This window comes from Eurosta solidaginis, chromosome 3 (assembly GCF_040869045.1).
Source record: "Eurosta solidaginis isolate ZX-2024a chromosome 3, ASM4086904v1, whole genome shotgun sequence".
Lineage (NCBI taxonomy): Eukaryota > Metazoa > Arthropoda > Insecta > Diptera > Tephritidae > Eurosta > Eurosta solidaginis.
In genome coordinates, this window is record NC_090321.1 from 279130233 (window position 1) to 279684298 (window position 554066).

Below are 554066 nucleotides of genomic sequence, written 5' to 3' on the forward strand. Positions count from 1 at the left end.
TATGATATTTTTTATTGATAAGCAGGTTGTTTAATTAAACACCAAGCAATTACACGGAAGTATATCCGCACCACCTGAAAATATGAGTGCCACTGCGTATACGTAACATTTTATTGTTACGTATAAACAAATAAAAAAATTGCAATAAAATAATATTGCAACTATAAACTGAGATATAACCTTCCCTATCTTTCAAGTTAGATCAAACTACACACGGGGTGCAAAACAAATTCAAAATCGGTTCAGTAGTTTAGGAGTCCATCGCGGCCAAAAATTGTGTAACACGTGTTTTTTATATATTAAGATGTCTCTGCATTTAATTGATATTTTCCTTTTTTAAAATTTGTTAGGAAATGGTTTCTTAATTTTGGGTAGATATTTGTTTTTTTCTGAGTGTAGAAAAGCCGAAAAAGCCTTTTTCGAGGTCATATTTATTTATCTTCGATAAGGGAGAACAATGAATGATTTTATTTCCACAGCGTACATATATTAAACCTTTTGTACGAAGTAAAAGCAAAAAATCTAACCACTTTAAATTTTTGGTTCATGTTGGACCTTCTTTGGGACTCGCCCATATACAGGTGGAAGGTTTGAAGTCGTTGTAGAAGTGATGGGTGTCTTTGCACTTATTCAAAGTAATATGAAAAGAATAACGCTTAGAACTCAATGCTGCATATAGTGGAAGAAAAATCTGACAACAGCGAATCGACATTATTGACATTCATAACTGCGATAAGCAAATGATTTTGAGTATACGTATGTGGTTTCTAGTTTCTACAGTCTAACGTTGAAATGAACTCAATGAAATACGCGGCATATATCAAAGGCCCGGTTTATTTTTATTAACAAACGTTTTCTTATCAATTACGTTGAATATGGATGTTTTAAAGTGCAAAAACATACTTTGAATTAACATCAAACCCTTTAAACTTTTTATTATTATAAGAACAGAAGATTTGCTGGTGCATCTGAAAACTTATTGAACCTGTCTGTTGAATCTGAAAATCGCTATTGAACTTTGCATTGGATTAGGTACGGGCTCTCCTTTCTATAGCGGCAACCTAGTCGTTGGTGTCAGGGCTTAGCCGAACGCGCTGCTGTGGCAGATGGTGTTTCAAACTTTTTATCCTGTCTTATCGGTCTTATAAGCAACGATTTCTGGATTTCGTTGTTTGAAAAAGTAATATACCAAAGAGCTAGACGGAGTATACAGATCATCGATCATAAGCATTACGAGAGCCTTTATAACTATTGCTACAGCAACATTGCGTGCAATTATGCACATCCCGCTTGCAGACCTAATTGCGAAGAATATTATGATTCCAACTGCAAAAAGAAATAAGGCGTTGAGGCAGTTTGAGTAAAGGGCGGATGACCATAGCAGTTTAGCGTCATTTTATATGGGGCGAAGAGATTGTGTAGTCCCGTGCCTAACCTTCGAGTCTTGGTCTTGGAGTTACAATTGAGATAGAAGGCTTGCGCAAGAGTGTAGAATTGGCAGAATATTCGATTCAAGTGTATAATGATAGTTCGAAATAATATGTAGAGTCGGGCCTGCTGTTTGCTGCGTCTGTCCGGAAATAAGTAGATCCTAAAATCTGTTACGTCACTGTACTGCCCTTCAGGCGGAAATTGTAGCTGTGACTATAACGGTAGAAAATCTGGAGAAAGCTTGCTTAAGCTGCAGTTAATTTATATATCTATAGTCTGGCGGCAATTAAGTCAATAATCTTACGTAACATTTCATCAAGAAATGCCCTGTATGCAAACAAGCATTAGGGGAGACTTCGCTCAGGCCGAGCCGTACATCTGTATTGGGTTCCCGGTGATAAAGGGATCGAATATGACACAAAATGCCGATGAGTTGGTAAAGCAGGATACAGCAGTGGATGGATATACGGTAGACATCCCAATTAGCTTGGGAAAAATTAAGGAGGCAAGTGTTGCATATGATCAGCCAAGTAGGAAAGGCGTGGATTGAAAAGCGGCGCTACAAAACTTCTATGATCATGTGCACCCCTTACTATACAAAACTCACAAGGTTGATCAGTTTGCTTTAAGAGAGAAAACTTAAGGCTCCTAATGACGCTGCCTTCTGATGTCACATACCTTTAAATTAGGTCTCTTCAGCCACAGGAGGGGAAGAAACGGTCGTATCCCGCGTTCACAAGTTTAAGGCTAGAGCTTCTAAAAGTGGCAGAGTTGCAAGGCTTCGAGGCATCAATAAAGCTAGATCGGAGGAAACTTCTAGTATTGAGTTATAGGACAGATTTATTTTATTACATAAGTCCTGATACCAAATTGGGGGTTTTCCGTTGGTTCCAACACATTTATGGTAACACTACAGACATTTTCTGTCTATGCGACTTCTTTACTGAGCAACCAGCTCAAAATCTAGCGCACTACCCCCATCTCTGATAGAGACAAATATTTGTACAGGATAAAAGTACATCTCGATAGAGACAAATATTTATACAGAATAAAAGTACCTAAATAAATTGAGTATACCTTTGATTTTTGATGACATTCAATCCAAAACAAAACATATTTTACATGCATTATTTGAGGATAATTTGTATTTACTTAACAAAGACACAATGCTCATTCTTGCGTACTTATGGTTGGACTCGTTTATTTGCCTTATATTTTGGTCTAAAATGAGCAACCAACAATTATCGTCATACAACTGTGAAACCACTTAATCTATTTGCTTTTCCTTTGCGATGAGTTTTATTGCGTTTGTTTACCCATACAACCTCAATTTGAAACGCTTAAGTATCATCTCACTTAGCCTCAACTGTTGCAGTATAAATTCATTTCATTAAGTAATTATTTCAGTCAAGTGTTGAATAAACTTTAAAACGTTTTTCGAGCTGCCAACTTAATCAAGGTAATAATCAAATCAAAGTAAATCGTTGGCTTCCACTTCAATAGAGATTTGCGAGCCGGTTCAGAATGAGCCATAAATATAATTGGCATCCAATGACCAGTCGAAAATCACAAAAAAAAAAAAAAAAAAAACAACAACCCACAACGAATATGCGTTTGATGTGACCTGTTTTGGTTGAAATGCAGTTTGTTTTCTTTTGAGCCAATGCACTGAGGGAAATCTATGTCGAGATCATCCACAACTTAAATTAAATGAAAATTGATAGTTCATTAATACATATTCGTGTTAAAATGATGGTATAAAATCTTTGTAAGATATACATTTGTTGTGGATAAATAAGTCTTGCGTTACAAAAAAAACCTGAAGCATTTTCATGGGTTACGCAGGGTGCGAATTATGTGCCTCTGTCTATAAGCACAGTGATCTACCGCTAAAATGTTTGGGAAATTTGCAATTATATGGAATTCAACAAATTTAACAAAGTGCTATATTGGTACTACGTCCAAATTTTGAGTCCTATATAAATAAAAACTGACTTTTTATTGACAAAAATTAAATATGATAACATGCTCTTTTCAAACGGATATTGTATGAAATACGTCGGTGTCAATAGCGAAATTGACGCAGGAACCAAAAAATTTCCCTCAGTGTACAAAAAAATATTTAAGAGTTTAAAAAAATAACAAAAAAGTCTAGGAATTAAGCGGTACGTTATCTATTTGGGCATGACTTCAAAAAAGCATATAAACATATTGCACCAAACATAATATGCAATCTATCTACGTATATGAAGGAGTATATCCAGCTCCTATCTCCTTTTGATTTCTCTCAAACGCATTTATCGAGTGCTACGCACACCTTTACCAACTTATTGGCCCTATCGTTACCTTATATCTTTTATGGCCGGCAACCCAGTATAGATGTATGATTTGCATTCCACCTCACTTCTCGATGAAGTACTGGATGCCTGATCATCAATATATATATATATTGACGCGACTGCAGCTTGAGCACCTAAACTGGAGCACCCTTCGTGCAGAATTTCTGTTGTTATATTACGCCAACCCTCCGGATCTATTGTACAAAATCTCCTTTGAAACTCAGGTACATAATCATGTAGTCCGTTCACCTCATACTAGATGGCGGTGTACTGCTATAGCCATGCGCCTACACTCAAGATGCCCCGATACCTTAAACCTTGTCGCAGTTTCTCTATTTTTGGCCATTAGATCTGCAAGCGGGATGTGCAAAATGGCATGCAATGCTGCTGTTTGGAAAGTTTTTAGAGCTCCTGGGAGGATGGCCTCGAAGGTTCACTGTGGTCATATTATATCGTTCCCAAGATGGTCGGGCTAGTACCTTACTTTTACTTGATGCCAGAAAGTTCCGGATCTATAACCCGCAAAATCTTCGGGGAGTGTCCTTATCGCTACAACAACAACAACATCCTAGTATCCTCTTGTACGTATACAGTGACGCGGAGGTTTTTTTTTCGATCCCGACAGATTCCACCTGGAATTTCCACGGAAAATAACCATCTAGTATAATCCCGAAGCGCTTTGCCAATTAGAGAGCTGATTGTTGGAACACATTTGTCGTTGATGAGGATTGAAACATCATCTGCATGCACCGTGTGTTTGACTGGTCCTCTGTCGAACCGCCTAAGCAATTGGGTGATGACCAGCGTCCACAACATAATGAGAGATAAGACCCCACTCTGCGGTGTTCATCTGGGAGCTGATAAAATTTGTTAAGTCTGGGTGAACTTCAGTCGAGCTGGGACTGTCCATTGCTAGTTTCGAGACACTAGTAAAAGCCCGGGCAATGCCCAGAAAAACACAGTGGATTTTATTCAGGTGTTGCAGTATCGACTGAGTTGCCTTTGGTGAAAGCATGTTGTCTTAAGCATATTTGATTTTATATGTCAAGCATTCAATGGAATATCGTAAATTTTTCCTGCAATAAGAACCAACCTTAGTTTCCTTAGCTACCATTTTTTTATTCCTGCATATTATGTAGATGAAAAAGTTCAAGATGTTGATTTCTGGAAATATAAAAAGTCTGTACTTGGAATATTTAAATTTTCTATGTAGAATGTGAGAAAATCTAAATTTTAAAACTGAATTTCGTGGTGTCCCGTACAAAGAATTTAATTTTTACACAAAATTTTTTTAACAAGAGCTTACGATTTCTTCTCGAACACATGCGAGAATTTCGAGACCCGAGAAACCGAGAGCTCGGCTTCTCGCAAGATTCTCGAAATTCTTGTAAACTTGCGAGCTTCTGACATTCTATTCAGTCGCGGTATTGACAGTATTTATGCTCTTTGTTCTTTTTTTACTTGTAGTTTTTTTGTTCATAATATTGCCTCGCCAATGAAAATTCGCTAAAAAAAATTTAAGTATGCATGTTACTTTGTTCATAATATTCTTATTTTTCATCGAGAAATCAAGAACTTGGCTCGATTCTCGAATTTCGAAACACACTTGGGTCTCGCGAGATTCTCGACTTTCAATTAAGTTGTATTCCATATATTCCGGTGTCATTTATTTGTAGTTTTGTGGAAATTTTCGCTTGTTTTCTAGAAGAAGTCGTAAGCTCTATATAAACTGCCAGTGCAGCGCTGAAATTGAATTTCGAGAAAGTAGCGAGCTTTAAGAATGTTACGTGATTCGAGAATCTCGCAAGAGGCCAAAACTCACGAGAAATTTTTTCTAGAACAAATTCGTAAGCTTCTTAACAATCTTTGATTAGATGTAGTTTTTTTTTTAAATACTATTAGCATAGCTGGAATTTCGCCTGACTAACTCTAATTACAAAACAAGTAAGGACGGGACTGGCTTCGGCTGTGCCGAAGACTTCATACCTTTCATGAATGGGGCTGAACAATAAATAATCTTATCCCGTTCGTAATCTCCAAATAATTGGGTGTTACACCTACCATATTAAGTAGAAGAAAATGAAAAAGTTCTGCAGGGCGAAATCAAAAGTCCTTGGAATCTTGCCAGGAATGCTTTTCGTGGTATGACATATATAAATAAATTAGCGGTACAAGCCAGATGATGTTCTGGGTCACCCCGGCCCACATTTGGGTCGATATCTCGAAAACGCCTTCACATATACAACCGAGGGCCACTCCCTTTTAAAACCATCATTAATACCTTTAATTTGATACCCATATCGTAAAAACACATTCTAGAGTCACCCCTGGTCCACCATTATTGCGATATCTCGAAAAGGCGTCCACTTATAGAACTAAGGCCTACACCCTTTTAAAATATTCATTAACATCTTTCATTTGATACCCATATCCTGAAATTGCGTCCACCTATAGAACTATGGCGCACTCCATTTTAAAATACTCTTTAACACCTTCCATCTTAAACCCTAGGTTCATTTTGCTAAATGGTGATTTTCCCTTATTTTGTCTCCAAAGCTCTCAGCTGAGTATGTAATGTTCGGTTACACCCGAACTTAACCTTCCTTACTTGTTGATAATAAATTCTTATGCTAACAATATTTTCTTCACATCTCCTGGGAAACGTTTTCAGCTTTTTCTGAAAGGTCGTCTATAATGTATTAAGCACCTTCTTCGCCGCTTGGAACTTCCTGTAACAAATTTTTTTTCTTTTCAAGCTATTATTCTTGCAGTCAGCTAAAAAGTTGGCTTAAAAATGTCGGTGATTTTTCTTTGTGATTGCGCACTGATCACAAAATCGTCAACAAAAAAGCAAAAATAGATAATAATGATTATTACTTGTAGGTTGTTTTACTGTTGTTGTTTTTATTTACCGGTTAGTTTTCGATAAGATTTCGATTTACTTTAACGCTGATTACTGTTGACTTAAAATTACCTTTATTTGCGTAGCTATTGTGTTCACCTGTTTAGCGGCGCTGTCGAGAAGTTGATAAAGTTGAATAATTAGAAATTTCAAATGCTATATTACTTTTCGATTTTATTTAGGTAAGTAAATATTGAAATGTTTATGTGTACATTTGCGCATATTTACAGAGTTGTACATACATACGAATGCACTTAAACAGAATGCAATTAGAATCAGCTAGAGATAAAAAATTTCCAATTTGACGATGATAAGTGTTGGCCAACAAAATATGATAATGAACATTCGCTGATCTTGTGATATTACGATAAGCTTTATTTAATTAGGTGCTAATAATTTTTGAAGTTAAACAATTAGATATTATTATTGAAATGCCTCTTTGTGTCTCTCTCAATCCCTAGCCTTTCTCTCCCCTCTTCCCCCTTTTTTTTAACTTTCCGAAAACTGAGCTGATGTTAGTGGTCAAAGTCATTTTGCACAGCCGTATGATTTTATATAAGTAGCTCTTTTTCAACAACTTTTCAGCAACTTCTGCTTTCAGGAGGACACCATCATTACCAATCCCATAAAAGGAACGGATATTACAGGTGTATGCCTTTTGATTATGAGCCTTTAAACACTTGTCAGGGTGTTCAAACGTAAAGCGTGGAAGCATGGTTATTACGATGCACGTTTGTATAGCAAGCTGCCCGATGAAAAACAGATCACAGCTTGTAGGCGCAACTTATGGTGGTTAGACACTACTGCTGAAATCTGCCAGGCAAACCCCAAATCTACTTTGTTGGCATAACCTGGTTGTTGCCACCTCACATAAGCTCTTCAATAATCAGATAGTAAGTGGTTATCCTGAAAATACTTGGCCGCAAGCCAGAGTGAAAGTAGTGAACTGCTGGAACCACATGCATAAAAATCGTCCTGGTCACTCCCTAGAGAATGACTGTCAGAAGCGTGTACTTCTACAAACGGCTCCAACCTCCTTTTACAAACAATTTATTATTATTAGCTCTCGTTGTAGAATTGCCTATATTGTTATTGAAAAAAATATCGGTACTCGAATTTATTCCATTTTCAAATTTGCTCTACTCCCGTAATTTGTGTATGATTTCGACGTTTTCGCGAAAAATTTGTTTATATGTATGTATGTATTTAGGTATCAATTCAAGTAGAGAAAGTAAGATAAATTCAGCGCAAGCGCTCTCAAGTACATGGACACGGTTTCTTTCTTTTTGTCTCAACATCATATATTCCGAATGTTGCCCAACGCAACCCACCGGCAGTCAGCTACGACCAACTGGAAGGACATTACACCAACTAGAAAGCTATGTAGACAATGAATGTATTCATGAATTAAGCACACAAAAGCTGTCACTGCCAAACTATGGAACACAAATACACGGGACATTCCGAGCTAAATCAGACACCGTCTGGCATTGTATCTTTAGAAGGTAGATTCTTAATTTTTAAATGGAAATAATATATCAATTATATTAAGGTTTTCAGGATGCAAAATAAATGGATTAATCATGCTGATTGTCAATCACTGGGGCCATATGTTTAATTTGTTTCAAAGGAAGATATCAAAAATTAAAACTTTATTCCAATGGTAAATCTAAAACTTATTTGAAACCTAGCTGACTTCCGTGCCTTAGCTAATTTCTTACTTCGGTTAGCTCTAAGTAGTCGCAGCCAGGAAACTCTAGAGGTGTTGATGGCGGAAGACTTTCCGTAATGGGCAGATGTGGGGTATGTTTGTATGCCAGAGGGTCCCTCTTTTCCACAAAACGACGTCACAAAGATCGTGGATCAGGATGAAATACTATCATATATTTCGAACAATAGTTTCGCGGCTGCAGATGGAGCTATACCGGCGATGCCGCAAGCAGCTAGCGACAAGTTGATAGCCCATTTTCATGGATTCTTTCAAGATGCCTACCAGATGGTTAGGTTCTGGAAGTTAAGACAAAATTAAGGGTGGTCTTCAGTCCTTCATCCTAAAAACATTGGACAGACTTATATATAGACTTTCCCTCAAGGAAAATGCGAACCCCCGCCGCTCAACGTGTCAACCGGAAAGGAAAAGCAGTTGAAAGCCCCTATATTGAGGCTGCCTTCGATAACCTTACAACGGGGATATTATGTATATTGGTAGTAAATGATATCTTGGAAACCTTCAGAGCAAAGTGGACGAATGTAGTCGCATAATCGGATGACTACCTGCTCACATGTAAATTCCTTTCAACAACTAGTTATCTCATGAGAAACACTGTCATCTCGTGAAGGGCGCAGCAAATCAGGCTAACGGTAAGTACCACAAAAACTGAGCTCGCAATAGTAGGGATAATATAATCTACACAAACGACAATGATTCTTCAGGCCTTAACGGCAATAGAGTCCAAATTGATAAAACCGAACATCGTGCGGAAAAGTTGAGCCTCACTGGCGCTCAGATCATATCTCATTATGCTCCTCTGCTGGGTCCCAGGACACAGCAATATTGAAGGCAATGAATTTGCTGATGAGATGGCCAGGCAAGGTTCCAAAAGGGATATAAATGAGGCAGATACCTCAGTACGACCAAAACTTGGCTATCTTGTGAAGGCAACGAACATGTTGCGAAGAAACCGGGTTAATTGTGAAGTATCAAAGTCTTTATAGCCATGTTTTGATAAAAAGGGAAACAGCTTCCTCCTCAAACTTAATAAATCCTCAGTGAGTGAACTTACGGCCATCTTCACAGGTCACTGTGCTATTGCGCTGATGGCTGAGTAGGACGAGGAGTAACCTCACAACTTTCCCTATCTGTGCCAAATACTGCAAACAAGACGACTCAGCGCACGGTTTTAGACAGTCCAGGCGAGTTGGTTTTTTTTCTTCAAACAAGATTCAGGAGGAAAAGCAAGTGGTTCATAGATAATTAGCTAAGAAGTATTTGTTTGGTTGCTTGCGCCCCCGGCGGACGGATGCGTTTATGATACACAAAATGTCTCCGAGTGGAGGAAGTATGGCAAATTTCCCATGCACGGTCTCTCGACCTAACCAAAAATTTGAAAGGAAAACAAGGCTGTTCCAGCAGAACCTGACCTTTAAACCAAACATTTTAAGATTGCACTTCACAAATTTAACGCTAAGCTTGACTTAAATCTCCTGGAAGGTACCTACATAGTCCCATTTATTTTTCTTAATCAAGACTAAAATTGTATGGCTCTCTGGTTTGGTACTCTGCACTCACAGCATCTACGTATAGCTACAGAAAGTCCGAAAAGCTTCGTAGTTTTACATAAGCGAAGGTTTTGCCTTTAATCTGAAAGGTCGATTACTGTTTCAGCTTTATATGATTACCCACACACAGATATTTTGAAGGCAATTGCAGAACTGCGAGCTGGCAAGAAGAATACGACTGCCCAATTTCTCCCAGGGGTACGAGTATACCCGCGCTATAGTCCCGTCCCGCCAATTTGAAGGGAAAATTAAAAGCACGGCGTTAATTGGAGGAGAAGCTAGGCCTAAATCTTCTCAGCGGTAAATCACGCCAAATATTTTTTTATTTTTATTTTTTAAGGTCTTTCCATCTGCGAAACATCAGGCTGGTTTGGTTTGTCTATGAAAAAGGGGGAGCAAATGCCTTTTGATCCTGAATAAGTTGACGATATCTTATCCGATAAAGGTTCTGTTTGGACACTGTTTACCAGGCACTCATGGAATGGCGATGCATCTTATATTTAATGTCGCAGATGTAGATGTACTTAGGAGGGTGAAGTTGTTTAGCACCTGCTACGACAATGTCCAATAGCTAAATATACTGAATCCGGGAAGTAGTACAATTTATTGAAGCGGCAACAGTATAGGAAAGCGCCCATAAAGAATCAAGGTACCGGGGTGAAAATGAATTTTCTGCCAACACTTTTTACAAAGCACAACCAAAACTATGTAAATATTTATTTTGCCGATATTCCGATTAAGACTTTTTTGGTTGCGCAGGGTAGATAGAGTTCGAATAATAGGATGTATTGAGTTCTACTTAGAGAACGTATTGAGCTTATACTAGTAATAACGCAACTTTGCATTTTTTTGTTGGACTTCGTGGAAGGGGAAAAGCTATAGGCACTGACAGGGGTATTTAAATGTGAGACTTTCTGAGTGTAGAACTCCCTTCCTCCTTTGGAGGTCCACTCACTAAAATCTAATCACCCGCGAATCGTGCTATTCCCCGTACTTGGGAACGTATTTAGCAATACTTGGGGTATGCGAGCGCGCTACGTGAGCTTCATGGCTACACTCCCTTTAGTGGGCTGCTGACCGTATCCGAGCTGTTACTTCCGCAGATCAATTTATTGATGGCACTGCCCGGTGATAGGTCACCAAGTGTCTTTTCTACTCTCCTTCATTGTTGGGCAATCGAAAAAGGTGTGACGCACATACGTAAAAACAGTTCGGGTTTTCAAATTTTTTTTTATAATGTGAAGGTATTTACCGAAGTAAACGTGTCGATCTCTCCGTGTGATCGCTTCAAGCACCCGTTCAGTTCGAGAATTTGTTCCCTGTTGCACTTTTCTGAAATACTCCTGCTCCACTCTTGTTGGCGGCGTAGGACCGATTCTTCTCGCGCATGCGCGGTAGCAACATCTCTACTCGCTTCTGTTCCTTTGTCGTATATGGTTTTCTCTTCTCATAGCGCAGGTTTCTCGGTATGGTTTACGCAACGACCAGGACAAGGTGTGCGGAGACTCTGCGTTGAGCCGAGATGAGGGCGATTCGGTGCTTCCTGTATTTCATTGATTCTGCACAAATTTCATACCTATAAAATAATAAAGAATCCTGGTAGTGGGAATCTGTACTTTCATGATGATAATGATCTCCGTTTTTGCTGTTACAAGCTGGAGACCGCGATGAACCATCCATTTATTTACACTGCACAAGACCTGGTTTAGTTTAAGCTGTACCAGGTACCACATCGTCGCCGAAAGCAAAGAGGAATGTGCTTCGAAGTAATATACCGCAGTTTGGGCCAAGTACCGAACTCGGGGCTGCTCGGCCTGTTATATTTAACTTTCTGTGATCGTGGAACATTTTATACGTTAGATACCGGTCTCCACAGTTAGTACCTCAGAATTTCTAGCAGGTATTGAGGTACCCTGAAATGCCTCATGCATGTCGTCCCATCTGGCTGAGTTAAAAGCTTCTTGACGAACAGAGTGACCAGTAAGATTACCTGTCTTGCTCTCCCACATTGATGAATTCTTCTGCTGGGCAGGATTGTATGCTAATCTCCATCAAGTATATCTCCACTTGATGGCTTTATTGATAGTGTTGAAATATAAGTATGTATTGAATTTTTCAACTATTGTCGAGCCTTATTGACCAAATCATAAAACAGAGACCACATTTTCATTAAAAGTTTCACCACCAAAAATTTAACTGTTTCACAGACACTTTAAGATACTGAACACAACGCTTTAGAACCAAACCGGAGACATCAACTTGACATTTTCGAACGGATGTAAGACAATCGCTGCTCATCACTACAGCTTGGACGGGATAAAATACGTTGCGGCGTCAATGCTTCTTTATATAAGTATCCCAAATGCTCCGTTTGTATGCATTATGCCGTTATGCAGCTAATCAACAACGAAGATCAGAAATCAAAAACTTAGTGAATGCTCTTTTGTATTTTTCAAGTATATACTTGAATGTGTCAGGATGTATTATGCACTTTATGTTATGACGACGCTGGAGGTTGGATCACTTGGTTACCGTTATCATGGGTGCTAAAGACAGCATTGAATTCGATAATATTAAATGACAGAAATCATAATGAGGGCAGAAAAGTTATGTTTGAACATATTGAGGTGAATATCCATTGCGGCACTTTGCGCATCCTGTGCGAAAACCACGTAATTTGAAGGCGAAAAATTTTAAATTGTGAAATAACAATTGAAAGTGAAGATAGTAAAGGAATTTCTAGGTTGTTTGCAGAGTATGGAAAAATTCCAAATTATTTTTAAACTTTAATGAAATTATCGATTTTTTCTTTCTACTATTTTTTTTTTTTGATGTCAGACCGCCGCTGCGTGCTGAGTATTTATTAGAAAACAGATGGAAGGTGACTGACATTGAGCTGACGTTGATGTCGCGTCATATTGGCGAATAAAAAGAATACTCCCACAGGAAAGTAAGGGGAGAATTTGAAATGAAACGGGTTTGTCGATATTTTAAACTAATATTTTTGTGTATGTATGCATGTACGTGTTGGTGTTGCTGTTTGAATATACAAAAGTTTTTGGTCCACCACATCGCTGAATTCAGGAGAATGCATACACTCACAGAAAAAAATATTTTCACAAAGACTTTTGCAGCTTGACCTGATTTTATAAAAATAAATAACTATCGCAGACCTGGCAGGGGTTTTTCCGCCCTATCTTTAGTCCAGCTGTATAACTTTTAAGAATTTAGTACCTCTTACTTTCTCCCCCTTTTTTGTATTTTTATATTCAGTCCTCCGTCTTCCTTTCTCTCTCTCTGCGTCTCTTTCTCCCTTTCTTTTCCACCCCGCTCCATCTAGCCCTATTTTCTAACTCTACGGAAACTGCATGAAGCCTTCCTGCAAATACTTTTCTCCGTGAGTGTGTGTCCAAACAAATGCTGATCCTTTCTTTAAAACTTATTCAAATTTTATTTATACTTTAAACATTATCCTTTCCTTATTCATAAATTCCTACCAGTGATTGAAAATACTATATTCCTCAATAGATTTGACTTTGTGTACTTTCCTCTGGGATGTAGTGTTTTAACCGCTTGTTTGGACAAAAGGGCAGTAGGTAATATTATTTATATGTGCTGAATCAATAATATTTTTTAAGTAATACGCTTTAAGCTAAAAAAGGTTATTTGGATGGTTATCACTGCGTTTATAGAATAAAATCTAAAGGTGGTAATACCAAGGACAAATATATGGGGTATTCCATCCCATTTCGACCAATTTTGAACCCGACCCCTTTTAGAATTGGATGAAAGTTTTTCTTCTTTTTCTAGCTTACGAAAGACGTTTTTCAGTAGTTTTTCAAATTTTTTCATCCAACTCAAAAAAAGTTATGAATTTAAAAAAAACACCGTTTTTGTTTTCAAAATGCTATAACTTTTTCAAATATTTACCGTTTGGGATCTTTTTTTTACAAAATTTGTTTTTAAATGTACTTTCGGAAAAAATTCAAAAAAATTTTTAAAGTTTTTTTTTTTTTGATTTTTAAGTTTTTCGAGATTTTTCAAATATCGCCCTTTTTTTCTCATAAAAAACTTCATCCCGGAGTGGGCCGAGAATTTTTTTTTTTTTTTTTATATATTTGAAAAAAAAAAATTAAAAATTTTTTTTTGTATTTTTTTCGAAAAGTACATTTTATATTTAAAAAAAAAAAAAAAATGATCCCAAACGGTAAATTTTTGAGAAAGTTATAGCACGGTTATAAAACGGTGTTTTTTTCAAAATATTTAAAACTTATTTTGAGTTGGAAAACGGTGTTTTTTTCAAAATGCTATAACTTTTTCAAAAATTAACCGTTTGGGATCAGTTTTTTTTTTTGAAAATATTTTTTTAATGTACTTTTCGGAAAAAATACAAAAAAAATAAAAAAAATTTTTTTTTCAATTAAATAAAAAAAAAAAAATTCTCGGCCCACTCCGGGATTAGTGGGGATGATTGCAGAATTGATTAAAGTTTTTTAGAAAAAAAAATGGCAAAATTCGAAAAATCTCGAAAAACTGAAAAATTACAAAAAAAAAAAACTTTAAAAATTTTTTTAAATTTTTTCCGAAAAGTACATTTAAAAACAAATTTAAAAAAAAAGATCCCAAACGGTCAATTTTTGAAAAAGTTATAGCATTTTGAAAACAAAAACGGTGTGTTTTTAAAAATTCATAACTATTTTTGAGTTGGATGAAAAAATTTGAAAAACTACTGAAAAACGTCTTTCGTAAGCTAGAAAAAGAAGAAAAACTTTCAGCCAATTCTAAAGGGGTCGGGTTCAAAATTGGTCGAAATGGGATGGAATACCCCATATATAAATTTCTATGTTCGGGTTTTCAGTCAAAATAATTGGAAAAACGCCTTTACTATTTAATTGCCGACGTTTCGACCGTTTATTGTGGTCTTCTTCAGGGCTTAAAAATCTCTGCGTTCTTCTTCGTCAGGTTTTGCTTTATATATACGTGTTTATAAATAAAACCTAGTCACTCTAACACTTAATTGAGAGTACGGAAATTATTTTACAATTTAAAATTACTATTTTCAATAGACCACCAACAATTTATATTTCAAACTTGACATACAAAGTTGAGTCATCATATAACACCTTACTCTTTTTAATGTCTGCTCTGCGGCTGCGAGACTTATCCGGCCGGACAGACAATGCGAATGGCCACGCCGCCATCCTTAAGAATCTGTATTCATCTTCGTCGGACTGTTGCACTCCGACTGTCTTTTTCGATATGAAGTACGAGGTTGTTATCCCGGACAGGGATTACTGGTTGTAGGAGTCGCCAGACCTGAGCGATAGGCTGCAGATATATACTGACGGCTCAATACTGGGTAATAAGGTGGGTAGCGGTGACTTTGCACCCCAACTAGGGTGGAATCTATCCTTTAGCCTACCCGATCATTGCAGCGTCTCTCAGGCGAAGGTGGCTGCTATTAACGAGGCCGTTGATCAACTGAGAAAGGCGGTTAACGACTATAACAAAATTTGGATTTACTGAAACATCCAGGCTGCACTAAAAGCGCTTGGGTCGTTCGTGTAAGTCCAGGGCAGTAGAGAAATGCCGCACATCTCTTAACGAGATCGTTGAGCGAACTTCCCTAAGTTTGGCATGAGCGTCTGGACATCCCGATATATCGGGCAATGAGAAGGCTGACGCACTTGCAAGAGGAGGCACATCCGTTCCGCTTTCGTCATCCTGGAAGGCATTGAGCACGCCGCTCGTTACGTTTAAGCTCACTTTGAAAGGCGTTTTCTTTAGGGAAGCGGGTTTGAGATGGAGCAATCTTGAATCCTGCTACCATAGTAAGCTCGTGTGGCCTGAATGGGAAGAGACGCACGAGGAGTCTCTGGGATCTCCCTTCTTTGACGATCTTTGTGATCTGGCTAAGATGGAACCTAAGAAATTCCTGACGTTTGCTGAATCGACCTGTTGGTTTTGAGAAGGGGAGAGGTACACGTGGTATCACAACGGGGCCTTTATGGGCCTAACTGCACTGGTGCTCGCGCCAGTAGCCACTCTAACCTAACCTAACACCTTACTGAATTTAAATTTTCTAGCATGAATACTTCCAGAGTTATGCAGTATCAAAGATTCCATTTATATGGGAGGTGCCACGGCCCTTTCCTGTATCGAAATTATTTTAACCTATGACAATCCCTAAAAGGTTTCTAGTGAGTGTTTTAAATTTGGTTGTGACCGGTCAATCCGTTTAAGACGCACACCCATCCATACCTACAACTAAACATGTAACATATCTGCACAAACATCGACAGTGGCTTCTCAACTGGAATAGCAAGAGACACCTTTAACATCCAAGATGGAAGAATAGGAGGCACGTATTTCAGAAATGTCATCGAAAATGTCATCTCAACTGGAATCGCAAAAGACAGATATATCATCTCAACTGGCATCTCAACTGGAAGAACAAAAGTTAGTATAGCATCCCAACTGGAATCACAGGAGACACGTATAACATCTAAGAAGGAAACACAGTTAGGAGAACAGAAGACATATATGGCTGAGCAGAGTATCATCAAAACTGTAAGCGCAGGATGCAAAAATCGCTCAATTTCAGGCAGAAGTCGATGATTTGAAAGGTCGTATGGAGCAGTTACAACTAAATCGCCCAGCTGTTTCAGCAAGCAATCCGAAGGTAAAGACACCATCCTTTGACGGTTCTGTTCCTTTCCAGGTCTTCAAGCTACAGTTTGAGAAGACCGCGGCAGTGAACAACTGGAATGCGGAAGATAAAGTTGCTGCACTGTTCGTGGCATTGAAGGGGCCAGCAGCCGAAATCCTACAGACGATTCCCGAAGGAGAGCGGAACAACTATGAAGCATTGATGGCTGCTGTAGAACGACGTTATGGAAGCAAGCATAGAAAACAGATATTCCAAATTGAGTTGCAAAACCGCTACCAAAAAGCAAATGAGGTATTGCAGGCGTTTGCTTCAGATATTGAAAGATTGGCTCATCTTGCAAATGCGGACGCACCCGTGGAATACACTGAAAGGGTAAAAATCTAGAGTTTCATAAATGGCATACGAGATGTGGAAACGAAACGGGCTACATATGCGAGTCCAAAACTAACATCTGCTGAAACTGTAGCACATGTACTGACTCAGGAAACAGCCTCACTTTTGAGTAAGCCAGGGTACAAAGCTCATCGCGTGGAAGTGGAAAGGCCAGAGTGGGTAGACGCAATATTGGGGGCGCTGAAAGGATCGCAAAAGCGTAGTGAGAGAGTTATCAAATGCTTCAAATGCGGGAAGCGCGGTCACATTGCACGTCATTGCGATCTTGATCCTAGTGGTTGCAACAGCATGAGTGGTCTTAATAACAAAGCTGGAGGGGATGAGCAAGAGCGAGTAAGATGTAGAAATCGAGAGCTAGATCCAGCTATTGAATGCCCTGTGATATCTGTGTCGCAAATTGGTAGAAAATCGAGCAGTCTTACGGTCAGAGGGAATGTGGATAGCAAAGAACGTGTACTGACTTTAGATACGGGCGCATCTCATTCCTTGATTCGATCTGATTTGGTCTACAGGAGAGTAAAGTCATTACCTGGAGCAAGGTTGCGTACGGTCACTGGCGAGTATAACCAAGTCCGGGGAGAAGTGATCTGTGAAGTCTTAATTGGGAAGGTCATGGTTCTACACAAATTCATTGTGGCAGAGATCATTGATGAAGTCATATTGGGAGTGGACTTCTTAGTTGACCATAACATCAGGATCGATATGCCAAGAAAGATTATGCGCTATGAGCACCAGAATGTGCCACTTAACTTCAGTTTGGAAGAAGGGTTCAGCAGTAATCGAGTGCTGGAGAGATTCGACAAAAACCGCAAAAGTCAAAGGCAGCAGACCGGGCAAGGGTTGATGGAACGAATGGGCCAAAAAAATCAAAACCCAAGGTACCTGTAAGAGAAACACTGGCACTGAAAAGCCCTAACGGACGTACTAAAACGAAGGAAAAATTTCGCAGAAAGAATGCAAGGGTGGTTTCAAGCCAGGGCACACTACTGTTGTTAAGCGTCGGAACGATACTGATTATGCAAAGCAAATCCGTTCAGCGCAAGCTCTACTAAGTAGTTCGTTGGCCAAACAGCAGAGTGTGAAGGAACGAACCAGGGTATTGAGTAGTACGACGAAACACAGGTACGATGAGAACAATAATTCGAAAGGTTTCTGGGCGGGAGATTTGGTACTGTTATACAACCCTCACCGGCGGAAAGGTGTTCCATCAAAATTTCGGCGCAGTTGAGAAGGCCCGTACAAAGTTGTGAAGAAGATCAGTGACACCATCTACCGTATACAAACCATTGGGGAAACACGAAGTAGAACGGTGGTTCATTTGGCGATGCTAGCAGCGTTTAGATCGAGAGATTTGTCTGATCGGGACGATCAGACTTAGGTGGAGGGCAGTGTTATACTGTTTTCACACAGACGGCTTATTGAATAATAAAGGCAGTTTTCTACATTAAGACGCTTATTGAGCTCAATCTTCCCTACAAAATTCGAATCTATAATTATTTCATTAGTAGCTAATCGAATGCCTAATGAAGTCAAAAGCACAATGCAACTCTGTTGGCAGCGTTCCGCTTCCGTTTCCGCTTCTTAGTTTTTGGTGTGTTCAGTGCTTTGTCAAAGTAAATGTCATTGTCTACATGGTGGAACGATACAAGGTGGCCGCATCGAACAGCTGATTATAACTTTTTTATTTGATTTGATACATCAACTACCGGCGCAGTACGATTTTGACATTTGTCCATCAAATTTACAAGTACATGGAATTTTTTTATGTTTGTAGGTATGTCACCATGCTGCCACCTGTATCGTTCCGCCATGATTGCCTGTCATATAGCATTGTCATTTTATTCGCTTGACATTTCATCCTTCATACTAATCGAGCAGTTACTTCTGTGTGAAAGCAAAAATTTACGATTTCATTAGAAGTTGAAATGAGATCATTAAGTATCTGTGTGAAAACAGTATTAAGAATGTTAGCAACACTAAGGGGTACTGCCATCTCTATGCCGATGCTAAGCAGTGACGTGAATGCACATCAATAATTTAATCATTTTGTCTACACCTATGTACGTACACACAGCGGAGAAGAGATGCACAAACACATGCAGATATCTTGTATGAAATGCTCCTAATGGTATGCAATTGTAATTGTGGAAGTGTCGCTCACACATACAAGCGCATGGGGTATGAGAGAAGTTATAAAAATTATACATCTGTAGTTGTAGCTGAGAAGTTTATAACTAAGTAGTAAGTTCTGGAATTAGGAAAGCCTAGAAATATGCAACGAGGAAATCTTACAGTATAAAAAGGCGACAACAGTAGAGGCGAGAATTCAGTTTCATTTAAGCTATCAGTCAGTTTGGTTATTAAGCAAGCTAGTTGAAAAGTATAAGGTTATTGTGAAGTACTTTAATAAAGACCATTTTTCCATTACTCAATATTGGAGTTATTTATTCAACACTTTAGCGATACGAACGTTGGTAGAAGATTGCAAATAAGGGGAACTGCAGTAAATTCGTTACAATACAAAGGAACCTAACTATTTATACCGAAGGCTTTAGTTCCTACAATCATCAAGGTCAGTTCAGCTTGTTTACACTAGGCACAGAACTTTGACATCTGAACGTCAATTTTTTATTAATGCGGTACGTCTTTGGAGCTCACTCCCAGTTTGTTTCAAACTTCTCTCTAATACACTGCAATTTAAAAACAAGTAATGAAGGCTAAGTTCAGGTGTTACCGAGCATTACATACTCAGCTGAGAGCTTTGGATACAAAATAGGGGAAAATCACCATTTAGCACAATGAACCTAGGGTAACCCTGGAATGTGTTTGTATGACATGGGTTTCAAATGGAAGGTTCTAAAGAGTATTTTAAAGGCGAGTGCGCCATAGTTCTATATGTGGATGCAATTTCAGGATATCGCCATAAAGGTGGACCAGGGGTGACTCTAGAATGTGTTTGTACGATATGGGTATCAACTGAGAGGTTTTAATGATTATTTAAAACGTAGTGGGCCTTAGTTCTATAGGTGGACGCCTTTTCGAGATATCGCAATAAGGGTGGACCAGAGGTGACTCCAGAATGTGTTTGTACATTATGGGTATCAAATTAAAAGTACTAATGATGATTTTAAAGGGGAGTAGCCCTTAGTTGTATATGTGAAGGCGTTTTCGAGATATCAACCAAAATTTGGACCAGGGTGACGTAGAACATCATCTTTCGGGTACCGCTAATTTATTTATATATGTCATACCACGAACAGTATTCCTGCCAAGATTCCAAGGGATTTTGATTTCGCCCTGCAGTACTCTTTCATTTTCTTCTACTTAATATGGTAGGTGTCACACCCATTTTACCAAGTTTTTTCTAAAGTTATATTTTGCGTCAATAAACCAATACAATTACCATGCTTCGTCGCTTGTTTCATATTTGGTACAGAATTATGGCATTTTTTTTCATTTTTCGTAATTTTCGATATCGATAAAGTGGGCGTGGTCATAGCCGAATTTCGGCCATTTTTTATACCAAGATAAAGTGAGTTCAGATAAGTACGTGCACTAACTTTAGTAAAGATATATCGATTTTTGTTGAAGTTATCGTGTGCTATCGACCGAGCGGAAAGACAGACGGTCGACTGTGTATAAAAACTGGGCGTGGCTTCAACCGATTTCGCCCTTTTTCACAGAAAACAGTTATCATCATAGAATCGGGGCACCAAATTTCACAAGGATTGGTAAATTTTTGTTCGACTTATGGCCTTAAAAGTATTCTAGACGAATTAAATGAAAAAGGGCGGAGCCATGCCCATTTTGAAATTTTCTTTTATTTTTGTATTTTGTTGCACCATATCATTACTGGAGTTGAATGTTGACATAATTTACTTATATACTGTAAAGATATTAAATTTTTTGTTAAAATTTTACTTAAAAATTTTTTTTTTAAGTGGGCGTGGTCGTTCTCCGATTTTGTTAATTTTATTAAGCATACATATAGTAATAGCAGTAACATGCCTGTCAAATTTCATCATGATATCTTCAACGACTGCGAAATTACAGCTTGCAAAACTTTTAAATTACCTTCTTTTAAAAGTGGGCGGTGCCACGCCCATTGTCCAAAATTTTACTAATTTTCTATTTTGCATCGGTCAACGCACCTACCAAGTTTCATCGCTTTGTCCGTCTTTGGTAATGAATTATCGCACTTTTTCGGTATCGATATCGAAAAAGTGGATGTGGTTGTGGTCCGATTTCGTTCATTTTAAAAACCGATCTGAGATGAGCGCCCAGGAGCCTACATACCAAATTTCATCAAGATACCTCAAAATTTACTCAAGTTATCGTGTTTACGGACGGACGGACGGGCGGACATGGCTAAATGAATTTCTTTTTTCGCCTAGATCATTTTGATATATAGAAGTCTATATCTATCTCGATTAGTTTATGCCGTTACGGATTACCGTTATGTGAACAAAGTTAGTATACTCTGTGAGCTCTGTTCATCTGAGTATAATAAGGTGACTAGTTTTTTTAATACTCGTTAATCACTACAGCTCTCCTAGTTATATATACTTTTCTCGAACCTGCCACGACTTGTTTATTAGTGTTCTCATATTGTTGTTATTATTATTATTAAATATTGTACTCTACTCTCCCTTGTACTCCCTCTTACCATTGTTACATTCCTCTGTTTCCTTTTCCCATCTCTTTCCTTGCTAATACTATATTAACTACTTATAAATTTAAGGAAATGTATTTATGTTATAAGCGAGTGACACTGTAAAATAAAGTTAGCTTAATGTTAAAATATGCTAAGTCACTTTTTTTGAAAAATTGTATTTAAATGCAGTTTTAAAAATGAATTCAAAATACATCGATCACAAAAAAAATATTTTTATACTCAGTTGAGCAGAGCTCACAGAGCATATTAACTTTGATTGGATAACGGTTGGTTGTACAGGTATAAAGGAATCGAGATAGATATAGACTTCCATATATCAAAATCATCAGGATCGAAAAAAAATTTGATTGAGCCATGTCCATCCGTCCGTCCGTCTGCCCGTTAATACGATAACTTGAGTAAATTTTGAGGTACTCATCTCAGATCGCTATTTAAAATGAACGATATCGGACTATAACCACGCCCACTTTTTCGATATCGAAAATTTCGAAAAACCGAAAAAATGCGATAATTCATTGCCAAAGGCTGTTAAAGCAATAAAACTTGGTAGGTGGGTTGACGTTGTGAAGCAGAATAGAAAATTAGTAAGATTTTGGCCAATGGGCGTGGCTCCGCCCACTTTTACAAGAAGGTAATTTAAAAGTTTTGCAAGCTGTAATTTGGCAGTCGTTGAAGATATCATGATGAAATTTGGCAGGAACGTTACCACTATTACTATATATGTGCTAAATAAAAATTAGCAAAATTGGATGAAGAACACGCCCACTTTTTAAAAAAAAATTTTTTTAATTCAAATTTAACAAAAAATTTAATATCTTTACTGTATATAAGTAAATTAAGTCAAAATTCAACTCCAGTAATGATTTGATGCAACAAAATACAAAAATAAAAGAAAATTTCAAAATGGGCGTGGCTCCGCCCATTTTCATTTAGTTTGTCTAGAATACTTTTAATGCCATAAGTCGAACAAAAATTTACCAATCCTTCTCAAATTTGATAGGGGCATAGATTCTATGACGATACTGTTCTCTGTGAAAATGGGCGAAATCGGTGGAAGCCACGCCCAGTTTTTATACACAGTCCACCGTCTGTCCTTCCGCTCGGCCGTTAACACAATAACTTGAGCAAAAACCGATATATCTTTACTAAACTTAGCGCACGTACTTATATGAACTCACTTTATCTTGGTATAAAAAATGGCCGAAATCCGACCATAACCACGCCCACTTTATCGATATCGAAAATTACGAAAAATGAAAAAAATGCCATAATTCTATTCCAAATACGAAAAAAGTGATGAAACATTGTAACTGGATTGGTTTATTGACGCAAAATATAACTTTGGAAAAAACTTTGTAAAATGGGTGTGACACCTACCATATTAAGTAGTAGAAAATGAAAAAGTTTTACAAGGCGAAATCAACAGCCTTTGGAATCTTGGCAGGAATACTGTTAGTGGTATTGCATATATAAATAAATTAGCAGTACCCGACAGATGTTTTTTGGATCACCTGGTCCACATTTTGGTCGATATCGCGAGAACGCCTTCACATATATATCTAAGGGTCACTCGATTTTAAAACCCTCATTAATACCTTTACTTTGATATCCATATCGTACAAACACATTCTAGAGTCACCCCTGGCCCACCCTAATGGCGATATCTCGAAAAGGCGTCCACCTATAGACCTAATGCCCACTCCCTCTTAAAATGCTCAGTAACACCTTTCGTTTGATACCCATATCGTACAAACATTCTAGAGTCACCCCTGGCCCACCCTAATGGCGATATCTCGAAAAGGCGTCCACCTATAGACCTAATGCCCACTCCCTCTTAAAATGCTCAGTAACACCTTTCGTTTGATACCCATATCGTACAAACATTCTAGAGTCACCCCTGGCCCACCCTAATGGCGATATTTCGAAAAGGCGTCCACCTATAGACCTAATGCCCACTCCCTCTTAAAATGCTCAGTAACACCTTTCGTTTGATACCCATATCGTACAAACATTCTAGAGTCACCCTTGGTCCACCTTTATGCCGATATCTCGAAAAGGCGTCCACGTATAGAACTAAGGATTACTCCCTTTTAAAATACTCATTACCACCTTTCATTTGATACCCGTATCGTACAAACACCTTCTAGAGTCACCCTGGCCCACCCTAATGGCGATATCTCGAAAAGGCGTCCACCTATAGACCTAATGCCCACTCCCTCTTAAAATGCTCAGTAACACTTTTCGTTTGATACCCATATCGTACAAACATTCTAATTCACCATTGGTCCACCTTTATGGCGATATCTCGAAAAGGCGTCCACTTATAGAACTAAGGATTACTTACTCCCTTTTAAAATACTCATTACCACCTTTCATTTGATACCCATATCGTACAAACACATTCTAGAGTCACCTCTGGCCCACCCTAATGGCGATATCTCGAAAAGGCGTCCACCTATAGACCTAATGCCCACTCCCTCTTAAAATGCTCAGTAACACCTTTCGTTTGATACCCATATCGTACAAACATTCAAGAGTCACCCCTGGCCCACCCTAATGGCGATATCTCGAAAAGGCGTCCACCTATAGACCTAATGCCCATTCCTCTTAAAATGCTCAGTAACACCTTTCGTTTGATACCCATATAGTACAAACACATTCTACAGTCACCCCTGGCCCACCCTAATGACGATATCTCGAAAAGGCGTCCACCTATAGACCTCATGCCCACTCCCTCTTAAAATGCTCAGTAACACCTTTCGTTTGATACCCATATCGTACAAACATTCTAGAGTTACCCTTGGTCCACCTTTATGGCGATATCTCGAAAAGGCGTCCACCTATAGAACTAAGGATTACTCCCTTTTAAAATACTCATTACCATCTTTCATTTGATACCCATATCATACAAACACATTCTAGAGTCACCCCTGGCCCACCCTAATGGCGACATTTCGAAAAGGCGTCCACCTATAGACCTAATGCCCACTCCCTCTTAAAATGCTCAGTAACACCTTTCATTTGATTCCCATATCGTACAAACACATTCTAGAGACACGCCTGGTCCACCTTTATGGCGATATCCCTAAATGGCGTCCATCCATAGAACTATGGCCTACTATCTTAAAATTCTCTTTAATACCTTCCATTTGATACACATGTCATACAACCACATTCCAGGGTTACCCTAGGTTCATTTTCCTACATGGTGATTTTCCTTATTTTGTCTCCATAGCTCTCAACTGAGTATGTAATGTTCGGTTACACCCGAACTTAGCCTTCCTTACTTGTTATTTTTCATTTTTACGTGCTGTGGGTAAAGATGTGTAAATGTGCTAAGTCGTCAACTGTTCAAAAAAAATGTGCTAAGTCAACCAGTCAATAATATCAATCTGAATTACTAGTCAATTCTTTGTGCGCCCATGCTTTGTTGTTGTTGTACTAACGATAAAGACACTACCCGAAGGCTTTGGGGAGAGTTACCGATGTTGATGGTCATTTGCCGGATATACATAGCTCCGGAACGTTCCGGTAACAAAGCACTATTAAGGTACTAGCCCGACCATATCGGGAACGATTTATATGAACACATTAAACCTTCTAGGCCATTCCGACCTCCCCACCCCTAGTTTTATGAGGAACTTGGGGTCGCCAGAGCCTCGGCTGTCAATGAAACAGGATTCGCCACGGTTAGGTGAGGTTGACAATTGGGTTGGAGAAACTATATATTGCGCTGGAAACCCCTTGAGAGGGTTGCGAACACAACCCCTTGCAATTGGTTTACCCAATTGAGACTTGCCTTTGGTGTTGGATAAATGCTTTGCGCTGACCATAATCTACTTCAATTCTTACATGTCGACAACTACACGCTTTCTTACAGACTAGTTAAAAATAGAAAACAAGTCAAGCTTAAACTTATATAAGCAGTGGAATATATGGAATGTACAAATTAGATAAATCAGAGCAATTCGTGCTAAAGTTTATTACATTATTGGCAAGCATGAGTGAGTTAAAAGTTCTTCTGTCATGCAAAGCCTGAATACCAAGAAATTTGTGCCTGCTGTTATATGATGGGAAGCCGTATTGCCAGTAAAGCAATTTTTGTAAAAAAATTTTGAACTTTCTCAATTTTATAGGGGTTAGATTCATAGAAAGATTCCACAGTATTAAGCAATATTCAAGACCACTTCTGACAAAGGATATATAAAGTGCCTTCAACGTCATAGGGTCCTTAAAATCACTGGTGTTACGTCTAGTGAACCCAACCACTGCAATAAATTTTGAAACAGCGAAGTCAATGGTACCAGAAAAAGAGAGTTTGGAGTTATAAATTACACTCAAGTCTTTACTATCTTGACAACGATTAAGAGATTTAGCATTTAGTTTGTAGATAAAGTATGTGGCAGTTGTCTTTATGGAATAAGACAAAACACAGCATTTATTTGAATTTAAAAGTAAATTATTGTCTGCGCATCAGCCAGCAAAAGGGTCCAGATCAGACCCGTTAGAAATAGTTTGACAATTAAATAGTATTTTTTGTGAAATATATATTTTTAATATGTTTGTTTAATGGTGTGTTCAGTTTATACTTATATTTAAGAATTCATGAGCTTAACACCGGCTTATAATAATTAATTAAATATAAGTATAAACTGAACACACCATTAAACAAACATACATAAATAAGTAAAACTGAGCCCGAGTTTACAAAGCTTCTCATTCACAACGAAGAAGAACTTTACAAAAACAAATCTACATGGCACACAAATTAATTGTGTTGTCAGTGTAGAAATGAGAAAAACTGAATTAAGCATGAAAACAAATACCAGCAGGATGCCCTTGTGGTTAAAGGCTACTGCAGTTTCACCATGTGATTCACGGTTCGAATCCCGGTGAAACCTTTGATAACATTACAAAATTGCCTGATGATGATTACGTTGGCGGTTTTCGAAATGGATCCATCGCAATATGCCAGTAAATATTTCTTTCTTTCAGTTTCTCTCAGAAAACATAATAATTGAAATTAAATTATTATAAGCCGGTGTTAAGCTCATGAATTCTTAAATATTTTTTAGTGTTATATTTCAATCATTAAAGGGGAGGAGTGATGGGGAAACATATTGAGTAAAAAGTGCTAAGTCAGGAGAAAAAATTTGTTTTGAGTGCGGAAATTGTGCTAAGTCATAAAATAGCTGCCGGGTTAGCATACATGATTTTTATTTATCTTTTTCAAAGCTTCTACACTCAAAAGTATTGCAACTAAGTTATCATAATTCACAGTTTTGAAAAAAAGGTTATTTCAGAAATTATTCATTTTTTTCGTCTCCTGTAAAATGCGTAAAAAGTGACTTAGCACATTTTCACATTAAGCTAACGATAATTTTTGTTAAATTGTTGTGCCAGGATAACCATTTTAATAAAATTAAAAATTGCAAAATGGGCGTCACACCGCCCACTTGTGAACAAATCCATTTTAAAAATATTATTAATAATCAAAAACGGTTTAACCTATCATAACAAAACACTGCAAAGAAGTTGCTTTTACTAAAAGGAATGCTTCGAAGAAAATTTTTATATAAAACACTTTAAAAAGGGGCGTGGACGTATAAAATTAGCTATATCAATGATATTTCTTGTCCCATGTGGAATGATACCAAGAAAGAGGAAAAAAACTAAAAATTTTGAGGATGGGCGTGGCACCGGCCCTTTTACTACTAAGAAATTGTATATGTTTCGGGAGCCATAACTCGAAGAAAAATAAGAGTATCCTAATAAAAGTTACATTTGTAGCAAATTTGGAAAAAATTCAAATAAAATAAAGTCGATTAAGTGCATAAAGTTATTTGAACTGTTATTTTCCTGATCCCTGCAGGCCATTCTAAAAAAAAAACACCATCTCTTATCCGGCAGTCTATTTGTAGAGATTATATAATATAATAATATGTATGGAGAGTTTCACCATAATGCTCCCTTCAATTTGTAGAAACACGATTTTTTAATTTGTTGTTATTACTACCTCACTCAAGGCGTTCACTATGCACATTGTCGAAGGTGCGATGGTTTAGCCGAACTCAATAGCTCCCGACTATGTGTCTGAGAGCTTACGGGCATCCCGTCTACGCCGTTCTGTCTATAAGGAGGGCGGCGGGATTTTGGTGCCCAAGAACTGTGGCTATTGGATGATTTGCAGGCAGAAGGTATATCCGGCTATATTTCATCGCAATCTTTCCGGTACCTTGTGTTGATAACAAGAAGTAGAGATGGAGAATAGAGGCATAAGCAAAAGTAGACATAAAACTATTAAAAAACTGTCAAGCGCCTAGGAGCAGTGCTCGACGCAACAAACCTGGAAAGTGAGCGCTTGGAATGGGTCGGAGAGGCGGTTAAAGTAGGCCGAACGCAGTTCAAGGGTGTTGCCGCCAGAAATCTTCGGTATAGCAACCAGTATGAGTAGGAAAAAGCTTCACGCGGTAGGATGTAACTAGCACGTATAACTATCGTAATGCCGCTAAAACGATCTTTTTTTTGCTACGTATGAAGCTGCCTGCTGTTTAAGATAATTCCGGCCTTCGGGCGCCTTTATGAAGATGAGAAATAAAATTAATGCTAAATAGCCAAAGTGGCAAGATTAAACTAACCTCACTTTTACCTTTACTTTAAACTTTCACTGGAAAAACTGGAATTAAAATTAACAAGTAAGGAAGTCTAAGTTCGGGTGAAACTGAACATTACATACCCAGCTGTACAATTAAAATGCTGTTGTTGTTTGTTTTGTGTGCTTAATAGTGTTACAAGGCTGCGCAATAATACATATACCTATGTTTCTATTCTGAACTAATTTTTCTTCGAGTTATGGCTCCCGAAACCAAAAAAAATTGCTTAGTCATAAAAGTGGCGGTGCCACGCCCGTTTTTTAAAATTTGAAGTTTTTCCTATTTATTGTTTTAAATCTAATTGGAAACGAAATACTATTGATATAAAGCTCTTTTTTTTCATAGATATAGCTTATTTTATTCGTCTACGACCCTTTTAAAAATCTTTTATGTAAAAGTGGGCGTAGTCCTTAACCGATTTCGCTAATTTTTCTTCAAGGCATTCCTTATAGTAAAGGCGACCTCTCTGTCGAATTCTGTTACGATAGGTTTAACAATTTTTGATTTATGAGTAATAATATTTGTAAAATTGATTTTATTAAAAGTGGGCGGTGCCACGCCCATTAACAAAAATTTTCAAATTTTTATCAAGAATCTCAATATCAGTCCACACGTCAAAATTCAACATGCTAGGTGTATTATTTACTGAATAATCCGGTTTTTTGTGTTTTCAAAAATGTTATATATATAAAAAGTGGGCGTGGTTATCATCCGATTTCGCTCGTTTCCAATACCAATCTATTATGGGTTCAGATAAGCTCGTGTACCATATCTCAATATTTACTCAAGTTATCGTGTTAACGGACAGACGGACGGACATCGCTCAATCAAATTTTTTTCGATACCGATGATTTTGATATATGGAAGTCTATATCTATCTCGATTCCTTTATACCTGTACAACCAACCGTTATCCAATCAAAGTTAATATACTCTGTGTGCAAAGCACGCTGAGTATAAAAAACGGGCGTTGGAATGCCTTCAACAGCCGCTCGTATCTTTTAAAAAAGATTTGCATTGACTTCGAGGGCGCTGAAGTTATAGTGATGCAATTGATTATCCATCTTCCCTTTTAAAAAAAGATTTGACTTGTGCAGGGCGTATATTTAGTAACACTTTTTCATCATATAATTTGTATGAAAGAAAAATGTACATTTCAAAACTCACACTTACTCAATACAGCTCAGGAGTCACAAAATCGGTTGATTCTGTATAAAAATAAAAGATACACATACAGGCCACACACAAAAATTCGCGATCCGTAGGTCTCCTGATTTTTTCCCATAAATCGGACTATGAAAAAATGGGTATACCGTTCATAAAAATAAATAAACCCAAGAATTCAATATATTAATTAATGGATTGAGGGCAATCAACTTGCCCGAAATATTGCTTTATCCAGCTCAAAGTTTAAGCAATACAAGATCCGTAACCGTTGTCACCCGACCCAAAAATACAGCAAAATTCGCCGAAAAACGCAGGGTTTAAAGTAGGGTTTCCAGACCGAAAATGTCGAAAGGGGGACAGATAATAACAAATTGGGGGATTTGGGGGTACAACAGATAGGAAAAAGGGGTATCTTTCGGAGGACTAATAAAACTAATTATATTGAACATTATCATTAATTTATTTACTCATACAACATAAACAGAAACATTAAACATTAAAAAGATTAAATAAATTATAAAATTAAAAAAATTGCTTGAAATAAATGTTTCCATACATTTAAAGCAATAACGGCAATCCCCGATTAACTCATACGAACAGACAACATTTGGTTAGTTCGTTGCAGTTCTATAAATAGAACAAAAATAGCAACAATACCAAGTTTCTCTGAAACCGCCTTACAAACATGCATAACTTCAACACATAATTTACATACGAAATATGTGATGTGTAGAAGAATATATGCAAAAGAAGGCAATTGGGAAAAATTTTACAACAACTATGCATGACGTAGCTGAATGCATTTGTAACCATTTCAACTATCGTAATAGTGCGGGTTCGACTCCCACTCCCGGGAGAAAAGGCTTTGAAGAGATTTACAAGGTATAATCGAAAGAGCTGTCGCCTTGTCCGTCCTGATGTCACGTTGTTTAATTTTTTCCCAAATTATTAAATAAAAACAAAAACAATTCATAAATAAAATTCCATTAGATCAAACAAAGTTACACTCTTTATACATAAAAACACATATGTTTATATTCAGCCTTTAATATAGCACAAAAATATTTTCATATCAAAATCCTATTTCATTTCCCCAAAAAATGTACGTACATTCAAACATGTATGTAGGTATTTAATCTTATTTTTCATTCTTTCTTAAGTTTATCAGAATATTCTTACCAATCTCATCATTATTTAAAAAATACTGAAAGTCAATACATTTTAAGTATAAAATTGGTTTTTATCATTATCTCGCTTTCAACACTTTTTATATCTAAACGATCTCTCTCTTTGCACCATATTTTACCCATTAAACTGAATACACGCTCACGACCTACGCCACCTTCCGTAGCAAGGGTGACAAAGTCAAAATGGGGGATACCACCCCCCTAAAAAAGTCCAACTTACGCATTATCAAGAACCACCTGCCCGGTGTAATACCCAATGAAGCCTGCTGCATAGACATATGGCCGACACATTTAAACTTCCATTACATGTAAAATATACGTGTATTTCGCACAGTCACCTTTTGCAGATGATCTCAAATCTAACGTACAGGTCGTATGAGGAAAGGGCGTATCCTGTGCGTGAAGAATAGTGAAGAGGCCTGCTGTGCCGTTATGCTTCTGATTTTAGACTTCGTTAAACAAAACTAGCAATTACGAGAATAATCTTACTAAAGATATAATTTTAAAGAGTTAGTGAACTCCTGTCGTATAGCAGTGAATAAAGAACACCCCTTGCGCTGGCACATTTGCATCTTTGACCGGAAGCAGCAGATGTACTATTCTCAGTCGGCGTATACTTGGATATCTGCAGAAATCTTGCTGCATGTTGGAGGTGCTCCAAGGGCATTATTTTTACTCAAAAATGAGACTTGTGCTACGTTCTAATGTTTTTCAGACAATTTGAAAATTTTAAACTACGATTAAAACTTTTACCATACTTAAGTACCTACGCCAAAGTAAAATATTTAAATTTAATGCGCCACTTAATGCTGGTACTTAACGTTCACCACATCACCATTTCACTACGCACCATTTTATTCTTCGAAAACGCTATCGTTTCCGAGTATTTTCCGCTGGTTAAGCGTCAAATGGAAAATGCAATACCAAAAGCCTTTCCACGATAATGAATCGCTTGGGTTTTAAGAACGTCACAAATAAAATGAGAAAATACATAAAAGCTGGTAATGAAGAAACCAAGTAAAAGCACAGCTTAAAAACGGTACTAAAAAGCTGATGATGCTGTGCAACGCGAGCAATGGCGGCTTGGGTGAATAACTGAAAGAAAGTGAGAGAGAGGACGGGGGAGTTTAATGAATAAAGAACTAGAAAATAAAAGAAGAAAACACAAACCGCCAACATTGCTAACAACATATAAAATTATCACAAAAACCACTTAAGATAAACGAAATAAATTGCAAAATAAATGGAAAGCAAGCAAAAGATTGAAGAGCCGAGAGAGGATTCACTGAAATTGGGAAGCTCAACCATTGATGGCGGTGCCAAAACATTGCGAGGGTGTAATGTACAAAAAATAGATACATATGTATTAGAGAGGGTCAAAATTTTTGCCCATCAGGAGTATAGCAAAAACGTAATCTACTGATGATTCTAAGAAAAATTGCTGAAGACACCATAGCGCTGAGTCCGATTTCGAGTCCCCACTTTTGCAAAATAAATATTTTGCATTTGAACAAAGGGTTTGGCCAAACATCTTCATAGCTTCTGATAGAATTATAGGAAAAATAGCATATTGGGCTTACTTTAAAGGTATTTTACGTACATTGCAGAATCTGTATTAATATCTATAGTGTTTTTGAATTTTAGTAGAGATATTAGGCTTAAATTATGAGAAATTAGCCTAAAATAAACTTTTTACTACTATATTAGCCGTGTTTCTTTTACAAGCGTATACGTTTACGTTTGCGCGTAAAAAAAACGCTTATTCTCGCTTAGATAATGCTTAGGAGACCCATCTAGCGGCAGTGGTTAAATAACTAGCTACAGAACAGGGTGTACCTTAAATCGGAAACACAATCCTCTGGTGGCCATAATGTATAACATATAGCTGAATCAGTTGCGATGAATAGTGGATACACACTATTTTTAGAGGTGATACATAGAATTATTGCTGAGTTGAAATAAAGACACATATTTCAGTTACATCTGAGTATAATTGGAAATTTAGTAGTACACATTTTATGCGCAGCAATTTTAGAGGTGTATTTAAAGTGTGACGCTTAGCAGTCCATATAAAGTTTAAGCGTAAATGTCTATAGATGTAAAAAAAAACACAGCTATTATCAGTTTTACCAAATTTCTTATGAAATTTTTTTTTTCTGTAGAGCTAAAATAAGTTGAGAATATTTCCAACAACTTTCATTCAGACAGTTTTTTTTTTTCGAATTCCTTTTAGTAAAAAAAAATTTCAAAAAACCTTTGTTTTCAAGTAATAAGCAAAAATTGTTTTCTACTAAAACGAATTCGAAAAAAGAAAAACTGTCTGAATGAAAGTTGTTGGAAATGTTCTGAACTTATTTTACCTGTAAAGAAAAAAAAATTTTTCCATAAGAACTTTGTTAAAAATGATCATATAAGTAGTTAAAGTTCACCCTGTGGGAAAATCAACAAAACAAAATAAGTCAGTTAAAAGTTCATTTTAGCCTAATTTCTCATAATTTAAGCCTGATATCTCTACTAAAATTCAAGAACACTGTAGATATTAATACAGATTCTGAAATTTATGTAAAATACCTTTAAAATAAGCCCAATATGATATTTTTCCTATAATTCTATCAGAAGCTATGAAAATTTTTTGGCCAAACCCTACATTCAAATGCAAAATATCTATTTTGCAAAAGTGGGGACCTCGAAATCGGACTTAGAGCTATGGTGCCTTCAGCAATTTTTCTTAGAATCATCTGTAGATTACGTTTTTGCTATACTCCTAATGGAAAAAAATCCATCCATACAAATTGACCCTCTCTAATATGTATGTATGTATGTATATATATTGCCAAGTTCTATAAAAGAAAACAGTAGGTAACCGCAATAGCAGCACTGAACTGCAATGCCGAATAGTAAAACCAAAAGAGCGAAATCAGAAACGTGAGTGGGAGTGTAACAGCGAGGTGCATGTATATTAATCAGGGTTCGAAACAATAATATTTACATATGTGCACTCTTGAAAAAACGCTTACCTAAAACAAGAAAAATATATCATTAAAGTAAACAATTCTTTAAATTTAGGGAAAATTTCTATTAAATGAGTAAGTATTTCTACAAAATACAGCTACACAATTTAATTTTGTTAATTTTCGATATGTGAACATCTTTGCTCACTATATTGGGGAGTCCTAAATGTAAGCGTAAGGTGTTAGTGAAAGCGTAGTAGTAGTTGTATGTGGAATTTTATATGGGGAATATATGTAGAATGCAAATGCAGACCTAGTGTGTAGCATTGATTTATTTACTGTATGGAGTACTAGAGAATGTATACACGTAGGCGTAGTGTGTTGTATTGGTATGCTGTATGGAGTAATAAGGAATGAGAGCGTATTAATAGCCGCTACACTGTAGCGTGGTGTGATGTTAACGTGCTGCGCCTACCACACCGAAGATCCTGGGATCACACCCCGGGCAAAGCAACATCAAAATTTTTGAAAAAAGTTTTTTCAGAAGAAAATTCCTCTAGGCGGGGTCGCCCTAGTTTTTGGCATGCACTCCGAGTATATTCCTGCCATGAAAAGCTTCTCAGTGAAAACTCATCTGCCTTGCAGATGCTGTGCGGAGTCGGCATAAAACAAGTAGGTTGCGTCCCGCCAATTCGTAGGAAAAAATTAAAGGAGCACGACGCAAATTAAAAGAGAAGCGCGGCTTAAAATCTCTTTGGAGGTTATCGTGCCTTACATTTATTTATTTATTTAAATAAAATTAAATAAGATTGTTAAGAATTAATGAGCTTAACACCAATAAATGATAATTGTTATTCAATTATTATTTTTTGTTTTATTGGGAAAAACTGAAAAGAAGGAAATATTTACCATTTTTATGCCGATATTGGGATGGTACCATTTCGAAAACCGCCACGTCATCATCGTCAGGATTTCTTAATGTTTATTTATTTCAATAGGTTTTAACGGCAATCGAAAAGAGGTCAAACTGCTGAAATTACAATCGCCTAACCATCGGGCTATTGCGTGGTATTTGCTTTCTTGGCTGAGTTTAATCCCATTTTCACGCTCTCGCACAATTTCAGACATTCTGCTTTCGAAATGCTACCATCGCAATATGCCAGGAAATGTTTCCTTCTTTTCAGTTTTTCCCAATAAAACCAAAAATAATAATTGAATAACAATTATCATTTATCGGTGTTAAGCTCATTGATTCTTAAAAATCTTAAGTAAAATTGAACATAAAATTAAACATACAAACATATAAAATTAAATAGTAAAAAAGAATATAATAAAATAAAATAAAATAAAATGAAATAAAATAAAACAAAATAAGCCAAAACAAAATAAAATAAAATGAAAATGTAAAATAAAAAAAAAAAAAATAAAAATTAAATAAAAAAAATGAAATAAAATAAAATGAAATGAAATGAAATAAAATAAAATAAACTAAAAAAAAACAAAGTAAAAATATAAAAAAATTTAATTACACCAAAATTAAATAATATAATACTAAAATTAATTAAACTGGATTAACTTAAATTAATTAAAATAAAGTTAATTTAAATAAAATTAAGTTAATGTTTGCTGGGTTGGAGCTGTTTTGGTCGATATGTATAAAGAAAAAACCAAGAGTTTTTACTTTTCTCTTCTATGCATTTCGACGCATCCGCGTCATCATCAGGAAGTCTATTTATTTTCAAACAAACAACATGAAAATACAAAAGTAATCATTATTTTCAATAAACTTTACAAATTCAACATTAAAACAATAACTCACAATAATTTAATTGGTTGTACAAACACAATAATATCACAGGACAATCGACACATTCATTTTTCTTATTTTCTATTTTTGTTTTTATCATTTTTTATTATTGCTGTATAAGCGCTATTTGTATTGTCAATGTCTTCTTTAAAATTCATGACATTCGTCATATGTTGTTGGATGCGGAGACTTTCCAGTGTCATCCTCCTTTTGCATCTTCTCTCAACATCTAAAATTTTTGCGTTCCCAAAATCAGCTGTATGGTCATGTTGTTTGTTTGAAAATAAATAGACTTCCTCATGATGACGCGGATGCGTCGAAATGCATAGAAGAGAAAAGTAAAAACTCTTGGTTTTTTCTTTATACATATCGACCAAAACAGCTCCAACCCAGCAAACATTTTCATAAAGAATTTGGTCCAATCAACATATAAAAATTAAGTTAAATTACATCGAATATCGAAAATTTTTAGAGTTATCAATTTCATATTGTCATATTTTCTATATATTATCGGATTGTTACTAATTTCCTATCGAAAAGTTATCGATATGTTACCAAAGGGTTATCGATTCCTTAACGAAAAATCACCGATATATTATAAGAAGGATACCAATTTGTTTTAGGAAACTTTTAAAATTTGTTATCGGATTGTTACCAATTTGCTATTGGTGTGTTATGGAAAAGTTATCGATTTCGTTATCAAAGATGTATCGATATGAAATCGAAAAGTTATCGATTTCTTATCATAGTGTTCCCTGTTAATTATCGGCATTTTGTTGTTTTGTTAGGGACGACTAATCGGTTTGTTAAGAAACAGGTACCTTTAAAACTTTAATATAAAATCCATGACAAATGTGTAACCCTTCTATGACAAGCCGAATAGTTAGAAACCAATAACATCCGATAAGGAGACGATATTTATTCGTGATCGATAATAAGACGCTTATAAAACCAAATGGGTTGTTATTAATAAGAAGCCAACGAAGTTTTTCTCAAAAATCCCAAAACTATTTGATTCTGCTAAAGTTACCTCGTTTGTGGGTTAACTTTAAACTCGGGCGAACTCCAGCTAACTAAAAAACATTAGTTTCCTAAAACGAACACCTGTATGAGCTTCAAGAGTACTTGGTACTCACGCCTTTTTATATACAATTTCCCAATTTTTATAAACTATAACCAATGAAAATATATGTTTTTTTAAGAAATTTACTTGCCCAGATTTAGGGAAGGATTTCTATGGCGAAATATCATATACCATTTTTCTTCATTTCATTAGACGCTTTTTTGTGAGCGTATTAACTAGTTTAATTAAGTTTTAAGCCGTAAATCAATAATATCATGAAAAAATGCCGCGAAGAAAAATCCCGCCCACATTTTGAAGATGAAAATTTAAAAGTTTTGCAAGCCATAAATTAAAATCCAGTAAAGATATCATGTTGAACTTTGACGTGGAGGTTCTTATTAAATATATATAATCTTTGTGTTAATTAAGAAAATCGATGGCCTACCAAGCAAATTAAAAAAAAAAAAAAGATTTATTTTTTGTAAGTCGTATGGTTTGAAAATTTACGTAGCACCGTCGAACAAAAATCGACCAATATTAACGAAATTTGGTATAAGAACTGTTTCTTGTAAAAATGGGTGACATCGATTCTATGCCATGACCGAATTGTATACCCAACCGCACATCTGCGTTGAACCGCCCTCATTTGCGTTAACGAGCAGCAACAACATTGATTGCAAGCATGAGTTTTTTAAGGGCAAATATAACATAACCATAGCAAATCATGTTTCGAATTTATTCAAAGAAAAACTTCACACCGACACTAGACAGGTATGTTACTCTTTACTTGTATAAAAACTCGACATGATTGGCTTTCTACCTAGTCTCACTCGTGGGATTTGGCTCTCATTGGCATAAAACAAAGAGTAATATTTAAACTACATCCAACTTAGTCGTCAAAAATGTTAGTTTATGTGTTTTTCGGGTAGAAATTTATAACCAGCTTCTTCCAAAATTATCAACCAAAACCCTGAAAGTGTAAGTATTTGTGTCCACTTAGAAATTACAATGGACTGTAAACATAGTTTCTTTTTGAATAAAAAAATAAACCTTTAAGCCTGATTTTTGTTCTGAGAAATGCTTTGATATCTGTGCGAGCAATATTTTGCTAAAACTTCTAAAACGTTTGCTATCTACGAACAGCTAATTTCGACCTTCTGTAAAAACCGGAAGTGTTTAAGGTTTCGTAATCTCCCACACAGATTGTATTCTGCTAATACTACATCATTTTGTTCATTTAAGTGGTCCAACAATGGTCAAAAAGCCCTATACTTGATTTTGTATGGAATCATAATCCGCAACCTTTTCTGCGTTCATTGTCAAAAGCGCATAACTAGCATACTTCTATAATTCAAGTGTTGTTTCGAAACAGTAGTTCAACTTAAGAATCATAGCGTTCTCAGCAACAAAGGGGAATTTTTCATAAAGTGAAAAATGTTGTTACTAAGGATGAAAAAAATTCAGAACTGAAGAAATGTGCTGAATATTCATTGGGAACTATAAAGTTTTTAAAATCTATCAAAGTTTGGAGAAAAGTTTGAGAATGGCGTTGAAAATCAACTCAACTATGGACATAACGAAATTTCTCAAAGATTGGATAGGGATTGGAGAATGGTGTTGCAAATCAACTTGGGAATTTTCTGGTCTAAGAATAACTAGAGAATGATGTTGGGTTTCAACTATATATACATATGTATAGGTACATATTTCTCTAAAGGTGTAGAAGTACTCTTTCCATGTTTGTTGGGTAAACAAAATCCAGCTGTTGCTGTATCTACAAATCTGCCCCAAAAGGCGATCTTAAGCAGTGACTGAAAAAGTGGTATCTAGTTCAACTTGAGTTTAAATTTCACCTGAGTTTAAGCGAACTTAGTTTAAGCTTAGCTTAACAATCTACTGAAAAACCAGGCCATAGTGCAATTGGAAAAAATTAAAATTTTCAGGTACCTACAGAGATTTTAACGTCAAGGCGATTTCCAGAGTTTAAGAATGATTTATTATTTCGATCTAGTTTGCCAATATTTCAACATCGATGTTCTATACACAAATGCTGCATGTTTCGTTCCTACTTTTTCTCGTTAAAAGTCTGTGGTGCAATAATTCAGCTTTACGTCTTCGAATATCATTGCCATTGCATCTCTTCATGAGGAAAAAAAAAAACACATATATGTATGCCATTTATTATTGCCCAACCAGGCCTGATTTACTAGTTTTTCAAACGGTTTCAAAATACTAATTATGTATATTATTAGACACCTTCTCTGGCGGAGTATGTGTGTATGTCGCGCTCTTATATTTTGGTAATGGTAGTCACAATGTTTGTGTTTGCCACACAGTGCTATTTACGCTCCCTGGTTTTTATATACGCATGTATGTATTAAGCTGCGGGGCGTTAAAATTTTGGCACCGAAATATTGGGGAAAATCCTGCGATGGTACGGTACAAGTAGGTGCAGATAAACTCTGCTCACACTTCCCGACCACGCTGATATGCATATGTACAAATAACAAAAACAGCAATGAGATAACAACTACATATTATGTATATACAATAGCAACAAACACAATGAGCAGTAAATATAAACGATGGAAAACAAAAGCAATAACAAAATAAACGATGAGATAAAATTGAGCTAAGCCAATCAGCTCGCAGCGAGGGCGGAGTCATGGCAAACAGGTTTTTCTGGATTTTTTCCCACCACTATTGCTATTGTTGTTGTTGAACATGTATCAACACAACAGCAGTAGAGTGATGTTATATTATTTTTGGACTTTTATTCATTTTTTTGTTTGTTTGTGCTGCATGACAATTCAACGATTCAGCACGATTTTGTTGTTGCTATTTAGTTTAAGCTTGTTTTGGGGCAGGGTGGTTTATCGCATTTAGCTCTCACTCTGTCACGCCTAAAGGAAATCGGCTCCATCTAGGGTATTGGCTTTAGCTCTGCTGCGGATTTCAGTTGTAGCTGCAGTAGTCGAGGTGTTAAACAGGCGCTCTCTTATTGCCGATGAAATACAGCTGGTTCATTTTCATTTTTGGGGGGCTAATATGTATATGTAAATAGCACACGCACACACACAAAATGTGCTTACAACAGGTTTGTTGTATGTGTGGCAGTTAGTGTGTGCGTATAAATAGCTTTTTAGCAGCGGAGGTGGGTAACGCAAGCAAAAGGCATGTGAATAAAAAATAAAAAGCTAACGATATGCGCGATAATCTGCGCCAATGCAGTATATATGTACCCTGCAAAGTAACAACAACAAACACAGCCGATGAAAAAACACACAAAGAGAGGCTTAAATCAACGAATGAGGGAACAGCTCGTAATGCACACAAACAAAAGTTTATTCACGAGCAATAGCATGTGCTTCTTCCTATAATATGTGTAAGGTTGAAGAGGAGGTGTTGAATTTATTAGGTTTATATTATAGTATGCATATAATGTTGGCTTTAATTTATTGGAGGAGCGGCACGCACATGGCTTAACGAATTTATGTACAAACACTTTGCAGAGATGGGAATGGCGTAAGCCTTGATTTCTCATTTCATTTTCAGAAATTTAACGGAGAATCCAATCTTGACCAAAAGTTGTACTTTGTATGCAATTGAAAATATGTAATTGAGTATACTGCCGTTAGAGCTTACCTCAGATTCTGAGCCGGCTAAACGTCCAAAATTTGGGTGGGTAGTTCGGATCAGCGATAAAAGTGGTAGTTATTAGGGATAGTATTATTTTACAAATTAGGTATGATCAGTAATCAATCGACAAGTTATAATGCTATGAAGTTTTTATTGTAATTTTTATCGATTATACGATAATCTTTTACAATTCCAGGATGCGTACATTCCCACGCCTTTCTCCGGCCCTGCCTCAGAACCCCATAACAATGCACAAAGAGAGAACAAATTTTTCGCAAGGTGCCACAGACGTAGTCTTTTAAACAAGTAAGTAAATTCCCCGTAGCCCAGATACATATGTACCTCAAATTTTGAACACAGCTTAGGGCGCTCTTATTTTGCAATATTTACGAGGACATTTTTTTTCTGAATAGGGCATGGATGGAAATATTTGAAGATATTTAGGAAGTCCATTTTGTACATTTGGAATATTGCGATCGTTTTCAAAAGCTTTTATTTAGCTTGACTTGACAGGGTGGACGGCCGGCCGGCACTAATTTAGGTAACTTCCCGATAAGCTGGAAGCTTTAAACTTGGAATATAGTTCAGAACCCGATGCAATAATAATGCAATGCAATAATAAGAAAAAAAACTGCGATAGGTGACGCATGAACCATGGAACACGCATGGAACACATTATACATACATGAATAGAAAGCGACCTATGCAACAAAATAGACGCGAGGTGGCGCAAGGATCGAGATATTCAAAAAAATCGCATTTGTGGTCCGATTTGGCTCATATTTGGAACACATAATACATACCTACAAGAATAGAAAGCGACCTATGCAACAAAATCGCCGCGAGGTGGCGCAAGGATCAAGATATTGAAAAAAAATCGTATTTGTGGTCCGATTTGGAACACATTTGGAAGACATAATACATACATGAATAGGAAGCGACCTATGATGTCCGATTTGGCTCGTATTTGGAACAAATATTACATACAGTTCGGTAGAAGTGACATCAAAATATTATGGAGTTCGGACAAGCATACGTGGCGCAGAGTCGAGTAAAGTCTTTGGAGGGACTTAGATTGTAACAAATTGTCAGGAAAGAGCCCGTGTAATAATGAGTCACTAAATGAACTAAATAGAATGAGAAATAATAGGCAATTAAACATAGACTAAAAACTTGAAAATAAAATAATTAAAGAAAAATGTTTAAAATTTATTTAATAATTTGGGAAAATTTTGAACAACGTGATATCAGGACGGACAAGGCGACAGCTGTTTCGATTATACGTAGTAAATCTCTTCAAAGCCTTTTCTCCCGGGAGTGGGATTTGAACCCGCACTCCTGCGATGGTCGAAGTGTTACAAACGCATTCAGCCACGTCATGTCTTAGTTGTTGTAAACCTTACCCCAATTGCATTCTTTGCATATTTCCTTTGTTTATAGTCCATACTTCGTATGGCATCATATGGTAAAGTTATGCGTTGGTAAGGTGGTTTTCTAAGAAACTTGGTTTTGTTCTTTTATTTAATTGTCTGATCTACGCCCCAGATTGATGAGGAGTGTGATGACTAGTACCTAAGACCTACCTAAGTATTTTCTAGCATTTAGTATTATTATTACTTCATGTAAATATTGTTTTCAATAAAACCGTTTAACTTAAAAATCTTTTTTTTAATTATTTTATTTAAGAATATTTCGGGGCACCTTGCCAATGGAGCAGAAATAAAAAAATTAGTTAGGTGGCGCGCTAACTAAAAACTTTATGCGAGATTTTGAATCTTTAGATTGTGACAGTTAATTGTTAATTTTTCTATTACAATTCGGCATAAATCTATTACAAATTGTCAGAAATTAAGATACGAAACCGAACGTATGTACAACATAACACCAATATTGACATGCGTACTGTTAATCACTTAATTTTTTTTCGTACGATTGCCGTTTCGATCACGGAATACGTAATTCGAGCCCAGGTTCATAGTTGGCATGCTTATAACATCTAAGCTGCATATTACAAAACGCATATGGAACTAAACTCGAAGAAAAATGTCTGTCCCTACTCCTCTTCCCTAAAAAAAAGTATCTCAAATATCAACTTATGCTAAAAGTACTAACGAACAAAATTTCAGGCAAATCGCATCACAAGTAAGATTCAGTAAATCAGAATAACTCGATCCCTAGTCCACTTCCCGGAAAGGAAAGAAATTAAAATTTTAACCTATTTGAAAGTTGTCCTAAGATTGGTTATCTGTAGGCAAATCGCATTATCCAAAAAAAACGTTTCTCCCATGTCAGTCCATTTCTTGAAACAGATGATACATCATAATTGGATCAAGGGAGCAATATCTAATTTTAAATAAATCGGTTAACTGGCTTTGTTCTGATCATGAATTTTATCGAGAAGATATGATATTGAAGATTTGGTAGTGCGCTTCGCCTACCACATTGAAAATCCTGTGTTAACGCCTCGGGCAAAGGTAGGTATGTAGGTAGGTATGCCATGAATTGTCCGGTGAATCCTGTACTCAAAGAACAATACCCTAAACTTGCAGAAGAGGAACGCACACTCCCTAGGGAAACGCGAGTCACTCTAGCTCAACATCGATCTAGATACTGTAACAGGTTAAACTCTTACCTATCCAGAATCAACCCAGACATGCAAAACATATGTCCTGCTTGTAACGTGTCCCCACATGACACCAACCATCTCTTCAATTGTATTGTGGAACCAACGCCTCTAACACTCCTCTCATTATGGTCCACCCCTGTTGAAACAGCAAGTTTCCTTGGACTCCCGTTAGAGGATACTGATGACAATTTGTGATCGGTCGCACCTATTGGATGGGGCGAAGCACTGCTATAACAACAATAACAGGTAAGTTTCGTCCCGTCAATTTGTAAGAAAATAAAAAAAGAGAACGTCGCAAATTGCAAGACAAGCTCGGCCTTAAATCTCTTCGGAGGTTATCGGGCCTTGCATTTCATGTATTTTGAAGATTTGGATCGTATGGAAGTTTTCATGTCCCTTACCATAAAATAGTTTTACTATGCACATAAACATCCACGAACTACTTGCAATATGTTGACGAAGTTTTTTTTGCCAAGGAGTTTTTTAAGCGAGATCATTGTTGTTCTAGTTATGGCGACTGCCTAGAAGGTTCAATGTGATCATATTAAATGGTTCCAGAGATGGTTGGGCTTGTACTTGAATTGTGCTTGTTACCAGAACGTATATCCGACAAAGGTCAATCAATGCCAATAACACTCCCGATTTTAAGCGGGTTCTCCAATGGCAGTGATTTGGTAAAAATTACGAACGTAAATTGTTAGTGAAAACTTATCTCTGCTTTGCAGATGGTGTTCGGAGTCGACGTAAAATATGTCCAAGCTCCGGCCAGCCAATTTGAAGGAAAATTAATGGAAGGCGACGCAAATCGGAAGAGAAGCTCTTCCTCAATCTCTTGGCAGGTATGTATATCGCGCCTTGTTGTTACTTTATTATGAAATAAACAGATCCTACAGGCTGCCGGATTACTGTAGCGTTTTCCAAGCGGAAATAGTAGCCGTAACCAAAGCAGTAGAGACCCTGGAAGAAAATAGCCCAAGCAGCAATCGTTTTAACTTTTATATTGACAGTCAAGCAGCAATTAAGGCAATAATCTGGCATACCACATCATCTAAATGCCCGTTAGAGTGTAAGCAGTCCCTGGAGAGAATCGGAACAGGGAGAATCATACACCTATATTGGGTCCCAGGGCATATGGGAATAGATGGGAATGAAAAAGCGATGAATTAGACGTCCCAATTAGACTGGGCGAAATTAAGCGAAGGGTGCACATGAAGGGCGAGGGGTGCACATGATCAACCAAGCAGGAAAGGCGTGGGTTCAAGCGCGGAGCTGTAAAGTGTCGAAGATTATGTGTAGGTCTTATAACCTTAGACTAACAAAGTTGCTTTTATCATTAAAAAGAGAGGACTGTAGACGCATGACGGGTTTTCTGACTGGACACTGCCTTCTGGCTTCGCATGCCTTCAAATTAGGCTTGGTCAGTGATAGCAGATGTAGGAAGTGCGGGCTGGAGGAGGAAAGGATCGAGCACGTTCTGTGCTCTGCCCTGCGCTTGCCAGGCTAAGATTCCAGATATTATGAGTGATACAGCTGTCAAATCTAGAAGCAGCAAGTGGCTTAAATCATAGGAAGCTTCTAGTATTTGCCAAGAGGACGGATTTTTTTTTTATAACATAAGTCCTGGTTTTTTATAGGGGTTTTCAGTTTGATCGTTAAAACAAACTTCTGGTAACACTTCGGACTTATTCAGTCTATGTGAGATCCTCATGGACCGGCCAGTTCAACCTAACCGAACCTACGTTTTTATTTAAATACATTTCGTTTGATATGCACATGCCAAAAAATCAGCCAAGGATATCCCTGGTTTTCACTTTGTCTATATCCCGGTAACGGATTGTGATATCGCTTTCAAACCTACGCTGTATTACAACTCTCATAAACAGCTTTCATTTAATACCTGCATTGTACAAACACATCTTAGGGTTACCTGGATCAACGTTTATATCTCCAGACCATAGTCACCCACCAGTATGAAATATGTTAAATCACTTTTTCGTCCTACAAAATAAACCTACTTAAAACATGATATAACCTTCTTATAACTTTTATAAGATACCCATATTGGAGAATCACAGAGCGCCCATAGTCCACATTTATGTGAATATATCTGAAATTGATAAGTTAAAATAAATTAAGAGAGATTAAACTTTTGTAAACCAGTTCCTTTAATTTGATATTCATATCACAAAAACTCAGCCAGGGCCACTTCTTATGCCCATTTATTCCCATATCTTGGAAATGGTTTGAAATATCGTAATCAAAATTACTCTGTATTAACCCCTTAACATAATATTGTGACACAATATTTTTATATATTAAATAGCATATCTATTTACCATATGTTTACATACACATATTCGCTCACAAAAGTACATATCTACAATAAAATGCCCTATATATTGTACAGGCTTTGTATTTGGTTGGCTAAATCCTTCGTGTGGCACCTAATCGCATGTAATGCGCGCGCATTATCTGCTCTCTTAACTACAAAAATGATATCAAAGTTAAAGGAAAGGAAAAAGCACAAGACGTATTGCCGTTAAACCTTACATTTGTACATACAACACAATAACAATATGCTTACATGCAAACCTACCGCACTCCAGAAAAAACGAAACAAGAAATGTTATGAGGGAGTGGGTGTTGCTTTAATTTGTTTATGTATTGGTTATCATGCTTACAACACACACGTGCAGCTAAGCGGTGCAAAGAAATTTCGCAAACGTTAAAGCCAACAACAAATAGCCACCTCCACCGACACCATTGACAATGCCACTTTCACAAACTGCCGAATAATGTATATCCGTTGACTCTTTCGCACTCGCATAATCATATACGTTAGCTGGTTGGGTTAGGGTGGTTGAAACCGGAATCCCAAAATCCACCCATCCATTCATCCACTAGTAAACTAGCGCAATAGCGGACTCTTTCGTCGACGGCGCGCAAATCCAATCGAATAAGCAGCTGCTGCGAGAGTAAAGTAGTATGTAAATGCGTACATACATACAGACATAAAAACATACATATGTGTATGCAAAATAGCCGAAGAGGTGCAGTTTTATACAAAGTTGAGAGCACCGTTTCTAGAGTTGGCTCATCATATCTACAAAAATACAAATGTGCATTAATTTAAAAGTATTTACGTACTTTCTCAATTGTTCCAACAACATAAATAGAAACAGAAACATTACTTGTCCACCTTGTAAACATAATAAAACAATTATTTAGTTATTATTGTTCAAATAGAGACTTTTTTAATATTTCATTTTAGCAAACATTTTTACGCTCAGGGAAGCATTTAATTTTTTTGTTACTCATACGCTCCGTATTCCCTTATCAATTTGTGTAGAACTCAGCGCTCTCTTGTCAAAGTGATACGCCATTGTCGCTCAATTGTTTCGTAGGGTGTGTAAATTTTGTTTATTAATTTATCTCACTCACACACGTACAAAGTGGAGAGTAGAGAAAAATGCCGGTCTCTAATTAGTATAAAAAATAATAATATTTACTCTCCTCATGTTTGTGAGAACGGATTAACGTACAGCTACCTTTTGAATCTTTTATGAATTTTAGTTGGCTATTAGATATTTTCACCAAAGATCTTGGATTCAAGCCGAGGGAAAAGCGTAAATTCATATGCCATTGGTAGTGCATAAAACATGTGCATAGGGCCCATCCCACCAATTTGTAGGAAAACAAAAATTGGCACGACGCAAATTTGAAGAGAAGCTTGGCCGATCTATTCTAAAAAAATATATCGTGTGATTTCGTCGAAACTTGGTACAGTGCTAGGTAGGGTAAGTTAGAACTGGACAGTCAATAAAGACCTCAAATAGACTGATTGTGTCCATGGTGTTACCAGAATTTGTTTGACGACCAAACATTAGAAACCCAAACTAGGTATCAGGAATTATGTTAGAAAATATCTCCGTCCTTTTGGCGTATACTTAAAGTTTTCTAGGACCTAGCTTAATAGCTGACTCGAGATCTGGCAACTCTGCCGCTCGGCTTCTCATCCTCCAGCTCACAAGAGTGAGAGGTTTAACTTCCTAAGGTGATGTTGTAGACTAAAGTGCAATTTGGTAGTTTCGCTGCAATAGAATCCTGCTTGCCTTGGTAGTCTTATTGTTCATTTACCTTCATTCGCTGATGCCCGGCAACCCAACCTAACGAAAGCTTGTTTTTGGCACCCTGATCATTTATGACTGATGTACGTTCATCTAATAGCTTAGAAGTAACCGTGTAAGACTGCAATGCATGCAAGCCTGTCTGACATAATGAGAATACTCCTCGGGGATAAGCTCCTTCGTAGATATTATCTACCGAAAACTTCTATAACATGGATTTCTGACTCAAAAATAGTTGGGAAGCATCCCATTGATATCGATTCCTTGAAGCTCAGTCTGTAGATACCAGCTACTGTTTTTCTGCCATGAATTTCCGATTCGCCCGTGTACAAGACTTCCGAGTAAGGTCAGTCTTTCCCAAAGACTTCTGTCAACAATGAAAACCTCAAAATCTCGTAAGATTCTCAGCGTAGGTGCCATTACAAGACGTAGTTGCAATAACGGATTACTTATAGATTTTCTTATTACTTTTATATGCCCTGCCATATTTTCGCTGTTAAGCTCAGAGATATTTTGAAGTCTTAGTGCAGCCAGTGTTTCCTCTTTCTCTATTATAATAGGGAAGGAAGGTTTTCCCAATAAGGCACTAAGTCCATCAGCAGGACGCTTTCTCATCACGCCCGTTAAGCCAATACAAACAAGTCGATGCAGTTTGCTTAGTTTTGATATTGTTGTTCTTTGCGTGGTCTTGGGCCACCTTTGGTATCACACCACCTTTCCAGGATTCCAAATGCTTTTTGCATGCAATGTCCAATTATTTCCCGTGCATCCCTTTGATGCAAATTACTTAATTGTTCAGCAACTGAAGGAGGTCATCCATGACAAGCGTTCACAAAAAATGTGCAGAATACATCACCTTGAGGGCATCCTCTAGTAGTCATAATTGACAAAACTGATTTTGCTCTCTTTAGCACAATTTCAGAAATCTGAGCCTACATTTTAATTTTCTACTAAATTTGAAACCTCTGAAGGTACTACTGTGTTTCATAATTGAGGAGTTGAGTGCATTGGAGAGATTATTTATGAAATATACTATATATTAAGAAAATGCTAACAAAAAACTACAGCAACAAAAATGCTATCAGCTCAAATATTTAAACCCCGAAAATCTCAAGACGAAATTTTCAATCAAGATCCCATTTTGCACTCCTCATTTGATCGACTTCAATTAAACACTTATTTTAACAATAAGTTTAAAATAAAATCAAAAAATATTTCAAAAATCCAAAAAATAGAAACTCGTATACACGTCTGGTTTTAAAGCAAACCCCAAGAGTCTAAACTTGGTGCCGAAAATTTAAAAACAAAAAATTTCATTTGTAAAAAGGGCGACAAGTCGTAGATTCTATTTCGTAAAATATTGTTTTACATACAAGGTGTTACGATGTAATTTCTTACACAGATGTGATGGTTCAATTGGAAGAGCAAGCTGCTGGAATCCCAATAGTTTTTTTTTTATAACTATAAGTGTAGACTTCTCTAGTTTCAAATTAAAACCCACATATCTGCACTCATTTTCAGTAAGACCTTTATAATCTATATTTGAAACCAAATTTGATTTAGCCATATATGTATGTAGTACAAACAAGTTTCAGATTTAGGCTCAAATTGTTAACCGTGTAGCTTGTGATTGCTTGATGTGTTGTTATCTAAAGCCCCTGAGATGTCAATAAAAGCGAGAGGGAGTTTGTTTGGGTTGACCTTCCTTATGTTCAATGCTGCTGAAATTTTTTTATGTTGAAGTGCAAATCACAATACGTGTACAAAATTGTATGTACACATTTGAAAAAATTCAAAGTAATGTTTTATATATTTAAAATATTTCGGCTCCGTGATTCGTTCGCTAGGTAATTTTCATTATGAATCAATTTTCATTTAACATTTTTTTCAGTGCCATAATATTTTTGAAAAATATTTAGTTGTCAATTTGTTTTTCATACCCAAGTGCTTCACATGGAAGTGCTTCAAACAAATTTTCTTTACACTTTCATAAGAAACTCAGGCACCTTCAAATGAATCGTTATTATATGTGAGTGCATATGGGAGTTTTTTTTTTATATTTGAAGTGTAGATTTGTAGCTGTTTCTATGTTTCAGGGCAAAACAAAAACAAAAGTGCTACAAGAATAAAGGAGTTGAGCATCTCTGCTTATGTTAGTTAAAACTTAAAAATGGTATTATAGGCAAGGAAGCCAAAGTAAAAACACGATACACATTAGAGAGCTTACGGTGTTTTCAAAACAGAGATAAAACGGTGAACAAGAAAGAGGACACAGACGGTGTTGCGGCTAGCTACCTATTATGCTTATGAGTTTTAATATTACTTAGTTAGTTTTAGTATGACAAGTGTACCACATTTGATGGTATCGTTTTTAATTGTAAAAATCAGTTTTTTAGTTTAATGACAAAAATCAATGTCTAAATTCCTATTTTAGCTTCAATGTATAAATATCAATGTAAGTGAATGGTTTTCAATTTATTGGTGTATGAAACTATGTTTTGCTAGGGATTATTTTAAATCATTAACTGTTGTTGTTTGGTATGTTTTATTGTCAAAAATATAGATCCGCCCCTGAAGATGCCAAGGAAAGTTGGCGAAACGTTGGGCCGTTAGGTGAAATAACTCGTTTTATTTGCACTCAACCCATTTAGATTGAACGAGCTTAAAATTTTTTATTTGTTGAATGTTATAAATAAAAAAATAGTTTTTTATGTTCAGCAAGATGAACAATAAATAATTAGAAACGTTATCAAACAATAGCAATTCCTACCATAAGTGAGGAAGTAAACAAGTGGAGAGTTAACGGGAGAATTTTTGAGGACCAAGTGCATAGGTATTTGTGTAGTGATTACACCACTACAAAGCTATGAAAATTTGTTAGAGCACATTTCGACATCACTACTAACGCAATATGACTCACACATGTATAATCGTACACTTGTATATAACCAAAACACAACACATGCATAAAGATAAATTTAAGGTAAAATATTGAGAGCGCGAAGCAGAATCAGTTGTGTGGCAACTTACAGTGGAGATAGATGTGATGTTGCTCGATTTTCATACAAAATATGTATGTATGTATAAACCAATTGTAAATTTTAATAAACAAAACAATCGAGCGAACAATAAAATACGTGAAGTGTGCGTTTGCATATGAAAAATTTAACTGCACATATCGAATGTGCTTGTAGTTACAATAAATATAAAATACCTAGATAAATAAAATAAATTGGACAAATTGTGATTGTATACAATTAAATGATATTAATAAATGTCTGAAAGGGTTTGAAGAGAAGGGGATGCCTCAATCGCATCAGCAACCACACCGAAATGGCGATAGATGGATGAATTGACGCGGTATTAGAAATCAAATGCTATTAGCAACAATTACAGATACAATAACAAAAACAAAAATTTAAGAGAAGGAGCTTTGGAAAAACATCATCAAGAATTAGGCTACAAGGTTATATACGAGTGGGCGGGGGAGCTGGCAGGCAAGTGCTTGATTATGGTGACGGTAGCTATGGGGAAGCTCAAGTGGCGTAACATAGCTTATCATTGAAGCAATTGACATTGCATGTTGACAGTCAGTCATCGAATGGCGGCCGATCAAGTGTGAAGTGTGCGTGCCGATAAACGGACGGACTGTAAAGTGTTATAATACAAATAGCAATATAACGAAAAGTTAATGTGCTATGCATTGAATCAATAAAACTAAAAAAAGAAAACAACAAAAGTGAAAAGTGTGCACATTAGTGAATTTGTGAAGGATATTCAAGTATATAGTAAAAGAAAAACCCTTTTGAACTTAATAAAAAAAACCACTAAAATATGAGCTCACAAATGCAACGTATGCGCTCCTTTTTTGTAAATGTTCTCCAGTTTCTTTAAAAAAAAGAAGCATTAAAAATCACGTGAGTTCATTTGCGGTGTATTTCAACCTACCACAAAGTATTTGCACGGATTTACACAAGCAGACCCTAAAAAACATAAATAAAAACAAGCAAACTATTTCGCAATCAGCGCAAACTTTATCAGCGGGCATAGTTTTCAATGCTCCAACGCTTTTAACTCGTTAGGCGCATTAGTTACGCTTCTGTCATGGAGTTTTGCAGTCGCGTGTTGGGCATTCAAATTTCGAATTGATTTCTATTACTGCACCCATAAGCAAATTTAAGCAAACATTAAAAGTGTACGCCCGTTAAGCTTACTGCACAAATACGCACGCATATATGTACATACATACCTTTTTATGAAAATCACATACAATATTCTGCGCAGCCGGTTTATATTTATTTACCGTGAGCTGTTAATTGTGTCGCGTCAACACCATTACCAATAATCAATCAAGCGCAATAAACTTGCAACAACTACCTACATAGTTATAACAATAATAATAATTACTGCATTATTTGCCGCGGAATTTAAGCAATATGAACAAACGAAGAGTTAGACCCGCTCCCATGAGATTGCAGGTGGTCAAGTGGCAATGAAAATTTTCGTGTTTAATAAACATTCCTAAATGCCAATATCCAATATGTATTGTCGATAAATGTATGTGTGTATCTAATTTGTAGTGTTAGACAAGTGAAATAATAATATCTGAAAATCTTGAGGAAGAGCAGAACATTTCAAAACTTCATAAACATTTATAAACGCTTTTAGACGAAATGGACTTTCAAAGCGCAATGGAAACATTTGCAGAGGCCTGGGTAGCAGCAAATGCTGGTCCACAGGTGAGTTGAAAATTTAAACTAAATTTTATTTTATAAAAGCTTGCAAACACTCACCAAAAAAAACTTATTACACAAACCAAATAAAATAAATTAATCATGATTCAATCACAAGAGGTTTGCTCGACTGACACATTTTTTGACAATTGCAGCCATTTTGCTCCCAAATCGAATTGACATCCGTTAACCGTGTTGTTTCTTTGCGAATTTTCGAAAAATATTAGTAGTAGAAATTGGAAGCAATCAGTTTACAAATACCGGATAAGTACTGGACTGCATAATTCCTTAGAACATTTTTTTTTTTTTTTTTTTTTAATTTTATGGTGAATTTATTAACTATGCCTCGATGCATTAATATGGCTGAACATTGAACATAGGTAATTTTATGAAAAGTGAGGACACCAAGGAATCGTGCACTTTCGTAAACCTATGAATATACGAAACCTAAACCAATTCAAAATTCATCGCTCAACGTCAAAACCTCGACTATTAAATCGATTCACGTAAAATTGTCATTAGTAAATAATGGAGATGCCATAACGAAATGTACTCACTGAGCATGTTAACTTATTCAAGTAAAAGTCTAGAACTGGAGTCTACTGCTAATACGCGTCCAAAAATATCGAGAGAGCTGACCGCGACAACAATAATCCTAAGGAGGAAAAGAAAAATTGTATTTCTGTCCGGAGATATTTGCAGTTGAAGTTGGTAATTTTCATGTGATTGTTGTAATGCTTTTGTGCACTGAAAAAGATTTTGTGTACAAAGGGATTTTGCACGCTTTTAATTTTGATCCCGGCCAGGGTAATTTTTTATAAGCTCGGCTGAAGGCCGCCAACGCAACCCGGGTCATTTTTCGGGTTTTCGCCAATATCTTTTGAACGAGCTAAAATTTTTATTTCCGCCTTCGAATTATTGTTACCGAGGTCAATACGCGTCTTTTGACACTTCTCTCAATATTTTTGGGCACGTATTAAAAGTCGACCTTCTGTTCTATTAATTCCGTATGTTCGGAACATTCGTCTCCATTTAAGAATTTATGGAATCGGTTTATATTTGGAATATTTTGTATATACTTATTTGATTTATTCGGATCTCGTGAAGTAGTATCAAATGAACGTATTCCGAATATTCTAAATTAACGGTCTATCCCTAACGCTTCCATGAATATTTAAACGGAAAAGACCTTCCGGAAATTTCAGAAAGTTGAAAATCGTGCTATTTCAAAATATTTTTCAAAAATTTCCGAATTCAGGATTTGTCACAAAACCGCCCTATAATAGAGTTAGATTGAAGAACGCTTCATCTTAGAATGCTTTTCATTAACTTCGTCTTATGACAAAATGCATTGAACTTATGCTCATATAGGGAGTTTTTGAAACAAATTTTGAAATAGTGCATTTTTGAATAAAATTCGAACGTACGGCATTCTTCAAAAAATTTCTGAAAGAATGACCAAACCAACATAACTTTATCAATTCATGAAATATTTGGGAGAAAATTAATTATTTCCCCAAAAACTTTTGGCATCTACAAATTTATTATCACTACTAATATACTACCAAAGCTATTTTTCTACTACAATTTTCACTGAAGGGGATTGAATTATACCCCATTTTCATTACTTCGTAAAAGCAACCCGTCCAGATTTTTCAATTTGGGAGTATCAAAGATTTGTCATCATTGGAGAACAAACCTCTAGTAATTGAATCATGTAAATTAATATAGTTTATTCGTTACCGAAAACTAAAAGATTTTCGTCGATGCCGCACAGTGGTTCCGATTGTACTGACAAGCGAAAAAACTGAATATCAAAGCTTATCTTAAGTATATTTGTACTGAAGTGAAAACTAAGTGGTCTTCGAGGTAGCTGATTACGTATGTGTTTGAAATCCGTTTTAAAAATTTCAAAATGGTGGACGAGTTTTCTTAAAAATAACCTGACTTAAGCGAAATTCAGTATGTGGCCAGTTTAATGGTCGCTCAACACGAATCAAAAGTAATTTTTAAAAAGTCCAGACACCGAATAAAATTTATATATTTTTCTATTTAAGATGAACGCGTTAAAAGAAAAATCGGATCACAGGAATTAAAAAAAATAATAATTTAAAAATCAACACTAATTTTAGGCCAAAAAAACTTATACTCTATCATAATAGCATTGAATGCACTATTAACATGCATAGTACAAAATCTTCTCAATCGTTCGGTTGAAAACTTGTTATTTTGTTCAAAAATTTCTGAGGACTGATAGGGCTATATGTATGCAGCAGAACTAGGTTATATAACAACTATTCGCAGCTTATTTTATTACTATTTGCAAAAAGTATAAGTAATACTAAAATTTTTTGTAGGGCCTTTAAAACCCAATTTAAGGTAAATTTTTATTTTGAGCTCTATTAATCAAGCGTTATTTGGAGCATGATAAGAAGCAAATTTTGCATTCTCTTCAAGGTCCAATTTATGTATAGTAAATTGAGAAATCATAAAATACTGTTAAATGATTCGCTCAAATTGAAATTATATAGAAATATTTACTCTCAGAAATATATACAAATTCTCCGATTTCTCCTGAAGACTGTATACCCAACAGTGAAATTGCAGTAACTTGTCGAAATGCTGATTCAACAACGTAATCGAAAAAAAAACTGGTTCTGAAACTCTTATACCTAACCTTTTTTTGGCTTCTGAACCACTGTGCGCCGTGGTAAAATCTGCTTACTACATCCAATAAAATTTTACAGTAGAAGAAATATCTCAAATGAATGAAAACTTCACACAACTTTCTCATTTTCAAAAGGTATTGAAGTTTACAGTTTTTCATAATTTTTTGGAAGTAGCAGCTTTTATTTATAGCAATTTTAACCCTTTGTGGCCATTTTAAATACACTTTTTGAAACTATACGCAGAAATCGAGTGTGTTACGAAATGTCAAACAAATTGGAAAAGCGAAAGTTCCGAAAAATAAAAATGGGAAAACGAAAAATATTGAACAAAAAATATCGTAACAATATTATTAATGGTTTGTGAAATTCGCGCGAATTAATTGCATAGTTTTGATTGTTGTCCTTATATGGTGATACGCTTTAATGGATAAGTTCTGACTGCCGACGGAACTTTGAAACTAGCTATCCGATAAGGCACTCTTTAACAGAGTTTTGACTTGAACAGCTTATTCTCATTCCTCGTTACAAAGTAGATACCAAAATACCAAAGAGCAAGCATAAGTTTTATAACAAAAATTACTTTTAGAATAACTTTTATTCTTCATGACTGTGCCTTTTCTAAATTTTTTGTTATCATTGGTATAGTTTGAAATAAAGATGAAATTTTAGATTGAACTTGCCATGCTGAATCAATAAAAACAATGGTTTATGCTATAACAAGTTGTATTGCTTTGATACATAATTTTCATCGGGCGACAGCGATTTAAATTGTAAATTTTAGTATTGAAACACTGTGAGCCGAAACCAGAATAAAAGTAATATAGCTGGCCTCACATTGTATCCTTATAAAATCGGAGTTCGAATCTAACTTCGAGTTTCTACTCAAAACATAGGAATACACTAGAAATTACCGTAATTTCGCTGGAAGATTTTTTAGGGTGTATTGGCGAATATATTTTTGGAAATTCGGAATTAGCGTACCGAACTAGTCCCATATATATGTACAGACCACATTTATTGTTTTTTTTTGCCGGTGTTATCAAACGAAAAAAAGTATTATTATAAAAATTGTAAGTCAAAGTTTATTTTTACGTTGCTTAACAATTATTATGAAATATAAAATTTTGTATCCGTTGGCAATAGAAGTAGTTAGGCAATTCACAAGATCTGCCATTTATCATATGTGCTATGATCTTAAAATCGTGATAAATGCTTTGATGTTGTTTCTTGTTTTAAAGTGTTAGTAAAAAATACAATTAAAACAACCTACGTATATATGTATATCATCTAATTTACTTTTAAGTTTCAAAACTATTTTCCAAAAAATGCGAAATAACCATTAAAAAGTGGTAAATATATATTAAGACATTCGCGGTATTTAATGTAGGTAATTAAACACAACATACAACTCACAAGAGTCGTATTTTAAAAAATAGCACATAGGCCAATAAGGGTCAGATTATGTAAAATGCAACGAGTCACTTTTGCTAGTATGAACCAAACATCTTATAATATAAAAGCCTTCACCCACTTCAGTAAGTGACCTTTGTGAACTATTTGGTGATTTATACGAGTAAGTGTGAATTTTATTGAACGGAGAAGAAAGCGTCACGGCGCGCTACATAATAAGGCCTTATGCGTGTAAATTGCATAAATAATTTGATTTTTTTGGATATTAATAGTATTGCTCGATAGGGGTGTTGGTAGGAATCAATATTTTGTAAGATCTGAACATACTGAGTTTGGTTAGCGTGATTGCTTTTCTTATGTAATGGCAAAGTACGAAACGCAAGTTAATGCACGCTTTTACCCAACTTTGCACACAGAGTATATTAACTTTGATTGGATAACGGTTGGTTGTACAGGTATAAAGGAATCGAGATAGATATAGACTTCAATATATCAAAATCATCAGTGTCGAAAAAAAATTTGATTGAGCGATGTCCGTCCGTCTGTCCGTTAACACGATAACTTGAGTAAATATTGAGATATCTTCACCAAATTTGGTACAGCTTATCTGGACCCAGAATAGATTGGTATTGAAAATTTATATATATAACATATTGGAAAACAAAAAACCTGATTATTTAGTAAATAATACACCTAGAATTTTGAAATTTGACGTGTGGACTGATATTGAGAGTCTTGATAAAAATTTGAAAAAATTTTGTAAAATGGGTGTGGCACCGCCCACTTGTGATAAAATCAATTTTACAAATATTATTAATTATAATTCAAAAATTTCTAAACCTATCGTAACAAAATTCGGCATAGAGGAAATCGGTTAAAGACCACGCCCACTTTTATATAAAAGATTTTTATAAGGGTCGTGGATGAATAAAATAAGCTATATCTTTGCAAAAAGAGCTTTATATCAATGGTATTTCATTTCCCAAGTGGATTTATAACAATAAATAGGAAAACCTTAAAATGAAAAAAAATGGGCGTGGCACCGCTCCTTTTATAACTAAGCAATTTTCTATGTTTCAGGAGCTATAACTTGAAGAAAAATTAACGGATCGTAATAAAATTGGGTACACAGATTTTCCCTATAGCAGGAAATATTTCTAGAAAAAATGGACGAGATAGGTTGAAGACCACGCTCACTTTTATATAAAAGATTTTTAAGAGGTCGTAGACTAGAATAATAAGCTATAACTTAGCAAAAAATAGTTTTGAATCAATGATATTTCACTTATCAAGTTTTATTTTAAGTGGAAATGGGGAGAAATTTTTTTTAAACGGCGGTGCCACGTATTATGTAGAAAATGAAATGTGCAACTAAAGCTCACGCTGAGTATATAATGTTCGGTTACACCCGAACTTCGACGCCTTTACCTTTTATCTCTATGTTTAAACAGATTGCCGAATAGTGTGTAATTTTTAGGCTATTTGTGCTATTTTTCAACCAGAATATTACAATTTTTAGTTCTTTATATAGTCTGATGGTATGATCCGTCATATGGAATTGGCGAGTCGTGCTCATAGCGCTTGCTGTTAAGCAGTGCGAAAAAGTGTTATCTCCGTAACTTAAGCATACTCAGCTCATCGGCATTGAAACCTTCCGTCATGCACCAAATTTTCTCATTGTATTTGCGTTCATTGTTACGGTCAGCATCCCAATCAAGCTCCTCTTTCTCTCCGTCATCTTTTCGAGGCGGTGCAAAATTCCTGACGGAACAGCTACAGCATCCGCCCGAAGAGGACAAGTGTGCAAATGGAGCTGATAACATACCAGCTGCCCGGTACTGTATGCATGCAAGAGGATGCTAGGATACACGTGGGGTCTATCGCCCACACTCACTCATTGGATATTTACGGCAATTGTAAAGCCAATACTTTACTATGGGTTACTAGTTTGTTCGACAGCCATACAAAAAAGTACGTATACCAACAAACTTGAGGAGATATGTAGATTATGAATGATTTGCATAACGGGAGCCTGAAAACTATCCCGACAGCAGCATCGCATGCCATTTTGCACATTGCACCTGCGGACCTGTTAGCAAAAAAATATAGCGCAGCAGTTGAAACAAGGTTTCAGGTCTCGGGGCAGATTTAGTTCAGGCCGTATGACCATAGCGTCAGTAAATAAAGGACGAACATGATCACGTGCCTGAGCTTCAAAAGATAGCTTGGGGCCAAAATAGAACCGGAGGGTTGCCTCGACGGTGCGGAAGTGGCAGAGCATACTAAAACGTGTCTACGTGTGGCTCCAAATTATCGGAAGGGGTCAGGTCTGCTCTTTACTGTGTCGATTCAGAAATAAGTACAGGCTGCCCGATGACTGCAGCGTCTTCCAAGCGGAAATTGTAGCCGTTAAGAAAGCAGCAGTCGCGTGAATTTCATACTGATATAGTCGGGCGGCGTCCTGGAATGCAAGTACCAACGCTCCAAAGTTTGTGGAAAATTTTAAAAGAGGCATAATTTGAGTCACAATTGAGGTCCAAAATACAGAGTATTTTTTATATTTAGTGTGTCGGCATAATTGTTTGCGGTCCCTGGCCTAAACATAGTCTCACACACTTGAGCACGCAAACACGTGTAAATATACAAATAGTATAAAAAAACGGATGTTTGCCTTTATATGTATATATCACATATACATATACATACACATATTATAGCTCACGCACTGAACAATCAGTAAATGACGCGCCGTACATTTCACTGCTGCTAAATTTAAGTGTACGAATGCGTATTTTTGCAGTTGTTTTAGGTTTTATCAAATAAGTAAACAAAGGTGTAAAAGAAAGTGACAGTACTTTTATGTAGTAAGTATGTAAACACTAGGGCATTCAGTCCCGTGAGCTCTCATCTCGAAGCTGAGCCCCACGATCCCGATATTTTTAGTGTACGTTTTGTATACCGGCTGGTCTCGTTTCCAAACTGAAAGTTTCAGGATCGATAACCAAGAACAATGTTTATGGTAGTTCTCATTTACATATGCAAGCTTCGTAAAATTGGTGCCTAAATTTGATGGGTGGTCCGCCCTCTATCAAGTTTTATAATTGGGTAACATTAAATATAATCCTTGATGTTTGTGGTGATGTTTCTAGACCGACTAGCTTAAAACATTCCATGTTGCGTATTCTAGAGACAGAGTTTATGCTGGTTTTACTTTGACTCACGCTATTTTAGATACGAATTTTTATACCCAGCTGTACTTGTACACAGGGTATTATAACTTTGGTTAGATAACGGTTGGTTGTACAGGTATAAAGGAAAAGAGATAGATAAAGACTTCCATATTGCAAAATCATCAGTATCGAATGAAATTTGATTGAGCTATGGCCGTCCGTCCGTCCGTCCTTTAACAAGATAACTTGAGTAAGTATTGAGATATTTTAACCAAATTTGGTACACGAGCTTTTATATGGCGGCCACCGTGGTGTGATGGTAGCGTGCTCCGCCTACCACACCGAATGCCCTGGGTTCACACCCCGGGCAAAGCAACATCAAAATTTAAAAAATAAGGTTTTTCAATTAAAGAACAATTTTCTAAACGGGGTCGCCCCTCGGCAGTGGTTGGCAAGCGCTCCGGGTGTATTTCTGCCATGAAAAGCTCTCTGTGAAAATTAATCTGCCTTGCAGATGCCGTTCGGAGTCGGCATAAAACATGTAGGTCCGGTCCGGCCAATTTGTAGGGAAAATCAAGAGGAGCACGATGCAAATTGGAAGAGAAGCTCGGCCTTAGATCTCTTCGGAGGTTATCGCGCATTACATTTATTTTTATAGCTTATATGGACCCAGAATATATTGGTATTGAAAATGAGCGAAATCGGAAGATAACCACGCCCACTTTTTCTATATATAACATTTAGAAAACACAAAAAAATTTATTATTTAGTAAATAATACGCATAGAATGTTGAAATTTGACATTTGGACTGATATTGAGACTCTTGATAAAAATTTGAAAAAATTATTTAAAATGGGCGTGACACCGCCCACTTGTGATAAAATCAATTTTACAAATATTGTTAATCATAAATCAAAAATATATATAGTAACAAATTGCTTTTACTATAGGGAATGCTTTGTAGAAATATTAACGAAATCGGTTAAAGAACACGCCCACTTTTATATAAAAGATTTTTAAAAGGGTCGGGGACGAATAAAATAAGCTATATCTTTGAAAAAAGAGCTTTATATCAATGGTATTTCATTTCCCAAGTGGATTTATAACAATAAATAGGAAAAACTTAAAATTTTAAAAAATGGGCGTAGCACCGCCCATTTTATGACTAAGCAATTTCCTATGTTTCGGGAGCCCTAACTCGAAGAAAAATTAGTTCAGAAGAGAACCATATGTACCTATATGTATTATTGCGCAGCCTTGTAACACTATTAAGCACACAAAACAAACAACAACAGCATTTCAAGTGTACAGCTGGGTTTGTAATTTTCGGTTTCACCCGAACTTAGACTTCCTTACATGTTTATCTGAAAATTAAAAGGATAGAACTCACCTCTGATTTTTAGTTAAACAAATAAAAGTGGAGTATTATCATATATATCAGCGACTTTATCCTATTGAACTAAATAAGTCACACGCTTAGAAACGTGATCGTAGGGTGTGCCGTTGTGTGGTATTATGGTGCCTATGCGTGTAACTCCTCCCCCTTGAAAGATCTGCGTCTCGTAGATCAAATGTCGAAAAGCGTGAGGGGGAGAAATTTTGTAAGAAGTGATTGCGACCTTCTGGTGATGATTTAGTACTGACGCTTGTGACTGGCAGGCTAGGATCTGAGCGATAAAATTCAGGTGCAGATTTGCCTTTGGGGATCCTAGTTGTGCTAATGTTTCCCGACCAATGCGTAGGAATTTGAACCGGTGGAAGGTCTAGTTTCTTTGTGTAACATCTCCACAGCGTTCCTGCAATAAGGGCTATTGCGCAAATCGAGATAGCCTCTGTAACGATAGAAAAATTGATTTTTTCATTGACATAGCCTAGATACTTGACATTCTCCATTGTGATGTCGTGGATGTACTCCAAGTTGACTTTCATGGTATGGTTTTTTATGCTAGAAAGTACGGCTGGGAGGGCGTGTGCGATAACAGCTTCGTTGCAGGAAAATTCCTGATCGCCAATCTTGATTGTCTCTTTGTTGAATTGAATTACGTATGTGCCATTAATAGTATTTGTGGCATTGTTGTTCCTTATTATGACCTGGTGGTTTGAAATGAAAATGGTGTTTTCGTTTACCAGCTCTATATGGGATACGTTTCGTCTAATAAATTGACAACTAGCAGCCCCACCTTTTAAGAGTCGTGGCAGGTAGCTGTTTTCTTCCAGCGCAATCAAGGACTCGGAGCTGCATACTGTGGATGAGCCGATAACCATGCAAACCTTCGTCAACCCGTATGTCTCCTCTTGATTGACCAGCATTCTGTCGAATGGTAGGTGCACTTGTTTACCAGCGTAGATTCCAGCGCGGGTAATCAGAAGATTGTATTTACTGGCCGTCAATTTCGGCATCGATAGGACATAGAGTAGAAGTATCCCGTTTGTGAGGACCGATGGTTGGCCATATTCGATTGCCTCAATTACATTCTGGTGTGGGAGGGTTTCTGTTTTGGATAGGATTTGGTTCACCTCGTCTATGTCTAACAAGTTGGTATTAACAATTCCTCGCTTTGCCAATTGACATGCTCGCACAAATTCATTGACCTCTTCGCGAACGAGGACGATGTTTCGAAGTGCGCTTTGCTCGAATTCGATTCCTTCTGTTTCCTTTACTACGTAGTTGGTGCGGTTTACCACTTCTTCAATTCGTTTCAATACTTCTTCGGTGGTTGTCAATAGCTTTCTATTGACCTTATATTGATGGTTGTTGTTCGCTATTATCTGGTTTTGGCTGTGGAGGATGTTATTCCAATCTGTTTCGTCAGGCGATCCTGCCAGCCATTTCCATGCTGACCCAATCCAGTCAATGGATCGGGTGACCCTAGTCTTGCTTGTGCATCCCATCAACTCTCCGAGTCGTTCGAGTGTTTGGTTGATGTAGTGCTGGGCTAAAAGTTGTTCATCGGTTCGTTTGATTAGATGACTTCCTAATTTATCCATTTGAGTCACCATCGTGGTATAGTTTTGTAGGCCGATGACGTGTATGAATTTGAATGAGCCCCCTATGATCCACCCATCTCCGCTCTGGATGGCTATTATTGGGGCCTTGTAGTTAAATATGTGTAGTGCGCTGATGGCTGATGCCAGCAGTGGGAATCTGCAACGCAAGATGTTAATTCTAATTTAATGTAGTTAGTAGTTGTTATGTTCTAAGTAAGTTACGGTTATCTATTTAATAAAAAAGAAAAATGTTATTGATAGTAGGAAGGTACTATTAGTAAGCGGAATCCTTAAGTTTAGATTGGTTATCATTAAACCAGCGTTACTGTTTTAGTTTAGGATTTTCGCCTTTCTAGCGATGTTAATTTGTTAATGTGTCAGTGGTTTACAAATTATGATTAGTGGGGAAGATTAAAATAAAATTTTCAAAATTTTACTTTATGCTGTTATTACAAAAGGTTTCAAAAATAAAAAAGGAATACAAAATTTGGAAAACTAAAAAGGTGAAAAATTTTGGTTTTCTTTTTTTTTCTTTTTTATTGTTAACGATTTTTTCGTTTTTCTTCTTTTCTTTGGATTAATATTTTAATTTTATTTTTATTGTTTTTTTATTTTTTATTTTTTTTTGTTAAACAATTTTTTGTTTTATTTTTGCTTAGCGGATTAGGCGCACAAGCTCAGCTTTTTCTTTTTTCTCATGGACCAGAGGTGTTAACATTTCTCGAACCAGCTATGGGGAGATCGCCAGAATCCCGTTTGGAAGTAGTGTAGCCCTTTGTCAAATTCTATGGCACTACGAGCCTACTAAGGCACGATTTGTCCCACTTACAAGCCCGCTCTTGTTAGATAAACTCCCTCTTGGTGCCAGATCTTTTATAATTTCTTTTCATGTTTTTTGTATGTTTGTTTGTTTTATTGTGTGGGGGTATTTTGTCCCCTTCTTTTTATATTTTTAATGTGGAGTTTATGAATTTTTTCCAACTAATTGTGGTGACTGAAACTTTATTGTCTTTTGAAATAATTTCTTTTTTGTATAGAGGTTTTTGCTTCCCCTTTATTTGCTTATCCTTCACGTACATGACGTCATTTTCGTCTTTTTATCTGAGCCATTTGCTTTTCCCTCAATAGTGCTTTAATTTGGGTATTCATTTTTCTGCTCTGGTCAAGGAGTTCTTGGAAGTTGGAAGCTTGTGAGCGATTAAAAAAATGTCTGTTGGACTTTTGTTCACTACCGAGTGAACTGAATTATTATAGCAATCTACAGCTATGATAACAAGTTCCTTGGTCCTGAGGGCTTCATTCTCCGCCTTTAGGCATCTAAAAATTTCAAGTAAAGTAGAGTGAGATCTCTCATTTTGGCCGTTCACCTCACTCCTCTGAGTTGGGGTGCAGTAAAGCTGAATTCCTAGAGATTCTAACAAGCTTTATATAACAGGGCTATTCTATCCGTGTTCGTTATCAGTGACTAAAATTCTAGGGGTGGTGAAATAGTGCAGAAGTTTCACTATTTTTTGCCTAAGGCAGGGTTCCTTTGTTTCTTATGTGGAAAAGCTTTGCGAATTTAGAAAATTTATCGATGCAACTCAAAATCTCGCATGGTCGCGATGGGATTGGTGTGGCCTGTAATTCTGGGCCTGTCGTACTTACTGAGTTTACACGGCTCACAAGCCAGTACATATTTCCTAATTTGACTGCTCATCTTGCGAAAATAGCAACGCTCAAGAAGTTGTTTCCTATTCTCCGTGGCATTACGGTGAGCCCTCTTGTGCTCCTTTGTTATTGCCTCACACACACTATCTGGATTTCTTAAGTCCTCTACAAGGGTTTGCGCTTTTCGTACCTTATAGTTGGTAAAATGGTCTAAATAAACTCTCTGTAATAGGCCTAACTGATCTTCCGGTATTTTGATACAATTGATGACATTTGGTCTCAGCTTTTCTTTCAAAATGCTAATTAGTTCGTTTTCACTAATGTTTTCTATCCCTACGTTGTGGTGTGAGTGTCCAGGGTGCGGTTCTTCGTAGATTTGAAGTCTGCCCCCGAACACAATTTGGTTTCTGAAAACATTTAGTGGTACTTCCGCGATGTGGATCAGGTCTGTGTTATCCTGTGTCCATGGTTACATTCTGACTACCGACCTCGGATGTGGGCGGCATTGAATCCGTCAGTTGGTTTACTTGGCGAAGGCATCAGCCACGACGTTAGATTTTCCGGGTTTGTAGATGAGTTCATAATTGTACTCTTCGATCAGGGCTTTCCATCGCTTCAGCTTAGCATTGTAGTTGCGATTGCTGAGGGAGAAAGTTAGTGGTTGGTAGTCGGTGAATATACGTATTTTCTTGGCACCATACAAGTAATTTCGCAGATTGTCTAACGCCCAAACGATGGCAAACATCTCTCCTTCCTCTGTGGTTGGTAATCTTCTCGATATAAACGCAATTGGCTTGTTTTTACCATCATAGTCCTGCGACAATACCGCGCCAATAGCGTAGTCTGAGGCGTCTGTTGTTAAGTTAAAGGTTTTTTCGAAGTTGGGAAGTGTTAAGACTTCTGAGTTTGTCAACATTTCCTTAAGGTCATCGAATGCCCTAAGGGCGTCCCTATTTAGTGATATTGGCACCTTTTTGGACTGCGTAGCCTTAACTTGTGCGTGTTCGCCCCTTGTGAGGTTAGTGAGTGGTTTCGCAATTTCGCCGTAGTCCCGAATGTGTTTCCTATAGTAAGAAGTTAAACCTAAAAAACTTTTGAGCTCTTTTAGATTTGAGAGTGGCAAAAGATTTCTTATCGAATTTATTTTCTTAGGATCTGACAGGATTCCTTCGGAGGTTACAATATAACCCAGAAATTCAACGCTTCTTTTTAAAAACTGTGTTTTTTGAGGTTAACTTTGAGTCCCGCGTCTAGTAGTCTAAAAGAATTGTTTCGACGTCCTCCAAATAGGTGGCCTCGTCCTTGCTGAAGATAATTATATCGTCGATATATACAAAACAAATTCGACCTATAAATTCTTTGAGGACATCGTCTATCATTCTTTGGAAGATAGAGGGCGCATTCCATAGCCCGAAAGGAAGTCCAGGAATTCATATTTTCCATTCATGGCGGAAAATGCCGTTTTAGGGATGTCACACTTTTTCATTGGGATTTGATGGTTAAGTGTGGTAAAATATTTGGCTTCGCCAAAGCTGGCAATAGTCCCGTTGATGTCCGGGATGGGATATGTATCGGGAATCGTTACGGCGTTTAACCTTTTAAAATCAATGACCATCCGGTATTTCTTTTCTTCATCCGAGCCGGATTTCTTTGGGACAATCCATAGGGGGGAGTTATAGGGACTCTTTGACGGACGGATTATGCCTTGTGAAAGCAGTTCCTGAATTTGTCTTTCGACCTCTCCACGCATATTGACGGGGTAGGGATACCTTTTGGTGTAAATGGGGTTTTCGGTTTCTGTTTTTATCTCAGCCTGGAGGTTGGTTTGAATTTCCGTGGATTGGTCGACTGGACAGAATAAAGTTTCGTACTTTTCTAGTATCCCATATAGCTTGCTTTTCGTACGTTCGGCGACATAGTTGTCAAGGGGGATGTCTATATTAATGGAGTTAACCTGTTGCGCAGTCTTTCGCTTAAGAAGCAGGATGATGTCTGGTTTAAGGATGAGGGTATTGAGCTCCCTATCTAACACCGCTTTAATTCCTGAGAGAGTATCATCCCCTATTATCCCGTCAAATGATTCTTGACCGGGAAGGACAAAGAATGTAGTCGGCAGATCCCTACCAACAAACTGAAACAAGTTTCTGCAAACTTTCTAGTCGATTTTGATTCTTCCCCCCGCCGAGATTACGTGGAATGGTCTTTCCACTGGGGTAGTGTTTAAAGCTACGCGCTTGTTAATGTAGTTTATGTTTGCGCCGGTGTCAACTAAGAACTCTAATATACCTTGACCCTGACTGACGTACTCTAAATATGGTACGCCGGACACGAGGCTCCCATTGTAAAATGTAGTTGGTCAACTGTTGAATCTTTTTGTTCACTGTAGGCATCTTCTCCCTCCGCTTCGTCTACGGCCACTAGATGAAACAATTTTTGTTTCTTGTTTGTTTCGTTGTTTGAAAATTTTATTGGAAACTGACTATTCCTTGGCCCGTCGTACCTAGAGAACCTGGAATTTCCTGTCTGGCGGGTTTTAGAGGATGCACCGGCATCCACTCTTAAAGCCGTGGGGGGTCGCTGTTGTTGTGCCAGCTCTGCGCAGATTGGTGGCTATTCCTGGTTTGCCATGACCTAGCGTATGGGGAGTTGAATCCCCTCTGATTTTGATGTCGGTCTGCAAAGCTCCCATTGGAGTGGGTTGCATTATTGTACCTTGAATGGTTCGGGCTGGATTCTGCGGTGTGCCAGAGTAGTCTGTGCTGCCGCGAGGAAAATATCACTGTGATGAAGTTTGGTATGAATATCCGAACATTCGGCCACTTCTGTTTAATGCCTGTGGGGGGGCGGTAAATAGCGTTTCGCCGATCCACGTTCATGAACGTGAGGCATGACGAATATGCCTCAGGTAAGGATTTTGGCTTCTGCATAAGAAGCAAGTTCGGCAAGTCGCCGTTTAGCCCCCTGATGAAGATATCCAAGGCTCTTCGTCTATGTGCCTCGGCCAATGCCTTCACCGTTTCTGTGTGCACATATTTATCATGAGTGACAATTGCTTGTTTATTTGGGCATAGAATTCGGACAACTTTTGTCGCCCCTGGGTCATGACGATATCCCTAACATCCGCATAATGAAAGGAGAGAATCTCTTTGATTTTCTTCCAATCCGAATCTAGAATATTGTGAGACACCAAGGCAGCATCTGCCGCTCCCCTAATCTTGCATCCTATGTGCCTTAAAATTACCCTATATATTGGCTTTTGCCGAACGGGCTTATAATCTCTTAAGACTTGTTCTACACTATGGATCCAGGAGGTATAGTGTTCCGAAAGATCTATCAAACACTTGAAGTTCTTTCACGCAATTTGGTAACCTCGCTATTTCTTTGAGATCCTCCTCCGTCTGAGGAGTCACAAGAGGCTCTTCTACTGGTGTTGCCTTGCTATCGACAGATTGCCGACAAATCTCTTCTACTCTACTTTCTAGTCTCTCTAGTGTTTGGCCTTGTATGGACTCGTCAGCGTTTGTCGATTCTACGCGTTTGAGGCGTTCCTTGAATTTCCTCAGCTGAGCGAGGATGGCGTTCACGGCGCCATTCATTTCAGTCAGCGACTTCTTCATTTCGTCAGCGTTCATGATTAGGTATGCTGAAAAGATAAGAATTGTAAGAAAATATACGTGTGACCTACACAATCCAATGTCTCATTTGAGGATTCTTTTCGCGTTTATATTGGAGAATTTTCAATTTTCTGTCTTTCTCTTTCACTTTTCCCTGTTAGATTGGGGAATTTTCTCTATTTTTCTTGCACTTTTCACTTAACACACGCGACGCGAACCCTGCACTCCGAAGCTCGGGCGCCAGTTATCTCCCATCTCGGGGGAGATGTAAAAAATTTAAAGGTGCGGAGGAACTCACTGTCCTCCGATACTTGTGCATTGAAACAAGGAACGATTTCAGATTAAACGTCACAACTTCTTTATTCGTGCCACTTGCACGCTAATTAACTACTGCCCTAAACATACGCTGCAACTTACTTAAATAACTTCATAGCCTAACTAAAATGTTTACATTGCAGTTCCCATGCTTTACCCAGAACTGCTCGCGCGTGTAGACATGAATTGCTTAGCGTGCGATTCCCATAACTAACGTAAGGTGACCTGATCGATAGTTGCGCGTGTGCCGCGTCAGCGACTTTATCCTATTGAACTAAATAAGTCACATGCTTAGAAACGTGATCGTAGGGTGTGCCGTTGTGTGGTATTATGGTGCCTATGCGTGTAACTTGTATGTAAATAGCAGCATCTCATAATTTTGTTGGAGTGAACACGTTTTATATGTAGTATTCTTTTCGGTTCTGGACATTAAAACACATTTTTCCTTTATCATGATATCGTCTCCCAATCCATCATTAAAAAAAAATCGATGTGAGTGCAGCTTCAAGCGCGCAGTCGACGATGTTTATCATTTTAGTGAAAATGGATTTCGAAATTTTTCCGATTTTTCAAAAAAGTTAAAAAATAAAAGTTATTTGAATTGAATCAAACATAACTTGCAGACATCACTTCGCCATATTCGAATATCAAATGAAATACAGTTAACATCTAACTCTTTAACTTGAAATTGTCGTTATCACTCTGATAAGACGGTTTCGTGTTTTTTCTTTGTTTTTATAACTCGAAATCACGGGGAGAAAAAATCGGGGTTGAGTGCCGTAATAAATACCTGTTTCTGCTGGCTAATAATAACATCCCATGTTACTTATACATAAGCATTTGTAAACGTATCTATGTCTATATGTAAACGCGTCTATTAGCACAGATTATGATAATCCTTATCAGTATCTCTACTGTACAAATTAAAGCTAAAAATTTAAGCAAACCAGAAAAAATGTATTGAAGTTTGTCAGCGTCCTGGATAAGTATTGCGATCCGTTGATATTTTATTTAATGAAATATTGACCGTGTTTTTTTACACGCGTATACGTTTACGTTTGCTCGCAAAAAATGCTTATCCTCGCTTAGATAATGCTTAGGAGACCCATCTAGTGGCAGTGGTTAAACAACTAGCTACAACACAGTGTGTACCGAAAAGCGGAGACACAACCCTCTGATGGCCATAGTGTATAACATATAGCTGAATCAGTTGGGATGAATTGTGGACGCGCACCATTTTAAGAGGTGATACATAGACACATATTTCAGCTACATCTGAGTATAATTTGAAATTTAGTAGGACAAATTTTATGCGCAGCAATTTCAGAGGTGTATTTAAAGTTTGACGCTTAGCAGTCCATATAAAGTCTAAGCGTAAACGTCTATAGATGTAAAAAAAAACACAGCTATTACAGATGTATGTACCTACTAAGGTAATTGACCAGGTTCATTCGAACCGGTTTTAAACCGGTTTTTCCATAATTTTTGGCGGGTTTTTAGCTTCAGTTAACAGGTCTTTCACAAGGACTATAAAGGCATTTGAAAATTTATCGAAAAACGGCAAAATGTTAACTAATTACATTGTCAACTTGTTTTATATAGCAGCAACGAAAAACAGCTGTTTTTCGTATGTTTATTGGAAAGCGAAGTAGTGAAAGCAAAGTATTTCAGTCGCATCGCAGCTCGGAAGCAGGGGAAGGAGAGACCTCCACTGAATTGGTAGAGGCAGGTGAGGGAAGACTTGACTCCCTTTGGTGCTTCAAATTGGAGTCAGTTATCGCGAAATAGGGATAGCTTGCGTGACTTGTTACAATAAATATAGTTTAAAACAAGTAAGGAAAGTTAAGTTCGGGTGTAACCGAACATTACATACTAGTTGAGAGCTATGGTGACAACATAAGGGAAAATAACCATGTGGGAAAATGAACCGAAGGAAACCCTGGAATGTGTTTGTATGACATGTGTATCAAATGAAAGGCATTAAAGAGTATTTTATGAGGGAGTGGGCCATAGTTCTATAGGTGGACGCCATTTAGGGATATCGCCATAAAGGTGGATCAGGGTTGACTCTAGAATTTGTTTGTACGATATGGGTATCAAATGAAAGGTGTTAATGAGTATTTTAAAAGGGAGTAATCCTTAGTTCCATAGGTGATCGCCTTTTCGAGATATCGCCATAAAGGTGGACCAGGGGTGACTCTAGAATATGTTTGTACGATATGGGTATCAAATGAAAGGTGTTAATGAGTATTTTAAAAGGGCGTGGGGCTTAGTTCTATAGGTGGACGCCTTTTCGAGATATCGCCATAAAGGTGGACCAGGGGTGTATCTAGAATGTGTTACGATATTGGTATCAAATTAAAGGTATTAATGAGAGTTTTAAAAGGGAGTGGTGGTAGTTGTATATGTGAAGGCGTTTTCCAGATATCGACCAAAATGTGGACCAGGGTGACCCAGAACATCATATGTTGGATACCGCTAATTTATTTATATATGTAATACCTGCCAAGATTTTAATGGTTTTTTATTTCGCCCTGCAGAACTTTTTCATTTTCTTCTACTTAATATGGTAGGTGTCACAACCATTTTACAATGAACCAATCCAATTACCATGTTTCATCCCTTTTTTCGTATTTGGTATAGAATTATGGCATTTTTTTTAATTTTTCGTAATTTTCGATATCGAAAAAGTGGGCGTGGTCATAGTCGGATTTCGTTAATTTTTTATACCAAGATAAAGTGCGTTCAGATAAGTACGTGAACTAAGTACAGTAAAGATATGTCGATTTTTGCTCAAGTTATCGTATTAACAGCCATGCGGAAGGACAGACGGACGACTGTATATAAAAACTGGGCGTGGCTTCAACCGATTTCGCCCATTTTCACAGAAAATAGTTAACATCATAAAATCTATGCCCCTACCAAATTTCAAAAGGATTGGTTAATTTTTGTTCGACTTATGGCGTTAAAAGTATTCTAGACAAATTAAATGAAAAAGGGCGGAGCCACGCGCATTTTGAAATTTTCTTTTATTTTTGTATTTTGTTGCACCATATCATTACTGGAGTTGAATGTTGACATAATTTACTTATATACTGTAAAGATATTAAATTTTTTGTAAAAATTTTACTTAAAAAACATTTTTTTTTAAAAGTGGGCGTGGTCCTTCTCCGATTTTGGTAATTTTTATTAAGCGTACATATATAGGAGTAACGTTCCTGCCAAATTTCATCATGATATCTTCAACGGCTGCTAAATTACAGCTTGCAAAATTTTAATATAACCTTCTTTTAAAAGTGGGCGGTGCCACGTTCGTTGTCCAAAATTGTACTAATTTTCTATTCTGCGTCATAAGTTCATCACACCTACCAAATTTCATCGCTTTATCTGTCTTTGGTAATGAATTATTGCACTTTTTGGGTTTTTCGAAATTTTCGATATCGAAAACGTGGGCGTGGTTATAGTCCGATATCGTTCATTTTAAATAGCGATCTGAGATGAGTGCTCAGGAACCAACATACCAAATTTCATCAAGATACCTCAAAATGTACTCAAGTTATCGTGTTAACGGACGGACGGACATGGCTCAATCAAATTTTTTTTCGATCCTGATTATTTTGATATTTGGAAGTCTATATCTATCTTGATTCCTTTATACCTGTACAACCAACCGTTATCCAATCAAACTTAATATACTCTGTGAGCTCTGCTCAACTGAGTATAAAAACTAAAAAACACGCCTTAGCACAGAGGGTCGTGTCTCCGCTATTAAGCACAACTCTTTTTGTAGCGAATTATTTAACCCTGCCGCGAGTTTTCAGTAATTGCCGTTAGATGGGTCTAACTCTCCTTTGCGCACCTAGCCTAGAGAGTTACAAATAAGCATACATACAAGTGAAGATAATATAAGCATTGTTTACTATATAGTTTGGCAGCTTAAATTGAGGCTATGTTGCGAATAGAATGGAAGGCAGTAAAAGAAGGCAGTCGAATGGAGTGGAATGAAGAACAGTAGGATGAGCAGAGTGGCATTGCATCAATATACCTTCAATCTTTGTATCAATTTTGAAGATAAATGTAGAAAAAATAACTAAATAGTTGAATATAAACAAAAATTTCTCTTAATTACTGAAGATAAGGTGTCCTGAATGCTATATATTCTAAAACTGTCATGGTTTATGTCTATTTAAAAGTTTAGCTTGCATTTCCTTAAAGATTTTCGTAATATGGCCATTAGCTTACATTTCCTTAAAGATTTTTGGTAATATGGCAATTAGTGTGATAATTTTGCGCTATTTGGCATGGTTTACAATGAATATAAGCCTGTTACAGAGGCCAAAATCGCTTAGGCCGTAAAGCGCTAATTAGTGATGATGGTAAGCCTTATTTATATATAACGTTATATATATAAATAAGAAAGAATTATAAGGAATACGGAATACAATTAATATTCCTTGACATAAGCCTTATATAAAGAACATTTTTTTGGTGGATGGTCAAACTTTATCTATGTGTTACACTCACACTGAAAACCTGGGCGGTAGGCTGATGTACCTGACCGCATAGTATATTGTCTATTTGTGCACATTTTCGGCAAAAAAAAAAAGCTCACAATGATAATCGGGCATTTGACTCACATCTGCGGCATTCTGCATTGATAAATAAAATACATACATATATTCATATATACACGCCTTTCAATTCTTATATATACATGGGGCTTTCCACGGTTGCCATAACTTTACAAAAATAAATATTTTCAAGCTATAGGCAGATTAGCTTATCACCAGCGCCATCTAACAAAAGTAGCCAGCTTTTGTTGTAAGCAAAGCATTAGAAGAAGAATTCAACATTGTTTTGGCTATGAATGCTCTCACACTTTGCAAATGTAATTATTTTTCCAAATGGTTGGTACTTTTCTAACATTTTACACAATTAAAAATTTCAAATGATTAAGAGACAAAATATGTATGTTAGTAAAAATTTTTCTTGTATAGCAAAAAAATCATGAACATGAGAAAATTCAGTGTGACGCGGCCATTAGAATTTTAAAGATTCTCATTAGGAATGCGTTTGTACGGGACAGATAAAATACAATAATACTAAAAAAATACCTTTGGTAGCACTCTAAAAAAAATTGAGTTGTTTGTACGAAATACGTATGTACATATGTATATAATATGTATGTAGCTCAGTTTTTATATTTTGATTTTTTCATTTCCTATACGGAAATTTTGATCCTGTGGTTATCTAAAACATTGTTTACGCAAGAAAATTCCATATTCTCGCTACAGGTTTGGTCTGTTCCAAGAAAAGGACGTTTTTTTAGATATTATTATAATGTCTGCCAAAGAAGCTAAGGGTTGTGTTAATGTTGTCACATGTTTTTTCATACCAATCTTTTTTTTATGATATTTTTTTTCAATATCATATTAACTTTAATTTCTTCTTAACCTGCACATTAATTCATGATATAATTTAAATTTATTGACAATAAAAACTACTAACAAGAGCAATTAGAAAATCGTCCAATATTTTAAATTTTACATGGAATACTCGACATACGTTCTGTATACATGGATGAACATCCACACAAGCACGCTTATCATTCGCCCCTCATTGCCGCAGCAGTTTTAGCGGGCTTTTAGCCGCTGTGGAGATAAGATAATCCTGTTGACCCAATAAACAAATGCGCATAAGCGTGAGCGTTATGGCGCAATATAAAAGGGTTAGTCAAAACAAACAAACAAACAAACACGTTTCTTCCTATCACATGAACCATCGAGCGTCATAACCTAAATATGTATGTATGATTATACGTGAAGATAAGTACATACATACATGTGTGTACTTATTTATGTACCTTAGGCAAAGCGTAGTAGTTAATCCAAAAATATCTGATAAAAATAAAACGAATTGAATTTTAATTATAAGATTGCGCGTGCAAATGTTTATGATAGTGTATATTTATGTACGTATGTATGCACATTAGACTGATCCGTTTGAAAAATGGTGTAACATTCCTTTTTTGTCTAAAAATATTTGTTAAGATCCAACAAATTACCCTATGAAGTTAAATACATACATGATTACAGAATAAATACTTATTTTATATACCACGGTCGGCGTGGTGTGGTGGTAACATACTCCGACTACCACACCGAAGGTCATGTGTTCAGATTCCGGGCAGAGCAACAACAAACATTTTGAGAATTTTATATTTTTTCAATTACAAAAAGTTTTTCTTAGCGAGGTCACCGCTCGTCAGCAGCTGAGTTTGAAGTCAGCATAAAACAACTTGTAGGAAAAATTTAAAAGGGCACGACGAAAATTGGAAGAGTTCCTCGGAAAATCTAGCCAAGTATTTATTTCTTTTTTATGTATAAAAAATATAAAGTGATTAAGCTCCACTTTTTTTGTTCTTTATACGTAACGTTATATTAGGGTGGCCACCGAAAAACAAATTTCATGTTTTCCATCGGAATTATATGGGAAAATCCAACAAATCTGTAACTTTTTCATCCCTCGAATTTTCCTAGTTTGACTCGTTTAAAGTTCAAATTCTAATTGTATGAGATTCCCTAATAAAAAAAAAAAAAACATAAATGTAAGGCGCGATAACCTTCGTAGAGATCTGAGGCCGAGTTTCTCTGCAATTTGCGTCGTGCTCCTCTTGAGTTTCCCAACAAATTGGCCGAAGATTCCCTAATGCGTTGTTATAATTTCAATATTATTAGTAAAGAAGTGTTAATATGTAACGCAAACTTCACTTAAGTTATATATATGCGTTCTTTTGGCTTTGTCTTTGTTATTGACATATAAAGCGAGCTACACTAATATATAAAACTCCGAAGTTTATAAGAAGGCTTCCAATAATCAAAAAAAAAATTTTTTTCCAAAAACACAAAGGTGTGGAGGATTTAGTCATATCACTTTTTATTAATTTAGACCAGTTCCTCAAAGAGTCGAAATAGACGTATTTTATTTATTTATTTTTTCGAATAGTTACCTCAAACAATGGGTTTGTATTCACGATTTATTTCCCAAAAACAAAAAAATTGTGTTGAACAATTTCTATTTTATAATAATTATCTTCCGAAAAAAACCAAATGCAGCATTAAAAACCTTATAAGGTATACATTCAGCGTCAATTTAATCTTAAATATTAAACAATTGTACGATTTGTTTGAAAAATAAATTTAAGAAGTACTTTCGTTTATAAAGTAGGCATTTTATGCAGGTGTTTTCAAGTAAGTCTGGCTCACGTAAAGCACAAAATGTGCTGGAAGTATCTTGGCCGAGATCTTAAAATATATTTCATAATTCCAATTCAATCGTTATCGACTTTAATAATTTAACTACAAAATATAGCTTTAATAGAACAGGATAATATCTGTTAAGCTAAACTAAATTTTATTACAGGGCGAGCCAGGACAATAGTGATTAAGGTAGATAAGGAATTGATGTTATATGCGATGGATTAATATAATTTTTTCCCAGGAAAAATAGTTAAGAAAACATATTTTCTTGTAGTGGTTAGGCCAACACTCATGGTGTCTTGCTTTCATAAAAACCTTCTCTATGAAAATTCATACAACTTGCAGATGTCGTTCGGAGTCGGCATAAAACATGTTCCGCCAATTGATATTATTTTGATATTTATCAGACAGACATGCCGTAATGGAATTTTTTTATAAGACTGTCTTGTAGAATACGAATCAGAAAGGAACAGAAATTGCTTCATACAAATTTATCCTCCCTAATGTGCAACTAAGTAAATTAAAGCCTTATTGTATGGTTGTGCGTTTACTTCTTGTCTGCAGCGCATTTGGTGAGACATCTGTTGCTTGTTTTTGTTTTGCCGCAATATAATTGATTATGTTGTGAGTGTGTAATTATATTATCTGTAGGTGTACTTTCATATTTTTTGATAAATTCTGATTTACGGAAAAATGTTTTATACGATTTTGTTGCTCGGCTTATCGCAATACAGGGACACTCCGTAGACATACACCAATGCAAAAGTGGCATAAAAATGTGTAAAACTTGCATACATACATATACATATATACATATGTATGTATGTATACAGCAGCGAACGCAAAAATAGCACTGGTAACTTTTATCAAATTTCGTCCACTAAATTCTTAGATTTTTATTTTCCATAATTACAAAAAAAACACTACAATGAATTTTGTAACTGAAACTATGTACTCCTAGAGCCGCACCATCAGATTTTGTCATGGTCCATGCTTGTGCACCATATAGCAGGACGGGAAGGATAAGTGTCTTGTAAAATATGATTTTCGTTTGCCGAGGGAGAACTTTTTTTCATGGCCTTCCTAGTCCAATGTAACATTTATTGACAAGAGTGGCTCACTCTCAAGCACACTTGCTTATAAAAGTCTGTTTAGAACGCATTTTGTAAGTAGTGAATGTTGGTTTTGTTTTGCGAACATATTTTTTGAATCTATAGTTCTCATTCTATGATCGATTTGGAATTGATTTGTGAACCTTTTATGGTGATTGGTTTAAGACTACAGTGAGGCTTTGTGTATTGTATATAAAATAGCATAGAAGAAAAATTCCTGCAGGGATTTCTCATGGTTATGATAAAAAAGTGTAGGGGATAAGTTTTTAAAAGAATAAGTTGAAATGAGGATGAAATAAATAGATATTGCTAAAAGAAAAGCTAAATTTTTGGTTATATTTAACAAGAGAATTAAGAATCTGGTTCTTAACTACACAAAGGGGAGGAGTGGGACGCGCAATCGACTATAGAAATTCAACAAGTGTGAATTTAAAAAAATCGCTGACTTATTTTCTTATGCTGATATGCATAGGTACATACATATATCGGAAATGTTTAACTTAAACCATCGGATAGCATCGCTCTTATTTCATGTTCTGATTGAGGTGAGATCAGCGTACCATGAAACCACTTACGACAAAAGAGTTATATTTAAAAAAGTTCTATTTTATATTAATATTTGCCTTAATGAATTTAAAATCGAATCTTCAAAGGTTCTGGGTTGAAGTCACGGGAAAAGCAACACCAAAATACTTAGAAAAGGTTTTTCGAAGATTGGTCGACCCTCGGTAGTGCTCCGTCAAACACTTCGGGCGTACTTATTGCCATTGAAATGTTGTAAGCGAAATTCATCTGCTTTGGAGATTCTGTTCGGATTGGGCATAAGGCATGCGCAAACGAATTAATGAAAAGTCCCGAGCGTAATGGACGGTACAGTGGGTTCCGCTTTCAGTGGTGGTTTGGCAAGCTCGCCGGGTCTAATTTGGCTACAAGAGGTGATCATTGTAAAGCAGGAAAATTTATCTGCTCTAGAAGATGCCGGTCGGATTCAATATTAAACATGTCGATCGTCATTTTATTAAATCATCCATATGCATTCTTAACCTTTGATGCATTCTTAACCTTATGTCAAGCTTAGATTAACTGAAAATACATACATATATCCAAACATGCCTATAAATATACTCCCGTAGTTAAATAACGTTAGCGAATGCTGGCTTTTTTCATTATTTGATATAATTCAACATGTATGTATGGGACGCATAACCAAAGCAAGTGTGCTCGCACAGTTCACAGCGAAGAAACATACGCACTGAATTTTTGGAAAAAAGGTTGCTTTTCCTTAAACAATTTTGCTCATATTACAAAGGAATCAAAAATTGTTTTTGATGCAGAGCGAAGGTAAATATTTCACTGCATATTACTGCAAAGAAAAAATATTCCTATAATATATACCTTCAAAGGAAAATGACCATCCCACGTAGCTATGCTCTGAAATACAAAAAACAATTTTAAAATTGAAGCATTATGTGTGAAGTGAAGGGCGTTCAACGGCGTTTAGCAACTTTATTTGATAAGATTTATAAAAGATTATGTAACGTTTTCAATTAGTTCAGTGCTATTTTGGAGCTCTGACCAAAATACATCTGTACATAAATACTTTTTTATACATACATATACTTAAATAAGAATGTATGAGTGTGCTTACGCTTATATAAATCGGTTTTACGAAAATTGTTGATTCCTTCGGATTTTAATAAATTAGTGTTTTTATGCGGGGATTAAGGTATTTATATCGCTCTTCCAATATGACGCAAAGGGGGATTTACTGTACAACATCGGCATATAGTAATATGTTTATTTTGTAAGAGTCCCGGTATTTACTTGGCTTATGACAGGCTTATTTAAAAGAAAATACAAATATACATATGTATGTATATGCTTACAGATAAGTTGATATTTTATATGCATAAAAAAAGCTAAATCTATATAATAAATAAATCGCGGTATTAAGTCTTTTGCTGATGTCATTGGAATGCCGTAAATGTGTAGGAATTAGTTGCCGTTACATGCGACATTGATTTTGTCATTAGATATTTTTAATTCTTACTCTAAAAATCTACTTTGAAATTAATAAGTTGAGCATTGACAGTTTGATAATACCGAAACTTCACGTGCTTTTTCAACTACATATCCCACACCTCGATCAAATCAGTAATCACTATGCGCCAATGCAAGTTCAAATTTTTAAAAAGTCTTCTCTGTGATTAGGGGAGGTGCTAATAAATCAGGTATACAGTTCGGTAGGTATTGAGCTTGGAAGTCCGGAGATACTCATAGCTTCGAAATTTCAGACTTCTGAGTTGAATCCCTATTGATCTTGGTGTGCGATATATTCATAAACATTATACTCGTTTAGATATTTACGTACCCTCATATATATGTGTGGCTCCCAAGTTATATCAGTTTTTGTTATATCTGCAACTGTTTACCTCATGACTTATTCATCGTCAGCGTAATGTCACCGCCATCACAAATAAAAGTTATTTTAATCCAACATTGACAGTTTATATTGAAAAAATAATAATATAGAAAGGAGCTTACTTGTTGCTGCTGTGTTACGCATAACGGTTAAGATAATAAATGTGACTATAGATTGGTAACTGTAAACAGAATAATAAATAATATAAATTAGTTGTATAGAAAATTATCAATATCGTGGGATCAACTCATTCATAACACCAGTAAGACCATGTAGATATATCTAAATACACGACTAAACATGCTTTTTCATAATTATAATAATAAAGATAATTATGGGTGCTTTCAGCAAACACAATTGTTGGCAAACACAATATATATATTATGTTTTTGTTGTGGCAGTGCTTCGTCCCTCCCTACCAGTTTTCTATCCGACGCTTTTAGTGGATATCTCTGATGGCCTTTTTGTGCTCTTTTTTTCATACGGTTAAGTTCTCAGGTAAAGTATTTCTACGAAATGCTTCCGGAGATGACTTCTTAAGTCCCTGGGAGGCGGCGCCGCTTTTATCAGGTACCTGTCGGGATACCCAGGTTTCTGGATATTCAGCAGAAACTGTTTGTTCAGCATTTCATTTATTTCCCCTAAGGGGAGTACTATCGCCTCACTGGGTATGTTCTGTGGACATATGAAGTCAACCCGTTGCAGTTCCGAAAGCGGTGTTTTGACAGGTCTGTATTTTCTTGCAGTGAATAACCCATAAGCTCGGCGACCATATCGGTGACGCACAACATGCTAGCTGGCCGCCAATTACTTTGTAAGTGGAAATAAGCATTTCTTTATCTTAACCCCAAGTGGTGCCAGCAAGACATTTGATGATTTATTACGGCTCTGGATTTTATGTACATATGTATAATTTTTCTTTTTGCGTGTCAGTTTAATCAATGCCCCTTTTAAAATCTGTATCTTTCGCAGACTTGTGTTGTTATCAGTACCACTTCTATTTCAATTTTTATACGGTCTTTCGATTAAACCCTCGAAAATCACTTTTTGTATTTCTGTTAATTATAAAGCGTTTAATTTTATAGATGCGATAAGTTTTTACTTCTAGCAATATATAGACTAACTGTTAATTTTTTTTTAAGCACTTGTTTTTTTGTTCAACGCAATATCCGATTGACAGATATGCACACATCCACATTTTTTTCTAGCAGATAAAGCTTCACGAGCTTATAACGACTTTACTTACCCACCAAAAAATTTGAACCTTGTATGAGGCTTATTTTATGTGGTCAAGAGGCTTATGGAATCAGACATTAATTCTATTAGGGATATAAGTTGTTAGCGTATTCTTTTTAATACTCCATATTTTTCTGTACTTATGTCATCAGGCGTAAGGTTTATCCATACATTATGTATGATGGTTATAGTTCATATAAAAAAAAGCTTACATAAGCAATTATTATAAGCCATTAGGGAGAATAAAACAACCTTATTATAAGGGTTATAATCCAAATAAAATAAAGTTTACATAACGCCTTATTATAAGACATTACTTGCTGTATTAGACTCTTTTATATAAGATCTATAACTTCCTCAAAATCAGGCTTACAGTAGAACGTCTGATGTTCTAATAAGATAATACATTGAGTACAATATGTAAAAAATATACCATATCGCTTATAAGTCAAGTAAAATAAGGAAAATTATATGCTATATTATAACCTTGTTATAAGTCTTACTGCGCATATAAAATTAGGCTTCCATGGGACTTATTATAAGACATTTTAAATTCCTCTGTTCATATTTATAGTCTACTATTTCAAAAGTTTTTATACTCAGCGCGCTTTGCACACAGAGTATATTAACTTTGATTGGTTAGCGGTTTGTTGTACAGGTATAAAGGAATCGAGATAGATATGGACTTCCATATATCAAAATCATCAGTATCGAAAACAAGTTTGATTGCACCATGTCCGTCCGTCCGTCCGTCTGTCCGTTGAAATGATAACTTGAGTAAATGTTGAGATATCTTCACCAACACGAGCTTATTTGGACCCAGAGTAGATAGGTATTAAAAATGAGCGAAATATGACGATAACCACGCCAACTTTTTAATAAATAATACAGCTAAAAATAAGAAATGTAAGGCGCGATAACCTCCGAAGAGATCTAAGGCCGAGCTTCTCTTCCAATTTGCGTCGTGCTCCTATTGATTTGCCCTACAAATCGGCCGGACGGGACCTACATGTTTTATGCCGACTGCGAACGGCATCTGCAAGGCAGATGAGTTTTCACTGAGTGTGTGGTAGGCGGAGCACGCTACCATCACACCACGGTAGCCGACCTCTTGATAAAAATTTTTTGAAATAGGTGTGGAACCGCCCACTTGTGATAAAATCAGTTTTACAAATATTATTAATCATAAATCAAAACTCGTTCAACCTACCGTAACAAAATTCGGCAGGGAGGTTGCCTTTACTATAAGGAATACTTTGAAGAAAAATTAACGAAATGGGTTAGGGACCACGCCCACTTTTATATAAAAGTGGACGAATAAAATAAGATATATCTTTGCAGAAAAGAGCTTTATATCAATGGTATTTCATTTCCCAAGTGGATTTATAACAATAAATAGGAAAAAATTCAAATTTTAAAAAATGGGCGTGGCACCACCCCTTTATGACTAAGCAATTTCGGGAGCCATAACTCGAAGAAAAATTTATATATCGTAACAAAATTGGGTACACATATTTTTCTTATAGCAGGAAATATTTCTAGAAAAAATGGACGAGACCACGCCCACTTTTATATAAAAGATTTTTAAAGGGATCGCAGAGAAAGTAGCAAGCAAAAAATAGCTTTGTATCAATAGAATTTTACTTTTTAAATGGAATTATAACATTAAATTTATGAAAATGGGTGTGGCACCGCCCTTTTTATGAATAAGCAATTTTCTCTTAGTGAAAACTCATCTGCCTTGCAGATGCCGTTCGGAGTCGGCATAAAACATGAAGATCCCGTCCGGCCAATTTGTAGGGAAAATCAAGAGGAGCACGACGCAAATTGGAAGAGAAGCTTGGTCTTAGATCCCTTCGGTGGTTATCGCGCCTTACATTTATTTATTTTTAATTTTCTATGTTTCGGGGGGCATAACTCGAAGAAAAATTAATGGATCGTAATAAAATTGGGTACACAAACTTTCCCTATAGTAGAAAATATTTCTAGTAAAAATGGACGGGATCGGTTAAAGACCACGGAAACTTGAATACAAAACAAATTTAAAAGGGTAGTAGACTAGAATAATAAGCTATAACTTAGCAAAAAATAGTTTCGAATCAATGATATTTCACTTATCAAGTTTTACTGCAAGAGAAAATGGGGAGCCATTTTTCTTTTAAACGGTAGGTGCCACGTGTTTGTGGAAAAGTAACTTATCTGAAATGGAATGTACAATTGAAGCTCACGCTGAGTATATAATGTTCGGTTACACCCGAACTTCGACACCTTTACTTTCAATGTTTATTTTTTTTATTAAACTTAGAGATAGGCTTATTTGTGGCGTAAATAAACCCAAAATAAGGTATTATTACTTTATTCTAGGGTTTATCTGTTAGGAGTGAAACCAGTATTTTTTATTGCTTACAACAGCTTATGCCAGTTTTTTCTGGGTATATCTAAAACGTACAAGAATAAATACATATTCCCTTTAGAGTGGCACATATATCTGAAATTTTCAGAGAGAGCCTAAGTTTGTATAGAAATGGTCTAATAATTTCCTATATTCAATATTTTTCCATATATTTCAAAAATTTTACTATCATGACTCTTTTGCAACTCTTCGTGAGTGTTCCGTCCAAGGCGAATCCATACCAGGTGGTGATAAAGCGAATTCGACCAATTCGTCGTGTAGAAGAATGTCAAGTCAAATGAAAATTTTCATTGATTTCGATTAACTGACGTATTGTTGTACAAGGCGTTGTATGGAAAATAATCAAGAAAAAGCAATCAGCTGTTCGTATAACAACACTTGGTACTGAATTCGCCTTGGTTACGTCATAAAATCCCGTATGCCAGATGTGGTAGTTTTTGGCATTCAAAACATTTCTAGGTGGAATATATTTGTGTTTAACTTGTCAAACTTATTAAGAATACAACGTTGATACGTATTTGAAAAAATTTTATATATATCCCCTTCTCTAAATACATAAAATTACACACAATTAGTTGCCATTTTAATGTACGCGTTTTAAATGAGTTCAATATAAAATCGTTTAGCCACTTAATAAATTGTATGGCTTAATCTCTTAATTATTGGTAACTTGCATTCAGCTTTATATCCGTGTTTGGTGATATTGGCGTTTTTTTCTATATAATTAGTTTATTTAGAGTTTGTGTAGATAAATAGAGAACCATTTCGAATGTGTTTCGAGCATTCCATGGAAAATCTTAAAATTTTCGGCGAATTCCCAATTGCTATCCTTATTAATTTTTAATGCCAATATACTTTAAATATATCACACATAAAAGTGCCGAGGAAGAAGAATTTAAAAAAGTATCATCTTATGAAAGAAATTTTGCAAAAAAATAGTAATAAAATAAGCACCGAAGTAACGAAAAAGTATTGTAATCCTCTGGAGCTGCAAATAAAGGAATAATTATTCCAAATAGAATGCATTCCTTAACAATTCTGGTATTTTTTAATTTCGTTTCCAATTTTATTTTATTTTTTTCAAAAAAATATTTCTTTGAAGTAAAAAAAAATGTTTATAACTTACCTTATTACTTGCTTCGCATACCTTGTTCCATAAACAATTTACATCGATATGTTCTAATACAAAATACAAAAGATATTGGAAAGCGGTATCTTTGAAGTTGAAAATTATCAGCATGTACCACTATGTACTTGCATGTGTTTATGTAAGAAGTTGTTGTACTAGTTCATGTACTTAACCCATTTTTAACTGTTATGAATTTGAGGCACGGTTATATGGCGTAGAACGATTTTTTTTCTAAGTGTACCTAATTAGCTTAAAGCATTTTTCACGTACGATAAATAGTTTTAGATTTGAGCCCTTTATTTTGAAAATGGTATAAGTCATTTCAAACTCATGGTCTTAAACGCATTGTTATTTCTGAACGAACGCATATATAGATGGTTCTACAATTATATACTAATAATAAGAATTGCATCTTTTGGCTATTGGACTCTAACAAACAGGAGGCGAGGAGAGATACCAACAAATTACCCCTGAACTTAAAGAACATGAAATGACTTATACCACTTTCAAAATAAAGGGCTCATTTATCTATATGGTTATTACTACAAATAAAGTTTATTTTAGCAAATAAAATGGTTTAAAAATCTAAGTGATTGCTTTTCCATTATATATTTTATGCTTATATTTAAAACTTGACTCATTCTGTGATGAATTATCTAAACGAAGTTTGTATGCTTTTGAGCTTTGCCAAATGTCGTAAAATTGTATACGACCCGAGGGGAAAATATTTATCCTGTCCCTTCAATATACTAATTTAAATGATTTTTTAGTTACTTATTTTTAATATAACCAATCTTCATTGTAGGCGGACTGTATATGATGCCTTAACACGAAATAAGAAGGTTTTGCATTTTTTTATACAAATTTTAAATTGACATAACATTAACGAAGGATTCACCATTACTACGTTATGGAAATATCTATATATAGATAGGCAATTTGAAAAAAATTCGAGACTCTTTTAAGTTCAAATTATAGTTCTAAGGTATGCACTATTATATATATATCGATAGCTCTTCTTAAGGAGCACTTGAGGCAAATGAAACATTTAATTAAAATTGAATATCAATTTAAAAATTACACCACTACAAATACCAAACACCTCTTTAAACTATCAGACTGTAGAAACGCACACTACGGATCCTACATGAGTTTCATGTTGTTGTGTTGAGAAAACTAACAGGTCGCATGGAAACGAACTCAGATTTGATCTCGTGAGCAAAGGAACAAAGAGTATGTACATAGTTGTTTTCTTGGAAGTATAGCGCGAGAGTTAGAAAATATGAGTAAATGTGTAACATTCTTTGCTGATATTGAAAGTGTTCACAAAAACAAACGAAAATATTGAAGTTGGAGTATTTATTTTTGTTCCAAATTGTTACATACTTAATTGGCGCTTAACCGTTTAAACGGTTATGGCCGTCCAACAAGGCACGCCAGTCGCTTCTTCGCTCTGACAATTGGTCACAACAAGGGAGTTTAATAACATAAAGCAAGATAAAGCAAAATTTAAATAAAATAAAAAATAAAGAAAATGGGGAAAAAAGGAAAAAAAAAATAAAAATAAAGTAAAATCCAATAAAATAAATTAAAAAGTAAAATAAAATAAAATCAAACAAAATAAAATAATTTGAAATAAAAAAATATATCATCTGTATTTAATTAGCGAGACATGCTTATATTAAAAAATAAATAAATGTAAGGCGCGATAACCTCCGAAGAGGTCTAAGGCCGAGCTTCTCTTCCAATTTGCGTCGTGCTCCTCTTGATTTTCACTACAAATTGGCCGGACGGGACCTACATGTTTTATGCCGACTCCGAACGGCATCTGCAAGGCAGATGAATTTTCACTGAGAGCTTTTCATGGCAGAAATATACCCGGAGCGCTTGCCAAACACTGCCGAGGGGCGACCCCGCTTAGAAAAATTTTCTTCTAATTTAAAAACCTTATTTCTAAAATTTTGATGTTGCTTTGCACGGGGTGCGAACCCAGGGCATACGGTGTGGTAGGCGGAGCACGCCACCATCACACCACGGTGGCCGCTTATATTGCTTTATACAATTATTTTTGTTATTGTTATTAGAGAAAAATTAAATGATTTACAAACAGCGATGGAAACATGGCTTATAAAGCAATGTTACTAAGCTCTTGTGAGCGCGCCTATAAGTATTCCAGACAATTAGGATGAATTAGTATGTATCTAATGGTGTGTAAGAGAATACCAACAAAAAGACAATACTTAGAGACGAATTGCAAGGGGAGCAGCGGCATCTGCCTTTACACTAGTATGAAGTATGAATGTTGGATATTTTGAGTTCAATACTCACCTCCCGAGAAGCTGGTTGATGAAGCAGAAGCGAATTTTAGAAACATGGCCTAGCTTGCATAATTTCTGTGAGCATCAATGTCAAGGGAACTGGCATTATTTTTATGTTTGTACAACTGATACTGCGTCTGACGTTTGACCGTCACCTGGTAAAGGAATTGGTTGCGAGCAGATATAGTGATCTCCTCTTTTCGCTGTTGGATATTTTTAATATCAGAGGGGATGCCAAAAACATCAGCGTAAATTAAAGGCGGCCGTACCTTTCCATCTAGCATTCGTGAAATTTCTATTCGATTTGTTAAAAGCTGTTTTGAAATCGACAAAGTTGATGCGTGCCGATTTATTTACTTTGAGGTGGGGCTATACTGTATTTAAAATATCTGCTATGTGTCAAGATATAAAAGCTAAATAGATACATATATTTGTATATGTTAGTTCATAATAAAATGATGGTAATCCAAATAAGTGAGTCTACGATGAATTATAATTTGAACTTAAAATCAAATCTTTATGCGTTAAACATTCCGAAATATTTTCATAGGTACATTTACATACATTTGTATGTGTTTAAGCAGAAGAAATGTTGACTATGCATACAAATTTATAAGGCTAAATATTAACATACTTATGGTGGTGTGATGGTAGCGTGCTCCGTATGCCCTGGGTTCAACTCCCGGGCAAAGCAACATCAAAATTTTAGAAATAAGATTTTTCAATTAGAAGAAAATTTTTCTAAGCGGGGTCGCCCCTCGGCAGTGTTTGGCAAGCACTCCGGGTGTATTTCTGCCATGAAAAGCTCTCAGTGAAAAATCATCTGCTTTGCAGATGCCGTTCGGAGTCGGCATAAAACATGTAGGTCCCGTCCGGCCAATTTGTAGGGAAAATCAAGAGGAGCACGACGCAAATTGGAAGAGAAGCTCGGCCTTAGATCTCTTCGGAGGTTATCGCGCCTTACATTTATTTTTTTTTTTTTTTTATATCTTCTTCTTTATTATTTTTTTAATTCTTCTTTAGATCCATGTGTATCCGGCAGTTCGCCACCACTGCCACCAGTATGAAATTGGTCAAATTGAATTCCAGTAGCTAAATGGTCATTCATAAGTGTCAAGACTTCTTCTCTTGATACAGGGTTATTGCTTCAATTGGCTTTATGTATGTATACATGTAGATACATACAAGCGTATGTTTTTATTTACATATATCTACTAAATTCTGCATTAAACCCGTCTAGGAAAACTAAAACCGTTATGTACTTAGTGATCGAAATTCTACAATGAAAAGCAAAGCGAATCCCGAAAGATCGTATTCCTGTATACATTATCCAGATCCTAATAATCTGCTGACTGAATTTCGTTACAATACCTTATATGATTTTTAAGTTATGATATGACGCTGGAAATTTTAATGGAATTAATTGGGTTTATGCATACAAATTAGCATTGAATTCGAGTTTCTGAGTAAAAGGAAGGTATTTTGTTTGTATAGCAAAAACAAACAAGCCACCTTTTACTCAAAGGTCGAGTCTGAGTAAATGCTTGCTTTTTATGCATAGCGACCATGGGACCAAGTTCTGGCCGGTTATTTCCGTTTTTAACTTCTCTATATTATTTTCGTTTGATATTTTTCGCGTGTTTCATGTTGTTGTGTTGAGAAACAACTTTCATACAAAATTGGAGGATCTTGAAATGAATTTTTGAGTAACTTCCGAGAGATCTAGATATTTGAAGCTTGTAACACACATCGGAAACCCGATATCAATTTAACTCTTCACGTCCAGGTGATATTTGGTCCAGGAATCGTGCAAATTCTAAAAATGTCCGAACTTGGAATCTTTGATTTCGAATTTTAAGGAACACAGAGGCCTGAACCTTTGAACGAAGATTTGGGCTTCATTAGATTGTAATATTTGGTATAAAAGAGTTTTTTTAAGATAGGACAGGGATCGAGATAATTCGACATACTTACAAAGTTCGTTTACAAAATGTGGAATCTCGCGACTGCTATTTGAGTAACTTCCCGAAGAGATAGGTTCTTTAATGTTAGAGCTTATAAAGCAAAGGTGAAGTGCAATAAATAGACATTCAGTATAATTTTTACCTAAGTCCGACAATGTGCGCTCCACCTTTATACCTTTGTTTTTCATAAAAATTTTTAAAGTGGTTATGTTAAAATTTGAATATCAAAGTTCAACAATTTTATATCTTTATTCAAATATACCTATTTTTGTTTCTTTTGGTCCATTTATAAAAAGGAGGTACTTAAAATTTTTTTATCTTCAGTTTATCTTATTTAAACTTAAGGCTTCTCTATGAAGACTTAAAAGATCAAAATTTGACTTTTTGTTTTTTTGTATCATATATAAATTTGTCACCCTAATGTACACTCAATCATAGAAAAGTATCAACATTCCAGTTTCAAAAAAAATTTTTAAATTTCTTGTTATTGTAACTCAGTTGTCTCTGCTTGGACAGGCGAAGATCTAACAACGATCAAACTAACTTTTTTTGCATTGTAGTCTTAGATCTAAACATAATATTTTGCCGAACAACAGCGACCTAAATTTTTAAATATAAGTGATTGTAACCAATTTATGGACGACTGAGCTTTTATCTTATTTTGTCACGGGTTTTTGCACTTTGGTTTAGATTAAACTGTTTACGCTGTTTTTATGGTTTAGTCAAATTCTTATAGTTTATAATAATTAAACAAGTAAGGACGGGGCTGTCTTTTCATACCTTTCTTGAATAGATCTGTGCAATAATCTGATAAAATATCAAAAAATCGTAATATCTGCATAATATTCTGTATAAGATAAACGATATATAGAGGGCAGATATGTATAAGCGACATTTCTGATAAATCTCAATTAAATAATTATTTGGTAATACTCACACAAAGTTTCACGATTCTTGTTGTCTTCAAGAGATAGCTTTAGCGATTCACTTCTCATTTAAACAAACGGTTGTATGAAATATATTTTATATCTACGACCGATCTTGACCAATGTATATTTTTGCTATATACAAGGGCTTCCGGCGAAATTTAAAGTTGCTAGCTGTTAAAATAAGCAAAAAAAGACAAAAAGCATTTTCCTCAATTTATGAAATATTAGCTTCAAATTTCACCAGATTCTTTCGTATGTGGCACGTAGTGTTATCGAAAAACTCTTAGTGATTTGTCCTATATATAATGTTTATAATGTATATAAAATTTCACAGGCTCGAAAATTATTTTTTTGGGTATGCCTGGTGGAACTTTTTTCCTGAGTCCAAATCCTATCGAAAAATCGATGGCGCGATATCGGTTCATTTTCGCCCATACAAATCGACCAGGGTTAATGCACACGCATTATATTTTTATTGTATTTATGGTTAACAAGTAAGGAAGGCTAAGTTCGGGTGCATCCGAACATTACATACTCAGCTGAGAGCTATGGAGACAAAATAAGGGAAAATCACCATGTAGGAAAATGAACCTAGGGTAAACCTGGAATGTGTTTGTATGACATGTGCATCAAATGGAAGGTATAAAATAGTATTTTAAGAGGTAGTGGGCCATAGTTCTATAGGTGGACGCCATTTAGGGATATCGGCATAAAGGTGGACCAGGGCTGACTCTAGAATTTGTTTGTACGATATAGGTATCAAATGAAAGGTGTTAATGAGTAATTTAAAAGGGAGTGGGCCTTAGCTCTATAGGTGAACGCCTTTTTTTTGGGCGTGGTCATAGTCGGATTTCGGCCGTTTTTTATACCAATACAAAGTGAGTTCTGATAAATACGTGAACTGAGTTTAGTAAAGATAAATCGATTTTTGCTCAAGTTATCATGTTAACGGCCGAGCGGAAGGACAGACGGTCGACTGTGTATAAAAACTGTGCGTGGCTTCAACCGATTTCGCCCTTTTTCACACAAAACAGTTACCATCCTAGAGTCTAAGCCCATGCCAAATTTCACAAGGATTGGTAAAATTTTGTTCGACTTATGGCATTAAAAGTATCCTAGACAAATTAAATGAAAAAGGGTGGAGCCAGGCCCATTTTGAAATTTTATTTTATTTTGTTGCATCATATCGTTACTGAAATTGAATGTTGACAAAATTTACTTATATACTGTAAAGATATTAAATTTTTTGTTAAAATTTGACTTTAAAAAATTAGAATTTTTAAAAGTGGGCGCGATCGTTCTCCGATTGTGCAAATTTTTATTAAGCATACATATAGTAATAAGGGTAACGTTCCTGCCAAACTTCATCAAGATATCTTCAACAACTGCCAAATCACAGCTTGTAAAACTTTTAAATTACCTTCTTTTAAGAGTGGGCGGCGCCACGCCCATTGTCCAAAAGTTTACTAATTTTCTATTCTGTGCCATAAGTTCAACTCACCTACCAAGTTTCATCGCTTTACCCGTCTTTGGTAATGAATTATCGCACTTTTTCGGTTTTTCGAAATTTTCGATATCGAAAAAGTGGGCGTGGTTATAGTCCGATATTGTTCATTTTAAAAAGCGATCTGAGATGAGTGCTCAGGAGTCTACATACCAAATTTCATCAAGATACCTCAAATATAATCAAGTTATCGTGTTAACGGACGGACGGACGGACGGACGGACATGGCTCAATAAAATTTTTTTTCGATACTGATGATTTTGATATATGGAAGTCTATATCTATCTCGATTCCTTTATACCTGTACAACCAACCGTTATCCAATCAAAGTTAATATACTCTGTGAGCTCTGCTCAACTGAGTATAAAAAGAAAACGGCTACTATCTACTAATGAAGCAAGCGGCCCGGTGTGAAAAGGAAAACTTAATTACTTCATTAAATAAAATTGTGATTCGATTAAGTTTATGTGTGAAATTGGTATTAGCTTGTGAAGTTACAATGGTAATGATTGAGACAGCATATACTTAGCTTAAAATGGTCTATTACTCTATGTACGAAAAACTTTCGAATATAAATAAGAGATTTTTCTGAAACTCCCATTGCAAAATCGATCTCGAATACTTACATTCACATATCGCTCATTTACTTCAATAGTGTCATAACTCAAAAAACACAATTTTCCAGGAGAGCCATTTAAAGACAGTTATGTTGTTCATATAAAGGCACATTTTCATTTTTATAGCACGTGGTAAATTTTTAACTGGTCACAAAAATTTTTTTTATGGAACATATATCATGATATTGGGTACGTTTATATGTTATTAACTCAAAAGTCGTATTTTTTAGTTATGACACTATTGAAGTAAATGAGCGATATGTACATTTATATGGCTTATTCCACGGTAACGGCTTAGAGGCATATTTAAATAAAACGAGTTTTCTAAATATTCCAAGTTTAAATTATAAAAACACAATACGCCAATTTACATTTCAGAATATCGATTGCTAAAATGAACATCACACTTTTGTTCAGGAGAGTGATTTGCTAATTAGCTTGTTGAATGGGGTTTTCGAAAAATTTATTCCGATTTCACTGTTTGCTTTCAGCAAATCGGAGAAGTTGTGTTAACTGCTGGTAGTAAGTATTTCTTAATAATTTTAAATAAAATTTGTTTAATAAATTCACACATTGAGCGAATATTTTAACAGTATTATGAATAATAAGACTTTGCACGTAGAGTATATTAACTTTGGTAACATAGTGGTTTCTTGAACAGGTATAAAGGAATCGAGATAGATATATACTTCCATATGACTAAGCCATGTCCCTCCGTTAACACGATAACTGGAGCAAATATTGAAGTGGTGAAGATAGAATAGATTGGTATTGGAAATAATTGAAATCGGATGATAATCACGCCCATTTTTTATATATACAACATTTTGGAATACACAAAAAACCTGATTATTTAGTAAATAATAAAACTAAAATGTTGAAATTTGATGTGTGGACTGATATTGAGGCTCTCTTTTCGTGCTCCTTATTGCATATCGAGTGCTGGGTTGAATATCTTCCCATCTGGGCTGGTAGCCCGATTTTGTCCCATCTCAGAATATTTTTGAAAAGCGCTCTATCTAACATCTAAATGTATTGCATTTATGCTCATATAGAGCATTTTGGAAACAAATTCGGCAATATACTATGTATTTGCGAGACAAAAATGTTTTATCGCATAAACGTTGCTTCATAATAAATTTTTAATGAAAATTTAAAAAATGTTGTTGAACAAGAATTATTTGGCAACGCTTATTTTTCCGGTGGCATAAAAGTTAAAATTGGAATAGATTTTAGTCATGTTTCCTAAATAATATAATATATACATACATATGTCTTGCTTAATAAATTTTAGTCTTAAACGCTAGTAGGGAGCAAGTCGGCAATGTCTTCCTAGCAATAGCTAACGCATTAATTGTAAAACCAAACGACAACCATGTTCGTAAATGCTCCGCGTAGCACGCCAAAAGTCCTGGATTCAAGTCCCGGGAAAAGCAACAACAAAAGTTGAGAAAAAAATAAAAAATACAGTTTTTTAAATTAGAAAAAAGTTCACGCCACCCTCTGACTTGCTAGAGCGACGCACTCGCAGAGACTGTAAACCAGCATTTCATCCTCAAACTCACAAAAGCGTAGATTTGTATATCCAAAAGATTTAATTTGCTTAGATATGTAATATCGTTGATTACAGTATTCCGTACACTACCCAGTGAGAGTTCATAGATTCTGCTGGAATAATAGTCTTGCCAGATAATTTACAGCAATTCTGCAGAATTCGCACGTATATTTCCATTTCCTTCGACACCGTTTACTGTGGAACGTGCCATATCTACACGTTTGGCACATAAAGATAAAAAACATGTGTGTACAAATTTACTGCTGCTATGAGATCATTCGGATTTTTAAGCGGATTAACTTTAATCCGTAGATTGACTTCAGAATAATAAAGGGTTTTTTTTTTTTCATTGCATGTTTAGATTAAAACAGTTTAACTGACTTGATTTAAACGAAGCTAACTCAAATATTTAACATTTTGCAAGATTCTACACTTTTTTATATATTCGACGTAAAAGCTAAAATTCTTTTAATATGCATGGGAGGGGTAGTATATTTTTTGGGATTTTGAAAAAAGTAGTATTTCAGTAGAGCGATACATTAGGGTGGCTTAAAAAAACGTAAGTCCTGATTAAGTTGGGTGCTGCAAAAATTTAAGGGCATCAAAAACGATAGTGCTACTTAAACTTAAAGATAAAGTCAGTGCTAGTTTAAAGATTTCTAGCCCGAAATTTGTCATATGGGCAATGTAAAAGAGGAGAGCTCCAAAAAAGCTGGTTTTACGCAAAATGGAGTTACCCTTCAATTGCCTATAACCTCTTTTTTCGAATGTATTTCACATTCAGCAGTTCAGGGGAGGAAAATAGAAATGTTGCTGAGCGCTCAGGTTCATAAGTATTACGAATTTCTCAAAGAGCTTTTGCGATAATGTGCGCGTGTGTATGGATGATTCAGTAGAGTCGTCGCTCCTCGGTAGTGATTTGTCAAACACTCCGAGTATATTTCTACGATGAAAACCTTATCAGTGAAAATTTATCTGCCTTGCAGATACCGTGCAGAGTCGGCATAAAACATCTATCTCCCGTCCCGTCAATTTGTAGGAAAAATAAAATTAAAAGGAGCACGACTCAAATTGGATTATAAGCAATATTTTTTAACACCTTTCATAAAAATTAAATGGTATATTAAATTTGGTCCGAATCTCGAAATTGTAAATACCTAAAGGAAAAGACGTAGACCCACCAATAAGTATACCGATGAGGAGCAGAGTTGATTTAGCCAAGTCCATCTGTCTGCTTGAATGCAAACTAATCCCTAAATTTTTGAGATGTCTGAAAGGACATTGTCAGCAGCAGACAGATCGGACCAATATGTCACGAATTTCCCATAAAAACAAGTTTTTTGATGAGGGGGTTTTTTTCATATGTTTTAATTTTAAAAGCAAAAATCTTCAACTTTTACCAGAAGACCTCGTATGTGGCACACATGGAGGCCTGAACAAATCGTCAAGATCGGTGGTATTATAATTCATATCCGGGGCTACCGATTATTCTGGTAAGATATGACAAAAGAACCTATTTTCTGAAAAATCTGTTGTATGGATTATGTACGGACATGGCTAAATCATACCAGATTTTCAACCTTATCAATTCGGAATGCTTATATGTAGATCAATTTCTTTTCCTTAAGGACTTACAATTTTGAGGGTCGTGGCAAACATAATATACCATTTAATTTTCATGAAAGGTATACAAAAACTTCAGCTAATAAATGCCTTAGATTGCATAGATCAGGTAATGCATTAAACGTAACTCATACGCCGTCACTAGTAAAGAGACAGGTGTATAGATAGCTAAATACTGACTTCCCTATAGGGTATGTTTGGTTGCACAATTGCATGAATCTCTCATTGACTTTGTTTCTGTCGCCTCTCAGTTAGCTGTCATTTAACAATGTCATTAAATGTTTTCGTTCGTTAAATCATGTTTTCAATATTCCACACTTTCCTCCTTAATTCTTTAAATGTTGCGCATTTTATCTACACGCACGTATGCATGTGCGGCACTGCGGTATATCCACAAATCATCTAATCTTTCACGCAGCTAATAAGCCCAATGAAATGTCTGTCTGACCGATTTATTACATACCCAAGTATGCTTATTAATATATATTTCTTTACCAGCTAGGCATAAGGTGTTTCAGACTTATGTGTATATGCTTGAATTTGGTCGATTTCCATTCATTACAAATCCGACCCGATCGTTGCGTTTACGGCAAGCATGATTACGAAATGATTATGCGTGTTAATTAATTTTTTCAACACTTCTTAGTTTTATTTTTATTCTACTTTTCGTGATGTGGATAATGCCAAAGCTTTTTACATTTACGTTGTTTTGTGTTTCGATATTGTTGCTGCATGTAATTGCTGTCTCTTTGTATTAAATTTTTCATCTCATTTTTAAATTTGCTTTATGAATCTTCATTTTATTTTTCTTTTTCCAAAACTATTTTTGTTTGGACTTAGATCGGTGTATCAATGCTTTTAATTGTGATTTCATTTAATATGCCAAACAGTTTTGTTGGGAATAATATAGAGTTTAATAACTTTGATTGGATAACGGTTCGTTGTACAGGTATAAAGGAATCGAGATAGATATAGACTTCCATATATCAAAATCATCAGTATCGAAAAAAAATGTATTTAACCATGTCCGTCCGTCTGCCCGTTAACACGATAACTTGAGTAAATTTTGAGGTGTCTTGATGAAATTTGGTATGTAGGTTCCTGGGCACTCATCTCAGATCGCTATTTATCGATGAACGATATCGGACAATAACCACGCCCACTTTTTCGATATCGAAAATTTCGAAAAACACAAAAAGTGCGATAATTCATACCAAAGACGGATAAAGCGATGAAACTTGGAAGGTGAGTTGAACTTATGACGCAAAATAGAAAATTAGTAAAATTTTGGATAATGGGCGTGGCACCGCCCACTTTTAAAAGAAAGTAATTTAAAAGTTTTGCAAGCTGTAATTTGGCAGTGGTTGAAGATATCATGATGAAATTTGGCAGGAACGTTACCCCTATTACTATATGTATTCTTAATAAAAATTTGCAAAATCGGAGAACGACCACCACCAAAAAATTTAATATCTTAACAGTATATAAGTAAATTATGTCAACATTCAACTCCAGTAATGATATGGTGCAACAAAATACAAAAATAAAAGAAAATTTCAAAATGGACGTGGCTCCGTCCTTTTTCATTTAATTTGTCTAGGGTACATTTAATGCCATAAGTCGAACAAAAATTCACCAATCCTTGTGAAATTTGGTAGGGGCTTAGATTCTAGGTCGATAACTGTTTTCTGTGAAAAAGGGCGGAATCGGTTGAAGCCACGCCCAGGTTTTATACACAGTCGACCGTCTGTCCTTCCGCTCGGCCGTTAACACGATAACTTGAGCAAAAATCGAAATATCTTTACTAAACTCAGTTCACGTACTTATCTGAACTCACTTTATCATGGTGTTAAAAATGGGCGAAATCCGACTATGACCACGCCGACTTTTTCGATTTCGAAAATTACGACAAATTAAAAAGATGTCATAATTCTATACCAAATACGAAAAAAGGGATTAAACATGTAATTTGATTGGTTTATTGACGCAAAATATAACTTTAGAAAAAAACTTTGTAAAATGGGTGTGACACCTACCATATTAAGTAGAAGAAAATAAAAAAGTTCTGCAGGGTGAAATCAAAAGCCCTTGGAATCATGGCAGGAATACTGTTCGTGGTATTACATATATAAATAAATTAGCGGTACCCGACAGATGATGTTCTGGGTCACCCTGGTCCACATTTTTGTCGATATCTCTAAAACGCCTTCACATATACAACTACCACCACTCCCTTTTAAAACCCTCATTAATACCTTTAATTTGATGCCCATATCGTACAAACGTATTCTAGAGTCAACCCTGGTCCACCTTTATAACGATATCTCGAAAAGGCGTCCACCTATAGAATTAAGGCCCACTCCCTTTTAAAATACTCATTAACACCTTTAATTTGACACCCATATCGTACAAACCAATTCTAGAGTCAGCCCTGGTCCACCTTTATGGCGATATCTCTAAATGGCGTCCACCTATAGAATTATGGGCCACTCCCTCTTAAAATACTCTTTAGTACCTTCCATTTGATACACATGTCATACAAACACATTCCAGGGTTACCCTAGGTTCATTTTACTACGAGGTGATTTTCCCTTATTTTGTCTCCATAGCTCTCAGCTGAGTATGTAATGTTCGGTTACACCCGAACTTAGCCTTCCTTACTTGTTCTAGTTTCCTTCGGCTAAAATTTTACACTTACTTGAAAAATAAGTTTACGATCTCAAAATGCGACAATATAAAATTGATACACCTTAAAATTGTTTAAAAAAATATATTTATACTACGATCGTAGCAACTGATGAAGATATTCAGCCCAATTCTAAACGAAAATTCCGTGCGAGTTTTTTCCCTTCTCCCATTCCTCATATTCTAAATAAAAATTCCTTGTGAGTTTTTTCACTTCTCCCTTTCCTCCTATTCTGAACAATGTTCGAAAAAGCGGAAACCGGTTATGGGAGAAAAGTAGGTATTATGAATGTGAGGGAGAGCGAGATTTCTCTACCATTTCATAGGAGTTTTTTCACTAGTTAAATTAAAGGGAATGCATCAAAATAGTTAAAGGAAATTGGTTCTTTTAAGAAAGAACACTTATTTGTACAAACTTGTGCTAAAATATGTATTTACATTCTACCCCAATATTCTCACTGTTAATACAACAACAACAACAACCACAATATTTATTTTAAGTCGAAAAGTATATCATAAGCAACGGTAGAGCTCTTGGTATACATATTTCATGCAGCCATCCAGAAATTGTGCAAGGATTTTTTAATAAGGCTTAAATAGATTTTGGCATATGAAGAAGTAGGAATTCAACTCAACTTGGCCGCCAAAAAATTGCTTTGCTGAACGAAAGCAGGCAACTCCGGCAGATTTGTGTTATGCGGCCGTCTTCTTCTTATGTTCCGCTGTTGATGTTGCTGTTTCGCCAATTCATTACTAATTTCAGTGAATACCACATGAAATGCAATTAATACTGTGCATTGTTTATATTTTATTTCTTAATTTCCAACAAATTTGCAACAATAATTAAACTTTTCAATCTTTTAAACAAAATAAGAAATGTGCAACGAAATTTCAATTGACAAAACAGCTGACTTCGAAAATTCGAAATTCCTGTTCCCCAATTATTGTTCTCCCTAGGAGAACAGAATTGGAGGAATTTTTCCGCGGGAATAAAAAAATCCGCGAGAACAAAATTCCGCGAGAATATTTAGAATTGGTCTGATTAGGTATATGTCGAAACAATTGTTTTGCTTTTTTATTTTAATAAAGACAAAAACAATAAATATATTGTTTAAACGACTTTAAGGTGTGTCAATTTTATATTGTCGTGTGTGTGAGTCATTTACTAACTATTTAGTGATCTCAAAATGATTTTAAAACCAAAACAAACCAGTTTAATAAATCTAAAAATATAAACCTGTATACTTTTCTTGATTTGAAACGATACCTTAAAGTTTAAAAAAATTTTTAATTAATAGTTTTTTTTAAATACAAATGTAGACTTCTCTCTTTTCAAGTTGAAACATAGTTCCTCAAATTGTGTAGTGCAAAAATTTTCAGACTCATGATCGGACTTAAAACCGTGTTCTTTTTAGTGTACACGACCCAAGAACCTATGTTTTCGCCTCCCACCTCTTCTTATGTAAAAATCTGAAGGGCTTAGGCGGCTTTATCTCTTGAAAAATAGTCGAAGCCTGAGTCTAGTTTCAACATTTTAATAATCTTGTTGCAAACAAATGTTGCGATTGTGGAACTTTGTCCGGGTATTTATAAAATACTCCTTATTTATGTGTACCATACTGAGCTTATAAATAATTTATATTTACCCCGTGCAAAAGAGAGGAGATCACGCCATAATAACAGCAGCATGTAGATCAAATATGGGGAAATTTTTTCACTGCTTTAAAGCTTTAGTTGAGATATGATCGTGTAAATTATCGGTGAATTCAATATACTTCCATATGAATTTTAATATCAGAAGAGCCATTTGTACGTAGCAGATGGGCGGGTATATTTTTTATGTATGTACAAATGTATAGTAGATATGTGCCCAACAAAATATTGTGTAAGCGTTTATAAGGCTTAAGAGACATGTATAATGAATATAGTAGTAGTTTATAATCTAATATCTAATATATATTATAAATGGGAAAGTTTGGATGTTAAGATGTTTGGATGTTTGGATGTTTGGATGTTTAGATGTTTGGATGTTTGGATGTTTGGATGTTTGGATGTTTGGATGTTTGGATGTTTGTCCAGACGTTTGTCTTTGTGACTCAATAACGCAAGAACGGCTGGACCGATTTGGATGAAATTTTGCACACATATAGCCAATAGTCTAGAAGGATCTACTAGCTATATATTTTTCAAAAGGGGCGTGGTCTCCGCCCCCTAGGAACAGTTATAATTTAATTATTATATTTTTTCGTCTTTGCGACTGAATCACGCCAGAATGGCTACACGGATTTAGATGAAATTTGGGACACAGACAGTAGTCTACTAGCGAAATTTTTTTCGAACATGGAAAGAGGGGTGGGGGTCCCACGACCCTTCGAGAAATCATTTTTCAGAATTTTTACACATTATAACTTTACGTATACTGGCCTTCACCAATATCACAGACTCAAGGGGTCAAATAAGTCGAGGGCTTACAAAGTAAGCAGTGACACCCTCCGCCCGCCCCCCTTTATCTCCACCTCTGGTGTAAAATCCATAAATTGTTATAACTCTATCTAAATTTTCTCCTAAATCAATAGTTTTTGGTATCTGGTACATACAGAACGAGATCTAGACAATTTTGGAGGAACGATCAGTGGTCCTCTCCTCTACTCCCGCCATCCGCCCTCCATCAATTGTTTTTATTAGCACGCTTTTATTAGCTTTACCTGTATGTTTCTATCTAACTTTTTATTCGCTCCAATGCGCCTGCTGCCTTATTAACATGGTTTTATAATTAGCTTCACCTTATTTGTAATCCCGTAAGAGTCATATCGAGACCCTTCCGGGATCATTTCTGGATGGTTTTCGGGATCGGTCCGGGATTACGCCGGGGTAATTTCGGGACATTTTCGGGACTATTTCGGGATCATTTTGGGACCCTTCCGGGATCATTTCTGTATAGTTTACGGGATCCGACCGGGATCCCGTCGGGGTTATTTTGGAATATTTTCGGGACTATTCCGGAATCATTTCGGGACTATTTCGTGATCATTTGGGGACCCTTCCGGCATCATTTCTGGATGGTTTTCGGGATCCGTGCGGGATCTCGTTGGGGTCATATGGGGACTTTTTCGGGATCATTTGAGGGCTCTTCCGGCATCATTTCTGGATGGTTTTCGGGATCCGTCCAGGATATCGTCGGGGTCATTTGGGGACTTTTTCGGGATCATTTGGGGGCTCTTCCGGCATCATTTCTGGATGGTTTTCGGGATCCGTCCGGGATCTCGTCGGGGTCATTTGGGGACTTTTTCGGGATTATTTTGGGGCTCATCCGGCATCATTTCTAGATGGTTTTCGGGATCCGTCCGGGATCCCGTCGGGGTCATTTCGGGACTTTTTCGCGACTAATACGGGATCATTTGGGAACCCTTTCGGCATCATTTCTGGATGGTTTTCGGGATCCGTCCGGGATCCCGTCGGGGTCATTTCGGGACTTTTTCGCGACTAATACGGGATCATTTGGGAACCCTTTCGGCATCATTTCTGGATGGTTTTCGGGATCCGTCCGAGATCCCATTAGGGTAATTTCGGGACTATTAGGGGATCATTTGGGAACCTTTCCGGCATCATTTCTGGATAATTTTCGGGATCCGTCCGGGATTCCGACGAGGTCATTTCGGGAGGGGCTCTTCCGGCATCATTTCTGGATGGTTTTCGGGATCCGTCGGGGATCCCATCAGGGTAATTTCGGGACTATTAGGGGATCATTTGTGGACCTTTCCGGCATCATTTCTGGATAATTATCGGTATCCTTCCGGGGGGGGGGTTTGGGGATTATTTCGGGATCATTTGGGATACCTACCGGCATCATTTCTGGATGGTTTTTGGGATTCGTCCGGGATCCCGTCGGGGTCATTTCGGGACTTTTTCTCGACTAATACGGGATCATTTGCGGACCCTTTCGGCATAATTTCTGGATAGTTGTCGGGATCCGTTCGGGATCCTGTCACGGTCATTTCGGAACTATTAGGGGATCATTTGAGGACCTTTCCGGCATCATTTCTGGATAGTATTTGGAATCCTTTCGGGATCCCGTCAGGGTCATTTCGGGGCTTTTTCGGGATCATTTAAGGATGGCTTTCAGGATTCGTCCCGGAACCCGTCAGGGTAATTTCTGGACTTTTCCGAGACTATTTCGGGATCATTTTGGGACCTTCCCAAGATCATTTCTGGATGGATTTCGCGATTTGTCCGGGATGCCCTCAGGGTCATTTTGGGACTATTACGTAAGCATTTGAGGACCGTTCCGGCCTCACTTCTGGATGGTTTTCGGTATCCGTTCAGATTCCCGTCGGAATAATTGCGGGACTTTTTCGGGATCATTGGGGTCCCTTCCAAAATCATTTCTGGATGGTTTTTGGGATTCGTCCGGCATCCCGTCGGGGTCATTTCGGGACTTTTTCTCGACTAATACGGGATCATTTGCGGGCCCTTTCGGTATCATTTCTGGATAGTTGTCGGGATCCGTTCGGGATCCCGTCAGGGTCTTTTCGGAACTATTGGGAGATCATTTGAGGACCTTTCCGGCATCATTTCTGGTTAGTTTTCGGGATCCTTTCCGGGTCCCATCAGGGTCATTTCGGGACTTTTTCGGCATCATTTAAGATTGGTTTTCAGGATTCGTCCGGTATCCGTCAGGGTAATTTCTGGACTTTTCCCAGACTATTTCGGGATAATTTTGGGACCCTCCCAAGATCATTTCTGGATGGATTTCGGGATCTGTCCGGGATGCCGTCAGGGTCATTTTGGGACTATTAGGTGATCATTTGAGGACCTTTTCGGCATCACTTCTGGATGGTTTTCGGTATACGCTCAGGATCCCGTCGGAATTATTGCGGGACTTTTTCGGGATCATTTGGTGTCAGTTCCGGCATCATTTCTGGCTGGTTTTTGGGATTCGTCCGGCATCCCGTCGGGTTCATTTCGGGACTTTTTCTCGACTAATACGGGATCATTTGCGGGCCCTTTCGGCATCATTTCTAGATAGTTGTCGGGATCCGTTCGGGATCCCGTCAGGGTCTTTTCGGAACTATTAAGTGATCATTTGAGGACATTTCCGGCATCATTTCTGGATAGTTTTCGGGATCCTTTCGGGGTCCAGTCAGGGTCATTTCGGGACTTTTTCGGGATCATTTAGAGATGGCTTTCAGGATTCGTCCGGGAACCCGTCAGGGTAATTTCTGAACTTTTCCGAGACTATTTCGGGATAATTTTGGGACCTTCCCAAGATCATTTCTGGATGGATTTTGGGATCAGTCCAGGATGCCGTCAGGGTCATTTTGGTATTAGGTGATCATTTGAGGACCTTTCCGGCATCACTTCTGGATGGTTATCGGTATCCGATCAGGATCCCCTCGGAATCATTGCGGGACTTTTTCGGGATCATTTGGGGTCCCTTCCAAGATCATTTCTGGATGGATTTCGGGATCTGTCCGGGATCCCGTCAGGGTCATTTAGGGGTGCGTTCGAGATCCCGTCAGGGTCATTTCGGGACTTCTTCGGGAATATATCGGGATCATTTCTGGATGGTTTATGGGATCCATCCATGACCCCTTAAGGGTCATTTCGGGTCTATTAGGTAATCATTTGAGGACCTTTCCGGCATCACTTCTGGATGATTTTCGGTATCCGTTCGGGATCCCGTCGGAATCAATGCGGGACTTTTACGGAATCATTTGGGATTCCTTCCGGCATCATTTCTGGATGGTTTTCGGGATTTGTCCGGGATCCCGTCGGGGTTATTTCGGGACCTTTTCGGGGCTAATACGGGATCATTTGGGGATCCTCTAGGGGTCGTTTCGTGACTTTTTCTGTATTATTTCGGGATCATTTTGGGACCCTTTCGGTATAATTTCTTGATGGTTTGCCGGATCCATCAGGGTCATTTCGGGACCATTTTGGGATCATTTGGGGACCCTTCCGAGATCATTTCTGGATCCGTCCGGGATGCCGTAGGAGCCATTTCGGGATTTTTTGTTACTTTTCCGGGATAGTTTTGCACCCTTCCGGGATCATTTCTGGATCTGTGCGGGATCCCATCTGGGTCAATTCCGGACTATTTCGGGATCATTTTGGAATCCTTCCGGAATCATTTCTGTATGGTTTTCGCGATCCATCGTGGATCCCCTAGGAGCCATTTCGGAACTTTTTCTGGAGTTAGTCGGGATAATTTAGGGACCCTTCCTAGATATTTTCTGGATGGTTTCTGAGATCCGTCCGGGAGCCCGTCAGGGTAATTTCGGAACTTTTTCGGGATCAATTTGGTACCCTTCAGGCATCATTTCTGTGTGGTTCTCTGGATAAGTCTAGAATCGTGTCGTTGTCATTTCGGGTTTTTTTGGGACTACTTCGGGAACTTTTGGAAACATTTCCGGGGCGTTTCTGGATGGTATTCGGGATCCGTCCGCGATAGCGTCGGGGTCATTTCGTGGCTTTTTCTGGATAATTTCGTTATCATTTTGGGATCCTATCAGGTTATCAGCTCATAAAGTTCTTTTTGTTACTCAATTACAAGAATAAAATGAATTAGGCAGAAACAAAATTTTAAACAGATAACTTTATAAGCAGGCTAACGTGAATAGCCCACATATTTCATTTTCTCCTTGCGGACGGGGACGCGGGTAAAGGCTAGTACTCCTATAAATACATTATGTTAAAGTCAATTAGATCTTTGATGGATCGGGCACTTCGGCATATACCTTCCTGGGCATCTAATGTCTGGTTGACCGCCAACGCGTTGAAAACGGGTGAGGTATTGTTTGTTAAGAGGTAAAGGTTCCCAAGCCCAGGCCAATTCCCAGGCCTAAGCGCGGAGAGCTGACCCTCCAGGAGAAATCTTTCGCAAAATATCTGGGAATCATTCTAGACAGTAAGTTGTCATGGAAGCTCAACTTGGAAGAGAGAGTGGAGACGGCCTCGAGGGCGCTCTATGCATGTAAAAGAATGCTGGGTTGTACGTGAAGCTTATAGCGCTCTCCTACAATTGGTCTTTACAACCATTTTAAAGCTCATCCTATACTGTAGAAACCTTGTTTGGTGCATAGCCAAACAAAAAAGAACCTACCTGAAAAAATTAGACGGGGTATGCAGGCTATCAGTGCTTAGTATTGCTGCACTCTATGCCATTCTGTACATTCCATTCAGGTAGATAGCGTTAACAACTTCAACGAGGCTCAGTGCCTCAGGGCAGCTTGAGCGCAGATAGTACACCATATTTGTAATAGCCTTATCAATTACAGGACGAAAAGACTACCTGATTTCGTATCTGCGCTTCAAAGCGGCTCTTAGAGCCACAATAGGGGTGTATGATTGGCGCTGCAGTATACTGTGCTTATCCGGAAATTAACAGATCTTACAAGCTGCCTGATCACTGTAACGTTTTTCAGGTGGATGTAGTAGCCGTGGCCAAAGCCGCGTCAACTTTTATGTTGACAGCCAAACAGCCACTAAGGCGATAATCTCGCTGAGAACATCATCTAAAAGTGTGTTGAAATGTAAGCAATACATGTAAAGAATCAGGATAGGGAAAAGAATGCATGTTGTGGTTGTTGTTGTTGTAGCGATAAGGTTGCTCCCCGATGGCTTTGGGGAATGTCATCGATGTGATGGTCCTTTGCCGGATACAAATCCGGTACGCTCCGGTACCATGGCACCATTAAGGTGCTAGCCCGACCATCTCGGGAACGATTTTAAACGATTGAAAACGCGGATGGACTAGCTAAAAATGGTGCATCCCTCAAAGCTTGCTTCGTAGGAGTCCCCATTAGATTGGGCGACATTAAGAGAAGGCAAGAGTTATACTGATGGAACAAACGGGAGAGGCGTGGACTCACGCCTGTTAAGTGTCGAATATCATACTTGTGTCTTACAACCTTAGACTAGCGAATTTATGTCTGTCATTAAAAAGAGAGAACAGTAGACTCACGGCGGGTATTTTGACTGGACACTGCCTTCTGGCGTCACATGCTTTAATTTAGGCTGGGTCAGTGATAGCTGATGTAATACTCCGAACTCAATTGGACAATATGAGGTCCTCTCGGACCGGCCAGTTCAAACTAATCTTACCTAATGCTTTATGTAAACCTTCCATAATCTAAGTATTGGAAGAATACAATAGTTTTCATAATAGCCAAACAGCCCTGAATGTAGACTGATGGCATCCATTCATTTGCTTGCTAATGTCTAGCCACATGTTGGGAGTTTGTGTTCAATAGTGATAAGATTCATATGAGACTAGCAGATCCGTCAGACGTTACTTCCCTCAATGAGAGGATCTTTCTCCGTCTTTATCTTTGTCACAATCTCTCTCTCCACCTCCTTTTTCCTCCCCCGAAGATAGAGGCACTTTCTTCTAACTCTATATCTTCTTCTGTCTCTCTCTTTCTCCTTCCTCCGTTTTACAGCAAACCGCAATATATGCAGTTGCATCCTAAATATAATTTTTCAGAATTGATCAATCCCTCGTATACCTCCCGGAAAAAAACTCAGCTGGAACTTTCGCGCTGTGTCTACGTATCTATTTTGCAAATTTTTACAAAATCGGCTGAGTGGAGTCAAAGGACATATACAACATTTTGTCTTTATAAATCACCATAAATATTAGCAGGGAATAGCTTGGAGCATGCAGCCTTCCCTAGTATACAGAAGTATATATATCGAAGCTCCCAATGAAAACTAGCACGTTTCAGGCAGGTTTTTTTCACCATTTGATATAATTCAGCATGAAATCATGTGTTGGACTGCTTTTGCTGAGTGCCCGGTTGCATGTTTGGTTCACAGCAAACAAACAAATTGCAATTTTTAATAAAGTCGTTTTGTTAACAACTTATGTTATGTTGAAAAGCAGTCAACTATTTTATCTATGCAATATGAAAGTAAATATTATGGCAAACTGCGATAACCCTTGTTAGAAATGTTTCATACTATAATAAAAATAACCATCCCACATACATAACTAGCTTATCTTTTAACTGCAAAAAAAATTTACGCATCGGAGTTTTCTGTGAGAAGCTGTATTGTTTATAGCGTGTTTAGCGACTTTATTTCATAGAATTTATAGCTGATTATTTTTTAGCGGGAATAGAAGCACGTATATAGGTTCTTAGATACTACTTAGCTATATAAACGTGAACATCAACAGCAAACGTAAACAAAGATCAGCTTAAGTATAAGACGCTCAACTTGGCTTAGTTTGTTGGCTGCCGAGTGAACGATTGGCGTTTAGTGGTTGGTGATTCAGCTGGCGGCGTGGTATACAGAGCTAATGAGCAGTGCTTAGTTCACCTATCTATGAATGTAGCAAGTAAGGAGGTATAAGTTAGCATAACACCAAATCTTCAATACCCACCTTCACTTTCATAAATTCTCGTTTAATTTAAAACAATTTAGTGTGACAATACTTCCCGCTCTACAAAATATATCGCTGCCTTCTGTCATGGTTCACTAAGTTATATTTATGTATTTATTATGCTGCTGTTGTAGCGGTAAAGACATCCCCCGAAGGTTTTGGGGAGTACTATCGATGTTCATGTTCCTTTGACGGATCCAGTACGTTTCGTTAATAAGCACCACTCGGCCATCTCGCGGACAATTTATTATGGGCACATTGAACTTTCTGGCGTATGCTAACGACCTGGAAAATGCAGGGGACTGGAAGCGGAAAGGTAGGGTTGGATGGTGAATGAGGACAAAACGAAATACATGCTGTCATAAAGTAAAAACTGTCACTGTTGGCCACCATTGAAATAGTAAAGAACCTCGTTTATTTGAGAACCAGCATTAACACAAACAACAACCCCAGTCTTGAAATCCACCGAATTATCACTCTTTCCAACAAATGCTACTTTCAACTGAGTAGGCAATTGAAAAGTCGAGTCTCCTCCCGGCAAACGAACATCATAGTCTATAATTCAATTAACGTACCCGTCCTGCTATATGGTGCAGAGTCATGGATCACGGCAACATCGGATCAGGCGGCTCTGGGAGTGCTCGAGAGAAAAGTTCTTGAAGTTCCTTGGCTTTAAGAACACCGTGCGGGTGAAGGTAAGGTACTCGCCTACCACGCCGAATGTCCTTGGTTTAAGTCCCGGGAAATAACATCAAAGTACTCTATAAAAAGTTCTTCTAAATGTGATCGCTCCGAGAAGTAGTTTGGCAAACACTCGGGGTGTATTTCTGCCAAGAAAGCTTCTCAGCTAAAATTCATCTCATTCGCAGATGCCGTACGGAGTCGACATAAAACATGCCGATATAACTGACTGGTTCGTGAACAAATTTATAGTATTGCACTTCTAGTACATCGAGGTATAAAAGCTCGATGTTCGTATATTCATGCATGTAGATACATAGATAAGCATATATGTAAGTATTTCCCTTGACGTTTGGGTGTAACAGGTGATCATAGTGGCATAAGAGGTGATCATGCCAGCATATACAAAAGAGATTAAGTTTTATAAACTAAGAAAATGAATGGCTGCGAATGGGATGACTCAAATGAAAACTAAGGCAAATGATCAAGTAGAAAACTTATGGCAAGCGGCATACAAAGCTGGTATTATATACCTATGTACATACATGCATGCCTAAATATGTATGTATGTATATATGAAGTTCATGGAGATCGTCATGTAATATGAGCAAGATCGTGCATCTATACATTTTAAAAACATACATAGGTACAAGTGTACATATGTACATATAATCATGATCTAAAGGAGGAAGTGCTTTAATGTTTGGCGCAAAGTTGAGCTGCTTAACTAAATCCGGCTTAAAATCCGACACAAAATTAATGTCGTTGAGAAAAGAAGCCACCAGCAATAATGTCAGCAAACGTGTTGCTGCGTTAAAGAGTTATTTGTTGGACGTAAAAAGGGCCTTTGGTAGCCATAACAACAGTCACACATTAGCAACATAAGCAAGAACTGGAAAGGAAAAAAACTTTAAATAGAAAAGCCAACAACAACTGAAATGTGTAGTTGTGGAATGGCCAGGTGCATTTCTATGGAGATAGCGTACAGCACAGCTGAGCGGAAAGGTGAAGCAGCCTAGGAGAGCATTTAGCCCAGTAATCATTCCATTGAAACCCGTAAATTTTTAGCAATTTTCGAGTTGCTCTGCTTACTTATTATCAATGCCAATTAATTTTGAATATATCACACCTCAACCTACCGAGGAAAAAGAATTTAACCCTAGCGGGCTTAGCGGCAGGTATGCCTGAGGTAAAAGGCGACTAAAATATCTAAATAATTCTGGGGGCTGTGCAGCACAACCTTTTCAAGGAGTAGACATCGCATTTATAGCTTCCCAAACTCAATTATCAACCTCACCTACCCTTGGTGAATCCTCTTTATTCAGCTCTCGAGGCTCTGGCGACCGCAAGCTCCGTGAAACTACGGGGTGGTTGGAAGGAAGCCTAGAAATTTGAATGTGGTCATATCCAATCGTTCTCGAGATGGCCTGGCTTATATCTTAAGGGTGCTTGTTACCGGAACGTAGCGGATCTATATCCGGCAAAAGACCATCAACATCGATAAAACTCCCCAAAACCTTCGTGGAGTGGCTTTGTCGCTACAATTTCGAAAAATGTGAATTGAATTGAAAGTTACACCGAATGAGGTGTTCTGGGTTTACTCCTAATACTCGTTGTCGACACAATTCCTTTAAACCATTTGTGACTCCTTGCTCGTCACGCACAAAGATGACTTACGGTTGCTATTAATGGAATTTTATTACTCATGAGTTTCGTCGCACCACCAGTTGCTACAACGCCTCCTGGCTCTCATATCTTCGTCGACGTCACTTTTCTAGAAGCTTTAAGTGCAACTCCGAAGACTTTCTAAAGTTTTATTTTGTCGCGCTATACTGCCGAGCACTACCAGAGAAACACCTTGAAACTTTAGGGAGTAACTATTCGGCCAAGGATGCTGCCCTCGAAATAATAAGCAGTCCTAGTAGATATTATTGCGTAACTCATGGGTGAAAATAGTATAACCCTCACTGAAAGGAAAAGACTGGTAAAATCAACCGAAATAAGGGTCAATTCAACCGAAATTTCTGTCAATTTTTATCCATCGCAACAAGATGTTGAATCAACTGCGCACAAATCGTTGATTCGTAATTGCCCGTGTTATGCGGCAGTTACTCACGAACGTACGTACCAAAAACGTGTCAGCTGACACGACCTATCTTATGAGTGTGCAATCTAAACGAAAACTCACCGACGTGCAACGCCCGTACATACGTAGCCCGGAACGTAGAAATCAAAACAATTTTGATTTTTTCCGTAAGAACGTGTCAGCTGATCGCTCTCTCACTAGACAGAGTTGACTAGTAAACTCTTGTGCGCTAATTTTTGACCGTTTGCAGTTTTATGCAAAAACACCTAATTAAAGTTTGAAAAATTGTGAAAATAATTCGAAATAAGCGGCAATTACCCACCGACGTGTGCCGTACGTGCGGACGTTTGTCGTACGAAACACGTTCGACCGAACCCTCAAGCCCGTAGGAATCAATGTGTGCGTCTGTGTACATGTACATAACATATTTGTGTGTGTATTGTTCACAGATAAGCACTGTTGCCATTGACCATTTTGCATGCATACTTATGGAAACATGAACTTTTTCCAATTTAATGTTTGATGTTGTAAAAGGCTGGAATTAATATTAAATAAATATAAATAGATTACATATTTATAATCTGCACTTTTACATAATTGTTTCGAATTATTTTCACAATTTTTCAAACTTTAATTAGGTGTTTTTGCATAAAACTGCAAACGGTTAAAAATTAGCGCACAAAATTCTACTAGGCAACTCTGTCTTTAGATTTAAATGCTTGAACGGTGAACACGTGTCACACGCACTCTTTGTAACTCTGTTTTAAGCGCGCGTGCAGCACTTCCTCACCTTCACGACCATCGAGATCAAACTAAAGGAGCTGTCGTTGATTTTGGCGAAGTAGCCATTGTGCTCTCGCTTATCGTATACATATATGTTCGCTTAGCAGGTGCTAAGCTCACGCCCACCCCGGATCATATACAATAGAGATATACGCCGCCGTGCGGAAAACGACAAAAATCGGTGGCGGGGGCGTTCAGCGCCTTACTATATTTTCTACTCGTTTAAGACTGTCTAGGACATTTATTGTTCATGTCGAAAATTGGACCGATATGGTCGAAAGGGGTACCAACGGGTGCGCATCACTGCCAGTTATAAGAATCCAATTGCGAAATTTAACTCTTCCTACCGTTCAAAAGCTATTTAAAAAAGAGGTGCTTTCAATGCCAGCGTAACATAACAGGCTCGAAAATATTTTTTTTTTGGGTATGCGTAGTGGAACTTTTTTTAGTGAGTCCGTGTACGTACATATGTATGTACAGTCCGCGGCAAAACTTTAGCACGGTGCATGGTGCCAAATCGAAATAATTCTAAGTCAGATAAAATTATTCGTCAAACAACATCTTGATATAAAGTTTTTATATTTTGGAATTTAGAATTTTCTTCTACATTAAAAGAAAATACTACCAATACATAAATATTTTCTCTCCTTCGCCCAGATCTGGTGTCGTGCATACCGAATAAGAACAGCCTGTTAGTCGGTTGTTGGCTTTTAGCAAAACAGTTACACACAAAGTTAGCAATAGCCTAACGTATACATATTTCGACAAACATTTTTGGACTGGCATTTACTTGCCGTTCTGCAGAAATAACCCCCTCTGACTACTTTGCGACCATATCCATGCAAAACTATCTAGCGTTTTTCAAAAAAATAAGCAGATAAAAGTGTACGGTGGTTCATTGGAAACCAAATTGTAGTGACTCCGTTGTTGTTGTTGCTGTTGTAACAGTGCTTCGCTCCATCCAATAGGTGCGCTCACTCACAAATTGTCATCGAAATTCTATAGCGGTGGTTCCAGGAAATTTTTCAGTTTTAAGAGGGTTGGACCAAAGACATATTGGTGTAATTGGCATTGGTTCCACATTGCAATTGAAAACATGGTTGGTGGGGACACGTTACAAGTGGGAAATATAATGGCTATGTCGGGGTTGATTCTGGATATATAAGACTTTAAGCTCTTACAGTATCCAGTTCGAAGTTAAGTCAGAGTTACGCGCGTCTGCCTGGAAAGATTGCTTTCCTTTACTGTGAGCTCAGGGTATTTGTCTTTAAGAACGGGGTTCACCGGGCAATCCCTGGGACAGCGATTCAGTTTAGCACCCCAAGTACGGGGTGGAACTTGATATCATATGAATGACGGAGTTCTCCCGATCACAAGTATATGTATTTTAAAGTGCGCAAGCTTATGGTTTAAAAGTTGTTTGTTGTTAAAGTATGCAAATTTTGCAAACTTCTGTACCACTTTCACATACAATTTGCACATCTTTTAATACTTTTATCCACATACATATCCATATAATTTGGCAACGATACACTTAAACTGCATTTTTGTATATTTAAAATGTTATTGTACCTTTCATGAAGATGGAATGGTATACTAACTTTGGTCCGATGTTTTTAGAGTTGAGAAATATAGAAGATAGACTCACCATTCGTCCGTCTGTCTGTTTGAACGCAAACTAGTCCCTCAAATTTTGAGATATCTGAATGAAATTTGGCACAGGGATGTATTTTTGTATTATATTAGACATTTGTCGGATCCGGTAGGATCGGACCACTATAACATATATCTCCCATACAACCGATCGTTCAGATAAGACGAATTTGGTCATTCCTGCCGTATAATAAACGTATAACGTGAAAATCGGTGATATATATTCTAATATATGAGAGAAGTTATCCTGAAAAAATCACTTTGATCGGAGCTATATATAATTATATCCCATACAACCGATCGTTCAGATAGAACATTTTTTGCAATTTCTCCCTTAATTTCCAATATAAAAACGTTAAATTTGGTGAAATTTATTCTAATACATCGTAGAAGATTTCCTGAAAAGTCACTTTGATCGGAGCTATATGTATATAATATATACCTATCCCATACAACCGATCGTTCAGATAGAAAGATTTTTGACCATTTCTCCCTTAGTTTCCAATATAAAAACTGGAAACTTGGTGATATATATTCTAATATATCATAGAAAATTTCCTGTAAAAATCACTTTGATCGGAGCTATATATAGTTATATCCCATATAACCGATCGTTCAGATAGAAAGATTTTTGGCAATTTCTCCCTTAAGTTCCAATATAAAAATGTTAAACTTGGTGATATTTATTCTAATATACCATAGAAGATTTCATGAAAAAATCATTACGATCGGAGCTATATATAATATATATCCCATACAACCGATCGTTCAGATAGAAAGATTTTTGGCCATTTCTCCCTTCGTTTCCAATATAAAAACGTGAAACTTGGTGATATATATTCTAATATATCTTAGAAGATTTCCTGTAAAAATCATTTCGATCGGGGCTCTATAAAATGTATATCCCATACAACCGATCGTTCAGATAAGGGGGTTTTTTGCCATTTTTATACTCAGTTGAGCAGAGCTCACAGAGTATATTAAGTTTGATTGGATAACGGTTGGTTGTACATATATAAAGGAATCGAGATAGATATAGACTTCCATATATCAAAATAATCAGGATCGAAAAAAAATTTGATTGAGCCATGTCCGTCCATCTGTCCGTCCGTCCGTTAACACGATAACTTGAGTAAATTTTGAGATATCTTGATGAAATTTGGTATGTAGGTTCCTGAGCACTCATCTCAGATCGCTATTTAAAATGAACGATATCGGACTATAACCACGCCCACTTTTTCGATATCGAAAATTTCGAAAAACCGAAAAAATGCGATAATTCATTGCCAAAGGCGGTTAAAGCGATGAAACTTGGTAGATGGGTTGACGTTATGACGCAGAATAGAAAATTAGTAAGATTTTGGACAATGGGCGTGGCACCGCCCACTTTTACAAGAAGGTAATTTAAAAGTTTTGCAAGCTGTAATTTGGCAGTCGTTGAAGATATCATTATGAAATTTGGCAGGAACGTTACTACTATTACTATATATGTGCTAAATAAAAATCAGCAAAATTGAATGAAGAACACGCCCACTTTTTAAAAAAAATTTTTTTTAATTCAAATTTTAACAAAAAATTTAATATCTTTACAGTATATAAGTAAATTAAGTCAAAATTCAACTCCAGTAATGATATGATGCAACAAAATACAAAAATAAAAGAAAATTTCAAAATGGGCGTGGCTCCGCCCATTTTCATTTAGTTTGTCTAGAATACTTTTAATGCCATAAGTCGAACAAAAATTTACCAATCCTTCTCAAATTTGGTAGGAGCATAGATTCTGTAACGGTAACTGTTCTCTGTGAAAATGGGCGAAATCGGTGGAAGCCACGCCCAGTTTTTATACACAGTCCACCGTTTGTCCTTCCGCTCGGCCGTTAACACAATAACTTGAGCAAAATCCGATATATCTTTACTAAACTTAGCCCACGTACTTACCTGGACTCACTTTATCTTGGTGTAAAAAATGGCCGAAATCCGACCTTAACCACGCCCACTTTATCGATATCGAAAGTTACGTAAAATTAAAAAAATGCCTTAATTCTATACCAACTACGAAAAAAGGGATGCAATATGGTAACTGGATTGGTTTATTGACGCAAAATATAACTTTGGAAAAAACTTTGTAAAATGGGTGTGACACCTACCATATTAAGTAGAAGAAAATGAAAAAGTTCTACAAGGCGAAATCAACAGCCCTTCGAATCTTGGCAGGAATACTGTTAGTGGTATTGCATATATAAATAAATTAGCAGTACCCGACAGATGATTTTCTGGATCAGCTGGTCCACATTTTGGTCGATATCGCGAGAACGCCTTCACATATACATCTAAGGGCCACTCGCTTTTAAAACCCTCATTAATACTTTTAATTTGATATCCATATCGTACAAACACATTCTAGAGTCACCCTGGCCCACCCTAATGGCGATATCTCGAAAACGTGTCCACCTATAGACCTAATGCCCACTCCCTCTTAAAATGCTCAGTAACACCTTTCGTTTGATACCCATATCGTACAAACATTCTAGAGTCACCCCTGGCCCACCCTAATGGCGATATCTCGAAAAGGCGTCCACCTATATACCTAATGTCCACTCCCTCTTAAAATGCTCAGTAACACCTTTCGTTTGATACCCATATCGTACAAACATTCTAGAGTCACCCCTTGCCCACCCTAATGGCGATATCTCGAAAAGGCGTCCACCTATAGTCCTAATGCCCACTCCCTCTCAAAATACTCAGTAACACCTTTCGTTTGATACCCATATCGTTCAAACATTCTAGAGTCACCCCTGGCCCACCCTAATGGCGATATCTCGAAAAGGCGTCCACCTATAGACCTAATGCCCACTCCCTCTTAAAAGGCTCAGTAACACCTTTCGTTTGATACCCATATCGTACAAACATTCTAGAGTCACCCTTGGTCCACCTTTATGGCGATATATCGAAAAGGCGTCCACCTATAGAACTAAGGATTACTCCCTTTTAAAATACTCATTACCACCTTTCATTTGATACCCATATCGTACAAACACATTCTAGAGTCACCCTGGCCCACCCTAATGGCGATATCTCGAAAAGGCGTCCACCTATAGACCTAATACCCACTCCCTCTTAAAATGATCAGTAACACCTTTCGTTTGATACCCATATCGTACAAACATTCAAGAGTCACCCCTGGCCCACCCTAATGGCGATATCTCGAAAAGGCGTCCACCTATAGACCTAATGCCCACTCCCTCTTAAAATGCTCAGTAACACCTTTCGTTTGATACCCATATCGTACAAACATTATAGAGTCACCCTTGGTCCACCTTTATGGCGATATCTCGAAAAGGCGTCCACCTACAGAACTAAGGATTACTCCCTTTTAAAATACTCATTACCACCTTTAATTTGATACCCATATCGTACAAAAACATTCTAGAGTCACCCCTGGCCCACCCTAATGGCGATATCTCGAAAAGGCGTCCACCTATAGACCTAATGCCCACTCCCTCTTAAAATGCTCAGTAACACCTTTCGTTTGATACCCATATCGTACAAACATATTCTAGAGTCACCCCTGGTCCACCTTTATGGCGATTTCTCGAAAAGGCGTTCACCTATAGAACTAAAGCCCATTCCCTTTTAAAATACTCATTATCACCTTTCATTTGATACCCATATCGTACAAACACATTCTAGAGTCAGCCCTGGTCCACCTTTATGGCGATATCCCTAAATGGCGTCCATCCATAGAACTATGGCCTACTCTCTCTTAAAATACTCTTTAATACCTTCCATTTGATACACATGCCATACAACCACATTCCAGGGTTACCCTAGGTTCATTTTCTACATGGTGATTTTCCTTATTTTGTCTCCATAGCTCTCAACTGAGTATGTAATGTTCGGTTACACCCGAACTTAGCCTTCCTTACTTGTTTATTTTATATTTATCTTAAAAATCGTTTAGGTATGTACATCTGTTTACTATGTATTTCTTATCTTATACATCCGATTATTTGGAGATTACGAACGGGATAAGGCTATTGTTCAGCTCCATTCATGAAAGGTATGAGGCACAGCCGAAGACAGTCCCATCCTTATTTTCTTTCCATTGTTTTTACTTAAGTATTATTAAATCAATCGCGCTTTTGTACTAACGTGCACATTTATAGCTAGCATATTTTCCTGCTGGGCAAGAATCGTAAAATATTCTTCAATTGCAAAGCGATAATGCTGATCCTAGAATAATTTAGATCGATAAAATAAGTTATTATTTAATACCGACATCGTTATACTTATCACCTCGCTTTTATGCATAGCGTTGGCGAATATGATTAAAAAAGTGAGTGAATTTCATAACTGGATGTGCTATAGTTTTGACGCGGACTGTATGTGCATAAGACTATGTGTGTCTTCTGGCTACGTGGAGATTAGGAAGCCTAATAAGATTAAAACTTGTCATATGCTTAACGGATATTTGTATAGAAATGTACATATATGTACGTATAAGAGAGTATGTTAAGCATGTAATATGTGAAGAAAAGAGAGGAAGTCATCGTTAAGGAATACAGAAGAAAGGAAGTGATGTAGGCTCTACGTCAAGTCTGAGTGTTTCTGAAAAGAAAAATATCAATGAACCTCCCTGAAATGATCAAGGACATAATTCAAACATTGATAATCTAAAAAAAAAAATTCTTCGATATGCGCTGCAAGTGATTGATTTAAGAAATGTTTGAAGAACAACTTAGTGGGGAATAAAATTTCCCTTCCCATTAGGTAAGCCTTATATTTTATGATACATACTATAGTGGTCGGTTCGGAAAAATGTGTAATAGGACACCAAATTTTACCTACCGACCAAATTTCATCAAGGTATGGCAAAAGTGTCCTTTATTAGTTTGCGTTACAACAGACAGACGGACAGAACAACATGCTAAATCGATTCAAATCGTTATCCTGATCATTTCAGTGTACTTATTCCTACTCCTGAAGGTTCGTGCGCCAAGATAAACAAATTGTAGCTTATTTATTTACATATTTGTTGTAGAATTTAAAAGTTGCTTTGACTTCTTCTTCCTACTTTTTGTATATTTTATAGGACGTAAGCATATTTTCGAAGTAAATTCGAGAACTAACAATTTAATAAATAAAAAAAAAAAAAAATAAATTTAAGGCGCGATAACCTCCGAAGAGATCTAAGGCCGAGCTTCTCTTCCAATTTGCGTCGTGCTCCTCTTGATTTTCCCTACAAATTGGCCGGACGGGACCTACATGTTTTATGCCGACTCCGAACGGCATCTGCTAGGCAGATGAGTTTTCAGTGAGAGCTTTGCATGGCAGAAATACATCCGGAGCGCTAGCCAAACACTGCCGAGGGGCGACCCCGCTTAGAAAATTCTTCTTCTAATTTAAAAACCTTATTTCTAAAATTTTGATGTTGCTTTGCCCGGGGTGCGAACCCAGGGCATACGGTGTGATAGGCGAAGCACGTACCATCACACCACGGTGGCCTACAACAACAATTTAATACTGTTCTTTAATTTTTTTTGTTTCTAATTTCCAACTTGTTTGAACAATAAGTACAATCTCAAACTGGAAAAATTAGTTAACAAAACCAAAAAATATTCACCAATTTAAAAGTAGAAATTTATAGACTCTTTTGGGCTTAAAACAAAACCTATTAGTTTAAACTTGTGGCTGTTTGACATTAAGTAAGAGACGTAAAGGCCGCACGAAAATGATAGAAAATATCATTGCTAGACGAAATCTTTTGGAGACGAATCTCTCCTTCTGTGCTATCGTTCGCAATACAGAAAGAAGCCCTAAAATACTTCCATAAAAAAAAAAAAAAATAATTGAATGAAACGATTATTAGTGCTGCTTTTCGCATTAACTATATTTCTTTGTGTAGTCCGCATTAGCAAGTCAGCCTTTAATTTCGCTGGAAGCACTAAGCGCTCACTATGTAATATGCGAGGTGGGTCTTAACCTCGATGCGTGGACAACAGAATAAACAAGTAAGGAAGGCTAAGTTCGGGTGTAACCGAACATTACATACTCAGTTGAGAGCTATGGAGACAAAATAAGGAAAATCACCATGTAGAAAAATGAACCTGGGTAACCCTGGAATGTTGTTGTATGACATGTGTATCAAATGGAAGGTATTAAAGAGTATTTTAAGAGAGAGTAGGCCATAGTTCTATGGATGGACGCCATTTAGGGATATCGTCAAAAGGTGGACCAGGGCTGACTCTAGAATGTGTTTGTACGATATGGGTATCAAATGAAAGGTGATAATGAGTATTTTAAAAGGGAATGGGCTTTAGTTCTATAGGTGAACGCCTTTTCGAGAAATCGCCATAAAGGTGGACCAGGGGTGACTCTAGAATATGTTTGTACGATATGGGTATCAAATAAAAGCTGTTAATGAGTATTTTGAAAAGGAGTGATCCTTAGTTCCCTAGGTGGACGCCGTTTCGAGATGTCGCCATAAAGGTGGACCAGGGGTGTCTCTAGTTGTACGATATGGGAATCAAATGAAAGGTGTTACTGAGCATTTTAAGAGGGAGTGGGCATTAGGTCTATAGGTGGACGCTTTTCGAAATGTCGCCATTAGGGTGGGCCAGGGGTGACTCTAGAATGTGTTTGTATGATATGGGTATCAAATGAAAGATGGTAATGAGTATTTTAAAAGGGAGTAATCCTTAGTTCTATAGGTGAACGCCTTTTCGAGATATCGCCATAAAGGTGGACCAAGGGTGACTCTAGAATGTTTGTACGATATGGGTATCAAAAGAAAGGTGTTACTGAGCATTTTAAGAGGGAGTGGGCATGAGGTCTATAGGTGGACGCCTTTTCGAGATATCGTCATTAGGGTGGGCCAGGGGTGACTCTAGAATGTGTTTGTACGATATGGGTATCAAACGAAAGGTGTTACTGAGCATTTTAAGAGGGAGTGGGCATTAGGTCTATAGGTGGACGCCTTTTCGAGATATCGCCATTAGGGTGGGCCAGGGGTGACTCTAGAATGTGTTTGTACGATATGGGTATCAAATGAAAGGTGGTAATGAGTATTTTAAAAGGGAGTAATCCTTAGTTCTATAGGTGGACGCCTTTTCGAGATATCGCCATAAAGGTGGACCAGGGGTGATTCTAGAATGTGTTTGTACGATATGTGTATCAAATTAAAAGTATTAATGAGGGTTTTAAAAGCGAGTGGCCCTTAGATGTATATGTGAAGGCGTTCTCGCGATATCGACCAAAATGTGGACCAGGTGATCCAGAAAATCATCTATCGGGTACTGCTAATTTATTTATATATGCAATATCACTAACAGTATTCCTGCCAAGATTCCAAGGGCTGTTGATTTCGCCTTGTAGAACTTTTTCATTTTCTTCTACTTAATATGGTAGGTGTCACACCCATTTTACAAAGTTTTTTCCAAAGTTATATTTTGCGTCAATAAACCAATCCTTTTTTCGTATTTGGTATAGAATTATGGCATTTTTTTCATTTTTCGTAATTTTCGATATCGATAAAGTGGGCGTGGTTATGGTCGGATTTCGGCCATTTTTTATACCAAGATAAAGTGAGTTCAGATAAGTACGTGGGCTAAGTTTAGTAAAGATATATCGGTTTTTGCTCAAGTTATTGTGTTAACGGCCGAGCGGAAGGACAGACGGTGGACTGTGTATAAAAACTGGGCGTGTCTTCAACCGATTTCGCCCATTTTCACAGAGAACAGTTACCGTCATAGAATCTATGCTCCTACCAAATTTGAGATGGATTGGTAAATTTTTGTTCGACTTATGGCATTAAAAGTATTCTAGACAAACTAAATGAAAATGGGCGGAGCCACGCCCATTTTGAAATTTTCTTTTATTTTTGTATTTTGTTGCATCATGTCATTACTGGAGTTGAATTTTGACTTAATTTACTTATATACAGTAAAGATATTAAATTTTTTGTTAAAATTTGAATTAAAAAAATTTTTTTTTTAAAAAGTGGGCGTGTTCTTCATCCAATTTCTCTAATTTTTATTTAGCACATATAGAGTAATAGTAGTAACGTTCCTGCAAAATTTCATCATGATATCTTCAATGACTGCCAAATTACAGCTTGCAAAACTTTTAAATTACCTTCTTGTAAAAGTGGGCGGTGCCACGCCCATTGTCCAAAATCTTACTAATTTTCTATTTTGCGTCATAAGTTCAACCCATCTACCAAGTTTCATCGCTTTAACCGCCTTTGACAATGAATTATCGCATTTTTTCGGTTTTTCGAAATTTTCGATATCGAAAAAGTGGGCGTGGTTATAGTCCGATATCGTTCATTTTAAATAGCGATCTGAGATGAGTGCTCAGGAACCTACATACCAAATGTCATCAAGATACCTCAAAATTTACTCAAGTTATCGTGTTAACGGACGGACGGACGGACGGACGGACATGGCTCAATCAAATTTTTTTTGGATCCTGATTATTTTGATATATGGAAGTCTATATCTATCTCGATTCCTTTATATATGTACAACCAACCGTTATCCAATCAAACTTAATATACTCTGTGAGCTCTGCTCAACTGAGTATAAAAAGTAAAAAAGGGGAGGGAATGGTGTCTTACTGCATAAGATTTTATGCATTCTATTTCATTGTAAAATAATCATTATCAACGTACCAGAGTCAATAGTGGAGAGGGGGTTATTACAATGATTTTCTAAAAGTTTTAGCTTCAGTAGCAACCTCTAAAAACCTTAAAAACGAAAAACATATACGCCATAATTCGTATTTTTTATACTCAGTTGAGCAGAGCTCACAGAGTATATTAAGTTTGATTGGATAACGGTTGGTTGTACATATATAAAGGAATCGAGATAGATATAGACTTCCATATATCAAAATAATCAGGATCGAAAAAAAATTTGATTGAGCCATGTCCGTCCGTCCGTCCGTCCGTCCGTCCGTCCGTTAACACGATAACTTGAGTAAATTTTGAGGTAACTTGATGAAATTTGGTACGTAGGTTCCTGAGCACTCATCTCAGATCGCTATTTAAAATGAACGATATCGGACTATAACCACGCCCACTTTTTCGATATCGAAAATTTCGTAAAACCGAAAAAGTGCGATAATTCATTACCAAAGACAGATAAAGCGACGAAACTTGGTAGATGAGTTGAATTTATGACGCAAAATAGAAAATTAGTAAAATTTTGGACAATGGGCGTGGCACCGCCCACTTTTAAAAGAAGATAATTAAAAAAAAAAAAAATTGGATTGGTTTATTGACACGAAATATAACTTTAGAAAAAACTTTATAAAATGGTTGTGACACCTACCATATTAAGTAGAATAAAATGAAAAAGTTCCGCAGGGCGAAATAAAAAACCCTTAAAATCTTGGCAGGTATTACATATATAAATAAATTAGCGGTATCCAACAGACGATGTTCTGTGTCACCCTGGTCCACATTTTGGTCGCGATCTGGAAAACGCCTTCACATATACAACTACCACCACTCCCTTTTAAAACTCTCATTAATACCTTTAATTTGATACCCATATCGTACAAACACATTCTAGAGTCACCCTGGTCCACCTTTATGGCGATATTTCGAAACGGCGTCCACCTATAGAGCTAAGGCCCACTCCCTTTTAAAATACTCATTAACACCTTTCTTTTGATGCCGATATTGTACAAACAAATTCTAGGGTCACCCCTGGTCCACCTTTATGGCGATATCTCGAAACGGCGTCCACCTATGGAACTAGGGATTACTCCCTTTTAAAATACTCATTAACACCTTTCTTTTGATACCCATATTGTACAAACAAATTCTAGGGTCACCCCTGGTCCACCTTTATGGCGGTATCTCGAAACGGCGTCCACCTATACAACAACCACCACTCCCTTTTAAAACCCTCATTAATACCTTTAATTTGATACCCATATCGTACAAACACATTCTAGAGTCACCCTGGTCCACCTTTATGGCGATATTTCGAAACGGCGTCCACCTATAGAGCTAAGGCCCACTCCCTTTTAAAATACTCATTAACACCTTTCTTTTGATGCCGATATTGTACAAACAAATTCTAGGGTCACCCCTGGTCCACCTTTATGGCGATATCTCGAAACGGCGTCCACCTATGGAACTAAGGATTACTCCCTTTTAAAATACTCATTAACACCTTTCTTTTGATACCCATATTGTACAAACAAATTCTAGGGTCACCCCTGGTCCACCTTTGTGGCGATATCTCGAAAAGGCGTCCACCTATGGAACTAAGGATTACTCCCTTTTAAAATACTCATTAACACCTTTCTTTTGATGCCGATATTGTACAAACAAATTCTAGGGTCACCCCTGGTCCACCTTTATGGCGATATCTCGAAACGGCGTCCACCTATGGAACTAAGGATTACTCCCTTTTAAAATACTCATTAACACCTTTCTTTTGATACCCATATTGTACAAACAAATTCTAGGGTCACCCCTGGTCCACCTTTATGGCGGTATCTCGAAAAGGCGACCACCTATACAACAACCACCACTCCCTTTTAAAACCCTCATTAATACCTTTAATTTGATACCCATATCGTACAAACACATTCTAGAGTCACCCATGGTCCACCTTTATGGCGATATTTCGAAACGGCGTCCACCTATAGAACTAAGGCCCACTCCCTTTTAAAATACTCATTAACACCATTCGTTTGATGCCCATATTGTACAAACAAATTCTAGGGTCACCCCTGGTCCACCTTTGTGGCGATATCTCGAAACGGCGTCCACCTATGGAACTAAGGATTACTCCCTTTTAAAATACTCATTAACACCTTTCTTTTGATACCCATATTGTACAAACAAATTCTAGGGTCACCCCTGGTCCACCTTTATGGCGATATCTCGAAACGGCGTGCACCTATGGAACTAAGGATTACTCCCTTTTAAAATACCCATTAACATCTTTCGTTTGATACCCATATTTTACAAACGCATTCTAGGGTCACACCTGGTCCACCTTTATGGCGATATCTCGAAACAGCGTCAACCTGTGGAACTAAGCATCACTCCCTTTTAAAATACTCATTAACACCTTTCTTTTGATACCAATATTGTACAAAGAAATTCTAGGGTCACCCCTGGTCCACCTTTATGGCGATATCTCGAAACGGCGTCCACCTATGGAACTAAGGATTACTCCCTTTTAAAATACTCATTAACATCTTTCGTTTGATACCCATATTTTAGAAACGCATTCTAGGGTCACCCCTGGTCCACCTTTATGGCGATATCTCGAAAAGGCGACCACCTATACAACTACCACCACTCCCTTTTAAACCCCTCCTTAATACCTTTAATTTGATACCCATATCGTACAAACAAATTCTAGGGTCACCCCTGGTCCACCTTTATGGCGATATCTCGAAACGGCGTGCACCTATGGAACTAAGGATTACTCCCTTTTAAAATACTCATTAACATCTTTCGTTTGATACCCATATCGTACAAACGCATTCTAGGGTCACCCCTGGTCCACCTTTATGGCGATATCTCGAAACGGCGTCCACCTATGGAACTAAGGGTTACTCCCTTTTAAAATACTCATTAACACCTTTCATTTGATACCCATATCGTACAAACGCATTCTAGAGTCAACCTGATCCACCTTTATGGCTATATCTCTAAATGGCGTCCACCTATAGAACTATGGCCCACTCCCTCATAAAATACTCTTTAATGCCTTTCATTTGATACACATGTCATACAAACACATTCCAGGGTTTCCCTCGGTTCATTTTCCTACATGGTTATTTTCCCTTATGTTGTCACCATAGCTCTCAACTGCGTATGTAATGTTCGGTTACACCCGAACTTAACCTTCCTTACTTGTTTTAGTAAGAAATGGTTTTACCGGGCGCCTCGATAATTTTTTAAAAGTCAAAAAATAAGGACCTTCCTAATGTACATACAGTCATTTACGATTTGATTATATTAAATTCTCAAATAATTTATCACACATTGATAAATTAGCAGGGAGTAGTAGGCGATGATAAATATTGTTTATGAAAAAAAAAATATATATATATATAAGCATAATCACAAAACTCTATCCGTAATTCTTGTGCAAATATTTACGCTCGGAGCTACATCAGCTGACAGTTAACTAGGTTTATTTCGCAGGATCCTAAAATAATAAAATTAAAGTCTCAGTTCCTCAGTACCGCTAAAACAGAAAGATAATACCAATAATACTCTTAGTGACCGTTCCATCTTTGGACAATTTAACTTAATAGGATACAAGTTATAAAGCATCAGTTATATCGTGTTCTTTTTTATAAAAAACCATTATTGTTATGGTCCCTGTTATTTATAGAATTATTACTTAATTATTTTACTAGCTTGGATAAAGCACTCAGTCATTTGTCTTAACCTAAGTACAGACAAATTTATGTACCTATGTTTAAACAAATATACATATACATCATTGCGGCTCCAGGGGGAGGGGGAACTTTTTTTGTATTGACTATATTGAAGTATATAATACAAATCTACATAGTAATTTCTTATCACACAACGGATTTTTACTCATTTTTAATGTTCCTTGCTTTTTTACGTTCTGATTATATATATTTAAAAAAAAAGTCCCCCCCCCCCCCCCCCCCCCCCCCCCCCAAGAACGTAAAAAAGCAAGAAAAATTTAAAATTTGTAAAAATCCCGTTTTGTGATAAGAAACTACTACAGTCAATACAAAAAAAAAGTCCCCCCCCCCCCCCCCTGGAACAGCGCATGTATCCATACATATTTTATCGGCTAAGCGATAAGTTTGTAGCTGTCATGTTACTAAAAATTGATTAGATTTGTGTTATATCCAAAATAAAAGTGTCGAGGTTTTCCAATATATCGTTTGCTGTTGTCTGTTGATAAAATGGAAAGAACCTGTATGAAATAGCATGAATATATGATATACTAGCTGCTACGGCAGATGTTGTTCTGCCCTAACATTAGTCTATCTACATAAGTTTTAAAATTTTTTTACCTTTTACTCTCCCTTCCCTTTTTCCTTGTCCTTTTATTCACTCGACCCTCTGCCTTTCTCTTTTTATGCGTATCTTTCTTTCTCCCTCTCCGCCTTTTCCATCACTACTTTTTTGTCCTACCATCCCTATCTCTCTAACTTTGTCCAACTCGATCTCTTTCTCAGTATTTTTCCTCTTCCCTCTTTTCTCTTCTTTTTAGTTTTTATTCTTCTCCATCCCTTATTCCCAGTCCCAGTTCCAGTTAGAGTCCAAGCCCAAAAGTCCCACTCCCAGTCCCAGTCCCAATCCCAGTTCAAGTCCCAGTCCCCGTCAACGACCCAGTCTCATTCCCAGTTCCACTATTTCCCTGTGTCAGTGTATACTAATCTAGGCAAAGGGCTACCTATATACCAAATTTCAGGCAAATCGAACCATGAGTAGAATTTGTTCGAAAAGGTCGCTCCCTGGCCCACTTCCCGAAAAAAAAAAATCCAAGCAAAGGGCATGCCAATTCAGGCAAATCGAGCTGTGATTAGAATCGATAGCTTAGACTTTTTAACGAAAGAGTGTTTTCAAGAGTTGTATGCGTTCTTAACCATTTATGTTGCATTAACTTGGCAACACTCATAAATATGTACATACATATGTATGTCAAGCTGTTGTGAAATGAAATTACATATATACATCCATACATACCTATAAATGTACTCGTGAAGTTAAATAACGCTAGCGAATGCTTCTTTTTTTCACTATTCGATATAATTCAAAATGTATGTATGTGACACATAATGTGATGTTAGTGTCCTACTCAAAGCAAGTTTGCTCGCACAGATCACAGCGAACACACACACACACACTGCATTTTTTAGAAAAAAATGTTACCTTTTTTTTAAGTTTTGCTCATATTAGACACAAATCAAGTATTTTTGATGCAGAACGGAGGTAAATATTTCAAAGTTTTACTGGAAGGAAGAAATATTCAAATCGATCCATATGATTTGAATTATAGCTGTGTAAACAAAAATTGTATGATTTGTTGTCAATTTACCACGCCCCTGTAATACATACCTTCAAATTATATGAGAAATGTTCACATCAAGTAGCTTAGCTTTCAAATGCAAAAATACCCTTTTAAAATCGAAGCACTCTGTGTGCAGTGATGGACGACTTTATTCCTTAAGATTTATAGATATAGATTAGAATGATAGAGAATACTTTAAGAAAAGCTCCTTATTTTAGCATTATTTGCGGTAAAAAAGCCTCATACCTAAGTTAATATTAAAAATTAGGTTAAAATTTTGCATACTGCTTCTTAAACCTTATCGTAAAACTGATGTTTTATGGGTTACAAAACTTATACAAAAGGTTCTAATACCGCAATCAGTATCTTAGGGCTTATTGCCCTAATGTTTTTCTTATGTTTGGTTTATGAGCCTTATAATAGGGTTGTTTTATTATTTCTAATGGCTTATAATAATTCATTATGTAAGCCTTATTTTATGTAGCCTATAAGCTTTATACCTTTCTTTCAGATATATAATATAGCTGATGAGTACAGGAAAATAAGGAGGGCTATAAAGAATACGTCATACAACTCATATTCCTTATAGAATTAAGGCTTAATGCCACAAGCCTTTTTGCCATATGAAATAAGCCTTATTTAAGGTTCAATGTTTTTGCTGAGTTTATACATATATGTTTGTTGGTTGGTGTTACACGAATTTTATAAGTAAACACGCAATTTTTATCGCTGATTTGCGTGTTATCCATATAAATATCTAGAATTTACCAATGAATTTGTACATTTACACCAGATGACAAGTTTTTACTCTGTACATATTCTTTACTGCCGCTATATTTGCTAGCGCATACATTAGATTGCTTCACCAAGAAGTTTCATTGATTTCATCTTTATTATAAAATTAACAAGTAAGGAAGGCTAAGTTTGGATGTAACCGAACATTACATACTCAGTTGAGAGCTATGGAGACAAAATAATGGAAAATGACCATGTAGGAAAATGAACCTAGGGTAACCCTGGAATGTGTTTATATGACATGGGTATCAAATGGAAGGTATTAAAGAGTATTTTAGAAGGGCCTGGGCATTAGTTCTATAGGTGGACGCCTTTTCGAGATGTCGCCATAAAGGTGGGCCAGGGGTGACTGTAGAATTTGTTTGTACAATATGGGTATGAAATGAATGGTGTTAATGATTATTTTAAACGGGAGTGGGCCTTAGTTCTATATGCGGACGCCTTTTCAAGATATCGCCATAAAGGTGGACCAGGGCTGACTCTATAATGTGTTTGTATGCTATGGGTATCAAATTAAAGGCACTAATTAGGGTTTTAAAAGGGAGTGGCTCTTAGTTGTATATGTGAAGGCGTTTTCGAGATATCGACCAAAATGTGGACCAGGGTGACCCAGAACATCATCTGTCGGGTACCTCTAATTTATGTATATATGTAATACCACGAACAGTATTCCTGCAAAGACTCCAAGGGCTTTTGGTTTCGCCTTGCAGAACTTTTTCATTTTCTTCTACTTAATATGGTAGGTGTCACACTCATTTTACAAAGTTTTTTCTAAAGTTATATTTTGCATCAATAAACGAACCAAATTATAATTATATATAATAATTATTTGGCATAGAATTATGCCATTTTTTCATTATTCGTACTTTTCGATATCGAAAAAGTGGGCGTGGTTATAGTCGGATTTCGGCCATTTTTTATACCAAGATAAAGTGAGTTTAGATCAGGGATGCACCTTAACGTTAAGCTAATCGTTTATCAAAAAATTTCCACCGTTTCCGTTGAAACACTTCGAAATATTATCGATAAAGAAATTATCAAGATAAATTGTATCTCGTTTTTAACCGAAACGAAAAGCTTTCGTTAACGTTAAAAACGCTAACAAAAACGTGATACTTTATGTTTGAATTGTGCTGGCAATGCTATAGCCATGGTGAAGCCGTAAGGTGGTAACAACGAGCGCACATACACACACAAACTCCATGTAATTTGTTTGTGTAATTCGTTGGTGGTAATGTCAAAAATACTCTGAGAAATGTTCGTACTGTCAAAATTCATGAGAAAAGTTGCAATCAGCTTGGATAATGCTTTCACCTTTAATGACTCCGCCATCAATCAGCTTTGCCAGCATAGTTTGAAATTAATAGTCAACATAAACGATTTGATTTCGTTTTGATATGGCAGAAAACAAAACGAAATCATTTTGTTAATTTGACGTTCTTAACGTTAATAAACGAAACGAAATGACTTTGTTTCGTTTATTAACGTTAATTATCGTAACGAAATGATATCGGTTCGTTGGTTAAGCATGCCTGCTTTAGATAAGTACGTGGACTAAGTTTAGTAAAGATATATCGGTTTTTGCTCAAGTTATTGTGTTAACGGCCGAGCGGAAGGACAGACGGTCGACTGTGTATAAAAACAGGGCGTGGCTTCAACCGATTTCGCCCATTTTCACAGAAAACAGTTACCGTCATAGAATCCATGCCCCTACCAAATTTCAGAAGGATTGGTAAATGTTTGTTCGACTTATGGCATTAAAAGTATTCTAGACAAATCAAATGAAAAGGGCGGAGCCACGCCCATTTTGAAATTTTCTTTTGTTTTTGTATTTTGTTGCACCATATCATTACTGGAGTTGAATGTTGTAATAATTTACTTATATACTGTAAAGATATTAAATTTTTTGTAAAAATTTCACTTTAAAAAAATTTTTTTCTTTAAAGAGGGCGTGGTCGTTCTCCGATTTTGCTAGTTTTTATTAAGCATACATATAGTAATACAAGTAACGTTCCTGCCAAATTTCATCAAGATATCTTCAACGACTGCCAAATTACAGCTTGCAAAACTGCTAAATTACCTTCTTTTATAAGTGGGCGGTGCCACGCCCATTATCCAAAATTTTACTTATTTTCTATTCTGCGTCATAAGCTCAACCCACCTACCAAGTTTCATTGCTTTATTCGTCTTTGGTAATGAATTATCGCACTTTTTCGAAATTTTCGATATCGAAAAAGTGGGCGTGGTTATAGTCCGATATCGCTAATTTTAAATATCGATCTGAGATGAGTGCCCAGGAACCTACATACTAAATTTCGTCAAGATACCTCAAAATTTACCAAGTTATCGTGTTAACGGACGGACGGACATGGCTCAATCAAATTTTTTTTCGATACTGATGATTTTGAATTAAAACGCAGCGGCTGCGCTGGCTAGGCCATGTTATGCGAATGAAAGATGATGCTCCGGCCAAGAAAGTGTTTCTATCGGAACCCGCCTATGGAAGCAGAGGTAGAGGGCGGCCCCCACTCCGTTGGAAGGACCAGGTGGAAAACGATTTAAACTCCCTTGGTGTGACCAATTGGCGCCGGTTGGCGGAGCGAAGGAGCGACTGGCGCGCCTTGTTGGACGGCCATAACCGTTTAGATGGTTAAGCGCCAATTAAGTAAGTAAGTAAGATGATTTTGATATATGGAAGTCTATATCTATCTCGATTCCTTTATACCTATACAACCAACCGTTATCTAATCAAAGTTAATATACTCTGTGAGCTCTGCTCAACTAAGTATAAATATAAATTATTTAGAGTATGTATAATATTACAAACAAATAGTGTTTTTGTGCGATCACTCACAAATTGTCACCAATATCCTTTCACGGAAGTCGGAGGAACCTAGCAGTTTCAACAGGGTTGGATCAAAGATACATGAGTGTTAGAGGCGTTGGTTCCACAATATAATTGCCGGGTTGATTCTGATTAAATAAGAGTTTAATCTATACAGTATCCTGATCCAAGTTTTGCCAGAATGAGGCACGTCTCTCTGGGTACGTTGCATTTCTAACTGCGAGTTTCGGGCATTAAACACTGAATACGGAATTCGCCGGGTATTTATAGGCATACGACTTTGCCTATTTTTGTAGATGATTCTGAGGGCCTTTCTATGCTCTGTTCGATCAAACGGCTGACTTCTTGGGTGCCAAATTTCTTCATAATGCTTACGGAGATGGCTTAATAAGATTATATCGGTTAGGATGCCCAGGTTTCTGAGTATTAAATAGAAACTGTTTCCTCAGCATTTCGTTTCTCCCTCTTATGAGGAGTATTCTAGCTTCAACGTGTAGGGGTTGTTCCGGATGATCGTCGCAGTGCAGATCGCGGTGTTTTAATAGGTCTGCAGTTTACTCCAGCTTGATTCTTTTAAGATTGATGACCATAACGTAGACGCGTAGCATACAAGTGGCTGCTAATTTCTTTATAGGTAGCTGTGAGCGTTTCTTTGCCTTTGCCCCGCTGGAAAATTTTGGCCGCATTTCCGTAATTCTTCCAGCGGAAGAGTTGGAAAAAACCCGTGAAAGAAAAATGTATCTTTCCTCTTGTTCTCAACTGATGGCAATTCACGCAGTGAAAGGATGACTTTGTGATTTATCGCAGAAGGTCAAAATCGTCAGAGCCAAATAGTGAATGCATGAAGGAAAGAAATAATAAATATTATTTTCGTGTGGATTTTGTAGGATTCGAATGTATTACATAAAAATATGTACATATATGCTAGCAACTCACTCATAGGCTTGGCCTTGATAAGATAAAAGTCATTCATTAGAATAAACCACCAGACAGCCAACAAATATTTGGGCTTGAGTCCCCTCTGAGCTCATGTTGATAACTAGCATACTTCACAAATCTCAAGCGTTGTTTTTCAACAATGGCTCTATTAGAAAATCATAGCGTTCTCAAAAAAAAAAAAAAAAAAAAACTTGCATTTTTTATACGGCAAAAAATTATGTTTCTTAATTTGAGAATAAGGTAGTTTTTTAATTGAACTCGAATGTAAGATTCCGATAATGCAGTATTTTTATAAAAATAAATTAAAATCTTACTAATCACTTGTTTATTTCTGCGCAATAAACAGCTGTTGGCCTTGGTAATGACGCAATGGAGAACATTTTTATTTTCAATTTCACCTCAACTCGATTTCCAATATGGGGTGTGAACTTGGCAGTTAACATTTCTCTAAAGTTTGATAGTAGTTTGAGAATAATATTGGAGATCAACTTGAGAACGATAAATTTCTCAAAATTTCTCTAAAGTTGGAGAATAATTAGAGCATAATGCTGGATATCAACTTTAGTAGTGTAAACTGCAGGCTGGATAAATATTTTGCCGATATTTGTGGGGAACCCCTTGAATAGTTTTAGGTACCCACATAAATACGTGCACATGTACGTACATATGTTCCTACAACTTATGTATATATTATACGTATATAAATATGTAGGTATTTGCTCAACTGTGACTTTGTTGACTCTGTGAAGTGATCGCATGTGATTTGAGCTTATCACCTTCTGCTAGCGTCGTCACATTTATAAATCGAAAAGTGTCGGAGGAAAAACTAAACAAAAACAGACGCTAATCATCCTTCAGACACCCCCGACTGCAAATTGCATGTTATCTTTACTTAATCCATTTCCGTTTTTGCTGTTCTAACTGCTAATTTTATCGTTTTTGTTTTTGCTGCTGCTAATTCTTTGCCCTTCTCTCATCTCTTGAGTTCACTTTTTACTATTTGTGTCATTAGTGAAAAATTTTACAATATTTTAACACGATTTTACTACCTGATTTACATTTTGTTTTTGTATTCAAAGAATTTGCTTTTCGAGGTATATTCATGGAAATACTAAGCTTTTGTTTGGGTTTAAATTTGTATGTTTCTATGTTTTTCGTTAATTATTTTTTAATGGGGGCGTTTTAAAATGAGTTGTTAATAGCTATGTTGGTGTATATGTATGTTCGGGTGGGTCAAATTGTATGGGAAAAAAACTTCAGGTGCACATCCAGTTTCTGAATCTATGGGTCATACTTTGTAATTTTGTATATGGGACCATAGATCGGAAATGAATTCGAGCCTCCCTAATTTTGTTAGCAAATTTTATATTCCAATCCGAATCCGAATTTAACATTTATTTTCATGTATTTTATTTGTGAGAGCCGCTATTCGGATTGGGATATAAAATTTTCTAACAAAATTTGGGAGGCTCGAAATTCATTTCAGACCTATGGTCCCATGGACAATATTACTCAGTATGACCCATAGATTCAGAAACTGGATGTGCACCTGAAGTTTTTTCCCAATACAATTTGACCCGCCCTAATGTATGTATTTTTGTAGTAGAACACTCATCGGGACTTATCTCGTTTATATTCAGCTTATCTAAATGTTGGCAGTCCCCAGAATAATGGGCTATGGACTTCATATTCTTTAGATATAGCTCTGCTTTAAATTAAACAAGTAAGGACGGGACTGTCTTCGGCTGTGCCGAAGACTTCATACCTTTCATGAATGGGGCTGAACAATAATCTTATCCCATTCGTAATCTCCAAATAGTGTATAAGATAAGAAATATATAGTGAACAGATGTACATACCTAAACGATTTTAAGATAAATATAAACAAGTAAGGAAAGTTAAGTTCGGGTGTAACCGAACATTACATACTCAGCTGAGAGCTTTGGAGAGAAAATAAGGGAAAACCACCATATAGGAAAATGAACCTAGGGTAACCCTGGAATGTGTTTGTATGACATGGGTATCAAAGGAAGGTATTAAAGAGTATTTTAAAAGGCAGTGGGCCATAGATCTATAGGTGGACGCCATTTAGGGATATCGCCATAAAGGTGAACCAGGGTTGACTCTAGAATGTGTTTGTACGAAGTGGGTATCAAACTAAGGGTATTAATGAAGGTTTTGAAAGGGAGTGGCCCTTAGTTGTATATATGAAGGCGTCAATAAAGCAATCCAATCAACATGTTTCATCCCTTTTTTCGTATTTGGTATAGAGTTATGACATTTTTTTAATTTTTGGAAATTTTCGATATCGAAAACGTGGGCCTGGTCACAGTCGGATTTCACCCACTTTTAACACCAAGATAAATTGAGTTCAGATAAGTACGTGAACTTAGTTTAGTAAAGATATATCGATTTTTGCTCAAGTTATCGTGTTAACGGCCGAGCGGAAGGTCAGACGGTCGATTGTGTATAAAAACTGGGCGTGGCTTCAACCGATTTCTCCCATTTTCACAGATAACTGTTATCGTCATAGAAGCTTTGCCCTTACCGAATTTCATAAGAATTGGTAAATTTTTGTTCGACTTATGGTATTAAATGTATTCTAGACAAATTAAATGAAAAAGGGCGGAGCCAAGCCTATTTTGAAATTTTCTTTTAATAATAATAATAATAATACCCAACGGATTAAACCCTCCAAAGCCCGCCCGACCGGCGCGAGGGGCGCATCCGCATGACGCACGGATTTGTTATTGCCGAGTTGTTGATAGGCGGAGGTTTGTTAAGCGTCGAGATCTAAAACTGCTCAGCTACAGAATAAAAATCATCAGCTGAGTACTATACATAACAGTTAGAAATTATATAGAAATTATACATATATATACTACATTGTTAAATAAGTGAACATTTTTAATTTATTTGATTTTTTTTTTTTTGTTAAGAGTTAAGATAGGATAAGACAGTTTTCTTTATGGTAAAAAGTGAATCCGTTATATCAAATGAATTAGAATGAGTGTTAAAATCATGACACAAACACCGAAAAGATTCATTTAATTCGAAATTAGTTCTACACTGCCTCAAAAGAAGAGGTTTGTAATGTCTTGACACCCGTGATGGGACGTTGAAATTTACTTCGTTCAAAAGAATTGCACTAGAAATCAGTCCATTCAGGAGTTTAGCCATAAATATAATGCCTAGCATTTCTCTACGACTTGCAAGAGTTGGAAGATTGATAAGCTTTAACCGACTAGTATAAGGTGGAAGATTATACGCAGAGTCCCACTGAAAATTCCTTAAAGAGAAAAGTAGAAATTGCTTTTGTATTGATTCAAGTCTATCTGCATGAACTCGATATTGTGGATTCCAGACTATTGATCCGTATTCTAGTATCGGTCTAACTAAGGTGATGAAAAGGGCTTTAGTTACATAAGGGTCACTAAATTCTTTGGACCACCGTTTCACGTATGAAAGAACACCTCTAGCCTTATTGACAGTAGCATTAATATGAAGGTTGAAACTAAGTTTAGCATCCATCGTGACTCCCAAGTCCTCAAAATAGTTTACTGATAGAAGACAAAAATTATTAATTACGTAAGAGGCTGCTGGTAAAGATCTTCGAGATAGGCACATGAATTTGCATTTATTGAGGTTCAGCGACATTGAATTTACGTTGCACCAAGTAACTAGGCAGTTTAAATCCCCTTGAAGCAAGGGACGTTCTTCGATAGACGCATAAGACCTAAAAAGTTTTACATCATCAGCATACATTAAGATTTTGGAACATTTTATAGTGGTACAGATATCATTAATAAATAGCAAGAACAGAATTGGACCAAGGTATTACGTATTTTGTTGCACTATATCATTACTGGAGTTGAATGTTGACATAATTTACTTATATACTGTAAAGATAGTGAATTTTTTCATAAAATTTGACTTTTAAAAAATTTTTTTTTTAAAAGTGGGCGTGTTCTTCATCCGATTGTGCTAATTTTTATTAAGCACACATATAGTAATAGGAGTAATGTTCCTGCCAAATTTCATCTTGATATCTTCAACGACTGCCAAATTACAGCTTGCAAAACTTTGAAATTACCTTCTTTTAAAAGTGGGCGGTGCACGCTCATTGTCCAAAATTTTACTAATTTTCTATTTTGCGTCATATGTTCAACCCACCTACCAAGTTATCCGACATTGGTAATGAATTATCGAGCTTTTTCGATTTTTCGAAATTTTCGATATCCAAAAAGTGGGCGTGGTTATAGTCCGATATCGTTCATTTTAAATAGCGATCTGAGATGAGTGCCCAGGAACCTACATACCAAATTTCATCAAGATATCTCAAAATTTACTCAAGTTATCGTGTTAACGGACGGACGGACGGACGGACGGACATGGCTCAATCAAATTTTTTTTCGATCCTGATTATTTTGATATATGGAAGTCTATATCTATCTCGATTCCTTTATATATGTACAACCAACCGTTATCCAATCAAACTTAATATACTATGTGACCTCTGCTCAACTGAGTATAAAAATGGCAAAAAACCCCCTTATCTGAACGATCGGTTGTATGGGATATATATTATATATAGCTCCGATCGAAATGATTTTTCTGGAAATCTTCTATGATGTATTAGAATATATATCACCAAGTTTCACGTTTTTATATTGGAAACTAAGGGAGAAATGACCAAAAATCTTTCTATCTGAACGATCGGTTGTATGGAATATATACAATATATAGCTCCGATCAAAGTGATTTTTTTAGAAAATCTTTTATGATATATTAAAATATATCACCGAGTTTCACGTTTATACTTTCTAAATTAAGGGAGAAATGGCCAAATATCTTTCTATCTGAACGATCGGTTGTATGGGATATAACTATATATAGCTCCGAACAAAGTGATTTTTTCAGGATATCTTCGGTGATATATTAGAATGTCTATTACCTATCACCACGTTAATACTTTCTAAATTGCGGCAGGAATGACCAAAATCGTCTTATCTGAACGATCGGTTGTATGGGAGATATATGTTATAGTGGTCCGATCCTACCGGATCCGACAAATGTCTAATATAATACAAAAATACATCCTTGTGCCAAATTTCATTGAGATATCTCAAAATTTTAGGGAATAGTTTGCGTTCAAGCAGACAGACGGGCGGACAGACGGACATGGCTATATCAACTCAGTTCGTCGCACTGATAAATTTGGTATACTTAATCGTGAGTCTATCTTCTATATTTCCCAACTTTACAAACATCGGATCAAAGTTAATATAGCATTTCATGTTCATGAAAGGTACAAAAATGGTAAAAATTGTTAAGTGAACCCAAAAACGACATATTGTAGATCAGGTTCAATTTTAAATGTTGTTGTTATTGAGTTAAAGGTGCTTCGCCCCATTCAATGGGCATAACCACTCACAAGTTGTCATCAAAGTGCTCTAACGTTAGTGCAAAGAATCTGGCAGTTTCAACAGGGCGGACCTTAGGGAGATTGGTGTTAGAGCCAGGTCCCGTTGCCATAATCGTGCAGTCGTCAGCATAAGAAGTTAATGTAACTCCTTCTGGGGGAAGCAGTTTTGATATGTAGAAACTAAACAGAAGCGGGGATAGAACAACACCCTGGGATTACCCATGTTAATTTTCCTAGATTTTGAGATTTTGTGCGATTTCAGCCATGTTGGTGGGTGGCTAGGCAAAGATTTGCCGGGATATATGGGAGCAAGACGGTTTCCAAAGTCTTCGTTAGTGACAAAAGTAGTGATATCGTTCGATATGACTCGCCTTCACTAGCTGGTTTACCAGACTTTAGTTTTGGAATTATCCTTGCCATTTTCCATTGTTCGGGAATGACAAAGGACTTCAGCGACAGGTTGAAAACGTGCATTAGGTAGTTTATTTCCTCAGTCCCAAGGTGTTTTAGCATTGGCATGGCTATTCCGTGTGGGTCTATTGATTTAGAGGGCTTGCCATTGCGGATGGCTTCCTCAACCTCCGTGGGGGTAATGGTAATGGATGGGGCTTCGTGTTTGTGATTATTTAACAGTCTGTTTGCACGATGTCCGGCCTTGTCTATTGAAGAATGCATTATAAATTGTCGGCAAAAGTCACTATCCCAATGGATTGTATATGTTACGACTATGCTAAATTACGTTGAAGAATCAGTTCTGATCGGTAGGGACCACTAAGAGGTTGTAAGAGCCAATCGAAGAGACTTACAAAAAAACAAGAAAGTCGCTGTGCGTATTTCCATTTGCTCAAACAGACAGTGAGGGCTAGAAACTGAGTAGGGGAACTCGCTTTGTCTTGCAAGGTGCACGGATTGTTTCTATACTCAAAAACATATATACGTATATCCGCCTAGTATGTTTGGAGCTTAAATTTTGGTTTAATTCAAGTCTAACTAAGCCCGTAAGCTCGTTGGTCGAATGTGCAAATTTTTAGAAATTAAAAAAATTTACAAAATTATTAGTGTCAAAATAAGAATAATATCTTGTAAGAAAATAACAAGAAAGGCACAAAGAAATAGACAAATTACTAGAAAAATAACGGACTTGAAATTATTCAACTACCACGGACCAAACATCTATTAAGCAGATTCACCTGTTCCTAGTGTATTTAAACAAACATATGTCTGCTGATAGTGCGACTAGAACAATAACCGTAATGCCGCCGATGATGTTTAGATTGATAGTTGGTAGTGGTGGTGTTCACAAATACAACCGGGCTTATTTGTGTTAAATGTTTTGTAGAACACGCGCTAAGGAATAGGGGGAGGAAAGCAACTGTCATGTAAAACTAAAAACAGGAAAACAAAAAGGGAGGGTGCTACAGCGAAAATGGAGATTATATCTGATAGATAAAAAAACGCAATGTGTGCCTAAAACAACGTCTGAATTGTTAAGCTATAAAAATAGTGACAGCTAGCAGTAAAGCAGCTCGTAAACGTCAAATTGTATGTTATTGTAAATTATACCAAAAACGATGCACTGTTGTTCAACCTTGAAGATTAAAGACGAGGGAGTTATGCATTTGCTGTTGGGTTAGGTCAGCAGCCATATGTTCTGAAGTCAGCTAACCCTTTACAAAAAAAAAAAAACTCCATTATACTTTTTTTAGAAAAAAACTTATCAAACAGCCAATAAAACTTGTCAATGTCTCTCTAAAGTCTGAACGTTGTATACCATTTATCTGGATTGATTGGACAATGTAACTGTTAAATTTTGGTGAAGCACATGATTCCACGTCGCAAATACTTATTTAGAGCCTCCTGATTAAATTAAAAAAAAGCAAATTCTATATGCAACATACTTGGTTGTTACCAGATCAAAGAACACGAAATAAAGTAGATCACTTTGCGAACGATGGCAGGCATAGCACCACTGTCCTCGTCATACGCACGTGCACTATTTAACGAGGAAATTGCGTGTTGTGATATTAGCGTCGAAATCTGTTCTCCTCAGACATCGATGATGAAATCGGATATCACATTTGCTCACTTGGAGCAATGTACGGCCTTACGATGAAGTGGAAGCAAATTTCTCACACATAATGCAACGTCGCTGCAGATATCAGAGATATCAAGTGAGCTCAGAGAAACAATAGGAACATAATATAAAATATCTTCACACCTCGTAAAAGACTGCTGCTATTTATAGAGCCACGGAGCAACGTGCTAGAAGTGTTACCGTGATTTAAAGCGGGCAGATAAATGGTGCCCTGTGTGAGAAGTTTAAGATGCTCGATGAAGGGAGTAATGCCTGAAAGTTTTGCTGAAGGTTTAAATACCAGAGCATATTTGTGCAGGAATAATTATGGCGCCCTGAAAACTGCCTAAAAGATAATGATTAGGTACTGAAGGGAATACTTTGTCTCGCCGCAATCTCTGACGATGGAATACGTTCCGCCACCCTATGACGATGTGAGGTTTTCAGGCCAACCCCTTCAAGCAAGGAGGAAAGTAGTTGTTAAAGAGCATACATAAACCCATATGGCTTGACAAGCAAATGGCTCCATATTGGAGTTGAGGTGTGTTCTGACCAATCTCTAAGAGAGGCAATCACGGAAACAACGCCAAACACCGTGGAATTAGCATTATTAATATCGCATATCAAGCTTTAGAGGACGAAATGACTGTATCTTATCAATGCGTCTTTAAATCTAGTAAAACCATTATCGAAGAATTCTTAAGCAGACACACGAAAAGAGAATCAATGTCTACTATCTCTTTGTTCACTTCAAAGCAGCTTCGCTGGTAAGGTATGTTTTAAGACTTGATGAAGACCCTCCGTTGCTTTTATAAGAGCGTGAAAGAGATGAAGTATGCTGATGGTACTGATAATGTTGACAATAATAAGAGCGTCGTAGATTCAGTCTTCTCCGGTCTATATAAACGCGAAAAAGTGGTACTTGCTGTGAACGAGGACAAGACGAAGTACTTGGACTATTCGAGAGAAAAGTTTTTTGGAAATAAAGTTTAATGATTAGAACCCGACATTTACACGGATAAGAACACAGTTCAACACATAAAATACTAAAGGATTTGCTCTTGGCAGTCTGTTGTGCGAATAGATGAATGAGTGTTGGCTCAGAAAGTATTGCTATCGATACCCAGAAAAAGAGGGGGATCCACTGAGTTGGTAAATGGAGGTCGAGAAAAACTTGACCTTGCTTTACGCTAGGCCTCAGTTATAGCGAAGCACAAAATACTGGCGTAATTTCCCACGCGACGGCCTAATGATCTAGGCGGTTAAGAGCGAATTAATGACGTTAACGATGATGAGAGTATGTCAAATTGCCCTCAAAGTGACTTCACTGCTCTATCCACAGTTTAGTGACCACTTGCCATTATTGTTCAGTGTTTAGTTTGTGCTTGAGTATTTTGAAACGGGGATGTGGCGCTTTTGCATAACTGGGCATTTTTGTTATTTTCTTAGGTACAGAAGCTCCGATTGAATTTACCTGCAGCCTTACGATTTTGTTTGCAGTTACATTTCCCTAAGCAAACCTTATAGACTTTTCTTTCGTCACTCTTTCTTTGGTGGCGTCTCACCTTTGGTTTACAACGAACTCGGAACTCTAACTATTTTTGATAGGAACTTCTGCAAACAATAAGCTTAACATATCTATAGAACTAGCTGACGAAGCAGCAGAAATACTTAGCCACAGCAGCAATATAAATAAAACAAACATTCGTGCTCTTTCCTCTTTTTTCATTCATTGGTCCCATATACCTTATTTGTACCTACCTTTATTTGTTTGTGCGCATGTGTTTCTTCTCGCGTTCTTCCGGTTTCTTGTTATCACCTTTTTTCCCTTCATTCTCATTTTATGTTCCTAGTAGCGTCTGCCTACAGTTTTTTTTTATTCATTATGTATATTTTCACTTTTTGTTGTAATATCCTGTTTATTACATTCGAATGACACAATTTTGTTTTGTCATTCAGTCATATGTCGGTACAGCTGCCCTCATGGGACCCGTAGCACTTTACACACATTATACCTAGTACGCCTATTATTAATGTTTGTTAGTCGGTGTGTATGCCCGGTAGCTAATTTCATTCATTCCCTCACTTGCCGTCTAATGATTGATCTTAGTTCTCTTGTTTCTTTACTTTTTTCCATTTTAAGAAATTACCTTAATTCCATTATTGTTGTTGCTATTGTTGTAGCATAGAGTGACTTGGCATTGCTGCAAAATTGCATTACTCTTGTATGTGTGAGCTAACGGTGTAGTCAAATCCTTGAAAGATCGTTTATTTGAGATCATCATAAATTATGGGATAATCTGACATGAGCTCATTTTCGGTAACAGCAATTGCATTCAAGATGAGGTCAGCATATGCATTATATGTATGTATGTAGGCATTCCTTTGTGTTGTTTTAAATATATTTTTAAAAATGTGTGAACACATTCATAACTAATGTTTGTGATCACGTCGCACAGTGTAACGCAAGCGATCAAAAATAATACAAATCAATCGACAGCGAATACCCTGGTTAAGATATAATGCCTGATTACATCGAATACAGCAGCTACAGATCACAACAATTATTAAGCAAAGCTTGTCGATGGTTGTAGTCAAATATTGGCTACCTGATTACATTGAAAGCAGCAGCCACAAATACAAATATAAAAAAAAAATATTTTTTTTTAATCCTTGATGTTACTTTGCGTGGGACTTGAATATAGGACTTTCGGTGGCTCCTGAAAACTCCCAGCATTTTCGGAAATTTCGCTTGAATGGAATTCTGAAATTTTAGTGGCCTAGTCAAAGGGGCAGTAGAAGATATTATTATATTATTTTTAAGTTTTTTTCATGACCTACTAAAAAAATTTTATGGATACCATGTCTATTTTTTTCCAAAAACTGTCATCGACAACGTTTTCAGCGGACATTATTGGGTCAGACAGGGTATACATATGAAAATTATTTTGGTAGGTCATGAAAAAAACCTTGAAAATCAAAAACCAAAAAAAAAAAAAATGTCGCAGGCTCGAAAATTATATTTTTGGGTATGCGTAGTGGGACTTTTTTTTCTGAGCCCAAATCCTATCGAAAAATCGATGGCGCGATATCGGTTAACTTTCGTCCATACAAATTGAAGCCGACTCCTTTAGAATTGGCTGAAAGTTTTTCTTCTTTTTCTAGCTTACGAAAGACGTTTTTCAGAATTTTTTCAAATTTTTTCATCCAACTCAAAAAAAGTTATGAATTTAAAAAAAACACCGTTTTTGTTTTCAAAATGCTATAACTCTTTCAAAAATTGACCGTTCACGGAATTACCTGAACTGACTTTGTATTGGTATAAAAAATGGCCGAAATCCGACTATGACCACGCCCACTTTTTCGATATCGAAAATTACGAAAAATGAAAAAATGCCATAATTCAATACCAAATACGAAAAAAGGTATGAAACATGGTAATTGAATTGGTTTATTGACGTAAAATATAACTTTAGAAAAAAACTTTGTAAAATGTGTGTGACACCTACCATATTAAGTAGAAGAAAATCAAAAAGTTTTGCAGGGCGAAATCAAAAGCCTTTGGAATCTTGGTAGGGATACTGTTCGTGGTATTACATATATTAATAAATTAGCGGTACCCCACAGATGATGTTCTGGGTCACCCTGGACAACATTTTAGTCGATATCTCGAAAACGCCTTCACATACATAACTACCACCACTCCCTTTTAAAACCCTGTATTAATTTATTTGATACCCATATCGTACAAACAAATTCTAGAGTCATCCCTGGTCAACCTATATGGCGATATCCCTAAATGGCTTCCACCTATAGAACTATGGCCCACTTCTTCTTAAAATACTCTTTAATACCTTCCATTTGATACACATGTCATACAAACACATTCCAGGGTTACCCTAGGTTCATTTTCCTACATGGTGATTTTTCCTTATTTTGTCTCCATAGCTCTCAGCTGAGTATGTAACGTTCGGTTACTCCCGAACTTAGCCTTCCTTACTTGATTAACTCTTATTTTTCGTTCAATACCATTCACGTAAATCTCAAACTTGTTATGAAATATTTTAAATATATATTCAGATTGCGTCATCAAATAAGAAATATTTCTCTCATCGAGAAATCTATAAAAAAATGCATATTATGCGTTTTTTCAAACCATTTTGGCATTTAATAATAGTTTTTTGTTTTTAATGTTTCTTATTAATAACAAAAAAATTATTTATTAATAAAATATAAATAAATAAATGGGTAATAATCAAAAAATTATCTTCCTCCCACCAATGTTCAAGCACAACCCGTTCTTAAATTGAGACCGAAAACTGTTGAATCGACCACAAATCGTTCTCGAAGCGTTAGAACGAAAAATCTTAAATCAAGCCCGAGTAGTGTTTGAAATGAGCACAGAAGGTTCACAAATAAATTCCAAAGTGGTCGTAAAATACGAACGGTGTGCTTGGAACAACTGTTCTTAAAACAAGCCCATCGGTCTCGAGTTAAGAAAAATCGTACTTAACAGACTTTTGTCAACGATTTTTTCTCTGAGTGTTTATGATGATTTCTGTCATAGTACTTGATTGCGTCTCTAAATTCATTGCATTCAGATTAATTGTTAACGGAGTGCATGCAATCAATTTTAACAATCACAAATAAGAAATAAAATGTGATTGTAGATTGTAAATTTCACAAAAACAAATAATCAATCAGATTAGAATCAAATAAGCAGGGCAATCGTTGTGTGTAGTTTATAGCTTTATTTCTCGGGAAAAGAACTTAAAAGAATATTTGAATTTAACACTTTCTTCCATGAAATATTTAGAGCCCAAACAATTTTTCTTGAATGCATAAAAATAAGTAAAATCTTTCGTTTAAATAGAGTAATAAGCGTTTGACTGAAAACATGTGAATGTCTAACACTCAAAATTAAAAATACATTTTGGACAAATATACTTAAAAAAGTCAATGGCACACACACTTGCACTTTCATATAAGTGCATGGTGCAATATTCGGCGAAGAACGAATATAAATATATACAAAAGTGTTCTCTCTAATTTTCTATTGCGATTCTGTTGACAATTTGCTGTTGTAAACACATAAAAATTACTTAGTTGTCTTTAGTGCGAAAATGATGCAAAGAACGGAACCATGCGGCAGCAGGAATAGCAACTCCTCGCCGTAAGTGGGCGTCAACAGGAGGAATTATAGCTGTGGCGGTGCAGGTTAACAAACGTTTAATAGTTTCAATATGTCAAAAATCGGCAAAAACTTGTAATAATCACATAAAACTGGCGACAAGTTGGCAACTAAATGTTTCGTTCTTTCTATGTCTTGTATCTACATTTACCACATCTGTTGCATGCATCATGTCAGCACTATGACACAGGAAGGGCGCACAAAAGCCCCATGCGAGTATACAAAAATCAGAAAGCAGCGCCAACACAAGCAGCAATAGTCGCAAAGTACTATGCAATAATTGGACAATAAAATTAATTCACGCCAAATGAATAGTTTTAATTTGCAACAGCAAACCATTTTGATAGGCGCATGGAAATAAAATGAATGTGCGAAAGCAGATACAAATAGCTTATGTAGAAATCATTTGGTTTGCCCTATTATACCATTCATGAACTTGAACCGAAAAGTGTAAGTGGGTACAAAAAGCAAATGATAAAGTCCTGCCCATAAACTTGCTACTCAATTTGTTTGTTTATATTCGGTCTCCGCGAGTATCAAACAGAGAATTACTCTTACCAAGAGGTCTTTCTTTGGATTGGGTAGGCAATTGCAAAGTAAAGTTCTTTCTCGACGAACGAGAAACACGCTCTGAAAGTCGCTTTCCATAGCTTAACTGATTCTTTGCTTGAAATCATGGACGGTGTCGAGAGAAGAAAAGGTGGCCGCTACAATGTTCGGAAGAGAAGTTCTCCGCAAAATGTATGGCTCGATCCATGATGCATACGACAAGTTTAAAGGAAGTTGTAATGATGAGCTGTATAAGATCTACGTAGATATGCACAGTGCAACGATTAAAATCCCAAAGGCTTCCCTGTATAGGTCATGTTCAACGAATGGACGAAGACCATCACCAAGATAGTATACCGTGTGACATCAGTATTCGGAACTAGAGGAATTAGGAAATTTTAACTGAGTTTGGAGAGACAAAGGGAGGAAAACTTGAGCTTCCTTGGTACTCCCAATTGGCTTCAGTTATCGCAGAAATGGAAAAGCTTGCGTGACTTGTTACGCAACAGAGAAAATCGCTCTGACGTTTATGCGTCAATTAATTACGAATGATAGTGAAGCTTATTGGAGCATGAGTACAATATCCCATCGCCCTGCCTTCAATATTTATGGTCTTAAGCTCAGTCCCATTAATGAGCAAACATCTCTGAAATATTCCACTAAAGCTCAGTTACATTCATGAAAGGTATAAGATCTTCGACGCAATCGATGCCACCCCTGTTCTTATTTCTTTTCAGCTTGATTTGAAGGTGTGAGACAGTAGCGAATACCACGATGTGCACATACATGTAATACGAAAAGATATCACGACGTGCTACATGCGACGGTATGTGATGATCGCTTTTATTACACCTTGCGCGCACCTTTCCTGACGCCAGTAAAAACTGTGCGCATTCGATTGCAACATCGTTCAACGAGAGTCAATATCTAGTGCAGGCAGCAGCTGGCTGTAGACAATATCTGAGCATTTAATATGCTCTTCGTACATTAACTTTGTGGCTATTTGCAATGTTGCCAGATGCATCTAAAAGATCGGCTGTTTGGTTACGTATTGAAATACGCAAGTAAGAGACTCTCAGTAGGATAATACCGGATATTACATACTCAGTTTTGTGCTCTCATATATCTATATAAGACAATTTAAAGAGAAATATCACAAACGTTAAATCAAAGCTGACTTTTACTTTCACCTCAACTTTCCAAGGGAGACTGATTTAAAATTAGTATCAGCTTAAGAACAAAAAAACTTTTGCAAAAAAAAAATATATATATAGAAAAAAATAAAAATAATAATTTAAAAAATCTACCTACATAGATTTTCCTAAATTTTACCAAAATTTATGTTTTTCGTTATAAGGTCAATCCATATATCAAATCTTATCAGATGCTTGGTAACGAGAACATAAATCCCATTTTTCGAAATTTTCGATATCGGAAAAGTGAACGTCGTCACATATGTATATACTAAATTTTATAAAGATATCTTAGTTTTTGCTCAAGCTATAGTGTTAACGGCCGGATGGACTGGTGAAAATGGCTCGATCAGAATTTTTTTCGATACTGATAGTTTCGATTTAAGAAAGTCTTTATGTACACTAAAAAAAAAAGATTCCTAAAAACGAGGAAAATATCTATTAAATAATAAAGGCGGTTTTTTCGAAAGCTGTAAAAAATTTTCTGCTCGCTTGGAAAAAAGTTTCAATTGGAAAACAAAAATAAATCAAGTGGGTTGTTTAATTTGTTTTTGCTTTTCAATTGAAATTTTTTCCAAGCGAGCAGTAAAAATTTTAAAGCTGTAGAAAAAAACACGCAATAAAGGGCATATGATAATTCGTGATGGAAGCCGTTCCCTAATTAATTTTTTCCTTTGTTGTAGAAATAATTTTCTTAAAAATGGAGAAAATTGTATAAACAAAAAAATATTTATTATGTAACTGTGAACTTCACACTGAGCTATCTCGTACATTCAAAAGTTGTCAGAAATATTCAATCAATTATCCGTGATTGTAAAAACTGAAGAGAAATGTTGCCTCAAATTTATAAAAAGTTTTACACAAAAGTTAGAAATTCTTATTCATAAATTGAAATTTTCCTCATTTTAGGTGTTTTTTCTGAGTGTATCTTGATTCCTTAATGCCATTATGTTCAACCGTTATCCAACCAAAAACCCTCCCCGCAGTTTTTCTTTAATATTTTTTTTTTGTATATTTACTCAACTATTTATGTGAAATATACTTCGGGGAATAAAGATTACACTTTATTGAAAAACCATTTTTCATGCCTTACTTTATTCTAGTTTAACGAATTTGAGTCCTCTGTAAATTGCGAAAAGGAAATATATTAATTTCATATCTATTTTGCGGAAATCTTATTTTTTACACGCTTTTATTAGCTTCAATTTTATGTTTGTAACTCTTTTATACAAATAATAAAAAAAATTACGCGTATGCAGCGGTAATCGTACTTTCAGGGGGAACGGATACGTATGTTTTCCTTTACCATCTTTGAATACCTTATTAGCATAAGTCTTTGTTAACCAAATTTTTAGCTTAGGACCAGTAAAGGTGAGATTTACAAATTATCTGGCAACCCTGCGCGTTTGCGATATTTGTGAACCATGTTGCAGCAACATTTGAGAGCTCATACGCATAATTAGATGTCGGCTTTAATGACTGCGTTCCAATGTTTGATCCTCATATGGTTACTTGAAAACTTTGCAGCTATTAGCTATATGGCCATATGTATGCTACCAACGCAATGCTTTTGTGTAATTGTAAGTGAAAATGAAATCCACTAAAATTCAAACAAAAAAAAAAAAACAAGTAAGGAAGGCTAAGTTCGGGTGTAATCGAACATTACATACTCAGCTGAGATCTTTGGAGACATGTGTATCAAATGAAAGGTGTTACTGATTATTTAAAACATAGTGGGCCTTAGTTCTATAGGTGGACGCCTTTTCGAGATATCGCAATAAGGGTGGACCAGGGGTGACTCTAGAATGTGTTTGTACGATATGGGTATCAAATTAAAAGTATTAATGAGGGTTTTAAAAGGGAGTAGCTTAATTGTATATGTGAAGGCGTTTTCGAGATATCGACCATAATGTGGACCAGGGTGACCCAGAACATCTTTCGGGTACCGCTAATTTATTTATATATGTCATACCACGAACAGTATTCCTGCCAAGATTCCAAGGGCTTTTGATTTCGCACTGCAGAACTTTTTCGTTTTCTTCTACTTAATATGGTGGGTATCACACCCATTTTACAAAGTTTTTTCTAAAGTTATATTTTGCGTCAATAAACCAATCCAATTACCATGTTTCATCCCTTTTTTCGTATTTGGTATAGAATTGTGGCGTTTTTTTCATTTTTCGCAATTTTCGATATCGGAAAAGTGGACGTGGTCATAGTCCGATTTCGGCCATATTTTATACCAAGATAAAGTGACTTCAGGTAAGTACGTGAACAAAGTTTAGTAAAGATATGTCGATTTTTGCGCAAGTTATCGTGTTAACGGCCGAGGGGAAGGGCAGACGGTCGACTGTGTACAAAAACTGGGCGTGACTTCAACCGATTTCGCCCATTTTCACAAAAAACAGTTATCGACATAGAATCTATGTCCATACCAAATTTCACTAGGATTGGTTCGACTTATGGCATTAAAAGTATTCTAGACGAATTAAATGAAAAAGGGCGGAGTTACGCCCATTTTGAAATTTTCTTTTATCTTTGTATTTTGTTGCACCATATCATTACTGGAGTCGAATGTTGCCCTAATTTACTTTTATACTGTAAAGATATTAAATTTTTTGTTAAAATTTGACTTAAGAAAAAAAAAATTTTTTTAAAGTGGGCGTGTTCGTCTTCCGATTTCGCAAATTTTTATTTAGCACACATATAGTAACAAGAGTAACGTGCCTACCAAATTTCATCATGATATCTTCAACGACTGCCAAATTACAGCTTGCAAAACTTTTGAATTACCTTCTTTTAAAAGTGGGCGGTGCCACGCCCCTTGTCCAAAATTTTTCAAATTTTCTATTTTGCGTCATAAGGTCAACGCACCTACCAAGTTTCATCGCTGTATCCGTCTTTGGTATTGAATTATCGCACTTTTTCGGTTTTTCGAAATTTTCGATATCGAAAAAGTGGGCGTGGTTGTAGTCCGATTTCGTTCATTTTAAATAGCGATCTGAGATGAGGATGAGGATGAGGAACCTACATACGAAATTTCATCAAGATACCTCAAAATTTACTCAAGTTATCGTGTTTACAGGCGGACGGACAGATGGACGGACGGACGGACATGGCTAAATGAATTTCTTTTTTCACCCAGATCATTTTGATATATAGAAGTCTATATCTATCTCGATTAGTTTATGCCGTTACGGATTACCGTTATGCGAACAATGTTAATATACTCTGTGAGCTCTGCTCAGCTGAGTATAAAAATTAAATTAAATACCACAAACATGTGGTAGCAAATACTTCTCCAGCAACAACTTTGTCATTATGTCATGTTAGTGTGACGTTTAGCTACGCCTGACAATTTATTGTTTCTCTAGCTGCCAAGCAGGTGAACAGTCAGCCATCGCACAATCAAACTATCCAGCTATCCGGTAAGCGCTTTGACAACAATTCGCAATGACAATCGCGTGCCATAATCATAAACGTTGCTTAAATGCGATTAAACAGCAATGAAAAATATGTTGCTGACACTACCCGCCATTGCTACTGCTGATATCGCAGTTTGTGCCGCTGCTGTTGCTGCTCTCACAGCTCAACGATCTGTCATCGGGCGTATTTTTCCTCACGACATGTCGTGCTTATGACTTACATATATTTGTTTCCTCTTATTTTGTGGAGCTTGTGTTGATTTGCGTTTCATCATAATCATGATCATACCTTTAGCGATCGTTGGCGACTTTTAACGCACATTACTCGTTTCTGTTCATTTGTATCGTACTCTTCATATATGTACGTTGTTGAGGAATTATGTATCTATGGTATTTCACTCATTTTGCTTTGATTCGACAAATTCCCTCATATTTATGGTTCCTTATGATCGAGTTTTGCTTGCGCCCATAAATGCGTATATTAAAATAGTTTTAATTACTAATTTTATGTGCAGTTCCATTCATAAATTTTTCTTTATTACTTGTGATAACGATGGAGGAGCCAATCCCGTTTTTTTAGCGTTCATACTCACAAGTTTTTTTTATAATTAGAACTTCAAAATGTTGTCTGTAAAATATCCAGTTAGTCTGAGTTCGATTTGGGACGATTCGCATAGGAGCATACGATCATACCCAGCTTTGATTTCTTTATACGGATCAACTGATCCTATGTCTACTGAGACACTTGTTTATGCCTGAGCGGCTTTTATTTTTATAGGAGAGCCCATCTTTGTACCCCTACGGGGAGTGTTCGATAGTTGATTTTTGCACTCCTAGGGATACGGCCTAACAGTCCTCTTTAAGCGGGAGTCATTGGTGCCGTATTAAGTATCGCTGTAGTCTTATCCCTAACGTAATCAGCTGTTTATCGTTACGACGGTAAACCAAAAACCAATTGGTTGGCTACGATACGGTTACGACCTTAGCTGCGCCAATAATCGATTGCATTGATTCCCATAAGGTTGGTCGAATCAGCTGTTATAAGGTTACCGATACGGTTACCGATAAAGCACCAATGCCTGCAGTTTTATTCGCATATAGGTACCGTAGAACATTTACTCGCTTTTTCCTACGGGAATATTTACCGATTTTATAGTTTGGGCACTTTAATTTACCAGCTGACAAAATAACGACATGTCATCACAATTTTCAGATCCAGCTTAGAACAAAAGAGCCTAATTATTCTAAGTTGAGCAGAGCTCACAGAGTATATTAACTTTGATTGGATAACGGTTGGTTGTACAGGTATAAATGAATCGATATAGATATAGACTTCCATATATCAAAATCATCAGTATTGAAAAAAAATTTGATTAAGCCATGTCCGTCCGTCCGTCTGTCCGTTAACACGATAACTTGATTAAATTTTGAGATATCTTGATGAAATTCGCTGTTTAAAATGAACGATATCGGACTATAACCACGCCCACTTTTTCGATATCGAAAATTTCGAAAAATCGAAAAATTGCGATAATTCATTACCAAAGAGGGATAAAGCGATGAAACTTGGTAGGTGTGATGAACTTATGACGCAGAATAGAAAATAAGTAAAATTTTGGACAATGGGCGTGGCACCGCCCACTTTTAAAAGAAGGTAATTTAGAAGTTTTGCAAGCTGTAATTTCGCAGTCGTTGAAGATATCATGATGAAATTTGGCAGGAACGTTACTCCTATTACTATATGTATGCTTAATAAAAACTAGCAAAATCGGAGAACGACCACGCCCACTTTTAAAAAAAAATTTTTTTTAAATTGAAATTTTTCCAAAAAATTTAATATCTTTACAGTATATAAGTAAATTATGTTAACATTCAACTCCAGTAATGATATGGTGCAACAAAATACAAAAATAAAAGAAAATTTCAAAATGGGAGTGGCTCCGCCCTTTTTCATTTGATTTGTCTAGGATACATTTAATGCCATAAGTCTAACAAAAATTTACCAATCCTTTTGAAAATTGGTAGGGGCATAGATTTTATGACGCTAACTGTTTTATGTGAAAATGGGCAAAATTGGTTGAAGCCACGCCCAGTTTTTATACACAGTCGTCCGTCTGTTCTTCCGCATGGCGGTTAACACGATAACTTGAGCAAAAATCGACATATCTTTACTGAACTTAGTTCACGTACTTATCTGAACTCACTTTCTATTGGTATAAAAAACGGCCGAAATCTGACTATAACCACGCCCACTTTTTCGATATCGAAAATTACGAAAAATGAAAAAAGTGCCATAATTCTATACCAAATACGAAAAAAGGGTTGAAACATGGTAATTGGATTGGTTTATTGACGCAAAATATAACTTTAGAAAAAAACTTTGAAAATAGGTGTGACACCTACCATATTAAGTAAAAGAAAATGAAAAAGTTCTGCAGGGCGAAATCAAAAGCCCTTGGAATCATGGCAGGAATACTGCTCGTGGTATTACATATATAAATAAATTAGCGGTACCCGACAGATGATGTTCTGGGTCACCCTGGTCCACATTTTGGTCGACATCTCGAAAACGCCTTCACATATACAACTACCACCACTCCCTTTTAAAATTCTTATTAATACCTTTAATTTGACACCCATATTGTACAAACACATTATAGAGTCACCCCTGGTCCACCTTTATGGCGATATATCGAAAAGGCGTCCACCTATAGAACTAAGGCCCCCTCCCTTTTAAAATACTCATTACCACCTTTCGTTTGATACCCATATCGTAAAAAAATTCTAAAGTCACCCCTGGTCCACCTTTATGGCGATATCTCGAAAAGGCGTCCACCTATAGAACTAAGGCCCACTCCCTTTCAAAATACTCATTAACACCTTTCATTTGATACCCATATTGTACAAACAAATTCTGGGGTCCCCCCTGGTCCACCTTTATGGCGATATCTCGAAAAGGCGTCCGCCCATAGAACTAAAGCCCACCCACTTTTAAAATACTCATTGACAACATTCATTTGATACCCATATCGTAAAAAAATTCTAAAGTCACCCCTGGTCCACCTTTATGGCGATATCTCGAAAAGGCGTCCACCTATAGAACTAAGGCCCACTCCCTTTCAAAATACTCATTAACACCTTTCGTTTGATACCCATATCGTAAAAAAATTCTAGAGTCATCCCTGGTACACCTTTACGGCGATATCTCGAAAAGGCGTCCGCCCATAGAACTAAGGCCCACCCACTTTTAAAATACTCATTAACACCTTTCATTTGATACCCATATCGTACAAACAAATTCTGGAGTCATCCCTGGTCCACCTTTATAGCGATATATCGAAAAGGCGTCCGCCCATAAAACTAAGGCCCACCCACTTTTAAAATACTCATTGACACCTTTCATTTGATACCCATATCGTACAAATTAATTCTAGAGTCACCCCTGGTTCACCTTTATGGCAATATCTCGAAAAGGCGTCCACCCATAGAACAAAGGCCCACTCCCTTTTAAAATACTCATTAACACCTTTTATTTGGTACCCATATTGTACAAACAAATTCTGGGGTCACCCCTGGTCCACCTTTATGGCGATATCCCGAAAAGGCGTCCACCTATAGAACTAAGGCCCACTCCCTTTTAAAATACTCATTAACACCTTTCATTTGATACCCATATTGTACAAACAAATTCTGGGGTCACCCCTGGTCCACCTTTATGGCGATATCTCGAAACGGCGTCCACCTATGGAACTAAGGATTACTCCCTTTTAAAATACTCATTAACACCTTTCATTTGATACCCATATCGTGCAAAGAAATTCTAGAGTCAACCCTGATCCACCTTTATGGCGATATCCCCAAATGGCGTCCACCTATAGAACTATGGCCCACTCCCTCATAAAATACTCTTTAGTGCCTTTCATTTGATAGACATGTCATACAAGCATAAAGGCCCCGACACATAAGCAGTTGATGAGATATATATAGATGAGTTTAACACAAGCTTATGCATTATGAGTGGATTGCACGTATTTTATGGAGAACGACACTGGCTCCATCTGATATTGAGAAGTAGCCAACTCCCAAATTTTGTTGCAAACAAATCATAAGAAGAAGAGTTTGACATTTGCTTTGGCTAAGGGTGCTGGCACACTTTGCAAGTGAAATTATTTTTCCCACTGGTTGGTAAATTTTCTAACATTTTTCGCGATTAAAAACTGCAATATAACAATATGACACAAAATATGTTAGCAAGTATTTTTATTGTATAGGGAGAATGTTTATAACAGTGCTTCGCTAAATTTTGTATGTGAATGGGCAAGGCGTAATAAACTTCAACTGCCAAGTCTGAAGTTCCTTCATATTTACAAACGCAACATCTTGGCTGATTGTGACGATGTTATTGGAATGCATAAGTTTGTGTTAAACGCATCTATATGAAAAATGTCATTGTGCCGCGGCTTTAAGAAATTATTAAGTTTCGCGCCCAGGAAAGAAAAAGCGAAGATACGACATTAAATTTCAGAGTCATGGTTTTTTTTGGAAATTCATATTTTTTGGAAGTAGATGTAGAGATATGTATATACATATTTGTAAGCTGTCAAACTTAAAAAAAAAAATCCCCTTCAAACGGAGTGTTTTTTTAACACTTTCAATTTTAACGCCATGCCGTACAAAATTGCAACAGTAATATCAATATTGACCCGATCTCCGCCTTACATCGATAACCGTGTTACGCATAAAAAATATTTAGGCCACACAAAATTTAAATAAACATATCAAAATAACTCGAAATTCCATAGGAGTTTTCGAGACAGGACAACTGTTGTACAGTAAGTAATAACTTAACAAACGACCCTTACAATAAAATAGAACAACAGTTAGCTTACAAATAATCTGATATCGGCTTCGATAGTGAAAAAATAATAAGGTAAATGTGCGAATTCGGAAAGTTCATATACTATATGCATATATGAGTAAAATAACAATAACAAGAAAATTGCTTACCCGCGCCTATTAATTCTTGCGTGCCAATTTTATTGTTTTCCATAAACAGAAGTCAAGTTTAATTTTTATTTTGTTTCTTTTTTTTTTTTTTTTTTTTTGTATATCTCTTTTATATCAGTACAAACATACTTAGATATGTTCATATATGTATATATATATTTGTATGTTTTTCGTTTTGTTATGCCGCCACTGACAAACCAACAATGCAAATTGGTCGTTTCGAGCACTTCCGGTAAAAAAAAAACGATGAAAGTGAAGTTGACTCACAAACTCACCTAGCCACGCAGAGTTGAGGTGTTCTGTTCTAAGTATGTGTGTGTCTGCGATTGTTAAAAAAATGAACCAAAATGTGCACGTTGCATATACGGCTACATACATACATACATACCACACTATTCGGTTTTATATAAAAAAAACGGCATTTATCTGTTGCCAGTGATCTGCGCCTAAGGGTTTTCTTCTCATTCTTCTTCCTTACATTTGTATTTCCTTTTCTTCCATTAATCTATTCAAGTGATCGTTAGGGTAGTTTCGCGAGAAAACAATTAAGGGCAACACTGTTTTCATCTACGCATTTCCACACTTATTTTTGGTAACTCAGCTGGAAAATAGTCTAGGAAAATTGATATATAATGGACCCTATGCCCCTTGGTAGAAAACACTATCTAGGATGTCTGTGAAGTTGCCATACGCAATAACGCATTACAAACAAGTAAGAACGGGACTGTCTTCGGCTGTGCCGCAGACTTCATACCTTTCATGAATGGGGCTGAACAATAATCTTATCCCGTTCGTAATCTCCGTATAATCGGATGTATAAGATAAGAAATATATAGTGAACAGATCTACATACCTAAACGATTTTTAAGATAAATATACAATAAAAAACAGGTAGGTACTTTGTGTGAGGATGCAAAGTTTCAGGTTTTTTGTGGTCTGTGTGTAAAAACTATGACTACGAATCACGTATTTCAAAAATATATGACGTAAACGTAATTATTTGATGAAACTTGATGAATTTTGAAGCTAAAAAAGGGGCAAAAATATATATACCACCGATCTCTATGTTTTTTTCAGACAACAATATATGCTATACATGTAAGCATTTGGTGAAATTTGAAGCTTCAATCTGTTAAATTGAGTAAGATATGACAAAAATCCTCATTTTCTGAAAAATCGGTTGTATGGAGGTTATATGCTATAGTGGTCCGATCCGGCCGGTTCCGACAAATGTTTAATCGGACACCCAAATACACCCACTCACCAAATTTTATCAAGATATCTCAAAAATTGAGGGACTAGTTTGCATACAAACAGACAGACGGACAGACGGACATGGCTAAATCAACTCAGCTCTTCATCGTGTTTATTTCGGTATACTTAATGGTGGATCCATCTATTTTCCTTTAAGGACTTACAATTTTGGGTTTCGTGACGAAATTAATATACCATTTCATTTTCATGAAAGGTATACAAATAAAAGCTGTTCTTAGTAAGTTTCAATAGTTGGAGAATTCATGAAAGAGAAAAAAAGTTCTGGCTATCTAGTTCCCTACCTGCGCTTCGACTGGTATCTTAAAGCCACAATAGAGTTAACAAATGGTTACAAAATAATGGAAGAAGTAGGATCTGCGATATACTGCGCCGATCCGGAAATAAACAGATCCTACATCACTGTAAGGTTTTTCAGGCTTAATAGTAGCCGTAAATAAAGCAGTAGATACACTGGAGGAAAATAGCTTAAACTGCAGCAGCATCAATTTTTAAATCAAATAATTAAAGCAATAATCTCTCAAAGCACAGAATTTAAAATCGTGTTAGAATGTAGGCAATCCCAATCGGGTTGGGAAGAAATATTCATCTCAATGTATTGGATCCCTGTGCATATGGGAATCGATGGAAATAAAAAATGACATAAGCTAGCTAAATAGAGCGCATCGGCTTCTAGCGTCACATTCTCTTAAATTAAGCCCTGTCAGTGATAGCAAATGTAAGAAGTGCGATGGAGCAGCAAACGATCGAGCACGTTTTGCGTTCGTGCCCTGTGCTCGCAAGCTAAAACTTCAGCTATTAATAGTGGCACAGCTATGAGATCTAGAAGCAGAAATAGTATTTGTTAGGAGGATGGTCTTATTTTATAACATATGTTTCTGATAGGGTTTCTTAGTTTGGTCGTTGAGCTAACTTATGGTAACTCTGAAGCTTCTGGACTCGTTCACTCTATGTGAGTATCTCATGGAGCCTGGTCAACCTTACCTAGATAAAAATAAATATGTTTTGAAATTTTTTATGTCAATTTTACAAATTAAAAACAGTTAATGCAAAAGCAGAAAACAAATAACGCCAAATAATAAAATTTTTCTGAGTAGCTTTTCAAAAGTTCTTGAGTTCCTGAAAAGAAGTTAAAAAGCTCTCGCAAATTATGTCAAATATTTAAATTTGTCTAAAACTCGTATAATTTTTAAAACTTAAAAAAAAAAATTGTTTTCAGACCTTTTATGGATGGAGCTGAACAATAATCTGATGAAATTACAAAAATTCATAAAATCTGAACAGTCGGTTGAATGATATATGTATATATCGATGGGTCAGTACAGCTACTCATACAGCTACTCAAATGTGGTGGAAATTTATGTAGGTTTAATGGTAGACATATGCTATTGTAGTCCGATCCAATCGGTTCCGAAAAATTAACAATCACATACCAAAATAAACCCACTAACTATATTGGATCCAAATATCTCACTGACAGACAGACCGGCATGGCTAAATTCACCCAGCTCATCATGCTGATCGTTTTAGTAGACTTATTGTTGCGTCTACCTCTTCTTATTTAAGGTTTTAAAATTTTTGAGATTCGGACCAAACTAAATCATTTTCATGAAAGGTATACAAAGTTAATAATGTTCTCAGTAGTTTTTCAAAATTTTAAGTAGGTTGTAAATCCTTGAAAGGTTTGTAAAATATCCCATAAAGAATTTCAGGCATTAATGTGTAACCCGATGGCTGATACAGGAATAGACATCAGGAATCATAGTCCCCAAAAATTTTCTGAGCTCTAAATTGGAAACAGAATACGAGTTTTTTATGCAATACAAGGGTTTCTGACTAAAACCTGGGTGCTTTGTTTCTCTAACAAAAACTTAACAAAACACCCTTTACGTCATAAATTGGGTCTGAGCAAATGTTCCCCTTTTATGCAAGAGGTCCAAGAAATATATAGGGATATAGTAAGTGCTCGATCCTTCACAAATTTAATAATATTTGGGACTTGTTAGATCGACAGCGGATATTTGTGGCGTAATCCACTCAGCTCAACATTCTTTGTTTATGAGTTTTTAAGCGGGGATTACCCTTATTGCTTTAAATATATGAAAACCTTTATTTGAATCAATTTTTAATTTATAATTTATTTAATAATTTGGGAAAAATTTAAACAACGTGGCATCTTTTTTTATATTTACATTAGGGCGGGTCGATTTAAAAATCGCTCATTGCTCTGTGAATATCGTATTCTAGGGATCAAACTAAGAAACTTTGCCGAAGGAACCATACCTCTAAAACGAATTCTGATGTACCCCCCTCCCCCCCCTTTGGATCGAACTTTTGGGTAGGGGCAATTTCAATTCTACCTGCTGTGTCTTGTGGTGGCTTAAAAAAAACAACACAAGCAATTTTACGACATGCAAATGCATCACAGTGATGCCTTGGTTTTAAAAGGGGGTTGTAAAAACGCTCATTTTTAATAATTTTTTTAAATTTCTTTTCTACTACTAAGTTAAATACATTTTTTCATTTACATATGTTCTGACTAAATAAATTTCTAAAGAGAAAAATAAACTCCAAAAAGAAAAAACATAGGCATTTCAAAGTGGGATTTTTCAAAATTTGCTCCTACGACCCAAAGGAGGGGACATCAGAATTCGTTTTAGAGGTATGGTTCCTTCGGCAAAGTTTCTTATTTGGATCCCTAGAATAGGATTTTCACAGAGCAAGGGTGATTTTTTTGCCTCCCGACAAATCGACCCGGCCTAATTTACATGCTTATCATAACGTATGTATTTCTCTTCTTCTTCTCAAATTTATAAACATATAAACAAAGTTTCATGCTCGTGAAAGGTATAAAAAGAAAAATGCAGCAATGATCTCAAAAGTTGTTGCCGTATTTACGCATTCCTACACATACAACGCTTTATACATATATAATTACATACAAACATACATATGTATATGCTGTGGGCAAATAAGCTCAAAACATTTTTTGAAAAGTGAAATTAAAAGGCCTACAAAATTCCAGCCGTAAATGCGGCTTATTTGTTTGCTATTTATGTATTTATTTGTAGGCTCGCAACCTTATAGTCGTACATATTAACATAAACTATTTTTTTCGAATTCTCCCAGAGTTAACTTATGTTCATAGATATGGACGTAAATACATTAACACATAATACATATTTATAGAGTGTGGGGTAGGTCATGTTTAATGCTTGAGATGTAAACTGAGCGGCGTATTACAGAAAAATTGCAATAATTGTAATTATTTTAATTGGATCACTCGTAGGGGATATTTCAACTATTTTATATCATTTGTCGTAAAATGCAGATGGCTACACAAAAAAAAAAAAAGCAGTCCGTCCGTGCCTTCGAATGAAACAAAGCGTTACAATGCATACCATTGGCAATAATTCAAGTCCATAAATTTGATGAAATACTAAAAAATAACGAATGCAGAAGAAGCAATGCTAATTCGTCCCTACTTCCTCTTATATTCATATATTTGCCAATTTGCCAATATTTCTCTCTACGACAGAGCTTTTCTTAACCTCGCTGTTTCTCCAAATCATTCGATGCTCGCGCAACATATTCTATGCAAGTTAATTGTGATGGTGATCAGCAAGAAAGGGAGTTTTTTTAAGCAAGTTCTTATTTAAGTTGAAAAAAAGATAGTTCCCAAATTGCACTCAAGTATGGTTTTCTTATTGGACTCAACTGTAAAATTCTAGTGCTGCAATAGTTTCACGAAAATAAAATGAAACATAATTTATTTCTTTATTTATAGCGCTTCATTACTGTTACCAACCAAGTGCTTGTTTCCTACACATCCCACCTTTAATTCAATGTAGCATATAAATTTGAGAACTGAATATTTCTCAAAATTTCTCAAAGGTTGGAGAATAATTTGAGAGTGACGTTAGAGATCAACTCGGGAACTAACAACTCTACAAAATTTATGAAAGGTTGGATAGTGATTTTAGAATGGTGTAGTATATCAACTTAAGAACTAGATATATATTTCTCTAAGGCTGAAGAAATATTTTTTCCTTGTTTGTTGGGTAAACAAAATTCAGCAGTTGCTGTATCTGCAAATTATCTAGATAATAAAAAAAATGTTGCTGTACAAAAAGGCCTATCCCAAAGGCGGCCTAAAACTGTGACTTAAAAACTGCTATGTAGTTTAAATTTGACTAGAGTTTTAGCAAACTTCTTTTAAGATTAGCTTAAACAAAAACTGAAAAACTGGACTCAGCACCGGTTAATAATAACTTTTCGAATGATTTTTTGTTTGTTTTTTGTATAACTCTTTTTATTTCAGAAGACAATTTTTTTGTTGTACTGTATGTAATTTTGAGTAAAATTGAATACACCATAAAACATATACATAAACAGAAATACTTTATAAAGGGGGCACAACAATAAACAAAAAAATTACTTTCAATATCACACTAGTCTCTTTACGTATTAAACTTTAACCTTAAACTTAGTTCTCTTGCTGGCCACAATATGAGTTAACTACAAAGCCAACTTATAAACTAATTTGCGTAGTCCGCGCAAAAGCCAGACAGCCGGTGCTTTTTAAAAAAGTAAATACAACTATAAAACAAAATACAAACATACGAAACTTTGAAACGGCCTTCACATATGTTGCTCATGAAATACGCTTATCTCCTTGTTTCTAATTTTATTGCGGCTTTTTTTATTCAATTCACGTGTCCTTTTGGGACATCATTAGAATTTTAGAAGCATTAAATGGTTTATTGTTTTTTGTTGTTTTTGCATTTGTTTATGCTTATGCCAATTTTAACCCGGCACTAAATTGAGTTAACTTCCTGTCTGGCTGCGTGTCCAGAGTCTGTCCTGCTTGTCTGCCAGTAGAGCGGTGTACAATTAACGAATACTTCCGGTTTAGGTAGCTTCTAATAGTTTTCTAATTTACGTTAGCTTTGTTTTTTTTATTCTCCTCGCTTATGTATGTATGCATAGACAATTTGTGTGTATATATGTATGTATTAACATGTCTAGGGTCGTAAACAAAATGTTTGATACGATGATCAATCGAGTGGAGGTTCAATTCAGGGCCAATATCGTAAAAGTAAAATGTTGTTAGTTTATTTATCTTAACATTGGAACAGATTCGTTGTAGATAGCCTAATTTTCAATAGAAAATTATTTCGAGGCAGGACATCGTATGGAAGTAAACAAATACATATATAAACTTGTCAGCTGTTAGAAAAATTAACTTTAAGTATATAGAAAGCTATTTTGCGCGTAAGTCGTACGCTGATAAGATATCAGAAAACACATCGAACCAAGCAATACTTACAGATATTCTCCATAGAAACGGGTGGGAAATTTTGGCTCGTTAATGCTAAACTCGAGGAAAGGACTTCTCCGAAGTTTCAAACAGGGTGATCACGTATCGTGCGATGTCTTTGATTTGATGCTTTAGATAATAATACAAGCTGCAGAACTTAACCGCTCTGGAATAATATTCTATAAAAGCGTGCAATTACTAGCGTATGCTGACGACAATGAGATCATCGGCCTGAACATACGCGCCGTAAGTTCTGCATACTCCAAACTGGTAAAAGAAACGGAAAGATTAGACTCAATTGTGAATGAAGATAAAACGAAGTACCTGCTGTCATCAAGCAAAGAGAGAGCTCATATGCGTATTGACAATCATGCCACTGCTAAGAGTCATATTTTCGAAATAGTAAAAGACTTCGTTCATTTGGGTACCATCAACAACAACGCTAGCCTTGAAATAAGTGATTGAAAAGTAAAGTTCTCTTTCGCCAAAATAAAATCGTGCCCCACAAGTCTCTTATCGTACCCGTTCTGATATATGGTACATAAGTATGGACTGTGGCAACGTCAGATTAGGCGGCTCTGGAAGTGTTCAAGAGAAAAAGTTCTCGTCAAGATTTATGAACCACTACGAGTCGGCGACGGCAAGTACCGAAGAAGATTTAAAGATGAACTGTAAAAGTTTTATGCAGCTTTCACATTAATCCAGCTATTTAAAAAACAGCGGAAATGCGCCGTCCAAGAAGGTATTCTTTTCATGGAAAGAAGTTCACATCCACTGAAATCTTGCTGCAAAGATTCCTATATAAAGTAGATGAATTTGTGAGTCAGCTTAGTACATACACCAATGGATAACACATATTTATAATGAAATAAATAATAGTTTAAAAAAACTAAAAAACACGCTTTTATAGCTCACCGAACTAAAAAATAGAAAATAATCTTCAGTTAAAAAAGTTTGTATAACAGTAGTAGAAGGTCAAACAATCATTTATAGTTAATCACCTCAAAATAAAATTATAATAAAATTTAAGTTATTAACAAAATAATTTAATTCAGATTAAAAAGCGTCGGGTGCATTTGACTACATTTCATATCTTTCCTCTCAGATAGTTGCCAATAGAATGATTGTAACATTCAATATCAAGCACCCCACGCTTTCTACTGTGAATTAAATTATTCTGTTAATAACTTAAATTTTATTATAATTTTATTTTGAGGTGATTAACTATAAACGATTGTTTAACCTTCTACTACTGTTATATAAACTTTTATTAATTGAAGATTATTTTCTATTTTTTAGTTCGGTGAGCTATAAAAGCGTGTTTTTTTAGTTTTTTTTAAACTATTATTTATTTTTAATATTTCAGTTCAAGTAATTTTAAAAGTTTTAGTCGAGAGTGATGAAACCTCGAAACGCCAGCGGTCCATGGATGAATCCAAACCCACGGCACCGAAAAGGGCCAAGACGCAGGGAGGCTGGACGCGGTCTTTCGCGGAAATTGCCAAGGGTCAGCAGATTATTGGCATTATAGATGAGAGCAGCGAAGATGGCAGGATACCGAAACAACAGTGGAAGTGGATCGAGGCCGAGCTCTTTACGGTGGCCGTTGAGATTAAGAAAGACAACCCTGGTCCACCGCCATCTTACACCGATTCAGGGTGGTTCCAGGGCAATGTCAAGCTAATTACCTGTGACGACGCCAGGTTGGTAAACCTCTATAGGGCCGCCGTCACATTGATAGGGGTGGTATATCCGGGCGCGCGCCTCAAGGTAGTGGAAGCTATTATGGAGTGACCATATAGTGAATCGATCCAAGAAGTCAGCAGCAGATTGGCACCTCATGGGGATTCTTCCCTAAGGTGACCTACTGGATTTACACAGCCATTTTGCGCCCGATTCTTCTTTATGGTGCCTTGGTCTGGTGGCCTGCACTAGCTAAAAGTACCTATCTTAAAATTCTTCAAAAGGTGCAACGGAGTTCGGAGCTCTGCATTACCGGGGCTCTCGGCTCCTCTCTAGATTCCATTACATACATACATGTATACATAGATACATAGATGGATACAGCCCAAGCTAATAAAAGCGTGTTAAAAAGGGCTCTTTCGTCGATGTGCCATGCATCCACTTCTATCATTAATAAAGGAATGCGTTTTTCGCATTATGTGCAAGGTTTTAAATCTATGGCCATGTGGGGTGGTCACAAGTTCAATTGGCCTTATGTCCGTTAACCTTATGTCACCCCACCATGACATTATTGCATTTTCATCGAGCCTTGATACGTGTGAAAAGTTTCAATCAAACTTATGGCCATTCAAAGTGGTAATAAGGCCAATTGAACTTATGGCCGTTGACCTTATGTCTCCACACCATGACATTAATGCATTGTTATCGAGCCTTGATACGTGTGCAAAGTTTCAATCAAACTTGTGGTCATTCAAAATGGTAATACGGCCAATTGACCTTATGGCCGTTTATCTTATGTCACCGCGCCATCACATTAATGTATTGTCATCGAGCCTTGATACGTGTGCTAAGTTTCAATCATACTTATGGCCATTCAAAGTGGTAATAACGCCAATTGAACGTATGGCCGTTGACCTTATGTCACCACACCATCACATTAATGCATTGTCATCGAGCCTTGATACGTGTGCAAAGTTTCAATCAAACTTATGGCCGTTCAAAGTTATAATAACGCCAATTGAACTTATGGCCGTTGACCTTATGTCACCGCACAATCACATTAATGCATTGCCATCGTGCCTTGATACGTGTGCAAAGTTTCAATCAAACTTATGGCCATTCAAAGTGGTAATAACGCCAGTTGACATTATGGCCGTTGACCTTATGTCACCACACCATCACATTAACGTATTGTCATCGAGCCTTGATACGTGTGCAAAGTTTCAATCAAACTTATGGCCGTTCAAAGTTGTAATAACGCCAATTGACATTATTGCCGTTGACCTTATGTCACCGCACAATCACATTAATGCATTGCCATCGAGCCTTGATACGTGTGCAAAGTTTCAATCAAACTTATGGCCATTCAAAGTGGTAATAACGCCAGTTGACCTTATGACCGTTTATCTTATGTCACCGCACCATCACATTAATGTATTGTCATCGAGCCTTGATACGTGTGCTAAGTTTCAATCATACTTATGGCCATTCAAAGTGGTAATAACGCCAATTGAACGTATGGCCGTTGACCTTATGTCACCACACCATCACATTGATGCATTATCATCGAGCCTTGATACGTATGCAAAGTTTCAAATTAATCAGACTTCTATAAACCGGTGAAAATTAAGCTCAAAGATTCCGTTACATACAAGTCAAGCTAATAAAAGCGTGTAAAAAATGCTTTAAACAAATCAGTACATAATATTATATTTTATTAGATACAGTTGATTATGTACGCCCATAAAAATACATTTAATAAATTTAATAAATAATTAGTTATTAAGTAGAACTAAATAGCATTAAGTAAAATATTGAAGCCAATTTAATCAAGTTTATTTTATTAAAATAATAGTAGGCAAACATACTAACACAAATACAAAAAAACGTATTTATCGTTTTATCATAAACATTTACTTATTAATATACAATTAAATAGAATATTTTGAATGCGCTCCTAATGTAGTGGCTAATTTTATTATTACCAGTGCCAGTTTAATGCATTTAATGGAAAATATTTGTTTTTTTGTTTACTACGCTACATCACTTGCAACTTTAGCAAATGAGCCCTGCGGTAAAACTACAAGTTAGCCAAATAAATTACTACCCTGCAAATTAAAATTTGTTCACTGGTATCATTACTAGTCTGAAAAAGATCAAAATTTGTTCCAATTGAAAATCCAAAGTTTATGACCTCTGAAATGTTAGATGCATTATTCTTAAACTACATCAGGCGATATTCAAACTAGCTGTACATTGTTTTTAGTTATCTGCTAATTACAAAACCGTTTGAAATTAAACTTTTCTCACAGAAATGTCAAAACTCTGGAAACTGGTGAAAAAAGATCATAAGAAAATTTTCCAAAATAATATCACAATTATAAGCTGTTAATGCTCCTCACGCATTTAGAATTTTTGCCTCATTGTAGCATTTGGCCCAAAATCTGACATTCTATCTCGCATTTTCCAATCATCTTTCGCCATAAAAGTTTGACTTTATCTGGCTGCCCTTATTGCTCATATTCGTAGCCATTGTGAATGATGACAAAGTGTGATCTCTTCTGCATAGACGTCAAAATTCCAAAGTGATTGGATCACCTGATTCGTATTTGACTATCGCTATCTCATTCTGTATCTCTTTCTATCACCCGCTGAAGATAGGCGCCGCCATATTGAACAGCCTGTCAAAACGCTGAAAAGTAGCCATATTGAATAGCCTGTCAGGCAGTTAACAGATAAGAGATCACACTTTGTCATCATTCACAATGTTCGTAGCCATATAAATGTAGCCAGAAAACAGAACTCGGACGAGAAGTGGACAGTTGCTTTTCGTTCAATCAATTTGAGAGTTCTCTCCGCGTGGTTGTTCACCAGCATTTAGAGTATCGTTACTTACTACATCAATATTGCTATTGCGTATCATACATACATAAATTCTATAGTTTGTCTACCTAACTAACACCATTTTTGCGCACTTGAAGAGCTCGGCGGCCGGTTTCTCATTTTCCGTTGCTGTCTTGTTTTTGAGAAGAAATATAACTACTATTGCTTCCTGATAGCGAGGTGATGGGACGCAGATTTTGTTGTCATCGATTAGAGTTTCAGCTGCTATCATCTTTTGCGATATTTGGCTACGAAGAAAACTCTTTCCCTTACCAGTGGTGCTGGAAGCTGGCCAGGTCTTGGAGCTGTTTTTTTTTTTGCTCTGCACCATTCCTCTTCGCCCACAATCTTCTCTTTTTCTTTAATATTGTTTGCATATTAGTATTCTTGATTAAAATTGTCAATCGCCGTCCTTTCATACATACCGACGTTAAAACTACATATCGATTGTGGTTTTCGCAAACTTAGTTTTAGCATGGTTAACGAAGTGACCATCGCACTTATTTTCTATGATTTAGCGACAACAACTAAAGTTTAATGAATATCGATAAAAGTGGTTACTGAATACCAAAATCGTTATAGTTATCGATAAGCCAATATATCGATCACGAAAACTTAAAGCAAAAGCGCATAGCTGCTTAGTTAAAGTTGGAATTCATACAAACTGCGATATATTTTACAATCTCTTAGTTGGCTTGCCTGCAGGGTTCATATGTAAAATCCAATGAGGTATGTATGCGTTTGTGTGAATTGACAACAGACGGCTGACAGGCCTTTTCTTTATGACCACATTTATGTATAGACTTCGGTCTACATGGTTAATTATGGTCAGATATTGGTTGAGTGCGAATGGCAGAGTCAGTCAAGGTGGTTGCTAAGGTTAAAAGTTGAGGGGGTGTAGTTAAAGAACTGACAATCGCCAACAGTACATTAAAAATAGTAATGTAAAAATTCTCATACAATTAAGTTGCCGAGTCTGAAAGGATACACAATTTTTTAAATACAGAAATAGTTTAAACAGCGATATATTGAAGTTACTCTATAATCTATCGTTACTGCCAAATATGTATCGATATTTTCTAAATCATCTAATCAAAAACTATTAAATTATATATTTTTCTTTCGCACTTTTGCTAATTAATATGTTATTGTAGTGAAGCGTTTAACTATTAGAGGAACATGCAAGATTTTATCTTAAATATGCTACTAATAATTATACTCATATGCACTTAGACACAGTTGGTGCTTTGCTTTCATCAGGGGTCTCCAAACATGTAAGTTTTAGGCAAATAAAGATTTTTGCAATATGCTATAACCAATGGAGGTAAAAGAACGTCAGTTATTATTAAAGAATTGGTTGAACTTCTAAAAAATATTTCTTTAACATAATCCTGCAGAAAATATTTCAAGGGTCATATTCAAGGTACGATGGATCAATCTATTACAAAAGAGTACAGATTCTGCCTTCTCTTAGTTGAAAGAAGGCAAAAAAACCTTGATAACCATACATAGCTAGGAGTCATGGATGGTTAGGGAGAAAAGCTATCTGTATGATTTATTGTCTTTTAAGTGATACCAAAGGTGTGTATGGAAGGAGGTTTAATGATTATATGAACAAATGACAAGAAAGCGCTCACAAGAAAGTATTCCTATAGACATAAGTATTTGGAAATAAAGCAAGAGGCGACCAACATTGAGTTGGAAGTATGGGTTGGGAAAGAATTGATTTCCTTGGTACTCGCAATGGTCGTCACTTATAGTGAACAGGTAAGCTGGCTTCAGTTGTCACGCAAAGGCTTAAATCTTCTAGGCGGTTCATTTAAATTTCCTGCTAGTTATGTATATGCTTAAGCCAGACATGTTGTGATCGAAATTAGCCTGCGGGCTGTAATTTTGAGACCGCTGGCTAAGATGATTGTGTTTGCTTGCAACACCGTTGCGTCTAACAAATAACAGCCAGACATTTGCTATGCAAATTCACTATAAGTAAGAAACATTTTGCAACAACAAAAAATAATGAAAATGTTGTGTATGTGTATTAGATATGTGTTGTAAGACAGATCTTTTGACACCTACATACATGAACCTCTGGCATGCACTTGACGGAGTGTTGCAAGAGGCCTAACGTGCAACGCACTCATTAAACGAAAACAGATGCAACAAAATTTGACATGCACACTTAAACTCCTATGTAGGTACTACACGCGAAGATTTGAACCAAGGTTTTTAGATCAAGCCTTTTGCATACAATTTATGTACACACTTTAGAAACGCTGTAGACGCTTGAGTAGCAGCATTGTCAGACAATCGCCAAAATAATAACTAAGTACCTAGATTGCAGAATAAGAGCTTAACCAGTGGCTGTTCTAGATATCGAGGCAAAAATAGGTTTACTGTTTGGTATAATATCGGTGGATACTACGCGGAAAAATTATTGGTAAATTTTAGCGGATCCATCTATCGACATGTATTTCCACGTGCCAAATCCAATTTTTTTTTTAAATCTTGTTATAATCAGACACACCAAGAAAGTCGGGGCGCGTATGTTTAGCGACATCATAAATGAGACATTTTCAGCTCAAATCCTATCGTACCAACAATTATATAGCTTTCTTGAAAAATGTATTGTTTTGAGTAGCAAGGCAACATTGGCAGTTTCAGCACATGCTGATGGCATTGCGGTCCTTAATCTGTACCGAGATGCGAAAGGAAATATGTTTCTAAAGCTGTGAAATAACACAAATGTTTATACAAATATGAAAGTGATTTGTTTCGTATCGCAATATAGAGTTAGGGCCCTGAAGTTGTGGTTGCTGGATCGTTCTATTAAGCACAGGAGCCATGCACCGACATAATTAAAAAAAAAAACATATATAGTTCTTCCAATTGCACTCATCTGTTTTTTCACTTTTGAAGATGCCCTCTATCATTTTCCGGTTCTTTAATAATTCATTTATGTTGGTACAAGCGTTCATGCTAATCGATCCCAAGATTGGACAAAAGAGATTGCAATTGAATATTTTTCGACACCAAGGTTTCATTTTGGATTTTATCTTACAAAATTTGCAGCAACCAAATTTAATCAAAAACGAAACATAACACCTTGGACTCATTCAGTGTATGTGAGTTCCTCACGGAGTAGCCAGCGCAATCTTTTTTTTTTTGTTGCAAAGTTGTTCACCTTTAATTATTGCAAAGCCTTGTACAATGCTCACAGGGAACCTCTCAATCTTTCATTCCTTATTAAGTCCTAACCATGAAATTGCCGAACTACGTGAAATACCATACAACTGGAAGGTATGATAGAACAAAAATTATTCACTTTGTTTTGTTGATTTTCATACAGGGTGGATAATTAATATACATTGGAACGCTTATTATGTGTCCAATTTGGAAACAAACAAATTGCGGCGTTGGGATTTTTGTCCGGAGGTGATTTTCATTAATCAGTTTGTTGGGCAGGTAGAAGTCAGTTATTTGTGTCGTTGAACCTATTTTGTTCGTTTGTTTTTTATGTTAACTTGGCGATGCATGTTTGTTTGTTGTACCTGCGTGATGATTTGTATTTTGTTTGTGGTTTTGTAAACAATTTAGTTTCAAACGTCCAAAGATTGTATTAGAAAGTTTAAAATACTCGTATGGTTAATCTACCATCGAACGTTTTTTGTAATAAAAGATTAGCAGCGACATTCAACATAGTTATGGGCGACAAGTAAGAATGAGGTTCAGAGAACACGTTACAGATTAAAACCACAATTATATCAAAGTCCAAACTTTATTTATTTATTTATTTAATTTCGTCAATGAACAAAAGTTTCTTACTGACTACGTATATAGTTACACTAAATACTTATACAATTAAATAGCAGAAAATTGTTTAATGTAGTTTAAGTCAACATTTCTTAATACTGAACCCAGAAGTGAAAGATACAAATCAATCATTTGGTTAATATGATTAATTTATCTAATGGCTCGCCCAATTAGTGCATTCATAGCATAATTCGATCTTGCAGGGGTCAAGTAAAATAAATCAGAGCACCTCAAATGTCTAAATGGAATATTGAACGGTATTATCCGAAGAATATCAGGGTAATCTACCACGCTGGTAAGGACGTTCAGAATGAAAGAGCAAGATAAAATAATCTCCTATCCACTAGTAGATCTAAGTTTAAAAGCAAACAACGTTACTTATAGGATTGCATAAGTTCGCTGAAGTTGAGAAATCTTAGTGCAGACTTAATAAATTTATATTGCAGATGCTCAATTCTATTTATGTGGGTATTATAAAAACGTCGCCAAATAATCGCAGCATATTCAAGACGGGACCTAACAAAGGCCGTATAACTTGCCAATCGCTTTTTAAAAAAGAAGTATTCTAGGGCAAACATCAATATAACAGTGAAGGCTCTTCATGTACAATCAAAAGGCCTACGTATGAAAAAAGTACTCGATAGCATGGATATCTAGAAACAAAAAAACTTCGAAAAGTATAATAATAAACGAACAGCCAAACACTATTTCTGATACAATATTTAAATTTTTTAAACCGGTTAAAAAAAATCACCATACAAACATATATTCCTGCAAATTTTACACACGTACGTTTTCTGGTTGTTGCCACTTTGACAACACTTACAAACTGTAAGAAGCTAGGCATTTTATGCTAACGCAAAACTCCATACCATTTCTAGTCACATTTTAGCACATTACATACTGCATCAACAAAATGCACTTACAGGAAATGCGCCCGTCCCCCTTTACCTTTTACTTTCCAACTATTCGCTGATAACCCTTCTTTGTCATTACACAAAATTTTTTTCTGTCATATGCTCTCGCGGCAATTGACGTTGTACACGAGCAAAGGAATTTTGTTTGTACAAAAGAAGTATGAAACTTAAAAACAGTTGTAAGGTGGGGTGTCTCCGATAACCGAGAGCCCTACTTAGATAATAATTGGTGTTTTTTTTTTACATCAAGTGTGTATGTCATGCCCATATGTTGCAAGTTACAATCGAGCAAGTGACAGCAAAGTGCATGTGCAACATTTAATTTTAGTTGTTGTTGCACCTTCGCATTTCCACCACTATACATTTGAATAGCTGTGCATTGGAATATCCGCTTTATGCGTAAATGAAGGTGGTGTTTTCGTTTTTTTGTGTCTAATGGATATACAATATATACTGGCATTTAGTTAACTGGGTCAAGGATAACAAAAATTTTGGGAATTTTATGTAACGAGAAATGTTAGAACTTATTTAGAAGTGTGGTAGTTTTAAGAATAATTGGGGGTTCCTGTTCATATATTTATAAACATACGAATTGGGATTCCTTGAACGATAGCGCAAAGTGATTGCATGAAAAGTTCTTGCAATATATATACCGAGGTAGTGAAGTCATCGAATAGGCGCTGTTTAGACTAATTTCAATTGAATTTCAAGACGTGTAATCATTTGCAGGCATAAACTTCATGAACATCGATATTATGTTCTTATATCCCAACTATACAACATTTTTTATAGCACTACACTTTTTCCAAAGGTGTTTGAGGGGCGGGCAAATATGTTTGAGAAAGGAGTAACTTTTTTTGAAAAGGACTAATCTAATTTAGGAAATGGGCAAATGTATTTCAGAAATGGCAAAATTAAAAATTCGATTTCAAAACAAATCAAGAAGGTTAATCAAATACTGTTCTTAAATACATTTGCACATTTCTCAAATACATTTACACATTTCTCAAATACGTTTGTCCATTTCTCGAATACATTTGTCCATTTCTCATATACATTTGCCAAATTTATCGAAAATATTGAGCTTTTTAAACGGTTTTATTTAGCTTGAGTTGACAGGCCGCATGGCCGCATGCACGGCTGCACGGCCGTTGTGAACGACTCTTGTAATTGAAATTTAAGTAACTTCCCGATAAGCTACAAGCATGAAACTTGGAATATAGTTCAGAACCCGATGACATTGCAATAATAAGGAAAAAATCGTCGCTAGGTGGCGCATGGATCATATTTGGAACACTTAATACATACAAGAATAGAAATCGACCTGTGAAAAAAAATCGCCGCTAGGTGCCGCATGGATCGAGATATTCGCAAAAATCCTATTTGTGGTCCGATTTGGCTCATATTTGGAACACTTAATACATACAAGAATTAAAAGCGACCTATCAAAAAAAAATCGCCGCTAGGTGGCGGAAGGATCGAGATATTCACAAAAATCATATCTGTGGTCCGATTTTGCCCATATTTGGAACACATAATACATAGATACATGAATAGAATGCGACCTATGATGCCCGATTTGGCTCATATTTGGAACAAATATTGCATACAGTCCGGTAGAAGTGACATCAAAATATTTTGGAGTTAGAGGAGGGACAAGCATACGTGGCGCAGAGTCGAGTAAAGTCTTTGGAAGGATTATGTATTGAGGACTTAGGTTGTAACAAATTGTCAGGAAAGAGTCCTTGTAATAATGAGTCACTAAATGAACTAAATAGAATGAGAAATAATAGGCAATTAAATAAAGACTAAAAACTTGAAAATAAAATAATTAAAAAAAATGTTTAGTTAAACGGTTTTATTGAAAACAATACATGAAGTAATAATAATACGAAAAGCTAGAAAATAATTAGGTAGGTCCTAGGTACTAGTCATCACACTCCTTATCAATCTACGGCGTTGATCAGACAATTAAATAAAAGCGTTGGGCGCGTGAAATTCTAAAAATGTGACTGATTAAGGTTCAGTTAGTTTTACTTATGACTATCAGTAGAAATATGACGCGTCCAACGCTTGTATTAAATTGTATGATCAACGCCATAGATTGATAAGGAGTGTGATGACTAGTACCTAGGACCTACCTAATTATTTTCTAGCTTTTCGTATTATTATTACTTCATGTAAGTATTGTTTTCAATAAAACCGTTTAACTTAAAAATTTTTTTTAAATTATTTTATTTTAAACAAGTTCCCTCGTTTTTCAAAAACATTTGCCCGTTTCTCAAACGGATATACCTTTTTCTCAAATACAGTTGGAAAAGGTGTGGTTTTAGATGTTCTCAATAACAATTTTCGAATGAGTGTGAGAGATAACTATGACGAAATGCTTCAACGATTGCAGATGTATTGCTTTCAGTTGATCGTTGTTAGCTTATAGTGATTTTTTTCTATAGACAATTAAACTCAACCGATATTAGCATTGCTTCATCGGTCCATCCGTCAGCCTGTCCGTCCGAGGAGTCATCCTTTAATATTTTTTTGCTATTACTTTCAATCAAAGAAATATATTGGGATGAAATTCAATATACTATACATCTTCTGACCATGCCGAAAACTCCTGCTAAAAATGGGCATTAAAGGTATGCAGCAACTCCCACTTTTTATATATCAAATATTATTTCAAAATAATATATTTTTCTGTGATAATTTAATATTGTTTAACTTGGAAAAAAGTGAAATATAAAAGAAAGTTCAAAAAAACCAGGGTCCCTGGTTTAAAGAAGCTTCCCAGTAAGTTTTTCTGTGTCGATTAAGTGCATAAAATTATGACCTACTTAAGAAAACAGCATCTCTCAGACGGTAGTCTTCCTTTGTCGACAACGTATAAAATTATGGAAAATTGCATCATAATGTTGTCTTCTATTTGTTGAAACATGATTTTTTCATTTGTGGTTACTACTAGCTTACTCAAGGCGTTCATTAGGCACATTTTCGATGGTGTGATGACTTAGCCGAGCTCAACTATGTGTCTGAGAGCTTACGGGCATCACATCTACGCCGTTATGCCTACAAGGAGACCGGCGGGATTTCGGTAACCAAGAACTGTGGGTATTTAACGCTATCCAATATCTATTGTTGATAACAAGTAGTGGAGAGGAGAATAGAGGCATAATCGAGAGCAAACAAAAGCCTTACAAACACTGGTCCAACTCTGAGCAAAATTAACAGAAAACCAATGAGGTCCGTTATGGAACGCCAGGTGAATCCTATCTGAGAAGAAGAGTGGAGAAGAGTATGGATCAGAGGAATAATCGAGAGCAAACAAAAGCCTTACAAACCAAACATTGGTCCAACTCTGAGCAAAATTAACAGAAAACCAATCAGGTCCGTTATGGAACGCCAGGTGAATCCTATCTGAGAAGAAGAGTGGAGAAGAGTATGGATCAGAGTAATCAACAGAGCCCCTCCACAGTACGGTGCAGCATTAAAAATTCTCAAGCGCTTAGCGGCGGATAAATTGGGCCAAACGCAGTTTCAATTCTAAATATAAATATTTATAACCAATTCGTGTGACATTGCTTTTATAGCAATTAAAATAGTTAAACCGTTGCTACTTGTCTAATAGCATTTCGATAACAATGGGAAGCATTTTATCCAACATAGAAAAAAGGAAAAAACAATCGAATTAAAACAGGAAAAACTCATCAAACTGCCAAACACGCATTCCTCCTAAATTGTCTCATGAACAACTGGTGTTTTAGGTGGACATTGCATGCACATCGTATGCATTAAGCGAATTCCACCGATGGTAAGGTAATCCTTCCCGCTGAATAGTTGATATAGCGCGGCGGATGGCTAAGCACTTCAAAAACAAGTAGGAGGGTAATAAATTTTGCTCACTGCTCACTTATGCATGACAATGTGTCCCCTATGCAACCGCCTTTAAGCCATAGGCAAAAAAAAAAAAAATATTATAATGAAAAGAAACAACAACAAAAACACAACGTCAAACATTTAAAGCCAGGAATAACCTATTTAATTGACTTATAATTGGACAGCAGTAACGTGCGCTCATCTTGCAACCAAAACGAGCATATGTGCACCTAATAATTTGTATAACCAACCACGTAGTAATATACATACAGACAAACATGCATATGTTGGTATGTTTTTATATAATAATAACAATATAGGTAATAATAATGTGGAAGTCTAGATACGGGCAGAACTGAATATTTTATACCCAGATGATGATTTAAACAACACCTCACTTAGTTGCTACGAAAGAAGGCTTTAGATCAGTTTTGAAGTAGTTAGAACTGAATTACTTCCAGCAGTATGTTGCCATTGTTGATATCATCACCCGATCAAAACAATCTTTACCGGCAACACAGTCAATGTAGTCACACACAAATATAGTATTTTGTGGTCCAGTGAATCTTTTTTCAAGTCAAACTAAGCTTTTTCAAATGAAATGAAACCTTTTTATTTCATATTAAACTTTTTTCATATCAAATGATTCTTTTTTCAAAGTAAATTAAACTATTTATTGCAAACTAAACAGTTTTTTGAAGTCTAGAGATTTTGAACCTTGCTTTAACATCTAACCACCGTTCCTCAGCTGACGAGTCAAAAACGCCCTATCTCAGAAAATGTTTGAAAAACATCCTGATTCAAATTTTTTTCGAAGAAATTTAATTCAAAAAATCGCTATTTCAAAATATCTAGGTTTATTATATTTCGGTGTGAGATTACGCTTTTTTTTTTTTTTAAATGATATGAGTAAGGGCGTTTTCAAACTGCCAGCTGAGGTAGTCGATATGCAACTGTATAAGGGTGGGTCAATTAAAAAGATCATTTTTGACATAGTGAGAATATTGTTTACAGCATCGAAGTGGATTTTCGATATTTGTAAGAAATACACCTCTCATTTGAATAATAGTATCACAATAACGAACAATATTAATTCTAATAGTTTCCTATTGAAGTATCTATAGTCAGCTCAGCAAGTGTTGGGCTACACCACCTCTTGCAGGGTAGCACGACCCTTCTGGCCGGTAGTGGATGGCATTAGGTCTACCGAAATGATTGGGTTTACTTAGGCTCATCCATCAATAGTCGAGTCACATTATGCTTGACTGCCCAGCTTTTGTCAGTATTACTGATAATTTGAGTATAGCAACCCTCGAAATGGAGTCATGGCTGTTGATTACAAAATTTTCTTTCTTTAAAATTTTCCTCAAGCAAGAAAAAATATAGCACACCAGTAATATGTAATGACAAACAATTTTTGTTAAGGCCTTGAGCTCATTTCGAACCAATGATCATAAGAAACAAAAACTTCATCCCAAATATGAATGGTAATGCAATGACTTCTTGCAGATAACCGTTATTATTGCACTCTTTAAATTCAGCAAATATCATATTTAGCGCTACACATAATATTCAATGCTAAGCTGAAAAATTACAAAAATATTGTGATGTATTCCATAGGTTAGTTTATATGAATAATTTTTATTGGCGCTTACAAAGATTTTCGCGATTACCATTTATATGAGGTTTTTTGCTTTTTTTTGATTTGCGCAAAAGTTGAAAGACGAGTATATCTAAGAAATACTATTCACAGCCAAAAATAGTTTAAATTAAAATAAAAAAAGTTTCGTTTGATTTGGAAAAGGTTTCATTTGAAAAAAATTTTATCTGATTTACAAAAGTATTTTTTTACTTGAAAAAAATTTTATTTGTCTTGAAAATGTTTTCGCCAATGATGCCAAGCTTGCCGGAAAGTAGGGTGGACAATCTTTCAAAGGATTGGGGTTGAAATATTCAAGGATGTAGCGTACCTACTTCATGTGGAAGCGCTCGACCTTCAAGTAACCCTAAATCATATAATCACAGCCAGACAGGCACCATCATATCTCGACAACACGAAATCTATCCATAAATGCTGCGAATCTCTTAACCAAACCTGGTTAGAAAAATAATTAAAGGAAAATGTAACGCAGGCTCCAGTAGGAGGATAAACCTCAGTTAAAGATACTGATGCCGCACAACTGGGTATATAACATTGCAATTGATCTGAATTTAAGTTTCTGCACATACTATCTTTGTTATTTTCGCTCTACTTTTACGTGAGAAAGTAAGGGTGTATTGATACTCACACAACTACAAATATTATTATGTAGGAATGCAATGACAAAATTCGCGAGTCATTCTGCTACAACTCGACTGAGGGTTCTGCAGGACCTTATAGTTATGAACATATGTACAAAGTAATTTAACTGTGTAGGTATCTTTAAACGTTTTTGAATGTTATTACTCAAAGCTGGGGAAATGTGGGCGTGCAACTGATAGAAAAAAAACCGTATACGCCTTGCGTCAAATAGAGGGAAACGTGCACGTGAACTTGAAATCGAAATTGGCAAAGGCACCTACATACATTCATTTACAATCATTTTGATAAATGTACATACCTCCCTATATACATATATTATATATGTATCCCAGTGTGTGTTTTACTATTGGTGAAAGTAACTTAACATTTGTTGGTAATATGTATGTATAGTACATGCCAGCTGCAGATTTGAAGTATTTCATTATATATATAACCCAGCGGGTTAGGGGGTTAGCATATACCCACAGGAGGGATGCCTGTCGTAAGAGGTAACTAAAATACCAAATTTATTCAAAGGGTGGGGTAGCGCAACGCTTTCACGGAGTTGCTAAGGCAACCACAATTGTCAACCTACCTACCCCTGGCGAATCCTGTTGCTTTAGAAGCTGGCCCCAAGTTCCACAGGGATCTAGGGGGTGGGAGGGCGGAATTGCCTAGTAGGTTTTATTTGGCCATACTTAATCGTTTCCGAGATGGTCAGGCTAACACCTTAATGGTGCTTGTTACCGGAACGCACCGGATCTGCATCCGGCAAAAGATCATGAATATCGATAACCAAAACCCTCGAGTAGTGTCCTTATCGCTAACACAACAACATACTCTCAAAAACTTTACAGATCGAGTACACTATTATTTCTATTATTATTCTATCACTATTATTTTCTTTAATTTGTTCACCATTTCAAGATAGATTTTAAAAACGTTTCATTGAAATTTAAAATTGTGGAATGGAACCATGAAAGCTAGACTTCGATTTTAGAAATGTGAATCAGATTTTGGAAAACGCTATTTGAATTTTAGAAAGTAGAAATTGGAATTTAGGAAACGTTGAAAGATAAAATTTATTCTATATGAAATCCAATTGACGTTTTCTAAAATTTGGTGGCTGTATGTTTGCCAATCTGTCAGATACTTCACATAATTAAGGGCAACTTTGACTGTTGTATGAGCCGTGGTCTAATTTTCATACATATAAGGATACATTTCAAATCCCTAACGTTTTGAAACCCAAAATATGAACACCGGTAGCTAGCAAATGTGGATCAGTGGTACTATCTGTACAAATAACAAAATTGTAACAATGTGTGTAGATTGCAGATATTTAAGAAAAATTTATAGGGAGCGTCGCCTATTAGACCCCCTGACATTTTTTAGAATTTGTGTCTGTTTCTTTGTACTCGCATCAATCAAAAACCACTGCATAGAATTGAGTGCAATTTTCACTATTACTTCCGATGGGGTCTAACTTACAGTTTCCACCCCAATGTCTTGACACACAATTGTTGAACCCGGGTAGCTTTGGAATATATTTGTATAATATGGAAACCAAGTTAAAGCTGCTGATGAGGGCTTTAACAAAGATGTAAAATTTTTATATATCTTAACCCGTTTCAGATATATAGGCCAAAAAGTAGATCAGGCGTATTATTATAGATAAACCTATAAGCGAGGTCCCTATACTAGTACCTCGGAATCATATCCATCAACAAAATCTTTCGGCAAGACATTTAGGGGGCACATTTGAAGAGAATATAAACTAAACTGAAACTTAACTGACGTACTGTCACACGTATACCATAAGTAAGGCACAATTTCTAGATATACATTGCTTGTGAGAATTCCAGGAAGTTCTGTTGGCAGATTGGGTTTAGATCCCCAGTAGAACTGGTTAGTATCTCTACCAGTAATAAATATAAAATTATACCCTCAGTACAGCAACTTATTTTTTTCTATAATGGCAAGCATAACAACAAACGGAGCTTCGAATTATTGTTATAGAAGTAAAAGTTCTTATAAGTTGCAGAGTACTTATACCAGCAGTAACCATAATCCCAAGCAATTATCCTATTTAATGTACATGTGAGAAGTTTTTCGTGATCGTAGGCCTTTTACGCCGGTAAGTTGGTTCGATAATTTCATCGAAATTTGCAGTATTGAATATATAAATAAATTGTTTTAGACCAAATAAATAAATGCAAGGCGAGATACAGCTTCGAAGACATTTAGGCTGGACTTCTTTTCCAATTTGTGTCGTGCTCCTTTTAATTTTTCCTACGGGATGGGACCTACATGTTTAATGATGATTTCGAACGGCTTCTGCAAGCAGAAGGGTTTTCAGACAGAAATACAATACGAATGTTTACCAAATCACTGCCGAGGCGCGATACCGCTTAGAAAAACTTGTTTATAATTGAAAAAAAAAACTTTTTTCTGAATTTTGGATGTTGCTTTGCCCGGGAATTGAACGCAGGATCTTCGGTGTGGTAAGCGAAGCACGCTAACACCACACCACGGGGGCCGTCAAATGGCTTTAGACGACCCAAAAATTAAATCCTAACTATCTAAAAATAAAAGTAAATATTCTTTAATTCAAAATTCCACGCATACGAAATTGCATATTGACCTCTACAAATATAAAAACTCACGTACATTGATTGGGCTTAATTTTACGTTATTGTCAACACATTGAGCCATTCATTTATTAATGGTAATTATGTGCCTAACTCGTACAGTAACATCTTTAGAACACTAACAGACTCAATATGATCATCGCCATAACAATCACTAGCTACCCAGTTCCCCATTAAGCAAAGCAACCTGCGTCATCCATATCATCGTCAATTGTTTCATTGTCTATGCAAATTCTAATACTTTAGTTGAACCATTATTCGAAAGCCCCTTACATAACTCTTTGGCATTCCATATTAATGAAATCAAATAGAGACAAGCCATCGCTTCTACGTTGCTTCATTGATCAATCATTAAGAGTGACTTAAGTGATCTTGTCACACGTTTGGTGCAGTGCAAATAACGTAGTCCTAAGTAATCAACACTTTTTTCGAGTTCATATATTTTGTAAGTGATAGAGCGAACGAGCCTAACCAAGCTTTCATATGTATGTAGTTACTTAGGTATTTTTCAATGTATTTTGTTGATAAGATAGCAAAAATATCTTCTAAGCTTCCATTGTCGATAGTAATCGTCGATCATACGTCTATCCACATACATACATATCTATATACTTGTAAGTAATTGTGCGCAACTTTGATCAATAGTAAAAGGTTTTAATTAAATCGCACCAATTAAGCACATTCAATGGCATTCATATTCAATGCCCGTTCACACCAACAACGCCAACAACATTTACTGGGCGTGCACAAATAATTTTCATTTTCATTCTAGAAGTTGTAGTTTCCAATAACAATAAAGAAGAATTGCACACGTTATTTTACCATACATATGTGTGTACGAGGTTGGAAGTACCAAATCTTAAACACTGATAATGATAGATACAATATGCCGGCGACATTATTTACAAAGGACTCAAAGCAAATATCGATCATAGTGGACATCCACGTCGATGGCGCTATGTTACCGATAGTCTTACATCCCATAATACTAGACGTATAATCAGGACCTATATTTTGGCGAGCCAAAAAGAAAAGAAGCATGAAAGGGCACTCAGAGATATTCACAAAAAGGCGCCGGACTATGTCAGAGATTTGCCCGTTAAAGGCAAATACCCGGAACTCGCAGTTGAGGAAGGCAATCTTCCTAGGAAGACGCGAGAAAGTTGAACTTCGATCTGGATACTGTTATATGTTAAATAATAACAACATATTATATGTTCTCTCAGATATTTCTGTCAATAATGATAAAAGTTGTACATCGTTAGAAGCACAGAATTATCCTATTTTAAATAACATGAAATTTCTGTTCGTAGAATGAGCAGATAGATATAAAGTTAGATGCCAGTATATTGGTCCACCTATAAAAATAGGTTTTTTCCCTTAACTCCAGATTTTGAAGATGCGTTCGTAATTTAAGTGTACAGTTTTTGAACTTGCGACTGGATCTAAAATTAAGGTATGTCGCGAAAAGCGTATATTTTCACTTTCACTCATTGTGATAGTATCTCAAACATTTATGTAATACTCCTATATTGCTAGGTCAATATGCTCGCAATGAGTTTTGAATTCAAAATCAAAAAAGATAGCCTTCAAAATGTTTGTGATTGCAGCAACATAAGTGTGACAGGAAAAAATTAAAATTTAAGTACATTCGATTATTGAATAAAAAAACAAAAACATTTGAACAGCAATATATTGGCACTCTGATGTTTGTGTGTATGCAGAGGATGTAGTAGCAATATAGAAGTATTACATATATGATCTCATTTAAATTAAGTTAGAAAATCACCTTCGAAAATAACAGAAATTACCAGAGGAGAACTGGGAAGGGAAAAGTCTACTACCAAAAAATTAACTGATCTCCTACATATGTATAAGTTGGTTAAGAATAAGAAGAATGATTATACCGATCAGAGTTTTTTGACTATCATTTAAAAGTAAAAACTATATACTTACTAGACCGTCCTTGTATACTGCATGCTTGAAATATTTAAAGACAAGTTGCTCCCGCATTACATGTTACTGAAATGGGCAGCAATTAAGTAACCGCATAGTGAGATCAGTGGCAGCATTGGCAAAACAGCTGCCTCATCTTGGCACTCTTCTTCATAGTTTTTCAGCACTTTTTGTACAGTTTATGATTTAGCTTTGTTTTGAATTTTTTGATTTTCAATAATTTACATGGACGGCTCGAAAGAATGATAGTAGCATTTAAAGTGAGCATTTGCGTCATAGAACCGTCGACCTACTGACTGACGATGGTCAGAACAATGAAATTTTATTTGACTATATATACATATATATGTATTTCATTTATTTTTTATATGAGCACACATCTTTATATGTTTATGAATGTAGTTAGACAGTTCGTGTTGCAATAATTATACCATAGATATGGATGTTTGATATTTATTGGGCTGGGTTTGTGTTTATGACGATAAAATTAATATTCGCTGAATCTTTGCTATACGAAAACTCATATTTGAAGGTTAAGTCTGTATTTTAGTTGGAAATTTAGGTATTGTAAACCTTTGTTAGTGATTTTTCCGATAGAGTAAGAGTGGGAATTATTTTGGGACGCTTTCCGTCATTTCTCGTCAATTTTGGTATGGAGAAAAACTGGTTTCGTCTTTGCGCCATAATCAGTGTTTATTTTTACTCTGTTGAGATTTCATATTCTTTTATTGTACTTAGCTGTTTCATTTTTTTAAGTCGTGTGTCTAAAGGAATTAGTCGGTTCGTGTGTATTCGTAAAACGCGCTGTATAGGTCAGGGTTTGTATTACGGCAGTGTGCGATAGAAGTCAGTGACTCCTAGTTCTTGTTTGGGGTGATTTAATTTTTTTGTGTTCGTTTCAGCTACCTGTATATTGCTAATTTAGGTAAATTATTTTTAAGGGTTCCGACACAATGTTTGTTTGTTCGTTTATTATGTCTCCTTGACGTGTTTCTGTGTATATATTTCCATGCTCTCAAGTACTAACGTTCAGTCGTGTTCATTTGTATTCTGTATGTAGAAATTTGACTGTATCTTTTATTTTAATTGGGGTGCGTTTGTGTCCAAAGAAGGGGTTTGCAAAGCTTTATTCTGATGCACTACCGAGAGTTTTCTTTGCTAAAATATCGTATATTTTTCCAGAAGTAATTTTGTACAGCAGTTTCACATGATATGATAGTTATGAAGTTCTGGCATGGGAGTCAATTATTCTACCTGTTATGCCAATGTGTGTCTTTTTATACTCAGCTGAGCAGAGCTCACAGAGTATATTAACTTTGTTCGCATAGCGGTAATCCGTAACGGCATAAACTAATCGAGATAGAATTAGGCTTCTATATACCAAAATGATTTGGGTGAAAAAAGAAATTCATTTAGCCATGTACATCCGTCCGTCCGTCTGTCCGTCCGTCTATAAACACGATAACTTGACTAAATTTTGAGGCATCTTGATGAAATTTGGTATGTATGTTCCTGGGCGCTCATCTCAGATCGCTATTTAAAATGAATGAAATCGGACTACAAGCACGCCCACTTCTTCGATATCGAAAATTTCGAAAAACAGAAAAAGTGCGATAATTCATTACCAAAGACGGATAAAGCGATGAAACTTGGTAGGTGCGTTGACCTTATGACGCAAAATAGAAAATTAGAAAAATTTTGGACAATGGGCGTGCCACCGCCCACTTTTAAAAGAAGGTAATTTAAAAGTTTTGCAAGCTGTAATTTGGCAGTCGTTGAAGATATCATGATGAAATTTGGTAGGAACGTTACCCCTATTACTATATATGTGCTAAATAAAAATTAGCGAAATCAGATGGCGAACATGCCCACTTCTAAAAAATTTTTTTTAAAGTCAAATTTTAACAAAAATTTTTATATCTTTACAGTATAAAAGTAAATTATGTCAACATTCGACTCCAGTAATGATATGGTGCAACAAAATACAAAGATAAAAGAAAATTTCAAAATGGGCGTAACTCCGCCCTTTTTCATTTAATTCGTCTAGAATACTTTTAATGCCATAAGTTGAACAAAAATTTACAAATTCTTGTGAAATTTGGTAGGGACATAGATTCTATGAAGATAACTGTTTTCTGTGAAAATGGGCGGTTGAAGCCACGCCCAGTTTTTATACACAGTCGACCGTCCGTCATTCCGGTCGGCCCTTAAGACGATAACTTGCGCAAAAAACGATATATCTTAACTAAACTTAGTTCACGTACTTATCTGAAGTCACTTTATCTTGGTATAAAATATGGCCGAAATCTGACTATGATCACGTCCACTTTTCCGATATCGAAAATTACGAAAAATGAAAAAAATTCCATAATTCTGTACCAAATATGAAAAAAGAGATGAAACATGGTAATTGGATTGGTTTATTGACGTAAAATATAACTTTAGAAAAAACTTTGTAAAATGGGTGTGACACCTACCATATTGAGTACAAGAAAATGAAAAAGTTCTGCAGGGCGAAATCAAAAGCCCTTGGAATCTTGGCAGGTATACTGTTCGTAGTATGACATATATAAATAAATTAGCGGTACCCGACAGAAGATGTTCTGGGTCACCCTGGTCCACATTTTGGTCGATATCTCGAAAACGCCTTCACATATACAACTAAGGGCTACTCCCTTTTAAAACCCTCATTAATACTTTTTATTTGATACCCATATCGTACAAACGTATTCTAGAGTCACCCCGGGTCCACCCTTATTGCGATATCTCAAAAAGGCGTCCACCTATAGAAATAAAGCCCACTACGTTTTAAATAATCATTAACACCTTTTATTTGATACATATGTCATACAAACACATTCCAGGGTTAGCCTAGGTTCATTTTGCTAAATGGTGATTTTCCCTTATTTTGTCTTCACAGCTCTCAGCTGAGTATGTAATGTTCGGTTACACCCGAACTTAGCCTTCCTTACTTGTTCAAATACACTTCACACCAGAAATGCTAGCTGATGCTGATTTTGTTATAGCTTCTTAAGTTTACTGCAAACATGTCACAACATTGGCGGTCGCTGCGGTATGTAGGTACTGCGCTGAAGCTCCAAGTTTAAGTCCTGGTGAATCGAAGAGCAAAAATTAAAACAAATTTGCTTCTCCTCAATTGTTTGCCCAACTCTCTGATTGTATTTCTGAAATGCGTTCAGAGTCGACATAAAAATTCCTACGAATTTGTGCGGAAAAAATTAATATTTTCGACTTGAAGTAGCCGAATTTTGATAAGTTACCCGAAACACTTAAAGATAATGATACCATATGCGTTATATAATTCTTCAATCTTTTCGCCCAGTTCAAGCTGTTGCATAGGCTTCATTCTACATTGCATTTACTTGCTCATCTATGTTATCATATCTCCACTTACCTCTACCGTGGACATCTCGTTCTTTCCATCTACTTACGTCCAAGATGACCTAAGTGTGGAATTTTTATTTTAATATGCTACAATATGCGCAAGTTTTTTCAAAGCTGAAGCAATACTACTAATCTGTTAAGGTCAATCGATGTTAAGTAGAATCACGAATACCAAATTAATTGGTAGTGATATAATACAATGTGAAATGCGCACTGCGAACAAAGGAGCTAAAGACGAACTTGACGCACACTTCTCATATGCTGGTGGGGACTAACAAAACTTCGAAAATTTTATGATGTTTTTTTATTCAACATAGTCCAGTGAATTGAAACGCAGCAGCTATGCTGGCTAGGCCGTGTTATGCGAGTGAAAGATAAAGCTCCGGCTAAGAAAGTATTTTCACCGGAACCCCCCTATCGAAGCAGAGGAAGAGGGCGGCCCCCACTACGCTGGAAAGACCAGGTGCAAAACGATCTAAAATCCCTTAATATGAACAATTGGCGCCAGTTGGCGGAGCGAAGAAGCAACTGGCGCGCCTTGTTGGACGGCCATAGTCGTTTAAACGGTTAAGTATGTTTATTCATTCAAAAATACCAAACTTCTTATAATTCAATTAAAAAAATAAAGGTTTATAATATATATATAATTCAAAACTACATGTCTAGAATAAAAGTGCAAATTCGAAGGTATAGAATTTGGCAAAAGATAAGACTTAAGATAAAAGCTCGTCTGCCCCTCTCTTTATAATCCTTTCACATTTAGTTCGCACCATATTTCTTTACTTTACCATATCGATTAAACTTTCCTCTTCCATATTTTTCCTCTTTTTTGCTCTGCCTATTCCCATATCTTTTCCTATGTCTTCTTTTTGCCTTGTCCTATTTAGGTATATTCAAGTTAATGTTTCCACAAAAAACACCATAAAAACACCGAAATATATAGAGTACTGCCAATGGAATTGAAAGTCGGGAAGCTCGAGAGTATTACGAGTATTTCGAGAATCTCGCGAGAATTGAAAGTCGAGAAGCTCGCGAGTATTATGAGTATTTCGAGATTCGAGAATCTCGCGAGAAGCCGTGTTCTCGATGTCTCGTTAAAAAAATAAAATATTGTGGACAACATTATATACATAATGAACTAGAAGACCCCGCAGATGGTGCTCTGCCCTAAATTTGGCCTATCTGCATATATTTTAATAAGCTTTTTCCATCTAACTCTGCCCTCCCCCCTCTTCACTTTTTCCTAATCTTTTTACTCACTCCTCCCTCCGTCTTTTTCGCATCACTATCTCCATCTTCGTCTCATTCTATCTCTATCTCTTTCTGAATCTCCTTCTCTTTTCTCTTCTCTCAATTTCTTCTCATTCTCATACCTGTCTCAGAGGGTCGTATGTATTTTATTCCAGTCCCAGTCCCAGTCCTACTTCGAGTCTCCCTCCCAGTCCCACTCCGAGTCTCTGTCCCAGTCCTAGTCCTAATCCCAGTCCCAGCCGGTCTCTGGATAATATATTACTCTGTACTAAAGCACCCATCAACAGCTTTCATTTCATATCCATATTGTATAAACACTGTCTAGGCATTCACTGGCCCACGTTTTGGCCTATATCTCGAGACCCTAGTCACCCACGGGTATGAAAATTACCCTCTACTAAAGCACTCATCAACAGCTTTCATTTGTTATCCATATTCTATAAACACATTCTAGGGGCACTCAGGTCCACGTTTCGGCCTATATCTCGAGAACCTGTACGTCGATCGCAACCAAACATATGTAGTAACCACGCGTGAGGTCTACGCAACTTGTGTGATAGGTTGAACTAAATCGACCAATGCATCTCTTCAAACACCGGCGACCAACTAACACACATTTTAGCATTTCTTTTTATATATATAGATTTTTATTTTTCACACTTCACTATAATATTAAAACGAAATGCAGATTTTCGTTGCTTTTGAAATTCGACTTAAAAATTGCACATGGAACAACTAAAGACTCTCCTGAATTAAAAAAATGTCATAGTACCTCTAAATCGCGGGCCCCCTCAGAACCCCCCCCACACAAGTAAAAAAAACCAAGTGTATAAATACTCTTCATACAGCCTTTAATTTTATGTCGAGAAACTCGCGAGATTTACGAGTACTTCGAGACATGAGAACCTCGTGAGAAGTCGAGTTCTCGCTTGTGTTCGAGAAGAAACCGTAAGCTCTATTTTCTATTGCTAATAAAAGTCTATTCCTATTCCAATTCTAACTTCCATTGCTCTTCTTATTCGTATTCTTACTAACATTCCAGGATTAGCTCTGTCCAATCGACACATACATTTTGTAGTTTGTTTAATAGAATTTGACACTGAAACAAAATGGGTTTTAAAAACTCTTTCAATAAAACAAGTCAATGGAAAAGCTTTTGAATTATCTCTGAGAAAATAACAGAATTATCTAGTGACAAAAGTGTCCCTGTCAACTCTCTGGAAACTATTCAAATGTAAAATATCTCTTTTACTTATTAGTGGCTCATAAAAGCGCAGGCGCGCTTCTCCTATATCATATAGATGGTTGGATTCCGTATTCAAAAGAAAAAAACTTAAGTAAAGCTGGAATAAGCACGCTGTTCTATTAAAAACCAGACAATTAAACACAAACATATCCATACCACTTTTAAAGACGGGTACCGCTGGGCATACGTTTTGTTTTTTTTATTACCTGGTATAAAAGAGAATTACTTAGATACAAACATGCAAGTGAAGTTAACAAACTTGTTTAAAATAGAATGCTATAAAAAATACTTCAAGAATTCACGTTAGCCTGGTTTCCAAGTTATCCACTAAAGGAACTACTATCTCTACTGTATATGTTTTAATAAATGTAAGCATATAACTTTAAAGCCGGACTTATAAGGGCGCCCTAAATTTTATTTATCATTTTTTTCACCCAGCTTGTCGAAATTTTATTTCTGCCTCCATTCATACAATCGTTAAAAAAAAAACAAAGAATATCAAAACAAATATTCAAGAATTGTGTCAATCTGTAACAATGTTGCATATATTATGAATACAAATTGTGGCAAATAAGACAAAGTGAATTATGTTACGCACAACCAAGCAATTAATGGATATTAATTTGCACATTTATCACTAAAGCGCTGAACTTGCGCACTTGTTTTTTGTTGGCTGATCGTGGTGATCATTTCAATTTAATGTGTGGAAAATGTTTGGATTTTATGCTTACGCCCAAACTTTAAAGAATTCGCTGCCATGTCTTAAAATCATTGGCTTAGGTTTTCTTGCCTAATACAATTTCCATCAATTGGTTCTTGCAACATTGATATAAAATTGAATCTTGCGTAACAGAGCACATACATATGCATGTACATATATAAAAGTACGGCGTGGTCCACAGTGAGTTCCTTTTAACTCTATACCGATGTCAATTGATTTGAATTGAATTTCTGAAGGAAAATCACTGTATGGATCACCCTTTAAGAAGATAGCATCAGGCAGTCGTCGATCAAACTGATGGTCATAAAAGGTTCTTTGCTTCTATCTATTCGTACACATTTTCTATGCGCACATATATACGATTTCGTACATACCCAGAGGAAAAGTTGTCAAACGGTATTCTTTATAACATAGCAGCTTATAAGCAATAAGATCTGTGCATCGCTCGACTGAGACTGCATCCTCCACTCATTAAAGATAAACGAGCTGCCTTGGTAAGCTGTTAAACAAATGATCTGTTCCTTCGGAAGCGAAAAAATAACTGGGATATTCACGTGATCTGCTTATGTGGTTATTATACTCAGTTGAGCAGAGCTCACAGAGTATATTAAGTTTGATTGGATAACGGTTGGTTGTACATATATAAAGGAATCGAGATAGATATAGACTGCCATATATCAAAATAATCAGGATCGAAAAAAAATTTGATTGAGCCATGTCCGTCCGTCCGTCCGTCCGTCCGTTAACACGATAACTTGAGTAAATTTTGAGGTAACTTGATGAAATTTGGTACGTAGGCTCCTGAGCACTCATCTCAGATCGCTATTTAAAATGAACGATATCGGACTATAACCACGCCCACTTTTTCGATATCGAAAATTTCATAAAACCGAAAAAGTGCGATAATTCATTACCAAAGACAGATAAAGCGACGAAACTTGGTAGATGAGTTGAATTTATGACGCAGAATAGAAAATTAGTAAAATTTTGGACAATGGGCGTGGCACCGCCCACTTTTAAAAGAAGGTAATTTATAATTTTTGCAAGCTGTAATTTGTCAGTCGTTGAAGATATCATGATGAAATTTGGCAGGGACGTTACCCCTATTACTATATGTACGCCTAATAAAAATTAGCAAAATCGGAGAAGGACCACGCCCACTTTTAAAAAAAATTTTTTTTTAAAGTAAAATTTTAACAAAAAATTTAATATCTTTACAGTATATAAGTAAATTATGTCAACATTCAACTCCAGTAATGACATGGTGCAACAAAATACAAAAATAAAAGAAAATTTCAAAATGAGCGTGGCTCCGCCCTTTTTCATTTAATTTGTCTAGGATACTTTTAACGCCATAAGTCGAACAAAAATTAACCAATCCTTTTGAAATTTGGTAGGGGCATAGATTTTATGATGTTAACTATTTTCTGTGAAAACGGGCGAAATCGGTTGATGCCATGCCCAGTTTTTATACACAGTCGCCCGTCTGTCCTTCCGCATGGCCGTTAACACGATAACTTGAAAATGGTTGTGACACCTACCATATTAAGTAGAAGAAAATGAAAAAGTTCCGCAGGACGAAATAAAAAACCCTTAAAATCTTGGCAGGTATTACATATATAAATAAATTAGCGGTATCCAACAGATGATGTTCTGTGTCACCCTGGTCCACATTTTGGTCGCGATCTGGAAAACGCCTTCACATATACAACTACCACCACTCCCTTTTTAAAACTCTCATTAATACCTTTAATTTGATACCCATATCGTACAAACGCATTCTAGAGTCAACCTGATCCACCTTTATGGCTATATCCCTAAATGGCGTCCACCTATAGAACTATGGCCCACTCCCTCATAAAATACTCTTTAACACCCTTCATTTGATACCCATATCGAACAAACGCATTCTAGAGTCACCCCTGGTCCACCTTTATGGCGATATCTCGAAAAGGCGACCACCTATACAACAACCACCACTCCCTTTTAAAACCCTCATTAATACATTTAATTTGATACCCATATCGTACAAACACATTCTAGAGTCACCCCTGGTCCACCTTTATGGCGATATTTCGAAACGGCGTCCACCTATAGAACTAAGGCCCACTCCCTTTTAAAATACTCATTAACACCATTCGTTTGATGCCCATATTGTACAAACAAATTCTAGGGTGACCCCTGGTCCACCTTTGTGGCGATATCTCGAAACGGCGTCCACCTATGGAACTAAGGATTACTCCCTTTTAAAATACTCATTAACACCTTTCTTTTGATCCCCATATCGTACAAACAAATTCTAGGGTCACACCTGGTCCACCTTTATGGCGATATCTCGAAACGGCGTCCACCTGTGGAACTAAGCATCACTCCCTTTTAAAATACTCATTAACACCTTTCTTTTGATACCCATATTGTACAAACAAATTCTAGGGTTACCCCTGGTCCAACTTTATGGCGATGTCTCGAAACGGCGTCCACCTATGGAACTAAGGGTTACTCCCTTTTAAAATACTCATTAACACCTTTCATTTGATACCCATATCGTACAAACGCATTCTAGAGTCAACCTGATCCACCTTTATGGCTATATCCCTAAATGGCGTCCACCTATAGTACTATGGCCCACTCCCTCATAAAATACTCTTTAATGCCTTTCATTTGATACACATGTCATACAAACACATTCCAGGGTTTCCCTCGGTTCATTTTCCTACATGGTTATTTTCCCTTATGTTGTCACCATAGCTCTCAACTGAGTATGTAATGTTCGGTTACACCCGAACTTAACCTTCCTTACTTGTTTTTTTACTAGTTTACAAAAACAAAATTCACTGTGAAGAATCAATTTTTAAGCAGATAAGTTGATAACGACCCCCGAAAGCGAAATGGCAAAGTCTTCCAATTTGGTTCATAAATATTTCATATTTATCTACCTTTTTGGTTAGATTTACAAACAAACTTAAAACCAAACAAAAATTAAATCAAGGATCAGTTAAACTTCCTCGGCAGTAAGACTCACGTAACTTAAAAAAAGACCTGGACATTAAAAAGATTTTTCCCGATTAAGCCTTCTTGAAAGATTACTAAACTATGTGTAGCATCTTACGAGTGCGGCAAAGCTAAGGTAAACAGTTCTCAGAACTTCAATGTATGATATATTATGAGAGAGTAGAGATTTACTGACATGCACATGACAATTTAACTGTCCAAGAGGTGGAGAACAGTCAACAGTCTCCGCTACATATGTCATAGATAAACATTGCATTTTGAACTGATCGTTTGATCTGCAGTGGCAAAATTTTATAAGCATGCATCTGCCTACAAAGGGAGACAGGGGATTGCCAAAATGGAGGGGTTGAAAGGCAAATCAAATGAATTTGTATTGAAATCTTTGTTTGCAGAACGTGAGGAATAAATTGGATTCTATGCAACAGATGCATACCCTAATTTAAACCGCACTAAAGAATTATGCAATAAATCCGGAAAAAAAGCTAAGTTGGCATTATTTGTTGGTATAAATTAGCTAACATGGCTAACGAAAGTGAGCGCAGAGTCAAAAATTACTCAAAAACCACGAAATTCTTTGACCGAGTTAAGAGATAAATTAGTTTGACGAGATATGCAAACATTTACTACTATTAAGAAGCATGTGGTTATTACCAGCCGTTTGTAACCTCACTTTTATTGCCAGAGTTGAAGATTGGAAAGATAGATGCAAACTTCCAGCGATAAATGAAAACGGCAGTAAACAATGAGATATTAAGAATATGGCACAACGGCACCCAAAGGGAACTATAACATCTTTTGAGCAAAAAAGGAAAGCATCCCATCACTTTTTATTTTAGAAGAGGATTGTAAGAGCGCTATCCCATTAACAATAACTAACCCAATGCCGACAATAAACCAAAGCCAAGGACTTGGGCGGACCGCAATACACTATCATTCAAAAATTAGTTAACTTAAGAATCAGGACTGGAATACCTTCCAATTGGAGAATAGCATCTGAAAGTATTTCTTATTCCCGCCTTTTCCTACTGGGTATATTGATTTACATACATACGAATACGCATGGTGCTAGAAAAACAAACAATTATCATGTTTTTCGTTATTGATATCTAATTGAGGACAGATTGATTTTTCTTGTCTTGTTTATCAAAGCTTGTATAACCTCAATAAAATTAAAGACACAGATTTCATTGCAAGATAATGAACAAATTCTTGAATACCAAAGCATGAATCTACATTTTTATATACCAAAATAGATACCGGAGTAAGAGCTGATAGCAAATATAACTCGAGCAATCCATAGCGGGGTTCTCTTAGATTTAATGATACGATCTAGGTAGTTATTTTTATCCTTAAATTAGATGACAAGAATATTAAACATTTGCATGCAAAAAATATTCTGCAAATGAGCTACATTGTAGATACCAAAGCAACTCCGTCAACTAATTTTCCTAATTTTTCGTAAATTATTGAAAATAATTTATTTTAGATTTTCATTTTCTACATTGACAATAGAATCCGAAACACCAAGCAAAACCAACTATATTCTTCACTACATTAGGTATTCAATAAAGCAATAATTAGGAAATTAAGAATTTGAATATTGTATGGAAGAATGAATTCAATACGGGCTTTAATATAAAATACTCACTAATGTTTTCATTAAGCCTCTGTCTGAAATTGGCATAACAGGCTCAAAGACAAGACTTAGTTGAAATTTTGTGATAATTTATATACATACATATGTATATGAAAGTATATTTCTATCATGATTCCTTTATACCATTCTTAATCACTTTCGATTCATTTGCAGCATTACATACCATCCCTAGGCTAATAAAGTTAAAATACCCTGCCTAAAGGTACACTTGGGTATAAAATGGAGAATGCTCTAAATTTTTATACTTTCATAGAAGTTAATCTGAACTAATTTTTTTTATTTTCAGTTCTCCGGTAATTCCTTAGATGATTTAATGGTAGATCAATTTAAACAAAGGTGATGGTATTCTGTTGAACTCGGCACCCTATAGTGGTGAACATTTTTTAATAATTCACGTGATAATTTTTATATGATCAGACTTTTTAGTCAATGCTTAATGTAAATCTAAGACGATGAAATCAAATACGAAATTGTTAGGGTATTGTTCTATACTGCAAAAAATACTTTTAATAATAATAATACTTTTGCTTTAGAATTAGGATATTAATATAATTTAAAAATTAAGAACTTCCCCAATTTACGAAGACTTCATACTTTGAATCATGAATGAAACTGAAGAGCAATCCGATAAAATTATGTGTATAAAAATAAATAAATGTAAGGCGCTATAACCTCCGAAGAGATCTAAGGCCGAGCTTCTCTTCCAATTTGCGTCGTGCTCTTCATGATTTTCCCTACAAATTGGGGACGGAACCTACATGTTTTATGCCGACTCCGAACGGCATCTGCAAGGCAGATGAGTTTTCACTGAGAGCTTTTTATGGCAGAAATACACCCGGAGCACTTGCAAAACACTGCCAAGGGGCGACCCCGCTTAGAAAAATTTTCTTCCAATTGAAAAACCTTATTTCTAAAATTTTGATGTTGCTTTGCCCGGGGTGTGAACCCAGGGCATACGATGTGGTAGGCGGAGCACGCTACCATCACACCACGGTGATCGCCAATTTGTGTGTATATGGATACATTATATATAGAGAACAGATAAAAGGGGCATTTTCTATAATTCTCAAATAAATAATTGATTGGTAATCCTTATGCAAAGTTGGACCACTTATCTGAACAATCGTTGTAATGTATTATATATGTTACCGATTTTGAGCATTCACTTAGACAACACTGTTTGCTATAAATGTTGGCATCTGGTGAAATTTAAAACTTGTAACTGTTGAAATTAGGAAGAAATTACGAAAACCCTCTTATTTGAACAATCGGTTGTATGGGATGTGTATGAACAATCTTGAGAATGGTTTCCGACAACAATGTATGCTATCACTGATGAGCAAAACTGGAACAACAAAATGTAGTGTGACCTTTGTCGCATAATAGATACTAATAACATGTGTTAGTATTTTTGTAATTTGTATTTGCGTTCTCCGTTAGAATTTTTTTGGCTATCAATAGACCTGAAGGAATTTACCCGTATTGTTTCAATATTGCTCTTACTTAATAGTCATGCACTTTTGATTTCAAAAGTCACTTTTCGCACCAATAATATTCATTTGTTATTAAGAATTCATGATCATAACACCGGCTTATAATAATTAAATATTCAATTACTAGCAGACCCGGCAGACGTTGTTCTGCACTAAATTTGGTCTATCTGCATACATCTTAATAAGCGTTTTCCGTCTGACTCTGCCTCCCCCTCTTATATTTTTCTTAATCCTTTTATTCACTCTTCCCTCCGTCTTTTTCGATTCATCTATCTCTATTTCGTCTCACTCTATCTCTTTCTCAGTCTCCTTCCCTCTTTTCTCTACTCTCAAGTTCTTCTCATTCTTCTTCATCCCTTATTGCCAGTCCATAAGGGTGTTATGTATTTTGTTCCAGTCCTATTCCGAGTCCCAGTCCCACTCCGAGATGAAAACTATCCTCTACTAAGGCATTCATCAACAGCTTCAATTTGGTACCCATAATGTAAAAACATATCCTAGTGTTACCCTGATCCACGTTTGGCCTATATTTCGAGACCCTAGCCACCATTAGGTATGAAAACTACCCCGTACTAAAGCACTCATCAACAGCTTCAATTTGATACCCATAATGTAAAACCAATATCTAAGCGTTTACGGGCCCACGTTTTGGCCTATATCTCGAGACCCTAGTCACCCAGAGGTATGCAAAATTACCCTCTACTAAAGTACTCATCAACAGCTTTCATTTGTTATCCATATTCTATTAACATATTCTCGGGGTACCCGGGTCCACGTTTTGGCCTATATCTCGAGACCCTAGTCACCCAGGGATATGAAAATTACCCTCCACTAAAGCACTCATCAACAGCATTCATTTGATATCCATAATACACACACATTCCAGGATTTTCCGGGTCCACGTTTTGGCCTATATCTCGAGACCCTAGTCACCCAGCACTATAAAAAATAATCTGTAGTAAAGCACACATCAACAGCTTCAATTTGATACCCATAATTGAAAAATACACCCTATTATTACCCTGATCCACGTTTTTGCCTATATCTCGAGACCCTAGTCACCAATAGGTATGAAAACTACCCTATACTAAAGCACTCATCAACAGCTTTCTTTTGATATCCATATTAAATAAACACATTCTAGGGGTGCCCGGGTCCACGTTTTGGCCTATATCTCGAGACACTAGCCACCCAGGGGTACAAAAATAACCAGTATCAAAGTACTCATAAACAGCTTCCATTTGATACACATATTGTACAAACACATCCCAGGATTACCCAGGTTCACGTTTTGATCTCAAGACCCTATCCAGAATGGGATAAAAAGTATCCTATGTCCGTTCCCTGGCTCTAAGCTACCCCTCCACCAATTTTCAGCCAAATCGGTTCATCCGTTCTTAAGTTATGCGTTGTGTAACTAACACGACTTTCTTTTATATATACATAGATTATGTTTTTTCTAAGAGAAACTGAAAAGAAAGAAAGTTTCTCTTAGAAAAAATATAATAATTGAATATTCAAATATTATAAGCTGGTGTTAAGCTCATGAATTCTTAATAATATGTATAAATTGAACACAGCATTACAACAAGCAATATTCATTTGGTTTTGGGTTTTAAGTCTAGAACTTTGTTTTAATGCGAGCAATAGGTGAAATAATCAAGAACAAATTTTAGATATATTGCTTCGTGGTCAATCCACAAGGAAAGTCGGTAAAGCCATAAAAATAGATCATATTACCATCTTGCGAGTCGCAAAATAAAAACAAAAATTAAAAGCTCAGCAGGGCACAAGGGCGGGAGGCCTAAGAATATGCGACACGCGAGGCCACACATTGGCAGGCCTTTAAATTGCAATAGGCTGTCCACACCAAACGATAGCCTATCGCTTTTACAATGACAACGGATGTCTGGATATTGGGTCGGTTGTTACAATGAGCAGAATACAATGCAAAAGAGAAGAAATCGAAGTCTGCTTTAACAAAGAGAAATATTAAAGCCATGAAAGCGGTTTATCCCAGTCATGAGTATCGGACGGCTTATGGTTGGAAACATTTCATTATAATTTTGTGATTACTGTTAGAAATATTGGCGGGAATTTGCTAATCCTCGAAATGACTCTATCCGCGCATCATCATAAAAATTATTGTTCTGGCCTTTAGCTCAAATCGAACCTTGACTCCTTTAACAATAGGCCGATAAACACAAAAACAATTGATAAATTCTTTTAACTACACTATTTCTTTAAAATATGTTAATTTTTCACATGTTAATAATGATTATTTTAATATTAAAAAAAATTTTTTTAAGGTACTTGCCTGATCATCTCGGGAGCGATGATATAACAAAAAACCTTCTTATCGGAAGAAGAGTTTGTATATTGAATGTGTGCTATAGTAGTTGTATGAGGGATATGTGCAATAGTGCTGCGATCCGGTCGATTCCTTAAAACATCTAATCGGATCAAGATACCTCAAGAATTGAGGGACTAGTTAGTGTTGAACCCGATATATGCACGGTCGCACGTACAGATATGGCTATATCAAATCAGCTCGTTACCCTGACCATTTCGGTATTCTTATTGATAGGTTTCTTCTCTCTTAAGGACTTACATTTTTCCGAAATTTCGACCAAACTTTATATAGCATTTTATTTTCATGAGAGGTATAATTACTGTAACGGTCTAATGTCGGAATATTCATATTCACAGCAAGCCACAAATCACATCCTTCTCATTTATCTCTTCTTATTTCTTGAACGTTTATATTTTAAATTTTATTATTGCTGTCTGTATTGCATGCCAATTTCGTTCGAAATTTATTTTTTTAGGCTGTGCGTGCAGCAATTCACGCGATCAGCTACTGTTTGTCACAAAATGCTATAAATCATCATATAGATTGCTAATTTTTAATTCGCTCCACTTCGTTTTATGCCCGCTAAAGTTTCAGTTGCTCTATGTCCCAAGTGATTGGTATTGTTGCTTTATTTTGTTGCTGATTTTAACAAATTTTTGGGCCGTTTTTATATGCATTTTTCGTGTTCGTATTGCCTTTGCCATCTTGTTTCGTTTTGAATCCCTTTTCTTATTTTTATTTCTTTCCTCTAGAGTTTAACAGCTTCCCACTTTAGTGCGCATCCATTTTTGGTATGCCGGTACATAGCTTAACGCTCGTGTAATTGTCGTTACTCCATCTGAGGCATATTTAACTCATCAACATGTCATCCTGTAACGCCTTATGAAGTGCGAAAATTCACTTATCGAACTTGACAACTCTTCGCCTACGTAAAGTAGGTATTTTACATGCATTTCCAACTGTCAGCAAACATTCGATTGCTGTGATTCGTTGCTTTGTTTTGTTGACTATTCATAAAAAGTGTCAATTTTGTGATCTTTATCGGAAAATTAAAGATTTCTGCTCATACATAAGTATATGCATGGAGTATGCAGGTATGTTTATGTTGCGACTTGTTCACGTTTGACTGAGGAACGTCAACTTACGCATTGCGTACAACATTTTTGTGCAAAACACCAGCCAACCAACATTTTTTACGCAATTGCGCCAGGAATTCCGTTTTATGTTATGTGCTGATTTGGTTTTATTTTTTTTTTTACCCGAACACTGATCATTACATTCCTCTGCGTCTGAGATTATGTCTGTTCTTACCTTTGGTCTGTCAGCTTTTTTTCGCCAATACTAATACTTTCGCGTATATGAACGTTTTGATTACTGGTCGGCTCGATCGTTCTGGTGTTCTCATGCTATTTTCAACATTTGGATTTTGGGATTGGGTGGCATGGTTTTTATACGCCTCTTAAAGCATATTTCGTTTGGATGGCGTGCATGATGATTTGTGTAGATTTGACACGATCTCCTACCGAATTGTTTGTATTTGTTTTTATTTTTTGTAATTTTTATTCCTCTTCTTCTAGTATTAGAAGGTATTAGTATGTTTTGTGTATTAACTATTGGTTTCAAACATTTATCTCTGGAATTTGCGCACTCTTTGAGAACAACGCAGAAAAACGCTTCCAGACAGACTGGCGTTCATGTCAGTCAAATGGTTTTTTAATTAGACTCAATAAAAACTTCAATACCAGCTTATGATTAAGTGTTTCAAATACGTGACGTCTTATATCTTCTTGATTTTATATGTATATGATTTAAAAAAAAAAAACGTTGTTAAACCTGTCCACTATGCAAGAGCAAAATCCCACTCGCACTGCTTGAATATCTTAGGATCGATCGTAAGGATCCTCTTATGATCTTATATTGAAAATAATTAAAAATCAAAATGCGTTTGCATTCCTCCGCCTGCGCTGCATTAATATGACGATAAAAATCGAATAGTGCAGACCTTTTATCAGAAATAATAATAAAGTAAAAAAAGTATCTAAAGATGACCAAGTTCGTATGAAGCTCAGTACAATATACCCCAATGTTATCACGTCAGCTCGCTTTTTGAAATGTTTAGTTTAATGTAAGGATTACACTTTCCATTGCCGTCGGGAGTGCCGAGAAAATCTTCTTAGAAAAAATCGCTTCTTTTCATGAATCGTTAGGCGTATCGCGAACATTGTCCAAACTTCGAATCCCTTCCTTATTATATTTGATTGTAAACGATTTGGGTCTGAGACTTTAGGTATAAAACGCTACTACAACGACAATGTACCAATTTTTTTGCTGTGATTGAGGTTGGGTTGTACTGGCCGGTCCATGAGGACCTTACATAGACTGAGTGAGTACGTAGTATTACCAGAAATTTGTTTCAAAACCAAACTCAAAAACCAGGACCTATGTTATTAAATAACTCCGTCCTCTAGGTAACCACTAGAAGCCACTTGCTGCTTCTTGATCTGGCTCTTCTTCACTCTTAATTGCTGAATACTTAGTCTGGCAAGCGCATAGCAGAAGCACAAAATGTGCTCAATCGTTTCCTCATACAACCCGCGCTTTCTACATCTGCTATCACCAACCAAGCCTAATTTAAAGGCTAGGGGCGCCAGAATGCAGTGTACAGTCAGAATAGCCGTCAATACTCTACAGTCCTCTCTTTTTAATGATATGAGTAACTTTGTTAATCTAAAGATGTAATTTATGTGTAGGTTACATGATCTTCGACACTTTGCAACCCCGCGCTTGAGTCCGCGCAATTCCCGCTTGGTCAATTATGTGCACTTCTCCCCTTCTCTGGGTGGTGTTTCATATATGTCGTTTTTTATGAGGCTTCTGTTATTTTTGCATTCAGCTCAGACGCTCACTCTCACGCGCACACTAATGATCTTCGACCTCTTTTTACTCTGCACAGGCACGTTTTAAAGTACTCATGCCCAGATAGTATTTGGCGTAACGTAGTAATTTACTTCTCCAAAGCTTCTGATGCCCATTCTTTAACATCAGTGATTAGATTTGCTGTCCATCTGCCTCGTGTTTCATTTTACCATCGTTATTACCACTGCCTGAACATTTCTTCACAACTCTCTTGGTTAAGGACTTCCATGCTTTCTTTGTGTGGCTACGGTAACATCGTCCAAGTATCCGAATAAAAATGAATAATCGGGCATTTCATGATAAAAAACTTCAACATAACTGACTTTCCTCAGGTTAGGGCTGAGAATTTATCCCTATGGTGCTGTGCAAGTAACTTCCATGGTCCGCGGGTACTGTTATTTTGATATTTAAGGATGAGATCACAGATTGATCATGAGATCATAATTGTACCCCAGCGGGTAAGGGGGTCAGAATATACCCGCGGTAGGTATGCCTGTCGTAAGAGGCGACTAAAATACCAGATTCAAGGGGTGTGTAGCGCAACCCTTCAGGTTGCCAGCGCAATATATAGCTTCTCCAAATCCAATTGTCAACCTCACCTATCCGCGGCGAATCCTGTTTCACTAACAGACGAGGCTCTGGCGACCCCAAGCTCCTCATGGATCTTGGGGGTGGGGAGGGAGGGGATGGCCTGAAGGTTTAATGTGGCCACATAAATCGTTCCCGAGATGGTCGGGCTAGCACCTTATTGGTGCTGTGGTACCGGAGCGTACCGGATCTGCATCCGGCAAAGGACCATCACATCGATAACACTCCCCAAAGCCTTCGGGGAGCAACCTTATCGCTACAACAACAACAACAACAACATCACAGATTGCGACGCACTATGGGAAGCATTGAGTTATGAATCTCTATTTTATGGTAATTTTACGCTGATCAAAGCATTTCTTTGTTTAAGGTAGCAACCAGCTTGAATTTGTTATCTTTGTGCTATTTCTATGCTAGTAATGACGTTCAGCCTTGGTGCTCGTCATCCAGTTTAAAGTACCAACACTGCGATTCTTGGTTTTAAAAATATTTCAAACATTTTTACGGTTGCATAGAGCATGCATTAAGGCCGTCTGATGGTGGCGGATTCGGGTCCTTTGACCTTTGCCAATTACCACTAGCTGTTGATTTTTCCACGTTCCGGGGAACAATCCTTCCTTTAAACATGCGTTCCAGTATGTCCTTTAATGACTACTGAGGCATAACATCTGGCTTTGGGATCTTAGTGTTTCGCAAACTTTTTACTACAAGTTGAAACTCTGCTGTGGTAAATGGCTGAGTTTCTTCAAGTGTGCTGAAGTGGCCTTCACTATCTTTCCCTATTTCGTGGATAGCGGAGAGAGCGTTCACTATGTTGTCCATTACGACTTTATCTAACTCCGATGTAGGCATCTTGGCAAAAAAATGTTTCAATACATCTAATTCTATAATTCGGATTTTTGAATATTCGGAACACTTACAGGCAAGCGAAATTAAATGAGCTAAAAAAACTCACAGATAACCTATTTTCGAAAAAAAATCGCTTTCACATCAATCCTTACTTACTTACTTACTTAATTGGCACTTAACCGCTTAAACGGTTATGGCCGTCCAACAAGGCGCGCCAGTTGCTCCTTCTCTCTGCCAACCGGCGCCAATTGGTCACACCAAGGGAGTTTAAATCGTTTTCCACCTTGTCCTTCCAACGGAGTGGGGCCGCCCTCTACCACTGCTTCCATAGGCGGGTTCTGATAGAAACACTTTCTTGGCCGGAGCGTCATCTTTCATTCGCATAACATGACCTAGCCCGGGCAGCCGCTGCATTTTAATTCGCTGGACTATGTTGATGTCTGCGTATAGCTCATACAGCTCATCGCTAAATCTTCTTCGGTACTCGTCATCGCCAACGCGTAGAGGTCCATAAATCTTTCGAAGAATTTTTCTCTCGAACACTCCCAGAGCCGCTTCAGCTGCTGTTGTCATGGTCCGTGCTTCTGCACCATATAGCAGGATGGGTACGATAAGGACTTATAGAGTATGATTTCCGTTTGCAGAGAGAGGACTTTACTTTTCAATTGCCTACCTAGTCCAAAGTAGCATTTATTGGCAAGAGTGATTCTTCGTTGGATTTCAGAGCTGATGTTGTTGCTAGTGTTGATGCTGGTTCCCAAATAGACGAAGTCTTTTACTATTTCGAAATTATGGCTGCCAACAGTAGCGTGGTTGCCAATGCGCTATGCGCTGACTCTTTGCTCGATGACAGCAGGTACTTCGTTTTGTCCTCATTCACCATCAGACCCATCTTTACCGCTTCCTTTTCCAGTTTGGAGTAAGCAGAACTAACGGCGCGAGTGTTTAGGCCGATGATATCAATGTCATCAGTAATTGCACGCTTTTATAGAATATTTTTCCAGAGCGGTTAAGTTCTGCAGCTAGTCTAACTTTCTCCAGCATCAAATTAAAGAAATCGCACGATAGGGGGTCACCCTGTCTGAAACCTCGTTTAGTTTCGAACGGCTCGGAGAGGTCCTTCCCAATTCTGACTGAGCTGATGGTGTTGCTCAACGTCATTTTACATAGCCGTATAAGTTTTGCGGGGAAACCAAATTCAGACATAGCGGCATATAGGTAGCTCCTTTTTGTGCTGTCGAAGGCGGCTTTAAAATCGACGAAGAGGTGATGTGTGTCGATTCTCTGTTCACGTGTTTTTTCCAAGATCTGGCGCACTGTGAAAATCTGGTCGATGGTAGATTTACCAGGTCTGAAGCCGCACTGATAAGGTCCAATCAGTTGATTCACGGTTGGCTTCAATCTTTCGCACAATACACTTTACAGGACCTTATATGCGATATTTATTCCATCGTCATCGATTGCGGGATCGGGTTCGTCATCTCTGTGCGGTAAATCGTTGTCTCCATTTAGGAGAGCATAGAAGTGCTCCCTCCATAATCTAAGTACTCTCTGGACATCTGTTGCAAGGTAGCCGTTTTCGTTCTTACCATCAATCCGGGTATAAGAATTCTTTTGTGTATACATATTTTGGGTTTTAGTAAAAGATAAGCAGCATTGTCGTCAGATCGAGTCTAACCATCAGTGAAAATTGTGGTTGACATGAAGACCGCTGCTTGTAGCTTCTTATTTGTTGTATGATGCAGGTTGAAGGCGCGCGTCTGTCATCAACAGCGCCAACTTGAGCATCATCAACGTCATCAAACATAAGATGGAATGTCAGACAGCCTGATCTGCAGCAGGAATTTTGCCAAATTGCCAACAAACACACATGGGTAAATAATAACCGAGAGCAGTGCCGAACATTTAATTATTTATTTTTTGGCTAAAATGCAGTAGCGTACAAAATTTTACTCCTTTAACAATCCACTATGGCATATCATCCTTGGCTTTACTTAAGAATATACCAAAGAATTGATGTTTGACTTGATTGCGTCAATTTTTATTCAAGGCTTGATCAAACAAACATATACAGGTACAGGTATGGCCAATTGTAGGCACTCATAATAATAACAATAATCATAAAACAGAAGCTATGCCATTGGCAATTGGCCAATTTAAGTGCAGTGGAGGTGCACTTTTCGCAAATATTATATTGGCTCTGTAGTTGCATTTAGTACTTGGTAGCCAAAGACAGACCATGCGTGGAAGCGTTACGCGCACGCTGAATATACATACATACATACATACATACATATTAGGGCGGGTCGATTTAAAAATCGCTCATTGCTCTGTGAAAATCTTATTCTAGGGATCAAAATAAGAAACTTTGCCGAAGGAACCATACCCCTAAAATGAATTCTGATGTCCCCCCCTTTGGGTCGAACTTTTGGGTAGGGGCAATTTCAATTCTCCCTCCTGTGTCTTGTGGTGGCTTAAAAAAAACAACACAAGCAATTTTACGATCTGCAATTGTGTCACAGTGATACCTTCATTTTTTAAAACGGTTGAATAAAAACCCACACAACTATGTTTACGACATGCAAATGCATCACAGTGATGCCTTGGTTTTAAAAAGGGTTGTAAAAACGCTAATTTCTAATAATTTTTTTTTAATTTCTTTTCTATTACTAAGTTAAATTCATTTTTTCATTTACATATGTTCTGACTAAATAAATTTCTAAAGAGAAAAATAAACTCCAAAAAGAAAAAACATAGGCATTTCAAAGTGGGATTTTTCAAAATTTTGCCCTACGACTACTTCGTTTTAGAGGCATGGTTCCTTCGGCAAAGTTTCTTATTTTGATTCCTAGAATATGATTTTCACAGAGCAATGGGCGATTTTTTTGCCTCCCCACAAATCGACCCGGCCTAATACATATATATATTATGGCGTCGCATTCCCTAATTATGCTCGCTGTCACCAACAACGATCGACGAACTTTTAAGCGATCAGCTACTTGCATTGCAAGGATTTTTCATCAAGTTTTTTATGATTTTATATTTTTGGTTTTTAATAATGATTTTGTGCTTGATAGTTATTCTACTGAGTCTGGCATTAATTTCGTACGTCTTGGCATGTTCTGCGTTGTAACGAATTTATTATTATGCTTATGTTCAAGAAAATTTTTGCCTCGATGAGGTGTTGCATGCAACTCATACCTACGAGTACATGCACATACTATATGATACTTTTGCAAGAATTATCGAAATTTGCAATATGGTGTAAGTATACTGCGAAAGATTACATTCTCCACGCCATCTCAATATGAGTAAGAAATTAAATAAATAACTTGAGTATCAAAAAAAGTGCTGCAATTGGTAATGCGTTTGGTGGTAGGTAGGGTCGTCAAATGGACCGTTTTTTACGCTCATAAATACCTAAAAAATAAAAATAAATATACATATAAGTAAATACGCATTTGCACATGAATAGTTATCCAAAAATAGAATTTTGTTGTTATATCTGCATACAAGCAGGCGCAACATTTATATGTGCTGCTTTTTTCTTTGCGCCATAATTAGAAATTCACAAAAGTGTGGGAAACTTTCTATAGTCATTGACCAGCTATAATGCTAAAACGTTTATGTTGGCAGAGACAAGTGAAACTGTGAAATATCTCGTCTATTGGGGTCCTGCGCGAATAACAGCACCAATAAAGCCCAAGAAATACTTTCTCCGAAAATTACATAGCACCTCCACCGCGCTAAACGCTATCAGCATACAGGTAAATTGTGAACTGAATCAAGTAGGGTCCACAATCCCACCCAATCTCAAAAAGTGGACTGCATATTATCTGTGTGGTCGGCAGTTCAAGAACGTAACAAAGCATAGAAGAATTAAGCAAGTGGTGCAGCAGTGTGGTGTCCTATCCTCACTGTGTTTAATTTTTACATATCGAAACTCCCTTCCTCACCAGAAGGAGTTACCATTGAGTACATATTCCTCTTGTTGCAGTGCTTCGTCCATTCAATAGGTGCAATCACTCAAAAATTGTCATTGTCATGGAAAATTAAAGTTTCAATAGGGTTGGACCAAATACATATAGATGTTAGAGGTGTTGGTTCCAGGTTGCAGTTAAGAAGATGCTCCTGAATATAATGACATATGTTGAGTTTGTCGCGGTTCATTCAGAATAACTAAGAGTTATACCTAACCAGTATTTTGACCGAAGTTGTGCCCTGTCCTTCCGTTAGGTTGCCACAACCTCGACTGTTCAACGAGAAGGTAGGAGGGTGTAAATTCTATCGAGGACAGCCTTACGTTAAGACTGCCCGACCACTGCACCGTCTTTCAAGCAGAAGTCACTGCTATCAAAGTTTGTTTGGGAGTTTAGTATCGAAACAGACAGTCAAACTACAATCAATGCGCGGAGTTCCAAAACTCTGCTGTAGAGATATTTCCTGGAGGTTAATATCAAAGCCCATCGGAACTGCTAGGGCTCACTAAGTCCCATCTATCAATGTAGGTTGAAGCGATGACTGGGCACTGCTGAGGGCTATCCATGAGAAGTAGCTCAGTAAGTGTTTACGTAAACTGCTTTCACCCAGTTGGAGGAGCAGCCCCCACAATCTAAGTGATGATAGTCGACAATTCATTATTTTTACAGCTTATGCATACTGAAAGTATGTAGGTATGGAGCACTTTTTATGAAAAAATATGAACTGGCCTATTCATATGTTGGTCTAATAAAACCAAAATTTAAGTATAAACTTCAGTAATGTCCTTTTTAGTGATATACCAAGTCCATTTTTATTGATATTTATGTGCGTTATTATTGCAGTATATGCGGTGCGCACAGCATGATCATCTGCTGCTACTGGCTTTTTTAATGTGTTTTAATCATCACGCGCATATCTCGCACTGTTTGGCAGTAGCTATCTTCAGTGACGATAATGATGATGGCATGCCGAGATCAGAAGACGCAGTGTCTACCTGGAAAATATTTTTTTTTTTTTTCAACTCATACACATGTGCAAAACATTTGTGCAGGCATACCACATACATATTGCATTTCCGTTTATAGAAAATCGATAAGCAATTGTTGTTGTTGTTATGATGCCTTCAAGTTGTTGATTATATATGATCTACAACATTTAATACTTTGGAAAACGTATTATATTTACATCGATTATTGGATGAATTGTCGTATTACTTCAGACATTTATTGAGTATGTGTCAGGCACGCATAAAGCAAATGAATGTATACTCGCATGGCCTATAAATGCCATAGATAGGCGTATTATGCAGCTTGATTATCGTCTTTGATCGTATATATGGGGTATTCCATCCCATTTCGACCAATTTTGAACCCGACACCTTTAGAATTGGCTGAAAGTTTTTCTTCTTTTTCTAGCTTACGAACGACGTTTTTCAGAATTTTTTCATCCAACTCAAAAAAAGTTATGAATTTAAAAAAAAAACACCGTTTTTGTTTTCAAAATGCTATAAATTTTTCAAAAATTTACCATTTGGGATCTTTTTTTTTTAATTTGGTTTTTAATGTACTTTTCGGAAAAAATACAAAAAAAATTTAAAGTTTTTTTTTTGTAATTTTTCAGTTTTTCGAATTTCGCCTTTTTTTTTCTCATAAAAAACTTCAATCAATTCTGCAATCATCCCCAATAATCCCGGAGTGGGCCGATAATTTTTTTTTATTTAATTGAAAAAAAACTTTAACATTTTTTTTGTAGTTTTTCCGAAAATTACATTTAAAAACAAATTAAAAAAAAAAAAAAAAGATTCCAAACGGTCAATTTTTGAAAAAGTTATAGCATTTTGAAAAAAACACCGTTTTTTTTTTTAAATTCATAACTTTTTTTGAGTTGGATGAAAAAATTTGAAAAAATTCTGAAAAACGTCTTTCGTAAGCTAGAAAAAGAAGAAAAACTTTCAGCCAATTCTAAAGGGGTCGGGTTCAAAATTGGTCAAAATGGGATGGAATACCCCATATATATTGAGTGAAATTTTTTATTAATACGTAGAAGTGTTTATGGTATTTAAAAGTTATTGACAAATCGTAAAACGAATTGCTTTATTGTTAATCGCATTAAATAATAAGAATTTATTAAATTAAATGAGCAGATTGAGTTATTGGAATTATACTTGCTATTTTTGGAATAAATGCTATACCATAGGTTCTTATGAATTGTTAAGTGAGTGACTTGATCTTATTAAGGATTTGGTATGCATCATATACTCTAAACTACCTAGGCAATGCTTTCCATTGCTTATCGAAGTATGTCAGGCATATTTTCTTAGCGATAACTGATAACAGTTGAAGTATAGAGGAAGATGAAGTCTTTCTCTACCAGTTTTTCAAAATTCAACGGGAATATGTGCTTGGTTAAGCACCTTTATCCCTCCTCAACGAAGTCAATGCAGTTTTGCTAACTTCTCTATAAATCTTTCATAGCTCACCATTAAATTTATTTCGACAAAATTTCTTTTGCACAATACTCCAAGAGCCATCCCATTTTTGCTATCGTTATGTAGAGAGTGCTTCGTCGTATTGAATAGCTGCGACCACTTACTAATTGTCGTCGAAGTCCTCTAACGGAAGTCCAAGGAAACTAGCAATTTTAACAGGGCTGTTAGAGGCCTAGGCTCCACATTACAATTGAAAATATGGTTGTTTTGGGGACATATCGGCTGCAGAGGGAAATCATCACGTATGTCGGGATTGATTCTGGACAAGTAAGGGTTTTAGTTGTTACCGGCTTTGTGTTGATTAAGTATTGGACCTCCTTGGGCTTATCTGGACCAAACTGAATTGGTAAGTGTCAGATCCCACCATAGAGCTTGCTTGTCCTTACATCTCGGAATTGCAGGGCTAGGTCAATGTGACAATTCACCAATAACTACTTGTTCAGAATTTTATTGTGCTCTTTTATATTGAGCTCTTTTGCCTCACCGCGATACCATCATACCATCATACATCTATATATTAATACGCTAACAAAATTTCCATACAATCAATTGACAGGCTGTTTCGCATACTTAGCATACGTAAAATCATATAAAAGTTATATGAATCGATTCGTATTTATCAGCCGCAGTGCATAGGCCTATTTTTGTTAACAAATATTACTCTATTTGTTTATAATTAATAAAAAAAGTTTTTTGTAAATTCGAAAATCTGTGCAACTATCGAAATAGCCATCTGTAGGACGCATTATGTTCACACACCCCCTGAGTACATAGCTCCAAATGATCAATTGTCGCGTTGCTCAAATGTTGTACACGCCAAACGGTGAGAGAACTACTGCTTCGCTCATTTCCAGTTCAAATAAAATATTGTTTCCCATTGTTGCCAATTACCTATATTGGTCTGTACCAAACTCCTTAAAAAATTGTTCTAAAATAATTGTTAGCGCACAAAAAAACTTTAAACAGAAGTAATAACTTAACCGGCCTATTTTTTCGGACAAATTTTACTTACACGTAAAAGAATAGGTATTTATTTCAGAGATTCTTTGTTTTTCATTTTAGTTGCTTAAAAAAAAAAATGAAATCAGAAATAATGAGTCAACTTTTGTTCAAACTCTCTAAATTTATTTATTTATAACAATTAATTGCAAATTTGACCCAAATGTTTTTTGCATTTCCAGATTTTATGCTCATTTTAGATATAGCACGTCTTATAGTGAACAAAAAATAAATAAATTTGCTACAAAGATATTACATTAAAATTTGTATATTGTCTTTTATGCTAATTTATTTTGATATTTCTTATTTTATTTTATTATATTACCTTTTATTTCAACTTAGTTTATTATTATTTAAATGCAACTTGATTGAATCGGAAAATTTCACCTTGTATATTAAACGAAAAAAACGACCCAAAAACGTTTTCGATTTTAGGTCGAAATATTGCATAGGCAGTATATTACCCACTATATATATTATTAGGCTAACTTTGTTTGATTATATGCCCATTAATCGGATGCTTAGATCCCATAATCCTAATTTGTTTATGTCGCTTAAAATTATGAAATAAATTTTATTTTAGTAAATATGTTTGCGTGAATAATTTCAATGTTTTTGTTTCTTTTTCTTTTCTTTCTAATTTATTCTGCTTTGTTATATCTTAGTATTATATCGTTCACAGACGATATTTTATGGTAGATATGGTCATATATATTCATCTCCATTTCATGAATATGAATGTTTACAAATTTAATACAAATTAATTACGTACATAGATCTCAATGGGAATCCCAACATTAAATATCCGAATATTGGAATCTTCATATTTCCACAATGATAACATTAAAACCCGGAAAAAGGTCTAAGTGCACTTGTTGCGTTTTTATATGGTACTGTTTATTCACATCACTTAATTTTTTCGCACTTTAAGTATTTTATTTTTTTTCTTTCATTTGAATTTTTTTCAGTAAACTCTGCCTTCTTTCTCATTACATAATTTTTTTATATTTATATTTTTTATGAAGTTATCCTCTATTCTATTCGAAATTTTCATTTTGTGTCACACTTATGTACATACTACATATGTATTTATACAAAATTAAACTCGGTAAAGCGCCAATTGCATACCTAACGGGTGGCGTGAAATAGGTTAAATCCCTTAAGCACATTTCTTCATTTTTAACTAAAAGTTCGTGTTTTTGAATTATGACACTATTGAAGTAAATGGGCGATATATGTATATGGGAGATATAGGCCTACTGGGGAACCGAGCACACAAAACTAACTTCGGTAGCGCCCCAACGGGGACCTCCCGGGTGGTGTGGTAAAAGCTATTTTTCAATTTAATGTCAAGTAATTTCACCATAATTCTATGTCAATTTCTTTAGATTTTACATATTTTTTATATTTTTGTTTAAGGAGCTCCATACTAAAACGTTATAATAGATTTGAAAATTTTTTAGAAAATTTAAGTAAATATAATAAAAATTACAATGTCTTAATGAAAAATTTAAGTAAGTTAGACCAGTTTGCTATATTTCCGCTCACTGCTTAACTATTAACGCATTATTTCACTACCTCCAACACTGGATGCATAGACTGAGTTTAAAAAAATAAGAGTTGGTCGAATTTCGACCACAGGCGATACTAGTTATTATTACTTTGAAACAGCAGTCTTCCAGACATTCATTTTGTTAGAAATCTCTCCACGACTTTCACAATATAGCACAACTTCTTCCCAAATTTCTATATTTGAACGTTTTTTAGGGATGTATAAGTGTAGCTCATAGAGACAATGCTGCGGCCAGTGTAGCCTACAAAAACAACCTCTTATAGTTTTCAGTCGTTGCACATAACGAATTAATTTTCGGTTTTACGGTCAACGGTATCGAAGATAAAACAACACATAATTTGGATATCTTAATATATAAAAAACACATGTCATAATATTTTCAGCCGCGATGTGCACCTAAACCACTGAACCGATTTTGAACTTGTTTTGCACTGCGTGTGTAGTTTGATCTAACTTGAAAGATAGGATAGGTTATATCTCAGTTTTTAGTCGCAATATTATTTTATTGCAATTTCTTTATTTGTTTATACGTAATAATAAAATGTTACGTATACGCATTGGCACTCATATTTTCAGTTGGTGCGGATATACTTCCGTGTAATTGCTTGGTGTTTAATTAAACAGCCTGCTTATCAATAAAAAAATATTATAGCGAATAATATCAAGTATAGCACATCTCCAGGCCCGCCCAAAGGGGGGGGGGGGGATGGGGTTCTGAGGGGGCCCACGATTTAGAGGTACTATGACATTTTTTTTAATTCAGTAGAGTCTTTAGTTGTTCCATGTGCAATTTTTAAGTCGAATTTCAAAAGCAACGAAAATCTGCATTTCGTTTTAATATTATAGTGAGGTGTGAAAATTAAAAATCTATATATATAAAAAGAAAGACTAAAATTGTGCTAGTTGTTCGCCGGTGTTTGAAGAGATGCGTCTGTCGATTTTGTTCAAACTTTCACACAAGTTGCGTAGACCACACGCGGTGGTTACTACATAGGTTTGGTGGCGATCGACGTACAGGGTCTCGAGATGTAGGCCAAAACGTGGGCCAGTGAATGTCTAGACAGTGTTTATACAATATGGATATCAAATGAAAGCTGTTGATGAGTGCTTTAGTACAGAGTAATATATTATCCAGAGACCGACTGGGACTGGGACCGAGTGGGACTGGGACTGGAATAAAAACATAGCACCCTCTGGGACAGGCAATAAGGGATGCAGGAGAATGAGAAGGAATTGAGAGAAGAGAAAAAAGAGAAGGATATTGAGAAAGAGATAGAATGAAAAGAAGATGGAGATAGATGAAGCGAAAAATACGGAGGGAGGAGTGAATAAAAGGATTAGGAAAAGTGAAGAGGGAGAAGGGTAGAGTCAGACGGAAAAAGCCTATTAAATTTTATGCAGAAATTAGGGCAGGACAACGTCTGCCGGGAATTCTAGTGCGAATATATATTTATTGTAAAATACGCATTAAGAGACATACATACTACGTACATTCTACATAGATACGTATAAGCAAAACTAGCCCAAAATTTGCTGCCTACCACATTAGCGTTCCACCAAAGGAATGCATATTTGTGACGAGTTTTGGTGGGAGCTTACATTGTTGCATACCATGTTCGGTTGCAACAGAGAATTTCGTTAATTTAGGTTTTTTTGTTTTTCTTGTAAACACTTTTTATTTGTTATAATTTTTGGTGCATTTGGAAGAAAAGGGTTTAAGAGTAATGCCAAATATGACTGGCCTACCTGCAGTGATGTGTGTTATTAAGCGACGTCGCGACGACAGCCAAACGTCAACTTGTAGTCATCATGCCAATCCAAAAAGAGTCAACCAAACCTGACACTAACAACAGTAATCATAAGGGTATGATCAATTTTTTGTTGAACAAGATATACATAACTTCGACAACAGTTTCAATTTACGCTGATCAACGGCGCTGATGTTCATGTTGATGTTGAGACTGATGATTTGGCGTTAGTGGTGGATCGACTTCGTTTTCTTATCTGGATTTTTTTTTTTATTTGTTGCAAATATGTAGGTACAAATATATTTATAAATATATACTTATTGTGGTTAGCACAGAAGCTACTACTTGATTTTTTAATAAATTGTAGTTTGCTTCTGTTGTTCCTGTTCGTTCCCTCAGAATTTTGGTACCAAAAATGCCATGTTGCCGTGGCTTGCTAATTGATGTGCGCTACATTGTTTGTGTTGTTGTATGATCAACTTTACTTTTTAGTCGGGTTCGCTTAAGTTATTTGTCAAATGTAGTGAGATTGGTTTTTATTAATGCCACTGATTTTGGGGCATTGTTCACTTTTATATTTTATTATAATTATTTAGCTTGACATATTTGGCGTTATGACACTTTATTTAGTTAGATATTGTTGAAAGACATTTTTATAAGCGACTTTTTAAGCAGTTACTGCGTTTTAAAGAGTCAGATATATCTACCCTGTAGGGAAAAACTCTGGTACAAAACTGCAGCGCTTCTTGACCATTCGGAAACACTACTATTTAGTTAGCTCTCTCTCTTTTACATGCTTTCAACTGGCGAATTTAACATGGCGGTGTTCTCGGCAGTGGAAATTATTCCAGCTGCATTACCTTTTCTGAAGTTCCGAACTTACTAAAAAAACATCGAGTTTGTAGCCATGTGTTTTATTGGCACTTTTTCGATAGTTCGAACTGGTATAAAAATTAACAATTTAGATTGTGCTATTTCTTTGTTTTTAAACAAGCCAGATTTTTTTTTTAAAGATAGTTTTGATTCAGGCGAAAATTCGAAGTATTTTAGCTGATACCCTTTCCACAGACTATATTACGAAACCCATATAACCCAAATCGCGAGCTGTTTGTTACATTCTTGGTGCATTTTGACATAAAAGGTCTGATAATGCCTAGATTTTGATCATTCGATTATTTTGTATAATTACTTCCCACTTACTACTACCTATATACGTAAAAAAAAAACAAAGCTAGCAACTGACGATGACACCACTCGAGTGTTGAAACAATTGTTATGCAATTAAAAATAACTTTAAACGACAAAAAGGTGTTTGTTTTTATTTACGTAAATGGGCGAATCCCATATAAGGTCTACCACGAACTAAAAATTCAAAGTGGTCAGATTTTATTTTTGTTCATTTGCTATGAAAGCTGAATATGTATATGGAATGGATTAGAAATAATATTTAGTTATCCATAATCCTAGACAGAAGACTGTTACATTAAAGAAGCCGTTTTCGGATTTTTTATTTTACCCGTTTTCTGACAAGTGTATTACATCCTTCTATTTCATAGCTAGTTGGTCCAAACTGGATCGGTATTATTTCTGTAAATTAGCTATCTCTAGGACTTTATTTAACATTAAAAATAAATTCGAAAAAAGTTTGGAAACCGAAGTTATTCTGATTTGATTTTATAATTCTCTGTGTGTCGACTCCGTTACCAAAAAACTACATAAGTTGTTCCTATAAGCAAACATGCACTTCAAAAAAATAAAGCTTTCAAAAGCAAAGTAGGCATAAGCCCTTCTGTCAAAAGATAAAAATAATTTTTTTCCCGAGCATTCTAATTAACTATTTTGTTGGTGATTGAAATTTGTCGCGTCCGTTACCGTAAGTACAAAAATTCAGTTATATAGTTTCAGTATAAAATATGTATGAAAATTATAGTTTTCCATGGAAAAAATAATGCAGGCTGAGAGTTCCAAAAAAATGAAGAAGTTGCGGAAAAAGATGAAAGAAAATGACGATAAGTTGCAGCAATATGAACGCAAGGAAATAGAAACAAAACGGAAGCTTCGAAAGAAAGAAAAGGAAAAACTAAAAATAAATCAAAGTTCGGCTTGACGAAAAGCGAAAGACAGATCGATTGCGGGAGCAAACAGTGCGTCAAAAAAAGAAAGACATTTTATTATGAATGTTAAGAACCGAACATACACATGTAAGCAAACGAAGGGGAAAGCTATGAAAAAACAGAGGCTGCGTTACCAAAAAACCTAAGAACAAAGAGCAGTTTTAAAGGGTTTATGCAATAAGTATATCACTAAAAAAGACTGTCAGGGGAACAGGGAGAAGTTAGCACACAATCAGAAACAGTTTGAACTTATAAAAGAGTTTTTGATAAAAGACGGAATTAGCGTACAAGCTGCTGGTAAAAAGGACACAGTGCTGAGGAAAGGTGAAATATTTGCAAAAAATGTTATGCTTATGACGTTAGGAGAAGCATCCGAAGCATTAAAAACCGAGTTTCACTCTAAAAACCTTCATACTTCCTGGTAGCTAACAAGTTCCCACATAATATGTGTGTATGTAAGCACCACGCTAATTTTAGTTTTTCACTAGAATGCTGCCAAATTTTTCTACCAAATATTTCTAAGAGCTCTGATGAATTCCTTTCAACAGTTGGTTGTAACGTGAATAGTGAAGAGTGTATGACCAATAAGTGTGCGAATTTTGCGTACGTGATATCGATCATGATGTAACTCCCATAGGTTTATTAAAAAGTATGAAAAGGGCAGTTAAATGGAAACAGTGGAGAAAATTGCAGGATCGCTTGACGGTAAATGAAACTATTGCCCCACTAACAGATTTGATACGTGATCTTCAAATTCAATTGCCAGCTTTTAAATTGCATTGTTATATTAAACGGTCCCAACAGAAGTATTTTGAAAGCAGAAAAGCTAATTTAACACCAAATACAGTAGTCTTGCGAATTGACTTTGCTTAAAACTATCGCTTGTCCTGCCAAAACGAAATTCAAGAAGCGCATTTTAGTTATAGTCAAGTCATGATCTTCACATGTGTTGCTTAGCTTTTCGATGAAACCAAACCCTTTGCAATCATAGGTGACAAATTAAGCCAAAATAAATATGATGTTTATTGTTTCATGAAAGAGCATGCATATATAAAAAAGGAGCACAAAAAATTGAAACAGTTTGTATATTCTCAGACGGAAGTGCGAGTCAGTTCAAAAATAAATTCATTATATCAAATATTCCGGTTCTTGCTAGTGACTTAACCTACAAAACTTTCGAGTGGAATTTCTTCGCCACTTCACATGGCAACTATATTAAAGCCGGTCGAACAGCTTTATCTTTAAACAAGTAAAGAAGGCTAAGTTCGGGTGTAACCGAATATTACATACTCAGCTGAGAGCTTTGGAGACAAAATAAGGGAAAATCACCATTTAGCAAAATGAACCTAGGGTAACCCTGGAATGTGTTTGTATGGCAAGTGTATCAAATGAAAGCTGTTAATGATTATTTAAAACTTAGTGGGCCATAGTTCTATAGGTGGATGCCTTTTCGAGATATCGCAATAAGGGTGGACCAGGGGTGACTCTAGAATGTGCTTGTACGATATGGGTATCAAATTAAAAGTATTAATGAGGGTTTAAAAGGGAGTAGCCCTTAGTTATATATGTGAAGGCGTTTTCGAGATATGGAATGTGGACCAGGGTGACCCAGAATATCTTCTGTCGGGTACCGCTAATTTATTTATATATGTATGTCATACTACGAACAGTATTCTTGCCAAGATTCCAAGGGCTTTTGATTTCGCCCTGCAGAACTTTTTCCTTTTCTTCTACTTAATATAGTAGGTGTCACACCCATTTTACAAAGTTTCTTCTAAAGGTATATTTTGCGTCAATGGACCAATCCAATTACCATTTTTCATCTCTTTTTTCATATTTGGTACATAATTATGGTATTTTTATCATTTTTCGTAATTTTCGATATCGGAAAAGTGGGCGTGGTCATAGTCCGATTTCGGCTATATTTTATACCAAGATAAAGTGACTTCAGATAAGTGCGTGAACTAAGTTTAGTTAGGATATATCGTTTTATGCGCAAGTTATTGTGTTAACGGCCGAGCGGAAGGACAGACGGTGGACTGTGTATAAAAACTGGGCGTGGCTTCAACCGATATCGCCCATTTTCACAGAAACCAGTCACCGCCATAGAATCTATGTCCCTACCAAATTTGACAAGGATTGGTAAATTTTTGTTCGACTTATGGCATTAAAAGTATTCTAGACGAATTAAATGAAAAAAGGCGGAGTTAGGCCCATTTTGAAAATTTCTTTTATCTTTGTATTTTGTTGCACCATATCATTACTGGAGTCGAATGTTGACATAATTTACTTTTATACTGTAAAGATATTAAATTTTTTGTTAAAATTTGACTATAAAAAAAATTTTTTTTAAAAGTGGGCGTGTTCGTCTTCCGATTTCGCTAATTTTTATTTAGCAGACATACAGTAATAGGAGTAACGTGCCTACCAAATTTCATCATGATATCTTCAACGACTGCCAAATTACAGCTTGGAAAACTTTTAAATTACCTTCTTTTAAAAGTGGGCGGTGCCACGCAAATTGTCTAAAATTATATCATAATCATAAGCTCAACGCACCTACCAAGTTTCATCGCTTTATCCGTCTTTGGTAATGAATTATCGCACTTTTTCGGTTTTTCGAAAATTTCGATATCGAAAAAGTGGGCGTGGTTGTACTCCGATTTCGTCCAGTTTAAATAGCGATCTGAGATGAGCGCCCAGGAACATACATACCAAATGTCATCAAGATACCTCAAAATTTACTCAAGTTAGCGTGTTTAAAGACGGACGGACAGACGGACGGAAATGGCTAAATAAATTTCTTTTTTCACCCAGATCATTTTGATATACAGAAGTCTATATCTGTCTCGATTACTTTATGCCGTTATGGACTACCGTTTTCCGAACAAATTTAATATACTCTGTGAGCTCTGCTCTGCTGAGTATAAAAAGAAGATTAAAATACAGTAAAACAAAAACATGTACGTCATTTAGTTTTAATTTATTTATTAGTTTCAATAAAAAAAATAAAAAAAAAAAAATAAAAATGAAATTAGCCGATTTACCATATGTTATTCATTGAGATTACCAGCGTGGTATAGAAATAATATATTGACCTTTCATACAGAGGATCCAGGTACAAGCAACAGAAAATATACTTCATCAGTTTTTCTAAACGCAGTCAGCATATAAGTTGTAGGCCCCACCAATTTGCAGGAAAGATTAAAAATATGGGTCACACCACAAATTGGAAGAGAAGCTTTTCCAAAGACTCCTTGGAGGTATATCTCGTATAAGATTTATTATTATTATTAATCGAGAAAAAATTGTCGCGTCCATAACTGTACTTTAGCTCATACCAGACGTTCTAAAAAAAAATTTGAAATTTCGTAAATCTACAACCGAGGGGTCTTCTTTGACCTTTAATCTCTAATTTAAGGAATATAAATTTTCGTCTTAGATTCGCTAAGTTTTACATAATTTCAAGTGCATTAAAAAACTACTTCTAATAATGTCGCGTCCAAACCACATTATAAATGGATGTACATAAATAGTAAGTGCTAAAAGTCCAGAACAATTTTATGGAATAAAGCTTTCTGGCAGTACTTCGCAAATATTATAAATTGCAACAAGTCCGCTGCTTGTATCCCAATTTAACCAGTATTAAATGCGTACGAATGTGGTTTAGCACTCAATATATATATCAAAAAAAATATATATATATATAAATTACTACTACCTGCAGCTTCAAACTTAAGTCCGCCTCCACTTTTCCAGTTTACGTTTAATATGGATTTACTCGAAGCATTCCCTCTGTGGAACACTTCCTGCCAATTTTCTTACCTAAATGATATAGAGAATACAAAAGGAAAGGCTTAAAGTGTACGGAAAGAAGCTCTTGAAAGCTAATAGCAGATAGATAGCATATTTATAACATATCTATTAAATGTGAAATATAAAAACCCAAACTGTAGATTTGTGAACTAGAGAAAATATAGTTCCTATCAAAGTAGTACCTATTGGGTACTTAAGGTCTATGTCTGACCAGAAATTTGTATCAACATTTACTGACTTCCCACATCCCACATTGGTCCACATCAGAAATAATAATATTTAAAGCATATGTTGAGAGGGTTTCAAAATATTTGTTTTATCCTTGCAAATAGAGCTGAAATACATTTTTATTGAACTTGATTATTTGAGATCCTTTTAGTTCCGTTTTGAGCTCTGCAACCGGCTGTATTTACAATGATAAAAAAAAGTTTAAACTTTTTTGATAGTTTTTCAATATAAGCTGTGCGGACTTTGCTTACTTTTTTTGACCCAACCTATTTTGGGCATACAGCAGCTAGCTTACAAATGGCAGAGACAATTTTTATAAAATTTCGGCAATTAAATTGATTTTTTATTTCCGATAACGTTTTCGTTTTAAAACTTGAGAAAATTTTACGAAGATTTCGAACTTGTTTTGAGTATGCAGTTTTGTAGCGCAGTCAATCAGAGTCTTACGAAATACAAGTTATACATAGGTCTCGCAAAATTCTCATTGATTTTTGACAAATTTTTTTCCGAAGGGTGTTTAAATTATCTTCCATATTTCGGAAAAAAATTATTCAAAAGTCAATACGAGTTTTAAGAATGAACTTGAACTTTCGTAGAAGAAATTGATTTGGCCACAAACTGCACGCTCGAAAAAGTTCAGGAAACTCTAAATAAAAAGGACGAAACTTCCGTAAATATTCCTCAAACCTTCGAATTTCAGCTACGAAATTCATGGAAGTTTTTCCTTAAATTATCGATAACAACGCCCCTGACAAATTTCAACACCTTGGACGTCTTTTGATATATGTCTTGCAAAGTTTTTCATTTTTAAAAATGTGATTAAATTCATATTTAGCGTTGTACTGTTTTCACACAGACGGCTTATTGAATACTAAAGGCAGCTTTCTACATTAAGACGCTTATTGAGCTCAATCTTCCCTACAAAATTCGAATCTATAATTATTTCATTAGTAGCTAATCGAATGCCTAATGAAGTCAAAAGCACAATGCAACTCTGTTGGCAGCGTTCCGCTTCCGTTTCCGTTTCTTAGTTTTTGGTGTGTTCAGTGCTTAAAAATGTCATTTGTCAAAGTAAATGTCATTGTGTACATGGCGGAACGATACAAGGTGGCCGCATCGAACAGCTGATTATAACCTTTTTTATTTGATTTGATACATCAACTACCGGCGCAGTACGATTTTGACATTTGTCCATCGAATTTACAAGTACATGGAATTTTTTTTTGTTTGTAGGTATGTCACCGTGTATCGTTCCGCCATGATTGTCTGTGTCATCCTTCATACTAATCGAGCAGTTACTTCTGTGTGAAAGCAAAAAATTTACGATTTCATTAGCAGGTGAAATGAGATCATTAAGTTTCTGTGTGAAAACAGTATTATTAAGTCAGTCCAGTCGCCAAGTTGTATTACTTCATCGCCTTTTATACTCAGCTGAGCAGAGCTCTGAACATATTCATTTTGTTCGCATAACGGTACCCTATAACAGCATAAATTAATCGAGATAGATATAGACTTCTATATATCAAAATGATCTGGGCGAAAAAAGAAATTCATTTAACCATGTCCGTCCGTCCGTCTGCCCGTAAACACGATAACTTGAGTAAATTTCGAAGTATCTTAATGAAATTTGGTATGTAAGTTCCTGGACACTCATCTCAGATCGCTATTTTAAAAGAACGAAATCGGACTATAACCACGCCCACTTTTTCGATATCGAAAATTTCGAAAAACCGAAAAAGTGCGATAATTCATTACCAAAGATGGACAAAACGATGAAACTTGGTAGGTGGGTTGACCTTATGACGCAGAATAGAAAATTAGTAAAATTTTGTACAATGGGCGTGGCACCGCCCACTTTTAAAAGAGCGTAATTTAAAAGTTTTGCAAGCTGTAATTTGGCAGCTGAGTATGTAATGTTCGGTTACACCCGAACTTAGCCTTCCTTACTTGTTTTTCATTAAACTTGACTAGAGGTACAGTGTTTATATCCATTCCGAAGAGATTCTGCTAACAAATGCATTACGGTGCTTTTTTTTGCAACAACCCTCACGGCAGAAGTTGTGAAGCATTTTCAACAAACGCGGTCAGCAAATAATCATTCGTTGGTAGGTTTTATTTAACAAATAATGAAACGTAATGCAATAACTTGGCTTTGCAAACATTGTAGTAATTTTAATACCGATCCTCTTCTAAAGTAATATCACTGAATGCGCTTATAGGAAGTTGAACGGAGGGCATATCACATCATTGCAGATTTAAGCCATCCCATCTTTCTTGCCATTAGCATTTAAATTTCCGGTCACTGTGTAGTGTAAATACATGTATGTACCTTCTTACTTTTCTGTCGTTGTAAGTGTTCTATATTCATATAAAAAAATACTGTCTTCTATAATCAAAATCTGTTCGGTAGCTGATATTAACATAATCACAGTCACTTTATAGCCATTGGCAAGCGGTGAGCCAACGCCATCAGCAAGCAATCAACTCTGGTATTAACTAACCACTTACGAACATAATCATATATATGGGGTATTCCATTCCATTTCGACCCCTTTTGAACCCGACCCCTTTAGAATTGGCTGAAAGTTTTTCTTCCTTTTCTAGCTTACGAAAGACGTTTTTCAGAATTTTTTAAAATTTTTTCATCCAACTCAAAAAAAGTTATGAATTTAAAAAAAACACCGTTTTTGTTTTCAAAATGCTATAACTTTTTCAAAAATTGACCGTTTGGGATCTTTTTTTTTTTTAATTTTTTTTTAAATGTACTTTTCGGAAAAAATGCAAAAAAATTTTAAGTTTTTTTTTTTTTTGTAATTTTTCAGTTTTTCGAGATTTTTCGAATTTCGCCATTATTATTTTTTTTTCTTTTCATAAAAAACTTCAATCAATTCAGCAATCATCCCCACTAATCCCGGAGTGGGCCGATTATTTTATTTTTTTTTTTATTTAATTGAAAAAAAAAACTTTAAAATTTTTTTTGTATTTTTCCGAAAAGTACATTTAAAAACAAAGTTAAAAAAAAGATCCCAAAAGATCAATTTTTGAAAAAGTTATAGCATTTTGAAAACAAAAACGGTGTTTTTTTTTTTTTTAAATTCATAACTTTTTTTGAGTTGGATGAAAAAATTCTGAAAAACGTCTTTCGTAAGCTAGAAAAAGAAGAAAAACTTTCAGCCAATTCTAAAGGGGTCGGGTTCAAAATTGGTCGAAATGGGATGGAATACCCCACATATAGGACAGATGTATGCATGTACGTATGTAATTCCTTAAGTCATCATCCAAATACTTAGGTACTGTCTGAGTTTTTGTTTTAATATTTATTAATACACCGGGGACTGGGTGAATGTCTGTTTGGATAGCAAGCCAGTCGCTTTATGCTGATCGCAATTTCAGCATAACTGCAGGGCGATCAATTAAAATTTTGATCGAATTTTCGTCAATTTGTGCATGATGCTTGACATGTGCTCATCGCCAGCCACTACCGCCATCAAACTCATGCCAAAAGCCTTAATAAACAACTTTTGCATCAGCGACAGTAGTCGAAGTCGTACCGTCTTTCCGTCATCAACTACATACAGCACCACCGTTCGTCTTCACCAATCTAAGGCGGCTACTGTGTTTCAAACCTAAATAATAATGAAAGCTGTAGCTCGAACAGATCAATGTAAAATTTTAACGCCTCCAGCTAAACGCTGACTACCGACGACACAATACACCGCTATAATAATACAAACATAAGCTAGTCAGCGCCAATGCAACGGTACGGGCAACCAAAGGGGTGGTACATTTTTATTAAAGCGTAAATGAATTTCTGCTTCCAATAATAACTGCCGAAATCGCAAATCGAGTAGCACTTGTGGCTCCCTCATCATAAGCTGCTAGCCGTACTGTTTTGCTGTTCATTTCTTGTTCCTACATACATACTTACTTTAATTTTTATTTTTTTCACCATGGCGGAAAGATGATTATAACTTGAGATCGATCACTTGATGTCGTTGATCGCTAACTTGATGCGGCTACTGTAGAAAGAAGTTGACGAACTACAGAAACTCACTGGCGGACTGGCGCAGCCCTGCAGAAATAAACCAAAAGAATGAATTATTTAATGAAAAAAATGTATTTGGATTTTGGTCTTTTTTTAACTTGAAGAAAATTATGCGCTGCATGTGTCTTCTGAAAGGGTGTATTTATGGGTAAGTCTTAGGGAGAAAATTGCGTTATTAAATTTCAGAACACGCTTCACCACTACCTACCCGCACCATCTTTCATTACATACCTAGTAGCGAGCCCAAGCTATGCGCAATGTCGCAGCAAGACAAAAAAAAAAAAAGATTTGACAAGTTTAGCCCACGGCTATGCACCATTTTTAAAATAAGGTTTAACATTAACTTGATTGAAGTATTTTTTGGCGATGTGATTAATGTTTATCCGCAGGATCAACAAGCAGATCTTATGCAGATTTCACTGATACCAGAGTATTCAAAATGAAGTGTTGAATTCATGGAAAGTGAGTGCAGAAATTGGTTTCGTTGTTAGGTTGCTGGCTGAAAAGGTAACGGAGATAGAGATTTGATCAGTTACGACAGATAGGATGTTGATATTAGAATCTTTTTTGCCTTTTGAGTACGAGTACCGGGTGTGACATGCATTAATTTGGAGTTCCCCTTTTTATATCTATTTTGAAATAGAAGATGTATTGCAAAAGTGGTTTTTAATTTCTGGGTATTCTAATTACAGAAGGTTATAATTTGTGAGCGACTACTATGCTCACTCAACTCAACTGTGGGAAAATTTAAGAAAACTAGAGTTCATTCCCAACGAAAAACCCGGATCCGTGGACAATCCTGCGATAAAAAATATATTTTTCGATAACTCCAATCAAATCGAGCTGAACCTAACTACAAACTGAATTTAAAATCTGCCGTCAGCACGCGTGGTTGGGGGGAGGTGGTTTTTTTTTTGTATTGACTGTAATGAAGTATGTAATACTAATCTACATAGTAATTTCTTATCACAAAACGGATTTTTATCAATTTTTAATTTTTCTTGCTGTTTTACATTCTAGGGGGGGAACTTTTTTTTTTAAATATATTGTCACGGATATTAGCATCACTAAGCTATACCATCACTAAGGCGATGCTAAGGCCATGGTAAGCGGTATTTGCGTCAATAATCAAATCATGTATACACATATATAGGCAGCCGAGAGATGTCACACACAGATACATTTACTTATACGCCTATGTGTGTGCGAGAAACTGTAAACTACAAACTCACATACATCTGAGAGACGATGAAAAGTAGAAAATTGTAAACAAGTAGAAACTATATGAGAACTATAAACACTCGAAATAGTTGGTAAGTTCTGGAAATAGAAGAGCCTAGATGTATGCAGCATAAACTATAAAAGCGGCACAAGCGAGTAAAAAGTAATTCAGTTTGAGTTGAGCTATCAATCAGTTTGATTAAGCACGCGATCTGGCGGCCAATAGTAGAGTTTCATTTGAGTTATTAATCAGTTTGATTATTAAGCCAGCGAGTAGCAAAGTACAAGTGTTATTGTGAAGTACTTTAATAAAGGCCATTTTTCCATTGTTCAATATTGGAGTTATTTATTCAACATTTTAGCGATACGAACCTAGAAAAAGGGCAAATAAGAGGATTTGCAGAGAAATTCGTTACAATATGTAATAATAACGTAAAAAAGCAAGAAAAATTAAAAATTAGTAAAAATCCGTTGAGTGATAAGAAATTACTATGTAGATTAGTATTATATACTTCATTACAGTCAATACAAAAAAGAGCCCCCCCCCCCCCCCCCCCCCCGCCATGTAACCGCGCATGGCCTTCAGAATATATTACCAGAACGTAAGAGGTTTAAACTCAAAGTTAACAGATCTGTATTTAAAATCATTTCACTGTAATTACAAAATTATTGCTTTTACTGAAACTTGGTTGAAACCACAAGTTTTTGATTCCGAGATTCTTTGTGACGAATATCAGTCTTATAGAAATGATCGCTTAAACAGAACCGGGGGTGGTGTTTTGCTGGCTGTACATTCTTCAATACCATCCGAGGAGGTTAATTTACCAGCTACTGACGACATGATTTAAATGCGTTTGAATTCTGCTAGACAGAGAACGGATTTACTTAGTCGTTTGCTACATTCCTCCCTCATCTGATCAATCAGTATATATGCAGCATATTTCACTGATAAAAACTGCTTCTTCGATGATGAAGCCATGCGACTCAATGCTTGTCTTGGGCGATTGTAACCTGCCGCATATATCATGGAACACCTATGATCATAGTATTTTACCAGTCGCATCTAAGGCGTGTAATAGCGACTTTTTGTATGAAATATGCGACCTTTGTCTTAATCAGATCAATATTTTTCCAAATAAGTACGGACAATTTTTAGATTTACCCTTTGTGGATGACATATCTAAATTCTCTGTTAACCGATATGAGCCTCTAGTTTTACTTGCAGATGTTTACCATCCTTCCCTCGAGATAATTAACGAAACCATGGGCAACGTTTATGGTTGCATAAATAAACCAGGTGTTTATACCAGTCGTTTTGATTTTTCGAGAGCCAATTTCAAAAAATTGAATGAAGAACTTTCTAAATTAACTTGGCCTCAATATAATGCGGAAGTGGATCATATCGTTTTTTATTTTAATAGTATCATTTATAACTTGTTTGAAAAGTATGTGCCCAAACGTATTTGTTCATATGATGAACCAATGCAAGCCTGGATCACTAAAGAACTAAAATCTTTGAAAAACAAAGCGTCACGTTACTTCAAATTATATAAGAAGACTGGCTTATATTCCGACTACGTTCATTATGCTATTCTGCGTCATAAGTATTTTGAACTTAATAAAAAGTGCTATAAAGCTTACGTCTGTAAAATTAAGAAGAAAAGTATTAGCAACCCGCGCTCGTTTTATGGTTTCGTAAATTCCAAACGTGGGGTAAAGGGTTTTCCTTCCGCTATAAAATTTAATGGTAACATTTCTAGCGACAATCAAGAGATTGCGAATTTCTTTGCTTTATTTTTCAAATCTAATTATTCCGGCGAGATTGCTTTGCCACCTGGGAAATATCCTTATGAACTGCATTCAAGTAATTCAATCCCTGCCCCACACTTATTACTTGAAGATGTTTTATTGTAACTAAAGACCCTAAAAGAATCTTTTACATACGGCCCTGACTTAATTACCACATGCTTCCTTAAAAAATGTACAGAATTCATCTAAAAACCTCTTACTGATCTCTCTAACCTATCTTTGAAATATGGAATTTTCCCGACGGCATGGAAGGAATCCTTTCTCATCCCTCTCCATAAAAGTGGCATTAAGTCGTCCATTGAAAACTATCGTGGCATAGCTAGACTGTCCGCTATTCCAAAGTTGTTCGAAGCAATCGTTACAAATCACCTAACATTTTCGATTTCACTATTAATTGCAAGTTCTCAGCATGGGTTTTGTAAGGGCAAATCAACCATAACTAATTTACTTGAGTTCACAACTAACATTTCGAACGGGTTCAGAGAAAATCTTCACACCGACGTTATATACACCGATTTTAGTATAGCATTCGATAAAGTATGCCACTCTTTACTTGTATATAAACTCGACATGCTTGGGTTTCAACCTAGGCTCACTCGTTGGATTTCCTCCTATCTCTGTGGCAGAACACAAAGAGTAATCTTTAAAAATTCTGTTTTTGCTATTTATAAACGATATATCAACAACTATATTTCAAAATCTTGATGTATGCTGATGATGTAAAACTTTTTAAGACTTATGCGTCGATTGAAGAAAGTTCTTTACTTCAGTTCTTTAATCTTCAGAAATGTAAATTTATGTGTTTTTCCCGTAGGACTTTACAACCAGCTTCTTACACAATTAACAAACAAACCCTTGAAAATGTAAATTTTTTTGTAGACTTGGGAGTTACAATGAACTGCAAACTTAGCCTCAACACTCATATAAGTGTCACTGTCAATAGAGCTAAAGGTGTCTTAGCATTTGTGAAAAGGTGGTCAAAAGAGTTTAGCGACCCCTTCGTTACGAAAACCCTCTTCACAACATTGGTTAGACCGATATTAGAGTATGGCTCAATAGTCTGGAATCCGCGTTTTCAAGTCCATACTGAGAGGCTCGAATCAATACAAAAACAGTTTTTACTATTTGCCTTAAGGAATTTTCAGTGCGACTCTTCATTTAATCTTCCATCTTATACTAATCGATTAAAACTTATCAATCTTCCAACTCTTGCTAGTCGTAGAGAAATGCTTGGCATAATATTTATGACAAAACTACTGAATGGATCGATTTCAAGCCCATTTCTTCTGAACGAAGTGAACTTTAGTGTTCCCTGTCGCACTACGAGACACTACAAACCTCTTCTTTTAAAACAATGTAGAACGAATTTCGAACTTAACGAACCTTTCCGATGTTTGTGCCAAGATTATAACTCTCACTCAAACACATTTTGTATGTCGGACTGCCTTTTTTCTATAAAAAAGACTGTCCTTATCTCTCTTAATCGTTAATGCTAATATATTTTTGTTTCTATATTCTATTAATTTAAGTTTTGCCCTCAGCTGATGATATTTCTTCTGCAGCTGAGCAGTTTTAGATCTCGACGCTTGACAAACCACTGCCCATCATGACTCGGCAAAAAAAAAAAAATTAATTATAAATATGTAATAAAATTAATAAATAAATAAAAATAATGAACTGGTGTCATTGGGCCACTTGAGGGCAGTGCGCCGCCACAACGTCCAATTATTATTATATTATTATTAATTATTAAAGACCAACTTGGGCCATGTCTTGACGTATAGACTAATACATATATTTCTTTTTGTTCTCGCAGTTATTATGTATTTTAAATTCGAGGTCAATAAAAAATGCGGAAAATAACATTGTCGTTTTTTATATCATTCCAGAGTCAAGCTTTGGCGTTAACACGTGCCGCAAATGCTGCCGCTGCTGCTGCAGCTGCCTCCGCCAATGCTGCTGCCGCGGCAGCTGCACAAGGTGTCAAACCCAATAGTAGCTCAGCAAGTCTAGCTGATTTGGCGCTTAAGAAAGAACATTCATTATCGCCACAACACAGCGTCGGTAGCAACAGTGGTGCAACTGGTACTGGTGTATCAGCAGGCAAGGTGGTGGACGAAGGTGGTGGAGGTGGTAATACAACTGATGGTAGTACTGCTGCGGCTAATGCTCGACTTCGCCCTTCGTTACAAGGTGTACAAGATAAACTGGCCCAACTGCAAATGCAACAGCAACAACAACAACATTTCCAGCAGCAGCAACAACAACATCACCAACAACAGCAACTTCACGAGCAGCACCAAAAACAATTACGCGATCAATTTGTAGCTCATGATAAAGCGTGCAGTCCACGTTTTGGCAATATTGGTGTAGGAGTAGGTATTGGCGCAGCTGGTATCGGCGTTCCCGTCAGTATTGGTAGTGCAATTGGCATAAGTCGCTCGCGATCTACAGATGCAACTTCACCAGCACATGCCACAGCTCATTTAAATGCAGACAACGAACGTCACATATCTTCAACGCCTTCTAGTCAAGTCATACCAAAGTTGTTGGAACGTGATGAGCGTAGCGCTGCTGCTGGTGGTGGCAGTGGAAATGTTGGTGGTGCGAATCCAACATTAGTGGGAAGCATAAGCTGCCTGCCGCCAGCAGCATTAAATGCTGTTGCTTGCAGTATGGCGAGTTGTGGACCGATGCATTCAGGTGTCAGTGGTGTACCACCTAAAGTTTTACATCCGGAGCAGTTGCTACCGGCGCCGGTGTCCATGGAGAGCCGTGGTGGACGCGCTGAATTCGATACGACGAAAGTGAATTGTGAGTAAAAGACAATAATTATTAATATTGGTTAGAAAATTTATTTTTTTTAGTTGCTAATACTAACATACATTTACTGTTTTATTCAGTCCCAAATATTAAAAAGTAAGACCTTTAAACCAAAGTCCTTTTAAATGAGAAATTTCAATATATTAATGTATTAGTTTATTGCACAAAATTAGTATGGGTTGGTGGTATTGTATACATCAAGTTTTCAGGTATGCAGTGTAAATACATTAAAAGAAAAAAGCAGAAAAAATCAGTTCAACCGAAATTTCTGACAGTTTTTATCCATCGCAAATAGCTTTTGAATCAATTTCGTACAAGTCGTTGAATCTAAATTCACCATTTCAATAGTCAAATCAACCAAAAAAATTTTGGCATTCGTAAGCGATAGCTCTGTTATCTTTAAAATTGTTATTATGATACCAATGAAAATCGTTAAAGCAACCCATTTCCATAAGAGTTTACGTTTTCTTCTCGAACACAAGCGAGAATTTCGAGACCCGTGAACCAAGTTGACGTATCCATATCCATATAAAACAGCTGATCCAACCAAACTTATCGAAATCAATGTAATTAGTCAATGGTACCATACCATAACGCCCCAGCTATAACCATAACAACTGGGCCCGACGAGAGGGGAGAGGGAATAGGGGAATTCCCCCGGGCCCGGGGTTTCTCAGCGGGCCCACGATTTAGAGGTACTAAGACATTTTCGTTAATTTAGGAGCGTCTTTAGTTGTTCCATGTGCAAATTTTAAGTCGAATTTCAAAAGCAACGAATATGGATAATGATTTTTTGCCTGGGCCTTCGAACAGGGAGGAGAAGGTTCATCTTCAAAAAGTCTTCCAACAATAACACCAACTCTGTATCAAAGTCCAGATTATTTAAACGACTTCGATATTGGTACCGTGAATAATGAGTTTTTGCGATCTGAAGAAGTCAACGAAATAATTCGTCGAGGTCATCGAAAGTGTCCTCTTATTTTTCCACGTGATTGCCATGAAGAGGCATTTGCTACCTCGTTGTTAAACAGAATCTTGCCAAATGGAGAAAGTGGAGCTTGACTGGTTAGTGTGGATTGCCAGTAGCAATGCTGTTTATTGCCTATCATGTAGTCTGTTAAACATCAATACTTTAAATCGACCTAAAATTTGTTGTTCTGGCGAATGTTCGAAATTTCAGGTATGGAAGAAGCTATACGATAAACTGCCATAACACGAAAACAACCAAGAACGCATTAAATGTTATAATCCATGACGATCTTTACAAAATCTAATTCAAAAGGAGGCTACAATTGATACACTTAGCAATGAACAGCTGAAACTCAAAAGTGGAAAGAAATTGTATGTAGAATTTTGGGCACTATTTTATTTTTTGTGAAAGAGGCCAAGCTTTCAAAGGCGAAAGTATATATCTTGGTGAACGAATCAATGGACATTTTTTGGGCATCTAAGATCTCATAAGCCATTATGATCCGATACTTAGAGATAATTTGGAGAAAGTTAGGATTTCACAACAGCAGCACAAACGTTTACAAGTTCACTATCTTTCCCCAGAGATTCAGAACGCGTTTATAGAAATTTGTGCAAAGCACGTAAGGGAAACTATATTAGATCAAGGCATGAAAGCCAAGTATTTTGCTATTATCGTTGATGCTATGCCACGTTGACTACGTTCATTTTGCGCTAACTCCATTTCAATTCGAAAGCGACAAATTTTACAATTCAAGAACGGTTTTTGGCTTTCGTGAATTGTAACCAAGAAACTGGTCAGGAAATCGCTGATTTAATTTGCCGTACTCTAGGTAAACATGAAATCCCATTAAAAGATTGTCGTGCGCAAGGGTACGATAACGGTGCCAATATAAAAGGAGCTGACAACCGCGCACTACGTCACATTCTCGACAAAAACTCGAATGCTGATTACTCGCCTTGTGCAACCCACAGTCTCAATTTATGTGGTGTTGATGCTGCAGAATGTTGTACGGCTGCAATTACTTTCTTCGGCGTTGTACAAAAATGTTTTACTATTTTCAGCAGCAGTCCACAACGATGGGACATCCTCAACAAAAAAAAAATGTACCCAGCTCTCTTCATAGTCTTTCAGACAAATGCCAAATTTTACTGCGCAAGCATACGGAGATGTTACCGGCATTCTCAAGAACATCAACAAGTTCGAATATATCTTGCTGTCCTCAATTTGGCTCAAAATACTGACTACCATTAATGAAAGAAACGTGGTCCTCCATGCTAGAGACGCCACCATAGATGTTGAGGTCCGACATCTAGATGCCTTTTTAGCTGATTTGAAGTTGATCAGGAACCAATGGGAAACAATTTTAAATGAATGCAAAACAGTTGCTATTCAACTGAACATCTCGCCAAAGACTCCGGACATTCGAAAGAGAAAACCCAAAAGGCGTTCTGAAGATAATTTAAATGAGATGATTACGGATGATTCAGAGTCTGATTTTAAAAACACTACATTCCTGGTGATCTTTGATTCTGTAATCACGGACATTATTAAGCGATTTCCAGCTATGAGAGATTTGAACGAGACATTTCCCTGTTTGTGGCAATTTGAATACATGGATGAAACTACGATTCGGGCGAGCGCAGCAAAATTGTTCGAAAAATACAAGTCGGACGTTTCTCAAAGCTTAGAATGCGAAATAATTCACTTGAAACACATTTACGAAGCAAATTTTGAAAAAGGTCTGTCACCATTGGAATAGCTAAATGCCATCTATGTTCAAAATCTGTATACAATTTTGCCCCACATTTGTGTTGTTTTACGTATCTTTTGCACTATACCTGGCACTGTAGCTAGTGCAGAACGTTCTTTCAGTGTCCTTGCAAGAATCAAAACTTATTTGATATCCGAACCTTCTATATTGAATAATTAAAATTAATAATCATCATTATATTTATCAGAAATGTACTATAATGTTACCAAATAACTAGGAAAGATTATTTAAAACAATACGTGTCTGTTAAAACAGAATTTTATTTCTACGTTACAATAAAACAGTCTAAATAGTAAATATTCTGTGTTAATTTTATTTTTCTTAGTCCAAAAATCATTTAGTTGACGTTGCAAAATTTTGTTTTGATGTAATCCACCAATAATGATTAATGACTGAGACGTCATTAATTCAAATTAATGAAATGTATTAGTGGATTTTTTATAGGGGGCCCGTAAATTGTTTAGTTCCGGGCCCGGATTTTCTCTACGGCCCTGTAGTCAACCAATTGGTTTTTGGTTCTTCTCCATATCCATAACCTAAAAATATTTGTATATTTTATTTATTTTTTGGATATGGTTTGACTGCGTTTTCTTCATTTTTATGAAAATTTTACGCTTTTTCGGTTGAGGCACCAATAACTGATGCTAATTGACACGGATAAATAAAAATATGGTTATGACTATGGCGTTATGACTATATCAACTTTGCCAGGCTCCTATTATATTTTAATATTATATTAGCTGTGTTTTTTTTACATCTATAGACGTTTACGCTTAAACTTTATATGGACTGCTAATCGTCAAACTTTAAATATACCTCTGAAATTGCCGCGCATAAAATTAGTACTACTAAATTTCAATCCGCTTTATACTCAGATCTAACTGAAATATGTGTCTATGTTTCACCTCTACACGAATTGTATGTATCATCTCTTAAAATGGTGCATGCCCACAATTCATCGCAGCTGATTCAGCCACCAGAGGCTTAATTCTCCGCTTTTTGGTACACCCTGTGCTAGCTAATCGTTTTTTTTTTACGCGCAAACGTAAACGATACGCGTGTAAAAAAACACGGCTATTTATAGCCAACACTTTAAAGTGTCAAAGAACTGTCAGATAGCCGAATAAACACGTTGAGCGAAAGAAATTTATGTTCAAAAATTTATTTATTTATTCATATTATAGTCTAGAGCCGTGTTTTTTAACACGCGTATATCCTTTTACGCTTAAACTTTATATGGACTGCTAAGCGACAGACTTTAAATACACCTCTGAAATTGCCGCGCATAAAATTAGTACTACTAAATTTCAATCCGCTTTATACTCAGATCTAACTGAAATATGTGTCTATGTTTCACTTCTACACGAATTGTATGTATTATCTCTTAAAATGGTGCATGCCCACAATTCATAGCAGCTGATTCAGCCACCAGAGGCTTAATTCTCCGCTTTTTGGTACACCCTGTGCTAGCTCATCGTTTTTTTTTACGCGCAAACGTAAACGTATACGCGTGTAAAAAAACACGGCTATTTATAGCCAACACTTTAAAGTGTCAAAGAACTGTCAGATAGCCGAATAAACACGTTGAGCGAAAGAAACTTATGTTCAATAATTTATTTATTTATTTATTTATTCATATTATAGTCTAGAGCCGTGTTTTTTAACACGCGTATATCCGTTTACGCTTAAACTTTATATGGACTGCTAAGCGACAGACTTTAAATACACCTCTGAAATTGCTGCGCATAAATTTTGTCCTACTATATTTCAATACGCATTATACTCAGATGTAACTGAAATATGTGTCTATGTTTCACCTCTACACGAATTGTATGTATCATCTCTTAAAAGGGTGCGTGCCCACAATTCATCGCAGCTGATTCAGCCATCAGAGGTTTAATTCTCCGCTTTTTGGTACACCCTGTGCTAGTTAATAGTTTTTTTTTACGCGCAAACGTAAACGTATACGCGTGTAAAAAAACACGGCTATTTATAGCCAACATTTTAAAGTGGCAAAGAACTGTCTGTTAGCCGAATAAACACGTTGAGCGAAAGAAACTTATGTTCAATAATTTATTTATTTATTTATTTATTCATATTATAGTCTAGAGCCGTGTTTTTTAACACGCGTATATCCGTTTACGCTTAAACTTTATATGGACTGCTAAGCGACAGACTTTAAATACACCTCTGAAATTGCTGCGCATAAATTTTGTCCTACTATATTTCAATATGCATTATACTCAGATGTAACTGAAATATGTATCTTTGTTTCACCCTCTACACTAATTCTATGTATTCTATGTGTGTCCACAATTCATCGCAACTGATTCAGCTATATGTTATACCCTATGGCCATCAGAGCGTTGTGTCTCCGCTTTTCGGTACACCCTGTGCTGTAGCTGTAGTTATTTAACCACTGCCGCTAGATGGGTCTCCTAAGCATTATCTAAGCGAGGATAGGCGTTTTTTTTCACGCGCAAACGAAACGTATATGCGTGTAAAAAAAAACACGGCTTAGGACAATCAGAACCTCCTTCCAGACTATTTACTAATATATCTTAACTAATAAATATATAATATTCAAATTATTTCATTCAATAGCAGCTTAAACCTAAATTTATTTAATGCAAAATCAATATATATAGAATACAGCAAATTAAACTCCCTCATTGCCCTAGCAATTGGAGAATTGGAAGCATAAGTCGTTCTAGATCTATCTAACCAGAAAAAATCGTTACATCGAAGGTTTCGCGATGGTACGTTGAACCGTATACGTGCTAAAAGACAGGGCGAGTCAACCGTCCCATTGATGATATTATATAAAAATGTCAATGAAAGCATGGATCTTCTACTCACTAAAGATTTAAGGTTAATTAAAAGACACCTACAACTGTATGTTGGAACAGGGTCGTGAAAACGCAAAGACCGTAGGGCAAATCGCATAAATATTTTTTTTGACGTAAAATAATAACCGTTGATTAGATTCAAAACACTCAACGATTTACCAACACTGGTGTTAACCGAAAGCGCCCATGACAATTTTTCGCTGCTAAAATTACCAATGAAATCAGTTTTTTTAACCTTAAAATCATTTAAATTGGTTGAGAATCTGTAATTTTTACAGAATTTTGTTGATTCAAGGCCAATAATTTATCTTCTGTTGAAACGACTAAGCAAATCCGTTCTCTTGACTAAAGTGATCCATTTTAAAGAATGCACGTTAATTCAAACACAAACCTGATACAAGTTTTTTGTTATCTCTATCATTATTTCTTTCGGTGCAGGTATTTCCATAAAAAATGCAGCTGAATATACTTCATTGCCCAGGCATGCAAATTATTGTCTTCGCTTTAAGTACGTACGATGATTATTTTCGATAATATAATAACAATAAGAGGAAAGTGACGTATTAAAGGCATTAAGAATATAATTATCTCCAAATAGTCTTTGAACGTCACACCGACTTCGCTTATTGATCTACGGAATTCCGTAATAGTGATTTACTTATAAGTACAGCAAGACCTGAGCGAACTTTGGCTTACTTGCATAATTTTGACATATTTATTTTTCCCCTCTCCGTTTTCTTCTATTTGCTTCTTGCTCTTCCAATCTCTTCCTTCCCCCTTACCCTTCCAATCTTTCACAACTTTTCAGCCTGTTCCTCTACATCACCTTGTATTAGAAAACTTCTAAAAACTTTACTTATAGACAAGAAAACTCTTTCTAAACATGGTCTTGCGTAATGTTAAACTTTTCAAATCAGATCATCCAAATATCAAAATAAAAACGTTTATTCAATTATCTCTCTAGTATCTTATGCAAAAAAAAGTTAACGAGCTAGCTTATAGTTGCATATCATTTTTAAAAAAAAACAAAATTTTAAAAGTAAACTACATCAATGGGCCTAAATTTTTATGATTTTGTTAAGCCCATTCGTTAACTAATCCTTTTGTTTTTAAGATGTTTCTAAGATAAGTCTCCTTTCAATATTTGTGTAGTACTTCTTAAGCAAAGCTTTTATTTTTTAGATCCTTATATACATAGCTCAACAACAAACCCATCATTATCGCCAATCCAAGCGCAAACATAATCACTGCGCATTAAGCTCAAGCCGAATTCCACTTTCTGCTTATCCACAAACTTACTATATTATTAGATCAAATAATTATATACAGCGTGTATTAGGGTGGGTGAAAAAATGGTGATTTTTATTTTTCTTAAATAAAAAATAGATGTGAGGCGCGATAACCTACGAAGAGCTTTTAGGCTGAGATTCTCTACCAATCTGCGTCGTGCCCACTTTAGTTTTTCCTACAATTTGGAGGGACGGGGCCTACAATTTTTTCTTAAATGAACCTCAGAAAAATTTGGTGCTGGCAACCCCTTTAATACTTTTAACTTATGGATTTTTTTTAATATGTGCCTTAACATTGATAGGAAGAACAATATATCTTCTCAGTTTTATTAAAAGCTTTTAGGAAAATTGTTATATTCTATCAATAAAAGGTTACTTATTAAGATCAGTATCACCATTTCTTAGATAGTTTAGGTTAGATTGGATTGGGCGGTCAACAAAAACCTCACATAGACGGAATTGTTCATAGTGTTACCAGAATTCCGTTGCAGAACCATGTTGCATATTGTGACGAATATTAGCAACATTAAGGGATACTATCATCTCTAAGCCAACACTAAGCAATGACTTGTAAGCACATCAATAAATCAATCATTATGTCTACCAAATGTCCATACAAGCAGCAGAGAGTAACGCATAAGCACATGCATATATCTAAGATACTCCCAAAGGTATGCAATAATTTGTGCAAGTATCACTCACATATACACGTACATGGGCTATTAGAGGAGCTATAAAATCGTGCATCTGTAGTTATATCTGAGTAATTTTATAGCTGATAACTAACTAGTAAGTTCTGGAAATAGAAGCGCCTAGAAATATGTCAACGAAGAAAGCGCACAGTATAAAAGCAGCAACAGTTAAGGCACGATAATAAGTTTGATTTAAGCAAGCTATCAGTTGCGAAGTATAAGTGTTATTGTGAAGTACTTTAATAAAGGCCATTTTTGCATTATTAAATATTGGAGTTATTTATTCAACAGTTTAGTGATTCGAACGTTAACAGAAGATTTGAAATAAGCGGAATTTCAGTAAATTCGTTACAATATACTTATATTATATCATTGAAGTCGGGTATTTTTTTTTTTAATGAATGGAAAATCACGTATATTCAAAGATTTCATTGGAATGGTAATAAAAATAATGTTTCTAACTATCGCCCAATTTCTAAACTTCCCGTTATATCAAAATTATTTGAGAAAATGATTATCGCTAAATTATCAAATTTGTATTAGAATTTAATTTGCCCATATCAGCATGGTTTCGGTCAAGGACGTTCCACTGTTTCCAATCTTACAGTATTTTCTAACTACAGCATTTCATCGTTCATTGATTGTTTACATGTTGACTGCACCCATACAGACTTTTGGTAGATTATCTCATCGAGTATTACTGGCTAAGTTGCAAAAGTGGTGGTTTCATTCCAAATTCTTACAATGGATTAGTTCATACTTGTCTAACAGGGTCAATTTTGTTGTTAATACTCAATGAGAGAGTTTGGGCGATTGGCCATCCTAGCATCATTTTGAATGCATGCAGTTCCACTCAGGCTTTCTTCGCACTCTCTACCACCTGGAGCCTCCACAACATCTTACTATCTAGCATAATTTCTGTTCTATATGTGACCCGGCCTATGAAAAGTGGCTTATGACTAAAAAAAAGAAAACTACAAAGAAACTGAAGAAATGCATTGTTTATCTTTAACATCGGTTTCTCGCAATTTATTTTTTGAGTCATAGGCCACCTTTTCATAGGCATATATTTCTTGTAGGATTACCCCTCCAAGCATAGGCTTAGTCCAATTAGGGACCTTATATTTCCCAGTAAGTATCTAATACTAGAACGGGTTTTCCGCTTTGGCGACCAACCCGACTTAAGATGCCAATGCACGCACATCCCGAAGCGTTTGATCCATCAGAGAAGTGATTGTTGGTAGACATTTGACGCTTTTGATATCTGAAACGTCAGCTGCATACGCCGTGAGTTTAGCTGGTCCTCTGTCCAACACCAAGGCAATTTATTTATGACCAGCGCCCACAGCATTTGTGATAATACTCTACCTGACTGCGTTCCTCTGTTTACAGATTTTGTGGCCTCGTATAGACTTTTTGCATATGCGTTGTAGTGACTCAATTTGTTAGGCCCGGATATACTTCAATCGCGGTAAGACTGTCGATGAGTGCTTGGTTAGAGACATCGTTGAAAGCCCTGGGAATCTCCAGAAAAAGCTCTTATCTTTTTTGGTTATAGAAGAATTTTAAGCACATATATCGTTGTAATATAAATTACCTACGTAACTTTTCTACTAAAAAATCAATCAGTGTTAAGTGCATTCTACACATATCTGTTAAAGCTCATAAGAAATAAGATCATGCCTTTTTTAGCCATTGAAGGGATATTGGAGTATTCCTGAGAAAGGTTTTTTAACAAATGTATGTCCTGCGCAGATATGACCATAGTACAACGAACAAAATCCCAAAGGCCTTGCTCGAAGGGCCATGCTATGCGAAAGAACAAAAACGATCCCGCCCCGTATTTAAAATAGTAGAAATGAAAGAGATTTACACGGTCAATCTGAAACATTAATTAGCACAGCTGTTCGTAAATAACACAACATATCATACACCTAAATCAATACGGAGCTAACTAAAAAATCTGAAATTTCAAAGTCGATGTACCGCCACCAATCAGCATTCAGTTTCGATTTTTCTGAACATTGCGGTTTTTCGAGTTGATCGCTTATCTAGGTGTGCGATATTAAGACCATCTCTGAAGGATTTCGAGATATATCGAAGAAAACAAAAGAAATATTTGATATGTTCTTTAATAACAGCTAGGTTCGAACCAGTATAATGAGGAACATTTTATAAAATTTTAAAAATTGTATTCAGAATTTGTAGAATTTTTTCGAGCACGCCGGTTTGTGAGCCCGATGTGCAAATTCTTATACGCTAGTAATCATAAAATCGGGCACTCGTTTAGGTCACAATTTTGCAAGGCTCTTTTTCGATGACCGAAAAGGCAAATATAATATCCACAAGTAAAGAAGGCTAAGTTCGGGTGTAACCGAACATTACATACTCAGTTGAGAGCTGTGGAGACAAAGTAAGGGAAATCACCATGTTGTAAAAGGAACCTAGGGTAACCCTGGAATGTGTTTGTATGACATGTGTATCAAATGGAAGGTATTAAAGAGTATTTTAAGAGGAAGTGGGCCATAGATCTATAGATGGACGCCATTTAGGGATATCGCCATAAAGGTGGACCAGGCCTCACTCGAGAATTTGTTTGTACGATATGGATATCAAATGAAATGTGTTAATGATAATTTTAAAAGGGAGTGGGCCTAAGTTCTATAGGTGGACGTCTTTTCGAGATATCGCCATAAAGGTGGACCAGGGGTGACTCTAGAATTTATTTTGTACGATATGGGTATGAAATAAAAGGTATTAATGAGTATTTTAAAAGAGCGTGGGCCTAAGTTCTATAGATGTACGCCTTTTCGAGATATCACCATAAATATGGACCAGGCGTGACTCTAGAATTTGTTTGTACTACTATATGGGTATCAAATGAAAGGTGTTAATGAGTATTTTAAAAGGGAGTGGGCCTAAGATCTATATGTGGACGCATTTCGGAATATCGTTATAAAAGTGGACCTGGGTTGACTATAGAATGCGTTTGTACAATATGGGTGTCAAACGAAAAGTGTAATAAGTGTTTTAAAAGGGAGTGGGCCTTTGTTCTATGGGTGGACGCCTTTTCGGGATATCGCCATAAGCGTGGATCAGGGGTGACTCTAGAATGCGTTTGTAAAATATGAGTGTCAAATTAAAGGTATTAATAAAGGTTTTAAAAGGGAGTGGCCCTTAGTTGTATATGTGAAGGCGTTTTCGAGATATCTACCAAAATGTGGACCAGGGTGATCCAGAACATCATCTGTCGGGTACCGCTAATTTATTTATATATGTAATACCACGTACAGTATTCCTTCCAAGATTCCAAGGGCTGTTGATTTGGCCCTGCAAAACTTTTTTATTTTCTTCTACTTAATATGGTAGGTGTCACACCCATTTTACCAAGTTTTTTTTTAAAGTTATATTTTGCGTCAATAGACCAATTAAATTACCATGTTTCATTCCTTTTTTTGTATTTGGTATATAATTATGGCATTTTTTTTATTTTTTGTAATTTTCGATATCGAAAAAGTGGGCGTGGTCATAATCGGAGTTCGGCCATTTTTTACACCAATACAAAGTGAGTTCAGATAAGTACGTGAACTGAGTTTAGTAAAGATATATCGATTTTTGCTCAAATTATCGTGTTAACGGCCGAGCGGAAGGACAGACGGTCGACTGTGTATAAAAACTGGAAGCGGCTTCAACCGATTTCGCCCTTTTTCACAGAAAACCGTTATCGTCCTAGGAGCTAAGCCTCTACCAAATTTCACAAGGATTGGTTAATTTTTGTTCGACTTATGGCATTAAAAGCATCCTAGACAAATTAAATGAAAAAGGGCGGAGCCACGCCCATTTTGAAATTTTATTTTATTTTTGTATTTTGTTGCACCATATCATTACTGGAGTTGAATGTTGGCATAATTTACTTATATGCTGTAAAGATATTAACTTTTCTTTTAAAATTTGAATTAAAAAAAAAATTTTTTTATAAAGTGGGCGTGGTCGTTATTCGATTTTGTTAATTTTTATTAAGCAGACACAAAGTAATAAGAGTAACGTTCCTGGGGATTCAAGGGGTTGTGTAGCGCAATATATAGCTTCTCCAACCCAATTGTCAACCTCACCTTCGAGCGGCGAATCCCGTTTCACTAACAGACGAGGCTCTGGCGACCCCAAGCTCCTCATGGAACTTGGGGGTGGGGAGGGAGGGACGGCCTGAAGGTTTAATGTGGCCATATAAATCGTTCCCGAGATGGTCTGGCCAGCACCTTAATGGTGCTGTGTTACCGGAGCGTATCGGATCTGTATCCGACAAAGGACCATCACATCGATAACACTCCCCAAAACCTTCGGGGAGTAACCTAATCGCTACAACAACAACAACAGTAACGTTCCTGCCGAATTTCATCATGATATATTCAACGACTGCCAAATTACAGCTTGCAAAACTTCTAAATTACCTTCATTTAAAAGTGGGCGGTGCCACGCCCATTGTCCAAAATTTTACTAGTTTTGTATTCTGTGTCATAAGCTTAACTCACCTACCAAGTTTCATCGCTTAATGCGTATTTGGTAATGAATTATCGCACTTTTTCGATTTTTCGAAATTTTCGATATCGAAAAAGTGGGCGTGGTTAATGTCCGATATCGTTCATTTTAAATAGCGATCTGAGATGAGTGCTCAGGAACCTACATACCAAATTTCATCAAGATACCTCAAAATTTACTCAAGTTATCGTGTTAACGGACAGACGGACGGACGGACGGACATGGCTCAATCGAATTTTTTTTCGATGCTGATGATTTTGATATATGGAAGTCTATATCTATCTCGATACCTTTATACCTATACAACCAACCGTTATGCAATCAAAGTTAATATACTCTGTGAGCTCTACTAAACTGAGTATAAAAATCACAATATGACTAAATTTCGATCCACCTCAATAGAGTTATTTCCATATCCCTTCATCCTTCAAATGCTGTGCAGTATGCTTTTGTATATAGTACATATATGTATGTATATACGTGTGCATCTTCAAAATTATAATCCCTTTTTGCTTTTACGCTTTACCAATTGATCTGCTCTGCTAAATGCAAAACCCTATTATTATTTGTTTCCTAATACCTTCAATGTCTACGCAAGCATTTGGTGCTTGTTCTTTCCGCATTTATTTCTTTACTACTTCATTAAATTAATAGAATTTCACAAAACCTTGATCAAATCATAAACTGGTTAAATGTGAACAAACTGAATGTAACATTGAAAAAGGGGAAGGGCGGGGCTTTATTGTTTTAAATAATAAAGGGTTTCGTCTTTGCTTTGCATCCGGATGAGCCAACATTGTTGTTTGGCTACAAACAATGGTTAAATCCTTAATCCCTTGCAATATGAGTTTATAGGAAAGGCATACGAAATTGATAAGCAAAAATATGTACGTTTGTATATCTAATACAAATTCAATGCAGTGTAAAAAGAGCTTACTCAAATTTATAATGTTATGAGTTATAGATGCAATGCAGCCAGTCTTTGTGTGTTGTTTCAGCTATTCACAAAATCACAAGTAAGCAACAACTAAAATGCATTGCAAGTTAATGTTGCACTTAAGAATTAAGTAACCAAAAAGTTTTAATATAATGGGAATCCCGAGGGAGGTATTGAATCATTATTTCCGTACTAATCTCTTGAAAATATTATGTGCATGCATAGAAGATGTGATCGTTTAAAGCTACAAAGCGATGCTATTACAATAATTCGAAAACGGTTTAGGAATTAAACGGATTAGTCGGTCAATATAATGAAAACTTCAATATTGTGGTTTCGAACAAATTCACGTGCACAAAATTAAGTTTCTACCTACTCAAAACATCGTACTTGTACGACATTCTGACTAAACTTTAACTAGTCCAAAAACAAAAGATTTGTCAAACTACAAATTTATGGCTGGAGGTGGCGCCAAAAACCTTGAAAGCAACAAATTTTCAGGTTGTAAATAAATAAACTTTTATTATGAAATAGAACATAGTTTTTTTCTTTCCATTTTTATTGCATCAGTAAACTATGATTAATTTGGCAAATATGAGCCTCTCATTCAAAATTTATTGTCTAGTTGCCCATCATTGTATCTATGTCTGATGGGAGTTGATTCGCCAAATTTAATTTGCCTAGCTAAACACGAGTTTATGCAAAATGTGAAACTGAACATCGACAAGAAGAAAAAAAATAAAAAATTCGACTAGTCCAGAAAATTTTGTACTTGCTGGTAATATTTACACAAAAACATTCTATACATACATATTATAAATTTTGATTCTTAATATTGGAAAGAGGTAATCTCAGACACGACTGAATGTATTAGGTTGCAAATTACTTAAAAAAAAAAAACCAAAAACACTCACATTTAGCTCTACCAGCTTTTGACAAAAAAACTTGAAATATTAAGAATTTAGTTTTACAAATTTTTAACCTCCGCATAGGCAAAAAGTGTGATTATATGAGTTGTAAATCACCCTTCCTTGATTTGGCGAACGAATTTGTTTGTCATGCTATGAGGTGGGTTTTGTCTAAGGCTGGGGTAACGCTCAGTCCATCCAGAGTCGAGTAAAGGTCCCACAAACCCCTACTGAATAAATACACGATATTTATGTGTTACGAACACACGCACACACGGCTGGAGATATTAGGCGGGCAGCAGCTTTCCGTCGCAAGATGGCGAGGGGGCGGAGCGGCGGCTAACGGTCGTTGGAGTAGATGAGGTTCGGTAGGGCGGTTGAACGATCGAGTAACGGACGGACTGGTATGGCGGTACGGAAGCAGCGGCGGGATAGAAGCAGCAGCTTAACGGCGGTAGGATGGCAAGCGGCCAGTGGCTGGTGTAGCAGCGGCGTAACGGATGCAGCAGCTTAACGGCGGTAGAACGGCGAACGACCATCGGTCGTCGTAGCAGCGGCGGGACGGATGCACCGGCTTAACGGCGGTAGGATGGCAGACGGCCAACGGTCGTCGTAGCAGTGGTGTGACGGATGCAGCGGCTTAACGGCGGTAGGATGGCGAACGGCCAACGGTCGTCGTAGCAGCGGCGGCTGAATGGCGATAGGACGGCGAAGGGCCAGTGGTTGGTGTGGCAGCGGCGGCACCAGCAATGCGGGATGGGCACGGCGGTAGTATGGCGGACGGCCAACGGTCTGCGTAGCACCGGCGGGATGGAAGTAGCGGCGATACCAGAGGGGCGACGATGCGACGGCAGCGGCGGTGGGCTACGGAGCGCGTACCAGGGTCGGGGTGAGGGGGGAAGTAGGCTGGCGATGGGGTTTACCTCGACAGCGGCGGCTCGTTCCGGGCGGGGTCGGTTGACGGTATCGGCGGGATCGGATTGAACGGCAGTCTTCGGCAGAATCGATAGTAGGCCGGTCGGTCACCTGGGGAAGAGACTACGAAGACTCGTTAGTGCTAGTTTCACCACTGGACACCCCCGCCTCCCTACTTGCACACTAGTAGAAGGTGCGTAAGGGGGGCGGATTGTGCCAGCCGTGGCACCGTGGGTCGACCCGTGGGCGGAGGGGAAGTGAACCTTAACGGCACAGCGGTAGCCTCTGTGCGCACGCATCGGCTCACGGCTGAAACCAGAGGGGTCGTGCGGTCGTTCGGGAAGCGTGTCATTCCTTACCGAACCAGGGCGACGGAGAGAAAAGTAGTCCGAAGACACCATTCGCGTCGTCCAGCCCTGGTGGAGGGTGACCCGCGCCATGACGGCGCCCCTGCCACGCAGCTCGAGCTGAGGGGGGAAGGGGGTATTTGGTCATTGAGGCAGCGGGCCGCTCAAGCACCAATGTGGGCGACGAAGGGAAAAGTAGTCCGAAGACACCACTCGCGTCGTCCAGCCATGGTGGAGGCTGACCCGCGCCATGACAGCGCCCCTTCCACTCAGCTAGCTAGCCGAAGTGGTTATTTTGTCTTTAAAAAGACAACCACTCCCGCTGGCTCACCTGCGAGGACTGAATTGGAAAAATGCAAATTCGATGTTGCAACATTCATTTCACTTTACACTGAGCGCCTTACACCAGTTGAAGTTACTTACTTAATTACTGCCAATTAGTCACATCAAGGGAATCGAAATAATGACGTATGTATATTGGAACGATTTTCCGGCACCCCTTGTCAAATTTGGTTTTGAGACAAACCGGTTTCGGTGTTGTGCCATCATCAGTGTCGATTTTCGTACTCGTTCGAACGAAAGTTGACATTGATGATGGCACAACGCCGAAATATACATCATTTAACCACCCTGTCGGAAAATCAACAAAACAAAAAAAAAAAAGGAATGGAAATAGTTTTCCATCTGATCCCTTCAGCGGAGTGGGGCCTTCCTTTGCTTCCATAGGCGTGTTCTGATAAGAATACCAGAGCAGTCAGAGCATGATCTTTCATTCGCATAATATGGTGAAGCCAGCACAGCAGCTGTGCTTTAAATCGCTGGACTATAATGATGCCTTCGTAAAGCTCGTGCAGCTCATCATTAAAACTTCTTTGGTACTCGCCGCCACCAACGCGTGATCCTCGTTAATGAAGCAAGTGGTTCTGTGTGAAAAGGAAAAATGTATTATTTCATTAAACGAATTTGTGACTCCATTCAGTTTCTGTGTGAAATTAGTATTGCTCTAAGCCTTTCTTACAGTTTCATTATTTCTAAAAATTGGCATACATGCAATTTCTAAACAGCATCTTCTAGGGTAGATTAGTTTTTCTGATGAGCTTATCCTGGCAGGTAGAGTTTACCCACCTTTGCTGTAGTCTCGGCTGGCCACTTAGCTTCTAGCAAAATTAAGAATTATGTTTAGGAGTCCTTTTGATTGGAGAATGCTTATATCGAAGTTAGAAAACTTTTCAGCAGTGACATCCGAAAAATTTTAAAGTGTCTTTAGTGTTTATTTTGAGTTTGGATGATACCGGCAGTCTGCATTTTGTACTCATACTAGTGGTGGTTAACAGTTAGTTGGCTTAATTGCTGGGTACTGTGATGTGTAAATGAGTAAATGCATAAATATTCACAGCGTGTTTGCCAGTAGTTGATAGCAAACCAAAACAATTTAAACCAGAAAACTAAACGATTTGAATTAAAGAGCTTAACGCCAAACCCCAAATATATAAAGCGTACACACATATATACACGCATACATACGTAACGATATTTATACATATATCTGAATGTGACTGTTATTGAATTTATTTTTAAAGCAATTATTAAAGGATTTTGAGGATTTTCATAAATATGCCTATTTTGGGTTTTATTTTAAAAGTTAGCGATAACTTTGTAACCGAAAATCACGCCTGGGTCATGTAAGCGCAATTTTGACGCACAAAACTCGCAATAAAGAATAAATGAAAATTTGAAACAAAATTTGTGTAAATCCGTGTTAATTAAGTTTGTAAATTCTTTTTATAATTTTTTCAGAAAAATATGTTTAAGACGCGAATTTGAGCTTTAATCAGTCGTTACTTTCACTCTGATACTAATGAGATTTTTCGAAAACTTTTGCACTCTGAATTCCAAAAGGGTGTAAATCGTACCTATCATTTTTGTAACCGGAAATAAGAGCGTTGTTACCAGGCTAGAATATAGGCATTAAAGGATAATCTTGATTGCAGGCGAACACAAATGAATCGTTACATAGCGTGTATTATTAGCTTAAATGCTTACATATATATAAATAAAAATTAGGTTCTTACAAGTCGCCTCATCTGTTGGCGCGTAGGATTTGATTATCGTTATGTTGATAATCCTTCTTGATGCAAATTGCGCCGTGAACGACAGCCTTGGGGTTTTCCACGCTTTTTTTCCTGCCCATTGTAGTATGTCCTAGTGGTCTTGCTGTCTTTTCCCGGACATCACATTTTATGTCCGCCTTAAGCTACACAAAGACATCAGACAGCGGACATTGGTACCTGCCTTTAAGCGACATTCACATTCCAGGTGAATGCCCGTGAAAGTTAGATCTTAAAAATTTTGTGAGGGTCCAAGCTCATCTTTCTTTCTGCAATATTGAGAACATAAGTGTCGGTATTGAGCATTAAGGTGGGTTCATTTGTAGGGCAACAGCAACATGAATGAAATAAACTAAGGATCATTCTAAATAACATGGGTCCTAAACCGATTTTGGCGCCCCAATTTTCGAAAAGAAATTTGCTTGTCCATTTGCATTTTTAATTTTTTTATTTTAAGTTTTCAGCTTTATGGATCATAATAATAATAATCATGAGCCCAAAGGATTAGCCACCATATCCAGCCAGTTATGTCTATGACCACAAATAGTTACTAATTTTTAAAAGAGAAAACAGCAATTTTCTTAACGATAAAAAGGGAGTCCGAAAAATCAATTGAGAGTTAAATTTTTACACAATCAGAGGAAGGGCTCCTTTAATTCAAAAAGTGGTTAAGCTTTGCTTCAGAAAAATTATACGAAATATCCTGATGGCGGGTAGGGAATGTCAAAGTTCACCTCGCTCAGGAGAAATGGGCTAAAAATCTAACCGTTTAATAAATTAATAATAGAAATAATTCCAAGCATTTCCGTATGACTGGCAAGGGTGGGAAGATTTAAAAATTTCGAACAATAAGTTTTTTGGTGCAGTTCGTGATCTGCAATGTCGATCAGAATGGTCCATAGAGAGTTTTCCACACACAAAAAAATTTTTGGGGAAAACCTCACCCGCCTTATTCCTAGAAAAGTTAGATGTACTATAGGACATTTTAGATAAAATCTCTTTCATTGCATAAAATCAGCCTTATATAAGGAGCAAAATTTCTGGGAGGTATTCTCGTAGATATGCACAGTGCACAAAATTTTTATTTCCACCGGAATTTAAAATGAAGTTATAGTCGCGGGAAAGCAACATCATAATGCCTATTTTTTGCAATAAAAATCTTCTCAGCGAGAATTTATGGGAAAAATAACATTACCGGCGCAAATTGGAAAAAAATTGGTCTAAGTCTCCCCTTAAGTGGTAGTGAAATGCTTCTTGCACTAAAAATTTCATGCATTATGCCCAACTGTTGTTTGTATAAGCACGAAAGCATTCAAATTTTCGAGCGGCTTTCACAAAAGTGTACACACGCAGGCACATGCATATGAGCGTCTATAGTGGGATTACTGCTAAAACCACACTGCCTTAAAACGCCCATCATACTTGCAAACAGAAACAAAAACACCATAAAGTACATGTTCTCGAATTTAAAACAATGTGAAGTAGAAAGAGCTCATGTGCATATTTTAAACTGAAAAAAACTTATCTGAACAACAAAATTACAAATACATGGTACATAAATGTCGCCTTAATTGAAGGGAATGAGTTATTTGGTTAGAGATTTAGCCTGACCCAAAGCTGTTTAAGGAGGTGCTTAAAGTAATTTTTATTTTTTTTTTTATTTTTATCGTCAGCTGAAGGAAAGGACGATGACTATAGGTCCTAATCGAAGAGGAGAGATGCTTTATAGAAATATTATAATTGAGTAAAAAGCGCTTCGCGCATACCTTTTCCCAAATCTTAGCTGTCTGCCGCCTTTTAACATTATTATTACCAGGCAGTGTTAAAGCTGCTCGTCCTCCTTCATTTTCTGCCGTAAATGCTATAAAGAATATGGTCGGACGAGTGCATTTCCTAAAAAGGGTCCGGCCATTCCCAGTATATGCCCTTAAAATGTTTGCCTTCATCATCTTCAAATAAAGGAGCTTTCATCGGAGATTACAGAAAACGTCCTCATCCAAGATAAGCCTTTCTAGGACTCTGACACCAGAATTTAAGGATGTATTCGAAATTTTCAGTACTCGGAAGATTTGCGACCATGGTCAATGGACAACTTTTTCTGATTGAACTTTGTCAAACGAATTTTATTGTGTGCTTTAGCCGAGTGCTAGAGCTCTTGGCTTGCAGACAGAGAATCAAGGTTCTTCAACCGTGAAAGAGTCTCAGAATTTTAGCTGTGTAAACATCTTTGCTCAAGGTATAGGGTACGTATAAAGAAAGACCAAGCGTATTTGTTGTTGTTGTTGTAGCGATAAGGACACTCCTCGAAGGCCTTGGGGAGTTTTATCGATGTTGATGGTCCTTTGCCGGATGCAGATCCGCCATGTTCCGGAAACAAAGCACCATTAAGCTACTAGCCCGACCATCTCGGGAACGGGAAAACCTTCTAGGCCATTGCGCCCTCCCTAGCCCTAGACCGATGAGAACCTTATGGTCGCCAGACCCTCGGTTGTTAAAGAAACAGAATTCGCCACTGGTAGGTTAGGTTGACAATTGCATTGGAGAAGCTATATATTGCACTGGCAGCCCCTTGAAAGGCTTGCGATACACAACCCCTAGAATCAATTTGGTATTTTAGTTGCTCTTACCGCAGGCATACCTGCCGCGGGTATATTCTAAGCCCCCTAACCCGCTGGATGGTATATACGGTGGAATATAGAATGTAAACATAAGTGTAGTCACTACCCTTTAGCATAAAGTGGAAACAATGTACGTTGTAGAGTTGCTGTGAGCGAAATCAGATAGCAAATCAAGGCAAGGAAAGGAAGAACACGAAAAGGCATGAAATAAGAAGAAACAAAACTAAACGAAAGGAGAGGAAAGGATGGGACAGTTTTGTTAAAGCTGGTTAGTTTCGCGGTGAAGACGATTTATCGATTTGGTATCGAAGTGTTATAAATTTGCATTCGATTATTTTCTATATGCTATCAGAAAGTTTTTATAGAAAATTTATCAATTTGTTATCGGCGTGTTACCAATTTTTTTTTATCGGCGTGTTATCAAAAAAATGCCGATTTAATATCAAAATGTTAACGAAAATTTAATGATATGTTATCAAAAATTTATCGATTTGTGTTACCAGTTTGTTATCCGTGTATATCGATTTTTATTGAAAAGTTGTCGCTTCTTTATAAATTTGGTATCAAGAAGATATCGATTTCTTATCAGAGTGTTATAAATTTCTAAGCGGAGTGTTATCGAACTGTTACCGATGACACATCGGTTCTTAATAAAACAGATACCGATAAAATCTCAATATAAAATCGGTGAAACAGCTGTAGCCCCTCAATTACTAGCCTATAAAAACTAATAAGAAACCGATGACCCGGCAACAAAGGCCGATAATTAAGCGCTAACACGCAATAATAATTCGCTATCGATAATGTGACGATTGTAAAAAGTTCAGGTAAAATGGGACTCCCACATAACTTTCATATAAGGTTTCAATTTGTTATCCCATTTTTACTGAACTTTTTTTTTTGGACATGAAATACGAATATAAGTATTTATAAATTTTTCTCTTATTCACTTTAAAAATAAATAAATTTTTTATTGAAGAGTTATCCACATAAAATATTTATAAGAAACGCATTTGCTATGGAAAATACGTCGTTCTTGAAACAATGATTCTGAAACTTTTTCTTCGGTTGCAGCAAATTACGAACTCTGATTCTTCACCAATTTTTTGGTATATATTATAACATGTCAACATGTCAACGTTAATTGATGTCTAATGTATTATCCATACTTTTGAATGATCTAGCCAAATATTTCCTTAAATGTATATAAAAATTTCAATGCATACACATTTCTATCAAATGTTTGCACCTTCATATTGTCTTTTTTTCTAAGCGTAAGCGTAGATGCACGTACATACGTTCTAGGCCCTACTAATAGCCATCAATGAAGCCACACATTTATCATTGTCAACATCACGATCATCGGCGGCAATTCAAATTGCAACATACCAACAGACATATAACAAGTAAGGAAGGCTAAGTTCGGGTGTAACCGAACATTACATACTCAGTTGAGAGCTATGGAGACAAAATAAGGGAAAATCACCATGTAGGAAAATGAGCATAGGGTAACCATGGAATGTGTTTGTATGACATTGGTTTCAAATGGAAGGTATTAAAGAGTATTTTAAAAGGGAGTGGTGACTCTAGAATTTGTTCGTACGATATGGATACCAAATGAAAGGTGTTAATGAGTATTTTAAAATGGAGTGGGCCTTAGTTCTATAGGTGGACGCCTTTTCGAGATATCGCCATAAAGGTGGACCAGGGGTGACTCTAGAATGTGTTTGTACGATATGGGTATCAAATTAAAGGTTTTAATGAGGGTTTTAAAAGAGATTGGTGATAGTTGTATATGTGAAGGCGTTTTCGAGATATCGACCAAAATGTGGACCAGGGTGACCCAGACCATCATCTGTCGGGTACCGCTAATTTATTTATATATGTAATACCACGAACAGTATTCCTGCCAAGACTCCAAGAACTTTTGATTTCGCCCTGCATAACTTTTTCATTTTCTTCTACTTAATATGGTAGGTGCCACACCCATTTTACAAAGTTTTTTTCTAGAGTTATATTTTGCGTCAATAAACCAATCTAATTACCATTTTTCATTCCTTATTTCGTATTTGGTATAGAATTATGGCATTTTTTTCATTTTTCGTAAATTTCGATATCGAAAAAGTGGGCGTGGTCATAGTCGGATTTCGACCATTTTTTATACCAATACAAAGTGAGTTCAGATAATTATGTGAACTGAGTTTAGTAAAGATATATCGATTTTTGCTCAAGTTATCGTGTTAATGGCCGAGCGGAAGGACGGACGGTCAACTGCGTATAAAAACTGGACGTGGCTTCAACCGATTTCGCCCTTTTTCACAGAAAACAGTTACTGTCCTAGAATCTAAGCCGCTACCAAATTTCATAAGGGTTGGTAAATTTTTGTTCGACTTATGGCATTAAATGTATCCTAGACAAATCAAATGAAAAAGGGCGGAGCCACACCCATTTTGAAATTTTCATTTATTTTTGTATTTTTTTGCACCATATCATTACTGGAGTTGAATGTTGACATAATTTACATATATACTGTAAAGATATTAAATTTTGTGTAAAAATTTCACTTAAAAAAAAAATTTTTTTAAAAAAATTTTTTGCTAATTTTTATTAAGCATACATATAGTAATAGGAGTAACGTTCCTGCCAAATTTCATCATGATATCTTCAACGACTGCCAAATTACAGCTTGCAAAACTTCTAAATTACCTTCTTTTAAAAGTGGGCGGTGCCACGCCCATTGTCCAAAATTTTACTTATTTTCTATTTTGCGTCATAAGTTCTACCCACCTACCAAGTTTCATCGCTTTATCCCTCTGTGGTAATGAATTATCGCAATTTTTCGATTTTTCGAAATTTTCGATATCGAAAAAGTGGGCGTGGTTATAGTCCGATATCGTTAATTTGAAATAGCGATCTGAGATGAGCGCCCAGGAACCAACATACCAAATTTCTTCAAGATATCTCAAAATTTACTGAAGTTATCGTGTTAACGGACAGACGGACGGACGGACGGACATGGCTCAATCAAATTTTTTTTCGATCCTGATGATTTTGATATATGGAAGTCTATATCTACCTCGATTCCTTTATACCTGTACAACCAACCGTTATCCAATCAAAGTTAATATACTCTGTGAGCTCTGCTCAACTGAGTATAAAAACAGGTCACTATAGAACAATGTATATGTAGGTATTTCGATGCTTTGTAAGTGGTTGATGACAACGCCATCAATAATGTCAAGCGCCTGTGGTGTTGTCAATACTCCTGCTTCTTTCAAAACATCTACTTGCATTTAGCATATGTTTGTATCTCCTGTACAATGTACTTGGCACTTCACATTTGTCCCAGAATTTTACTATCTATGCATTATGTATTTTCCATTTCACTCGCTTATTGTGAGCCCCTTTAATATCACACCAACAACAATGAATGCTGCAAATCCTTAATCCAAAGGATTTCCCAGCTGGTAGGGAAATGTGTGCAGAGCTTGATAAATCTGAATGAACATAAATAGGCAGACAAATATGCTTACCATAAATGTATGTGTTGCCTTTAGATTAGTTACCCTGCAGGAAACTATAGTCCACAAAACTTGAATTTTAAAACAAATGGTATAATCGTGTATTCTTCACTAAATTTTAGTGCGGAAAATGTGGTGTAAATATGGTGGTGAAAAATGTTTCTTAAGCAATTCCCTTCGACTACCACCATCAAATATACTTTTTGCGATAGTGGAAGAGTTTTCAATACCATTAATTTCCAAATTTTTTTGTATCCTACTACGGTTCAGTATTATCAAATTAGTACCAACAAATCAACTGAATGCAAACCATCTAATTTTAAACCGACTAGCTCGAAACTAAACAAAGCAATTTCAGTAGGGATTATCTTCCCCAGCCAAGCACGGTGCCCTGCCAAATCCACCAGGTTGATTGCATGCAAAAGAGATTTACATCGAACACGAAAAGGCGTAGATTTGCCCTACAGGGTATATTAAGTGTGAATGTCCGTTTCATGCTGCTTTGAATGAATATTTAAAATAATATAGCTTTGTACCTCTTTGATGTTTTGGTATATTGTTGTGCAAATATTATTGGATGTGTTAATTTTGTATGTGTATTTTAAATTAATTGAATTCCTAAATTATATATATACTGCAACCAGCAGACCCGGCCGACGTTGTTCTGCTCCAACTTGGCTTCAACTGAGTGACTTTTAAGAATTTGTATTATCTTAATCCCCTATTAATCTTCCCTCCCTCTCTCTACTCCTCTCCTTTTTTATCTTCTTTTCTTCCGATTTTCACTATAATGTGGCCAAAATATAGAAAAAGAGCCGTGTTTGGTAATTTTAAGTAAAAAAAATTATCTTTTCATCCGGCAAAATTAAAAATATAGCGAAAACAATAATGCCTAACTGTAATATAACAGTTGTTATCATGTTAATCGGTGTTATGACCACTTGAGAAAAAAAGAGTTGATTTTATGATCATTACGGAATTTTTGCGGTCATTTGTAATTTGTTCTTGTGGCTATTTCATATGGACACAAAGTCACCATTTGAAATGCTCATTAGGCCAGTTGACGGTATGGACATTGACCTTAAGTCACTCCTCCCACTGGGTGTCTATGAAGCTATCCTCGAATGTGTTTCAGAATTTCGGGGCAGAAAGGCTTAATTTTATATTCACAAATCTGCCAATATAGTTTAGGATAAAATATCTTGCAGCATTCTTACGTACATTAGTAGGTATGCTAACATAGGTTGGCCTTTTTATACCATTTGCTCTAAATAAACATCAGGTTAGGTTAAAGTGGCCACCTCTGCTGCCCAAGCGGAGACGAACATAGGCTATTGTGACCCGTTTTGACTACGAAGGGGCCCTTGTAGTGCCGAATTTCATTTATATTTATGGATTCTAGCTTCGCAAGGCACCCAAAGGAGGTCTGTGGAGACCTCGGTAACTGATCTTCGACATGAGTGTGAGTGATCACGCTAAACTCATGTTTGAACGTTTAGTTCACCGCGAACAATCACTTTCGTTTAAATAAGTTTAGTTATATTAGAAGGATTCAACTTCAATGTGGTCTGCGCTCTTTCTGGCTGGTGTACAAGTATTCTTTATTGCTATTGTAACGATTTTACTTGCAAATCTTCTTATTTGCAACCCTCTGCTAAGTTCGAATCACTAACCTGTTGAATAAATAACTCCAATATGTAATAATTCAAAATGGCTTTTATTAAAGTACTTCACAATAACACACAAACTGTGCAACGAATAGCTTTCTTAATAACCAAACTGATTGATAGCTCAAATGAAACTTCACTATTGCCCGCCAGATTGTGTGCTTAATCAATAACTGCTTGGTTTCTCAAATCAAACTGAATTCCAGCGCCTCTACATTTGCTGCCTTTTATACTCACTGATTTCAACGTTGCATATTCTAGGCGCTTCCATTTCCAGAATCTTCTAGTCCATCCGCTCTCAAACTTCTCAGTGTAACTACAATTGCACGATTTTATAGCTTCTCATTGCATACTTTCAGGAGTATCTCAGATATGTGCATGTGTTTGTGCATTGACTCTCCGCTGCTCGTAGACGTACATGGTACATATGTGTAGACGCAATTATTGTTTCGTTTATGTAGATACATAATGATTGAATTATTGATGTGAATTCACGTCACTGCTTAGCATCGGCTTAGAGATAGCAGCACCCCTTAGTTTTGCTAATATTCGTAACACTATGTATTGGTATGAGTAACGTCGTCTACGCTCTTAGCTGCTGTGTACAAAGACGTAAGAACACAAAGATGTTTCACGCGCGAACTTCAATGTAAAGCAGCTGAGCGTAACAAAATTCTAGTAGGACATCCACCACAACACAAACATCAACATAACTTAAGCACACAAAATACACTGATTGGAGTTTTAGAGAGGAAAAATTAAAATTTAGAACAGATTAGTTGAATAAAAAATGCACAAAGAATTGTTAAACAATAAATACAAACTGCTGTGCTGAGTGGTGGAAGTGTCCTACTAGAGTTTTGTGAAGGTTGCCTCACGTTATTTTTCATTTACTTATATAACTGTGGTAGTTTTGAAGCGTATATAGCTAAGATTCAATATGCGAAACCCGTTCTTAGTAGAAATAGATTAAATATACATATCTACAACTTACTTATCCGCAATTATAAAAAAGAAAATGATCAGCGATGATAACCTGGGCAGGTCTGCATTCGTTTGATAAACCACACTTAAGAAGTCTTTAATATTTGTATAGCTGAGTTTATGAAACTTTGATCTTCAACATAGATATTAATGTACATAAAAAGTAAATACATACTCAAGTTATAATCCACATATACCTTTAATAACCTATCTCCCTATCGACATTTGACTGAATAATAATTCTAAACTCTTAATAAAGCCTTAACATCTAAGTCCTCAACATAGGTAAGGCACAGTTTCACAATCACATGAGAACAGTTTGGCAAAAATAACGGTTATGAGAGTGTCATTGAACTAGCTTAGCTTTCCCATGGCCACAATTTTTAGTAACATGAAACCTCTGCCCCCGTCCACCCTAGCATCAGCTGAAGGGGATTTAGTCATTGCTTTGCAGGTGCTGTACATTGCATCCGGCTTCACTGATCCATGCGTTTGCAAACATGTATGTACATAAGTAAACGCTGAAGTGAACTCAAAATATTGCACTATAACCAAATTCGAATGGTGTTTGTGATATCTTTCGTTTATGTATGTAGTTATTTTGTTATTTTGTGAAACTATAAATACGCGTATGTATGTGTGTTTTAAATACTCAACAGGGTATCCTGCTGAGAATATGCCAAATGTTGATAGAGAGGTTTTTGTGTTAATTTTTGTGAAAATCCTCTGTTTGATCAGCATCATCAATAGTATTCCTCGTCGTCGTAAGCTTTCACATGCACTTTTGTATATACATATATACGCCCATACATATCTGAGATATTTGTTATATGAAACAGTTTGAGAATTTTACGTATTGGCGTCTAGTGAGTGCTTGTCTGTGTGTGCCTTTATTTGTACAAGCTCCGCAGGTGTCATATATCCTCGTATATCTACAGTCCCTACATATGCATACCTATAAACGTGCCTTTAACGTTGTATTGTTTTTGTTGTTGTTTGACAGCTTTTTAATAGATAGGTATTTATTCGAAGAGGATTAAGGATTTTCGCAAGAGCTCTTCACATCTAAGCATTTATAAATAACAATAGTTTTGGGGGTGGTCGTTAGGTGTAAGAGAAGCTTTCGGCTCTTAACTATACTACCGTCAATATCAGCTCAACAATCTGGCAATCCAGCATTGCACAGTCATACTGTCAACTGACCAGCCAACGAAGCGGTCAACTTTCAATTCAATAACATAACTACATATATATTCGACTAGGATACGTATATGAGCTACCCTGTAGTAAAATTTTCATAGTATGACAGTTAAGTGGAAGGGCCTAAGTGCTCTTTTTTGTTTACCATTGTTTTGGGTCACCTTGATCTTACGACCTTTCGATAATAAGAGGTAAATGGTACAATATATTCACTTGAAACTTTAAACAGTTAAGAAATAGCGTAATTTTCCGGGAAGCGAGCTTCGAACTAACATTTTCTTAAAAAAAATTTAAGTACAGAACGTCCCAGATCTTTTTATTATAAGCTTTTATTTAGTTTCACTTTTGTTGTCTGTAATGGAATATTGCAAGTTAAATTTGATATACTTCCCGGTGTCCGATTAAGCTGAAATTTTGCACACATGTATAACTCCGATGACAATGCAATATTACTTTCTTAGAATTCGACAAATTAATCGATAACATAGTTATCGGTAAAGATTTGTATTTACTTTGGCATAACAGCCTAAGTCCCATACAAACCCGCCGGTACCTATCCGTGGATTGTGATATTTGGACGTGGTGAATCAAGCGTGTCACGCGTGGTGAATCTCAACGCTTGCGAAAAGCGGTGACACAACCCTCTGTTGTATTTCTGTGTATAATCCTGAATTTTTAAGGCTGTTTAACTCTGTAATCTTTTCTGTAATTTATTTTGCTTTTGGAAAAATTACCTATTTGAAAAAAGATGGCTGAAAAATATTGGCATAACAGCTTAAGTTAAATCAAGAATGGAAAATCTTGGAAAATTTGAGCAGATGTGGCAATTTCGCGCGTCCGTTGAACGAAATATTGACAATCTGCTGATCATCGCTAGGAAATTAGCGACATTCCATCAACTAAGCAGCACTTTAGCAATACTACTGTTATTATTTGGCCGCTCAAACACACACATATTAATTGTGCATTAAATCTAAAATATACAAATACACCATAATAATTTACACGGCCAAAGCCATAATAATTCACACGGGTCATCAATTTTTTCTCTGATTCAAAATCTGAACTACCAGCGCTACCGTCAACAGCTCAGTGTCATCATTGCCAGTAGCGCCAATAACACCAAACTCGTGCCTGACACACAAAAGTCGTTTCACTCAATAGCGCAAGTAAAATGTACTACGCACTCACTACTAAGTAGCGTCAAAAATTCGCTTGGAGTCATTTCGTCAATGAGCTACCATTGAGCTGGTACCGCATTGGCCCTGGCGCCATGCAATTTACATCACTAAAATTGCGCGAATGCCCATGCTCATGACTTCAATACTTATATTTACAATGCTTTAAACTTTAAATACACCTCTGAAGTTGCTGCGCATAAAATCTGTACTAATAAATTCCAATACGCATTATACGCAGATGTAACTGAAATATGTATTTTTGTTTCACCCCCTATACTTATATTTAAAGCTTTTCTAAGAACAAGCTTCTATTACTTGTTAATAAAACGAACTAAAAAGTAAAAAAATTAAATTAAAAAAAAAAAATTTTTTAAAAATAAGCTTTTATTATTTTGGTTAATAAAATTAACTAAAAAGTAAACAATAAATTGACTCTAAGGAAATATAACACTTTATAAGTTTATTGTAAGCTTAAACGATAATTAGGCTTTTTCGTCTGCGACAAAAAAATTCTATATTGTACATAATTATATATTTTTAACATTAAAACTTTACACCTAAATTATTAAACCGTACAGTTTATATCACAGTCCTAATTGTTCTAATAAAAGCGTGTTACATTGCGATAGCAAGAAAAGGAGATCCTAAATGTTCTTAATTATACCATCAAAATTTAACACGGTTTTTATTAGAACAATTAGGACTGTGATATAAACTGTAAGATTTAATAATTTAATTTAATAATTTAGGTGTAAAGTTTTAATGTTAAAAATATATAATTATGTAAAATATAGAATTTTTTGTCGCAGATGAAAAAGCCTAATTATCGTTTAAGCTTACAATGAACTTATAAAGTGTTATATTTCTTTAGAGTCAATTTATTGTTTACTTTTTAGTTAATTTTATTAACCAAAATAATAAAAGCTTATTTTTAAAAAAGTTTTTTTTTTTTTAATTTTTTTTTTCAATTTTATTCTTGTTCCGAGTATAAATATGAGTTAATGCGCCTTGAAACTTCATAACATCTGCAAGTCTCGCCGAAGATAGTTCAGTTCATAAGTCAAATTTCAAAACCGTGATTTATTAATAAAAATAAAATGAGTAAAAGGACCCGAGAATTTGAGTGTAATAACGATCCAGATATGTTCTGTTTCATGTGTGGCCAATATACTATCATAAGGCGACGACGCGTGTTCTCAGATCACATCAAAACTTTATACTCCAAGTATTTTGGCATTGAGCCTACAAATACTGAAAAACCATGGACACCGAACACTTTGTGTACATCGTGTCGAGTAGTATTGATTCAGTCGGAATCAGGACAAGAAATAAAATTTGATACACCAATGATATGGAGAGAACCTACTTGCCATTCAATAGAGTGTTATATTTGTCAAACAAAAGTAGTTGGCACTGGAAGATCAAGAAGAGTAACCAATGCCAGCGTACCTACATTTACCATTACTACATTCAACGGCAGTTGCGGATCCAGTTCCATTGTCAACAGTAATATCTGAGTGCGGGGAATCAAGTAGTACTGAATTTCGCATGGGAAACGAGAGAAACGTTCTGTCACAAGCACAACTTATGATTGGATAAGAGATTTGGAACTATCCAAGGAAAAGGCCGAGATCCACACTTCTCGTATGCAACAATTTAAATTTGGGTTATCCGCTGTTAAGGTGATATATTGTAGAACTCGTCACGAACCATTTTCCAAACACTATACCAAGAAAGACAGTATATGCTACTGCAACGACATTCCTGGTTTATTCAAAGAGTTTGGTCAAACATGATTCAAAAGACTGGCGATTGTTCATAGACAGCAATAAACTGAGTTTGAAGGCTGTATTATTGCATATTGGTAACAAAATGCCTTCTATCCCGCTAGCACATGCAGTAAATACAAAGGAAACCTACGAGGAAATGCAAAAACTACTCAACTTTATCAAATATGAAGAGCATCATTGGAAAATATGTTCTGATCTCAATGCCGTTGCAATGCTATGCGGTCAAAAAAGTGTCTACACAAAGCACTGAAGCTTCCTCTGCAAGTGGGATAGCCGAGCTCGTAAGAGCCACTACGTCAGAAGGATTGGCCAGAAAGAGTCGAGTTTACCGTGGTGTGGATAACATCAAATACACCCCTCTTGTCAAGAAAGAGAAAATCATACTTCCACCCTTACACATCAAGCTCGATCTCATTAAAAACTTTGTTCAAATATTTGAAAACAATTTTTCCAGATATTTCTCAAGCCAAGATAAAGGAAGGTATTTTTGTTGAACCACAAATAAAAAAGTTGATCAACAATAATCAATTCAAAGGACTACTCTCATCAGTTGAGGCAGCAGCGTGGGAACCATTTGAAAAGGTCGTTGCTTCTTTTCTCGGTAGACACAAAAGCCCTAACTACGAGCAGATAGATAATCAATAATTATGCGAAAATGGGTAAATATTAAAGGCTTATTAAAATTTGTTTCCCAAAATTCTATAACTTGTTTACCTAACTAATATTTTCTTTCTAGGCGTAAATATGTCCTTAAAAATTCACTTTCTGCACTCACGTTTGAGCTTTTTTCCGGAAAATCTTGGCGACGAAAGTGATGAACATGGCGAAAGGTTTCATCAGCAAATGAAATTAATTGAGAATCGATATCAAGGATTCTGGGACGTCGCAATGATGGGTGATTACTGCTGGTTTCTCATAAGAGAAACCGATCCTAAACTCAATAAGCATCAAAGTAGAATACATAATTATTTCGACTACATAGTAAAATAAAATTAAGATAAAGATTGTTAGAATATAGTATAAACATAAATAAATTAAAAAAAAAAGGTAAAAATATGGGTAATTTCATTCATAAATTGAACTTTTAACTAAATAGAGCATAGCTAGATATTTCACTCTTCTTTATACCATACATACGTTTTGAGGTATACGTTGAAATTGCGTAACCTGGGTATTTTTATTTGATCGCTTATAACTTACGAAGTTTTGCATCGATTTTCTTCGGTGATAGCTTATCTTTTTTCTAATTAAACAGAGCTTTACGTAGAGAAAAAATATCTGGAAAACGAGTTGTGGTTTTGGAATGCTGCCCTCGCAAAAGTAATTTTTTTCATATTTTTTCATAAAAAAAAACAAAAATTTGAAATGATAAGCTAATATCTCGAAAACTTTCTGGTTGAGGAAAAAACAATGTATGACGCGTTTATAGCAAATTTTATCGTCTTTCTGCTTCTGTAAACTTCTTTGCAATTGCTTGACCCGTTCGTGATATATACGTAATTAAAGGGAGCCATCTTTTTGGCTTTTTCGAATAACGGTAAATTGCAAATATCTCAAAAACGGTACCATTGAATCAAAAATGGACTCGATTTTCGAAATCAGGAATTTCATAACGGCGTCTCTGGTAAATTTTGGCCGTCGACCAGTGTAACCCAAAATGTGCTACTATACACTAAATTATAGAACGTGGAGGAGTGGAGATCGATGTCTTTAAAATCTATACACAAGGTGCTATAATTTACCATATTTAACGTCAGATCTCTAAAATAAATTGAGGTAAAAATTGTACCGCACGTGAACGTTTCGCCTCAGAAAGCGCCTTCCCAACTCCTCGCCGCCGTATTTGAATAGCTCCAAACTCGTTTGAGGGAACTTTAATTCCATCATCATATCATCGATTGCTAAGTTTCATTATCTTCCCTGGGCGTTCCTTCGCTACTTCCATTTTGAGGGACAGAGAAGTGTTCCCTCCTTTGCAGCTTGCGGTGACGTGTTTGATGTCTTTAGTAAAGGATCGAGGCCTTTCCCTGTCAATTGAAATGTGTGCTTGTGGAGTGATAATTTATGAATGAAAGGTGCAAGGCAAACGTTTAACCAAAACAAAAAAAAAAAAAAAAAACGAAACAAAACAGCTCATTATAAAACTACGTTAAAGCTCTACTCTTTATGTTTTGGTGCCCATATTTGTATTTACGCCTTTTTGCGGCTTCAAATATAGATTCCATTTTTACATCAAGTCTTTCAAAACATCTCTTCGGAGGTTATCGCGCCTTACATTTATTTTTATTTTTTCTTTCAAAACAACGAAATTCAGTTTAAATGGTCCAGCTTGAGTCAAGCCTGAATACTAACAAACTACCCCACGCTGCACTGGCTTATCACCAATTAGAAAGTAGTTTTGAAATTTGTAGCCCGAAATTTTCTAGCGCACAGCAAAGCAAACAACACCAACACACTTATACATGTTTATTTGTATGTTCTTGTATATTATTGTGTAGCATAGTTTTGGCGCCACAGCAACCACAAAACAACAGCATGACATGTGGGCTTTAGTAGTTGAAGGGTTACCTTCTAATGTACGAATGTTTTATACACATATGTACATATGTGTGTGCACAATGTGGAGAAACACTTGTTGCATGTTTGTTGTGCGCGCTTTAGTGCCACAACACAACAATCGTTTAACACCCTTGCATATGGCAATAAATATGAACATCACAATGGCAGATGACAAGTGACCTTTCAATGTATTGAACTTTTTATTTGAAACTTGTTTTGATTTTCATGTATTTTAACTGATATTCCTTTTCGGAGTGTTACAATCGAGTTGCCTACTACATGTTCACTCACATTGCTTGCGCTGTTCAAATACACACACATACAAATATATGTTTGTATTTTTGTTGCTTTTATAATTTATGAGTTGCCTACTTAGAATTTTGCGAATATGTTATGAATCATATTTGAATGGCTTAGCTTTACCAGCAAATATGATTTTCATAAATTTGCATTCACAAAAAATTAAATTTCTAACTGCATGCATTACATGCAATGTTATATAGCAATCCGCTAAAATCCCCTGTCTATACCAGCGACAGTTGTGTTTAGGGATTAGTGGTGACGAATGACAGTCGACAGCAAATGTCGACCAGGTATGGAGTCCATGGTTTCCGTTCCTTAATTAGCTATACAACTGAATTAAAAACACAAATTTGCAGTTTACTTAAACAGAGTAGCCAGCAAACAATTATAGGTACTTAGCAAAAGCTAATACATATATAGCTACTTAGCAGATCAAGTATCAGATAATGGGGTAAAATCCCTATAAAATAAATACAAGGCGCGAAAACCTCCGAAGATATTTTAGGCCGAGCTTCTCTTTCAATTTGCGTCGTGTTCCTTTTAATTTTTTCCTACAAATTGGCGGGATGATAGCTACATGTTTTATGCCGACTCCGAATGGCATTTGCAAGGCAGCTGAATTTTTACTGAGAAGCTGTTCATAGCAGAAATACTCTTGAATTGTTTTCCAGATCACTGCCGTGGGACGACCACACTATCCATAGGTAAATTACCTATACTAAGGTCTATAATCCGATCGGATGAATCGGTGATTCACAATTTGACAGTCTAATATCACGGCGCCCATATAGGTTACGGCATATTTCATATTGCAACAGATTTAACTTTAAATTAAATTCGCGGTTGGCACTGCAGCAAATCTGTCCTTCTTCCTCAGATGTCGCTCACCAGAAAACAGCCATATCAAGGACCGTCTTCTGTCATTGATCAATTTCTTGAAAGGAGTAAAAGAAAGTTCGGCCGGACTATTCAAGAAAACTCCCTTGCGCATAAGTTGACATTTTTTTTCGAAAGAATAATCGGGGCAGTATTTAGAGAGTGGCGCGCCGGGAGCAACGGATATTGTTCAAGCAGTGTAAAGAAGGTATCTATCTATGTATTCTAAAAATTTAGGAAGCAGACAGGATAGTTGGTTAAGTATTAAAGTCTGCACCTGATTGCATCCATAAAGGCTACGCACACGGTGCTTTGCAATACATATTGTTACAAGGGGTACTGCCATCTCTAAGCCGATGCTAAACAGCGCCTTGTATGCACATCCATAAATCAATCATTATATATCTTCATAAACGAATCAATCATATGGCTATGTGTATGTATGGCTACAACCACATGCATATATCTGAGATACTCCCGAAAGTATGCAATGAGAGAAGCTATAAAATCGTGCATCTGTAGTTACAGCTGCGAAATTTGATAGCTGATGGCCAACTGGTAGATTCTGGAAATTGAAGCGCCTAGAAGATGCGAACGAGGAAATCAGAGAGTATAAACGGCAACAACGGTAGAGGCGCAATAAGCAGTTTTGATTAAGATGCTATCTGGCGAGCAATAGCAGTATTATTTATTGTGAAGTACTTTAGTAAAGGCCATTGTTTCATTATTTAATATTGGAGTTATTTATTCAACAGTTTAGTGATTCGAACGTTAGCAAAAGATTGCAAACAAGGGGAATTGCAGTAAATTCGTTACAATATTCTATTGAGCCAACTTGCTTTAAGCAATCGGACTGGTACGAGCGGCATAGACCTGCAGCACCATAGCTGGTTTCATAACCAACGTCTTAATAAATGTCTTTTAGACGACTCCAGAGTTTGCCTAGAACTCCACACGTGCTTTGAAGTTGGTTGTTTATAAAGGGTATCTCCAAGATATTTCGTTTCACCAGAAAGACATATGCTCACATCGTAGGGTTGAGTTTAGACAGGCTAACATAAGATCAACTCCCAAAAAGTAATTTAAAGTTACGAAAATTATCATAAAATTTACTCTATGATATTTCTTAATTTGACTTTGCAGTCATTTAGAAATTTCCGTTTGGCCTAGAAGATTGGTTGTTCCCGAGATGGTCCGGCTAGTTTCTCAATGGTGTTTGTGTTGGTACGTACCGAAAAAAAATTCTGAGTTAGGGTGTTTGTCAACCGAATTTTGAGTTAGCGCGTTTTAAGAGCAAATTCTGAAATAGGGAGTAATTCAAAAGTTTCCCAAAATAGGCCGTTTTCAAAACGGCAGCCGAGATAGGATGATATTCCACTCAGCAGACAATATTATGTTGTTGTAGTGATAAGAACACATCCTAATCTGAAACTAAAACGTCAAAATCAATAATAAAGCGTTATATGAATGAATCAATCATCGCTTTTTACCTTACTATAACTTTCTAAGCCAGCGCGAGACGATCGCTACATATACCGAAATCCAGCCACCTTAAATGAATAAGGAATAGTATTTAAGAGCGGCCTATACAAAAACAACGAAACACAATCACTTGGATATACTTTTAAATATAAGCTAATACAATGGAAAACGCATTGACTGCACACAGCTTTGTGCGCTTAAAATTTTAGTTGCTTTGCTTTTCAATCGGTGGCATTGATGTAAATGTGTAGATTGTATTTATTTGTAGAACTGTATTGAGAAATGGTAGCCTCAAAAAACATGCTAGCTATGTGCACACTAACTACTATTTCCACCCACTGCCGCATTTATAAATTGTTTCTGACACATGCCACCTTGCTACGACTCCAGCAATACACCTTGAGAGCTTAAGTGTTAAGAATTATGCAAACTCCATCTGTGAGCAGATTTAGCACAAAATTTTAAGTCGAAAACGACATTCAAAATCATACAAAAGTGTCAAATAAAACAAATCTATGTGTGTTTAATAGTACCAATACATAGAGAGTGCATACTGAACCAAAAGAGTAGAGTAACGGGCTTAGAATTGTTATATGTAAGTATTTAGAAAACTTTGCTAGCGCATTTAGTACGAATTGATTTGCAGAGCCTGAATAAGGCTATGTGCGTATGTATGTATATACATATATGTGAATGAGTGTGTACGTATGCATATTTTTGGGCAACAGTTCAATAGGTAAGCAACAAGAGGATATATGTACATATATCAACATAGGGAAACAATACATGTGTGTATGAATATAATACGAGTTATAAGCAAAAAGGATTTATACAACAAAAAACTTTTTGTATTCAAAATCGCACAAATACACAGACATTTCGTCACTTGTATCATAACTACCCAATAGAGAAAACCTATCTATCACAAAAAAGACCACTTAATTATGAAGAAAGTGACAGAGAGGGCGGCGTATGAGTAACCTTTGCCGAAATAAAGAACTAGAAGACCCGGCAGACGTTGTCCTGCCCTAAATTTGGCCTACCTGCATACATTTTAATAAGCTTTTTCCGTCTGACTCTGCCCTCCTCCCCTCTTCACTTTCTCCTAATCCTTTTATTCACTCCTCCCTCCGCATTTTTCGCTTCATCTATCTCCATCTTCGTCTCAGTCTATCTCTTTCTCAATCTCTTTTCTCTTCTCCCAATTTCTCCTCATCCCTTATTGCCTGTCCCAGAGGGTGGTATGTATTTTATTCCAGTCCCAGTCCCAGTCGCACTTCGAGTCTCATTCCCAGTCCTAGTCCTAACCCAGGCCCAGTCTCTGGATAATATATTACTCTGTACTAAAGCACTCATCAACAGCTTTCATTTGATATCCATATTGTATAAACACTGTCTAGGCATTCACTGGCCCACGTTTTGGCCTATATCTCGAGACCCTAGTCACCCATGGGTATGAAAATAACCCTCTGTACTAAAGCACTCATCAACAGCTTTCATTTGATATCCATATTGTATAAACACTGTCTAGGCATTCACTGGCCCACGTTTTGGCCTATATCTCGAGACCCTAGTCAACCAGGGGTATGAAAATAACCCTCTGTACTAAAACACTCATCAACAGCTTTTATTTGATATCCATATTGTATAAACACTGTCTAGGCATCCACTGGCCCACGTTTTGGCCTATATCTCGAGACCCTAGTCACCCAGGGGTATGAAAATTACCCTCTACAGAACTAAAGACTCTCCTGAATTAAAAAAAATGTCATTGTACCTCTAAATCGCGGGCCCCCTCAGAAACTCCCTCCCCCCCGGCGGGCCTGGTGATGTGCTATACTTGATATCATTCGCTATAACATTTTTAATTGATAAAAAGTTTTTTTAATTAAACACCAAGCAAATACACGGAAGTATATCCGCACCACCTGAAAATATGAGTGCCACTGCGTATACGTAATGTTTTATTATTACGTAAAAACAAATACAAAATTTGCAATATAATAATATTGCGACAATAAACTGAGATATAGCCTATCATATATCTCAAGTTAGATCAAACTACACACGGGGTGCAAAACAAATTCAAAATCGGTTTAGTAGTTTAGGAGTCCATCGCGCCCAAAAATGTTGTGACACGTCCTATATATTAAGATGAGATCTTCATGTCAAGCGCTTCCACTTGAAAAATTGGTGAAAAGTTTGTTATTTTATGGTACATAAAGTGTGAAGAGGAGAGACTGTAATGAAAATTAGAGGTTTATGCCGATAACTTAATCGGCGGCGGCGGCGAAGGATCGATAGTACACAGGCGGATCCATAGTATACCGGTGCTTCACCAGTTTGAGTCTTCTTGGGAAGACCAGGGCTTCAACAGTAAATATACTTGTATGTGCCTACATACTAACATTTGCAACAGGAGTTGTTGTTGTTGTTGTTGTAGCGATTAGGTTACTCCCCGAAGGCTTTGGGGAGTGTTATCGATGTGATGGTCCTTTGCCGGATACAGATCCGATACGCTCCGGTAACACAGCACCATTAAGGTGCTGGCCCGACCATCTCGGGAACGATTTATATGGCCACATTAAACCTTCAGGCCATCCCTCCCTCCCCACCCCAAAGTTCCATGAGGAGCTTGGGGTCGCCAGAGCCTCGTCTGTTAGTGAAACGGGATTCGCCGCTCGAAGGTGAGGTTGACAATTGGGTTGGAGAAGCTATATATTGCGCTACACAACCCCTTGAATCCCTGCAACAGGAGTCGTAACGTGTAGATGATATTCAAACTTGGTTGATCGGCTATAATCAATATGATTCACTCCAGGGGAAGAGGCTTGGGTTTTGGTAATGATGATTGTAAAAATCGATATTAACATTTCAGGTGCTATTTTATAGTATCGCAAATAAACAACAGATATTTGAATATATGATCAAATGCTTTTTAAACCCTTCTCATAAGTATATCTTCAACTTAAATATGAGGTGAGAATCATTTCAAATGGCTACTTAAAACCCATTGAGTCTCCGGGCGAAAACCTGAGGGTTGGCAGCCAATTTTTGTTCAGGTGTGCAACCAAGCAAACGCAAATAGCTTCCAAATGCGAACTTCGTATTTTATATATGAATCTTTCAATGTAAATTGAATGATTTTGCATCACCGATTTCGTTTATTTTTTAGCCAATCGGAATATAAAAATTTTGGAAAAACAGCATTTTTTGAGGATAAATTGCCTTTTAAGTAACTTGAAGAAAATTTGAAAACGTGTTCGACTTTGGATAAGAATGGATACGCTTTGGGTATATGGAGTGGGTTTCCCTCTTCACCTTTCACAAACAAAACCACTACACTTCCTTTAAAAATTCACAAAATGCTTTATTTAATGATGTGACTCATATAGCTAATATAAACAAATCACTTTGATTTCTCTATCTTAATTTGTATGGTAAAGTCACTAAAACTTTCACAATTGTTAGCACTAAATATTCTGCGAATAGTGGCGGATCGATCGACGGTAATTAGCGAACTAAACTTACATATTAAGCCGTAAAATTTTCAGCCTCCTTCGCAGCTAGGAAACGGTAACTATTTATATGTTCGTATGTATGTAAAAGGAATGTACAAAGTTGAGTGCACGGTACTTACAATACACAAAAATTTATAAATTCTTTGTTAAGAGGGTGGTTCATTAAGGTAAGTATTTTAACACATTTGCAGGGTATTTCATTAGGTAAGTGTTTTTGCAAAAGGTTGGTATATTAGCAAACGTAAGTATCTTAAAAATAGTTAATATTTCATTAGGTAAGTATTTTTAGCAAAAGGTAAGTATCTTAAAAATAGTTAATATTTCAATACTTCATGTTACAAATAAATTTTGTGAAATCATTGTATACTACAATTTATAGGTCAATTAAATTTGGGCTCATGTCTTCAACAGACTTGAATCATTCTATTCGAAGTAATTTGTCTAAAAATATTATAAATGTTTGGTGTTAATAGCTTGGTGAAATCCATGATGCAAAATCCGTTGTTATGTTTAGCTGGCATTGAAAGCGCCTGTTTTTTAAATAACTTTTGAACGGTTAGAAAGAGTAAAATTTCCCAATTGGATTCTTATAACTTTTCTTATAATTCTTATAACTGGCAGTTGATACCCCTTTCGACCATGTCGGACCGATTTTCGAAGTAAACAATAAACGGGTGCTAAATAAGTAGAAAATATAGTAACGCGCCGAACGCTGCTGCCGCCCAGATATCTATGACATTCGACAGTGGTGGGTTGGTTGAATGTTTGTCCGCTTTTCATACAAATCTTGCAATCGATTTTAAAGTAACTTCTCATTGAGCTACAAACGTGAAACTTTACACATAGGTTAGAAAACCATGACAAAGCAACAAAAGAGAAAAAATCCATTAGGTGGCGCACGGATCTAAATAATTCGATAAGAATTTGAAAATTTTCAAACCAGCTTTTAAGTAACTTCTCGATGAGCTAGAGACTTGAAATTTCAAACTTAATTCAGAGGTCGATGAGAGCCGATGACCTGATACAAAAAGATTCGCTAGGTGGCGCATGGACTGAGATATTTAGAAAAATCGTACGAAACTGAGTGAATTTTCGGATTGATTTTATGTAAGTTCTCATTGAGCTACAACTGTAAAACTTCACAGATAGGATAAGAAAACGAGAAAATTTAAGAAAAGGAGAAAAAAAATTCGTTAGGTGGCGCACGGATCGAAATATTTAGTAAGAATTTGGAAATTTGGTGTTTTGAGATCGATTTTAGAGTAACTTCTCATTGAGCTACAAACATGAAACCTCAGAGACAGGTTAAGACACCGTGACAAAGGAACAAAAGGAGAAAAAATTTCCGTTAGGTGCGACACGGATCGAAAAAATTAGATAATAATTTGGAAATTGGAAACCGGGTTTTAAATAACTACTCGATGAGCTAGAGGCTAAAAATTTAGAGCTTAATTCAGAGGTCAATGACAGCCGATGACACAATGCAAAAAGTTTCGCTAGGGGCGCACGGACTGAGATATTTAGAAAAATCAAACGGAACGGAGGGAATTTTGGGATTGATTTTTATGTAGGTTTTCATTGAGCTACAAGCGTAAAACTTAACAGATAGGTTAAGGCACCGAGAAAATGTAAGACAAGGAGAAAATCAAAATGAAATAAAAACATTTAAAGCACTTCCTTTATATAAATGGACAAAAATCAGCGAAAAATGTCTCCTTGGTTTTTAAATTTTGACATAGAAATTGTAAAAATATTTATGAGAAATAAAAATATGTAGATGGAGCGTAATTGATTGACTAATAATATCTCCTTTCCTACCAACTTTCCAATCCAAGTAATGTGCGCTCCACTTTGATATTTATTTTTACTTCTCATAAATATTTTTGCAATTTCTATGTCAAAATTTAAAAATCAAAGTTTAGCAAGAATATGTTTTTATATAAGGAGGCATTTTTCGCTGATTTTTGTCCATTTATATAAAGGAAGTGCTTAAAAGTTTTTTATTTTATTTTTATTTAATTTTGTTTAGAAAAAACAAAAATTTTTTCAAGCATATTATTTTGATTTTGAAAAAATCTGATTAAAAGTAATTTCCTCTTCTTATTCTTTTTCATCTTCTTCTTCACTCTCCTAATTTTTTATGCAAGTATAACCGACGATGATGATCGTTTGCCGGATAATGACCCGCAACATTCCAGAAACACCGTTCAGGTCCTAGCCCGATCATCTCGGAAACGGTTTGATATGATTACGTCGAGCCATCTCTTTCTGTGTATTCTAGGCATTCTTAGCGCGGAAATATTTTTAGCAACTTAAGTAATCCGCTAACTTACTAAGGTATGTAATTGCCGATTTTGTGACACTGCTAGAAACCTATAAGAGGAAAGAGCGGAAAGACGTTCTCCTTATGACCCGCGACCACCACCAACATAGTCAGGCCAAAGATATCAATATCAAAAAGCGCAAAGAATTGCTAAACTGTCACAAACCAGGACATCCAAGCCAACAACTGCTTGATATAACCCCACCACCGCGGAAGTTAAGGGAACATTTCCATAAGCACTATGACGAGATCCGGTACCTGCCAACACAACTATTTGATCCAGGCAAGCAGAAGGAGGCCCTAACAAAATGCAACAAATGCATCCGGGGAACCTTGTTTTCAATATACAATATACTAGTTTTGCCCAAGAAGAAAGCACACTACCAAGAAAAACACGAGTCACAACTTTTGCTAATCGACTATAAGATTATTCGAATAGTCGATTATAATGAGCTCCAGTTAACTTATAAGTAAAATTTGATTAACTCAGTACTTTCCCACTGGGCTAAAACCCTTAGATACATATGCATACATACATGTATGTATGTGTATATTGCACACTGACACTGGAAATATTGTGCACTTATTTGTGTGCACATTAAGCACATTACAAGCACTCACAGCAGAATCTAAACATGTGTAAACAAACACACAGAAATGAGAATATGCATAAATGTGTGCGGCTATGAGAAATTTCGTTCTAAATACGAATGAATTCGATAGCTAAATTTATCTACGAAATGGGACAAATTTGGAGGATCCAAATGTGTTTGATATATGAGTAATCCCAAATCCTTGTGCTGCTTAATACTTCTGCCTGCTTTCGTTGCTGCCTATTTTAGCTGCTGTCAGATGGTGAGGTTAAAACTATTGCTGCTAAAGCTTTTGGTGCAGGTCGACAGTGAATGCGCTCAGCACACAAATTCTAAACAAGTTTTGCAAGCTGCCAAGCTGTTTGTGGTAATAACAGCTAAATAACACAGATGTATTACCAATATGTACATACATATATGTATATATGTATTCGCTTGTAATACAACAACAAAAGAAATACAAATAAATGGCAATACCGCTTGCAATTGTAGCTAAAGCGTTCTGCTTATTCATATTCGCATACGAATATTGTGCGAGCAAAAGGATTGAGCGGCTTAATTTGTTGTATGCCTGAAAACACAAACATAAATAAATATATACAAACAAGAACTCGTTGATTTCATATCCCAGCTAACGATATTTTGAAGGTGGAAAACCACATAAAAGACAACATACCTCAAAAAATTAAAGGGGGTATGCAGACAATCGATGCTTAGCATTACGGGAGCGCTGAAAACAACCCCGACGGCGGCACTGTGTGCTATTCTGCACATTCCCCTGTAGACCTGGTAGCAAAGAACATAGCGTTAACAACTGCAACCAGCCTCGGTGCCTCGGGACAGTTTGAGCGCCGACCGTATGACCATGGTAGTATAGCGTCATCAATCACAAGACGAACAGACTACCTGATTCCCTATCTGCCCTTCGAGGGAGATCTTAAGGCCACAATAGAGGTGGACGGTTGGCGCAAGGGTGCGCAAATGGCGGACGAGGCGATACATGTTTACAGAGATGGTTCCAAAGTAGTGGAAGGAGTAGGGTCTACGGTATACTGCGCTGATCCGGAAATAAGCAGATCCTACAGGCTGCCGGATTACTATAGCGTTTTCCTAGCGCAAATATTAGCCGTAAACAAAGCAGTAGAAACCCTGCAAGAGAATAGCTTAAGTTGCAACCGTGTTAACTTTGATGGGAATGAAAAAGCGGATGAACTAGCTAAAAAGAGCGCATCCCTTGAAGCTTGCTCCGTAGACGTCCCAATTAGACTGAGCGAGATTAAACGAAGGCGAGAGGTGCACATGATCGACCAAGCGGGAAAGGCGTGGGTAGTCTTACAACCTTAGACATAGGTCTTACAACCTTAGACTAACAAAGTTGCTTCTATCATTAAGAGGAGAGGACTGTATTCTGACCGGACACTGCCATCTGGCGTCACATGCCTTTAAATTAGGCTTGGTCAATGATAGCAGATATAGGGTTGGAGGAGGAAACGATCGAGCACGTTCTGTGCTCGTGCCCTGCACTTTCCAGGCTAAGACTCCAACTATTAGGAGTGATACAGTTGTCAGATCTAGAAGCAGCAAATGGCTTAAGTCCTAGGAAGCTTCTAGTATTTGCCAAGAGGACGGATTTAGTTTATAACATAGGTCCTTGTTTTTAATAGGGTTTTTCAGTTTGGTCGTTAAAACAAATTTCTGGTAACACTACGGACTCAATCAATCTATGTGATGTCCCCATGGACCGGCCAATTCAACCTAACCTAACAATATTTTCAAAAATGTGATTTGCCAAACACCCCGATTGTATTTCATCTATGAAATGCTTCTCAGTGGAAACTCATTTCCCTTACAAGTGCCGTCGACTAAAAACACGTAGGTCACATTCAGCCAATTTTTAGTAAATATTAAAAAGAGCATGACGCAAATTGGAAGAGAAGCTCGAACAAAATCTCTTCGAAGGTTATTGCGCCTTGTATAGCATACCCAGCAAATTTTTCCTGCCTAAAAATTGGTTTGCCCGCATTTAGAAAGTGAACCTCACTCCCCTCTTTCACTTTATCCCTTTGTCTTCTATTTATCTTCCATTTCTCTTTCCTATTTTAGCCCATTACCTTTTCCTTTTGTCTCCTTCCACCAAACCAATTCCCACTCGCATTCCTACTCCCACATCCATTCTCACTTAGTGCATCAGCGCCCAATAATTGATTTTTAGACGTTGTCCTCACCTTTATTTGAAAAGTGGACCATCTTCCCTCTATCCCTCTCTATATCTTCGAATAGACTCAAACGTTACTATTTTGCTTCCATTTCTCATTCCTATTCCTGTCCTTTCCTTACTCCCTCTTTATCTCAACTCACTTCTCTCTCACTCTCATTCTCATTCCCACTCTCACCCCCTTTTCCACTCCCTCTAACTTCCTCATCCAAACTACCTCATATATGAAATCTTTATACCAAATATTGGCTAAAACTTCAAGAAATTACATAGGAGTTGCGAATTGAATATTTGTTCCCTTCACATTCTCACTTCTGCCCACTCATATGCTCTATAGCTCACCCACCTAAATAACCTCTTATTTTGTATACCAAATATTCGATTTCCCACTCAAATAATGACGGAGATATCGCCAACTATGATTTTGGATTCTCACTTTTACTCCCACTTCTACGCCCTCTCCCACCTCAATATATATGTACTTATAGAATCTACATATATATATTCCAAATATTGCATGATAATTACGGAGCTATACCGAATTTAAATATTTGTTTCACTGCCACTCTCATTCCCCCTAACACTCCCGATTACTCACACGTCTCTACTTCTTCCAGCTGAATTATCTCATATGTAGAATTTATATTTATTTTTACTTTTAGTGTCACTCCCGATCCCAATTTCATTCCTACTTCCATTATCGTTCTCACTTACACTCCCTCTACCTCTCCCAACTAATTTACCTCATATATGGAATCTTTTTAACAAATTTAGCTAATATAGTATTTGTTTCACTCCCCATAGTTCCCACCTCCACTTCCACTCTTGACCATAGCTATTTTGATATATATAATTTCTGTATCAAATATTGGATATCTGCTTCAAATATTACGGAGATATCGAACTTAAATATTTTCTAATAGGGAGCTGACACCGCTCACTTTTTATAGCCAGAAAAATACCGGGTGATAGATGTCATAAATACACTAATAGCTCAGTATTTGTTGTTGTTGTAGCAGTGTTACGCCCCATCTAATAGATGCGACCACTTACTAATTGTCATCAATATCCTCTATTCTCTATTTTGCAATTGAAGTGATGGTTGGTGTCATGTAGGGACACGTTACAAGCAGGATATACAGGATCGATTCTGGATTAGTAAAAATTTAACCTATTACAGTATCCAGAACGAAGTAGCGCTAAAATGACGGGCGACTCCCCCGGAAGGTTGCTTTCCTCAACTACGAGTCTCGCATAATTGTCTTCGACAACGGAGTTCACCGGGAAATCACTGGCATAGTAGTCCAACCCTTTTTAAAGATGTCGCTGAGGGCATTTTCTTAATCATTTTTTTTATCAGCTGAAGCTTGGTCATATTAGGGTCTAACCTCGTAATTTCAGATTCGAAACTGAGCATCTCAAGATATTCGTGGTTTCAAATCGCAAAGCTTACTTTTTCGCAAATATATCCCTTCCTATGGCTTAGCTGCGTTTTACGCTCAGTACGGAACTGTACATCTTGGCAATCTGCATAAATCCGGAAAGCGCCAGCAGTCGCGCAAATATTTCTATGTTAGTGATGAGTGGGGTCGTCTGCAACAGAGCTTCAAAATTGTGGAAAAAAATGCTAATTATTAAACAATCGAGAAAGGTTTGGTGGTGATATTTTGCATACTAAATACCGCAAAAAATGGACGAAACCGGTTCACCAACACATTTAAATTTTTAATAAAATTTGCTTTAGCCTATTTTACTTTAAGTATTCCATAAAAATCTATTTTGTTTACTGGGATATTTTTCCTTTTATCTACATACTTCTACATACATATGCCATACAAAAGTACATGCAAATATATGTAGAATTATCTTCCACGTTTTGCATATACATATAAACGTGCGTATTATAAACGGATTAGGCTTCGTATTTGTATTGGTAAAATGAGGTGGCCTGGAAGATGTAAATGCAGTGAATGTAAATTACATAGTATCAGCCGGTGCTTCCATCGATTGCTACTAAAACATTACTGAGCAGATATTGCTATTACATTGGGCATATGCGATGGTATGTAAATATAGATGAGGTTTTCCAAGCAACTGATAAACATTCTTCCACCCTCTTTCTACGACGTACCTACACATATCTTCAACACTCTTACGGAATTATCAAAAACCTGCAATAGTTTGCCAAAAGATTTCAACTAAATAACTATCTATCGTGTGAACACTAAGCTAAAACAACAAAGAATGCAAACAAGAGGTATAGAAACTTACAAATTCGGTTACGTACTTATGAATATACATAAGTACATAGATATGGATGTACATTTTGGGATGATCAGTATTTTTGAAGCTCATTCCTGCTGCTTGCTTAAGCAATCTTACACAATTATAATACTCAAACGAGCTTCCTAAAATTGTGTTCATTTGTTTTCTCGAGCCCGAAAAGGGCCTTTTCCTGCATGGAATGTCAATATCTAGGAGATATGAAGACAGAAATGTCACCCAGATAGCTCTAAGTTTTGTTTGCTCAATATGGACATCAAAGACATGCCAAAACTTCTCATCAGGTTACAGAATCTTATGTATATGAAAAGACACAGAGTTTCACAAAATTTTTGTGTTCCAAGATGTTTTGAGATATCGACTTAATTAGGAACCTAGATGAGGCAAAATCTGTTTGTGTAATGTGCGTATCTAACGCAAGGCGCTAATGAGCCCTGCAGCGATCGATGTCATTAGTTAGGTATCTTAAACGATTTACAAGAGATACCCCAAAACTTCTACAGTTGGATATATTCACCAGTTTAAGAGCAATGGAATAATATTTGACCCAAAGATGCCATAAATCTGTTTGTACAGTAGATGAACCAAATAAAAGACTATTCAGTTCTGCACCGATAAGTATCTTACACTTGGCTCTTGATAGAATCAATATCAGCTTCCGCAATAAGGATATCAAAACAATCTTCTCCTTGGTGTTCCCAGCCAATTTCGTATTTTTTTTTTATAGGGAAAAGAAAATTTTGTTAAATGTGTGTTATCGACAAGGTTTAGACGAGTTATCGAACTGTTATCGAAAATTTATCGATTATTTATCGAAACGCTATTGGTTTTTAATGAAAAATTATAATTAATCTATCTGTTATCGAAAATTAAGCGATTTATATGAAAGGGTTGAAAAAAATATACTTGGCGTGATTTACCTTTTAACTTTTCCTACAAATTGGCGGCCTACACGTTTTATGACGAATCTGAACGGAAGCTGCAAAGCAGACGAATTTTCACTGGGAAGCTTTTCATGGCAGAAATACGATTGAAGTGTTTGTCAAACCATTGGTGAGGAGCGACGCCGCTTAAAAAAACCTTTTTCAAATTGAAAATACATTTTTCTAAAATTTTAATGTTGCTATGCCCGGGACTTTGAACCAAGGCTTTTCGATTTGGTATGCTATCAAAAAGTTTTTCATTTGTTATCGAAAAGTCATCGGTTCGTTATTGGAGTCTTACCAATTTGTCATCGGCGTTTTATCGACTTGAATATGAAAAGTAAATGATTTGCTATTAAAAAGTTTTCGATCTCTTATTAATCGATCTATGTAATCGATTTTTTAACAATAACTCTTTATTTATTTATGAAGCAGATACCGTTTAAACTTCAGTATAAAATTAATGACACATTTGTAACCCGTCTACAACAAGCCGATAAGAAACGAATAAGAAGCCGATGATTATGTGATAACAAGCCGTTTACAAAACGATAAATCGACAATAAAAGTTCGCTATCGATAATAAGCCGATAGTAAAACAATTACTGGTCGGTATCGGTTATTGCCGATATAAAGCTGAAGAAGCTCATAAAAAGCGCGATAATATTTCTTTCTGCTAAAGTTGTCTCTGTTGTGGTTTAACTTTGGTTAATTAAAAAAAAATAAATATTTTCTAAATATAACCAAACTTAATGAGTACGTGGCTTCCGCACCTTTTTTATAAAATCGCAACTGTGGTTAAAACAATAAGTCAGAATTAAAAACAGAAAAAACTGGCAATTCCTAAAAACAAGATAGCTATTACCAACCAATTTATAGCTAGCTTCCTTGGAGCTAGCTTCTTTTCCTGTAGGGAACCTGAAAGTCTTTCCAATAGGGACAGTTACCACCTTAGTTTAGAATGATCTATATAATCCGAAAACACCATACTGAAATGCTTTTTCTGTTGGTTTTGTCCCATCCTACTATAGATATACCTCCATATACATACATATAAACATTGTGCAACTAGATATTTGTCACTCATACTTATTCAGTATAAGATGGATCTAATTTTGGTATTGGAAAGTTTGAAGGTTGAGGCTTTTCCGAAGTTGGTTTTGTTATTTTTGTTAAGCTGAAATGTTTAACTGGTCTTTGACTGCACCCATGTATACCTGTTTCTGTTTTTATGTATGATTTATAATGAATACTTCTTAGAATTGTTTATATTACTTAAAATTTATAAATTATCCTTTTCAAATCGGTATTACGGAAACAAGGACATTTTCAACTGATAGCTTATTGCATCTTAAAATGAAAACATAAATGCTAAATCATCTAAAATTCAAATATACGAAATTCTAAAACGCTCAGTGTTCACATGTTGGAAATCTCCTTATTTCTTGCGTACAGTTGAAATGCATAACGAATGGCGGTAAGACGACTCAGTGTGTACGAAATCTTCCTAACACTTGTTGCCTTGACTTCAGTGCATAATCTTCATGTTGTTTTTTTTTTTTTATGTTGAAGTGTAAACATCTTTGCTCACGATATGGGGAAATCCGGATGTAAGCGTAAAAAGTGTAAGCATAAGCGTAAGCGCAGTCTTTGAAAGAGGTATGTGGGAGATATGTACAATGTAAATGCAAGCGTAGTGTGTAAAATTGGTATATGTACTATGGAGTACAAGAAAATGTTTAAGCGTAGGCTTAATGTGGGGTATTGGCATATGCACTGTGGAATGAAGTTCATTTGAGCGAAATCACACAGCCAATAAAGGCAAACATATCACCTACATATAAATTAAAGTCTCTGATCATAAACACAATTTATATGCATGCAAGTGCTCGAAGAGATGAACATACTGCTGTTTTGTTGGTTAATGTTGAAATTCGTTTTTTTTAAGATATGCGAAATAATAAAGTTTAAAGAAAAAAAGAAAAAATTAAAAAAATATAAAATAAAATGAAATAAAGTACAACAAAATTACATAAAGTAAATTAAAAGAAAAAAAAATAAATAGAAATAAAGTAAAAATACGATGGAAAAAATAAAATAAAATAGAAAAAATAAAATAAAATAAAATAAAATAAAACTTAATAAAATGAAATTAAATTACATTAAATGGAATGAAATTAAATAAAATGAAAATAATTTAAATTAAATTAAATTAAATTATAGACATTTTAATTAAATTAAATCGATTTAATATTGTAACGAATTTACTGCAAATTCTCTTATTTGCAACCTTCTGCTAAGTTCGAACCACTAAACTGTTGAATAAATAACTCCAATATTTAATAATGCAAAATGGGCTTTATTCAAGTACTTTCAAAATAGCACTTCTATTGCTCGACAGATAGCGTGCTTAATCGAAACTGACTCTCGCGCCTCTACTGTTGGTGCTTTTATACTCAGTGATTTCCTCGTTGCATCTTCTAGGCGCTTCCAGAATTTACTTAGTTACTGCCATATAATTATAACTACAGATGCACGTGTATAGCTTCTCATAGGTGCGTGTGTTTGTGAGCGACACTTCCACAATTACAATTGCATACTTTTGGGAGCATCTCAGATAAGATATCTGCATGTGTTTGTGCGTTGCTTCTCTGCTGCGTGTACGTACATATGTGTAGACATAATGATTGATTCGTTTATGTAGATACATAATGATTGATTTATGGATGTGCATAAAAGTCACTCTTAGCATCGGCTTAGAGATGAGAGTACCCCTTATTGTTGCTAATACTCGTAACACTGCCGTCTACCTAAGTCTGATCGTCCCGATCAGACAAATTTACGGATCTAAACGCCGCTAGCATCTCCAAATATACCACGCTTCTACTTCGTGGTTTCCCAATGGTTTGTATGCGGTAGATGGTATCACTGATCTTCTTCACACCTTTGTACGGGCCTTCCCAACTGCACCGAAATTTGGATGGAACACCTTTCTGCCGGTGAGGGCTGTATAACAGTGCCAAACCTCCTTCCAAGAAACCTTCCGAATTATTGTTCTCATCGTACCTGCGTTTCATCTCACTACTCATTATCCTTGACCGTTCCCTCGCACTCTGTTGTTTGGCCAATGAACTACTATGTAGAGCTTGCTCTTGACGGATTGGCTTCACATACTCAGTATCGTTCCGCGAAGTGCGCGCTGGCTTGAAACCACCCTTGCATTCTTTCTGGAAAATTCTTTCAGTCGTTTTAGTGCGTCCATTAGGTTTTGTCAATGCCAGTGTTTCTCTCGCAGGAAATTTTCATTTCGCTTTATTTGGCCAATCGATCCATCAACTTTTACCTTTGACTTTCGTGGTCTTTGTCGAGTCTTCTCCACCAGTACTCGATTACTGCTGAACTCTTTCTCCAAACTGAAGTTAAGTGGTATATCCTGGTTCCCATAATGCATCACCCTTCTCTGCATATCAATATTGATGTCATGGTCAACCAAGAAGTCCACTCTCAATATAACTTCATCAACAATCTCCGCCACAACGAATTTGTGTTGAACCATGACCTTCCCAATTAAGGTTTCACAGATCACTTCTCCCCGTACTTGGTTATACTCGCCAGTGACCGTACGCAACCTTGCTCCAGGTAATGGCTTTACTCTCCTGTAGACCAAATCAGATCGAATCAAGGAATGAGATGCGCCCGTATCTACAGTCAGAACACGTTCTTTGCCATCCACATTCCCTCTGACGGTAAGACTACTCGATTTTCTACCAATTTGCGACACAGATATCACAGGGCATTCAATAGCTCTCGATCTCTACAACTTACTCCCCTCCAGTTTTGTTATTAAGACCACTCATGCTGTTGCAACCACTAGGATCGTCTACCCACTCTGGCCTTTCTACTTTCACACAGCGTGCTTTGAAAACTGGCTTACACAGAAGCGACGCTGTTTCCTGAATCAGAGCTTGTGAAACCGTCTCTGCGAATGTGGGTTTTGGGTTTGCATATGTCGCTCGCTTCGTTCTACGTCCCGTATGCCATTTAAAAAATCTGGATTTTTACCCTCTCGGTGTACTCTACGGGTGCATCCACATTTGCTAAATGAGCCAACCTTTCAACATCCGAAGCAAACTCTTGCAAAGTCTCATTAGTAACGGTTTTGCAATTCTATTTGATATATCTGTTTCCTGTGTTCGCTTCCGTACCGTCGTTCTACAGCAGCCATCAATGCGTCATAACTGTTCCGTTCGTATTTTGGAATAGTCTGTAAGATTTCGGCAGCTGGTCCTTTCAATGCTACGAAGAGTACAGCAATCGAATAATTTTTGGAAAATTTTGGATTTACATCGAACCATTATAGATATGTTATCGATAGGTCATCGACTTGTTATAGGATAGTGACAAAAAGTGCCCGAAAGTATTCCGGATTTGATAATAAGGTTAAAGTACTTGAAAATATTTTATTTAAGTGGCGCACATTGTCTTTTCAAATACTTGTTGTCAAGCTTACATATTTACATGAAGGCCCACAAGCAAAATATCAGGTCATATTTTAAACTCACAGTCAATCTGGCATGGGGGTTAAGCTTATATCTTTTTGGCAAATATTTTAAATAAACTCTGCGTTAAAAAGATTAATTGCCGTCCTGTAAATTGGCATTATTTGGCGAGAAAAGAACAATGAAAGCATTTGAGGTAATGAAAATAATATTCGGTTTGAAAAAGAAATTTGTTTAAAATTTGTGCGCGTAAATTCCTCTTTGACTTTTTATAATGAATCCCAAACGTCTGTCATCAGAGGTGGGAAATGAACCAGAAAAGAAAAAACTTAAGGGAAGAAAGCATTTGGTTCCGCGGAAGTTCGTTTAGACGGCCTTAATATAGCCTCTGCAGATATGTGTTAAGCAGAGAACTCCTTAATGGGTGTATCTTCCACACTAGTTTCAATGGCGTTTTCTTTTCTTAATATATTTTCGCCCTGTCGGTTTTTCTCAGCTCTCTCGTGAGTTTATGTGCTCCTTTCATAAAATATTTGCCAAAAGATGAGAAAAGGGGTGTCATTACCTACAAATAGAGTCCTTTGCTTAGCTCCAGGTTACACAGTTTAAAAGTTAGAATTAAAAAGTGCAACATGAGCATAATATTTGTTCCAGAAAAGAAAGCACCATTAGTCGTACTTTAAGAGGACAAGCTATTTAAGTGAACTCTAGTTGACATGAACCCCAGTTTCAGTCTAAATACAGCTTTTCGACATTGCCCAGCGTGTTCTCTCAAATATCCCCAATCAATATCAGTCTTCCTGGGAAAGTTTTTTTTTAGTAGTATAGCCCATATTTACTAAACCGGAGTACTTGGAATGCTATACAGCGAATACAAGTAATGACAATTTTTGTACCTTAAATACAACAACTTAAACATGAATACACATACATAACTCGGAGTAAAAGTGCAAAGTTACTCAACCCCTTTTATCTTAGAAAATAAATTCACATAAAGCGCTCGAAAACCAATAATAATAACCTTTCTGTCAAACGGACGCGCAATGGATTTTAATAATGCGGTAACTATTTATATGTAATGTATGAATAAAGCGTATTGCTTTTTCAATTGCGTTGACAAAATTGAAGGTCGAAAATCAACTAAATAATAATAAATTTAAAAAAGTACTAAATTTTTTAACGCTTTAATAAATTTATATACGAGTGGTTTTTTCTGTCCCCGCTAAATGTATGAATATATGAGCATTAGGGTGCTTTTTTTTAATTTCAAGCTGAACACTTGGTTGCAAATTGGGGACTGTTAATAGATGTCCCAAAGTGGCAGTAAAGATTTTTCAATAGAGGCTCAAAAAAATCAAATTATATTTCTCCTTTTCTAATACCGACATCATTACAGGCACAGTTTTGCTCCGATCGGAAGCGGTTATGCTATAAACATCCAACATATTAAAATATAAACTTTGACCACTGTGCGATATTCCTAACCGGTTCCAAGCAGGAAAAAAATGTATATATGATCGCACTTTCGATTTTGGGTATTAGAAAAAAAAAAATAGTTGGAATACAATTTTTTGAGTCTTTATAGTGAAATCATAACTGTGACCTCTGACGACACTCTTTTATCGTCTAAACTCGGGACCAATATTTAGGTGTAATGTTTTCGTCCTTGGCATTACCGCTTGAGGGGGAGAGATTATAAACAGGTAATTTGATTTATAACAATCACCCTAATGTGCATGTATGAACCGCATTCTGTATATAATCAAATATTGTTTTACAAATATTTTGCGCTTTTCCGGGAGCTTCTTGTAAAGCTCAGCGCACAGTAACGCGTGCCGCAATTTAAACGCCACACACATGCAAATCATATTTAATCCATAAATCGTGCTTGCAACACCGAAAATACCAATGCAAGACTCAAACGTTGTGGCATGTGCAATGCGCCTATTGTAAACAATGTCGAATTCGCACACACAAACATTTTTATATTAAATGCTACGATGCAGTTAAACAGTGGTGGCTACACAATGTCGAAGATGTAATGTAAAAGATTTAGATTTCTTGGTCCAAACTCCCCGTAAGAACACTAGGTTAGGTTGATCCTAATTATCAAACCGACAAAAAATATGGTTCTCCAATCGAAATACAAATGTATTTATTTAATGGGATCATAATGTGAATTGAATTAGTAATAGTAATGTTATCATTCTCGACTCGATTACTAGTGTAGTTTTTAATCATTTCTCGAGTCGTGCCTACATAATAATTCTCTAACATTAGCTCTAACGTTGCGCAGAGGTTACAGCGATTCTGATGGTTACATCGATTCTGAAGATGAATCTTAAGGCTGGTAAATCGCCGACTATTCCAAAAAATAATTTGTTTTATTTAATAATTTGGGAAAAATTTAAACAACGTGACATCAGGACGGACAAGGCGGCAGCTCTTTCGATTATACCTTGTAAATCTCTTCAAAGCCTCTTCTCCCGGGAGTGGGATTTGAACCCGTACTCCTACGATGGTTGAAGTGTTACAAACGGATTCAGCCACGTCATGCCTTAGTTGTTGTAAACCTTATCCCAATTGCCTTCTCTGCATATTTTCTTTATTCACAGCCCATACTTCGTATGGCATAATGTGGTAAAGTTATGCGTTGGTAAGGCGGTTTCAAAGAAACGTGGTGTTGTTGCTTTTTGTTCTTTTTATACACGAATTAACCAATGTTGTTCCTTTTGTATGAGTTTTAATAGGGGATAACCCTTATTGCTTTAAAGGTATGAAAACATTTATTTGATTTTGAATTTGTTTTAGTTACATAGGACATTGGCAATTAGATACAGCATTACGATCTCATTTTTATACCTTTCATGAACATGAAATGGTATATTAACTTTGGTACGATGTTTGTAACGTTGAGAAATATAGAAGATAGACTCACCATTAAGTATACCGAATTGATCAGGGCGACGAACTGAGTTGATATAGCCATGTCCGTCCGTCTGTCTCTTTGAACGCAAACTAGTCCCTCAAATTTTGAGATATCTCAATGAAATTTGGCACAAGGATGTATTATATTAGACATTTGTCGGATCCGGTAGGATCGGACCACTATAACATATATCTCCCATACAACCGATCGTTCGGATAAGACGATTTTGGTCATTCCTGCCGCAATTTAGAAAGTATAAACGTGAAACTCGATAATATATATTCTAATACATCATAGAAGATATCCTGAAAAAATCACTTTTATCGGAGCTATATATAGTATATTTCCCATACAACCGATCGTTCAGATTGAAAGATTTTTGGCAATTTCTCCCTTAATTTCCAATATAAAAACGTTAAACTTGGTGATATTTATTCTAATATATCATAGAAGATTTCCTGTAAAAATCATTTCGATCGGAGCTATATATAATATATATCCCATACAACCGATCGTTCAGATTGAAAGATTTTTAGCAATTTCTCCCTTAATTTCCAATATAAAAACGTTAAACTTGATGATATTTATTATAATATATCATAGAAGATTTTCTGTAAAAATCATTTCGATCGGAGCTATATATAATATATATCCCATACAACCGTTCGTTCAAATAAGGGGGTTTTTGCCATTTTTTATTTTATATTTAACTTAAAAATCGTTTAGGTATGTACATCTGTTCACTATATGTTTCCTATCTGTTCACTATATGTTTCCTATCTTATACATCCGATTATTTGAAGATTACGAACGGGATAAGATTATTGTTCAACTCCATTCATGAAAGGTATGAAGTCTTCGGCACAGGCGAAGACAGTCTCGTTTACTTGTTTAATTTAAAATTACATGGAAACGTTTATATTTACTACGTGTTACACCCGCAATAATTTTCCGTTACACCCGCAAGTGGATAAAATATGAATAAATTATAATATATATTTCTTTTCATAATTTTATTGAAGTTAATAATGGGGTTGTTTTTTTTTTTTTCTTTTAAATAATGTACGGTTTGTGCTTGACCATTGGTGGGAGGAAGGTAATTTTTTTAATTATTACCCATTTATTTATTTATTTTTTTATTAATAATAACTTTTTTGTCATTAATAAAAAACATTAATAACAAAAAAAAACTATTACTAAATCCAAAACATTAGAAAAAACGCATAATATGCATTTTTTCATATATTCCTCTTATTGAGAAATTCTTCTTATTTGATGATGCAATCTGAATATATATTTAAAATATTTCATAACAAGTCTGAGAATTACCTTCGCATATGTGAATGGAACTGAACAAAAATAAGAGTTATAAAAATAGAAGATAAAATTTTTTTTTTTTAAACTTCAGAGTTTGACGGTGATCGATCTAGCGCCACATCATAGCCGCTGGGCCACTACAATTGCTTATGCCAAATGTTGTATTTAACATTGTAGTGCACACAAATTGTACCGTTTCTTTTTTCTTGAACTTAACTTAAGAACATTGTACTTAATTTAAGAACATCGTTCTCATTAATAGAACATTCGTTCATATTTTATGACCAGCCGTTCTCCTTTGAAGAACATGGTTGTCAGTTCAACAACAAGGTTATTGTTTTGAGAACAGGTCGATGGTTTTTCAAGAACAAAAAAGTAAGAAGATCAAAAGCTTGAATTGAGTCCGGTGGTGTGGGATTTTAGAACGGCGTAAGGACTCAAGCCTAAATGTATCATTTCGTTAAATTTGTATACGGTCGAGATTAAAAGCAATATAATTTTAAAGTCGTTCAAATGCTCGCCATGGAAACCGACAAAGAGTTCGCGTAATAATTTTTACTGCAAAAAGCTGAACGGCCCACAAGAGTGGCAAAAAATCAGCAACTGAACGCGAAAACAACAAATGGCTGTTAAAAAATGAGAAATATGGTATACCACCCTGAAATAATGCGCAAATTAAAGTGCATTGGGCATTTTTTATTTAAAAAGCGTCAGTAGTTTTACACCCTTTAGTGTACTTGAATATCATTTAGATAATGTTGCATACAACATGATTTTTTGTTTTGTGAATGTTGCGTGATCAACATTAAATACGGCACATTGGGACAATCAAAGCTTACACTCGAATCAATGAGATAGCCACACACGTAAGCAGTGTTTAACCTTATGAAAGGACTAATTTTGGTAGTCAGTTTTCGGTGGAGCAGTCACCTATTTATTTTAGATATTTCCATAAGATACACATTGAATGGCACTGCCGCATTAAAAGCCTTCTAACTTATCACAAAAACATCAAAAAAAAAAAAATAAATAATTGGTGACTAACCTTCGAGGAGATTGAGGCCGAGTTTCTCTTCCAATTTGCGCCGTTTTTTTGAAATTTTCCTACAAATTCTCGAGCCAAGACCTACATGTTTTGTGCCGACTCCGAACGAAATGAACTGAGAAGCAGTTCATGGCAGATATACACTCGCAGTGTTTGCCAAATCGATGCCGAGGGGCGACCCCGCTTAGACAAACTTTTTCCTAAATTGTTGATGTCCCACAGGACCTTCGGGGAATAATTTAAGCGTTGCCATGCCCGTCCTTCCGTTCGTTCGTCCGTCTTTAAGCTGGATAACTTGAGTATGTTTTAAGACATCTTGAATTGCATTGTTAGTTGAAATTTCAAAAGGGGCGTGGCACCGCTGACTTCTGATATAGTCAATTTTACAAATACTGTTCGTCATACATATATTGAAATCCCGTCACCACAAAACTCGGCAAGCGGATTGCTATTGTCATAAGGATATTCCGGGGATAAAAAATGGTTTGAGAGCTACGCCGACTTTTTTATATAAAATAATTTTTAATAGATCGTATTTGGATATATGTAAGTGTACAAGTTCCATTATAATAAATTATTAATTTTAAAAACTTTTCCGTTTCGAATTTTTTATTTTCATACAACTCTGTGTAAAATATGATGAAAGCGACAAGCAAATATCTTATTTGGTTTTCAACGTTTCTTTAAAATGAAAATCTAAAGTATCGTTTCGTTGTGCTGAGAAATCTTTCTAATAGTAATCTGTGAGAAATTGCAATTTTTCATTTAAATTAATTAAAATTAAGTCGAATCATGTTTAAGATTTTTTACAAAGATTTTTATCATTAATGTTCGCATTTAAAGCTTTAATAGAATATGAGTAAGTAGAGTACTATTTCGTTTACTACCCCAACTCTAAATGGCATCCCTAACCAAAAATGTCCCTATTGTAATGTGGAGTGAAATACCTTTCGTTTGATACCCATATCGCCATGTCTCATGCAATTTTTTTTTTAATTTCGAAAAGGTGGCAACCCTAAATGGCAACCTTACTTAAAAATGTCCCTATTGTAATGCGGAGTGAAGTACCTTTCGTTTGATACCCATATAGGCATATCTCATGCAATTTTTTTAAATTTCGAATAGGTGGCACCCCTAAATGGCAACCTTGTTCAAAAATGTCCCTATTGCAATGCGGAGTGAAATACCTTTCATTTGATACCAATATCGGCATATCTCATACAATTTTTTTTTAATTTCGAATAGTTGGCAACCCTAAATGGTAACCCTAACCAAAAATGCCCCTATTGTAATACGGAGTGAATTACCTTTCGTTTGATACCCATGTCGGCATATCTCATGCAACTTTTTTTAAATTTCGAATAGGTGGCAACCCTAAATGGCAACCCTGCTCAAAAATGTCCCTATTGTAATGCGGAGTGAAATGCCTTTCGTTTGATACCCATATCGGCATGTCTCATGCAATTTTTTTTAATTTCGAATAGGTGGCAACCCTAAATGGCAACCCTACTCAAAAAAGTCCTATTGTAATGCGGAGTGAAATACCTTTCGTTTGATACCCATATCAGCATATCTCATGCAATTTTTTTTAAATTCGAAAAGGTGGCACCCTAAATGCTCAAAAATGTCCCTATTGTAATGGGGAGTGAAATACCTTTCGGTTGATATCCATATCTGCATATCTCATGCAATTTTTTTTAAATTTCGAATAGGTGGCAACCTTGTGAAACATTCTGAGTGGCAACACCTAGGTAGAAAGTCTTAGAAGGTGATACATTATCTCTGTGCTAAATTTCATTTAAATCGGTTGAGCCGTTCCCGAGATCGTTCGGCTATACAAACAAACAAGAATTGCTCGTTTAAAGTAATAAGATCAAATCGGTTGAGCCGTTCCTGAGATCGTTCGGTTATACAAACAAACAAGAATTGCTAGTTTAAAGTAATAAGATATTACTGCAACTTTACATTGAAATCAAAAATAATAATGTTGTAAAAACTGCTTAGTGTACTTAAAAAAGTAAAAATGTTTTCAATATACAAGTGTTATGTTAAAAGGTCGAGTGTTTTGGTTAATTTATTTTAAAACAAGTAAGGAAGGTTAAGTTCGGGTGTAACCGAACATTGCATACTCAGTTCAGAGCTATGGTGACAACATAAGGGAAAATAACCATGTAGGAAAATGAACCGAGGGAAATCCTGGAATGTGTTTGTATGACATGTCAAGTGAAAAGCATTAAAGAGTATTTTATGAGGAAGTGGGCCATAGTTCTATAGGTGGACGCCATTTAGGGATATAGCCATAAAGGTGGATCAGGGTTGACTCTAGAATGCGTTTGTACGATATGGGTATCAAATGAAAGGTGTTAATGAATATTTTAAAAGGGAGTAATCCTTAGTTCCATAGGTGGACGCCGTTTCGAGATATCGCCATAAAGGTGGGCCAGGGGTGACTCTAGAATTCGTTTGTGCAATATGGGTATCAAACGAAAGGAGTTAATGAGTATTTTAAAAGAGCGTGGGGCTTAGTTCTATAGGTGGACGCCTTTTCGAGATATCACCATAAAGGTGGACCAGGGGTGACGCTAGAATGAGTTTGTACGATTTGGGTATCAAATTAAAGGTATTAATGAGAGTTTTAAAAGGGAGTGGTGGTAGTTGTATATGTGAAGGCGTTTTCCAGATATCGACCAAAATGTGTAGCAGGGTGACCCAGAACATCATCTGTTGGATACCGCTAATTTATTTATATATGTAATACCTGCCAAGTTTTTAAGGGTTTTTTATTTCGCCCTGCAGATCTTTTTCATTTTCTTCTACTTAATATGGTAGGTGTCACAACCATTTTATAAAGTTTTTTCTAAAGTTATATTTCGCGTCAATAAAACAATCCAATTACCTTAACATGTTTCATCCCTTTTTCGTATTTGGTATAGAATTATGGCATTTTTTTTTCATTTTTCGTAATTTTCGATATCGAAAAAGTGGGCGTGGTCATAGTCGGATTTCGTTCATTTTTCATACCAAGATAAAGTGAGTTCAGATAAGTACGTGAACTGAGTTTAGTAAAGATATATCGATTTTTGCTCAAGTTAAATTCAAAAGGATTGGTTTATTTTTGTTCGACTTATGGCGTTAAAAGTATCCTAGACAAATGAAATTAAAAAGGGGCGGAGCCACGCCCATTTAGAAATTTTCTTTTATTTTTGTATTTTGCTGCACAATATCATTACTGGAGTTGAATGTTGACATAATTTACTTATATACTGTAAAGATATTAAATTTTTTGTTAAAATTTTACTTTAAAAATATTTTTTTTTAAAAGTGGGCGGGTTCCTTCTCCGATTTTGCTAATTTTTATTAACCGTACATATAGTAATAGGAGAAACGTTCCTGCCAAATTTCATCATGATATCTTCAACGACTACCAAATTACAGCTTGCAAAGTTTTAAATTACCTTCTTTTAAAAGTGGGCGGTGCTACGCCCATTGTCCAAAATTTTACTAATTTTCTATTCTGCGTCATAAGTTCAACTCATCTACCAAGTTTCGTCGCTTTATCTGTCTTTTGTAATGAATTATCGCACTTTTTCGGTTTTTCGAAATTTTCGATATCGAAAAAGTGGGCGTGGTTGTAGTCCGATATCGTTCATTTTAAATAGCGATCTGAGATGAGTTCTCAGGAACCTACATACCAAATTTCATCAAGATACCTCAAAATTTACTCAAATTATCGTGTTAATGGACGGACGGACGGACATGGCTCAATCAAATTTTTTTTCGATCCTGATTATTTTGATATATGGAAGTCTATATCTATCTCGATTCCTTTATATATGTACAACCAACCGTTATCCAATCAAACTTAATATACTCTGTGAGCTCTGCTCAACTGAGTATAAAAATATACATGGCGTCTGCCACGTCAAGGATGTCTAAAATTCTACTCTCGCAACATCCCTATTCCTTACATTAAACGCTGCATATCAAGCACAAACTATGGAGGCTATGTATGAACTCTTTGTGAGAAACAATCTAATACAGTCTTAGACACAAATATTAAACAACGCCTAGACGTTGTCGCAAAGAAAACGTTAAGACATCCGTCAAGTATAGAAGCAATACAAAACACAAACAACACCATTAAGCTAGAGCATACACTTACAAAATAATCAATTTAAACATAGTACGAGAAACGTATGTTTGGCGATACATGTACATATATATAAATATGTAAGTATAAAAAGGCTTAACCTTCGTGTAGCAAAAGGATTTAGACCTCGTAAATCCGCATAGCGCACTGCATCAATTTGGGATATAAATACTTGACTATTAGACCGGCCCGAAACGAAAATGTTTTCAATATTCTTCAAAATTAGGTCAGAAGTTAACCTCCTAGGCAAATTAGGTCATTGGTAGTATATAATATACGCCACTTATTTCTTCATAGCCATTACAAATGCGATTTGGGATAACTGAAAAAGATCTATCCTACTTCTGCTGCCAAATCCGGATGTTGCGCTCTTTTATATATTCGCATAGCATGATCCAGCGAGCGAGCTTTAGGAGATTTTGTCCGCTACGGTAAAATCTACGTAAAGCTTGTACAGTTCACCCTTTTATACTGTGTACAAACCAAAAACTTCTGGCATCACGGTAAAGATTTCGGGGTACTTTTTCCTCGCTTATTTTTACGATGCCGTGGTAGTTCCAAGTCATATAACAGGAAAGGAATCATGCGAGTCTTATAGATCACGGATTTTTATTAAGGAAGGGCTTTATTTTCTAGTAGCCTACTTAATCGGCAAAAAAAACGTCACTATTATATCAGTGGACTCTCGTTAGGGGACTTTGATGGCAATTTGTGAGTGGTCGCACCTATTGAATGGGGGAGGCACTATTAACACAAAAAAAACCACTGTGTCAGGCTATAAATCCAACGGAGAATTGTTTTGGCCAACAAATACTACTTTGGTCCGAGTAGGCTTGCCTACCCGTCCTGCAATATGGTGCAGAATAATGGGCGCTAATAATATCAAATGGAGCCGCTTTGTGAATATTCAAGAGACAAATTCCTCAAATTAGTTGAATACTACACATTGTCGACGGCAATAAAGAAGAGACTAGTGAGCTCTAACAATTCCAAAACGAAAGACAGTAAGTATTTCATTGAAAATTTTTTTCGAATACATAATTGTACTCTGCCATTATTCGCCACCCAATTGGCACACGTAAGCTTTTGACCGAGTAAAACCTTTTCAAAAGTTAAGGGTTTAAGCTTAGTAAGAGCGCACGTGCCTCTTAGTAAATATCCGGAAAAAATAGAAATCAATAGATCAATTAACACAAAAAAGGGCTTTAGTAGCAAATAATCGTGAAGTCCCTACAGGTGCATGGCAAGAACCCCAAAAACAAACACATTGCAAAACATGCTGAGTATATTAACTTTGATTGGATAACGGTTGGTTGTACAAGTATAAAGGAGTCGAGATAGATATAGACTTCCATATATCAAAATCATCAGTGTCGAAAAAAAATTCGATTCAGCCATGTCCGTCCGTCCGTCCGTTAACACGATAACTTGAGTAAATATTGAGGTATCTTTACCCAATTTGGTACACGAGCTTACCTGGACCCAGAATAGATTGGTATTGAAAATGAGCGATATCGGATTATAACCACGCCTACTTTTTATATATATAACATTTTGGAAAACACAAAAAACCTGATTATTTGGTAAATAATACACCCAGATTGTTGAAATTTGATGTGTGGACTGATATTGAGACTCTTGATAAAAATTTTAAAAGGGTCGTAGACGAATAAAATAAGCTAGATATAAAACTAGTTTAAAGGGTCTTAGACTAGAATAATAAGCTATAACTTAGCAAAAAATAGTTTTGAATCAATGATATTTCACTTATCAAGTTTTATTGTAAGATGAAAAGGGGAGACATTTTTTTTTTAACGGGCGGTGCCACACGTGTTATGTAGAAAAGTAATTTATCTGATATTAAATGTGCAATTGAAGCTCACGCTGAGTATGTAATTTTCGGTTACACCCGAACGTAGAAACCTTTACTTGTTTAAATTAAGATCTTTTTCAGAGATTGAAGTGAAGCCACAACAGAGGTAAATTCACCAGAAACGAAAATTTTGGGCTATTCGATAACAACCGATCCCAAGAAGTTGTTGTTTTACTATCCGGTTATTTTCGACGAATTACACATTTGTAATCAATTCTATATTAAAATTTTATCAGTAAATGATTCATAATGCGCCGATGAGTCGTCAATAGGTTATGTTAGATTAATTTAAGAGGCTGGGCATGTTAACATCCCACACTTCCACTTGGAGAAAATTTTGTCCATTGTGAGTGCCTCAGTGAGGGCAAGGTGACTTGCACATTCGTCCAACCAGATTACTTCCTAGTTGTCCTCAATGAACCATTTGCTTTCTCTTTTGCTCATTGCTCATTTGCTTTTAGACCTCGTCAATGACAAATAAATTTAATGGCGATAACGTAGATTAATCCCCTTACTTTTCGATACATTATTGATACCTTTTTGTGAGAAAAGTGATAACTTTTCGGTACTATCGGTAAAAACTTATACCGAAAAGCTATTTTTGTACTATCTGCTTCTTATCGATAACAAAATTGACGGTGAGTTAACGGTTTTTGGTTTCTTTTCGGCTTGTTATAGACGAGTTTCAGATTTTTCATCCATTCTATTTTGAAATTTTACCGGAATCTGTTTCATAACAAGCCCATGAGTCGCTAATAACAAAGCGATAAAGTGCCGGTAACCTTTAACACTCCGCTGAATTTTCAATAACAAATCTATCACTCTTTGTGTTTCGATCAATATCGACAAATTTTCAATAAAAATATTAACATGCCGATAGAAAATTTATACCCTTCCGAAATCGAGTTCGTAACATTTGAATAATTTATCGATGACTTTCCGATTTGACCACCAATCTTTCTTCTTCCCTATTTTTCTTTTTTCACGTACTTTCCCTTCAATTAATTTCCTCTACTTTCCTTACTATTTGTCCTTCCACAGTCTCGCTTATGTTTCCTCCATTTGTTTTCAGCCTTCGTTTTGTTCCTTTTAACTGATTTCATGTCTGATTACGCTCATATCAACTCTATCGCGTTCATTAATCCCACATTACTCTACATTGTAGTGACTATATTTCAACTGGCCGGTCTGCGAGGACCTGACTGGATGATTCTATAGTGTTAGTAATTACCCTAACGCTTACATTCTGTATTCCCCCATACAGCATACCACTTTCAAACGCAACACTTACGCTTACTCTTATCTTACGCTTGCATGTGTATTCCCCTATACCGTAAGCAAAGATGTTTATAAATTAAAAATTTTAATTGCTTTTATACAGCGAATTAACCGAAAACTGCCTAATTTTCTGTTTTGCTTATTTTAAACGGTCTAATGTGTATACGTGTGGATATTTATCCAACATAGTACCACTGCCAGCAAAAGTCGCACTCAAGGACGATGTCGGCAAATGTATTCCTTTTAAAGCATAAACCGAAAGTTACTAAGTGAGAAGATGCCGCACAACAGATAGTGCCGGCATCAAAGTTTCCAAAAAGCCGAAGCATACACGTGCACAAGAAATTATCCGAACTTCTTCTTCACCTTTGAATAACTGAGTATGTGTCTGCTTACTCTGTGTATATATGTATATACATGGCTGCTAAGCAAATGAATACATACTTATGCTGTTGGGTGGCGTAAATTTACCGCCAAATTTCATTCATAACATTGTTGCAGCAGTTGATGATGATGATGCAGCAAGGTTGAGTGTGGATGGCAGAAGCTATTGTACCCACCACCACCACCACTATCGCACAGCAAGGTTGTAGCTATAGAAGCAGCATTACCCTGAAACGTTTATCCTTTTATCTGGATTTAGCTATAATCTCATCAGACACAAATGAAGAGCATTTCCTCACCATCTAACCCCATTGCCAGTTTTGTCGGGAATGGGTTGATAACTTGAATTTTATTCGGTCTACAATTATGCACCCAAAGCTATTTGCCTGTCTTTTTGGGATTACCGAAATGTGGTGATTGTGTATGTATGTATAAAAAGTGTGCACATACATATATTTATGGATTAATATATGTTTGTGCGTAAATATATTTGCTTATGTGTCAGTTTATGGCTGAAGCTTTGGTGCTATCTTCTATGGATTGGTTATGTGCGCAATTTTTAACTTGAAATAATTAAAGACCCAACTTCATACCAATTTTAGAGCGTTCTATTAAATTGATATTTAAAGCTTTCCACGGCAGACGGATACTCTTTGATCGGCGACTATGGCAAAATGTTGACACTCCTGTGAAAATGTTTTTCCGAAGCCTTTTAGCTTTTTGCGTTAAATATCCTGCGAAAACAACACATGGTGACATTTCAAAATAGAGGAACAAACGCATTTCTTTAAAATAAATGTGGGACACCAAAGGTTTGAGAAAATTTCGGACTTAATATCATTGAAAGTATAATTAGCCAAATTGGTGTATAAATGTGCTGGTCCTAAAAAATCAAAAGGAAATTTTTTTTTCAATCCCATCAAAACTGTAATGCCACGATCAGAGATTGACATATAAAACAGATATAATACAAGAACCAAAATTTAATATATTATCGATTTAGGGTATTATGTATGTACATATGTATATAAAAAAAATTATTTTTCCAGCGAAATCTGAAGTTTGATCTTAGTGCAAGGACCCATTAACCTTCTTCTATACGAACCGAACTTTATATTTTATATTACTGGTCATGGTATTACCGTTTGAACGGCTGAAGCAGAAAAAATTCCTCATTTCATGTTTAAGTACCACCCTAATGTACAAACGAATCATGCATGTCAAAATCAAATGCGGCAACCATCAAGGCTTCATTTGTGCCCCTTTCAAATAACGCACTCAGCTATTTCGAATACATACTTCTCTGCAGCAGTTTATCGATCGAAGGATTATCCTGACGCATTAATTTGAAAAGCAGTCCAGTTTCTGTTGGATGTAGAGCGCAGCGTAAGTTGGAAGTAATGAGAGCGAGAGGAAGAAGTTAAAACAAATTAAAATAGCTAAAATGAAATGAATGGAGATGCCTAATCTAATGCAGTGGCAGACAAACGGATTAAGTCGTGAAGCTAATGTGGGTATACCCATTGTGCGATAGACACTTAATTGAAGGGATGTGTATTTCCCTTAAAACATTCACGTATTCGTATGTATGCGTTGACATTCAAAAATATCTATATATACTACAATCTCGCACTACTGTACTGCATGGCGTTTTCTCACAATATGTGTACGTACCAACCATTTAGACCCGATTCCACAATAACTGGATCCTTTGTTTGCATATTTCAACTTACCTCGTATTAAAGGGAAATCTGCATACTCACACAGGTGCTTATATATTGTTACGAATATTAGCAAAACTAAGGGGTGCTGCTATCTCTAAGCCGATGCTAAGCAGTGACGTGAGTTCACATCAATAATTCAATCATTATGTATCTACATATACGAAACAATAATTGCGTCTACACATATATACCATGTACGTATACGAGCAGCGGAGAGTCAATCCACAAACACATGCATATATCTGAGATACTCCTGGAAGTATGCAATGAGAGAAGCTATAAAATCGTGCAATTGTAGTTACAGCTGAAAAGTTTGAGAGCTGATGGACTAGAAGATTCTGGAAATGGAAGCGCCTAGAAGATGCAACGTTGAAATCAGAGAGTATAAAAGGCAGCAAATGTAGAGGCGCTGGAATTCAGTTTGAGTTGATCTATCAAGCAGTTATTGATTAAGCACGCAATCTGGCGGGAAATAGTAGAGTTTCATTTGAACTATCAATCAGTTTGGTTATTAAGCAAGCTGTTCGTTGCAAAGTTTAAGTTTTATTGTGAAGTACTTTAATAAAGGCCATTTTTCCATTATTCAATATTGGAGTTATTTATTCAACAATTTAGCGATACGAACGTAAGAAGCAAATTGAAAATAGGAGTTACAGTAAATTCGTTACAATATATATGTATTAGATCAACCGTCGATAAATGGGGTGTGCTAAAAAAAATTTCAAAACACGGGCTTGATTACTCGATAAGTAAGAAATTAACCTTTTGCAGTATTCAGATCAAAGTTGTACCAGAGTAACGCTCGTGTCCCTGGGAGGTCTGCTTTCCTCTACAGTGAGTTCTGGGTATTGGGCTATGAGAAGGAGGTTCTCGGGGCATTTATTGGTATAAGATTTTGCCGAGTTTCTTTGGATATGGCTGAAGACCTTTTTTATGTATTTTTGGTTCAAACAGCCGAAACCCTTTGCGCCGGGTTTCTTCATCGTGCTTCCGGAAATGACTTCTCATATGCCAGGGAGGCGGGCTTCATCAATCAGTTGTCTGTTAGGATTCCCACGCTACTGAGAGTTCAACAGAAACCGTGTAAGAAGCATTTCGTTTCTCTCCTCTGTGGGGAATATAACGGACTCACTGTGTAAATGATGTGCTGGAAACATATGAAAGAAGGCATCCCGTGACAGTTCTGTGGGCGGTGTTTTAGATGTTCAATAGAGCTGTGAAAAAATATGCCAATCAAGAAAAGGATGTTGAGTTTTTCTCACCACACTAGCAGATAATTACGCAGATCCAATTTAAATGCACCCTTAGTTTATCGGAGGCATAACGTAAAATATACGTCGTCGAACTGTACCTAAAATGTTAAAGTTACGCAATATGTATGTTGAATTTTTTATTCTGACAGAACCTACCCGATCGGATCGCTAACATTTACTCCTTTTGGACGGATTCGTCATACTAAACACCTTTGCAACATAGCTCGCTCAGTTGGGCAGATATAGCGATAAAAATTTGTTGGCAATGCTCCTTCGAGGAGATTAAGGTGAACTCCTCCCCCAATTTTCGTCGTGTTCCTTCATAATTTTTTCTACAAACTATCGGGACGGGACCGACGTGTTTTATGCCGACTTCGAATAACGGCTGCAAGGCAGATGCATTTGCACTGAGAAGCTTTTCATGGCAGTGCCAAATTACTGCCGAGGCGACACGCTTCGAAAAACTTTTTTCTAAAAGGTTTTTCTTTATTTTTGATGTTGCTTAGCCCGGGACTTTCGGTGTGATAGGCGGAGCATCTTACCATTACACCACGGTGGCCGCAGTTTCGATATAGAAAAGTTTAAAAAGAAGGTTGTGGTTTCCTGCTCCACCTTTGGTTTGAAAGGTATATCCGACGTAATAAATCTTCTTAGACTTTAATACTCGTCTTTCCTATGAGTCTGTTTTTCACATAAGGGGAGTGGCTCAACCCCTTCAAGGACTTTGCCAGCACAATTTATGGTTTTCGAACCCAATTTTCAACCTCTCTTGCGAATCCTGTTTATTCAGCAGGTAAAGCTCTGGCGAACCTAAGATCCTCAGGAAAGGAAGCGGTTGGAAGACCTAGGACCATCAATATCTATTAAGCTCCGCAAAAACCTTCGCGGAGTCACTTTACCGCTACAAGAAAAAAAAGAAGAAGAGCAAATTAAAAACCACTTTTACAGTGTTTCTATCCCTCAAAATTTTCTGGAAAGTTGGTTGTTCTAACATACACTAACAAGATATTTGCAACAACATTTGTTTGTAATGGTAAACGCGCTTGGATTTGTGATAACGCCAGCAGCTGCTAACTGTTAACTCTACACTTTTCGCGTTTCACCGCGAGCTTTTAGTAAGGTTGCGCTCACAGCCGCTGTTGTTACCTTTGTACAACAAACTTAATCCCGCTACGATTGTGTGCTGCAAGGCTTGTATATATGTAGATATGTAGGAATAAATAGTCAAAAAGTGAATGTGGCTAAAAAGTGTTCCCTCGCATTCTTTGTATTTCACTCAGCCTCCTCGCCCCCCTTATCAAACTCCCTAAAGTCTAGCAAGCTTTTTACTACGCAAGTGCCACAATGGATACTCCATTTGATTGCGATGGTAGCCATTGATCGGTGTGCTAGCATTTTTGGCTCTGAGAGCGTCAAACTGCTTTTTGCGATGATAACTGAACGACAGCATATTTTACGAAATAAGCCAGATTCCGAATTAATCCCAACGATTTGCTGCGCTGGGCATTATAGTCATCGTGGCGTCAACGTCGGCGTTGCAGTTCTTCTTCGAACACCACCAGCATCGCAAAAAGATACTGGTGCGCCGGGTGGGTTGCGCTGAGCTTAATACGACGCAGCGCGTTTTGCTTCTACTGCACTCCATCGCACGGCTGCCCAGGTATACTTATTCGTTGTTTTATATCTCTGTTAATCCTTAAACCGGCAGCATTCGCCTACAGTAACATCGCTACTTTTCTGCCCGTCTGTCGAGTTGGATTATAGTTGAAATAACGCAACAGTCGAGTGAGAGCGGGCGACAATCCACCAACTCAGTGCCAGTGATGATAATCATGGCACATTTGTACTTTTTTTGGGACATTTCGCTTCGCGAAAGTACGTTGGTACTACATTGACATATTTGGTACATTTTTGTAAAACACCGCCCTAACTTCAAGTCATTTGCAACGCAGCTCTGAATGTACAAAAAAATTTAAAAGTTTTCGAAGAAAATATATAGATAGTTAAGTTGTTTTGTTGCCGAGCACAATTTGCCATTTGCAATTATGGATCATTTAAATATGCTTATGAAAAATAGCATAACTGATTCTTAAATTGTAAACAATTTTGCATTTTGTCAGAAGAATTATTACTCTCTGATAATATATGGAACGACTGATATATGTATATCAAAAAATTTCAATTCGAATTTTTGACCGATAGTAGCACGGAGGAAATTTTTAATGCCATTATTAAATATTTGAAAGACCATTCAACACCACTTGAAAAAATAATAGGTTTCACTGCCGACAATTTCTCGGTTATGATGGGAGAAAAATGCGGAGTGCAAGCAATGCTGAAGCAAGTTGTTCCAAATCTGCATGTTAAGGGATGTCTTTGTCACATTTTAAATTTAGCTTCAATGGCCGCCCATCAAAATTGATAAATTTTCAAAAGACGTGAACTATCATTTTTGGATAAACTCCCGTTAGGAAAGCAGACTTTCAGAGTTTTTAAGAACATTTCGGTACAGAAATGCATTTTATACTAAAGTACGCCCCCACAAGGTGGCTTTCTGGACAAGCAGTCATAGATAGAATTCTTGAGCAATGGGATTACCTCAGGTATTATTTAAAACTTTACGTATTTGAAAATAAAAGCAGTAATCAAAATATTAATCCTATATCTGAAATTTTATAAAGTCATATTTATAAAGTATTTTTTACATTTCTTTCAAATATTTTAAATGAAATAAATAATGTGAATATAGAAATGCAGTCTGATGACATTCGCACACATTTACTTTTTACCAAATTAAAAATTTTATAAGAAAAACTTTATTTAGACTCCAGTCCTATTTGGATGTTAAATATTGATTCAGACGAAAATTACTTAACCCCAGATGAAGTTTACTTCGGTGTTAATGTGAATATTATTCTATCAAACAACCTTTTCGAAAAAAATGACGTACACATATTTAAGAGCTGCTAAACAATTTTATATACAAATTTGTAGTACTTTATTAAAGAAAGTAAATTTGAATGATAAAACTTTGTTGTGGGCTGCAAAGCTTTCACAGGAAGTAGTTCAAGCGGCGAAACAAATAGTATTGTGCCTTAGTTATGGACTTGTTTCCGAAATCTGAATTTGTAAAATAGAGAAAATTAATTCGAAATTTAGAGCTTTAGCAGAGAATGAGAGCCTTAAAAATTCAAGAATTTAAATATATGCAGCTTTTGGGCAGAATTAAGATCAGTTAAAAATGAATTAAACGCGCAAATGTTTTCCAATATTTATAGAATATTTCAAGGCGTATTGTCGATTCCACATTCATCCACATACGTAAAAAGGATATTTTTTATACAAAATTTAATTAAAAGTAAGTGCAGAAGTATACTTGAAATAAACACAGTTTCGAATTTAATAAAAACTAAATACTTTAACAGTAGTTGTCATAACATAGATACGAAAAAAGCTTTTTGTCAATTGCGGTATTTAAAGAACTCAAAGAGTTTCCTGAATAAAAGCAGTTTTTGGATAAAGAAGCAGAATATAATTCTAGTTTGGTTCAAATTCGCATCCAAAAATGTTTGGTACATTTTTGGATGATTTGGTACATTTTTTCCCCTCGTTTGGTACAAAATGAAAAAATCCATTTATCATCCCTGCTCAGTGCTATTACGTAGATGAAGTAACAACATGCTAACGGCCCGCCAACCAAACAGTCAGACAACAGCTATTATTCGTTTGGTTTACATATGTACATTAGGCAGTCAAGAGAAAACGAAATGAGCTTAACCAATTTAATAGCCGTGTTTTTTACATGTATATACATCTACATTTGCGGCCAAAAGAAAATGTTTGTCTACAATTACACACAGTGCATAATAGGCTTATAGAAATAGTTGAGACACAACCCTTTTTCTTATTTTATGGCAACAATTTCATAAATGTAGATAAAGTAATGCACTTAGTAGTCCATATAAAGTTTAAGTACACATGTATATATGTACACGTAAAAAAAAACACAGCTAATATTGACGACAGAGTTTTTCTGTAATGTTTTTCTGTTTTAGAAATCGAGCCGGACACCTCCAGCATATTAGGCGAGCACATCCGTTCGATGCGTATAGGGTATAAAAATTCTAGCCTTCAAGAAAAAACTTCATAACCAGCTCCGGCCGCGCCTCAGTTGTTGGGAAATTTCGCCTCGTCAGCTATTTCTTTGTACAGTCTGGACGGACTCGAAGGAAGTGGGAATATCTGATTGGATGCTTTTGCCCATACCTATTTTTAGGCTTTTTCCAATTCCAATCATAAGCATTTCAGGTGGGGCACCAAGCTTTGACTAAGCACTTAAAGGTATTCTAGTTTTTTACCCAAAGTTTAGTAAATGATTTTTATTCACAAAAGTCGTAAACGTCGAATGTAAACAAATTTATTGTTATTTTTTGACCGGTCTAATATACATTTTTATGTTTGGTAGGCTAAAAAATCGGCTGACTTAATGACTGCCTATGTGACTAAGTGACAATAAAGGCACTATGCTCCGTTGGGTTGCTTTATGTTACTTGTGCTGCTTGCGATTTTTCGTGTGGGCGTGGGATTTAATTTCGTGAGGGATTATTATTTCGGATTTAACTCTTCGTTTTATGAATCGCGTGGTATTACGATTTACAGTGTGTTGATATGAGAGGATTTCTAGATAAAAATTTAAATGTATTAAAAACTAAAATTAATATGTAGTATCTTTCATGATATACATATTTTTTATTGTTTTGAGAGTTAAATTATAAGATCTCAAATATTAGTTTTGTGGGAGCTGTATGTTATAGAGTTGCTAGTAGATCCGCCAATTGATAAATGGATTCGCAGCACTACACGATTATGAAATTTCAGCCAGACAAATATATTTATCATTAAGTGAGGAAGTAACTATTAAAGTCAAAACGACTGACGAAAGGCGCAATCAATATTGGGGCTCTCTTTGACTTATAAGGTGCACAGATTGTTCATATAAAAAATAAATAAATGTAAGGCGCGATAACCTCCGAAGAGATCTAAGGCCGAGCTTCTCTTCCAATTTGCATCGTGATTCTCAAATTGGCCGGACGGGACCTACATGTTTTATGCCGACTCCGAACGGCATCTGCAAGGCAGATGAGTTTTCAGTGAGAGCTTTTCATGGCAGAAATAAACCCGGAGCGCTTGCCAAACACTGCCGAGGGGCGACCCCGCTTAGAAAAATTGTCTTCTAATTGAAAAACCTTATTTCTAAAATTTTGATGTTGCTTTGCCCGGGGTGCGAACCCAGGGCATACGGTGTGATAGGCGGAGCACGCTACCATCACACCACGGTGGCCGTATGGATGGATTGTTCATATCCTATGACCAAATATGCAAGACTACGAGAGCACACCATTTCGAAGTTAATACATGCATCAGTGTCAAAAAATTCTCACATAAAATATAACAAAGCACGACGAAAAATATAAACAAATGCTCAAATATTTTTGTGAGCGAAGTGCAAGGATTGTGGGGAATAACGTTGCAGAACGGTTGATTTTCATCTCCTACCATACATGGTTTTAGCAAGCTTTAAACTGCAGTCCGTATACAATTTTTTTTTTTTTTTTTTTTTTTTTTTTTTTTTTTTGTTGGGACTTTACAATCCATGCAATCCATGTATCCCGTGCAATCCGTGCACCGTTTTCAAAACAAAGCGAGCCCTCCCAATGACTCAGCAAAATGTAGGGGTTCCTACTACAACTCTCTATTTAAAATAAGTTTTAAATAGTTGTCACATTTATAATCCTGCTATTTTTATTCTACATGGCCCTATTTTAATAAGAAACTTACAAATTTTAAGCGTATTACTTTGCTAAAATCCCTGTAGATTAAATGGGAGGCAGTCACGCGAAATAACGATCCACAGAAAACCGAGAGCTCATTCAAAAACTATTGCTAGAACGAAAAAGTTCGAATTGGTCGATAAAAAATTATTTGTATTTCAATAAAGCGGACATCAGATTTTGGAAAAATAGAACGAACAAGTAAGGAAGGTTAAGTTCGGGTGTAACCGAACATTACATACTCAGTTGAGAGCTATGATGACAACATAAGGGAAAATAACCATGTAGGAAAATGAACCGATGGAAACCCTGGAATGTGTTTGTATGACATGTGTATCAAATGGAAGGTATTAAAGAGTATTTTAAGAGGGAGTGGGCCATAGTTCTATAGGTGGACGCCATTTAGGGATATAGCCATAAAGGTGGATCAGGGTTGACTCTAGAATGCGTTTGTACGCTATGAGTATCAAATGAAAGGTGTTAATGAGTATTTTAAAAGGGAGTTAGTTCCATAGGTGGACGCCGTTTCGAGATATCGTCATAAAGGTGGACCAGGGGTGACCCTAGAATTTGTTTGTACAATATGGGTATCAAAAGAAAGGTGTTAATGAGTATTTTAAAAGGGAGTAATCCTTAGTTCCATAGGTGGACGCCGTTTCGAGATATCGCCATAAAGGTGGACCAGGGGTGACCCTAGAATTTGTTTGTACAATATGGGCATCAAACGAAAGGTGTTAATGAGTATTTTAAAAGGAAGTGGACCTTAGTTCTATAGGTGGACGCCGTTTCGAAATATCGCCAGAAAGGTGGACCAGGGGTGACTCTAGAATGCGTTTGTACGATATGGGTATCAAATTAAAGGCATTAATGAGAGTTTTAAAAGGGAGTGGTGGTAGTTGTATATGTGAAGGCGTTTTCCAGATATCGACCATGTGGACCAGGGTGACCCATAACATTATCTGTTGGATACCGCTAATTTATTTATATATATAATACCTGCCAAGGTTTTAAGGGTTTTTTATTTCGCCCTGCAGAACTTTTTCATTTTCTTCTACATAATATGATAGGTGTCACAACCACTTTATAAAGTTTTTTCTAAAGTTATATTTCGCGTCAATAACCAATTATCATGTTTCATCCCTTTTTTCGTATTTGGTATAGAATTATGGCATTTTTTTCATTTTTCGTAATTTTCGATATCGAAAAAGTGGGCGTGGTCATAGTCGGATTTCGTTCATTTTTCATACCAAGATAAAGTGAGTTCAAGTAAGCACGTGAACTAAGTTCATTAAAGATATATCGATTTTTGCTCAAGTTATCGTGTTAACGGCCATGCGGAAAGACAGACGGACGACTGTGTATAAAAACTGGGCTAGACATCAACCGATTCCGCCCATTTTCACAGAAAACATTTAAGGTCATAAAATCTATGCCCGTACCAAATTTCAAAAGGATTGGTTAATTTTTGTTCGACTTATGGCGTTAAAAGTATCCTAGACAAATTAAATAAAAAAAGGGCGGAGCCACGCCCATTTTGAAATTTTCTTATATTTTTGTATTTTGTTGCACCACATCATTACTGGAGTTGACTTTTAACATAATTTACTTATATACTGTAAAGATATTAAATTTTTTGTTAAAATTTTACTTTAAAAAAAAATTTTTTTTAAAAGTGGGCGTGGTCCTTCTCCGATTTTGCTAATTTTTATTGAGCGTACATATAGTAATAGGAGTAACGTTCCTGCCAAATTTCATCATGATATCTTCAACGACTGTCAAATTACAGCTTGAAAAACTTCTAAATTACCTTCTTTTAAAAGTGGGCGGTGCCACGCCCATTGTCCAAAATTTTACTAATTTTCTATTCTGCGTTATAAGTTCAACTCATGTACCAAGTTTCGTTGCTTTATCTGTGTTTTGTAATGAATTATCGCACTTTTTCGGTTTTTCGAAATTTTCGATATCGAAAAAGTGGGCGTGGATATAGTTCATTTTAAATAGCGATCTGAGATGAGTGCTCAGGAACCTACATACCAAATTTATCAAGATACCTCAAAATTTACTCAAGTTATCGTGTTAACGGACGGACGGACATGGCTCAATCAAATTTTTTTTCGATCCTGATTATTTTGATATATGGAAGTCTATATCTATCTCGATTCCTTTATATATGTACAACCAACCGTTATCCAATCAAACTTAATATACTCTGTGAGCTCTGCTCAACTGAGTATAAAAATAGGTTTATTTGCTGTCAAAGATTTGGAAAGTTTTGCCATTGGACTAGAAAACAATAAAAGATGAATTAATATTATGAAAACCGATCCGAAATAAGATACAAGTTTATTGTAGTTAGACTTGCTTGCAGAGGCAAGTGTCATTACTTCAATACCGGTACGTGCGAGCCAAAACAAAATTTAAGGGAGGGAACCTGAAATAGACAATTAGACTCCTCGCAAGATTTTCGAGTCTCGGAACACTCATAAGCCTCGCGAGTTGCTCTACACTCAATTTAGTCCCTACATTGTCAGTATTATATGTACTCCGTTATTTCATACCTGTGACTTTGTGTAAAATTTCGTTTGTGTTTCCGAAAAAATCGTAAGCTCTACATAATACTGCCATTGCAGCGAATAAATTGGTATTCGAGAAGCTCGCGAGCCTTACGAGCATTTCGAGAAAACATAAGCTTTATTTGTAAGCCTTAATCATAATTTTTCAGGAAAGCAAAAAAGAAACCTTTCTTATGGATTACATCGCACATTTTTTTCGATTTTTTCAGCTTATCCAAAACTTTTATACACATATAGCAGAACATGATATATTGGCCGTTGATATCCGAGCAATCAAAGAGGGAAATACCCTGCAGTCAAAAGCCAAAGTACTCAGCAAACATTCTAGTTCATTAACTACAGTTTCGTGCGCTTATTCATATTAGGTAGTATTTAAATACTTCATTAATTAGAATTTTGAGATTATTTTGATATTCACTTTTTCGGTCAACTGATTTGACCTTGATTCATAGATTGAGTAGTATGCAAAAGGGTATGGTGGTCTTGCTATAACTAGCTAGTACATATATCAACTGGTATGATGCTGATGCAGAGGCTGGCGATAAATATTTCGTAAGACACCGCCGTGTTAAAAATGGAAAAAAGATAGAACTCCAACCGGTTGGCATTTTTGGCAAACTAATATTCATCTAGTGTATAACTAGTGGGTTTGACTGCAAGGTAATAACCGTTATCTGCAAGAAATCATTGCTTGCGGAAATTGGTTCTTGAAGCGTCTTTCACAGTTAGGCTTCCTTTGTCCTTGAACAATACAACTACCCTAAAAACATACCGGGTATTTGGAAAAAAATGTGTTTTCTTAAATAGCGTTTTGGTCATGAGACGGCTCAGTCCCTGAAATTGTGCTCTTGGAAAATCACTGAGTAGAAGTCCCGGAAGCAAGACGGAATGCTTGCCATAACAATAATGATAATACCTTGCCGCGACATATGAAACGTGATTTACAGAACGACCACCAATTATAGCAAAACCTGTTGAAAAATGAAGGGTTTTGTTGCAATGGGAGATGCGACTATATTCCAATAATCTTTTGGGCTTGAGTCACATACATAAGTGGTGCCGTTCATAACAAGCATATTTCTCAAAACTCAAACGTTGTTTCTCAACAGTGGCTTAAGTTGAGAAAAATAGCGTTCTAAAAATAAAGGATTTTTTTTTTATATTGTAACGAATATTGCCATCTCTAAGTGTTTACTAAGTAAATAATCACACAACAACAGAAAAAACATTGAAGCGAGCCGCACATAAACATACATGTACATAAACACATTAATCATTATGTCTACACAAATGTACATACAAGCAACGGAGAGATAAGCACAAACACATGCATATATCTTAGATACTCACAATAGTATGCAATAATCATTATTCATATATACACGCGCATATGGCTATGCGAGAAGCTATAAACTACAGATACACACGTGGCGCGTATAGCTGGTAACCAAGTAGAAAATTCTAGCAGAAGAAACGCCTTGAAATATGCGAACGAGACAGCAGAGAGTGTAAAAGGAGCGAAAGCTGAGTAGGCAGTAATTAGATTGATTTAAGCACGCTATCAGTTGCGAGTATAAGTGTTATTGTGAAGTATTTTCAAAGTAGTCTAATAAAGACTATTTTGCATTATTGAATATTGGATTTATTTGTTCAACAATTTAGCGATACGAACGTTGGTAGAAGGTGTAAAATAACCGGAGTTTCCCCAAATTCGTTACAATATGTATGGCGAAAAACTATGTTTCTCATGTTGATAAAAATATAGTTTTTAAATCTTCATTTATTTTACCAACCATTTGTTATTTCTGAACAAAAAACTGAAGATATATGCTAGATATATATGTAAGAGCTATACATCTTTATTGTTATTAAGGTTGGAGTCTAATATGGGAATGTTGGTTGAGATCAACACGAAAACAATAAGTATGAAAAGTAATTATATAACTATTTTCGATATTAATTTGAGAGCTGCAAATATATGTTCTTTTACCAAGGTTGGTGAAATATTTTCTTTATGCAACAATGGTTATTTGATGAAGTAATCAATGCAGATATAATTATAAGTAAGTTTGGGGCTTTTTATGTAAATACTCGTACTGCTATAAGTTCGGCTTTATGATATGCTCACAGATCATTGCCAGACTTTTATAAAAGTGTCTTCGTAAGAAATAACCTTTTTCTAGAGAAAAGGACTCACGGTCGAGAAAAATTTTAATGGGTTAAGTAAAAATTATTAAATTTGAAATTTTCAATTTTGATATTTTTAAAAATTATAGACTATTTTGGATACCCATTTGCTGCGTGTCGTATGTCTGTGCGTAGAACACTCGAACTGAAAAGATACCTCATTTTATGTTGCTTTTACACTTTCCCTCTTAAATTTATTATCCTTTTATTGAAATGTGCACCAATCTTTAGGACCACTATGAACTCATTCAGTCTATGTGAATTCCTTAACCAAAGCTATTTTTAGAACGAAAAATTAAACTCATTTTTCTATAGATCCTGCTTAACTCCAGGTTTAGCAAATTTTTTTTGCATATAATTCGGTTAAAAATATTACCCTGTTGGCATTAAAACTCGGGTACCTTGTACGAAGGTTTATAAAAATAACACTAATTTTTTAATATAATTATGAAACAAACTTAAATTTATTTAAACCTATCGACTTGTGTCCCACTGTTCCATAATACATAAAGTGTTTTTCCTCCTGGATTAATTTATTTTTTTCTTTGCCTTTATAAATACTATGCACGCACAACCGGCACACAGATTCTCATACAAACAATATTCATTTCAAGGCAAAATACGTGCTTATACACACAGACGCATGTTGCATGCATACAAATATACCATAAATGTTCAGCACAAAGTTTATCCATCCACCACATCCAAGTACTTAAATGCCGTGAATCACTCGGGCATAAAATACAAAACAGAATTATCCCGTCTAAATGACATCCCTTCGAAATTAATCCTTAATTCCATTCATTTCGCATAATCCCCTCTGATATGGCACGATAAACGAATATTATGTGGAACGAAAACGGAAGAAGGAATGGAGTATGAAAAGAGCGCACCTAAACGTGTAAGTGTATGTGTATAAATGTGCGAGAGATTCTTTGAATACCGGTGAGCGGCGATAAGTATGCTTATGTATATGTTTTGGGGCAAAATACACTGGCTCCCACAGAACACACACATATAGCACACACATCCAACCGGATTCACGTACACTACATAGATTGTATTACAAATATATCAATGTATTGGAATTGGGGGGAGGGCCCACACACTCTCACTGATTAAGCTGACTGGCTGATGCCACATGTTGCGCTCCATTGTTTATCAAATGTTGTTTTTGTTTTTATTACGTTTGCGTTAAGTCTAGGTGTTTGGGTGTATGTACGATTACGTTTATAGAGAGTAACAGCTTTATGTTTGTATATAAAACGATGACAGCGCTGGTGCTAATGGTGAATGTTGATGGTGGTGGTTCAATGTGCGTGTGCGTTTTGTGGGCAATCGTTATATTTGCCGCTCTGACGGTGTGTCAGTTACGTGTGCGACATGCTGGAAGAAGGTTGGTGAGCGCTTATCTTTCTTGTTCGGTTCTAATTATTATACAAAAATAGTCTTACTATTGTTTTCGAATTTTGTATTGTATTAAGTGTTCATTTGATTTGTTATGATTATTCCAAATATTTTTAAAAAATAGTGAAATTTTTATTTTAAGGTGGTATTGAGTGTCTGAGTGCTTTTTGGTATGAGTGTTTGCGTGTGCATAATGAAGAGTTCTTAAACAAAAATATATGAAAATGAATTAATAGGAATAAAGGCGAATCAATTTAAAGTACATTAATGTTGGCGAAATATGTGATTTTACTTATAAGATATTGTGGTGAAACTGATAAAAGCTGCAAGGTGACGAATTTAAAATTTTGTTATTTGTGTTATATAAAATAATTTGAGTGTTACCTATATAAGCATTCAAATGCATGTGCATTACACTAATGTTTTTATTAATTGAACCAATATTAGTGACATACGGTCTAAGCAGCAGTAAAGAGGTTATTTGAAGCAGTTCCGGTTATAGGTCACGCCAAACCAAACGTCAGTGAAAAGTTGTAAAACTACGCTCATACTAAGATATATGTATAACACCCTCAATTAAATAGACTATTTGCCACCAAGGGTAGTGAAAAGCTAATTTACGTCTTCCTATCAATATACTGGTTTTCCTTTTTTACTTTGGCAAAGGAATCTTATAACCTGGGTGAGTCGATTGGAAGGCTCGACTTCTACATTTACTGAACACATATGCAGACTTACCAAAGACCAACGAATGAAGCACGATTTTACCAGGTTGAAGCCATTAAAATTATATGTGTGTATTTTGTCTCCTCAAATCCATGTTCTCGGGAGTGAGTAGCGAAACCCGTGGAGACGGTTTTCCCATTGGACTTAAAGCTTCTATCTCAATAATGAAATCAAGCAATGAGTTTCAGTTCGCTGAAAAGCGATATTTTCACTTCGTTTTGTGGAATCTTATAAATAATTTCTGTAAATTATACCAATTATATATGCCTTTTTTTATATCCTTCTATAAATCAACACAGTCAGTTCTTTAAAGAACACAATTGTTATTGTGGCAGTAATACGTGGCGTATATTTTGTGGGAAGGAGACTTCCGAAGCGAAAGCTGGAATCATAGCAAGAATCCATTGAAACCATATAGTCAGATTTTTCAGTTTTAGTCGCTCTAACCTACCGCGGGTAATTTCTAAGCACCCAGTCAATGGGTGTAAAAAGCGCAGAGCTGTGCCTAATTAGCTTCGCTATTTTAAACTTTTGGCATTTGGTGTTGAATAATTCTTCAATTTCGGTCATATTAATTGTAAAGTCTTCATCACCCGCTTAAATTGACCACCACCACTCATTTACGCTAAAGGAAATATACCTCTTGCCTCAAGATATATTCTGAACTATCGCAAAACTTTATATATACGATGCATTCTTTTGATTTTAATGTACTTTTAAACCCAAATATTCTTCCTGAACCACAATTGATAGTGATATGAAGCTCTTAACTCTCTAAATAGTTCGTTTTCAAAAACCAAGGCAATGTGCATGAAGCTCTCTGAAATCCAGTGATCTACACATATCTACATTGGCACATGAATTATAAGAAACATTTCAAAATTAGCGGATATGGTTTATAAATACGTTAAAGTAAATGAATATTCAACAAACAATAGAGAACAAACACTACAATGGTGCTAGGACAGAAACTTGAAATACTGGAAACAAAATGAATATACACATTTATTGATATATTTTTTTTAGTTTACCGACGGTCTTCTTCCTCAAGATAATATGACACATAAATATATTCCTAGGAAAACCAGGGCTTATCTCTATATAGTTATACATTTTATCAAACAGTTTATGAAAAATAATTGCCGAGCATAGGAGCATACGCCAAAAGAAGATATGACGTTTTAAATCTGTCTCAATGCGCCTGCTAAGATAACAGTAATATTGTAGTGTTCACGTTAGCTTCCTATGAGCTGTGACCCAAACACACCCAGAAAAAACACTTACTTAGACTGAGGAAAAACATTTACTATAGAAATTTTCTTATAATTTAGGAAAATTTCAATATAATGAGAACGATTTTTTTATTTTTGCATGAAACTTTTCATTAATTTGAGTAAATTTTTTTCTTTATTTCATTTTTTTCAATAAAAAATACTTGATTGAATATTTCTCACAATATAAATATGTACGAGCTATCTCAGTGAACAAGAGTACTCGACTGTGAAGTTATGGATCTCAATTAGAACTCCACTGCCCTGACCCACAATTAAATTTTTTATTTACACTCAGTAAAAAATTTCTCCCGGTTAAAGGAAAATGGGAATGAAATGGCACTTAAGAAATGTTTTCCTCATTCGCATGTCCAAATTTCTTCTCAATTTGAAGAATTTTTCCTCATTTTGAAGAAATTTTGGCCATGCGAATGAGGAAAAAATTTCTTAAGTTCCATTTCATTCAAGTTTTCCCTGAGTGCATTTGAATTTGCCGAGTAGGAAATTTCTCACTTTTCATTTTTTTTTTTTTTAATTTTTCATGTGTATAAAATTGGGGTATTCACGTTAACTCCTTATCAACTTATCTGATTCAAAATTATTTTTTTACAGTATATTTTTAATATCTGCAGATAAGCTAATAATCAGGGTAGCTCCATATGTGTTTTGAATAATTTAACTTATTAAGCTTATTGCGGCTTAATATTTATATTTTTAATTTTAATTTTAATAGTAAAACACAAGTGCTTGGTAATCCTTAACAATATTTTTGGTTTTTAAACAACTGTGTTCTGAATCGAGATTCGTACTTTATCTACCGAGACCTTAACTAACTTAACTTTTTCTTTGCCACTTTGGCCACCGTGGTGTGATGGTAGCGTGCTCCGCCTACCACACCGTATGCCCTGTGTTCGAACCCCGGGCAAAGCAACATTAAAATTTTAGAAATGAGGTTTTTCAATTAAAAGAAAATTTTTCTAAGCGGGGTTGCCCTCGGCAGTGTTTGGCAAGCGCTCCGAGTGTATTTGTGCCATGAAAAGCTCTCATTGAAAACTCATCTGCCTTGCAGATGCCGTTCGGAGTCGGCATAAAACATGCAGGTCCCGTCCGGCCAACTAGGGAAAATCAAGAGGAGCACGAGGCAAATTGGAAGAGAAGCTCGGCCTTAGATCTCTTCGTAGGTTATCGCGCCCTACATTTATTTTTTTATTTTTAATTTAATAAAAATTCTATTGAAATTAAAAAACTAGTAATCACAAAACTAGCAAAGACAGCAATCAACTTTTAAGGGGTCTTATTCACTACCTCCAAAATACGGCGATCAGAGGCCGTTATATATATGTATATGTATATATTGTGTAGAGAATTTTTTGAGGAAATATGCCCGCATGGCTCTCCGACGTTTGCTCGGCGGTTAAGTCTCTTCCTTTTAGCGACATTAAAGTCCATTAAAAATGATTGTCATTCCACGTAATTATCCATTTTGACCGATGCGCTTTTCACGTGTTCAAGATATCCCACAATATTTTTTTCCTTTGCTTCGAATTCCAGAACCTTTGTTTGACAGACCTAGCCATACAGTGGATTCATCACGCAAAGAATGGGAAAGGGACAAATCAGGACATATTCTAACTTGAAATCCAACTTTTTGATCTTTTGGTTAAGTTTTTCTAAAAAAAATATTCATCCAAAATATGTATGAAGGCTACATGTCTAAACGAATGACTTATGTCAGCTGCAGACCCTCTTCAACAGCTGTCAAGCACCGTTTGACAAATACAAGCACATACACATAAGCACTTGAATATGTATATAAAAAGTGATGAGCACACCCCAACAGAAACACATTTTTAATTGCTCACTTCTAGTTAAACTTATTAACGGAGTCCAGAAAAATTATACTTTTTTATCTACAAAAAGGCAGTAAATAATGAATGAGGTGAGAGTAGCAATATGGATGTGAGAGTAGCAAAACAGGTTACGCAATGTAGCAATATACATTTCCCAATTTATGGTGTTTTCCTGCAATTCAACACCTCAATGGTTTTATATAAACTCGTTGGTTCTGAATCTGCATGAAGGGTAGAGTATGATAGTCTAGTTACAATAGCCAAAGTTTCAAATTATTTCAGACTTAGACCACGCTGATCTTACTTCTTAACTCAAATAATTATTCAACTAATTATTTCAAAAATTCATATCAAAAAGATCGTTTTTATTAGAAAACTCGAAAAATGTTCTCTATTTCCTACTGGGGTATAACATATGTTATGTTGGCATATATATAAGATATTGTTAAGCAGTCAAACAACAAAAACCTAACAGTATGAGTAAAATCACTGTAAATATGCCGGCTTAGCCAAATAGAAAAGAATAAATAAATAACAAAAAAAAAAAAAAAAAAAAATAACACCAGCAAACACCAAACAATACAAACTGAAGTATTCACAGCTTAAATGAACTCGAAAAGTACTCGTATTAGTAAAAGGAAAAGGAACACGATGAGAAAAGCTTTCAAATCTTATGCTTTCATGCCGGCTAATCCTTGTGAAGTTCACTAGATTTATACTTAATAATGTTGTTGTTGTTATGTTACTTTTACTACTGTTGTTACACCTTTCATGAAAATGAAATGGTATATTAATTTCGTCACGAAACCCAAAATTGTAAGTCCTTAAAGGAAAATAGATAGACCCACCATTAAATATACCGAAATAATCAGGTTGAAGAGCTGGGTTGATTTAGCCATGTCCATCTGTCCGTCTGTCTGTTTGTATGCAAACTAGTCCCTCAATTTTTGAGATATCTTGATAAAATTTGGTGACCGGTGTATTTGGGTGTCCGATTAGACATTTGTCGGAACCGGCCGGGTCGGACCACTATAGCATATATCCTCCATACAACCGATTTTTCAGAAAAAGAGGATTTTTGTAATATCTTACTCAATTTAACAGATTGAAGCTTCAAACTTCACCATATAATTTCGTATATTGCACATATTGTTGCCTGAAAAAATTAATGAGATCGGTCGTATATATAGTATATATCCCCCACAACCGATTGTTCAGATAAGAAACTTTTCGTAATCGCTGCCCTATTTTAAGAGCTAGAGGCTTCAAATTACGTATATAGCATCTATTGTTGTCTGAAAAAATCATACAGATCGGTGGTATATATAGTATATATATGGTGGTATATATAGTATATATGTATATATAGTATATATAAATATTTTCGCAATTTTAGCCCCATTTTAACAGCTAGAAGCTTCAAATCTCACCGAATGCTTACGTATATGGCATATATTGTTGTCTGAAAAAATCATAGAGATCGGTTGTATATATAGTATATATCTCATACAACCGATTGTTCAGATAAAAAACTTTTCGCAATTTCTACCCCATTTTAACAGCTATAAGCATCAAATTTCACCGATTGCTTACGTATATAGTATGTATTGTTGTGTCAAAAAATCATAGAGATCGGTGACATATATAATATATATATGATGGTATATATATATAGTATATATATATTTTTTTTTTGCGATTTCGGCCCCATTTTAACAGCTAGAAGCTTAAAATTTCACCAAATGCTTACGTGTATAGCATATATTGATGTCTGAAAAAATCATTGAGATCGGTGGTATACATAGTATATATCTCATACAACCGATTGTTCAGATAAGAAACTTTGCGCAATTTCTTCCCCATTTTAACAGGTAGAAGCTTCAAATTTCACCAAATGCTTACGTGTGTAGTATATATTGTTGTCTGAAAAAATCATTGAGATCGGTGGTATATATAGTATATATCTCATACAACCGATTGTTCAGATAAGAAACTTTTCGCAATTTCTGCCCCATTTTAACAGCTATAAGCTTCAAATTTCACCAAGTGGTTACGTATATAGCATATATTTTTGTCTGAAAAATCATAGAGATCGGTGGTATATATATTATACACTTCATACAAACTGTCATTTTTGCCCCTTTTTTACGGATAGAAGCTTCAAAATTCATCAAATTTCATCAAATAGTTACGTTTACGTCATATATTTTTGAAATACGTGATTCGTAGTCATAGTTTTTACATTCAGACTACCAAAAACGTGAAGCTTTGCATCCTCACACAAAGTACCTACCTATTTTTTATTTTACATTTATCTTAAAAATCGTTTAGGTATGTAGATCTGTTCACTATATATTTCTTATCTTATACATCCGATTATTCGGAGATTACGAATGGGATAAGATTATTGTTCAGCCCCATTCATGAAAGGTATGAAGTCTTCGGCACAGCCGAAGACAGTCCCGTCCTTACTTGTTAGGTACTGATTTTGTCGCAGCTGCTACCGAGCTTGTTGCTGCAGTTAGTGTTAATTCCTATGTTGGCACAATAACAATCGTGTGATTGAGATTCAAACACGAGAAGTGAATAAAGCAAATAAAAATACTAAATAATAGAAATAACGAAAGGCAATAGCAAATGTAAGAGCAAAAAAAAATTGCAAATCTGGCAGGAGAAATGCATCTGTGACACAAACAACGGCAACAACAATGAAAACAGCAACATAGACGATATTAGCAACAGGACTAAGTAAGTGACACGCAACAGAGCTTAGCTCAATCCAAATAGCCATAGTAGAGAGAAAGTAGGTGTATTAAGTAGAGGGTGTGCCACTGTGGTCAGCTTCGCATACTATATGTCAGAAAAAGAGAACGTTCAGAATGTTTCCGGCCCTAGGAACTCTGTGATTAGGTTAATTATATGGCGGAAAATGTGACGTGGAGGTACATATCTAGCGTGCCCGCCTAGGATAAAGACATAAGAGAAAAAAGGCAAAATACTTTAGAATAGGTTCTTCTAAGCGAGGTCGCCTCTCGGCAGTGGTTTTGGCAAGCACTTCGAGTGTATGAAAAGTTTCTCAGCGAATATTAAGCTGTATTTGAGATTCACAGCTGTGGGTACACAGAACAGACTACTGAACAATTAAAAATAAGTTCGAGTTTTTTTTTAAACATTATACCAAATTTGACCTTTATTTCGTTAACACATGTTAAATAAATACTTTGCAATAGCTTAACATTACTTTTCTACTTTTTTCTGCAACTTTTAAATTTTGTCTTAAATGTGGCACATTTGTCACTTAATACGGGGTAATAATGAGTGTTACTTACATCATCCAAAAATTTTAAATTTCAGAATGATATCTTTGCGCCTCAAAATTTATGGAACAAATAAAAACACATCAAGATCAACGTTTCAAGAGTGTAAAAAACTCCGTTTTTCACTTTTCAAAGTTCTCCAAGGTTTTCGTCAAAAAAATCCCAAGGTGCTAGAATCAATGTGCACATGTGCTTCATACATAATTTAAGCTCTTCTGTTCAGAGAAGGGTCCGAGGAACAAAAAAGTTGAAGGAGTGGTGGATTTGTCCATATAAATAATTTCTCTCTGAGGATATTGCCTACAGCACAGCTGATTTTTATTCAGTAGACTTTGTCATGAACGTATAAGAAACATAGCTCTTTTTCTTAAAGGATAACACACAGACAAATATATAAAAATTATACTTAAACTAGAAGACCCGGCAGATGTTGTTCTGCCCTAAATTTGGCATATCTGCATACATTTTAATAAGCTTTTTCCGTCCGAATCTGCTCTCCCCCCCCTTCACTTTTTCCTAATCCTTTTATTCACTCCTCCCTCCGTCTTTTTCGTTTCTCTATCTCCTTCTTCGTCTGATTCTATCTCTTTCTCAATCTCCTTCTCTCTTTTCTCTTCTCTCAATTTCTTCTCATTCTTCTGCATCCCTTAATGCCTGTCCCAGAGGGTGGTATGTATTTTATTCCAGTCCCAGTCCCAGTCCCAGTCCCACTCCGAGTCTCAGTCCCAGTCCTAGTCCTAATCCCAGTCCCAGTCCGTCTCTGGATAATATATTACTCTGTACTAAAGCACTCATCAACAGCTTTAATTTGATCTCCATATTGTATAAACACTGTCTAGGCAATCACTGGCCCACGTTTTCGCCTATATCTCGAGACCCTAGTCATCCAGGGGTATGAAAATTACCCTCTACTAAAGCACTCATCAACAGCTTTCATTTGTTATCCATATTCTATAAACACATTCTTGGGGTACTCGGGTCCACGTGTCGGCCTAAAAAAATGTCATAGTACCTCTAAATCGCGGGCCCCCTCAGAAACCCCGCTATACTTGATATCATTCGCTATAATATTTTTTATTGATAAGCACGTTGTTTAATTAAACACCAACCAATTACACGGAAGTATATCCGCACCCCCTGAAAATGTGAATGCCGGTGCGTATACGTAACATTTTATTATTACGTATAAACAAATAAAAAAATTTGCAATAAAATAATATTGTGACTATAAACTGAGATATAACCTATCCTATATTTCAAGCTAGATCGAACTGTATACGGGGTGTAAAACAAATTCAAAATCGGTTCAGTAGTTTTGGAGTCCATCGGCAACAAACATAGTGACACGTGATTTTTATATATTAGGATAAGCAAAGCAAGAATATGTTTCCACAACAAAACCTGCAAGACGGTTTACGCTATTTTCATTCCAACAATGCTACATCACTCATCAAATCATGCTCTTCCATTCTTTACAGCCATTATACACATTTATACACATATGTACGTATGTAGAAACTTACAGTCGCATATTATTGTTGCTGCAGTAAGCTTTGTTAGTGGCAGGGTTAAGAGAAGAATAAGTGTATTAGCGCTAATCCGTAAGGATAAATGTGGTTAGCATTGTGCCAGCGCGACTAACAGCTTTAGTTCGCACGTACAGATGGTTGTATTGTGTTTAAGAATATGGATTCATGTCAGACGTTGGCAGATTTTTATTTTTCAAACACATAAAAAATTGGTTACTGTCGATTGTCGGCATGAAATATCTACATCGGTTCTCCTATTGCGTAGAAAAAAAGAAAGCATCATACCACAGAATATATGAGAAGCTCAACTTAAATCCCCTCAGAGGCCTATCGCGCTAAATTATTGTTATTATGTAATAAGGCGCTCTTCGTTTACTATGTAGGATATAAATTGGGTGCTATCTCTTAAAGGCCTGTTGCAGTTTTGAACTAAGTATTAAATTCGTTCATTCAGTACCGACCATATTTTAGGATACAAACCAACGTTGAAAAATCGGACTAAGTAAAATAATTGATCAGCCCAATTCTAAATAAAAAATCCTTGTGAGTTTTTTCACATCTCCCTTTCCTTTTATTCTAAACAATTTTCGAAAAAGGAAACCCGGTTAATGGAACAAAATAGGTACTATGAATGTGATTGAAAGGGAAATTTTGCAGCCATTTTTTTGGAATTTTTTCACTACTTAAATTAAAGGGGATGCATCAAAATAGTTTTAGTAAACTGTTCCTTTGTTTAGAAGACTTTTGGAATTTATTCTATAAAATACTAACAATTATAGACTTTAATGGCCACCCTGTGTTGATGAAAACAGAAACATTAAATGTAGATATCTGAAGGATTGCTAGCATCCATTTAAATTCTAAATTAACTATAACAAAGGAGTTGTGCCACTTTTAAAAGGTCATTAATATATGCGTGTAAAAATAACGATAAAAATCAGTTTGCATCTCCTATAAAATTATAAATATGTTGGTTAGGCCTTTGTGAATTAAGCCTACGATTTAAAAAGCATAGAAAATACAACAACCACGCAACTTGCAACTATTTTTCAAAAATATCTTTTGACAGAAGTAAAATTTGTGATTTCCGCCTTGTCCGCAGTCAACCCTTGTTGGATCAAAAAGTACCGATATAAGGAAGTAGCGATACCTGTATTTAGTCTGTAGGGATGCTGTTTCCCGATGATACTTCCAGGTAATGGTATCGATACTTTCATGGTATTGCTTCATCCCTAGAAATGTTGAATGGAGAAACGGTGGAGCTTCGAAGTGTTAGAATGAAATGCTACTTATATTTTAAGGATACATATTCTTAATGGACCAAACTTAAAACTATTCAGTATTCTGCACACATTCAACTGAAGAACACCTCGTGACCAGTTAAACCGCTTAACCAGTTTCACCTTTAAATGCAAATTAAAAGTAGTCTAGATTAGCTGGACTATAAGTTTCTTCAGATAAACTTATTTGTGGCATATCACCTTTCAGAAAAGTACAGTGATTGCTTTGTTGCAAAATTTCTGTTATACAGTGTTATCTATTTATTACAAGATAAGTTATAACTGTACTCAATAACGACATTCAACTCTAACTGCTCATAACAACCTACGACTTTCGGCTTTGGTACCAACAAGATTTACGCATATCTTTTCTAATTGGGAGATGTATCTTTGAAACTTGTTGGGATTACAGGCAAGCTGAATAAGCCAGGTTATCCGAATCAGCGCTCCGTCGCCGGGACAGTAAATGTGTTATTAATGTTTTTTCCGTTCGGAGAATGACTCCACGTATGTATAAACCACAAACACATATCCAAGGTTTACCAAACATATTAACGAATATTTATAATAAAATATTGTTATCATGAATGACTTAAGTACACAAGATTGCGCCTATGCGACGAGTGCAACAAAAGGTCAGACAAATGTTTTTAACGCTTTTGGCACACAGTGTAGACTGTAATGACGTCACTACTGTCAAATTCAGCCTTGGTACATAAGTGTTGTTGCTTTTGATGGCTACTTCGCCAGTCAGCTGTTGAGACGATTGGATGTACTAAACCACAGAAATTACAAAAAAACTTTGCTGATAATCCTTTTAAATTGAATACCGCACATTAGACGTCGCGGTCAACGGCGAATTACCTGCTATGTTGTCGTGACGCTAAATCCAAAATCACAAACATAGCCAGTGTCAAACAAAGTAAAATGTGTCAATTGAGCTAAGGACAGCAGTTTATGTAGATAAAAACCAAATTGAAAGCCACAACGTCAACTATTTAACAAATCTCAAAACGCTACCACTAGCTAGCTAAGTAAATGTTAAGTCTCATTCTGGCTTAATTACATATTCACATTTACGGGGGACGACCGATATGATCTTAAAAAAAACACAAACATTGACAATGAAGGCAACATCTAAAAATGTCTCACAATTTCTATTCGACTTATGCGGCAGTTACTCACGATCGTACGTACCAAAAACGTGTCAGCTGACGCGACCTATCTTATGAGTGTGCAATGTAAACGAAAACTCACCGACGTGCAACGCCCGTACATACGTAGCCCGGAACGTAGAAATCAAAACAATTTTAATTTTTTCCGTAAGAACGTGTCAGCTGATCGCTCTCTCACTAGACAGAGTTGCCTAGTGAACTTTTGTACGCTAATTTTTGACCGTTTGCAATTTTATGCAAAAACGCCTAATTAAAGTTTGAAAAATTGTGAAAATAATTCGAAATAATTATGTAAAAGTGCTGATTATAAATATCTAATCTATTTATACTTATTTAATAGTATTCCGGCCTTTTACAATATCAAAAATTAAATTGGAAAAAGTTGATGTTTCCATAAGCATACATGCAAAATGGTCAATGGCAACAGTGCTTATCTGTAAACAATACACACACAAATATCTTATGTACATATACACAGACGCACACATTGATTCCTACGGGCTTGAGAGTCCGGTCAAACGTGCTTCGTACGACAAACGTCCTTACGTACGGCACACGTCGGTGGGTAACTGCCGCATCATTCCAGAATCGACTTAAGGCAAACACACATCGACCAGCGCCAAAAGGTACTCGTACGGTATACTCGTCAGAAGTAACATTAGACAGGCCGAAAAACTTTAAGCCCAGGAATGTGCTAATACTTTTCTAAAATATTCGTTACGTTAAGTGAGAATCCGGTGTTAGAATTTTTATTTCGTTTCTGCTTTTTGCATACAAACAACATAAATGTAAAGTTCGAAAATGGAACAATTTTCCTTGAAGGCAACGAATGGGTTCAGCAAACCGTGCATTTTCGAACTACATCGACCATTCTATCTACTACACAATTCCAAACCCAATATAAGAAAATCTGCCTGAAAGTTTGTTACACATATTGCTTGTGCTCGCAGCGATCAAGTAGAAAAGTTATACGAATATATTAATATAACAGAAAAAAACGTCGGGAAAATTATTTAACAGCTTTAACGGTTTGTTTCGATTTTTAATGAAAATAAGTTTTCATGGCAAAATTACGACTTAAGTGTAAACAAAAAGGGGACTTTCATACTCGTATATAGGAATTTCTGGAAAACAAGAACAAAAGTAAAGTATTCGACATTTATCAATCGGAAGATCGGTTAAAAAATGTCAGCTCATGTCTGAGTCTGGACTTTTTTCAAATTTGTTCGGCCTGCATTATCTTTTGGGAAAGCAATGTCAAGTCGGGCAGTTACCGTATTTGGTATCGGGAATGTCCGTGACAATCTCTTTCATATTCGTTGTTACGGATCCTAATCCGCAATTTACGATTACAGGAACCACCCTCGTATTTATTTTCTTTTTGTTACTATTCGTTCAAATTGTTAAACGTTTAGCTGTATATAGTCTACTACTGCCTGTGCTTGTTTGCCCACGCATATATATGTTTCCTTGCAGGGCACTGATCCTAGGTTAGGTTAAGCTGGCCGGTCAATAAAGACCTCGCATAGACTGAATGTGTCCATAGTGTTACCAGCATTTGTTTGACGACCAAACGGAAGAACTTCAACCAGGTGCGAGGACATATATTATAGAATAACTCCGTCCTCTTTGCAAATACTAGCAGTTTTCAAAGACCCAATTTAATTGCTGCCTCAAGATCTGGCAACTCTGCCGCCCCTAATAGCTGGGACCTTGACTTGGCGGGCGCAGGATACGAACACAGAAGGTGCCCAACCGTTTCTTCCTGCAGCTCGCATTTTCTACATCTACTGTTACTGATGAAGCCTAAATTCTAAGCCTAAATTATGTTCTATAAAATAAGGCCGTTTCACTGTCATACAGATATACTTGGATTCCTTTCATTTGGCAATCTATGCACAGTTTCAAGAAAAACTAATTCCTACACGGTTACAAATTTTAGCCTACATTTTCAAGCTTTTTATACCTTTCATGAACATGAATTGGTATATTAATTTTGGTCCGATGTTTGTAACGTTGAGAAATATAGAAGATAGACTCACCATTAAGTATACCGAATTGATCAGGGCGACGAACGGAGTTGATATAGCCATGTCCGTCTGTCGGTCCGTCCGTCTGTCAGTTTGAACGCAAACTAGTCCCTCAAATTTTGAGATATCTCAATGAAATTTGGCACAAGGATGTATTTTTGTATTATGTTAGACATTTGTCGGATCCGGTAGAATCAGACCACTATAACATATATCTCCCATACAACCGATCATTCAGATAAGACGATTTTGATCATTCCTGCAAATTAGAAAGTATAAACGTGAAACTCGGTGATATATATTCTAATATATCATAGAAGATTTCATGAAAAAATCATTTCCATCGGAGCTATATATAATATATATCCCATACAACCGATCGCTGAGATAGAACATTTTTTAGCCATTTCTCCCTTAAGTTTCAATATAAAAACGTTAAACTTGGCGATATTTATTCCAATATATCATAGAAGATTTTCTGAAAAAATCACTTTAATCGGAGCTATATGTATATAGTATATACCTATCCCATACAACCGATCGTTCAGATAGAAAGATTTTTGGCCATTCCCTTAGTTTCCAATATAAAACGTGAAACTTGGTGATATATATTCTAATATATCTTAGAAGATTTCCTGTAAAAATCATTTCGATCGGGGCTATATATAATATATATCCCATACAACCGATCGTTCAGATAAAGGAGTTTTTTGCCATTTTTTATTTTATATTTATCTTAAAAATCGTTTAGGTATGTACCTCTGTTCACTATATATTTCTTATCTTATACATCCGATTATTTGGAGATTACGATTGGGATAAGATTATTGTTCAGCCCCATTCATGAAAGGTATGAAGACTTAGGCACAGCCGAAGACAGTTCCGTCCTTACTTGTTTTTAACTAAATTCGAAACCTTTCGGTTAATATTTTGTTTTCTTACTATATCAGGATTAAATTTAAAACTTAATGATGTGTTTCGCTACACGGATTTGTTAGCTCAATAGATAGAGCAAGCTACAGCTATCCGGGGCACGTAGGTTCGAAACCAGGTCACCGCCCATTCGATTTTTTTTTATATAATTGCAATTGTAAATTTCTCTAGTTTCAAATTGAAATCCAGATCTTTGCACTTATTTTTAGGAAGACCGATATAATCTATATTTCAAACCAAATTAGGTTTGGTCACGTATGTAATACAAAAAGTTTCAGATTAAGGCTCAAGCTTTTAACCGCATAGGAAAGCCGTTAAATGCTGTTTTTGGATTTGGTCTCTTGTTCGTGGTATTTACTTGAAGTATAACAAATGTGTTACGTGTTCCCATACTTTATGATACTTCAAACGAGAGTAATCTGAATTCAGAATTCTTCATATATCACGTCAAAATAATAAGTGAAACAACCAAGTCCAATTTTTTTAATAATTTTCTTGCAAGGCCGGCTACAATGACCAAAAGGAAATCAAAGCTATTCCAAATGTGGTTTTGTATTTCGCCAGCCATGTCTCGTTGGGTAACTTTATCTTGTATATTCACTTGTAGTTCGATAGATATTCACCTAAAAATTCGTCTTCCGAATTGTCGTCTCACGATTGTGGGTACGGCTTAATGTGGCATGGCAATTAGCTAGTGTTGCCACATAATACGAGTAGATAAATGTTTGAGATTTTGAGTTTAGTTGCGGATTTAACAGTTTTATGTTTTTTTTTTTTTTTGCATTTTCTTTGTTGCAAGCAGATATGTATATGACCTACACACATGTCAACTCTTTATATGTTCATACATATGTGTTATTTTATTGCCCGTGTTGTTGTTACTTATGCGGTTGCTTAGTCTTGTCTATTGAGGTTTCCATTTTTAATTGGCGTTGGTATTAACGTAAGCTCGTTGCTTGCACGTGTGTGTGTTTAGAGGGATGACGCTTGTATGGGATTGATAAAACAACCAGTAAAAAAATGTGTAAGCTATTGGTGAAAGCGGTTTCCTTCATGTAAGAATTACTTTGAATTTCAACAAGCATCAAAATAATATTTTTTCGAACTTGGAAAAATGTATAGTTCTCCAGTTGATATCCAACTTAATCTCTAATCATTATCCAGCCTTTGAAGAATTTTGAAAATTTTTTTGTTCTCAAATTGATCATCACTCTCCAATTATTTTCGAAACTTAGAGAAATTTGAATTTGTCTAATCTGATATCCCACATTTGATGTCGAGTATAGGCGAAGATGAAAACTAAAATTTTCTATAATATGGCACTACCAAAGCCAACATCTGTTTATAGTGTAGATATAGGCAACTGTTTGATAGCACTAATGAAGCGTTATAAACAAAAACTAATTTATACATATTTTATTTCAATTCAAGGAAAATACTGCAGTATTGGAATCTTAAATTTGAATCTAATTTGAGAAACACAAGTGAAAACTATATTTTTCTCTCCTTAGCAACAGTATTTTTTGCATTAAGGAAATTATAAAAGAATTTGTTGAAAACGCTATGATTCTCACATTAAGTCTGTGTTGAAAAATAATGATTGAGATCGAGAGGTATGGCACTTAGTTAGGAAAGGGCCTAAGCTTTTATCACGCAGCCAATATCCCCTAAGAAAATTTCACGTTCTTTAAGAGCTATACCCAAATATCGAGACTAGCATTATAAGTTTTTATTGCTCAAATGTGACAACAATGACGTACATTCGCAACAGTATGTCAGTTGGTTTAAACTTTAAATTTTAAGCATTTAGTGCAGTGAATGCCGTATCTTCCTTGCGACCTCTGCCGCTCTCTCCAAGATATCACAGAAATCCTTTTGTGTCATGGAGGAATGCGATAAACTACGAGGGTGTCAATAAAGAGGTTTTATTATCGTATGAAGCAACTCATGATGCCATCCCCACAGTGATCTACGATGAATCAAATAAGAACTTATAATTTTCTTTCTGTAAGTTATGATTGCTTATTTTTTTTTATGTTCCTTAGTAAAGAATTTATCAATTTCACTGAGCTCGAAGAAAGGCTTTTAAATAAAATATTGTAAAATGTTTCAACTTATTTGTTTCAATATTTTGATGAAGACTTCAGACTGAAGCCGAAATATTTAGAATAAATATGTACATATATTAAAATATATTCTGTGTTTTATCTAAAAACCAGCCTTTGGGCTCAATATTGTAGAATATAAATTATATTATATTTTAACATAAGTTTTCATCATCATTGAGTTAGGTCATTGCGTAACAAGTCACGCCAGGTAAATACATATACATATATATTTTTCAACTTTTTGTTGAAAAAATATTATAAAAAATCATATTTATAAATAACTACGGCAAAATTGTAGGGAAGGGAGGTGGTCTTTGAATATACTACGGCCGGTCGCCCAGGTGATTAGGTCCCTGAGGTGGGGTATGCGAAAAGTTTTAAACAACTATCAGCTCTCATAGTATTCAATCTTCTATCAGATGGAATAAGTCTTAAAAAGGGAGCATATTTTTTGGCGGGCTCATAAGCACATACACTTAATCACTTCGCTAGCATTAATGCAGTTCTTTGGTATGGATTTTCTAATTTTACGAATGTGACTTGGATTAGTGTGCTATAGATTTTTTTACGGATTTGTTATTGATGTTGTCAAGGTGGAAAATGAGATTGGATGGCAGGTCACAAAGTAACTGAAACGAGGAATAAAGTATAGCTGCATATTTTCGGAACACCAAAACATATAATTTGAAGATTAAGTTTTGATTAGCATTATGCATAACCTTGGGATCCGTTTGAGTACAAAGCAAGTCAAATGAAATATTTTCCAAACTAGCAAAAAAAACTAGTTTCACAAGTATTTTTTGAAAAATCAATATTTTTAATAATAATTAATACTTTCTTTTCTCCTACTTTCTTTCCACCACAATTTTTCCTCTGCACTTCTCTCTCTCTATCCCCATCCCTTTCTTCCTTCCCTCTTCTCTTGACCCTAACTTTCACTGTATCCGCCTCTTTCCTCCTCCCTGCCACTGTGCTTCTCCAATCTTTGCGCCCTTCCCGAAAAAACTGTTTTTAAACGGTTTTATTTAGGTTGACTTGACAGGGTGGACGGCTGCACGGCCATTGTGAAAATATTTTGTAATTAAAATTTAAGTAAATTCCCGATAAGCTACAAGCTTGAAACTCGGAATATAGTTCAGAACCCGATGACAACGCAGTAAAGAGGAAAAAGTCGTCGTTAGGTGGCGCAAGGACCGATATATTCACAAAAATCGTATTTGTGGTCCGATTTGGCTCATATTTGGAACACATAATACATACAAGTATAGAAAGCGACCTATGAAAAAAACCGCCGCTAGGTGGCGCAAGGATAGATATATTCACAAAAGTCGTATTTGTTGTCCGATTTGGTTCATATTTGGAACACATACGAGTAATACATATAAGAATAGAAAGCGACCTATGAAAAAAAAATCGCCGCTAGGTGGCGCAAGGATCGATATATTCACAAAAATCGTATTTGTGGTCCGATTTGGCTCATATTTGCAACACATAATACATACAAGTAGAGAAAGCGACCTATGAAAAAAACCGCCGCTAGGTGGCGCAAGGATAGAGATATTCACAAACATCGTATTTGTGGTCCGATTTGGTTCATATTTGGAACACATACGAGTAATACATACGAGAATAGAAAGCGACTTATGAAAAAAATCGCCGCTAGGTGGCGCATAGATCGAGATATTCAAAAAAATCGTATTTGTGGTCCTATTTGGTCCATATTTGGAACACATAATACATACATACACGGCAGTGTTTGGCAAGCGCTCCGGGTGTATTTCTTCCATAAAAAGCTCTCAGGGAAAACTCATCTGCCTTGCAGATGCCGTTCGGAGTCGGCATAAAACGTGTAGGTCCCGTCCGGCCAATTTGTATGGAAAATCAAGAGGAGCACGACGCAAATTGGAAGAGAATCTCGGCCTTAGATCTCTTCGGAGGTTATCGCGCCTTAAATTTATTTATTTATTTAATACATACATGAATAGAAAGCGACCTATTATGTCCGATTTGGCTCATATTTGGAAGAAATATTACATACAGTCCGGATTAAGTGGCATCAAAATATTTAGGAGTTGGAGGAGGGACATGCGTACGTGGCGCAGAGTCGACTAAAGTCTTTGGGAGGATTATGTATTGAGGAGTTAGATTGTAACAATTTGTCAGGAAAGAGTCCTTGTAATAATGAGTCACTAAATGAACTAAATAGAATGAGAAATAATAGGCAATTAAAAAATGAAGACTAAAAACTTGGAAATAAAATAATAAAAAAAATGTTTTTAAGTTAAACGGTTTTATTGAAAACAATACTTACATGAAATAATAATAATACTAAAAGCTAGAAAATAATTAGGTAGGTCCTAGGTAATAGTCATCAAACTACTCATCAATCTAGGGCGTTGACCAGACAATTAAATAAAAGCGTTGGGCGCGTCAAATTTCTATTGGTAGTCATACGTAAGACCAACTGAAACTTAAACAGATTATGCTACGCCTTACATTTTTAGAAATTTCACGCGCCCAACTCTTTTATTTAATTGTCTGGTCAACGCCCTAGATTGATGAGTAGTTTGATGACTAGTACCTACCTAATTATTTTCTAGCTTTTAGTATTATTATTATTTCATGTAAGTATTGTTTTCAATAAAACCGTTTAACTTAAAATTTTTTTTAATTATTTTATTTTTTACCAAATTTCAAGCCCACCTCATGATAAATAAGAATTTTTACTCTAAGTCCTTTGGTGCACTTCCCGGAGGTAAAATTGTTGTGAGAATAAACCTCTTCTAAGTACCGAATCGCTACCAAATTAAACTAATTATACGAATTTTTTGAATACGGCCGACCTGGAATATTATAGGAGTACACATGGAAAAATACGTATAAACATTATCTTCTTCTAATGCTTCATCAGTTATTACAGCGTCTTTCGAGCATTATTATCTTACATACTTTATTGGTGCGGCCCATTTGCAGTTCGCAAGTTAAGTTTTAAACTCAGAGTAACCTTCTCACATCGTGGGGTCTATCGCCCTCTCTCTCATTGATTTATGGTGATTGAGAGTCCATACATACATACATATTTTATGTCGACTCCGAACGGCATCTGCCAGGCAGATTAATTTTGGGGAATTTTTTTTTTTCGAATATACTGCGGGCCCTATTTTCTCGTGCTATTAGCTTTCATCTAGAGCTTAGCTTTTGTTCACACAGCGAGGGCGATCCTTTTCACAATTGCCTAGCATTTGTTGGTAAGAAAAATTATTTCTTGGCCATGCATTGTTATAGTATGTCTTAGTTCTGCTTGCCTAGACACAAACGCGCTAAATCTTTGAATGATGACCACAGATATTCGGTTTTTCTCGTACACAACCAAACCAATTGTCCGCTTTTTCCAGTTTGGATTAATATTAAGTAATAGACCTAGTTGATACAGCCTAGTAAAGATCTGCTGCTTGTATTTTGTTTTCGGCGTAAACCTCCTTTAGTTTTTTCTCGAACCATTTCTTTCCAATAACGTCTTCAATCGTTTTCTGTCGCTTCCCTTTTCAACTCAAGATTGCTTGTATGCCCTTTTCTCTTTGCATTAGTAGCTGCTTTATGAAAATAGCATAAGAAAGTTAACTTATTAGCTTAGTTGGTTTGGCTAGTGGTCAAACTGGCATAACCGAAACATTACCGACAAGAAACAAACAAATGCATTCTTAAATCCTGTTAAGCATTAGTGTTATGTATACTCATACACGTTCCAGCTTTACTCGTACACCCAACCAGCGTTTTGTTGATTGTTTAGCAAAGATTCCTTCCTTCGATATTAGGTAAAAGGTATGAGTTAACATCGCGGGTTCAAATCGAGCTCAAGGCCTAACAATAACTATTTTATCTTAATACTGTTATTTTACATTTTTTCTTAAATGAAAAAAATTGTTTAAATTGAAATAGAAGAAAGAAACAAATTAGGCAACTGCCAAAGCTCGTTGTATAGATCCATTTCGGGAATTGCTTATTTCCTTCATCCGCAACGTTTAGGCGCTCCAAGATCTATCTAAGTGTAAAAAGTCAAATATTATCGTTCCGAAATTTTGCCTTCTGAAAGTTATCTCGGTCCTAGATCCTACTCAAAGGGAGTTTAGCCAAAAATGTTTATTTTTAGACAAAAAAACTGAAAAACAAGGGGTTACTCATTTGAATTTGAAATTCGTTTGAAAAACCTCAGCATTCCAAAATACTTAATTAAACTTGGAATGTGGGCAGCTTATAGGTCGTTCATATCGAATAAAAAATAATTTTTTAAAAAGTCCAGCCGCTGGATAAAATTTGTATATTTAAGATAAACGTGTCTGTTTAAGTGACTTAAACTATGAACATTTTTCGTTCGTTTGTTTCATTAGCCATAGAGTGTGCTTGTAATTCTCAACTGGTTAGTGAAATATTCTAAAGACATAGTTTAAATTGTTTATCCCAAAGCGAGGTTTTTCAAAGCAAAACAAGGTGGCTCAACCCGCAGCCAATACCTTGGAGCCCCCAGTGCTCGCCCCTAATAAATACAAGGTGTAACAGGTAAATAGTGACCTCCCTCTCTCTAAACAATAAAATAATATACAGTCCACTAAAAATAACAAAATAATATAACCAAAAAAACTATTCGCCCGTCGAATCACAAAAGCTTAGAAAGTCTCATAAATTATCAATCAAAGCCAGGGCCGGCTCAAAAGGATTTGCGGCCCTAGGCGAGTTATTATTTTCGGCCCCTTTCTCCCGTATTTATAGAAAGAAATTGGAGATCAGAAAATTAGAGATCAGAAATATTAAATTCAAACTCAGTATCAATAAAACAAAAAAATATTTCTTTTGCATATTAAATATATATATATATATTTTTTTTTCAACAAAAGAACGAAAATATAACGCACAAAAGTATTTTTAATTATCTTAGAGAAAGTTGATATAATTTTACTTAAATCTAATTTTTGCGCAATTTCCTGCTCTATTGATAGCAATGCTAAACCGACAAGCCTTTCTTGAGTCATGGCCGAACGCAAGTACGTTTTGATTAATTTCAGTTTCGAAAAGCTACGCTCGCCACTCGCAACCGACATTGGTATCGTCAACAAAATACTAAATTGGGCATGAGACCAGACAAGTTGTGTTGTAAAATATAACTAAGGTAAAAATAAACATTTTTTTAATGAAACTAAATATAGGGCCCCTACAAAATTTCTTTGTTTTTTTTTTTTTGTTTTTTTGCAAAAAGGATTTTTAGTACAAAAGTGTTTATCGAATTTGGTGCCTCCTAGAACTTGGTGCCCTAGGCGGTCGCCTAGTTCGCGTATATGGTAGAGCCGGCCCTGATAAAAGCACACCAGTTAAAAAAAAAGATTATATCAACCCTTTTATGTAGCCAAACAAAACGTATACTTTATAATGAATACCGCAAAACCTTCTCAATCGTTTGGATGGAAATTTTATAATTTTTTTGGAGCTATTCGCATCTGACTTTGTCGATGTGCAAAAAGTATTGATATTAGAGAAAAACTACAAAATTTGCACACTGCGGTTATTACTACGATATCTTCCTGAATTTCACTTCTTCATCAGCTAGCTTTTCGTGTGATGAGTTTTGAACTCGAGCTCACCTACATTCATACTAATGTTGAGGCAGATGCTTCTTACCTCTAAGCTGTTTGAATTTTTCGCTACACGCTTTATAATTTGACTACAAGTATTGCCTTTTTTTGCTATTCCTTTTATATACAACTTGGTACATATATACTATATGCCAAACCCTAAATGTGCGGAATATGTTTAGGCTCGTTCAACAGAACTTGAACAGTGACATAGGATTTCTAGCAATGCATTATTAGCAATGATTCAGCTGTTCACGCTCATATCAATACTATTTATATGTATTTATTAAGCGAGATAGTCTCATATTGCTTTATATAATAAAATTTTTTTTTTTTTTGTTATTGATATTAGAAAAAATATAAAGCTTGCACACGTCGATTTTATTCCTGAATGTCACTTTTTCATCAGCTTGGTGATGAGTTTTGTGCTCGAGTTCACCTACATTCATACTGGTGTTGAGGAAGATGCCTCTATCCTATTGCCTTTTTGTTGCTATTTTTTTTATAATTTTGTAAAACTATAAAATGTCATGTAAGCAAAAGCTATCAGGGATATGGGCTTTATACATTTCTAATTTTATTTGCCTTTATCGTGTGCAATAAGAAGCATAATCAGAAGAAGAACAGTATTTTTCATTCTCTTGAAGGTCCTATTTATATCCAGATTATTTATTTATTTATTTAAACATAGTAATCTTTGAAATACAAGGTTTCTTACAAACTACATAACGAATTAAATATATTTACAACATAATTGTTTAAGTCAAAAATTCATTTAATTGTAATTTAAATTTAGATTTTTCAATTGAGAAATCTATATTGAAAGAATTTGAGAGCAAATTAAACTCTCGTAAAGTTCTAATGAGAGGAGCATAATATGCATAGTTAGTCCTCGCGCAATCAATAAAAAACAAATCATTACTTCTTAGGTTCCTCTGTGGAACCAATAAGTTAATTCGTTGCAAAAGAATCGGAGCGTCTACTATGCCTTGAATGATGTTAAACACAAAGCTAAGCGAAAGCAAGATTCTTCTGTTATCCAGCGTCTTCAGGTTAATAAGGAGACATCTAGCATTATAAGACGGGATAGGCTCTTCAAAGTTAAATCTGCGTAGAGCAAATTTTATGAAGAGACTTGCACCCGTTCTAGCCTCTATGGCAATCGTAAAATGGTCTCCAATAAACACAGCGTATTCTAACGTGGAACAAACCATGGACCAATAGAAAAAAAGGCGTATAAAGGCAAGCATTGCGAATGATTTAGCAATTGCATGATTTATATGATTATGAAACAAAAATTACTCCTAAATCTCGTATTTTAGACTGGGTAGCCAGTTTAGATTCATTAATATCATATGATGTAGGAATTAGGGAACGGGATTTTGAAAAAGTTTTGTGAAAACATTTACTAATATTGAGTTGCAGGTGAATATTAAAAATTAGAAATCATAAAATAGATTTCAAATCATTCGCTCAATGGCAGAACTTATTAAACCAACTTTAATTAAAATTATTTAGAATTTCATAACTTTCATTTCATAAATTTCATTATAACTCCCCTCGGTTTTCGACCGTACAAGAAAGACTCGTTTTCGATGCGATTATGGTTCAAAATGCTGTCTGGGTACATAAATATGTTTATACTATTTTTTGAATTAGTTAAATCTTTTTGCCTAACCAGGAAGTAAGTAAGAAGAAAAATAGTCTGTAATAGTACCTATATACATATTAAGTTGACTAAGCAAAGCAACCACATAACAAGATTATGGCTATAACAAAGACAATGCAGATAATGCAAAAGCATAAAATTGAGATTTGACATGTCTGCATGCACTGAAAAAGCTTAGATACATATGTATGTGTGTGTATAAGGTTGTATTGGTTTGTGAGGTTAGATCTTAAGACGTTTTATTTAAATTTATGCATAACATACGAGTACTTTGAAATATTTAAAATTTTTAAACATACATAATTGCTTAAGAATGAGCAAGGAAAAGCATAGAAGAGTGATCTGTGATGCCCACTTCTCCCAAGAATTTTCTTATATCTTCAATATTACATGTTTGCTTGTTTTTAAAACGAAAGTTTTCACAATCGTTTTTGAGGCAAAAATACCTTCACTTATCCGATCACATCGGTTAACGATCATCCTATACATCACGACTTACTCAGACTATTAAGTATATGAGATATATGTAACCTGGAGTCATGAAGCGACCTTATTGTGCGAAAACAAGTTTTCGAGAAAAACGCGTTTAAAGTTTTTGTTTAGCTTGACTCTGTGTAGCGGCTGGCCGTTGTGAACGAATTTTATAATTAAAATTTATTTAACTTTCCGATAAGCTAAAAACTTGAAACTTGGAGTATATAGTTCAGAACCATATCAGAATGCAATAATAAGACAAAAACTCCCATAGGTGGCGCATGGATCGAAATATTTAAAAAAATCATATTTGTGGTCCGATGCTTGGCTTTAAATGCGATTTGTGATAGGAAAGATATAAGCATCACTCAAAAAGTGAAGAACGGTATTTTCGCACAATAGGGTTGTTTCATGATTCCAGGTCACATATGTCGTATTAAATAGCTACTTAAGTAACAAAGTTGACATATATTTGCTTGAGACCAAGCAATATTATCTGGGTCCCAGGTACGAATGATCTCGATATCCATATCTTGGACGATATTAAGGCAAAAACAAAAGCATAAACGAATCGAGACAGACATATCTGTGCTTTTTTGCAATAACCGCTTAAGTCTTATATTTTAGTTTGCCGCAAATTGATATTAATGGTTTAAATGTATATTCGAAAAATTTTAAGACAGGTACTAAAGCCAAAGTTCGTGAATCAAATGGTTTAAAGTAAGGTTAATAAAGGCCACTAAATCTTTTTTAAAATGCTTGTGTATTACAAGAAATTTTTGCAGTAAAATAACTTAGTGGGTTATTGCAAATTTTAAAATATGCAAACTTACACCTTACATCGACTTAAGCCGTTATTGCATAACTTATATCGACACAGTTTTTTATTGCAAACAGTAAAGGTACGAACCTTACAACTCAACACAAAACGAAAATATGCAGTCTCGAGATAAATTTTTCATTTGTTAGTTTTATTTAACAATAAATAAAATTTTTAATATAAAAACTCGCTTCGCAAATTAGAAAAAGTAAAAGGAAAAACTTGGGGTCATTGCATTCATATCTATGTTTATTTATTTATTTTATTTACTACGATTCTTAAGGCCTAGATAAACACTTAAAAATACTACTGCATTAATTAACAATATTGTAACGAATTTTACTTGCAAATCCTCTTATTTGCAATCCTCTGCTAAGTTCGAATCACTAAACTGTTGAATAAATAACTCCAATATTGGATAATGGAAAAATGGCCTTTATTAAAGTACTTCACAATACACTCAACTGTGCAACGAATAGCTTGCTTAATAACCACACTGATTGATAGCTCAATGAAACTCTACTATTCAAAATAATACTGCTATTGCTCGCTAGATATCGTCTTAATCGCAACTGCTTGACAACTCAAATCAAACTGAATTACTTCTTACTCGCTTGCCCCGCTTTTATAGTTTACGCTGCATACTTCTAGGCTCTTCGATTTCCAGAACTTACTAGTTGTTTCGGCTACAAAATCGCCAGCCACAACTACGTGCACAAATTATTGCTCTCTCTTGTGACAACTCAGATAAGATATATGCATGTGTTTGTGCATTGCCGCTCCGCTGCTCGTATACGTACATATGTGTAGACGCAATTATTTATTCGTTTATGTAGATACATAAAGATTGAATTATTGATGTGAATGTTTGTAATTTACAGTCTCTCGCGCGCACATAGGCATATAAGTAAATGCATCTGTGAGTGACATCTCTCTGGGCTGCCTTATATATGTGTATACTTGATTTAATTATTAACGTAAATACTGCTTGGCATGGCCTTAGCATCGCCTTAGTGATGGGATAATTTAGTGATGCTAATATCCGTGACACTGCCCTCCACCTAAGTCTGATCGTCCCGATCAGACAAATCCCCCGATCTAAACGTTGCTAGCCTTTCCAAATGGACCACCTTCATTTTGGTTCGTGGTTTACCGATGGTTTGTATGCGGTACACTACATCGTTGATCCGTTTTACAACTTTGTATGGGCCTTCCCAATTACACTGCAATTTCGGGGACAAACCTTTTTACGTTGTGGGTTGTATAACAGCACCAAATCTTCCTGAAAACCTTCTGATCAGATCATGTATTTCTCTTAGCTCTTCTTCCAAATCACTAGTGGATTTCCTGACATTTCTCTCCGCATTGGCATCTATCCCAAACTTCAAATCAGCTGGCAGTCTAAGGTTATTGCCAAAAATTACTTTTGCAGAGGTTTGGCCCGTTGTCTCATGCACTGCTGATCGGTAAGCCATCAGGAATAATGGTATGCGGGTATCCCATTCTTTATGGTACTTGTCCACTACTTTCCTTAAGTGCTCCTCCAATGTTCTATTGAATCGTTCTACCATACCATCGGATTGAGGATGCAATGCAGTTGTCCGTGTTTTTCGAATGCCCAATGACTTACACATTTCCTGGAACACAGCTGATTCGAAATTCCTGCCTTGGTCAGAATGTAACTCCATTGGTACACCATACCTTGCAACCCAATTGTTTATAAACACTTCTGCTACCGTTTCCGCTTCTTGGTTTGGGATTGCGTATACCTCTGGCCATTTGCTGAAATAATCCATAACTACCAGTACATATTTGTTTCCGCCGTTGCTAGTAGGAAATGGACCGGCGACATCCATAGCGATCCTTTCAAATGGCGCACCTGAGTTATATTGCTTCATCTGGCCATGACTTCGTGTTCTGGGCCCTTTCGCTCTGCTGCAAACCTCGCAGTTCGCAATCCACTCAGTGACCGACTGACGGCAACCAACCCAATAGAATCTCTGTTTAATCTTCTCGAGCGTCTTCGTGATTCCAAGATGACCTCCGCTTGGACCATTATGCAGCTCGCTGAGCACGTCAGGAATCCTCTTTCTGGGAACAACTATCAGTTTATTCTTGTATTTACCATCCTCACTCTCCCATACTCGATGAAGGCAACCGGATATCAATTCTAAACTGTTCCACTGTGCCCAATATGGCTTCGCAATGGGACTCTCTGCTGACATCTCTTCTCTGTTTGGTCTTTCATTTCGTTCGAGCCCTTGCATAACACGTGACAGATCTGCATCTTCTAGCTGGCACTTTCTTAGCTGTTCCTTCTCCCATTCATCTGTACATGTTATAGTTATTAGCCGGACATCTATAATGTCTTCTTTAGCCTCGGCTTTTGAACAGTGCTTGCATTCCAAACTACATGGTCTTCGTGACATTGCATCGGCATTTCCATGGGTACTACCTTTTCGATGCTCAATGGAAAAGTCATAGCTTTGTAGTCGCTCGATCCACCGTGCCAATTGTTCTTCCGGATTACGGAACTGCAGTAGCCATTTTAAAGCTGCGTGATCTGTCCTGAAACGGAATCGCTGGCCGTAGAGGTATTTGTGAAAATGTTTAACGCACTCTACCAATGCCAACAGCTCTCTCCGCGTAACGCAGTAGTTCCTCTCTGGTTTTCCAATCGAACGGCTGTAATATGCAACTACCTTCTCCTGTCCATCGACCAGTTGTGATAAAACACCTCCTATAGCATATCCACTCGCATATGTATCTAGAATAAATGTTGCTCCTGGAATCGGATATGCTAACATTGCGGCAGTGCACAAACGCTCCTTCAATGTTTGGAAAGCCACTTCTTGCTCCTTCTTCCATTCAAAAGCTTTATTTTTTCTTGTAAGCTCATGGAGGCTATGGGCTACGCTGGAAAAATTTTGTACAAATCGGCGGTAATATGTGCACAGCCCAAGGAAACTTCTTAATTCATGTAGGTTCTGTGGTCTTGGCCAATCCTTTACAGCCTTTATCTTTTCGTTCGCAGTGCAGATGCCCTCTGTCGTTACCTTGTGACCCAAATAATTTACTTCCTTTTTAAACAGCGCACACTTTTTGGGACTTAACTTCAGACCAGCGCCAGCTATTCTTTGGAAAACTTCCTCCAAGTTCTTAAGATGTTCATCGAAATTCTTGCCTAATACGATGATGTCGTCCAGGTACACCAAGCATGTTTTCCAATGTAGTCCTTTCAATACCTGATCCATGAGTCTCTCGAAAGTAGCTGCTGCATTACATAGTCCAAAGGGCATTACTGTAAATTGCCAAAGACCATCTCCGACGCTGAAGGCTGTTTTCTCTTTGTCTTCCTCCTTTACCTCCACTTGCCAGTAGCCGCTTTTCAAGTCCAGTGTGGAAAACCATTTCGTACCAGAGAGCGAGTCCAGAGTGTCGTCAATTCTTGGCAATGGGTAGCTATCCTTTTTCGTAACGTCATTCAACTTCCGGTAGTCCACGCAAAACCTCATTTTTCCATCCTTCTTCTTTACAAGTACTACCGGTGAGCTCCAGGGACTAGCTGATGGTTCGATGACGCCGCTGTCGCTCATTTCTTGTATAATTTGACTCACAACTTCCCGCTTCGCCAGTGGAACACTACGTGGAGCTTGACGGATCGGCCTCGCATCTCCAGTGTCAATTTGATGTTTCACAACGTTAGTGCGGCCTGGTTTAGAACCATCCTGGTCAAATATGTTCGCGTATTTTATGAGCAGTTGTTTTGCCTTACTCTGATAGGCTTCCTCTAGCCCATGCGTCCATGCCGTGATATCATTTGAAAGATCAGTATTACTAGATGAAACGTGTTCCTGGAGCTGTTCACAGTTAATAACTACTTCGGCCTCTTGGCATCTTCCCAAAATAACTCCTTTGGTCAAATTGAATGGTGACTTGAACTCATTGAGTACTCTTACCGGAATGCGTCCATCTTGTTTTGACATAGCCAGGGTTTTTCCTACAAGTATGTTCAGTGCTGATTTATTTGCTGCTTCGACAACCCACAACTTGTTTGTCCCACAATCTCCATCAACCTTTGCCCAGATGACTGCTTCTGATTTTGGTGGTATTTGCTGACTCTCTTCCACCAGCACTCGTTTACTGCTGTAGCCTCTCGTAGCCGAAATTAAGTGGCACATCCATGTTCTTATATCGCATCGTCTTGCTTTGCATATCGATTTTGATGCCTTGGTTGATTAAGAAGTCCACTCCAATTATGATGTCATCAACAATACCTGCCACTATAAAATTGTGTAGTACCGTGACGTTTCCAATTGCTACTTCACATTCTACTTCTCCAATTACCGGGGTGTCTTCTCCAGTGACTGTACGCAATATTGCTCCATGCAATGGTCTGATCTGCTTGTTGACTAAATCCGCTCGAATGATGGAATGAGATGCACCCGTATCTACAGTCAGTAAACGTTCTTTTCCATCCACATGTCCTCCGACAGTAAGATTGCTCGACCTTCTTCCAATTTGTGAGATAGAGATTATGGGGCATTCAATTGAGGGAGTCAGCTGTCGCCCCTTGCTGCTGACTCGCTTTAGTTTAACGATTGAGTGGATTTGGAGATTTGCTCGTCTCCTTCAGCTCTGCGTTTACGGCCACCCACATTGTTGGAATTATTGGAATTGCTACTGCAATGACGTGCAATGTGACCTGGGTTACCGCACTTGAAACATTTCATCACTCCGGCATTTTTCTGTTGTGATCCCTTCAGAGCTTCCAAAATTGTATCTACCCACTCTGGCCTTTCTACTTCCACACGATGAGCTTTGTATGCTGGTTTATCAATAATGACGCCGTTTCCTGAGTCAATGCATGGGATACCGTTTCAGAAAATGTTTGCTTTGGGTTCGCGTATGTGGCTCGCTTCGTTTCGACGTCCCGTATGCCATTTATAAAGCTTTGAATCTTCACTCTTTCCGTGTATTCCACGGGTGCGTCCGCATTTGCAAGATGAGCCAATCTTTCAATATCTGAAGCAAACTCCTGCAATGTCTCATTTGCTTTTTGGTAGCGGTTTTGCAACTCAATTTGGAATATCTGTTTCCTATGCTCGCTTCCATAACGTCGTTCTACAGCAGCCATCAATGTTTCATAACTGTTCCGTTCGTACTCTGGAATAGTCTGTAAGATTTCGGCAGCTGGTCCTTTCAATGCTACGAAGATTGCGGCAACTTTATCTTCCACATTCCAGTTGTTCACTGCTGCGGTCTTCTCAAACTGTAGCTTAAAGACCTGGAAAGGAACAGAACCGTCAAAGGATGGTGTTTTTACCTTTGGATTACTCGCTGAAACTGCTGGACGATTTAATTGTAACTGCTCCATACGACCCTTCAAATCATCGACTTCTGCCTGAAATTGAGCGATTTTTGCATCTTGCGCTTCCAGCTTTGATGTTACCCTTGCTTCCTGTGCTTCTAACTGTGAAGACATTTGTGCCACCTGCAATGATAAGCGCTCCTCTTGTTCTTCCATCTTTGATGTTATGCGTGTCTCCTGCGATTCCAGTTGGGATGCCATATATGTCTTCTGTTCTTCCAATTGCGTTTCCATCTTGGATGTAATCTGTGTCGACATTTCTGACATTCGCGTTTCTTGTGCTTCAATCTTCGATGTTATTCGTGTCTCTTGGGGTTCCATCTGTGATGACATATACGTTTTCTGTTCTTCCAATTGTGATGACATGTTGGTAGATATTTGTGATGACATTTCGGACATTTGTGCCGATATTGCAACCAATATCATGTTCAGGTCTGTGTTCGCCATTGTCTGCGGTGTTTCATTTTTCTCTTCAATTTTTGTTGTTGTCTCGTCCTTATCGGGATAAAAAACATACTCGTCCACATCAATTCCTTCTGCTTCCATTGCCTCTCGTAGCCGTGCCTGAAGTTCGAGTTTAACGCCGCTTGTGTTCATCCCACGGGCTTCCAACTCCTTCTTTAGTTGCTGGATCTTCAATTCACTGAACTTTGCCATGTCCTTGTTGCCCTCTGGAATTTATTCAACAATTCCTCATCTGACACCAATTGTAACGAATTTTACTTGCAAATCCTCTTATTTGCAATCCTCTGCTAAGTTCGAATCACTAAACTGTTGAATAAATAACTCCAATATTGGATAATGGAAAAATGGCCTTTATTAAAGTACTTCACAATACACTCAACTGTGCAACGAATAGCTTGCTTAATAACCACACTGATTGATAGCTCAATGAAACTCTACTATTCAAAATAATACTGCTATTGCTCGCTAGATATCGTCTTAATCGCAACTGCTTGACAACTCAAATCAAACTGAATTACTTCTTACTCGCTTGCCCCGCTTTTATAGTTTACGCTGTATACTTCTAGGCTCTTCGATTTCCAGAACTTACTAGTTGTTTCGGCTACAAAATCGCCAGCCACAACTACGTGCACAAATTATTGCTCTCTCTTGTGACAACTCAGATAAGATATATGCATGTGTTTGTGCATTGCCGCTCCGCTGCTCGTATACGTACATATGTGTAGACGCAATTATTTATTCGTTTATGTAGATACATAAAGATTGAATTATTGATGTGAATGTTTGTAATTTACAGTCTCTCGCGCGCACATACATAGGCATATAAGTAAATGCATCTGTGTGTGACATCTCTCTGGGCTGCCTTATATATGTGTATACTTGATTTAATTATTAACGTAAATACTGATTGGCATGGCCTTAGCATCGCCTTAGTGATGGGATAATTTAGTGATGCTAATATCCGTGACAATATGTATTAGGTATGAAAGTGAAGCTAAGTTTCATTATAACCCCTTCATTGAGCAATGGAATTTTTTTAAATAAATTATATTTAAACCTCTATTTAGAATAATCAAAACTTTGATCAATTTCATTAAGACTAGTTTTATAGTAAGTTTTAGCGAAATTGCTTTTTTAATATCGTAACCATTTAACATTTCTCCAAAGAAATACTTCGCCATATTTATTACTAAGTCTCCAATTATATTGTAACGAATTCACTTGCAACTCCTCTTATTTTCCCTTTTGATAAGTTCGTATCACTAAACTGTTGAATAAATAACTCCAATATTGTATAATGGAAAAATGACCTTTATTAAAGTACTTCACAATAACACTTATACTTTGCTACTAGCTGGCTTAATAACCAAACTGATTGATAGCTCAAATGAAACTGAATGCTCGTATCTACTGTTTTCGCATTATTATACTCTTTGGTTTCCTAGTTGCATAATTCCATTCCAGAACTTACTAGTTGGTTTCTCAGCTACGACTACAGATGTATAGTTTGTATAGCTTCTCTCACACCCCATGCGCTTGTATGTGTGAGCGACACTTCCACAATTATAATTGCCAACATTTAGGAGCATCTCAATAAGATGTCTGCATGTGTGTGGGCATCTCATCTCCGCTGCGTGTACGTACATATGTGTAGACATAATGATTGAATTATTGATGTGCATACACTCACTGCTTAGCATCGGCTTAGAGATGGCAGTACCCCTTAGTGTTGCAAATATTCGTAACAATATTTTGATTTTAGTAGCATGGAAAATGTATAGAAATTAACTGTATCCATTTCTATAACATTAAAAATTTTTTTGTACCTGCATATCTCTTTCAATAAGCGCGTAATGTACGCCGCTATCAATGTGGTTGTGGCCTGGTTCCACAAACTTGTGGTCGATAATATAAGTAGTATTAGGAATGTGATTTGCTGATGTGAACATTGCGGAAACAAATGAGCGTAATTATTACTATGGAAAACAATATGGTTCACTCCTTGATGTTCATTCTTAAGATGTTCGAATAAACAAGAAGCGATCTGATTTTAACCTCACTCTGATATTCCTTCGTTCCACTTGTAGCAATATGGAGATCTTGTTGTGCAATCGTTGACTGTTAAATTAAAAGTCCGCAATTGCCTTTTATAAGAACTTAAGGAGTTGCGCAGGAAACGAGTTTGCAAACGCTGTTGTAGGTCGAAGGTAAAAATTCTTATAACAGTAGCTCCTTTATTTACCCATTTGGAGTTACAAGCCAACTCCGCTGTTTCTTGGTGCACTGACCACCCATTCTGCAATTATTGAACTCGATCTTGATTGTTGTTTTGATTAGCAACAAGTATTTTATGCCTCCAATTTATTTCTAATTTATCACATATTTGACAAGAATTTAGTTTAATTTTCTTTGCTAAAAATAAACGTGCCGAGTTAAAAATAAATGTAATAAACATAATAAATTCTGTACATTTAAAAATCTTCCAATATAAAAACATGCTCACCGCTTGGGATGGATATTTGTCACAAAATAGTGCATACATTTTCGAAAGTGATAAATAGCGTGAAAATATTTGCAGCTCAGGCCACTCCTTGTATAGTGCCTCTCATAACTTGGAAAGCTGTTAATGTGTTCTTTAATTTTTCTTATTGTATCTTTAGAGAGCATGTTCCATCCAGCTGCGGAGTCCGTCTATCAAGAAAACTTGAGTTTGGACTGTCGATTTTTTTCACAACACTTTTTAAAAAAAAAGTAAACAAAAATGCAAGTGCGAACTGTTTATGTATATTTGTTAAAATAAAGTGCAATAGTTAATTTAATTATAATACAATTAATAAATCCCCAGAAGATGACGTGAAAAAAGAACGTCGAAACGCGTCGGGAAAAAACAACAACAACTGTTTTTTTTTAATTTTTGACTATATGTGCTCAACCCAGCAAACACTTTTTAAAAACTTTTTAATATATTTGAATATTTGTTCCCCTTTCTTTCACATTATACACAATGGTATGGTCACGTTGACGGGGCTTTTTAGCGTGGTAATATAATTTAGCCAATTCCTTGCCACAATATTTATAAGGGTTCCAATAAATAAAACTCGTTCATTGTGAGAACCAAGTACGCAAAAGCTATCAAATACATAATTCTTTGAGGAGAGTAGCTAATATTTCAGTCTTATACTTATGATTTGTGGGTTTCCATATATCATCCATTAAGACGATAGCTTGGGTAAAAATTTCAATATCCTTCGAAATTTCGTATACCAGCTTATCTTGGCGCTGAATAGGAAAACAACGATAATTCATTACCAAAGACCGATACATTGAAGAAAAAAATAAACATGTTTAAAAAAATTTGGAAAAAGGGCGTGGCACCGCCTACGTTTTGGGAAAGAAAATTTGGAAGTCATTAATCCTAAGCCGTTTAAGAAATCAAGCTGAATATGAGTTGTCCTTGCGCTTACTTTATGAAAATTAATAGACATTTTGTTAAATTTTGAAAAATGGGCGTGGCACTGTTCGCATTAAGAATAAGAAAATTTTAGATTCTTTAACAAGCCAACCTAATATAAACGCACGCAAGTCATTTTCTGTCAAAAATGTCTCATGCACATACAACTTGTATGAGAGCAACCCAAATTGAATTTGCTGCGTGAAAACCTAACTCGATTTCCAATTTTTTGTTCTGCGTGACATTTAGATTTGACGTTTGCACACATGCTTTACATTGTCGCAACGCATGCTTATTTGGTTTAGGGCAAAAAACGCCGGTTGTTTGCGTGCGCTAAAAAAACGCAGTGCGGTTTTATTAGGTTGGCTTGTAAGCCGTTTAAGAATCATATTGAAACTGAGCAAGGAGTTTGTCACAAGTATTATATACATACATATTTTGTGAAAAGAAGCGGAATCGGTTGGCTGAAAACAAACGATATCAAAATTTCGAAAAATTGGTAAAATGCGATAATCCATTATCAATGACCGATAAATAGAAACTTAGTAAGATGTTGAGAAATAGGCGTAGCATTGCCCACATCAAGAAAAAGATAAATTACAATTTTGCAAGCCGTAAATCAAAAGTCATTGAGTATTTGAGGAGGAAGTTGTTGCTATTATATATCATCTTGTTAAATTAACAAAATCGATTGGCGACCACGCCTACTTAGAAAACGTGTTTTCACTGTCTAATGGTAACAAAAAATACAGCACTAAAAAACTACAAATGTAACTAAATTATACTCATGTCTCACCTAAGTACGAAAATTTAAAAATTAATAAAAATTTTGCAAAATTGGCGTGGTAACGCTCACGTTTAATAGATGAAAATTTTTATGTTTTGCAAGTCCTAAATCAAAAGCCACTTTGTAGTTTTGCAAAATTATGGTTCTTAGTATTACATTTAGATCTGAGCACAATTCGTTAACGACTACGCCCACTTTCTTTGAAATTTTTACCATCACAAAACTGACAATATATTTTTGACACGTAAAAACATTGCCGTTTTAGATATATTAGTGCAAAGTACGAAAATTGTAAAAATTATGTAAATGCTTCTGGTACGCACACAAAACTTTCAATACCGAAGTCGAACAATTTGTTGAACATTGTTTCTATGGTAGCTCTCACATCATTGAATGGTCGTGACATTTCTCTTCAAATGTGTACTTTATTTACGTATATATATGAGAGCTCGCATTGGGTATATAATGTTTGGTTTCGCCCGAACTTAGACTTCCTTCCTTGTTTTAGTAATTTTTGTGATACATAGTTATCTCATCACTTGATCCTGCCATCTTCGGTATGGTAAGTCAGCGTACTACGAGTACATCTCCACATGTGTCGGCATTCCATTGTACAATTGTGCTATCATCGCGAATGCGTAAGCAAAAATTTAAAAAATTAATTAATCTACTCTCTTTGGCGTAAGTGAAATCAATTCTATTTTTTGACGACTCATAATCTTTACTATCACGGGCGAGCAAATACCATAGCATGGTAAGTACTTTGAATGCGCTTTGCAACAAAGGACAAAACATAGAGACATAATCGGAATATATTCAGTTTTATCTGAAATCGTAGCAGCGTAATGAGTTCAGTCTGAGAGCACCAGTCTGGAAATACCAAAAGGTAGTACGCTGCTGAGCCGCTTATCCATTAGCTTGAATGACGAATTATGGAAAAGACGTACGCAGTGAAACAAGTCTTCACCACAAAGGCTGTTCGGCAAAGAGCGCCTCTATTCAAACAAAAACATTCTTAGTATAAGTCAGTTTTTCTTTCTAGCCAGATTAACTGGACATTATAACACACACAAACATACATTTCTGCATATGCTTAAACCTGAAAAGTCTGTATTTTAAATATGGCAAGTACTGGATGATGACGCAGACAAAAAGGATTAAATATTACTCGACAATCAGTTAATGCAATGGGTCACAACGTCAATAAAAACAATGTAAATAAAATGAAAGAAATCAACTGAATGCAAATAGCGCAGCTCGTACTCAGAAAAACAGCAGTCCATAACTGCATCCGAACTAGTCCGAAAATATGACTTCAAAGTTTTGAAGAAATGTATGAGGAACTTAAATCCGTTTTTTATCTTCCGTTTCAATAACATTTACTAGAAAAATATGAAAAAGTGATTTAAATTGTATAGAACCGAAATATGAGCTTAAGGCCCAGTACTGCATGCGCTTTATAAAAATATTTAAAAATTTTGCTACACTTAGTATAAATTGAGCCAAGCAGTTACCCCAAACAATTTTCCTTTACAGGGGATTTCGCTTTGATATAAAAAGTGGATATACAATTGATCTCTACTTACTTGATTTTTTAAATAAAAAAAAAAATATAATGCATGTATGTACGTGAAGCAATATTCATTTTGTATTTCATAGAAACCGAGATGAAGCTATCTGTCACTGTTATAAAAAAACCAAAATTTTTGTATGAAAAACAATGTTGAACATAATCTCAAGGCAAATAGGCATCAGCTGTATAGAACAACTTTACGGCTTTTGAGCTATAATATGAAGCACAAATGATTTTCATAAACCTGCATAAATAACACTACCAAGATTAAAATTTTGTATGTCATTAAAAAATTTAATTTTTGGATTAAGATTGGATGGAACACATGGTATTAAGTGACGATGAAACAGCAAGATAAGATATACCGGATGGCTTCTATAATCTTAATCCAAAAATGTAAATATTGTAATAATATGGTAATCGTGTTGTTTATGCAGGTTTATGTCGTTCGTCCTCATATTAGAGCCAAGAAGCCGTAAAGTTATTCCATACAGTTGTTGCCTTTCATTGCCTTTCATTGCTTTTTGGCTTCTTACAACAGTGTTCGCGGAATGCCTTGTCGCTTCTTACAACAGTGTAAGGTTTTGTTAGGATGCATTCTAGGACATCTGGAACGTGAAGGTAATTAACAGGCACACTTCCTAGCCAAGCAGGGTGCTTTAGTAGCTTTCTATGGTCAGAGCCCCTCTGTGGGCTAACAAAGGCACTCACTAAGAAAACCATAAGTAGCTGGGAAGCAGAGCAGTTCAGACAATACTGGATTGAATTCAAAGGGCAAAGACAGGCCGATTTGTTTATACTCCCGATAATGTATACAAACCGGGCCTACGATCTTTAATTGGATACAATACGGGGCACTATAGTCTGCAATATCACCTAAGTAAGTTTAATATATCAGATACATATATCTGTCGTTTTTGTGAGCTGTATAATGAAGCATCCGTTCACGTTCTCTGCGAATGCATCCCTCTGGAAACGCACAGGCTCTCTTGTCTAGGTGGCGTGACTCTTAATCCGTTCATGATATGGAGTAAAAGGCCTGATGAGGTACTTAAATACTTTAAAAGCCTCCATACACAGTAATAGGCTCAAAGGTCAAGCACAATAAATCTAAGTAAAAGTCGCAGTGCATCAAGGCCTATTAAGAATAATATAAAATGAGCTGGAAACGCCTTCAAAGCAGGGACGGAAAATAATAATTTTTTTTTCGGAGTCGAAAAAGCAATATCATGTCGAATCATGCATCTTTTTATTTTTAGAACATTTTCCAAAAAAGTCCACACATAAAAGTAAAATCTGTATTTTTATTTTTTTAGTCCGATAGAACTAGTTAAACCCGGACTTTTAAAAATAAAAGTCCGGAAATAAAAATTAAATCCAGACTTTTATTTTTAAGGCCAAAATAAAAGTCCCGCTTGATAACAAAGAAACGGCTTATCCGAATTAAATAAAAAATGTTTGTTTCGGATAAGCCGTTTCTTTGTTATCAAGCGGGACTTTTATTTGGCCTTAAAAAATAAAAGTCCGGATTTAACTTTTATTTCCGGGCTTTTATTTTTAAAAGTCCGAGTTTAACTAGTTCTATCGGAACCAAAAAATAAAAATCCGAAAATAATTTTTATCTTAATCCAAATATATTATAAGTCCAAAATTAATAGTTTCGCAAGGAATTATATTAAATAAGGAATAACAGTTTCGGCCTCTGCTTCAAAGTGTTGCTCTACACAACACCATGTATCGTACTCGAATATTTCTATCCGAACTCTTAAAATTATCTGTTCCTTGTACATAGAAAAATGGTAAGCTAGCTAACAATATAGTTGGTTTGACTGCAGGGTACATATAAAAATTAACGTCACACCAAACTGTTAGGATGCTTAAGATTTGAAGCATAAAACCACACAAATGCAAGGAGTCATGTGAGCATGTATGGGTTAGATTTAAAGGCCATCATCGACAGCCGGAAATGCACTCAAAATGTCAAAAATTTAGTTGAGAGTAATTTTTTTATATTTTGTTTGCGTTTTTGTTTTATTTTAGCTCCTTTGTCTTTGGATTCGCATTCAAAACCATTCATAAAATATGAAATTCTGTTTGACTTATAATAAATCAGTAGCGTGTTCAAATGATACTTAAAAATAATAAAACCACCAAGTAACATACAGTAGCGTATACGAAAATGGTAGTGAAAAAGTTCAAAAAAAATTTCGTCAATTGTCTTTATGTTAGACTTTTTAAGAAAAAACGTCTTTGAATTTTATAACTTCAAATATGCAAACCAATCTCCGAAAAAAATTCGAGAAAATTGCAGGAAAATTTCGAACTTCGTATAAAGAATTTTCTGAGTATGCACCTTTATAGCCCAATAAATTTTAGTCTAACAAAGTACAGAGTTATAGGTCTTCCAAAATTCGTATTGGTTTTTGACATTTTTTTTCCCGAAGAGTGTTTCATATTTTCCTGCATACGAAGGACGCAAAGCTTAATTTTTTATATTGAGAGCAAATCTGAAAGATCAATGCGAATTTTGAGAGACCTATAACTTGTACTTTGGTACACTAATTCTTAATTTTGAGTATTAGAAATAAAACAAACAAAAAAAATCGAATTTAATTTTTTAATTTCCATTGAGAAATTTTAACTTTGAGCCCTAACCAAAATGTATTTGCTATATTTTTGAACCTGGGTATGATCAACGGAAGGGGTGAGACTAGAAAAAATAGTTAATTTGAGTTATATTGGCCACCCTAATACATTTGTATATATATTTGTAAGCTTATTTGACAGTCAGACCACATTGCAACAAAAATATGTCAACAGCGTTTACTGAATGAATGCTTAACTGATTGGTTGATTGGCGACTCACTGTCTACCTCTCAAACTACTTGCAGCTAACTGGATAAAGCTTTGAATAAATAAAAGTAGAAATGTGTAAGTGAATATGTAGATGAACAGAAGCGCAGAGCTTAGGCTGTACAACTAGGAGTAGTGGATTTTCGAATTCTAAGCGTATGACTCAAGTGGCATTGAAATCCTTCAGTAATACACATATAAGCGGTTACTTCAGTTAAAGCAAACAAGGACAAAATCAACGGCAAATATATTGTGCAAAGATTTCCATTGACTGCCAGTACGCTATTACATGCATACATACATACATAAATATATTCATAAAGGTACTCGGTGCTTCGAAAAACGCTTTAGAATTTCTAAAGCCGGATTAAAGGTTACACAAATGCGCTGCTTCACTGATTACTTTGTACTTAAGCGTTCGCATTCACGTATTTACTGAAATCTAAGGAATATGTAGCTAATATATATTTACATACATATGTAGGTACAGATATCATGGTGGTCCTCATTTGCAAGGTAAAAAAAATATTCATTTATGGCGGAACAGCCGGTTTGTAATTATATCAAGCAAAATTATAAGCTTGATGTTGAATGGAAGAATTTTCATGCACCTGCAGTTTTCATTTTGAAATACTAATGAAATCTGTATATCTCAGCTTCAGATGCAGTTGCTGGTGAAACCGTCTTAAAAACCCCTTTGCCCATGTCTTGAATTTGGGACGTTCGATATGGAAAGTTCGCTCACTAACTGTATACCACGGACGCTCCGCATTATAAAAAAAAGGGTCACTCTACTACCTATGTATGTGTGTCTGAATGTATGAATTGTGGTAACTGTGAGCCCTTTAAGTTGAGTGTTTTTGGATGACCTCCTTGATTAATACCTCTTCAAAATGTGTGCACTTGAAAGTGATTTTATGCTTGATTCCTTCTCTGTGAGTATGAGTACTTGCGAAAAAACCGAAAGTGTTGAAAAATGCACAATGCAGTGCTATTCTTTTAACATGCTACATACTCATATGCGTATGACATAGGATTTGAAAGAAAATTTGTTTATTTGTATACCATTGATTTAAGGATAAATAGATACTTGATTCTTGCGGTTTGTTTGAAGGGTTAGAAAAGCTAAGCGCACATGCGCTTCGTTCTGTGATTGCGCAAATTTCACAGTAACTGATTTTTGTAGGGCGTCTTATCTGTTTTGCATTGCTCGAAAGGAAATGATTTCTTTTGCAGAGAAGCATTTACATAATTTAATTGGGGCGTACTCGTATTAATATATGTGTAGAAAGGGTTTGTCACAACGTACTATGTGTAAGATGTTCTCCGAAACTTTTGAACCGGTTTTGAGAAACTTGCATACTTCGAGCGATCGCTTTTGCCTTCCTAGGCGTAGGAAACATAAAGACCGAACGAAAGTTGTAAAAATACTTTTGTTAGACGAAATCACTAAGAGAAGAATCGTTCGTCTGAGCTATCCTTTGTCATTCGGAATGATAACTTACATTTCATTAAGATAAGGAGCAGGAGGAGAAAGAGGGGGAAAGGGAAAGAAGACATTAGAACAGGGGGAGTTTAAAGAAGTAGGAAAATGTTAGTAGGCAAGTATGTATATGTAATGAATTAAGATTTTGGAAAAGTATGCCTTGTGATGAGGCGGACCTTCTTGCAGGAACATATCGGGTATTTGGTGTAGTAAGAATATATGTGAGGAAGATGCATAGAAATAGCAAATAAAAAAAAAAAAAAATAAATGTAAGGCGCGATAACCTCCGAAGAGATCTAAGGCCGAGCTTCTCTTCCAATTTGCGTCGTGCTCCTCTTGATTTTTCCCTACAAATTGGCCGGACGGGACCTACATGTTTTATGCCGACTCCGAACGGCATCTGCAAGGCAGATGAGTTTTCACTGAGAGCTTTTCATGGCAGAAATACAATCGGAGCGCTTGCCAGACACTGCCGAGGGGCGACCCCGCTTAGAAAAATTTTCTTCTAATTGAAAAATCTTATTTCTAAAATTTTGATGTTGCTTTGCTCGGGAGTTGAACCCAGGGCATACGGTGTGATAGGCGGAGCACGCTACCATCACACCACGGTGGCCGCCATAAATAAGAAATAGCAAGAAATAGCAAATACGGATAAAAAAAAGGAGAAGTGGAGTGGAAGGGATAACTTTTCCAAAAAACTCCCTGAGGATTTTGAATATAGGTTTCGCAATGGACGCAATTTTGAAACAAATGAAGGTGCTGTGGTCTTTTTAAGAAAATACAAAGTATGTAGATGTGTAATTGATTAGCGATTTATACTTATATGAAGGATATGTACCTGGAAGCGGAACATAACAAGGGAAACCGGGAGAGGTGGGAGGGAGTAGGTAGTGATAGATGAAGGGGGCGAAGGATAGGAAGAGGGAGTGAGAAAAAATAAAAGAGAGAAGTTGGAAGGAAAGGTAAAAGAAATGAGGAAGCAAAAAAAGGAAAAACAGAAATAAGAAACGGAAGCGGTTGCGAAAATGGAAGATAGTGGATGGCGTGAAGTAAGGGGTAAGGGGAAGAGAAAAGGTATTTGAAAGAAAAGTGTTGAAGGAAAGAGATTCCAAAACGCAGAGTAAGGATCAAGTAAATGAAAATGAAGGGACCAGGCAAGAAGCCGGAATGAAAAAGAGATGCGCGGGAAACGGAAAGAAATCAGCAGAACGAGATAGGTCGCCAAAGGGGAAAGGAGATGAACAAGGACTGGCAAAAACGAAAATGATATTCTTTTAAAAAGATATAAAACTTGAAAAAATAGGGGTAGGAAGAGAAGAATGTATGCACTGTTATTTACCTTGCACAATATTACTAAGAAGTAGGCACAGTTCTGAGAAGAGGCGACGAATACTAGTAGTCGGATAAACTTACCTAAATGTCAGAGCAATGAAAGCAGTGGAACCTATGTTATTGAGAACATACATCAATAGAAAAAAACTGGCGTCTCTCTATACCAGAGAGCTTTCCACTAAAGATGTACTACAGATGGAACTTTACTATATTTTTAACCGCACATTAAGAAAGTAAATATAGTCTTTGTTGATGTGTTTTGAACTTCATAATCAGCACTGGAGCGTACAAACATATTTTCAATACATACGTACATATATGAGCATATATGTACATATACATACATATATATAAAAGAGAAATGTGCCTTCTACTTTACATACCTTTGTCGCATAGATTAATATAATCCGCTTGAAGTCGTTTTTGCCAATCCCGCTCTGCCGCCAGTTTACTCATTTGCACAGTGAAAATCTCTGAACCGACCGACTGATTGTTTCATAGGTTTTAACAATTTAACTTCGATTTCATACATATATCAAGCGCTAGCTCAGTCGACAGAGGGAGAGGCAAAAGCAGGCATGAGGTTTCAACCATGTGTATGAGACCTAAGCTCCACACAAGCTCCGCCGTAGTACAGTGCATCGTAAACGTTCGCGTGGCTAGGCTTATTATAAAAAAGCTAATTGTAGTAAAGTACTGTGGTTTTAAAAACCTTTTTAGAGATTCAGTTGATTTTTTGGTTAGAAGATGTTCACTATTCCCAGTACAATATCAAAGGAAATGATTTTAAAATCAGAAAACCTGCCTTCTACTTAAAACATGCAATATGATCAAATGCTCTATTTTCATACAGGAGATCCAATGTACTCACGGTAATTCCAGCTTTTGTGAAATCTTGGAACGATTTCAATGCTGCTCCTTTGCCAACTCTCCTAAACGTGCTAAAGTTGCTTCAGAAACGAGTTGGACAACTACGCAGCCAGTACTTACATACAAGTTCATAATGCGTCCAGCACCGAAAACGAAAAGAGCTGTTGCAAATTTTATCAAATTCCTTCACTTAAAATTTTTTTTTGTATTTCGATAATTCAAGGAAAAACATATATATTTTGGCAATTAATACTGCATAGTCGCAAAAGTATTTTCGAAAAAATGGAAAATTCAAAAACATTTCGAAATTTATAAAAAGATTTTTCACCGGAAAAAAATTAACATAAATCAATATGAATTTTGAGAGATTAAAATTGATTGGGCTACAAAGCTACCCAAAAAATTTCAGAAAGCTCTGAGAAAAAAGTACAATATTTTCTCGAACGTCCGAATTTTGTGGAAAAAATTTTGAGATTGGTTTGTATAGTTTAAGTTATACAATTTTTAGAAGCTTTTTCTCAAATTATCAAAAATAAAACAAAGAAGACTTTAACTGACGAAATTTTATAAAAGTTGTCACTGCTATTCTCGTGTTCGCCACTCTATGATTATATTTTCCCACTATTCAGAGCAACAACTTTGACGCTATATCACTCCAAGAAGTTCGAGCCCGAACATCTTTATACCTTTCATTGTTTATCGAGTTGGTCACGATTCTCAAAAATGGAAGTCCTTAAATCAGAAGAAATAGACCCACCAATAAGCATACCGAATTTGTCGGTCGCATATCTTAATATATAAAAACACGTGTCGCAGGTTTTAGGCCAATGGACTCGTAAACTACTGAACTGATTTTGAATTTGTTTTGCACCCCGTGTGTAGTTTGATCTAACTTGAAATATAGGATAGGTTATATCTCAGTTTATAGAGTCAATATTTTTTTATTTCAATTTTTTTTTATTTAATATTTATTATTTAATATTAAAATGTTACGTATACGCAGTGGTACTCATGTTTTCAGGTTGTGCGGATATACTTCCGTGTAATTGATTGCTGTTAAATTAAACAACCTGCTTATCAATAAAAATATTATAGCGAATTATATCAAGTATAGCACATCACCAGGCCCGCCGAGAGGGGGAGGGGGGTTTCTGAGGGGCCCGCGATTTAGAAGTACTATGACATTTTTTTTAATACAGGAGAGTCTTTAGTTGCTCCATGTGCAATTTTTAAGCCGAATTTCAAAAGCAACGAAAATCTGCATTTCGTTTTAATATTATAGTGAAGTGTGAAAAATAAAAGTCTATATATATAGAAATAAAGGCTAAAATGTGTGTTAGTTGATCGCCGGTGTTTGAAGAGATGCGTCGCTCGATTTTGTTCAAACTTTCACACAAGTTGCGTAAACCTCACGCGGTGGTTACTACAGGTACAGGGTCTCGAGATATAGGCCAAAACGTTGGCCAGTGAATGCCTAGACAGTGTTCATACAATATGGATATCAAATGAAAGCTGTTGATGAGTGCTTTGGTACAGAGTAATTAATATATTATCCAGAGACAGACTGAGACTGGGATTTGGACTAGGACTGGGACTGAGACTCGGAGTGGGACTGGAACTGAAATAAAATACATACCGCCCTCTGGGACAGGCAATAAGGGATGCAGAAAAATGAGAAGGAATTGAGAGAAGAGAAAAGAGAGAAGGAGATTGAGAAAGAGATAGAATGAGACGACGATTGAAATAGATGAAACGAAAAAGACGGAGGGAGGAGTGAATAAAAGGATTAGGAAAAAGTGAAGTGGGGGGGGGGGGGGGGGGGGGAGGCAGAGACAGACGGAAAAAGCTTATTAAAATGTATGCAGATAGGCTAAATCTAGCGCAGGACTACGTCTGCCGGGTGTTCTAGTAGAGTATATATTCCATGCAACCGACTGTTCACATAAGAAGATTTTCGTAATTTCGGCCATATTTGAACATTCAAATTTTACAAAGTGCTTACATATGAAGGGCTCAGAACCAAAAGGATCCAAGTGACATTTTTTTTTAAATTGAGTTATACCCATATTTGTATATTTAATAGAGTGTATATTTGTTGGCAATGCGATCAAAGCCATTTTGGACATTTTAGTGCCATATATTTGCCAGGCCAAAAACGTACTAAATTTTATTGCATTAATGATTGGAGCCAAAAGGATCTAAGTGCGCTTCTCCAAGCAATAAAATTTAATTGCTCGGCCAAAAGAACATGCAGAATTTTTTTAAGTATGCAGTTTTGTAGCCCGTTTAATTTTAGTATAATAAAGTGCTAAACTTAAGTTCGTAGTCGCTGATTTGAAAGAGGTGAAAGAGCCTCTCCCCTCTCTCGTCTGTGCCGCAGACTTGGGTTCAATAATTGACTAATGTAAAAGCAGGCTTACATGTATGTTGTTACATGTTACATGCGTGTTGTATTTTATGTTGTATATTTTCTGTGAGTACTTAATACAATGTCACTATGCCTAATGTATGCCAAATTCGCGAAAATTTGTTATTTTGGCCGAGCAATCAACGTTCGAAATTTTATTGCAATAATTTTTGGAAATTTTTGCAATAATTTTTGGAAATTTACAGTTATTTTCCATCTGCAGTAAACATCCTTTGAATTAGTTGACTAACCTGCATTCATTTAGACAGGAATCATTTCAAACGCATTTACCCAGAATTTACAATAAGTAATTTACATTCACCTTAATTATCTCAATTCAACGTCGATGTTACTTAGATCCTTTTGGTTCTAAGCTCTTCGTATATGGCTTATATTGTTGCCTGAAAAATTCATATAGATTGGTCGTAAGTATATTACATATCCCTTACAACCTATTGCTCAGATAAGAAATCATTGTCATAGCTATCTCATTTTGACTACAAGAATCGGAAAATTTATGCGAGGACTTCCGATTTATTATTTATTTGATATATTTCAAAAGTAATGCTTATGTACATCTACTAACTATATATATTTATATTACTCATCTCATACAGCCGATTATTCGGATATTACGAGTGGGATACGATTATTGATCAGCTTTATTCATCAAAGGTATGAAGTCTCCGGCAAAGCCGAAGACAGTCCCATCCTTAATTGCTTTCCATTAAGGGTGTGATTCTATTTTTCCTAAACCTAATCAAAACTGCATTTGCAAAGGCAGAATAACATTGTTTTCCAAATACAACTGAGAGATGCTCCGTTAAAAAAGAAAAAAAATGTTGCTAAGCATTTTGATGCTAGCAGTTCCGGGCATTGAACGTTGGCCTTTTGGTATGGTGTAAAAGCACGCTATCGACTATACCGCAGCAACCGCCAATTCTCAATCATACTGAATACTCCCCTCATCTGTTAGAGCTCTTATCCTCATTTGCGTTTCTATACATTCTTTATAGTAAAATACTTCACCCTTGGTTCTGAGAAATACGAAGCATGAAGCTCACCTAAGTCATTAGCTGGGTTTACTTCTTCATTCCGCAGCCAACGTTTATTTTAATCGATCCAAACGTCCTTGTGCGCCTTAATCTGCTACCAATGAACTGAGAATTGTAAATTGTGTATTGTGTGCAACGATGAACGACCTCTAAATTCATTTGAATATGCGGCACATCAGCAACAGCACCAACACCAACAGCACACTTGATGTCACAACAACAATAACAATACCTACAATGAAATCAGTGCAAAATCAGTGGCAGTGGCAACATTTACAATAAACGATATGGAGAATGTGTGGCATGAGGACGATTGTGAGTAGGATTTCGCATTTGGGCTTTTGTTGGGGATGAAATTCGATCCTCACTCACACAAGAGAACAGTCGAAGACGATGTGATGGCGACATGGCGGTAGCGTCAATGATGACGAGCTGCCACCAAGTATTTGCATAAAGCATAACCTTTATTATGGGCTGTTGCAGCTCGATTCATTGAGTTTGCTGCTTGAACGGTGCGACGGCAATTCAACTGAGCTTTAGCCAATGCTCAAAGTGTGTGTCTGTATAGCTGAACCGTTGACGATATGAAGAAGCTTAATTTAAATAGGGATTTGTGACGTTGGAATTATGATTTTTTTTTTTTGATACTTTTGCTGCTGTTTTTTGAATCTTATACTTGATGCGTTTTATTTTCCATTGCTTTGAGCGTCAAGAGATTAAGCAAATTTTTTAAGAGATTTCAAGTTTCAGAATACAAAACAATATTTACACTCAAACGTACATTCATTGGTTGGTGTTCATATAACGCGAATGCAGATTTACCTACCTCGACTATTTTCCGATAATAAATATAAAGTAAGCACTCATCGAGTGAGATAAGGTGGCAGACCTAAATGAGAGCAACACACAAGCACACATAAATAATTGAAAGTATTCGATTTCAAACTTTGGCATGGGTGATTAAAAATTAAGGGGATTAAAATAATCTTAAAATCAGCAAGAAAGGTGGTGTAGAGTGTCATACGTAGACTTGCACGGAAATGAAAAGTAGTTTGCTTTGTTTTAACTGAATAGAAGGATGGCAGGATTAGTCCTGGTTAAAGACGCAGTTATTTAACTTATACTGCAATGTCAAGGATTACGTACATACCATATGATTATTAAATATATTAATAAATTAATTTTGAAAAATTGGCTATGAAAAGAGTTCACGGCCTTTTTCTGGTCAGCCGCTCTAGTGTTTACACCCAACATATTACAACAAGGATAAACTAAATAAAAAATTTAAGAACTAAAACCAATGTTTACTAAACATTAGAATGTGTCGGAAACTCGAAGATTCTTGTTAGTGAAAATATATTATGATCGCGGGTTCGAATCGAGCTCAAGGCCTAACAATAATTTTTTTATCATTATTATTGTTATGATAAATTTTTTCTTTCTTCTATTCTAATTTAAAAATTTTTTCAATTAAGAAAAAATTTATCATAACAATAATAATGATAAAAAAAAAATTATTGTTAGGCCTTGAGCTCGATTCGAACCCGCGATCTTAAAATCAGTAGGCCGATATAACAACAAAAATTGTTAATACATCCCAGAGCACGGGGAAAGTGTCAATAAAATATGACACTATGGCAGCATTGCCAACAAACAAGTCCAATTTTCACAGCCATTCTGCAACAGATGTCGCAGTGTTGTGAATATCAATTGGCACGAAGCAGAATAGAAGTAGGATTAATGAAGACAAACAAAAAACCGCTGTGATGGCTGAATGGTTATAGCAGCGGCGCCTAAACGTAGCCGATGAAGGAATTTAGCAGTTCCCGAAATGGATCTATACAACGAGCTTTGGCAGTTGTCTAAATTTTTTTTTTTCTTCTATTCTAATTTAAAAATTTTTTCAATTAAGAAAAAATTTATCATAACAATAATAATGATAAAAAAAATTATTGTTAGGCCTTGAGCTCGATTCGAACCCGCGATCTTAAAATCAGTAGGCCGATATAACAACAAAAATTGAAAATATATTATTATTTTCAAGGAGGCGTGGAGTGAGAATGGAAATCGTCATATCGTCACCGACGCGGTAAAAGCTGCTAATACCATCTAACAAAATTTACACAAGGGCCAAATAATTAGTTTGAATGAAAACGTCAACCAACATTCTAAATTCTTACATGTATTGAGAGCTCTCGCCGAATACTCTACCAATTTGGGAAGCTCTACTATGCTTAATGCCAACTGCGAACGCCATCTGTAAGGCAGATCAATTTCTGGTGAGGCGATTTTCACTGCCGAGGAGCGGCTCATCTTAGAAAAACTGTTTCTAAAGCATTCGGTGTTACTTTTCACAGTTCTAGAACCCAGAACCTGCGTTGTTGTAGGCGATCACAATAGGCGCCCTTGAGAGCTTCGTAAAGAACGGAAAACTATTCGGTATTTACCTACATGCAGCGTGAGCGCAACGGCTGAGATTCAGCAAAGCAAGCAGTGAATCAGTCATCGTGTATCTCTGGAAGGCAGGAGTATCAAGTACTCGTGAAGTTTGATGTTTGAACATACCGGCATACGTCTAAGAAACTAATATTTTAAGCTCGATCTCTGGGCCCGGGGTTGAAGTTAAACCACAACAGAGGTAACTTTACCAGTAAAAATAGTTTAAGGTTTTCTGAGAAGAGCTTCGTCCGTTGATACCTAGAAGACGCCGTTTTATTATCGGTTTATTATTGATAACTTATTTTTATCGTTGAGTCTTCGATTTGTTATCAACATTTCACCGTTTTTTTAATGGTTTCTGTGTCATGGATTTTAAATTGAAATTTTAAAGGTTCTGTTCCAAAACCAATGAATCGTTGTTAACAAATTGATTATATGCTGATAATAATTTGGTAACACTCCGATAACTGATCTATATTTTTCCGAAAACAAATGGATCTTGATAATATAACGGTAACTTTCCTAGAGATAATCGATACATTTTCTATAACAATCGATAACTTTCGATAACACTCCGATAAGAAATTGGTAACAGTCCGAAATCAAATCGATAACCTATCGATAACGTATTGATAATTGTTCGATGATAGATACAAAGCTTTTCGATTACAAACGGATAGTTTGCCAATTAAAAAAACATTTATTAATATTAGTTGAATTAGACTTATTTTTTTTATTTTAATTTAATTTATATGAATTAAGCGGTGATTACCCTCATTGCTTTTAAATGTATGTAAACATTTTTTGAAGCAATTTTAGTCGTATTTAATAATTTGCGAAACATTTTAAATCTCTTCAAAGTTTTTTCTCCAGGGAGTGGGATTTGAACCCGCACTCCTACGATGATTGAAGTGTTGCAAACGCATTTACCCACGTCATACCTTAGTTGTTGTAAACTTATCACATACTACAATTAAAATCAATGAGGGAAAACGCCGCTCAATTCATAGCAATAGACAACATTGGTTAGTTTTTTGTGTATCTATAAATAGAACTGAGCAAAATACGAGTTTCTTTGAAACCTGGCAACAACAAAAATCATAACTTTGACTCATGATAGTAATCGGGAGAATAAAATATGCAAAGAAGGCAATTGGGATAAGTTTACAAAAACTAAGGCATGACGTGGCTGAATGCGTTTGTTGCATTTCAATCATAATAGGAGTACAAGATATCGAAACAGCTGTCGCCTTTTCCGTCCTGATGTCACGTTGTTTAAATTTCCCCCAAATTATTGAATTTATTTAATTTAATTTGATTTAGCTTCATTTCAATTAATTTAATTCAATTGTATTTTATTTTATTTTTCTTTTATTTTTTTTTTGTTTTTTTTTTTTTTTTATTTTGTAATATTTATTTTAATTTAATTTCATTTTATTTTATACATTTTTTTAATTTTATTTTTATTTTTTTTTTTTTTAATGTAATTTTATTTTTTTTTTCATTTTATTTTATTTTTTTTTTGATTTTTATTTTTTTTTATTTTATTTTATTTTATGCAATTTATTATTATTTTAATTACATGATATTGTTGTTTTTGTTTCCACTTTATTATTTCATATAAATCCCAGCAAATTATTCAGAAAAATGTTACAACCACCAAAGCCCTTAAAATAAATAAATTTCAATTTAACGTGCTTTGGTTTTCTTAACATTTCTCATGTTTGCCGTTATATCGTTATTTGCCTTTGAATAAATAAATAAATGCAAGGTGGGTTAACCCCCGAATTTGGTTCGTGCTGTTTTAATTTTTCGTACAAATTAGCGCGACCGGGCCTACACGTTTAACGCCGAATCCAAGCTTTAGCTGCAAGGCGGATGAACTTTCACCGAGAAGCTTTTCATGGTAGAAATATACTTGGAGTGTTTACCAAATCACTTCCAGGGGGTGAACCCGATTATAAAAACGTGTTTCTAATTGAAAAAAAAATAATAATAAAACTTGCTTCCAAATTTTTGATCTCACTCACAAAGACTACGCTTACGTTTAAGTTTACGCTGACACCTATGCTTACACCTTACGCTTTTACATCCAGGATTCGCCATACCTAAGTTATCGAGAAATTGTCTTTCTCCCTGCTATAGAATTTTTCAATTACATAACTAGAATTATTTGAAGTGTTACATTACATTGGCATATTTATTACTTTCTTGTTTGTATATGTTTGTATGATGTTTTTGAAAAGTCATCTTGCCGCTTCGAACTTCTTATATATATATCCGAGGGTCACTCATCGAATTGCAATTCACTATCCTTTATGGCTAACAAATTTTCACTCTTTGTTGCCGGATTTTTATGCGGTTGCAACCGATTAAACAAGCACTTTACGTATGCTACGTAACTAAATGCTTTCATATTTACGTACACCTGAACTGCAAGGCAGAGTAAGGGAGTGCGCATATTAAGAATTATGCGACACTTGCCCCAAATACAGTTAGCTTTGTTTATTCCACATATATCCGTATGCATACGCAAATTTTATTTACTAAGCAAGTCAGAAAATACTAGATCACAACAGCTGAGGTGGAACTAATCGGAGAAGGATCAAACCTAGTACAAATCAAGACTTTTGGAGAAAAATGGAATCGATGCAACTGAAATACAGGGTAGAGATTTTAATTTTAGTTCGTTGTTTTCGGCATCAAGGCTCGAGTCCATGACCACCGCTCTTCGCCATTTAAATTACCTTTACGTATATATTTGTCCAAAATTCAACAACTAACATCGCATGATATCGCGATTTTAAAAATTCTAGTTGCACTTATGAAGAGAGCAGTTATCAGACTAGTTGGGCTTAAAATTTATACCAGCTGGTTTGACTGCAAGCTTTGAGGTTTTGTTCATATGACTGCTATTGTTATTAATAGTATGTATTATTATTGGATTATATATTGTTATTGTTGTTATTGGGATTGCACATATTTACATATTAGTACCAAACGTTAACCGGCTAACACAAATAGCAACAACAACGCATTTAAGCTGAAACTAAGTAGCTCTTGTATTTAGTGCTGTTCTAAATTCCTTTTTTTTTCTTGGAAAAGCTTAAAAATTATTCACCCACATACATACATATGTATGTGAATATGATAATGCCCTTATTACATATCTCTGATTTTTGTTGTTTTTGGATTTAATGCTATACTCGTTTCACTTTTGGTTTTTGTTAAACTATGTCTGCTTTGGTTGTTGTAATTTACAGATTGATACATACTGTTATTTGCATAGAAAAAATTTGAAAAATTTGTATTAAGACGAAATTGGTTCAGTCTCTAATCTTGAATTAACTCATATACCGACATCCATGAGTTAGATTCTTGGCACATACACAAACAAAAAGTTTGAAAAGAATTTTATCCGCCCAAACCAAAGACGACATCGTGAGGGATACACGTTAGCAATTTTAAGTTAAATTGAGTCAAGTGGCGAAATTTGCCTCCGAGAAGATCTAAGTCGAGCTTCTCTTCCAATTTGCGTCGAGCTACTTTTAAATTGTTCCTTTTCATTGGCGGGACAGGACCATTACATTTATATCGACTCCAAACGGCAGCTCCAAGGCAGATGAACTTTCACCGAGAAACTTTTCACGGCAGAAATACACCCGCAGTGTTTCCCAACCACTGCCAAAAGGCGACTCTGCTTAGGAAAACTTGTTTCTAAGAAAAACATTTTTCTAAATTTTTTATATTGTTCTGCACGGGACTTGAGCTCATTACCATCGGATTGGTAGGCCGAGCACCATACCACGGCGGCCGAATCTAAAACTAATAAGACTTAAATTTAGATTATTATTACCTACATCCATTAAGCTGGAAATAAAAGTCATGTTGCTATTATCATCTTTGTTTTCGCCACATTATTCACTGCTTTTTGCTTATATTTTTTATGACAAGCTTATTCTTGTCACACGTTTCCTTCAGCTTCATAGTTAAGGCTTCTTTAATACGGATTGCCCATTGGACTTGCATTTTTTAAGTGATTAGGAATAAATGCATGGGTGGATATGATTTAAATGAACACACACACATTTATTAATATAAAAAATTACTAAAAATTAGGTTCTTGTTGCTGAATTGCTAATGACAGCAGCAATGGTGGTTAATGCCAAACTCAAAATTTAGTCAACGATATGAGAAGGTTTAGGCTTCCGCCTTCGAGCAAGAAATGTGACATTTCCGCAAGCACTATTATGAGATTCTACATCTGAGAGTACAGCCGTTTAACCTGGAAAAGTAGGAGGAGGCCAAAAAACAAGAAGAAGCTAAGAAAATTCATCTTGCCGCACGCTTTGTTTAATTAAAAAGGTTAAAAAAACTCATATCATCAATAAAATTGAGGTTGTTTCATCCAAGGTCTTACGACTAATGCTTCGCTTTTTTATGGAGTTCGGGAAAAAAATTATAAGTCAGCAAATAATCTGTCAGAAAAAAACGGTAGATAAAAAACGCGGTTTTTTCCTCTGATGTAAAAAAACAAGCAGGTGAAGTCAGTATTACAAGATTACATTTGACAATACTCGCCCTCATAAACTTAAGTGTTGCTTTTTGACTTATCTGCAGCATTGACTTTTTCAGTATCATAAAAAAATTATACATTAACGCCTTAAATAAAATAATTTCTGTGGTCTGTATTTTCTTTTGTTGGAGGGTTTTATTTCCTTTTCCTGTGACGATGATGATAAACAGCAACATAGTCCAGCGAATTAAAACGCAATGGCTACGCTGGCTAGGCCATGTTATGTGAATGAAAGATGACGCTCCGCCTAAGAAAGTTTTTTATCGGAACCCGCCTATGGCAGCAGAGGAAGGGGGCGGCCCCCACTACGCTGGGAGGACCAGGTGGAAATCGATTTAAACTCCCTTGGTGTGACCAATTGGCGCCAGTTGGCAGAGCGAAAAAGCGACTGGCCCGCCTTGTTGGACGGCCATAACCGTTTAAGCGGTTAATTAAGTAAGTAAGGGACGAAATGCTTGTTTAAGCTCTTCTAATCAACAGCATGAATTTATAAACTTTTGAACAAAACTACTATTATTATTGCATAATCTCTTTGGAATTCGTTATGCAATGTTAACTTTTGTGTTTTTGCATTGAGCTTAGCACTTACACTGAAAGAAATGGTGCTGGTAAAATCAACAAATCGGTTCTGTTGTTCTTGACTTAACGGAGATTCGGTGAAATTGATTGTTAATTCGACCGAGTTCTTTGTCAAGCGAACAAATTAGTTTAGTAATTTCAACAGAAGAGGAATTGCCGCTCTTAAGTTGACAAAATTCTGTAAAATTGACAGATTCCTAATCAATCTAACTGATCTTTTTATTAACACAACTGATCTCACTGGTCATTTCAACAGCGATCAACAGTCAATTCATGAGCAAATTTCACAGAGAATTTTACGCTCACTGCGCTCTCTACTTTGTGCTTATGTATGCTGTGTACTATGTATGCACATATTTACGTATGTATATTGCGGCCGCAGTGGTGGATCGTAGCGTGCTCCGCCTACCACACCGAAGACCCTGGGTTCACACCCCGGACAAAGCAACATCAAAATTTTAGAAATAAGGTTTTTCAATTAGAAGAAAATTTTCCTAAGCGGTGTCACCCCGCGGCACTGTACCGCAATCATTCCGAGCGTATTTCTACCATGAAAAGATCTCAGTGAAAACTCATCTGCCTTGCAAATGCCGCAACATAGGTACTTTCGTACAAAGCTGTCGCAATAACTTTTTTTTGTTCATTTGAGTACTAAAACGGTCAATTACGAATCAACGATTTGTGCGCAGTTGATTCAACATCTTGTTCGGTTGAATTGACCTGTATTTCGATTGATTTGACTAGTCTTTTTCTTTCAGTGTAAGTGCGTCATATTTAGACATATTAACCACCATCTACAATAATCAAAACTAAGAAATCCAAATACAAAATCATGTAACTTATTTAACTAAATTATATTCAAATACGTTTTTGACCATAACACTCACATAACATGAAAAAGCTCAGTTAATTAATGTAACAAGTGGCTATATAACGGTATAAGTAGATACGTCAGTTGTGCAATTCTGATATATTCTTAGCCACTTTTATGTACTTAACGTTGCCATTACATTGTAGACAAACTAAAGACTTAAGCATTAGTACAAGCAGATATAACACGGAAAATAATGATAATAACAATAACTAAAATAACAAATCAAGCAGTAATCGGCAAGCAATAAGCTGCATTAAGTTGGCATAACAAATCTTTTTTACAAAGTGTTCTAAGGGACTTTCTTTAATACTTACTTCTAGCTATGTAAGATGTTAAATTTGCTATTAAAATTGTGAAAGTAACAAGATGAATGCATAAGAGAGTATTAAAAATCGAATATCGAAATAAATATGCAAGGCTTACAGCTATGATGACAAAAGTAGCACACATTGCGTAATCGTAGTAACAAAAACGGCATGAGTACCAAGTAGTCGTGAAGTTCGATGTAGAAACATATATTGTTAACTAGAGCTCGTCCAGGGTAGGTAGCTCTAGCAAAAACAAAAATTTAATAGTAAGGAGAGATTTGTCGGCTTCTTGTCATCGGTTAGTTATCAAACCCAAATTATTACTGTGGAGCTGTCGGTTGTTACCGCCGAGTCGTGTGCTTCTTATTGGCTTCTTATCGGCTTGTTATAGACGGGTAACCGATTTAGTATTAAAGTCTTATCGGTAAGAGTTAATAAGAAACCGATGAGTAGTTGATAACAAATCGATAACATGTCGTTAACGAATTGGTAACACTCCGAAAAAAAATCGATGCCCTTTCAACATCAAACCGATAATTTTTTAGAAAAAAAACTATAGCTTTTTGACAAGATGTCGTTAAATCAATCGCTTATAACGAATTCGTATAAAAAATCGTTAAATTTTCGATATAAAATCAATACCTCTTTGAAGGCATAACGATAACTTTTCTATAAATAAATGATAAGTTTTTCATAACAATACAATAAATAAATGGTCTGTCGATAACAAACTAATGACTCATCCACATCAAACCGTTAAAGTTTGGATAACGAACCGATAGCACGTATCCAGGTTTCGATTCTGGCTTTTGTTTTGCCTTCTCTTCCCTCTCCCTCCTTTTCGTTTTCTTTTCCTTTAATATACTTTTTCTTCCTTTCCTTTTCCTTGCCTTATTTCCATGCCATTTCCCTTAGTTGGCTTTACTTACTTTGCCATGCCTTGATTTTTTGTCTGATTTTGCTCATACTAACTGCAAACCTCCAATGTTACCACGTTACGTCACAGTGTAGTGACTACACTTACGCTTTCATTCTTTATTCCTCAACACAACATACTAAGAAATTCCACTTACGACGCCTGCACTTACATTCTTTATTCCCCCAAATGGTATACCAGTTCCAAATACTACACTTTCGGTGGTACCTATCTTACGCTTACATTCTGGATTTCCCGGTACCATGAGCAAAATCTTTTACAGCTTTCTCTATTCATAGGTATATTTATTGATTGTGTTGGATTAGAGTGGTGCCGCGCAAGCACACATAGGCCAGTGGCAGGTGGCCCTTTACGATACCTCAACTTACGAAACCGATACTCCACGACTTTGCGTAGACAATGCCGAAAGGGAACTCCGTGGCAGAGCTCTCTGACACCACTTAACGCCGGGTAGTTGCACATGACGTGGTCCAACGTTTCCTCTTCTACATGGTCTTTTCGACTTCTGCAGCATCGTTCCAATTCTTTCAGGGGTATCAGGTTGTCTGATAGAGAGTCGGAAGTATCGGTCCTTAAATCTACCATTTAGCTTAGAAATGTCGGTGTATATGGAAATGCTGCCGTCAGTAGCTAAGCACCAATCCAACTCCACCTAATCATCCCTGCTGGGAATGTTTACCATGAAATTGCTGTCCGCAAATGTCGCGGTCGCGCATTCTTTGTATTCGTGGCACTGACTCGTGACTTTTCTTTTAATTATGCAGTTATAAAGTTCAATACCTTAAAAAGTTATTAACTACTATTTTCTGACCCAAATTGTATTTAAAATTTTGCGAGTGTATGCATATGTTTACATATACGATCATGTGTGTGATCAAAGTAGTTTTTACTATACCTTTCAAACTGCACTACAATAATTCCATATCCCGTACTGTCTCAATTGTTTCTTGTATTGTTAAGCTCTAACAACGTGCATTTCCAAACTATAACTAATATTACGTCTAATTCTGTGGGTTTGTGTGTACGTACTTGTATAACCTATCTACTTGACATGTTTTGCTGGTCATATAAGCTTAAAATGAGTTAAGAAAATCTCTGTACTTCTCTTTGGAATTACGTTAAGTTAAAAATTTCTTGCAGTTTTAGTAATTTTCTTCGTATCCTTCTTCAACACACAAGTGATATTTTACCAACAAATAAGTAAGAAAACTATATTTAGAAATGTAAGCCCATCAAAAAATGCGAGCCTTATATAAAGCTTATTTCATGTGGCCCAGAGGCTTATGGAATCAGGTCTTAATTCTGTAAGTAATATTAGTTGTATAGCGTATAATACTGATTATTTTTCTGTACTTATGTCATCGAGCATAAGGATTATCTGAAAGGCAACGTTTTGTAAAATGCTTACAGCATTAGGAAAAACATAATAACTTTTTATAAAGCTTATGGACCAATGCGACCGCCTTATTGTGATGGTAGCGTGCTCTGCTATCCACGCCGAAGATCCTGAGTTAAAGCCCCGGGCAAAGCAACATCCAAGTTTTAGAAACAAGTTTTTATAATTAAAAGAAAATATTTCTAAGCGAAGTCGCCCTTCGAGAGTGTATGGCAAGCACTCCGAGTGTATTTCTGCCATGAAAAGCTCTCAGTGAAAAATCCTCTGCTTTGCAGATGCAGTTCGGAGTCGGCATGAAACATGTAGGTCCGTCCCGCCTATTTATATGAAAAAATAAAACGAGTACGACGCAAATTGGAAGAGAAGCTCGACCTAAAATCTCTTCGGAGAATATCGCGCCTAACATTTATTTATTTATGGACCAAATCAAATAAGTCTTACATTATTTTTTATTATCAGATGTTGCTTGCTGCATTAGAACCCTTCACATAATGCTCAAAACCCACTAAAAATCAGTCTTACATAAGGCAAGATAATAGGGTAATACATCGAGTACAATAACCTGATTATAAGGTTTATAAACCAGGTAGCACAAGAAATAGTACGCCATAAGAAAAATGAAAAAAAAAATCCAGTTTCGTTAAAAATATTATAAAAATGTATCGACTAGAGCTGGGTTCTATTTGTCATGTATCTTTAAGTTAAGGCAACATCTATTTTTTATATTTTGATTTACCTTAGGGATAAGGCTTGTTTGTAGCGTAAATAAGTCCTAAATAAGACGTTACTATAAGGCGTTACTAAGGCGTTTGATGTACTCTTTTTACCATATTCTGAGGTTTATCTGTCAGAAGTGAAGCCAGTATTTCTTATCGTTACAACCGCTTATGCAAGTTTTTGCTGGGAGTTTTAATATATGTGGGCATGTGCTTGTTCATGTGTGACTGCATGAAATAGAATTTTAAGAAAATAATTTCACCTGATGATAGTCCCAAATCACCATTTGCTGTATTGTTGAAATCTTCTAAAAAAGGATTTAAACTTAAGTCGCCTTTGCTTACGGGGCCATGAACAAACACACACAAACACATATACGCATTTACAAACAAACTCACACACATACAAACAAGTTACATATACAGTGTCTTATGTGGCATGAGGAGTTAATACAAAATATTTATTACGCAAATAAGTTGAGACAACTTAAATGCTTTTGCTAATGCCACATAAGTATTGTTTTTCCTAAGATTGGGATTGGTCTAAAGTAGCCAAGTACGTATGTGCGCATATTGCCTCACTCCTTTGTGCTTTCATTTACATATGTATAAGTGTGTAAATGTGTTATATTTGTTTATATTTTAACCGTTTTTGCCTCTGTCGACCTAAACTCTCGATTCGGTTATTATAAATTGCTCCTCGAGGACATTTCATTAAGTTGACACTTAAGCATAAAAATGACAAGCCTCCACATACAATGTTACATATAACTGTATAAATGTATGAAAACACCTGCATACAAAAATAATATAAACTTTTTTAAGCTGCATGAAATTCGCATTATTTTTCTTAACTGCAAATGCCGCTAGCTGATTGTTGTAAAGTGGATTTATAAATATTTTCTATACAAAAATTTTCCTTTAAGCAAATTGTGCAATTTTCTTTTAAGATGGAATTTGATTTTCTTAAAACTCAAAATCAAAACATTTTTGCTACAAATAGTTAAGCAATTAGTAAGATTATTTTACAAGAATACATAACTTTCCAAAAAAAAATATTTGTTATATGAACGTACAGTGAAGAAAAGGGGGACGGTCGAGCAAACTTTTAGTTCCGGGTGCCATGGCTTCCTACGAACTGGTTCTAATCGGATGAAGTAAGCATACAAACTTACAGAAAGCGCCTAATTTTGAGATATATACATACATTTGAATGAAGTATATAGGCAATTCTCAAGGTCTTCTATCCACCGCACATGCTATGCTTTAACCAAATTTTACTTTGGAAACAATTAAAATTTTAAAATTGTACATGGATAAGACAGTCTTGCGAATTGCCCAATAGTTTTAAAGTTTAATCAAAGGAAGCAACCATCTTAGAACCACCTTCAACTGAGACAGTTAAGAACGCATTTTACAATTCTGCAGATGGGGTAATTGCCTCTTCTTAGACCATTGAAATGTTTAAAAGTGCCAGTTGAAATCACTGCTATAGGAATAATTGTAAACTAGTGCCACTGCGAACTGGTGCTTTTTTCTGCAGGATAGCTTACTATTGCAGTACTTTATATGTATATTGCGAGTGGAAGCTAGCACAGATAATTTTTCGCTCCTTCTATGAACAACTTTTCACGGCCAACTGTGCTAGTTTTCCACGCGAGCATGAATCAATTTAGTCTTCCATGGAATTTTAAACGTTCTATGTAGCCTTCCATACGAGGCTGAAATACTTTCGGGATTTGTGTGTTTCTTCAACATAAAATGGTATAAAAACTTTGAACCATTGCCCGAAAATTAGCAAGAGCTACAAGAAGAGGATATACGCCTTTCTTATCAAAAATTATACCAATATCTCTATGGAGTTCGCTTACCAAATATTATTCTCTAAAGCTTTCAATCAAATTTGAAACCATAAACGTTAGAGTCACATTACCTCCACAACTTCAAATTAGAAATTAGAAATTTTCGATTTCGAGTTTTTCGGAAAACGTTTTTAAGATTGTAATTTATTTAATAATTATGGAAAAATTTAAAGAACGTGACGTCAGGACGGACAAGGCCTTCCTCGCATATTTTATTCTTCTTGCAAAGTACATACATTGTATGTAATCATGTGTTAAATTTATGCTTGTTGGTAAGGCAGTTTCAAAGAAACTGGTATTGTTAAACTCAGCGAGCTTTGCACACAGAGTATATTAACTTTGATTGGATAACGGTTGGTTGTACAGGTATAAAGGAATCGAGATAGATATAGAATATATCAATATCATCAGTATCGAAAAAAATTTGATTGAGCCATGTCCGTCCGTCCACCCGTCCGTCTGTCCGTCCGTCCGCCTGCCAGTTAACACGATAACTTGAGTAAATATTGAGATATCTTCACCAAATTTCTTACACGAGCTTATGTGGACCCATAATAGATTGGTATTGAAAATGAGCGAAATCGGATGACAACCACGCCCACTGTTTATATATATAACATTTTGGAAAACACAGAAAACATGATTATTTAGTAAATAATACACCTAGAATGTTGAAATTTGTCATGTGAACTGATATTGAGACTCTTGATAAAAATTTGAAAATATTTTTTAAAATGGGTGTGGCACCGCCCACTTGTGATAAAATCAATTTTACAAATATTATTAATCATAAATCAAAAATCGTTAAACCTATCGCAAGAAAATTTGGCAAAGAGGTTACGTTTACTATAAGGAATGCTTTGAAGAAAAATTAACGAAATCGGTTAAGGACCACACCCACTTTTATATATAAATTTTTAAAAGGGTCGTGGACGAATAAAATAAGCTATATCTTTGCAAAAATAGCTTTATATCAATGGTATTTCATTTCTCAAGTGGATTTAAAACAATAAATAGGAAAAATTTCAAATTTTAAAAAATGGGCGTGGCACCGTCCCTTTTATGACTAAGCAATTTTCTATGTTTCGGGAGCCATAACTCGAAGCAAAATTAACGGATCGTAATAAAATTGGGTACACATATTTTCCCTATAGCAGGAAATATTTCTAGAAAAATTGACGAGATCTTTTAAAGACCACGTCCACTTTTATATAAAAGATTTTTAAAAGGGTCGTAAACGAAAATAATAAGCTATATCTTAGCGAAAAAGAGCTTTGTATCAATAGAATTTTACTTTCTAAATTGAGTTATAACATTAAATTGGAAAACATTAAAAATTTTGAAAATGGGTGTGGCACCGTCCCCTTTGTGACCAATCAATTTTCTATGTTTCGGGAGCCATAACTCGAAGAAAAATTTACATATCGTAATGAAATTGTGTATACATATTTTCCTTATAGCAGAAAATATTTGTAGTAAACATGGACGGGATCGGTTAAAGACACCGGCAACTTAGAAATAAAACAAGTTTAAAAGGGACGTAGACTAGAATAATAAGCTATAACTTAGCAAAAAATAGTTTCGAATCAATGATATTTCACTTATCAAGTTTTACTGTAAGAGGAAATGGGGAGACTTTTCTTTTAAACGGGCTGTGTCACGTGTTATCTAGAAAAGTAATTTATCTAAAATGAAATGTAAAATTGAAGCTCACGCTGAGTATATAATGTTCGGTTACACCCGAACTAAGACACCTTTACTTGGTTTTGCTTTTGTTCTATTTACAGAACTACAAAGAATTAACTAATGTTGTCTATTTGTATGAATTAAGCGGGGGTTGCCCTTATTGCTTTTAAATGTATGAAAACATTTATTTGAAGCAATTTTTAATTTATAATTTATTTAATAATTTGGAAAAATGTAAACAATTTGGGATTGGTTTGCATAGTTTCAGTAACAAAATTAATCGTGTTTTCTTAAATCATCGAAAAAAAATATTTTTATAGACGAAATTTTACTAAAATTTTCACTGATATTTGCTATTTGTTCCTGTATATGGAGTATTCCATCCCATTTCGACCAATTTTGAACCCAACCCCTTTAGAATTGGCTGAAAGTTTTTCTTCCTTTTCTAGCTTACGAAAGACATTTTTCAGACGTTTTTGAAATTTTTTCATCCAACTCAAAAAAAGTTATGAATTTTTAAAAAAACACCGTTTTTGTTTTCAAAATGCTATAACTTTTTCAAAAATTGACCGTTTGGGATTTTTTTTTTTTCTAAAATTTGTTTTTAAATGTACTTTTCGGAAAAAATTAAAAAAAAAAATTTTAAAGTTTTTTTTTGTAATTTTTCAGTTTTTCGAGATTTTTCGAATTTCGCCCTTTTTTTCTCATGAAACACTTCAATCAATTCGGCAATCATCCCCATTAATCCCGGAGTGGGCCGAGAATTTTTTTTTTTTTTTTTGTTTAATTGAAAAAAAAAAACTTTTAAATTTTTTTTGTATTTTTTCCGGAAATTTTTTAAAAAAAAAGATCCCAAACGGTCAATTTTTGAAAAATTTATAGCATTTTGAAAACAAAAACGGTGTTTTTTTTTAAATTCATAACTTTTTTTGAGTTGGATTAAAAAATTTGAAAAACTTCTGAAAAACGTCTTTCGTAAGCTAGAAAAAGAAGAAAAACTTTCAGCCAATTCTAAAGGGGTCGGGTTTAAAATTGGTCGAAATGGGACGGAATACCCCATATTTCTTGTGTGCGTGTGTATATTACAGAACTCCTCCTAAACGAATTAAACCATTCTGTTAGAATTGTTTATGTGTTATCAAAGGGATTGAAGCATGGTTTACATTCACAACTTGGTCCATTTTCTAAAAAAATCTTATTTGAGATACCTATTTGTTTAACTTAATATTTGATAAACTTTTATAGTGGGATTTGTTTGCAAACTTTTGTTTAGGGAACCATTGAAATAGGAAAATAAAGACGACATATTGTTCAACTATTATGATTTTTAGTCTTTACTCTCAGCAAGATGTTCCCATAATTTTCTTGAAAATCATAAAAGTTCCTCTTAATTAAATTCCTTTTACAATATTTGATTTTTCCGATACGCGAATCCATGTACTATGAGCCACTTAAAAAAAAGGAGTTCCAAGGCGCGATAGACTTCCAAAAAAGTTCAGACCGAGCTTCTCTTGCAGTTCGCGTCGTGCTCCTTTAAATTTGTCCTACAAATTGGCTCCGAACGGCAGCTGCAAGGCGAATGAATTTTCCTGAGAAGCTTTTCATGGCAGAAATACGGTTCGAGCGTTCGTCAAATCACTTCCGAGAGGCGACCCGCTTGGAGAAGCCGTTTCTTAATTGAAAAAACTTGTTTCTAAATTTTTGATGTTGCTTTGCCCGGCACTGGATCCCAGGATGTTCGGTGTGGTAGACTGAATACGCTACCACCACACCACGGCGGCCTCATATCTTCAACCAAATTACAGTTTATTTAAATTCATGGTAGGTATAATAGGTCCTCAGCACCACCTAAGAGCGTTAATTTCTTTGTTGTTTGATTTCCAAAAAGAAACATGTTTTTCCTTTATTGAGCAAAATATTCTTAGTTTGCAGCTACTTGGGATACTTTTAATTAAGCTTAAATCACACTAAACTCTGAAGTTTTCTTTCTTCTTTATACTTTTTTTCTATATCCCTATTTTATGCTAACATGATACAAAAATACTGTCGGTGTACACTTGTTGACACTTGGTTAATGATTTCCCATTAAGTGCGCATAAATAAATTTATATATGTTCTTTTATATTGCATTTGACAGTGTTAAAAAAACCAATTAACACCTTCAAATGCTAGTAATTTGTAATCAATTAAGATGGTAATAAGCTATTCCACGTCAATTAGTGCCAAAGATACAAAGTCTTGCATCTCACATTATTATTGTTGTAGAACAAGTTTTTGTATTGACGGCTATTGTATTGTTGATATCAAATATTTATTAGGAAGGCGTGTCAATAAACGTCGCACAGGCATTTGTATAAATGTGGAGAGAGTAACCTCATTAATACGTATGGGAGTTTCCATTGCAATTTATACGGAAGTTATAAAGAAAAATAATTTAATAAAAAATTAAAGTATTAAATATTTAAAATACCGTGAAAAGTTAGGTAATTGACCAAACGAATAACACATAAAATGGAAATAAAGCGCCTAGAAAATCTGAGAGTAACATAACGGGTGATTGTCTATTATCCGTTAAACACCAAACGCTACTTACCATAATGAGAGCTAAATTCACCCTCATATTTAAAAAGAACCAAATATGCTTATAAGGCTTTTCTTTTTAATATTTGTATGGAAAATGCTTTTTAAGTCTTTTAAGTTTTTAATGTATATGTTTCCAATTTTTGTTGTAATACCGGCCTATTGATTTGTAAGATCACGGGTTCGAATCGAGCTCAGGGCCTAACAGAAATTATTTTATCATTATTATTGTTATGATAATTTTTTTCTTAAATGAAATATTTTTTTAATTAGAATAGAAGAATGAAAAAATTTGACAACTGCCACAGCTCGTTGCATTATAAAATAATAATTGTTAGGCCTTGAGCTCGATTCGAACCCGCGATCTTCCAAATCAGTAGGACGATATAACACAAAAATTGTTAATACATATATCCCAGAGCACGGGGAAAAGTGTCAATAAAATATGACACTATGGCATCACTGCCATGAAACAAGTCCAATTTTCACATCGTTTCTCCAACAGATGTCGCAGCGCTGTGAAAATCAATTGGCAAGTAACGGGATAGAAGTAGAAAATATGAAGGCAAACAAGCAACGGCTGTGATAGCTGAATGGTTATAGGCTCCTAAACGTCGCCGATGCAGGAATTTAGCAGTTCCCGAAATGGATCTATGCAACGAGCTTTGGCAGTTGTCTAAATTTTTTATTTCTTCTATTCTAATTTAAAACTTTTTCATTTAAGAAAAAATTTATCATAACATTCATAATGATGAAATAATTATTGTTAGGCCTTGAGCTCGATTCGAATCCGCGATCTAACAAATCAGTAGGCTGATATAACAACAAAAATTGTTAAGTTTTTTTCAAGGCTCGATTCGAGCTCAAGGCTAGAGCAATCATTTTTTTCTAATGATAATTATTGATATTTTTTAATTCCTATAATTGAAAAATTGTATTTTGTTTTGGAATTGTAGGTAGAAAATTTTTCAGACAACCTGCCATAGCTGCGCAGATAGATCCATTTCGAAGGGTGCTAAGCCTTCATCATCAGTACACTTTAGGCACGCTGCGCTAACCATTTAGCTATACAGCTGTGGTTTGTTTGACTGATAAATTGCTACTTCTTACCAACTATATTTAATCAGCGTTGCTGGATTTGTTTATTGTCAATTACTTTGTTTGACTTAAGTTTCTTTTATTTTATTGCATTATAATTTATTTTATTCTTACTGCTTTTTGGAGCTTCTCGGCCGGTCAATTTTATTCTCAATTTCATTTAATTTAATTTTATGTAATTAAAATTTGTGTAGTTAATTCGGTCGGCTAATTTTATTTTATTTATTTAATTGAAATTTTGTTTATTTATTTTTTTTTTTTTTATTTTATTTTTTTTATATATTTAATTTCATTTAATTTTGTTTTATTGAGCTTTTAGGTCGCCTAATTTTATTTTTGAATTTATTGTAAGTTTACAAACGGCGATGGTTACTAGGACATGTTTCTGAATTTCACTTCTTCATCAGCTAGCTTTTCGGGAGAGACCAATTGTACAGCGAACAACGGAACATTCATATGGCGTAGCAGCTAAAGGCTTGCACTGATGTGAATGTTGGAGATTCGAGTTCAACGCTCAGCTCCCGAAAAGCTAGCTGATGAAGAAATGAAATTCAGAAACATGTCCTAGTAACCATCGCCGTTTGTAAACTTACAATTTTTCTCTAATATCAATTACAAAAACCATTGTATAAAGCAATATGAGCAAAGCTCGCTAATTAAATACATATGATTAATTCATTTTGTTTAATTTTTACTGCTGTTTGGGACTTTTCGGGAGGTTACTTATATTTAAAATTTTATTTTATTTTCTTTTAACTTTATTTATTTTTTATTTTTATTTTATTTGATTTTATTTAATTTGGTTTTGTTAGATTTTTTTTCTATCTTTGTTTTATTTGTCGAATTTTTATTAGTTTATTATTTATTCTTATTGTTTGGCTTAAGCTTTTATTGCATTGTTTTTTTTTCTATTTCTTCACTGTTATAATAAGAAGTGAAGAAATGAAAAAAAGTATTTTTAAAACACGCCAGGTTTCTTTGTGTGAATATTAAACGTTTTCGCACATATTTTTTCATTTTAAGCATTTTCCTAAGTAACCATTAGTGATGTTCAGGACAAGAAAGGATGGGACTGTATTCGGCTGTGCCGAAGGCTTTATTCATGTGTGGATCTGTACAATAACCTGATGAAATTTTAAAAGTTCATAAAATCTGAACAATCAACTCTATGGGGTATAAATTATATAATTGACCGCACATACCTGAACCATTGGTTATATCTTGACAATTTTTCCAGATAACAATGTGTGTCAAATACGAAGTTTCTAGTGTAAAATCGGGGAAGGAATGGAGAATATATATATTAAATTTTCATAAAAGTTATAAAAAAAGCTTTGCTGTTCTAAAACTATTTGAAAACATTACCAAAGAACTAGACAAATATCCGGATAACAAAGAATATTTTGGCGAAAAAGCGAAAATGGAGCTCAATTAAAAACTGGGAAAAATTATGGATTATTCCATCATTGGTACATACCTTTAAAAGACTTGATAAACCACTAAAGTTTTATGCATACAACAAAATATCGTTTAGTCACCACGCTTACCTGTTTTATAAACATATAACTTGAATTCGATATAGGTGATCTTTCTCAACTTAAGCCCTACTAAATAGTTAGCTTGAAACAAAAAGCCTGAAACCTGCTCACATTGAACCGAGTCATGCACGAAGCTGGTTTTTCATGCAATCGCAGTAGTACATCTCTAACATGCATTTGAAGTTCACCGATGAAAGGGCGTGAACAGCTGAAGCCGAAGCTGTAAGTTCAGAAGCATCAGCTTAATACGCCTGAACTTACAAGGATTTTATAGTTTCTTTCAAAGTTTCTTACAAACATACTCACACACACTTAAAGAACCGATAAGGACTTTTGTACTTTCTCAAGCAAGAAAGTATTGTGTGAAGAGGTTAAACAACAACAACGACGACCGCAAAGCAATAATGAAACTTGTTGTGAAAATTCATTCAAATACAACGATTAATGCAAGCTGGATGGGATGATAAATGCTGCCATATGAGGCGATTGTGGAGAAAGAGTGTTAATCGGAACTCATAAAAGTGCGTAGTAATGTATGCATGTGCTGTTTTTGTCCAACAACATTACATTTTCAAGTCTTGAAAAGAAAATGTACTACATTGCACACAGTCATACAAGCTCATAAGCATACATATAAGACTTGTCTTCGATCATAACAGCTGAAGGTTTAAGTAGCAATTTTAAGCTAGGGAATTATAAATTAAAATGCATGAATTAAGTCTCAGCCAAAAATGAAGTTGATGTTAAAAATAAGAAACAAAATAAAAGGAAATATATGGCAAAGATTTGTGTAAGATTGGAAAAACAATTTTTTAACCGAAGAATTTACAAAGTAAAACTTAAGATGCTAAGCAAGTACAAAATATCAAATTTTAAAGAAGCAACTAGTAAATCTTTGAGAATTATTGATGCAGGCTGAAGCTTTAGTAATATACCAAAATATTTAAAAATACCGGCACTCACACACAGCTCATGTCCTTCCAACTGGGATAAGTGAAGTGTCCACAAAATAAAGAAATTAATTCCTTATGCAAATGCTGGCTTACATTTTACACTTTTGCGGTTTTTATTTGAAATCTCGGCCAACACTACATAAATAACCTTTTAGTGATTTAACTATTCATAGTTTCTCAAGTTTTATTTATTTTGGGTGATAGGGGTTGCAATGTTGGTTAAGTCTTAAGCTTTTATCTTTAATATCCGGTCAGCAGGGTTAATTTCCTACTGTTCGACCACTGATAAGTAAATTGCTATGCTTATAAATTTTAATTTTTATGCTCAACTAAACTATCTGCTAACTATCTGCAAACTATGCGCCCCTTCCACCATATCAACACAACTTGCTTTGCTCTTTTCTTAACTTGTTTATAAATATATAATAAACAAATATTACGAAGCAATAAAAAATATATTACTTATAAGCATATAAGTGGTCTCTTTAGAATTCATGAAATTCTTAAAGTTTTCTTGGTCAACCCCTAACAATTAATCCCCCTCATTTTAGCCCTGTTCACTGTTATTTTTGAAGAATTTAGGGTATGCGGTTGTTAAGGGATTAAGACATCTGGTCGGTCAGTTTTTGTCTTAGCATTTTATACATACTCACGAATTGAGTCCACTTATAAGCAACTAAATATTTTCTTACATTCATTAGTGTTTTCCATGAGTACCTTTTGGTGTTGCTTGGAATTAGCCCTGTTGTTTGGTTAACAACTTAAGTTCGTATATTAAACAAGACAGTAAAATACGTTTACCACAATAAAATATAGGAAAAATAAATTATTTGCAAACATTTTAATCGATATGTTTTAAACTGATTAGGAGGAATACATACAGATGACTAAATATTTCGAATATTCTCAGGCTTATTTGCTGCAGATATACATTACACGGTGTGCCTGAAGCAAGTTTAATTGAAGGATCAAAGCACAACCGATTTTCTCGTGGATTCTTATTTTATGGACCAAATTAAGCCAGAATCCAAAATTTAAGCTTTTTCTACCGAGCCGTTTTTGAGAAAATTCGATTTAAATTTTGAAAATAGTAAAAAATCAGTACTAACTTTTTTGATCTTTTTTGATTTGTGGTCCGATTTGGCTCATATTTGGAACACGTAATACATACAAGAATAGAAATCGACCTATGTAAAAAAATTGCCGCTAGCTGGCGCATGGATCGAGATATTCACAAAAATCGTATTTGTGGCCCGATTTGGCTCATATTTGGAACACATAATACATGCAAGAATAAAAAGGGACTTATGAAAAAAAATCGCCGCTAGGTGGCGCAAGGATCGATATATTCACAAAAATCGTATCGAAAATTTTGAATATCTGGATCTTTGCGCCACCTAGCGGCATTTTTTTGCATATATGAGCCAAATCGGGCCACAAATAGGATTTTTGTGAATATCTCGATCCATGCGCCACCTAGCGGCAATTTTTTTGCATAGGTCGATTTCTGTTCTTGTATGTATTATGTGTTCCAAATCGGACCACAAATCAAAAAGATCAAAAAAAGTTAGTACTGATTTTTTGCTATTTTCTAAATTTAAATCGAATTCTCTCAAAAACGGCTCGGTGGAAAAAGCTTAAATTTTGGATTCTGGCTTAATTTGGTCCATAAAATAAGAATCCACGAGAAAATCGGTTGTGCTTTGACCCTTCAATTAAACTTGCTACAGGCACACCGTGATTAACTTTCGAATATTTTGAAAAATTTAGCTACCCTTATCTGTGTCAGATTTTTAGACTCAGAGCTCCCACCTAGTTAAAAAGAGTGTTTCTATATTTCAAGCTAAGCAATTTTCTTAATAAGTAGTACCTCAAACTCCAAAAGATATATAGCAATAACCTATTGTAAATCATGGGTGGCGATATAGAATTTTCTTCGAAGAGTAAAATTGCATTAACAACAAAATGTTGATTGTTGCTTATTAAGAATGCTCTCGTTGTATCCCAGAAGTGCAATATCCATTTTCTTCCTGTCACCATTCATTGTGTTAAAATTACATTCTGTATAGAATTCTATGCTTGTATGCTGCTGTGTCCGACTTTAAGTACAATGCAAATTTTATAAAGCTCTGTCAAATGACGTTTAGTAACACCAACAGATCCGTAAGGATTGGGAGGACTTCTCCGAGCTTGTAGAAACCAACCGGCTTTAAAAAAGGTGACGCTTGGTGCGTTTCTTTAATTTAATGTGGGAGAAGATAATTTCAGCAGCAGAACCAAACCGTGATGGCACAATCTATTATGGGAGCGTACAGTTACTGGCGTTCGCTGATATATTGACATAATTAGCTTTAACCAATGCGCCGTGAGTTCTGCTTCTCAGGATTAGATAAACAGAGAAGTGAGTCTTGCGGTATATTAGGACAAGACAAAGTACTTGCTCTCATCCAAGAAAGAACCGGCGCGTTAGCGCCTTGACGGCTATATCACCATTTACGGAAATAAATTCCAGACTTTGAAGGTCTTCGTCTATCTAGGAGCCAGCAATAACAGAGAAAACAATGTCAGCGTGCTCCGCCTACCACACCGAAGATCCTAAGCTCGATTTCTGGATAAAGCAATATCAAAAATTTCGAAACAAAAAACAATTAGAAAGAAGTGTTTCCACGCAGGATTGCCCCGCCAAGTAAAGCTTCTCAGTGAAAACTCATCTGCCAAGCAGATGCTGTTCGTAGTCGGCGTAGAACATTTAGGTCTCGTCCCGCTAATTAGTACGAAAAATTAAAGGAGCACAACGCAAATTTTGTACTTATTTATTTATTTTATGATGTGAATATACAATGCATTTTAGGAAATAAACGATTATGCAACTACGCACGCAGTTAACACATAAATTAGCCAATATAAAGTGAAGTATGACTAATTTGTGTAACCTTAAATAATGTAAAGTTTTTGATTCAAATATTTATTTTTAAATATTAATCGGTTTAGGTAATATTCATATTAGAAATGTAAATTTAAGCCAAATATATTACCTAATTAAATTTTGTAAATAAGCATAACTTTATTTTTGTGGTTTTGATTCATACCTTTGTATATGTATACGTTTAAATACATAAATGAAAATATATTAAGAATGTGTTTGCTTACCATGCAGATTGTTTAAGAATAAAATCCAATGGCAGATGAAATCGAAGTAATTTTCTTAATTGCTTAAAACAGGGTTGTTGTTATTGTTATTATATGTTTTTGTTATTGTTTCATTGATGGGTCTATCCCTTATCATTAACAAGTCTTTAAATTTCAATATAATATACCATTTCATTCTCATCAAAGGTATTGATGTTGATAATGTGACGTGTCCGTAAATTTCTTCTTTGAATTTAACATATCTAACCCGGAGGAAAATAAAAGTCAGGCTGTCCTGGATCAATATCTAGTTAAGAAGTATAAAAGCACATTTACACACATATCTTTAGCTTAACTCACAAAGGCCCTAACGAACAAAATACTTTCAAATTTTAAGCGAAGATGCATTTCAATTTATCATAGCTACAAAAATTGCAGTCTCGAAACATTTTTTAAATTGAGGCCAAAGTAAGATGTTCTATAACTGAAATTTTAATTTTGAAACATGAACTCACTTATCTGTACTGTTTTTTTTTGGATAGAGGGAAATAAAAGTATATCTCCTTAAACAATGTTCAATACTTGGACATTCACAGATAAAGACTAACTTTTCTCATTTAAACACTGTGAATTTCACACAAAAACTTATGCTGTTGTTACATACATACATATACATCAGCCACTAAAATCCGCCACAATATGCAAACCACATACAACATTTGCAAATGGTTAAAAGCTGAAACGATTGATCATCAATGATCAACAAACGCTATATGATAAGGACACAAATGGCAACAACAATACTAGTATTATAAATGGGCGCAGTGTTGATTTAAATGTAAATGGTAAGGTGATAAGGTAATTCGGGATATATTTAACGTCACACATGCACATGTGTTGCGTACAATTGTATTAGTGTTTTACTTACTTGTTGGTAATTTCATTGCTGTTAATTCTTTATTCTTGGTCAATTCATTGGAGCGCTATGGTGGCGTGGCAGTGCTAATGAGCTTAACGCACGTAATACCGTTATTAATTATTCCAATTATTAAATGTTTAACCAACAAAAATCCAATTGCAGTGGCAATTTGAGCTGTAGTAATTTTATGTGAAAAAGAGGAAAAATTGATTTTATGTGGCCGAAATTATGGGCAAAAATATGTACAGTGAAATTCCCCATTATGGACAGTCCTTATAACCGGACAGCTCCAATAACCGGACAAATTTTGGGCACACAGGTTTTTCATTCATTTTTTCATACAAATATCATCCTAATAAACGGACACTCTAATAACCGGACGCGGAAAAAGTATTTCAAACCATTTTCATAAAAAAATTTCTCATAAACGAACAAAATTCAAAAATATCGCACGCAAGCTTTGTTGTTCATTATAAAAATGAAATAGGTGATTCCCCTTTTAACATGTGTGCACATATTCAAGCCGTTTGTTTCAAATTAAGGGTAGTTTTCCATTCAGTTTGCTAAGTCAGTTGCATGCGAATGGTTGCGTTCAAAGTTCGTAATAATATGGGGCCGGAAAAGGAGGTACTTTCTATTTAAGAAGAAATGGAAATTATTAATATTTTCGAAAAAGATAAATTACCAGTGCGTGAAAATGCAAAAAGGTAAAGTATAGTGAGCCCAAAAATTTAATGGTAGTAGGTACACGTTTCTTTTGCTTTGAAAGGTTTAATATTGGCAAAACAAAAGCTGCTGAAATCAATAAAAATAAAGAAAAAATTCGTTCTAAATGGGAGTCTGGAGTTAATGTTCATCAAAAGCGAAGTTTTCTTAAAGAAGGCGGCTCTGAAATAGACAAGATGTGTTTTAATTCGTTCGCTAAGGCTAGAAGTCGTGCCTTACTTGACAAAACCCTCGCTCTTAAATCCGAAAAGGCGTGGGCGTTAAACTATCAAAGGAAAGACTCAAAATTTTGTTCTATGCTAACACGGCTGAAGATAAGCAGCTGCTTTTGGTTATAGGTAAAGCAGCCCGTCCTCGATCTTTTAAACATGTTCCAATCGCAAAGTTAAAAGTTTGTACAGGAGCTTAGTTTTAAAACCCTTTCTATCTAAAATTGACGATACAAGTTCAGCCTCAGAGCTCTCAAAATCGATTAATGTACTATAAGCTGTGTATTTCATCAAAGCATCTTGGGATAAAGTGGAAACTGCAACCGTCCGAAATTGCTTCCGTAAAGCAGGATTTTTGGAAACTTATGAGGATCTTTCAGACTTTGATCCCGAAGATGACATTCCACTGGCAATCTATGCTAGGCTTCAGGAAGGACTAGATTTGGCAAATGATTTGGAAGGTTTTCTCCAAATGGATCAAAATGTTTTCACTGAGGACAACAATATAGAAATTCAGTTTGACCAACAAGATGATACTATGGACATAAGTGATTCAGAAGATAAATTTTCAGAAGAAATAAGTGAGCCTATAACATCATATGATGAGGCTTTACAACTTGTTGCGCGCTTGAAAAAATTTGCAAAAATTACTATGTAGCTTTTCAGCACATTAAAAATATCGAGAGTCACTTTGAAAATGAACATTTTAAATTAAAGCAATCAATGTTTAGGCAATGCAAAGACTTGTACAATGCACTTAATCGATATATGTATATGTATTTATATGTAATACTAAAGTATGCAAATATTCTTTACTTCCAAAAATTTCTTAAATAAACTATGTACAATACAATTTATATGTGTGGTATATATTTTGTGATTTCCTCCCTTATAAGCGGACATCTCCCATAGCCGGACAAAAACACTGCTACGGTGAGTGTCCGGTTATAAGGAATTTCACTGTATATGCATGTAATGAATGGTTCTTTATATGGATGTATTTTTATATGTTCTTGCCTCAAAAATCTTAAACTTGGGCGTGGCTTGAAATAGAGCCAGCAGAAATTTCACACCTTTAAGCGCCGAATCCACATCGAAAGAGAACGAAAGTTTTTTATTTTCCCCTTGTAAGCCAAAGTTTAAGCAATTTTTTTTTTTTAATATTTTTATTTGCCTTCAAATATTATAATTTATTAAATTTTGATGAGCTTGAGGCAGTTTACAATTTTTTTTTTTTTTTTTTTTTTGAAAATATGTATGTGTTTCCCGTTATCAACATTCACATTGTTTACGAAAACTCGTTTAAAATATCGTCTGCATGCATCAATTGAAGCGTGCAAGGATTTCTTGTTCATAAAAATACTTATAGGCCTAAATTTATGGTTGCAGCACTCATCCCGGACACAGTTTAGAAAGGAAATAAATAATAAAATAGGAAAATAAATACATGTTTTGAAAAAAAAAAAAAATGTTCAACATTGGCTTACAAGAGGAAATTTAAAAGATTTCTTGAGCGTTTTCTTCTGGGCTGGATACCGCGCTTTAGTCGTGTCCAGTTATATGACTGCTTAAAACTCAACTTAACTGTGGTAACAGAAGTTGATGTGAGGCACTTCATTTGACTGAAATACTTTGCCGGGTGTTCAATATTATTGCTGATTGTTGAGCTATGACTGACGCCTTAATTCCCTTGCTGCTGAAAGGAATTGGCCCCTAGTCGAACCTTTTTTATTGCTCGAATATCTGACAGCGAGAGTGATTTTAATAACTAGTCGTCTGGTCCATATCACATTAAGGATTGGAGATTGTCAGCTCAAACGTTCAACGTTGTTGTTACAGAACGGGTCCTTTGCACGTTTTTCCCGTTGACTCACGAGTATATACTCGTTATCTTGCTGAGACATTCATTGTGTGTCATGGTAAACTCTGAACACCATAACTTGGTGTCACTTAAAATCCTGTTGTGTTCGATATAAATTGCGTAGTTTATGGAAATTATACTTTAACCATAATGACCCTATCGTTTTGTTATTTTAGAAGTGTTCTAAAGAAATATTTCGACGTTGAAGAATCTTCGCTTTGATGACCATTTACCTGATTAGTTGTCAATCAGTTGGGTCCAAAAATGTATCCTTTTATTTACATACATATAGTATGAACCAGTATTCCTCTTCGCGGTAATGCCGAATGCTTTACAGAATGAAACCATACGCGGTGTATAATATACCGCTTCGCAAGTTATCCAAGCAGGATATAGAACCAAAGCTTACGTCAAGACAACCTGGGTAATGAGTCACATAATACATAATAGAAATTTTAGGCCGGCCGTCACACTTGGCGGATAGTAGTTCTACAAAAATAACTAGTAGGTGAAATCCCACTTACAAACAACCAAAGAACAATATCTTTGGATGCCAGAAAAGACGCATCCCTGTCAAATCTTAACAAAAACGAGGAATTTTTTGAGTTATAATCAATAATATTTAATCCATTTCAATTCAAGTTTTCATAAAAACTCATAGACTCATGTCAAAGGAAACAACTTTAGTTAAGAACTTGCACCTGCATCTATTTTATGTCAAAGCGAAAATAGAATTTTTCAATGATTTTTAAGTTTTCGGGATCACGGTCTAAGATTTATGAATCCGAATTACGTATCAATATTTCACCCAGAAATGTACCTTGCCTACCTATTAAAATAAAATAAAATTGAATTCAACGCTTGCTAACATTTTTCTATTTAAATGCTTTTGAAATGACATTGCCCTATTTCATTCAACGTCACTGTAAATTAATACAAATGTAACGCATCTCGCTTGCAATATCTCTATACTAATTTTACTCACGCAAATTTATGAATGGCCATAAGATTACTTTTTCCTTTTTTAATTTAATTTTCAACATTGCTTTTATCACCGAAAACAATAATCAAGCTTCCGCAAAATATGTTAATTGAATATAACTTTTAGTAGTATATAATTTTTCAAGCGCTTTCAAAATTAATATTGAAAAAACGCACTTATATATATTAGGGTGAGGCAAAACAATTTTAGATTAACATTGCAATTGTTAGCCCTCATCCACTTTTTCGATTTCCCATATTACATGCAGTCATTGTTTTGCTGAAATATTATTGAGTATGTTTTGTCATAAAAGGCGGTAGAGTAAATGGCCTCGAATAAGTTTTAAACAGTCAACCTGAAAACAAATCAAGTATATGGTTCGGTCAATTGCGCACAAGAATGTATATTACCAATCATAACAGTATAACTCCATAAATTTCGGAGCCCCTTTCCATGAAAATTAAAAACTGCAAATTTTTTCTGCGCATTCGCCCCTTGGAAACCAAGCCACAGTAGGCAGCCGTTATTTCAAAATAGTAAAATACTTCGTTTATTTGGAAACCGGCATTAATATCAACAACAAGATCAGATCTGAAAGCCATCGAAGAATCACTCTTGCCAATAAATGCTACTTTGGACTAGGTAGGTCATTGAAGAGTAAATTCCTCTCTCTGCAAACGAAAATCATGCGCTACAAGTAATTTATCGTACCCGTCCTGCTATATGGTGGAGAAGCATTGACCATGATAACATCAGATAAGGCGTCTCTGATAGTATACGAGAGAGGAGATCTTCGAAAAAATTGTGGACCTCTACGCGTTGGCGACGGCGAGTTCCGAATAGATTTAATGATCACCTGTACGAGCTTGGCGCAGACACCAACATAGTTCAGCGAATTAAAATGCAGCGCCAGGCATATAGTCTTAGCCGCTAGTGCCTTCTCAAAGTAATATAATTATTTATAATTGTATTTCTCATAAATAAATAAATAAAATGCAGCGCTGGCGAGGCCATGTTATGCGAATGACAGATGATGATGCGGGCATAATCGTTTAATTGGTTAGGCGCCAATTAAGTAAGTAATATTATACTTACTATACTTTTATATAAAATTTTGGTCCAACCTCATGCACATACTTTTTACTGTATGTATTTGCATTAAGTAATATGTTTTTATGTACATCAAGAAGCGATATGAAAAATTGGCTTCACATTAGTCAAAATTCTAGAGAGAAGAAGATAACTTTTATTATAGCAAAGCTCGGATTTCAAGTGGTCGCTTAGTTTTAAGATCTTAGCAATAAATTAAGTAAATACTTGGCGTAATTTACCTCCAAAAAGGTAAAGGCCGAGCTTTTCTACTAATTTTGCTTCGTGTTCCTTTTTAATTTTCCCTACAAATTGGCCGGACGGGACCTAGATTTTTTATGCAGATTTCGTACGGCAGCCACAAGTCAGATGCATTTTTACTGAGAAGCTTTGTTTGTACTGGCCGTTCCATGAGGACCTCACATAGACTGATTGAGTCCGTAGTGTTACCAGAAGTTTGTTTTAACGACCAAACTGAAAAACCCTATCAAAAACCAGGACCTATGTTATAAAATAACTCCGTTCTCTTGGCAAGTACTAGAAGCTTCCTAGGACTTAAGCCACTTGCTGCTTCTAGATCTGACAGCTGTATCACTCCTAATAGCTGGAGTCTTAGCCTGTCAAGTGCATGGCACGTGCACGATAGTCTGCATACCCCCTCTAATTTTTTTGAGGGCAGCTTTTCATCCACGTTGGACTTTATGTTCACATCTATCAGCCACTCAAAGGTTTTGAGCAGAAATGATGTTAAGCTAAAGGGTCTATAGTCGTTGGGATACACGTGACCGATCTTCCCCGCCTTTGGTAGGAAAGCTACACGAGCAGTTCTCCAAGAGTGCGGTACATGATTCAGTCTTAGGCACCCATCGAATATTATTTTAAGCCATTCCACGACCGCCCTACTTGAAACTTGTAGCATGGCCGGGAATATACCATCTGGGCCCGGCGATTTAAACTTAGAAAACGTCTTCACTGCCCACTCGATCTTGTTATCGGTCACCAAGCCCAGGACTACTAGCTCCGTTATCGAAGTGTGAGTGATGTCTGCTGGCTCTTCTAAACCGTCTCCCGATGTGTATCGAGAAGCACCCCAAGGGATTCCTCACTATTACGTGACGATTCTCCGTTCTCTTTCTTTAATAGTCCCTGGACTATGTTTCCCTTTACTAGGACTTTTTTCAACCGTGCTGTTTCGCTGGAGCACTCTATGTCCGCACAGAAACTTTTCCATAAGTTTCTCTTCGCCCTGGTAATTCCACGCTTGTAGATCCTCAGTAGATCCCTGTACTCGTCCCGACACGCTTCGCTTTCCGCGGTCTTTGCGAGCTTAAACATTTCTTTTACCTGTCTTCTTAGAAGACTCAGCTCATTGCTCCACCATGGCGGCTTTGCTTTTCCTCTGAATCTTCTTAGAGGGCAAGCTTTGTTATACGCAGTCATAAGCGTCCTTGTTAGGAATTCACTCGACCCCTCCACTTCCTCTACATTAGCAACCTCTTTGGGTTGTCCCAGTTTTGTTTCTACATGTTTCTGGAATTTAGTCCAGTTCGTTGACCTAGGGTTTCTAAAGGTTCCTCCCTTCTCTACCCTCTTTAGGGGGATGCTGAAGCTGATATACGCATGGTCGGAGAAGGATGGTCTATCAAGAACCCTCCAATCATACATTGATATATCACGCTCGGAGCTCAATGTAATATCCAGAACATTGCTGGATGTTGGACCAATGTATGTAGGGACCTTTCCCCTGTTGGCTATCTGCAAATTGGTTTGCAGAATGTAACAAAATAGAGATTCGCCTCTCTCGTTCGTATCTGCTCCTCCCCACGCATTGTGGTGCGCATTTGCATCTGCGCCTATGACCAACCGCCCTTTGCGCCCTTCCTTCTGTACTAGCCTTTTGCACTCGGTGGAACCTCCGCAGCATGGGCCATGTAGCAGGACGCCAGGATAAATGCCTGCTTATTCTTTTGCTCAACGGCCACCGCTACGAGATCCTCAGTGGTGTAATTAGGCAGCATATATGAATGCAGCTGTTTCCGTACCATTACTAGAGCTCGCACCCGTCCTTCCGTTTGCGCGTAGTAAACGCCAAACCCGCGCGCGATAAGTCCAAAAACCTTTCCTCCCGATGAGAGCCACGGCTCCTGGATCAGCGCCACGTCAAACGAACCCTCCTCAAGGGTTAGGAGTAGTTCGCTCGACGCCACTTTACTGTGTTGGAGGTTTATCTGTAGGACTCGCAGCACCATTGGCCTGATTGTCCCCCTCTAGCACCTTCGTCTTGACGTCGTCGTCCTCCCCTTGCCCTTTTGGTTTAGAGTATTCGAGGCCCCCTTCAGCCTCTCGTGACTGGTGTGCCGGGTGTCCCTCTGTGCGAGTCACAGCACCATTTAGCGGTTGGTCCTCTTCTAGCACGTTCGTGGTGACGTCGGGGACCTCCACCTGTCTTTTTTCCATTAGGCTTTTGAGGTCCTTTTCGACTTCGCCCACCTCTGGCGTGTTAGGGTTTTTATCCTCGAGACTTCATTTCCTGAGTCGCATGTAAATTTTGCCAGTGCCAAAGGACATTTTGCCAAGCTGCGTGTACAAAATATTCTCCGCCTGCTTGTTTATTTGGAAGATGTAGAACTGACCATCCTCGGTAGGCCGAGATACAGTAAGTACCTTCCAATCCTGTGTCGGTACGTTCGGATTCTGATTCTGCAAAAGTCGCAGTGTTTCCTCCGACTTCATCACGCATGGTATCCATACCTTAACTTTTGGTACCGTGGGGATTTGCGCTTTATCCACCACCTCAAACTGCGCATTCGTGCCTTGCCTTTGGAGGTTTGGAACCACTTCCTCCAGCCACCGCAAGCTCGCGATGTTGTCGCACTCTATCATCTTCACACCATTATACCATCCCCCCGAATCAAAGGTTGGAAGGGGCTTACTTGTTCCCGCATCATCTTAAGCATTAAGCTAATAAGCTCCCTTTCCACAGATCTCCACCTTTCAGTAGTCATTTGTCCGAAAGGACTGCTACCATCAACCAGCGCCACAGTCAGTGACTGCTTTGCTACATCACTCATCTTCTAGGGAAAAGCAGGAGTCTTAGCGTATCTCCCTTCGCCACCTCCGAGAAAGCCGGAGTCTTAGCGTTAACTCCCTTTAGCGCCTCCGGAGTCTTAGCGTTATCTCCCTTTGGCTTATCTCCTACTTCCGTAGTTGGAACTTTCCCCTGACTCGCGGCTTTCGAGGTAGTTGCTACCTCGGTATTGGGGCCCATCTGTCTTACAGCTTTGGGCCTACTTTTCTTGTCTATGCGACTGCCCTGCCTCGCGGCTCTAGGACTGGGTCCTTTCTGCCTCTTGAAAGCAGGCTTGTCGCCTTCCGCCAAATGTTGCCTCTTCATTCTGCCATTCGACGCTTCTTCCTCCTCGTACCGGTTGCAGAACCGAGGGTTTCTCGCAGCAAACCTTTTGAACTGCCTTCGACCTATTTCTTCCGCTTCATGGACCCATTCCAAGCGCTCGATCTCCACTTCTGTTGGGTCGACCACTGCTCCCAAGCATTTTACAATTCTTAGTGCTGCACGGCACTGCGAGAGAGCTCTTTTACTTCCTCTGCTCCGTACCCTTCTCCACTCTTCTACTCCGTTTTCATTCGTGTGCTTCTCCAACACGGAATCAGCACTACTCTCGCTCCCCAAGTCCGACGCATCGCTTAATTCGTATTTGTCGCACTTGGATTGCGACTCAGTCCTCCTCTTTACATCGTCCTTATTACAATCAGGTAAAGAGTCGTTCATCTTGGTCGTACGACCACCTGCCCGACAAGGCGGGCTCAGCGGTCCAGTATTATAAACGGGGAAACAACCGTCCGCCACAGCAGCGCCCCTTACTGTGGTAAGGCCATAAATATTTCCCAAGGTGGCCGGGTATCGGGAAGGCCCCGTTCGAATGCAGCCGAATTTACCCCCTGGCACGGTCCGCATAACACCCTGGATTAGGGGGTTGTCAGTTCTTGGTCAACGACATCCCGCCACCCTCTGTGAGGCGAAACGGCATAGATGTCAGTCCTAAACAGCTCCACCTCATAGTCGGGCGCTATGGAGTTCGGCTAAGCCCTCACACCAACGACAAGGTGCCTACCCTAGTGAGGGCAAAAGCAACATCAAAATTTTAGAAATAAGATTTTTCAATTAGAAGAAAATTTTTGCTAAGCGGGGTCGCCCCTCGGTAGTGTTTGGCAAGCGCTCCGGGTGTATTTCTGCCATGAAAAGCTCTCAGTGAAAACTCATCTGCCTTGCAGATGCCGTTCGGAGTCGGCATAAAACATGTAGGTCCCGTCCGGCCAATTTGTAGGGAAAATCAAGAGGAGCACGACGCAAATTGGAAGAGAAGCTCGGCCTTAGATCTCTTCGGACGTTATAGCGCCTTACATTTATTTTTTTATTTTTCATGGCAGAAATACTCTCATAGTGTTTGTTAAACTACTAGTGAGGGGCGACTCCGCTTAGAAAAACTTGTTTCTAATTGAAAAAATAATTTTTCTAAACTTTTTATGTTGCTTTGCCCTGGACTTGAACCCTGGATGTTCGATGTGGTAGGCGGCAGCCGCTTAGCTTTGTAATACCAATGGCAAAAGTGACAAAATTCAGGAGTGAACTTCAGTAACCTCATAATTACGCTTATTAGCAACCAGAACGTATCGAGTAATGTTTGCCACGGGAATGTATTTAAAAGGAGCAAATTTTAAGCAACACCAAAGCCGGTTTGTTTTCAAAATATAATATATACACAGAAGATCCGCTTTTCTAATATTTAACTTTGCTAAAGATGGCGTGCATTGATTGAGTCACATAGCCATATACTTACATAACTCAAATAAATTTAACAAATTAAATGCAGCTTCATTATAATCATAAGCGAACAACGTTATTAGTGGTCAAAAGCATGAGGATGCTCTGAATAAAAATTCTGGCCAACAGACATATTAAGAGTCATCATGTACTAATAAACCCAAGATCAAACCAAACATTTTCAAAGGAAATCCAAATTCATGGGGTAACATTTTTGCCCTTATTTACATACATCAATATTGGCGTGCCATTGTGCGTGCACTATAATGATGTAGCGGTCATATTAACAGCAACAGGCTAAAAACCAAAAAAGGACTTAATTGTAGGCATAAGTGCAAGTACTACATAAACATAATAAAACTGTGATTGCAAGCTTCAAGGGGTGGGCATTGTTAGCCACTAATAACTCGTTACCACGCCTGCAAGCATATTTCGCGTTTTATATTTACATATGTATGTATATATATACCTATATGTATATGGCTTTTCGATGCTAAATCGGCCACATGCAAGTCTACATATGTATATGGGGTATTCCATCCCATTTCGACAAATTTTGAACCCGACCCTTTTAGAATTGGCTGAAAGTTTTTCTTCTTTTTCTAGCTTACGAAAGGCGTTTTTCAGAAGTTTTTGAAATTTTTTCATCCAACTCAAAAAAAGTTATGAATTTTTAAAAAAACACCGTTTGTGTTTTTAAAATGCTATAACTTTTTCAAAAATTGACCGTTTGGAATTTTTTTTTTCTAAATTTGTTTTTAAATGTACTTTTCGGAAAAAATTTTAAAAAAATGTTTAAAGTTTTTTTTTTTGTAATTTTTCAGTTTTTCGAGATTTTTTGAATTTCGCCCTTTTTTTCTCATAAAAAACTTCAATCAATTCTGCAATCATCCCCACTAATCCCGGAGTGGGCCGAGAATTTTTTTTTTATTTAATTGAAAAAAAAACTTTAAAAATTGTTTTGTATTTTTTCCGAAAAGTACATTTAAAAAAATATTTAAAAAAAAAAATTATCCCAAACGGTCAATTTTTGAAAAAGTTATAGCATTTTGAAAAAAAAAAACACCGTAAACATATTTAAAACTTATTTTGAGTTGGAAAACGGTGTTTTTTTTTCAAAATGCTATAACTGTTTTTAAATGTACTTTTCGGAAAAAATACAAAAAAAATGTTTAAGTTTTTTTTTTCAATTAAATAAAAAAAAAATTCTCGGCCCACTCTGGGATTAGTGGGGATGATTGCAGAATTGATTGAAGTTTTTTATGAGAAAAAAAAGGGCGAAATTCAAAAAATCTCGAAAAACTGAAAAATTACAAAAAAAAACTAAACATTTTTTTTTAATTTTTTCCGAAAAGTACATTTAAAAACAAATTTAAAAAAAAGGATCCCAAACGGTCAATTTTTGAAAAAGTTATAGCATTTTGAAAACAAAAACGGTTTTTTTTAAAAAATTCATAACTTTTTTTGAGTTCGATGAAAAAATTTGAAAAACTTCTGAAAAACATCTTTCGTAAACCAGAAAAAGAAAAAACACTTTCAGCCAATTCTAAAGGGGTCGGGTTCAAAATTGGTCGAAATGGAATGGAATACCCAATATGTCTTTGATATATCTTTTTGTGAAAGCAAGTACGGATGTTAGTATTATGCAGTTGGTTCGTTCTTGTTGCTGTTACTGCATACAGCTGCATATACTTTTGGCAAATGGTATTATTAGATCTTTTTTGTGTTCTATGTTACGCATGCACTATGGTGAATAGCTTTGTTGTTGTTAATTTATTATGATAATGCACTTTAATTTATATAAATACATACAAAAATGAGTACACTCATATGAATCAAACTAGTTCCGTAGCAGCATTGGACTATCCCATTAAGATATGTTTTCGATAGCAAGTCCATATTTTTCCCACAGATTTCGCCTTTTTCGATAACAAATCGATTTTTTCGATAACAAGTCCATATTTTTCGCCTTTTTCGATAACACTTCAATATTCTTCGATAACAAGTCTATATTTTTCCACAAAAACCCGCCTTTTTTCGAAAGCAAATTGATATATTTCCGATTAGACATCGATAGTATTTTGATAACAAATCGATAAAATGAGCAAACATAGAACCTTTGAGCAGACCGCCATAGTCTTCAGACCCTAATATTATACAAAAAGCAATGAAAAGGATCTTTAGCATCTGAAAAGAAACGCATTCCTGCCAATACTTGTCAGCAGCGAGGGGTTTGGATGTCTAGTCATGGCGCTTAAATCAAGGCTACTTCATCAATTTTAATTCACGGGATAAGTCTTAAGATAAGAAATCACTTTTGGTCACACCCGAAATAAGATACTCCCATGAATTTAAATTTTTTGGTGTTTGGTTTGAAATTTATGAACTGAAATAAAGTGTCACTGTTAAGCCCATAAATTTACATTTCTTACATATTAGTAAGAACAATTTAGTCGCAATGTTACTAAGATTTTCTTGTTGATATGATCTTGATAATGTCTATCCTACACCGTACATCCTGTACATATTTATCTCCTCCCCGCAGGGTAGTAGCTCAACATATATGCGTATTAACACCCACCTACGCCATATTTGAACCTGATAGTTGATTTTTATGTGGTGGCCCATGCGTTAGCACTCGTTAGGCTGCCACCAATAATAAACTCATTAAATCCATTATCCTCGACCATGATTTGAGGTTTGCACAAAAGCGGATTTCATGCAGCCACTCAGCGCGGCCAGGTTACACACACGCACTTTTAAATTATCTACATAATTTTGGACAAAACACACATACATGTAAAAATGTTTGTTTATTCACTTTAATTTTTTATGCATAATTTACCTGCAAAAAATGCAGTTGGTTTAGAATGCATTTGGAACGAGTCGCAGGGATCTTAATAATATTTTCAACTCTTTATGCGGAATGAACTGTCTGCTCTCTCTTCATCGAGTAGCGTGGCGACAAGTCTCTTCTTATACGCTTCTCGTTTTGGTGGTAGGTAGCTTTTTAATTTTTTAGCATATTCTTAAGATAGACCAGACTAAAAATTGATCGGGCAACAAAACTACATACTCCAAAAGCTTCATAGAACTCTAAACAGAAATTTTATAATGTTCGTATTTTTTCGAACACGTTTTTGGAATCTATGAAAACATTTAATTGAAGCAATTTTTTAATTTAATTTATTTAATAATTTAGGAAAAACTTTAATGAACTTGACATCAGGACGGATAAGGCGACAGCTGCTTCGATTATACCTGGTAAATCTCTTCAAAGATGAATTTGAAAAAATTTGCGCTGTTATTTTTTAGTTCGCTGCTGTAAATAGTACTTGTTTAAGCAAGTTTTTATACTTTTTTATATTAATGCATATTGCAACGATTTTCCTTCAAAGTTTATCAAAATTGGTTTAGAAACAGACTAGTTTCGGCGTGGTGCCATCTTCAGTGTAATTTTTCGTTCTTAAGATGGCACAACTCCGAAACCGGTTTGTCTTCAAACCAGATTTGGGAACGAATGACGGAAAATCGTACCAATATACATTAATTATCCACCCTCTCGGAAAATCTACAAAGCAAAATAAAATTTCAACATTGAGTTGAACTTTTCATTTACAATTTGAAACTTACTCGGTATAAAAATTTAAACTTAACTGAACACGAAGCCGGAAATATTGAAAAACTTAAGACTATTTCAAAAAGCTAAGAAGTTTAAACTTTTATATTTCGTTTCATTATATTTGCTCGTATATGTCCATATGTGTTCCAAAAAGCAAGAAATTTAACTTAAATTTTTAGCCGTGTAGTAATCGTGGTTCAGGGTAGTGCACTACATTTTGATGCATTACACTATATTGGAAAAATTTTAGTGCGCACTTTTCGTCAGCTTAGTGATTGTGCTACCTTTCTCCACTACGACTAAAGCAATTTATTTATTCACTATTACTCACCTGAGTGAAAAAATATATTACATTGATGGAAGTTTTCTATGCCTCCCCTGAGATGAGTGAAGAAAAATGTTTTGCACTAAGTTGAAGCTGATAATATTTTCATTACCAGCCTTTAAATTTTAGTGAAAAACTTTTCAGCTTCACTATTACTATAGCTGAGTGAGGCCGATATATTTTGCATTACTACTCAACTGTGAGTGAAGGCTGGTGCATTAATGCACTATCCCCAACTCTGGTACTGATCTCGTAGGTAGGTAACGTGCTTGCTGCGCAGTTTGTTCAATAGAAAACGATTTAATAATAATTGACGCGATTTATCTCCGAGAAGATAAATTGGCGAGATAGAACCTACATGTTTTCTGCCGACTACGGGGACGGCAGCTGCAAAGCAGATAAATATTCACTGAGAAGCTTTTCATTGCAAAAAGTACACACAGAGTGTTTACCAAACCACTGCCGAGGGGCCCCGCTTAGAAAAACTTTTTTCTAATTGGAAAAACTTGTATCTAAATTTTTTACGTTGCTTTGGCCAGGACTTGAACTCAGAACCACGCTACCTCAACAACACGGCATTCGCCTTCAGATCAAGAGAAATTCGCTATATTTTATATACCAAAATTGGTTTATTTCTCAACAAAAAAAAATGTTCGCATAACTATCCGAGGTTTACAATGTTTACGACGTTCGCAAAATGTTTGCGAGCTTTCATTAGTTACTCTTCTACATTATAATAGAATTAAAATAATTGTATTATTTCGCTTAAAGCCTTTCCTTTGTTTTGCATTTTTCAGTGTATTAGACATTATCCGGAAAGATGTTTTTAGTTAAGGGGTCTGCATTCAAAAACACAATTATGCTCTCATTGCATATGCAAAAGGGCAATCATATTCAACTTTTAGAGAGTCATGGTTTAGATACTAGCTGCGTAATTTTTTGCAGGGCTGCCCTTAACGGTTTAAAAAAAGCATGTGCACATGAAATTGTTTGCGTATAGGTTGAGCTGTATTGGCCGACAGCGCAGTATTAAAACAAGGAAAATATGGTCTAAATTGAATTGGCTACGATGTGGATTATAAACTAATTTGTATGTTTATATGTGTATGTACATACATATGCATATGAATATGTGAGTTTATGTTTATACTTGGCATAAGCGTGAGTTTGGATGAACAATTCTTTTGTATTTTGCTGTAAATACGTAAACGAATAGGAATTAACGCTACTTAAATTACGAAAAAACACCATTATTCTCATAATGCGCCGAAATGTGTGGCTGGATTGGTAATGAAGTAATATAGCTATATAGTAGAGCGCACCCTATTTGCCTGGGTCATTCCTCGTGTTGAGTTAGAAAGCAAATATCTACCTCGTAGGCTCTGCTGCTTTTTTTGTGATGGTAAAATTTATAATCTTCAATCAATTCACAATAAAATTTGATTGCTTTTTTTTGCTTTAATAATCGGGGATTGCCCGTATTGCTTTTTTTTTTTTTTAAATGTATGAAAACATTTATTTGAAGCAATTTTTTAATTTTATAATTTTATTTAATAATTTGGGAAAATTTAAACAACGTGACATTAGGACGGACAAGGCGACAGCTGTTTCGATTATACCTTGTAAATTTCTTCAAAGCCTTTTCTCCCGGGAGTGGGAGCCGAACCCGCACTCCTACAATAGTTGAAATGGTTATAAACGCATTCAGCTACATCATGCCTTAGTTGTTGTAAAGTTTTTCCCAATTGCCTTCTTTTTTGCATATTTTAATCTTTTACACATTGCATACTTCGTATGCAATTATGTGTTAAAGCTATGCTTGGTACGGCGGTTTTCAAAGAAACTTTGGTTTTGTTGCTGTTTTTGTTTTATTTATTTTTTTGATTGTAAAGAAAAAAATCTAGAATGAGAATGATTGTAAGCACTTCGTTTGCATTCGACTTTATTGCAATGAATTTAGAGATTAAATCAAACACAATGACTGCAATCATCAACAAAACAAAAAACGTGATTGCAATAAAAAATTTAGAAGTGATTGCGGAGTGTTATTATTACAATCATAAAAATTACAATGGCTACGTATTGGCGATCACAGGAAAAAGTTGAATATTTATAACAAAAATTTGGATTAATTTAAAATCTTGGATGAAATAAATTGATGGCACAAGATTAAAATATAATTTCAACTACATTTTAAAGAGCAAGTATAATATTCTATCCGATCCGACGGAAGGGTTCTCAAAGCCGTTAACGATTCCTGCAGAAACTGTAACGACAACTTGTAAACGAAGTGCTGATCATGTTTAAGCTATGGAGGGTACATTTTTCACTACTATATAAGCAGTGAGGTAACAAACACGTTAGTTCCGTCACCAATTATGGCAGCTCGTACTAAGCTTAAAAATGCCCAAATGACGGACTACCGGCCGAGATGCTTAAACACTGCCTAAGCTTGTTAAAGAGCATACATAAACTCGTTTGCAAATAGGACGTAGAAAGTTAGGACCAGGTTTGGGCTATTGAAAATTCATTTCAATTACAACTTTTATAAGATCGCTATATTAAATTCACAGCTTGTTTGCATGCAATATAGCCTATAGAACTATATTGATAAACGTAAGCGATCGCGCACGGTTTGTGCTCGTTCCCTGAGTTTGGCAGGCGAAGATTTCTGTTATATGAAGTGATACAGCTATCAGATCTAGAAACAGGAAGTAGCATCGGTCTAACAAAGCTTCTTGTATTTGCCAAGAGGATGGAGTTATTTTATAGTATAGATCATGTTTTTTGGTATAGTTATTCAGCTTGACATAGAAAACTTATAGATTCACCTTCTTCTAGCTTGTCATAGTATATGAAATTTGTATCAAGACATGCTGTAAAAAAAAATAATAAGATATGTAGATAATGCACTATCTTTGGTGCGCTCAAACAACCACCAGATCAGGTAGTCTTAAGTAGCTGTAGACTTATTAAATGAGAATTCAAAGTATAATTCATAATCATTTGATAGCCTGAATGAATAACAGTAATAAACCTCTAACCACAGAAGATGAAACAAAGTATGTAAATCGAAAAAACAGATAAAGAAACAAAAAGTCAGACCACCAACGAATCTGCTAAACACAATTTGAAATGAAATCTATACAACCACACATACCATGACTGGGTATAAAATTACGAGATGGCACGCGTCCAACTGTGAGATGAAAAGTTGTTTTTGACTGCAATTGAGAGGGTGGTTTAACTTGTGAGCTTATCAGCAACAATTGCAATTGATTTGAGAATGAAGTATTTGTGCCGGAAAGATGTGGCTTACACAGCCGATAAGTTTAAATATTTTCCTTTTTTCGTTGTTCTTATTTGGCTTATGGACGCACAACAACTGTCACGGGATTTATTTATGCGTGAGCAACTTTTCATTGATAAGGTCATTAAGAGTTATGTGGATGGTAGGAGATTACGGCTAAGCTGTACGCAGATAAAGATGGGATATTCTATTAAGATGAATTAATAATTTTGTTGGGATGATACCAGTAGTGGCTAAACAATCTTTGAGAGTACAGTTTCTAATCGTAAATCCCTACGGAAGGACTTGAGCAATGATATTAAAATTGGCGAAAAAGATTTATTACATCCAATTGAACTCTTGGTGCGTGCCGTTTGACGCAGGGCCAAAAAGAGGATGCCAACAAACTGACGATGCCATTCCGCAGACTCTATACCTCAGGGCAGCTTGAACGCAGGCTATACTGTCATCATATTATAGCGTCTTTAAAAACTGGACGAAGACGTATACTGTGCTGATCCGGATATAAATGGAGTACAATCTGTGAGACAACAAGGCATTAATCTTGGATAGAAAAACACCTGAAAGCGCGTAGAATCAATAATAAGAAAGAACTGGGAGAAGGAGATATATACATCTTTATTGGGCTCCGGACTCATGAAAATAGATGGAAATGAATAAGCGGATGAGCTATCAACTCTCTCAGGTTCTACCGTCCCAATCAGATTGGGTAATATTAAAAAAGCGAGATTATGCATGACCTACATACAAGCAGGAAAGGCTTGCAACCAAGCGCGGTCACGAAGAGAGAGAAATGAGAAGACTGTAGGCTCATAGTGGGTATGCTGACTGGACCTTGCCTTATGGCGTAACAAGCTCTGCGCTCGCCAGGCTGAGACTTCTGCTATTAAGAAGTGATACGGCTATCAGACCTAGAAGCATCACGTAGCTTAGGTCCTAGGAAGCTTCAAGTGTTTGCTAATTGGATGGAGTTCCTAACCATGTGGCGATTTGTTACACCGTGCTTACATTTTTGCACAACAAAGCTTTTTGTATGTACTTAAGAACCAATAGAAAATTTTCAAATATTTTAAATAATTTATATTTACAGCAAAGCATTTTGTTTTGTTGTAAAATGAAAGTTTATGTATTGTATAATAAATATTTTTTTTCCAAATACGCAGAATATTATTTTTAATACGCATTACATATTTATTACGCAAAAAATATTTTAAAAATAACTTAGCACATATATTTTGTGCGCATAATACAAATGTTCAGATTTTTTTTTTTTATTTTCCAAATCTTTACTTTCAAACTCCAACACCAAATAGGATCAGTTGCAAATAAGTCTTTGCCGCGAAAAGCTAAAAACTTCTCGATGAATCTTAGACAATTTGCCAAGTCGTTCTTCGAAAGTTTAATCTGTGAATTCTATAATTATCATTTGGTGCGTGTATTCATACGAGCTTAAAGCTCGGTCATAAGCAATAATTTCAATAAAACGTCCGTAAAATAAAATAACAATTAAAACGATTTACTCTAATCTAAAGTGTTCACCAAATTTAATCCATACATACCACAAACTAATATAGTGCGCCAAAATGTTAGAATTTTCTGCATTGGAAATTTCGAAAACGCCAGCAGTCAAAGAAATGTTAAGAGCATGCGAAAATGCAGGTATGAAAATTTGTGAAGAAGTGATTTTAAATTTTTTAGTATTAACGGCTAATGCACGGCCGTTTGAGCTGGATTGTATAAGCCATTATTCGTTTTTGCTGTTGTGGTATAAGCAGCAGCTAGAAATTCAGTCAAGTCACAAACCGAAGTGGCAGGGTTTTAAAAATTTGTTTGAGATTTGATAGTTTAAAAAAAAATTCTAGCAATTTTTTAACTGAAACTATTTAAACAATCCTTAAAGCATTTTCGAAAAAATTGTACTAGAATTCCGAATCTTCTCTTTCAAGTTTTTTGAATTTTTTTTGAATATGCAGTCATGTAGCCCAATCAATTTTAAACTAACAAAGCAAAGATAGAAAGAAAATTTAAAATAACCTTCGGAAGAATATTGTCGAAAGTCAATACGAATTTTGGGAGCCTTTAACTTGATTATAATTTTATGTTGCTAAAAATTATCTTTTTGACTCGAAGCATTTAACTAATCATAAGTCAAGTTCGTCTAAAGGTACATAGATCAGTTGAACAATTCCCATATTTTGTGGGTAGGATATGTAGATTAGAATGAGTGTGTTAGGTAAAACTAGTTTATACACATAACAACCATTAATTGGCGCTTAACTGCCTAAGCGATCTTAGCCGTTTCCTAAGAAACTTCAGCTATCCCTGTTATGCGATAACTGACACCAATTGGGAGAAGAGAAGTCAAGTCTCCCTCCACCTGCCTCTCCCAATTCAGTGGAAGACTTCCCCTTCCGCTGCTTTCAAACTGCGGTGTCGACTGAAATACTTTCTTGGGCGGAGCGTCTTTGTCCATTCGCATAGCATGACCTGCCCAACGAAGCCTTCGGGTTTTTATTTGCAGCACTATCGTCATATCTGCGCCTGAGTTTTGATTGAAAAATTCGCCCATTGGGTTCTGAACATTGAATATAGGCTGCTTATTGGAATATCAACCTATGTCTGGTGCCAAATGGAAAACGCTCCATATCAAAATACTTTTTAAAAAATATCCCATGAATTGAGTTTATGTGATATTTTTTAAAACATGTATTGAGTTTAAGCTCAGATAAGGCGTTTTTGAAACTTATTCTGAAATAGGAGTCGATTTATTATACGCATAACACACTTGCTCTCGAAAAATTGTATTATTTATGCACAGTTAATTTGTAAATTACTTCATTTGATTTAGATACAAATGCGTAGTTTTTGCAAACCTATTTGCTGCGTAGAACGGTAATTGTCAATGGGAATCGAAATTTTCTATTGTTTTTATTTCGAACATATCAATTTTATAAAAATTTTTATACATGCATACATATGTATGTATGTATGTAACTTAGCAGTTGACTTCTAGTTTTGTGAATTTGCAGCGGCTATTATGTCATCAAATTCAGGGCATTCAAGGGGATAGTAATTCTCATGGAACTAGGGGTTGCAAGGAGGTGTGGCTTAGAAGGTTTAATGTGGCCTTATTAAATTGCTTCCGAGATGGTCGGGCTAATACCTTAATGGTGCTGATTATTAGAATGTACCGAATCTACATACTATATCCGACAATGGACCATCAACATCGATAACACTCCCGAAAACCTGCTCATGGAACCCTGTTATTGAAACAAATTTTAAGATAGGGCAATACTACTTTCCGAATAATTTCTCTCTCGATTACTTCAATAGTCACTTCATCTTATCTGGGCATACATATGTACATACTTATGTATGTATATCACAACAGGTATGATAGATGACTTAGAGCGCAAGATTTGTATTCGCTGATAGAAGCGTTTTCTTTGCAAGAATGGCTTTGCGTTTGATTTAAAGGCCACAATCTTTAGAAATATTTAGACAGAAAGTGTTTTCAGTCAACGATCGTATTACATGATAGGGACCCAGTAACGTGGCTGCGAAGGCTCAAATACGCCGGTATTTTTTTACAATAGAAATTTCTTGTCCACGTTTACCACAAGACTAAACTATTTCGGCTTTTTCTACAAGACAGAGAAGAAAGAACTTAAGCTGAATGAAATTAAATATTAGAGATTCGTTTTGTTTCGAATGGCTCAGAGAAGTCCCAATCTTACGGAGGTAATGGCATCGCTCAACATTCTATGGTAAAGCTTTAGAGGCTTTACAAGAAACTCAAAATAAAACATAGCAGCATACAAGCAACTCAATACAAATTTTACAATTGCAACTTTTGACCTTTTTTATCGCAGGTGGGGCAAAGCTTATACTGCCTTATACAGTTTAAAATAAGAGCTTAAATAACTATGGTTTTGTGTGGCTTGTTTAGTTATTAATCCATTGAGTAAAGAATCACAAATAGTTTGACAGCTTTTTCGAAACACGATATTTCAAAAAACTCAAAGAGTTAAACCAGTTCTTGGTTTTAAGAGAAATTATGTTTTTAAGAGAATTAAAGCTTTAAATAACTATTTTTATGTTGATTAAAAGTTTCTTCAAACTTTTAGTCATATATTTGCTTATATTATTTAAAATAAATATTCGCGTATTAAGGTTTACTTTCTCACTACATCTCCATGATTTTCTGTGTTCGTTATTTTAGTAATATCCTAACGGTATTTGCGCATTTCCTCAATAACTTGTGATTAGAATAATATCACGAGTTAGCATTTATAGCTTTACATAAATAAATATGTAATGAAATATTTGGATCTATCGTATAAGCTCTAGCACATATTGTCAGGCAAGGTATCAAAAGATTACATATTTATCAGTTTTTTTATTAAAAAAGATCAGAAAAGAAAATGAGCTCAACAAATCGTAAGAAATCTTTTATTAGTTACATTTACATATTTTTTGAAAGCTCGTTACATCGTAATTTTGTGCATTATATGTACACATTTCGTAGCCATCAAAACTCTTCTAATACAATTCTGCATTCTTCTATTATTCTAATTTCAGCGAAATCGCTACCGTTGCATTGTGTTGTCGAATCGGTGCACTCATTGCAGGCCTCACTCGCCATCGATTCGCGTAGTCCATGGAAACGACGCACGAATATCGAAACGGATAGTTATGTGATTATGGCCGCCACAACACCATGGTCGGAGTTGGTGCAAACGGCTTTACAGCGGCTTGGCTATTCGCAAGAAGCGGCCAATACGGCAAGAGGTAAGATAATGCTTATTTCTTGTTAGTAATGTGTGGTTCAACTGTATATATGAAAGATTTTAATAAAAAGTATATTTAACTTCAATTTATTATAATAAATATCCTTTATTATATTCCTGCTTCCAGGTTCAATTATGATTAAAAATTGGAAACCCATACCGCTTGAAATGATCTCCGATAATCCGGTGGTGCCTGTGAGTGACATAATTGGTGAACTCACGTCAGTGATAACATTACGCATAGTCATATTACGCTCCAAACCGTCATCGTTCGGTGAAATTAAGGATAAATTATTAAAACTGCTCGTTTTACAATCACACACAGTATTACGTTCCACCGGTTGTCCACTCGATGAGGTGAGTACCTCAGCGAAATAGAAAAATACTTACTAGTTTGGCTAGCGCATTTCTCACCTATACATACATATATGTATGTATATGTATAAAACAGGATGTATGTTTGTATGCATCTTATAGACTCCCAAAAACCTCCATCGATTTTGTTTGAAGTTGCAGAATAGCTTCAGAGAAGCCCGGATAGTGTTCCTGAAAAGTTCTTTTCGAGAAATGGGCCAGAGACTGACGGGAACTAAGACAGTGACTGGGACTAGGACTTGGAATAGGACTGGGACTGTGATTGCGACTAGGATTGAGAGTGGGAATGGGACTGGGACTGGGACTGGAATTGGAAGTGGAAATGGGACTGGGAATAGGGGATGTAGAAGAATAACTAGAGAAAAGAGTAAGGAGAAAGAGAATGAAAATAAGAAAGAGATGGAGACATAGGGCTAGATGGAGCAGAATAAAAGTGAGGAAAAATTGGAGAGGGAGAAAGATATGCAGAAAAAGACGAAGGAGTAAATAAAAGGATAAGGAAATGGGGAAGAGAGGGGAAGAGAGAGTAAGAGATTAAAACTTCTTCAAAGTTATGAAGATCCAACAAAGGTAAGGCAGAAGAACGTCTGCCGGATGTGCTAGTATAAGATAAAAAAAGGTTTATAAAACATGGATAAAAATAATGGAGTGTAATTTGTATGTACAAAACGTGTTAAATTACTACTTTTTAAAAGGCGAATATAAATATTTTTCTTGAATACAAAATTCTGCTTAGAATTTTACCACAAATTTTTGACATGCGCTGTTTTTTGTATCAAAATAAAATTAAGCTTAAAAAGTTAGAAGATGGTTTTAAGTGATTGCTAGAGCTGCGTGTCTTCCAGAGATGAAAGATACACTAATATCATTGTGTAGACAACTGCCACATACACACACATGCACTCTAGGCTGCAGATATATAATATAAGGACTGAAAATGTAGAATTTATGAGCATAGTTGACAGCAACAATATGAAGTTGGTGTTAGTTTTGAATGCAAATTTCTAATCCTTCCAATGAAAACTTTTCACTGTCACCAATAACTACCTTTTTAGCAATCTCTAATTGACTCATGAACAGATAAGCTCTAAATTAAAAGCCATACACATGCTTTCATTATTAGCATAAGTTCTATATAAATTAGTTAGGGGGATAGCTAACGAGACATAGATAGGGGTTGCTTATACAAAAGAGCTAGAAAATAAACCGCTTAATGTGACAAATAAAATACTAATTTCTTCAGTTCGGTTGTTGCGATATAAACCGATTTTGTTGCACTTAATTTAAGTTCAAAGTGAATATATAAAGAACTAATTAATATGATATTTTTAATTCTCGTAAACAGATACATTTACTTAATTGGACGTATTCATAATAGATATGTATGTATATCATATAATTGTATGATTTTTATGCCCTTGTCATGGTATGAGAAAAGGGATTAGAACTTTTTGCTAATGCAAGCAATTTTCTTCCACTTTATAAATATAATTTTCATGTATGCTTGTACATCACAAAAAAAAGTTGAAAATGCGCCCATCAGTTCGAATACCTACTCCGTGAACATTTAAAAAATTTAAACATAGATATTTTTATAAGTCATATACATATTTGATCCATTGTGAATAAAACAAGTGTGATATCTTAGCCGTTAACAGCCTGACAGGATGTTCAATATGGTGATGCATAAGGCCGGCTATCTTCAGCGGGTGAAAGAACGAGATACAGAATGAGATCACGATAGTCAGTGAAAAATCAGGTGGTCGGTTCTGTTTGTAATTTTGACGTCTACGCAGAAGTTATCAAACTTGTTTTATCCACAATGACTTGATCGTTAAAACAGTTCAGAGTTTTGTGCATTTTGTTTTGGAAACGTCGCAATAGCAAATATAAGCTACGGGTCGTAAACAACGTTTTAAATTCAAATTTTTTTCTTTGAATAATATGTTTTGTACTGATTTAATTCTATGTTAAGAAAATATACAACATTAGGGGGGTTCCCGGCTATGCATTTTCCACGTCATGGCAAATACGCAACATCAAAAACCATAGTAATTTTTTTACATTGAATAGCAAAGCAGCAACTGTCAAAAATAAACGATATGTGAAAAGAAAAATTAAAAAATGGAAAAAGCTGTTCACAATCCCCTTTTTTAATATCAAATGAACAAAACTATGAATTGCCTTAGTATTTGATGTGGCGTATTTGCAATGACGTAGCAAATGCATAGACGAATATTTTGTTAGTGTTTTTTGTAAATATAATACACCAGTTTGCTAATGCAATGATGCTCGACCACTTCCACAAAATCCTGAACTCCCCTAATAATTGACTTCAATGCGTGACACATTGTTGTAAAGGTTTTCGATCAGGGAACAATTCATCCGAAGAAGACATTATCATATCGACGTTTTCCTAATATCAGCAGCATTTGCTCGACCCATATATCAAAAAAAAAAAAAAAAAAAAAACAAGTAAGGAAGGTTAAGTTCGGGTGTAACCGAACATTACATACTCAGTTGAGAGCTATGGTGACAACATAAGGGAAAATAACCATGTAGGAAAATAAACCGAGGGAAACCCTGGAATGTGTATGAGTAATCCTTAGTTCCATAGATGGACGCCGTTTCGAGATATCGCCACAAAGGTGGACCAGGGGTGACCCTAGAATTTGTTTGTACAATATGGGTATCAAACGAAAGGTGTTAATAAGTGTTTTAAAAGGGAGTGAGCCTTAGTTCTATGGGTGGACGCCTTTTCGGGATATCGCCATAAACGTGGACCAGGGGTGACTCTAGAATTTGTTTGTACAATATGGGTATCAAAAGAAAGGTGTTAATGAGTATTTTAAAAGGGAGTAATCCTTAGTTCCATAGGTGGACGCCGTTTCGAGATATCGCCATAAAGGTGGACCAGGGGTGACTCTAGAATGTGTTTGTACGATATGGGTATCAAATTAAAGGTATTAATGAGAGTTTTAAAAGGGAGTGATGTGAAGGCGTTTTCCAGATATCGACCAAAATGTGGTCCAGGGTGACCCAGAACATCATCTGTTGGATACCGCTAATTTATTTATATATGTAATACCTGCCAAGATTTTAAGGGTTTTTTATTTCGCCCTGCAGAACTTTTTCATTTTCTTCTACTTAATATGGTAGGTGTCACAACCATTTTATAAAGTTTTTTCTAAAGTTATAAAAAAAAAAAATAATAAATGTAAGGCGCGATAACCTCCGAAGAGGTCTAAGGCCGAGCTTCTCTTCCAATTTGCGTCGTGTTCCTCTTGATTTTCCCTACAAATTGGCCGAACGGGACCTACATGTTTTATGCCGACTCCGAACGGCATCCGCAAGGCAGATGAGTTTTCACTGAGAGCTTTTCATGGCAGAAATACACTCGGAGCGCTTGCCAAACACTGCCGAGGGACGACTCCGCTTAGAAAAATTTTCTTCTGATTGAAAAATCTTATTTCTAAAATTTTGATGTTGCTTTGCCCGGGGTTTGAACCCAGGGCATACGGTGTGGTTGGCGGAGCATGCTACCATCACCACACGGTGGTAGGTTTCTAAAGTTATATTTCGCGTCAATAAAACAATCCAATTACCTTACCATGTTTCATCCCTTTTTTCGTATTTGGTATAGAATTATGGCATTTTTTCATTTTTTGTAATTTTCGATATCGAAAAAGTGGGCGTGGTCATAGTCGGATTTCGTTCATTTTTCATACCAAGATAAAGTGAGTTCAAGTAAGCACGTGAACTAAGTTCATTAAAGATATGTTGATTTTTGCTCAAGTTATCGTGTTACCGGCCATGCGGAAGGACAGACGGACGACTGTGTATAAAAACTGGGCGTGGCATCAACCGATTTCGCCCATTTTCACAGAAAACAGTTAGCGTCATAAAATATATGCCCCTACCAAATTTCAAAAGGATTTGTTAATCTTTGTTCGACTTATGGCGTTAAAAGTATCCTAGACAAATGAGATGAAAAAGGGCGGAGCCACACCCATTTTGAAATTTTATTTTATTTTTGTATTTTGTTGCACCATATCATTACTGGAGTTGAATGTTGACATAATTTACTTATATACTGTAAAGATATTAAATTTTTTGTTAAAATTTTACTTTAAAAAAAATTTTTTTTTAAAAGTGGGCGTGGTCCTTCTCCGATTTTCCTAATTTTTATTAAGCGTACATATAGTAATAGGAGTAACGTTCCTGCCAAATTTCATCATGATATCTTCAACGACTGCCAAATTACAGCTTGCAAAATTTTAAATTACCTTCTTTTAAAAGTGGGCGATGCCACGCCCATTGTCCAAAATTTTACTAATTTTCTATTTTGGGTCATAAGTTCAACTCATCTACAAAATTTCGTCGCTTTAGCTGTCTTTTGTAATGAATTATCGCACTTTTTCTGTTTTTCGAAATTTTCGATATCGAAAAAGTGGGCGTGGTTATAGTCCGATATCGTTTATTTTAAATAGCGATCTGAGATGAGTTCTCCGGAACCTACGTACCAAATTTCATCAAGATACCTCAAAATTTACTCAAGTTATAGTGTTAACGGACGGACGGACGGACGGACGGACATGGCTCAATCAAATTTTTTTTCGATCCTGATTATTTTGATATATGGAAGTCTATATCTATCTCGATTCCTTTATATATGTACAACCAACCGTTATCCAATCAAACTTAATATACTCTGTGAGCTCTGCTCAACTGAGTATAAAAACAAAAAAATTGATTCAGATATCATTCGTCATTTATCTGAGTAAATAAAAGCAAGGCCTTTATACAATGTTCAAACCTCTTATAAAGCTTCTTCGGAACTTCAAATAGAAATCGATTACAGCAAAAAGAAGGAAATATTTTTTAGTGGGTAGTTTGTTGTGCCAAATAATTGAAATTTTTTTAAAAATTTCTGATGCTGCTATAACGGGATTAAACCCAGGATCTTCGGTGCGGTAGGTGGAGCACGCTACTACCACTACTACCGCGGCCGTCTAGTGTTTATATGTACTTTCTTTTGTAACCGAACAGATTTTAAAATGAGTTTTAAAGTAAAATATCAAAACCTTCACGCGGTAGGAAAATTTGTTTATAAACGTGATTAATTTTTATATATATGTATATCCTGATAACAGTTGGACTTTCTAACAATTTCAATGAGCTGATGTCATCGCTTTATCAAATGCTATGACTGCTTATACCAAAATTTTCCAACCATAATCCACAGGGGCTCTATTTTATAGCAAATAAGCATACATGCGATCCAATAAATTTTAATATTTGCGATGTATGCACATTACCAGTGATATACCTTTTTTACAAAAACACAAATTAATACCTACCCTGCTTAAACCTGAGCAATAAACAGATAGTGCAATGCCATCAGCAATCAACCAAAAGACAACAATCACAACACAGAAAAATCACCTCTTCCACAACATTCGTAATTCAAGCGAGCTTGCCGGTTTGGAGTTTTCCTACCATATTTGGTTTTTCCCCCGATGGTAGGATGGTAGAATGATTCGAATTTTGGCAGGTGTTAGCTTTGTACACGTAAATCAATTAACGTCCGTTTTTGCTGCATATTGACCTTTTGTCAACATTGTTGACATTATTATTTGAATGCCAAGAATATGTTTGCCGTAAGCCCCACAAAGTATTGGGAATTTGCTAAACTAGATTGCTTTCAATGGATTTGATTAAGAGGCGAAAGAAACGAATCTTGTGGTGAATAAGGACTTCGCCTTACCGTGACTTGATCAAGTCCAACAAATAATCGCGGCTATCGTACATTGTCAGCCATGTCATTGTTGACGGATATGTATAACTGTGAAGTGATTCGTTTATATGGTGAGCAGCATTCAACAATGTTAATTTAGCAATCAAACTGAGAATAACTCTTCCAAACAAGTCCTTTTTAGAACTGAGTAGGCAATTGAAAACTTAAGCCCTCTCTCGACAAATAAAAATCAAGTCGCTGATCATACCTAACCTGAATTATGGACGGGTTCATGAGAAGATGAGATGCCCTTGGTTTGTGCGAGAGAAAAGTTCTAGGGAAGATTTATGATCCTGTCCGTGATGCCGACATCTATCTACATGCCTATACTTTGTTCTCACCAGTGAAATATATTATTTTGCTTAATACCGGCGGTCGTCGTGGTTTGGTCTGCCTGCCACACCGAAGGTTCTGGGTTGAAATCCCGGGCAAAATATCAAACATTTTTAAAATTCATTTTTCGATTAGAAAAAAGTTTTTGTTAGCAGCGGGGTCGCCCCTCAGCAGTAAGTTGCAAATACTCTGAGTGACATTTTATCATGAAAAGCTTCGCATTAAAAATGTATCTGCCTTACAGATGCCGTTGGGAGTCTACATAAAACAATCCCGTCCCTCCAATTTGTCGGAAAATGTAAAAGGATGACGACTCTAATTGGAAGAGAAGCCCGGCTAAAATTCCCTTCGAGGTTAATCCTGCCTAAACATACAGGTGTACGTCTAGGAAACTAATGTTTTCATGTTACTATCGGATACTTTGAGAGGACCTTCGTCGGCTTCTAATCGGTAACAATCGATACTGACAAGTAATTTTTTTACTGTCGGTTTATTATTGAAATCGAATTAATATCGCCGAGTTTTCAATTTATTATTTATTATCGTCTTCGTTTTGGGTTCTTGTCGGCTTGTTATCGATGTGCCATATATTTTTAATTGAAGATTTTTAAAAAATAAATTTTGATAGCAAAAGCGATAACTTTTCGATAACACGACTATAACAAATATATAAGTTTACGAAAAGAAATTGATATTCTTTTGATAACAAATTGTAAAATTTTTCGGTATGTAGTGGATAATCTTTGATAAAAAAATTGAGAATTTTTCGATAACAGTCCGATAGGAAATTGGTAACAATACGATAAGAAGTCGATAAAATATTGATAATATAATTACAATTGTTTTTGTTTTATCGGCCTATTGATAAATTATTCAAGGTTCGGAACGAGCTCAAGGCCAAAACAATAATTTTTTGTAATGTTTATTGTTTTTTTGTTTTTTAATTTTTCTATAATTGAAAAATTTTATTTTGTTTTTGGAATAGTAAGTAGAAAATGTTTCAGACAACCTGCCATAGCTGCGCAGATAGATCCACTTCGAAGGGTGCTAAGCCTTCATCATCAGTACGCTTCAGGCACGCTGCGCTAACCATTTAGCTATACACCGGTGGTTTGTTTTCTGCGCAGCTATGGCAGGTTGTCTGAAAAATTTTCTATTTACTATTCCAAAAACAAAATAAAATTTTTCAATTATAGAAAAATTAAAAAAAAAAAAATAATCATTACAAAAAATTATTGTTCTGGCCTTGAGCTCGTTTCAAACCTTGGATAATATATTTATATTTCGGTGATATATCTAAAACTTTGCGATGACAAACGGATAACTCGTCGAATAAAAATTGGTTTAAATAAATTTAATTTTATTATAATTATAATTTAATATGTATTATTATTTTATTTTATGTTTTTAATGTTCGTTTTGTTTTATTTTATAAATTTTTTTTTATTTAATTAATTTTAATTCAATATTTTTTTTAATTTTTGTGCTAAGTGGTTTATTTTATATTTAGGTGACGTGTTTGCCTAGTGAGTACACTTACGCTCTCATACTCTGTCTACGCTTACACATTCTCTTGTACTCCATACAGTATATATAGCAATATTATCCCTCATATAGCATACCACCTTCAAAAACTGCGCTTGCCATTACGATTACAGCTTATGTTTACATTCAAGATTTCCCCTTACCGTGATTTTCCCTTACACATCAAATATGTTGGCAGGTTTGATGCCATTTTTATAGATTTTGAAATACATTATGGTAAGGACATATTTCTTTAGTGGCAACCCCGATTCCAGGAGCATCCACGCACGCTTACTTGTTGTATGTGTGTGTCCATTGAATGGAAATAAACCATTCATATTGCAATATTAGCGCAACCTCACTAATCCTCCCTCAGCTAATGTTAGAATTCTGCAAGGTTTACCTGCATTTCTTGTGTACATACATATGCACATACATACGTAATCATAACTTGCTTTATTTCCCTAGCTAACATAAATTTTCCAAACCACTTCTGTCATTAGCTAAGTATATACCATAAAAATCACGGTACAATGTGTTTATACTTTTCGAGTGTTATGAGATTTCTTTTCGTAGTTTTTTAAATGGGTTGTCGTGATTGAAAGACGTTAAATCACTTCGAATTTCAAATTGTTATGCATTGTGATGACAGCTCATATCAGGCAAAATCATGGGTATTATTGCTTTTTTTAATTTTATTTACTAATTAATACCTTTAATTCGTCATGCGAGCATGTGATTAAGTGTCGCGTAAAAAAAAATGGAACTTACTTGATTTAGTTTGATACGATTTGGCCATCAGCGAGTTAAAGGCCACAAATACATACAACAATAATTTAAAAAAACTTTAAGCACAATCGCAGCAGATAACAGTATTGTGTAGACGGTTTACTTTGTTGTTAAGTTTTTTGTTTTTTTGTTTTTGTTTTTTGATAGAGAGCTAAAGACAAGTGGGACATTGGTTAAGCTTCTAAGGTATGTACAGCCACAAATAAATATACACCTTTATCGATGGACAATGTCAGAAACGGATATATTTACATAAAAACATGTGTACCTGTGTATGTATATTCGCTATTTTATAAAAAATAGGTGTTGGGTAATTTCTAGCGATATTGGTCACTATCTGATCAAGAAGTCACTCTAAGCACTTAAGCCACATTTTGAATAACGCACAGGGGTTTATATAAAACTTATTGCCGTTGTTAAAATATAGGTAAATATATGTTGGCTTTGCTTGTTTTGACGTACTTTGATTTAGTAACGGCCTTAATAACGAAAAATTGATATAGACTATTTGATACAGACATTATATTAGGGTGGTTGTTTTTAAGAAATTATTGACCACTTCTAATTTGGACTGATTATAGAAGTATTATACTGTAATAACTATAATAGTTCTGTCTTAAAACCTACCGGACATAAAATATCATGCAGATACGATGCAATTTGGAGACAGATATTTCCTTAACCTAGGTTTTTCGTCGGATCATTCAATGTCTGCACTGGAAGTTTTTTATTTCACGATTGCAGGTCCTCAAAAGATCCCTACATACCTACAGCTAAGCACGCATAGCTTGAAAAGTATCGTCATTCAGAAATTTAAGGGCACCGATTTGTTTCGGTACCTTTTGTACTTCAAATCTTAATCAGCATCAGTGTCGCCATTTTAGCTTTTTTATACTCAGCATGCTTTGCACACAGAGTATATTAACTTTGATAGGATAACGGTTGGTTGTACAGGTATAAAGGAATCGAGATAGATATAGACTTCCATATATCAAAATCATCAGTGTCGAAAAAAAATTTGATTGTCCGTCCGTCCGTCTGTCCGTTAGCACGATAACTTGAGTAAATATTGAGATATCTTCACCAAATTTATTACAAGAGCTTATCTGGACGCAGAATAGATTGGTATTGAAAATGAGCGAAATCGGATGATAACCACGCCTACTTTTTATATATATAACATTTTGGAAAACACAAAAACCTGATTATTTAGTAAATAGTACATCTAGAATGTTGAAATTTAACGTGTGGACTGATATTTAGACTCTCGATAAAAATTTAAAAAAAATTTTTAAAGTGGGCGTGGCACCGCCGGGATCGTTTAAAGACAGACCATGGCAACCTAGATATAAAACAAGTTTAAAAGGTCGTAAACTAGAATATAAGCTATAACTTAGCAAAAAAATAGTTTTGAATCAATGATATTTCACTTATCAAGTTTTATTGTAAGAGGAAATGTGGATACATTTTTTTTTAAACGGGCGGTGCCACGTGTTATGTAGAAAAGTAATTTATCTGAAATGAAATGTGCAATTGAAGCTCATGCTGAGTATATAATATTCGGTTACACCCGAACTTAGACACCTTTACTTGTTCAAACTAGAATTAGCTTTTTTTTTCTCCATCTCGTCTCTCGTCTGGCCAGACGCCACAATCTATCGGATGGTTAAAAAAAATTCTATGCACATTTTAACTGAAATTTTGAAAACTAGTCTCAAAACCGTTTTGAAAAACAAAACTCGAGCCTTAACTAAAATTTCGAATTTTTGATTTGGAGTTCCCTGCATATTGTTGAGTATGCAATAGACTGGGTCGGAAAAAAAAGTTGCTAATGTCCGCCCCTAAATTTAAAGATTATGTTGAGAGGGTAGCGGAAAATTTTATTTTTTATTTTTTTTACCCTTCGAAATATAGCCGAAAAGGTGTTTTCGTTGTAACTTGGTTATTTGATGTCCGATTTTTAAAATTGATATGTCATTATTTTGGCCTAGAGGAGCTTCACATTTCCGTTTAATGCCCTTTTAATCTATGCAGTCGTTTTTACATGATTAGGTCAGCTAACAAAATTAAAACCCCCCAAAGTATCCTTTTTTCCTTAACAAACGAAAGTACTTAAAAATTCAAGAAAATGTTTCTTTGAAACCATATTACTAAAATAATAAACAAAGAAGTTATAGCACTTTCAATATTTATTGAAACTGTTATTTTACCTGATTCGTATTATACATAGACCTGAAACTCATGATATTTTTGGAAGAAAAATTATTATTAGGGTTTGCATTGAAAAGTGCCAAATATCATGAATAGGGGAAGTCAAAATAAATAAGTGAGTCAAACCTGTTGTTTCGTATTTATAATAATAACACTATGCAACAAAATCAACTTTTTTCTGGTATTGGACAAAACCCACTTTTTTGTAGATATTGAGGCTTAAGTAAACAAAGTAATATCTCCGTTTTTCGAACTTAGACTCCAAAAAATAGATATCGGCTTACGAAGTTCGAAGTTCGAAATTATACATTTCGAAATTATATTTTTTTTGTTTTTTGTTTTTTGACGCGTTCAGCAAATTGAAAAAGTAAAAATGGGGGCATGGTTTGCTCTGTTCCTTTATTTGAAGGGATGAATTCTTTTTTTTTTTTTTTTGAGAAATTTGGTATAACAGCTGTTATACGAGGTGAAAAGTCAGACTATGACTTCTGACTACAGTCAGACTCCAAAAATATCATGAGTTTCAGGTCTAAGTATAATACGAATCAGGTAAAATAACAGTTGCAATAAATATTGAAAGTGCTATAACTTCTTTGTTTATTATTTTAGTAATATGGTTTCAAAGCAACATTTTCTTGAATTTTTAAGTACTTTCGTTTGGTAAGGAAAACAGGATACATTAGAGGGAGTAAAATTTTGTTAGCTTACCTAATCATGTGAAAACGACTGCATAGCTTAAAAGGACATTAAACGGAAATGTGAAGCTTCTCTAGGCCAAAATAATGACATATCAATTTTAAAAATTGGACGTCAAATAACCAAGTTACAACGAAAAAACCTTTTCGGCTGTATTTCGTAGGATCAAAAAAAAATAAAAAAATAAAATTTCCTAAACCTCTCTCTCTCTCTCTTTTTTTTTCTATGTGGACCATCCCAGTCTAGTATGCAGTTTTGCAGCCCGATCAATTCTAGTCTAACGAGGTGTAAGTTATAGATCTCTCAAAATAGTGTTTAGTTTGATTTTCTTCCATTCCACTTTGTATGGAGGAAAATTAATTGTCAAAAATTGATGTTACTTTTGAGAGACCAATAATATTTGTTAGACTAAAACTTATTGGGTCACAAAACTGTACAATCAAAAAAAAGCTCAAAATTTCGGAAACATTTTATTGAATTCTAGAATTTTGTCCGATAATACTTTTGAGTTTAGTTTGCGTAGTTTAAGTTACAAAATTCATAGAAGATTTTGCTTAAAATACCGAAATTGAAAAAAAGAAGAGTTTAATTGAAGAAATTTGATAAAAATTTTCACTGCTATTTTTCTGCCGCTGTTGTCTTCTATAACGCATACGAAATATAAATTAAACATAGTTTTTTTTTTTTTTTCCATCCACAGATGACACTCTCACAAATATGCCGATCTTCCTATCAAAATTCATATACATTCCCAGCGGGAGAGATTTCCGACGAGTTACGTCGTAAATTTGACCAATGGTGGTCACAGCAACTCACACCCCAATCAAATATTACGCCAAAAATGTTACCGTTCCTAGCTGCGCCGACGTCAGTGCCCAACGAAATGGACTTTCCAGTAGGGTCGGCGGCCGTTGCCGCAGCCGCTGCTGCTGCTGCAGCAGCACAGGCTGGTCTACATGCCGCCTCCGGTGTGGGTAATGTGCCCGTAAGCAATATGCCGGGTTTAAGCGCCAGTCGCGAAACGCTCCTCATGAATGAGGCTGCACATCATGGCCCGCAAGGTGCTCCCGCTCCACATCACCCCAATATGCTCGTACACCCAGCGATGCATCCATCTATGCACCACCATCATCATCATCATCCACATTCACAGTATCCAAATCAGAAGACACGCATGCGTACCAGTTTCGACCCAGAAATGGAATTACCAAAATTACAAAAATGGTTCCAGGAAAATCCACATCCATCGCGTCAACAAATACAGACATATGTTGTACAATTGAATGCTTTGGAATCGCGCCGTGGTCGCAAGCCGCTCGATGTTAATAATGTGGTTTATTGGTTTAAGAATGCACGCGCCGCTCAAAAACGTGCAGAAATGCGAGGCGGCTTAGCAGCACTAGGCCACCCTAGTCTAAATGGATTTGTGCTAAATCAGCACGGTCAGATAGGTCAGAGTTCGAGCAGTAGCGGTGGCAGTCAACAGTTGAGCAGTAGTAACATCAATTTAGCCATGTCACATGACTACCTGAAAAGTCCGTTAAGCCTCAAGTCCGAGGATGTTGACACAATGTCGCAGCATTCAGATGATATGGATGAAGACAACAGCCGTCCTGGCTCACCACAGTTGCCGCTCTCTCTTACTACGCACGAACGCAATCGGAATTCTCCATTCGATGGTGGAGAGGGTAACATGGAACTAGGAGAGAATCGCTGCGATGTGGAAGGTGCTGAAGGCTCGTTAAAGGAGGATGCAGTCTGTCAGGCTATATTGAATGGTCCGCTCAATCAGTCAATACGTTCGTGCTCGCACAGCTATAATGAGGAGGAGACGCAGATCAAACAAAACGATTCGCAAATTGAAGGTGCGCAAGCGGATACTTCTAATGAAATTACAACTAGCAATCAACAAAATGACACAGAGCACAATAATAGCAATAACAATGAGAGCATCAACAGTAATAACAATAGTAGTATGAATAATAATAATAATAATAACAACAGCAACAACAACAACAATAGCAATAATAACAATGAGCCATCGTGTGATGCTCTCAATACACAACCACAATTAAGCTCCTCTCCTAAAATTAATTCGCCCAAAGAAGAAGATGATGATCTCGATTTGGAAGATGATGACGATGACAACGATAACGATGCTTCCCAACTGGATGAATTCCGCTCACCTTCACCCGATTTGTCAAACGCCATGGCACAACGCAAAGATTTACCATTTCCAATGGTGCCAAATTCAATGTTCTCACAGTCGTTTATGTACATGAGCCATTACATACCCGGTTTCGGTCAAGCTGCTGCCAATCATCCGCATGCCCATCATGCCGCTGCAGCCGCAGCTGCCGCTGGCATGCCACCAAATGCGCTAATGAATCCGAGCGGTTTGAATTTGTCGAGCATGTCAAATGAGGAGCGTCGTAAAAGGAATCGCACCTTCATTGATCCAGTAACTGAGGTGCCCAAACTCGAACAGTGGTTTGCCATGAATACACATCCCTCACACAATCTGATACTGAAGTATACAGAGGATTTGAATACAATGCCATACAGGTGAGTTTTGGGCAATTGACATTTAAAGGAACTAATTCTTGTGATTGAGTTTTCTCTGTCTCGAAGTGCACATTGTGAAATCACCAGGTGAAGTAAGTAAAAAAAGACAGAAGAAACGGTAGGGATGTATTTTCAATGGTCAGAAGAGGGTAAAATTTTTACCCGCTTTGGAAAAATAGGAGTATAATAATAAATACCTTGCTACGAAAACCATTACAGAAACTGTTTTTTCAGTATATCAGTGCCACCAGTGCGAGCTTATATTAATTTTGGCATCGAATAAAAATAAAAGACTTAAACTGTGATGAGCAGTAAAATTCAATGAGGCGTCTAAAGTAAACTGACCTCAACTTCAACTGCAGTTGAAGCTTTCGTCGAAAAACCGCACATAAGAGGGAGAGGTGCTATCCATTATTTAGCAGAACTGTAGTAACTTCGCGCACCAAATGGGTTTCGGGTTTGATGAAAAGTTTTACAGTCACACTTGGAAGTGATCGCAATACTTTTAAATGTGTTTCCATCCCTAAAAATCCGTTCTTATTTATATCTGCTCCCCTGATTTGTCGTAGAGAGTCGGAAGTAAAACATATGCCCTTCTAATATATCATACAAACTTGATCCGAAAATCACCCAAAAACTCTTGACAGTTGAATTCATGATGTACTACTAATGTTACCAAGTTATTATTTGCTAGAATATGTCAGGGATATAATAGCCTCGCGGCCGTCGGCCTAGAAACAGAAGATGCTGATCCGATCTAGCGGGATTCATATATTCTAAATTACAATCCATAACTGTAACATTCCTCTTATCTTTGTTGTCTGATTTTTGGGGCAAAACAACAACAGTTAGGTACAATTTTTTATACTCAGTTGAGCAGAGCTCACAGAGTATATTAAGTTTGATTGGATAACGGTTGGTTGTACATATATAAAGGAATCGAGATAGATATAGACTTCCATATATCAAAATAATCAGTATCGAAAAAAAATTTGATTGAGCCATGTCCGTCCGTCCGTCCGTCCGTCCGTCCGTCCGTCCGTCCGTCCGTTAACACGATAACTTGAGTAAATTTTGAGGTATCTTGACGAAATTTGGTATGTAGGTTCCAGAGCACTCATCTCAGACCGCTATTTAAAATGAACGATATCGGACAATAACCACGCCCACTTTTTCGATATCGAAAATTTCGAAAAACCGAAAAAGTGCGATAACTCATTACAAAAGACAGATAAAGCGACGAAACTTGGTAGGTGGGTTGACGTTATGACGCAGAATAGAAAATTAGTAAGATTTTGGACAATGGGCGTGGCACCGCCCACTTTTACAAGAAGGTAATTTAAAAGTTTTGCAAGCTGTAATTTGGCAGTCGTTGAAGATATCATGATGAAATTTGGCAGGAACGTTACTACTATTACTTTATATGTGCTAAATAAAAATTAGCAAAATTGGATGAAGAACACGCCCACTTTTTAAAAAAATTTTTTTAAAATTCAAATTTTAAGAAAAAATTTAATATCTTTACTGTATATAAGTAAATTAAGTCAAAATTCAACTCCAGTAATGATATGATGCAACAAAATACAAAAATAAAAGAAAATTTCAAAATGGGCGTGGCTCCGCCCATTTTCATTTAGTTTGTCTAGAATACTTTTATTGCCATAAGTCGAACAAAAATTTACCAATGCTTCTCAAATTTGGTAGGAGCATAGACTCTATGACGGTAACTGTTCTCTGTGAAAATGGGCGAAATCGGAGGAAGCCACGCCCAGTTTTTATACACAGTCCACAGTCTGTCCTTCCGCTCGGCCATTAACACAATAACTTGAACAAAATCCGATATATCTTTACTAAACTTAGCCCACGTACTTACCTGAGCTCACTTTTTCTTGGTATAAAAAATGGGCGAAATCTGACCATAACCACGCCCACTTTATCGATATCGAAAATTACGAAAAATGAAAAAAATGCCATAATTCTATACCAAATACGAAAAAAGGGATGAAACATGGTAACTGGATTGGTTTATTGACGCAAAATATAACTTTGGAAAAAACTTTGTAAAATGGGTGTGACACCTACCATATTAAGTAGAAGAAAATGAAAAAGTTCTACAAGGCAAAATCAACAGCCCTTGGAATCTTGGCAGGAATACTGTTAGTGGTATTGCATATATAAACAAGTAAGGAAGGTTAAGTTCGGGTGTAACCGAACATTACATACTCAGTTGAGAGCTATGGTGACAACATAAGGGAAAATAACCATGTAGGAAAATGAACCGAGGGAAACCCTGGAATGTGTTTGTATGACATGTGTATCAAATGAAAGGCATTAAAGAGTATTTTATGAGGGAGTGCACCATAGTTCTATAGGTGGACGCCATTTAGGGATATAGCCATAAACGTGGATCAGGGTTGACTCTAGAATGCGTTTGTACGATATGGGTATCAAATGAAAGGTATTAATGAGTATTTTAAAATGGCGTGGACCTAAGTTCTATAGATGGACGCCTTTTCGAGATATCGCCGTAAAGATGGACCAGGGGTGACTCTAGAATGCGTTTGCACAATATGGGCATCAAACGAAAGGTGTTAATGAGTATTTTAAAAGGGAGTGGGCCGTAGTTCTATAGGTGGACGCCGTTTCGAGATATCGTCATAAAGGTGGACCAGGGGTGACTCTAGAATGCGTTTGTATGATATGGGTATCAAATGAAAGGTGTTAATGAGTATTTTAAAAGGGAGTAATCCTTATTTCAATAGGTGGACTCCGTTTCGAGATATCGCCATAAAGGTGGACCAGGGGTGACCCTAGAATTTGTTTGTACAATATGGGTATCAAAAGAAAGGTGTTAATGAGTATTTTAAAAGGGAGTGGGCCTTAGTTCTATAGGTGGATGCCGTTTCGAAATATCGCCATAAAAGTGGACCAGGGGTGACTCTAGAATGTGTTTGTACGATATGGATATCAAATTAAAGGTATTAATGAGGATTTTAAAAGGGAGTGGTGGTTGTTGTATAGGTGGTCGCCTTTTCGAAATATCACCATAAAGGTGGACCAGGGGTGACTCTAGAATGCGTTTGTACGATATGGATATCAAATTAAAGGTATTAATGAGTATTTTAAAAGAGAGTAATCCTTACTTCCATAGGTGGACGCCGTTTCGAGATATCGCCATAAAGGTGGACCAGGGGTGACCCTAGAATTTGTTTGTACAATATGGGTATCAAAAGAAAGGTGTTAATGAGTATTTTAAAAGGGAGTAATCCTTAGTTCCATAGGTGGACGCCGTTTCGAGATATCGCCATAAAGGTGGACCAGGGGTGACCCTAGAATTTGTTTGTACAATATGGGTATCAAAAGAAAGGTGTTAATGAGTATTTTAAAAGGGTGTGGGGCTTAGTTCTATAGGTGGACACCTTTTCGGAATATCGCCACAAAGGTGGACCAGGGGTGACTCTAGAATGTTTTTGTACGATATGGGTATCAAATTAAAGGTATTAATGAGGGTTTTTAAAGGGAGTGGTGGTTGTTGTATAGGTGGTCGCATTTTCGAGATATCGCCATAAAGGTGGACCAGGGGTGACCCTAGAATTTGTTTGTACAATATGGGCATCAAAAGAAAGGTGATAATGAGTATTTTAAAAGGGAGTATTCCTTAGTTCCATAGGTGGACGCCGTTTCGAGATATCGCCATAAAGGTGGAGCAGGGGTGACCCTAGAATTTGTTTGTACAATATGGGTATCAAAAGAAAGGTGTTAATGAGTATTTTAAAAGGGTGTAGGGCATAGTTCTATAGGTGGACGCCTTTTCGAGATATCGCCATAAAGGTGGACCAGGGGTGACTCTAGAATGAGTTTGTACGATATGGGTATCAAATAAAGGTATTAATGAGAGTTTTAAAAGGGAGTGGTGGTAGTTGTATATGTGAAGGCGTTTTCCAGATATCGACCAAAATGTGGACTAGGGTGACCCAGAACATTATCGGTTGGATACCGCTAATTTATTTATATATGTAATACCTGGCAAGATTTTAAGGGTGTTTTATTTCGCCCTGCAGAACTTTTTCATTTTCTTCTACTTAATATGGTAGGTGTCACAACCATTTTATACAGTTTTTTCTAAAGTTATATTTCGCGTCAATAAAACAATCCAATTACCTTACCATGTTTCACCCCTTTTTTCGTATTTGGTATAGAATTATGGCATTTTTTTCATTTTTCGCAATTTTCGATATCGAAAAAGTGGGCGTGGTCATAGTCCGATATCGTTCATTTTTCATACCAAGGTAAAGTGGGTTCAGATAAGTACGTTAACTGAGTTTAGTAAAGATATATCGATTTTTGCTCAAGTTATCGTGTTAACGGCCATGCGGAAGGACAGACGGACGACTGTGTATAAAAACTGGGCGTGGCATCAACCGATTTCGCCCATTTTCACAGAAAACAGTTAAAGTCATAAAATCTATGCTCCTACCAAATTTCAAAAGGATTGGTTAATTTTTGTTCGATTTATGGCATTAAAAGTATCCTAGACAAATTAAATGAAAAAAGGCGGAGCCACGCCCATTTTTAAATTTTCTTTTATTTTTGTATTTTGTTGCACCATATCATTACTAGAGTTGAATCTTGACATAATTTACTTATATACTGTAAAGATATTAAATTTTTTGTTAAAATTTTACTTTAAAAAAAATTTTTTTTTAAAAGTGGGCGTGGTCCTTCTCCGATTTTGCTAATTTTTATTAAGCGTACATACAGTAATAAGGGTAACGTTCCTGCCAAATTACATCATGATATCTTCAACGACTGCCAAATTACAGCTTGCAAAAGTTTTAAATTACCTTCTTTAAAAAGTGGGCGGTGCCACGCCCATTGTCCAAAATTTTACTAATTTTATATTTTGCGTCATAAGTTCAACTCATCTACCAAGTTTCGTCGCTTTATCTGTCTTTTGTAATGAATTATCGCACTTTTTCGATTTTTCGAAATTTTCGATATCGAAAAAGTGGGCGTGGTTATAGTCCGATATCGTTCATTTTAAATAGCGATCTGAGATGAGTGCTCAGGAACCTACATACCAAATTTCATCAAGATACCTCAAAATTTACTCAAGTTATCGTGTTAACGGGCGGACGGACGGACGGACGGACGGACATGGCTCAATCAAATTTGTTTTTGATCCTGATTATTTTGATATATGGAAGTCTATATCTATCTCGATTCCTTTATATATGTACAACCAACCGTTATCCAATCAAACTTAATATACTCTGTGAGCTCTGCTCAACTGAGTATAATAAATTAGCAGTACCCGACAGATGATTTTCTGGATCACCTGGTCCACATTTTGGTCGATATCGCGAGAACGCCTTCACATATACATCTAAGGGCCACTCGCTTTTAAAACCCTCATTAATACCTTTAATTTGATATCCATATCGTACAAAAACATACCAGAGTCACCCCTGTCCCACCCTAATGGCGATATCTCGAAAAGGCGTCCACCTATAGACCTAATGCCCCCTCCCTCTTAAAATGTTCAGGAACACCTTTCGTTTGATACCCATATCGTACAAACATTCTAGAGTCACCCCTGGCCCACCCTAATGGCGATATCTCGAAAAGGCGTCCACCTATAGACCTAGTGTCCACTCCCTCTTAAAATGCTCAGTAACACCTTTCGTTTGATACCCATATCGTACAAACATTCTAGAGTCACCCCTGGCCCACCCTAATGGCGATATCTCGAAAAGGCGTCCACCTATAGACCTAATGCCCACTCCCACTTAAAATGCTCAGAAACAGCTTTCGTTTGATACCCATATCGTACAAACATTCTAGAGTCACACCTGGCCCACCCTAATGGCGATATTTCGAAAAGGCGTCCACCTATAGAACTAAGGATTACTCCCTTTTAAAATACTCATTACCACCTTTCATTTGATACCCATATCGTACAAACACATTCTAGAGTCACCCTGGCCCACCCTAATGGCGATATCTCGAAAAGGCGTCCACCTATAGACCTAATGTCCACTCCCTCTTAAAATGCTCAGTAACACCTTTCGTTTGATACCCATATCGTACAAACATTCTAGAGTCACCCCTGGCCCACCCTAATGGCGATATCTCGAAAAGGCGTCCACCTATAGACCTAATGTCCACTCCCTCTTAAAATGCTCAGTAACACCTTTCGTTTGATACCCATATCGTACAAACATTCTAGAGTCACCCCTGTCCCACCCTAATGGCGATATCTCGAAAAGGCGTCCACCTATAGACCTAATGCCCACTCCCTCTTAAAATGCTCAGTAACACCTTTCGTTTGATACCCATATCGTACAAACATTCTAGAGTCACACCTGGCCCACCCTAATGGCGATATCTCGAAAAGGCGTCCACCTATAGAACTAAGGATTACTCCCTTTTAAAATACTCATTACCACCTTTCATTTGATACCCATATCGTACAAACACATTCTAGAGTCACCCTGGTCCACCCTAATGGCGATATCTCGAAAAGGCGTCCACCTATAGACCTAATGCCCACTCCCTCTTAAAATGCTCAGTAACACCTTTCGTTTGATACCCATATCGTACAAACATTCTAGAGTCACCCTTGGTCCACCTTTATGGCGATATCTCGAAAAGGCGTCCACCTATAGAACTAAGGATAAATCCCTTTTAAAATACTCCTTACCACCTTTCATTTGATACCCATATCGTACAAACACATTCTAGAGTCACCCCTGGCCCACCCTAATGGCGATATCTCGAAAAGGCGTCCACCTATAGACCTAATGCCCACTCCCTCTTAAAATGCTCAGTAACACCTTTCGTTTGATGCACATATCGTACAAACACATTCTAGAGTCACCCCTGGCCCACCCTAATGACGATATCTCGAAAAGGCGTCCACCTATAGACCTTATGCCCACTCCCTCTTAAAATGCTCAGTAACACCTTTCGTTTGACACCCATACCGTACAAACATTCTAGAGTCACCCCTGGCCCACCCTAATGGCGATATCTCGAAAAGGCGTCCACCTATAGACCTAATGCCCACTCCCTCTTAAAATGCTCAGTAACACCTTTCATTTGATTCCCATATCGTACAAACACATTTTAGAGACACCCCTGGTCCACCTTTATGGCGATATCTCGAAACGGCGTCCACCTATGGTACTAAGGATCACTCCTTTTCAAAATACTCATTAACAGCTTTCATTTGATACCCATATCGTACAAACACATTATAGAATCACCCCTGGTCCACCTTAATGGGGACATCTCGAAAAGGCGTCCACCGATAGACCTAAGGCCCACTCCCTCTTAAAATGCTCAGTAACACCTTTCATTTGATACCCATATCGTACAAACAAATTCTAGAGTCAGCCCTGGTCTACCTTTATGGCGATATCCCTAAATGGCGTTCATCAATAGAACTATGGCCTACTCTCTCTTAAAATACTCTTTAATACCTTTCATTTGATACACATGTTATACAACCACATTCCAGGGTTACCCCAGATTGATTTTCCTTATTTTGTCTCCATAGCTCTCAACTGAGTATGTTATGTTCGGTTACACCCGAACTTAGCCTTCCTTACTTGTTGTAACTATATTTAGCGAAGTTTTTACATAAATAAGGTGTAATGCGACAGTTTTGGTGTTCTTGATGCAGGAATGACAAAAAGATTTCTCGAAAGTCTTCAGTAGCGCTGCACAGGCGAAAATCGCAGGAAAATGCGATTTTTGAGTGGATGATTTGGGGTTATTTTGGTTTTTTCTGTGTAATTAATGAATTCAGAGGGCAATATTGTTAGGAGCACTTTGTGCGTACTAGACTAGTACCAAAAAGTTTAATCGTATAAAATGCATGCCCACACTTTAAAAAAATACTTTTTATTTTATTGTGCCTTTTTTTTCTTTTTAGACAAAAGTTTCCCCGTTTGGAGAGTAAAAATGTACAGTTTTGGTTCAAGAATCGACGAGCCAAATGCAAACGCCTCAAAATGTCGCTCTACGACAGCTCTCAACTGCAAGGTCTTAACTCATTCGTAAGTAAATATGAAGAACGCGATTAAATTTTGTATAATTTTCCTGAAGCAAGAGTTAATGCTAAGGAGAAAAATATGGAATAAATATTAGTAGTTAAAGAAAACCAGTATTTAAAATTTTACTGCGAGTTCTGTAAATAAACCATAAAATATATAATGTTAGCACCAATATAGTATTGAATTGAATTTTTAAGCATAGATAAAGCATAAAACTGGCCATAATCAAACAGTTATTTTTATCGAGAAAGTTATGGAAAATATCGAACGCAGTTATTATTTAATAAATGAGGATATGTGAAATATTGCATTTATAGAACATACATTTGTATGTTGATTTAGTGAGAGCGTTGTAAATAAATTTGTAATTTATTTAATAAATTTATGTAGTGGTATGCTTGCTATGTATTAAATATGTACATAGATACAACAATACATTGAAGATATGACAAATAAATAAATATAATTTGGAGCTGAAGAAAAGTTTATTAAAATAAAAGTTTTTAAAATAGTGAATAGATTGTATAAACATAATTCCAGACTGAATGGAGTAGGAAATACAGTTTTGAACTAAAAATATTATTTAAACAAATATTTATGTTTAAAAGCTTTACTATTCGCTGTATAAGTTCATAATAAAATAAAACCTGTATTGTATTGTAGATAAAATATAGTGAAAACCAAAGATGGCATTTCTAAATATAAGAAAATCAATTCAAATTGCAGTGCATAGGATTAAATTTTTAGACTAGCAGAAAAATAAGGGAATGCTGTTATAATAGACTTTGATTCTTAGCTTAAGTATTAAAATTTTCTTAATTAGATTTTGAGCATTGTTTTAATTATTTAAATAATGTTCAGAAAACTTGTGAAGAGCATGAAATTAAAAATCATTTAATAAATACTTACGAAAAAAATATAATTTTTAAAATTATTTTAATGCACGAATGCACATATCGACAGTTAAAAAATATATAAATTTGTTTTAATGTTAAAAAATGTTAACCTTTTGTTTTCATTTTGCTAAAAGTAAGTATTCATTATAGGTATTTGATACCAAGCAATAAATATTTTGGGATTTTATTTTTTAATGTGAGTGTGTGTAATTATATTGATAGTCTCCAAAACAAATCCTATGAGGCTCATTCCACAGTGTCAGCTGTAGCATTTCAAAATATAAATATAACATTAGGATTCAATTGTTATACTACATAATGAAGGTCCAAAAATTACAGCATGCGTTCAGCGATCTTCAAACATTGTTAAATGACTAATTGACCAGGGCAAATACGCTGTAACCCAAAAAGAATTTTTCACACACATAACTGTGAATTAAGTCAAATATTTTTGTCATTTGTTGACAAAAGTATTTCGCATCTTTTAAATATATGCCTAGGAAACAATTCGGCCCAAATATCTCAAATCCAAAATTTGTTAGTGCGGTTATTTTGGCACTGGTATACACAAAAAATGGTGATGTAACAACCGCACTTTGTGCAGTTGTTCTATATAAAAGACAAGATAGTTTGAAAAAACTAAATTCAAATTATAATAATAATCAGAGAAATGCCTGTTGCTTCGGCAGGGACTTGAAAATCGGATCACGCTACCTACACATAACAGCGGCTCACTGTTCACATCTGCCTTTACGCAGTACAACAACAATAGAGTTGGCTACAAATTACACTATACTTTTCCACATTGCACTGGTTTGGTGCTAAATTTGAAAGTACCACAAAACTAATTTTGTTGTTACTCCGGAAAGTGCTAACACTGCACTATATTTGTTTATGTGTAGCGTGAATTGTGCATAGTTCATTGTATGATAAAATTATTACGCATGTCCGGTGAAAGTTGTGCCACCCTAACTTCAGCTTACCTACTGATTTCTGTGGAATGAGTCTCAAATTTTATGAATATTTTGTTAACGCTTTTAAATATTTGAAAAACGCTGCAAATGTTTTCAGTCCCAAAATTCAACTAATTCGTTAATATTAAAAAAGGAAGTGATACCATTAAAAATTTATTAAGATATGGTAATAAGTTAAACGAATTTTGCTCACCGCAACAAATTCATATTTTTGTTTGTAATACAATAAAAAAAAAAAAAAACAGGACAGTTTACAAGGTGTCATGTTCGTCAAATGTGCAATGTTTTAATCAAAACTTATATTGGAAAACATGGAAACAACTAAAAACTTATGACTACACAACGAATACGAGACTCTTGCAAACTGCCCAAATAAACTCAAGAATAAATAATGAAGAAATACAGTTATAATTAAAATAAAAATTACCATTGTATCGAGCCATTATTCTAACGAATTCTCACCGCAAAAAATTTTGTAAACACTTAAAGATGTATAATAAAATTGAATATTCGTAATGAAAATAGTCCTAAAGCTCTCATGCATTGTGCAAACTTTGCTAATACCATATGAAAATATTAAATAGATATACGAAAATACCAGTGAAAGTAAATATTTATTTCTAGTTATAAACTTATCATTTTAATAAAATTAAATGCGCAAAGAAAACAACCAAGTGTAGTGTATTTAATACCGAAATATGACAAATATTTTTTAGCTCCTAAGCGCACTGTAAAATATAATTAAAATAAGTAAACTTATTTCAAATTTGTAAAAAAAAAATTACAATATTTGTCAATTTATTGCAAAAATTCCATTAAAAATAAAAATTTTAAATGTAAAATTAAAAAAAAAAAACGTTTTTATAAGAATGGCACTATTAGATTTGAGGTGAGTATAAAAAAAGGACTTCGTACTTACTTTTCTAGTTTGCCGCTTACTGCTGACTCATGAATGTTACATATTTAAGTCTCCTCGGCGACTATGACAAACCTACATAAAATATTTATATAGCTCATCTTTCTACTCTAGCTCCGTACACGGGTCAAAAATTGAGCTTCAATTTAAAGCCCTCCGTCGGCTTAAACAATTTTTCAAACTTTTTTTACCTAAATTCAAAACCTTTAAATTTACTACTTCGTTTTTTTCAAATTTTATTGGATTTAAATTGTAAACTTTAAGTTTACCAGGTCAATTTATTCTTATCAGTGCGTTTAGTAAATTCTTTGACATTGGGCTTCTCCATTTTCGTAGAGCTCGCGATAACATTGGATATAACATATTCTTCGTAGCTATGAACTGCACTCTGCAGAGATTTGCAAAAAACTCTACGAGCTACTGCTACAACAACAACAGCCTTTGAAAGCTGCTGAAGGTTTCGAACAATGATGCAATTTCTTTACCCTTACACTGGAGAAGATAGGTTAGGTGAAATTGGTGGTACAATAAAGACTCGAATTTGTTTACCAATCAAACGGAAAATGTCAGTTAAATACCAGAATTTTTGTTATAAATTAACTCCACTACACGTTTCTCCTGAACCTTCTTAGAGGGCAAGCTCTGCCACAAACATTCGTCAGCGCCTTTAATAAAATGTTATACCTTTCCTCCAACTCCTCGATGACAACCTCTGTGTACTAATCATTTTTCCATGTAAGCCATCACTGTCGAAATATTGGCAAAAGTTTAAACCTGGATAGCCCTAAAATATTTTATTTCAATATGGGTAACACACGAAAAGAGCTGTTGAGACTATTAAGAAAGGACACACTTCATTTGTATACAAGAACAGGTTGCGGAGAAATCGTCCAATATACACTAACTAAAAAACGAATGATGCCGCAATCGTAAAATTTTAAAATGTTAATAAATCGTCAAGGGTTAAGAAATATTTTTTTTAGCATTTTGACAGGTCTGCAGCCTTATACAGTATGTGTTTTGAAGACCAGGTGACCATACTTTTGACGCGTAGCACATGTGCGGCCGGCCCATTGTTTTGTACGTGGTTAGCAACGTTTTTTTTTTTCCACAAGTGCTGCCGGCAAACGACTTGAGGATGTTGTTGAGGCTCTGCACTTTAGATACAATTATGTTGGCATGCGCCTTGAAGGTGATATAGAAGGTATTATAGAACAGTTTAATTCCTGAAGCTAATAGATTGGTAATTCTTCCAAAAAATCTTTGTAAGGTTTTTCCATCAGTAGAAAACCAATTTATTTTATTTATGGAGACGTAACTCAAATAACGCGTCAGGAAAATTCTTGGCTTTGTTAGCGAGCCATACTTACACCCAAAAAGGATCAAGCAGCAGCCATCAATCACAATATATTGGAAAAAGTTCATAGAGAATAGGTGGTATACCGGTCAAAAAACATAGCTACGCACAGAAATGATGATACTAGTTATCCAGTCGAGTTTTTCCACCCCTTTTTTGCACCCGGACTTCCAGCGCATATCATCGGTCAGAAAGTGGGATTTCAGATAATGTTGCTTCGAAACTTAACTCCTCCAAAGTAATGCAATGGAGCCCGTCTTAAAGTGACATCAATTTCAAATAATACCATAGAAGCAGAAACTCTTACGAGCTATGGAGAGGGAGGAATAGTTTTCATACTCTGCATACCCATTATTCCAAACTATTTCCATTTCAATTCACACGCGTGCAATTACCCGTCAGAAAGTGGGCATTCAGATAATGTTGCTTCAAAACTTAACTACTCCAAAGTTATGCAATGGAGCCCGCCTTAAAGTGCCATCAATTTCAAATAATACTATAGAAGCAGAAACTCTTACGAGCTATGGAGCTGGTGGAATAGTTTTCATACCCTGCATACCCATTATTCCAAACCATTTCCATTTCAATTCACACGCGTGCAATTTCCCGTTAGCGCGTGTTTTTCTATGACGATTGAAAAGTCAAAAGTCAAACACTTCGTGTCGCTGGCATCGACCTTAGGTCTATCTGTTTCTCACACGGGCTGCTGTATGTTGCTTCCTCAGAGTAACTAGCACCGAAAATATGTTTTGGGTTGGGTCGATTTGTATGGACGAAAGTTAACCTATATTGAGCCATCGATTTTTCGATGGGATTTAGGCTCAGGAAAAAAGTTCCACTACGCATACCCAAGAAAAAATTATTTTCGAGCCTGCGAAAAAAAGTCGATTTTTCGACCAAAATTCTTCTAAATCTCCATAAAAGAAATCTTTTTCAAAACACTGCATTTACCAATTTTGTATTTGCCAATTGACACGAAAAAATACATAAAAACTTATTTGGAGCCTTGAAAATGAAAAAAAAAAATGCATAAAAAATCGATGAAATTTCGCAGGCTCGAAAATTATTTTTTTGGGTATGCGTATTGGAACTTTTTTTCCTGAGCCCAAATCCTATCGAAAAATCGATGGCGCGATATCGGTTAATAAATCGACCCAGTCTAATGTTTATACTTTGTAACAGAGGTAAAACGTCAAATGTTGTCTATAAAGAAATTCTTTAATTTTCAATATAATTTTGTAAATATGTTTGTAGTTTTTAGTATTGATAGAACGTAAAATTTTATCCATGTTCATAAATTAAATGGTTTTAAGCATCCCATTAAAATCGTCGCTACAGGCAAAAAAGACATAAGCTGCAGACATTGGTGCTTTATCGGTAACCGTATCGGTAACCTTATAACAGCTGATTCGACCTACCTTATGGGAATCAATGCAATCGATTATTGGTGCCGCCAAGGTCGTAACCGCATCGTAGCCAACCAATTGGTTTTTGGTTTACCGTCGTAACGATAATTAGCTGATTACGTTAGGGATACGACTACAGCGATACGACATACGGCACCAATGACTCCCGCTATACATACCTAGTCAGAACATTTTTAGACGAACTTTGTACACTATACGCGATTTCTTCCTTCCCAATAATGCGATCATGTTTGTGAGTTTTTGTTCGTCTGTAGTGACGAAATCTTTTTCAGGGTATTTGGTTTTCAACTTTATCTGCAAAAATAACAAGTAAAGGCGTCTAATGTAACCGAATATTATATGCTCAGCGTGAAATTCAATTGCACATTTCACTTCAGATAAATTTTTTTATATAAAAGTGGGCGTGGTCTTTAACCGATCTCGTCTATTTTTCTAGAAATATTTCCTGCTATAGGGAAAATTTGTGTACCCAATTGTATTACCATCCGTTAATTTTTCTTCGAATTATGGCTCTCGAAACATAGAAAATTGCTTAGTCATAAAAGGGGCGGTACCACGCCCATTTTTTAAAATTTGAAGTTTTTCTTATTTATTGTTATAAATCCACTAGGGAAATGAAATGCCACTGATATAAAGCTCTTTTTTGCAAAGATATAGTTTATTTTATTCGCCCAACAAGTTTAAAAATCTTTTATATAAAATTGGGTGGACCACCGATTTCGTGAATTTTTCTTCAAAGCATTCCTTATAGTAAAGGCAAGCTCTTTGCCGAATTTTGTTATGATGGATTTAACGATTTTTGATTTATTATTAATAATATTTGTAAAATTGATTTTATCACAAGTGGGTGGTGCCACGCCCATTTTAAAATTTTGTTTTCAAATTTTTATCAAGAGTCTCAATATCAGTCCACATGTCAAATATCAACACTCTAGGAGTATTACTTACTAAATAATCAGGTTTTTTGTGTTTTCCAAAATGTTATAGGTATATATAAAAAGTGGGCGTGTTTGTCATCCGATTTCGCTCATTTTCAATACCAATCATTCTGGGTCCAGGCAAACTCGTGTACCAATTTGGTGAAGATATCTCAATATTTACTTAAGTTATCGTGTTAAAGGACAGACGGACGGACGGACAGACGGACGAACATGGCTCAATTAAATTTTTTTCGCTATTGATGATTTTGATATATGGAAGTCTATATCTATCTCGATTCCTTTATACCTGTACAACCAATCGTTATCTAATAAAAGTTAATATACTCTGTGTGCAAAGCACGCTGACTATAAAAATGATGAGACTCATAGCTTTTCTCGACATTGAGGGAGCTTTCAACAACGTTACGCCCTCTGCGATAACTGATGCACTAGTCGGCTTGGAGACCGATTCGGGGCTAGTGAAACTTGTTCAGCATTTACTGTTGCGAAGAAAAGTTGAAGCCGACCTGGCAGGTTCAACTGTGGTCAAAAAAATACGGTGAAGCACCCCGCAGGTTGGGATACTTTCTCCACTTCTATGGGTTGCCACACTTAATGAGCTCTGGGTTCTTCTTGAGAAGGACGGATACAGCAAGGTAATCGCATATGCAGATTACGCTGCGCTGTTAGTTAGCGGGAAGTTTCCGTAGACACTATACGATCTAATGCAAACTAAGCGGAGACTGGTGGAGAACTGGACCAGGGGTAAAGGTCTATCGGTCAATTCAGATACCTGCGTTGCAGCTGCCGGTGCTAGCGGGTACCACCCTGACGCTGAGGGACTCTGCCAAATACCTAGGTGTAGGATAGGAACCTATTCTGGAGGGAAAACGCTCTGGAGCGTGTGAGAAAAACAATGGTGGCACTGTGCAGATGTTGGGGAGCTGTTGCGCGAAGATGGGGACTATCACCGGATTTTATCCTGTGGCTCCACAATGCTGTGGTTAGACCAATCGTTTTATACGGGCATTGGTCTGGTGGACGAGCTTAGATACTAAATCAAACCTACGGGTATTCCAGAAGGTAAAAAAAAGTGTTCTAGTCTGCGTGGGGGTGCTCTGCGCACCAACCCTGCGGAAGCGCTGGATACACTTTTTAATGTGTTGCCAATAGATATAATGGCCAATCAATGTGCGGCCTTTTCTGCTCTACGGCTGCGAGAGTTATCCGGCTGGAGAGACAATGTGGATGGCAGCGTAGCCATTCTTAAGAATCTGGATTCGCTTTCGTCGGACTATTGTCGGAATATTGGTTGAAGGAGCCGACGGATCTGAGACAGCGGGGTGGGCAGCGGGGTATTTGCACCTCAATTATGGTGAAAGCTATCCTTTTTAGCCTACCCGATTATTGCAGCGTCTTTCCGGCGGATGTAGCTGCTATAAATGAGGCCGTTGGTCAACTGAGGAATGCTGTTCACGGCTGTAATCAAATTTATACTTACTCTGACAGCCAGGCTGTCACATGTAAGTCCAGGACAGTAGAGTAGTTCCGCAAATCTCTTAACGAGATTGCTGAGCAAACTTCCCTCAGTCTGGTATGGGTGCCTGAATACTCCGATATACCGGCCAATGAGATGGCTGACGAACTTGCAAGAGGGGGCACATCCGTTCCGCTTTCGTCGTCCTGGAAGGGATTGAGCATGCCGCTCGCTACCTGTAAGCTCACTGTGAAAGGGATATTCTTTAGAGAAGCGGGTGTGAGATGGAGTATTTTCGAACCCTGCTACCATACTAAGTTCGTGTGGCCTGAATGGGACGCGAGACGCACCTTCTTGGAAGGGGGGACATATATCTGGTGGTTGGACTTACAACCGGCCACATAGCAATCGGGAAGCATACACAACGGCTGGGTGCTCGATTTAATGATTACTGCTGGAGCTGCAAAGACCAAGAGGAGATAGAAACAGTCAAGCATTTTCTGTGCGATTGTCTTGCGCTTTGATGCAAAAGGAATAAATCTCTGGGATCTCCCTTCTTTGACGATCTTTGTAATCTGGCTAAGTTGGAACCTAAGAAATTCCTGACATATACTGCAAATACCGAATATTCACAGGACAAATTTTTGTATGCTTTTTAAAGGAACCCCAAAATTTTTTTTACATACATATTTGAAAAATTGAGGAGCTCCAAATTAAAATGTATAATTACAATGGAACAAGTTCGAGAAAATTGAGAAACTTTCATCAAAAAAGTACGAAAGTCTAAGTTCGGGTGAAACCGAAAACTATATACCCAGCTGCGCACTTGAAGCGCTGTTGTTGTTTACTTTGTGTGGTTAATAGTCTTACAAGACTGCGCAATAATGCATATATGGTTCTATTCTGAACTCATATTCGTTCAAAAGATACGCAAAAGATTCAGAGGCTACCACTTATGAGCTTGAGGGGGTAAAAATGAATTTTAAAGTTGCAGCTATGAGAAAAATATTTATGCCAAATTTCGTTCGGATTGGGAGATTTTTGTTCGACTTATGGCTTTATAAGTGTTTTGGAAAGAGTAACTAAAAAGGGGGTGGGTCACGCCTATTTTCAAAATTTGTTTAAGTTTTGTTATAAGGTCAACTATACCCCTACTGAGGTGGAATATCAGTCTAATGTAGTTAAATACCATAGAGTTATTGCAAACTTTGTTGAGGTTAGAACTTTAGGAAAAGTGGGCGGGGTATTTGGCCGATTTTTATTATCTTCACTCAGGCAGGGATAGTGTCTCTGCCAAATTGAAATGTAATATCTTTTAGGACTTGTTAAACTTCCATATATTCTTCTTCTAAATGTGGGGGGTGCCACGCCCATATTAAAAAATTTTTTGTGATATATGTTTTGCGTCATAAAACTAAGCCACCTACCAAATTTGATTAGCTTAGCGGTATTCGTTTTTGCATTATCTAATTTTTTCCATTTTTTCGAATTCGCTCATCATTTTCAATACTAATCTATTCCGGGTCCAGATTAGCCCGTGTGCTGAATTTGGTGAAGATATCTCAGTATTTGCTGAAGTTATCGTGTTAGTGGACGGACAAACGGACGGACATGACTTAATCAAATCTTATTTCGATACTGATGATTTTGACATATAGAAGGCTACCTCTTTCATGATTCTTTTATACCTGTGCAACCATCCGTTATGCAATCAAAGTTATAATACCCAGTGTACAAGAACAGCTGGGCATATAAATGTTATGTCTTAGTATATATACAATATTTAAATGTGATTTTTAAGTATGTTATACCCACTGTCCTTATACTTTTCAGTTGCTATCCTGAAGATATTGGAAGAGAGAATATGCATTTATTAAAATAATTCATGTATATTGGAATGATTTTCCATGATCCCTTGTCAAATTTGGTTGTTTCCAATCGATAAAAAAAACTGATACTAGTTTTAAGGAACTTCGACTATCTATAAGTATGCCTTTCTTTCCGTAAACTCCATAGCATATAGATGAGCAGAAGTAAGGGTCCCACCTGGGGAACTATTTCACCACAGATGTTGAATCTACATCTACAAGTACATCTAGGTCATGATAAACAAATTATATTTGAGTAAATTCATATTAAATATGCCTAATTTCTTCAGATTGCAATTTCGGGGAATTCAAAATACCTACTTATTTTCTAGCAACCCATTTTATGTAGCCTTTGCACAACTGGAAAGGTGTTTTCAAAACCCGTCGTTAAAGTACACTGCAATAAAAAAAGTCACGAAAATGTTAAAAATACTTGAACGAAAAGTAGTAAAAAGCGGACTTATCTTTGAAGCGACAACAAGTTTACGACTTATTGGTGCGCCATATGAAAGCTCTTGTGTGGTGTTTACTTTCTACTTTACTTTCTTTGTATTTCTGGGTTTAGTTATATAATACGTGGGAAAAAGGACACGCTAAAATGTTTCGAATCAGATCACATCTATCTTAAAATCGGAGTTAATATCACAAATATTTATGGAGTGATTCGGAGCTATCGAAAGATTGAATAAAATCATACTAGAAACAATATTTAGGGTTTCGGTCTGGTTCAGAAAAAATGAAATAGTACCAACAGAGGAAACAAATCGAAACTGTTAATTTTCTTACTAGCTCGAACTATCCAAATAATACTAAAATGTGGGCTAAATCTATACTGAAGGTTTTTTTTTATCAAGTTTGGAGCTATCAAAATTGTGCCAATAAACCTACTAGTTCTAGGGTGAACATTTTTATCTACTTTGAATCTGCAGCAAAGGTAACGCAGCGGAAACAATTTTCACAGCCTAAAACATCGTCATGTGGACTTCGTCAGTAGAAAGCATGTCAAAGAGATAGAGGGCGAATCACAACAGGTTTGTACTAGAAATTATCCCTGCATGGAAGACCAAGTCTAGCTTCCTCTCGTCGGCAAAACAAAGCTGACTATAAAAAGTCGTGTGAATGTAAAGTTACTTGAAGTTACTGTAGTAGTAATACACGTGTAAGTGCATGAAAAAAGTAATTTCTTGAACAACATTCACTGATTTAGGATCTGTTTTATAACCGCAATGCCTGCAGGATATAAATACTCTCACAAAAATAAAAAATAAGCAATTCCAACTAGGAGTTCAGTTGCTTCCATCGTTATTTGGGAGATAATAACTCATATGCACCATTATGTCTATCATATACATACATACATACACAACTTAACAAGATGCACAGACCTTTGTAGATACACGCAATCCTCAAGAAGAAAAGTAATTTTACATTTTACGAATATTTATTTCCATTTCGCTTATCAGTAGCTACACAAAAAAAAACCGCGTGCCACAATAGAAACAACTAACTGCAAAATCATACTAAATATAAATTTGAAGGTAAATAGAAGTAATAAAGCAAAGTGCAAGAAATATGGCAAGATATATTATTAGACAACGCAGTAGCAACCCGGGAACTTTTCATATAAACTCATATACTCACACCATTCCCATGCAACCATTATAAATTGTTAGCGAAATGATTTGGTGTCTATGAAAACTTATTCAACGATATGATAGAAAAATAAAAACAACTTTCATATGTGTACCACTGCACCATATCCGCTGGTTTGATTTCCGTTTTGCAAGTTCTACAATGTGTGAATGTAGGTGTTCCTGTTAGCAGGAGCGTTTGTGGTAGCGATTGTATATCTTTGAAATGGTAGCTGAAATTTCCTATTGCTTGTTGTTCATTGCTTTTCTTATTGTATTTACAAAATTTACCTCATTTGTTACAGATGAACATTTAGGTTGTGCCCATAATTCATTGCCTTCACACAATCGCCATACGGATGCGTTACCATCTTCTTAATTTTCATATGCGAGATGAACCAGCTTATTCTTTGAAAGAAGCCACTGAATGGAAGCTAATGTGCTTTTTATAGAAATAAATTAAAATTAATAATTTGAAATTAATTTAAGACACATTATTTAATATTCTCAATCATATAATTTTGCTTTGCATGCCAGATCCCTGGCGAAGGGCGACCCCGCTTAGAGAAACTGTTTTCTAATTGAAAAAACTTGTTTCTAAGTTTTTGATGTTGCATTGCAGGGGCCTGAATCCAGGACCTTCGGTGTGGTTTTGCTCAGCAATGCATCATATCCATATCAAATCTAGAGGATTTTTATTTTGGATGCATGAAGTTAGATCCGGGCATAGGAGGCGAAATATTTATTCCTTCTTTTCGCAATTTTTTAGTTACTTCCTAGGCCCGAAAAATTGTTTGAAATATGGCAGGATCATGACCCAAAGACAAGCAACATATACTGGTGAATTTCAATGTGCAAACATACAGATCTGCGTTGTTGTTGTTGTTGTTGTAGCAATGCTCGCCCCACCTAATAGCCGCGACCGATCACAAATTGTCATCAATATCCTCTAACGGGAGTCCAAGGAAACTTGCCGTTTCAACAGGGGTGGACCATAAGGAAAGGGGTGTTAGAGGCGTTGGTTCCACATTACAATTAAAGAGATGGTTGGTGTCATGTGGGGACACATTGCAAGCAGGGCATACATTTTGTATGTCGGGGTTGATTCTGGATAGGTAAGAGTTTAACCTGTTACAGTATCCAGAACGAAGTTGAGCAAGAGTGACACGCGTTTCCCTGGGGAGTATGCGTTCCTCTTCTGCGAGTTCTGGATATTTTTCTTCAAGTACTGGATTCACCGGGCAATTCCCGACATAAAGGTCCGACGCCTGTCTATGGAGTTCACCAAGGACCTGCTTGTGTTTTTCCGCTTCATACGGCTGGGTTCTCAGGTGCCGTATTTCCTCAAAATTCTTACGGAGATGACTCCTTAGGCCCCTAGGCGGTGCTGGTTCGTCAATCAGATGTCTGTTGGGATGCCCAGGTTTCTGGGTATTCAACAGAAACTGTTTGGTCAGCATCTCATTTCTCTCCCTGATGGGGAGTATTCTCGCCTCATTATGCAGATGGTGTTCTGGGGACATAAGAAGACAGCCCGTGGCGATTCTGAGAGCAGTATTTTGGCAGGCCTGTAGTTTATTCCAGTGGGTGGTTTTTAGGCTTGGCGACCATATGGATGACGCGTAGCACGTAATCGGCTGGCTAATTGCTTTGTATGTGGTCAAGAGCGTTCCTTTATCTTTTCCCCAAGTACTGCCAGCAAGGGATTTGAGGATTTTATTACGGCTCTGAATTCTTGGAACAATTGCGGTTGCGTGCGCACCAAAATGTAGATCCTGATCAAACGTCACACCCAAGATTTTGGGGTGTAGGACAGTCGGTAGCGTAGTGCCATCGACGTGGATGTTCAATATGGTCGACATTTGGGGCGTCCATGTTGTAAATAAGGTCGCGGAAGATTTAGTCGGTGACAATACCAGGTTTCGCGAGGCGAAAAAACTGGAGAGATCAGGGAGATAGCCGTTTATTTTATTGCATAGCTCATCGATCTTTGGGCCTGGGCCTGTGGCCATTATTGTGCAGTCATCGGCGTAGGAAACGATTGTGACTCCTTCCGGTGGTGAAGGTAGCTTAGATATGTAGAAATTAAACAAAAGCGGGGATAGGACACCACCCTGTGGCACCCCTTGTTTAATTCTCCTTTGTTTTGATGTTTCGTTTCTGAATTGTACCGATGCCTGCCGACCACCCAGATAATTTGCGGTCCACCTTTTAAGACATGGGGGAAGGGTGGACCCTTCCAGGTCTTGCAGTAACGAGCCATGGTTGACCGTATCAAAAGCTTTTGATAGGTCTAACGCTACGAGTACTGTTCTATGGTGGGGATATTGATTCAAACCGCAATTTATCTGGGTGCTAATGACATTTAGCGCGGAGGTAGTGCTATGGAGTTTTCTGAAGCCATGCTGATGAGGGGCTAGCTGCAAATGTGCTTGGAAATAAGGGAGCAAAATGGCTTCAAGCGTCTTTGCCACTGGCGATAGGAGAGATATCGGACGATATGACTCACCTACGTTAGCTGGTTTCTCAGGCTTTAGTAGCGGGACCACCTTGGCCATTTTCCATTTCTCGGGTATGACAAAGGTGGAAAGAGACAGGTTGAAGACATGCGCTAAATATTTGAAACCCTCTTTCCCTAGGTTTTTAAGCATCGGCATGGCTATGCCGTCTGGGCCCACTGCTTTGGATGGTTTAGCGCGACCAATGGCGTCCTCAACCTCTCTAGCGGTGATGGTAATTGGTGACGCGCTGAGTTTGTGTTTATGTGCGTGTCTATTGGCTCTCCGTCTATCTTTGTCGACCGTAGGATGCATTATATATTGTCGGCAGAAAGCGCTCGCGCATTTTTTCGCATCCGACAGCACCTTATCGCCAAAGGCGATGGAAACTTTGTCTTTGTGCTTAGTCGGATTCGATAGGGACTTTACGGTGGACCAAAGTTTACCTACACCGGTAGAGAGGTTACAACCTCTTAGGTGCTCTTCCCATTTCGCCCGCTTGTGTTCGTCCACAAGCAATCTGATGCGTTGGTTTATATCCCTTATTTGGGGGTCGCCTGGATCATGCTGTCTTATAAGGTCGCGTTCCCTCGCTAAGCTCGCGGCCTCCGCCGGGAAGTGGGGCCGGATTTCGGGAATTCTCCCGGCGGGAATGAAATGTGCCGAGGCGGATTCAATGACCTTACGGAAGGCACGCTCCCCTTGGCGGGCATCAGTCGGGATAGGGAGGGCAGCAAAGCTGCTATCTGTTGCAGATTTATATTCTTCCCACTTTCCTTTTTTGAAGTTTATGAAAGTGCGTTTTTCGGTGACGATGAAGTCGGCGGTACGCTCGAACGAAATAAGTATGGGCAGGTGGTCGGATGCCAATGTTACCATCGGCTGCCAGTTGACGCAGTTTACGAGTTCTGCGCTCAAGATTGAGATATCTGGCGAGCTATGACAGCTTCCTACCATACGTGTGGGGGCGTCTCCGTTTATTGTGCAGAACGTCGTTTCGTCTATTTGATCCGCCAACATCTCACCCCTACTGTTCGCCCGCAAGTTTGAATGCCATAGGTCGTGATGGGCATTGAAATCGCCTAAGATAATGCGATTGTTGCCAGTGAGTAAGGCCTCGATATTAGGGCGGTATCCACTGGGGCAACAGGTGACAGGAGTGATGTAGATGTTGATGATTTCTAGATTTGCATCGCTTGACCGGACAGATAGGCCTTGACGTTCTAAGACATTGTCACTGCGGTCGATGCCAGGATCAAATATATGATATTGCACAGAGCGGTGTATAATAAACGCGAGGCCGCCTCCATTTCCGCTCTCGCGGTCTTTCCTGTGGACATTATAACCAAAGCAGGTCTGCAATGCAGATCTTGCTGTGAGTTTAGTCTCTTGAATCGAAGCAATGCGGATGTTGTGCCGCTTCATGAAATCGACTATCTCCGTAATCTTCATAGTTAGTCCATTACAGTTGAACTGCAGAATTCTGAAGTGCATGAGGGGTGACGCCGCCACTCTAGGGGTAAGTGAGGGGTGACTACGCCTAGGTTGTGGAAGGCCAGGACGCAATTGCTGTTGTGGCCTTGGGACTGGGCGCCCTTGGGCAAGCATTGGGGTACCCGGATGATTTGGGTTTGCGACCTAGCAACATGGCGCGATGAAACCCGTCGGGGGGTTGCCGTCGCGGAGACCAGAACATCTAGGAAAGTGGCACCACCCAAGGCAGGAGCTGCATTGAGCGGATGTCGCAAACCTATATATTCTGTGCTGGCAGACGGTGCAAACGGAGGCAGGGACTAAGAGTCTGTTTCCCTGACCTGCACGATTGCTGCCAGAAAAGAGGGGGGGAGAAGAAGACGGGTGCAGGGGCTGATGCTCAGCATTGCAACCAGCTCTACTACGAAGGTAGTAGTTATGAGTGGTATCAGCTGTTTGAGTTGTTGGCGCCGTGGGGCGCGAGCAGCAGCGGGTACTTGTTGTGGCTTGCTGAGCAGCGAAGCTGCTGGAAGGTAGTGGGGATACGCTTAGGCGTAGACTACGGGACGCCCTTGGACATGAGCAGCAAGGAGCCACAAAAGATTTATAAAAGTTACGTGGACGTCGGGTTTTGGGATCAAGCCCAGAACAACCTGTCCGATGCAACCATCCCTTGCACGAGACACACTGAACAGAGTATGACCGTCCTAAAAAGATTCTTTTCTGGCAAATGCAGCAAAACCATTTCTCATGACCGGGGTTAGGAGACGGACCCGGATTGGGTTCGATACCTTCCCGTAGTAAGAGAATATGTAGCAGTCCTGCTGCAAGGAGCTGCTGGGAGGATGACAATTTGTGGGAGGGACGAAACAAATTAAATGGGGTCACACTGAAATGACAGTCCTTGGTCGGGAAAAATCCCGAGTCGCTCCGGAACATAGAACCGACTGCCTTGGGAAGCGTACAGATCTGCGTCTAGAAACTTTACGCTTTTAAGCGAATTAGAGTTCGCCCAGGGGTGGAATTCACTAACTAATTGTCGAGATTTAGCTAATGATTAATCGCTTACGATAACGATTTTGCTATTCACTAACTCAGTTTTACATGGCTAACGAGGTCAAATTATTATTAGTTTAAATAGAAGAGAAATTGAATTCCAGCTAATGCCGGTGACAATATTGAAATTATTATGAAAGTTTAACGAATGTTGATAAAAAGTGGCTACTGAATACCAAATTCGTTATGGCTATCGACTTGCCAATATACTAATCACAAAAATCGACAGCGAATCGCTATCTTCGAGTTATCGTCTTTTTATTGCCGGCTTTCGGCGCCTTACCAGCTTGTTATAGCCGGGTTACAGATGTGCCATTCATTTTACGATAGAGGTCCTCAGTATCTGTTTCATGACAGCCCGATGAGCTGTCGATAACACACCGATGACAAATTGGTAACAATCGGATAAAAATTCGATAGCCGTTTGATATCATATCGATAATTGTTTGATAAAAAATCAATCATTTTTCGATAACAAATCTATAACTTTTCGGTAAATTTTCGATGAACTTAATATAGTTAGCAGATAACTTTTTGATAGCATACCGTTACTTTTTGACTATAAAACGATAACTTCTCGATAAATCTTTTGAAACATATCATAAACTTTTCGATAAATTTTCGACATCAAAACGATAACACATCGATAAAAAATCACTAATTTATTGGCAACATTTATTATCGATAGCAAATTTTGTTTGCTTTGCCTTGGCTTCGCTTCGCAAACGTGACAATAACCATAAGCATTGCTATAATCATCCACATCATTGTCGACGTTAGTTCTTACACTGTTCTTGCCTTCATCATCTTCCGTTTCACCTGCTTTACATTTACCTTTATCTTTACCGTTTCACATTCTTTTATATATCATCAACTTGATTTTCAGTATTCTTTAATTTCCTTTAATTGATTTGCTGTCTGATTTCTGTCATATCAACTTCACCATGTACATTGTTCACACTATATTTGTGCTTACATCCTGTATTCCCCCATATATCATACGAGTTCTAAAGATCACGCTAACGTTTATATTCAGACACGTTTCATTATTTTTGCAACGCTTTTGCTTCCAGTATCATTAAAATTACTATATTAATGCCTTTCTGAAATATCAAATAACCTGCAGGAAAATAACGCCCGCGGCCTTTACTTCCATTTGTCGATGAGCGTTATTTCTTCTATTTTTAAGAAATATGGAAATAAACCGTTGGCGTGAATGAGATAATAGACGATTTGCAAAAAAATCATGAAGTTGTCGATGGGTATCTGGTAGGCTTGTAATCCAAAAACTTGGAGTCGACGGTATATTGTCCCGAAATCAAACATTTTCCCTTGTAGACCAAAGGTAAGGTAAGCACATTAAACAGAAAGAGGGTAATCAAAGCTTACAGATTTAACTGATGGAAAAAAAACTGTTTGCTTATATCTTTATTTGATACAGTACTCACGAGCCCTGGAAACGTATAGAATAACATCAAGCATCAAATCTACAATCAAACGCGACTGAAGCTGTGACTAGACGATTATCTACCCGCGAAAGTAAACGCAATCCATCTGCTTCTTTTCTAGCTCGCCTTCTTCTTCCACTCTTATTTTCTCTCCCCCCCCCCCCCCTCCGTCTATTGAGTTTACCCTAATCACCCCACTCAATTTCCCTATTCCGGTTATTCATCTATAAAACTTCCCCCGTTACCACTAACACTCTCACTATTACTCTTAATATCATCTGAGTAATATTCTTACTTTACCCCTTAACCTCTTATTGCTATTTTCCTAAACCCTTAATCGTGTTTTTACTCTAAATCTTCCTCTTGTTCCCTTTTCCTTTTACTTTTCCGTCTCCCACCTACTTTCTCTATTTGTTCTTCTTCATTTCATTTTTTTTTTTATTTTTGGCACTGTCGTACCAAAAAAGGGCCGTCAAAATTTTGTTGTTTTACTGATGACTTCACCCGTCTGGATGGTGCCACGCCCCCTATTAAGAGAAACTTGAATTCGGTTATATCAAGCAGGTAATCAATATTTGGTATAAAGATTCCATTTATGGGAGAGGTGTGAGGGTCGGAATGGGAGAGAGAGTAGGAGCGGGAGTGGAGGAGAGTGAAAGTGGCAGAATGAGTGGGAGGGAGATAAACGGAATCAGGTATGAAGAAAAATTAAAATAAAAATGGAAAATAAAGTAGAAAAGAATGGGATAGCCTCCCTGACCTGATAATAGTGGGAGTGGGAGGTGAAAATGGTTTGGAAGTGGGAGCCGGTGGTGAAAAAGGTTTGGGAATGGGAGGGGGATAAATGGTATAAGGCATGGAGAAAAATTAGAAGAAAAACTAAACATTAAGTAAAAGAGAATGGGATATAGAGTAAAGACTGAAAGCGAAGATCCCTTTTTAAATCAAAGTAAATCAAACAAAGTCAGCGAGGAACGCTAGTATTTTCATATTTTTTTGACAAGTGTTTTGTCAGTGAGTGTCATTCTTTTCAGTATCGGGGCTCAAAAGAAGTTCATGCGATAATCAAAAGTGTATATACAATGTATAACTGCATATGAAGGTATATATATACATATATATTATATATATACTGCCACAATAAATACTTGACAAATTAGCAATTACATTTTAAACAGGCAAATTTATAGGTCCGGTAAAAGGCCATTAATAACTATTTTGCGTGATTATTTCATTTTTTTTTTCTGAAAACTTTTAAAAACTGCACTTCATTTTAATTCATCTGCACTGTGATTTAGTCTTGGTGTTTATTTGAAACTTTAGTGCAGTTTGCAGTCTACTCCGTCTTTTTATATTACGATCAAATTAAAAAGTTTAGAAAGGCAATTTATCAGGCCATACTGTGGAGTAAGATAATATGCCATAACTCTGCATTTTGAGTAAACGGTGAAATATTTCTCTTCCATATACACTCGGTTATTTCTTTCAATATTTACTACATGCAATAAGTAAATTCAAATGGTATTTTCACTACATCAAAAGCATTATTCACAAAGAGTTAAATGGTAAGATATGATAACAATAATTCAAGTAATTGAGAAGTAGTAGTGAGAAATTTTAATTAAAGTTTAAAGTTGTTTTGTTTAAATATCATATATATTAGACTGGGTCGGTTCCCACACAAAAAATTTCAGTAGTTTGTATGGGGTATTTGAAGAATCTTAATTTTTTAGAATCTTAGCCAAATTCTTACTTAAGCAAGTTTCCACGTCTGTGTCAATCTTTTCTGTGGAAGTCGACTATCCAAGCACAATTTTCATATTTTTCTACTAACTTCGTCCAAAATTTATAATTCTCATCTGGCACAAGTGCAGGCAACTCGGCCTGGAACAATCAACAGTGAATCGTTCGACATCTCTGAGGCAGTCAAGGAACACCGAACACTTTCATCAATAAAAACTGACAAGCTCAAAAAAACACAATTCGCAATTGGTATTCTATGGATATCTCCAAGTTCACCAAGCAAATATAACCAGAGAAAAACACAGTTTATACTGAATATGTCTAGGAAAGATATCATCAGAATTACATCCTCTATTGCAGGACAATGGCTATTTGGTCCACACGCAAACTTTAAGCAAGGCAACAATCTGAGAAACACTCGTTTATTCGAAAGAAGTTTAATTGTTTAACTTACATATACAAACCGTTTAGTCCCTAATCACCCATTCCTAATCAATGAAAAAATCGCATAGATCGGCCTTATATAAAGAGTACATAACATAGAACCTTGTTCAGATATGAGATTCATCGTCATATCTATCTCATGTAGACAATAGGAATCGTGACGCTTTGCGTGAGAATTACCGAACTATTGTTTATTTGATATTTATCGAAAATTGCGCTTACCCTTATGTTCTCTGTATATTACATATCGTATAAAGCCGCTTTCAATTTTATCGCTGCACTGGCAGTTTTACAAAGAGCTTACAATATTTTCTGGAGCACAAACGAAAATTTCCACAAAACCACAAATAAAAAGACCGGAGGAATATGAAATACATACAACCAATTCAGCGACTAACTTCAATTTCGAGAAGCTCGCAAGATTTGCGAGTATTGTTATTGGGAAGGCTTGGGAATATAATGACCCAAAAAGAACAGTAAAAAACGACAATGTGCAAATAAATAAATTGAATGTCGAGATGCTTGAAAAATGTGCGAGTATCTCGAAATGCGAAAATCTCACTAAAAGCCGATTTCTCGATTTCTCGAAGCTCAAGATTCTCGCTGGTGTTCGAGAAAAATCTTTAGCTGTAGTATGAAGTCTTCGGCACCGTCGAAGACAGAACCGTCCTTACTTGTTTCTTTTACTGTTTAGCGGTGTCATTCCTATCTAGATCCATAAATATAAATACTTTGGCAATTATTTCAGAAGCAAAAGTACTGCATTCACCACATTTAAAAGATATGTCAAAGGATTAGTCTGAAGATCGCAATAAGGATACATCTGCATCTTTTCTTAACCCAACAAACAGATTTTCCTCACTAAACACAAAGTTTGTGTCCATCCTAATGTAGAGACATACATATGTAGATAGGTATGGACAAGTTTTGATGATAACCAACGAAAGAGCTTTGAAACAATCGTGGGAATTTCAGAATTCCGTGCAGAAAAGAGAATATCGAGTAGAATGCTTTGAACAACCCACATTACATAAGTGTAAGCAACGGGTAAAGGAGCTTAATATGCTGTTAAATAAATAAAAATACAAACACGCATACATAATAGCAGAAGCACAACAAATAACATTCATACTTTGGTAGATATGCGCGAATTTTCCCAATTGTTATGAGGTGGTGGGTGTACGTTGGCTTCGCATTGGCTCTCTGACATTCTTGAGCGTTTTGTTGTTATCTTTCATTTGCACCTAAATGAGAAATATTTTTTACTCGTATACAACTTCCTTTTGTTTTGTTTTTGGGAATATCTTACATTGCTTTGCTTTGCGCTTTTTTGGATTTTATTTACCAACATATTTGTTCTTAGTTTTCATGTGAGGGGCGTGTTTTCGTAAGTTTTGGTTTTGCTAACATAAGTTGCTCCACAAAAAGGATATCTATTTGAATTACATACGTATAATTCTATATCCCTACAAATTTGTGCAATGCCAATGTTGATGTAACACGCCCAATGATTGGCCTTTTCTCTTTGGTCCTTTTGTAAATATGTATAAAACTTTAATAAGTGCAGAAATGCACGCATTTTCTTCGTTATGTGCCAGATTTAGGTAAAGATTCGTACGATTGTCATGTTGTTCTGGTTCCCTCGTTTTCTTTTGAATTCTTAAATTTTCTTGGTCCTTTGCTGTTGTTATTCTTTATCGGTACTGGTCTTAATAATCGACAAGTCGTCTCGTCAATTAATCGATTACGAAAGCGGGTTTAAAAAAATAATCAATCATCAATAATCTTTAGCAATTATCAATAATTAGCAAGTTAATGTGTTTTATTTCTCTGAATGAAAGATGATCGTAAATTCTGTCTGTTATTTAACAGCTATTAACGATAATTTGATTTCAAATTCTTTTTTGAATGCAAACTTAGTTCTGTAATATTTGTGTGCGAAATATTTTATTGCATATTTTGTATGGAATTTCAAAGTATTAAAAAATAAGTGACCTGACTGCATATTAGTGCCTTTAATTACTTGAATATAATTTGTATACTAGAAATAGTTTTCGGGAAGCTATTTCTAATTTTTTAGACAACGTTTGGCCTTTTTTCTCTAGTAGCAACAGAAATCATATTTATATTTAGCTTTCTCAGTTTTAGCTTCTCCTAGCTCTTCCCCACACCCACCTATCTTTAAGCTTGACAATAATCTACAAAATATATTTTAAGTTGCATCATCATAAATTATAATTAAACATTTCGCGCTCTAAGACTTTGGTTCATTAAATGAGCAAAAGACAGGCAGGAGTTTTCCAACACGAAAGGCCACCGCATGGAAAAGTTAGGAAAAGCTATACAAAAGTTAACTAAAGTAAGCAAATAAAATACCTAAGACAGCAGGATAAGGTGGAGGCAAAACCTGTAACACCAATGGCGAAGCTTAGCGAACTGCCAAGCCGGGCAACATGTGTGGCTCGTATAAAATAAATATGTAGATATGTGAGCTTAATAGCGTCGGAAAATCAGAACCCCTTTTGACGTACTTACACATACTTATGCATAAAATATTGCATTATGACAACCAAAAATTGCCCAAGCAGGACACGCATTCAGCTATGAATTTCACTACGCTTCCTTTCGGCTAAGAAATCTTGGCAAAAAATTACGTACGTACTATCAACGACTAGCACATCGCTATCAAAGTGTTTAAGAAAAATTTTCTTGTGATGATTTTCTTATTACGACTACAGCATAGTAAAAGCAAATACTCGTATATTATGAAGAAGGATTTAAGGAAAAGACTAAGTACATTCCGGCAATTTATGAGCTTTGCTATAAATATGTATTTCTATGTTAGCTTCAGCGCACATGTGTCTTATGTGTAGTATTATGAGTGGGCGTTTGTTTATATACGTGTGCGTGCGTGTGTGTGTGTACATTACAGTATTTTCCTTGCGCTGATTTTAAGCGTAATTAAGAAAATAAATAATAATCGTACTGATATGACTGAGTACCAGCCCGCTTGCAAATTTTCCACATCGATGATAAATTCTCTATATTACGAGATGCGCATTAAGAAGTATTTCATACTTGATTTATTTATTTTTGACTCTTGAAGAATACCGTTGGAGATTGCCCAATTAGAAAAATTGTCTTGAAGTCTCTTGACTGCTTTATGAAAACTAGCAAAAACTGAGCTCGCTTCGCTGAGGCTCAGCCTTATATAAAAGTAGTTGTACTGGTCTCTTCATCCCCGCCCTCGACTTTATGGAGACTTCATTAGAATGAAATCAATAGTCCCATTCAAAACGCCCCACTGCCATGTTATACTTGTTAGCGAGAATAAGTTAATCACCCCTATTCTGCATTACGATTACGTTCCCGTTCTACGCTCCGCTTTAATCGAAGTTGGGTATTCTGCATTACGAAGGAATCGTAACGAGAAGAGGAAGAGCAAATCATTTTTCGAAATCAGCTGTTTGTACGGAATGTGTGAACATTGGAACAAAATAAATTAAAGAAAATTTGTAAAAAACACTGAAAAACGTTTATATTTTATTATCTACGCCATTTTGTACAAAAAAAGCAATATAATATATTGCCGCCGTGTTATATTTTTTTGAGTGAATTGCTTTCATAATTGTAAGTATGCTTTTGTCGTTCTTTTGGCCATTTCCCTGCCGTGGCCACCAAGTTTTGTTAAAACGGATTCCTGCACGAATATAGTTGACATTTTCTGAATTTTATGGATGCTAATTTCATTGCACTGGCCTAAAATACTTTATGCAGATTTATTTATTCTTTCCGCAAGGATTGTTTACGTTTTCGCTTCAACTTCCTCTACTCCGGCAGCTTGCTTTGGCGTATAACTGGTCCCAACGAACAGACACAAATTATAGCTGTCTATTATAATGGAATCAATAGCCGCGGCATTATTTGTGGAGTTGGAAAGCAACGCATACGAAAATGGCCAGGCGAGAATGGAAAGGCAAATATTGCGAGATTTGTCTAATCCATTTGAGATGAGTGACGAATTGTAAGAAATTGAACTTAAAAGTGGTAAAGTTTAATCACTTATTTTCTTATTTAGGTTCAAAAAAAAACTATCGACTTAATAAGGATTCTTTCAAGTATGTGTTAGATACCTTTGCGGGGCAAATATGTCCAAGGACTTCGGCATCGACATGTTGATTTTGACCTGGAAACATATAAAAAATAATCATCATTAAGCCTTCTACGTTTATTAACAAGTTTTACTTACTTTTTTGTTAAAATTCTGTTATAAATTAATAAAAAAATAGAAAGAAAATATTTTTCCGCCAACTAATTTGCAACTTAGAAAAACGGAACTACGATCGAAATGCAGAATACGCAAAATCGAACGATTCGAAGTTGAATCGAAAGAGATTGGAACACAGAAAACCAAATTTGCTAAATCGAAAAAATTCCAATCCAAGTCGAAAGGTAGAATATGGGTGAATATCGAGCGTTTTGTGTGAAACACCAAGGCCAATGTCGACAAATTGTCGGATCTTATCAGTGCAGTGTAAGATCTACTGCCCATCAGATCCACGCAAATCGTGAAAAAGGCTTGTAACAAGACAATCGACAAGCACGTCCTCTTATCGACTTCAACGTAAAAGGTTGCCTATTTGCTGGTATGCCTGAATTTGTTCTTGATAACACTTTTCCAAATGAAGTTCAGTAACATATTTTTGGTAGTTGTATTGTTCAATAGAGGTATAATTGGGCACGAGGTATTGTTGAACAGCGTGATTACTTTTTCAATCCTAATGCGGCACAATTTCATATTAGGTTAATGTCCCAATGAGCATCCCACGTGTGAACACGTTACCTCGCACCCATAGCCAATAGAAATTTTATACTTCGAACATTTTTTTTCAGGTTTTTATTTTTTTATTTTAACTAGCTTTTTGACAAATATATTTATAATATTGGTACGACCTAAAACTTTTGATGCACTGGCGAGTTTTGTAGGAAGTTTGCACTTTATACGATTTCAAAAAAAAGACAAGTATATGAGGCGTAACATAACCTGATTAAGATTCAGTTGGTCTTACTTACCAATAGAAATTTGACGCTTCCAACGCTTTTATTTAATTGTCTGATCAACGCCCTAGATTTATGAGGAGTGTGATGACTAGTACCTAGGACGTACCTAATTATTTTCTAGCTTTTAGTATTATTATTATTTAATGTAAGTATTGTTTTCAATAAAACCGTTTCACAAAAACATTTCTTTTAAATTATTTTATTTAACATGTTTCTTTAGCTTGGGTGGTGTGTACGTATGTAACGGAGTCTTTGAGCATAATTTTCACCAATTTCCAAAAGTTTGATTAATTTAAAATTTTGCGAACGTATCATAATGCAATATTTTGTTGGTGAGGTGACAAAAGGTCAACGGACACAAGGTCAATTTATTTTATTTAAAAAGGCCATAATTTAAATTGAAACTTTGTACACATAGCAAGGACCGATGACAATTTATAATAATTTAATTTATAATAATTTAGTCAAATTGGTAATAAGGCCAATTTAACTTTTGGCCACTTGAATTGGTTATAACGTCAATTGGCCATTTGAAGTGACCATAGAGTCAATCAACTTTATGGCCCTTCAAAATTTATTGCAGTGACCAATTAGGAAACTTCCGTTTGACCATATGACCATTTCGGGGGAAAAGGCCATAACCATATTTTTACTTTTTACTGAGGTGAGACGAACACAAAAACAAACAAGCTCTGCAGGTTAAATTTTACGTCAATTTATAAATATAATAAAATTAGCGCCGCGGTATTTTCTATTCCAAATTTTCTTTAGGCGCAAATATTAAACAGTCAAGGTTCTTCACGTACAAGCAAATTACCGATGCCTGATGGTACTCTAAAACATGGAAATCTACAAACAAAATATGTTGACATAAAAATTTTGTATTATTGTAACGAATTTACTTGCAAATCCTCTTATTTGCCCTTTTGCTAAGTTCGTATCACTAAACTGTTTAATAAATAACTCCAATATTGAATAATGGAAAAATGGCCTTTATTAAAGTACTTCACAATAACACTTATACTTTGCAACTAGTTGGCTTAATAACCAAACTGATAGCTTAAATGAAACTGACTTTCAAAATAAAACTGCTATGGCTCGCTAGATAGCGTCTTAATCGAAACTGCTTGATAGCTCAATCAAACTGAATTCCAGCGCCTCTACATTTGCTGCCTTTTATACTCTCTGATTTCAACGTTCGCATCTTCTAGGCGCATCCAGAATCTACTAGTTGCCATCAGCTCTCAAACTTCTCAGCTGTAACTACAATTGCACGATTTTATAGCTTCTCTCATTGCATAGTTTCAGGAGTATCTCACATATATGCATGTGTTTGTGCATTGATCCTCCGCTGCTCGTATACGTACATGGTACATATGTGTAGACGCAATTATTGTTTCGTTTATGTAGATACATAATGATTGATCCATGGATGTGCATGATATCACTGTTTAGCATCGGCTTAGAGATAGCAGCACCCCTTAGTTTTGTTAATATTCGTAACATTATAATAGTTTGGATAGAATAATCGAATATAGAGTAAGAGGCGTGGCGTTCATTTTACAGTTGCAAATAACTGTAATATTTAATAAATCAAGCACCCCACGATTTTTACTCTGAATTTTATTATTTTGTTAATAAATTAAAATTTACTATAGGTGATTTTGAGTCAATTATTTATGGTAAATTATTCCACCTTCTACCAGAGATGGCGGAAGTGCATTAATGCACTGTGAAGATTCACAGTTGAGTGGTAATGCGAAATATAAAAAAATGTTCACTAACATTTAAAAGCTGGTAACCAAAATAAAGTGCACTAATGTAGCATAAAATCTTTGTGGCTAAAAATTATTTTCAAATTTGTAGTTTGGTTAGATAAAAAAGCATAGTTTCTTAGTTTGTTCAAACTATTATTTTTATCATCATAAAACCCCAAATGAATTGGCATTTTTAGATTCCGATGCAATTTTTGATAACGGTCGTTCTTTTAATGCAGTTAATATTGCCTGTATGAAAATAAGGCAAATACCAGGGGCCCAAACTGCCAAGTTTATTTTTTAATGTTACTTTCTAAGTTAGTTATAAACTCAAACACTGTGAATTAACCTACGGTTGTGTGTTTGATTAATGATACATAAATAAATAAATAATGTTGTTTTTAATAAAAGTACTTCGGAAAAAATTTTTTCCTGACTTTTATTTTTTTAGTTCGAAGAAAATTTTTCAAACCGGACTTAAGGACAGAATAAAAGTACGGCTCTATGCTTCGCTATCCAGAAAGCGGTATGCCGTATTTCAAGGAAATGTCTCAATTGGATCAAACTTTGTCGCGAAAAACGCGGTGCAAGTTTACTATGAGAGTTGGTTTAAATTTTGTATGACAAATTTCTGTTATTAGTAACAAAAACTTTCAAATTACCATATTGTTTAAAGATCTTAACGTTTAGAAGGATCTATTGGTAAAAAAAAAAAAATCGTTTCATTTGGATGAGCCTGGCGTTTATTTGTCCTTAAGAAATGAAAGTCCGAAATTAACTTTTATTTTCGGATTTTTAAATTTGGAATTCCGGATTTTTCCGTTATTTGTGTATTTTTTTGAAAAAGGGTCCAAAAATAAAAGGATGCATGATTTGTGATGAAAATGCTATGGGTCTCCACGGTATTCCATAGGTTTCATCTAGGACAATTTTGTCATCCGGACTTCAACTAAAGGAAAAAAGCTATTAAAATAAGCGCCTAAAAATACGCATTCCTTTCAAAATGTATCAGTGAGATTTGGGAGTTTTCGGTGCCATTTTTTAGCAACCTACTGTTTGCTAGGGAGCAGTGTGACTAATTAGTAGTGATTCTGATAGGACTTAGCGGCCTTAGCGACAAAAATTACTAAGACCAAAGGTTTTTTTTTTAGCTTGCAGACTTAAGCAGCTGTTTTATAAACTATCCTAATTCTGTATACATATAAACTTAGTAAATGAATTAGCAAATAACTGCACATCTTAATCCACCATTCAAATATAACAATTTGAGGGGCTTTGTTGCTCACAAAGCTTCTTTTAATGTCCTCTTAGAAAATCTTTAATAACGAACTCAAATAAAGTCATTAACTAATTTATCTACCACAACCATGCATTATAATATAACCACAAAGCATTTACAAAGGACACAAACACACTATTCTTTTGAACTTCCATCCCCTTCCACCCCAACTCCTGCGAATCATCTAAACATCATCTTATTACACTCGCTTGGTAGTGCGCGAAAATCTACGAGCAACACAAATCACAAATCAAAGTGGCATTATTATTACTTATGACCATTTAATTGGACTTTTATTCATTTATATTTTGGTAGGACTTATATTTGCTCTCAATTTGCCAAATTACTGTACGCTAATAACAACACCACAAAATTACGACCACATGCACACAAACACACAATCAAAACACTAAAGCACACACATACCAACTATCGAGTGTTGTAGTTTTATAACAAACAAATATTTATAACTACAACCACAGAGATTTCACCCTAATCACCAGGGTAGTCCTGCACGTACTCGTATTGACAATTCAAATAAAGGGTAAACTATTTCTTTTTTTTTTTAAACATTTTACATTTAGCTGAATACCACCGATGGCCAAGAACTTCATGGTGGTCAAGTTTTTACCTTTAAGTAAGTTTTGAGATTCAGAAAAAATTGTTTGGGATAATATGGAAGCGGTTCTGTTCCTTGACGTGATCAGTGGGATCATGCTAACTGTACGGAACTATGTATGCCTGCAAAAGAATTCTAAGCAAAATATGGGATCTGAGGCCAGAACTCTCGCCATGGATGTACAAGCCTGTTATTCGACCAATCCTAACATAGAGCACTGGTTGGATGGAAATCTATCAAGGTGAACATACATAAACAGCATTCTAGAGAAAGTTCAAGGATCAGATAAGATCGTGAATGGACGGATGGATAGCGAGTTATTGGTAACCTTTGGTTTTTCCGTGAGCACTGTTTTGAGTTCAGCGTCTGTCGACCTTTTGCTGAGTGAAAACAAAATTTGTATGTCCGGTCGTACTTCCGAAGTTCTCTAAATAGACAGTCCCGCGGCTGAACAGGGTCAATCTTGAAAACTTTACTAAAACCAAAGAGGATAAATATAATAAAGGCCACCAGTCTGCTACGAGTGGCGACTAACTCGCGGAAAATCAAAAAATTGATACCCAATGTTTTCTATGAGGGACATTTTTGAATTGTCTCCCATTTATCCATGCGGTGTATTCATATTATGCAAATGTGATTTTTGGAAAGAGAGTTAATGAATTAATTAAATAAAGTCGGAAAAATAAACGCAAATATCCCACGAAAATGTATAGAAGACATTTATGCACATCTCTCCCAAAAAAACCAGCGGCTACCTCACAGAAAACATCCAGCAAATGGCTACAAAGTAACGAGTGACGTCTCTTATTATATTTATCCTCTTTGCTAAAACAATACCATTACCTTGAAATTACTCCAACTTGACTGTGAAATTTATTTATTTATTTATTTATTTATTTGTTTAAGTCTATGAATTTTAATCCTTACAGACTATGATACAAGGAAAATTTAAAAAATACTTATGCCTAAAAGTAATCGGTTTACTTAGAAAGCAGACTTCAAAATATTCATAAATTCAGCTCTTTGTATAGAAAAATCAAGAGCAACGGTATTACTTATTGAGTTAAGCTCCCGAATAGCACGCGTAATGGGAGCATTACCAGCGTAATTCGTTCTGAAATAATCGTAATAAAATGGAAAGGAATTTCTGAGAGATCTTTGGGGAACATTAAATCGAATCCTTTCCAGCAAATAAGGGCAATCAATGTAGCCATTAATAACGTTATACATGAATGACAAGCACAGTATAGATCTACGATTTTCCAAAGACTTGAGGCTTAAAAGTAAAAGACGTGCAGAGTAGGAAGGAATCGGCTCCGAAAAGTTTAACGGGCGAAGGGCATATTTAAGGAAAATTTTTTGAATTCTCTCAATTCTACAAATGGCCGTTTGGTTGCTTGGTCTCCAAATGAAGACAGCATATTCAATGTGAGATCTAACGTATGACGTGTAGAGCACCTTAAAGGTATAGGGGTCTGAGAATTTTGAAGCATTGCGCCTTACAAATCCGAGCATAGAATATGCTTTCGACGTTACGTAGTTAATGTGATTAATGAAGGAAAACCTTTTGTCAAAAACGACACCCAGGTCTTTAATCTCGTCAACACATTGAAGTTCATAGTTAGATATACTGTATTTTGTAGAGAAATTGTTAGTTGATTTTGAATAAACTATTTGGAAGCATTTTTGCGTATTTAAAGAGAGACAGGAGTTCAGGCACCATTGGTGAAGCTTATTTATATCATCCTGCAGCTTTATGGCATCTTCTTGCGATTTAATAGCTGAGAATATTTTTAAGTCATCTGCATAAAGTAAACACTTTGCAAACGAAAAACAACTGCTAATGTCATTAATAAATAATATAAATAAAAGTGGGCCTAGTATACTTCCCTGGGGAACGCCAGAAGTCGCAACGAACGGACTAGACATTTTCCCATCAATGGTAACAACGCAGTGTCTATTACTTTAATAAGAACGAATCCACAAAAGAAACGTTGAATGAAAACCGATACAGCTTAATTTTTTTATCAGAACTGTGTGAGGAACTCTATCAAAAGCTTTGGAAAAGTCAGTGTAAATGCAATCAACCTGTAGTCCAGCAGAGAAAGAATCTACACAGTATTCGCTAAAAACAGCAAGATTTGAAACCGTGGACCTATCAGCAACAAACCCGTGCTGGTTAGGTGATATAAGGGATTTAACAGCAAAACTCAACTTGGCATTCACAGCATGCTCAAAAATTTTAGAGATTGTGGACAGCTTGGATATTGGTCTATAGTTACGCACATCGTTCTTATTTCCACATTTGAAAACGGGCGTAATCGAGGTGAGCTTCCAATCATCGATGAACGTCCCACATGATAATGATTTATTGAAAATCAGAGTCAACGGATAGACCAAGGCTGGACAGTTTTTTAACAAGACAGAAGAAAACCCATCAACGTCAGTTTGGGATGAGGATTTAAGTATAATAATAGCCTTACTAACATTCTCACAGGAGAGAGTAAGCGTACCGAAGTTCAGGGTACTAACGGCATCCAATGAAAAATCAACCGCTTTATTATTATCATCCTGAGAAAAATTTGACTTAAAAAACTCAGCAAATAAGTTCGCTGCCTCACTTAGAGATCGCGCAGGTTGATCATCAAGGAAAACTCCAGAGGGTACAATGGAGCCGCCTTTTTTTGACTTTATATAGTTCCAAAAAGTTTTAGGATTCGATTTAATATTCGACTCAATATTATAAATATAGTTATTGTACAGAAACTTATCCAAATGATTAAATATCTTTAAATAGTGCTTGTACTTAGTAAAGAATATATGATTCTTTGACCGTTTGAAGTTACGCAAATATTTATTTTTTATGTTCTTCAGTTTTTTTAATTCTTTCGAATACCACGGAAGTTTATACGGCCTCTTTCGCTTTACCGGAATTTTATCCAAACAGTGATTAAATAGAGTGGATTTGAACGTGGCGAAGCAGTTAGAGGTATCAAGTCCCTCCAGTAATTCGTCCCAGTTTATTTCCATTAAAAAATCGTTAAATCTAGGAAAATCGCACGAATTGAAGTTGAATGTTAATCTGCTATCTGAAGTATCCGACGCATAACAGTAAAAACTACAAGTAATGACCAGTGGTAGGTGATGCCTATCCTTGGGAATAACTGCATTAGAGCATTCGCTGACTTCACAATTAATGTTGTCACTTATAAATACTAGATCCAATAATCTATTTAGGGCATTAACACTTTTACTAATTTGCTTTAAATTGAGACTCAATAAATTATCAATGAAATACAGTTCGTGATTCAAAGAAAGATTATTAGGTGTGAGACCATAACTAGAATTATTTGTTGACCAGTGAATATTACAAAGGTTGAAGTCTCCAAGCACGCAGAGGTGGTTATCATTAAGGTTTCGTAAAACAAGAGAGATTATGTTATCAGCATGAGCTTTGTATACATCAAATGCGCTGCCTGGTGGAACATAAGAGGCAAGCAGATATAGGGAGCCATGCGCACCAGAACCAGAACCATTTATACACACGCAGATTTGGTCAAGTAGCGAGTCGTCATTGTTGAGCGGAAATAAAAATGAACGCAGCTGGCGCTTGACAGCAATTAAAACACCACCACCGCGAATGCAACCAGTTTTCCCAGCATCCCGATCCTTGCGATAGACATTGAAAAGATTTGGGTCAAAGAACTCACTATCAAAAAATTTTTCATTGAGCCATGTCTCGATGAAGACAAAGATATCATAATCCATTTGCGCACTAAAATTATACACAAGATCAGACTTGGTTCTCATGCCAGATACATTGTGAAAATATATCCTTAAGTCGTTACTGCTTTTATTAGCGGGACGATTTCTCCCTACTGTGTGCGAGGAGGCTTTTTGTGAGCCTTCCGAAAAAACTGAAAAGGCTTCACCGTAACATTAGTCGGCCAAATTTCGGAGCTGAGCAATTTGTCAAATGATGACTCAGGAACTCCCAACTTGAAGCTAACTCTATTCAGATTTGCCAACGCAACATCTTTTTTTACTAGCTTCGTACAACTTAATGCGGTTTTATTTAAATTAGCTTGCCTAGCCACATATTCAATTATATTATCTTCAGTTACAGATGGCGAAAAAGACGATATATGTAGCCATTTGTAACGATCAGCAACCACCAGATCGCTCGATGCGTTAGATCCTCTAATAAGAATTCGAGAATTAGTATTTTTCATTTTAGTTCGAGTTTTAGACACATTTGCCCCCTGTCCATCATCCTTAATAGACGCATGAGTGGATGAAGAAGAAGCCGAAATACCCGTCGTTTGCACGGCCGTAATTATGGATGCATACGTATTGCGAGAATTATTTGAAGTTGAAATAACACTCTGAGGCGTCGACGTCACAGCATTGGACACCGTTGTATTAGTAGTGCAAGCAGCTGCAGTACTAATATTTGAGATAGCACTAATCGATACTACAGATGATTGAGGATTCATAGGCACTGACGTCACAACACTAGGCGTTGATGCGGAAGTTCCCTTAAAATGACTTCGGGAAAACCTTGAATGACCCCATGTAATATGCAAACGACCCTAAAATGGTCAAGAAATGGTTCTGTAAAGACCCCGAAATAGCACCCAAAATGTTTACAAAATTGCCCCAAATTGATCCTCATGATATTCCTTAAATTACGCCGTAAGCATCCCGAAATAGCTCTGAAAATCATCACGAAGTGACCCCAAGTTGACACCAACGTGATCGTAAAAAGACCCCGAAGTGATCCAAAATGAACCACAAATAATCCCAAAACTATCATGGCCGGCGTGGTGTGATGGTAGCATGCTCCGCCATACAGACTGAAGTTCCTAGGTTCACGCCCCGGGAAAAGCAACATCAAAAATTTATAAACAAGTTTTTTCAATTAGAAGACAATTTTTCTAAGCGGTGTGGCCCCTCGGCAGTGTTTACAAGCATCCTTAGTATATTTTTGCCGTGAAAAGTTCTCAGTGAAAACTCATCTGCTTTGCAGATGCCGTTCATAGTCGGCATAAAACAAGTAGGTAGGACAAGTAGGACATTCCAGTTTGTAGGAAAAATTAAAAGGAGCACGACGCAAATTGGAAGAGAAGCGAAGAAAATATATTTGGGGGTTATCGCGCTTACATTTATTTTTTTAACCCGGAACAGCTTCGAAAAAGTCTCCTAAACCATCCCGAAATTACCAAAAATTTACACCTTAGTAATCCCTAAATCAACTTGAAGTTACAAAGCAAACATCGAATAATCCTGAACTGACTCCGAATAATTCAACGAAATCAAGACTAAATGACCCCAAACTTATCCCGAAAAATGCCAAGGAAGGGCCTAGAAATAGTCCCCAAAGAGACCTAGAAATGACCCATGAAGGACGTCCAAATAGTCCCAAAATCCATACCTATGTGACCCCGAAATAGATGGGAATGAAAACGCGGACGAACTAGCTAAAAAGGGCGCATCCCTTGAAGCTTGTTCCGTAGACGTCCCAATTACAGTGGGCGAGATTAAGCGAAGGCGAGAGGTGCACATGATCGACCAAGCGGGAAAGGCGTGGGTTCAAGCGCGGGGCTGTAAAGTGTCGAAGATTATGTGTAGGTCTTACTACCTTAGACTAACAAAGTTGCTTCTATCATTAAAAAGAGAGGACTGTAGACTCATGGCGGGTATTCTGACTGGACACTGCCTTCTGGCGTCACATGCCTTTAAATTAGGCTTGGTCAGTGATAGCGGATGTAGGAAGTGCGGGTTGGAGGAGGAAACGATCGAGCACGTTCTGTGCTCGTGCCCTGCACTTGCCAGGCTATGACTCCAGCTATTGGGAGTGATAAAGCTGTCAGATCTAGAAGCAGCAAGTGGCTTAAGTCCAAGGAAGTTTCTAGTATTTGCCAAGAGGACGGAGTTATTTTATATCATAGGTCCTGGTTTTTGATAGGGTTTTTCAGTTTGGCGGTTAAAATAATCTTCTGGTAACACTACGGACTCAATCAGTCTATGTGAGGTCCTCATGGACCGGCCAGTTCAACCTAACCTAACCTAACCTGACCCCGAAATAACTCTCCAATTATACCGCTATTACCCTGAAGCGGTATAATTACCACGAAGCAAAAGTTAAATTTATTGACTTCACAAGGTTACAGACAATTAAGCAACGCAACGGACCCAGTAGTGCCATAAGTGTCGAGCCCAGTCTTTTTAATCTATCCTTGAATTATTCACAAACTGTAATATTAAAACGCCGAATCCTTCTCCAAAATGGCTTCACAGTGGGCCAGCAGGCAGGGCATGCCAATCGGTCTTAACTATCCTTATCGGCTTACAATTAAAATAAGATAAATTTGACCTACCCTCGTAAACGTGCGACATTTTTGTACAACCAAGTATACAAATGGACATACTCTGCAGTTAAACCATCTAGAGTCAAACTTCTTTACAACTACGTCGAAAGGTAATTTTAATTACTCAGCCAACTTTTTTTTCTTACTTTGGATTGCCCTACATGAAGTCAAATCGCAGATTTCTATAAGAAATATACCAGCTTCAAATGAGTTCGAAAAGTACAAAAAATACTAGTACATACAACAATTATAGGAGATTAAATATGGTTTGAAGTCTGCTACAGCATAACGAATAAGTAATCACTCAGTCGAAAAGACCTTAGGTCGAGTTTGCCCAAAAAAAAATGTGGCCTTTCGTAACAAGTCAAGCTAGCTATCCAAGTTTCGCGATAATTGACGGCAGTTGAAAGCCCCAACGGTGGCCAAGTCTTACTCCACCTCCCTCTACTACTCATTGAAGGTCTTCCCCTCCCTTTGCTTCCAAACTGCGGTGTCGATTGAAATTATATCTTGGCTGGAGCGTCTTTGCCTATTCACGTAACATAACCTAGCCAGCAAAGACTTTGAGCTTTTATTTTCCGTACTTTATTTATATCTGCGTAAAGTTCATGTAGCTTATCGTTATACCTCCTTCGATACTCGCCGCCCGCATCTTCGAGAGATGACAATACATTTGAATTGCCTACTCAATCCAAAGTAGCACTTGCTGGCAAGAGTTCATCTCAGTTTGATTTTGAGCTGACATAGTTTTCGCTACTAATGCTGGTCCTAAGATAAACGCTTCGAATTTTTATCGGTCAACGGTGACGAGGTGACCAAGTTGCGAATGCATCCATTAAATTCACACCTAGTGGCATACAACCAGCTTCTTTTCGCGGTGTCATAGGCTGATTTTAAGTCGACAAAAAGGTGATAAATGTTGATTTTTTTACGATGAGTCTTCTCCAGGACCTGTCGCATCGTGCAGATCTGGTCGACAGTAGATTTACCAGGTTTGAAGCCTCCCTGCTATGTGCATTGACTTTAGGCTTCAGTCCTTCCCTCAGTGGGCTAGATGGAACCTGATTGGATTGGGCAAAGAAGACTTAAATTTCATTTCGAAGGCCCGCCATACGATTATTACTTCTGCGTTCTTCAAAATTTTGGATTTGATATATTACCACTTTCGGACTAGTTTGAAGTCTATTATAAATGTTTAATTGTAGACTATTTCGCTTCCTAACTAGTTTGGTATTTGACCGCATGTACGTGCATAAAAGTACATCGAATGTTCACCGCAATAAAACAGATATTCCTCTACCCCCTGCGGTTGTTTGACGTTTTCATTGACGCATCATTGAATCGTATTGGCCAATGCCATACCGCAGCGACCAAAATCAGGCTCATTAGTTTTATTGCCAAAGCATATCAGTCAAAGCCACAAAACTATTTATGTGATACAAGCGACAACAATCACCAACATTCCCCTTAGATACCTCGCAACCAAATACAAAAGTCACTAATACTACGCAGTTTCTGCTGGATGTCCTAACATTTAAGGCTTAGTGGAGTGGGTAGAGATGGCGTTTACAATTAGAAGCTTTGCTTTCTATTTGCAGCATTAATTGCCAGAAAATTTTCTTCATCTTTGGACGCACGCCCGATTGCGTTAAAAGTATATGCGGGGTCGTGTAGCTTAAGACGTTGGAATGTGAGCTTTGGCTTGCTAGCATCTCGACGACCATTTATATGTAGGTAATATGTGCGAATACGAATCTCTTCAAAGACTTTGTATGTGCCTCTTTGTTTGTGTTTCATTCGAATTACGCTTTCTTTTTGTTTTTAATTTATTTAATTTAAGTATTTCCTGCTGCAATTCCTTTTAACAAATTGGCTTCTATCCTTTTAATACCCCATCTAGCGCTACTTTTCAGCCATCATCTCACCAGTGCTTGTGCTTTTGTAGCACGTTCATTGATGAGAGCTCATATGCTTTTATCGTCTAAGATGTAATATAAGGTACGTTTAACTAAACTACAAGCAATATGAAGAGGTAAGTCTATTTGAAGAGGTAAGTTCCGCGACAATGAGAAAAAGAGTTTCTCTCATGCAGTTATGTCTAAATTTAAGTTCCTTGCAAAGCTAATTAGGCTTTGTTGAATGATGTTGAGTAACACCACCAGCTCCATAAGGACAGTGAAGTTCTTCTCCAGCCTTTTCGATACCATACGATGATTCAGACATTTTAGCGCGATTCCTTCAAATGCTGGAGAAAATACTTTGATCAGCAGATCTAAGCTGCAATGGTACAATCTACTTTGAGAACGTGCAATTTCCCGCGTACTCTGGATGGAAATCAAATGAAGAATAAGTCTTTTTAACAAGACGTACTTTGCGCTGAGAGGCGATTTAAAAGAAAAGTCCTCCATCGGCGAACATTAATAAAGCCCTACAAGTCCCTTATCATGCCTGCCCTGATGTGTGGCTTGTAGTTATGTACGGTGTCGGAAGAAGACTAGATGTCCCTTGGAGTTTATGAGACTAATGCTCTTCGGAAAATGTATGGTCCTGTTCATGATATCGACGGTGAGTATCTAAGGGGGTTTAACGGTGATATTATCGACCTTTACACCGATATAGATATACTGCAAAGGCTTCCTTAGCTGGGTCAAGGTATACGAATGTACGAAGATGCTCCCGCGAAGTAATAATTTTTTTGGAAACCCGTATTTGAAAGGAGAACAAGCAGGTGGAGAAAAATTAGATCACGCTTGCTGCTCCCAGTTTCGCAAGTTATCGCGAAACAGGAATACGTGAGCATTCATTTGTTACTGACCGTGGAGCGCCAATTAATGATGATAGAGGTACGTAAGAAATATAATCTTCTGAGAGGGAATCTATTTCTAGGTACATGTGTATATATGTCCATACAACTCCTCACAGAAGAAATCTAGTTCCCTACTTGCGCTTTGAGACTCAGAACCGCAATAAGGCTGGATGGTTGGGAAAGGGGCACTCAAATGGAAGACGAGGCGATACGCGTGTACACCGATGTTTCTAAAGTAATGGAGACTTCCAGATCACTGTAATATTTTTCAGTCGGAAGTAGTAGCCGTAACTAAAGCAGTAGAAACAGTGGAGGAAAGAAGCAGTTTTAAATTGTCAGCCAAGCAGTACTTAAGTCATTTATCTCTCATAGCACAACAACTTAAAGTGTGCCAGAGTGTGGAAAGAATCGAGATGGAGAGATATTTATATCTACATTGAGTTTATGGAAATAGATGAAAATGAATAAGCGGATAAGCTACCTAAATATAGTGCATACTTCTAAGCTGGTATCGTATATATCCCAATCAGATTGGGCAATATCTAAAGAAGGCGGGAGTTACCTATGATGGTCCAAGCAGGAAAGACGTGGAACAAAACGTGGGGCTGCAAAATGCCAAAGATTATGTGCAAGTTTTACCGCCTTACACTAACCAAGTTACTCTTATCACTGAAAAGAGGGGACTGCAGACTCATGATGGGTATTCTGACTGCTTTCTGGCGTTAAATTAGACCTCGTTTGCTACAGTCGATGTAGGAATTGCGGGGTGGAGAAGGAAACGCTCGAGCACTTTTGGGCTCATTCCCTTCGCTCGCAATTTTAAGACTCCAGTTAAAGGAGTGGCATAGCTATCAGATCTAGAAGCCGAAAGTAGCATAGGTCCTAGAAGGCTTCTAGTATTTTCCAAGAGGGCGGAGTTATTTTATAACACTATTCCAGGTTTCTGATAAGATTTTTCAGCTTGTTTATTGAGCAACCTTCTGATAACACTATGGACTCATTCATTCTCCTCTCGGACCGGCTTATTTTCACCGACCTATGGCTGTCATTTAATTATAACCTTATTATATTTTTCCATATCACTCATAAATTGTCGTCCGCTATGCAGCTCATTTCATTTGGACTATTCCGTGGGCTCTTGCTGCGGTCAAAAATATTGACCCTGCTTCATCTTACGGAAAAAAGTATGTTAAGCATGGCTCCAATCCGAGCTAGAATGTGTAGAAAAAATGGTTGCATGTTTTTGTTCTACACGTCAAAGCAATTTCAGACGTTTAAAGGGAGTGTTGTGTATGTGTCCAATGAAATATAACAACAAGCCTCGGATAAATACACTCTCTATTGATGACGACCATGGCAAACGTTTGAAGGACAATGAATTGAGGGCATGCACCTGGAACGTCCGCTCCCTGAATGGGATTGGTGCAGATGCCCGGCTGGTTGATGTCCTCGTCAAAGCAAAATCTGACATCACCGCCATCCAAGAAATGCGTTGGACGAAGCAAGGAAGAAAGAAGATCAAAAATTGTGACATATATTGGAGTGGCCATGCGAATAAGCGCAGTTTCGGCGTCGGATTCGTGGTGGGAGAGAGACTTTGTCGCCAAGTGCTGGCGTTCACGCCTGTGGACGAGCGTCTCGCCGCTATTCGAATAAAAGCAAAATTTTTTAATATATCATTCATCTGCGCCCATGCGCCGACAGAGGAGAAAGACGATGAGGTGAAAGACACTTTTTATGAACAATTAGAACGCACATACGAGCGCTGCCCCCGTCATGATATAAAAGTCGTGCTTGGCGACTTTAACGCCAGGGTGGGCAAAGAAGGTGTTTTTGGCCCTACAGTCGGAAAGTTCAGCCTACACAATTAAACTTCTCCTAACGGACTGAGGCTGATTGACTTTGCCGGTGCTCGAAACATGGTCATATCAAGCACGAGGTTCATGCATAAAAAGATACATCAAGCTACATGGCTGTCTCCTGATCGAAATACTCGCAATCAGATCGATCACGTTGTGATAGACGGACGGCATGCCTCCAGTGTTTTAGATGTGCGAACGATCCGAGGACCTAACATCGATTCGGACCATTATCTCGTTGCAGCCAAAATACGCACCCGCCTCAACGCGGCTAAAAACAAGGAACAAAAAACACAAGGAAAGCTAGACGTCGAAAAGCTTCAATCACAACAGACTGCCAATGATTTCGCAACTCGACTCTCACACCTGCTCTCTGAGGGCACAACTCATCCTGAAGGAATACAGGAGCAGTGGGAGCATATCTCCAAAGCACTTCATACTGCCGCCGAGGAAAAAATTGGTTACCGGCGGCCACGAAAAAACAACTGGTATGATGAAGAATGCCGCGTTGCAACCGAAAGAAAAGACGCTGCCTACAGGGCTACGTTAAAAGCGAGCGCGACAAGAGGAGTGTGTGAACGCTATCGTGAGTTGAAAAGGGAAGCGAGACGCCTTTTCAGGAAGAAAAAAGCAGAAGCAGAAAGGCGTGAGTGCGAGGAGCTTGAGCTGCTAGCCACCAGGAATAACGCCCGAAAATTCTACCAAAAAATACGGCGACAGACGGAAGGTTTTAAGACCGGGGCAAACTCCTGTAGGAATGAAAACGGCGACCTTGTAACTGATGTCCAGAGAGTGCTTAGATTATGGAGGGAACACTTCTCTGCTCTCCTAAATGGAGGCAGCAATTCACCGCGCAGAGATGAAGAACCCGATCCCGCAATCGATGATGATGGAATATATGTCCCCCCGCCCGATTATGACGAAGTTAGAATAGCAATAACCAGATTGAAAAACAACAAGGCCGTGGGCGCTGATGGATTGCCTGCGGAGCTATTCAAGTTCGGCGGCGAGGAGTTGGTAAGGCGCATGCAGCAGCTTCTTAGCAAAATATGGGCGGACGAAAGCATGCCCGACGGTTGGAATCTAAGTGTTCTTTGCCCAGTCCACAAGAAGGGGGATACTGCAAAATGCACCAACTATCGTGGAATCAGCCTTCTTAATATCGCATATAAGGTCCTTTCAAGTGTATTGTGCGAAAGATTGAAGCCCACCGTGAACCGGCTAATTGGACCTTATCAGTGCGGCTTCAGACCTGGTAAATCTACCATCGACCAGATTTTCACAATGCGCCAAATCTTGGAAAAAACCCGTGAAAAGAGAATCGACACACATCACCTCTTCGTCGACTTTAAAGCCGCCTTCGGCAGCACGAAAAGGAGCTGCCTATATGCCGCTATGTCTGAATTTGGTTTCCCCGCAAAACTTATACGGCTGTGCAAAATGACGTTAAGCAACACCATCAGCTCAGTCAGAATTGGGAAGGACCTCTCCGAGCCGTTCGAAACTAAACGAGGTTTCAGACAGGGTGACCCTCTATCGTGCGATTTCTTTAATTTGATGCTGGAGAAAATTATACTAGCTGCAGAACTTAACCGCACTGGAACAATATACTATAAAAGCGTGCAATTACTGGCATATGCTGATGACATTGATATCATCGGCCTAAACACCCGCGCTGTTAGTTCTGCTTACTCCAAGCTGGAAAAAGAAGCGGTAAAGATGGGTTTGATGGTGAATGAGAACAAAACGAAGTACCTGCTGTCATCGAGCAAAGAGTCAGCGCATATGCGCCTTGGCAACCACGCTACTGTTGGCAGCCATAATTTCGAAATAGTAAAAGACTTCGTTTATTTGGGAACCAGCATCAACATTAGCAACAACATCAGCACTGAAATCCAGCGAAGAATCAATCTTGCCAATAAATGCTACTTTGGACTAGGTAGGCAATTGAAAAGTAAAGTCCTCTCTCGGCGAACGAAAATCATACTCTACAAGTCACTTATCGTACCCGTCCTGCTATATGGGGCAGAAGCATGGACCATGACAACAGCAGATGAAGCGGCTTTGGGAGTGTTCGAGAGAAAAGTTCTTCGAAAGATTTATGGCGAGTACCGAAGAAGATTTAATGATGAGCTGTACGAGCTATACGCAGACATCAACATAGTCCAGCGAATTAAAACGCAGCGGCTGCGCTGGCTAGGCCATGTTATGCGAATGAAAGATGATGCTCCGGCCAAGAAAGTGTTTCTATCGGAACCCGCCTATGGAAGCAGAGGTAGAGGGCGGCCCCCACTCCGTTGGAAGGACCAGGTGGAAAACGATTTAAACTCCCTTGGTGTGACCAATTGGCGCCGGTTGGTGGAGCGAAGGAGCGACTGGCGCGCCTTGTTGGACGGCCATAACCGTTTAGACGGTTAAGCGCCAATTAAGTAAGTAAGTAAGTAAGTTGTGTATGTGGGCAGTACTTTGCCAGATCTAAATTCGGTATGATCCGGTACTAGCATCTCCTATGACTCTTCCCAAAGAAAGAATATTCTAAGCCCCTTAGATTCTAGCAGGCAAAATAAAATAAATTTTAGTATAATTGCATTTAATTGGATTTAAAGGTTGTTTTGAGGTCACGTATAGGAGTACCACTGCCATCTTTTAGCAGCAATAGTTCCTTTAAATAGTTGCTCCACATTATTTAGAGTCCTTCGGTCGCCAGTTTTAGGCTCCAGAGCTGGGATGATTCATTATGTATAAATATACATATTTGAAATATTTGTGAGGGTTTCTCTCGATTTGACAGCACAGGAAGCTAAGCTGGCAAGGTACCTGCCCTTGAAGCTTGACCGTCTCAATTCTCCCGATTGTCTTGTTGGTTAAATTACAAGTAATGCTAGTAATGATAAAGCGTTTTTTATCAATTTTACTGACATATACAAAATTATTATATCGAAATTGTGAAATTTTTTCTTGATAATACCATTTGTTGAAGGAAAATGCTCAATTACTTCACATTCACTAATCTTTCAGTTCAAGTTTCTCTACCTACATATAATGTATTCAAGAATTCAGTAATATTTTTATATTCACGCTTAAATAAATTTCGTAAATTCTACTATCTACACTTCACCACAAATCTCAAATAAAAAGTAAGTGTGAAAATATTCATTTAATTCAATTTTGGCTCAACTCAATTCATTTTAATAAACCCCAAAAGTAATAAGAAATTTTCAAGCACAATTCCTTTGGTGTTTTTAACTCATCCCTATTAAATTTTTCTTCTTAGTTTTCTTTGCGCTAAACGATTTTAATGGTGAAAGTTATTTACGACAATAATTACATAAAGCTAAAATTACCCCCAAGAGAGTCGATGTCTACCTTGACACGCTTACCTCCTTGTATGTATATGTGTGTGTGTGCAATTCTTCCGGAGATGTATGGCACTGTCCGTTTTATTAACTTCAATAGAGTTACTAACTTTTTCTTGCCTAGAACCGGCCGAACATAGAAGTCATGCCGAGTGGTCTAATGTAAAAATGATAATCCCATTGTCAAGCGATAATTCATATTGTAAGAACAAGAACAAAGCGCTCGAACAAATATTCGTTATGTAAAAATGTATAGGTGTGTGAGTATGCGCTAAACTCATTCAACAAATGCAGAAGAACGATAAATTTTACAAAATCGTTGAGACTTCTTTAATGTTAAAATAGTGAAAAAACTCAAGTAGGAAGTAAATCCAACAAGTTGTAAGAAAAATGGGCTGAAAGATAAAATTACACCAAAATACATACTTACCGGTCAGCAAATGCTTTTAAGGCCAAGAAATTGGCAATATTATATATTAAAATGGATATGATTGTATATATAAAAGTAATAACATGATAATGAATTATGACTGGGCTGGCATGTAATCTTTTTCGTTGCATAGTTTTAGGCTGCGTTAAAAGTGCTGCGTGGCGTATGGGTAATGTGAAATATAAAACCTTAACCCATACAGTAAAGAAATTTATTAACCCTCCGATTAGCGGTTAATGAATTCAACACATCTTAGCGTTGTCTGTCCAGACGAAATTTGACACTTTGAAATAAGTTTGAGTTTTTATTAATACATTTTGAAATGAATACGAACTATGAGGTCTTATAGGCTTAAAAATATGTTCGTCTAGCCAGACGACAACTCTAAAGTGTGACATAATCAACTTTGGTGCAAAAAAAAGATAATATAAAAAGAAAAAAATATCGATTTCCAAATTATTATAAACACCGCATCTAAACTTAAAAAGTCACTAAAGCTTTTCATGATCGGGTGGGTAGGAGTAAAGTTATTCACGAAAATAAAGCCTTCTCGTCTGGCCAGACGCCACAATCTATCGGAGGCTTAAGAAAGTGAATTCTATATATGTGGTAGTGTGAGATTCGTGAAATTTTTATAATGCAATATTTTAAATAAGATTTCCATTTTGATTGTCATTGTTAATTGGGTATAGACAATATAGCAAAAGCTAGACCAAATACGTAAAGCTATAGAGAATCGCCAATCGCAATAGAAATTGTCAAACTGGTGGTAAGGAATTCAACACATTTGCAAAAAATGCGGTGTTTTTTTTAAAATTTCACAAAAAATTAATTAAAATATTTAAAAATGTTTAAATTGTGGTTATTATATCAAAATAAAATTTTTCTAGCTTTGGAATTGAGGAATTGCATGTCCCATTTCCCCAGTGATTTGATGGTTTTCTGTTTCCCTCTATCCATTCTGTTGGCGGTTCTCTATAGTTATACGTTCTCTGAGCTAGACGACGTTTCATTGTTTCCTCATTCCAGGCAATTTGATAGCTAAGAGCACCGCAATGACTGAAAAAATATTTTCTAACCAAGTTCAAACAAACAACCTGTAGACTAAGAAGAATATTTTGTAGGGATACAGTCTCCATATTGGACTTCCCATTAATTTGTTGGTAGCATAACCAATATATTAAAAGGATGGGATTTAAAAAATTGAAACTTTGCATGATATACATACATACCTCCAAAGAGATTTCCGACCGGCGCACGGTGGTGTGGTGGCAGCGTGGTCCGCCTACTTCAACGAATTTGTTGCGTGAAAAACGGTTTTTTTAATCAGGGTCGTCCCCGACAGTGGTTCGTCAAACACTTCGAGTGTATTTGGGCCCAGTGAGTGAAAGCAGATATAGAAAGTGCGGGTTAGAGAGGGACACGACCGAGCGCGGTTTGTGCTTGTCAGGCTAAAACTCCTGCTAATAAGAGTGGTCCTTAGAAACCGAAAAATATAGAGTTTCCCAGCACAAATTATACGTCGTTATAGAGAAATATCGGCATTTCGCTAATTAAATCGAATCTTATTAACAATTTCGGTGGCCTACTCGCAAATTATACCTCCTAGTCTCACTGCGCTTTTTAACTTAATTACAACACTCGAAATAATATCAAAACCTTAGTCGCTAAAGGGTTAACGTATGCCAAGCGTCCCTGACACAGAAAGCACTAGGCACAATTTTTTAGCGCCTAAAGTGACATTTGCTAAAACTTAGGTCTCAAAAGCAATTTTGGCACCTGATTTGACTAAGTACGTTGTCCACCTTCGGCTTGTTATCGATAGCCGCCATCTCTATGAGATTTTCTTGTTAGAAAGCAACGCTGTCACATAAAACAAATATACATCAAAGGGTTTGGAAAGATGGTTTAATATGCGACTCAGCCAATCGCTTAGCTCTTGGTTAGATGGTCTGCCTGAAATGAGCATGTCTATTAAAGGAATGAGAGATAGGAGTGCAATATATAGGATGTAAATGCGCATGTATTTATGAAAAGATATTCACACTGCTTGAATAAATTTTATAAAACTAATACGAATTGATTTATTACCGTCTTTAAGCGTTTTCACTGCGTTCAACCTACAACCACACTACAATTATTTATCCTTCATACCCACACCCTCAACCCTACATCTATTTTTGCTTATAACATTCGCTCGCTGCTGGTGATTTCTTTGCAGACACTCAGAACAATGAGCGAGTGTTACCCGCAAGACTTGAAATTCTATCCAGAACAAAATACTTGCCTTAATAACAAAGTAAAAGATTTTTCAATCATAAAAGCTTTTTAAGCGGTAGAGTGTTCGCTATCTTAAATGGTTGTAATCACAGTAGCACTTTCACCGGCGAGCAGGTGCACCAATCTCATTCACCTCTTTTTTACTCTCCAACATTTCATAACTGCTGGCGTTTTGCTGTGTTTGCTGCTGTCTTTTTGGCTGTCGCTATCAGACAGTATTTAGATATATATGAAGATATGTAGCTGCTTGCCAAAACTTTTTATATAATTCGATGGCATGTTAAAAATTCTTAAGACCATTTAACCCCATTACACTCATTACTCGCACCAAGCAGCCTGCTTAACCGAGAAGCATCGCCTACATGCATCTACCCTCACCAATATCGTAGTGGCTGTGTTCGTGTTGAAGGGGTGCACGAATTCTCCCAACTACATCTCTAACTCCTCCAACTTTTCAATGCGATGGAATCAGCAATATTATACTTATGAGTTTATAATTCATAAAGTATTTAAGTTGGCCAAATCGAAATTTATTGCTATTTAAGATATCTAGAAATTCGCTGTCGGTATGCCAGGCATGCATAGATTTCTTATTGCTTAAAACCAGGAGGGGGATATGGAATTCTTTTAAGGAATTATAATTATGGCTTTCTTCTTTGTACAAATTATTATGTTAAATTTTTTTGTTCCACGCACACTGCGAGAAAAGCAAGAAGAGATTTACAGAAGCGCAGAATAATTTGAATTATTTCATTTAATGTAATGAATTCATGTATATGAATAAATTCTAAATTTAAGACCGAGCGCTTTCTTTCTTTCGATGTTTTATGATATAGATAATTTTGTCGAGATTTTTGTACTCGGTAGTTTTACACATACGAATTTTTTTTCTGGAATCTAACCATATGCATTTTGGTGACATTTAGAGTTGTAGTGAAAACGTCGATGACTTGTAGTAGTGTCAATGGAACTAACGTTAATTGACATAAGTTCTCCTTGGAAGGAGAATCAATGTCAATGAAATTAGCTCCAAAACCGAATGAGAACGGGTGTCAATTTACTTCAGTACGCTTTGAAAGTATTCAATACAGCCCATGAAAAAAAGATCTGTGAGTAATAAAACAGAATTTCGTTGCAGTTGCTAGACAGTCCAAAAAGCACTGTTGCTAATGTATCTAGCGTTGTGTTGAAACATTTTTTTTTTTTTATATTATGATACGATTTCACTTATTTACGTTAATCTCCAAAAGTCTTAAAAATCACCGCAGGCGAAGATTTAGAGTTGAAAAACGAGCGATTTTTATTCCTAAATATCGCCTGATCTTTTTTTTTTTTTTTTTCATTTCAAATAGGTATACTATTTTATGGTTTATTAGTCAGTTTGAACACGGGACAATTTGAAAATTCAAGATATATACAAACAGTTTGACACAGCCCTTAAGTCGGGAAGCACATTGTTGCCTAGAGTTCGGGACCGAAAGTTCGCGACGGCTGGGCACTCGCAGAGGAAGTGGGTAACCGATTGCTCGGCACCCTCCTGTCTACAGCTCCTACACCTCTCATTGTAGGGGATACCCATTCTACTCGCTTGCAGGCCAAACGGCCAGTGCCCTGCAATAGTGGCCGTGATTCTGTATATTTCCTGCCTAGACCTATTTAGTAGATCATCGGTTCTTTTCTGGTTGTACTCTGGCCAGATTAGTTTATTGGTTCTACAGGTGTCCGTAGAGTACAAATCACGGATTGCTATTTTCCTAAGATAGGTGAGAATGTCTCTTTTAATTGATGTGAGTGCTCGATGCACCACGACTGCTTCCGTGATGTCTAACGATGCTCCCGCCTTTGCTATTTCATCCGCTTTTTCGTTGCCATCAATGTTCCTGTGGCCGGGTACCGAGCTGAGTGTGATAGGCGCCTCGTTAGCTGCTTCACGTAGCACCCTCCTACAGTTATCGACGGCTTTTGAGAATATATACGGTGATTCTAGCGATTTTAGCGCTGCTTGACTGTCGGAGTATATGACTACCTCGCCGTCTATCTGGTTCTGCAGCAGGAAGATGCAGGCCCTCTCTATTCCTTGCAGCTCTGCTTGGAAGATGCTAGCTGTGTTTGGAAGGCGGATGGGGATTGCGACATTTAGTTGGTTGGAGAAGACACCTGCGCCGACGCCGCAGTCCATTTTGGATCCCTGCCAACTTTGTCGGCCGACCAATCCGTTCTGAGGGTATCTGCAGCTTGTAATTTCTGTCGAAGATCAGTGTGTTTTTGAGAGGTAATCTGTTGTCGAATTCACATCGGCGAGCCTTATTAGGATGTCACTGTGGCCATATCGTTTTTCTGTCCAGCATCCAGACTCCCCTAGCCTGATGGCTGTGCTGATCGCTGTATATCTGATGTGGAGAGCCAGTGGCAGCAGTTTAAGTATAATATTTAGTGCGTCCGTCGGGCACGATCTAAGTGCACCTGTTACCCCTGCGCATGCTACCCTTTGTATTTTGTCTAGTTTTTTAGTGTTGTATTGCTTGCTCAGGGCAGGCCACCATGACATGGCCCCGTACGTCAGGATGGGCTTTATGAGTTTTGGCTTTAGCCCCCAATTTCTGCTGACTATTCTCTTGCACGAGTAGTATGTGATATACGCCTTCTCTACCCTTTTTCGATATTGGTTTTTCAATTTAACTTGTTGTCTATTACGACGCCTAGGTACTTAACTCTAGTTGAGAGCGAGAGTTCTGTACCATCTAGTAAGGGCAGTCGAAATGTTGGTATTTTCGTTCTGTTACTGAACAGTATCAGTTCTGTTTTGCTAGGGTTGATGTTGGGGCCGCACGATGCCGCCCAGATGTGTAGCCTGCTAAGCGCACCCTGCAGGATGTCGCTTAGCGTGGAGAGAAAAGCCCCCGAGACTGCAATCACCACGTCGTCTGCATATGCTACTGCCTTAACACCATTCTTGTCGAGTTCGAGTAGTATCTCGTTCAGTGCAATGACCCAGAGTAGTGGCGAGAGGACCCGGCCTGGGGTGTACCTCTACCAAATTTGCGGGTCATTGTCACATTTACACAACACAAAAATAAAACCATAAACAAATGATATACCTTCCAGGTACTCTAAAATAGCTAATCACAACTACAATTCAAAATAAATACTTCTAAAGTAAAAGAAAATAAATAAATGTAAGGCGCGACAACCTCCGAAGAGATTTTATGCCGAGCTTCTCTTCCAATTTGCGTTGTGCTATTTTTAATTTATCTTATAAATTGGTGGGACGGGACCTACTTGTTTTATGCCGACTACGAACGCCATCTGCAAGGCAGAAGTGTTTTCACTGAAAGCTTTCCATGGCAGAAATACACTCGGAGTGTTTGTCAAATATTGCCGATTGGCGACCCAGCTTAGAAAAATGTCCTTCTAATTGAAAAATCTTGTTTCAAAAATTGTTGGTGTTGCTTTGCCCGGGGCGCGAACCCAGGAGCCTCGGTGTGGTAGGCGGATCACGCTACCATCACACCACGGCGGCCGCCTTACTTTTAAAGTGGTTCATGTAAATAAGTAGGTACATATGTACCTACGTATGTATGTTTAAGTACTAGGTTTCGTGAACGGAACATTTTTTACATAAGTTTGAAAGAATAAAATTAAACAGTCATATATTTTTCGTTGCGCAGAACTTGCTCCAAAACTTCTGGATTATTTTTAATATAATTGTAAAATTCTGTGCAGGTCAGTCTTAAGTTGAATTTGCATTGAATAATACGGTCTAATGTACTGATATTCAATGAATTTCTTTCGTTTGTCCATTGACATGAAATAAGAAAAAAAATTCGATCCGCATTAGCATTATGACCAGGTATCCCGTATAAATATTGAGCTATTTTAAGGAAATTTTTTTTTCTGTCCTTTTCTTTAGTTATGTTAGCTAATTAGGAAGAGTAAAGTATTCGATATATGTGTACTATGCAATGTGTAACTATCTAGCGATGCTAGAATTTTACAATTAAAGTCGGTCGTTGGTACTTGTGTTCAGACTAGTTGGAGCGCACATTATAAGCAAACCAAATAGTTGGTAGATGTCATGACTATTTATTTAGATTTAAAAACCGGGAGACCTAAACGCAGACCAAGACATTTTAGAGTTGGACCGGGACACCGGGACAAATGGCCTAAAACCGGGACATGTCCCGGAAAACCGGGACGTCTGGCAGCCCTACTTTAGTATACCACAGTGCAGCTTTAAAGAGTTTGCTGTAGTCAGATGAAAATACACGAATTTTAAATAAAGCTCTCTCCAAAGAGTTTATATCAGCATCTCTCTTAATAAATTTGTTTCAGAAGAATGCCAAAGTGACCATAGATGTATTTGACAAATACTCTCATTAGTAGGTTAGGTTAGGTAGTAGCTGCTCTGGTAGAGGAAGCTCACTTGGACAGCATGTATGTAGGTCCGTTGTGATACCCCATAAAAACAACTGTGACGTATAGCTACTTAGAAAATCGTTGCATAGGAAAGATATAGTTTCTAATGAGACCGATCACAACCTTGGATAAATCCTCCGAAGATCCAAGTGAGTCGCGACAGAAATACTTTCGCCTAATTCTGACAAAAGCAGAGCAATCAAGCATAAAGTGACTCTATGATTCCACCGCATTATCCTCCATACAGCTGCAGCAGAATGAGGTTTCCAGTATTTTGAGACGTACCGCATGGTTTCCCATTGGACAGTATCCTGCCAAAATCGCAAACCGCAATAATAGATGAGCCTTAGTGAGCCCATTAATTTCGGCAGGCCTCCTGCCATCCACTTCAGGCCAAAAGGGTATTGTTACTTTGCAAGAGGTGGTGTCCGCCCAACGCTTGCTGAGCTGACTCGGTGCCCACCTATACAGGAGCAGACCACATGTGGCCAGCGGAGTTTCGAAATCCCTACAGCCATCTTCATCCGGTTCAATTGTACCACTGCGGAGTAAGAGATCCGCTTGACCGTTGTTCGGAATATTGCTATGGTATGGGTCCCAAATAATCTTAATCGGAAAACAGTTAAAGGTAGTCGCAAGCTAGGTACTCCCAGACCATCCTCGATCACACTATAGTTGAACTCAAGGCCTTGATAGCCGCTTGGCTACCAGAGTTGATATTAAATTTCCTAACCGTAGTAGCACTGGATAGCATTTCATCCACCGCATCCTTAATCGCAGCCACTTCCGCTGCAGTGATCACCCTACTTAAACTTGCGGCTTACATATAGATCTTAAAAACAGACTTCCCTATATATATAGAAATAAACATATGTGCATACATACAGAGCGCTGCATATTTAGAACTTATGACCATAACTTGAAATAAGAAATGCAAATGTACGCATTTTTGACGAATCGCCTGCCAGATAAGCGCAAATTGTTTTTTATACATAAATGCGATTTTTATTTTACGTTCTACAATGAGCTTCCCTTGCAAAATAAGAAACATACTTTCAGGCGGTAAAGCATTAAAATAATCAAAACACCACAAAATAACAATAAAGGAAAAAAGAGAATAATGTGCGATGTGTAGGAGTGACAACAATTGCTTATGTCATGATTATTCTTGATTTCTTTACACCCTTAGGCTTGCTAATTTTTTTTTATGGTGTTTTATCGAGCATAGCAGCAGATGATTTGCGGTGTTTCCTATCTTTATGGCATCACTGAAACCAATAAAAAAAAACTGAAGATGTTTTTAGTTTATTTGGTGTGGGCCTTTTATATAATACTGTACATATTATGATATTAAACAAATGAAACATTTAGAAGGCAATGCAAATGTCAGTTGAAATTCCTAATCATAATCGTAATGGCCAATGCGATTGTGGTTTTTCCTTTGCATTTGATTTCCTGCAAACTTCTAAGGAGTCAGCATTTTCTATGCTCGCAATGCCGCCCATTGCTGCATTCAATCAAAGTCTACGTAATTTTGACACTGTTTTCTAAGCATGCTGAATTTGCTAAATAAGGATATATCTTTGAAAGGTTCTAATTTTTAATAATATTAATTCTACTTAACTTCCCTGGGATGCAAGTAGTAACAATATCTGTAATTCATATTTTTCTCAAAGATCTAGTTAATGTTTAAAGGCATATAGACATTCGTAAAATTTTCTAGTATTTTCGATTCGTTTATTTAGGGTGGGTGCGACTTCGCCCAAATTTTAGGTACCCAAACTGATATTCCACTGGAATTTCCCAGCACTGCTATAATTTAGGAAAAAATCGCTCAAAGCTATGCGAATTCTTTTAACAGTCTAAATTGTATGTTTTTAGGAAAAAAAAAATTGTAAATTGCCATTGTTTATGCGTATTTCAACAAGAGACAAGAGAAACGCTCTCGGGCGGTCGAAGAGTAACTCTTCAGGCAACAGCACAATATGTGGCAGCTTCAGCTAATATATCATATTTTTTTATGAGCGGGCGCTTTGTAACATATGTAGAGGGACGTTCGCCATGTTGTTGTTGGGGAGTGTTATCGATGTTGTGAATCCTTTGCCGATATAGATCCAATATGTTAGGGTATCAAGCACAATTACTAGCCCGATCATATCTGAAACGATTTAATATGAACGCATTGAACCTTCTAGGTTGGTTTCTTTTTGTTTTTTTTTTTTTTTTTTTTTTTTAAATTTTACATTTTAATTAAGGTTTAAAAGCATGATTCAATCACAAGAGGTTTGCTCGACAGACACATTTTTTGACAATTGCAGCCATTTTGCTCCCAAATCGAATTGAAATCCGTTAACTGTGTTGTTTCTTTGCGAATTTTCGAAAAATATTAGTAGTAGAAATTGGAAGAAATCAGTTTACAAATACCGGACAAGTACTGGACTGCATAATTACTTAGAACATTTTTTTTTAAATTTTATGGTGAATTTATTAAATATGCCTCGATGCATTAATATGGCTGAACATTGAACATAGGTAATTTTATGAAAAGTGAGGACAGCAAAGAATCGTGCACTTTCGTTAACCTATGAATATACGAAACCTAAACCAATTCAAAATTCATCGCTCAATGCCAAAACCTCGACTATTAAATCGATTCACGTAAAAATGTCATTAGTAAATAATGCAGATGCCATAACGAAATGTACTCACTGAGCATGTTAACTTATTCAAGTAAAAGTCTAGAACAGGAGTCTACTGCTAATACGCGTCCAAAAATATCGAGAGAGCTGACCGCGACAACAATAATCCTAAGGCGGAAAAGAAAAATTGTATTTCTGTATGGAGATATTTGCAGTTGAAGTTGGCAATTTTCATGTGATTGTTGTAATGTTTTTGTGCACTGAAAACGATTTTGTGTACAAAGGGATTTGACCTTTCGGAAATTTCAGAAAGTTCAAAATCGTGCTATCTCAAAATGTTTTTCAAAAATTTCCCAATTCAGGATTTGTCACAAAACCGCCCTATATTAGAGATAGATTGAAGAACGCTTCATCTCAGAATGCTTTTCATTAACTTCCTCTTATGCCAAAATGCATTGAACTTATGGTCATATAGGGAGTTTTTGAAGCAAATTTAGAAATAGTGCATTTTTGAATAAAATTCGAACGTACGGCATTCTTCAAACAATTTCTGAAAGAATGACCAAACCAACATAACTTTATCAATTCATGAAATATTTAGGAGAAAATTAATTATTTCCCCAAAAACTTTTGGCATTTAAAAATTTATTATCACTACTAATATACTACCAAAGATACTTTTCTACTACAATTTTCACTGAAGGGGATTGAATTATTCCCCGTTTTCATTACTTCGTAAAAGCAACCCGTCCAGATTTTTCAATTTGGGAGTGTCAAAGATTTGTCATCATTGGAGAACAAACCTCTAGTAATTGAATCATGGTTTAAAAATATGTTTAAACAAGTAAGGAAGGCTAAGTTCGGGTGTAACCGAACATTACATACTCAGTTGAGAGCTATGGAGACAAAATAAAGAAAATCACCATGTAGGAAAATGAACCTAGGGTAACCCTGGAATGTGGCTGTATGACATGTGTATCAAATGGAAGGTATAAAGAGTATTTGGCGGCCACCGTGGTGTGATGGTAGCGTGCTCCGCCTATCACACCGTATGCCCTGGGTTCAACTCCCGGGCAAAGCAACATCAAAATTTTAGAAATAAGATTTTTCAATTAGAAGAAAATTTTTCTAAGCGGGGTCGCCCCTCGGCAGTGTCTGGCAAGCGCTCCGATTGTATTTCTGCCATGAAAAGCTCTCAGTGAAAACTCATCTGCCTTGCAGATGCCGTTCGGAGTCGGCATAAAACATGTAGGTCCCGTCCGGCCAATTTGTAGGGAAAAATCAAGAGGAGCACGACGCAAATTGGAAGAGAAGCTCGGCCTTAGATCTCTTCGGAGGTTATCGCGCCTTACATTTATTTTTTTTTTTTTAGGCCATAGTTCTATGGATGTACGCCATTTAGGGATATCGCCATAAAGGTGGACCAGGGCTGACTCTAGAATGTGTTTGTACGATATGGGTATCAAATGAAAGGTGATAATGAGTATTTTAAAAGGGAATGGGCTTTAGTTCTATAGGTGAACGCCTTTTCGAGAAATCCCCATAAAGGTGGACCAGGGTGACTTTAGAATATGCTTGTACGATATGGGTATCAAATGAAAGCTGTTAATGAGTATTTTGAAAAGGAGTGATCCTTAGTTCCCTAGGTGGACGCCGTTTCGAGATATCGCCATAAAGGTGGACCAGGGGTGTCTCTAGTTGTACGATATGGGAATCAAATGAGAGGTGTTACTGAGCGTTTTAAGAGGGAGTGGGCATTAGGTCTATAGGTGGACGCCTTTTCGAGATATCGCCATTAGGGTGGGCCAGGGGTGACTCTAGAATGTTTGTACGATATGGGTATCAAACGAAAGGTGTTACTGAGCATTTTAAGAGAAAGTGGGCATTAGGTCTATAGGTGGGCGCCTTTTCGAGATATCGCCATTAGGGTGGGCCAGGGTGACTCTAGAATGTGTTTGTACGATATGGGTATCAAATGAAAGGTGGTAATGAGTATTTTAAAAGGGAGTAATCCTCAGTTCTATAGGTGGACGCCTTTTCGAGATATCGCCATAAAGGTTGACCAAGGGTGACTCTAGAATGTTTGTACGATATGGGTATCAAACGAAAGGTGTTACTGAGCATTTTAAGAGGGAGTGGGCATTAGGTCTATAGGTGGACGCCTTTTCGAGATATCGCCATTAGGGTGGGCCAGGGGTGACTCTAGAATGTTTGTACGATATGGGTATCAAACGGAAGGTGTTACTGAGCATTTTAAGAGGGAGTGGGCATTAGGTCTATAGGTGGACGCCTTTTCGAGATATCGCCATTAGGGTGGGCCAGGGGTGACTCTAGAATGTTTGTACGATATGGGTATCAAAGGAAAGGTGTTACTGAGCATTTTAAGAGGGAGTGGACATTAGGTCTATAGGTGGACGCCTTTTCGAGATATCGCCATTAGGGTGGGCCAGGGGTGACTCTAGAATGTTTTTACGATATGGGTATCAAACGAAAGGTGTTACTGAGCATTTTAAGAGGGAGTGGGCATTAGGTCTATAGGTGCACGCCTTTTCGAGATATCTCCATTAGGGTGGGCCAGGGTTGACTCTAGAATGTGTTTGTACGATATGGATATCAAATTAAAGGTATTAATGAGGGTTTTAAAAGTGAGTGGCCCTTAGATGTATATGTGAAGGCGTTCTCGCGATATCGACCAAATGTAGATCAGGTGATCCAGAAAATCATCTGTCGGGTACTGCTAATTTATTTATATATTCAATAACACTAACCGTATTACTGCCAAGATTCCAAGGGCTGTTGATTTCGCCTTGTAGAACTTTTTGATTTTCTTCTACTTAATATGGTAGGTGTCACACCCATTTTACAAAGTTTTTTCCAAAGTTATATTTTGCGTCAATAAACCAATCCAGTTACCATGTTTCATCCCTTTTTTCGTATTTGGTATAGAATTATGGCATTTTTTTAATTTTTCGTAATTTTCGATATCGATAAAGTGGGCGTGGTTATGGTCGGATTTCGTTCATTTTTTATTCCAAGATAAAGTGAGTTCAGATAAGTACGTGGGCTAAGTTTAGTAAAGATATATCGGTTTTTGCTCAAGTTATTGTGTTAACGGCCGAGCGGAAGGACAGACGGTGGACTGTGTATAAAAACTGGGCGTGGCTTCCACCGATTTCGCCCATTTTCACAGAGAACAGTTAACGTCATAGAATCTATGCTCCTACCAAATTTCAAAAGGATTGGTAAATTTTTGTTCGACTTATGGCATTAAAAGTATTCTAGACACACTAAATGAAAATGGGCGGAGCCATGCCCATTTTGAAATTTTCTTTTATTTTTGTATTTTGTTGCATCATATCATTACTGGAGTTGAATTTTGACTTAATTTACTTATATACAGTAAAGATATTAAATTTTTTGTTAAAATTTGAATTTAAAAAATTTTTTTTTTTAAAAAGTGGGCGTGTTCTTCATCCAATTTTGCTAATTTTTATTTAGCACATATATAGTAATAGTAGTAACGTTCCTGCCAAATTTCATCATGATATCTTCAACGACTGCCAAATTACAGCTTGCAAAACTTTTAAATTACCTTCTTGTAAAAGTGGGCGGTGCCACGCCCCTTGTCCAAAATCTTACTAATTTTCTATTCTGAGTCATAACGTCAACCCATCTACCAAGTTTCATCGCTTTAGCCGCCTTTGGCAATGAATTATCGCATTTTTTCGGTTTTTCGAAATTTTCGATATCGAAAAAGTGGGCGTGGTTATAGTCCGATATCGTTCATTTTAAATAGCGATCTGAGATGAGTGCTCAGGAACCTACATACCAAATTTCATCAAGATACCTCAAAATTTACTCAAGTTATCGTGTTATCGGACGGACGGACGGACGGACGGACGGACATGGCTCAATCAAATTTTTTTTGGATCCTGATTATTTTGATATATGGAAGTCTATATCTATCTCGATTCCTTTATATATGTACAACCAACCGTTATCCAATCAAACTTAATATACTCTGTGAGCTCTGCTCAACTGAGTATAAAAAGTCGAATTCTTTTCTTTTACATTGCCTTACCGACGTTTTCCAGTGACTTAGGTTTTTTCTGCATTTAGCTAGCATCTAGGCAAACTCGCATCCAGCCTTAGTACCGCAAAACTCCTAAATTATTTCTGTGTTCGCGGCTGTGGCTAAATTAAATCAATTCCAGCAAGATATTTTTTATATTACTATTTTTATTTTATTTGGCAAAATTTTAAATCTTTTACTCATAATAACGACCGCCTTTAATACCTCTAAGGTCCCGTCTGAAGCTACTTTAAGCAGCTTACCTAAGATTTCCACAACTATGACCTCATTTTACAAAGAACAATGTCGTACAAACAAGTGTACCTATTCACAATTCTCAATCTATATACATACATATATGTATGTATGTCTAGCATACATTAAAAACTTAATTTAAAATGATGAAAAGCAGCGCTTTCTTAAGCAAATCACTGCTGTAAAGCCAACTAAAACCCTAATGAATATAAAAACATTTTGTCATGCAAAACCATAAACATTCTACCAAAAAATGGAAGAAAACATTTTTAAACTTTTTCACTTATTTTTAGAGACTTATGTTTTGCTTGGCCCTGCCTCCATTTTATGCTTTTGTCTTTTCTTTAAAATACATAAGAAAAATCCCCAATATGCAAGTGAATAGAAATGTAGGATTAGAAATTTTCAAAATCAATCCATTAAAGAAAAAAAAAAAACCAAATCGCAGATAACAAAGTAAATTCAATGAAAACAAAACGCTTGAAGTGTAGCTGTGTGCACGGGGAAGACGTAGATAAAAATGATGCAGGACGACACTTGACAAGGGAATTAACTTGTGATTTCAACTGTGCGATTTCACATAGCCGCATTTTGCTGCCTGCCCTTGATGCTGCCTGCCACTATCGTGTATATAGGTATGAGTATGCCACGTTTTACAGTGTTTGTGCTTTAGCATTCAAAATGTGGCTAATTAACCAGTGAACTGCTGCCGCATACCGTTGCTGAAGCCCATCAAAAGTCGATGGAATCGCTTCATTAAAATGACAAAAAGCATAAAACCGCGATATTCCAGCGTTAAGCGCTTTTCTCCCTGCTCATTATTGTTAATACTTATCGTAAGCGTAGCGCTTATTTGCTCTAACATCCGCTCGCACAGTGATGTAAGTATCTTTTGTGGGCGCGTATCCAAGCAGTACTCTCTGCGGCGACTTATTTTTCAATAGTTTCCAATCATTATTCCTTAACAACAATAAAAATAATGTTGACAATTGAGTGTTGGCAAGGATGAAAGGTAGCATGGATGCGAGATGAGAGATGAGCGCCGATGAGACGTACTATAAAGTTAAGCATCTTCTGACAGTCTGAAGTCATAAGATTTGAAAGAACGCTGTAAGGTGTGGTAGCGCAGGGGTAGTATGCTTGTGCTTGTAATGCCTTGTGTTGAAAATCGCGCATATTTTTATCCTTTCGACTTAACTGTTTTACACCCACCAACTTTGTTCCAATTGCCATTATTACTAACCTAACTAAGGTGGCAGCGACGCTACGCATCATTCTTTGTATCATCACAACTGGCAGCTGAATTGTGACTTATTTCCTTTCAGCGAATGTCAATGAAATTGTTTGAACTTTCACATTGTCATTATATACATACATTGAATAGCTGTAGAATGGTTGTCTGTTATTTAATGGTAAATTTTTGGTTTTTCGTTTGTTATCCCGTGTATGGTGGCATGTCCTTGTGCTCCTTTTTTTGATTTTGTGTATTTTTTTTCTTCTACCTCCAAATTTTGTTTTTTATGTTGATGTAATTTTTAGCTGCAGTTGGTTTCAAGATTTCATTTTATTGTTTATTTATCTATTTGTTTATCACTTTGCCAGTTTGTCTACTTAATAGAGTCCCATGTGCACACATACACACAAACAGATGATTATGTTTCACGCTTCATTACAATGATTCGTCTTGAAATACTCCTGTCGTTGTTGCTTTCCACACTTCTTTAGGTAACTACGTGTTGACAGCGACAACAACAAAGATTACAATGAAAAATTCAATTCCAAGGTTGGATCTCCTTGGATAACTACTGGGGAAAGAAATGTTTGAAAATATTGATCGGAAGATATCGGCAAACAAAAGCAGGATTACTTCTGGTTCCGCTGGTACATATTTTTCGTTTTTAATAACCGAGCTTTGAAAATACATAATATATTTGAAATTAATATGTATCCTAGTTTTAAATGCAAGCAAGTATGTGCTTTCGGTATACTGTATGGAGTACTATAGGATGTAAGCGGAAGTGTAGTCTCTACAGCGCAATGTGGGAAAAAGGTTTGTGGTAGAGTTGAGACGAGCGAAATCACACAGAAAATCAAGGCAACCAAGTCACCTACATACATATAAATTGAAGTGTCAGAGCATGTACAATTTGTATGCATGCAAGTACACGAGGAGATATACACAATGCTTTTTTGTGGGAAATAAGGGGCCAGAGGTATAATGGCAAACATGAGCAAATGAGTGGTTTTTATTACTGATACACAAAATGTTTACAAAAACAAAGCGCGTTGTTATATATTCAGATTTAAGTTGGAATTTATTTCTTTTCGGAGTTTTCTTGGTGATAACATCTTTTTACATATTTGGTTAGATTTAAATAAAATAATAAATTACAAACAAAAAAAAAACAAAAATAACTAGAATAAAATAAAATCTAAGTAAACAAAATTAAAAAAGTTAAATTAAATAAAATAAAATTAAACTAATTTAATTAATTTAAAGAAAATTGAAAAAAAAAATTAAGTGAAACTAAATAAAATGAGTTAAAATAAATTCAAATTAATTTAATTTAAATTAAATTAATTTTAATCGATGAGTTATCCATTTTATATCGATAAGTTTTGGACTTGTTGTCGAAAATTATCGATTACTTTCTGAATAATCATCGATAAGTTATCAAAAATAAATCAATTTGTCTTCGGAAACTTAAAGATTTGTTACCGGGGTTGTGCCGAATTATTATCGGCGTGTTATCAGTTTTTCTATCACAATATTATCGACGTGTTGTCGAAAATGTACCGCTTTCTTGTGGGAGTGTTACCAGATTGTTATCGGTATGTTATCGTTTTGTTTACGTTACGGAACAGATACATACATATGTGCCTATACAAGTTCAATATAAAATCGATGATAAAGAAAAACCAATAAGATAACGACGACAAGCTGAACAAAATCAAAAGCTCGACAATAATAATTCGCTGTCAATATAATAATAAAACCGAAAATAATAAACCGATAATTCAAGGAATAATTTATTGATATCGGTTGCTACCGATAATAGGTCGACGAGGCTCTTTTTAAAAAGTTCGCAACTATTTGTTTCTAGTAAAGTAACCTCTGTTGTTGTTTAAATACAACCGCTAGGCGAGCTTTAATTAATTTAAAAATATTTGTTCCATAGGCTTACACCTCTATGTTTATACATCGAACTTCACGAGTACTTGGTACTCACGCCTTTTTTCGAATTGCTTCAATCCTTTTGCACGCCTCTGTGCTAAGTTGCGTCTCTCCTGTGCTGAAATGGTAACACCAACTTTGCTCTGTTGATAATAACCACACCTTGAATATTCAACAACTTAGTATATTCAACAACTTAGTCCTGGTTTCTTACACCATGAGCAGATCACAACAGCAACTAGCTTTGCTATCTGCATATTAAGCAAGATATTAAGTAACAGATTAATATATATATATGAAAATGCAAACAAGTTTACAGAATCAGTAGATTAAGTTTTAAGACCCTACGCAGTTCACATAATATCAGAATGATATTGCTGACGATTTAGGGATGGGCGGATTCCGAGTACCATAGCATAAGTGTGTTGGTAAGCTTCGAATGTTTAGGTTTCAAGCTATCACCCCCTTCTCGTTGACAAGTTCGATATTATTACTTTTCAATACGTCATCTCTTTCTCGTAGTTGACAACTCTCAATAAGGGCATTAAGGCATACGTGATAAATTTAATATTAATTTAAATTTTATAATCGTTACTATATTATTTATCAAGTTGTCGGAATGGACGCGTTGCCGAGCAACACAGAACCTGATTTAATTGATTAATAATGCCGTCAAAATGGACTTGATTCCGAACAGCACATTTAAAGTTATGATACAACAATCAGGGCTGTACTGCGTGTGAGGCTGGAAAGAACGTATTTCCAAGGCATCCGCCCGAATTATTCTCCCTAATTACTAAAATTTTTAGATTTTAATTGTTAGATATAGACGATGTTCATACAATCTTGTTTTTCTACTATTAAAAATTTGTATTTTTTATTTTGACATTATAGCGTTTTCCTGCAAGACATTTGAAGAAGTTTTTTGTAAATTGAAAATTAGTGCTATGTTTGCAGAAATACCGACAAAAACAGAGAAAAGGTTCATGCATATAAAAATTTTAACGACGAGTACTTAAGAAAAGTGATTCAAAATATCTAGATGGCATCAAAGGGACGTTGAACATAATTTCTGTAAACCAAACAGGGCTCTCCAGCATGGCTACGGTTATTTTCGCCTTGAATAATACGCCAAGCATTTTCCTGCGACTTTGTAAAGTAGATAGGTGTATAAGTCTCAGATGGATAGAATAGAAAGCAAAATTCCTGGAAGACGGGTCTGAACTTTGCAGGAGGTTGCTATGCTTAAACTTTTTTAGGCAATGAGGTTTTAAAATGTAGATTTTGATTAAAAAAAAAGAAAATATTCTTGTATGAATGTTCTTAGATCGCCCAAAATGGTTTACTAATTGGTCACGAAGCATGATCCTTCTAAGACCCAATTTATGAGGTTAATTCGTGCCTCTTTTTAACTCAAAGGTGCACGAATCAAAAGACCAACCAAGTATGTGAAAACTTAAAATTTGGCGTTAACACCTTTGTATACGGTCGTACATTTGTTAACAGGTTTCAGTATTATTCTCTGCTGGCACCGACGTTTCAACTGGGCACTATACGGAAGAGTGAGTTGTGTCTAACCACTCATACTTAAATCTACTTCAATAATCGCCGTTGGTTTGTATATCTTATGAGCAACCTTTATATGTTATACTATAAGTTTATTTCATCTCATGCCGACAACCTCCATGATTTCGAGTTGTGTAACACTGCAGAGATTTGTAGAGTGTTTCTTTGTTTCTCGAGAAATAACTTGACTCCTCTATGTATTCATACTCAGTCCCAGAAGTCGTCCCAGTCGTCTATTTGCATAACAAAACCTTGCCAGCAATCTTTTAGACCATCATTCACTCGAAGGAGTTGAAGATAATTTTACAAGCTCCTTCTGAATATAATTATCTCCGCCTTCTCTGTTTATGATCCTTTTAGCAATCAACCATATAAATAATCGTAAATGGTAACGGAAAAACAGCGAGACAACTTACTCGATCTTGTATATTTACTTTTATCTGTTAGTTTAAATATGCACTCTTTAGTCCAAACAGCTTGTGCCAAATGTAAAAGGAAGTACATACCTTCTTATTGCACAAGTTGTATGTTTGCAGATGTAGGGACTTAATAGTCGCTATTCGGGGTGTCAGCTTCATTTGGCAACGCGAATTATTGTTGACGAAATTTATTTAAGACGTTTACTCCTGCTCCCTTTAATACTTCAGCCACAGTAACAGTAATGCACTACGAAAATGGCTAAAAGGTTGCAACTGAAAGATACATTGCAGGGGAGTGCATTGATTTTGTTTAATAACAGAAAATACTTAGCGAAGGCGGTGACTAAGTTGATAAAATTTGAGAAAATGCAATACGAGAAATGAATATGGTGACTCCCTTTGCACTACAAGATGTTTAGACGTTCTGTTAATTTGTAAGATGACAAAATTACTTCTACTCTGCTTCAACCAAAAGATAAGCAAAATTGTCGTTCTTCTTTGAACGTATCTTCCTAGTTCATTTATGGGAGTAGTATCCAGCGCAAAACTGTCTGTGAACGCACCACAAATGGGCCATTGTTATCAAAAGTGATATCTTTTGTGACTGCGGAGACGCTACTCCTCTACGAGTTCTTGGTTTTTATATGAAAACCTGGATGTAGGTAAAACAATACTAATTTAATTACCATGCCCGAGTAGCAACGAAGAGTTAAATGAAATAGTCCTTCATTCACAACAGGAAGGATCAAACTTTTTCTTAACTTACTCCAGGAGAATCACCCTACATCAATGCAACAAATCAAATGTGAAATTTAGACAACCAAACAGAGCGATAGATGCAATTGCAGTAACTAATGCAGCTGTTTCGTAAGTGGCAATGATTACACTAATAACACAACAAAATAAGGCGAGCGAAGACGTTTTAAGGTATGAAATGAATCCTTAAATCTAAAAAAAAAATGATATCAATCTTACTAATGGTATAGGCTCTCAACCCCATTGCGTTCATTCGGATGGAAACAGTCCTCAAGGACCATAATGTGAGAATCATATCATTTTACAGTTAACTTTGGAATTTAAGTTACGTCGCAACTATGAGAATCGTCATGCAACTTATTACTGATCGATTTACGCTGAACAAAAAATGAAACCGAAATGGAACAAGTAAGGAAGGTTAAGTTCGGGTGTAACCGAACATTACATACTCAGTTGAGAGCTATAGTGACAACATAAGGGAAAATAACCATGTAGGAAAATGAACCGAGGGAAACCCTGGAACGTGTTTGTATGACATGTGTATCAAATGAAAGGCATTAAAGAGTATTTTATGAGGGAGTGGGCCATAGTTCTATAGGTGGACGCCATTTAGGGATATAGCCATAAAGGTGGATCAGGGTTGACTCTAGAATGCGTTTGTGCAATATGGGTATCAAACGAAAGGAGTTAATGAGTATTTTAAGAGGGAGTGGGCCTTTTTGGACCAGGGGTGACTCTAGACTTTGTTTATACGATATGGGTATCAAATGAAAGGTGTTAATGAGTCTTTTTAAAAGGGAGTGGGCCTTCGTTTTATAGGTGTTCGCCTTTTCGAGATATCGCCATAAAGGTGGACCAGGGGTGACTTTAGAATTTGTTTGTATGATATGGGTATCAAATGAAAGGTGTTAATGATTATTTTAAAAGGGCGTGGGGTTTAGTTCTATAGGTGGACCCCTTTTCGAGATATCGCCATAAAGGTGGACCAGGGGTGACTCTAGAATTCGTTTGTGCAATATGGGTATCAAACGAAAGGAGTTAATGAGTATTTTAAGAGAGAGTGGGCCTTAGTTCTATAGGTGGACGCCTTTTCGAGATATCGCCATAAAGATGGACCAGGTGTGACTCTAGAATGCGTTTGTACGATATGGGTATCAAATGAAAGGTGTTAATGAGTATTTTAAAAGGGAGTAATCCTTAGTTCCATAGGTGGACGCCGTTTCGAGATATCGCCATAAAGGTGGACCAGGGGTGACCCTAGAATTCGTTTGTGCAATATGGGTATCAAACGAAAGGAGTTAATGAGTATTTTAAGAGGGAGTGGGCCTTTCTGGACCAGGGGTGACTCTAGACTTTGTTTGTACGATAAGGGTATCAAATGAAAGGTGTTAATGAGTATTTTTAAAAGGGAGTGGGCCTTCGTTCTATAGGTGTTCGCCTTTTCGAAATATCGCCATAAAGGTGGACCAGGGGTGACTCTAGAATGAGTTTGTACGATATGGGTATCAAATTAAAGGTATTAATGAGAGTTTTAAAAGGGAGTGGTGGTAGTTGTATATGTGAAGGCGTTTTCCAGATATCGACCAAAATGTGGACCAGGGTGACCCAGAACATCATCTGTTGGATACCGCTAATTTATTTATATATGTAATACCTGCCAAAATTTTAAGGGTTTTTTATTTCGCCCTGCAGAACTTTTTCATTTTCTTCTACTTAATATGGTAGGTGTCACAATCATTTTATAAAGTTTTTTCTAAAGTTATATTTCGCGTCAATAAAACAATCCAATTACCTTACAATATTTCATCCCTTTTTTCGTATTTGGTATAGAATTATGGCATTTTTTTCATTTTTCGTAATCTTCGATATGGAAAAAGTGGGCGTGGTCATAGTCGGATTTCGTTCATTTTTCATACCAAGATAAAGTGAGTTTAGATAAGTACGTGAACTGAGTTTAGTAAAGATATATCGATTTTTGCTCAAGTTATCGTGTTAACGGCCATGCGGAAGGACAGACGGACGACTGTGTATAAAAACTGGGCGTGGCATTAACCGATTTCGCCCATTTTCACAGAAAACAGTTAACGCCATAAAATCTATGCCCCTACCAAATTTCAAAAGGATTGGTTAATTTTTGTTCGACTTATGGCGTTAAAAGTATCCTAGACAAATTAAATGAAAAAGGGCGGAGCCACGCCCATTTTTAAATTTTCTTTTATTTTTGAATTTTGTTGCACCATATCATTACTGGTGTTGAATCTTGACATAATTTACTTATATACTGTAAAGATAATAAATTTTTTGTTAAAATTTTACTTTTAAAAAAAATTTTTTTTAAAAGTGGGCGTGTTCCTTCTCCGATTTTGCTAATTTTCATTAAGCGTACATATAGTAATAAGAGTAACGTTCCTGCCAAATTTCATCATGATATCTTCAACGACTGCCAAATTACAGCTTGCAAAAGTTTTAAGTTACCTTCTTTTAAAAGTGGGCGGTGCCACGCCCATTGTCCAAAATTTTACTAATTTTCTATTTTGCGTCATAAGCTCAACTCATCTACCAAGTTTTGTCGCTTTATCTGTCTTTTGTAATGAATTATCGCACTTTTTCGGTTTTTCGAAATTTTCGATATCGAAAAAGTGGGCGTGGTTATAGTCCGATATCGTTCATTTTAAATAGCGATCTGAGATGAGTGCTCAGGAACCTACATACCAAATTTCATCAAGATACCTCAAAATTTACTCAAGTTATCGTGTTAACGGACGGACGGACGGACGGACGGACATGGCTCAGTCAAATTTTTTTTCGATCCTGATTATTTTGATATATGGAAGTCTATATCTATCTCGATTCCTTTATATATGTACAACCAACCGTTATCCAATCAAACTTAATATAATCTGTGAGCTCTGCTCAACTGAGTATAAAAATGAAGTATAATTTAACCTAAAGTTCCGACTTTCCGAATCAGTATCGAAGCTCTATTACATCCCTTTTGATAACGCATTATTATGAGTTATCATACATATAGATTTATAGTTTATATTTTATGTTGTGCAGCAATGTTTGTTACACAATTTATTACACCAAGGCTTCCCCCATATATTTATAATTTTTAAAAAGTGTTATGTATAGGTAGCAATACGTTCCCTGCAGGAAAATCAGCAATTATTGGCAGAAATGGATATTTGGTTTCGTATGGGAGGTGCCACCCCCGGTTTTTTCCAATATACTCTTATTTTAGTTAAAACCTTGGCTTTTAGAAATATTTGCAGCTATTTCAAGTCTCAGTAAGGTTAATTTAAGGGGTTCAGCATATATGTGATATGGAAAGCAAATTTGTATGGGAGTACCACACACTCTTTCCAATTCTTCCCATTTTTCTCCACTGATATTAAAATCGATATTGCGCATCTACATGTCAATGCTATGTTATTAGTACCGTCAGATATATTTGATTTCTCATATGTTGGTATATACAACAAATGCCACGTCCCTTACGTACTGAAGAACTTAGAGTTCTTACATAAATAGGTGTACATATATTTCATCCAAACACACACTTCCTTTTGCAAGGCTTTTTCGTTAATGCTTGATATAATCAATAAAGATTTGGTACCAAATAACAGTGATGCAGAAGTGTCTGGCTTGAGAAGTATTTTTGCACCTATGTCCAATTTGAATAACGTGACTTAATCGGTCCAGGAGATATGTGATATGAAAAGAAAAATTTTTATGGAAGGTATCACGCTCTCTTTTCCAAATCTTCTCACTTTTCTCCACTGATATAATATTGATGTTGGGCATCCGCCTGCCAAGTATCATTTGCCTGGTATTAATATTCTTAGAGATATTAGATTTTTCATTTGTTGGTATATAAATTAGATGCCACGCCGCCTAAATACCAAGAACGCCCCCTATGCTCTGAATAATTCTATCACCTAGAAATTGGTGCATGTTTCATTCAACTCACAATGAATGAAAAATTTGGGCGTGGCGTATTTAAATAGCGAGTGTCGATTGCAGTGGATAGTCGACCGCTGAGCGATAATCGATTATCTCTATAATGTATACAAATTATGTTATATACATCGAAAAGTTGAAAAAATAGCAAAATCTGTCTTGTATAAAATAAATGTTTATAATGGTCCAAAGATTTGGCGATTAATTTTTATAGTAATAATATTAAATGCAAAAAATGGAATCGACAAATTTTCGATTCTATTCCGATCGACACTCGCAATAGGGGAGATAGATAGATTTTAAAGGCTCGTCATATCTGAAAATTTTGGGGGAACTACCGATTCGTGTTTCCGCATGCACTTTAATCGCACCAGTTTACAACCTGAAAACTTTCCTACATGGTATGTATTAAACAAATTGTAGACTAATGCGTATATCATTATCAATATACATATATATAGCTTATCTTATCAAGCAGCTAGCCAAACTGGGAGATGGGTAATATTTAGTAGAAATTAAGCGAGGGGGTTCATTATGGTTTGTTGTGAGTCTTCAGCTGATAAGACAATTCGAATCCGTAAAACTGACGCAACAGGTGAATGCAACCAGTTTGTGGGTGAATTCCGAATGAATTGCTTTAAAGATCTGTACGAAAACGAAAATAATTAAAATATACAACAAAATCTAATTAAATATTATAGCTGAAAATGTGATTAAGTGAGAAAATTATAAAAAATTGATATTCGAAAAATGTGAACAGCAGTACAGAGCGTTGCTCAAATGCAAAATAATTGAACAAAAAATAAAACAAATGTAAAAATTACTTCTTTCAGTAAATACGCAGTACTTAATTAGATAATTTAATTAGTTACTAAATATAAATTTTTTTCATCGAACACACGGAGCACACATTTCATTTGTCATACGTAAAAAAGGTATTTCAAAACATACATATGCATAAATAAGTGATTATGTGCATAGTCTCAGAAAGTATGTCGGTTTTTAAAAACTTCCCTCTTTTTGAATATAAGGACAGTTTTTATTTTTATTAATGATTTTGTGCGATGAAACTACCGTTTTCATGAAAACTTTAGAAAGCACATACTTGGTAAGAATGCACCCATCTATGCGTTTGTTTAAATATTTAAACTTGAGTCTTTTTGCGACATAACAATTTAATCCACATATGTACGTTTTGACAAGTGCACATTAGGGTGAGGCAAAAAAATAGTTAATTTCTCCTTTAGTACCTTGGAACTATTGTTCAGCATTTCAAAAGGATTACTTGGGTGCAGGACAGAGCACTTTTTCGATATCGAAAATTTCGAAAAATGTGATAATTCATTACCAATGAATAAATATATATTTGACAAAATTTTAGAAAATAGGCGGACAACGCCTACATTTAGAAGAAGACAATTTTAAAGTCTTCTAAGCCATAAATCCTAAGCTGTTGATTGAATGCTCGAATGCTCTAATATTTGATTTTCGGAATTCAATTATTTAAAAGCGAAGCGAAGTACATGGTCGATTATTCGAATAATTGCGTGTTGTCTATCATTCGAAAAATCGTTGAGCACATAGATAAACTGTGAATATGAATAGATTATAGAGTCGAGCCATTGCATAAAAAATTATAGAAATGCTCTGGGCCGTGTTTTATATCGCAGAAAATAGCAATATTATAACTACGAACGATAAGCTTTTTGTATAGGGCGATAGGATAGCTACGATCTTGTGTTCCGTAATTAATTCAGGATCATTTCGGTCACTCCCAGAATGTTTTAGGGAATATTTTTTAGTCATTTCTGGGTGGCTTTGGGAGTCATATCGAGATGTTTGTATGGACTGGCGGGATCATTTGGGGACTATCTTCGGAGCCATTTCCAGAACAATTTTTGGTATTTTTCTGATGATCTTGGGGACTTTTTCGGGTTATTTTGGGGCTATTTCGGCATCATATGGGGACTATTTCTGGTTATTACGGGGTAATTTCGAGGCCAATTTGATATCATTTTCCGATGATCTTGGGGACTATTTCAAGATTACTTCGGGATATTTTTGGGATGGTTTTGGAGATTTCGGATTAATTTGGCATCATTGCATTATGATCATCGATACCAATTCAGGGTATTTCTCAAGTAATTTTCCCCATAACTTTCGGGGCTCCGCCTGAGTCCATACAGAATAAATTTGTGGTAGTTTAGTATGTAATACCGAAAAAATCACGTATTCCTGGAACCAAGACGTATAAAAATATTAGATACATTTTTTCGAGTTTTATAGAGCCGTTTCGATAAATAGGTGCTCAAAGCGCTCAAGTCAGCCGATTGTCATTCATCACATCTGAAACATCACAAACTAACAAAGAGTCAACAAAGCCGAAATAATTGGTATATACATAGCGTATACGTAATTTTTTTGTACGAAGACTTCATACAAATCGAAGCCCGATTTTGAAAATCGAATAACCGTTGAATTCCGATTATACGAATAATCTAAATAAATCAACTATTCGAATAGCGAGATTCGATTAATAAACGTACAAAAAGTTAAAACCGAATGCTCGATTCATCAAATTTTTCGAATATTTTTAAGAACCCTAATGTACATACCTACATACATATATTTAAGCATGATTAATCAAATACCTAGATAATTCTGGCATTAACCATATATTTACTTTATGGTGATAACAATTTGGACTGCTCCTCGTCAGGGTAAAAATTTGGTCAACATAATGGTTTGTTTAAATAATTTCCTGATATCACTTTAAAATTTTGGGAACTTTTGTAATTGCTTATGCAGAGATTTATATTGGGATAATAAATGCGTATTTTACGTTAGTGTACGATTTGATATTTATCCTGAAAAATGTTTACTGAAAAGAGTTTCGTAACTGGAATACGCTAAGAATCGTGGAAATCGAAGAAAAATGATCATAAATATGAAATGTACGCGACATGTATACAACGGCAGTGTACCACATTGAAATTCAATTGCAACTCCTGAAAAGATAGTGCTGTTATACAAGCATGGCGGAACCATACAAGGTGACAGAATGGTGACATACCTACAAATATAAATAAAAGTTCCATGTACTTTGTTTTTGTAAATTCGATAGACTAATGTCAAAATCATACTGCGCCGGAAGTTGATGTATCAAATCAAATAAAGAAGTACAAAATCAGCTGTCCCGTGCTGCGACCTTTTATAGTTCCGCCATGTATAAAAGTTACCTCGAGTGGTGAGCATTGCAATAATCTGCTTTTATTGAGACCGGTTTGCTTATAAATATCGGGGGCTAGAGCAAAGTTATGAGTAATATTAAAAACAAAAATAAGTAGGTTTGCATGTACGTATAACCTGTTTCATAGTATTAGTTGCGAATTTGTTTTGCTTCTACGCTCTCTTTCATTAATAAAGATTGTTAAGGATGATATGAATTTGTTAAAATGTATTATCAAGTGGAAAGTTTTAAATAATAATTGAAGATTTTTTTAGTTTTCTGTGACACAAGTAATTTTTTGTTTGTTTTATCAAAAGCGTAAGACTTACCTACTTAGTTGGCGCTTAACCGTTTAACCGGTTATGGCCATCCAACAAGGCGCGCCCTGCACACTGACGCCAATTGGTCACACCAAGGGAGTTTAAATCATTTTCCACCTGGTCGTTCCAGAAGAGTGGGCCGCCCTCTTCCTCTGCTTCCGATAAAAATATTATCTTTGCCGGAGCGTCATCTTTCATTCGCATAACATGGCCTAGCAACTGCGTTTTAAATCGCTGGACTATGATAATGTCATACTTAAACTTCTTCAGTACTCGTCATCGCCAACTCCTAGAAGTCCATAAATCTTTCGAAGAGCTTCTCTCTTGAACACTCCCAGATCCGCTTCTTCTGATGTTGTCATGATCCATGCTTTTGTACATATAGCAGTACGGGTACGATAAGGGACTTGTAGAGCATGATTTTCGTTTGTCGAGAAGGCACTATATTTTCATTCTTTCCATCACCATCGATTGCGGGATTGGGTTCATCATCCCTGTGCGGTACATCGCTGTCCCATTTTAGGAGAGCAGAGAAGTGTTCTCTCGATAATCTAAGTACTCTCTGGACATCGGTTACAAGTTCGCCGTTTTCGTTCTTACAGGAGTTTGCCCCGGATTTAAAACCTTCCGTCAGGCGCCGTATTTTTTTGGTAAAATTTGCGGGCGTTTTTGCTGGTGGCTGACAGCTCGGGCGCGTCTTTTGGCTGCGACAACATAATGGTCCGAGTCGATGTTAGGTTTTTGGATCATGTGCACATCCTGAACAGTGGAGGCATGCCGTCCGTCTATCACAACATGGTCGATCTGATTGCGTGTATTTCGATCGGGGGACAGCCATTAACTTGATGTATATTTTTGTGCATGAAACCCATGTTGGATGTGGCCATGTTTCGAGCACCGGAAAAGTCAGTGAGCCTCAGTCTATTAGGAGAAGTTTCATTGTGTATGCTAAACTTTCCTATTGTGTGGCCAACCGCACCTTTTCTCGCCATGGCGTCGCCAAGCTCGGCCTTTATATCATGGCGGGGGTGGACTTCTGCCACAGTTCCATCTTCCTGATCCTAATTTTCGAAAGAATTATAATTTGATTATTATTTTGGCAATTCACAAGGTCTCCACCACGTTATCATGTATGCTGAATTAAATATAGTATGTAATAGAGCTGGATTGGATTCAAGTTTTTGGAGAATGCATTTTTTCGATTAGATTCTCAAAAAAAAAATAGATTTAATCTATTAAATCGAGCCGAAAAAACTTGATTTCTGTCTAATTGTTTACGGAATTTTTACCGTTTAATAAAGCTCAACAGTTTCTTCTTCGTTTCCTGGGGTTAATTGACAACATTAAGAGTACCACTTGTTTCTTCACTTGTTCCTCCCATTAGAATATTTGATAGTGAAAAATCATACTTTCAATGTTTTTTTTTTTAATTTATTTATGGTAGAGAAATGGATCTCGGCTATCAAGGAGTATATAAAATTTTCTTAATGATACTCCAGGTTTTTGACTTCTCTGCCATGTTAGTTATGGACCGTGTCGAGATTTGATGGGAAGGCCCTTTGGAGTGATCGAGAGAAAAGTCCTGCCCACGATTTGTGGTCCTCTCCGTTCCGTGATACCAATAGCTCGGTCATGTTATGGGAATGTACGAAGACGTTCTGGCACAGATGGTATTCCTAAAGGCACCCATATTTGGGAACATACGAAGAGGAGGCCACCGCCAAGTACACTTCATCTCCTTTGGTGTTCGCAACTGGTTTCAGTTTTATAGAAACAGGTATAGCTGGCCTGACTTGTTACGCAACACCAAAATATCCTAGGCAACAAATATATTGTTACTGTAAGATGATCAAAACTTTGAGGGCTTAAAAAATCGAACGATCTTAAAAAAAATGATTCTTCATTCCTTATATTCCGTATTTAACCTGCATTTTAATACATGGGGGCCTGATAAATGCTTCTGTCATAACTTGATCTTTCACCCAAATTTTCATCGTTTGTTAAATTATTGTTTAAAATGTTAATTTTTATCTAATCAATTTGCAATAGCCTCTTATGTTATATTCGCATTAGGTTGATGTGTGACTGCTACAGATAGCACGAGGGGTATGAGTATCATCCCTGTAGGGAAGTCAGTAAATAGTGATAACAATTTCTAAAGTACCAAACAAGTACTAGTTCGATAGTAATTATATTCTCTACAGTTTACAAATTGATAGCTAGGATTTTTATACTCAGTTGAACAGAGCTCACAGAGTATATTAACTTTGATTGGATAACGGTTGGTTGTACAGGTATAAAGGAATCGAGATAGATATAGACTTCCATATATCAAAATCATCAGTATCGAAAAAAAATTCGATTGAGCCATGTCCGTCCGTCCGTCCGTCTGTCCGTTAACACGATAACTTGAGTAAATTTTGAGGTATCTTAATGAAATTTGGTACGTAGGTTCCTGGGCACTAATCTCAGATCGCTGTTTAAAATGAACGATATCGGACAATAACCACGCCCACTTTTTCGATATCGAAAATTTCGAAAAATCGAAAAAGTGCGATAATTCACTACCAAATACGGATTAAGCGATGAAACTTGGTATGCAAGTTGAGCTTATGACGCAGAATAGAAAACTAGTAACATTTTGGACAATGGGCATGGCACCGCCCACTTTTAAAAGAAGGTAATTTAGAAGTTTTGCAAGCTGTAATTTGGCAGTCGTTGAAGATATCAAGATGAAATTTGGCAGGGCCGTTTCTCTTACTACTATATTTCTGCTTAATAAAAATTAGCAAAATCGGAGAACGACTACGACCACTTTTTAAAAAAAAATTTTTAAATTCAAATTTTAAAGGAAAAGTTAATATCTTTACAGTATATAAGTAAATTATGTCAACATTCAACTCCAGTAATGATATGGTGCAACAAAATACAAAAATAGAAGAATATTTAAAAATGGGCGTGGCTCAGCCCTTTTTCATTTAATTTGTATAGGATATTTTGAATGCCATAAGTCGAACAAAAATTTACTAATCCTTGTGAAATTTGGTAGAGGTTTAGACTCAAGGACGATAACTGTTTTCTGTGAAAAAGGGCGAAATCGGTTGAAGCCACGCCCGGTTTTTATACACAGTCGACCGTCTGTCCTTCCGCTCGGCCGTTAACACGATAACTTGAGCAAAAATCGATATATCTTTACTAAGCTAAGTTCACGTACTTATCTGAACTCACTTTATATTGGTGTAAAAAATGGCCGAAATCCGACTATGACCACGCCCACTTTTTCGATATCGAAAATTACGAAAAATGAAAAAAATGCCATAATTATATACCAAATACGAAAAAAGGGATGAAACATGGTAATTGTATTGGTATATTGACGCAAAATATAACTTTAGAAAAAAACTTGGTAAAACGGGTGTGACACCTACCATATTAAGTAGGAGAAAATGAAAAAGTTTTGCAGGGCGAAATCAAAAGCCCCTGGAATCTTGGAAGGAATACTGTTCGTGGTATTACATATATAAATAATTTAGCGGAACCCGACAGATGATGTTCTGGATCACCCTGGTCCACATTTTGGTCGATATCTCGAAAACGCCTTCACATATACAACAAAGGGCCACTCCCTTTTAAAACCCTCCTTAATACCTTTAATTTGATACCCATATCGTACAAACACATTCTAGAGTCACCCCTGGTCCACGTTTATGGCGATATCTCGAAAAGGCATCCACCTATAGAACTAAGGCCCACGCCCTTTTAAAATACTCATTAACACCTTTAATTTGATACCCATATCATACAAACAAATTCTAGAGTCACCCCTGGTCCACCTTTATGGCGATATCTCGAAAAGGCGTCCACCTATAGAACTAAGGCCCACGCCCTTTTAAAATACTCATTAACACCTTTCATTTGATACCCATATCGTACAAACAAATTCTAGAGTCACCCCTGGTCCACCTGTATGGCGATATCTCGAAAAGGCGTCCACATATAGAACTAAGGCCCACGCCATTTTAAAATACTCATTAATACCTTTCGTTTGATACCCATATCGTACAAAATAAATTCTAGAGTCACCCCTGGTCCACCTTTATGGCGATATCCCGAAAAGGCATCCACCTATAGAACTAAGGCCCACGCCCTTTTAAAATACTCATTAACACCTTTAATTTGATACCCATATCATACAAATAAATTCTAGAGTCACCCCTGGTCCACCTTTATGGCGATATCTCGAAAAGGCGTCCACATATAGAACTAAGGCCCACGCCATTTTAAAATACTCATTAATACCTTTCGTTTGATACCCATATCGTACAAAATAAATTCTAGAGTCACCCCTGGTCCACCTTTATGGCGATATCCCGAAAAGGCATCCACCTATAGAACTAAGGCCCACGCCCTTTTAAAATACTCATTAACACCTTTAATTTGATACCCATATCATACAAACAAATTCTAGAGTCACCCTTGGTCGACCTTTATGGCGATATCTCGAAAAGGCATCCACCTATAGAACTAAGGCCCACGCCCTTTTAAAATACTCATTAACACCTTTCATTTAATACCCATATCGTACAAACAAATTCTAGAGTCACCCCTGGTCCACCTTTATGGCGATATCTCGAAAAGGCATCCACCTATAGAACTAAGGCCCACGCCCTTTTAAAATACTCATTAACACCTTTCATTTAATACCCATATCGTACAAACAAATTCTAGAGTCACCCCTGGTCCACCTGTATGGCGATATCTCGAAAAGGCATCCACCTATAGAACTAAGGCCCACGCCCTTTTAAAATACTCATTAACACCTTTAATTTGATACCCATATCATACAAACAAATTCTAGAGTCACCCCTGGTCCACCTTTATGGCGATATCTCGAAAAGGCGTCCACCTATAGAACTAAGGCCCACGCCCTTTTAACGTACTCATTAACACCTTTCATTTGATACCCATATCGTACAAACAAATTCTAGAGTCACCCCTGGTCCACCTTTATGGCGATATCTCGAAAAGGCGTCCACCTATAGAACTAAGGCCCACGCCCTTTTAAAATACTCATTAACACCTTTCATTTGATACACATGTCATACAAACACATTCCAGGGTTACCTTAGATTCTTTTTACAACATGGTGATTTTCCCTTACTTTGTCTCCACAGCTCTCAACTGAGTATGTAATGTTCGGTTACACCCGAACTTAGCCTTCCTTTCTTGTTATACTTTAAATTTATCATATCGTTATCTGCGAAAACAACTGCTACTAGCTTCACGAATCTTCAACTACGAGTATGCTTCTTTCCCTACACTAGCTCCATCTAATGTCGGGCAAACGGAATATATGCCCCATGCTTGAGCTTCGAAAGAGATCTTGGGGTCACAATTGAGCCGGAAGGTTTGCTCCAAAGTCCAGAAATGACAGTACATACTATGCGCCTGTATACCGATAGTTCCAAATTAGAGGTCGATCTACTGTGAACTGTGTCGATTCGGAAATTAGTAGACCCTACAGGCTGTCAGATTACTGCCGCGTCATTCAGGCAAAAATTATAGCCGTGAAGAAAGCAGCAGAAATTTTTAAGGAAGCGTGCTTAAGCTGCAATCGCGTTTAGGACACACAGTACTTTATCAAGAAGTGTCGTATGCAAAAAGGTATTGGAAAGACTTCGCTTAGGCCGGACTATACATCTATGCTCGGTTCCCAGTCATAAATGGATAGAAGGTAACGAAAAGGCAGATCAGGCGACAATGGAGGATGCAACACTCACTGAATTAATGGTAGACATCCCGATCCGATTGGGAGAAATCAAAAGGAGACAGGAGTTGCGTATGATCCATCAAGCAGGATAGCTGTTGACAGAAGCGCAGGGCTACAAAATTTCTAAAATCATGAGCAAATCCTATGATATTAGACTTACAAAGTGGCTCATATCTCTGAAAAGAGAAAACTTAAGACTCACGACGGGCATACTGACTGGACAATGCCTTCTGGCGTTACATGCTTATCAGTTAGATCTCGTCAGTAATATCAGATGTAGAAAATGCGATCTAAAGAAATAAACGTTTAAGCACGTTTTGTGTTCGTGTTCAACGCTTTCCAGGTTAAAGCACCAGCCATAATGGGCGGCAGAGTAGCCAGGGCCCGTATTACGTGTTACGATCCGTGATCGAAACGCATTTTTTAAATCACAATAGCTCTGAAATGGTGGATCGGATTAATGGAATATGCGAACCAGCTACAAATAGTACTCCTTAGATCCATAACTTATTGAAATTTTTAGAAATAGTTTGGCAGTTGCATAGTTATCGCTTGAGTGAAAATAGTTTTCATTCACTGATCGTAACACGTAATACGGGTCCAGATCTCGAGGCAGCAATTAATCTAGATCCTAGAAAACTTCTAGTATTTGCCAAGAGGACGAAGTTGTTCTATAACATAAGTCTTGTCATCTAGTTGGGGTTCTTCTATTTGGCCGTCAAATGAATTCTGGCAACATTATGGACGCATACAGTCTATGTGAGGTCTTTATTGACTGACCAGTTCAACCTAACCTCCCTACACCTTAAAGCCTTTCCTTTAGGAACAGGAAAAATGTTCCACCAAGGGAATTATTTCGCCAAATATTCAGCAGTGTACATTAGGACAATGACAACCAATTTATATTTGAGCCAATTCATATTAAACATGCCAAAGTCCTTTAGTAAGCGATTTTCTTAAATCCGAAATAAATAATTGTTTTCCGTCACTCTATTTTATTAAGCTGTTGCACAACTGGAAAGGCGTTTTCAAAACTTTTTTCAAAGCACATTACAGAAAAATTAAAATTATATTTCAACGGCTAATAGTTAAAGTCTATTTGAAGCTACAAACAGGCAGTATAAAATGCAATACTTATAATTCGTATCCACCGAGTCCAAACTCCGTGTTTATTGGCAGAAATTCAATTTAATTTTCGTTATTGGATTATTGGCCAAACGCCTCTCTTTATATCTCTGTCGACATTTTCCGACAAGTTTTAGCAGTTTGTCAAAACTGGCATACACGATGTTCGGGTTTGGTGCAAACATAGTACCATTGAAACGCCAAAAGCTTTATACCAAACCAACTGGGTGTAAAGTGGAAATTTTTATCTAGCTGGGAGCGCTTGGGAATATATATGTGCTGCTTAAATTCAGACAACTAAAGACCATAATTCAATTTCAAGTTCATAGTTAAGCATTTCAAGCAAATTAACAAAAAGGTGTTGATTCATTTTTAGAGATGTAGACGTTATACGTGAGAGAGGTTATTGATATGCAAAAGTTTTTTGCAAATATTCAACAAATTTATCATTTTATTTTTGGGCATATTAGCAAAAGATGAAATATTTTATTAATTTTTATATCTAATAAAGAAAAGGAGTCTTCAACTGCAATAACATTAAAAACTTAAACCCTACTAGAGAGGCAGGACGTTATGATGCCGTTTTTACTTTAAAAGTTCGGTTTGTTGAAGTCCAAAATGCGCTTACGAAAACATTCTGTTAAACTGCAAATCAGATGAAAGAAGAAAAGCTATATCACTCAAAAAGAAGATCGAAAACTAAAACTTTGTTATTTTATTGGTTTTCCATTGCAAGATCCTACTTACTATCGATGCAGACTCTAAAGCACTTCAGTCTAAGGCCACCGATCTTTCAAATGCTTTAAAACGTTCGAAAGTTTGTCTAGAAGAATTGGAAAGGTATCGTTATGAATTTGAAAACGGAAGCGAGTAGTGTAGCAGAAAATTGGTCCGTCAACCCTGAATTTTCTAAAACTCGTCAGAGGATGGTGAAATGCCACTTTAATAAGCTTTGCGAAGATGAGCGTCGCCAAGATCCGGAAAGTTTGTTCAAAGTGAACATATTTTATCGAGTACTGGACATGATTATAAACCAACTGAAATCGCGTTTCATTCAAATTGTTTCAAATTCCAGTGTTTTCCATCCTTACACTTTAAAAGGTTGCCACGGACCCCAGATGGTATAATTACGCCATTGCATCAGGCAATCTTTTTGTTCATACTTATTTACCATTTTTCATTGTTTTTTATACTCAGTTGAGCAGAGCTCACAGAGTATATTAAGTTTGATTGGATAACGGTTGGTTGTACATATATAAAGGAATCGAGATAGATATAGACTTCCATATATCAAAATAATCAGGATCGAAAAAAAATTTGATTGAGCCATGTCCGTCCGTCCGTCCGTCCGTCCGTCCGTCCGTCCGTCCGTCCGTCCGTTAACACGATAACTTGAGTAAATTTTGAGGTATCTTGATGAAATTTGGTATGCAGGTTCCTGAGTACACATCTCAGATCGCTATTTAAAATGAACGATATCGGACTATAACCACGCCCACTTTTTCGATATCGAAAATTTCGAAAAACCGAAAAAGTGCGATAATTCATTACAAAAGACAGCTAAAGCGACGAAACTTGGTAGATGAGTTGAACTTATGACGCAGAATAGAAAATTAGTAAAATTTTGGACAATGGGCGTGGCACCGCCCACTTTTAAAAGAAGGTAATTTAAAAGTTTTGCAAGCTGTAATTTGGCAGTCGTTGAAGATATCTTGATGAAATTTGGCAGGAACGTTACTTCTGTTACTATATGTACGCCTAATAAAAATTAGCAAAATCGGAGAAGGACCACGCCCACTTTTAAAAAAAAATTTTTTTTAAAGTAAAATTTTAACAAAAAATTTAATATCTTTACAGTATATAAGTAAATTATGTCAACATTCAACTCTAGTAATGATATGGTGCAACAAAATACAAAAATAAAAGAAAATTTCAAAATGGGCGTGGCTCCGCCCTTTTTCATTTAATTTGTCTAGGATACTTTTAACGCCATGAGTCGAACAAAAATTAACCAATCCTTTTGAAATTTGGTAGGGGCATAGATTTTATGACATTAACTGTTTTCTGTGAAAATGGGCGAAATTGGTTGATGCCACGCCCAGTTTTTATACACAGGCGTCCGTCTGTCCTTCCGCATGGCCATTAACACGATAACTTGGGCAAAAATCGACATATCTTTAATGAACTTAGTTCACGTGCTTACTTGAACTCACTTTATCTTGGTATGAAAAATGAACGAAATCCGACTATGACCACGACCACTTTTTCGATATCGAAAATTACGAAAAATGAAAAAATCCCATAATTCTATACCAAATACGAAAAAAAGCATGAAACATGGTAAGGTAATTGGATTGTTTTATTGACGCGAAATATAACTTTAGAAAAAACTTTATAAAATGGTTGTGACACCTACCATATTAAGTAGAAGAAAATGAAAAAGTTCTACAGGGCGAAATAAAAAACCCTTAAAATCTTGGCAGGTATTACATATATATATAAATTAGCTGTATCCAACAGATGATGTTCTGGGTCACCCTGGTCCACATTTTGGTCTATATCAGGAAAACGCCTTCACACCACTCCCTTTTAAAACTCTCATTAATACCTTTAATTTGATACCCATATCGTACAAACTCATTCTAGAGTCACCCCTGGTCCACCTTTATGGCGATATCTCGAAAAGGCGTCCACCTATAGATCTAAGCCCCACGCCCTTTTAAAATACTTATTAACACCTTTCATTTGATACCCATATCGTAAAAACATATTCTAAAGTCACCCCTGGTCCACCTTTATGGCGATATCTCGAAAAGGCGAACACCTATAGAACAAAGGCCCACTCCCTTTTAAAATACTCATTAACACCTTTCTTTTGATACCCATATTGTACAAACAAATTCTAGGGTCACCCCTGCTCCACCTTTATGGCGATATCTCGAAACGGCGTCCACATATGGAACTAAGGATTACTCCCTTTTAAAATACTCATAAACACCTTTCTTTTGATACCCATATTGTACAAACAAATTCTAGGGTTACCACTGGTTCACCTTTATGGCGATATATCGAAACCGCGTCCACCTATGGAACTAAGGATTACTCCCTTTTAAAATACTCATTAGCACCTTTCATTTGATACCCATATCGTGCAAACGCGTTCTATAGTCACCCCTGGTCCACCTTTATGGCGATATCTCGAAAAGGCGACCACCTATACAACAACCACCACTCCCTTTTGAAACCCTTATTAATACCTTTAATTTGATACCCATATCGTACAAACATATTCTAGAGTCACCCCTGGTCAACCTTTAGGGCGATATTTCGAAACGGCGTCCACCTATAGAACTAAGGCCCACTCCCTTTTAAAATACTCATTAACGCCTTTCGTTTGATGCCCATATTGTACAAACAAATTCTAGGGTCACCCCTGGTCACCTTATGGCGATATCTCGAAACGGCGTGCACCTATGGAACTAAGGATTACTCCCTTTTAAAATGCTCATTAACACCTTTTTTTTGATACCCATATTGTACAAACAAATTCTAGGGTCACCCCTGGTCCACCTTTGTGGCGATATCTCGAAATGGCGTCCACCTATGGATCTAAGGATTACTCCCTTTTAAAATACTCATTAACACCTTTCATTTGAAACCCATATCGTACAAACGCATTCTAGAGTCAACCCTGATCCACCTTTATGGCTATATCCCTAAATGGCATCCACCTATAGAACTATGGCCCACTCCCTCATAAAATACTCTTTAACGGCTTTCATTTGATACACAGTCCAGGGTTTCCCTCGGTTCATTTTCCTACATGGTTATTTTCCCTTATGTTGTCACCATAGCTCTCAACTGAGTATGTAATGTTCGGTTACACCCGAACTTAACCTTCCTTACTTGTTTGTATTGGTTACGTATAATTCTCGAAATTTTTAAAAATAAATAAATAATTTGTTTGGCAATAACTTAGTACGACCTTGTATAAGACCTTGTGAACTGCTAATAGGCTGCTGAATTGTATTTTTATATCCAGCGCTTAGACGCACTCAATGGTATTATACCTTTGGTGGGATAACGATACTACGTAATGGCATATTGGAATTGAGATAGATAAATAATTCATTATATCAAAATTATCTTTGGCGAAAAAGATATTGAAAATGGGTGAAATCGAACAGGAACCACGCTCACTTTTTTGCTATCGATGAGAAAAAATATAAATTTATTAAAATTTGGGAAATAGGCGTGGCACAGCCTATATTTAGAAGAAGAAAATGTAAAAGTTTTGTAAGCCGTAAATCGCAATCCGATGAAGATACTATGTTGAAATTTGGTATGGAGGTTCTCCTTGATATTACATATTTACAAAATCGGTTGGTGACAACGCTCACTTAAAAAATAGCGCTATCAAAATTACGAAAAATTAATGAGTCCATAACCAAACACTGATAAAACTATGAAACTAAACAACCCGCCTACATTCAAAGGAAGAATAATCAAAAGCTTTGCAAGCCATAAATCAAGGTATCATGTTGGAATTTGGTATAAAGTTTTTCATTGCTTTTATATGGACACTTTGTGAAAGTTAACGAAATCGGTTGAGGATCACGAACACTTAATACAAATGTATTAAAATGGAATGCTAACAAAAAATTTAATATATTGCGGTATACAACTATATTATACTAACATTTCACGTCAGAAGTGGTAGGGTGTATACAACTTCGACAATTTCAAAATGTTTAAAAAGGGTCGCGATCCCGTCCCTTATTTATGTAATCTCTCTATAACAATATTAATGGCATAAATCGAACAAAAATTTACCAATCCTAACGAAATTTGGCATACAAATTGTCTTAAGGCAAAACCTGTGCCTTTTAAAAATGGGCCAGCCTTCAGTTGGTCACTGCCTCCGTCCGTTAACGCGAAATTATCTGAACTCAAAATATATTTGTGTTGAAAATGGTCAAAATCAGATAATAACCACGCCCACTTTTTAGATATTGAAAATTTCGCACTAGAAAATACTGGTAAAGTGATGAAACTTGGGAGTGAATTAACTCATAACACAAAACAGAAATTTAGTAAATTATTGGAAAATTTCAAAGCCGTTAGTATCCATCTCTTTACGATTGTACAGAATTATGGGGTTTGGAATTATGTATGTATCTGGGGAAACTTTGGTAAACATCACGCCCACTCCAAAAAAATGCCTAAAGTTTTAGGGATGTTCAAAAATTGGAAATACGTTTTTGCCATCTAACTACATAAAGGGAACGAACTTAACTATATTCGACATTTTATTATGACAATAACTGTTTTATAGCTTCTTACGAAAGTTAATATCTACATATGTATCAGTAGTCAATAGTACATTTCACCTTTCATATCATTTAATGTTCGAGATATTTCTCTTTGAATGTATTCTTAATATTGTAACGAATTTAGTGCAATTCCGCTTATTTGCAAACTTCTGCTAACGTTCGAATCACTAAACTGTTGAATAAATAACTCCAGTATTCAATAATGCAAAATTGTCTTTATTAGAGTACTTCACAATAACACTTCTATTGCTTGCCAGATAGCGTGCGTAAATCAAACTGATTCCTGCTTACTCAGCTTTAACTCCTTTTATACTCTGTAATGTCTCATTCGCATACTTCTGGGTTTTTCTATTTTTAGAATTTACTACTCGTTTACCAGCTATAAATTTCTTAGCTATAACTACATATGCACGATTATTACAGCTTCTCGCATAGCTCATGCGCATGTATATGTGAGTGATACTTCCACAGATATTTGCCTACTTTCGGGAGTATCTCAGATATATGCATGTGTTTGTGCGTTGCTCTCCGCTGCTTGTATGGACATATGTATAGACATAATGATTGATTTGTTGATGTGCATACAAGTCACTGCTTAGTATAGGCTTAGAGATGATAGTATCCCTTAGTTTTGCTAATATTCGTCACACTGCCCTCCACCTAAGTTTGATCGTCCCGATCAGACAAATTTCCTGATCTAAACGCCGCTAGCCTCTCCAAATGAACCACCCTTCTATTTCGTGGTTTCCCAATTGTTTGTATGCGGCAGATGACTGATCCTCTTCACAACTCTGCACGGCCTTCCCAACAGCACCAAAATTTGGATGGAACACCTTTCCGCCGGTGAGGGTTGTATAGCAGTACCAAATCTCCCTCCAAGAAACCTTCCGAATTATAGTTCTTGTCGTACCTGTGTTTCATTATACTACTCATTACCTTGGGCCGTTCCCTCACACTCTGTTCTTTGGCCAATGAAGAACTACTTCGCAGAGATTGATCTTGACGGATTGACTGTTTCACAACAGTAGTGCGTGCTGGCTTGAAACCACCCTTGCATTCTTTCTGGGAAATTCTTTCGTTCGTTTTACTGCATCCATTGGGGTTTGTCAGTGCCAGTGTTTTTCACGCGGGTACCTTAGATTTTGATTTGTTTGGCCCATTCATTCCATCAACCTTTGCCCGCTTTACTTTCTTTGACTTTTGTGGTCTCTGTTGATTCTGCTCTACCAGCACTCGGTTACTGCTGAACCCTTTCTCCAAACTGAAGTTAATTGGTATATCCTGGTTCTTAGAGCGCATACTCCATCTCTACATGTCGATTCTTATGTCATGGTCAACTAAGACGTCTACTCCCAATATGATTTCATCAACTACGAATTTGTGTAAAATCGTGACCTGTCCAATTAAGACCTCACATACCACTTCTCTTTGGACTTGGTTATACTCGCCAGTGAGCGTACGCAACCTTGCTCCAGGTAACGGTTTTACTCTCCTGTTGACCAAGTCAGATCGGATTAAGGAATGACATGCGCCTGTATCTACAGTCAGTACCCGTTCTTTGCCATCCGCATTACCTGTGACGGTAAAACTGCTTGATTTCCTTTCAGTTTGAGAGATAGATATCAAAGGACATTCAACAGCTGGAGCTAGCTCTCGATTTTTACATCTGACGCGCTCTTACTTATCTCCTCCAACTTTGCGTTTACGACCAGCCAAGTTGGAACTACCAGGACCGGTGCTGCAATGTAGTGCAATGTGACCTGGATTACCGCACTTGAAACACTTCATAACTCCAGCATTTTTCTGTTGTGATCTCTTCAGTGCTTCCAAAATTGTGTCTACCCAATCTGGCCTTTCTATTTCCACACGGCGTGCTTTGAAAACTGACTTTCACACAAGCAACGCTGTTTCCTGAATCAGAGCATGTGATACCGTTTCTGCAAATGTTGGCTTTAGGTTTGCGTATGTAGCTTGCCTTGTTTCGACGTCCCGTATGCCGTTCATAAAACTCTGAATCTTTACCCTTTCCTGCAATATCTCATTTGTTTTTGGTAACGGTTTTGCAACTCAATTTGGTATATCTGTTTTCTATTCTCGCTTCCATAACGTCTCTCGACAGCGGCCGCCAATGCTTCATAACTGTTCCGTTCATACTCGTGAATCTGTAAGATTTCCGCTGCAGGCCCTTTCAATGCCACGAATAGTGCAGCAACTTTATCTTCCGCATTCCAGTTGTTCAATGCTGCGGTCTTCTCAAACTGTAGCTTAAAGACCTGGAAAGGAACAGAACCGTCAAAAGATGGAGATTTTACCTTCGTATTACTCGCTGAAGCAGCCGGGCGATTAAGTTCAACTGCATTATTTTTCGTCCATGCGCGCTTCGAGTTTTGATGATATACGCGTCTCTTGTGCTTCTAGTTGTACTGTTATGGGTGTCTCTTGTTCTTTCAGTTCAATTGTCATATATGTCTTTTGTTCTTCCAGCTGTGATGAAATGTGTGTTTCCTGTGCTTCAATCTTGGCTGTTATCTCTGTCGACATTTCTGAAATGCGCGTTTCTTGTGCTTCAATCTTGGATGTTATGGGTGTCTCCAGCGATTCCATATATGTCTTCTTTTGTGCCAGTTGCGATGACATATATGTCTTCTCTTATTCAAGTTGAGATGACATTTGCGACGACATTGATGTTACTGTCGTTGTTTGTGCAGATATTGCAGCCAATATCATGCTCAAGTCTTTACTGGTAACTGTCTGCGATGTTTCGTTTTTCTCTTCAATTTTTGGTTTTGATTCTTCCACATCAGGATAAAAGACATACTCGTCCACATTAATTCCTTCCAATTCCATAGCCTCTCGTAGTTGTGCCTGAAGTTCGAGTTTATTGTCGGTTGTATTCAATCCACGGCTGTCCAAATCCTTCTTCAGTTGCTGCATCTTCAATTCACTCCACTTTGCCATGTCCTTGTTGTATTCAAAATCTTCGGAATTCATTCAACAATTCCTCTTCCGACACCAATTGTAACGAATTTAGTGCAATTCCGCTTATTTGCAACCTTCTGCTAACGTTCGAATCACTAAACTGTTGAATAAATAACTCCAATATTCAATAATGCAAAAAAAATACATAGCCCATGCGCGTGTATATGTGAGTGATACTTCCACAGATGATTGCCTACTTTTGGCACATTACGTTAAATAGGAGACCTTGTAAATTACTTAAGTACGTATTTCCACTACCTGAGTAAGAGAGATAGACTGGGAACACTGCGGCATCTTCTCATAAGTGCAACGGCTTTGTGTTATAGACGGAACACTTCGTAAACTTAACAACAATAAAGTTAAAGTGGCAATGGCACTAGTATCTGGTGTATGCTCCAATGTGATCAGCGTCTTCATGCAAGTAGCTGAAAAAGCTGAGCGTTTCATTGCAAAATTCCTCAAAAGCAGCAACACTTGGCCGTTAATTCATTATCTATTTTGGTTCCCCGAAGTCCTATTGACACCTATGGGCAGCTTCAAGCTAACTGCAGAGCATGGAGTGAAATGAGTCTGTGTGCCTGCAGAATTATATCGAAAAGAAAGTAGTCGCCGTGCCTGTCTTACGATCAAAAGTTCGCTTACCTTTAGTCCTAATGTCACCAACCGATCGTTTTGGAAAAGACTCAACATTCTAGGGCACCCTTAAGATGCGTGCTCTTAAACATGCTATATATGGAGAGGTGGCATAAGGCCAAACAGCCGCAAATGCAATTGAAGTTATGACCATACGATATGCTCGTAGTCAAAGGTAACAATGTCGCCGATATTGGCCATATGGCCATTCTTCTTACATGACACGGTTATAATGTCAACTCATATTTTCTCAAGAAGGCCATAAGGCTAATTATTATGTTTCCAACTAGCACTTATTTTTTTGTAATAAGAAGAACTTATTCAACTAAAAGCCTAATAAAAATTTAGAATTAAAAGTCTCGCAATTTTTTATTCCAAATTTTTAGTTGCGGTGCGCCTGTTCCTCTATTCTGATTCCAATTTAATGACAAATAAAATTTAAAATTGGTCAAGTGAAATAAGCAGAAGTAGTTCAACTAAGGTCTAATACTGTTTTCACACAGAAACTTAATAATCTCATTTCACCTGCTAATGAAATCGTAAATTTTTTGCTTTCACACAGAAGTAACTGCTCGATTAGTATGAAGGATGAGACAGACAATCAATGCGGTGGGAGCATGGTGACATACCTACAAACAAACAAAATTCCATGTACTTGTAAATTCGATGGACAAATGTCAAAATCGTACTGCGCCGGTAGTTGATGTATCAAATCAAATAAAAAAGGTTATAATCAGCTGTTCGATGCGGCCACCTTGTATCGTTCCGCCATGCAGCAATGACATTTGCTTTGACAAATGGCATTTTTAAGCACTGAACACACCAAAAACTAAGAAACGGAAACGGAAGTGGAACGCTGCCAACAGAGTTGCATTGTGCTTTTGACTTCATTAGGCATTCGATTAGCTACTAATGAAATAATAATAGATTCGAATTTTGTAGGGAATATTGAGCTCAATAAGCGTCTTAATGTAGAAAATTGCCTTTATTATTCAATAAGCTGTCTGTGTGAAATTAGTATAAGGTCTCATGGTCTAATTCTTAGTATCAAACTTTTTTGTTTTTGTGATGGTTACAATTCCATAAAAAATGTGGTTATTGCCTTTTTCCGAAATAGTTTTATGGATATTTGAATTGATAGTTTTGTTAATTTTCCGATAGGATGGATAATTGATGTATATTTGGAACGGAAAGTTCCACTGAAGATGGCACAAAGCCGAGACTAGTTTGTCTCCAAACCAAATTTGATAAGGGATGACGGAAAATCGTTTCAATATACATCAAATGGTAACACTTTTATTATATATACATAGATTATACATATTTTAATTGAATTATAACGTCAACTTACTTTTTCTTCCCTTATTATTTAGCACATTCTTCATGTCATATTATACTACGCAACATCCTCGCCCATCATCGTGTATAAAATGTCAAAGCTGTGCCTACTTTTCGTCATTTATTTATTTTCCTACTTGGCAACAATAACATACGCTGTTAATTGCCCACATAGCTGCAAATGTGCATGGGTACTCGACAGTCTTGTGGTGGAGTGCTCACACAAGGGTCTCGCAGAACAAGCAAATTTTTCAGATTTGCCCATCGACCATTTGGATATGTCACACAATAACTTAGAAAAATTTCCTATACAGTTAGCTGACATTGAATCACTTGTCTTCTTAGATCTCTCTTACAATAAAATAAGCCAATTAGCTGAAACTTCCCTAGATGGATTTCAAGCGCTACGTGTTTTACTACTTGCACATAATAGCTTCACCAGCTGGTTGGATTTAAACCCTAGCCAGACTTTTCGAAACGCTATTAGTTTAAAATATCTTAGCCTCAGTGGAAATAATTTGGAAACATTTACCGGCGACACGACGGAGCACACATTGGTCAGCGAATCACTAAATGAATTAGAGCTTAATGATTGCGGTATTACGGCCGTTGGCGGTGATCATCTTATAAACGGTTTACCCGCACTTTACCGCCTAGCGTTATCAGGAAATATGCTCAACACACTTAATGTCATGCCATCCACCAGCTTGCGTACATTGGAGCTTAGCAACTGCAGCCTAAAACACATTCCTCCAACGCTTATCGAAAGCTTGCCAGCTTTGCAAACTTTAAATATTTCCTGGAATTTCGCTTTGGAAATAAAAGATGCTCTGATAAGCGAGTCGCTTTTGAAGTTGGATGTTTCCTTTTGCAATTTGGACACAATAAACTTGATTGGATTTCCAAGTTTGGCGCATGCACTTCTGCGTGGAAATATGCTACGTAAGCTAGATCAAAATACCTTCGTCAACAATAAGCTCTTGGAGGTCGTGGATTTGGCACGTAATTCATTACGTAATGTAGAAGCTGATGCGTTCGCTAAATTGAAGCATTTAACTACGATTGATTTGTCATATAATGAAATTGCTCATCTGGATAAGAATTTGTTTCGCGCAAATGATGCGCTTGTATCGATCAATTTAAGTCGTAATGCTATTGAGAAATTTACAAAACTCGTATCAAATTCGGTACGTGAAATCAACTTCAGCGGTTGTGAAATTATAATGATTGATATCAACGCTTTGACGGGCTTATCAGCAATTCAGCGCATAGATCTTTCACATACACTCATTAAAGAATTCCCACCACATATGCGCTCCGAAACGTTACAGAGATTGAATTTGAGCAATTGCAAGTAAGTAAAATTTCTTTGGAGGGGTATCATTCGGAAATTAACTTAATTTTCTTTTCTAGATTATCGGCAATAAGTAATACGACTTTTTCGGGATTTCCAGAACTAGCATGGTTGTACTTAAATGGTAACCGTCTTACAAATCCAATACCAACTGATTACTTTAGATCGAATCATTATCTGGATGCTATCTGGCTAAGCGATAATCCATGGATTTGCGATTGTCACGATTCAACATTTATGAACTTTTATGATTATTTGACAGCAGAGCCACAAAAGGTAATAGGAATGCATTTGGTTACGAGTCTCCATTGTGCTTATGCAAAGGCCGCAAAATATATGACATACTCATAAGATCAGGTTGGAAGTTTTTCAGCGCGTTGAGTTTAATTTCTAAGTCCTGTCGTTCCCTAAATCTGAGAAGCTTTTTAACGAATTTCTAAGCTCCTGCAGTGTACCGAGCAACTTTGAGTTAGGAGCTTAATGTTTCATACTTCACCACAGATCTTCATTGCTGTGACAAATTTCATCCATGTATTATAAGCTTCGCTACATCAATGTCGTGAGGTCAGGCTTTTGACGTTGCCCAAAATTTTAGAAACTTTCTCCGCTGATGTGAAACAAATAACAAAGTACTAGAAGTGATAATTGTCAATCCCCGTAAAGAATATTGCACACTGTTAAAAACGTCAGGAAAAAAGTGTGAGATTCTCTTGGCTGTAAGTACTGGAACTATAATTTATTTACTCAGCTGCCACCTAACCCTTAAACAGATTTTGGCCGTCAAACAAATCGCGCCTTTCGCTTCCTCGCACCACCAAAACAATTCAAATCTTTTTCCACCTGGACCTTTCAGCAGAATATTTCCCTCTCTCTTCCTCTACTTTAATAGGCGGGTGCTGGTAAGGATACCGTCCTCAACGGAGCATTTCCTTTCAGCGTATACTGTTGTTTTTTTTTTTCAGAGGAGGAGGAATTTAAAGCCTTAAATTCAGTGTGGGACAGTACCTGTTCTTTTTATACTCAGCTGAGCAGAGCTCACAGAGTATATTAACTTTGCTCGCATAACGGTAATCCGTAACGGCATAAACTAGTCGAGATAGATATAGACTTCTATATATCAAAATGATCTGAGCGAAAAAAGAAATTTATTTAACCATGTCCGTCCGTCCGTCTGTCCGTCCGTAAAAACGATAACTTGAATAAATTGTGAGGTATCTTGATGAAATTTGGTATGTAGGTTCCTGGGCACTCATCTCAGATTGCCATTTAAAATGAACGAAATCGTCCCACAACCACGCCCACTTTTTCGATATCGAAAATTTTGAAAAACCGAAAAAGTGCGATAATTCATTACCAAAGACGGATAAAGCGATGAAACTTGGTAGGCGGGTTGACCTTATAACGTAGAACAGAAAATTAGTAAAATTTTGGACAATGGGTGTGGCACCATCCACTTTTGAAAGAAGGTAATTTGAAAGTTTTGATATCATAGTTTTGAGATATCATGATGAAATTTGGCAAGAGCGTTACTCCTATTACTATATGTGTGCTAAGAAAAAATTAGCAAAACCGGATGAAGAACACGCCCGCTTTAGAAAAACAAATGTAAGTCAAATTATAACAAAAAATTTTATTTCTTTACAGTATATAACATTAGCTTAGTGTCAAAATTTGATAAGTCACTTTTTTTTTAAATGTATTTTAATGCAGTTTTAAAACTGAATTCAAAATACATCGATCACAAAAAAAAAATATTTAAATTTTTCATTTTTACGTGCTGTGGACTATGATGTGTAAATGTGCCAAGTCGTCAGCTGTTAAAAAAAATGTGCTAAGTCAACCTGTCAATAATATCAATCTGAATTACTAGTCATTTCTTTGTGTGCGCATTTTATTTATTTATTTAATTCATTCAGTCTAAAAGTACATGCTTTGTTGTTGTTGTTGTATGAACGATAAAGACACTCCCCGAAAGCTTTGGGGAGTACTACCGATGGTGATGTCCCTTTGCCGGATATAGGTCCGGTACGTTCCGGTAACAAAGCACTATTAAGGTACTACTAGCTCGACCATCTCGGGAACGATTTATATGACCACATTAAACCTTCTAGGCCATTCCGCCCTCCCCACCCCCTAGTTCCATGAGGAACTTGAGGTCGCCAGAGCCTCGGCTGTCAATGAAACAGGATTCGCCACGGTTAGGTGAGTTGAAAATTGGGTTGGAGAAGCTACATATTGTGCTGGCAACCCCTTGAAATTGGATTTACCCAATTGAGACATGCCTTTGGTGTATGATAAATGCTTTGCGCTGACTATAATCTACTTCAATTCGTATATGTCGATAACTACATGCTTTCTTACAGACTAGTTAAAAATAGAAAACAATTCAAGCTTAAACTTATATAAGCTGTTATTAAAATTAATAACACTACTGAATCGATTTGCTAGATATAGGTTCATTCATAGCATAATTCGTTTTGAGTTATTTCGATAAATAATCTATTATACCAAAGATCACGCAGTGAATATATGGAATGAACAAACCAGATAAATCAGAGCAATTTATGCTCAAGTTTATTACATTATAGGCAAGCATGAGTGAGATAAAAGTTCTTCTGTCATACAAAGCCTGAAGATCAAGCAATTTGTGACTGCTGGTATATGATGGGAGGTCGTCTGGCCAGTGAAGCATACGTAAAGCAATTTTGTAAAATTTTTTGGAACTTTCTCAATTGTATAGGAGTAAGATTCATAGAAAGGATTTCATATTATTGAGCAATATTCAATACCACTTCTGACCAAAGATATATAAAGTGTCTTCAGCGTCGTAGGGTCCTTAAAGTCACTGGTGTTACGTCTACTGAACCCAACCATTGCAACAAATTTTGAAACGACGAAATCACTGTGACTAGAAAAAGAGAGTTTGGTGTCAAAAATTACAACCAAGTCTTTACTCTCTTAACAACGATTAAGAGATTTAGCATTTAGTTTGTAGATAAAGTATGTGGCAGTTGTCTTTATGGAATAAGACAAAACACAGCATTTGTTTGAATTGAAAAATAAGTTATAGTCTGCGCACCATCCGGCAAAAGAGTCCAGATCAGAACCGTTAGAAATAAAATAAATAAATAAATGTAAGGCGCGATAACCTCCGAAAAGATTTTAGGCCGAGCTTCTCTTCCAAAACGACGTGTTACTTTTATTAATTTTTCTTACAATTTGGCAGGACGGGACCTACTTGTTGTATGCCGACTCCGAGCGGCATATGCGAAGCAATTGAGTTTTCACTGAGAGCTTTTCATGCAGAAATACACTCGGAGTGCTTGCCAAACACTGCCGAAGAGCGACCCCGCTTAGAAAAATTTTCTTCTAATTGAAAAACCTGTGTGTGAACCCAGGGCATTCGGTGTGGTAGGCTGAGCACGCTACCATCACACCACGGTGGTTGCCAATAGTTAGAAATAGTTTGACAAATAAATAGTTTTTTTTTTTTTTTTGAAATATATAGTTTTAGTAAAGGGAGGAGTGATGGGGAAACATATTGATTAAAAAGTGCTAAGTCAGGAGAAAAAATTTGTTTTTAGTGAGGAAATTGTGCTAAGTCATAAAATAGCTGCTGGATGAGCATACATGATTTTTATTTATCTTTTTCAAAGCTTCTACACTCAAAAGTATTGCATTCACAATTTTGAAAAAAGGTTATTTCAAAAATTATTCAGTTTTTTTCGTCTCCTGTAAAATTCGTAAAAATGGACTTAGCAAATTTTCACATTAAGCTAACGATAAGTAAATTATGTGAAGAAATCAACTTCAGTAATGATATGATGCAGCAAAATACAAAAATAAAATAAAATTTCAAAGTGGGTGTGGCTCCGCCCTTTTTCATTTAATTTGTCTATAATACTTTTAATGCCATAAGTCGAGCAAAAATTAACCAATCCTTGTGAAATTTAGTAGAGGCATAGATTCTATGACGATAACTGTTTTCTGTCCAAATGGGCGAAATGGGTTGAAGCCACACCCCTGTCACCCCTGGTCCACCTTTATGGCGATATCTCGAAAATTCGTCCACCTATAGAACTAAGGCCCACTCCCTTTAAAAATACTCATTAACACCTTTCATTTGATACCCATATAGTACAAACAAATTCTAGAGTTACCCCTGGTCCACCTTTATGGCGATATCTCGAAAAGGCGTCCACCTATAGAACTAAGGCCCATTCCCTTTTAAAATACTCATTAAAGCCTTTCATTTGATTCCCATATCGTACAAGTACATTCTAGAGTCACCCCTGGTCCACCTTTATAGCGATATCCCCAAATACCGTCCACCTATAGAACTATGGCCCACTCCCCTTTAACATACTCTTTAATACCTTCCATTTGATACCCATGTCATACAAACACATTCAGGGTTACCCTAGGTTCATTTTCCTATATGGTGATTTTCCCTTATTTTGTCTCCAAAGCTATCAGCTGAGTATGTAATGCTCGATTACACCCGAACTTAACCTTCCTTACTTGTTACTTCTAAATCTGTATAGATCAGAAAGTCCGAGATTAGTTGAGCCTAGTCACAGATGATACTCCGAAGCCTTTACATGTTTCTTAACCACTTCATTGTCTCTGCAGTGATATCGCGTGCTTCTGTCAATTTATCTTTATTATTCTTATCTACATAAATTTCGGACAGATCACTATTAAATACCCGCCGCTATTTGCCGTCACCATCCATGCTTATGCTCTATATTGCAGGCTGGGGTGCGATTAGTTACTTGTAGCGCGTAATTTTCCTTTCGCGCGACAGGACTCTACCTTTAACCCTTTCGACCCGACGTTCGTATTGCCCTACGTAATGAAGTTTATGGTAGTCGTCCAGGTTTTAGTGATCGGTGAACTGATATAGATCAATGCCTCAGCTAAAGTAACTAACAATTATTCGAATGGCATCTTGTTCCGGTTGAGGTTGTTTTCAAAAAACCCAAGCATTTACGGCTATCATCATTATCAAACGATAAAAAACCTCTCCCCCACTTATTCGATTTCCTATCATATTCGTAAGGCTCAGACATTTGATCAGCCCAGTCCTATTATCTCCTGAAATAATTTTATTTGATTTGGACATGATACTTAATTTTTTTCGGGTTTTTTCAAGGTTTCAGTCAGCGGCAGTAGTAACAGTAGATTTGTTACAATTGCTAAGTACCAATACTCCTTTCGTGTTCTGCCATTTGCCGCACAACATTCCAGTTGGTGTTCATATGAAATTCCTTTCATCTCTCTTCAGTTTTTAGTTGGGTGCCTAGGTTTGTTATATGCTATTACGCAGTTGCGAGGTTCATAAACATTTTTTCCGATACGTAATTCTCATCAAGAGTATTCCAAAAAAATATTGGTGTTTGATGCGACGGGTCTGGAAGCGATTTCGTCTAGAGCTCGACACATTTGACTCTTTCGTCGGAGCTTCCCCTTGAGAAGTACTTATAGTCACTAATCCTATAAGCTTCGTCTTCCATAAATTTTCGGATATCTTCAGGGTCCATTTTCAGAGAAAATAATAAATTTTATTGATATCGGGGAAGTACATTATACAGTACTTATAGAACAATTGGTACACATATGTACCACCACATCGGACGATTGGTACATATCCATAGGTGCCATATTTTAAAATACGCATGGAACTATATTTTTTTATAAATACTTTCGTCTGAAATTGTAAGCACTTGTAAAACTTTTATTCTTATTTATTTTAAATATTTTTGGTGTCTAATCACTTAAAATCATTGGCAAACTTTGTAAAAACGACCCTCGCAAATCACTTTGACTGATTTTCTATGCGCAAAAAAAGATCTCGTGAAAACAAACCAAAACAAATTGTAATGGAACTTATTATTAGGGGGACTCATGATAGCATATAAACTTATAAGGTGTAAAATTATATCCATTTACACACGCGGTTATATGAACGCACCTAGTAATACTCTTGATAAACTTGATTGTTTTTCAGCTGTATTATTTCCAAAAAAATTTTTTTGATTGTTATACAAATTAAAAAATACCAAGATTAAGTGAAAAATCAAAACTAAAACGCCTTTACTTGCTGATGTTGGAGATTTTTGATGAAAATGCCGTCTGTAATGTCTGCAAGGTTGCATTCCTTTGAGTTTGCCGCGTTTACACAATGAAATGTGCGCGTAAATTTATACAGATTGTGTAAATGATTTTTCATACAAAATTTGACAGCTCGTGCGTAAACTAGATAAATTTATACGTTTACACACTTTATAAGGCATTTATACGGTTACATGAGTTCCCCTAGTATGTTAGGAAAATAATAGAGATACTCAGGGCAATAGCACAACTCAACATAAGCAGTTGGCGTCACAGGGAGACGGTCATCTTGCCGTAGACCTCTGTTCATCTGATCAGCTCTTTTGTACATAGTACAGGTCTACAAGTAGGATATGTAGCAGAACGCACATACACAGCCACGCTCACCTGATAAAATGCTTGTTCTCGTTCGTTTTTTTTTTGTGGAAGCTATTTGGTACTGTTGTACTTCTTAGGTCGAAGAAAAGTGTAGTAGCAGCTAACGAAAACTGCGTAAAATTTTTATTGTAAAATTACAAAGAAATATCCTTATTTACTTTCAAACGAGCACTTAATTACATCTCTCTTTAAAATCCATATGTTTTGGACAATTTTAATTAACAAATTGTGATACTTTATTACCGGGGACGATTGTTAAAACATGACAAAAACCGTTGGGGAAAGTATTAATAGACGCGTTTTTGCCTCGCTTCCAATAATTCGAATACTTTTTCGCCTTTCAACTATTGATAACAGGACAAAACGCGTCTTCTCATTTCTCTTTCTACATTTTTTGACGGGTTATTGCAGTCGACCTCGGTTTCAAACTGTTTTGCGCGGAGAACTTTTGAACGGGCAGAAAAACTTAGCATCCGTGTTTGTATTCTTAATACTGGAATAACTACGCGTCCTCAGATACCCCAATTCAAGACTTTTGTTTAATTTTCTGTAGGACCCATATAGGCGCACTAGATTTTCATACTAAATATTTTCAAAAAAATTTACCATCACAGCAACCCATATCTGATATTCCGCTCCCTTTTTTGTTTCCCTGCGTCGCTTTCCACGACAGCAACCCCGGTAATTTTGACACTTCGTTCAAAACGCAGGTTCCACTGAGTTCCACAATAGTTTGACACTGACCGCAGTGTCAAACGGCAGTGTGTTAGAAAGAGAAATGAATTGCTTCCCTCTCATACATATTATACTTGTAAACCTGTACTATGCTTTTGTATTTTGCCCATTCGCTGATGGGCCAAAACTGTCCGTATGGCAGCATTGTAGTGTAGTGTTGGTGTGGTTGCGAAATTTATGCAAAAAAACGACATTTATAGCGGACCTATGGAAAGTGTGCATCAAAGTTTTATCAAAACAAACATGTGAGAGTACGTATTGCATTTTTTTTAGTTTAGGATCCTTTTTCCTTATATGATGTTGCCATTTCTTTTCTTTTGAGGGCATCTTCCGAACATCGTCCTACTCTCAAAATAAATTTTTTAAATATGCCACTGAATTACAACCGCATACGACTTACGGTCCGGTATTACGACGTAGGGCCCATGCGGTATACTCGTTTTTATCGGGGCTATGAAAGAGTCCTTTGGGTGTGACGTGCGCTCGCGGACTCCGCCGGCGGACCAGAGTTTGTGTGCAGAGTGTATCTGCAAACGCTCAGCTGCTGCACAACCCTGAAGGTCCGCCTAAGTCGGCACATGTGGTTCGCACCCTATCACTGTAGCTGCGGGAAAAGATACCCCTCGGCTTCCTCGTTGGGGTTACATCGACAGCGCAAGCATCCCTCGCTTTAAACGGGACTATTTTAACAATTCTTTCCTATTTTTTAAAGTACCTATACCAAGACTGTCCGCATGGCAGCTTTGTAGTGTAGTTTTGTTGTGTTTTCGGAATTTATACAAAAAAATGGCGCATATAGCGTGACCGATCGAAAGTGTGCATCAAAGTTTTATCAAAACAAACATGTGAGTATACGTATTGTATTTTCTTTTTTATTTGAGGATCCTTTTTCCTAATATGATGTAACCATTTTTTATACTCAGCTGAGCAGAGCTCACAGAGTATATTAACTTTGTTCGCATAACGGTAATCCGTAACGGCATAAACTAATCGAGATAGATATAGACTTCTATATATCAAAATGATCTGGGTGAAAAAAGAAATTCATTTAGCCATGTCCGTCCGTCCGTCCGTATGTAAATTTTGAGGTATCTTGATGAAATTTGGTATGTAGGTTCCTGGGCGTAGTAAATTTTGAGGTATCTTGATGAAATTTGGTATGTAGGTTCCTGGGCGCTCATCTCAGATCGCTATTTAAAATGAACGAAATCGGACTACAACCACGCCCACTTTTTCGATATCGAAAATTTCGAAAAACGGAAAAAGTGCGATAACTCATTACCAAAGACGGATAAAGCGATGAAACTTGGTAGGTGCGTTGACCTTATGACTCAAAATAGAAAACTAGAAAAATTTTGGACAATGGGCGTGGCACCGCCCACTTTTAAAAGAAGGTAATATAAAAGTTTTGCAAGCTGTAATTTGGCAGTCGTTGAAGATATCATGATGAAATTTGGTAGGTACATTACTCCTATTACTGTATGTGTGCTAAATAAAAATTAGCGAAATCGAAAGACGAACACGCCCAATTTTAAAAAAAATTTTTTTCAAAGTCAAATTTTAACAAAAAATTTAATATCTTTACAGTATAAAATAAATTATGTCAACATTCGACTCCAGTAATGATATGGTGCAACAAAATACAAAGATAAAAGAAAATTTCAAAATGGGCGTAACTCTGCCCTTTTTCATTTAATTCGTCTAGAATACTTTTAATGCCATAAGTCGAACAAAAATTTACCAATCCTTGTGAAATTTGGTAGGGACATAGACAATAACTGGCTTCTCTGAAAATGGGCGAAATCGGTTGAAGCCACACCCAGTTTTTATACACAGTCGTCCGTCTGGCCTTCCGCTCGGCCGTTAACATGATAACTTGAGCAAAAATCGATATATCTTAACTAAACTTAGTTCACGTACTTATCTGAAGTCACTTTATCTTGGTACAAAATATGGCAGAAACACGACTATGACCACGCCCACTTTTCCGATATCGAAAATTACGAAAAATGAAAAAAATGCCATAATTCTGTACCAAATATGAAAAAAAATGAAACATGGTAATTGGATTGGTTTATTGACGCAAAATATAACTTTAGAAAAAACTTTGTAAAATGGGAGTGGCACCTACCATATTAAGTAGAAGAAAATGTAAAAGTTCTGCAGGGCGAAATCAAAAGCCCTTGGAATCGTGGCAGGAATACTGTTCGTGGTATTACATATATAAATAAATTAGCGGTACCCGACAGATGATGTTCTGGGTCACCCTGGTCCACATTTTGGTTAATATCTCGAAAACGCCGTCACATATACAACTACCACCACTCCCTTTTAAAATACTCATTACAACCTTTCATTTGATACCCATATCGTACAAACAAATTCTAGAGTCACCCCTGGTCCACCTTTATGGCGATATCTCGAAAAGGCGTCCACCTATAGAACTAAGGCCCACTACGTTTTAAATAATCATTAACACATTTCCTTTGATACACATGTCATACAAACGCATTCCAGGGATACCCTAGGTTAATTTTGCTAAATGGTGATTTTCCCTTATTTTGTCTCCAAAGCTCTAAGCTGAGTATGTAATGTTCGGTTACACCCGAACTTAGCCTTCCTTACTTTTTTTTTTTCTTTTCTTTTCAGGGCATCTTCCGAGCGTCGTCCTACTCTCAAAATAAATTTTTTAAATGTGCCACGCAATTACAACCGCACACGATTGACGGTGCGGTATTACGATGTGGGGCCCTCGTGGTATACCCGTTTTTATCGGGGCTACAAGAGGGTCCTTTGGGTGCGACGTGGGCTCGCGGACTCCGCCAGCGGGCCAAAGTTTGTGTGCAGAGTGTGTCAGCAAACGCTCAGCTGCTTCGCAACTCTGAAAGCCCGCCTAAATTGGCACACGTGGTTCTCACCCTATCACTGTAGCTGCGGGAAGAGATACCCATCTGCTTCCTCGTTGGGGTTACATCGACAGCGAAAGCATCCCTCGCTTTAAACGGGACTATTTTAATAATTCTTTCCTATTTTTTAAAGTATACCAAGACTGTCCATATGGCAGCACTGTAGTGTAGTTTTGTTGTTTGCGGAATTTATGCAAAAAAACGGCATTTATAGCGTGACCGGTGGAAAGTGTGCATAAAAGTTTTATCAAAACAAACGTGTGAGTATACGTATTGTAGTGGTTTCTTTATTTGAGGATCCTTTTTATACTCAGTTGAGCAGAGCTCACAGAGTATATTAAGTTTGATTGGATAACGGTTGGTTGTACATATATAAAGGAATCGAGATAGATATAGACTTCCATATATCAAAATAATCAGGATCCAAAAAAAATTTGATTGAGCCATGTCCGTCCGTCCGTCCGTCCGTCCGTCCGTCCGTCCGTCCGTTAACACGATAACTTGAGTAAATTTTGAGGTATCTTGATGAAATTTGGTATGTAGGTTCCTGAGCACTCATATCAGATCGCTATTTAAAATGAACGATATCGGACTATAACCACGCCCACTTTTTCGATATCGAAAATTTCGAAAAACCGAAAAAATGCGATAATTCCTTGCCAAAGGCGGTTAAAGCAATGAAACTTGGCAGATGGGTTGACATTATGACGTAGAATAGAAAATTAGTAAGATTTTGGACAACGGGCGTGGCACCGCCCACTTTTACAAGAAGGTAATTTAAAAGTTTTGCAAGCTGTAATTTGGCACTCGTTGAAGATATCATGATGAAATTTGGCAGGAACGCTACTACTATTACTATATATGTGCTAAATAGAAATTAGCAAAATTGGATGAAAAGCACGCCCACTTTTTAAAAAAATTTTTTTTAATTCAAATTTTAACAAAAAATTTAATATCTTTACTGTATATAAGTAAATTAAGTCAAAATTCAACTCCTGTAATGATATGATGCAACAAAATACAAAAATAAAAGAAAATTTCAAAATGGGCGTGGCTCCGCCCATTTTCATTTAGTTTGTCTAGAATATTTTAATGCCATAAGTCGAACAAAAATTTACCAATCCCTCTCAAATTTGGTAGGGACATATACTCTATGACGGTACCTATTCTCTGTGAAAATGGGCGAAATCGGTGGAAGCCACGCTCAGTTTTTATACACAGTCCACCGTCTGTCCTTCCGCTCGGCCGTTAACACAATAACTTGAGCAAAAACCGATATATCTTTGCTAAACTTAGCCCACCTACTTATCTGAACTCACTTTATCTTGGTATAAAAAATGGCCGAAATCCAACCATAACCAAGCCCACTTTATCGATATCGAAAATTACGAAAAATGAAAAAAATGCCATAATTCTATACCAAATACGAAAAAAGGGATAAAATATGGTAACTGGATTGGTTTATTGACGCAAAATATAACTTTGGAAAAAACTTTGTAAAATGGGTGTGACACCTACCATATTAAGTAGAAGAAAATGAAAAAGTTTTGCAGGGCGAAATCAAAAGCCCTTGGAATCTTGGCAGGAATACTGTTTATGGTATTACATATATAAATAAATTAGCGGTTCCCGACAGATGATTTTCTGGATCACCTGGTCCACATTTTGGTCGATATCGCGAGAACACCTTCACATATACATCTAAGGGCCACTCGCTTTTAAAACCCACATTAATACCTTTAATTTGATATCCATATCGTACAAACACATTCTAGAGTCACCCCTGGCCCACCCCAATGGCGATATCTCGAAAAGGCGTCCACCTATAGACCTAATGCCCACTCCCTCTTAAAATGCTCAGTAACACCTTTCGTTTGATACACATATCGTACAAACATTCTAGAGTCACTTCTGGCCCACCCTAATGGCGATATCTTGAAAAGGCGTCCACCTATAGACCTAATGTCCACTCCCTCTTAAAATGCTCAGTAACACCTTTCGTTTGATACCCATATCGTACAAACATTCTAGAGTCACCCTGGCCCACCCTAATGGCGATATCTCGAAAAGGCGTCCACCTATAGACCTAATGCCCACTCCCTCTTAAAATGCTCAGTAACACCTTTCGTTTGATACCCATATCGTACAAACATTCTAGAGTCACCCTTGGTCCACCTTTATGGCGATATCTCGAAAAGGCGTCCACCTATAAAACTAAGGATTACTCCCTTTTAAAATACTCATTACCACCTTTCATTTGATACCCATATCGTACAAACACATTCTAGAGTCACCCTGGCCCACCCTAATGGCGATATCTCGAAAAGGCGTCCACCTATAGACCTAATGCCCACTCCCTCTTAAAATGCTCAGTAACACCTTTCGTTTGATACCCATATCGTACAAACATTCTAGAGTCACCCTTGGTCCACCTTTATGGCGATATCTCAAAAAGGCGTCCACATATAGAACTAAGGATAACTCCCTTTTAAAATACTCATTACCACCTTTCATTTGATACCCATATCGTACAAACACATTCTAGAGTCACCCCTGGCCCACCCTAATTTCGATATCTCGAAAAGGCGTCCACCTATAGACCTAATGCCCACTCCCTCTTAAAATGCTCAGTAACACCTTTCGTTTGATACCCATATCGTACAAACATTATAGAGTCACCCCTGGCCCACACTAATGGCGATATCTCGAAAAGACGTCCACCTATAGACCTAATGCCCACTCCCTCTTAAAATGCTCAGTAACACCTTTCGTTTGATACCCATATCGTACAAACACATTCTAGAGTCACCCCTGGCCCACCCTAATGACGATATCTCGAAAAGGCGTCCACTTATAGACCTAATGCCCATTCCCTCTTAAAATGCTCAGTAACACCTTTCGTTTGATACCCATATCGTACAAATATTCTAGAGTCACCCTTGGTCCACCTTTATAGCGATATCTCGAAAAGGCGTCCACCTATAGAACTAAGGATTACTCCCTTTTAAAATACTCATTACCATCTTTCATTTGATACCCATATCATACAAACACATTCTAGAATCACCCCTGGCCCACCCTAATGGCGACATTTCGAAAAGGCGTCCACCTATAGACCTATTGCCCACTCCCTCTTAAAATGCTCAGTAACACTTTTCGTTTGATACCCATATCGTACAAATATTCTAGAGTCACCCCTGGCCCACTCTAATGGCAATATCTCGAAAAGGCTTCCACCTATAGACCTAATGCCCACTCCCTCTTAAAATGCTCAGTAACACCTTTCATTTGATTCCCATATCGTACAAACACATTCTAGAGACACCCCTGAACCACCTTTATGGCGATATCTCGAAACGGCGTCCACCTATGGAACTAAGGATCACTCCTTTTCAAAATACTCATTAACAGCTTTCATTTGATACCCATATCGTACAAACATATTCTAGAGTCACCCCTGGTCCACCTTTATGGCGATTTCTCGAAAAGGCGTCCACCGATAGACCTAAGGCCCACTCCCTCTTAAAATGCTCAGTAACACCTTTCATTTGATTCCCATATCGTACAAACACATTCTAGAGACACCCCTGATCCACCTTTATGGCGATATCTCGAAACGGCGTCCACCTATGGAACTAAGGATCACTCCTTTTCAAAATACTCATTAACAGCTTTCATTTGATAACCATATCGTACAAACAAATTCTAGAGTCAGCCCTGGTCCACCTTTATGGCGATATCCCTAAATGGCGTCCATCCATAGAACTATGGCCTACTCTCTCTTAAAATACTCTTTAATACCTTCCATTTGATACACATGTCATACAACCACATTCCAGGGTTACCCTAGGTTCATTTTCCTACATGGTGATTTTCCTTATTTTGTCTCCATAGCTCTCAACTGAGTATGTAATGTTCGGTTACACCCGAACTTAGCCTTCCTTACTTGTTCTTAATATGATGTTATCATTTTTTTTCTTTTCTTTTCAGGGTATCTTCCGAATGTCGTCCTACTCTCAGAATAATTTTTTTAAATGTGCCACGGAATTACAACCGCATACGATTGACGGTGCGGTATTACGGTGTGAGGCCCTCGTGGTATACCCGTTTTTATCGGGGCTACGAAAGAATCCTTTGGGTGCGGCGTGCGCGCGCGGACTCCGCCGGCGGGCCAGAGTTTGTGTGCAGAGTGTGTCAGCAAATGTTCAGCTGCTTCACAACTCTGAAGGCCCGCCTAAATCGGCACATGTGGTTTTCACCCGATCACTGTAGCTGCGGGAAGAGATACCCCTCGGCTTCCTCGTTGGGGTTACATCGACAGCGCAAGCATCCCTCGCTTTAAACGGGACAATTTTAATAATTCTTTCCTATTTTTTAAAGTATACCAAGACTGTCCATATGGCAGCACTGTAGTGTAGTTTTGTTGTTTGCGGAATTTATGCAAAAAAACGGCATTTATAGCGTGAGCGGTGGAAAGTGTGCATCAAAACAAACATGTGGGTATATATATTGTAGTTTTTTTATTTGAGGATGCTTTTTCCACATGTCATACAACCACATTCCAGGGTTACCCTAGGTTCATTTTCCTACATGGTGATTTTCCTTATTTTGTCTCCATAGCTCTCAACTGAGTATGTAATGTTCGGTTACACCCGAACTTAGCCTTCCTTACTTGTTCTTAATATGATGTTACCATTTTTTTTTCTTCTTTTCTTTTCAGGGCATCTTCCGAGCGTCGTCCTTCTCCCAAAATACATTTTTTAAATGTGCCACGGAATTACAACCGCAGACGATTGACGGTGCGGTATTGCGACGTGGGCCCTCGTGGTATACCCGTTTTTATCGGGGCTACGAAAGAATCCTTTGGGTGCGGCGTGCGCGCGCGGACTCCGCCGGCGAACCAGAGTTTGTTTGCAGAGTGTGTCAGCAAACGCTCAGCTGCTTCAAAACTCTTAAGGACCGCCTAAATTGGCCCATGTGGTTCACACCCTATCACTGTAGCTGCGGGAAGATATACCCCTCGGCTTCCTCGCTGGGGTAACATCGACAGCGGAAGCATCCCTCGCTTTAAACGGTAGTATTTTAACAATTAATGGCGGAGGCAGTGCTCCTCTTGCGTTCTTCGCGTAGTGGTTGAACTCCCCATGATCCTTCTCCATCACCGGTGCATGGGCGCTGATGAAGAGTAAATTAAACAAATTTGATTTATGCTGATAGTGGAGAGAGACGTTCATCCACATGGATGAACGACACTACTTGAAGATGAAGTCTCTCTCCCACGACGAATCCAACACCGAAGCTATGCTTATCTCCATGCCACATGCTTTATTTTCTTGGATATTGCTGATGTAAACTATTGATTTCACGAGGGCATCAATCAACTGGACAGTGTTACCATCATCTCCATCAGCGTTACCTTATCTTGCAACTTTTAATTTTTGCTACGAAAAGGGCGGACTTTACACGTCGTATGACTACTCCGATAGGCATCAGCAATGCAGATGAATTTTTTTCTGAAAAGCTTTTCATAACAGAGGCGTTTAGAAAACCGTATTTTCAAAATATTTTAATGTTATTTTTACTGAGACTTCAACCTTGGGGGGCACTTCCTCCATACCACGACAGCAGACATAAAAGTCAGAATTTCGCCTTTAGTATACTAAAAGTTTTAAATTGTTGATGATAAATGAATGATGATGAATTTATCTTTTTATTTTCAGCTGAAAGATCGCGTCAATGTACGATGCGCTTCGCCCTCCAACTTCTATGGCAAAACATGGGAAAGTGCATGTGCATACTACTGGGCACCCAGGGAGCGTTCGTCTACTGTGGAGAAAGCTTGGACAACAATAATGTTATTCATATTAATAATCGCTGTGGGAGCATTCGCCTTCTCATGCGTCCAGAAATATATAAAAGCACGAAAGCAACGACGAGATCGGCGAGAATATCGACAAAATCGCGATGAAATGATGGAAATGTAAGTTGAGATAATGTTAAAAAAAACTAATTTTTATCTTTCTAATGTCTATAAATCTTTAGTCGAGCGCAGAATGAACGCATGCTTGAGGAGGCTGGCACGCCGAATGCGCCTTGTCCTTACGAAAATAATTTACCATCCTACGAAGATGCTTTACGTATGCAAAAGTTGGTACGTCCCGTAAAATCAATGGTGGATCTTACCGAGACCGAACACATAAGACGCGCGAAACTGCGCCGTTCACAAACCAATCCCGAGGGAGAGATTGATGACGCTGATTTATTATTAGACGATCGTAAACGTTTTCGCAGCGAAGAAATGTTGTCGAATCGTGCTAAAGAACGTACAGCGCTGATTATACCATTCGCACGCACCGGCTATGTTGAATATACCAAATCGCGCAGTCGACAACTTAGCGTTGAAGATGGACGCTTTCCAGCCGCTCATATGAAGTCACAAAATTTGAAAAGCGCCGAAAAAATAGCGAACTTTCAAAGCTACGAACACAGTCCGTATACTAAACGGCGCCCCAAATTGGCTGATATACCGCCGTTTAAGCGCGCAACAGTACGTCCCGATAGCGTTGAGTTTCTTACCGATCCGGAGTATGAAGATCAAAGTAAACCTGGTAGTCCATTTGCACGCCGAAAGCCAAAGACGCCTACAATGCCAACTGTCGCTTCGTTAGATCGGCCATTAGCGCCAGCTATTGAGGATTATTTTGGTAAAGTGCAAAAGTCACGCGCATCCTCATTAGAAGATAGTGATTTTCAATTAGTCAATGAGCCCGAGATCTCTTCCATTGCCGAGCTGCGTAATACGTCCAGCGGCAACGATGATGGCGGCTTACCTACGAACTTGGAACGTGGTAGACGTAAGAAACGCTTGAATTCAACAAGTAGACGAGCTAGTGGTAATTTTACTGCTGCAGCAGTGGGTGATAGTTCGTCATCGTCGGATAGAGAACCGGTTGTGGTGGTGCATAAGCCAATGCGAGAAACACTATTCTGATGTGGTCTGCAAACCATCGATGCATGCAATTTTGTGATTTGCAAAGAGTATTCAATAATATAAATGTATTTTACACCTAATTTAAATGAAACCGATCGCCATCTCCATGTGCCATGTGCCTGAGTAATATGGGCGCCGGCTTGTAGGATAGTATGACTGTAGGCACCAAGGTTTGAACATCAGTACCAGAAAAGTAATTTTAAGTTTTTATATAGTAACAAAGTGCATTTGAGAGTAATTGTCTGGGGCGGAATAATTCCTACTCTAGATCATAGAGGTGAAGAAACCCGGCTTCCCGAGTAATACCCGGGTACATAGCTCCAATGAATATGAGAAATATAAGAAGAGAAGTAAATAATCAATTACTGGAAGACTGTTCTCGAAGAGTCTAGACCCTGAGTATTATATAAGCAGCGCAATGCAAGCAATGAGGAACCAATAAATTATGCCTTCACTATTCTCTATACTCACTTCTATGTATAACTGTCGGCGAGCGTTTATTTTAATCGCAAATATAGATGTGTATACATGTAAAAAAAAAACACGTCTAAAATGTAATTGTTGTTAGCTTCTAATTGGCAATAATAAAAAGTGGAACCGATTCAAGATGTTTTTCGCGTTTCGGTATAGTTTTCCGGGTTGGGAGTCTGTTTAGCCGTGAAGAAAGCAGAAGAAATTCTAGAGGAAGCGTGCTTAAACTGATAGTCAGGAGGCGTTAAAGGCAATAATCTCACACAGTACTTCGCAAGAAATGTCCTGCAATGCGAAAAAAATTGGAAAACTTCTCTCAGCCCAGACCATACGTCTATACATACTCGGTTCCCGGTCATAAAGGGATGGAAGGTAAGGAAATGTTGCGAGCCGCACCCGAAATCCAACACAGCCTAACGCCAAAACTCCATCGCTAAAAATATCTAAAACAACAAGTGCGCAGAAAAATATGCAACATTTAGTGCATTTGTTTACAAGGAATAACAGCTTAACACTAATACTTGAGATTTAGGCGGTTATTTCTCATCACAATATGGTACTTTTCTGCGCACTTGATACTGTTTTAGCAGAGAATTTAAACACATTTAAAAATAGAGCAGGACCCTATGCAGCATTTTCTGGCTCGTTTTCGTGGCTCCGCAATTGGAGTTGAAGAAACGGGCGCAGAAAAAGTGGCTGCATAGCATATCGGCGACCTCGGCAATCGGGGCAGCAACCGTAGCATCTATATACAAAATGCTATAATTTAGTTTTTTTCCCAATTAAAAATTGTATAAAAAAAATCAACAAATTTAACAAAAAAAAAAAAAAAAAAATGCCGCTCAAAATATTTGATAAAAAAAAAACTTCAGAAAATAGAATAATAAAAAATAATTTTATAAAAATCCAATAAATTTAACAAAATAATGCCGCTCAAAATCTTTGATAAAAAAAAACTATAGAAACTAAAAAGTAAAAACAGAAAAAAATGTTAGTAAAATAAATGAAAATAAAAGTATAATAAAACTTAAAACAACATAAACAAATAAACCAAAAATTTAGTAAAAGTAATTTGAAAAAAAAAAAATAATAAAATGAATTTAAAAAAACTTGAATATAAAAGGATACAATATAATAAAACAAAACAGCAGACATAAAATAAACCAAAAAAAAAAATAATAATTAAATTTATTTCAAAAATATATTTATTTATATAAATATATTTTTAAAAAGTAAGTTTACAGAAATAGATATTAAGCTTATAAAACGCTGATTTCGTTAGAAGCTGAAAAATTTAAGCTTACATAAAATTTTAAAAGAAAGCAATACATTTGATTTTTGTTTATAAAACTAAATCATTAACAAACATTCGGTCTCAACTCTTACAAAAAGATTATTGAAGGAAATTTAAATTTATTTACTATTGAAAGCGTTTATACTTCGCCTATTTTGTAAACTTACTTAAAGGTATTTCCAATAACATTTACAGAATTTTTTGTTGGGTAGAGAAAATACACACATCACACGCACATACATATTTTTTTCACTCTTTTACACCACTTTCACACATTAATTAAAGCTGGAGACATTGGTGCTTTATCGGTAACCGTATCGGTAACCTTTTAACAGCTGATTCGACCAACTTTATGAGAATCAATGCAATCGATTATTGGTGCCGCTAAGGTCGTAACCGTATCGTAGCCAACCAATTGGGTTTTGGTTTACCGTCGTAACGATAAACAGCTGATTACGTTAGGGATACGGATACAGCGATACGACATACGGCACCAATGACTCCAGCTTAAACCATTATTTTTACTTACCAATGTATGGCACAGCATCCTCCCTCAGGCGGTTGCCTTTATGATGAAGGTCCCGTTCCGTAAAGTGTGCCCAGCACACATAGAAATTCCATTTAGGAATATGGGCGTCAAGGGCAATACCCAAAGCCGCCCTCCATTTCACGTCTTAAGAAGGATTTACCGGCCAACGGAAGACCGGCAAAACCTTCTCGGTGTTCAAACACCCACGAGCAATACATTTACGAACGCGCGACATCGCAATTTATTTATTTAATTATATTTAAACCCGCGTAACTTTAATCGCGTCAACCGCACTTTCAAGAAAACTTTTTGGAATGAGCAAAATATCGACTTTTCGGCTTTTGCTTATCGAAAATTCATAATTCGATATGTTAACGGGATTTTCCATCAATAAAAAAAAAAAATCATTATTGAAGTTCGAACCTGAAAAACCTGCAGCCTTAATGTGCGCCAAACCTGCTATCAATTTTATGTTGTCTTATCTGCTACTTTGATCGTATATACGAATTTGCACGCCATAAGGCTATTTTCAACCCTCCATTTACCATTGAAATTAAGCTTATTTTACCTTTTTTAAAATTTCTAAATTATATTAATTAAATTCAAATTCATATTAAATTATAAAACAAGCAAATATATTGCTACAAGTAATAAAATTTAAATTTAATTAATCCTACTAAATACCTATATTCCCACAAAGAAATCATATCAAGAGAAAATCCAGAGAATTTATACACCAGCTGAAACTGTTGACAGAGAATTTTCTGCTGTTAACTGGTTAACATTGAAATTGGATTGTGTGAGGTGAAGTGCAAGACGTGTTCACATGCAAAAAAGTTGGAATCTAGCAAAAACGCCTTCTCATTGTGTTTAAATTCTCTGTCATTGTGTTTAAATTCTCTGGTTATATTATACACCTACAGATACACACATCTCTATAATGCGCCCTCTTTTTTATGTTCTTTGTATTCACCAAATTCATAAGTCACCACCTTTTTTGGCGACGTCTGTGGTGAACTTTTATCGTGGTGAGTACACGATTGGTTGCAGATCCCACTGTGTGTTGAAATAATAGATAATAGATGAGTTTTTGTACAGATGGCGCAACGTTTGCTAGTTTTATTTATTTATACACAAACTGTTCACTGCCAAGAGTGTCATCTGTGGGCCTATGCGCGGTATTTTAACTGATTAAACATTAACGCAAACCGAAAAGTGTTCCCACAATTGTTGCCAATCTTTTTTATAAAAAACAAAAAAAAATAGATAAAAACCGACAAAGTTTTCATATCAATGGATGTTGAAGAATTTGTATTGCAGCAAATATTTAGCTTTTGAATTAGGGGACTCATGTAACCGTATAAATGCCTTATAAAGTGTGTAAACGTATACATTTATCTAGTGCGTAAACGAGCTGTCAAATTTTGTATGAAAAATCATTTACACAATTTGGATAAATTTACGCGCACATTTCATTGTGTAAACACGGTAAACTCAAAGGAATGCGACCTTGCAGACATTACAGCAGGCATTTTCATCAGAAATCTTCAACATCAGCAAGTAAAAGCGTTTTAGTTTTGATATTTCACTTAATCTTGGCATTTTTTAATTTGTATAACAATCAAAAAAATTTAATTTGGCAATAATACCGCTGATAAACAATCAAGTTTATCAAGAGTATTACTAGGTGCGTTCATATAACAGCGTGTGTAAATGGATATAATTTTACACCTTATAAGTTTATATGCTTTCATGAGTCCCCCTATTTGTAACAATTGTAAACAAGTTCATTTAAGAGCGGTATTTTTTTTATTTTCAAAATACGTATATATTTTCCATTTTATTATTCATTTTTATTACAAAACTCATTCCGAGATGCGCGCTACAACTATAAATTTAAGTCTGCAAGTATTACTTGAGCATATCTTGGACCTTTAAAGAAATGTTCAAGAAATGGCCAAGTAATCCTTGTACGTTTCAATTGGTGCACGCAGAACGTATGTATGTCAAACGAAATTTAGTAAAGAAAATTTACAAATAAACGAAAAAGTTAATAAGTAAAAACGTCAAGTTTGGCTTTCAAGGGGAAAATAAAAAAGTTTCTCGATCTTTTATCTTGAGCGTTTTTCCATGATTTTTAGCGCGATTCACTAACCTTTCTAACAACATTCGTCAGCGGTAACTTAGCTTAACAACAATTTGACAGTTCTGCTATTCACTAACTTTTTCATAGCCACATTGCCAAGGAAATAAAGCAAAATGTTTCTTTAGCGTTAGCTACATACAACAATCAACTCACCTGGGAAAAATCTACTGTTTTAAGAAATGGGGTTTGGATGGACACAGCTTTATATCTGACAATTGTAAAGTGGTGGGGTTTTCCCTTCTAAAATATAAAACAGTTTTCGTGCTGGTCTCGAATTTTTATAAATTTGTTGAATTTATTATTAAAACGGAAGAGAAATGAATTGTTGCAACACTACATAGTAAGCCTTTTCACCATCTCCAATTGACCCTAACTGGCAGTTTATCAGACAAAGCAGCGAACGATTTCTGTTAAATAGAGTGTCGTTAGCGTTAACCGAAGATGGTCAAAATGGCCCGAAGTGAAGTAAAATCTTTAATATTTCAAACAATGGATCAAATCGTCAATATACATAAATCACGGTGATTTGATCGATGTGATTTCACCAGCGTTTGTAGGATCCCCTTTTTACTCAGCACCAACGCTCAAAACCCCCATTCAAAATGGCATGCAAATTAATCATAATTTATGTATGTATTTCAAAAGTGAATTGACGTTTTCAATTTGCAATTTCCCTGATTATCCAAAGGAAAACATTGCAGAAAACGGGTGGCGTACAATGGATAGCTCAGATCTTCTTTCATATCTATCTCCTGAAACATAAACATCGCATCTTTATTATTATCAAAACCTTTATCCTCATATGTAACTCCATTATTACCTTCGTCAGCTGGACTTTCATTTCTAACGGAGCCTTCATCTTCACCAGAATCTTCATTACTACCGAAACCGCCATCCTCACCTGAAACTTCATTTCAACCGGAGCCTTCATTTTCACCAAAACCTTGATTGTTACCAAAGCCGTCATACTCACCTGAACTTCCACTCCCTCCGGAACCTACATTATCACCAAACCCGTCATCCTCACCTGAATCTTCATTTCCACCGGAGCTTTCATCCCCGCCAGAACTTTCATTATTACCAGCGCCGTCATTCTCACCTGGCCATTCTTCTCCACCGCAGCCTTTATTCTCACCTGAACCATCATTTCCACCGGAGCCTTCATCCTCACCAGAAACTTCATTACCGTCAACCTCACCTGAAACTTAATTTCCACTAGAACCATCATTGTTACCAACGTCGTCATCCTCACTTGAACCTTCACTTCCACCGGAGCCTTCATCCTCACCGGAGCCTTCATCTTCACCAGAACATTCATTATTACCAAAGCCATCATCCTTACCTGAACCTTAATTCCCACCGGAACCTTCATTCTCACCAGAAACGTCATTCTCACCTCAGCGTTCATTTCCACCGGAGCCTTCAACCCCGCCAGAACCTTCATTATTACCAACGCCGTCATCCTCACCTAACCCTGCACCTCCACCGGAGCCTTCATCATTACCAGAACCTTCGTTATTACTAAATCCATCATCTTTACCTGAACCTTAATTTCCACCGGAGCCTTCATTCTCACCAGAACCTCCGTTTTCACCGGGGCCTTCATCTTCATCACAACCTTCACTATTACCAAAGCCATCATCCTCACCTGAACATTCATTCCCACCGGCACCGGCATCCTCACCGGAACTTTTATTTCCACCGAAGCCTTCATCCCCACCAGAACATTCTTTATTACCATCGCCGACATTCTCTCTTGACCCTTCTTCTCCCCCGGAGCCTTCATGCTCACCTGAACCTTCATTTCCATCGGAGCCTGGTGTGAAGGTAGCGTGCTCCGCCTATCACACCGATGATCCTGGGTTCACGCACCGGCAAAGCAACATCAAAATTTCAGAAACAAGGTTTTTCAATTAAAAGACAATTTTTCTAAGTGGGGTCGCCCCTCGGCAGTGTTTGGCAAGCACTTCGAGTGTATTTCTGCCATGAAAAGCTCTCAGTGAAAATTCATCTGCCTTGCAGATGCCGTTCGGAGTCGGCATAAAACAAGTAGGTCCCGTCCCGCGCATTTGTAAGAAAATTAAAAGGTGCACGACGCAAATTGGAAGAGAAGCTCGGCCTAAGATCTCTTCGGAGGTTATCGCGCCTTACATATATTTATTTTTTTTTTATTTGTGTTTAAACAGCGACTAATAAAACATGTTCCAAATAAAAGCCAGATTTTAATAACGTACTTCGCTTTGATTTTCTAAACTTTATTTATTTTTTAATTTATTAAATAAAATACACTTTTTACATAAAAAGTACATTGAAGCTTGTTATATTTTACAAATAAATTGAGTAAACTTATAGGATTTCAAATTTTCAATTAAAAACTATAATAACATTACGTATATAAAATATTTAAATGTTTCAGTTAGAACAACATACTTTTCCTATTTATGTATACCCAACAAGCAAAATAAGCTTAATTTACAAAACTTTAGAACAATGCTTTTTATAAATGTTTTTCTACACGTTTGTTTAAAAAAAAAATCCTAATAGTAATTTTTATAATATATATTTACATAAAAACGTAAATTTCTCTCTCTATTGAAATATATAAGGGAATATAGCTGTTGTTTTCACACATAGTTCGGAAATCGGCGGAGCATGTCACATGCTCTCATTTTTATGTTCAAGCGTTTTTGAAAATAGTGAATTTTAAATTTGAAAGAAATTTTCTGTCTTTTAAATAATTAATTAACATTCGCCCTCAACGCTTAAATAAATGTTACCTAAAATAATTTAAATAATTTCTTTTTATTTTTAAAATTTCGATACTTTGTTTACTACAGCAAACTTGCTTTTAGTTATTTTCAAAATCATTTACCGAAAAGCCTGTTGGGTATTTTTATAAATATTATTGGGGCAGCTCAAACGAACTTATAAAATTCCGGTAATGGTTAAAAGCTTATGTGGAGAAGGCAGGTTTAAGGGCAATTTTATCAGTCTAGTAACCGTGGTAATCGTAGAAAATATTCCACGTTTTCAAGACCAAATATACAACACTCAGGGAACGCACCACTTACACATGAAATATCCTTTGAATTTGATCTGCGTTTAGCGCCAGAAGACCTATAGAAGTAGGTATATTAGTTATATTTTAAGCATTTAAAACGTTTGCAAAGCAACAAAATTTGTTGTTCTTCTAATTGAAATTTCATTTGCATCATTTTTGTCTCATTTATAAATTTACTATTAAAATAAACACGAGTTTGAGTATAGAAAATGTAGAAACCGTAGAAAATGTTTCACAAATTTATTTTGTTGTTGCATGTTGAAAACTTTTGACAGTAAAATGAAAAGCTCTCAACGTTTTCTATGGATTATAGATAGAAAGAATACCCTTCATACCTTTTAAGGTGAAAAAGGGGCAGCTTCGTTTATTTAAATAGAAATTTTCGCCTTTTAGAAAATTTAAGAAGTACTAAAATTTTGGCATCTTTTCTTGTTGAATAATCTTTATAACTTAACTCGGACATAAAAAATAACTTTGGTATTACGCTAAATTACATTAACTCAAAATTACATAAATAAAAGCCATATTAAAAATTAAATAATGGATTGAGCTTTTGCAAATAATATGCAAATAAAAATTACAAAAGCTAAAGTTAATTTAAATGAAATAGAAGTTATAATAAGAAAATAATAAACTGATTATCTACTGCATACCTAATAAAACTCACATAACTAAGATTATAACAGTTTAAATTAAAAAAAACGTTATGTACTTTTATTTTCTCTACTCGGTCATTAACTGCAATAATTTTCAAATAATTAGTTGTTGTTTTATTATTTTATGGTTTGTTTATTTATCATTCATTGATTTCCTTAAAATGTGAATGTATGTTTATTCTAAAAATTTTAACTATTATTCTCATATTAAGGCCGGGTTTTTCAGTACGAGTTTAAACTCCAATTAAAGTTGACTAGAGTTTAACGTTGCCACTTCAGCCGCTTAAGCTGAGAAGAGCAGCAAAATTTTATGTTATCGAACAAAGTGGCAAGTTTAAACTCTAGTCAACTTTAACTAGAGTTTAAACTAGAACTGAAAAACCAGGTATAAATGAAATATTATGCAAAAACTATAACAGAGTTTACACCTGAAGCGATTATTCATCGGTAGTTGCTTCTTTTTTATGTGCTATTTGTATTTATAAAATTATCGAATAACAATTTATAAAATCAAAAGATAAAGATACTACCAACTACCGACTAAAATATTAGATGTAAAAACAGTTTTGAGAAACATACACGTAATATTACTGCCCTTATGTAAATTGATGTATACATAAAATGTACCCAACAAATATTGAAGTCAGATAAAGATTAGAGGAAGATAAGATAACCACCCTTGTTCTACTTTCTCAAATGTTAGAGGATAACTCGAGAAACACTGGATAAACATAACGTTCTCAAGCAAAACAGGTTTTATTATAAAATCGAGCAAAATTATTATTCTTCAATCGAAATTTAATGTTTTTATTCTCTAACGGGATCCTAAAGTAAATAGAATTTGCAATAGCTATCTTATCATTATCAACTCGATTACTTAGGTTAGGTTGAACTGGCCGGCCAACCCCCATCAGATGCCAAGACTTATATTATAGAATAACTCCGTCATTTTTGCAAATACTTGTTTTGGGACCCAGCTTAGTTGGTACCTCGAGATCTGGCAACTCTGCGGCCGAATAGCTGGAGCCTTGGCCTGGCGATCTCCGGACACAAATACAGAACGTGCTCAACCACTTTCTACACCTGCTGTTACTGACAAGGCCTAACTTATAAGCATGGGACGTCAGAAGGCACTATATAAGCCTATTTGTGAGTCTAAAAGTCAGACTTTGCACATGATCTTTGAAATTTTGCAGCTTCGCGCTTTTGTCCACGCCTTTCCTGGATCAGGACGTCTATCGTCGAATAAGCGAATGTGGCATCCTCCTTTGCCAACTCATCGGCATTTTAATGACCATCCATCCTTTTTTGAACGGGAACCCCGTTTAAATGTATGGTCCAGCCTGAGCGAAGTTTTCCCAATGCTTCCTTGCATTCCAGAACACTTCATGATGAAGTACTGAGTCAGATTATTGCCCCAATCGCCGCTTGGCTATCAGTATATATATTGTTGCGGCTGCAGCTTAAGCACGCCTCCTCAAGAATTTCTGCTGCTTTATTCACGGCTAATTTAGCAGCCTGTAGGATTTATCCATTTCTGGATCGACACAGTAAACAGCAGGCCCGATCCCTTTTCTGCCATTTCTGCACCCTGACAGCAACCAAGTGAAAGGGGAAAGATCAATAATTTTCAACATCACCAATTTTAACAGCACCATGGAAAGACGCTTAACCGCCTAGGCGATTTTGGTGCTGCATAATAAGGCACGCCAACTATCCCTGTTTCAACATAACTCACACCAATGGAGATCAAGTCTTCCAAGTAAAGGTCCCCTCCTTCGTCTGCTTCCCAATACGGGTTTCGATAGAAATACTATCTGTGCCAGAGCGTCTTCGTACAAAAGTCGTATAAACGATAAATCGTTGGCAGGATTTTCTCTCCTATACTCCAAAGATCCATACCATTGTCTCTCGTCTCGACACGGTCCATGATTCCTACCCATGCATCAGAAAAGGTATGAAGAAAGATTGTTGTTGTCAAGAGTTTTTCTCAATTTGAATTCCAATCAAACATTGTAGAGATGGCAGAACTTACTGAAGAAATTTCTGCTCATTAAACTGGAATATCTTAAATAAACATTGGTACCGGAGGTCGGTTTCTCTACTACTACTACTAAAAGTAAATTTGAAAAAATATAAAAATTATTATATTTTAGAATGGAATACACTAATAATCCCGTTGGAAGGACCAAGTCAAAAACCATGTGGTCCCCTCGATTTGCGAATTATCACCTGTTTTATTAAACGGTAGAAATCGTGTAGACAATCAAGTAGCAGTAAACTTTTTCGACTCGATTTAATCGATTTTTGTTTTTTTTTTTGAGAATCGAGTCGAAAAGTCTAATCTAGCCTAGCTCTAGTGCTCTAGTCTAAATTTTCTTTAACGTATATCGAGACTTGTATAGATTCAATCACCATTTTTGCACAAAAATGTACATAGCTTTGAGCATAGATACTATAAATTGCGTACCATTTTTACGTTTACTTTGTTGTTGTGAGTTTACAATCCGTGCATTCAATGTATTCCGTGCACCGTTTGCAATACATAGCGAATCCCCCCTATGTGAAAATTTGGAAGTCTTATTTTTTGTATAACACGTCGATATCTACATAAGTCAATGTTTATGTTTGGTAATTTTTCGAAAGTGCACTTTGAAAAACAAATGTATGTGTGCAAAATATGACGAGCAGAAGTTCAGGCCAGAAGCGAGAATTATAAAAATTGTTCGACAAAATTTGAGTTATGTTTATGAATAATGAGCCGTAAAAGGAGACGTTAAGACACTAACCAGACAAGGCTTTTAGGTGGTAAAGTCGAAGGGAAAAATATCGGAGAGGTTCTGTAAGTAAAACTGGTCAAAGTTCGCTTGAACAAATCTTTATCTGGTAAAAAATTTGAGCATGAGAAAGACAACAAAATTTTAGTCCATCATAGCCTTATAAATCGGCATGAATATCTCCGCGACCGCTAATAAAAGCATCTTCTGACAGTTTTTAGGCAACAGACTGTTACCACATTTTTATCTTCTAATCTTCTTTACAACTCATTATTCAAAATCTTAAGTGGAAGGGTGCGAAAACACCGAGGTCAATATTTAACCCAAGAGGAGCTATCCACCAACTTGCTCAGAGCTACTTCCATTAGAGCTTTATTTACCAGAGGTGAAGTCAAACCTCAACGCGAACATTGCAAAATAGCTCTTAAAACGTTGTGAAAGAGTTCCTAAAAAAGGTCAGTCAAAGGCTGTGCGAAGGTGGTGAAGTGGCATATTAGGGAAAATTTCTCGAACTTTTCAGAAACGGTGCTTATACAGAAATCATAACTCACTCATCACTCTTCATTATTTAAGAAAAATAATGCACGAATAAAATATTGGTAGTGATTTCTTTCTTTAAAGAAAAAATTGGAATATATAAGCACTATTTTTTAGGTTACACTACTTGTTTAAGTGGTATGAGCTGTTACTTTTCACAGAGTTACTCAAATAGACTTGTGTTTTAGTTTTGTTCCTTCCTAAATTCAAGTACTCGGTCAATATTATATACATTTATCGGAGTTTCACATATATATATAAAAATCTATGTCCCAATATTAGTCGAAGAAGCAATTTCAGTTGCGAAAACTGTATAAATTTTAGCTTGGGCGTGTCTCAGAAAACCGGGGTGTTGCAATGATTTGATGTGGGGGACAAGTTTTACTATTTTTGCAACGTAACTCGATAATATTATAACTTTGCAGGTGTTACATCAAGTTCCTACATCTATTAAGGCTACTCTGCACTATAACGCTACAACTGGATATATAATTATATGTACATATGTACATATATATATAAAGTTTATTATTCTTCGATGGTCTCATCACTGTATTATCTACATAATTATTTATGTACATTTATTTTATTTTCAATACATTACGGTTAATATTATAATTACATTAAATTAAATCTAAAATGTCCACACATTTTTTTTATTTCTCTTTATACATACATACTTGCTTACTGTATATGAACCGTCATTTTCGATAGTGGCTTAGGTCCATTTTTTTTCTTTTTTTGAAATTTTTTTAACACTCATTTCGATAAGTGTGAGAACTCTATGTCTAAAGTTAGCACCAGAAAAAAAGTTTGTTGCGTAGACTTATGCCACTATTAAAAATAACGACTGTGAATATAAGGACTATATTATACTGTTTTTACATTAAACAAACAAAAAAAAATTATTTTATTTACGTTGTTTTATTTGAATAATTTATATAATTAGCCTATCACAATATATTGTTGCTTTTCGAACTCATTAGTTTCATTCGTTTTTTTTTTTTCAATAATTTGGCCACTTTTTTTCCACGCGCGGTGAGGCACGTACGGTATGGTTGGTAAACTACTTGATAAGAGACAATTCTAAATTCTTGTGCTTATGAGAAAAGGCTGTTAAGACGCTGATCTCATTCGATTAGTGACGACCTGGTACAATACATATGCAACAAAAAGTGGTGCGCTAACGAAATCAATTTACGGTCCCAAGTCCTTTCTTACTATGGCATATAACATTTAACGTTGAGTACTGATTCAAGCAGATGTGATGACTAAAAATTTATAATATAGTAAAAAGATATATGCAGATTTATTTACTCAACTGTCAGCTGATCGTTTAATTTATTAAAATACCACCATCATCATATTTGATTTGGCTGAGAACTAGCCACAATATAAACTCACGCCTGCTCTCATGAAGTGGAAGAAACGTTTGCGTTTTATTGGACTTTGTGAGTATCACATTGAATTCTCTTATTCCATAAATTAATAAAAGCAGAGTATAGCCTGAAGACGACCCCTTTATCATACGTTTTTTCAATCAAGTTTCAAGTTCATTGTACGAGCTTACATTTCTATAAAAGTTTGTGCAATTTCTAGTACATGTACATTATGTGTGTGTAGGTTTTTCAAAAAATATCAGTATATCCTTTTATTTTTCAAAATTCTGAACGGGATCTATGATATTCCATTGGGAGTGTGTAAAAAATAATTTTTTCTTTTGTCGAAAAAACTGTTCTCTTGATTAAGGCACATTTTTCTGGCACATTCCTAATAATTCTTAGAATCTACAGCTAATTGATCATATTACTCCTTCCATTCTTATAGCAGTCTAAAAATATCAAGCCTATAACTGTGATGAGATATATGTCTCTACTATGATGGAAGGTATATTAAGTTGAAGAACACTTTATGGAAACACTGTCAATTCATAATTGGTTGATATATGTAGGTATGTATATATCGTGGTGGTTATGGAATTAATTCGGAGTAGGGATCGGTATTAAAATCAAGAAATATTTTGTTATATTTTCAATCGGATGATTTAATTAAATTTGTATGAAGAAAAATCAAATCTAATTAGAACAGCTATTCAATATATTCAGAGTCTATTACCGAAATATTCGAGACTAGTAACCTTTGAATAATTTCGTCACGGGGTCTGGAAGTTCGGTCCTATATGGTATTATCGAACCCAAAAAAAAAAACTCGATACCCCATTTCGCAAGATAAACGACTTTTGTGAAAAGCAGCCCTAATTTTGAATCATACATTAATGCGAGCCTGAATAATACATAGGGCACGTATCAGACTTTAAGGCAGTTATATAATGTGAAGTTCAAAAATTTATACCATTTTGCTGCAGAAAGCTGACCATAGAAATCTGAGAAAACTCTTGTATATTGATGCCTTACGGTAATTGACGCCTGCAGGAAAACTAGTCTGTCGACTACTCCTTACCTTCGTGAATAGCTCACGTTCTGTTAGCGAATGTTAGTTAGTGAGCGAATGCCTAACAGAGCAACAACTGCAATATCATTAAATTTTTAAAAAACAATTCTATCCAATTCGAGCCTTCGATTTTTTTCCTAAACTGGAAACAATACTAAGGTTTGTATACTTGATTCAATCTAAAATTTTTTGTTGATAAAATTTTATAGATTGCAAGGTTTTTAATTAGATAATCGAAAAGGATTTTGTTTAGTTTAAAAATCAAATTTCAAAAATCAAGCCATGTAGGTATTGGTTTCAGTCCCATTTCTAATACAAATCTCATTTCACAACAACCTAATTTCATTTATTTCATTTCCTGTTTTGCCAAACGAAAAAGTTTCCATAACAACGGCGAATATTTCTTAATTATTAATAATTTAAAAAAAAAATTACTTTAAAATTTGTAAGCCTATTTTTGTATTTTTTTATTTTAGCATACATAGTTACTGTCTTTGTCGTTAGCACCAGTTAGACGTAAATAATCTTTAGCACTCATATTCAGTATTCAGACTCTGTTCCAACCTATTTAAACCCGTCACACAGCACCGCGCTACCCAACACCGCCTAGTGGCCATTAACTAACGCCGCTGCGGGCGCATGCACGCCAGGCACAATCAAACTGTTATCAACGCCATTCGCCATTGCCGCCGTCGTCAGCGATATCACTGGCGTCGTAACAATATCACCTGCATTCGATTTGCTACGCGTCACTAACATAGGTGTCTTAGGGTGAGGTGTTTCGGTCAATTTAACTTTGACACGTCCCGTTTCGGGGGAATACACTGGTGAATAACGTCCTGATTTTGGCGACGCTGGCAAATAACTATCATCATTATTGTTATTGTGCTCGGCACCCAATTTTGGGTATTGTGCATACTTGGAGGCGCGTGGCGACTTCGGTGTGGGGTAACGCGGTGTGATGGGATGATATTCGTGTGGTGGTGCAGCTTCTGTGGCAGATGGTGCATTTTCCTTTTGCACATGTTCATTTGGTGCAGTTCCATTGCTACCATTGAGCAAGGGTTGTTGTTGGCCTGCACCAACTTTGACATCGTTCGAGTCGTATGGCTTCTTTTGACTAGCACCATTGATCGGTTTAGCAAAATCGGATTTAGTTTTATCACCTATAAGCGGCGATTGTTCATTGCCATTACGCAGTGGTTTACCCAAATTCTTTTTGTCCATATCTAGCAATTCAGTTTGGCGTGGGTTTTCCGCATCGTGTGCAGCTTGGCGATTGTGTTTGCAGCGTTTGATGCCTACAAAGAGTATCAAGCCGACAACAATAATACCAATTACACCTAATAAGTAATACGTTGCATTTGTATCATCCTTCTGTTTATTGCCTATATTTGCCGTTAGAATAGCGCTTGGCTCACCACTTATAGGTCCTTCGGTACTCACATCTGTCACATCTTCCGATTCTAGATTATGTTGGTTGATTGGTACGATTGCTTCTTCAGACACTGGTTTTCCAGTAGGAGCTGCACTGCTTTCTTCAGCAAACCTATTGGTGTCGAAGATACCCATGCCAATATTAAAAATATCATCTAAACTCCTATGTTCCTGCTCCTCCTCTTCCACATCTTTCGCAGGAGTTGATTGTTCAATAGGTTTGCTGTCAAACGCGTCGTCTTTGTCACCTTCATCGGGTGCTTCGAAATCATCGGTGATGAGCGGGCCACGTGCGATATCAGGAAGGATTAGTGGTCCAGCGCCACTTCCCGAACCGTCATCATAATCTTCATTCTCTTTTGCGTTAGGTGACAATGGTTTATCGGTTGTAAAATGTTCTTGTGAATTTTCTACAGCAGACGCTACAGTGGTCATAGCCAAATTGATTGGCGCATTCATTTCACTTAAATCGCCAGAACCTTCAACTTCATTCAAGTTCACCGAATTTGTCTTAGCTGCGCTCGCCTTTTCTATGGGCATGAATGCTTTACCCAATTCATCGTCATCGTCTTGATCACCCGCCTCCTCAACTGGTTGATCACCCATCATTAGCTCGTTGTCCTCTTCCTCGTTGAGTCGTCCGTTCTTTTCATGGTCACAAATATCTGTTTGTTTGACTTGCAACCAAGGCTTGCCTTTTACTTCACTTGGGTATTCACATTTGACGGCATTTTCCATAAAAACATGACGCTCCTGCAACCAATTACGTACGTCTAAAGTCTCACAAGTGCAATTTATTTGATTGTGACTCAACTCGAGCGTCTCCAAATTGGACAGCCTGGTCAAATCCAATGGCAAATTTGTGATATCATTATGTTGTAGATTCAGTACTTGCAAATGAACTGGTAACTTGTTTAGCTTACTCGATGTAATGCGATTATGTTTGAGGTTCAGTTTTTTTATGCGACGTCCTAGATGACCAATTTCGTGCAGCTCGTTGTGCGACAGATCAATTGAAGTAACATCGGGCAGTTTTTCTAATGGATGTGATAAACGCTTTAAATTTAGATACGACAGATCCAGTGAATGTATGGCCAGTGAAGTCGCTGTGGGTGCATATGAACGTAAGCCTTCTAAGCTTCTACATTTGGCGTGTAGAAAAGGTACATGCGTGTGCTTCGCTAAGACACATTGGCAGTCAGCGGGGCAGTTGTAATTATTGTTATTTGGTGTGGTAGTATTTACAGCACTCGACGGTTCTGTGTTCGTTGTGGGTGACCCGTGGACCAGAAGTGCGCAGATAATTAAGAGAGAAGCGTAGATGGATGGTAGTTGTACCACTCGATGATATTTGCGTGGCTCTGTCATTTTATATAAGGATGTGTATTTGCGGTAATGTGGCCTGAGGAGATGAGTGCTAGTGACTAGGTAATTATGTCGATGGGAAGACGACCAAAAGCAATTGCTAGTTGAGGTAGGGCGTTTAGGAACGTCCTTAATACTTTACCAATCGATGACCAAGCGAACTGGAAATGAAAAGAAGAAAACATTACTAAATTAGTAAAAAAAACCTAGTAAGTTGGAGTTATAAAATTTTTATAATTATGATAAATAATAATGATTGATTTAAATTTTGCAAATTGTGCAAATAACTATTTTAATTAGTATATTTTCTTGTGTGTTTAAGGGGTCTTGAGAATGCTTTAGATATATAATTTGGAACGTTTTTTTTGTATCTTTCAGGGAAACGAAGCAGAGTCTCACCTATTCTACAAAAAAAACTTATGGTGCGATTTGTTTTAAATTCAGGGATACCTCCTTGAATAGCGTATTATTTGAGAATAATTTATTTCCGGAAAGTGGACCAGGATCCGAACTATTGCAATAAATCTTTTTTGTGATGCGATTCGCTCGGAACTTATTATATAGGCAACCTTTCCAATAGATTAATCTTATATGTAAGAACGAATGCAAAATCTGTTGGTAACTTTATAACTCGAGATCGGGTGAAACATTTTTTGAAAAACATATCTTATAACTGCGTTTTAGTTCCATATGTGGAGACTTTTTTGAGATATAGACCAAAATGTGGCCTGGGGTGATTCTAAAATGTGTTTCCGCAATATTGGTATCAAAAAGGCAGAAAAACAATAAAATAAAAGTTAGAAGTTTGAACTGGAGAGGGGGGCAAAGAGAAGGGCGGTAGGATCGGGGATATAGGTCAGTAGAAATGAACCGGAAATCTTTAGTGCAAAACAAAAATTTGGCGCATAACAAATTTTTTGCACCACAAATATGATAAGCTGCAGAAGCAATTTTTGCAAAATATATATCCAAGCAGACAAGTGCTTAATGCTCCCCCAACCACTATGATGAGATCCGACCACACCTATCTTAACTTCATCCTAAGGTAGGAAAAGTATTCACAGAATCGGTGGCTTGAAATAAAAAGTTAGGCCCATTTACGATCTAACATTTTTTATGGGTAAACTCCTATCTATGCTAAACCACTCCAGATTTACGTGATATATACATTAGGGTGAGCCGAAAGTCCGCTATTTCGGAATTTTCATTATTAATGCCAACAACCTCATCCCTTTCATGAATGTAAATTAACTATAATATGTTAAGTTTTGAAAAATTCATAAAGTTTGAACAATCAACTGAATGGCATGTATATTATTATACGACCGATCTTAACGCTTTTTTCAGACAACAATGTATGTCTTATATATAAACTTCCTGTTTAAATGAGGAATAAATTACAAAAACCTCCTTTTTCGAAAAATTGGTTGTATGGAAATATATGTTATATTGGTTCGATCCGGTCTTTCCCCACAAATGATTAATCGGGTACCCAAATATACCAGCTCACCAAATTTGATCAACATATTTCAAAAATTAAAGGACTAGTTTTCGTTCAAACAGACGGACAGACCGACAAACAGACACAGGGACATGCTAAATCAACTCAGCTCGTCATCCTGATCATTTCGGTATATTTATTGGTGGGTCTATCTCTTCTCCTTTAAGGGCTTACAATTTTAAGATTCGTGACAAAGTTAATATCCCACCTCATTTTTATAAAAGGTATACAAATATTTTCCTTGCACAAAAAAAAGGTTCGGAAACAAACAAAAATGTAGGTCAATCTCTTAGGCTCGCCAAATCCCGTTAAAGTTGGAAGTTATTTAAAATTTGTTTTAACCTATTTTGAATGGAAATTCACAAAAAAAGGCCCGATAGTATAAAATTATGTCTAGTTAATAGTTACTGCTCTAAAAAAACATATTATTTCTTTTTCAGAGTAAACAATTAATTTCAGCATACAACTTCATGTTAAATTTAATTAAACGCAAACCGACGCGGCCATGATCGAAAATGTTGATGAAATAGGCAAACTAGTGTACCGCCGTCGGGATGTCGGTGAATAAGAACTCCGACCCCACTAATCCAGGGTTCAGGCCCCGAGTAAAGCCGGAGAAGTTTAGGAGAAAGTTTTTCTAAGCGTGCTCGCCCATCGGCAGTGATTAGATAAGCGCTCCGAGTGTATATCTGCCATGAAATGCTTATCAGGCAAAACTCGTCTGCCTTGCAGATGCTGTTCGGAGTCGGCATAAAGCCTATAGGTCCCATTTCGCCAACTTGTAGGAAAAATCAAAAGGAGCACGATGCACATTTGTAGAGAAGCTAGGCCTAAAATCTCCTCGGAGGCTATCGCGCCTTACATTTATTTCTATTTATTTATTCCGCCATACCGGGCCGCCTCGGAAGGTAACGATGGCCTCACCATAGTAAGGGGTGCTGCTGTGGCTGACGGTTTGCTTTCCCCTATAACACCACTGAGCCCACCTTGTCGGGCAGGTGGTCGTACGACAAAGATGAACAAATCAGGATCTTATGATAATTAGTACAATGAAGGAGGAAGAACGGATTCTCAAGCAAAGGAAAAGAAAATCGCTATAAATGATGCGTCGGACTCGAGGAGCGAGAGTAGTGGAGAGCAAATGAGCTCCGTGACGGAATGGAATGTGAATACAAACGGAAAAGTAGAGTGGCGAAGTGTAAGTGAGCTAGACGAAGATGCTATCTGAAAGCATTTCCTTTCAAAGTGATGGATACAATTGACAAAATAGGGTTTCTTACCGCCCTGTTTTTACTACTATAAATGTTGCAATTCTGACACTTAATAGAACTCTCCAGGCGCCAGAGCTTAAGATATGGTAAGCTTGTGTTCACGTTGCAAATGTATTTGTTGCTCGAAAAAAGAAAGGATAAAGCCTTTTAAATGAAATTGGTGATCTGTTATTTACTTTTATTCAGCTCAACGCCGACGTATGAGCAAGATTGGTATGATTACAAGAAACTGAGCTGAGGAGGCAAAATCATATAAGTTGGATTCAAAGTAGCAAGAAGGCTGATTTCAAGAAAGACCGGGCGATGCTGAAGAATTTACTAAAGAAATTTTCTTTGAAGTGGGGAAAATTTCGACGTAATGAGTAAGAGTTTTTGTAACTTTTGTAAGTAAATTGTTAAAGAAAGACCGTGATCTAGGCCGAGCTCCTTCCCCATATTTTGGTGTGCACAATTGTTTTGTGTCGACAACATCTGGTAGGACAGAAGAACTTTGCTGAGCAGAATATACACTGAAGGGGTTGTCAACTGCAGCCGATCCTTTTTTATTTAATATATTTAAATTTTTCCTAAGTATTTTGTCCCGTCATCCTTAAACTTACACACTAACTCTACACAATGGCGGCTACCGATAGATGGGTCTGGTCGAATATACAACCATCTCATCAGAAAAGCCAATACATTTCTTTGCACTGATATTATACCGAATAGTCAATCCTTTTTGATTTTAAAAGCGGATTTTAGGGACCGGCAGCTGCAAGGCTGCGGTATTGTGCTTCATAAAAGCATTGATGCCCAGTGTTAAGACTCGATGAAGCATACATAGAGAGAGTTAACAAAGACAGTCAACTGGCATGGTCCATACTCAATAAGCAAAACAAGATACATGAAAATGGGCATTACAATCCTCTTCAACAGCTAAAACAGAAGCTACTACGTAGAAATCATTAGCCCACTTTCTGTGAGTACAAACTAAGATTACTTACTTAGAAAAAATAAAACATTATTAGTACCCATGGGCTTATTACCTTTAGCTCTGAGTACCTGAGAACACGTTAAATTTCCATTTAAAACATTTCATTAATTGTTAATTCAAATCATTGGTCATAGTCGCTCTGAACTAATTTAAGTTTCACTTTTAAACTACTTCAGCTTATTTAAGACGGTTGCACAACAATATATAAATGTTTGACTTCCGTCGATTTCAGTACCTAAAGTATTTTATTAAATACTATATTGCCTTTGATGTTATAACTTTTGTCGCCTAATAAAAACTGCGCAGAATTCCACGAAGTTAAGCTAACAATTGCACACTGTCAAAACTGGCAGACCTGAAACTCTTTTTCTGATAAGTTATCTATTATTTCTTATTAAATTTCTACTAGCCGTGCTATGATATGCCAACCATTTTTATTTGAAATACGTATTGTATGTATGTACTTAGTATTAATTTTTTATCTTCCCTGTAGGTAGATAAGTAACTCGTGATATTAATTTCTGCTTCAGACCTAGGCCTGAACTATCAAATGATTACTAGTTCCATAGTCACAAGATTTTCTCTAGTTCAAAAATCGATAGCTTGGGTACTTAAATCTCTATATATAAAATCAAATTATATATGTACATATTTAGGTATAGATAGCGTTTCGACCTTTTTCTTGAATGGCGGCACAAAACTGAAACCTCAAACGTACGACCGTACCTGCTCGACCGATCACAACCAAATTTGAAACGCCCATTAGAAACCTTCAACGGATGGGCATAGGCTTAAAATAGTTTCGATATATAAAATGGGCGTGACACCTCCCATACGAATGAAGTCTTGGAAGCTGGCCTTAAATCTTCTCGGAGGTACATCGCGCCAAGAAAGAAATAAAAGTTTGTCAGCATTGCACTTGCTATTCAACTATGAATAAGCTTTTTATACCTTTCATGAACATGAAATGGTATATTAACTTTGGTCCGATATTTGTAACGTTGAGAAATATAGAAGATAGACTCACCATTAAGTATATATATCATAGAAGATTTCATGAAAAAATCATTTCGATCGGAGCTATATATAATATATATCCCATACAACCGATCGTTCAGATAGAAAGATTTTTGGCCATTTCTCCCTTAGTTTCCAATATAAAAACGTGAAACTTGGCGATATATATTCTAATATATCATAGAAGCTTTCCTGTAAAAATAATTTCAATCGGAGCTATATATAATATATATCCCATACAACCGATCGTTCAGGTAAGGGGGTTTTTTGCCATTTTTTATTTTATATTTATCTTAAAAATCGTTTATGTACATCTCTTCAATATATATTTCTTATCTTATAATCCGATTATTTGGAGATTACGAACGGGATAAGATTATTGTTCAGCTCCATTTATGAAAGGTATGAAGTCTTCGGCATAGCCGAAGACAGTCCCGTCTTTACTTGTTTTTTTTTTTTTTTTTCAAATAATTGAATGTGATTGAAAGTAATTGAAAAATAATTGAAAATTCGCACATTGAATATCAAGTACCATTAAAATGTAGCTTTACTTGGTAATGGGTATTTTCAAATACGGAGTATTTGTAATGGTAGTGGGTAGTCGTAAGCTCGAAAATGGAAATTTTTATCTAGGAGACCGTCATGCTAAATTCGTTAGTTGAAAGATTGTAAAAGAGATAGCAGGAGAACTAGTAGTGGTTCCGAATGCACTAGAAGCGCAATAGTTTTCTTAAAGAGGATATCCTTACAGGGTCAATGCTTGCTCATACGTATGAATATGATTGAAGGCGAACTAGTAGTGGTTCCGAATGCACTAGAAGCGCATTAGTTTTGTCAAAGAGGATTTCCTTACAGGATCAATTCTTACTCATACGTATGAATATGATTCTCATTACTAATTTGAGAGTTTATTCAAATAAACTTTAGCGTATTTGCGGAAATGAAATACACACATATCTACGTACAAAGTACATAGCAAACCATTTCTTTGGGTTCTACTAAAGTTTTAGTAAACAAAAAAAGAATTTCAACTAAAGATATGTGAGAGCGACTTAGGAAATTGAAAAAGTCCACTCTAAAGCTTAGTATCATTATATGCATTAGATGGTAACATAAATAACGATACTACATTAGTTGTGAAGTTTGTCAACTTGACGGTGGAGAGATGTCAAACTACCTGCACGAGGAAGAGCAACTTCGCACTTGCGCTGGGGAGAGACCTTTCGTTTTTAAGTTGGCGTGGAAGCAGATCAATTGTAGTAGAAAATAAAAGATAATTTTGCTGGTTAAAAGTAATTTTATAGTGAACTTGCATAGTTATACAAGTGATGAATGTTAAACAAAAAAAATAAGGAGCTTTATTGAAGTTGTGCAGTTAAGAGTGATTTGATGACCAAGATAAAAATTGATTGCCGAACTTAGAGCTAAAGGAATATTTTTTTTCCTGCAATCAGCAAAAGTACGACGGGTTACACGATATTTAAGAGGTGGGATGAAAAGAAACAGAAGTAGCAGAACTAGCAGAAGTAGACAATCTCTATCTGGAATTTCAAATACGGGAAAAGTCGAATAAACTATTAAAATCGAAAAATTTTGAGAAATTCAGTGACACTACGGAAGCACTGGCCGTAACAACTGCTGCAGTGGAGGGAAGAAGGTCGAAGCCTCTTAAAAAGAGACAAAAATTTTTGTTTGCCAAAGAAGTACAGTCTTCTGTACTGGATGCAGATGCAAAGTTGGGCAATGCTATAAAAGATTATTGAGCCATGTTAATAAGGTGTTTCACTCTATATATTACGAACCATGTTCCAAACATATACATAGATTTTAGAAATTCATTAAAATTTTTAATCATAATAAGTATACCAGATTATTTTTATTAATTTCTCTCCCAAAAGTTTAACCAAAATAGCACGCAGGCAATGCTTAATCAAAATTAGAATATCAAACCATTTTTCTTAGCTGCTGTTCATAACTTTTTCAAGTTTTCTTTGAAAGTCTAAAATGTGTAATTTTGGCTAAACATTAGAATGAAGATTAAGCGGAACAAATTTAAAATTTATAAACAGTTTTGTAGAAACTCGTATTTACATTCTTTTTTTAATTGTAATAGTATTTTTATAATTTTTCTTAATCTGATACAAAAAAAAAACAAGTAAGGAAGGTTAAGTTCGGGTGTAACCGAACATTACATACTCAGTTGAGAGCTATGGTGACAACATAAGGGAAAATAACCATGTAGGAAAATGAACCGAGGGAAACCCTGGAATGTGTTTGTATGACATGTGTATCAAATGAAAGGCATTAACGAGTATTTTATGAGGGAGTGGGCCATAGTTCTATAGATGGACGCCATTTAGGGATATAGCCATAAAGGTGGATCAGGGTTGACTCTAGAATGCGTTTGTACAATATGGGTATCAAATGAAAGGCATTAAAGAGTATTTTATGAGGGAGTGGGCCATAGTTCTATAGGTGGACGCCATTTAGGGATATCGCCATAAAGGTGGATCAGGGTTGACTCTAGAATTTGTTTGTTCGATATGGGTATCAAATTAAAGGTATTAATGAGGGTTTTAAAAAGGAGTGGTGGTAGTTGTATAGGTGGTCGCCTTTTCGAGATATCGCCATAAAGGTGGACCAGGGGTGACTCTAGAATACGTTTGTACAATATGGGTATCAAACGAAAGGTGTTAATGAGTATTTTAAAAGGGAGTGGGCCTTAGTTCTATAGGTGGACGCCTTTTCGAAATATCGCCATAAAGGTGGACCAGGGGTGACTCTAGAATGTGTTTGTACGATATGGGTATCAAATTAAAGGTATTAATGAGGGTTTTAAAAGGGAGTGGTGGTTGTTGTATAGGTGGTCGCATTTTCGAGATGTCGCCGTAAAGGTGGACCAGGGATGACCCTAGAATTTGTTTGTACGATATGGGTATCAAATTAAAGGTATTAATGAGGGTTTTAAAAGGGAGTGGTGGTAGTTGTATATGTGAAGGCGTTTTCCAGATATCGACCAAAATGTAGACCAGGGTGACCCAGAATATCATCTGTTGGATACCGCTAATTAATTATAAATGTAATACCTGCCAAGATTTTAAGAGTTTTTTATTTCGCCCTGCAGAACTTTTTCATTTTCTTCTACTTAATATGGGAGGTGTCACAACCATTTTGTAAAGTTTTTTCTAAAATTATATTTCGCGTAAATAAAACAATCCAAATACCTTACCATGTTTCATCCCTTTTTTCGTATTTGGTATAAAATTATGGCATTTTTTTTATTTTTCGTAGTTTTCGATATCGAAAAAGTGGGCGTGGTCATAGTCGGATTTCGTTCGTTTTTCATGCCAGATAAAGTGAGTTCAAGTAAGCACGTGAACTAAGTTCATTACAGATATGTCGACTTTTGCTCAAGTTATCGTGTTAACGGCCATGTGGAAGGACAGACGGACGACTGTGTATAAAAACTGGGCGTGGCATCAAACGATTTCGCCCATTTTAACAGAAAACAGCAAACGTCATAAAATCTATGCCCCTACCAAATTTCAAAAGGATTGGTTAATTTTTGTTCGACTTATGGCGTTAAAAGTATCCTAGACAAATTAAATGAAAAAGGGTGGAGCCACGCCCATTTTGAAATTTTCTTTTATTTTTGTATTTTGTTGCACCATATCATTACTGGAGTTGAATGTTGACATAATTTACTTATATACTGTAAATATATTAAATTTTTTGTTAAAATTTTACTTTAAAAAATTTTTTTTTTTAAAGTGGGCGTGGTCCTTCTCCGATTGTGCTAATTTTTATTATGCGTACATACAGTAATAGGAGTAACGTTCCTGCCAAATTTCATGATGATATCTTCAACGACTGCCAAATTACAGCTTGCAAAATTTTAAATTACCTTCTTTTAAAAGTGGGCGGTGCCACGCCCATTGTCCAACATTTTACTAATTTTCTATTCTGCGTCATAAGTTCAACTCATCTACCAAGTTCCGTCGCTTTGTCTGTCTTTTGTAATGAATTATCGCACTTTTTCGGTTTTTCGAAATTTTCGATATCGAAAAAGTGGGCGTGCTTATAGTCCGATATCGTTCATTTAGCGATCTGAGATGAGTGCTCAGGAACCTACATACCAAATTTCATCAAGATACCTCAAAATTTACTCAAGTTATCGTGTTAACGGACGGACGGACGGACATGGCTCAATCAAATTTTTTTTAGATCCTGATTATTTTGATATATGGAAGTCTATATATATCTCGATTCCTTTATATATGTACAACCAACCGTTATCCAATCAAACTTAATATACTCTTTGAGCTCTGCTCAACTGAGTATAAAAATATGCGTTTAAGAAAATAGACTAATATAAAGCTAAATTTAGTTCAATATCTGAGACTACTTTTTCAAGAAAAAAAAAAGAATATATCAATGAATTTATAATTAATGTAAAATTTTTTTGCGCAAAAACTCCGTTTAGTTGGTTACATATACAGAAAATACTCTTTACTTTGTTGTTGATTATAAAATTGATATTTATAATTACTTGATTAGTGAAAACTATTACTTAATTTTGCATTTCTAAATTGCATTTCTTATAAAGATTTTTGTATTTGAATTGGGAATATGTGTTGGTAAATTCAAATTTGTTTTGTGAGATGGATTAAACCTTAGGTTCGAAGTATGGTTGGGGTAGGGAAGAGAAGGAGGCCGTGTAGCAATTAATGGCATTCCTGGGATTAATTAGAGGAAATTTCATCCGAAGAGTCTTTCCGTTTTTCAGTGTTTATAGGATTTGATTGGGTAATTTTTTCGGTGTTGTTTTTTATTAAAGAAGTGCATGATTTTCCTTATATGTATATCGAGTTCATAGGCGGGTTAGTGGCGGCAAGGACCCACCCCAATCCGATGAGCTTTGG

At 36.4% G+C, this 554066-nt stretch overlaps 3 protein-coding genes across 22 annotated transcripts in view; 2 read left to right on the forward strand and 1 right to left on the reverse strand.

Moving 5' to 3' along the window:
- The first annotated feature begins 49961 nt into the window (after positions 1-49961).
- On the forward strand, positions 49962-423539 carry dve (SATB1_N and homeodomain domain-containing protein dve). Of its 2 annotated transcripts, XM_067776644.1 has the most exons (6): positions 49962-51647; positions 224343-225267; positions 398688-398897; positions 399024-399253; positions 411322-413186; positions 421126-423539. In XM_067776644.1, exons 1-6 carry the CDS (start codon positions 51582-51584, stop codon positions 421274-421276), a joined length of 3447 nt encoding a protein of 1148 aa, XP_067632745.1. In that variant the 5' UTR covers positions 49962-51581; the 3' UTR covers positions 421277-423539. The 2 variants fall into 2 exon arrangements, with proteins under 2 accessions (XP_067632745.1, XP_067632746.1); XM_067776645.1 differs by lacking the exons at positions 49962-51647; positions 224343-225267 and adding an exon at positions 305006-305079.
- A 65489-nt stretch (positions 423540-489028) lies between these two features.
- LOC137245649 (insulin-like growth factor-binding protein complex acid labile subunit) lies at positions 489029-528249 on the forward strand. 5 transcript variants are annotated; one of them, XM_067776646.1, is made up of 6 exons: positions 489029-489388; positions 509004-509129; positions 509216-510534; positions 510594-510810; positions 526388-526647; positions 526710-528249. In XM_067776646.1, the coding sequence occupies exons 2-6, from the start codon at positions 509097-509099 to the stop codon at positions 527656-527658; spliced, it is 2778 nt and encodes a 925-aa protein (XP_067632747.1). In that variant the 5' UTR covers positions 489029-489388; positions 509004-509096; the 3' UTR covers positions 527659-528249. The 5 variants fall into 5 exon arrangements, with proteins under 5 accessions (XP_067632747.1, XP_067632748.1, XP_067632750.1 ...); XM_067776647.1 differs by having other exon boundaries at positions 489029-489266; XM_067776649.1 differs by lacking the exon at positions 509004-509129.
- Positions 528250-535249: 7000 nt separating this feature from the next.
- Positions 535250-554066, reverse strand: part of wdp (windpipe) — a 166429-nt gene continuing 147612 nt past the window's right edge. For all 15 annotated transcript variants that reach the window (XM_067776662.1, XM_067776660.1, XM_067776670.1 and 12 more), the window contains exon 5: positions 535250-544543. In XM_067776662.1, coding sequence (XP_067632763.1) covers positions 542187-544385 — 2199 coding nt within the window. In that variant the 5' untranslated portion in view covers positions 544386-544543 and the 3' untranslated portion in view covers positions 535250-542186. The remainder of the gene's footprint in view (positions 544544-554066) is intronic.

What these genes read in the sequence shown, in the direction of transcription:
- dve (XM_067776644.1), top strand. Translation starts at nt 51,582, where the DNA reads ATGGACTTTCAAAGCGCAATGGAAACATTTGCAGAGGCCTGGGTAGCA. An exon ending in CGATACGACGAAAGTGAATT is followed by an intron (nt 225,268 to 398,687) that starts GTGAGTAAAAGA and finishes TTCTAATTTCAG; the next exon opens with CGAAATCGCTACCGTTGCAT. An exon ending in AGCGGCCAATACGGCAAGAG is followed by an intron (nt 398,898 to 399,023) that starts GTAAGATAATGC and finishes TCCTGCTTCCAG; the next exon opens with GTTCAATTATGATTAAAAAT.
- LOC137245649 (XM_067776646.1), top strand. Translation starts at nt 509,097, where the DNA reads ATGACGGAAAATCGTTTCAATATACATCAAATG. An exon ending in GTTTCAATATACATCAAATG is followed by an intron (nt 509,130 to 509,215) that starts GTAACACTTTTA and finishes CTTATTATTTAG; the next exon opens with CACATTCTTCATGTCATATT. An exon ending in TGACAGCAGAGCCACAAAAG is followed by an intron (nt 510,811 to 526,387) that starts GTAATAGGAATG and finishes TTTTATTTTCAG; the next exon opens with CTGAAAGATCGCGTCAATGT.